The sequence below is a fragment of the Sinohyriopsis cumingii genome, chromosome 11, assembly GCF_028554795.1.
Source record: "Sinohyriopsis cumingii isolate HCF-2022 chromosome 11, ASM2855479v2, whole genome shotgun sequence".
NCBI lineage: Eukaryota > Metazoa > Mollusca > Bivalvia > Unionida > Unionidae > Sinohyriopsis > Sinohyriopsis cumingii.
In genome coordinates, this window is record NC_142971.1 from 4,606,308 (window position 1) to 5,097,349 (window position 491,042).

Consider the following 491,042-nt stretch of genomic DNA (forward strand, 5'->3'; position numbering starts at 1 on the left):
TCACCATGGCCTACTTCCTCAACATTTTAAACAGAAGAGAAAATCTATTTTCTTTTGTCTTAACAAATAGCTTCTTTCACCATGGCCTACTTCCTCAACATTTTAAACAGAAGAGAAAATCTATTTTCTTTTGTCTCAACAAATAGCTTCTTTCACCATGGCCTACTTCCTCAACATTTTAAACAGAAGAGAAAATCTATTTTCTTTTGTCTCAACAAATAGCTTCTTTCACCATGGCCTACTTCCTCAACATTTTAAACAGAAGAGAAAATCTATTTTCTTTTGTCTCAACAAATAGCTTCTTTCACCATGGCCTACTTCCTCAACATTTTAAACAGAAGAGAAAATCTATTTTCTTTTGTCTTAACAAATAGCTTCTTTCACCATGGCCTACTTCCTCAACATTTTAAACAGAAGAGAAAATCTATTTTCTTTTGTCTCAACAAATAGCTTCTTTCACCATGGCCTACTTCCTCAACATTTTAAACAGAAGAGAAAATCTATTTTCTTTTGTCTCAACAAATAGCTTCTTTCACCATGGCCTACTTCCTCAACATTTTAAACAGAAGAGAAAATCTATTTTCTTTTGTCTCAACAAATAGCTTCTTTCACCATGGCCTACTTCCTCAACATTTTAAACAGAAGAGAAAATCTATTTTCTTTTGTTTCAACAAATAGCTTCTTTCACCATGGCCTACTTCCTCAACATTTTAAACAGAAGAGAAAATCTATTTTCTTTTGTCTCAACAAATAGCTTCTTTCACCATGGCCTACTTCCTCAACATTTTAAACAGAAGAGAAAATCTATTTTCTTTGTCTCAACAAATAGCTTCTTTCACCATGGCCTACTTCCTCAACATTTGATTTACATATGCTACATATTATCTAAAAAATTCAAGATAACAACTAGAAATTTAAAGATAACAACTAGAAATTTAAAGATAACAACTAGAAATTTAAAGATAACAACTCAAAATTTGAAGATAAGTCGAAATTTAAAGATATCAAGTCGAAATTTCAAGATAAGAACTCGAAATTTCAAGATAACAACTTGAATTTTGAAGATAACAGCTCGACATTTGAAGATAATAATTCAATATTTTGATATACTAAGTCAAAATATGGATGTACTATGTTGAAATTTCTAGTTACTTTTCACAGGATAAATAAATCCACTTGTCCCTAATGCTCCATTGTACTGAACTGTTTTAAAACTTGATGGCACTTTTCCAGTTTAAAGTACTAATTTTGCAAAACTTTTATTATTATTATTTTTTGCCTATTTGACAAACGTTATACACCATCTGTTATATCTACCTATATCTCAGCTCTTGGTTATGTGCACAAACTAAACAATGTCCTCGACCCAACCAATTTCTTTCTGCAAATGCTTCATAAACATTTTCCGCAAATATATGCCAGTTTACCAAATGAAAATTTATTTTACAATTATAGTCCTGCCTAGTTTCACAATCCCTTAAACACAGCTCTAGATCTGTCTGTCAGATCTGGGTTTTTGGTAGGTGGAAGTCAGATGCCTTCAAGAAATACATCCATATGAGCAAAAGAATTTTCAGTTTGTAGTTCATTACTGACCTTGGTTGTTTTGCACATCAACATAGCAATTCTTACGCCTAGTTCCGAGGTCTTGTGAGTATGCAGACCACTAAACCGTCAAACAGACACTCTACAAACTTACAATACTTCAATCTTCCAGTGGGATCTAGTGACTTTGAATTCTAACAAAAGGATCTGTTCATGTGCAGAGCTCTGCAACATCTGAGAAAAACAGAATCACAGCTTCTTTGTTTTTGCATTGTTCAAAACTAGTTCTTGTGTGTTTTTATTCATTTTATTTTCCCTGCATTCTTTGTTCCATGCTGGTAGTCATTATTTGTGGCTTCACAAAGAGTGCTGGAGGTGTTTGAGCACTTTCTGTATGGTGGTGATTTGAACACTGTCTGGTGGCAGTCTGAGACCTCTCTGTGGTGGTGGTCTGAGCCCTCTCTGTGTGGTGATGGTCTGAGCTCTCTCTGTGTGGTGGTGGTCTGAGCCCTCTCTGTGTGGTGGTGGTCTGAGTCCTATCTTTGTGGTGGTGGTCTGAGCCCTCTCTGTGTGGTACTGTCTGGGCCGTATCTTTGTGGTGGTGGTCTGAGCCCTCTCTGTGTGGTGATGGTCTGAGCCCTCTCTGTGTTGTGGCAGTCTGAGCCCTCTCTGTGAGGTGGCAGTCTGGGCCATGTCTTTGTTGTGGTGATCTGAGCCCAAAATTTCAGGCACTTAGGCTTCATTATGTCTTTAAATCAATGTTGAAGAATGGATGCTGAAGTTTTCATAGAAAAGCAATGCCATTATCTCATTAACTTTACTATGCCTTTTTATAGCTATTTACTTACACTTTATGTCTATATGCAATCTTCACTGAAAGTCACTAAAAGTGGCCAGTGCAGCATAACACTGCACACGCTTTCATAAGTGCATTTATGGGTTTTGTAATGAGCTGTTCTTTTTACATTACTCGGTTAAAATGATGAGCTTTACTGAAATTGCTAAACATAGCCTGCAGCAACAATGATGGAGCATGTTATTTTTGCATACTCTAATTATGAGGTCCATTGATCCTCAATTTGCATTTTCATTGCTGAATTCAGTTATCTGTCTCCTCAGTCTTCCTACTATAAACAAACACCTAACCACAAATTATAGAGATGGTTATTTTGTGTTGTCCCAAATTTTTGTTGTATTCTATTTATAAAATGTCCAACTCCTGTGATTTAAACTTGACTAACACCAGTCTCTCATAGGTGCTTGAGTACAAACTGAAAATATTAAGTGGACGATAAGCCAAGGTTGTCTTATCATAACCTGGAAAAACCCCAAATGCTCTAATTTGTTTGTTTTTGAAAAAAAATTGTTCACTTTTTGTTGTTGTTGTGGTTTATGAGTTTAGCTCACCTCGCCAGTACGCCATGATGACTTATGCATGGCCTGTGCCCTTCGTGTGTTGTCCATCTGTTGCTTCTTACAACCTGGAAACTCATTTTCTGATCTGATTTTAAAATTGGAAACTATTGCTCTATCTCATCAGAATCTCTGACAAGTTTAATAATAAATAAGATTCATGCATATTAATAAAGTGATCTTGCATCTGATTTGCCATTCTTGTTGTATGTTTTATCTGAATTTGGATGAGTTGGAATATATGCTTATGTCCTTAAAATCTCAAACAAGTTAAATAATGAGCAAGACTAGCATATCCCAAAGATGTGGTCTCACATCTGATTGGCTGAGCTTGTTGCCACTCATGAAGCCATATTTTACATCTGGTTTTGATCAGACTTAAAATATGGTCTTGCGTCATCAAGATCTTAAATCATGGATCCTGTAAAGAGCAAGATCAAATTCATGTTATTGAATTTAGCTTGAACCTGGCTGGCTGTGTGTGTGTGTGTGTGTGTGTGTGTGTGTGTGTGTGTGTTATTTGGATTTTTAACATAGCTTTAAACAAAATTCAGTCATATCGTTACAATGTCTGCAGATTGGCAGTTTATAGTGATGTCTAGTACTGTGGCATCATGCAGCAGACATGTATCATGAACGATCCAGTCACATTATCTTGACACCAGGCTGACCAGTCCTGACACTAACCTCTTAATGCTGAGTACCATTTTTATAAGTCTTGCTTGGCTGAGCTTGTAGCCACTCTTACAACTTTTAAATATCCTTAATGTGACAGGACTTGCCTTAAAAATTTAAATGTTGGAAAAAGTTGAATTTGTTAAATTATTTTAATTTGTCAAAAAACTGGAACTTTTCCCAAACTTGAATTTATCTGAGGTCATGCAAAATGTTATAATATTGTTACAAGCCAGGGGTCCTTACTTGACTGACCGGTTGCCAAACCCTGGCATCATTCTTGCTAGAAGTCATAAGTTTACCCCGACTTTCCAAAGACTTCCAGGGCCCCGAGTGGCCGAGTGGTCTAAAGCGCTCACCGTTACGGATCACTGCCATCTCACCTCTGTCTGCGTGGGTTCGAGTCTCGGATTCGGCCAATGTGGATATGTGAGAAAGCTTGCCAGTAGCTTCTCGAGGGTCGGTGGTTCTTTCCGGGGATTTCCCGGTTTCTTCCTCCACCATTAATACTGGCCGCCGTGTATAGCCTATTGTGTGCTGAAAAATGGCGTTAAACCCTACAACAACAACAACAACAACAACAAAGACTTCCATACAACTTCAGTTGTAAATTAGAAAGTCCAATCTATCCCTAAATTTTACTCAAATTAATTCAAGACCACAGATAAAACAACCTGCCAAATATCTATCAACCACACATCTGCGTGGTTTTTCTTCATTAGGTTTCTGTACCGCCAGCCGTTCACAAGTGTCCCTAACACTGAGAACTATTTTAACTCTGCCACCTCAGGCCAGTCAATGTATGCTTTCCAGGCATGTTTTGCCAATGTAGCTGCACCACATTTACCACCATGGTGACATAAACGGTATCTGCCAAGTCCCTTATTATTTCCTTTATGTAATTTACTGCTTTCCTACCATAAATAGTGCCACTGCAGTTACACCAACAATGTACACCACTAGATTTTAATATGGACTATCTTACGACAGGGACATTCATTCAGTTTTGGCCTGAATTCACTACTAGTGAACCATGGTATCATGGAAACCCACTAACACTTCACTCTGTGATGTTTGCTCCTAGTAACTGGCTAATTATTTTGGGCTAAGGATATTTCCATTACACCGAATTACAGTAATCACACAAGTAATCACACAAATCTAAGAATTCCTTAAAACAGGATGCTATAACCAAATGTGCATACTCCAAAAATTATTACAATATATATCACTTTTTTCATTCAGAAATTTCATTATTTTGTCTTTTTTAAAATAAAAAAATAATATAAGAGAAAATTAGAATAAAGCTTGAATCATAACAAATTTCAGATTGTTCTATGACTTGCTTTTATCTACTAGTCTGCCAAACTTCAATGACATTCTAAGGTGAATTATGTTTGATTTTGGAGGCTTTGAGCTTAAGCCCAAGTTTCTTACTAAAAATATTTTGAGAATACAGTGCATGGTTCACATTTGAAAGTACTGTACACATATATGAAAGTAATTATGGTACATAGCTGTATTGGTGTGACTTAATTTTAAAAGTACTATACACATGAGATGACAGCAAATATAGTAAGCTGTCTTATTGGTGTGACTTAATTTTAAAAGTACTGTACACATGAGATGACATCAAATATAGTAAACTGTCTTATTGGTGTGACTTAATATTAGGCTTATATTTTGTACCTAGAGTTTTTAACTGTTATTTGTTTGTTTCATATACTATTACAAATATATGGTCTTAAACTAAGTAACAGATAAGAGCAAAATCCAGCAAAGTTTGTAAAATTCAAGAAATAATTTTTTCCCATGAACACAATGTGAAAATTTTAAAAGAACTTACAATATTGTGAATTAAATCTTAATATAGTCCATATTGTTTATCGTTGGTCCTAATGAATAAAGTTCTAATTAAATTCCAGTGGTGTTTCAAATAAGATCCAACACTGAATATGTTGATATGCTTTAGCAGCCTGTGATGTGTTGATGTGCTTTAGCAGCCTGTGATGTGTTGATGTGCTTTAGCAGCCTGTGATGTGGAGATGTGCCAATAGTCTTTCAATGAATCGCAATAATATAATCCAAGATGTCCTTGTATGAATTCACTACAATTCAAAGTTAATGTTTCTGTCCATGAATATCATAGATAAAAAATATTATAGATGAGCACTTTGTATTCCAATTGAATAATAATTTTAATAAATAATTTCACCCAAATCAATGCATGAACACAGGAATGTAAATGTTTTCTGCATAACGATGTTAAAGCAAGTTAACAAGATTATAAACTCCTTTACCTAGGTCACAATTAATATTTTTTGAAAATACTATTTCTATTGAGTGGAATTTTTATTCTGGAACATTCTTGGTTGTTTACAAGTTTAAATCTGTTGCTAAAATTATAATAAAGAACATGGCAAACATAATGCCCTTGACTCAGACCAAGATAATGTTCCTAATATTTAACCCACACTCTTATAAAAATATTAGCTATGTATTATTTGTTTACCAAAAAGGAAGTTACTGGTCAGGTAGGGAATGAACTTGATTTTGGACAAGGTAAGGTCCAAATACAATTATAAATATGACACATAATAATGGGGGAAAAAACCAACAAAAACAAATTAAATATATAACCTTTTACTGAATTTCAGTACCTTTATTTTTATTTTTTGTTTCATATACCTTACACAGAATGTTAACACCTTTACCATTATCTTTTTTATATATACCTTGTCCAGAATGTTAACACCTTTACCATTATCTTTTTTACATATACCTTATACAGACTGTTAGCACCATTACCATTATCTTTTTTACAAATACCATGTACAGAATTGTGACCATGTGTCTTTTACCTTGTAGTTGATATTTATATTTTAATGGAAGAGCTTACCTTTCTAAATAAACACACTCATTGACTATATTGTCATGAATCAGTTTTGATGGCTTATGTTGGATTTAAGAGACCAGACTGTAAATAAATACAACTTCATACACACTCATGCATGCACACATGGTAGGATCCTCATTCACTCATGCATGCACACATGGTAGGATCCTCATTCACTCATGCATGCACACATGGTAGGATCCTCATTCACTCATGCATGTACACATGGTAGGATCCTCATTCACTCATGCATGCACACATGGTAGGATCCTCATTCACTCATGCATGCACACATGGTAGGATCCTCATTCACTCATGCATGCACACATGGTAGGATCCTCATTCATACATGCAGCACACATGGTAGGATCCTCATTCACTCATGCATGCACACATGGTAGGATCCTCATTCATACATGCAGCACACATGGTAGGATCCTCATTCACTCATGCATGCACACATGGTAGGATCCTCATTCATACATGCATGTACACATGGTAGGATCCTCATTCACTCATGCATGCACACATGGTAGGATCCTCATTCACTCATGCATGCACACATGGTAGGATCCTCATTCATACATGCAGCACACATGGTAGGATCCTCATTCACTCATGCATGCACACATGGTAGGATCCTCATTCATACATGCAGCACACATGGTAGGATCCTCATTCACTCATGCATGCACACATGGTAGGATCCTCATTCATACATGCATGTACACATGGTAGGATCCTCATTCACTCATGCATGCACACATGGTAGGATCCTCATTCACTCATGCATGCACACATGGTAGGATCCTCATTCATACATGCAGCACACATGGTAGGATCCTCATTCACTCATGCATGCACACATGGTAGGATCCTCATTCATACATGCATGTACACATGGTAGGATCCTCATTCACTCATGCATGCACACATGGTAGGATCCTCATTCACTCATGCATGCACACATGGTAGGATCCTCATTCACTCATGCATGTACACATGGTAGGATCCTCATTCATACATGCAGCACATCGCAAAAAAATTAGATTGAATGCTTTCTAACATTAACATTGTGTTGTGTTGATGTGTGCAATGTTGTGTCCTTGTATTTTGGCAGATTAATTATTTTGGATATCTATTACAAAAATTAATAAATTAATTATAAATTAAATAACAGATTTGATGCAGCTGATTATTTTTCTATTATTAGCATATTTTACATATAATCTTATAATCTGAGTAAATTACAAACTATCAAGTATTTAATTTATTGCGTCTGTTAAATTCATCTTCTTGTTTATTACAGTTTTGCAATTTATGATGTGGTGTACACTGTATTGTGTACGTAATTCATTGTAAACAGACAAAATCCAAAATGTCAGAATTTCAAGTGGTTATATTGTCTCTTTAAAAGACTACAGTTATAAGGCATGTATAATAATTTATCTTTCTTTTTGTTGCTTTGCACAGAAGTGATTTTTGACCCAAGAACTTAAGTAAAATTTCTTATTTGGCAAAAAAGATAGACTCTGTATCAACTGCAGTAAGCCTTGCATGCAGAGCAGTCGGATCTTTGCTATGATGTCAGGATTTGTGAGCTTCAGAATTCAATAAAACAATTTATTTGTCCCAATCATCACCTTTTATTAGAATGGACTCTTCCATTTCCAGTGGAGTTCAGTGATTACAATTGATTATTAGAATATTCTATATTCAGACATGGTGTCCAGTGCATATTGATCTTTCTGTGATGCCTACACACTGTGATCAGAGTTAGTCCATGAATTGAGTGTATGACCAAACAAAACCTGTCACAGAAATTGGGAGGATTGTGTGAACACAAAGCTGTTACAAGAGGAATTTTAACAGAATTTAGGTAAGATTTGTGGAATATATTTTTTGCTTATGATGACTCAGCTTGCAAGCATCATAGAGACTTGAATGAATGATGTCCTAGCAACTGATTGATGTTAGGTTATACTCCCTGCTGATGGTTGCTGCTGGTCTCAGACAGTTGTTTATAGTAGTAAAGTTTGGCTGATTTATCGAATAACACCAGAGAGTAATATCAACATAATGAATTCAGTGTCATAAATAAGTGCTACATATGTTTTTAAAAACTGTGTTTATTGAAATGGTCATCAACTCTTAAATCTGGTGCTTATTTTACTTGCAGTCAACAATAGAGAGACACAATTTATTATTTCATTGATTATTAGTAAAAATAAATTTGAACACTAAAATTTTCACAATTTTTTTTATGTCATTGAGGGTGTCATGCTTAAATGCCAATGCAGTGTTCATCAGTTTAGTAGGAGAACAATAATTGGTGTTTTATCAAGAAAACATGACTGTACATATTTGAAATAATGCAGAGATCCTCAGTACATTCAATATTTAATAAATTATCACAATAATTTATAACCATGTTTTTCAGAACATAAGTGCACTCATGACAGTCATAGGGTGATTTGCAGTCTTACCAATGAGTACATCACATGCTTAACACGTAAGCTAGTAAATAGCTACAACATGACGTGCTTTAATTTCAGTCAGAAAGTTGGATTTGACTGGAATATTTTTCACAACATTCCATTGGCCACTGCATTAGCATAAATGTCACATGTCCAATATGTAAGTAAAAGATCCTAAATATAATTATATTTGTAGTATTCATTACTAAGTTGTAAAAATTATAAATGTTTTAACTATTTCGTCAAGAAATAATGAAAAGATGCTGTTAATTTCATTAATGTGTTGTCATAACAATATTGGAAATTTCCATATATTTTCTGACAGAAATGAATGATGTATCAGTACATTGATAAAGTACCATGGTATGTGTGTGCGATTTGGATTTCTTACATTATGTGTTTAGGCTCTAATAGTATTAAAAAAAAAGTGAAAACAACAAGCTTTAAAAAATTTAACAAATAAATTTCCCTGGAAAAACAATGTAAAAATGAGAAAAAAAAGAACTTAGGTTTAAGAATCAAATCTAAAAATAATCCAAGAATAATCCCAGAATTAAAAATTAGAAGTCCTTGTAGTAAAATGTTCTAATGAATTCAAGTTTGAGTCCAGATGAAAATCCAAAATGGAAGGCGATGATGTATGCTATAGCTAGTATAGTGCTGTTGTGTCTACAGTTCTTTGTTGTTCCACAGACATTATATTATAATATTCCGATGTTCAAATTCTGAAGAAAATTTAAAGAAATGTCTTTGTCCAAGAATTCTGTATGAGCACTCAAATATTTCCAGGAAATTAACAATTGCAAAACAAAATTTCAGCTCAGAAATTTCAACTGATCTGGTCACAACAAGATATAAAGCCCAACTCCCTAAATTCTCTATAAACATTGGTATTAAATATGACTACTGTGCAATTCTGGTAAAACCAGAATTTAAAAATAGAAAGTTATTTACTTGACTCACTGGTTTCTGACTCAAGGTCAGGCACTAGGTTACGTATTTAGGACAAAACATTCAGGTCAAACTAATTTCTGGAAAATGTCAAATTCCAGTAAAAAAAATTACATTACTCTTACAAGCAATGAAATTTTTAAAAAATTTAAAATTTACAAAGAGACATAAATTAAATCAAATATATATAACAGATTTTTAACGTAGCTTTAACAATTTTTCAGTCATGTCGCTATGATGTCTGCAGTGTGGTAGTTTATAGTGATGTCTAGCACTGGGGCATCATGCCTCAGGCATGTAGCATGATGTCCCACTCAGTCACGTTATTCTGACACCAGGCTGACCAGTCCTAACACTAAACACTTAATGCTGAGCGCCTAGCGAGGCAGCTGTCAGTACCAATTTTGTAAGTTTTTGGTATGACTCATCCAGGGTTCAAGTCTGCCACCTCCAGCATCCAATGCAGATGTTCTAACCACTATGCTACTGGAGTGGTACCATGGTATGTACCACCTGGAAAAAGTACCAGGTTAACTGGTATACCAATACTAGGCATTCATCTAATGTTTTAAATTGCATTATCCAGAACTGTCATTCAACAAACAAAAACACTTGAAGACACCAGGGCCCATTAGCCTCTTAAAAAGGTCATAAACTCCACATTGAAGTATATAAAATGACTATTCCGGTTCTTGGTTGTATCTGGAAAAAGGAACGGCAACAATTACATTTATAGCAGTTTACATTCATGTTAATCTAAGTATTGTTCACAGCAGGAGAGATGATTGCTGCCATGTGAAAAAACCAAAACCATCAACAACAACAACATAGACTACATCAAGTTGACAAGGAGTTATTGAGTTCCATAGGGTTTGGAATTGCAGTTTATGAAACTGAACTGGAGGTCATTAACGTCTAAGTGTACTTTATGAACTTTTACTTGAACCTGTTGTCGCCTCCGATCACAAGTATTCAAATGCATAATTTCCAAGTCGAAAATTGCAGTACAGTGAAACCTATCTTGAAAAAACACTGCTATGTGAGACCACCTGTCTTGACAAACTATATTCTCAATGCACAAATGTATCGATTATATAGCAATGTGACCTGTTATGAGAGACCACCTGTCTTGAAAGATTATAATTTTTGGCAGAAAAAGTGGTCTTTCAAGACAGGTTCTACTGTGCATATTTCATGACACCCTTATGAAACTTGTCTAACCTATGGAACAATATTAACTTGCTTATTGAGGTCTTGTTATGGTTTTCAGGCCTCTTGTCATGATCGTTTTAAATTGAACTGAAATGCATACTAGTATGCAAACTTCGCTGTGAAATTAGTTTCTGTGATAGATTGTATTCACTGTAAAATAATTAGCTATAGAATTTTTTGAGCTAAACACATCATGTCTATCAATAATGTGTTACATATTGGCTGATTCAGTCACATGCTTGCCAGGGCTAATAAGTCTATCTCTAATTATACTTGATTGTTCTGAATGCAATTTTTAATGGTTATAAATAGGTATCCCTGGTTAATCCTCTCTATCTACTCTAAACTAAACGTATGAGAGGCTTTGGTTTCAGACGTTGTAAAACCAAATTATTTCCTGTTTATTTTGCAATAATTTAGTGTTAATTCTAGGCTTGTTCAAATATTCTCATTGTTTTCTGTGTTCATTCAGATTATTACAGCAATACTGGCTCATTTGACTTTCAACCTTTAATTTCTGAAGCTTTTAGCTCATTTATGTTACTAATGACCAAGTTGGATCATAGATCCAGACTATAAATTAATAGGAAAAAAAAGAACACAATAAAAGCTGGTTAATAACCCAGTAAATTACCTAAGTTCTTTTTTAAATACAAAATAAATTGCTAAAGAAGCAGCAGCATCAACATTTTGTCAGTTGAAGAATTCTGAAATGAAGATAATTACAGAACATTTAAAAAAATGTCATGGCTTGAAACATTAATGTAATTTTAAAAATCTACAGATAAAGATGAGGACTATGTTGATCAACAGGTACAATGCATAAACTTTCTCTCTCTCTCTCTCTCTCTTTCTCTCTCTGTCTCTGTTTCTTTCTCTCTCTGTCTCTTTCTCTCTCTCTTCTCTGTCCCTGTCTCTGTCTCTGTATCTGTCTATGTCCCTTTCTCTCTCTCTCTGTCTCTGTCTCTTTATGCCTGTCTCTGTCTCTTTATGTCTCTCTTTCTCTGTGTCTCTGTCTCTTTCTCTCTCTCTGTCTCTGTCTCTTTCTCTCTCTCTCTCTCTGTCTCTGTATCTGTCTCTGTCCCTTTCTCTCTCCCTGTCTCTGTCTCTGTCTCTTTATGTCTCTCTCTCATTGTTGCATATAATAAACTTGCCATCTTTGTTATGAAGTTGGATGAAAATAAAAGCATATATTAAAATGTGTCCAAGCCATGTCTCAGGCAAGACTTCTCATCTGTGTGCTACATTGAAAGAATATTGGCCGGGTGGGTGGGTGGGTGGGTGTGGATTAATATTTCATGCTTAATTTACTGGTAGAAACCAGTTTTAAGTGAAAATATCAGAACTTGACCTCATTTTTTTCTCAGTATTATTACAAGTACAAAGTAATTTTTCACAAAATTCATTTCATATTGTTTGATTTTGTGTCAGCAGGTAACATTTTCATTAAGTGGTAATGTTCTGCTTTAAATATTGCTGTTAAAAAATAACATCATTGCTTGGTATCAGAAGTGCCGATCAGTGGTTATATGTGAGTACATGTACTTCCTGACTTATCACTGTCGACCAAAATTGCATGAAGCTACATGTAACACAGAGCAGCTAACTTCCAAGTAAGAATGTCAAACCTCAGCAGGTGCTTGATGATAGTTCTACAAAAAAGGTGAGGAATAAAGCAACCTTTTGGTGAAAACCACTTCATTAATAACATGAATGGCCACTGATACAGTATAGCTGATAATATAGTTTAAAGAATTCTGTACTTTTAAAAATTTTCGTACACTCTACACTCTAATTTAAATTATTTGTTCCTATCTCTAGTTACATACATGCGTATCAGGACATCAATTGTTGAAACTTTCATTGAATTAGGCTATACAGTGTGAAAAATCTTTAAATTTTGTATGATTTGCTCACTGAGAGCACTATGAAAGCACTTAGTAATCATGATGAATCAGACGTTTGCTGCATGACCTTAATGACAGAATAAGCCTCATCATGACATGGACCTGGAATTGCTTAATTTTTGTCCTGTGATATGGAGCACAATTTTGTACAATGGTTGCTTTTTGTGTGTATTTTACTGCACTTTGTTACCATTTATTCAATTTTGACTGTGATAACAGACCACAGGCAGTTAATCCTTTTATGAGTTACAGAACCAGCCTATGTGTTGTGACATTTTAAATACCTTATTTAAATGAATGTAGATTGCTGATTGGTAGAAAATAATTACTGGAAATAACTAACATAATACTTCTGGAAGAAGTCTATGTATGGGTCAGTTGTGCACAGTAGTGGGCTTGAAACTTAAAATATTTTCATTTGTTTTCTGCTGAACATTTCCTACTGGATAATACAATGATCTTCTTCTGCCAGGATTGCATGGTGTTCTCAGTTGGAAACTTTTCTCAAAAAAGAAACCTGTACAGCATATTAGTTTTGTCATTGTCTCATGGATAGATCATGAATAGTTCTGAAGGTTTTACCATGAAAGTATACAAATTTGGCCAAACACTAACATTACAGTTTAAGGGAATTGAATTGTCTGTGACCAGAAAGCACAAGGGCATAGCTTAGATGCAATGCAAATCGCTAGTCATAAATTACAGCATCATTGGTGAACTTGATGACAGCTTTTCACACATTAAACTTAATGGAGTTCTCTGTGTGGCTAAAAGTTATTATTGCACAAGTTTGGATCAATAAGATTCATATTGATCCTGATTTTGTTTTGCATAATAATTAATTTATTAAAACTACCATTTTAGTAGCTATTTTTCAGCCTTCTTACAGGTGGGTATTTTAGTGGTTTAGTTTTCTAAAGGGTGGATGTTTTAGTGGCTGTTTTTAAGCCATTTAATAGTTGGTTGGGTGTTAGTAGTTTACTTTCTGCCTTCTAATGAGTGGATGTTTTAGTGCATTACTTTCTGCCTTCTAATGGTTGGATGTTTTAGTGCATTACTTTCTGCCTTCTAATGAGTGGATGTTTTAGTGCATTACTTTCTACCTTCTAATGGTTGGATGTTTTAGTGCATTACTTTCTGCCTTCTAATGGTTGGATGTTTTAGTGCATTACTTTCTGCCTTCTAATGAGTGGATGTATTAGTGGCTATTTTCAGCCTTCTGCTGGGATGATGTTTTAGTGGCTACTTTTCAGCCTTATAATTGAAGTGTGTTTTAGAATACATTTTTCAGCCCTCTAGTGGAATGATGTTTTAGTGGCTTATTTTCAGCTTTTTAACAGAAGTGTGATTTTTTTAGCCCTCTGATGAGAGGATATTTTTAGTGGCATTTTTAGCATTCTGATGAGAGGATGTTTCAGTAGGTATTTTCAGCCTTCTAAGGTCAGTGTTTTAGTGACTGTTTTTCAGTACTATGATGAGGAAGTAACTTAGTACCGGTAGCTTATTTTCTAATGGGTGGATGCTTTATAAGTGGTGGCTATTTCTGTCCTCAAATAGGACGAATACATTTAGTGACTATTTCACCCATCTGATGGAAGCATGTTTTCATGGCTGTTTTCCAGCCCAGTAATGAGAGAGTGTTTTATTGGATATTCAGTTGTTTGTGGGATGGTGTCTGCTTGATCTCAAGCCCATGAGGGCAACTTTGGAGTTTCATCTACCAATCATGTATGTTCTGGATTGCTTAATTTTCCCCTAGACGTACTATTACATATAATCCATCCCTCAGATAAAAAATAAAATTCATCTACTTTCCTCAGTTGTTTCCATATCTGCTTCTCGTGATTTTATATTTGATATATTCCTTGTTTGTGATACTATATTTGAGTGGATTTGATGATCTAGGATATTGATGATCTAGGATAGTGTCTTCCCTCCCTGTTGAGCCCCATGGTATTTGAGCTGTCACTTCCATTAGACCACAGGAATCAATCAATATTATTATATGAGTAAACATTCAGAAGAGTGTGACCAATGGATTGTGCCAGTTAACTTCATGCACAGCAAAAATTCCTGAAGAGACTGTTGGGGGAAAATATTAAAGCACACTAGAAACGTAAGCTTAGGAATTTAATAGAGTATAAATCTAATTTTTATTGTATAACTCCATTTCTGTGTTGACACTAGGCAGTTGACACTAGGCAATTGACACTAGGAACTCTGGTCCCTCAGCTTTTGCAACACCTCCACAATGGCTGGTCATACCTATGTTGGATTTTCCTCTAAAAGACATATTATTTTGTATAGATGGAAATAAATGAAAACGCTGCTGATCGATTTCTAATATGGTCACAACAGTGACCATCTTAAAAATCCTATTGCTAATTGTGATGAAGTATATGGTTGGGATGGGGTGCTGCCAGTATTTTATTTAAACCATTATAGAAGTCCCACTCAGGCTCTATTTTGTTGTAAGTTAAATTTAGTGAAAGATAGAGGTAAAGCTCCAAGCCCCCTGTTGGCAATCCGATGGTTAGATGGTTATATATACAAAAAAAGGATGAAATTCAATGAATAACAATTTAATAACAATTCAGTAATCAAATGACTCCAATTTCCAATTACACTTCTTCTGCTCGACTCTTTAATAAGCCTATTGCATCACTTGATTAGCAGTGTGAGATTGATTTCCACCTGTCATTGCATTTCTACTCATCTGTTGTATAATTTCTGTCTACTGTTTCACCTAATCCCATCTCCTCTTCCTCCCTGACCTTTCTCCAAATTCCTTATCCTCCTCCTCCTTTACTTTATATTCTCCTTCCTCCTCCTCCACTTTCTTCCCCATGACTACACTTCTGTTGACTTCGACTGTCTTGGCTACAGTCTCAGTTTTGTCTCCAACTCTTGAAGACTTAGAACCCAATGGAACCGTAAGTTCTTTGACCCCTAAAAAGCTTCCTGTGAAAACACAAGGATGGTACAATCTTTTTCCTAAGTACTCTCGTCTCACACTACACACAGCCTATCATCAGATAATGGCTATTAAATTTTATCAGTCATGCATTCATGCACATCAAGATACCCATACATTCTTGTATGGTAAAACAAATATCATATCAGTTACTTCTTATACATACATCAATAAATTCTGTCACATCAATACATATTCCTTATCCTGTTTTACTAAACAATGTCACAATAATCACATTTCTTTACCTTACACTCATGCAAAGTACGCAAATATTCAAATATCCATCCTCTGATATATGCATACGTCCATAGTAACTAACCTTACATACTTCAACCATTTTCCAAATTCACAATTCAAGCATGTGTAAATTCTAACAACATATAAATAAATGCACTGGTTTGCTACAAAATAGCCTAATAATGAATTACAAAATTAATTCTGACCACAAGCTAGCAATCTACATAATTCTGCCTCACATCTAATAATTCTCTACATAAGGCTGAAGCCCATTTCTCCAATACACATGTAAATGAAACACTACAAGGTCATTCTGCATACTAAACAATCATAGTAATTAAGTGTACATACTACCAATAATTACAATTATGGAGCTATAAATATTCTGCAAAAATTGAGCAAATAACTTGCTGACCTTTTTGAAGCTTTGTCTTTCCTTTGAATCTACCTCTTCGTTCTGCCGCCAGATTACAAGTGGCTTCTTTCTTGGAGTAAACCCTATTGATCTGCAATCCTTCCAGGTGAATACTAAATTACTCCTAAGATTTTGGAAGGTATCATTCAGGTCTGAATTGTAATCATTCCCTTTATCTAAATTTTTGATTGGATATCACTGTGGACCAATCCAATCAAACTTAACGGACAATTTCCCTCTCACTGTATGTCAACATGGGAATGGATAAGAACATGCCCTGTTTACCCCATGGACTATCCTTTTGATCCTTGAACTAACCTTTAACATATAGGTGTGATCATGGCAAGCCTTTGTTAAGTTATGTGACCAGTCGTCATTGTCGACTCAAGTTTCCGGTCTCTGTCTCATGGTAACCTTATGTAAGAGTTCAACACGAACCCCTCAGCAATGTTTAGAGATCAAGCACAAGGCCAAGGTAATATTCCCAAGACAGGTAGATTATAACTTATACATGACTCTATAGCTGGGGCTTAGCAAATGTGGCACCAGTCCTCCTGAAAAGATGGCCATATCAACATGGTATTTTTACTGAAAGACTTCTTCAGATATCTAGTTGGTCCATGAAGAAATTGGTGCCACTCACACGTTCAGTATGACTGCCACTACAGCCATCTTGATAATCTTGTTATGGCTACTCCTAAATTGATGATCAACATATGGTTTGTACTAAAAGACTTAGTATAATATCTAGAAAGTTGGTCATAATGAAATGATGCCACTTGGTCATTCAGTAGGGCTGCCGCAGTGGCCATCTCCGAAATCTTCTTATCACTACTTCTCCTGGTTGAATGGTCATATCAGCATGGAGTTTTGTTGAAAGACTTCTTGTGATGTTTAGTGATTAATAAATGAAAATGATGCCAATCTGACCTCCAATACGGTCAACACAGTGATCATCTGGAAAATTTATTGCTATTTTTCTAGATTGCTGGTCCAATATGTTCACCATAACAACTAATTTTGAAAATCTTGTTATTGCTGAAGAATGTGAGAAATACCTCCATCACACAGCAGTTAAAAGGAAGAAATGGTCTTATTTGAATTCCTGAAAATTCTTATTGTCCAGTAGAGCGTTAGTACCATCCAGGGACTCTTGTTGATTTTGCTATCACCTGCTGAAGAAGACAGAATTCATAGTTTCAGAAAACTAGTTAGTCTGGAGCTAGTTATTGAAGGTCCACAGGTCTCAGAACATTGAGGATTCAAGGCTAGCATTTGAAAGTCCAGTTTGTGCTGGAAGCACTTACAGAGAATGCTGTAGCTACATCCTTCATTATGTAAACTAATTAAGCTTCAGACATCTATAATGCATGGAAAACATCAAGAAATATAGGTGACCACAGATTTTGGTTTTAAAAGTTTATGGATGAGGGAAGACATTCTGCATCAACAGGAAAGCAACAGAGAAATGCATATATAGGTGGAAGTAGCACAAAGAAATCAGGATGGTCTAAATATCAAAGATGCTAGAAAAAGCACTAAATTTGTTTGCAGAAATAATTCATTGTAAATTGTCTTGCATAAAAAAGGTCATAGTGTGTATGTTGATAGTAACTTGATATGTAAAGAACATGTTAGTCAGGTTATAAAAAAAGGTTTTTGGGTGTTTTATGCAATCTTGCAATTCTTAGGTTAGTTGCAAATTCTATTTAGGTTTTTTGGTTTTTAGCAAAGTCAAATAGTGGAAAAGAACCATCTTAAACACCATCTTAAATACATGAATTTTGTCCTGCATTTTATTCTGAAATGGGTTTGTACATTGAATTGCTCTTTCAAATCCTTGATGATGCAAAAAGCCTAGTGATTTTGGTTTTTAGAGGCAGAGACTTCAAGGTCACTTTTGGTGACAAAAAGACAACGATTTCTGCACAGTACTTTGCATGGTATTAAAGATACCTTCAGTAAACCTTGCCAACACAAAGAAGCCTATTGATTTTGCTGTCCAAAGGTAAAACATACACTGACCCAAGAAGGGAAAATAGTTGGTATGCAGTAACTTGAGTTTTAATGAACATAATATCACCAAACTTTATATGTCAGAGTTAGGTCACTGGATTATTACACATGAAAGTTAATTTTTATCTCTGTTACCAATGGTGTGGGATATAATGATAGCAGTGTTGGTCTGTACATCTGTTCATAGATGAGGTGGTTTCTGCAACATAATTTTGACCTACTGTGATCTTGTTTTCTTGAGCCTTGTATGTGCCTTACCTATGGAAAGAGGAATGCGATGATCTGGGTTGCAGCAAGGTCTAAGGTCAAGGACACTAAGGCTAAAAATAACTTCTCTTTTTTAAATGGTAAGTGAATTTTTCTTGACCTAATATTCACCATATTTCATTGGTGAATAGTCTACACATGGGCAGAGGTATTTCCATTTTGAGTCTTCGGAACAGAGCTAAATTTGCTGTTTTGGATTTCACATGACAAGTTAATTTTCCTTTTCATTAACTTCATAGATGCATTACACTTGATCAGTGGATTTGCCCATTGAGTCTATGATCAGTGGATCTGCCCATTGAGTCTATGATCAGTGGATCTGCCCACTGAGTCTATGATCAGTGATCAAAAGTTAAGTATGCTGAAGTGAAATTAACTTTTTTTAAAATATTACATTTGTCAGTGATATGTTTTGTCAGTGGTAACAACCATTCTTATAAAATAGCTCTTTTGTATCCTAAGTTGAATTATAATTTATACCTATATCAGACTTCACAAATGGGTTGCTTTTGATAATACAAATGAACCTGATGATGTGGGGTTCAAAAGGTCCAGGTCACAGTCACCATGACTTACAGCATAACAGATTGCACTTGTATAATTCACATTTTGCATTACACTTGTTTAAACAACTTCCCTAATGTAATTAACATTAGAAGATGTAAAAAATTGACATGAAGGATTTTAGGCTTTAGACCAAAGCTTGACATGCCATTGGTGATTTAAAATATAAAGATTCTTTAGACGAGATCTGCAGTTGATGGAGCCTAGAATTTTTTTTTTTTTCTGGCACAAGATATTGTTACATTAATCAGATTTTAAAATGTCGGTCATTGAGGCTAGACTGTTACATGATATTATTGTGTGGTGATTGACTGACTTCAAGATTTTGATGCTGGTCAGCTATGAACCAACTCAACATGCAAGAGATGAGCTTTGGATTATTGTACTGAATGGGTTTGTAACTAAAACACTTGCACTAGTGTGCCCTAGGATTGTGTCCTTTTATGATTACAATTTACCAATGTCAGTGTCTGGCTCTCAATTATCTCTGATTTTAATTGAAATAGAATTAGTTTAGCTCTTTGGGGATGGCTCCAAGGATTGAATGCATCTTTTCCTGTTGATAATGTGAGACTGAATTAGGAGAAACAGGTGTTTTTGAAGATGCTTTTAGCAGCATAATGTGCTGTAATGAATCTGGTCCTAATAAGAGGCTTTTAGTATCTCTGTTCTTTTTCATCTTGTAATTTGTAATTTAATCTCATAATTATACTGATATGTTTTAGCCATGTTTAAGGATTATTGGAATTATGGAGTAATTAACTTTAAAAAAATTAGTATATCTACAATCTTGGAAAGTCATATCAATATAGGGGTTTGACCAAAGAGTTATTATGATATCAAGTTGGTCGTAAAAAAAGGTTCTGTTTCTAAAATAATTTTTGAAATTCTGCTTGCCTGGCAGGACAGTTTCATTACACCAGTCTGTCTAAAAAAAATATTTCTGTTTTGTGCATCATAGAATTTGACTTTTGACAGAGGGGCATACAGATATTGCAGAACATCATAATTTTGTGTCTCTTATCTTTGGTGAGCTCACTGAGTTTTCTTCACAGTTTAGGGCATTAACAAATTACCAGTAGATCCATGTTAACCATCTTTCAGGTGATTCCACAGGAATTTCAGTTAAATATAGGTTCAGAAAAGTTGATTTGTATGATTCTATTGACCAATGACATTGGTGCTTATATCAAACTTTTGGAAGTAGTACAAGATTCGCAAATTGTATACACTGGAAATAAAGCACAAGAATAGCAAAGTGTATACACTGAAAATAAAGCACAAGAATAGCAAAGTGTATAGTCTGGAAATAAAGCACAATAATAGCAAAGTGTATACACTGGAAATAAAGCACAAGAATAGCAAAGTGTATACTCTGGAAATAAAGCACAAGAATAGCAAAGTGTATACACTGAAAATAAAGCACAAGAATAGCAAAGTGTATAGTCTGGAAATAAAGCACAATAATAGCAAAGTGTATACACTGGAAATAAAGCACAAGAATAGCAAAGTGTATACTCTGAAAATAAAACCTTTTGAAACAGATATTTAAGTCTAAAATATTAATTAGATTATTAATTATCCTGATGGAATTGTGAACTGGAAAAAGTACCACAGTATCATGCGAGTGGTGACTGTCCAGAGGTTAGACAGCAATTGTTATTTGAAATACTCATGGTTCCAATACTGTCTGGTTTGCCTTGTGTTGGGGACTGATGACTTTGCAAAGTTATGGGATTGCTTGCCTAATTTCAGCAGGATTATAGTGGTAATGCTATTCTTTATTAGTATATGTGTTCTTCTGAAAATATTAGTATTTCTCTTTCTCAGCATGGTTATACCAGTATATTATTAGTAGACGTTTCATTTGTAACCTTTTATTAATTAGTGTTTACTGAATATTCTTTATAAATGATATAAATTTCAAAGTTAACTGTCAAAAAAGTTTTGGAAGTAATAGTTCCAAAGATTGGAATAAGTGACCACTTTGCAATTTTTCTAACATGTAAAGTCAATGGCAAATCAACAAAAAATAATGTTCATAAACCCATTACCTATAGATCTTTTCAAAACTTTGATACTGTTAAATTCCTGGAAAATCTGAAACAGGTTCAATGGAATACAGTCCAAATCTTTGCAGATATTGATGATGTTTTAGAGACTTGGACAGAGCTGTCCAACAGTATAGTGATCAAACATCATCCCAGCATCTTTAAAAACACACAAGATAAAGAAAGACCACCAGCCAGGCTGGATCTCCCCAGAAATTTTAGATGCAATAAAGCAAAGAGACCAACTAAAATCAGTAGGAAATCAAGCTGAATATAGATCTTGGAGGAATAAAGTTAATAAAATGATATGTCAAGCCAAACAAGTGCACTACAAAAAAGTGCTGGATGAAAACCAAAATAACCCGAAAGCCATCTGGCAAGTGTTTACAGAGTTTGGTGAAGGGACATGTAAGAGTAAAACTGAAATTTTATCCCTCAGTCATGAGGTCATTTATACAGATAGTCTGTTCAAATTGCTGAAAAACTTAAAGAACCCAGAACTTCATCTGATCATCTAGAACTCAAACATGTTTGTGCTAAAAAACTACCAAACAATATAAAGTTTGAAATTCCTGAAATGAGTCCAGAATTTGTGTTGAAATATATTAAAAATTGGATGATTGTAAAGCTACAGGACTTGATATGATTGGACCAAGGCTACAAAAGGTAGCTGCACCTGCAATTGTAGAGAGTATAGCTTTCATTTGCAATGAAAGTATTAGGTCTAATAAATTTCCAGAAACATGGAAAACTGCCAAGATTATACCATTGCATAAAGCGGTAACAAAGGATGATATAAATAACTACAGACCCATCTCTATCCTTCCTTGTCTCTCCAAATTACTAGAAAAACATGTACATGATTCTTTTCTCAACTATTTGAACTCTTATGATCTTATTCATGATAATCAGTCTGGCTTTTGACAGAATCACTCCTGTGAAACTGCACTTGTATCTTTGATTGATAAATGGCTGAAAGCATTAGATCAAGGAAAAATGGTTTAGGCACTATTATGGTTGATTTTCTTAAAGCTTTTGATCTTGTAGACCATGAAAGTTTGCTTGAAAAACTAAAAATCTATCAATGAAGTGAAAACTCCTTAAATTGGTTTATTTCTTACTTAACCAATATAGTGCAAAAAGTATCTTTAAATGGTCAACTTTCTCAAAGTAAAAATATTAACTGTGGAGTACCACAGGGCTCTCTTCTTGGACCACTGTTATTCATTCTATTTATCAACAACTTACCTCTTAAGATTGGAACCTCAGTTTCTTCCAATGACCTCTGTGCAGATGATACATGTACTACACTGTCTGAGATGGGTAAAACCAAAATAGTACTTGAAAATAACTTACAAAATGCTCTCAACAGACTTCAAGCATGGTGCAAGGAAAACAGTATGATCATAATACAGAAAAAAATGAAAGCCCTACTAGTTACAATGCAACAAAAATGAGCAAGGCTAGATAGCGACAAACTCCAGGTCCTATTTGACAATGTGAGTCTTAATATGACCTCTCAAGATAAAATTCTTGGTGTATTCATAGATAACAATCTTACTTGGTCTATTCACATTAAACATGTTTCAGAAATTTTAATTCTTATCTTTGGCTACTGAGAAAAATCAAAACATACATTCCTCTCCAGTATAGGGTCATCTTTTATAAAAATTCTATTCAACCATATCTGGACTATTGTAATGTAATTTGGGATAATACCTCTAATTCAAACATAACAACACTTTCAAGATTCCAAAAGAGGGCTTGCCATTTAATTCTAGATCAAGGTATAGACAATTTCCAGGGATGCAGTGAATAATATAAAGATTTTAACAATACATGAAAGAATATTTCTTAGAAAGGCCAAATTGATGTATAAAGTATCCAGAAAAGCCATTCCTGGCTATCTAAGCAATATCTTTCACCAAAGAGATGCTGATGGTCTCCAAATTTAAGGTCACTTAGAAGCAAAAATTACATTATACCAAGGCCAAAGAAGGAATTGTTTAAAAAAAATTTAAATATACTGGTCCACTGGTATGGAACAACAGTCCTAGTGACATAAAGCAGGCCCCTAGCATTTCTTCTTTTCATAATGTCTCAGATGGATCAAATCTTGAGACAAATTGAACAGTTCTAGAACAATAAATACTGCCTGCTTTTCTGTATTTTGCATCATTTTCACAGTTGAATTTTTCAATGTAGGATGATATTTTATATATTTTTGTGTTCACAGATGCCTGTGCATATGTTCCAGGCTTGATATTTTGATTTTAAATATCATTAAATATTTTAGTGTCACGCCAGATTCTTCACATCATGTATATTGTACATAACAGATAGAAGGCCTCAAGGTAGATTAGTTCTGTAACTAACTGAGTTACCTTCTCTAGATAAAGTCTTTATTTTTATTATTATTATGGTAATGAGTAAATTGGAGTTCAGTGGGGTGTGGTAGTTGGTAAAATAAAGAATTTTATAATTCCTGAAGACCTTGAAAAGTAGGAGCACTTTTTTCGTGATTCTTGAAACTTTTGGTTGATTTACATTTCTGAGATATGAGAGAGAGAGAGAGAGAGAGAGAAAGAGAGGGAAAGAGAGAGAGAGAGAAAGAGAGAGAGAGAGAGAGTATCTGATGGCAGCACAGATACTGCTATAACGAAGATGGCTGAAATAAATCAATGAATTACTAGTGCTAGATTCATCTGTACCCATGAAGCAATGTATTACTAATGTTAGATTCATCTGTACCCATGAAGCAATGTATTACTAATGTTAGATTCATCTGTACCCATGAAGCAATGTATTACTAATGTTAGATTCATCTGTACCCATGAAGCAATGTATTACTAATGTTAGATTCATCTGTACCCATGAAGCAATGTATTACTAATGTTAGATTCATCTGTACCCATGAAGCAATGTATTACTAATGTTAGATTCATCTGTACCCATGAAGCAATGTATTACTAATGTTAGATTCATCTGTACCCATGAAGCAATGTATTACTAATGTTAGATTCATCTGTACCCATGAAGCAATGTATTACTAATGTTAGATTCATCTGTACCCATGAAGCAATGTATTACTAATGTTAGATTCATCTGTACCCATGAAGCAATGTATTACTAATGTTAGATTCATCTGTACCCATGAAGCAATGTATTACTAATGTTAGATTCATCTGTACCCATGAAGCAATGTATTACTAATGTTAGATTCATCTGTACCCATGAAGCAATGTATTACTAATGTTAGATTCATCTGTACCCATGAAGCAATGTATTACTAATGTTAGATTCATCTGTACCCATGAAGCAATGTATTACTAATGTTAGATTCATCTGTACCCATGAAGCAATGTATTACTAATGTTAGATTCATCTGTACCCATGAAGCAATTGTATTACTAATGTTAGATTCATCTGTACCCATGAAGCAATGTATTACTAATGTTAGATTCATCTGTACCCATGAAGCAATGTATTACTAATGTTAGATTCATCTGTACCCATGAAGCAATTGTATTACTAATGTTAGATTCATCTGTACCCATGAAGCAATGTATTACTAATGTTAGATTCATCTGTACCCATGAAGCAATGTATTACTAATGTTAGATTCATCTGTAGCCATGAAGCAATGTATTACTAATGTTAGATTCATCTGTACCCATGAAGCATTGTATTACTAATGTTAGATTCATCTGTACCCATGAAGCAATGTATTACTAATGTTAGATTCATCTGTACCCATGAAGCAATGTATTACTAATGTTAGATTCATCTGTACCCATGAAGCAATGTATTACTAATGTTAGATTCATCTGTACCCATGAAGCAATGTATTACTAATGTTAGATTCATCTGTACCCATGAAGCAATGTATTACTAATGTTAGATTCATCTGTACCCATGAAGCAATGTATTACTAATGTTAGATTCATCTGTACCCATGAAGCAATGTATTACTAATGTTAGATTCATCTGTACCCATGAAGCATTGTATTACTAATGTTAGATTCATCTGTACCCATGAAGCAATGTATTACTAATGTTAGATTCATCTGTACCCATGAAGCAATGTATTACTAATGTTAGATTCATCTGTACCCATGAAGCAATGTATTACTAATGTTAGATTCATCTGTACCCATGAAGCAATGTATTACTAATGTTAGATTCATCTGTACCCATGAAGCAATGTATTACTAATGTTAGATTCATCTGTACCCATGAAGCAATGTATTACTAATGTTAGATTCATCTGTACCCATGAAGCATTGTATTACTAATGTTAGATTCATCTGTACCCATGAAGCAATGTATTACTAATGTTAGATTCATCTGTACCCATGAAGCAATTGTATTACTAATGTTAGATTCATCTGTACCCATGAAGCAATGTATTACTAATGTTAGATTCATCTGTACCCATGAAGCAATTGTATTACTAATGTTAGATTCATCTGTACCCATGAAGCAATGTATTACTAATGTTAGATTCATCTGTACCCATGAAGCAATGTATTACTAATGTTAGATTCATCTGTACCCATGAAGCAATTGTATTACTAATGTTAGATTCATCTGTACCCATGAAGCAATGTATTACTAATGTTAGATTCATCTGTACCCATGAAGCAATGTATTACTAATGTTAGATTCATCTGTACCCATGAAGCATTGTATTACTAATGTTAGATTCATCTGTACCCATGAAGCAATTGTATTACTAATGTTAGATTCATCTGTACCCATGAAGCAATGTATTACTAATGTTAGATTCATCTGTACCCATGAAGCAATGTATTACTAATGTTAGATTCATCTGTACCCATGAAGCAATTGTATTACTAATGTTAGATTCATCTGTACCCATGAAGCAATGTATTACTAATGTTAGATTCATCTGTACCCATGAAGCAATTGTATTACTAGTGTTAGATTCATCTGTACCCATGAAGCAATTGTATTACTAATGTTAGATTCATCTGTACCCATGAAGCAATGTATTACTAATGTTAGATTCATCTGTACCCATGAAGCAATGTATTACTAATGTTAGATTCATCTGTACCCATGAAGCAATTGTATTACTAATGTTAGATTCATCTGTACCCATGAAGCAATGTATTACTAATGTTAGATTCATCTGTACCCATGAAGCAATTGTATTACTAATGTTAGATTCATCTGTACCCATGAAGCAATGTATTACTAATGTTAGATTCATCTGTACCCATGAAGCAATTGTATTACTAGTGTTAGATTCATCTGTACCCATGAAGCAATTGTATTACTAATGTTAGATTCATCTGTACCCATGAAGCAATGTATTACTAATGTTAGATTCATCTGTACCCATGAAGCAATGTATTACTAATGTTAGATTCATCTGTACCCATGAAGCAATTGTATTACTAATGTTAGATTCATCTGTACCCATGAAGCAATGTATTACTAATGTTATATTCATCTGTACCCATGAAGCAATTGTATTACTAATGTTAGATTCATCTGTACCCATGAAGCAATGTATTACTAATGTTAGATTCATCTGTACCCATGAAGCAATGTATTACTAATGTTAGATTCATCTGTACCCATGAAGCAATTGTATTACTAATGTTAGATTCATCTGTACCCATGAAGCAATGTATTACTAATGTTAGATTCATCTGTACCCATGAAGCAATGTATTACTAATGTTAGATTCATCTGTACCCATGAAGCAATGTATTACTAATGTTAGATTCATCTGTACCCATGAAGCAATTGTATTACTAATGTTAGATTCATCTGTACCCATGAAGCAATGTATTACTAATGTTAGATTCATCTGTACCCATGAAGCAATGTATTACTAATGTTAGATTCATCTGTACCCATGAAGCAATGTATTACTAATGTTAGATTCATCTGTACCCATGAAGCAATGTATTACTAATGTTAGATTCATCTGTACCCATGAAGCAATGTATTACTAATGTTAGATTCATCTGTACCCATGAAGCAATGTATTACTAATGTTAGATTCATCTGTACCCATGAAGCAATGTATTACTAATGTTAGATTCATCTGTACCCATGAAGCAATTTCATTCTGAAATAGAAGAGAAATCTGCAGCCTTCACCTTATGATGTGGCATCTTTAGTGATATAATGTATATTGATAAACCAATGATGCTGTAAATGAAAGCAATAACTGCACAGCCAATGGGCCAATCAGTATAGCTTATCTTGTATTACGCCTGGAAGAGGGTGATAACTTTGAAATTAACAGTTCACTTGAGGAAACAAGAAATGTTGTAATTTGATTTCAAGCAGTCTTACTGGCAGAAATGAATATGTATTCAATTGTGGAGAATAATGTTGTACTTGTATTGATGTTAATCAAACTGTAAGCTTCTTGTAACAGGAAAACTTAGCTCTAGAAGGAAATCATGATCTTGGCAGGAGTGTTCGAGTCTTATAGCTGAGAGGACCCCTGGGGTGCTGTGATCAGATATTGCAATATACGTAAGCATTCAAAAACAATTATCTCATTCTGCAAAAACAGATTCCAATTCAACATTTGATCACAGTTTTAATGAGAAATGACTATCGATGCACAAACTTGCAAACACTCTTAGACCTTCTCATTCTTAATTTGATTTTAATCATGTTTGGTGTGAATGTTTATCTCTTTAAGACCTTAGATGAGTTATAAATGAAAAGTTGATTGGGCTTGTATTACAAAGAGTTATAGCCCTTGATCAGCCTATTGGACAATGCGACACTGAAATATTCACTCATTTTGCAAAGGTTTATCTTCAAGGCCTGGATGAATTTCATGATTACATAAGGTTTTGATCATATTTTATCCAGTGATAAGGTCAGAAGACAATTTTCAGTAATTGGTGTAATTTATTTGAATTTGAGAACATTTACCTAACAAATGTTCAGTTTATTTTGATCCTGATAAATCATGTTGCCTTGGAAGGTGGATATATTCAAGCCTTGAGAAATACAAATGATGAAATCATTGTTGAAGTAGACATTCTTGGATGAGGTCAGCTGGAAGGTGTTGTCCAGTAAAAACCAGAATGTATATCATCACTGTGATGTCACAATGAAAGCTGTGCAAAGTTGAAAAACTCATACTGCCATTAGTATTATTTGTTATGAGAAGACCCAGTGTCCTCTTTTCTTGACTCAGTTTAATATCTGAACACACAGCAATCAATAAATTTACCAAAGAAATTTTGTTTGGATATTTTTTATGATATTTAAGTGCAGATCATACATCTATCAGGATTGAATAGACTTTGGTTAAACAAAGTATTAGTCTTACATTTTAGAACAACAGTTTGTATATAATTCAAGAGTAGTAACAGTGCCTTCATGACCACATTGATATACACAATAGAATAGATTGTACTGGTTTATGTTAGCGTGACCTTTTGGCTTGATTTAAATTGGATGTGAAGCTTGACCGTAACAAGGTTGAAGATAAGTGGACTTGTTAATAATACTCCTTCTTCTGTAATTCCAGATTAACAGTGATACTATAATTCAATCAGATTAACAGTGATACTATAATTCAATCAGATTAACAGTGATACTATAATTCGATCAGATCTTTTTGGACAAGTTTGAATAATACAGGATCTTGGCCTTACTTTATAGAGTTATAGTTCTTAGAATATGCATTCCACTGGGATTTGAATGCTACAGCATCCTTTATTTCATTTGAACAAATTTGGACATGCAGCTAAGATGTTAGACAAATTTGATGAAGATCAAATTTTTACAGTATTTTACAGGATGACTTAGAATAAACATCCTGAAACATTTAAATAATTGTAGCTGAAATAAACTGGTTGTGTAAATTCATCTTAAGAGGCCCTTTATTGATTACGATGACATTTTATAGGCCTCAAGAGACTTTGAATTAGCATCCCAATAGTTTTGAACACTGTAGTATTCATATCACTTGAGTTCAAAAAGATTTGTGTGTGTGTGTGTGTGTGTGTTTGATTTGAATTATTAATGTAGCTCTAACAAATTTTCAGTCATAATGATATGATGTCTGCAGTGTGGCATTTTGTAGTGATTTCTAGCACTGAGCCATCATGCCACAGACATGTAGCATCATGTCCCACCCAGTCACATTATCCTGACACCAGGCCAACCAGTCCTAACACTAAGCTCTTTATGCTCATTGCCTTCTAGGCAGCTGCTAGTACCATTTTTGTTAAGTCTTTGGTATGACTCAGCCAATGTTCAAACCCGTGACCTCCCACATCTGAGGTGGACACTGTAACCATTTAAGGCACTGAAGCAGTCAAACTATCCCCATTAAAGTATACAATTATTTCAGTAATTACCAAATTTTGATTATTTTAAAAGATATAAGGACTTAGACCAACTTAAAATAGTCATGTCCTTCGAACTTAAGCATCTGCTTCTTTTGCAAGACTTTAAATAAAGTCCCTGAGAAGCTTTATTCCCAAAAAAATTTGAATGAATTTGATGATTAGATTTTGATCCTGTTTTAAGACATTCTGGGCCATGATTGATTTTTGAATATCTTGATGGCTTTTGAAATCCTAGCATTAACATATTAGCAAGATCCTAAAGATATCAGCCCATGATTGACTCTGTCATGTTTGCTCAACCCAGTTCATAAGTTGTGTATAAACTAAGGTATTATTATTACAAGCCATGTTCATGTTTGATGTCCAAACATGCCGCAGGCTAGAGTTAATCTCATATGCAAGGTTACCGTGACCAGAGATGACCCGGCATCTTGAATTGGCATAGGGGTTAGATTGAGCGACTTCCCACCTAGGTGTTACAGCTTTGTCCAAGATCAGAGGAACCGTGAGGAACTGGCGCGTGTTCTAAATCAATCCCCACATGGACAGACAGTGAGAAGGACATTATCCGCTAAGTTGATTGGATCAAATCAAAGAGACATCCAATTGGAAATGAGACAGAGGGTGTGGTAGCAATTTCAATCCGAATTATAACTTCTAACTAGCAAGCAAAAATTTAGTTCTCCTGGGAAGATTGCTGAGCAAATATGATTACTCTGAGAAAGGCACTTTTATTTTGGCAGGAAAACTTAGGAGATTCTAAGTTAAGACAAAGCTTTGTAAAGGTCAGTAAATTATTTGCTCAATTTTTGCAGAATATTACGACATTGTAATTGTAATTATGTGTAGTATGTATACTTAAATACTTGGATTGTTTAGTGTGTAGAATTACCTTTTTCATGTTTAATTTACATGTGTTTTTGAGAAATGTATTTGAGTATTATGTAGACAATTATGTAGATTGTTAGCTTGTGGTCAGAAGTAATTTTGTAAATTGCTATTAGGTTACTTCGTAGTAAACTAGTGGATTTATTCATGTGATATATTAGAATTTACACATGCTTGAATTGTAAATTTGGAAAATGGTTGAAGTATGTAAGATTAGATAATATGGATGAATGGATATTTCAGAGCATGGATATTTGAATATTTGTGTACTTTGTATGAGTTGTAAAGTAAAGAAATGCATCTGATTGTTGTGATATTGTTTAGTATAATGGGATTAGGAATATGTACTGATGTGACACAATTTACTAATGTATATATGAGAAGTACTGGTAATTGATACCGTACTTTTATTATGACATTGTTTTACCATACAAGAATTTATGAGTATTTCATGTGAATGAATGCATGACCAGAGAAATTTAATAGCTGTTATCTGATGATAGGCTGTGTGTAGTGTGAGATGAGAGGGCTTAGGAAAATCTTGTACCATCCATGTGTTTTCACAGGATGTTTTTGGGGGACAGAACTTCTGGTTCAGTGCGTCCCGAGTCTCAAAGAGGGGAGACAGAAGTAAAACTAGCAGAGCAGTCGGAGTCGACAAGTCTAGTTGGTATCGAGTCGAGGAGGAAAAGAAGTCAGGGAGGAGAAAGTGGAAAAGGAGGAGAAGTAAAGAGAAGTCAAGAAGGAGAAGGAATTTGGAGAAAGTCAGGAGGAAAAGAAGGAATTGGAGGAATAGGAGAGAAGAATACACAAATGAGTAGAATACAAGGACAGGTGGAAAGCTATCTTACACTACAAATCAAATGATGCAATAGGTTATCACAGGGTCGAGCGGAAGGAGAGTACTTGGGAAATTTTAATCATTTGATTATTGAATTGTCATTAAATTGTTATTAGTTGAATTTCACTTTTTTGTATATTCAATCATTTAACCATCGGTATTGCCGACTCAGGGCTCAGAGCTTTAGATCTATCTTTCACTAATTTAACTTCCAACCAAATCCAAGCATGGGTGGGACTTCCTTAATAATTTAAATAAATATTGGAAACACCCCACCCCACACCTACCACAGTGTTGGCATAACAAACCCCCAACACACCAGACTCTTTTTTAATACCAGTAATACATAACATGTTTCTTTGCATAGCTTACTTTTTCCAGATGGAAAATACCATCAACAGTTTGATAAAATGTTGATTTTCAAGAAAGTCTAATCCATGACACTGGCCCACACAAGTCATCGTTCTTTTTCAGTTGCACCCATCCTTTCATAGCTTAAAATAATTAGAAGAGAAAATTGCCTTCACTGCAAGTCATACATTGCAAATTGAGCATTTTCAATACATGTATCTTTTACCATGCGAAATTATCCATTGATCATTTTATCCCTATTTGGAACTAGCTCTTTCATGAGTCATTGGCAGTTTGATTAAAAAAACATTTGGCTATGTTTAATAACCTTGCATTTAGATTACTCCTAAGCACACATCAGTATGCAAATTACTGTGTTTAGAATTATTTTAATCCTTTTTTCTAAGTATTTAGTTCTCACTATCCTTGCTGATTTGGTACAAGGACTAATAATGATTCTTTTTCATTGTTTTAATACAATCATAAAAAATTCTTATTTCATTTAATCTGAGTTTTGCTACTTTTTTTACTTGGTATGGTGTCACAAACTAGTGCTTCTTTCTTGTTTAGTGATCAAACACCTTTCATTCTTAGAATCAGCTTATAGTATTCCTTATTATCAAAAAATCATTATTAGCTTTTTACTAAGTGTTTTTTTGTGTGTGCTAATAATTTTTATCTCAAGTACTCACAAGTGTTGCTGATGTCAATGCTAAAAAGATAAACATGGCTGACTTTATTACAATTAAAACATCATTTTGTTTAAATTCATTTAATACAGATGATACCTGAGATCTTCCAGCCTAATTCTTACATTGGAGTTTTTATTGTTCTTTTTTTCAGAATTTTCTCTGGCAGAAATGGCTATGCAGAATGTGGGGTGGGGTGGGTGCAAGAAAGTCCTCTAGGATACTCACCCCATTTGCATTGTTTGTACAAACTGTCAAATGACAAATCACATTGTCCTTTTTGTAGTCAAGAGAGCATATTAGTCCTTTCAGAAGAGGGACCTTTCTTTCATGAAAACTAAAGCCCATGATAATTCAAGTCATTTCAGCCACATGGGCCTGTCTAACTCATTTATATAAACACCAAAAAAATCCAATTCTAGTAAGAATGTGTACCAGGTTATCCATGCTGACTCCCATTTGATTGTCTGTAAATGATTAATAATGTCAGAAACTCCTAGAACTATGCAGTAGCTTTCAAACCAACTAACATGGAATCATCAATTAGATCAAAGTTGGCAGCATTAGGTGGCATGTCAAGATGTTTTGTCTGGCATGCAAAGAACAGACAAAAATCTCAGTTTTAACAATGTCACTCTCTTACTGGTGGCATGCACTCATTAATTTTGTAATTAATCCAGAAAAAGTGGCACACTATGTAAAACAGGGCTGCCAACCCCTAAATTAAATCATGTCTGTTGACTAATTAGCATATTCCATGAGATTTTCCATACGGAGTACATACGGAGTCCATAACATTTCCATATGGATACACTGAAATCCATAAGAGTGCTTCAACTATAGAATAAAAATGTCCATATGGATATTTCTGTAAAAGTACGTATGGATTCCATATCCAGTCCATGTGGAAAATTTCATATGGGTAGCATTGTAGCCTGCAAACTTAACACTATTGCAAAGACGAAGAAATTTTTACCAATGCATGCAAGGAAACTATTGTATTCAACCTACATATAACTTATATGGACTACTCTTCCTAATTATAGGGCTTATGAAGAAAACAAATATTTTTCATATAATGAATGTTGAAAGCATGCAACATTAACTATGGTATACTAGATATCAATCAAATGACACTCAGCAGACATGTTTAAGTTTTAGATATCAATCAAATGACACTCTGCAGACATGTTTAAGTGTTTAAACTGGCTCCCTTTTGACAAAAGAAGTTCATATCATAGATGTATTTTGGTTTGTAAAGCTATTCCTACTTTAACACCTTTGCACCAGAATGATACAAACCAGCAATGAAAGATCAGCATAAAGCCTTTGTTTAAAACTATCCAGACCATGATGCATTGCAAAGGATTTTTACATATACAGGATCTTCTGCAACTTTCAAATCAGGCTTAATTTTTAACTTCCGTAACATTTAATGTCTCTCACCAAATATTCCAACATTTACTCTTTTGTTTTTATGCATATGCATAAATCAGCTACAGGCAGTTTATACTGATGCACATGCATGATCATTAAAAGTTTTAAGTGAACTATTTGTCTAATTAATGCTCATTCTTTCTTTCTTTCATAAATATTGAGAACATGTATAGAATGTTTTATGCCCTTGAGGTCTTCATTTGAGAATCCTAGTAGCTTAACATTTCAATACATGAGTTGTACCCTCTGAAAATAAAGGATTATTATTATTATTATTATTATTATTATTATTATTTTCTTTATGGCCAATAGTAGTAGCACACAGTGTGATCCAATACCATCTGACAGCAATCTACATGATTGTATACAGTAAGGGTGGGTATTCCTTCCTTTTCCCTATACCAGTTTATGGGATCATCAGCCTCCCACCACATTGGCAGCTATGTACTAGTACTAGCTTCTGCATTACTGATATTAAAATTTAGTTTTTTGGGTGTGGGTTGTTAAAACTAATTTTAATGATGTAATAGTTACCTGTTGCTATTGCCAGATTCCCTCCTTCCTCTATCCTAACAAAAAATGAGGACCACCAGTGTGCATGGGCTAGGGTCATGGGTTACATTTGTCACCTGTATGGGGATAAATTCTTATCATGTGGTTGAGGATACTTTATTTCCAGAAAAAGAGTAGCTAGCAACAAGTAAGTATTACATCATTCAAATTAGTTGTACCCCACCATCAAAACCCTCAGAACTACAAGTTTCAACCAGTTCCCTGTGTCATTGTTTTGTAGTAGTGGGCAACAGTGGACAATGGCCATGTTGGTGGCAGATAAAAATGAACTTGTTCAGATTTAAATTTATTCATGTCTGTACAGGTATTGATCTGTATGATAAAAGAGAACCCAAAAGACAATTGGATTCAATTTTGCATTACATCAGTGTACGGTACATTGATGAATTTGGAAAAGAAACACAAGATAACAATAGTAATAATAATAAAGACTTCAAAAAGGTAACTCAATTAGTTACAGAACTAATCTTTCTTGAGGCCTTCTATCTGTTATGTACAATATATACAACACATGTATATACAACATGATGTGAAGAATCTGGCTTGACACTAAATAATTAAGTGATTTTAAAAATAAAAGTATCAAGCCTGGAACATATGCACAGGCATCTGTGAACACATAAACATCCATAAAATATCATCCTGCATTGAAAAATTCAACTGTGAAAATGATGCAAAATTACAGAAAAGCAGGCATTATTTATTGTTCTAGAAATGTTCAACTGTCTCAAGATTTTATCCATTTGAGACATTGATTATGAGAAGAAGAAATGCTAAGAGTCTGCCTTATGTCACTGGGAATGTTGTTCCATACCAGTGGACCAGTATATTGAAAACATTTTTTATACAATTCTTTCTATGGACTTGGTATAATGTAATTTTTACTTCTTAAAGACCTTAAATTTGGAGTACCATCATCATCTCTTTGGTGAAAGATATTGCTTAGATAGACAGGAATGTCTTTTCTGGATACTTTATACATCAATTTGGCCTTTCTAAGAAATATTCTTTCATGTATTGTTAAAATCTTTATATTATTCATTGCATCCTGGAAATTGTATATACATTGATCTAGAATTAAATGGCAAGCCCTCTTTTGGAGTCTCAAAAGTGTTGTTATGTTTGAATTAGAGGTATTACCCCAAATTATGATACAATAGTCCAGATATGGCTGAATATAACTTTATAAAAGATGACACTTTACTGAAGAGGAATGTATATTTTGATTTTCCTCAGTAGCCAAAGATAAGAGTTAACCTTTCTTGAAACATGTTTAATGTGAATAGACCAAGTAATATTGTTATCTACGAATACACCAAGAATTTTATCATGAGAGGTCATATTAATGCTTACATTGTCACTTAGAACCTGGAGTCTGTTGCTATCTAGCCTTGCTCGTTTTTGTTGTGTTGTAATTAGTAGGGTTTTCATTTTTTCTGTATTTATGATCATGCTGTTTTCCTTGCACCATACTTGAAGCCTGTTGAGAGCATCTTATAAGTTGTTTTCAAGTACTGTTCTGGTTTTACCAATCTCAGACAGTGTAGTATCATCTGCATAGAGGTCATTGGAAGAAATTGAAGCTCCAATCTTAAGCGGTAAGTTGCTGATAAATAGAATGAATAACATCTAGAATTTACTTAAATCTCACAGAATACCTTGTCAAATCTGGCACTCAAAACATATATCTTCAAAATATTTGTTATGTGTCAAATTTAATTTCAATGAAACATGGTGATTCTTCAAAAGTTTCAAACAATTAAGAATGAAAATAAATGTGTCATCCATGAGGGAGTCCAAATTCTGCTTGAAGATCCTGCTAAATTCATTGAAATAAGGAAATTACAGAAAAAATTGAATTGATTCAAAATTTTATTAGAAGCCCAGATTGTTCAGTTTGATGTCAGTTGCATCATTTGGAATTACATGCATTTTGCAAACAAAGTTCATTTTGTTGGAAAATGTGTTGTTGTTAAATTGCATCTAAATTGCATCTAAAAGAAGGTTGTTTTGTGCAGAATTTATAGATTCTTGTCAGAAAATATTCAAAATGATATCCATTATTATGACAACTTCAAAATGCTTAGACATTTATCCTTCTGGAATGTAAGGGTGTCTGCTCAGTACTAAATGTACATGAATAAAAAAACCTTGGTAGGTGAGAATTGCAGGGTCTAAACAGAACTAAATATTTAGGTGGCAAATGAAATCCCCCATTCTCACTTAGAAAAAAGTGGATAATTCTTTTGTGTTGTGATGTGATTTGGATTTTTAATGTAGCTTTAACAATTTTTCAGTCATATCGCTATGATGTCTGCAGTGTGGCAGTTTATAGTGATGTCTAGCAATGGGGCATCATACCACAGACATGTAGCATGATGTCCCACCCAGTCACATTATCCTGACACCAGGCTGACCAGTCCTAACACTAACCTCTTAATGCTGAACGCCAAGCGAGGCAGCTGTTAGTACCATTTTTGAAAGTCTTTCGTATGACTTGGCTGGGGATCGAACCCACGACCTCCTGCATTCAAGGCGGATGCTCTAACCACTAGACCACTGGAGTGGTTGATAATTTTTTTAATAATCAGAATAGAAGGATATAATGAAAAATAAAGGTGAAACTTAAAAATATTACATGCACTTGTTTGCATTCAGTTGACTTTTAGCTATTTGTTATAGTCCTGCAATTGCATATCCTATAATAGACCTGGAAATCTGATGTTAGTTGTGATCTGTGTGAATCCTGCAATTGAATATCATGTAATAGACCTGGAAATCTCATGTTAGTTGTGATTTGTGTGAATCCTGCAATTGCATATCCTATAATCGACCCTCAAAGTCAGATATTAGCTGTAATAGCTAAGTTGATAGAGAATTAGACTCAATCCAAGGGTAATGAGTTTGATACCTACCAAGGCATGCCCCAGTTAGCAGCTTTGTGTCCTTGCCAGAAATGTCAGAAGTGTCCTTTAAAAAAACAAAAAAAACAAAGAAAGCCAATGCCAGCAAAATTTATTGATTTAATATGTGGTAGTTCAGCAAATAAATAATGTTAAAAATAATGAAAACTTACTGTCAAAATGATACTGGTTATCTATCAAAAATTCAAACTGTTGGCAGCCAACAAACATTTGGAAGACCTGTTTGGCGATGTAAGTCCATGTTTGGCGATGTAAGTCCAGGTTTTCAGTCAGAAGAAATTTTTACAATAGTCAAAGCTTCATCATTTATTCATCAATGGAAAAAGCCTCTTTAACAGTCTTGTAACAAAGTGTCTTTTAGGATTTTACTTTTATAGTAATGATTTGTGCAGAACCTTTAAGGAATGTTGGTGCTTCAGTTGTGGATACTTCCATGATGCAGGTGATTTGTAAAGTTTATATGCCCATATTAAATTTGAAATATTATTTCATTGTGCTGTCCAAGTTCCATCCATCAGTCCAATTGCTTATAGTGCCTGTAAGTCTTAGCAAAATACTGCTGAAAGTTGACCTTGATACAGTATACATCATAAAATATATGCCACATCATACTTTGTGTGTAGGTTTCCTCGAAAAAATTAATTTGCAGGAAGATTTCAGAATGCCAGTATGAGTAGTCCTGGATCCCTAAGGGCTGGAAGTGAGAGGTCAGCTGGGGCAACCATGTTTTTATAGATGACAAATTGATGGTCTTTGGGAATATTTAGAATATATCGTAATCCTCTAACTAGACCTGGGTATGTCATAAGATAAATTTGGTTTGTTACAGTCTGGTGTACAGCTTTCAGACTTGGAGTCTGATAAATTTGGTTTGTTACAGTCTAGTACACAGCTTTCAGACTTGGGGTCTGACTGATAAATTTGGTTTGTTACAGTCTAGTATACAGCTTTCAGACTTGGAGTCTGACTGATAAATTTGGTTTGTTACAGTCTAGTATACAGCTTTCAAACTTAGAGTCAGACTGATAATTTGGTTTGTTACAGTCTAGTATACAGCTTTCAGACTTGGAGTCTGACTGATAAATTTGGTTTGTTACAGTCTAGCATACAGCTTTCAGACTTGGAGTCCAACTGATAAATTTGGTTTGTTACAATCTAGCATACAGCTTTCAGACTTGGAGTCTGACTGATAAATTTGGTTTGTTACAGTCTAGCATATAGCTTTCAAACTTGGAGTCAGACTGATCATGATGTTTTAGATTTGCAGTAAGTTTTCATACTTCCAGTGTGACTTCTGGGGGTGGGGGTACCAGGATCTCATAAATAAGAACATGCTGAAATTTTTCCCCCACAAAAACATGAAAAATGATTAAAAAATAAAAACTGAATTTGCAGTGTCTTTTTTGTATCTGTTGTTCTTAATGATTGGTAAATTCCACACACCATATCGGTGCTGAAATGAATATCAAATTTTCCTGTTGGATTAACTTTTTGACTGACTGTAACATGCCCAAGTTTGATATCTGGATTTCATGTGAATGGCTTTGTGATCTCTGTAAAAAGAATAATGTAACACATGGCCAGGTACCTGGGAACTAGTTCCTGCTTCAACCAAGTCTGAGAGTAGATTACTTGGTTTCATTATGTATACAGGGATTCCCACCAAGCAGTTAAATAATGTTCAAAAAGGCATAGATAAAAAGGGGGAATGATTCCTGCACAAATATGATTATGTGCTGATAACTATAGCTTTGTACTAATGCACAGCAATAACAGAGAGTAGCAAGCTATATTGTGACACCAAACTCTTGAGGACTGAAGTTTTAAATGATTCGTTTTCAAAGTCATATCAACTGGCCCATGTGCAGCCTCTTGATGTAATGCTGACATTTGCATTACTGGATTTTCGTTTGCACATGCATCATGATATTATATTGGTCTTCTCAAAGTTCTTACTAAACTACAGTAAAGGGCTGCTCCCTCCATTTGAAGCTAAAACCCTGCAGGATAACTACTCATGGTCCATTACAAATGGGGAGGAATAGTGTTAATGTGAATCATCCTCGGGGGCCATCCACCAAGTTTTTAAAACAGTTGCAGCCTCAGTTTAATATGCAACGATAAACTAGACCTCATCTTCATAAGTCAGGTTCATGGTGCACAAGTAAATGCCTCAGAGCTCCAAGGAGGAGGTTCTCTCACCCCCTATTCCTTTCCTGCCTGTGGAAGGGGTGGATAACAGTCCTAGAATGCCAAGCCCTCTCCAGCCATGCAACCCAAATGTCCTCATAGATGCTTGCCTAGACCTTGTTTCAGAGTCTTGGTCAAACATCACGGACAATGGTAGAGTCCTTTACGGTTGCAAACAAGGGTTATCAACTCCAGTTTTGGGAACAACCCACTCTATCAAGGATCAGTCCAACTGAGGGAGGAGGTGCACACCCTTTTGCAGAAAGAATCATGAACAATCAGTCTCCTGCATGCTATTCCTGAACCTTCCTGGTTACCAAGAAAAAGTTTTGCATCAAAATTGATTTCATCTGAAGGAAACTTTTAAGATGTAGTCCACCTCCTCATTCTGGAATAACTTTATTGGACAGTCTCCATTGGCCATCATGATGCCTATTTGCAAATGCTGATATTTCTTCCACTCTTCAAATACCCAAGGTTTAGCTTTGACCAGTTAGTTTTTCAATACTGGATTTTGCTGTGCTTTTATGCCCAGTCTTAATCAGACTTACAAGAGTGGTAGTGGCATACCTCTGATTACAGGGTACATCAATTCTCTAATATTTCAATGGCTGGCTGATCCACATGCATCATATTTACCGATATTTTGATGAAGGGACAAAAGTAAAAACAAAATCCTAATTAACTGGTTTTTAACTCAGCTGGTTATAGACCAGAAGAAGTTATGCTATGGTATGTTTTTTTCTTCTGTCAGTCCAGTTGTTATAATGCTAATTGCCATGAAATTTTACAGAGATGTTCATGCCATGGTCTAGGCATTCATGCCATGGTCTAGACATTCATACCATGGTCGAGTTGGTCTTGAACTTCTCTTGAATGGTGCTTATATTGGCATGAGGTTTTACAGCAATATGTAACTAGTTTTCAAAGAAAATGGTGCTCATCAGATGTCCTACATTGTACCTTTCTGGTTAACCAGAAACTCTTGTCATCATTAGTCTTTGGTGGCTTTGACATAAAGTTTCCACTAAAACACTCTATGAAGTATTTAATTTGGTCATTATTAAACTCATGTGAGCACCAACATATGTACACTTTTGATTGGAAGCTTTGAATATCAGACCTTAGACTGATGTTGGTGAAAACAGAATGGTGATCACCTCACATTTTTTGCTTCATTGAGGATGTAAATAAGTGAATTTTATCCAGTTTTGGTATTTACAGTCAAACTTGTCAATAGGAACCAACCATGGGAAAAGGCCAAACTGACCTTTATACAAAGGTTGCCTCAGTATGTAGGTTCACCTTTCTAACTGGATTTTGAAAAGTTAACATCTTCCATATCAAACACAAATACATGCATCTGAATCATTGTCATAAATCAGCCATTTATCATCAAGAGTTTTAGTCATCTCCACAGGGATGGTTAGATCTGTTAGTGTTGATGGAGTAGCCATCTGTGGTTAGATCTGTTAGTGTTGATGGAGTAGCCATCTGTGGTTAGATCTGTTAGTGTTGATGGAGTAGCCATCTGTGGTTAGATCTGTTAGTGTTGATGGAGTAGCCATCTGTGGTTAGATCTGTTAGTGTTGATGGAGTAGCCATCTGTGGTTAGATCTGTTAGTGTTGATGGAGTAGCCATCTGTGGTTAGATCTGTTAGTGTTGATGGAGTAGCCATCTGTGGTTAGATCTGTTAGTGTTGATGGAGTAGCCATCTGTGGTTAGATCTGTTAGTGTTGATGGAGTAGGTATCTGTGGTTAGATCTGTTAGTGTTGATGGAGTAGGTATCTGTGGTTACATCTGTTAGTGTTGATGGAGTAGGTATCTGTGGTTACATCTGTTAGTGTTGATGGAGTAGGTATCTGTGGTTAGATCTGTTAGTGTTGCTGGCATAGGTATCTGTGGTTAGATATGTTAGTGTTGGAGTAGGTATCTGTGGTTAGGTCTGCTAGTGTTGCTGGAATAGGTATCTGTGGTTAGATCTGTTAGTGTTGCTGGCATAGGTATCTGTGGTTAGATATGTTAGTGTTGTTGGAATAGGTATTGGTGGTTAGATCTGCTAGTGTTGCTGAAGTAGGTATCTGTGGTTAGATATATTAGTGTTGATGGAGTAGGTATCTGTGGTTAGATATGTTAGTGTTGCTGGAGTAGGTATCTGTGGTTAGATATGTTAGTGTTGTTGGAGTAGGTGTCGATGGTTAGATCTGCTAGCGTTGCTGAAGTAGGTATCTGTGGTTAGAAATGTTAGTGTTGATGGAGTAGGTATCTGTGGTTAGATATGTTAGTGTTGATGGAGTAGGTATCTGTGGTTAGATATGTTAGTGTTGTTGGAGTAGGTATCGGTGGTTAGATCTGTTAGTGTTGCTGGCATAGGTATCTGTGGTTAGATATGTTAGTGTTGCTGGAGTAGGCATCTGTAGTTAGATCTGAAAATGTTGCTGGAGTAGGTATCTTTGGTTAGATCTGCTAGTGTTGCTGAAGTAGCCATCTGTGGTTAGATCTGTTAGTGTTGCTGGAGTAGGCATCTGTGGTTAGATCTGTTAGTGTTGTTGAAGTAGACATCTGTGGTTAGATCAGCTAGTGTTGCTGAAGTAGCCATCTGTGGTTAGATCTGTTAGTGTTGATGGAGTAGGCATCTGTGGTTAAATCTGTTAGTGTTGCTGGAGTAGGTATCTGTGGTTATATCTGAAAATGTTGCTGAAGTAGGTATTTGTGGTTAGATCTGTTAGTGTTGCTGGAGTAGGCATCTGTGGTTAGATCTGTTAGTGTTGCTGGAGTATGCATCTGTGGTTAGATCTGTTAGTGTTGCTGGAGTAGGTATCTGTGGTTAGATATGTTAGTGTTGCTAGAGTAGCCATCTGTGGTTAGATCTGCTAGTGTTGCTGGAGTAGGCATCTGTGGTTAGATCTGTTAGTGTTGTTGGAGTAGCCATCTGTGGTTAGATCTGTTAGTGTTGCTGGAGTAGGTATCTGTGGTTAGATCTGTTAGTGTTGTTGAAGTAGGCATCTGTGGTTAGATCAGCTAGTGTTGCTGAAGTAGCCATCTGTGGTTAGATCTGTTAGTGTTGCTGGCATAGGTATCTGTGGTTAGATATGTTAGTGTTGTTGGAGTAGGTGTCGGTGGTTAGATATGTTAGTGTTGTTGGAGTAGATATCTGTGGTGAGATCTGTTAGTGTTGCTGGAGTAGGCATCTGTGGTTAGATATGTTAGTGTTATTGGAGTAGGTATCAGTGGTTATATATGTTAGTGTTATTGGAGTAGGTATCGGTGGTTAGATCTGTTAGTGTTGTTGGAGTAGATATATGTGGTTTGATCTGGAAGTGTTGCTGGAGTTGGTTGTTGGATCTGGAAGTGTTGCTTGAGTAGGTATCTGTGGTCATAGCATTTAATTTGTCTTTTACAAAGTCTGCAAAAATCTGACTTGGTGCACCATGACTTGATAAAGCTTTCACTCTCATATTGTTGAGTGTTTTAATCACAGTTGAGGTTGGCCTCCACACTCAGTGCTGGACCTATGTGCACACTTCTACTATTGCTTGGTCTTGTGTACTGCATGTCTCATAGCATAATACCTTCAAAACAGACTTTAGAACCACCCTTGTTGCTCGTGATGATTTCCATTTTGGAATGATTTCTACGACAAAACAGTTGTCAAGCATGTCATTTCTTGCTCATATTCCCATGCCATATTTTGAAGCCATGGAACTTAAAGCCATGGAACTTAAAGCCATGGAACTTAAAGCCATGGAACTTGAAGCCATGGAACTTAAAGCCATGGAACTTAAAGCCAGGGAACTTGAAGCCATGGAACTTAAAGCCATGGAACTTGAAGCCTTGGAACTTAAAGCCATGGAACTTAAAGCCATGGAACTTGAAGCCATGGAACTTAAAGCCATGGAACTTAAAGCCATGGAACTTAAAGCCATGGAACTTGAAGCCATGGAACTTAAAGCCATGGAACTTAAAGCAGTTTAGAACATATGAGGGTTTTGTTTCATTTACATACTTGTTTATAAAGTTATTAAATATTGAAGCCAAAATATTACTTATATATTTTTATGAAAACTACCTTTTCCTTTCACATAGAAAAGCATTTAAGTAACCTCAGTGATCTCAATGATATATGTTTGTTTTTCAGTTTTCTTAAGACTTCAGTTACTAATCAGTTTCTTCTTTCAATTCATAGTATGACATTTCATCTTGTGACTTTTTGTCATACATGTCCACAGTTACTGTCATAATTCAAATTGTGATTTTTTTTAATCCTGTGCCTTTCTGTCTTATGCATATTTGTGACTTTGTGTCCGTAACTTTTGTCCAGTGACTTTCTGTGTTTACTGAATGGACCATGGGCATCTGTCAGGGTGGAGATCACATTAGTTTTTCACGTATAATTCAAAATAAACAGACTTATTGTTCCTTTTATAATTTTTTAAACTATCTCATCCTGTTGTACAAGAAATGTTCTATAGTGTATAAAGAAGAACAAGAGGCACTTGAAGGGAAAAAAGTTCTACGGGCTGAAATGAATTCACAGGAATCTCAATTAGGACCATTTCTTCTGTCCTTTTTTTTTCTTCAACTGCTGAAGATTTAAACCAGTCCTGATATTCTTGTGAAACTCCAAATTTGCTACCAAAGTATTATTATATATGTCAGATTTAACATTTTGACAAGATGCCTGTAATTGTAATACAAAGTTCTTGGTAATGGCTTTTGACAGGATGAACCTGATATGGATAGAAAATCATTAACTTGTCTCAAGCATTTTCAAGATACACCATATATATTCACTTAAAAGTTGAGTTAAACTGCAAACAACAAAGGTCGTGATCTTCTGAAAACATAACATGCAGATCATGGTCTATGTTGTTTGTTTTTCTGATTAATTTTATGTAACTTCAAAAACTTTGATTGTCAATTAAATTATGCAGTGGCAGATCTGGGTCTGTGCACTTTACAGTTGGACTTGTTTTATAAGTGAGTATGTGATAAGTTTGGTTAAATCTATAATTAAACATTTGTTGGCAAAAAATATCATTGAATTTTGGTTTTCATGTATATTCACTAACTGGGTTTGACAACTATCCAGTCATATCATTTTAATGACAACCATTTGACTGGTGTTCAGATGCAATCTCTCACCTTAACACTGTGCAAACACTCATGGTAAATGAATGACAGGTACCAGCCTCCTCTTCTTCATATTTTGACTGATTGCTTGCATTATTTTGACTTTTACCTTAAGTTTAGAAGAGTTTAGGCCCACATGGGCATGGAATTGCTTATATGTTCCACTAGTCTGTGAGCCAGTATAAGACAAACTGACCATAAAAATCACTTCAAGGGTCCAGTTGGTCTTATTTTGACCCATAGACAAGCATACCAAGCTCATAAAACATTAAAGACATGATTTGAAGGGTTGTAAGATGGAATAAGATAGAATATTGTATTATCCTATGTTATTACAAGATTTTAAATTCTCTTTCTGCAGTAATACTGTACTTTTTAACAGTGTTAACTGTCTTGGCACAGATAAAATGGAAACTATTTATTCAAAGCTACTATTTTCATTATAAAAAGAAAATCTGTAGTTACTTTTTGAATAAGAAAATATTTCAATTTTAAAGTGAAAACATTTTGTACAGTTGTAAGTGGTGAAGTCTTGACAATATAATATTTCCACTTAATGACTATTTCCTTTAAATACTAAAAATTGATGGATATCCTGTATTTATCAGACTAATATAACACATTTTAATGGTGATTTTGTTGCCTTTAGGATAGGCTGAATTATCATTCATACAGCAGACAGCAGGTGGTTATTGATTTATACACAATTGAAATGGTCTAGTTAACATTTTCATGTATTTAGTATGCAATTATGAAGTCTTGCTGTGAACTGTCATCAGTAATTTATTTATTATAGTCTGGGGGTAAGTTGTTGATGTATATGTTACCATATTTATTCTTGTATAATGGATACCTGACAGTAATTCTGTAGAATAATACTATTTCCTTTAATGTACTGGTACATGAGGGTATGCACAGTTCTTTTGAATCAATTAGTAGAATGAAAATAGTAATTAACAGTAAATTTATGCTGATCTGCTGGCACATTATGCAGTATAAATACACAAATGTGGTGATCTGCTGGCACATTATGCAGTACAAATACACAAATGTGGTGATCTGCTGGCACATTATGCAGTATAAATACACAAATGTGGTGATCTGCTGGCACATTATGCAGTATAAATACACAAATGTGGTGATCTGCTGGCACATTATGCAGTATAAATACACAAATGTGGTGATCTGCTGGCACATTATGCAGTATAAATACACAAATGTGGTGATCTGCTGGCACATTATGCAGTACAAATACACAAATGTGGTGATCTGCTGGCACATTATGCAGTACAAATACACAAATGTGGTGATCTGCTGACACATTATGCAGTGTAAATACACAAATGTGGTGATCTGCTGGCACATTATGTGCAATCAAGATAATTTATTTCTTCTTCAATAATTATGTCAGTTTTGATAGATTGGTGTCAATGCTACTAATTTAAAAATGACTTTAAAAAAACTGCTGAATAAAATTGGACCATATTTGACAGAAACTTCTTTGTTTTTTTAATTTTGTACTAAATTAGTGGTTCCCAAACTATTTTGGCCATGACCCTAAAAGAATAGTTTTTCTGAACCTCACGACCCTGTATCCACATTTTGATGAAGTTTATCACCCTCAAAAAATATTCCAGACAACCCTAAATGACCCACCAGAATGTTCTCAAACCCCTGATTTGGATCATTACCTTGGAGTTTGGAACCACTGTACTAAATGATACAGCTACAGATCTGCCATCAAATGTTGCTGATGTTACTAAAAATGGATCAATTTTAAATGATATTTCTTCAGAATGAGATAACTTCTGTTGACAGTATATCACAGGAAGCATCCAGGCATAAAGTCATTTAAATTTTAACTTTGCACAAATGATGCCAATCAGACATCCAGTATGGCTGCCATTACTATAAATATACAAGCTTTTAAATGTCAGAAAACCTTAATACATGTACTTAGCTTTAGGTTGAAGTCAGTCAGATGAGGCATCATAGATCCTCTTTGGCCTCCTGATGTCAGAGATTTTGGGCCTTTTAGACATACAGCAGGTGTAATACATGACACAGTTTGTTACTGGATCTGGTCTCGCATTTTCTAGTCGATTAGTATGAAACATTGGTACATACATAGGTCATCACTTGGAGATTTATTCATTCTTTTCCCTCTGTTTTGGCCATTTGTAAAACATATTGCTATTCCTCCTGAGTGGATGGTTATATCAATATGGGTTTTTTACTAAAATACTTCTTACAATGTCTAGTTAGTCCTAAATGAAAATGATGCTGATATGACATCCACTATGGCCACCACAGCAGGAGTATTGAAAATCTTGTAATTGCTACTCCTTCTGAATGGGAGGTCATATCAACATGGGTGTTTTGTCAGAAGACTTCTTATAATGTTAAGTCATTTCTAACTAAAATTGGTTTTATCTGAACATCCAATATGGCCACCACAGAGGCCATCTTGAATTTCTTGTTATTCTCCTCCTTCTCAATGGAAAGTGGTAATATTTAGTCGGCTTGAAGCTGAAAACAATTGTGTAGATGATAAAAGTTCATGAATAATCTACCTCTTCATTTACATGTGGTATTTGCAACTTGGGCTGCAGTGGGCACAGATTTTAAGACTCAACTTTTGAAAGTGGCAGACTTGACTTGGTCTTGAGTACTGTGACTGTTAACAGCACTGTGTTGAGAATTGGTCTACACTCACCTGAAACTCACCCACTTTGTCATTTTCTTAAAATTTACATACAGAATATTACCACATATACTTGTTCATGAATCCAACCGCAAACTGCACAGAGCCAGATCTGCTGTCAATAATGCACCAGCTGATCTGGTTCTGTGCAGTTTGTTAGGAGTAATCAGTAGAATAAACAAAATAGACCCTAGTCTGTAGGCGCATTATGATATCAGGATCTTTGTTGCTTGTAATATGACTTGATTTATTAGTGAGTATATACAATATTACTGTCAGTAAGAAGCTGATATTTTTTGAATATGCACAATAAAAATGAGATAACAGTAAAAAAAATTGTGATAAGGAGATTAATGATTACAAATGTTGTCAGCTCGCTTCTGTGAAGTACAAGAATGCTGTTGCATCATCACTGGTGATGGAATTGCATGTGTACACATGGATGCATATACATATATATAACTTCACTACAGCTCAACAATTCTTTCTTCTGAGTCTTAGATTATAAGTTGATATGGGTTACATGGGGAGAGGGTCAAGGGATTTGACTGTTTTGTACATTCTTGGTTAAGTTTTTGCGCTTAGCTCATGACCACACAGGGTTGTTGCACGCTGCTTACATACTTATAACCTGAAATTATAATTTTTGTTAAATTTAGTGTTTAATTTTTTGTCTCAAGCTTTGTTCATGCTGAAATCTTAAAATAGATGATTGTAATGCATTTCTATTGATACCACACTATAGGTTTTTGACATGCTGTGTACACATCATATCTAGAAACGTAAAAGTTGATGAGTGAATGCATCGTGAACAGTACTGCCTCCAGGGATAACCCATTCATATAAGTGAACTAGGCAGTTGCCAAAGGCGCCAAGTTAAATGGGGCACCAAATTTGAGGAGAAATTATCAGATGGGGGATCACTGGCAGTTGATGGCAGCTACATCTTTCTTACAAAAGTCACTAAGGATTCATTCTACAATTTGTGTAATTTATCAGCTATCAGCCTTGAATAATGAAACAGGATGATGCATCTCTGTATCATACTCTTACAAGGTAGGAAGGTCACTGTGACCTGTATTTTACCTTTTACTGGCATAGGTGTGAGCTGTGATAGCCAATTTGGTTGAGCACTGGAATCATAATCTGAGGGTCATGGGTTCAATATCTGCCTATGCTTTGTCCTTGGGAATTTGCTCCCATTTCCTTTGCATGATGCAAATGTTCCATTTAAATCAACAATGCACCCCACCCCACAATCAAAATGACTTTTGTACCCAGCTTTTCATAGAAGAATACCAATAAAATATTTTGTCTCCAAGGAGTATGAACATAACTCACATTTAAATTGAATGTGGGGTATTAAATTGGGCCTGTCCATCCTTCAATCTGTTACAGCCAAACCTTGTTTTGTTTCCACTTGATCACTGCCATAATTACTGGAATTAAACTAAAAACTGATGCTTGATATTGATGAGACCTTGGCTTAGTTCATTTGTCAGCTTTCTTTGTCATTATTTAGCAGAGTTGTTGTCCCTAATTGTCAGACATCAACTTTCCCTTCCTCACAATGACTACCTTAACTGGACTCCTGCACACTGAAGTTGGCTAAATTCTAAAGTTATAATCCTGTTTCTGCATTTACCAATCTTTCCATCATCATTTTAATTTCTACAAGATAAATTTAATATGAATTGTTGGATTTTAACTAAATTTGATCTGTGACTTTATATTGATGTGACTTTGAATATTTCTATCATACCACATCATTTACATGAGTTATTCCCCTTGATTGGCAGTGCTCCTGTTTATACAGCATAACTTGACTGGCAATCGTCAGCAGATGGCTTTATTTTGAGTGAGTTCAGTGTACAGCTTTCTAGAACATCTTTTGCAGGATTAATGCCTTTCAGTTTTCTGCCATCCTGACATTCATTGCTACAACATAATTTTATCAAGATTTGTTAAGGATTTCACCCAAATTTGGTACATGGTTTTATATTGATGAGACCATGAACTAATTTGATTTCCAGCTTTCGGTAACATCATTTACAGGACTTGTGCATCATGATTGGCATAGACTTTAGTAACTTTGTGCATAAAAAAAGAGCAGACAACATGAAATTAGGAAAGCAAGTCAGTTCATAAACTATGTTGTATCCTCACATACTCTAAAGTCTGTGCAAGGCATGAATGGGAACAGAATAATATGCTTCTTTAGGTAAATGGAGGCAAACCAGCATATTTTGTTTTTTTCATTAGCTTGATGTTAGAATGTAAAGTTTCCATCTGAAAGTGACATTTGTATTGATTCAAGTGTTTGCAGTTATTGACTAATCTTTGTACAAAATCCTTCTTGGGTCTTAGAAATATGCCGGAGAGAAACTTCTTTTGTCAAGTTGAAGCAGGGCCTGACAACTTAAAAAAAAAATCAACTTCAAGGACTTCCTCAGTCTCACTGAAGTTATTTTGGGGTGAAAATTTTCATTTTAAACTAGTCACATTCAGTTTTATGTACCAGTAAAACCATTAAAATGCAAGTATTAAACATTACTCTTTTCCTTTTCTGAAAAATTAATGTTTCGCCAACAGCAAAATTGGCAAGAGTGTTAATAGCACTGGAAAGAAAATCCCTATTAAGTTGGAAACTAATGACAATGTGACCCATACAAATAACAAGTACTTACAAAAAAGGTTCAGTAAAATTGCCAGTTCTCCAGACTTTGGTTCTTGCAGCATAACTTTATCATGGTTTGTTGGTTTTCAGACAAATTTTGTTATGTGAATTTATGTTGATGACATTTCAGACAAGTTTGATTTCTGGCATTCATTGATATCATTGACCCTTGACTGCCCATCTTCCAGCATTCACTGATATCATAGCCACCTGACTGTCCATCTTCAGCATTCCATCTTCCAGCATTCATTGATATCATAGCCACCTGACTACCCATCTTCCAGCATTCCATCTTCCAGCATTCATTGATATCATAGCCCTTGACTGCCCATCTTCCAGCATTCCATCTTCCAGCATTCAGTGATATCATAGCTCTTGACTGCCCATCTTCCAGCATTCATTGATATCATAGCCCCCTGACTGCCTATTTTCCAGCATTCATTGATATCACAGCTCTTGACTGCCCATCTTCCAGCATTCCACCTTCCAGCTTTCAGTGATATCATAGCCCCCTGACTGCCCATCTTCCAGCATTCCATCTTCCAGCATTCATTGATATCATAGCCCCCTGACTGCCCATCGTCCAGCATTCGTGATATCATAGCCCTTGACTGCCTATCTTCCAGCATTTCATCTTCCAGCATTCAGTGATATCATAGCCCTTGACTGCCCATCTTCCAGCATTCAGTAATATCATAGCCCCCTGACTGTCCATCTTCCAGCATTCCATCTTCCAGCATTCAGTGATATCATAGGCCCCTGACTGCCCATCTTCCAGCACTCCATCTTCCAGCATTCAGTGATATCATAGCCCCCTGACTGCCCATCTTCCAGCATTCAGTGATATCATAGCCCACTGACTGCCCATCTTCCAGCATTCCATCTTCCAGCATTCAGTGATATCATATCCCCCTGACTGCTCATCTTCCAGCATTCATTGATATCGTAGCCTCCTGACTGCTCATCTTCCAGCATTCCATCTTCCAGCATTCAGTAATATCATAGCCCTTGACTGCCCATCTTCCAGCATTCATTCATAATATTGCCCCTTGATTGCTCGTCTTCCAGCATTTAGTGATAGCACTGCCCCTGGGGGCCCATCTTCAAGCATTCTGTAATATCAGTTCCCCAATTGCCCATCTTTCAGCATTCAGTGATATCACTGCTTGCCCATCTTCCTAACTTTGCTTTCTGTAGCATTACACTTGAACCTGCCAAAACCTTCCAGATGGTGATGGTGGTGTTTTGAGACCCAAATTCAGTTTTTATTAAAGAAAATTACTGTTTTCTTGGATGAATTTAATACACTTCTAAACAAAGCACTAGCTGATAAATTTTAAATTTTCATATATCATCACCACTTGTACATAAACACACGCACACAATCACACCCATATAGACATTTTCAAAACTGGGAATGTATTCATGGAATACAGCTGCCCCACAATTGTACCTAAAATTACCTAAATACAAAACTTTGAGGTCTTATTGATTCACAGACTGTCATGGTGGGCATAAAAAATCTTTGTCTTTGAAATCAGTTTTGAAATTCAGAATTTAATTAGCATCCAATTTCTATTGTTTACGATTTAATGAGGAATTGCTCTAAATTTTCACTAATTGTTGGACTGGAGTTAAGTGTTAACTTGCAGATGCAGACTTCCTGTTCTCATTAGTTCATTGTTAGTCTACTACATGTATGACAGCATTGATGTGATGGAGTGACCGTTACATAATGACCTCATTGGTTATCATGCCAGATCTTGGCGTTACTGACAGTTGATGTCAGCAGTGTATAATGTTTCAACATTGTGCCTTCCAATACTGCTTCTAACTTTACCATTCCAAAATAACCATACTCTGCATTTTCAAAAATACATGTGTGGAGTAAAATTTGACTTGAAGAACATTTGCCATTGATAATGTACAAGCCAACACATATCTTTAACAAAGATACAAAGTAACCAAGAGTAATAGCTGTAATATTTCTGCAATACACTTCTCTCATTTATCTAACTTCAATGAATTGGAGTTTTCCACAGTTAGTTCAAGGTATGTATATTAGCTTAATGGGGTTTTCTAAAGCAATTTGCTCAAAGGACTAGCAACACAAATTACCCTGGCTATTGTCACTCAATTAAATAATGTATGGAATGGTGGTTGTTCATTTCATGCCTCTTTTGCATGAGAATTAACTGTATGAACTCTACAGGGGTGCTAGTATTCCATAAACATTAAGTGTAAAGCTATGCAGATCATGAGTGTTTACTGTTTATACAGGTTACAAGATATGAGAATCAATTTTTTCAAAAAGGTTTTTCTGTTTTATTGGAAATCATATGTTAGAAATACTTGTGTGAAATGAATGAGGTATTTTTAGCTACATTTAGCAATACTAAACTAATAATTTACTGTGTTATAGATAGGATAAGATCACAATGCTGTGTGAAATAAACTATATGGTGTTGACCTGTGACACTGTCCATTGCAAATGCAGTTCGTATATTAAGCAGAGAGCTGTTGTGTCAACAGTTCCTTGTTGAATCACAGAAAAAAAATAATCAAGTTTTGAATTCTGAATAAATTTCAATGAATGTCTTTATCCAAGTATTCTGTATATATTTCTAGTTTAAAGGATCACTTGCATTCCATGAACTAAAATTTCAACTCAAACTGGTCACAACAAAACACCTTTAAGTGTTAGTGGTTTAGAGCCTGAATGCCCAAATTCTGATCAGAAAATATTTATACACTAATTGAAGATGCAAAACAGATTCCCATATGAGGGTCACATGGTCACCATTCTAGAACAAAGCAGAAACTTTTTTACATGCCTAACATCACATACTCCCAGCATGGTCTTAACTGAAATCAATGGTTCTTACTCTGGGAAAGAATATTTTAAAAATTATAAACAAAAGTTGTTTACTAGAACTGCCAGTGTTTCTATATCAAGGTCAGGAACTAGGTCAGCATTAGATACAATTATTAGCTGTTTACATCAAAAAAATAAAAAAAATCAGCCTGAACTGAACTCTGTTCTGGACAATATCAAATCCAGTAAACAAAGTTACATTGCAATAGCATGTAATATAAAAATTTTTTTATAGAAACTAACAAACAAAACAATTAAATTAAATCAAATATACATAACAACTCCAAATAGAAAACATTACAATGCATATTGTGAAGATATCAATAAGAGTTTAAGCTTTAACTTTAGCATGGTATCTAATAACTTCTGAATCTATTTTATCATAGCTAGCAATTTTTTCAAGTGTAAATACTATGTTAAAATCATGATAGACCAATCCATTTTTATTTCTGCACAATAACTCCCTTAATTTTCATTTGATATCATCCAAGTCTGGTGCTATGCTTCATTTTGATGAGACCTTGGCTGTGTTTAGTTGTCAGCATTCTGCATCATCATGAAGCAGAGTTATGGCCCTTGATTAATATAATTGCCCACTTTCATTTCTGCAGAATAAAACCTTTAATTAATGTTGCATTTCAAACAAATTTAGCAATCAGACAAATATTATTGATTTGACCTTGGTTGAGTTTAATGGTTGGCAAGTTGCATTATCGTTTATTGTTTGTTGGACCTGTAACCCACTTTTGATTCTGCTATAAAGCTACATTGATTATTTTTGGATTTCAATTAAATTTAATAATAGCAGCAATGTCCTCAGCTGAAGATGATTGGCAGCATTGTGCATAGTTATAGTCCTTGTTTTCTGTGCTAAGTGGAGTTGTAGACTTTAGCTGCTGGACCAGTTCTCTTTCATTTCTTCACTACAACTGTTATTTCTGATTGAATTTAAACTGAATTTGGTATGCAGTGCACATTTATATTCATTAGAACTTTGTTAAATGATCAGCTTTCTGTCATTTAGTGTATTTTATCAGAGTTATAATCAAAGTACTGAATTTTGTTATTTCATGTTGTATTTATCTCTGGCATAGATATGAGTTTCTTGATTATCCTGATGAATTGAATAATTTCTTGTAGAGTAGTTGGCTATGGTAGATGGGTACTTTTGTAGTTACTGTTAATTGTAGTAACTGATTTCTATTAAATATCAGGTCAACCATAGCCCAATGGCACCTAACAATGGGGAATGTGACAATCAGGCTGTCAGCCCATTGAAACAAAGAAGTCATTATTGGTGGAAATGTTGTTGTTGTTGTTGTAGGGTTTAACGCCATTTTTCAGCACACAATAGGCTATACATGGCGGCCAGTATTAATGGTGGAGGAAGAACCCGGGAAAACCCCGGAAAGAACCACCGACCCACGAGAAGCTACTGGCAAGCTTTCTCACATACCCACATTGGCTGAATCCAAGACTCGAACCCACGCAGACAGAGGTGAGATGGCAGTGATCCGTAACGGAGAGCGCTTTAGACCACTCGGCTACTCGGGGCCCCCTTGGTGGAAATGATGTCTTTGCATAATAAATTACTGATAGCAAGTTTCACTGTATAATCAAACATGAAGCTGTTTGACACTTTGTTGTGAAATTTGTAGCTCTTTTAGTAGGTGTAAAGATCTTTATATATTGTTAAGTACATCCAGTGCAATTTGGAATTAAGGAGGTAGTATAGCTCAGCGTTAGGAATGGAATTAAGGAGGTAGTATAGCTCAGCGTTAGGAATGGAATTAAGGAGGTAGTATAGCTCAGCGTTAGGAATGGAATTAAGGAGGTAGTATAGCTCAGCGTTAGGAATGGAATTAAAGAGGTAGTATAGCTTGGCGTTAGGAATGGAATTAAGGCGGTAGTACAGCTCGGCGTTAGGAATGGAATTAAGGAGGTAGTACAGCTCAGCGTTAGGAATGGAATTAAGGAGGTAGTACAGCTCGGCGTTAGGAATGGAATTAAGGAGGTAGTACAGCTTGGCGTTAGGAATGGAATTAAGGAGGTAGTACAGCTTGGCATTAGGAATGGAAATAAAGAGGTAGTATAGCTCGGCATTAGGAATGGAATTAAGGAGGTAGTACAGCTCAGCGTTAGGAATGGAATTAAGGAGGTAGTATAGCTCAGCGTTAGGAATGGAATTAAGGAGGTAGTATAGCTCAGTGTTAGGAATGGAATTAAGGTCAGGTAGTATAGCTCAGCATTAGGAATGGAATTAAGGTCAGGTAGTATAGCTCAGCGTTAGGAATGAAATTAAGGAGGTAGTATAGCTCAGCGTTAGGAATGGAATTAAGGTCAGGTAGTATAGCTCAGCATTAGGAATGGAATTAAGGAGGTAGTATAGCTCAGTGTTAGGAATGGAATTAAGGTCAGGTAGTATAGCTCAGCATTAGGAACGGAATTAAGGTCAGGTAGTATAGCTCAGCATTAGGAATGGAATTAAGGTCAGGTAGTATAGCTCAGCATTAGGAATGGAATTAAGGAGGTAGTATAGCTCAGCGTTAGGAATGGAATTAAGGAGGTAGTACAGCTTGGCGTTAGGAATGGAATTAAGGAGGTAGTACAGCTTGGCGTTAGGAATGGAATTAAAGAGGTAGTATAGCTCGGCATTAGGAATGGAATTAAGGAGGTAGTACAGCTCAGCGTTAGGAATGGAATTAAGGAGGTAGTATAGCTCAGTGTTAGGAATGGAATTAAGGTCAGGTAGTATAGCTCAGCATTAGGAATGGAATTAAGGTCAGGTAGTATAGCTCAGCGTTAGGAATGAAATTAAGGAGGTAGTATAGCTCAGCGTTAGGAATGGAATTAAGGTCAGGTAGTATAGCTCAGCATTAGGAATGGAATTAAGGAGGTAGTATAGCTCAGTGTTAGGAATGGAATTAAGGTCAGGTAGTATAGCTCAGCATTAGGAACGGAATTAAGGTCAGGTAGTATAGCTCAGCATTAGGAATGGAATTAAGGTCAGGTAGTATAGCTCAGCGTTAGGAATGAAATTAAGGAGGTAGTATAGCTCAGCGTTAGGAATGGAATTAAGGTCAGGTAGTATAGCTCAGCATTAGGAATGGAATTAAGGAGGTAGTATAGCTCAGTGTTAGGAATGGAATTAAGGTCAGGTAGTATAGCTCAGCATTAGGAACGGAATTAAGGTCAGGTAGTATAGCTCAGCATTAGGAATGGAATTAAGGAGGTAGTATAGCTCAGCATTAGGAATGGAATTAAGGTCAGGTAGTATAGCTCAGCATTAGGAATGGAATTAAGGAGGTAGTATAGCTCAGCATTAGGAATGGAATTAAGGAGGTAGTATAGCTCAGCATTAGGAATGGAATTAAGGAGGTAGTACAGCTCGGCGTTAGGAATGGAATTAAGGAGGTAGTACAGCTCAGCGTTAGGAATGGAATTAAGGAGGTAGTATAGCTCAGTGTTAGGAATGGAATTAAGGTCAGGTAGTATAGCTCAGCATTAGGAATGGAATTAAGGAGGTAGTATAGCTCAGCGTTAGGAATGGAATTAAGGAGGTAGTATAGCTCAGCGTTAGGAATGGAATTAAGGAGGTAGTATAGCTCAGCATTAGGAATGGAATTAAGGAGGTAGTATAGCTCAGCATTAGGAATGGAATTAAGGAGGTAGTATAGCTCAGCGTTAGGAATGGAATTAAGGTCAGGTAGTATAGCTCAGCATTAGGAATGGAATTAAGGAGGTAGTATAGCTCAGCGTTAGGAATGGAATTAAGGAAGTAGTACAGCTCAGCATTAGGAATGGAATTAAGGAGGTAGTATAGCCCAGCGTTAGGAATGGAATTAAGGTCAGGTAGTATAGCTCAGCATTAGGAATGGAATTAAGGAGGTAGTATAGCTCAGCGTTAGGAATGGAATTAAGGTCAGGTAGTATAGTTCAGCATTAGGAATGGAATTAAGGAGGTAGTATAGCTCAGCATTAGGAATGGAATTAAGGAGGTAGTATAGCTCAGCGTTAGGAATGGAATTAAGGTCAGGTAGTATAGCTCAGCATTAGGAATGGAATTAAGGAGGTAGTATAGCTCAGCATTAGGAATGGAATTAAGGAGGTAGTATAGCTCAGCGTTAGGAATGGAATTAAGGTCAGGTAGTATAGCTCAGCATTAGGAATGGAATTAAGGAGGTAGTATAGCTCAGCGTTAGGAATGGAATTAAGGAAGTAGTACAGCTCAGCATTAGGAATGGAATTAAGGAGGTAGTATAGCCCAGCGTTAGGAATGGAATTAAGGTCAGGTAGTATAGCTCAGCATTAGGAATGGAATTAAGGAGGTAGTATAGCTCAGCGTTAGGAATGGAATTAAGGTCAGGTAGTATAGTTCAGCATTAGGAATGGAATTAAGGAGGTAGTATAGCTCAGCATTAGGAATGGAATTAAGGAGGTAGTATAGCTCAGCGTTAGGAATGGAATTAAGGTCAGGTAGTATAGCTCAGCATTAGGAATGGAATTAAGGAGGTAGTATAGCTCAGCATTAGGAATGGAATTAAGGAGGTAGTATAGCTCAGCGTTAGGAATGGAATTAAGGAGGTAGTATAGCTCAGCATTAGGAATGGAATTAAGGAGGTAGTATAGCTCAGCATTAGGAATGGAATTAAGGAGGTAGTATAGCTCAGCGTTAGGAATGGAATTAAGGTCAGGTAGTATAGCTCAGCATTAGGAATGGAATTAAGGAGGTAGTATAGCTCAGCATTAGGAATGGAATGGTTTCATGGAATGCTTTCTCTTAGGTCAACTAGTTTCATTTATAAGCTAAGGTCAACCATGTTACAGTCTGTCACCTTTAAGTGTTCATATACAATACAGTGTACAGAAGGGAATCATCCTCTTGACTGTTTAATTCCCCAGTTGACGAGTACTATCATCAGATATGTGTTATACCAGTTACAAGTTTAATCAGGCGGTAACATTATCTGATGATTTCCAAGTCAATTATGGAGACAAGCTGTTGTCTCCTTTCCTATAATGGAAAACAGCATCATACATAATAGTGTGTGTAGTCCATACATGGATAAGATGTCAAGTCTCTACCCTCAAATAGTTCATGCAGTGATTATTTTGATGCATGCCAAAGTGTAATTTCAAACAGATGTGATTAAATTTAGGGGCTTTTGAGAAAGTTATATTGATCTATCATTGTTTATTCAGAAGTTAACTTACATGAATAAATTGTAATTACCAATTTTGCCTCTATGTTCTTTTTGCTCAGTGGAATGGGGAATACTGAAAAGTACTTGCTAGAAATAGAATTCAAAATGCAGTGAGAATTTTGTTGTTGTTGATGAAATTAATAACGTTTGAATGATAGTTATTTCTTGCATATTAACATATCTAGTCAGTATATGTAACAGTATCTAAGAGTTGATATAGAGTAGAAGGTGATATATGCATTATTTTCACAGATAACTAGTTACTAACATTATTCAAGTATACCTATTTAATTCTGATGAATTTCCGTGATTCTCAGATTGAACTTTGATGTTGTCAGTTATTGTTTCTCTGCTTAAGTACAGAAGCTAATGACACAATCCAATGAGTTATATTGAATAAATATATTACTTTATCAGATTATGTCTATGCTTTGCAAATACATGGATATTAAAGATTATTGCTTTTTTATGTGCCAATAAAATTATATATTTTTCTCATCTAGTTAGTAGATAATGAGGTCATTAGTGGGAAATCTGCCATTTAATAAAAGTGAGATGATTAGTACAAGTGAAACTTGCCATTTAATAAAAATGAGATGATTAGTACAAGTGAAACTTGCCATTTAATAGAAGTGAGATGATTAGTACAAGTGAAACTTGCCATTTAATAAAAATGAGATGATTAGTACAAGTGAAACTTGCCATTTAATAGAAGTGAGATGATTTGTACAAGTGAAACTTGCATTGACAGCTTTGTTTAGGGAACTGTGTGATTAAAAGTTGTGGAGTTTGTTAACTGTTTGCCCACTGAAAGCAAATTTCAGTCTATTCATTTGCCATTTTTCTTAGGACAACTCAAACATTGCTTAGTTTACAATCCAGTATAATTTTTAGCTTTTGTCAACTAATGAAAAAAACATACTTCATGACCTGACATTTTTTTACTCTTGAAAATTATCATATATTTTAAAAATATGGTGCCCAGAAAATGTAATGGATCAGAATATTTACATTTATGATGGTAAATTTTCACATTGACTCATAAAAACTGTGAATGAAAGCACTAATGTTTCCTTGAAATGCAGGCTAAATGGGTCCAGACTGGTTCTGTTGATATTTACAATCATTGCTTAATCCCATCAGTCACTCTTTTATTCACAATTGATTCTTACCATTGACAAGTTCTCTAGATCTTCCTTTCCTTCATAATCATTGATCACCTTGGTTCAGTGCAGAGTTGTCCTTCAACAAGTTTATTTTTATCTTCCACCATAGACTTGTCATTGCTTTAAATACATCTGTGATTCAGACAAGATGTCTTTTTGCATTTTCACACACTGATAATAAGGTTTTAGAATGCATTTTGCAGACTGGTTCCCAAAAATCAATACCTCCATATCCTGTTAGCTTTATATATTGCAGTGCTTAGAATTAGCCTATGGATCTTCAGTTTTTAAGTTTGTGGGCATTAAAAGTCTTCATAGGAATGAGTGTGGTTACTAACTTTAGACTCTGTGCAGTATACTGGATATTCTGTCACTTTAAGAAGATGGTATGCTGATTTCAATGTGGCAAGACTTCATGGTATTTATTGAGTCAAGTAATAATGACCAGGGGTACCACCATATATATTAGAGACAGCCTTTAGGGACAGTTGGTTGTAAAATGCTGGAGTATCAACATACATGTGCTAAAAATATTTTTGCCAGCATGTGCCTAAAAGTCCAAGCAGTTTGAAAGGAACAATCCTATCAGTTTTGGGCTCAAAAGGTCAATCGACAATGCCATTTCTTATGAAAGAAGAAAATGGTTTCTGCACAATATCTTGAGTTCTCCATCATTTGCATTTACTGAAAGAAGAAAATGGTTTATTCACAATAACTTGAGTTCTTTATCATTTACATTTTCCAAACTTTGTGGAATGCATGCAGTTGGTGTAGAGAAAAACTCTATTGATTTTGGATCTAAATGTCAAAGGTTAAGGTCACTGGGAAAGAATACAATGATTTCTGCTTGATTACAACAATTCTATATCACATACCTGAAACAAATTTTATGGAGGGCTCGTATGTGGGGTAAGGAAGTAGCCTACTGAGTTTTGGGATCAAATGGCCATTGGTCAAGGTCACTGTGACTAGAAGAAGAAAAATGAATTCTGCACAGTAACATTAGTTTTATATAACAAACCTGAACCAAACTTTTGAATGGCTTGCACTCTTGCACTTTTGGTTATTAAAAAGCCTATTGACTTTGGAGTTCAAAGGTCAAAGATCATGGTCAGTGTGAATGAAATAATTAAAATGGATTATTAAATATGGGTTTGGCAAATGATGTGCTCCTTTACAAAATCATTTAATGTTTGAACATAGCATCAAGGATGCATCTTTTTTTCCATTACTGCAAGCCATTCTAGATTCTGACTGCATGGGGGTCATGGGGTCAAGAATTTTGGACTCAATTTGGTTGATGCTTTTAATGATTTTTCCAGCATTTGTATTTCAATAACCTCTTACCCTATTCACTTTATGTTTAGGAATATACTATCATCATATGCGCTTCTCTCATTATCACTCCTGCCCTTGAATTGGGCTTTCGGGTCTCTTTTTTGGGGGGGAATGTAATATCACATATGATTGTTCTCTCAGTACCACTCCTGCCCTTGAATTGGGCTTTCGGGTCTCTTTTTTTGGGGGGAATGTGATATCACATATGATTGTTCTCTCAGTACCACTCCTGCCCTTGAATTGGGCTTTCGGGTCTCTTTTTTTTTTTTTTGAATGTAATATCACATATGATTGTTCTCTCAGTACCACTCCTGCCCTTTAATTGGGTTTTTGGGTCTCACTTTTCTTTTTGGAATGTAATATCATGTATGATTGTTCTCTCAGTACCACTCCTGCCCTTGAATTGGGTTTTTGGGTCTCACTTTTTTTTGTGGAATGTAATATCACATATGATTGTTCTCTCAGTACCACTCCTGCCCTTGAATTGGGTTTTTGGGTCTCACTTTTTTTTTTGGAATGTAATATCACGTATGATTGTTCTCTCAGTACCACTCCTGCCCTTGAATTGGGTTTTTGGGTCTCACTTTTTTTTTTGGAATGTAATATCACGTATGATTGTTCTCTCAGTACCATTCCTGCCCTTGAATTGGGTTTTTAGGTCTCACTTTTTTTTTTGGAATGTAATATCACGTATGACTGTTCTCTCAGTACCACTCCTGCCCTTGAATTGGGTCTCACTTTAACATTGGGAATGTAATATTACGTATGATTGTTCTCTCAGTACCACTCCTGCCCTTGAATTGGGTTTTTGGGTCTCACTTTTTTTTTGGAATGTAATATTACGTATGATTGTTCTCTCAGTACCACTCCTGCCCTTGAAGTGGGTTTTTGGGTCTCACTTTTTTTTTTGGAATGTAATATTACGTATGGTTGTTCTCTCAGTACCACTCCTGCCCTTGAATTGGGTTTTTGGGTCTCACTTTTTTTTTTGGAATGTAATATCGCGTGTGATTGTTCTCTCAGTACCACTCCTGCCCTTGAATTGGGTTTTTGGGTCTCACTTTTTTTTTTGGAATGTAATATCACGTATGACGGTTCTCTCAGTACCACTCCTGCCCTTGAATTGGGTCTCACTTTAACATTGGGAATGTAATATTACGTATGATTGTTCTCTCAGTACCACTCCTGCCCTTGAATTGGGATTTTGGGTCTCACTTTTTTTTGTGGAATGTAATATCACGTATGATTGTTCTCTCAGTACCACTCCTGCCCTTGAATTGGGTTTTTGGGTCTCACTTTTCTTTTTGGAATGTAATATCACGTATGGTTGTTCTCTCAGTACCACTCCTGCCCTTGAATTGGGTTTTTGGGTCTCACTTTTTTTTTGGGAATGTAATATTACGTATGGTTGTTCTCTCAGTACCACTCCTGCCCTTGAAGTGGGTTTTTGGGTCTCACTTTTTTTTTTGGAATGTAATATCGCATATGATTGTTCTCTCAGTACCATTCCTGCCCTTGAATTGGGTTTTTGGGTCTCACTTTTTTTTTTGGAATGTAATATTATGTATGATTGTTCTCTCAGTACCACTCCTGCCCTTGAATTGGGTTTTTGGGTCTCACTTTTTTTTTTGGAATGTAATATCACGTATGACTGTTCTCTCAGTACCACTCCTGCCCTTGAATTGGGTCTCACTTTAACATTGGGAATGTAATATTACGTATGATTGTTCTCTCAGTACCACTCCTGCCCTTGAATTGGGTTTTTGGGTCTCACTTTTTTTTTTGGAATGTAATATCACGTATGATTGTTCTCTCAGTACCACTCCTGCCCTTGAATTCGGGTTTTGGGTCTCACTTTTTTTTTTGGAATGTAATATCACGTATGATTGTTCTCTCAGTACTACTCCTGCCCTTGAATTGGGTTTTTGGGTCTCACTTTTTTTTTGGAATGTAATATTACGTATGATTGTTCTCTCAGTACCACTCCTGCCCTTGAATTGGGTTTTTGGGTCTCACTTTTTTTTTGGAATGTAATATCACGTATGATTGTTCTCTCAGTACTACTCCTGCCCTTGAATTGGGTTTTTGGGTCTCACTTTTTTTTTTGGAATGTAATATTACGTATGATTGTTCTCTCAGTACCACTCCTGCCCTTGAATTGGGTTTTTGGGTCTCACTTTTTATTTTGGAATGTAATATTACGTATGATTGTTCTCTCAGTACCACTCCTGCCCTTGAACTGGGTTTTTGGGTCTCACTTTTTTTTTTGGAATGTAATATTACGTATGATTGTTCTCTCAGTACCACTCCTGCTCTTGAATTGGGTTTTTGGGTCTCACTTTTTTTTTTGGAATGTAATATCACGTATGATTGTTCTCTCAGTACCACTCCTACCCTTGAAGTGGGTTTTTGGGTCTCACTTTTCTTTTTGGAATGTAATATTACGTATGATTGTTCTCTCAGTACCACTCCTGCCCTTGAATTGGGTTTTTGGGTCTCACTTTTTTTTTTGGAATGTAATATCACGTATGACTGTTCTCTCAGTACCACTCCTGCCCTTGAATTGGGTCTCACTTTAACATTGGGAATGTAATATCACATGCACCTCTTCTCTCGGTACCACTCCTGCACTCTAGTAGCGTTTTTGGGGTCAAGAATGATATTGGAGATACATTGTAGTTAACTTTTTTTTCTCGCTTAAATTTCCACAACCCAACCAATTTACTTAATATATAGAAGTTAACATAACTCAATGACCTTAGGATGCTAGTACTCCATTCCCTGGGTCAAGTCTATGGGTGAGTTATTGGGGTAGTACTACAGTGGAACACAGGTTTCAGTCTCATCTCTTATCCATTAATTAACATTTACCCACTACCTCTACATTTGTGCAATATCAGATGATGCCAAGTTTTGCTTCCTCCTGATCATACATGTGATATCTCTTGGAGTCTCATGGAGTCTCCTGATCATACATATGATATCTCTTGGAGTCTCCTGATCATACATATGATATCTCTTGGAGTCTCCTGATCATACATATGATATCTCATTGAGTCTCCTGATCATACATATGATATCTCTTGGAGTCTCCTGATCATACATATGAAATCTCTTGGAGTCTCCTGTCTCCTGATCATACATATGAAATCTCATGGAATCTCCTGTCTCCTGATCATACATATGAAATCTCTTGGAGTCTCCTGTCTCCTGATCATACATATGAAATCTCTTTGAGTCTCCTGTCTCCTGATCATACATATGAAATCTCTTGGAATCTCCTGTCTCCTGATCATACATATGAAATCTCTTGGAATCTCCTGATCATACATATGATATCTCTTGGAGTCTCCTGTCTCCTGATCATACATATGAAATCTCTTGGAATCTCCTGATCATACATATGATATCTCTTGGAGTCTCCTGTCTCCTGATCATACATGTGATATCTCTTGGAATCTCCTGATCATACATATGAAATCTCTTGGAGTCTCCTGTCTCCTGATCATACATATGAAATCTCTTGGAATCTCCTGTCTCCTGATCATACATATGATATCTCATGGAGTCTCCTGATCATACATATGAAATCTCTTGGAGTTTCCTGATCATACATATGAAATCTCTTGGAGTCTCCTGTCTCCTGATCATACATATGAAATCTCTTGGAGTCTCCTGTCTCCTGATCATACATATGAAATCTCTTGGAATCTCCTGATCATACATATGAAATCTCTTGGAGTCTCCTGTCTCCTGATCATACTTGGAGTCTCCTGTCTCCTGATCATACATATGAAATCTCTTGGAGTCTCCTGTCTCCTGATCATACATGTGATATCTCTTGGAATCTCCTGATCATACATATGAAATCTCTTGGAGTCTCCTGTCTCCTGATCATACATATGAAATCTCTTGGAGTCTCCTGTCTCCTGATCATCCATACAAAATCTCTTGGAGTCTCCTGATCATACATGTGTGATTTGTTTGAGTATCCTGGAAAAGTACTAAAATGTCTGGTCTCCCAGCTAATACATTTGATACATTAGATCATTTCCTGTTGCATTTGTTGTATTGCCTTTAAAGAAGAATGGTTAAAATAGCTGGCTATAAGTTTAGTACATGCTACATCATTGACATCATACCCTATTTTTATTCAAAATCAAGAAACAAGCTAACTCCATGATATTATCTACTCATTAATGCTTATTTAGGATATTCACTTAAGCAGAACCATAATGATGAAGTAAAAGTCATTTCAAACTAACATTGGTTATATTAGGTGGTAGAGGATCACAGCTTTGAAACATTTACAAACAGGTTGGGGCAAATACATATGTCATTCTTAGAGTGACTTCTACATTGGATTGTAAATCTGCATTGTTGAGACAAATCTCCTGCATTGTTACTTTGGACTTGTCACTCTATACTTCCATTAGGACAAGTTTTTTATTGCAACTCATAAAATACTGGGATGATTGTCGTAAAACTCTCTGAACACAATTATCCCAAAACCTAATTTACCTAAATGAAAATGGTTTCCCTCAGATATACAGTGTAGTAAACACAGCAGACATTTGGAGAAAAAAAATTATTATCTACTCCTGAATGGATAGTTATATTGTCATGAGGTTTTCACAGACTTCTTATAAAGTCAAATTTGTCCAAATTCAAAATTATTGCAGGTTTTACATGAAATTTTGCTGCCATAGGGCTAAATTGTAAATATTGTTAGTGACATTCAAAATTAGATGGTCACATTGACAGTTAGATGGTTTACTTCATACTTAAGTGAGAGAACACAACATGTTTATATTAATACAGTTCTGTCTGAACCTGGAACAATTAGATATGGAGTACCACAAGGCTTAATTCTATGCCCATTACTATTTATTTTATTTATTAATGACCTACCACTTTTACTAAGAGACTCAATATCATCTTCAGATCTCTATGCAGATGACACAACATTGTCAGACATCCAAAACACAAAGCATGAAGTTGATATTTCTTTACAGGATGCCCGAAAGAAACTGGACAACTGGTGCACATACAATGGCATGGTGGTAAACACTGGTAAAACTAAAATATTACTTATCTCAGCACAGCAAAAAAGGACAAATCTTGACACATGTAGTGATGAACTATGTCTGACATGCAAGGATACAAATTTGCAAATGGTCTGTCATGATAGACTTCTTGGTGTTTCGGTAGATAATAACCTATCATGGACTGAACATATCAAACATATCAGTAAAAAAGTCAATTCAAGTTTATGGCTTCTCAGTAGGATAAGACATTTTATCCCTGAAAGGCACAGAAAACTATTTTATAACAGTTACATACAACCCTAGTTGGACTACTGTAATACAGTATGGGGTAATTCAAATGATGAAAACATAGCAAAGCTGGCACATCTTCAAAAAAGAGCATTTGGGCTAATATCAATCCAGAAAGAAAGCAAGGAAAGTTTAGCTGGTAAGTTAAAAAATATTACCTATTAAAGACTGAATCTGTTTGAGAAAAGCCAAATTAATGTACAGGATATCCAATATTAGTGCTCCTGAATATTTACAATCACTATTCCAGTATAGGCTACCTGGCAATACTCCCCACCTGCGATCCATGTCTACCAAACAGTATGAAATTCCCAAACCAAATAAAGAATTATTTAACAAAAGTTTCCAGTGCTCTGGTATTTTGCTCTGGATTAGTATTCCAGTTGAGATTAGAAATGCCCACTCTATTTCTTTCTTCCAAACCAAATATATCCAGTAGCTTGAGAGATGCAGCTAAAATAAATTCCTTTGTATGATGGCCTCATTTAGGTAGATTAGTTCTTAGCCAATTGTGTTAAAAGTTATTATTATTATTATTATTATTATTATTATTATTATTATTATTATTATTATTACATTGGGTTTTCACTAAAATACTTATTATGATATCTTGTTTGTCGTACATAAATATGGCTGCCATATTCAAAATCTTGTTTTCATTACTTCTCTTGATTGGCGGTGCATATCAACATGGGATTTTCACTGAAAGACTTCTTATAATGTTGTTTGGTCTTGAGCAAAAATGGTTCTGATTTAACTTGATGGCCATTATAAAAATCATGTTTTGCTGTTCATTTTGAATAGATGGTTGTATCAGGAAGAGCTTTTACTAAAATCGTTTTGTGTGTCTAGTTGGTCCTATATAAAATTGGTACTAATCTGACATCCAGTACAACTACCATAACAGCATAATGTAAATCTTCTTATTTCTCCAGACTTTATGGTAATATTGATATGGAGTTTTTACTAAAAGCCTTTTGATGCCTAGTTGATGGTAAATGAAAATGATGCCCATCAGATATACTCTTGAACATCGAATATGGTTGCAACATCTGCCAACTTGGAAAGCTTGTTATTGCAACTTATCCTGAATGGATGGTTGTGTCGATATGAGGTTTTTGTTAAAAGTCAAGACTTCATATAAAGTCTAGGAGGTACTTGAATGAAAATGGAGCCCCTGAGGCATCCAGTATGGCTACTGAGATTGAAATCTTATTCTTGCTTGTTTAGTGTTCCTCCTGCATGGATGGTTGTATTGACATGGGATTGCACACAAAAATTCTTTTGATGTCTGGTTAGTCCTAAATGTAAATTGTGCCCCTTGAACATCCGATATTGCTGTCAGGTTAGTCATCTTGAAAATCATCTTATCTCAGCTTGTCCTGAATGGATGGTCATATCTACATGATATTTTCATTTGACAACTTGTTGTTGGTTTTACCGGTATGTAAAAATTGTGTTGCTGACATCCAATATGACAATCATGTCTGCTGTATTCAGTGTCTTGTTATAGCTACTCCTCCTAAATAGAAGGTCATATTGACATTGGGTTTTCACTAGAAGACATTTTATTATATCTCGCTGTTCCTGAAAAAATAAGACCCATCTGACATCCAATATGGCAACCTTTGCAACCATCTTGAAAATCTTCTTACAGATATTTATCCTAACTGGAAAGCCTTATTGACATGGAGTTTTCAAAAGATGACTTCCTATGGAGTCTGGTAGGGCTTGCTGGAAAGCCTTATTGACATGGAGTTTTCAAAAGAAGACTTCTTATGGGGTCTGGTAGAGCTTACTGGAAAGCCTTATTGACATGGAGTTTTCAAAAGATAAGACTTCTTATGGAGTCTGGTAGGGCTTACTGGAAAGCCTTATTGACATGGAGTTTTCAAAAGATAAGACTTCTTATGGAGTCTGGTAGGGCTTGCTGGAAAGCCTTATTGACATGGAGTTTTCAAAAGAAGACTTCTTATGGAGTCTGGTAGGGCTTACTGGAAAGCCTTATTGACATGGAGTTTTCAAAAGATAAGACTTCTTATGGAGTCTGGTAGGGCTTACCATATATACTAACTTCTAAATCTAGTAAAACTGCAAACAACATGGATCCTGATCTGCCATAGCATAATGTGCCTACCAGTCAGGATCTATCTACCATTTACTCCTAACAAACTGCATTAGGCAAGGCTGATCTGGGTCTGTGCAGTTTCAGGTTGGACTCGATTAGTATCATCAAGTATAGACAGTTCATGAAATTAAAACCAGTCTGACATATGATATGACCATCATGGGGGCTATCTTGAAAGTCTTTTTATTTCTACAATTTCTGAATAGATGGTGATATTCACATGTTGTTTTTTTAAAGTCTAGTCCATTGTAAATGAAAATGGTGCAGACTATACATCCAGTATGACTGCAACAGAAACTGTTTTGAATATCTTGTTGTTCAGAAATATCAGAGATGGCTTCAACACTCAGTAGTTAAAACAAGAAACTGTCTGCAATTCATAGAAAACTTTTTTGATCATTAGAGGATTATTACCTTTGAGGGAGTCTTTTATTTTTCTTTATATGCATATATTAAATATGGGGGTGGGTGGTGGCAGGCTTTCTATATTTATGTATTTACTTCTTACTATACTTTTATATTGCTTTAGCTTGTATGTTTTTAAAAATTGGTTGTTTCATTGTCATTGTAAGTACACAGTGGTGACTAGGTGCATTTAATGTGAGAAGGCAGGTAAAAACATGTAATATTTAAGTTGTCCACACATCCTTCATTCCATACAGTCTGTTCCTTGCATAGTTAGGTATACTTCTTTGACCCTTCCCCATCCCATATGTATCCCATATGTATCCAGAGTTTGCCATCAGCTACGATTTCTTATTAATTGGAAGAAGACTGGATGCAAACTTTTTTTCCACCTTCTCATGTTTTTCATTCATTCATTGGGCTATAATATATATATATCAGTCTGATTTTTTAAAATAATTTCTGAGACTTATTATCTCTGCTTTCAATTTCTACATAGATTCTGTATGTACATGATATGGATCTTTCTAAGTCATCTTGTGCCTGCTGGGTGAAAAACTGATGATTATATGGTAGTTTTTATTGGTCCCCACTTCTATTTATATTTTTTAGACAAAGTGCTGCAAAGCACATGATTCTAATTGTTCAGAACATTTGTGCTTAAGCCAGGAAGTACGTGATTTTATTGTGTACTGGGTCATCTAATGCACATACTAGTTTTATTTTCACAAACATCAGCTTTGATGTCAGGGGAAATGGAATTTGTGGTCTGAATCCATTACAGTAGGTTGTGATGTAGGAAAACATAAGTTCAGTCTTGGTACAGAATTTGAATTGGTTGCATTCTCCTCTCCTGGCTTGGTTCTATTGTGAATAAGGAGAAGTCATAATGCCTATCCCTCCTTTAGTTTTCTGCTTTTATTCCTTAAGGCTAAGTTGATTGAAAAAAATGATGTGTAATTTTACTTAATAAGACAGAATGTATTCTTCTGTTCTTCATTACACAAGCCTTAACTCTCAGTAACCTTGCATTAGTTGCTGTTCCCATTTATCAAAGACTGTATTGAAGATGCTAAGAATCAGGCTTATTCAGCTCATTGTCTTGGTGTCCCTTGATAATACCAAAGTAGGTGCCAATTTCCTTCACTTTTGAAAGGCTTGGATTGATCTGTTTGATTTGATGAATGGATTATCCAAGTATTGCAGATGGATATGATTTGTTTATTGATTCCCCTCCTCTTTTGTCTTCCGTTCCTGTCAGACTTTACCAAAAAGCTGAAACACATTGACACACAAATTCTTGTAAAGCTCACACATGATTTGTTCTTAAAATTTCTATCATGCTAAAACCTGGAAGAAAAGGTACCTCTTGAAGATTACAGTAAAATAAATTCACTCTCAAAGAACTGCAGTACTCTCTTGATCATTCCCAGCAAGTCTAGATGATATCAGATTCTGAAACACTCACCTGATATAGTTTTCAATAAACTACAAAACATTTTCAATAAAATTTGGAAAACTGTTGATTTCCTACAAATTTAGTAAAAGTAACAGTAACATCAGTATGGACCATACCGACCCTTCCAACTGTTGGCCAATATTATTAACAAATGGAAGCACAATAGACCATTTAGTCAGACTTGTGCAGTAATTAGAGAAGCTTTCTAAAAATCGAAGATTGTTTTTAACTTGAGGAAAGCTTATGACACCAAATGGAAGTATAACAATGAATGACCTGTTCATCCAACCTACCTAGCTTTGTATCAATATTTGTAACAAATAGAAATGCGAGTCAAGGTATGTAACTCCTTTTCTCAAAGCTATCATCAAGATATAGGTGTGTCTATGAGCATTATTTTCAGTGACCTTTCCAAAATAGTAAATTAAATGTCTTAAGCCACTGACTGCTCATTACAAATTGTTACAACTCTGTGGTTTGATTATCTAACTAACAATAATGAGCAAAAACCAACAAGTTTTGTAAAATTCAAGAAATTGTTTATTTCCCTTGAATGCAAAGTGAAACTTGGAAAACGAATTAGTGTATTGTGAATTAAATTCCAAATAGTCCTAAACGTTCTATCACAAGTCCAAAAGTGTTCATTATTCAAAATGAATTCCAGTCTTGAAAGTGGTGATGTACCGATATCCTTGAATAGTGTTGATATGCGAACAGTCTTGATATATCACTAAAATAATCCAAAATGTCTCTAAATAAATTCACAATAATCCCAAATCAGTGATTTAGTCCAAAGTATTATTGAGCACATTGTAATTCCAGTAAATAATTTAAATAAATAAATCCTCTCAAATTAAAACTGTTATAACTAATAGACTGATTCCACTTGTCAGATATTAAAGTTGGAATGAGTAATTATCTTGATCACTAACTTTATTTAAAAGCTTAAGACACATTAACAGAACCAGGGTGAGGGTAATTTTTCCATAAAATTCATAAACAAGATCACTTCTAGTAACTTCCAAGGTCAAAAGTCCACATAAACATGTTTCCCTACAAGTGATAATTATCTTAATATATAATTTACAATCACATACAAATATTAGCTATGTAATATGTTGTTTACAAAATAAAAAGGCATCACTCAGGCCCAGACTCCTACCCTTAATTATGTACAAAGGTCAATGACACAAGTTAAATATACATAAAAATGTCAACAACATCTGGATATTCAATAAATCAATGATTATGCATGCTATTTAATACCATCTATAGATAAGCTTGATGGAGTATTAGAAATGGGCAGAAATTAGAAGTTTATATTTTTTAAATCTAAAACTGCATCCAAATACTCCAAGAGAAATGTAAAAGCCATTGATCTAATACAAATCATTGGAAATACAGATTAGGGAGCTGGTCAGAAGTCTTGCTCAGGTCTAAGTGGCCTTTAGTAAGATGTAAGCTTGAGATGGATTCAGGTTTGTACAGATCAGCTGTAAACCTTGCCAGCAAATGCATATCTGATACACAGTCTGGGACTCGGATGTTTGGAGGATTGAGAACTTCATGAAGCTGTTATGTTGAGGCAAAAGTGAACAATCACTTGATTTCAATGAACAAAAATGGACTCTTCCAAACTTATAATCTTCTGCACCATTGAACACTGCATTCCATGAAGGGCCAATATACCAAACCTTGTATGCTCAGAAACTGAATTTCATTCTACTTTTTGGCTAAAAATTTTGTCCTTACCAAGAAACAGAAAATATCAGTGTTGGAAATACTGCAATACTATTATATTCACAAAGTGCTGCCTTGGCTATCAAAAGCCCCCCAATAATATTTGATCTTTGCTACTTCAGAAAGTACTCAATAAATTATCTTGTTTTCAAAGTAAGTTCAATAAAATCAACTTAATTAGTATTTGATATTTAAAAAGCTAAAATTTCCATTTGCAAATATTGCCATCATGGTCATACTGATGTGACTGACATAAACATGTTCATACAAAGGTTGGCCAAAGACTGGGATGTAGATTTGTTTGATGCTTTTCATGTGAAAGGTGGATTGCCAAGTGAGATACAGCTATGCTGCACGAGAGGGATTCCATCCGTATGTCTGTCTGTATCTCCTGGAAACAATTAGCACATACCTAGAAGTAGAAAAGAAGTTTCATGAAGGAATGGCTAACCCTGGAGGACAACATAACTATGTTTTCAAAACTTTCACCATTATAAGTGGACAGCAGAAATGTCATGGCATTGGAGGAAGTTACCAGCCACTTATACACAAGGAATGGCTAACCCTGGGGGACAACATAACTATCTGTCTTCAAAAAAATTTCAAATTGAAATGAACCAAACCACAACACAAATGAATGCAGGCATTATGGCCCTCTGCAATGATCAGCATGCAGACTTTTTAAGTCACAAATCCTGTTGGAATAAATAAAGAGATGGCAATGAGGCAAAATAATCCTCCTAATGTGACCTTAATTGTACCTTAAACATTACTAACAAATATGAAATTTTTGACTCTCTGTGTCAAGAGCATTATCAGCTCAGGTGTATATGTGAAAATAATGAAAATTACAATACAAAAATATTACTAATGAATGTAATGACAATTCACATATCCCACTGTGGCCCCTAAGGTAAAACAGAGCTATTAATAGTACAAGGACATTAAAGTAAGGGTCACAGTGACATACTGAAAATTCTTAAGCCTGGAGATTGAAAAGAAAAGAACTTCATACACACCATACAAATGTTCAAGGACTGATGAAATGAAATACATTAAGATCAAATGATAGTTAGACTGGTATTCTAGGTATTTCAGAATCTCTACTGAAAGTAAAGCACCCTAATTGAATGTTAGAAATTAAAGGATACCAATATATAAAGATAGGATCACAGATGCTAGAGATGGATGTGTGTGTTAGGTACAATATCTTATGTGAAAATAGAGAGGACCTAAAGACCACCAATATACACCATACAGCTAGAAATTTAGCAGAGAAGTACAAGGCCATTCTTTGTTCATTTTGTTTGCCATAAAATCCTTGACCTAAAAGTGAAAGGAAAGATAAGTTTTCTGATAGGAGTTACATATGGTGCTTGTCCAAAGCAATTGATTAGTTTTTGTGGAGTATTTTGGATTATATCAAGTACTATATGTACTTGCTTATTATAGTTAATGGATCCAACTGCAGACAGCACAGATCCAGATCTGCTGTCGCATAAAGCACCGGCAAATCTGGATCTGTGCAGTTTGTTAATGGTAAATAATCAATATAGCAAACAACATTGACCCTGATCTGCAAGCATATTATGTTATGGCAGAGCTTGTTTATAGTTTGATTCAACTTATAATGAGTAAATATGGTAGTTAGTGATCCACAAGAATCTGTTGTGTTCTTGAAAGTGAGCTTTTATTAAAAGAGCAGGGTTAAAAAATATCCCATGGAACACCATGGGACAAAAATATCCCATGGAACACCATGGGAAAAAAATAGAAATGAAAGACTGTACATAAACTAGAAAAATAAAAAGTACATATCAGAGCACATAAACGTTTGGAAAGCCCCCAGAAAATGGGGTGTGCTGCTTTTGCTGGGCTCTACCTCAGCCCTCTCTCAATGACTAGAGATGTAGCCTGATTTAGTCGAAACCTTGGTAGCAGTTCTTGTGAATTTGATGAAATTTTATGAAACACTAATGGTAGAGATTTTCTTTGCCAGCCATATGATCCAAATTACATAGTAGGTTCCACAGTTAGATTCTAGAACTGCTGTCCATGCCACCCACCAATCTCCACTTTTCATACATTAGTCTGACTTTCAACCAAATAACTTGTTAATATTATGGAAGATTATTTGACTTTGATTAGTTGTGCTTATTAATATCACAGTTTAATTTCTTGGTCAGACTTATTCATGTGGGATGTAAAAACAGAATGGGTATACTTTTTTATGTATATATATATAGAATGGATATTGTTTGAGAATGGTACAGTATTCAAATTCTGCTTTTAGTCAGACCAGTCTACTAAATAGCTAACTATTTGGACTGTGCTGTGGCTGAAGTTGAAGGTATTCAGTTTTATATAGCTTTAATCAATACCCCATGTATTGGAAGCTGCCAAAGGAAACAGACCAATTTTCACTATGTGATCCACAGCCCTTTGGATCAATATTCCCACTTTATAAGAAACACCATAGGACATGTGATAATCAAATGTATGCCTCCTAGAGAAACACAGCAGATAATTTTGGATTCTTTCTTGTGTGGGCCAACAATTTGTGTCATTGGTCTTATTCATGCAGAATTGATTTACAGTCAAATGTTTATGATGAAAAGATTTGTTGTATTTTTAGGAAATAGTTTTAGCTGATAATTGTTTTTGTTACGGATCAATAAATTAACTTTGTAATCAGGAAGGATCAGAATTGGGGAGAAATACAGGCAGTGCTGTGTGCGATACATTGAACAACATCAGGACGATTACAGATCAGAAAGACAGGTTATTGTGAACCCAAATTTAGGTAATTTTTTCCAAATTTCATTATTTTTAGGTGTTTTCAGATTAAGGAAATGCTTATTAAAACATGTACTGATGTACATTCAGTTATGAATTTGAAATTCTGATGTAAGATAATGTGTCTAACATTGCCACATCATTTCCTCTAAGTACAGTGTAGCCTTAATTAAGGTTATTTGGACAGGTGGGTAACCAGGAAGTTTATTTCAATTTTATTTTCAGGACTTAAGATTGATTGATGTATTGCTGATGATAGTGGAAGTAAAGACATAAAATGCTGATTTGTTTAAAATATTTCCAAGACTTTATTATCCCTCCATAAGTCTGTATAATGTTTATTTATCATTGTCAAATTTGTGATACTGGTAGCTTATCCTCCCACAATGCTTCGAGAATTTTATTGAAATTTGTACATTTGATGTGTGATTGGTGGATATGCACAGTATGATTTTCTTTTCTTTTGGCTATTTTTGGGGAAATTATTTTATATGTTTACAATTTGTCATTATGGGAATTCAGTTGTCATCACTTCTCATGAACTGCTTTGAGGAATTTTGTCATTGCTTCTCCTTATAAACTGCTTGGAGGAATTTTGTTGCTGCTGGTAAAAAATTGCAAGCAGAAATTTTTTAATTAGTTCTCCCTTAAACCACTTGGAGCATTGAATTGAAATTTGTTGGGTAGCTATGTGGTTGGTTTAATTGTAAAGTTTAATTTTTTCATCAGGCCCATTTTTCAGGTAAATTTAATAAAATTATCAGAAAAGTCTTATATGAATTCATAATCTCTTCTCCTCCCAAATAAATTAGTGGAATTTATTGAAACTATGTGGGCTCAGGATATGCTGTTTGTGTAGACACGCAATGAGGTGTTACTTTTCTCCTCAGTTTTGGAGGAATGTGTTGAAAATGGTCAAAATGGTTGTCATTGTTTCAGTTACACGGCTTAGAAGAATGTTTTGTGGGCTATATATTTGGTTGATGTAAATAATCAATAACATTTTACTTAGAGGCTGAAAAATATAGGAATCCTCATGTATCCCCATACTTCTATCTATCACACAACCTTGTGAATGGAACTTAGTCTTGTAGTTTTTAATGGATTACCATGAACGTTGGTAATTAGGATGGTTATTACTTAAGATGTGTATATTATCAACAAATTACTTTGTTTCTACAATTTCTATAAGGGACCACTCCGGTGGCCTAGTGGTTAGAGCGTCCACCTCAGAAGTGGGAGGTCATGGATTTGAACCCCGGCCGAGTCATACCAAAGACTTACAAAAATGGTACTAGCAGCTGCCTTGCTTGGCACTCAGCATTAAGAAGTTAGAGTTAGGACGGGTCGGCCTGGTGTCAGGATAATGTGACTGGGTGGGACATGATGCTACATGTCTGCAGCATGATGCCCCATTGCTAGACATCACTATAAACTGCCACACTGCAGACATTGTAGCGATATGACTGAAAAATTGTTAAAGCTACATTAAAAATCCTAATCACACACACACACACAATTTCTATAAGAGTTATTGCCCTTTTTGATTTGTAACTGAATGCAGTGTACAATGAAATCTTGAGAATGCAGCTAGTTTCAATGTTTAGCGGATCACTGTTAAACTTTATGGATGTATTTGAAGATTATGCATATCAGTGAAGCACTTTATTCAATTGTGTTTGAGTTGTTGCCATGTTTACCTGCAGCTGAAGGCATTATATGGCATACTCTTGAAAATGCAGATAGTTTCACAATTTTCAAAGGCTCATCATGAAATTTGGTAAATGTTTATGGTCATCATCTAATTGCTGTGCTCTTGAAGAGTTACTGCCATTCTTTTAAATGCAGCTATATGTAGTGTTGGACAGAATCTTGTAGATTTCATTGAATCACCATGAAACCTAGTTGTGTTACAGTCACCATTATTAAGTATGCATATTGATAAACTAGTTTTCCTGTGACTATTTTTTATACTTGTTGCTTTTCTGGACTTGGAGATTGAATCTTGTAAATGCAACTAGTCTCAGTTTTTAGTGGGTTGCCATGAAACTTTGTACATGTTATAGTCATAATTTGAGGATGCATCTGAGTTTCCTTTTCTCCAAAATTTTAGCCACCATCTTGAAAATCTATTGCTACTCTTTCTTAATGAAAAACTATATTGACATGGAGTTTTCACCCAAACACAATTATGATGTCTAGTTGGTCCTAAATGACAATGGTGCTGATTTGATGTCAAATATAGTCACCATGGTGGCCATCATTTAAACCTTTTGACATATTAGGTTTTCATGAGAAGACTTCTTATGAAAATGATACTGATCTGATGACTTCTACAGTGGCAATATTGATAAATTTTTTATCACTAATCATTCTGAGTGGATGGGATGTCATGGAAAGACTTCTTATGATGTCTGATTGGTCTAAAGAAAATGGTGCTGATCTGATGTCCAGTATGTCCACCACAGCAGCCATCTTTAAAAGCTTCTTGTCACTATTCTTCTAAAACCAAAAGTCATATTGATATGGGGTTATGACCAAAATACCTGTTATGATGATTAGTTGATCCTAAATAAAAGTGGTGCTGCTTGCATATCCTGTATTGGTTGCCACTGCTGCCTCTTGGGAATCTTGTTCTGAAAGGTTTTACTAAATGACTTCTTAAGAAAATAAAAATGGTGCCACTCAGGTATTCAATATGGTCACCACGTAGGCCATATTAAAAATCCTGCTTTGACCATTTTTCTTGAATAAATCATTGGGTTTTCATTGAAAGATGTCTTATAATGTTGGGTGGAATCTAAATGAAAATGGTGCCAATCTGATCTTTAGCATGGCCACTACAATGGCTACTGTTATCACTACTTCTCCTAGATGGCTGGTCTTACTAACATTGTGCTTTCACCAGAAGATGTTTAGTTAGTCTTATAGGGCCACCTTTGATATCCAGAATGGTCACCATAGCAGCTATCTTAAAAATATTTGTTAATGTTACTCTTTCAAAACAGAAAGTCAGGTCAAAATGGTGTTTTCACCAGAAGCCTTCTGTTAATATCGTGTTGGTCCTAAATTAAAATGGTGCTGATCTGGCATCCAATATGGACACCTTGGTGCCCACCTTGAAAATCTTATTAATACTACTCCTTTTCATTGGATAAGTCATATTGACATACAGTTTTCATGGGGAGAGTTTTTATGGTGTCCAGTTAGTCATAAGTGAAAATGATACAATTTAACTCTTGATATGGTCATCTTAAAATTATTATTATCTCTACTCCTTTGAAATTCATGGCTATATCAACATGGAGATATCACCATCAGACTTCTTACTGTGCCTGGTTGGTCCTAAAGAAAATGACGGCAATCATTTTATCCATTATGGCTACCACAATGGCTGTCTTTAAATTCTTGTTGTCATTACTTCTAATGATATTTGCTTGGTCTTGAATGAAAATGGTACCAATCCAATGTTTGAAAATCTTATTATTGCTGATGAATATCAGAGATAGTTTCAACACGCAGTTACAGTTAAATGAAGAAAAAATCTTATCTTGAATTCCTGGAAATTCTTTTTGCCCAGTAGAAATTCAGTCCCTACAAAGGATTCATATTGTTAAGTTATTGCCCTTTTGGTTCTGTAACTCATGCAATGTCAGACAGTCATGTGAACACAATTTATCCTGCAATTTTTTTATGGATCACTGAAATTTGGTTCACATCGTAACCATCCTCTCAAGATGTACATACACCCCTCCCTCGATATTGATTGGAGTCCATATACATTGGCCACAGCACTGGTGAGAGTTCCAGTCAGTGAGGTAGATTCAAATATTTGTTAATAGTTGGGGGAAACAGGGCTGGCCACTTTCATTGAATCATGATTATTATAATCTATCTTGTCCTACACAAAGATTCATCTGATGGATTCTTATTATTTATAGATATTATGCCTGAAGAAGCCAGTTAAAATAATATATCATTAAAGTCAAAGTTCAAGGTCAGGTCTGTTAGGTCATAAGCAAACAATAAAAGTTCATTCCTAAACCACTGGAGACAAATCCATAAATTTGTTATTCCCCAAGACAGCAATTGTAAATGTCACTGCAATACCTCTTCAATGTACAAATGTTGAGTACAACACGTACAATGTGCTGTCAGTTGCAATAATAAAAACAGTCATCACTTGGCATTTGCAGTTTTCAAACACTATATATGGAGTGAAAAAAAAATAACAAAAAGAAAGGATAAAAAATTGCATTTTATTGGAATTTACAAGCTAATTTTTTTAAATATCACTGCAAATTTTGAAGAACAATCCATAGATTAGCCAAAAGCAAAAACGTGTCTGCAGTTTGTTATTTTGATGGAAAATTAGGCTGACCCTGTACATCTTTCAAGCACTGTGATTGGCAGAGACATATATTGTGCTTATTAGCTTGTGTCTTCATGTATAGTAATGGACATAGACAATTAACGTGTTAGCTTGCATCTTTGTGTATTGTAATTGGCAGAGACAATTATTGTGTTTATTAGCTTGTGTCTTTGTGTATTGTAATGGACAGAGACAATGTGTTAAAAAACTTGTGCCTTCATTACAAAGGACCTTTAAGTTCTCAACAGCTGTCAAAATAAATCCAGCTTAGGAGCTGAGTAAGCACTTAATTAGGTTTTCATAAAATGCTTGAGGAAGTCACAATGAAAATCAGATCACTTACTCCACATTTGAATAGAAAAGGGCATATAAGATTTATGATGATAAGACTGAAACTGAATTAAAAAATTAAATTAAAATCTGAATTTCATTTGGCAAATCTTGGTTTATTGGTATTTATTTCTTACAATATTTTTTTCAATAGGCATTTCCCAAAATGAGCCCTAAAATAATATCAGATGGGCAAACATTCAAGAGGCATTCACTGGAAATCTTTTGAAAAATTCTACATTTTGCTAGAACAGCTTTATCTTAGAAACAGCAGAATGATGTATGAAGCTTTTGTTAAGTCCACTCCAGTCCACTCCAGTCCACTCCAGTTTACTTTTCACTGCTGAGAATCCAGTTTTAGATCAATGACAGCCCAAAAGGTTTGAATTTCAAAATGAAAGAATGCAATCCCCAGGCAAATGGTCCTTTTCATGTTAAGATCAAAGAGGTTTGTGTTAATAAAATTTTTTTTTGCATCATACATTCAGTTATTAATCGCATATTAGGCACAACAACAGTTAGAATGATGCATTACAAAAGTAAAGTACATAATAAATAAAGAATAAAGCATTGATATGGTTCAAAATGTGAGTCACAGCTGTTAAATGACACTGCACATGCAGTATATTGACTCTGATGGTTTTGGACTTTATGGATTCAAAGCTATTTATGTTGACATACATTGAGTACATATATTTAGGTTTGTTAAAGTACTGGAATTCAACTGTAAGTCTTCATCCATTTTTATTTTTTTGCATGAAAGAATCATGGGAAACTTTACTGGGTGAGAGAGAGAGGTTTTTGCCTCCCCATTGATTATCACAGCAAATTTCATTTTTCATCTGGTGGTATACATCAGCCTCGTCCAAGACTTGCAGGATCTCTTTGGCTGAAATGTGTCCATTTTTTAAGATCCTGTAAGTACACTCTGAGAACCTGTTTAGTCTGTCCTCAGCTACTTTGTGGGTCTTACCATTACCTTTAGACATCTTCTTATAAACTTATATATATACCAAATATACTTGCTTTAGTCCAAACTGCAAACAACATAGACCCTGATCTACTGTCGCATAATGAGCCTGCAGATCATGTCTGTGTTGTTTGCACTATGTTTTCCTTACCAACAGCACAGACCCAGATCTGCCAGCACAATATGCAATGGCAAATCATGGTCTATGCAGTTTGCAGTTGGACTCATCTTATAAGCGAGTATAAATGGTATTTGCAATCCCAGCAATTCCAAAGGCTGTGCTGCCACCCTCAAGCAGCAAGACATGGCAGCAATAATGGTAGTGAACAGGACATACACTACATGCCATACCCATACAAGATATGATAAGGGTGGTGTCAACACCATCAATGGCATTGTCACACCCATGCTAAATTTTCTAAAGAACAGATCTAGCCTTTCAGTCTTGTTCAAACTGGCATTTGATCTCTCAGATTTGCTTTGTCTGAAACTCCCATCTGCCATATTGTACTTGTTGCTACAGTGGGTACCTCTTGGTAAATGCCATGATACTGTACTTGTTGCTACAGTGGGTACCTCTTGGTAAATGCCATGATATTGTACTTGTTGCTACAGTGGGTACCTCTTGGTAAATGCCATGACATTGTACTTGTTGCTACAGTGGGTACCTCTTGGTAAATGCCATGATATTGTACTTGTTGCTACAGTGGGTACCTCTTGGTAAATGCCATGACATTGTACTTGTTGCTACAGTGGGTACCTCTTGGTAAATGCCATGATATTGTACTTGTTGCTACAGTGGGTACCTCTTGGTAAATGCCATGACACTGGAGTTTCACTAGTAGAACATCACCATTTACAAAATCATGTGAATTATCTAAATTGATGTTGACCAGGGTTAGCATGCTAATTAGGGAATTCTGATTTCCTGAATCATCATCTTGGGTAGCTTCATATGAAGGTTATTGTTTCCTTTTATTTGTTTGGCCTTGATGTATAAAGTTGTGGCTGCCTCAGCATTAATAATACTTGTGTTTTAAGAACCCTCTGGATAAACAGACACTCATAATTGGGTTCAAGACTAGATTTAGCATCTCCATTTGTGATGCATCTGTCAGTCAGGAGAATAGTGTCGAGTCCTTCTGGTTACTTGTGATTATATAGTCTGTATCTATTGATGGTTAAATTGCTGTCCCCTTCCATCTCTGTGATAAATATTCCTAACCCTTTAATTGCAACGGCTGCTGTAGTGATCCACTTCTCTGCCTGGATGCCAAGGTCACTGCTACAGTTGTGTTTTAGGCTGACTACCTGATGCTGCTGGAGCCAAATGATAGCTTTTAATGTAGATGACATGGTGATATGGGTTTTTGTTATTTTCCTTATAATGAACTCCTTTAATATATTAAAACTGTAAACATTTAAAGTTATAACTGCTTTCTATTCCTCTAACTTCTACAAGATTGTTGAGAAGATCCATTTCACATAAACTGAACATAAATATGTGATAACAATAAAAAGGTATCTGTTATTGACATTATATTAAGTCAATATGAAAGTGGAAACATGATGGCTTTTCACAATGTAATTCTGTCATAATTTGTGCAATGTTTCGATGACTGTCAGGAGTGGCCATGTTGATCACCAGGCAAATATGCATCTGAAGAGCCTTGAAATTGCGGTGGGGCGCTAGAGAGAGTCAGGCTTCTGTTTCATACAAGTGATGCTTTCTTTTCCTCATTACACTCATCTTCATCATCCCTTTCTGACAGACTGAACGAAAATGATAATTGAGTATCACGATCTGTAATTCAATATTATGACTTCGTCCTCTGAAAACCAGAAACCTCCAATTCTGAATCACTGGTAAAAGCCATCATGTTTCCACTTTCATGCAGTACAAATTCCAGAAAATTCCTTATATTTAGTATACGATGTCTTTCACAGCAAGAACCATCATAATCTTAACTCTGTTTTGATTGGCTAAAAATCCTTCTACAGGCCATAATTGACTGGTGAGATCAGTTCTCAAAATTAACATACAGAACATCACTAAGGTCTAGTGTGCATACCTTCAAGCAAATATATCACTATTGCAGTTAGTAGTCCTTGTTTACAAGTGGATTTTTACTAGTCACTGCAGAGTCAAGTCACATGTATGCAGTAGATTTACATGTCAATTGTGGGGAAAGAGTTAATGAATGTAACAGACTCCCCATATTTATTACACAGGCCACACATGGGGATGTTGTGTGTGCAAAGCTGCTGTCTTTCATCCTGCTGTCACATTTGTCTAGCCTCTTTAAAATACAACTCTTGTTTGGCTGGGGAAACTTATTATCCCAGTGTAGGTATATGCTTGCATGCCGCACAGATCCGTCATATTGAAAACTTTAAACTCTCTCTCCTTATTTTCAAGATATGACAGGACTATGAAGTAGAAGTTTTCATCCAGCTCAAACATACTCTGCAGCTAATAAGTGTCTGGCTTTGAGCATCTCTAAATAGAATGGCTAGTGGTGGCTTGAGCTGCTGAAGGTCATGTACAGTGTCATGTCTTGGGTGGATGTGCAAAACTTACCCCAGTTATTCTGGATGTTCTTGATTTCTGTGAGCAACCATTCACCTGTTTTGACACTAGGTATATTCCTATGATTGATTGATAGTTCATGATGGTTTTGCCAATAGAAAAAAAATGGCACGCATTACATCATTGTAGCCTGTGTTACATAAATGTATGTGATGCCGGCAGAGTGTTGTCTACTCTGTGATATGTGCTAGCCATCATTAGATTTCATTCATGGTGTCACCAGATCTTGGTGGTTCCTAAGTTGTGTGTACATGGCTTTTAGCATAGTCTTTTAGCTCGTTCAAGAATACACCAGTGTTTTTTTTTTGTTTTTTTGCTACTACAGCTTTCCTATAAATAAATGCTTATTGCTCTTTAATCTATATGAATGGTGAGGACTATCTGAACATGGTGTGAGAACAATTTCAAGTAATGTGGATGATTGACAACACTGTTTGTCATGCAAAGCTGGTCCAGGTGATAGAAAGTCTTTTGCTAGTCCTGTCTCCAGTATAATGGTTGGCACTCATGTCTAGTCCCAGGAAGGATTGCAGGCTGTGGGCTAATCTGCAAATCATATTTGACCTGGACCACTTGAAAGGACAGGCTGGCCTTTACTTTGCCAATCAACACAGGTGATAGATATAAGGCAGACCGTGAGACCTCCCTTAGTAGCAGTCAGTGTACTTAGATAGTAGGATTGCTTTGCCACTTTGAACATTTGTGAATGCAATGCACACACTTACACAATGTTTGATAATACATACTATTAGATCAATAGTGCTTATAACTTGAAAACTGGTAAAGCAATAAAAAGGTTACTACCAGCATTGAACATATTAACAACTCAGTTGAAGCATTTGTGTGGAGTATCCTTGTCACATGGTCACATGGTTACATGGTCACAGACTTGGACATCAGTTCTTAAGACTGACACTGCTTTAGATGCACAAGAACAGTTCTTGGTCAATGTTGAATACAGCTTAAACAATATCATCAACCTGCCTAGTGGCATTAGCGGCTCTGAAAATGCTCTTCACTGTGCAAGTTCCAGTGCTGACCTTGTCTTTGGATTGTTATTTTGCATGGCTCCCAGCAACATATAGTTGTGTATTGGCACCATCCAGAACTACAACAATGATGGGCTGATACCATGAAATTAATTGAAAACCCAGTCCATGTTGCTATAAACTCACTTTAAGAAGCAAATACAATGGCAGCAGCAGTTGCATTGATGGTGAATATCATTGCTTTAAACATTTCAATGTTCAGTGGCTTGAGCTATGTTTTTATCTGCTGAAAAAGGCATATATCAGTAGTGTATGTACCACAATTTTGTCAGCAAAACAACATAGTAATTACATTGTTCATCTGTCAGTTTACATTTTGATTTCTGCATGATAATTTTACTATGGATAATTAAATTTCATCCAAACTATTGGTGTCTGATGCTCATCCTTCTTTATGAAGAATCTTTAGATTTAAGCCAAATATGCATTCATCTTTATATTGGGGAAAATCTTGAATGATTTGGATTTCCAGCTTTCCACATCATTATTTTGTGAAGTTATGTAATTTTGGTTGATGGTGTTGTGGGAGGACAGAACATGTTAGATATCTGGAAGGAGTATGCGTAGAATGCAAATTAAAAGGCCACACATAAGACAAGATGGCTTACAAATAAAAGACTGACATGAGATTTCTGTGTTGATCAATCAATATTGTTTTTGATTTGTTACAAATTTATCACTACAGTCTGTCTCTGAGTGAAGATAAATCAGATTTGATGTTGATAAATCAGATTAATGTTGCTTGCCATGTCTTGCTTCTAGACTTCCTTAGTCCTCCGTGACAAGTATTACTACATGCATTTATTGTTGTACTATAAGTACTTGTTGACTTCCTTAGTCCTCTGTGACAAGTATTACTACATGCATTTATTGTTGTGCTATAAGTACTTGTTGACTTCCTTAGTCCTCTGTGACAAGTATTACTACATGCATTTATTGTTGTGCTATAAGTACTTGTTGACTTCCTTAGTCCTCTGTGACAAGTATTATTACATGCATTTATTGTTGTGCTATAAGTACTTGTTGACTTCATTAGTCCTCTGTGACAAGTATTACTACATGCATTTATTGTTGTGCTATAAGTACTTGTTGACTTCATTAGTCCTCTGTGACAAGTATTACTAGATGCATTTATTGTTGTGCTATAAGTACTTCTTGACTTCATTAGTCCTCTGTGACAAGTATTACTACATGCATTTATTGTTGTGCTATAAGTACTTCTTGACTTCCTTAGTCCTCTGTGACAAGTATTACTACATGCATTTATTGTTGTGCTATAAGTACTTGTTGACTTCCTTAGTCCTCTGTGACAAGTATTACTACATGCATTTATTGTTGTGCTATAAGTACTTCTTGACTTCCTTAGTCCTCCGTGACAAGTATTACTACATGCATTTATTGTTGTGCTATAAGTACTTCTTGACTTCCTTAGTCCTCTGTGACAAGTATTACTACATGCATTTATTGTTGTGCTATAAGTACTTCTTGACTTCCTTAGTCCACCGTGACAAGTATTACTACATGCATTTATTGTTGTGCTATAAGTACTTGTTGACTTCCTTAGTCCTCTGTGACAAGTATTACTACATGCATTTATTGTTGTGCTATAAGTACTTCTTGACTTCATTAGTCCTCTGTGACAAGTATTGCTACATCCATTTATTGTTGTGCTATAAGTACTTGTTGACTTCCTTAGTCCTCTGTGACAAGTATTACTACATGCATTTATTGTTGTGCTATAAGTACTTGACTTCTTTAGTCTTCTGTGACAAGTATTACTAGATGCATTTATTGTTGTTTTCTTAGTGCTTATTGACTTCTTTAGTCTTATATGACAAGTATTACTAGATACATTTATTTTTTTCCTTGAGTTACTTCTCAACTTCTTTAGTCCTCTGTGACAAGTATGCATTTATTGTTGTGCTATAAGTACTTGACTTCCTTAGTCCTCTGTGACAAGTATGCATTTATTGTTGTGCTATAAGTACTTGACTTCTTTAGTCCTCTGTGACAAGTATGAATTTATTGTTGTGCTATAAGTACTTGACTTCTTTAGTCCTCTGTGACAAGTATGTATTTATTGTTGTGCTATAAGTACTTGACTTCTTTAGTCCTCTGTGACAAGTATGTATTTATTGTTGTGCTATAAGTACTTGTTGACTTCATTAGTCCTCTGTGACAAGTATGCATTTATTGTTGTGCTATAAGTACTTGACTTCCTTAGTCCTCTGTGACAAGTATTACTACATGCATTTATTGTTGTGCTATAAGTACTTGTTGACTTCCTTAGTCCTCTGTGACAAGTATTGCTACATTCATTTATTGTTGTGCTATAAGTACTTGTTGACTTCATTAGTCCTCTGTGACAAATATTACTACATGCATTTATTGTTGTGCTATAAGTACTTGTTGACTTCCTTAGTACTCTGTGACAAGTATTACTAGATGCATTTATTGTTGTTTTGTTAGTGCTTATTGACTTCTTTAGTCTTATGTGACAAGTATTACTAGATACATTTATTTTTGTCCTTGAGTTACTTCTCAACTTCATTAGTCTTCTGTGACAAGTATGCATTTATTGTTGTGCTATAAGTACTTGACTTCTTTAGTCCTCTGTGACAAGTATGCATTTATTGTTGTGCTATAAGTGCTTGACTTCTTTAGTCCTCTGTGACAAGTATGCATTTATTGTTGTGCTATAAGTGCTTGACTTCTTTAGTCCTCTGTGACAAGTATGCATTTATTGTTGTGCTATAAGTGCTTGACTTCTTTAGTCCTCTGTGACAAGTATGCATTTATTGTTGTGCTATAAGTACTTGACTTCCTTAGTCCTCTGTGACAAGTATTGCTACATTCATTTATTGTTGTGCTATAAGTACTTGTTGACTTCATTAGTCCTCTGTGACAAGTATTACTACATGCATTTATTGTTGTGCTATAAGTACTTGTTGACTTCCTTAGTCCTCTGTGACAAGTATTACTAGATGCATTTATTGTTGTTTTCTTAGTGCTTATTGACTTCTTTAGTCTTATGTGACAAGTATTACTAGATACATTTATTTTTGTCCTTGAGTTACTTCTCAACTTCATTAGTCTTCTGTGACAAGTATGCATTTATTGTTGTGCTATAAGTACTTGACTTCCTTAGTCCTCTGTGACAAGTATGCATTTATTGTTGTGCTATAAGTGCTTGACTTCTTTAGTCCTCTGTGACAAGTATGCATTTATTGTTGTGCTATAAGTGCTTGACTTCTTTAGTCCTCTGTGACAAGTATGCATTTATTGTTGTGCTATAAGTACTTGACTTCCTTAGTCCTCTGTGACAAGTATGCATTTATTGTTGTGCTATAAGTACTTGACTTCCTTAGTCCACTGTGACAAGTATGCATTTATTGTTGTGCTATAAGTGCTTGACTTCTTTAGTCCTCTGTGACAAGTATGCATTTATTGTTGTGCTATAAGTACTTGACTTCTTTAGTCTTCTGTGACAAGTATGCATTTATTGTTGTGCTATAAGTACTTGACTTCTTTAGTCTTCTGTGACAAGTATGCATTTATTGTTGTGCTATAAGTACTTGACTTCCTTAGTCCTCTGTGACAAGCATGCATTTATTGTTGTGCTATAAGTACTTGACTTCCTTAGTCCTCTGTGACAAGCATGCATTTATTGTTGTGCTATAAGTACTTGACTTCCTTAGTCCTCTGTGACAAGCATGCATTTATTGTTGTGCTATAAGTACTTGACTTCTTTAGTCCTCTGTGACAAGTATGCATTTATTGTCGTGCTATAAGTACTTGACTTCTTTAGTCTTCTGTGACAAGTATGCATTTATTGTTGTGCTATAAGTACTTGACTTCTTTAGTCTTCTGTGACAAGTATTACTGGAAGCATTCATTATTGTGCTATATGTACTTCCTCCTGAGGCATCCAGTATAAATGGGGAGGGGGGGCTTTAATTTTCTTTCAAGTCAAAATGTTTTTTTTTTTCCTGATGAAGAAAGAAAACTTTTTATCTTCTTTATAGGACATATGGACAGATTCAAAGCAGGTGGATAAAACTGGTTGGAGCAAAAATATTTCTTTTCATCAAAGAAAAGTTTAGAATTTGAAAAGAAAAACATAAATCTCAGATTGTCCACAGAAGTGTAAATGGTTGGTACATTTGACTGCCAATACTTGAGCTTAAAATGTATCTTTTTTGTGACCCTTTTCTTTTCTCACCTACAAATATTGTGATAAAAAGTGAAAGATGGTGGGCTACATGTTGTGACCATTTGTAATGCTTTAATAATCAGCTGTTGAATTTTTTGTAGGAGTAGCAGATGACAAAAGCCTTAGTATTTGTATATACACTATATACTTATAAGTAAAAGTCAAGCAACAAAGATCCTGATATGTCATTACATAATGCACCTGCAGATCAGGGTCTATGCTGTTTGTTGATCTGATTACTAATAACAAACTGTACACACCCAGATCTGATGTGTATTATGCAATGACAAATCTGGGTCTTTGCAGTTTGCAGTTGGACTTGTCTTATAAGCAATAATACATACAGTATTTTACAGCACTGTAGTTTAATCAATGAAAGTGAATGGGATGTGCTTGATTGTAATACAGTTTTGTGATACGTCGATCTAGCTTGATTTTGCTTTACTAAGTAATGTTATAATTCAAACTCTCTTGCTAATGATGTGCTTCAATATTCTTGAAATGTCCTTGGCAGTTTTACATTCCAAAGCTACTTTTTGTTATAAATATTTAGGAAATATTGATCAAAAGAGATATTCATGGTGAAGAAAAACATTAAAGTTATTTTTACTTTCATAATTGATCAATGGAAGCAATACAAGCATTGCATTTTCAGTAATGGTAGATCTCGATTTGTGCAGTTTTCATTTGGGCTTGACATTGTTAGATACAGATTTCTAATTGAAAATTATTCTTATTTAGGTTGATCTTTTCTTAAGTGATTATTATTCCATACTTCATTGATTTTTTCCCCGCATTGTCCCTTTGCATTTTCAAACCAAATTACACGATTGCACCTCATTTCTTTTATTTAACCTTATCATTTTTTTGAATATGGGAATATTATGAAGAACAAAAGCCAGGTGCCGATACACTTTGTGATCATCATCAATCTTTATTTCCTCGTTTCAGAGATATATAAGCATAATAAAATGGGTAAAAACATGGGAAAAAGTGGGGTGGGGTGGGATTTTTTTAACGCCATTTTTCAGCACGATAGGCTATACATGGCGGCCAGTATTAATGGTGGAGGAAGAACCCGGAAAACCCCGGAAAGAACCACCGACCCACGAGAAGCTACTGGGAAAAAGTAATATAAAAAATGCCTTAGTTATGTATAATTAACATAGATGAACATGAGAGAAGTCTCTTAGAAGCGCAGATTTCCTTTGAGAATTCCCATTCTCATTAATTTATTGTAAAGTAAGGCATACTGATACAAAGCCTAATGTGTAATGAGTGTACATATCATAATTAATTTTTGTACAATAAGTGACATTTAACATGTTCTGTCATAAATAGCATGCAGTGAGATATGACTGTCATGTTTTCTATGATCACATTTCTTCCTAACCTTGTTAATTTGAAAATTGATCCTATTGAAACGAATCCATGTATTACAGATGCTAAGAACAATGAAGCAGACATTATACAATTTCTTAGTATTTCTGACTCTTCTAAGCCTATGGGGAAATTTCCTACCCATGAGATGGTGAATAAATTCCTCATAGTCTTGGAGAATTCTAATGCCAGATACTGAGAATCACCACTATCATGGTGTGCATGGTATAAATGCAACAAGTTTACTGCATTTGTTGGCTTGATACCATTGAAAAGGTCCAAATTAAATAAAAGGCTGGGTCACATGTATGAGTAATGCAAATCAAATATTGACTATATAATTGGATTGGGTCATTGATTGTGAAGTTTTTTCAAGCCACAATATGTGCATAGCCTCAGGTCATCATCTATCGTAGCTGCAAAGTATTGTATTAACTTGTTTTACCACATTTCCATCTTGATCCTGGTCTAAATGTGGGGCTGAGAAATTATTAACCTACCAGCCTGAAGTAGATTAACTATAATAAAAGCAGAATGTGAATTGCTCCCCCAATCTCACAACAATTAGACAATATTCATAGCAAATTAATTTATCTGTCTACCAAATAGTGTAAAATTCCCAAACCAAATAAGGAGTTATTTTAAAAAAGTTTCCACTGCTCTGGAACTCTGCTGTGGAATAGTATATTCCAGTTTAGATTAGAATTAAATACCCAATCTATTTCCTCCTTCCAAACCCAATATATCCAGTGGCTTCAGAGATGCTGCTAAAATAAATAAATTTCTTTGTATGAGGGACTCAAGGTAGGTTAGTTCTTAGCTAATTGTGTTACCCTCTTTAAATAAAGTCATTATTATTATTATTATTATTATTATTATTATTATTATTATTATTATTATCAAAGCTTCACTGAAGGGGACCTGTAGACAAAGTTCACTAGAAATGTCTTCATATTTTATTAATTTACTTGGATCCATATTGCTTCAGTTTCATCTGATTCTAGACCATTTCTTTTTTCAACTGATAAACCATTACTTACATAAACAACAACATCTCCCCCCCCCAACCTTTAACATGTCTGATTGGTGTGCCATAACCATCAATAAAGTCATTTGCTTGATTATGATTATGGACCTAATTGACCTAATTGACCTAATTGACCTTAGATGATAATAATAAATTCAATTTGTCTAAGCTAATGTCAAGGAACAAATCTACACCACTTCCAACTACCTTCTCTCCAGTCAACCTTCCGGACATGTTTGCAAATTTCTTCCATGACAAAGTACAAACCATTAGACATAAGCTTGACACCACAATTTCAATTGACTCATCATCACCATACAGTTGGGATACAGAATTTTAGCAGCAACCATTAGCAGCATTTAAACCTGTCTCTATGGAGTTCGTATGTACAATCCTGATGAAGAGTGCACCAAAGTTATGTGAACTTGATTTAATTCCAACATCACTGCTGCTTGAGTGCTTAGATCCAGTATTGCCGTCACTAACTGATGTTATTAATACCTCTCTCTCCTCCGGGGAATTCCCATCATTTTTCAAAACTGCCATTGTAAAGCCTCTGCTGAAGAAACCAACACTAGATCATAACGATTTAAAGAACTACCACCCAGTTTCTAATCTCCCACTAATATAAAAAATCTTAGAAAAGGTTGTTCTATCCCAGCTTGTATCTCATCTAAATTCAAACAGTCTTTTTAGCAATGTACAATCTGCATATCACCCTTGCCACAGTACTGAAACTACTCTTCTAAAAGTAGTTAATGACATTCTCTCTGCATTGGATAGTGGAAAGGTTGCAGTCTTCACCCTCCTTGATTTGTCTGCAGCATTTGACACAATAGACCATGCTATATTACTTCACCATCTCCAGCATGTATTTGGCATTCACCTTACAGCCTTTCTGTGGTTCAAGTCCTACTTGGTCAACAGGACACAAATTCTATCCGCAAATGGAATACACTCCAGCCCAGGTGATCTATGGTGTGGTGTTCCACAGGGTTCTGTTCTTGGACATGTTCTCCTCATTCTGTACACTCAGTCGCTCTCAAATGTCATAAATCATCATCCAGTGTCTCACCAATTGTACGCCGATGACACCCAAATATACAAATCTAGCCACCCAACTGAAGTTGATGCTACCATCCAAGGTGTAGAGAGGTGCATCTCTGATGTGAAATCGTGGATGACATGTAACAAGCTGCAGATGAATGATGATAAAACTGAGGCCATTCTGATCACAACACAAAGACTTTCTCATTCACATACTTTACCTCAAACAATAAATATCAGCAACACCAGCATTAAATTCACACAATCAGTACGAAACCTAGGTGTTACTCTGGACAGTACTCTCACATTGTATCAACATGACATGAACATATGCAAGGCTGCATATCCTGAGCTGAGACGTATCAGCTCAATTCACAAATATCATTCAGTTGATGCCACTAAAACACTTGTGTGTTCATTAGTACTTTTAAGACTGGACTATTGTAACTGAAAAAAAAAGCTCAGATATATCAAGTTAACCATGAAAGCTTAACCCGGTTTTGATCATATCTTGAAGGCAGACAACAAGTTTCTAGAAATAAACTTTCAGATAAGAAACTGATACAAATATTTAGATAAAAACAAGAACAAGTAAATTTTGTTCATTTTGACAGATGCTGTACCTTTCATTTGTTGTGCGTAAAAAATAGTCCCAAACAAAGTTGAAATAGCAAAAGTATATTATACATTTTTGATAATTATTAATCAAAGAATAACCATCCATCCAAATAAACAGAACATTTTGCAAAATACAAAACATTTGTCAACACAAAATGTCTAATGCATGGGATGTTACATTGTTTGATATGGTGCACAGTACTGGTTTGAGTTGGCCTGCACAATACAGTAACAGTGTTTACTTTGAAATTACATTGTTGCAATATTTCTGTGAAAAGAAGATAACTGGATGGAGAAATGCACATATTTACTGTAATATATTTGTGACCAGATATATAAATATTTGCAGTAACTGATTAGGAATCTTTGGACTGTACAGAAGATGTAAACAAATCTCTTTTTGAGTAGGACTTGCATAACATATTTACTGCATAAATATGCTGTGGTTGGAAAAAGTTCTGTCAGTTATGGAGACTGGTTTATGTCTACATTCTTCTGTGAACAAAGGTGAGTTTATTTACTTCAATAAGTTCACATTTAAACCAAGCTTATATATAGGGTGGATTCCATTGCTGTTATTGTTCTTGTCTTGGGGTTTTGCCATTTTTCATGTTATGTTACTTGTTTAGGCTCGAATAAGCAGTAACACAGAAAGAGTGAAAACAACAAGCTTTTCCAAATTTAACAAATAATTTATTTCCCTGGAAAAATTCTGTAAAATTGAAAAAAGGAGAAGAACTTACGGTTTCAAGAATCAAATCCAAAAATAATCTAAGAATAATCCACGCATTAAATTGCAAAAGTCCTAGTAATAAATTATCAAATATTTTTAAGTTCAAATCCTAATGGAAAATCCAAGATGGATGATGATGATGTATGCTGTAGTCAGTACTGTGCTTATCTACAATTCCTTATAGTAATACAGATAATAGCACTCTGGTGTCGTAAATCCAAGTTAAATTTGTAAGCAATGTTTTTCCAAAATTTCTGTGTGAGCACTCCTCAAAATATTTCCAGAGAAAAAAGAATTAATTCTTTTGAAATCCATCTGATCAAAGAAAATTATAACTCAAAATGTGGCTACAGCAAAATAACTTGACATCAGTATAAAAAGCCCAAAACTGAGAAAACTCTCTCTATGCATCTCTTAATTAAACTAACAAATGCACAGTAATGGAAAAACCAGAATTGCAAAACACAGGGCCACATGACCGTGTTTACCCAGTGTGACCCTGACGAAAGCCAATTTTTACTCTAAGAAATAAAAAATATAAACAATTGTTTATATCTTAAAGACAAGGTCCCATCATGACCTTGGAAACAACCAATCATTTTAAAATAAAATAGAACTTGTTTATGAAGGTTGCTACAAATTCTGAAACAAGGTCAGGAATTAGGTCAACACCTCGTGTTTATGAAAGAATGATTCAGGTCAACTGATTTTCTGGAAAAATATCATCTCCAGTGAATAAATTTACATTATAATAGCATTTAATAGAATAAATATAAACTGTAAAACTGACAAACAATTAAATTAAAATAAATATGAATTAAATCTGATATATGTTCTTGGCATCCATCCGTCTATGGGAGACGATGGTGTAGCTCCAGAGTAAGCTTTTGTTTATCCTTCTTTCTAGCTCTCTTTTCAGCTTGTTTTCTTTTCCTTTCTTCCTCTGCTTTTTGAAATCCCTGCCTGACAGCTAGATGCCAAGTGGAACAGTCATTAGCACAGCTCTCCATGTTGTCGACATTGATGTTTGGCTATTTTCATGTCCTTGTTGCAAACATCTTTGTAGTGCAGACAACTTTCAAGTTGTATCCATTGATGGTGACAGAGGGAGGGGAGTCTGTTTCCTGATTGATGACGTTCGTTTTCTTCGAACTGATGGTCATTCCAAATTCCTTGCAAGTGTGCAAAAGGCAGCATACCAGCTGCTGAAGTCTATCTTCAGTATGTGATGTCAAGGCTGCATCCTTGGTAAAGAGCAATTCATGGATAAGTATCTCTGTGACTTTAGTCTTAGCACAGAGACGGGCGATGTTGAACAGCTTGCCATCAGCCTTGGTATTGATGTACACTCCCTCGCTGCAGAGCGTCGGCACAAGCACACAGCCTTGTTTGATTCTGCTGATGACTGGGAAGGCCTCTGATGTTATGCCATTGAAGCACACTGTGCTGTGCATGTTCTCATAGAAAGAGATGAGGACAGCAAGGAGACGTGGGGGGCAGCCAATTTTCTGCAGGAGTCTGAAGAGTCCACTCCGACTGATCAGGTCAAACACCTTCATCAGGTCTATGAAGGCAATGTAGAGGGGCATCTGCTGCTCGAGACACTTCTCCTGCAGCTGGCGTATAGTGAGAAGATCACGTCTACAGTTGACCTGTTGGCTCGAAATCCACACTGGGACTCTGGGTAGATGCAGGAGGCTAGGATCTGCAAGCGTGCCAAGGCAACATGGGCGAAATCCTTTCCAACGATGCTGAGGAGGGAGATGCCCCGGTAGTTGTTGCAATCGCTACAATCTCCTTTGTTCTTGTACAAAGTGATGATGTTGGCATCACGCATGTCCTGTGGGATGTATCCCTGTTCCCAGCAGAGGCAGAGGAGTATGTGTACGAGCTGGAGCTGTGCTGGTTTCTGCTCTTGAGGACTTCAGGCAGAATGATGTCACTTCCAGGAGCCTTGCCACAACCAATGGCTTTTCTGAGCTCTTCCAGGATGGGCTGTGTCTAGCTCCTCCATGACAGGCAAGTCTGGAATGGCATCCAGGGTCGTGTCAGTGATGTTTGGGTTGCATAGAGCTCAAGATAGTGCTCAACCCATCACTGCAGTTGTTTCCCCTGGTCTGTGATGACTTTACCCATCTTGGACTTGAGGGGGCGGTCTTGGAAATGGGAGGGGCCTGTCACCTTCTTGATACCCTCATACATTCCTCTTGCATCCTAGGTGTCAGCAGCTGTCTGTATACTGTTGCAAAGGTTCAGCCAGCAGGTGTTGGCACAGCGGCGGTTGGTCTTCTGATCGTTGTTCCTTGCAGTCCTGAGGGCTTGTAGTGTTCTGGGCCTATGTGCAGCCTTGTATGCCAGGAGGGCTTTCCTCTTTGCCTCAATCATGGGCTCCATCTCCTCCCAGTTAGCTTCTAACCAGTCAGCATTTTTTTGCTCCTTCTTCCCATAAGACGGCGCTCTACAGTTTCGTATTTTGCATAGGTTAGGATTTTAAAGAAAAAGAATTTCCCTGGCTTTCCTTACTGGTTATACTGGCTATTTAAAAAAGACCTTGTATATCTTAGGTATAATTCAAGGAACCTTTAATTCCCTTTATTTTGATGTATGATTCATGGGTGTACTATGGGTTATAGAGTATATAGCTTGGCCTTACTCCAGATGTGCACCTTTCAAAAAAATGCTAGCTCTACTTGGTCATTTTTACATGCTGAACATCAGAGGTAAATTGTATAAAAAAGAGCTGATAACTTTTATTACATTTTATATATTCGGTAATTCATTCATTGCACTTTCAGAAGCTGGTATTGGCTAGTCTGGCAAAATTCATTTTCCCTATTTTAATAGCTGCTATGTATAGTGTACTTTAGACTAATTCAGGCTGATTTTTTAACACAAGGGAGCAGTCATTTTAGTTAGCAGTGTGCTTAAATCATGTAAAATTTCCAAAAGTACAATGTTCAAAGAAATATCATCCACATTACATTAATGTAGCATAGAGGAATACCAACATTCTCTCCATTGTGCATGTTTAAAATGTGAACTACTTCACCTTACATACGTCACTCTTTCAAAAGTACATATTAACTGGTGAGTGCCCCCTAAGCTGTGATGGCTGAATTGTACACAGAGTCATGGAGATGGGACCACTTGGAGTCAATGGTGTCATCAGGTGTCACTTTCGTGAGGGCTTCCTGCAATTTGCTGTTGAACTGCTGTGTTTTTTTCTGGGTTGCTTGCACAGCAGGTATTGATGTGTGGGTGACCCTTCTTCTTGGTGTGGTGCAGCTTCTTGGGTAATATTCACACCTTGCTGGCCATGAGGGAATGGTCCATGTCACAGTCAGCACTGTGGTAGCTGCAGGTGAGGAGGACACTGGCCAGTTCCGCACACCTGGTGATGACGAGGTCTAGCTGGTGCCAGTGGCATGAACGTGGGTGTCTCCATGACACTTGGTGGATCTCCTTGCATTTGAAGAAAGTGTTTGTCACATATAGGCTGTGGGAGCAGCATATCTCCAGCAGTCTCTGACCATTCTCATTGATCTTTCCCCTTCCATAAAAGCTGAGACAGGTGGACCAGGCCTTATGGTCAGCTCCCATTCTAGCATTGAAGTCTCCTAGTAAGTAAAGGCCTTCATTGTTGGGGATACTGGATATTGCCTGATCCAGAGCCTTGTAAAACATGTCTTTCTCCTTGTGGGTGGAGCAGAGGGTTGGGGTGTACATGTTGAAGATGTTGACCAGGCCTAAGGATGTTGACAGCTGGAGGGCAAGGATTCTCTCAGTACCTGATGAAGGAGGTTCAATAAAGGAGACTAGCGTGTTCTTTACAGCAAAGCCTACACCGTGCCGCCTAGGTTCATCCAAGGGCTTCCCCTGCTAAAAGAATGTGTAATTGGCTTCCCTGATGGTGCCGCTGTCAGCCAGTCTGGTCTCCTGGAGGCAGGCAATGTCGATGTTCAGTTGAGAGAGTTCTATGTCAGTCTTCCGTGCATCGTCGATCTGCTGTAGGTCAGAGGTCAATCCAGGACACATATATGTAACAGTTATGATATGTTATCATGAGATAACAAACCCTTTTGGGGGTAAATTGGCAATATTGAAACAGATGAGACCATTGTTTCCCATTTCCCTTTCATGAGAAAATTTATAAAATGGTGGCCACAAATGTTCAATGAAAACAAAAAATTCCAGAAGGCAGGGATAAAATAAGTTTTCCCATGATCAGAGCCAATCAGTAAAGAGAATACTGCACAATAATTTCATGGGCTTGTTTGGACCGACCAGAATCACATAAAGTGATATGTTCACATGTATAATATAAAACATTTGAAACTGCACACACAGTAGGTAAAGTGTGATAAAACATTATATAACATTGGATAAAGAGGCCTTGAGATTAGCACTAAACTAAATAAAGATGTGGTCAAAATAAATAACTGGTGTGAGCCCATTCTTATGAAGATAAATGCAGCCAAATCAAAAGCCATGAACATAAGTAGTCGAGCAAGAGTTAAAGCTGAGATAGATGGCTTCAAAGTAATGACAAAAGAAATGGAATGAAACAGTCTGAAAATCATAAACTACTTGGTGTCATGTTAGACTGTACTGGAGAATACATTAAAAAAAGTTAATTCACTGCTTTATCTCATGAACAGAATAAAATCTTTATCTCCCTCAAGAACAGAGAAAGATATTCTACAATGTGTATATCATGCCACACCTAGAATATTGTTGTTAGATCTGGGGTAATAGGGGTATAGAAAATCAGGAAAGTGATTAAAATTTCAAAAAAGAGCAGCTAAAGTTATTCTTGATGCTGAGTTAAATACACCATCAATGGATCTTTTTAAAACCCTAAAGTGGTTTCTATTTCAGCAGAGAACTCAATTTCAGAAGTGTTTATTACTCTGTAAATCCTTACATTGATTGGCTCCTGATTATCTTAAATGTAACTTCAAATTTGTTAAAAAATGTACATATGTATGAACTAAGATCCATCTCAAACAACAAGTTATATTTACCTAAACCTAAAATTCAGAATTTTATAAGGAGAGTTTTGCTTTTTTCAGGAGCCATTCTATGGAATTTCATTGCACCTTATATAAAGTCAGCTGACTCATGCCAAGTTTTTAAAAATCTTCTTAGTCAACATCTACAGAAACAATCATTTGTATGATATTGTTTAATTCAGTATTACTACTTTTTACAACATTTTATGTTCTCACCTATAATGTTTTACACATGTTCACTACTCCAATTTGTATGAATCTTGTATGTACTCATCCTCAAGGCCTTGTGCATATTTGATTGTTGCAGTGGATCAGCTGTCAAGTTTTAACAGCATCTGTTGTCCAAAGACACCTCATCTTGTAAAAGTGCATATTATATATATATATATATATATATATATATATATATATATATATATATATATATATATATATATATATATATATATATATATATATATATATATATATATATATATATACAAATGTCACTGCAGAAGGACCCATGGAATATTGATTTGACAAAATGAGCTTTTTCTTTAAATAAAGTCATTAACTTGTTATTAATACTAAATTATACCTTATATATTTCTATGCCCAATGTTTTCCTTTAATTCCTTCTTCTAATACATTCTTAAAGTAAATATTATTGTGAGGTTCAGAGACCGAGTTTAGTTCCACCATGATATTTTTACAATATCTTGATCTTTGTTAGAAAATTTAGAAACACATAATATGTTTCCACTTTCATTTCATCCATCACAGTTGTCAGTTTTGAGAGATAAAATGTTAAACTGAAGGAAACAGTATTGGTCACCATTACTCATTTGAGGTCACCATTACCCATTTGAGGTCGCCATTACTCATTTGAGGTACCATTACCCAGTTGAGTTCCCCAGTGTCTAATGGCATGAAGCATCATATATGTGAAATGTCTCAGGTGCAAAATTCCTAGTCCAGCAACAGATCATCCGTGTAATTTTTGTCTTGGACATTTTCTTTGGACTTCACATTTTGTGGTTTATGGTCCAGAATGTGTGATATATTATCTATGAGATGATTATACTTAATAAATATTGTTTAAATTAGCTCATGGAATATACTGTTTGATTTCAAGAGATGTTGGCCCACTGTCTTCAATATTCCAAGAAATATTGACCAATAATTTCATTCTTAGATGGATTAAGGAAGATAAAATAAGGCTAAAATGTTATTTTATTCATGCCTGCTGATTGGCATGCATGCTGCTAAGTTAATAAATAAATGAAGGCACTATAACCTGAGAAAAGCCATCACTGTTACCAGCGACTCATGGGAGTTAAGAAATATTATTTCCTTGATGAATCGTGAATAAATCTAATAAGTGATCAATAAAGACCTTTCTTGCCTCACACAATGATGGCTTTTCGGTCTCCTCACATTCATGGTGAATGATAGTTATCACTTTCATGATTGTTAAAGTTTTGTGTGAAAGCATCTGCAAGTCAGATATGGGTGATGCGGAGGGAGATACATTGTAACATTGACACAGATGAGATGTGGTGTCTATTGTGAGATATATCATAACATTGACACAGGTGAGATGTGGTGTCTATTGGGAGATATATCATATATCTAACATTGACACAGGTAAGATGTGGTGTCTATTGTGAGATATATCATAACATTGACACAGGTGAGATGTGGTGTCTATTGGGAGATATATCATAACATTGACACAGGTGAGATGTGGTGTCTATTGGGAGATATATCATATATCATAACATTGACACAGGTAAGATGTGGTGTCTATTGTGAGATATATCATAACATTGACACAGGTGAGATGTGGTGTCTATTGGGAGATATATCATATATCTAACATTGATGCAGGTAAGATGTGGTGTCTATTGTGAGATATATCATAACATTGACACAGGTGAGATGTGGAGTGTATTGGAAAATACATTGTAACATTGACACAGGTGAGATGTGGCGTGTATTGGGAAATACATCATAACATTGACAGGTGTAATACAGAGTTCCACAGAACACTTACTACCCTCTTTTAAAAAAATGAACATGATCCAGCTAGGTACATTATGTGTATATAGTACATAGGGAGTAGGACAACGTGGTGATGATGTACCATTTCATATATCCATCTATCTACCTATCTATCTATCTATCTATCTATCTGTCTGTCTGTCTGTCTTTCTATCTATCTGTCTTTCTATCTATCTGTCTGTCTGTATGTCTATCTATCCATCTATCTACCTATCTATCTGTCTGTCTGTCTGTCTATCTATCTGTCTGTCTGCCTGTATATCTATCTATCCATCTATCTACCTATCTATCTGTCTATGTATATATCTGTCTGTCTGTCTGTCTGTATATCTATCTATCTATCTGTCTGTCTATCTGTCTGTCTGTCTATCTATCTCTCTGTATATCTATCTGTCTGTTTGTCTGTATGTATGTATGTATGTATATCTATCTATCTATCTGTCTGTATGTCTGTCTGTCTATATATCCATCTATCTGTCTATACATCCATCTATCTATCTATGATCTATTTATCTATCTATCTATCTATCTATCTATCTGTCTGTCTGTCTGTCTATATATCCATCTATCTATCTGTCCATATATCCATCTATCTATCTGTCTATGATCTATCTATCTATCTATCGATCTGTCTATCTATCTATCTATCTATCGATCTATCAATCAATCTATCTATCTATCTATCGATCTATCTATCTATCTATCTATCTATCTATCTATCGATCGATCTATCTATCTATCTATCTATCTATCTATCTATCTATCTATCTATCTATCTATCTATCTATCTATCATGCACCTTTTATGGCCCCCTTTAAATTTTGGAGGCACTTGTAATATATGCATTTTAAGGATTTTGAAGATGCCAGCTTTAGTGGGTTGACCATTTTTTATGATGAAAATTCTGATATTTGACATGCAGGCAAAGTAATATAATTCTAACCAACTATTGCCTTTTGGGTAAGGACTTCAAAGAATAGAATGATTAATGAAGTTTAACAAATTTAGAGCTGAGCCTAAATTAGAATAATTATGGTATATATCAGTCTCTCAGTCTGCCTTTCAATCTATCTATAAATGTCTATCTTTGTATATTTTTCCTTGTATTGTTTTTAATGCTGTTTAGGCTAATGTTCATGAAGCATGAATGCTTGCCCCATTGACTTTAGGGTGAAGGTTACAGTCATAACAAATTTGCATTAAGGTTTTGGTTAACTTTTTCATTTGTTCTATTTCCTAAACCCTTTACAGGTTTTCTTCATACTTTGAATCAATATGAAGCTCAAACAGTTCTTTCTGAGACATGTTTGATAAACCTTTTGATGTTGGGGTCAAGGTTTCATGCACAGGGTCTGGTCTTCATGCTATTTTGGTGTATGCAAATGTAAATTTAAGGTGATGATAGATTTATTCTTTTTATGTTTTAATGGTGACATTTTGTAGTTATTTTTAGGTCTGTGATTGTTAACTGATAAACAAAACAGGTTTTATCAAAGAAATTCCTTGAAAATTTCAGTGACAAGAACATTGGAAATGTCTGCCTTTGGTTTTTATTTACAGCATAGTGCTGTTGTTTTGAAATTGCAGTAGAGGTAAATGGTTTTCAAGGGATTAGACTTGTTGTGTATGTCTTGGAATCTACAGACTAATTTCCAAACAATCTGATTTACAAGATCATAAGTATATGGTTTCTAGCACAAGGGACTATATGAATATAACTCTTATTGTTCCCTGCTTAGTTGTTGAATCAATAATTTTGCCATTTAGCTTGTTTTCCATCCGGATGAAGAATTCTTATGACCCCAGTTACTTGGGATACTTTATCCTGTGTTCCAGATTGGAAACATTTTTGTACTTCCTTGCAAGATGACCATGTTAGAAAGGGGAAGAGAATGTACAAGTTGAATTGTTTTTTTGGGAGGTAGGGGGAGCTAGTAATTAATGTCTCACTAAGGACATCCATAAAACTTAAGAAAATTTGCAAATTGAATTGTTTTGGAGGGTTAGGGGCTAGTAGTTAATGTCTTAGTAATGAACACCATAAAACTTGTGCAAATTGAATTATTTTGGGGGGTAATTAATGTCTCAGTAAAGACATTCATAAAAATTGATGAAAAATTGTGCAAATTGAATTGTTTTTGGGGGTGGGAGGCTAGTAATTAATGTATTAATAAAGACATCCATAAAACCTGATGAAAAATGTACAAGTTGAATTGTTTGGGTGGGGGGCTAGTAATTAATGGCTCAATCAGGATGTCAGTAGGACTTCAATATGCTTGGCATATTTTCTTTTTGGGTATCATATACATGTATATTGACACAGATTTCATGAGCTAAAGTGGATCTGTTGGTTACCTGGGCTTGAAATTACTGCTAATACACTTATCCGAGCTGACTAAATTTGCCTTAAGACCCAACCGTCACAAATACTTTGGCTCTAAATTTTGGCTGGTCACTCTGTAAGTTAGCGAGTAGTTTTCTGTTGAATGTATTTAATAAACCACAAGAGGGTATTTTCTTTCATGGTTAATTTATATGTTTATTGTTTTAACAGTGTACCTGCCAAAGCTCTACACTTTACAAGATACATTGAAAGAACATGATGGTAGAAATGGCTATTGTTTTTTCATCAAGTAAAGGTTGTCATTGTCAAAATGTTTAGCATGTATTCCAAACAAGTCGGATACCCATAATACTAAATTTTGAATACTGATAATTTAAATTAATTATGTTATCTAGTACCTTCTTCTAGCTTTAACTTAAATGGTACCTTTGTTTTGTACCAAAACTTGACCATATTAAGAGTAAAGATTACACTAATATACTTGGTACATTATACTTCAAGAAATAAGCTTGAAACTCTCTATGTAGAAAACAAAGAAGTCTATTTAGTTGGTGACTTCAATTACAATTTGCTTTATGAAACCAATCAAAGCTGGATTAAAACCATGAATTCCCTGAATTATCAAACAGCTAGTTCATGTATCCACTTGGATAACAGGTATCTGAAACACTAATTGATCACATCTATACTAATAATGCTGACAATATTCCCCAAAATTCCATAAGTGATCATTATCCTAGATGCTATATACGAAAATTAAGCACAGAAAGTAAATCTTATCATCACAAATAATCAAGTATCAAATAATGACAAGATTAAATTCACAAATATTCCTTAGAAAACTGAAAAATACCCCATGGTCAGTATTTGAATCTTTTGATGACCCATCAGATGCTCGTAACAGCTGGAGAAGAACACTCATGCTCATAATAATTTCAAGTGAGTCGGGCAACAAAATCAACCATGTTGGATTACAGGCAGTATACTGAATGATATTAAGGCAAGGGATAGATTTCATAAATTAAAAGATACCAATAATTACAGATTTTGAAGAAAACAAGTCACTGATTCAAAAAGCAAGGAAAACTTACTATTCCACTAAATTATCAGATAGCATTATGAAGAAAAAACCTAGAAAACTAGGGAAAACTTTCAATGACTTGATGGACAAATCTGTCAATAATCTGACACTTAACATGTATTAGTGTTGAAAATGGTGATATTGAGCAAGAACATTTGGAAAATGCAAATGTACTCAATGATTGTTTTGTGCATATCAATGAAAATTTGTGGATCTGACAGGTCATAAAATATTCTCCAGAGATGAATTAAATGAGCATATTTCCTCAAAACTTAGCAAAGAAGAGTGGAATATGTAAGTCATCACTTCATTTTAAATGAATTAGACAAACTTGATTTCGGAACAGCTACAGTATAAGTTCTAAAATCCTAAAACTTTCGTCTCAATTGATTGCATATTAAATAAATCATCTGGGCCTTAAGATTCATGAAAATCTGCAATCAAATTTTAATAGCATTGTATACATGTTGCTATTGCTAATTGATTTTCATGCCCAAAAACTCATGGTCTGTTTGATATGAATGCATCTTCCCACAGAGTTTAAGTCATTATAATCTTTTGCACACCATTCTGAATGTCACGTGGTCATGCGCAAAAGGTAGATTTTACCTGTCAATCTGTTTCATGATTGCAACAGTGTTGATGTTTGCCAAAACTATAATGAGAAACATTATACCTGTAGCAACTTATCACAAATAAAAGCAGTCTTCTTTTGCAGTTTTTAATTAGTCTCAGTATTACATCTGTCTGTTCTATTTTATTAAGAAAAAAAAGTTCACTGGTGAAATATCTTATTTTTCTACAGGAAATACTGCAGGCAACTTCTGTTGTTTACTTCATTTCATGACAGTGTTCTTAGTGCATACACAGGGGTGCACACGGTACAACTCTGCATAGAACCAGATGAGTTTCACTGCAACAACAAGTGATTGAATGTGAAATTCATTAATTCTTTATTACAGGATAATGTCAAGACAGCGTGTGGGTTAGAGTGGCCACAAGAAGGGCCTTTGGGATACTCATGCATGCTATATAAAGTGCTCAAAGTGCACACAGAAAAATCATTGCACTTCATGATTTATGGCCTTCTGGCACCTGGAATCTAGTTGATTCCAAGCATACATATCAAACTGGAGGAGCCTTCTCTCACACTCATCTTCTGATTTTTCCAGAATTTCTTTCAGGTCTCATTTGTGGGGACCAACAACTTTGGTGGCCTGTGAGGCCCCTCCAGAAGGAGGGACTAAATGTGTGAGGAGTCAATTGACTTCCCCCTGGAGGGAGGAGAAGGTGAACACTTCTCATGTTCCAAACAGCATGTATGCTTCAGGTAGCAGATTGCTCCCTCACACTGGAGAGGTAGAGTACTGCAACAGTGGGTTGCACCCTTCCATTAAAGAGGTGGAGTACTGCAATATCAGGAAGCATTTTCCCATTAGAGAGGTTGAGCACTGTGACAGCAAGTAGCTCTCTCCCATTAGAGTGGTATGGCACCAGAACAAATCTCATGCTTCTGGCAGCATGCTGCTCCCTCTGGTTAGGGAGGTGAGGCACCTGACCCATTATGTACAATGTGGTAAGTCAGTTGAAGATGAGGTCTTCTACTATCACTCATTGACCTCATGGTACAGGGACAAGGTACAGATTGAGTTCCCCTCTCCCCTCTCTACCATCTCATCCTGTGCAGGATTTGGAGTCTACCCACAGGACTCTGTGTCCCCCCCCCCCTTTCCTGATTACACAACTGAACTCTTACGGATGTGGGGGCCCTCCACCTCATGGTCTTTGGTCCATTAAGCTCTCATTATGCTCCATTACACACACACACACACACACACACACACACACACACACACACACACACACACACACACACACACACACACACACACACACACACACACACACACACACACACACACACACACACACACACACACACACACACACACACACACACACACACACACACACACACACACACACACACACACACACACACACACACACACAGAAGACCTCATGGAAGATTGGTTAGTTGACCAAATTAGCTTCTTATGAAGTTATTATTATTATTATTAATATTATTATTATTATTATTATTTGATTACTTGCAGAACAATTTATAAAACTTTATACCAAGGTAGAATTCTGAATTTTGCCGGGAAGAAATCTGCAGTCTGAGTCACTGCTTTTAATTTTGATATGGAAAAAGTACAGTGCAAGAAAAATTGTCTTTACTGTCAACTTCCCATGTCTAGCCAAGGACATGTTTCTTCGGTTCATTTATTCTGATGTTGTTAGCCTGAGTACACTTGATGGTTTTATCCAAACATTTTCACCATTGGATATTGTAACCATCCAATGATGCACCACTCCAGTTGTTGATAATTTGTAGTATTCTTATTCATTCAAAGACCATCATCAATCAAAAATTATTTATATTTTTATGTATCAAAGTTGGTGGAGTACCTAATTATAAAAATAATAATTGATTTAACAATGACTCCTAAGCTTTAAGCATGCATGGGACTAAAGGGAGACACTTCAGCTGTTTTTTTGTAAGCATGCATGGGATGCAAGGGAGACAGTTAAACTTTTTATTACATGAATATAGAGCCAGTTTATTCGACTTATTTTCCCAAATTTTGTTTGATGGCCTTTATTATTATTCATTATTTTATAGATCTTCAGACCTTGAAAGAAAATGGAGGGTCTTGCACAAGTGCTCATTTCAAATGAAATTTGTGAAACTGAGGGAATGATTTCCAATTACAGACTTTAGTATATTAAGTATATTTAAACATATGTTTACAAAAATACTACATTTTATATTACAAGTAAAACCAAGTCAGTAATGAAATTCCAAGAAAAGTTGTGTGTATTTGGAAAAAATATTGAATGCATATAATTAATTGTGTCATTCATTGTATTTTATGAGTTGGCACTAATGGCAGTGAGTTCTATATAGCAGCTATGTATAGTCAAAGAACCAAGTATTATAATTTTGCCATTCTTTGTGAATAAATTTATAAATATTATATGGATAAATCATCTGGGTCTTAAGATAAATGGACTGTATTATTAATAATTGTCTTTGTATTACCTAATATGGAATAATGATTGAATATGAATGTCTTGATGGATGTTTCAGTGTCTTACATTGTCCATTTATTTTTGTAGCATGATTCCGAAAACATAATTTACACTGTATTTAAAAAAATAACTTTCTTGTGTACAATTGTACAGACTGGCCCAAAAATATAATATACACTGTATTTAGAAAAATTGCTTTCTTGTGCACAATTTTACAGACTGGCCCAAAAATATAATTTGCTGAATGATTACTTTATAGGCTGCTGCAATAGTGAACTCCATGATGTCTGGCATGTTTATCCCTGTTTATCCCTGGTACCTCAAGATTTCAGAATAATTTAAAATCTGATGTTAAAAGTTTACTCAAATGCTTAAATATTTCAAATCCATTTTTATCAGTGGTTCAAATTATCTGTATTGGAAAATTTAAAAAATATAGTAATAGAGCCATTAACCACCTTGGCCTTGGCTTCTTTATGTAATGTGTGATCTGCCATCTTTAGCTGGTAAAATATTCAAACTAGAACTACTTCCATGCTCGCATTGGCAAATCCCCATGTTTTGAATATTATATATCCTTTCCTCCCCACTAACCCCTCTCCCGTAATCCTTCACCAAACCATTTTTGGATCATGACCTAGTGACCCAGTGATCATTAACCCAAAATTGGTTAAACATATTATGTTTCCACCTGCTGTGACAACATGTATAAAATTTGTCAAAATATATATTTGAAATTGACACTGTAATTGCCCATAATTACCCTATGGGCAATCTAAGTGTCTAGTTTAGTGAATTCCCACCCAGTGATTCAGAAGATAGATTCACAAACAGACTGACAGGCAAACATATGAGAGGAAAGTATGATAGTGACCTACTAGGAATAAAAAGGCCAAAAGCACATTAAAAAAAAGTGTTTTGATGTTGTTCTCTTTCTTTGTATTTTCATTTTTTGTTTGCATTTTCTTTATAGTGTGTGGATAAAGTCAGCAGAGCAACTTAATAATCAGGTTTCCATTGAGAATGTCATCTTTGCATGATAACTTTACTTGGAATGTTTGGATCACATTCCATTAGGAATATACTTTCTCTGCTACCTCTAAATATATAAAAAGGGAAGTAACTCTTACCCATTGCTATTGCATAGATTTACAATTTTTGAGCCGAAAAACCAGTCTGTATGATGTGAATGCATCCTTTCATAGAGTGGAGAATTGTCAGTGTGATGCAATCCACTTATTCATCTCAAATGGTCGATGTACAGAACAGACATCATTTTCATTAGGACACAAGGCTTTATGAACATTATGCCTAGAGTGTCACTTGAGAAAATTTGCTTGTAGCGAAGGTTTGCTGTGTTAACAGTTCGTACTTTTCAATATGCATCTAAGGTACATTGTTAAGTCCTTGTCTTAAAGGAATAACAGCAGAACTTGCCTAGCATACAGGCCATAATATTCCTGTCTAGAAAGTATATTATTAGATTGACATAACCACCAATAAACTTTGTTAATTTTGTTTTGTTTTCTTCAAGACATTGTATATTAATAATTGTTTGCACTTTCACTTCACATTATTATTGCATGTGTGTCTTCATTTTTCCTCAATAAAAGGTGCAATGGGTACATCTTGTGTTACTAAAGGAAAAAGGCTTGTAAATTCTAAATTGTCAATCAGTTGTTTTCCTCATGGATGCACTTAGGATGTACTTAGCATGCACTGCATACAACTAGATGAGTTTACGCATGACATTAAAACATATTGTCATTATTTAATTTTAGAATAATGTCAGGACAGTCTGTGGGGCCACAAGAACAGCCCTTGGGACATTCGCTCAGACTGGATCAATTGTTTCAAGAGTAAATGAAAAGTGGATTTGCTCTGGTCATTGACATGTGGATGATTCAAGAGTAAATGAAAAGTGGATTTGCTCTGGACATTGACATATGGATGATTCAAGAGTAAATGAAAAGTGGATTTGCTCTGGTCATTGACATGTAGATGATTCAAGAGTAAATGAAAAGTGGATTTGCTCTGGTCATTGACATGTGGATGATTCAAGAGTAAATGAAAAGTGGATTTGCTCTGGTCATTGACATGTGGATGATTCAAGAGTAAATGAAAAGTGGATTTGCTCTGGTCATTGACATGTGGATGATTCAAGAGTAAATGAAAAGTGGATTTGCTCTGGTCATTGACATGTGGATGATTCAAGAGTAAATGAAAAGTGGATTTGCTCTGGTCATTGACATGTAGATGATTCAAGAGTAAATGAAAAGTGGATTTGCTCTGGTCATTGACATGTGGATGATTCAAGAGTAAATGAAAAGTGGATTTGCTCTGGTCATTTTCATGTGGATGATTCAAGAGTAAATGAAAAGTGGATTTGCTCTGGTCATTGACATGTGGATGATTCAAGAGTAAATGAAAAGTGGATTTGCTCTGGTCATTGACATGTGGATGATTCAAGAGTACATGAAAACTGGATTTGTTCCGGTCATTGACATGTGGGTGATTCAAGAGTAAATGAAAAGTGGATTTGTTCTGGTCATTGACATGTGGATGATTCAAGAGTAAATGAAAAGTGGATTTGCTCTGGTCATTTTCATGTGGATGATTCAAGAGTAAATGAAAAGTGGATTTGCTCTGGTCATTGACATATGGATGATTCAAGAGTAAATGAAAAGTGGATTTGCTCTGGTCATTTTCATGTGGTTGATTCAAGAGTACATGAAAAGTGGATTTGCTCTGGTCATTGACATGTGGATGATTCAAGAGTAAATGAAAAGTGGATTTGCTCTGGTCATTTTCATGTCGATGATTCAAGAGTAAATGAAAAGTGGATTTGCTCTGGTCATTTTCATGTGGATGATTCAAGAGTACATGAAAAGTGGATTTGCTCTGGTCATTGACATGTGGATGATTCAAGAGTAAATGAAAAGTGGATTTGCTCTGGTCATTTTCATGTCGATGATTCAAGAGTAAATGAAAAGTGGATTTGCTCTGGTCATTGACATGTGGATGATTCAAGAGTAAATGAAAAGTGGATTTGCTCTGGTCATTGACATGTGGATGATTCAAGAGTAAATGAAAAGTGGATTTGCTCTGGTCAAGAGTAAATGAAAAGTGGATTTGCTCTGGTCATTGACATGTGGATGATTCAAGAGTAAACGAAAAGTGGATTTGCTCTGGTCATTGACATGTGGATGATTCAAGAGTAAATGAAAAGTGGATTTGCTCTGGTCATTGACATGTGGATGATTCAAGAGTAAATGAAAAGTGGATTTGCTCTGGTCATTGACATGTGGATGATTCAAGAGTACATGAAAAGTGGATTTGCTCTGGTCATTGACATGTGGATGATTCAAGAGTAAATGAAAAGTGGATTTGTTCTGGTCATTGACATGTGGATGATTCAAGTGAAGGCTCTTCATGTTAACCTCTTGAAAATGAAAGCTTTCCACACTTGGGTATCCATGGAAACACAGTCCTGGTTATGTCATACAGTTTAGTTGTGGTGATTTACCTCTGCAGAATGGGAGAACAATCACCAGACCTTTGTCTTATGATATGAAAATACCTTCATGGGTACTAACAATATCAGTCTTATGATATGAAAATACCTTATGGGTACTAACAATATCAGTCTTATGATATGGAAATACCTTCATGGGTACTAACAATATCAGTCTTATGATATTAAAATACCTTCTAGGGTACTAACAATATCAGTCTTATGATATGAAAATACCTTATGGGTAGTAACAATATCAGTCTTATGATATTAAAATACCTTCATGGGTACTAACAATATCAGTCTTATGATATGAAAATACCTTATGGGTACTAACAATATCAGATGATATCCAAGTCCAACACATTCCTGGCCACCTCAATATCCTTGCCAACTTGTTATCAAGGAATGGACAACTGCTTCATATAGAGTCATTCCTCCAGGAGCCTTCCATTGGGTTTGTGCCTTTTGGTGACCATCCAGTGCATGACCTTTGTGTCTTTTGGGGACCATCCAGTGCATGACCTTTCCCTTTTTTATCCCTCACCAGAGAAGCCATTAGTTCTTTTTCAGTTACCTGGGAGTTAATTTGAGCATACACCTTTCCTCCCTCAGTTTTGATTATGAAGATAATTAGGAAATGAGGGACACAGACTGCAAATAGATCTGATTGCCCCACTAAGATGAAACATCCTCGATTAATGATCTGCTTGATTTATTGACAGATGTACTGAGAAAAATCATAGTGACACCCACTCTGCTCAAGCAGTCAAGATTGCCATGTCCAGAGACGCCTGGCTCCAGACAGAAAGGAGTTAATTGTAGAAGGGATCCCAACACCTGAAGATCTCACACTTTGAGGACATATGAGGGGAAATGGTGTGTTGTCAATGACTGATGTCACACCACTCTTAGCACTCCCATTCCCCATTGGCAGATTTGTTTCTCTTTCTCTTTGAATTCAAGAAGTTAGCCCCTATCACAACCAAGATAACTGTTCCATGATCTCAAAAACGTTCAGACTTCATGGAAGAGACACTGTTAGCCACAACAAGGGTGTCTACGAGTTGTGGTACAATTTAGCATATCCAGACCAGGCTCACTCACATTATTCCCAAATTGAATATCTCTTTGGTTTTCACATGGTCAGACTCATCCAAGTTTGAACCACTGTCTTCCCACTTCATTGAAGTGGCTATCATAACAGTACCTGCAATTTATCATGATGCAAACTTAAGCATGCAGAGTGAGTGTGCTACATATGATATCTGTAGATTTGAACCATATGCAGTTCAATTCTGACATTTCAGTGGTTCTAATGACACAACCTGGTTTCCTTTCAAAGAATAAGTTGCCATCACTAGTCAACCAACAAATAACAAGTTGATCCATCTCCTTCATTGATTGCCATCACTAGTCAACCAACAAATAACGAGTTGATTCATCTCCTTCATTGATCCATCAAGAGAATCAATGCTACAGAACACCATATATTGCCCTGAGATGCTACCTGAGATGCAAGGATAATATCTACATTAACTGATAAAAGATTATTCAATTACTGAAGGCAGGAATGTAAGACATAACCCTACATATGCTGGCCACTTGCTTAAAGTGAGTTATTAAATCAGCATACTCGAAATCTCACAGGATCAGGTATACCAATGATCAGAATACTCTGAAATCTCAGGATCAGGTACACCAATGATCAGCATACTCTGAAATCTCACAGGATCAGGTACACCAATGATCAGCATACTCTGAAATCTCACAGGATCAGGTACACCAATGATCAGCATCCTCTAAATCTCACATGATCAGTACACCAATGATCAGCATACTCTGAAATCTCACAGGATCAGGTACACCAATGATCAGCATACTCTGAAATCTCACAGGATCAGGTACACCAATGATCAGCATACTCTGAAATCTCACAGGATCAGGTACACCAATGATCAGCATACTCTGAAATCTCACAGGATCAGGTACACCAATGATCAGCATACTCTGAAATCTCACAGGATCAGGTACACCAATGATCAGCATCCTCTAAATCTCACATGATCAGTACACCAGTGATCAGCATACTCTGAAATCTCACAGGATCAGGTACACCAATGATCAGCATACTCTGAAATCTCACAGGATCAGGTACACCAATGATCAGCATACTCTGAAATCTCACAGGATCAGGTACACCAATGATCAGCATACTCTGAAATCTCACAGGATCAGGTACACCAATGATCAGCATACTCTGAAATCTCACAGGATCAGGTACACCAATAATCAGCATACTCGAAATCTCACAGGATCAGGAACACCAATGATCAGCATACTCTGAAATCTCACAGGATCAGGTACACCAATGATCAGCATCCTCTAAATCTCACATGATCAGTACACCAATGATCAGCATACTCTGAAATCTCACAGGATCAGGTACACCAATGATCAGCATACTCTGAAATCTCACAGGATCAGGTACACCAATGATCAGCATACTCTGAAATCTCACAGGATCAGGTACACCAATGATCAGCATACTCTGAAATCTCACAGGATCAGGTACACCAATGATCAGCATACTCTGAAATCTCACAGGATCAGGTACACCAATAATCAGCATACTCAAAATCTCACAGGATCAGGAACACCAATGATCAGCATACTCTGAAATCTCACAGGATCAGGTACACCAATGATCAGCATACTCGAAATCTCACAGGATCAGGAACACCAATGACAGTTTCAGCTCATGATATATGAGCCACTACATGGCCATGAACATAATGTCTCAGTCTGGGATATAGTTGATTCAGATGACTGGCACATATAGTCTACTTTCTCTTTCTTTAATTTGCATGACATGGCCTCACTAAGGAGGTTAGCTCAGTACAGACAGTAACAACGTCATGAAAGCATAACCTTAGACCAAGGCATCACCAGGCAAACTTTTGGTGGTGAGACAATAATCAAGTGTTGAATCCCACTGGGATCTCCCATGTACGTGTATAAACTAATTGTTTCTTGTTGTACTGACTAACATTAATTCATCCTTTTAGTAGAGCAGTCATGCTCCTACTGGGTGACACAGGTAGCATGTATGCACAGGTAAACGTAGAATGCTCAGCAATTCCTCCTCCTCTTACCTATTCTTCTGATGCAATATGATCAGGTAATGTAAGCAAACTTTTTAGTAAACTGTGTTTTCTGATAATAGTGGCCCCAGGTGGCCAAGTGATCTCAAGTGCTTGCCTTTACTGAGCACTGCCATCTCACCTCTATTTAGGTGGGTACATTGTCTCAGGCTCAGCCAATGTAGGTATATTGGAGAGCTTGCCATTTGCTTAACGTGGGTCACTTGTTCTTACTAGGATTTTCCCAAGTTCTTCCTCCGCCATTTATACTGACCATCATGTAGCTGATCCTGTGATGAAAATCTGGCATTAACTCATTAACCCCTGGCACCTTGTTTATGCGTTAGGAGGTAGTAGCCTACTTCTGAGCTCTATAGCATCAAGGTTATTTAAGATACACTAAAGTGAGTGGTTATATAGAAAGGTAGACAGATGTAGCCCTACAATGATACCAAATAATCTGGACTTTATAGTTTGTAGAAAGGGGAGTTAACATGTAAGAGTTGCTTACCTTCATCTATTTGAAATAGGAGGATGTTTGTCATCTTTCCATGAGAGCTAGATTAGGAGGTAGCAAAGAAAGTTATCTCTAACGTAATGTGATCAGGTAAGTATTATCAGAAAGACATAATTTACTTTAAAAATTTGCTTTCCAAATTTGGTTGGTTTATATATATATATATATAAAACCATGAATAAATTTGATTTCCAGCAGTCCATGACATCATTCATAAGATTTATGTCCCTTTATTACCCATCCTTCTGACATCCATTTCTGCCATATAACTTTACCAAGGATTGTTTAATTTTGATTAAATATGTCTTGGAGTTTTATATATTGTTCTAAATTCTATAGATAAGCAATTCTTTCTATGAATAATCATGGCAGTTTGTATAATTGCTTTGTTTTATTGATTTAGATGTACTGAATCATACCAGTATAGGCTTTAGTGTAGAAGAAAAACAGTCCTTTAAAGATATTGATCACAGATTTATACTACTGATTTCAGACTGTATATAACTTGCATGTAATCCTGTCTGATTAAAATCGAAATCTTCCAGTGTGTTATATGTTAGAAATGTTTTCATAGCAAGTTGCAGCTGATATATAATGATTAAGTAACGTGTAGATAAAAAAAATATGAATCCATTTCAGTCATTAGTACATGCATGAGACTTTTGATCAATCTTCACGTATGGTTAAAAAAAAACAAAGGTATCAAATAAAAGCATCTCAGATTAGAGCACAAGAAAGAACTCTGAAAATATCTCACAATAATTTGTTACCAAACCTGACAGATCAGTGCTTGGAAATTGTCGTGCCTTTCACTTGTTTGTATATATTTAATGCAGTTGTGATATACCTTCAAGATATTTTCATTTTCTTTGAAGAGGTGGTGCATGTTCAGTTTTGATAGATGCTCAAAAGTCAGACACAGATAGAAAGTAGTTCAGAGTTCAAAGCATTCTTTTCCTCCTAACATCAACACAAAATGCTACATACAGTTTGATTTTGCATCCAAATTGGTACAGTACAGATTAGATACATACGGTTTGATTTTGCATCCAAACTGGTACAGTACAGATTAGATACATATTAATATAGATGTACCAGGACTTCATTTTCTAAAAGTATCTACTTAAGTAGTAATGGTAAATTTGACAATTCACAAACTATGGACATAATTAGATTTCTACATTTCATTGCACTGCTACACTATTGAAATAAAAAATGTATCACTTTTACTATCCTGGAAATGTATATTTCATATATGTCATAAAGCTTGGTTGTCAAGGAAACACTCTTGTACAGACTGTAAAACTTGACGCAAATGTGGGAAAACTAGAAATTAATATCCCTGAAGCTGTTGGGGATTTTCTTTTTTATATATGTTTTGTAAAATCAGGAAATAGAGGAAGCAAAACTCATTACAATGCTGTTTCAAATATGTATGATATTTGGAAAATTCCCTGAAAAACCCTGGATAAGCAAGATGGTTACATGGCATTGGAAGCCCTAGGGTAAACAAATAGTTCATTTGTCATAGCCTTTTTTGGTATAAGTGACAAAAAGTACACAGAGGAAGATTTCTGAGACAATATGTTGAATTCACAAAAGAGCATCTAAAACAGTCACAATATCAGATTTTCTGCATCCACCTTCAGCCTTAGATTTGACTAAGGCCTTGTCTTCAGGTTCTCCTGGTGAAATGACTTTACACACTGCTTCACCAAAGTACATGGAAAGTTAAGAAAGAGATTGAAAGGACATGGTCAAAGCAGAGAAAGTCAAATGAAAAGGGTAAATCTGTATTCTATAACCAAAAGAAATAATATTTCATAATTTACTTATTTTTTACTTTTAATTCCATTGCAGATGTTTCTGATGCCTTGTTTGTGATGGTGGAAATGGACTGGTGTACATTATCTCAGAGTGGGCAGTTAATGGGTTGATACTGGTGCTTGCTTGTTGCCTTTGTGTGCTACTTTGTCCAGATACATATTTATCATCATCTTCTCCTCGAGTGTGACACATAATCTGCCAAAATTACGTCCTTTTCAAGCTTTCGGGAGAGTTTTGGGAGTGGGATGAATTATTTACGACGAAGGTTCAGCTCAGGGGACCTTCAAGGGGAGCTGAAGGAAGAGAATGCACTTCCTTCGACAAAAGTTCTCAACTTTAAGAAAGGCCCATCACCTAGTGCCCCAAGCTCTCCTTCCAAGATTCCTAATGCTGCTTCTGGACTTGCCAAGGGTTTGTTCACCCAGAAGCCAGCCTACAATAAGGATCGGTGCAAAATCCTACTGGTTATTGATGATCAGCACACAGACTGGTAAGTTTGAACCACTGAGTGTCGTTTGATAATTTTTTGTTAGTCCTACTTGAATTAAAAGGAAATGATAATGCGACAGTTTTTACCCATCATCCATCGTTGTTGTCTGTCCATGAGTACAAGCTTATCACTACTCCTTAAGAACTGGGATGATTCTCTACTCTCACATTCATCCTAGTTAATTCTAAATGAAAATGGGGTCTACAGACATCCAGTATGACCACCACAGTGGCCATCTTGAAGATCATGTTGATGCTACTGCTTTTGAATGAATGGTCATATCAATATGAGGTTTTCACTGAAAAACTTTCTTATGTTGTCTGGTTAGTCCAGAGTAAAAATATGCCATAATGACATCCAATATAGATGCCCCATTAGCCTTCTTGACAGTCCTATTGCTACTTCTGCTGAACAGATGGTTGTATTGACATGGTATTTTCACTAAAAACTTCTTAAATAATGTCTGGGTGGTACTATATACAAATGGTGATGATATGACCACTAACATGATTGATGTGACTATCATTAAAACCTTGTTTTTGTTTCTTTTAAGCAATTTATTGGTTGAAGTGAAATGGGCTTGTTGCTTTAAGACTTTGAATGATGTCTAGTCAGTCCTAAATGAAAATGTTGCCAGTCTAACATACAAATATGGCCACTATGGTGGCTGTCTTGAACATCTTGTTCTTTCCCCAGAAATTTAACTCCATGGTGTTGTTCTTCTGACTTAAGTTGTCAGAACAGAGAGGTCAGCTTAGGCCAGATCAGGAGATTTGCAAAATGTAGTCAGGAGTTTTGACTTAAACTCAGAAGGGTTTTCGTTGACGTGATTTTTAATATGCAAATGGACAAATATGACAAATTTCCTTTTTTATATTAAAAGAATCACATTATTGCATCACATCAAAAGTTTCACAGTAACTTGTCACAGTTCATGCTGTCCCTATAGATAGCACAAGCATTGATAGCCATTCTGAGTAGATCATTGCCTGGATTTTATTTGTGGCAGTTCACATCATTCTAAGCCACAGGCAATGATTTGTTACACTGTGTTAAAGGAACATAACTGATTATCATCTATGGCAGGGTCTCAAACTCAAATTCAGTATACAATTTTAGTGAATGAATGTAACAACAAACATAGTACAGTGAATAGTGGAAAAATTAATTCACTCAATTTTGTGTCAGTTTATTTCATTTACCAATATCCTGTGCTAGTACAATGCTAATTAGCATGATTAGAGTTCATTTTTAATTATGAAATCTACACAAGGTAGAAAAGTACTATCTGCAGGTGTCTTAATTGTCTTCCTTAATTATTTTTTTTTTAAGGACCACTCCAGTGGTCTAGTGGTTAGAGCATCCGCCTCAGATGCAAGAGGTCATGGATTCAAACCACAGCCAAGTCACCAAAGACTTTTAAAAATGGTACTGACAGCTGCCTTGCTAGGTGCTCAGCATTCTTCATGTCTGTGGCATGATGCCCCAGTGCTAGACATCACTATAAACTTGCCACACTGCACACATTGTAGCTATATGACTGAAAAATTGTTAAAACAACATTATTTTTTTATTTAAAAACACAAGCACTTTAATGAAAATGCATTTTCAGTACTTACATATTGTTGTTTGTAACCACTCATAGGCATTTTTACTGGATGTATATAGCTGCTTAAGTAGCTCTTAGGTATTACCTATACATGTATTAAGTAGGTCTTAGATATTAACTATACATGTATTAAGTATGTCTTAGATATTAACTATACATGTATTAAGTAGGTCTTGGGTATTACCTATACATGTATTAAGTAGGTCTTGGGTATTACCTATACATGTATTAAGTAGGTCTTAGATATTACATATACATGTATTAAGTAGGTCTTAGATATTAACTATACATGTATTAAGTACGTCTTGGGTATTACCTATACATGTATTAAGTAGGTCTTAGATATTACATATACATGTATTAAGTAGGTCTTAGATATTACCTATACATGTATTAAGTAGGTCTTAGGTATTACCTATATATGTATAACGTTGGTCTTGGGTATTAACTATACATGTATTAAGTAGGTCTTGGGTATTACCTATACATGTATTAAGTAGGTCTTGGGTATTACCTATACATGTATTAAGTAGGTCTTAGGTATTACCTATATATGTATAAAGTTGGTCTTGGGTATTAACTATACATGTCTTAAGTAGGTCTTAGGTATTACCTATATATGTATAAAGTTGGTCTTGGGTATTACCTATACATGTATTAAGTAGGTCTTGGGTATTACCTATACATGTATTAAGTAGGTCTTAGGTATTACCTATATATGTATAAAGTTGATCTTGGGTATTAACTATACATGTATTAAGTAGGTCTTGGGTATTAATAATACATGTATTAAGTAGGTCTTGGGTATTAATAATACATGTATTAAGTAGGTCTTGGGTATTAATAATACATGTATTAAGTAGGTCTTAGGTATTACCTATATATGTATAAAGTTGGTCTTGGGTATTAACTATACATGTATTAAGTAGGTCTTGGGTATTAATAATACATGTATTAAGTAGATCTTGGGTATTAATAATACATGTATTAAGTAGGTCTTAGGTATTACCTATATATGTATAAAGTTGGTCTTGGGTATTAATAATACATGTATTAAGTAGATCTTGGGTATTACCTATACATGTATTAAGTAGGTATTGGGTATTAATAATACATGTATTAAGTAGGTCTTGGGTATTAATAATACATCTATTAAGTAGGTCTTGGGTATTACCTATACATGTATTAAGTAGGTCTTGGGTATTAACTATACAAGTATTAAGTTGGTCTTGGGTATTACCTATACATGTATTAAGTAGGTCTTGGGTATTACCTATACATGTATTAAGTAGGTCTTGGGTATTAACTATACAAGTATTAAGTTGGTCTTGGGTATTACCTATACATGTATTAAGTAGGTCTTGGGTATTACCTATACATGTATTAAGTAGGTCTTGGGTATTAATAATACATGTATTAAGTAGGTCTTAGGTATTACCTATACATGTATTAAGTAGGTCTTAGGTATTACCTATACATGTATTAAGTAGGTCTTGGGTATTACCTATACATGTATTAAGTAGGTCTTGGGTATTAACTATACATGTATTAAGTAGGTCTTGGGTATTACCTATACATGTATTAAGTAAGTCTTGGGTATTAACTATACATGTATTAAGTAGGTCTTAGGTATTACATATACATGTATTAAGTAGGTCTTAGATATTAACTATACATGTATTAAGTAGGTCTTGGGTATTACCTATACATGTATTAAATAGGTCTTAGGTATTACCTACACATGTATTAAGTAGGTCTTAGGTATTACATATACATGTATTAAGTAGGTCTTGGGTATTAACTATACATGTATTAAGTTCATGAATATATAAATAAACTGACCCACATATGGAGGAATAAGTAATAAATAAATATTGTTATATTAATCAGTCTCCTCTATAACAGTAAACTTTACATACAAGTTTTACAAAGTGGCATGAGGAAAAAAAATTCAGATGTTTACATAGTTTGGTATATACACAAAATAATATATAAAGACAATGTTAGGACACAGAATCGCTATTAGTAGTTCTCAGAGATACTTATATGATGGTGTAGATGCTTGAGTGAATTAATAAATAGGAACATCAAACTGTATTTGCATTTAGACTTGTAAAATTTAATATAAACATGGTGTTGGAAAATTACAGAAGAGAGAAGTAAATTAAATGAATTTTGTATTTTAATATTAACATGGTGTGGGAAAGTGATACAAGAAGGGAGAAGTAAATTAAATGAATCTTGTATTTTAATATTAACATGGTGTGGGAAAGTGATACAAGAAGGGAGAAGTAAATTAAATTAATATTACCAATTTTTGGATTGCATCAAAAATATCTAAAAGATAGCTAGTGATTTCCACATTTCATTTGCCTCAAATATAGTCAAGATAAGTTCCAAGTATATAGCATATATTTCCAAATGTTATACATGCTGTTCATCCCAGTATTCAACAGTACATGTGTGAAAACAAAGCTTGTACATTGAATACCAATTCAACAGTACATGTGTGAAAACAAAGCTTGTACATTGAATACCAATTCAACAGTACATGTGTGAAAACAAAGCTTGTACATGCAATACCAATTCAACAGTACATGTGTGAAAACAAAGCTTGTACATTGAATACCAATTCAACAGTACATGTGTGAAAACAAAGCTTGTACATGCAATACCAATTCAACAGTACATGTGTGAAAACAAAGCTTGTACATGCAATACCAATTCAACAGTACATGTGTGAAAACAAAGCTTGTACATTGAATACCAATTCAACAGTACATGTGTGAAAACAAAGCTTGTACATGCAATACCAATTCAACAGTACATGTGTGAAAACAAAGCTTGTACATTGAATACCAATTCAACAGTACATGTGTAAAAACAAAGCTTGTACATTGAATACCATTTCAACAGTACATGTGTAAAAACAAAGCTTGTACATTAAATACCAATTCAACAGTACATGTGTGAAAACAAAGCTTGTACATGCAATACCAATTCAATACATCAGGTCTTTTTCATAAGATCACTATAAACTTCAATACATGTACACACAAAAACAGTACTCAAAACATTGTGTCAGACAGATTTAAAAATTAATGGTCTTGCATTAAAATGTGAATGCCAATTAGCAAAGCTTTATAATTGATCTTAATAGTGCATAATTTGAGCAAAATCTATTAGTGTATTTCAGGGACCACTTAGATTTACTTGCATTGTTGGTTATATGTTACTCTTATTTAGAAATGTACATTGTAAAATACCATTTGACAGCTTTGATGGATCCATAGATCTTTAGTGACAGCAGATCAAACGTGATATGCTAAAGATGAAAAGTGTGCAAAGTTAAATAGAGATACAAAGCAAACCTGATGTTCACAAAAGTTTATTACTTATTGTTGCGGGTGGAATTATAGCCAGATTATTCCACATTTCTTCCTTTTTGAATGTAATAATATGTAATAAATCTCAGCTCTAGAATTACTGTTATAACCAGACTATTCCCAGTCTCTTCCAGTTTTAATGTAATGTCTAATAGGATCTCACCTCTAGAATTACAATTATAACTAGATTATATCCAATAATTTCTCCCTATTCTAATGTAATAATATGTAATAGGATCTCACCTCTAGAATTACAATTATAACTAGATTATATTCAATAATTTCTCCCTGTTCTAATGTAATAATATGTAATAAGATCTCACCTCTAGAATTTACAATATTATGACTAGATTATATCCAATAATTATGACAAGAGAACTGAAGACTTTAACTCCTGCAGATTGCAACACAACACAAGCAACACACATCAAAATACTATGGTATCAGGACATTTTTTGTTTTCAAAGAGTTTACAAGGACAAGAAATTCACTGGCAGGACTTATTTATATAAAAGTTGATTGTAGCAGTAATGAAATCATGGTAGTCTAGTCTGGGAGGCAATTGCCAATGTAGAATACCAGTTTGTTGATATATAAGAGAGACAATTATCAGAGCAGTTTACTGTGGTGTTGATTGGTATACTGGTCTTGGTATTTATTCCCACTTGGTCACATTCATGCCATAATGCCAGGAAAATCACATTTGTGTATGAGATTACTGCTTTACTTATTTATGTAAGAGCTGATTGTAGCAGTAATGAAATCATGGTAGCCTAGTCTGGGAGGCAATTCCCAATGTGGTATACCGGTTTGTTGATATATAAAGGAGACAGTTAAAGTGTGTGTGTGTGTGTGTGTGTATGTGTGTGTGTGTGTGTGTGTGTGTGTGTCTGTGTGTATGTGTGTGTGTGTGTGTGTGTGTGTGTGTCTGTGTGTGAGTGTGTGTGTGACGGAGAGAGAGAGAAAGATCGTCATCAATATTTATGCCATTACTAAAAATGTTAAGATGCCTTTGAATGATGCCATCTCGAAACATGTTGAACAGAATTTAATAAAGCTTTGTACAAATTAATCTGACTTGCTTCCAAATATGAGTCATATTAAAATGGAATAGAATTAGATCATGTAACCATCTTTCACATTCAGCAAATTTATAAATTAATAAAATATAAATTTTGTTCAATAACTAACCAACCCAAGTTTTTAGCATCAGACTGGAAACATGGCCATATTATCCTTTTTTAGATTAAAATACAGTGTAACAGCTAAGTGCTCCAAATATTTTTTTCCAGTTTTATTGTATGAATTTGCTTTTACAAGCAATTACTCATGTGAAACAAATAAGGCCCCACTTTGGCCTCACTTTTGTATCTTTTATGCCTTTTGCATGGGACAAAATTTCATAGATCAAGATCATTTTAGGCAAAATGTATTTTCTGCATGATAATTAATGTTTACAATGGCAGCTGGAGAATTCTAAAAGCTTCATAGAGGTGAGACATATGCTTGGTGATTACATATTCTTTTTTTTTTAAATTTAAGTTGATTTTGCATTCTGTTTTTATATTCAAGTTAAATCAGTTGCCTCAGGCAGATTTAATCATTGAATTCCATTTTATTTCAATCAGTGTTTTAAATTAAGGCTTCTGGGCTTTACAAAGTATTAAGTATTTGTTTAATTTAAATTGAACTTTCAGTTAATCTACTCTCAATCAAGAAAGGGTAAATAAAACCACCATCCATTACATTAGTCTATCATACCTAAATAAAACCACCATCCCCATTACATTAGTCTATCATACCTAAATAAAACCACCATCCCCATTACATTAGTCTATCATACCTAAATAAAACCACCATCCATTACATTAGTGTATCATACCTAAATAAAACCACCATCCATTACATTAGTCTATCATACCTAAGTAAAACCACCATCCCCATTACATTAGTCTATCATACCTAAATAAAACCATCATCCCCATTACATTAGTCTATCATACCTAAATAAAACCACCATCTATTACATTAGTCTATCATACTCTTGCCAAATAACCTCTGCTTGACAGAAAATAATAATAATAATAATAATAATAATAATAATAATAATAAAGACTTTATTTAGAGAAGGTAACTCAATTAGTTATGGCACTAATCTACCTTGAGGCCTTCTATCTGTTATGTACAATATATACAGTATATACAACATGATGTGAAGAGATCTGCTTACACTTATTTTGGAGTCAATTATTTTATTGCAAATTACTAATTTCTTGCAAGTTAATGTTTTTGAAAATTATCAATGCTCTGTATTATGCATAATTTATGGAGTGTTCAAGTTTGTCAGTATGTCTAACGTGTTCACAGGAAAATCAATACTGTCATAGTTGAGTTTGCCATGGAGCTGGTGGTACTTGCATGGCCAGTCAACATTATGAGTGTCTGCCTTTATTGGTGTGGTCCCTCTCAGATTTACGTCATAGAGGAGACCCCCTTGTTCCGAAAGTTAAAAGGTTTTTATGTATTTTTTTTCTCCACCAACATATATTTTATTTGTATCAAGTTTAATAAATTTAGATTTTATTAAATTTCATTCTAGGGTTTGTGCACCTTCCTACTTAGTGTTTTAAATATGCTATAACCTTGGCTGGTCTTAGAGTTTAATTTACAAAGTGATCCGTGCCAGGGATCATTGTCATCCTGTGTTTGCTATATGTTTGTGCTATTTGTTTTGTAATGTTAACCTTGAATTTTTTGTATGGACTGGCTGATAAGAGTAAATTCTTCAAGTTATTATTCAATTATGAATAAAGTTTCAATTATTATTTAATTTTGTAAAAGAACTTTAAACATAGGAAGAGAGGGAAAGAAGTAAATGTTCCATTACTCAATGCATGAAATCCACTTTAGGTCACTTACACATGAGCAGCTTCCTGACCCATCATGCATAGATTCTTCAATGTGCTTGGGTGACCAGCTGTTTGATCTCATCAACATGCAGTGGGATAGTGGCAACATTCTAGAAATAACCTATCCCTTTAATGGTGTCGGCTTGCTGAGGTTTTTGATCATAGATGTTTTGAAGGCCTGGAGTAGCTTTTTCAAGCTGTGCCATCAACACAGGGCTAAACTTCATACCATCAAATTCCCCAAGTTTGTTTTCAATGAAAGTTTTTAGTTTAGGTGTCATAGCATTAAGAAACACAGAGGCACTGGATTAAAACTTGTGCTTTTCTGGCATGGTGGCATAATAATCTTTCACAATAGCTGTACTAGTACTTAGCTTTATGAAGGCTGGTAATTCCCTTCAGTTTTTGGCCTCATAGTTTTGCTGGCTGAGTCATCAATAAATTGATAAGCAAATCATTTATCAGATCATCAAATTTTTCTTGTGGAACAGGCTGTTCAGACTTGAATCCCACATTCCACAGAACAGGTTGCTTGGTCTGAACAGGATGCTCAACCTTGCATCCTGCATTCCACAGTATTGGAATGGGCAGATCAACCATGCACCTGATGACAGAAAAGGCCACTCATCTTTGTGCTATGGAGCCAAAACAGCTGGCTATTGGGCTGGAACTGGTCATGGGGCTGACAAAGACGAGAAAGCCCATTTGCACAGGTCTTGGTTTTAATCACCCCACATTGTAGTAAACTCTTATACTGTCTTATCCATAACTGGTATTATTATAAATTCTATAGTCATGCATAAATCTCTAAATATAAACTTTTGTGTTGTCTATAGGGCACTGTCACAGGAGTTTGGATTCAATATATTGTGTCGTGTAATTACCTCCAAAACTCAGGCATATTAATGGATAAGAAGTAACTCCCACACTTCCAGCATGACCATATTTGACATCCATTTCTAGTCTTTGCTGCATGACCATATTTGACATCCATTTCTAGTCTTTGCTGCATGACTATATTTGACATCCATTTCTAGTCTTTGCTGCATGACCATATTTGACATCCATTTCTAGTCTTTGCTGCATGACCATATTTGACATCCATTTCTAGTCTTTGCAGCATGACCATATTTGACATCCATTTCTAGTCTTTGCTGCATGACCATATTTGACATCTATTTCTAGTCTTTGCAGCATGACCATATTTGACATCCATTTCTAGTCTTTGCTGCATGAGCTCAGCACTACAAATCTATGCAGCTTTTCCCCCGACATTTCTTTTTTCCCTTTTTGGCCATGTGCACTTGTTTTTTCTATAATGCACCATGGTGAAGGTATAGATCGACCCACAATTCACTATATCTTATTCCTATTTCTCTTAAAACATTTTTATTCTTGCCCTTTCTATGACAGATAATAACTTATTTTGCTGTGTAAAACGCTCATGTTTGGTTGCCATAACAACCTGTTTTTCCTACAAAAGATGGTGGCTTAGATGAGTAGGTGGTGTTTCAGTGGGCCAGTTTTGTTCCCTGGGTGGTACTTGTGGCCAGGCAAGTGAAGGCTGAGTGGTGATTTTGCTCTATTATCTTTTTGTTCCCTGCATGGTTATGGAACCAGGCTAACCAAAGGTAGTCAGGTAGCAAAAGTGCTGTGACAATGTCTCCCTTTTATATCTACTACATTTGCATTGCCATGAACAATACAATTGGTACTAATTATTCAACAGGTTGTATCTCTGGAATGCATGCTAAATGTATATTGCTATGTTGTTTATAAGAAAAATGTTATATTTGTCATATTTCTGTAAAATAAACCTAATATTTCATTGCTACAGCATACAGATACTTTTTAAAATTTGCAAATAGAAGACTTTACAGAAACTAGTCAAGAATAAGATTTCAGCTTTTTACCATAATGAATAAAACACTAGGAATATCATACAAAATTTAATTTCATCCTCATAGACATTTGGTTGTATTTGCAGAAATCCAAGTTTATCAGTTAACCCAATGATCAGTAGTCTAATAATAATAATTTGAAAAAAGACAAAAAAAGTATGTATGTGATTATTAATAATAATTTCCCAAATTATTTGCCACCTTTTTTTATTAAAGTCAATATGGAAACATTCCAAATCTAAGATCTGTCTCAGCAAATTAATATCATATCGCTAAACCACAAGGAACTCTTAATACTCATAAAATATAAGGAACTCTTGATACTCCTAAACAATAAGGAACTCTTGATACTCCTAAAACATAAGGAACTCTTGATACTCCTAAACCATAAGGAACTCTGATACTACTAAGCCATACGGAACTCTGATACTACTAAAACATAAGGAACTCTTGATACTCCTAAAACATAAGGAACTCTGATACTCCTAAACCATAAGGAACTCTGATACTACTAAGCCATAAGGAACTCTGATACTACTAAACCATAATGAACTCTTGATACTACTAAACCATAAGGAACTCTGATACTCCTAAACCATAAGGAACTCTGATACTACTAAACCATAAGGAACTCTGATACTCCTAAACCATAAGGAACTCTGATACTACTAAACCATAAGGAACTCTGATGCTCCTAAACCATAAGGAACTCTGATACTCCTAAACCATAAGGATCTCTGATACTACTAAACCATAAGGAACTCTGATACTCCTAAACCATAAGGAACTCTGATACTACTAAACCATAAGGAACTCTGATACTACTAAACAATAAGGAACTCTGATACTACTAAACCATAAGGAACTCTGATACTACTAAACCGTAAGGAACTCTGATACTCCTAAACAATAAGGAACTCTGATACTCCTAAACCATAAGGAACTATGATACTCCTAAATCATAAGGAACTCTGATACTACTAAACCATAAGGAACTCTGATACTCTTAAACCATAAGGACTCTGATACTACTAAACCATTAGGAACTCTGATACTACTAAACCATAAGGAACTCTGATACTCCTAAACCATAAGGAACTATGATACTCCTAAACCATAAGGAACTCTGATACTACTAAACCATAAGGAACTCTGATACTCCTAAACCATAAGGAACTCTGATACTCCTAAACAATAAGGAACTCTGATACTACTAAACCATAAGGAACTCTGATACTCCTAAACAATAAGGAACTCTGATACTCCTAAACCATAAGGAACTCTGATACTACTAAACCATAAGGAACTCTGATACTACTAAACAATAAAGAACTCTGATACTACTAAACCATTAGGAACTCTGATACTACTAAACCATAAGGAACTCTTATACTCCTAAACAATAAGGAACTCTGATACTCCTAAACCATAAGGAACTATGATACTCCTAAACCATAAGGAACTCTGATACTCCTAAACAATAAGGAACTCTGATACTACTAAACCATTAGGAACTCTGATACTACTAAACCATAAGGATCTCTGATACTACTAAACCATAAGGAACTCTGATACTCCTAAACCATAAGGAACTCTGATACTCCTAAACTATAAGGAACTCTGATACTACTAAACCATAAGGAACTATGATACTCCTAAACAATAAGGAACTCTGATACTCCTAAACCATAAGGAACTATGATACTCCTAAACCATAAGGAACTCTGATACTACTAAACCATAAGGAACTCTGATAGTACTAAACCATAAGGAAGTCTTGATATTCCAAAGCCATAAGGAACTCTGATACTACTAAACCATAAGGAACTCTGATATTCCAAAGCCATTAGGAACTCTTGATATTCCTAAACCATTAGGAACTCTTGATATTTCTAAAACATAAGAAACTCTTGATATTCCAAAGCCATTAGGAACTCTTGATATTCCTAAACCATAAGGAACTCTTGATATTTCTAAAACATAAGGAACTCTGATACTCCTAAACCATAAGGAACTCTTGATACATTAAAGCCATAAGGAACTCTGATACTACTAAACCATAAGGAACTCTGATACTCCTAAACCATAAGGAATTCTGATACTCCTAAACCATAAGGAACTCTTGATATTCCAATGCCATTAGGAACTCTTGATATTCCTAAACAATAAGGAACTCTTGATATTTCTAAAACATAAGGAACTCTGATACTCCTAAACTATAAGGAACTCTGATACTACTAAACCATAAGGAACTCTGATACTCCTAAACCATAAGGAACTTGGATATTACTAAACCATAAGGAACTCTGATACTCCTAAACCATAAAGAACTTTAATACTACTAAACCATAAGTAACTCTTGATATACCAAAGCCATAAGGGACTCTTGGTACGTCAAAGTCATAAGGAACTCTTGATACGTCAAAGCCATAAGGATCTCTTGATACTACTAAACTATAAGGAACTCTTGATACTCCTAAAACATAAGGAACTCTTGATATTCCAAAGCCATAAGGAACTCTTGATATTCCTAAACCATAAGGAACTCTTGATAATCCTAAACCATAAGGAACTCTTGATAATCCTAAACCATAAGGAACTCTTGATACATCAAAGCCATAAGGAACTCTTGATATTCCTAAATCATAATGAACTCTTGATACTCCTAAAACATAAGGAACTCTGATACTCCTAAACCATAATGAACTCTTGATACTCCTAAAACATAAGGAACTCTGATACTCCTAAACCATAATGAACTCTGATACTCCTAAACCATAAGGAACTCTGATACTACTAAACCATAAGGAACTCTTGATATTCCTAAACTATAAGGAACTCTTGATATTCCTAAACCATAAGGAACTCTGATACTCCTAAACCATATGAAAATCTGATGCTCCTAATCCATAAGGAACTCTGATACTAGTAAACCATAAGGAACTCTGATACTACTAAGCCACTATTAAGCCATAAGGAACTCTGATACTCCTAAGCCATAAAGAACTCGGATACTCCGAAACCATAAGGAACTCTGATACTACTAAGTCATAAGGAACTCTGATACTACTAAACCATAAGGAACTCTGATACTCCTAAACCATAAGGATCTCTTTGTATATTGTTTGGGGGATGTGTAATAATACTAATAATAACAATAGTAATAATAAACAGTTTGTTCTTGTTGTTGTAGGGTTTAACAACATTTGTTCAGCATAAGATAAGCTATACATGGCAGCCAGTATGACTAGTGGAGAAAGAACCCTGAAAAACCACGGGAAGAATCACCGACCTATGAGAAGCTACTGGCAAGCTTTCTCACATAACCATGTTAGCTGAGCCTGAGACTCAAACCCGCAGAGACATAGGTGAGATGGCAGTGATCTGGAATGGTTAGTGCTTTAGACCACTCAGCCACTCGGGGCTCCATAAACAGCTTATTTGATGAGGGTAACTCAGTTAGTATAATATACTAGTCTCCCCTGAGGCCCTCAGATGCACAAGTATAAAAGCAAACAGTGTTATATGATATGCATTTACAGACAAATTGGAGAGCAAGTAATTCAGTAATTTAAAATGGCAATTGGCATTCAAAACAATGTCTATACAAATTTGGTTTGAAAGCATGTAGATTCTTTTCTGATCTGATGGCTATGGGGAGTTCATTCCAGAAAATAGCACTGAAGAAAGCAAAAATGATTTTGGTATTCTGCATTGATAGTTTATAGCTGATCTCAATTTAGCTCCATGTTGTTGTTCTTCTGACTTAAAACGAAAATTGCGTTTCATGTTGCAATATCATTAAGTACTTAGAATTCTCAATAACTCTTTTTTTCAGGTCAAAATATTTCAGAGGTCAGAAGTTATTTGGTGATTGGGATATAAGAGTAGAACAGGTAGGTGTCAGTATCATTATGCAGTGATTTTATAATGCATTTCCCAAGAAGATTTTTCTATTTGCAAATGAGGAATGATCTTATAAGTGCCTAATGTTTATACAATGTGCAATAGGTTTAAAGTTGGGTTAGGTCAGCATTTAAGAGGGGCATATCATTAGGACATTCATTGTGCAATATCATATTTGCCCTGTCAGCTTCTAGATTATCAACAAGATTTTTAAAATGATCAACAATTTTTGATCTGCAAAGTAACTTACTGCATTATTTGTAATTTGTACTGACTTTTTAGGAATTATTTCTTTTAGGTGTACAAATAATTGTGGGTAAAAATATAATGTTCATTACCTTAGGTACTGAAAATGTGCAAAATTTTATATGAAAAAATTTCAGTTCTAAAAACTATGCAAGAAAAAATGTTCACTATTTTTATGAATTGATGACTTGTAAAAAAGAAATATAGGGTTGAAGAAAGAAAAAGAGAAAATATTGTATTTGAAAATCATTTCTTACTTGCTGTTCCTCCTTGAATCATTTATTAGTAGTATTCTATTCAGCATGGTTTATAAAGTGCTTAATGCACTGCAATATAGTTAGTTATAGTTTTACTGATAGATGCATTGCAATGCAGTTTACTATAGATTTACTGATAGATACATTGCAATGCAAGTTGCTATAGATTTAATGATAGATGCATTGCAATGCAGTTTACTATAGATTTAATGATAGATGCATTGCAATGCAGGTTGCTATAGATTTACTGATAGATGCATTGCAATGCAGGTTGCTATAGATTTACTGATAGATGCATTGCAATGCAAGTTGCTATAGATTTAATGATAGATGCATTGCAATGCAGTTTACTATAGATTTAATGATAGATGCATTGCAATGCAGGTTGCTATAGATTTACTGATAGATGCATTGCAATGCAGTGTGCTATAGTTTTACTGATAGATGCATTGCAATGTAGTTTACTATAGATTTACTGATAGATGCATTGCAATGCAGGTTGTTATAGATTTACTGATAGATGCATTGCAATGCAGTGTGCTATAGTTTTACTGATAGATGCATTGCAATGCAGGTTGCTATAGATTTACTGATAGATGCATTGCAATGCAGTTTGCTATAGATTTAATGATAGATGCATTGCAATGCAGGTTGCTGTAGATTTACTGATAGATGCATTGCAATGCAGGTTGGTATAGATTTACTGATAGATGCATTGCAATGCAATTTGCTATAGATTTACTGATAGATGCATTGCAATGCAATTTGCTATAGATTTACTGATAGATGCATTGCAATGCAGGTTGCTATAGATTTAATGATAGATGCATTGCAATGCAGTTTGCTATATATTGACTGATAGATGCATTGCAATGCAGGTTGCTATAGATTTAATGATAGATGCATTGCAATGCAGTTTGCTATATATTGACTGATAGATGCATTGCAATGCAGTCTGCTATAGATTTACTGATAGATGCATTACAATGCAGTTTGCTACAGATTTACTGATAGATGCTTTGCAATGCAGTTTGCTATAGATTTACTGATAGATGCATTGCAATGCAGGTTGCTATAGATTTACTGATAGATGCTTTGCAATGCAGTTTGCTATAGATTTACTGATATATGCATTGCAATGCAGTTTGCTATAGATTTAATGATAGATGCATTGCAATGCAGTTTGCTATAGATTTACTGATAGATGCATTGCAATGCAGTGTGCTATAGATTTAATGATAGATGCATTGCAATGCAGGTTGCTATAGATTTAATGATAGATGCATTGCAATGCAGTTTGCTATATATTGACTGATAGATGCATTGCAATGCAGGTTGCTATAGATTTAATGATAGATGCATTGCAATGCAGTTTGCTATATATTGACTGATAGATGCATTGCAATGTAGTTTGCTATAGATTTACTGATAGATGCATTGCAATGCAGTTTGCTATAGATTTACTGATAGATGCTTTGCAATGCAGTTTGCTATAGATTTACTGATAGATGCATTGCAATGCAGGTTGCTATAGATTTACTGATAGATGCATTGCAATGTAGGTTGATATAGATTTAATGATAGATGCATTGCAATGCAGGTTGCTATAGATTTAATGATAGATGCATTGCAATGCATGTTGCTATAGATTTATTGATAGATGCAATGCAATGCAATTTGCTATAGATTTACTGATAGATGCATTGCAATGCAGGTTGATATAGATTTACTGATAGATGCATTGCAATGCAGTTTGCTATAGATTTACTGATAGATGTATTGCAATGCAGTTTGCTATAGATTTACTGATAGATGCATTGCAATGCAATTTGCTATAGATTTACTGATAGATGCATTGCAATGTAGTTTGCTATAGATTTACTGATAGATGTATTGCAATGCAGTTTGCTATAGATTTACTGATAGATGCATTGCACTGCAATTTGCTATAGATTTACTGATAGATGCATTGCAATGCAGGTTGATATAGATTTACTGATAGATGCATTGCAATGCAGGTTGCTATAGATTTAATGATAGATGCATTGCAATGCATGTTGCTATAGATTTATTGATAGATGCAATGCAATGCAATTTGCTATAGATTTACTGATAGATGCATTGCAATGCAGGTTGATATAGATTTACTGATAGATGCATTGCAATGCAGTTTGCTATAGATTTATTGATAGATGCATTGCAATGCAGTTTGCTATATATTGACTGATAGATGCATTGCAATGTAGTTTGCTATAGATTTACTGATAGATGCATTGCAATGCAGTTTGCTATAGATTTACTGATAGATGCTTTGCAATGCAGTTTGCTATAGATTTACTGATAGATGCATTGCAATGCAGGTTGCTATAGATTTACTGATAGATGCATTGCAATGTAGGTTGATATAGATTTAATGATAGATGCATTGCAATGCAGGTTGCTATAGATTTAATGATAGATGCATTGCAATGCATGTTGCTATAGATTTATTGATAGATGCAATGCAATGCAATTTGCTATAGATTTACTGATAGATGCATTGCAATGCAGGTTGATATAGATTTACTGATAGATGCATTGCAATGCAGTTTGCTATAGATTTACTGATAGATGTATTGCAATGCAGTTTGCTATAGATTTACTGATAGATGCATTGCAATGCAATTTGCTATAGATTTACTGATAGATGCATTGCAATGTAGTTTGCTATAGATTTACTGATAGATGTATTGCAATGCAGTTTGCTATAGATTTATTGACAGATGCAATGCAATGCAATTTGCTATAGATTTACTGATAGATGCATTGCAATGCAGTTTGCTATAGATTTACTGATAGATGCATTGCAATGCAGTTTGCTATAGATTTACTGATAGATGTATTGCAATGCAATTTGCTATAGATTTACTGATAGATGCATTGCAATGCAGTTTGCTATAGATTTACTGATAGATGCATTGCAATGCAGTTTGCTATAGATTTACTGATAGATGTATTGCAATGCAATTTGCTATAGATTTACTGATAGATGCATTGCAATGCAGTTTGCTATAGATTTACTGATAGACATATTGCAATGCATGTTGCTATAGATTTATTGATAGATGCAATGCAATGCAATTTGCTATAGATTTACTGATAGATGCATTGCAATGCAGTTTGCTATAGATTTACTGATAGATGCATTGCAATGCAGTGTGCTATAGTTTTACTGATAGATGCATTGCAATGTAGTTTACTATAGATTTACTGATAGATGCATTGCAATGCAGGTTGTTATAGATTTACTGATAGATGCATTGCAATGCAGTGTGCTATAGTTTTACTGATAGATGCATTGCAATGCAGTTTGCTATAGATTTACTGATAGATGCATTGCAATGCAGTTTGCTATAGATTTAATGATAGATGCATTGCAATGCAGGTTGGTATAGATTTACTGATAGATGCATTGCAATGCAATTTGCTATAGATTTACTGATAGATGCATTGCAATGCAATTTGCTATAGATTTACTGATAGATGCATTGCAATGCAGGTTGCTATAGATTTAATGATAGATGCATTGCAATGCAGTTTGCTATATATTGACTGATAGATGCATTGCAATGCAGGTTGCTATAGATTTAATGATAGATGCATTGCAATGCAGTTTGCTATATATTGACTGATAGATGCATTGCAATGCAGTCTGCTATAGATTTACTGATAGATGCATTACAATGCAGTTTGCTACAGATTTACTGATAGATGCTTTGCAATGCAGTTTGCTATAGATTTACTGATAGATGCATTGCAATGCAGGTTGCTATAGATTTACTGATAGATGCTTTGCAATGCAGTTTGCTATAGATTTACTGATATATGCATTGCAATGCAGTTTGCTATAGATTTAATGATAGATGCATTGCAATGCAGTTTGCTATAGATTTACTGATAGATGCATTGCAATGCAGTGTGCTATAGATTTAATGATAGATGCATTGCAATGCAGGTTGCTATAGATTTAACGATAGATGCATTGCAATGCAGTTTGCTATATATTGACTGATAGATGCATTGCAATGCAGGTTGCTATAGATTTAATGATAGATGCATTGCAATGCAGTTTGCTATATATTGACTGATAGATGCATTGCAATGTAGTTTGCTATAGATTTACTGATAGATGCATTGCAATGCAGTTTGCTATAGATTTACTGATAGATGCTTTGCAATGCAGTTTGCTATAGATTTACTGATAGATGCATTGCAATGCAGGTTGCTATAGATTTACTGATAGATGCATTGCAATGTAGGTTGATATAGATTTAATGATAGATGCATTGCAATGCAGGTTGCTATAGATTTAATGATAGATGCATTGCAATGCATGTTGCTATAGATTTATTGATAGATGCAATGCAATGCAATTTGCTATAGATTTACTGATAGATGCATTGCAATGCAGGTTGATATAGATTTACTGATAGATGCATTGCAATGCAGTTTGCTATAGATTTACTGATAGATGTATTGCAATGCAGTTTGCTATAGATTTACTGATAGATGCAATGCAATGCAATTTGCTATAGATTTACTGATAGATGCATTGCAATGCAGGTTGATATAGATTTACTGATAGACATATTGCAATGCAATTTGCTATAGATTTACTGATAGATGCATTCCAATGCAATTTGCTATAGATTTACTGATAGATGCATTGCAATGCAGGTTGCTATAGATTTACTGATAAATGTATTGTAATGCAATTTGCTATAGATTTACTGATAGATGCATTGCAATGCAATTTGCTATAGATTTATTGATAGATGCATTGCAATGCAGTTGGCTATAGATTTACTGATAGATGGATTGCAATGCAATTTGCTATAGTTTTACTGATAGATGCATTGCAATGCAGTTTGCTATAGTTTTACTGATAGATGCATTGCAATGCAGTTTGCTATAGATTTAATGATAGATGCATTGCAATGCAGGTTGCTATAGATTTACTGATAGATCGATTGCAATGCAGTTCACTATAGATTTACTGATAGATGCATTGCAATGCAGGTTGCTATAGATTCAATGATAGATGCATTGTAATGCAGTTTGCTATATATTGACTGATAGATGCATTGCAATGCAGTTTGCCATAGATTTACTGATAGATGCATTGCAATGCAGTTTACTATAGATTTACTGATAGATACATCGCAATGGAGGTTGCTATAGATTTAATGATAGATGCATTGCAATGCAGTTTGCTATAGATTTACTAATAGATACATTGCAATGCAGTTTGCTATAGATTTAATGATAGATGCATTGCAATGCAGTTTACTATAGATTTACTGATAGACATATTGCAATGCAATTTGCTATAGATTTACTGATAGATGCATTGCAATGCAATTTGCTATAGATTTACTGATAGATGCATTGCAATGCAGGTTGCTATAGATTTACTGATAAATGTATTGTAATGCAATTTGGTATAGATTTACTGATAGATGCATTGCAATGCAATTTGCTATAGATTTACTGATAGATGCATTGCAATGCAAGTTGCTATAGATTTACTGATAGATGCATTGCAATGCAGTTTACTATAGATTTAATGATAGATGCATTGCAATGCAATTTGCTATAGATTTACTGATAGATGCATTGCAATGCAGGTTGCTATAGATTTACTGATAGATGCATTGCAATGCAGTGTGCTATAGTTTTACTGATAGATGCATTGCAATGCAGTTTACTATAGATTTACTGATAGATGCATTGCAATGCAGGTTGTTATAGATTTACTGATAGATGCATTGCAATGCAGTGTGCTATAGTTTTACTGATAGATGCATTGCAATGCAGTTTGCTATAGATTTACTGATAGATGCATTGCAATGCAGTTTGCTATAGATTTAATGATAGATGCATTGCAATGCAGGTTGCTGTAGATTTACTGATAGATGCATTGCAATGCAGGTTGGTATAGATTTACTGATAGATGCATTGCAATGCAATTTGCTATAGATTTACTGATAGATGCATTGCAATGCAATTTGCTATAGATTTACTGATAGATGCATTGCAATGCAGGTTGCTATAGATTTAATGATAGATGCATTGCAATGCAGTTTGCTATATATTGACTGATAGATGCATTGCAATGCAGTCTGCTATAGATTTAATGATAGATGCATTACAATGCAGTTTGCTATAGATTTACTGATAGATGCTTTGCAATGCAGTTTGCTATAGACTTACTGATAGATGCATTGCAATGCAGGTTGCTATAGATTTACTGATAGATGCTTTGCAATGCAGTTTGCTATAGATTTACTGATATATGCATTGCAATGCAGTTTGCTATAGATTTAATGATAGATGCATTGCAATGCAGTTTGCTATAGATTTACTGATAGATGCATTGCAATGCAGTGTGCTATAGATTTAATGATAGATGCATTGCAATGCAGGTTGCTATAGATTTAATGATAGATGCATTGCAATGCAGTTTGCTATATATTGACTGATAGATGCATTGCAATGCAGGTTGCTATAGATTTAATGATAGATGCATTGCAATGCAGTTTGCTATATATTGACGGATAGATGCATTGCAATGTAGTTTGCTATAGATTTACTGATAGATGCATTGCAATGCAGTTTGCTATAGATTTACTGATAGATGCTTTGCAATGCAGTTTGCTATAGATTTACTGATAGATGCATTGCAATGCAGGTTGCTATAGATTTAATGATAGATGCATTGCAATGTAGTTTGCTATAGATTTACTGATAGATGCATTGCAATGTAGGTTGATATAGATTTAATGATAGATGCATTGCAATGCATGTTGCTATAGATTTATTGATAGATGCAATGCAATGCAATTTGCTATAGATTTACTGATAGATGCATTGCAATGCAGGTTGATATAGATTTACTGATAGATGCATTGCAATGCAGTTTGCTATAGATTTACTGATAGATGTATTGCAATGCAATTTGCTATAGATTTACTGATAGATGTATTGCAATGCAATTTGCTATAGATTTACTGATAGATGCATTGCAATGCAGTTTGCTATAGATTTAATGATAGATGCATTGCAATGCATGTTGCTATAGATTTATTGATAGATGCAATGCAATGCAATTTGCTATAGATTTACTGATAGATGTATTGCAATGCAGGTTGATATAGATTTACTGATAGACATATTGCAATGCAATTTGCTATAGATTTACTGATAGATGCATTGCAATGCAATTTGCTATAGATTTACTGATAGATGCATTGCAATGCAGGTTGCTATAGATTTACTGATAAATGTATTGTAGTGCAATTTGCTATAGATTTACTGATAGATGCATTGCAATGCAATTTGCTATAGATTTACTGATAGATGCATTGCAATGCAGTTGGCTATAGATTTACTGATAGATGGATTGCAATGCAATTTGCTATAGTTTTACTGATAGATGCATTGCAATGCAGTTTGCTATAGTTTTACTGATAGATGCATTGCAATGCAGTTTGCTATAGATTTACTGTTAGATACATTGCAATGCAGGTTGCTATAGATTTAATGATAGATGCATTGCAATGCAGGTTGCTATAGATTTACTGATAGATCGATTGCAATGCAGTTCACTATAGATTTACTGATAGATGCATTGCAATGCAGTTTACTATAGATTTACTGATAGATGCATCGCAATGGAGGTTGCTATAGATTTAATGATAGATGCATTGCAATGCAGTTTGCTATAGATTTACTAATAGATACATTGCAATGCAGTTTGCTATAGATTTAATGATAGATGCATTGCAATGCAGTTTACTATAGATTTACTGATAGATGCATTGCAATGCAGTTTGCTACAGATTTACTGATAGATGCATTGCAATGCAGTTTGCTATAGATTTACTGATAGATGCATTGCAATGCAGTTTGCTATAGTTTTACTGATAGATGCATTGCAATGCAGTTTGCTATAGATTTACTGATAGATGCATTGCAATGCAGTTTGCTATAGTTTTACTGATAAATGCATTGCAATGCAGTTTGCTATAGATTTACTGATAGATGCATTGCAATGCAGTTTGCTATAGATTTAATGATAGATGCATTGCAATGCAGTTTGCTACAGATTTACTGATAGATGCATTGCAATGCAGTTTACTATAGATTTACTGATAGATGCATCGCAATGGAGGTTGCTATAGATTTACTGATAGATGCATTGCAATGCAATTTGCTATAGATTTACTGATAGATGCATTGCAATGCAGTTGGCTATAGATTTACTGATAGATGCATTGCAATGCAGTTTGCTATAGTTTTACTGATAAATGCATTGCAATGCAGTTTACTATAGACTTAATGATAGATGCATTGCAATGCAGTTTGCTATAGATTTAATGATAGATGCATTGCAATGCAGTTTGCTATAGATTTACTGATAGATGCATTGCAATGCAGTTTGCTATAGTTTTACTGATAAATGCATTGCAATGCAGTTTGCTATAGATTTACTGATAGATGCATTGCAATGCAGTTTACTATAGATTCAATGCAGTTTGCTATAGATTTGCTGATAGATGCATTGCAGTGCAGTTTACTATAGATTTAATAAAAGATGCATTGCAATGCAGTTTACTATAGACTTAATGATAGATGCATTGCAATGCAGTTTGCTATAGATTTAATGATAGATGCATTGCAATGCAGTTTGCTATAGTTTTACTGATAAATGCAGCAATGCAGTTTGCTATAGATTTACTGATAGATGCATTGCAATGCAGGTTGCTATAGATTTAATGATAGATGCATTGCAATGCAGTTTGCTATAGATTTACTGATAGATGCATTGCAATGCAGGTTGATATGGATTTACTGATAGATGCATTGCAATGCAGTTTGCTATAGATTTACTGATAGATGCATTGCAATGCAGGTTGCTATAGATTTAATGATAGATGCATTGCAATGCAGTTTGCTATAGATTTATTGATAGATCGATTGCAATGCAGTTCACTATAGATTTACTGATAGATGCATTGCAATGCAGTTTACTATAGATTTACTGATAGATGCATCGCAATGGAGGTTGCTATAGATTTAATGATAGATGCATTGCAATGCAGTTTGCTATAGATTTACTAATAGATACATTGCAATGCAGTTTGCTATAGATTTAATGATAGATGCATTGCAATGCAGTTTGCTATAGATTTACTGATAGATGCATTGCAATGCAGGTTGATATGGATTTACTGATAGATGCATTGCAATGCAGTTTGCTATAGATTTACTGATAGATGCATTGCAATGCAGGTTGCTATAGATTTAATGATAGATGCATTGCAATGCAGTTTGCTATAGATTTACTGATAGATCGATTGCAATGCAGTTCACTATAGATTTACTGATAGATGCATTGCAATGCAGTTTACTATAGATTTACTGATAGATGCATCGCAATGGAGGTTGCTATAGATTTAATGATAGATGCATTGCAATGCAGTTTGCTATAGATTTACTAATAGATACATTGCAATGCAGTTTGCTATAGATTTAATGATAGATGCATTGCAATGCAGTTTACTATAGATTTACTGATAGATGCATTGCAATGCAGTTTGCTACAGATTTACTGATAGATGCATTGCAATGCAGTTTGCTATAGATTTACTGATAGATGCATTGCAATGCAGTTTGCTATAGATTTACTGATAGATGCATTGCAATGCAGTTTGCTATAGATTTACTGATAGATGCATTGCAATGCAGTTTGCTATAGTTTTACTGATAAATGCATTGCAATGCAGTTTGCTATAGATTTACTGATAGATGCATTGCAATGCAGTTTACTATAGATTCAGTGCAGTTTGCTATGGATTTGCTGATAGATGCATTGCAGTGCAGTTTACTATAGATTTAATAAAAGATGCATTGCAATGCAGTTTACTATAGACTTAATGATAGATGCATTGCAATGCAGTTTGCTATAGATTTAATGATAGATGCATTGCAATGCAGTTTGCTATAGATTTACTGATAGGTGCATTGCAATGCAGTTTGCTATAGTTTTACTGATAAATGCATTGCAATGCAGTTTGCTATAGATTTACTGATAGATGCATTGCAATGCAGTTTACTATAGATTCAATGCAGTTTGCTATAGATTTGCTGATAGATGCATTGCAGTGCAGTTTACTATAGATTTAATAAAAGATGCATTGCAATGCAGTTTACTATAGATTTAATGATAGATGCATTGCAATGCAGTTTGCTATAGTTTTACTGATAAATGCAGCAATGCAGTTTGCTATAGATTTACTGATAGATGCATTGCAATGCAGGTTGCTATAGATTTAATGATAGATGCATTGCAATGCAGTTTGCTATAGATTTACTGATAGATGCATTGCAATGCAGGTTGATATGGATTTACTGATAGATGCATTGCAATGCAGTTTGCTATAGATTTACTGATAGATGCATTGCAATGCAGGTTGCTATAGATTTAATGATAGATGCATTGCAATGCAGTTTGCTATAGATTTATTGATAGATGCATTGCAATGCAGGTTGCTATAGATTTAATGATAGATGCATTGCAATGCAGGTTGCTATAGATTTACTGATAGATGTGTTGCAGTGCAGGTTGATATAGATTTACTGATAGATGCATTGCAATGCAGGTTGCTGTAGATTTACTGATAGATGCATTGCAATGCAGGTTGCTATAGATTTACTGATAGATGCATTTTTTTAATCTTCCAAAGACTGACATTGTGGAAGAACAATATAAATGCAGTACTGGTCAATTTTATCTGAGGTGCAATCATTATGTATGAAAGAAAAAACATTCCTACCAGACCAGCTGTAATTTTTGATGCATACTTTTTCAGGCTGAGTTCTCTGAGATCAATTTGGCAGCCTACTCAGAAACGGGTTGTATGGTAGACATACAGGTGAACAGACAAGGAACTAAAGTTGTAAGGTATGATCAGGATATTGTATAAAGACATATGCTGTTTATTATCTCTTATAAGCTGAGTGCAACTGCAAACTACACAGATCCAGATCTGCCATTGCATCACGTGCTGTCAGATCTGGGTCACAAAAACAAACAATACAGACCCTTATCTGTTTGTGCATCATGTGCTGTCAGATCAGGGTCTGTTGTTTGTAGTCGGTCTTGACTTATAAGTAAGTTAATGATTTTATAGTCAGAAACTAAGTAACAGAAAGAAGCAAAGCCAACACATTTTGTGACGCTTAACAAACAATTTAATTATCAATATTGTAAAAAGAAAATTTAAGGCAAACTTGTATTATTATGAATTGAAACCAAAATACTCATGAAAAAGTTCTATCAAAGTCCAAAAGAATGAAAGGTTTTGTATAAATTTCATATTATAGGATATAATGGTTCACCAACATTCCTGATGTGTCAAAATGGTGGGTTTTATTTGTCCAGAACTCCTTTGAAAAATTCACAGTTGTCTCAGAATAGTTATTATAATCCAGTGAGCACTTTCACTGAATAATCCAAACAAATATTTCCTCTTAAATAATATCTAAGTTATATAAAATACATCTGCAGACTTGATTTTACAACAAGAACATAAGAATGAGAAAATTGTCCAGTCCTAGCTATTTATGTACATGCATATAATTACTAATCCTACATAATAAATTGCAAATCTCCAACATTGCAAAACATTTCACATGATCTAAAACAACTAAAGGGAATTAACTTGATTCTTCTAAGATACCACCTGACCAACATGTCAAATGGGAAAAAGTGTGAAACTTGTCAAATATTTGCCAATAATTTTATTATTCGCAACTGTCAACACATATTTAAGCATCTATTTATAGATCCTATGCAATTTATGTTCTAAATATTGTAATATAGAACCTATGCATGTACAAAATTTCTATATCAGATAATCACTGTAATTTACAGTTATGAATAAAATTTACAGAAATTACAGATATACATAACAAACACAGTATGCAGTATAAATTTCCTTAACAGGACAGTCAAGAACAAGAGTGTAAAGAGATTTGATTACACTTGACCTATTAATTTACCCTTTCAATTTACCAATTTTTTTCATTTAAAACACAAAATTTTATAAAGTTTCCTCTCAGGTATCTTATTATCAAAGCAGCAAATCCAGTAAACATTTTTTTAAACAAAAATAGTTAAAGTCCATAATTATTCTGCAAATTGGTTTATGCCTCCATGAAATATTATATCCCGAATGTTTAAAAACATGATTTGCTTATAAAAATCTGGAAAATTATTCTGTACTATTTACTGCCTAGTGACATTGGTATGAAGAGTAATGAAATGGCATATGATAAAGCAGCCAAAGCTACTCAGCATTGAAGTGTTCCCAAACTGATGAGTTGTTGCAGTGAATGACATGTTATACATGCTTGGCAATGAAATATGTGTAATGAAAATTCCACAAATAAAATTCATAACATCAAGCCCACCAATGGAAGTGGCAGCCCTCACAAAGAACAAATCCCTTAGTAAGATGGTATTGTGTCACATGCATATATACCTGACCCATGTATACCTAAGGTAAACTTTGACCAGAATGCATACTTTGCCAGTGTCTAGTGAAAGTGGAAAATGTTTTTGCTTGATGTACTGACTTCCATCCTCTGAGACAGAAATTATTATGTAAACTGTTTAATGAAGTACCACTGGAGAATGACTGGTAATTGGTTTAAAACAAGAATCCCATTTATATAATAAATTTGGATCCCATATTTTTTAACAATGTTTTTATTATTTTTCCCTTTGTATTTTATTTTGTATATTTTTTGAAGAATTTTAACATAACCTTTTATTTTCTTGGACTTCATTGTTATTGAGATATGGTGGTTTGGTTTTGGTTTGGTATTAGCAACATATTTATGTTATTTAGCACTGAGGCATTTGGAGTATAGTGCCTTGTCAAAGGACACACTGTGTTAGGTATCCTGGGTTGATATGATGGTTGGATTTGAACCTACTCTCTTTTGTTAGCAAGTCCAGCATGATGAGCTGCCATCTGCCTCCATCACAACATGCAGGAGGGTGCATCTGGAGTTTTCTCCATCCTGTAACCCACAAGAATATTTTAGGGCCTATTTTCCTAACATTTTTTTAGAACTTCACCATAAATCAGCACTATGTAGCCACGATTGTGCTGCCATGCTGTAACCCCTGTACACATATACATACTTTCTGTCTTTTCTATTTTTTGGTCTCATACATTTCTGCTAACATCTTCACTGACGATCCTTCATGTCCTTTTCTACTACTGTCTCATCTGCATTGAGTCTCCATTTTCCTATTCAGGTTGCAGGTTTTCTTTCCTCGATAATCTAAAGAATTAAACAAGTATGTATTTACTTTTACTGGAAGGGTTTTGCCATTGTAAGATTTAAGCAATTTTTTATCTTTGCCTTTCACTGAGTAACTTTTACCCAGCAGAATATAGCTATGATAGTGCTAATGTAGCCTTGATAGTGCTCATGTAGCCTAATGGTCAAGAATTTCTTAGCACTTGCAAATATGTATTTTTTAATTATTTATTAATTTTCACTTTATCTTATTTTCTTTTTTTTAGTTCACTCAGAACAAACTTTCTCAAATTTGTAATAGATGTTATACTTATCATGGTGATGATTGTGTAACTGCTTTGTGTCTTGAACCTCACAAAGTTTTAAAACCTTTGAAAAAACCTAAAAGCCCCACAAATTTAAAAATTTAATTTAACTTCTAACCCTATAATATATACATACTTACATATGTACATACATACAATGAGCATATAGAGGCACCCTTGTTCATCCATCTGTCACACCTTAATTAAATACTAAGTCTGTTGTTGGGGGCCCTGAGTGGCCAAGTGGTCTAAAGTACTCACAGTTACAGATCACTGCCATCTCACCTCTGTCTTTGTGGGTTTGAGTCTCAGGCTCAGCCAGTGTGGGCATGTGAGAAAGCTTGCCAGTAGCTTCTCATGGGTCAGTGGTTAAGTCCGGGGTTTTACTGGGTTCTTCCTCCACCATTTATACTGGCCACCATGTATAGCCTGTCTTGTGCTGAAAAATGGCGTTAAACCTTTACAAGTTTGTTGTTGATGCATTTTGTCTATATCAGCATTCCTGTCCACTTTTTAAGTTGAGGTTACAATGATGGTCAAGGGTAGAAAATCATATAAGTTGTATTCAATAATGAAATAGCTTTCATACAGCAATGCAATATATACAGTTCATGACACTGAATCTGTTCATTAACAGCAACTTAAGGCTGGATAATTCTCCCTTTGTGGCTGGGACTACAGAGATATGTCATCTCTAGATGACTCTCATTCATTTTTTTTTGTTGAAGGCCATTTATTATCATGTAACTTTGTAGTGCATCTTGGATAAAACAGCACTCAGCATAAGTAGTTTCTGTACCAAAGATCTTATAGCTGTTTGATTTTAAGTTTTGATGTTCGGTCAGTTTCTGGGGCATTTCTGCCAATAGAGATATGCATCTTTGTATATCTTTGTGTTGGTGAGAAGAAAGCTGTACCACCGAAATTGGGTCATTATGACTTGTATTGCACAGATCTGTGGCTTCATTCAAGTTTTCTTTTGGTAAATTTCCTGGGTATTGTTGACTGCAGTCAGGTAACTTTTTGTGCATATACAAAAAAGACTATCTTACCAAGAAGTAGGTCACAGTGTGACAAGTCTCCTGAATTGTCCAGTAGTCTTTAGAGTTTAATCCCTGTATGGTGATGCACTGATTTGCCAACAAAAACTACCAAAAAGAAAAAATCTGCCAAGCATAGGTATTTCAAGCCAAAACCACATCTCTATGTATTTCCAGCTAAAACAATATCCACTTAGCATAAATAATTCCAGCCAAAACAGTATTCAGTGCACTGTTTATGACTTTCATAATCTGTCAATCAAATTGTTATCAACCTAACAGCCAATCAAATTATTGCTCACAACATGTGCTTGATGCATTTATTGTATGCACATAAGTTGTTTTACTCATCAATATTTCAGTATTGAGTAATGTGTCGTGTAACAGACTGCAGGCAACCTGACAAGTATAAAGCAGTTCTTGAACCATTTGGAAATATACTAATTAACAGATTAAAAAGAAAATTTGCCACTGAAAACAAAGAAGTATGTCTACAAGATCAACTGTACTTAACTAGATGAATTTAAATGTGAAGCATAGTGAAAACCAAGAAAGCTTCAAGAACTGCACCAGTTGCAACATACATTTGACCATTTCTAGTGGGGGGGGGGGAGCTAAAAAGCATTTAAAAGTATGCAGTGCATTGCAAATGAGAAAGCATCAGATAATGTGCCTAAAGTGGTACAAATGTCTACATCAGTAAACAGTGTCACTATATAACATTAAGAAAATTAATAAACTTGAGAAACTATTATTCATGGTAGTTAATTTCCTTTGGTTTGGTATGATGTGCACTTTCACTCTTAAATTTATGACAAAAATGGGCATTTGCTAATCTCTGTTTTGGACCCAGTCTACCTTACTGTGAATACTGAACTCACAGATTTGGTCCCAGAAAACTTGGCTGGTATGGACAAGTATCCATGTTCCTTGAAAATATTTCCTTTGAAGCACCTTTAGTAAGAATCATTTACAGCACTGGACCATTCAAGATGTTTAAAATCTTCCCTGTGGTCAGAGCAGTGAGTGAATTTGAATTGTCTTTGCTTCAAATCAAAGAAATTTAAGCTAATGAAGAAACTTGAACTGAAACCTTAATGCAAATTTTCTGTGACTGATCTGGACCACAAAGTTAGAAGGGTAAGAAAGCATGTCACATTTTGAATTGTCTTAGCTTCACAATCAAGAATTCCATTAGAGGGTTTTTGGAAATACAAGCAAATAAAATGCTTGAACAAAAAGCTTAACTTTGTGATTGTGACCTTGACTCTAAGGTAAAAGGTCAAGCAAGCATGATGTGGAATAAAATGTTTTAACTTAACAATATGTCATGCCTAGCCTGGTTAGAATCTATCAAGGGAGTTAAGAAATATATGCAAATATATTTATGGAAAGCTTCAGCCAAAATTAGAACAAATTGTTGACAGTGATGCCACTTGCATAAAAAGTGTCTCATATGTCTTTATTATAACCAATCTGGGCTGAACAAAAAATGTATCAAAAGTAAAAGTTATCAAATTCAATGTTTATTATCATATTTTATGTTTATTATCATATTTTATGTTAAAATAATAACTTCAAGTGTTAGCAAAAGTTCTCCTGTACCCAAACAAGTTACTTAGTGTATGTAAATTTCACTTTTTCAGGTCTTTTAAACCAGACTTTCTGCTTATTCGGCAGCATGTGAGAGATGCCTGTGAGGACTGGAGAAATCTTTTATTGGGCTTCCAGTATGGTGGTATACCTAGCATTAACTCTCTTCCAAGTCTCTACAACTTCCTTGACAAACCATGGGTTGTAAGTAATATCTATACCTAGATTGCCACAAAAAAATTGTAATTGGAATACATCTTTCTTACTAAGATATGTTACCCAATCATAAGAAGATAGGAGTATGACCACTGTCTTGCAAATCAAGCCTTCCCAAACAAGTTATTAGCAATAAAAAATTTAAATGTCATCTGTCGTATGCAGGTGTCAGACAAGAGTGATCTCCCCTTGGATAGAAAAATTGGTGCAGAATCCTATCCTTACTTCAGTTACTATTCATGCAAGGAAGTATGCTGTTTTAGTGATGTCACAAACCTGTATTCAGTTGGTGCCTTTTTCTCATATAGGGAATAAGTCTGGGTAGTTTTCTCCTACAAGGAAGTTTACTTCACATATAGTTATATCTATTTCTCCAGCTTTTCTGTCTGGCACAAAGTTTGTTGCTCTAATTTTTCATGCTATTTAAATGTCACCTGCCTCAGTTGTACATTCATTCAAATAATACACAAAGTTGATGCAAATCTTGTATACATTTGGGACATGGTCATCTTGTCACAGTACTTTGATACATTGCATGACTGGTTTCATCTGTATAGGATATTGTTTTGCTGTATGAATGTACAGGTTTTAACACAGTGGGCAGGACTAAGTGCTAACAGAGCAGCAAATTTAAACTGGACATGCCTGATATATATATATATATATATATATATATATATATATATATATATATATATATATATATATATGTATTAAAGTCATACTTGTGATTTTTTAATGTGATGGATGGAGGATTGTTGGATTTCTGACTTTGTACTAATTAGAAGGCAAAGAAGCAAACCAGATGAGGACATAATTAGCAATGCTGCTGTGGTTGCCTCAGTGAACAATTTAATACTCGATGAAACATTGAAAGCAGGAGTTTGACAAAGCAGAAGAAAATCAAACTATAATCAACATGCACCAGCTTTAGCTCTGCCTTCACCTCCTTGATTGGAACAGATCTTTTTGGTGATACCTTGAGGACCAATTCCAAATGGGTACAGTAGCCCATCTGGATTAGATCTTACCTTGAGGACCAATTCCAAATGGGTACAGTAGCCCATCTGGATTAGGAATGGCCTTAGTGGTTGATCAGCAGTGGTCAATACCAGCGCTTACATGGCTTTAACTGATGCAAAAAGGGAGTGCTTATGGTGAGCTAATAACAACTAACCCGTCCGAGCATCATGAACCCAGTACCACAATGAAGGACATGATGTTCTATCTCCATCATAACTGGACTCTGCCATTTAATGTGGATTTATTACAGTCAACACTGAATCAGATATAGCCTTTACTTATGCTTGGTTACATTGATTCAATATGACATATTCCAGCCCAGCATCACAACACTGGCATTGTCATTGATTATCACCAGGCTTCTGTCCAGTATAATGCCATGATGGACCCATGTCATTTCTCTGACTCATGGTGGTCCATGGCTAGTAGTGTCCATTATGGAGCTACTGTGGTCCATAACCATTAGTCAGTCAGGGCCAATATAATTACAGATCTGTTTTGGCCTGGTACCTGCATGAATCCACATTGATCTAAAGTCATCATGAACCAATGTCGAATGGCTCCTGCATGGCCTGTTATGGCCTACCAACCTGGCTATTGCAGTGGTCCAGTTCTAGATGTCTCACACCATTCTTGGACCACCGATGGCTTGCTCAATGTACAGCTGATAACTTTGCCTCCGTCATGAGTTACCTGTATTGTACTGGCTATGGTGATATTAGTCCTGGATATCCGATATTCATGCCCATCATGACTTACCTGTATGGTACTGGCTATGGTGATTTTAGTCCTGGATATCCGATATTCATGCCTGGACTATTCAGTGACCATCTTGAAATTGCTGTATCTCAGTATTTAATGCCAGCCTCATCACATGCACTGCTTCTTCCCATTCTTCAGCATACGATATTAATCCTGGATATCCGATATTCATATGATATTAGTCCTGGATATCCGATATTCATATGATAACTCCTGCTTACAAGCTTCATTGTCATTACTCAGTCCAACTATATCTAGAAAAGAATAAGTCTTCTGTGGATTGATTTTGTCTGTTGACACCAGAATTTTGCTAGCCCCTTCCTGACCCATATATGGCAATGTACAAAGTTCTGGCATCAGTTAATCTACTGACAAAGAAAGATCAGCTGACTTTCAAATAGTTACCACACTAACTGGTCATCAGTTTGCTGGCTTATAACATTGTTTAGAGAGGGCAGTCCCAGTTTCTGTATATCCCAGTGTCTGTATATCCCAGTTTCTGTATAAATGAGGTTATAAATATAAATGCATTTATTTCATAAGTAGTTCATTGGATGAAAAATGGAATCTGTTTGATTTGACAAATACATTACATCTTAATGTATAAATTCATTAACCTTTCACTTGTCTCACAATTTTGTACTGTATCTACACAATGTATCTATTGGGGCATTTTCTTTCAAATTTTTCTGTTTATTATGTCTTTATATAAATGTAGCTTGTTATCACTGCACTCTCTGTGTGTGTGTGTGTGTGTGTGTGTGTGTGTGTGTGTGTGTGTGTGTGTGTGTGTGTGTGTGTGTGTGTGTGTGTGTGTGTGTGTGTGTGTGTGTGTGTGTGTGTGTGTGTGTGTGTGTGTGTGTGTGTGTGTGTGTGTGTGTGTGTGTGTGTGTGTGTGTGTGTGTGCGTGTGTGTAGCTATATACATGTACTCTGAATGTAAATTTGCATATAATAGGGGGTCATAAGGGGATTAGTTCCATGCAACTCACTCTCTTTAAATAAAGTCATTGTTATTATTATTATTATTATTATTATTATTATTATTATTATTATTATTATTAATATTTGGCAAATGGGAGAATGTCACATGACTTATGGCAGGTGTTTTGGAAATTCAGCCTCTGGGCATTATAGTTTACACAGAGGTCAGCAAAGGAGTGCTCTGGTGCTCACATACTGCTCTTGTTTCTGGAACTTGTGGCCCCCTCAGGACTGACTTGCATGTCAATGTCTTGGAGATGCAGGCATTCAAGGATGCATTTCAGTTGTAGCTGGAGATGCTGTCTGGAAGTTGTGTCCTCGTTGTATCTGACAACTCCACTGTAGTAAATTATATCAGAAAGCATGAGGGACAAAAATCCCTAGACCTCTGCCTTATGTTTTGGGATTTTCTTAGGTGATATCATCAGTGAAAAAGTCAGATTCAGGTCCATCATACATGACCAGACTCAATGTATTTTTGGACTCATTGTCCAGATGGAATCAGCTAATAATCCCTTGGTGTTCAGTTTAATCTGTGTCTGCAGAGGTCTCTTCATTTACAGATTCAACAACCTGGACTGTTGATACTGTTTTTTTGGACTGGAATGGTCTGGATACACACACCCACCCTCCAGCGATGGAATCATAGTCTGCCTTGTCTTGATTTCTACCCTCAAGTGGGAAGAATCATGGATGAATGACCTATTAAATTTGGCCATAAAAAATTTCTAAGGATGGTCATGGTCTTTCCTCAACATGTCTGAATCGTATCAAATAAGTCCTCAGAGCAAAAATTTCTAAGAACAAATGGTGGATCAATTCACTCATGCAAGAAGGCATTCATCTGTGAAATTTTGAGGGGAGGCAGAGAGTTTTCCCACATTGGTTCAAGGAGGAACTCATCAGTGAAATTGTGAGGGGAGGCAGAGAGTTTTCCCACATTGGTTCAAGCATGAACTTATCACTGAAATTGTGAGGGGAAGCAGAGAGTTTTCCCACATTGGTTCAAGGAGGAACTCATCAGTCTGCTTAGAGCATTAATATCCAAAATAATAGCTAACTTTCTCCTGTATCTTTTATTATAAGAATTTAGCAGCTATGATTATAACAGGTTACCATTCCATATTCATCATCCATATGCAACTGTTGATTTTAGGGCTAATAGGTTAAAGGTCAAGGCCACAAATTCTGAAAGGACAAAAATGGCTTCTGCATAATAACTAAAGTTCTGTGTCTTGTACCATGACCACACTTTGTGAATGGCTTGCATTTAGGACAAAGAGGACATGTGATTTAGTACTGAAAAGGTCAAGGACAAGGAGGACAGATATTGATTTAGGACTGAAAAGGTCAAGGACATGTATTAATTTAGGATTGAAAAGGTCGAGTATCCAACTAATAAAGAATGGGTTATGTTGACCTGCAAATCCTTTTGATTTTATTGTTAGGCTTACTTACTTTTAGAACAGTAGCTACAGAAATGTAAATACAATCAATGCAGTCAAGTCTAGATATTGGTTTGTCCAGATTTGGTCTGGTTATATGTTTTAAACTTGATGGATATAATCAGTGAACAGATGAACTTTACATGGGTACCTCATACACTTTTTAATCTATCTTTGTTAATGTATGATTAAGCTTTTGCATAGTCTGGAAATGTTATTCTGCAAATAATTGATTGCTAAGTGGATAATTAAAATGTCAAAATATTTTGTTTGGAAGCCTGAAAAACCATATTCAAATAATTGGCTATGCTTGGGGAAAGAGCAAGAAAGATGACAGTTGTTTTTATTGGATATAATTTTATGGTGATCTGAGTATTGCTTACTGCTACACACAATAAATTTAAGAAGAAACAAATCATGAAAATCAAGTCAAATTGAGAGATTGAGCAGTAAGTCATTTACCTCCATGGGGTTTTGAACTGAAACTAAACTGACTTGAGATCATTAAGATCAGAATGTATGACATGATGTTTTAGCCAAACATATAGTTACCTTCAGTGCATCAGATCACACCTATAAACCTTTCAAATAAATGTTTTTCCAAATGGCAAAAATAGTGGAACTTAATGTCTCGTTACACCTTATGGAAAATGTCAACAACCTTACCGAGGTCATTTTAGAGTTGGCAGGTCAGGGTTTTACATAAAAGAAGTATGCTGTTTATCATATGATATGTGTAGAATGTACAATCGATGTTACTTTTGTCTTGTAATAGTGGCAGCTAAGTTCATACAAAATTAAATGGCCTTATGAATACAACTATTGAGGACAAAGCTGTCTGCTTCTTCTTTGTTGAGACCATTTATGGCAATATTATCAATTCAAGCTATATGACCATTTATGGCAACATTTCCAGTTCAGGTTGTATGGCCATTTATGGCAATTATATGTGTTGCCAATTTAAATTATATGACAATTTATGGCAATGTTGCCAGTACAAGTTAGATGGTCAATTATGGCAACATTCTCAGTTTAAAAGTTATATGGCCAATTATGTCAATATTGCCAGTTCGAGTTATATGGCCAGTTATGGCAATATTGCCAGTTCAAGTTATATGGCAATGGTTGTGGCATATTTTGAGCAAATATGGTGATATAATAAGATGACAAAATATTCATTTCAGAATGTGTAGAAGTTTCTGTGTTTAGGAAAATAGGGTATATGTAAACTGTACTATTTATGTAAACTATGTAAACTGTACTATTTATAATGTTAGGTGAATGTAAACATAGAGTATTTATCTCTCAACCACCTGTTTGGTATGTTTGGTATGTGACTGTGTCTTGGGAAATATAGTTGCAAATGCCTTGTTAGATTGATCATTTTAGTGGTGATGAATTGTGACAAACGAGTTGTACATTATGCCATTTGAGTAAGCCATTTGTTAAGTATGGCATAGACATTATGCCATTTGTTAAGTAATGTCATTATGCCATTTGTTAAGTATGTCATAGACATTATGCCATTTGTTAAGTATGGCACATACTGACTTTTTTTGCTCTCTAAAGCAGGATAACACTTAACCCACCACATATGTAAAAGAGGACTCTTCTGCATGTGACATCTTAAAAACTCAGTCCTTTGAAATTCTGACATAATTTTTTTAAAACTTCAACATTTAAATCTATTTTCAATTTTACTCATGCTTATTTGATGAAATAACTTATGTAATGATTGGTCAAACATGTCTATAAAATAACCTGTATATTTTCACATCAGTTTAAAACTGATTTAATTGATAACTTTGGTGATGTGGATAGTTTACTGTATATGCTTGCTTTTAAATCAAGTAACACTACAAACAATATAGACCGGATCTGCTGTCGCATAATGTGCCAATAGGTTAGAGTGTATGTTGTAAGTTCTACTGATTATTCCTAAAAAATTGTGTAGACCCAGATCTGCCAGTCCAATATGCAACTATAGATCAAGGTGTGTGCATTTGCAGATGGATTTAACTTGTATGCAAGTTTATCCAGGATTTGGATTTTAAGCATTAATCTCTTTTCTATACTTAGATGTTGATTTTGGTGTTCAGTACTTATAGATATTGATTTTGGGGTTCAGTACTTATAGATATTGATTTTGGTGTTCAATACTTATAGATATTGATTTTGGTGTTCAATACTTATAGATATTGATTTTTGTGTTCAATACTTATAGATATTGATTTTCGGGTTCAAAAGAAACCATGCATACCGTATCATGAAATTAAAGTTTCACTGTGTTGCAGAAACAGCAGTTTACCAGATGATTCTCACAAATCGCAGCAGTAGCAGTGTATAATTTGATCAGATTTTGGATCGCTGTTGATGATTATTTTAGTCTTTTATAGTCAATCAATATTCAGTGCAGCTATTCATTCATTTAGCTGGCAACCCTTTCATGAGACCAAACAATTTAGATTTTTATGTTTCCCATGGATGTCGTTTTTGTCTTTTTTCATGTCAGTGTTTATGTGTCATGTGATCAGTTTTATGGTAATTGATTGATTATAAATGATTGGACAGTTTTTATCTTTATAATCAAAGTCATTTGATAGTTTTCAGTAACACTTGCAATGGCACCAAGGTTTAATTACTTAAAGGGTCATGCATTTATGGCGGTGGCTGCTGTTTATTTTCCTGTTTAATTATCACCTTTTACATTCTAAGTGCATCATAGAACATTGGAAAATCCATATTTTCATTCATAACAGAATACATAAGCATTGTGGAAAATTATTGTTTTGAAAAATTAAATTTGTAAACCTTATGATTGTAATATCTACTCTTTGGCAAATGAAGTGATAGTGCATGTCTATCTATTCATTCATGCTTTTATTTTTCAATCTCAGGTTGTTCTTGCAGCCTGACCATCTGCATCCATTGACAGTTTATGATCAGATATGGTTTTCAGTTTACCTTAGTGCATGTAGCTGCATCAATTTGATGCTTTCTTGCAATAATACTATAACTGCTGAACATTACTTTTTGACAGCTTTATGTATGTTTGGGGGTGTAAATATAAATTTTTCTAGTGCAGGTGAAACTTAAAATGATTAGCTAGGCAATTATGGTATAGATCAGCATTATCAAATATGGCCACCATTGCTTTAAATGGAAAAACCTCTAAGTAACTTCTTGACTTGTACAGTAAGCTAATCCATATGTGTGACTCATCAGCCTGGCTTGTACAGTAAGCTAATCCATATGTGTGACTTGTCAGCCTGGCTTGTACAGTAAGCTAATCCATATGTGTGACTTGTCAGCCTGACTTGTATGGAAGGCTAATCCATATGTGTGACTTGTCAGCCTGGCTTGTACAGTAACACTAATCCATATGTGTGACTTGTCAGCCTGGCTTGTATGGTAAGCTAATCCATATGTGTGACTTGTCAGCCTGACTTGTATGGAAGGTTAATCCATATATGTGACTTGTCAGCCTGACTTGTATGGAAGGCTAATCCATATGTGTGACTTGTCAGCCTGACTTGTATGGTAATCTAATCCATATGTGTGACTCATCAGCCTGACTTGTATGGAAGGCTAATCCATGTGTGACTTGTCAGCCTGGCTTGTATGGAAGGCTAATCCATATGTGTGACTTGTCAGCCTGACTTGTATGGAAGGCTAATCCATATGTGTGACTCATAAGCCTATGTTTTAGTTAAGTTCTTTATGGCATAATCAGTGTATATCCCAGGTTAGAATCAATTGGCAGTTTTGTATTCTTCTTCTTCTTCTTCTTATTATTATTATTATTATTATTGAAAGTATCATGTTTGGAATACTTTTGCTTTAAGTATTGAGTGATTGAATGTGGCCTTTTAATAGGGAGGTTACATAGGAAAAATAGAAATTTGCTGGGAAGTATTGATCTTTGGTTCTGGAGCTGCATCAAGTTTCTTAGACTATCAAAACCATCAAAGATGAGATTCCAGTGCTGATACTTTTTTATTGAACTGGATATCGATTTAAGATATCCAAGCTATACAAAATCTTTCATAGCTTGAAGAACAGAAAAAGACAGACTATTGTATCACCATATATACTTGCTTATAAGACGAGTCCAACTACAAACTAGACAGACCCGGATCTGCAGTCACATAATGTGCTGGCATGTCTGGGCCAATGCAGTTTGCTAGGAGTAATCAGTGGAACCAGCAACATAGACCCTGGTCAGCAGGTGACATTATACTATGGCAGATCTGGATTTGTTATATTTGTGGTCTGACTCAACTTATAATTGAGTACAAGCTGTATGTTTTGCAGAGCTGTGTAAGATCCTCACTTTATCGGATCAATGTTCTTGCAGTGTAATAATCCATTTATTTACTCAAGCCAATCAAGCTAGGTCTGCAAGCAGATTAGATTTGCAGCCTGTCTGCTAGGCATGTAGGTCAGTGCCTGACCAACTGGGTGATACTGTATTTCAGTCATATTTTACAGAGACTGTGAATTCTTAATGATGCTTGAATAAAATTTGGTACAAGAGTTTTGGGACTGCTGCCTATTTAGGGACCCATAGGAACCATGAAAAAGTCCATGTTAAAGAACCTGGTCTTGGTCAGAAAAGTCCTTATTTACATGAATGTTCAAGTTAGGTTATATTGCATTCCCTGCTGAGGGAAATTACAGGACTTCACACTGTGCCACCATTCTAGGATTGTGAAACAGGTTTTGTTCCTTGAACAAATCTCTATTTTGCATAAATTCTTTCCTTGCTAATATTATAAATCTAATATACTTATTTTAATATTTTCTGGACTTGGGAAATACCCACTGACAGCATATTAATTTGTGTCAAGATGCAGCTCAAGGGAAATGTATCCTTTTACTTCCTTATAAGTCAAGTCCAGCTACAAGCAACATTGACTCTGATCTGCCTTCGAATAATACACCAGCAGATTGGTTTGCATTTTGTTTGTTCTACTTATTACTCTTAAAAAAATGACTGCACAAACCCAGATTTGGCAATACACTATGTGCCAGCAGTTCTGGATCTGTGAAGTTGCAGTTATATCTGACTTATAAGCAAGTACATATGGTAGTTACTTTGGATGGGGTCCTAATTAAAATTGGACAAGATAAAATTACTGGTATTGTAATGGAGTCACTCATTCCTCTTATATCTACTGTATACACATAGATGCTGGTTACTTTATATGCTGATAATAAAACTTAATGAAACCAGTGAGATTCTTTATCAGTTCTAAATTGGAGAGTTGGGTCAAGTACCTGCTTGCAAGCATTCATTTAGTGAGGATTAGTATACCATATATGGATTAGATTGTATGTATTAAAGGACCACTGTTCTGTATCAAAATGTATTTACCAATCTGAAAATAATTCTAATGCCAAATTTACCATTAAGCATAGATGTACTAAAATTTTCAACCCCAATCAATTCTGCAAGAATCTTGATGAGGTTCATTGGTATGTGATAAATGGGTTTGATATTGTTTATTATATGGTTGACACTTGGAACAAATTATTTCTTCAAGTCTTTGATCAGCGGTTGACACTTGGAACAAATTATTTCTTCAAGTCTTTGATCAGCATGCACTGCTCAGAGTATCCAAAGATACCAAGGTGGTATATTGCAGGCAAACTCGGAGACAAAGGTAACTATAAAATCTCAGCTTTTTACAATAGGAGAGGAATATTGTAATTTATTTTATACTAGGCAGCAAATTACTTTCAAACAATGCACTGTTATACTCTCCTTACAAGGTCCTCCAGGGTGAATAGTCCTTGAATGAGTCACCCTCTATAAATAAAGTATTATTATTATTATTGCTATTATTGCTGGATTTTCTGAGAGAAATAATCTTGATAATAAACTGGAATAAAATACAGCAAAATAATTTTTTCTCTGCCTGTCAGTTGATAAGAAATGTTATCCTATTCTTAGATGCTTGCAGTAAGTATGTCTGCATCCTTTGTATATGAACATATATAAAATCTGGTAAGTATGAATGCCTCCCCTTGTAGATGATCCGAGTTCAAACCCAACAAGGTGCTTTTTTCTTCAATTGTTTCTCTTTTCTTAATGTGCCATTTTGCCTTGAATTGTGAAGTAGAATTAGGTTTTCTGTGCAAATATGTACGAAACACAGCAGAACATAAATGGTAAACCAATATCATTGTGCCAGTTCCAGTAAGGAATCTGCTACCTCAATATGTTATATACATTGCTTGCCACTATATCTGAGTGTAAAATACAAAATATTTGCTTGCTCCAAGTAAATAAAATATATTTAATAAGGTGGGTGACAAACATTTTCATCCACTTGATAAAATATATTTGCTATTCACTCATTTTAATCAAATATCCTCTCTTTATTATGAGTTTCATAAGGGATATTGAAATGTATCAGTGGGAGAAAAATGATATTGTAGGGTTTTCCTACACTGGTGGTGTGTATTATGAGGTTATTGTTATCTAGGAGATATATAGAACAGAATGACTTGAGCCCCCGTACATGAAAACAAACATTTAATCAATTACATAAACAACTGTGATAACACATTACATTAGGAAGATACACTTCTTTTTGGAATAAATCTTTCACTGAATTTCAAACACAGATATATTTATATAAATAGCCAATCTATTTTAAATGATAGAATTTGTTCATCATATATTTGAGTGAACGATCGAAGTCATTGCCTTGTACAACTTCATAACCTGTACATTCCAGTTCACTCCAACATCACAGTAGTTGTTCCTCTTGGTCCTTCCACTCTTTGGTGTTTCTCCTCCATCCTCCCTACTGTCTCGCCTCTTTCCAGCCCTCAAACTTTGTGTGGGTAGGTGGATACATAAGCATGTAGATATGTAGATACTTGTATCAGTAGGTACCTGGATACGTCACTGTATACATCAGTTGATATGTCACTGTATATGTCAGTGGAGTTATTTCCCCTTTTAAAATAAACAGAGAAGCAAACTAAATTTTCTGTCGGTTATTCTACTGGGAATGGGTCATTACTCCCCTCTTGTTATGGTCAGATATCATTCTATCAGAATTCAGGTTGATACCAAGGCTATCTGATCAGCTAAACATGGCAGACCATAAACAAACCTAGTTTCGTAAGATTAATATACTTCCTAATGGCTAATCGATTACTGATTCCCATTAACATTACACAAGGCATAACAGTTCCTTTCTCATCTCAGTTACACAAATGAATGAATGAAATTCATTAAATGACTTATCTACATTATTTTCAGCGAAAACACATTCAAGTCTTTAGCATATATGAAATCATCTAAGATCAGTGAATTCAATGGATTCTCGTAACTCATATCAACTAAAGTAATGCATGAAATCTTAGTATACCCAATTCCTATACAAACAAGGCGACAAATTCAAACATTTCATCAAACTTATATAAAGCAGATCATTGTACAAATTCAGATAGATTAACTAAAACACAGTTATACTCATTTCAAGAGAATTGATCTATGGATTTAAACAAACAAATTCATGCAAATATAAACAATTAAATTCAAGCAAATCATTATATTGGTATCAATGAATTACACAAAATTGATGCAAATACCTTGGGCTTCAAGCTTTGTTAACTTATACTGCCAGAATTGTGTCCATTGAATTTCCAGACATCCGGCCCCTTTGATAAATGTTTTACGAGAGAATTTCTTCCAAATTTACTTCTTGAGTCCCTTTTAGTTTCACTCTTGCAGGAAAAATGCAAACTATTTAGATTTTTTGAGGGGGAACTACTTACAGCTAGGAGATTTAGTTTTGGAAACATGCCCCTTACTTAGCATAACCAATCAGGATGAAATATATTTACCACCTTTTATAGAAGGTGCCAAAATTGGGGACAACTTGACTTTTACTTTTCCGAATAGCTGTTCTGCAGAATTTCAATTTCTGACAGTTTCGATATAAGATCGAAGTTACCTGCCATCCTCTAGTCTGTCTCTTGGTTAAATAAACAAAGGCTTAATTAAGAATCACTTCCTGTCCCAACACAGACATTAGAAATCATTGCAGTATAGCGATTTAACAGCACCGGTCCCCATAAATTTAATTAAATGTTCTCTGGCCCAAATTAATGTGTTCTTCATAGATCAACAGAAATTTGCACCCTCACAGATATTGCCATAGTGGTGACACCACTTTTATTGCCAGTGTGGTGATATCATTTCTGGAACTAATTTCTTGTTTCATTTAGGAAGCATATCTGCCCATATATGTATGATTTAGACCTGTATTTACATCATCAATTTTTCTTCTTTTTTCTTCTCTCTACCTCTTGTTCTTTCTGATCATTGCAAATCTTAAAACATCAAGACAGTTGAACCTCATGTATATATTCATGTTCAATGAAAATGTTCCTAAAAGCAAACCAAAATGAACAAAATGTAGGCTTGAAGCATTATCTTTTTGGGAATAAGATTTCCACATGAAATGTTAAATTTTTCAGTGGCTAAATTGATGACCTGTTGCTATGCAATGTTCTTTATCACCATACAGTGCATATACTTGTACTGCTCAACAACAAATGATATACATTTTTAAGAAAACCTCTTCATTACTTATCATAATCAAATTGTTTAAGTAATGATTTTAACTGTCATTACAATCATAATCATGTCTGAAAACAATGAAGAAATTGGGTACTGATTAGATTTGACTGCAAGCCAAAATTAGGTCACAATCAAAACCTTGGTACAGTGTCTGTTACCAAAATAAACCACAAGCTTACTAATACACACACAAATTCATTACTGAATGCAGAAATAAATAAAAATTGAAACCAGAATTCTTAAAAGTAAACACAGAGTCATTAAAATCTGTTTAGTGATGTTATGCTCTGAACTGTTCTGTCATGTTTCCATAGCAATGACATGTCTACATAACCTGGCCTGGCTGCTGGCCCTTTTCCAGACTCAATGTAGCTTGTTGGTTGGAGTTGATTTGTACATCAACACTCTGACCTTTGATTTTATTCTAGGCCTCTGGATTCTTGGAATCTTTACTATCCCTGATCTGGAATCTTTAATAATCAATATGGAGTCTTTAATATTGAACATAGAATCTGTAGTATCCAACATCGAATCTTTAATATACAACATGGAAGCTATTTTCTTGATAAATAAAATATAAGCTGACTAAATTTCTGTTCAGTCCTTACTTCCTGAAAAAATATACACCCCTTTCATTAAGTATCTGAACCCATGTCAAATTTCACAACAGACATTGTACTGCTAATTGGCCTTGCATTGAGTGTCATTAATCTGAGCTTATCTCTTTCCATTGACAGTTAACTTAGTACAGAAAATAATTTATTTTCCCAACATAACTATATACTATCACTAATTGATTGATAGTATAGACTGCTTTCCCTTAATGAAAAATTAAGCCCCCTGCAGTGTAACTATTAATTACTATCATGACTAATGTTGAACACAGACACATATGGCCAACAATAAATAGCTGTATAACCCACATTGCTGCTCCAATGTTAACACAGCCAATTCATTGGTTAATCCACTGTTAACACAGCCAATTCATAGGTTAATCCACTGTTAACACAGCCAATTCATAGGTTAATCCACTGTTAACACAGCCGATTCATAGGTTAATCCAGTGTTAACACAGCCGATTCATAGGTTAATCCACTGTTAACACAGCCGATTCATAGGTTAATCCACTGTTAACACAGCCAATTCATAGGTTAATCCACTGTTAACACAGCCAATTCATAGGTTAATCCACTGTTAACACAGCCAATTCATAGGTTAATCCAGTGTTAACACAGCTGATTCATAGGTTAATCCACTGTTAACACAGCCAATTCATAGGTTAATCCAGTGTTAACACAGCCGATTCATAGGTTAATCCACTGTTAACACAGCCGATTCATAGGTTAATCCAGTGTTAACACAGCCGATTCATAGGTTAATCCACTGTTAACACAGCCGATTCATAGGTTAATCCACTGTTAACACAGCCAATTCATAGGTTAATCCACTGTTAACACAGCCAATTCATAGGTTAATCCACTGTTAACACAGCCAATTCATAGGTTAATCCAGTGTTAACACAGCTGATTCATAGGTTAATCCACTGTTAACACAGCCAATTCATAGGTTAATCCAGTGTTAACACAGCCGATTCATAGGTTAATCCACTGTTAACACAGCCGATTCATAGGTTAATCCACTGTTAACACAGCCAATTCATAGGTTAATCCACTGTTAACACAGCCAATTCATAGGTTAATCCACTGTTAACACAGCCAATTCATAGGTTAATCCACTGTTAACACAGCCAATTCATAGGTTAAGCCACTGTTAACACAGCCAATTCATAGGTTAATCCAGTGTTAACACAGCTGATTCATAGGTTAATCCACTGTTAACACAGCCGATTCATAGGTTAATCCACTGTTAACACAGCCGATTCATAGGTTAATCCAGTGTTAACACAGCTGATTCATAGGTTAATCCAGTGTTAACACAGCCGATTCATAGGTTAATCCACTGTTAACACAGCCGATTCATAGGTTAATCCACTGTTAACACAGCTGATTCATAGGTTAATCCACTGTTAACACAGCCAATTCATAGGTTAATCCAGTGTTAACACAGCTGATTCATAGGTTAATCCACTGTTAACACAGCCAATTCATAGGTTAATCCACTATTAACACAGCCGATTCATAGGTTAATCCAGTGTTAACACAGCTGATTCATAGGTTAATCCAGTGTTAACACAGCCAATTCATAGGTTAATCCACTGTTAACACAGCCAATTCATAGGTTAATCCAGTGTTAACACAGCCGATTCATAGGTTAATCCAGTGTTAACACAGCCAATTCATAGGTTAATCCACTGTTAACGCAGCCAATTCATAGGTTAATCCACTGTTAACACAGCCGATTCATAGGTTAATCCACTGTTAACACAGCCAATTCATAGGTTAATCCACTGTTAACACAGCCGATTCATAGGTTAATCCACTGTTAACACAGCCGATTCATAGGTTCATCCAATGTTAACACAGCCAATTCATAGGTTAATCCAGTGTTAACACAGCTGATTCATAGGTTAATCCAGTGTTAACACAGCTGATTCATAGGTTAATCCAGTGTTAACACAGCCGATTCATAGGTTAAAAGAATAATATCTTAGCTAGCAAACAGATCAAACAAAATTCATTTCTTAGTTTAACTACACTATTGCTAACAAATAAGTCATTGGCATAAACCATTACACAAACCTAATATTGATCAATTCTTAGCATACATGGTTCATATTTCATTTAAGACTAATAAATTCAGACAGTTATCTTAAAACTTGTATCAAAGAAAAATGATGTATGAATTAAGACACAGTACCTTGATTTGAGATTATCTCTCTTTCCACTTTAACATAGGCATCTTTACACCATGGCTACATGTGTCTCATAAGACTCCCACTACATGTCCCATGGACAACTTTTGCAAGGGCTACTTTCTACCCCTGGAGCCATGAACTTCACCTCACATAAAACTTTGACTAGTCTTGCAGTGTAAGACATTTATAAAAAAAACAAGACTTTACCTGCAAAACTCAGCAAAGATCATTAACTTGTCCAATTGTAATTCCGATTTTATCTAACTGCTGTTATTAACACACATGTCTCCAAGTTTTGGGAAATTTACATTTTCTTTCACTCCATTAATATATCCATCTCTGTAAAGTTTCAACTTATGACAAATATTTCAAGGAGTACAAATGTTGTTTCTGCTATGGTTCAACTGTAGGCATTTTTGATAAACAAAACCCGTTCTTAAACCTGGTCCAGTTTTCCTCTCCTACAGAACCTCATTAAGAATCAACCATATCCTAACCAGACAGACTGAATCAAAAACACCCCAAGGATTCAGTTCTGTATAAAATTGTATCAGTTTAAAATTGCTATGTGTTACACAGACATTTGCAAAATCACTCTGTTATATGTTGTATACAATAACATCTGTGTAATTAATACTGTTACAGTCACTGTGCTAAATCATTTGTAAAATTTCAGAACTTCTTTTTATTGATGAGTTATACAGCTGTTGATGGCATTGAAACAGATTGAAGAAATAAATACATGCAAGTCAAAAGATTTCACCTTAAAAATATTTAATTAAAGAAAATGTTTTTTTTAGTACATGTAGGGAAATATTTCAGTCTTGTATTTGTCACTCGTGGCTTTGTCACCCATGACAATACAATGTTTTCACTTCACTTGTGAAATATTTCCTTATATCTAGGTCTACTCAGAGAAGATTGATATCCTCTATTATATTATCTAAATTTGAAATCAAAGGAAGAGTTCTACTGCAATATCTTAGACCAATAATAATAATAATAATAATAATAATAATAATAATAATAATAATAATAGTAATAATAATAATCCCAGCTAATGTTGCTATAATGATATTTCATACCTATGGCATTGTTGTTTTATTATGTTGTGACAACATGATTTAATCAATTTATTTAAATGTTGTTACAGCATTGTATAAAACCATGATATAACATTCTTACAACCTCCTTAAAATATTCAAAAACTATTGAAAACAGAGAAGAATGAGAGCCATACTACTGGCAGAATTTCCCAATCTACAATTAAACACTGCAAAAATAACTGAGCAAACTATTTATACCTTCATCCCACACAAATCTTTGTCCCAAAAATTTAAAAAGAAATAAAATTTTAAAATGTGTTATTATATCCTTTAAAATCATATTATTTTACAAAAGCATAAAAACATGTCTACATTGTTTGTCTGCTGCAAGTGGTTGTACTGACAATTTTTCCTCAGAAATGTTCAAACTTTAAAAAGTATGAAGAAAGTAATAAAATAATTATAAATTAAGAAAAGATTTTGATATTTGGATGAAAATATTTATACTAAATTAAATTTGACAACTTTAGTTGTTTTGTTCAAAATCTCTTACTCACCTCCAGCAGATCCACTGAATGAAGTTTAGATTTTCTAGTATGGGTATACAAATAAAATTCACTAAATTGAATGCAATGTTCAGATCACCTAATTATGAAGGGGAACATGCCTTGAGAATGTTTTTGCGAGGATCAAGCTATTAATGTGTAGTTGTTTTAACATGGTTTGCATGTAAGCATTGTTTACTCTTGATGCACTGGAAATTGGATTATGTACCCTACAAGGAAATTTCTTGTACAATATCATATTGTCAATGCAATTTTTTTCCATGCAGTTTTGCTTAGAAGCTTTAACTGCTTTGTAGGCATTTATATCTAAGATGAGATAAGGGGGTATGGAAAAAAAGGATAAAGGAAATATGTTTGTGTGTGCTTCGGATTTTTATTGTAGCTTAAACAATTTTTCCTTCATATTGCTAAAATGTCTGTAGTGTGGCAGTTTATAGTGATGTCTAGCACTGGGGCATTATACCACAGAAATCTAGCATGATGTCCCACCATGTCACATTATCCTGACACCAGGCCAACCAGTCCTAATACTAACCTCTTAATGCTGAGCATCTAGTGAGGCAACTGTTAGTACAAAAAAGGAAAGATAAAACAGCATATATTCTATTTATTGCTTTATTTTTGTTTATTAATTTTCTGGAATTAAATAAAATTTTGTATCTAATTCTGGACAGCAAGATAAGTTGAAACATCCTTTTCTACGAAGGCTCCTACAAACTGAAATGTTATTTGAATGCTTAAACAAAGTCATCAAAGCCATATATCCTAGCACTAATCACCGTATATACTCACTTAGAAGTCAAGTCAAACTGCAAACAACAAAGATCCTGATTTGCCATAGCATAATGCGTTTGCAGATCAGGGTCTATGTTGTTTGTTCTACTTGTTACTCCTGACAAACTACATAGACCCAGATCTGTTGGTACATTATACGATGTCAGATCTGGGTCTGTGCAGTTTGCAGTTCTAGTCTTAAATGTGGTACATATCTAACAATGTAGTTAACAAGTTTGATGAAACATACTTATGTGCACTTGTATCTTATAGCAGGAATGAATGTTAAATTTAAGACTAACTTTTCTATTTGGGCAAGTGGATGATAAATGCCATTTGTCCAAAAGTGGATTTTACTTGTCCAAATAAATTACTTTTGGTAAAACAAATGTATGTGGAAACACTTGACTGGACAAGCTGAATGTAAATTTTATTTGTCCCAACTTAAAATCTTTTTGGTCTGGGCAACCTTCAGTATTATCTTTAATTTTGATGAAAGAAGAACTCAGATGGCTGACCTTTTGACCATCTTGTCAGATTGGGACACTCAGTCTCAGATATTGTCCTTTTGGTTTTGTTGGCCTTGACCTCACCATTGCTCCTCAGGTAGACTCCTCAGAAGTTAAAAATGCATTTAAACTAATTTTCGCTACATTGTCGAAATTGAATTTTTCTAAGTTTCATCAATGATTAATGGAGTATTTGACAAAATTTGAAATTTGTTCTGATATTATTTGACGTGAATGTATTTGAACTACTTATGTGAACTGCATTGTTCTAGTAATTTAAATATCTGTGGCTAGTAATATAAAAATAGAAACTGTAGTTACTTATTAAAACACTGCAGATCATGAGCTTTTGTAAAGAACACTACCATTAAATCAATCAAGATGATATTCAGAGTGTTTTCTTCGTTCATCAGATACCATCCTGATACTGTAATTACCAAGCGGTCTCAACTAATAGATGTAATAATAATAATAATAGAAATAATAATAATAATGATCATAATAATAATAATAATAATAATAATAATAATAATAATAATAATAATAATAATAATAATAATAATAATAATATAGTGATGATAATAATAATAATAATAACAATAATAATAATGATAATAATAATAAGTGATGATAATAATAATAATAATGACAATAATAATAATAATAAGTGATATAATAATAATAATAATAATAATAATAATAATAATAGTGATGATAATAATAATAATAATAATAATAATAATAATAATAATAATAATAATAATAATAATAATAATAATAATAATATCAATACACTAGGAAGACCTTTTTCAAGTTTAATTCCACTGTTTTTTTGGCAAAAGTTTATGGAGTTATATCCCTTGTTTTTTTACATGGCACTTTGTCTTTCAGTTTCCACTCATTAACATTTGAAGGAATTCATGGATTGAAACCAGATTTGATGTGATGCTTTATATTAAGAGAATCAAGGTCACATTTGCCTGTTACTATTTTTTCAGCAAATTTTACTGAGGTATGGCCTATTTTTGTCCTGTATCTTTGCTCTTTAATTGCATCATGTCATTGGGGACCTCCATGTCATGTGGACATATTTTTTGTTTTCTTTAGTTTTAATTAGTTCATTAGTTTTAATTGGTCCTAGGATAGATAAATGTTGTTGTTATTAAACTCTAGTTGCTGAAGATGACATGCAAATCAATATTTACAGGGTTTTTTCTTTTCAAAAGCTGTCAGATGTAACTGGTTATTGAATTACAAATTCCCAGATATTAGACAAGAATGATTTTGCAGAGTTGAAAAATAATAAACATTTTATGATGAAATCATGTTTAAAGATGCATTGTGGGTTGCGTTATGAGTGAAACTAAGAGTCAATCACATTGATGCATTGTGGGTTGCGTTATGAGTGAAACTAAGTGTCAGTCACATTGATGCATTGTGGGTTGCGTTATGAGTGAAACTAAGTGTCAGTCACATTGATGCATTGTGGGTTGCGTTATGAGTGAATCTAAGCATCAGTCACATTGATGCATTGTGGGTTGCGTTATGAGTGAAACTAAGTGTCAGTCACATTGATGCATTGTGGGTTGCGTTATGAGTGAAACTGTCAGTCACATTGATGCATTGTGGGTTGCGTTATGAGTGAAACTAAGTGTCAGTCACATTGATGCATGACAGATCCTTATTGAAATTCAGTTTGTTTGATTTTACGCAGTTGGACACATTTTAAATTCTTAAGCTTGATTTTACACAGTTGGACACATTTTAAATTCTTAAGCTTGATTTTACACAGTTGGACACATTTTAAAATCTTAAGCTTTATTTTACACAGTTGGACACATTTTAAAATCTTAAGCTTGATTTTACACAGTTGGACACATTTTAAAATCTTAAGCTTGATTTTACGCAGTTGGACACATTTTAAAATCTTAAGCTTGATTTTACGCAGTTGGACACATTTTAAAATCTTAAGCTTGATTTTACGCAGTTGGACACATTTTAAAATATTAAGCTTGATTTTACACAGTTGGACACATTTTAAAATCTTAAGCTTGATTTTACACAGTTGGACACATTTTAAAATCTTAAGCTTGATTTTACGCAGTTGGACACATTTTAAAATCTTAAGCTTGATTTTACGCAGTTGGACACATTTTAAAATATTAAGCTTGATTTTACACAGTTAGACACATTTTAAAATCTTAAGCTTGATTTTATGCAGTTGGACACATTTTAAAATCTTAAGCTTGATTTTACGCAGTTGGACACATTTTAAAATCTTAAGCTTGATTTTACGCAGTTGGACACATTTTAAAATCTTAAGCTTGATTTTATGCAGTTGGACACATTTTAAGATCTTAAGCTTGATTTTATGCAGTTGGACACATTTTAAAATCTTAAGCTTGATTTTACACAGTTGGACACATTTTAAAATCTTAAGCTTGATTTTACACAGTTGGACACATTTTAAAATCTTAAACTATTTTTTTACTCAGTTGGACACATTTTAAATTCTTAAGCTTGATTTTACGCAGTTGGACACATTTTAAAATCTTAAGCTTGATTTTACACAGTTGGACACATTTTAAATTCTTAAGCTTGATTTTACACAGTTGGACACATTTTAAATTCTTAAGCTTGATTTTACGCAGTTGGACACATTTTAAATTCTTAAGCTTGATTTTACACGGTTGGACACATTTTAAAATCTTAAGCTTGATTTTACGCAGTTGGACACATTTTAAAATCTTAAGCTTGATTTTACGCAGTTGGACACATTTTAAATTCTTAAGCTTGATTTTACACAGTTGGACACATTGTAAATTCTTAAGCTTGATGTTTGAACCCAAGAAAACATAATGAACCAGGGAAAGAGTATTTCATTTAATATATTTTTAGGCTCAGTAGTTTTAAGTAATGCTATACCAAAATTTGGTAGAAGAAAAGACAAGAACAAAGGACTTGTGCACATAAACTGATAGCAAGTGGGAGTAATATTTATATCAAACTCAGATTAAGGCATCACAAATCTTTGAACAAGGAAAAGATGATCTGTCAACTGTTGGGATGACACTTGTTTTTATTTAACCTATGACTGTTACATCAGAGATAGACGCTCTAACTGCAGTACATATGCAAGAGCTGCATTCTTACTGTCTCTTCAATAAAAGATGTACTATATTGCAAAATTAGCAGAGGGAAACCTTAATCTATGAATAAACTTTGCATCCATATCCTGCAAATAAAGCTAGGATAATATGTTGCTTGGATTATCATTCAAATAAAGCATGGGTAATTTGCTGCCATGTCATGCCAATGTTGTTGAAATAAGGTATGCTTAAGCACATTGAATTGAGGAGTAGGTCAATGGTCACAAGAAAAAGTATTTTTTACTGCAATGGGAGGAAACTAAACCCTTGACCAGAAACACCCATGATGCAATGGGAGTAAACTAAACCCTTGACCAGAAACACTCTTGATGCAATGGGAGAAAACTAAACCCTTGACCAGAAACACTCTTGATGCAATGGGAGTAAACTAAACCCTTGACCAGAAACACTCTTGATGCAATGGGAGTAAACTAAACCCTTGACCAGAAACACTCTTGATGCAATGGGAGGAAACTAAACCCTTGACCAGAAACACTCTTGATGCAATGGGAGGAAACTAAACCCTTGACCAGAAACACTCTTGATGCAATGGGAGGAAACTAAACCCTTGACCAGAAACACTCTTGATGCAATGGGAGGAAACTAAACCCTTGACCAGAAACACTCTTGATGCAATGGGAGTAAACTAAACCCTTGACCAGAAACACTCTTGATGCAATGGGAGTAAACTAAACCCTTGACCAGAAACACTCTTGATGCAATGGGAGTAAACTAAACCCTTGACCAGAAACACTCTTGATGCAATGGGAGTAAACTAAACCCTTGACCAGAAACACTCTTGATGCAATGGGAGTAAACTAAACCCTTGACCAGAAACACTCTTGATGCAATGGGAGGAAACTAAACCCTTGACCAGAAACACCCATGATGCAATGGGAGAAAACTAAACCCTTGACCAGAAACGCTCTTGATGCAATGGGAGGAAACTAAACCCTTGACCAGGAACGCTCTTGATGCAATGGGAGGAAACTAAACCCTTGACCAGGAACGCTCTTGATGCAATGGGAGGAAACTAAACCCTTGACCAGAAACACTCTTGATGCAATGGGAGTAAACTAAACCCTTGACCAGAAACACTCTTGATGCAATGGGAGTAAACTAAACCCTTGACCAGAAACACTCTTGATGCAATGGGAGGAAACTAAACCCTTGACCAGAAACACTCTTGATGCAATGGGAGGAAACTAAACCCTTGACCAGAAACACTCTTGATGCAATGGGAGGAAACTAAACCCTTGACCAGAAACACTCTTGATGCAATGGGAGGAAACTAAACCCTTGACCAGAAACACTCTTGATGCAATGGGAGGAAACTAAACCCTTGACCAGAAACACTCTTGATGCAATGGGAGGAAACTAAACCCTTGACCAGAAACACTCTTGATGCAATGGGAGTAAACTAAACCCTTGACCAGAAACACTCTTGATGCAATGGGAGGAAACTAAACCCTTGACCAGAAACACTCTTGATGCAATGGGAGGAAACTAAACCCTTGACCAGAAACACTCTTGATGCAATGGGAGGAAACTAAACCCTTGACCAGAAACACTCTTGATGCAATGGGAGGAAACTAAACCCTTGACCAGAAACACTCTTGATGCAATGGGAGGAAACTAAACCCTTGACCAGAAACACTCTTGATGCAATGGGAGGAAACTAAACCCTTGACCAGAAACACTCTTGATGCAATGGGAGGAAACTAAACCCTTGACCAGAAACACTCTTGATGCAATGGGAGGAAACTAAACCCTTGACCAGAAACACTCTTGATGCAATGGGAGGAAACTAAACCCTTGACCAGAAACACTCTTGATGCAATGGGAGTAAACTAAACCCTTGACCAGAAACACTCTTGATGCAATGGGAGGAAACTAAACCCTTGACCAGAAACACTCTTGATGCAATGGGAGGAAACTAAACCCTTGACCAGAAACACTCTTGATGCAATGGGAGGAAACTAAACCCTTGACCAGAAATACCCATGATGCAATGGGAGGAAACTAAACCATTGACCAGAAACACTCTTGATGCAATGGGAGGAAACTAAACCCTTGACCAGAAACACCCATGATGCAATGGGAGGAAACTAAACCCTTGACCAGAAACACTCTTGATGCAATGGGAGGAAACTAAACCCTTGACCAGAAACACCCATGATGCAATGGGAGGAAACTAAACCCTTGACCAGAAACACCCATGATGCAATGGGAGGAAACTAAACCCTTGACCAGAAACACTCTTGATGCAATGGGAGTAAACTAAACCCTTGACCAGAAACACTCTTGATGCAATGGGAGGAAACTAAACCCTTGACCAGAAACACTCTTGATGCAATGGGAGTAAACTAAACCCTTGACCAGAAACACTCTTGATGCAATGGGAGGAAACTAAACCCTTGACCAGAAACACTCTTGATGCAATGGGAGGATACTAAACCCTTGACCAGAAACACTCTTGATGCAATGGGAGGAAACTAAACCCTTGACCAGAAACACTCTTGATGCAATGGGAGGAAACTAAACCCTTGACCAGAAACACCCCGATGCAATGGGAGGAAATTAAAGCCTTGACCAGAAACACCCATGATGCAATGGGAGGAAATTAAAGCCTTGACCAAAAACACTCTTGATGCAATAGAAGTAAACTAAAGCCTAGACCAGAAACTCCCATAATGTAATGTGAATAAATTCAAGCCCTGATCAGGAACACACTTCAACAGCTTACCTGAGAAGGTCTGGGTAGATTTTGAACCAGAAACCCACTGTTAGTGAGTGGCACATTAAGCCCTTGTAAAATACTTGGTATTTATGCCTTGGAAAACACTTAGTATTTATGTCTTGAGAATACTTGGTATTTATGTGTCTTGAGAATACTTGGTATTTTTATCATCTTGTAAAATATTTGGCATTTTTGTCTTGAGAATGCTTGGTATTGATGTCTTGAGAATACTTGGTATTTATGTCTTGAGAATACTTGGTATTTATGTCTTGTAAAATACTTGGTATTTATGTGTCTTGAGAATACTTGGTATTTATGTCTTGAGAATACTTGGTATTTATGTCTTGTAAACTACATGGTATTTATGTGTCTTGAGAATACTTGGTATTTATGTGTCTTGAGAATACTTCGTATTTATGTGTCTTGAGAATACTTGGTATTTATGTCTTGAGAATACTTGGTATTTATGTGTCTTGAGAATACTTGGTATTTATGTCTTGTAAAATGCTTGGTATTTATGTCTTGAGAATACTTGGTATTTTTATCATCTTGTAAAATATTTGGCATTTTTGTCTTGAGAATACTTGGTATTTATGTCTTGTAAAATACTTGTTATTTCTGTCTTGTAAAATACTTCTCCAGAATTCAATATTAGAATGCATGTTGCATTTCTATGATAATACATTACATTAAGAAGATACACTTTTCTTTTGAAATAAATCATTCACCAAATTTAAAACACAAATATACTTATATAAATAGCCGATCTGTTTTAAATGATAGAGTTGGTTCATCATAGAATCGAGTGAACAATCAAAGTCATTGCCTTGTACAACTTCATAACCTGCATTATTTCAGGTTCACTCCAACTTCACTGTGGCTGTTCTTCTTGGCCCATTCGCTTTTTTCTTCTCCAAATTCTCTATTCTCTTGCCTCTTGCGGCCCTCAAACTTTAGGTAGATGGATAGGCGGGTAGGTGGATACATAAGTATGTAGATACATGGATAAGTAGGTATGTAGATATGTCAGTGGAGCTATTTCCCCTTTCAAAATAAACAGAGAAGCAATCTAAATATTGTGTCAGATATCCTACTGGGAATAGCGCATTACTCCCCTCTCTTTATGTCAGATATGGTCCTATCGGAATTCAAACAGATACTAAAGGCTATCTGGTCAAGCCAAACATGGCAGACCATTAACAAACCTAGATTCATAAGATTAATATACTTCCTAATGGCTATTTTATCACTGACTTACATTAACATCACACGAGACATAACAGTTCCCATCTCATCTGAATTACACAAATGAATGAATGAAATTCATTATATGACTTAACTACATTGTTTTCAGCAAATACACACATTCAAGTCTTTAGCATATATGAAATCTCACTTCATGGCTTGACAATGTTAATTTCAGTCAATATGCACTCAAATCTTTATCATACGTGAAACCATCTAAGATTTGAGAATTCACACAGATTCTCGTAACTCATATCAACTAAAGTAATGCATGAAATTCTTAGAATACCCTGATTCCTATAACAATCAAGATGACAGATTCAAACAATTCATCAAACTTATATAAAGGAGATCATTGTACAAATTCAGACAGATGAACTCAAATACAGTTATACTCTTATCAAGAAAATTGATCTACGGATTTAAAGAAATAACTTCATGCAAATATAAACAAATAAATTCAAGCAAATCATTATATTGGTATCAATGAATTACATGAGATTGAGGCAAATACCTCATAATTTCAAGCTTTGCTCGATTCTGCCACCAGAATTGTGTCCATCTACTTTCCAGACATCTGGTCCCTTAGATAAATGTTTTACGAGATAATTTCTTCTAAATTCAATCTTGGAGTCACCTATAATTTTTCCTCTTGCAGGAAGACATAGACTGACTAAATTTTGCAATGGGGCATATTAAAACCAAGAAATTTCTTGAGGGAAACACCCCCCTTTTTTAGCATAACCAATCAGGATTAATATATCTACCGCCTTTTTTAACTAGCTGCCAAAATTGCAGTTAGCCTGACTTCTAGAGTTCCAGATAACTGATTCTGGACAATTTCAACTCTGACATTTTCGATACAAAGATCGAAGTTAACCTTTTCTTTCCAGTCTGTCTGACAGTTAAATAAACAAAGGCTTAATTAAGAATCACTTCCTCTCATAACACAGACATTAAAAATCTTTGCAGTATAGTGATTTAACATGCACCTGTCCCCATAAATCTAATTAATTGTTCTCTTGCCCAAATTAATGTGCTCTTTATAGACCGACAGAAATTTGCACCCTTACACCTAATATCAGTTATAATAATGTCATCTTACAGATGGTTACATATGATAAAATACTTATTTTTGTTGAATGGTCTTGGCACATTCTTTTCATGCCAAAGAAAATAAAGTCATAAATCCAATTGCATTTTGAGTTTTACAATATTCAGCATGATTTGGGGAACTTGTGACAAGTCAGGCTGAACAAAGATTTTCAGGCTTCAAAAATGGGCCTGTAGAAGAATTTAGGATGAACCAGTAATAAATAATACAAAGATGAACTCTTTGTAATTAGTCACTGTTAAAGAAAGAATATTTATAAAAAATGCAATGACATTGTTTAAAGTTTAAAATAAAATTATCAAAAAGTGTGTTAATTATATAGTTTATTAATATGCTAACTCTATGTTCAATTGCTGCCAGAAACTTCCAAACACAGAACTATTCAAGAACAGTTTTCAGTACTCTAGCCCACTACTTTTTCTCTTTTCTCTCTTTGGAATTCATAGTTGATTTTTTTCTGTGGCATGATGCTTTTTAATTCATATAACATTTGAAAGAAATTTGTGACAAAAGTCAAATATTTACAAGTCCAATGAAAATAGTTCAATGTTTGATGTTGTTGCTATATGCCAACAAGTTTCCTATTTATTTACTAACTTTTTCTATATTTTAAGTTATTGTTTATTAACGTTTACAGTTTGCACGGCTGATACAGATCCAGCGTAAGCTTGGGAAGGAAAACTTTCCACTGATTGAACAGGCATACTACCCAAATCACAGGGAAATGGTGAGTAATTTGTGGGTGAGTTTCGAACTATTTCTTCTTTTTTTTGGGTGTATAAAATTTATTGCCTCACAGGTATTCATTTAGCATCCTGTCAAGTCACTCCTCCAAGGTATACTTGTAAATATTGTGTCTATAAAAAAAAAAAAAAAGAGGGACCATCTTGTACAGCTTATTTTTCCAGTGTGGGAAAACTCTGCTCTCATTTTTCCAGTGTGGGAAAACTCTGCTCTCATTTTTCCAGTGTGGGAAAACTCTGCTCTCATTTTTCCAGTGTGGGAAAACTCTGCTCTCATTGTCTTGTTTGTCTCACAAAGTCTGTGCTATAGTATCACACACTGCCAATCCTTGGGAATTGACTGTAAGTTTTACTGAAATGGCTCTTAAATTACAGACTTATGGAAAAGTAGAAAAAAATATGAAAATACAATCACTGTACTGGTAGACAAATCCAGATCATGACTTATCTAGATTTGGTCTGGATCAGGATTAACATCAGGTCTGGATAAGATTTAATATATTATTAGTTAGATTCTGTTGAGATGATCAGGAAATCAGCTAGCTTTAAAGGAGTACCTCAGAACTTTCATCTACTCATTTTTGTATGCAAAAGGCCTTTATGATCCAACTGTTATAACAATTTGTATGCAAAAGGCCCTTATGATCCAACTGTTATAACAATTTGTATGCAAAAGGCCCTTATGATCCAACTGTTATAACAATTTGTATGCAAAAGGCCTTTATGATCCAACTGTTATAACAATTTGTATGCAAAAGGCCCTTATGATCCAACTGTTATAACAATTTGTATGCAAAAGGCCCTTATGATCCAACTGTTATACCAATTTGTATGCAAAAGGCCCTTATGATCCAACTGTTATAACAATTTGTATGCAAAAGGCCCTTATGATCCAACTGTTATAACAATTTGTATGCAAAAGGCCCTTATGATCCAACTGTTATGACAGTTTGTATGCAAAAGGCCTTTATGATCCAACTGTTATAACAATTTGTATGCAAAAGGCCCTTATGATCCAACTGTTATACCAATTTGTATGTAAAAGGCCCTTTTGATCCAACTGTTATAACAATTTGTGTGCAAAAGGCCCTTATGATCCAACTGTTATAACAATTTGTATGCAAAAGGCCCTTATGATCCAACTGTTATGACAGTTTGTATGCAAAAGGCCTTTATGATCCAACTGTTATAACAATTTGTATGCAAAAGGCCCTTATGATCCAACTGTTATACCAATATGTATGTAAAAGGCCTTTATGATCCAACTGTTATAACAATTTGTATGTAAAAGGCCCTTATGATCCAACTGTTATGACAGTTTGTATGCAAAAGGCCTTTATGATCCAACTGTTATAACAATTTGTATGCAAAAGGCCCTTATGATCCAACTGTTATAACAATTTGTATGCAAAAGGCCCTTATGATCCAACTGTTATAACAATTTGTATGTAAAAGGCCCTTATGATCCAACTGTTATGACAGTTTGTATGCAAAAGGCCTTTATGATCCAACTGTTATTACAATTTGTATGCAAAAGGCCCTTATGATCCAACTGTTATAACAATTTGTATGCAAAAGGCCCTTATGATCAAACTGTTGTAACAATTTGTATGCAAAAGACCCTTATGATCCAACTGTTATAACAATTTGTATGCAAAAGACCCTTATGATCCAACTGTTATTACAATTTGTATGCAAAAGACCCTTATGATCCAACTGTTATTACAATTTGTATGCAAAAGGCCCTTATGATCAAACTGTTATAACAATTTGTATGCAAAAGGCCCTTATGATCCAACTGTTATAACAATTTGTATGCAAAAGGCCCTTATGATCCAACTGTTATAACAATTTGTATGCAAAAGGCCCTTATGATCAAACTGTTATGACAGTTTGTATGCAAAAGGCCCTTATGATCAAACTGTTATACCAATTTGTATGCAAAAGGCCCTTATGATCCAACTGTTATAACAATTTGTATGCAAAAGGCCCTTATGATCCAACTGTTATGACAGTTTGTATGCAAAAGGCCTTTATGATCCAACTGTTATAACAATTTGTATGCAAAAGGCCCTTATGATCCAACTGTTATGACAGTTTGTATGCAAAAGGCCTTTATGATCCAACTGTTATAACAATTTGTATGCAAAAGGCCCTTATGATCCAACTGTTATAACAATTTGTATGCAAAAGGCCCTTATGATCCAACTGTTATGACAGTTTGTATGCAAAAGGCCTTTATGATCCAACTGTTATAACAATTTGTATGCAAAAGGCCCTTATGATCCAACTGTTATACCAATTTGTATGTAAAAGGCCCTTTTGATCCAACTGTTATAACAATTTGTATGCAAAAGGCCCTTATGATCCAACTGTTATAACAATTTGTATGCAAAAGGCCCTTATGATCCAACTGTTATGACAGTTTGTATGCAAAAGGCCTTTATGATCCAACTGTTATAACAATTTGTATGCAAAAGGCCCTTATGATCCAACTGTTATACCAATATGTATGTAAAAGGCCTTTATGATCCAACTGTTATAACAATTTGTATGTAAAAGGCCCTTATGATCCAACTGTTATGACAGTTTGTATGCAAAAGGCCTTTATGATCCAACTGTTATAACAATTTGTATGCAAAAGGCCCTTATGATCCAACTGTTATAACAATTTGTATGCAAAAGGCCCTTATGATCCAACTGTTATAACAATTTGTATGCAAAAGGCCTTTATGATCCAACTGTTATTACAATTTGTATGCAAAAGGCCCTTATGATCCAACTGTTATAACAATTTGTATGCAAAAGGCCCTTATGATCAAACTGTTGTAACAATTTGCATGCAAAAGACCCTTATGATCCAACTGTTATAACAATTTGCATGCAAAAGACCCTTATGATCCAACTGTTATAACAATTTGTATGCAAAAGACCCTTATGATCCAACTGTTATTACAATTTGTATGCAAAAGGCCCTTATGATCAAACTGTTATAACAATTTGTATGCAAAAGGCCCTTATGATCCAACTGTTATAACAATTTGTATGCAAAAGGCCCTTATGATCCAACTGTTATAACAATTTGTATGCAAAAGGCCCTTATGATCAAACTGTTATGACAGTTTGTATGCAAAAGGCCCTTATGATCAAACTGTTATACCAATTTGTATGCAAAAGGCCCTTATGATCCAACTGTTATAACAATTTGTATGCAAAAGGCCCTTATGATCCAACTGTTATGACAGTTTGTATGCAAAAGGCCTTTATGATCCAACTGTTATAACAATTTGTATGCAAAAGGCCCTTATGATCCAACTGTTATGACAGTTTGTATGCAAAAGGCCTTTATGATCCAACTGTTATAACAATTTGTATGCAAAAGGCCCTTATGATCCAACTGTTATACCAATATGTATGTAAAAGGCCTTTATGATCCAACTGTTATAACAATTTGTATGCAAAAGGCCCTTATGATCCAACTGTTATGACAATTTGTATGCAAAAGGCCTTTATGATCCAACTGTTATAACAATTTGTATGCAAAAGACCCTTATGATCCAACTGTTATTACAATTTGTATGCAAAAGACCCTTATGATCCAACTGTTATTACAATTTGTATGCAAAAGGCCCTTATGATCAAACTGTTGTAACAATTTTCAAGTAATTTTGTCCCATAAATGAAAACACATTGAAAGCTTAGGAACAATCATCATCTAATAATTTCACACAATAAGCACAGGAGCATTTAAAGGAGTGTCTTTACGTTTGATTTAGAAAGGAAGAAATGGCAACAATTATGTTTATTGGACATTATGTGTAAATTTGAATAGGTCTCACAGCAGGAGAGTTGTTTACTGTTGTTATGAGAAATTAAAAAACCCAAAGATTATGTCAGGATGAGAAGTCTTGCAAGAAGCCATTCTGCTCCATAGGGTTTAAAATGGCAGTTTTTGAAACACTGGTCTATGTTTAATTTCCATTTTTTTTGGTCATCACTGAAAGGGATGACACTTACGAGCTTTTAAAATGCATGATATTCATTACACCTTACTGAAAATTGGTGTGACTTACATAAAAATATCAACTGCCTTGCTGAGATGGTCTCATTAGAGTTAGCAGGTTTATTATGACTTTTTGAGGGGCAGAAGTAGCAACAATTAGATCTTCTGCTTTTGGAAATCATATTACGTACATCGTAGTACAGATGGCGTACAGTGCTGTATTCTGCAGGCCATGATTTTGTGTGACATGAATTGCAGTCATTAGCAACAAGCACTTGACCACCACAATGTACATAGTGTTATAAAATACAACAAACATCCACATCCTAGCCATTTATAATCAATAAGCTTCACAATCTTTGTCATCTACATTCATCATATTTGTGGAAAAAATGTTTTGATATTTGTTCCTTTACTTATTGCTTCACCACTACCATAACAACTTCCATCACCAGCAGTGTTAGAAATTAGCTCCTGCCTCCTGGCACATCACCATTAGTATTTTTCTCTACAGGTTGACAACAAATTGTAATTGGTCCATGTGGGCAGATCAGATTGTTGCCAGATTATTAAAATAAAATTTAGAGGAGTGGTATATGTTTTGGAGGACAAGGAACTTTTTTACATTTGTTGTTTATTAAGGCCAGAGAGAAAAGTATCATAGGAAGTGAGGAACACTGACAATTAGAAATAACATGATCACATAATTACCTTATGGGGATTTTGCTACTGCTACCTCTGGGTAAAGATTCTTGGAGGGATCATGGGTCATTATGCAGGACAGCTTTTGCTTAGTTTAGAATCCATCTATTGTGTTTTAAGAACTTGATTCATCCAAATGATTATCTAGTGTATCAAGTATAAATGTTGAATATTTTGTGGCCCCAAACTACTTTTATTTCTATACTGCTTTTGTCATGGTGTCAAGGAGTAGGGGGATTTTGTTTTCATGTTTTGTTTATAATATCCAAACAGCCTTTCACTCAATTCACTTAATGCTGATAGCTGGAATAATACATGATCCCATACATTCATTTCTCTTAATACCTGTGTTGCCTCATAGCTTTGTTCTAATATGGGGCAATTGGGTCAAGAAGTAGGTAATTTTATTATTATTATTATAATTATTATTATTATTATTATTATTATTGTTATTATTATTATTATTATTATTATTATTATTATTATTATTATTTCAGCAGTCTCTGTGTCAGTTGGATTATATAAACAAAAACTGTTATTATTTGTTTGAATCAAAAGACGGAAGGTTCTAATGGCCATTGTGATGTCAATCAATACATTTTTATTGTGCCCAGTATATTTTTATATCGGTGTTTCTCTGTCAGCTTCACCTCTTTAATACATAGCATAGGTATACTCATTACCTGATGTACTTATGCACTGTTGAAAAAATAAACAGTGCATCCTTCAGACGTTATCTCATCACTGATCATAATTATAGAGGAACTTGTGTGTAAACATTATTCACTCTTTGTATTAAATGTAGAAAAAATTTGATAATTAGTTGCAAATATAAAATAAACTAATTAGTTGCAAATATGAAATAATTTATTTTTCTCAAAGTTCTATCCTGAAGACTGTTTCTTTATTGCGTATCATATGTGGTTTTATTTGACCTGTAGTTAGACCTTCATTAGCAGGTACTATGTTGGATCTCCATAAATTGGCCACTAACAAAATACCAGAGATTAGAATCACAAAAATGTTTTCTCCATGATACTATCACATTGTTTGATAAGTTGTACAGTACTGGTTTGTGTTGGCCTACACAACACAGTAAGAGTGCTTATGTTGAAATTCACAACTAAACATTACATTGTTGTGATATTTTTGTGAAAAGAAAAGTACTGGATGCAGAAATACACATATTTACTGTAATGTATTTGTGGCTGGATATATGCAGTATTTGATTTGGAACATTAGATTGTACAGAAGACATAAACAAATCTCTTTTTGAGTCAGACTTGCATCACATATTTACTGCATAAATATGCTGTGGTTGGATAAAGCTCTGTCAGTTGGGGAGATCAGTTTATATCTACTTTCTTCTGTGAACAAAAGTGAATTCATTTACTTCAGTAAGTTCACATTTAAACCAAGCTTGTATATAGGGTGGATTCCATGACACAGATATACTGCCCATCCATCCCCACCCCACCCTCATTATCATCTAAGCAATACAATTAGTTTTACTTGTTGTTATTGTTCTTGTCTTGGAGGTTCAGCCATTTTTCATGTTATGACATGTTATACATGACACAATAAACCCCCATGGGGGAAAATCAGCAATACAGAAACCATTTTTTCCCTAATTCTCTTTTGCGAGTTGATATCAAAAATGGTGGCCAAAAATGTTCAATGAAAACAAAATATTCCAGAAGGCAGGGATAAAATAAGTTTTCCCCCAATCGCAGCCAATCAATACAGAGAATAATGCACAATAATTTCATAGGCTTATTGGACTGACTAGAATCACATAAAGTGATATGTTCACATGTATAATATAAAAAATATGAAACTGCACACACTGTAGGCAAAGTGTACCAACTATGTGATAAAAGATAATACTGGTTGATCTTAGAAATATATTACCATAGCATTGATAATGATGGAAAATGATGTCACACCATTTGTTGAATTAATAGAAATATATAGAATTATTAAGAGATAGGACTTTCACATGCAACACAGTATCTGTAGTGACCCACTGATTAGATATAGGACTCTCTCATGCAACACAGTATCTGTAGTGACCCATTGATTAGATATAGGACTCTCTCATGCAACACAGCATCTGTAGTGTCCCATTGATTAGATATAGGACTCTCTCATGCAACACATTATCTGTAGTGTCCCATTGATTATATATAGGACTCTCTCATGCAACACAGTATCTGTAGTGTCCCGTTGATTAGAGATAGGACTCTCTCATGCAACACAGTATATGTAGTGTCCCATAGATTAGATATAGGACTCTCTCTTGCAACACAGTATCTGTAGTGTCCCATTGATTAGATATAGGACTCTTTCATGCAACACAGTATCTGTAGTGTCCCATTGATTAGATATAGGAATCTCTCACGCAACACAGTATCTGTAGTGTCCCATTGATTAGATATAGGACTTTCATGTAACAAATGGAACGAATGATCAATTCTCAGCTTGCATGTTACTTGGAAACTAACAATTTAATATCTCCTTTTCAAAGTACCTTTCAATATGGCCATAGAACCAATGATCATCTGGTTAGATTGCAAACATTTATTCACGATGCATCTATAAAGAAGGAATAGTAGTGGTTTTCTTTGATGTAGAAAAGGCCTATGACACAACACAGAATTATGGGATATTGAATGAACTACATGATCTGGGTCTAAAAGGCCGTCTGCCCTTTTTCATATTGAACTTTCAGACAGACAATTCAAAGCACAAGTGGGCTCCACCCTTTCTGATATGTAAGAGTAAGAGATGGGTGTTCCCCAGCCAGCATTCTATCTGTAATGCTTTTCAACATCAAAATGAAAAACATTACCATGTATTTGGGTTCTGGTGTGGATTTCTCCCCATTACGTTGTTGATTTTCTAATATGTTATTGATCAAAGCACATGCATACAAATGAAAGACAACTAGATCAAAATATAAACAAGATTCAAAATTGGGCCAATGCTAATGGTTTCAAATTATCAAAATAAAAAATGATATATATGCATTTCTGTCAGTTATGAATACATCATGATGAACATAAACTCACGCTGGAAAGAACACCTATTCTAGTTGTTGAGGAAACAAATATTTTAGGTATTATCTTTGACAGAAAACTGACTTTTATTCCACACATAAAGAACTTGAAAGCTAAATGTTTGAAATCTCTGGATCTACTTAAAGTAGTACTGCACACTGACTGGTGTGCTGATAGAAAAGACATCCTCAATTTATATAGAACGTTTATTCACTCGAAACAAGACAATGGCTGCTTTATTTATGGTTCAGCTAGAAAGTCCTACTTGAAGATGCTTGATCCAATTCATCATCAAGGAATAAGACTCACTCTAGGAGCATTTAAACCATCCTGACGTGAAATTCTTCTTGCTGAAGCGAATGAACCACCTTTATCACATCGTAGAGAAATGCTTTCCATACAGATTAAAAGGACATAAAATGATTAGTCAAGATGGATGTTCTCAGTACAATAGCAAAAAACATTAACAGCATTTATGTTTATTACTATTTCATTTCATCATGCTATAATCATTGTTTAATATGACACAGTGATTTCCAGTGGTCAGGTACCAGATTAGAAATGTTCCAATGTATACAGTTTTGCTGATGAAGCAGATTTGAAAGGTATACTCACATATTTTTATAATGAACAAAGTTTTAAGATTACGTTATCTGCTTGAAAATCATTATATTGATGTAACGATATTCATCTTTTGATTAGCTAAAGTGATGAATAAATTAATAATCAAGAATAAGAGTTCACTGACCATGTTACTTAGCATGCTTTTCGATCAACATCCCCCCCTTCAATATATGTATTGAGGTCAATTTAAAATGAATATGTCTGCTGTCAATGAGAAAATGGTGACTTTTACTAAGGCTGCCCACGTGTATGAATTTTACTGTACATAGTTGATGATAGATGGATGAACAATTCAAGAGTGCACATTTTTCCATGATTGAAATTACATTGATAGACTTGTTTTTTCTTTCAAAATCCTGCATTTAAAGTTTAATTATTTTATGTTAAACTATTTCTAGTAATTGACATTATTGCAAGTTTAGTGCTACTAAAATAGTGTTTGATAATCTCAAGAAGGTTTCACAATAGCCATCACTTGCCATTTTTGTAGTGTTATTCTTCTTAGACTGGTTCTCTGTATCCTCAAGGACTGGAACCAAGTTTGAAATTGTGTTTTTAAGTGAATAAGTATTAAAGAACCAGTCAGTGATGTAGCAAAAATGTCAGCTGATTATCAATGTAAACTTCATACAAACTGACAAATGCTTTCATTTCACGAATAGAAAATTGTAACCTATTTGATTGATGCATGTCTTGTTTATTACTCATAAATTACCATATGAATGAAACTGTCTCAGAATATGCCAGTATTAACTAATTTAGAGTGTACAATAGCCACATTTCTTATGAAAGTTTAAAGTTGGTGTTTGTCATTGGGACTTTAAACAGAACTGTGATATGAGCTATCATAACTAAAAATCTTGCTGAGCAATTTAATGATGCTTTCCAGTATTATGAATTCAAAAAGGTTACAGAGAACAAAAGCATTCTGTCATTTGGGTTTCACTGGAAAGTCATATATGATAATTTTGTCTTTATATATACATATAAATATAAGCAGATCAACTAGTTGACAATAATAGCAGCTTTGGACATGTATAGAGGGAGAGAGCTGTAAATGGCATTAGATGTATTACACAAAGTTAAAAACTGCAATTTTGTATATGTCCATTTCCCAGAATGCTAGTAACAGTTCCATATGTACTTGATTATAAGACATTTCCAGCTGTAAACTACACAGACCCAGATCTCCCATCACATAATGTGCCAGCAGATCTAGGTCTGTGTAGTTTGTTATAAGTAATCAGTAGAATAAACAACATTGACCCTGATCAAAAGAAGCATGCTGCATCAGCAGATCAGATTCTTTGTTGTTTGCAGTTTTACTTGACTTTTAGGTGGGTAAATATGGTACATCTGTTTGTTTTTTTCACTTCTGTTATTCACATGGATCAGTTAAGAACAGCCTAGAAGATGATGACACACTTTATTGTTGTTTTCCTTCAAAAGAATATATGCAGTACATACTTTATTACCTCAACAGAAGATAATCTCACTGTTTCTGTTAATAGATTGACACAACATAGATTTGATCAAGGTATTTTATTGAAAATTATGGATTCAGAAGCAGGAAGAACATTGGATGTAGAAATGAATGATCTGTTTTCTTTCAACAAATTTATTTGGAATAGTTTGTTTTGTTTGCCCTACATTTGTCACCAATACTTGTAACATACATATTTCAAAATAGAAAGATTTGTCCATTAGAAAAATGATGAGATGTAAATATTTATTTTATACATAGTAACAATGTACATGAATGATAAAAACCACAATTTTGGACTTGTTCATAAAAACATACCTGTAATATTAAAAGTGGCGGTATCACAAAAGTATATTTTTTTCACAACATGGATATGTACAAAGAATAAATAAATGTTCTTGTATCAGGGGAAGAAAATCAGGGTTCCATTCCCCAGCGATTCTGTTGAGCTTTGATGCAGCGTTTGAAATATTTATCTTTGCTCCACCTGCACTCGCCAGCATTAATGTCTCGCACACACAGGCTGTGATGATCGTAACATTGGTCTTTGTCTGTCCAAACATTCCATGAACATGTTTTTTCCACATCGCTGGCGCTTTCAATAAGCATTGGACCATGTGATATCACCACCTGTTAAAATTCAATATTATTGATAACAATAATAATAATAATAATAATAATAATAATAAATAATAATAAATAATATAGTCTTTATTGGATGAGTATAACTCGGTTAGCTGTGTGTATTTGAACTCTCTTGAAGAGAGCTACTTCAGTGTATACCAAATTTACATGGTAGTGTTAGAAAGATACAATGTGCATAGTTCCCTAGGAATGACTCAGACAAGATACATGTGCTTATTGCCCTGGAAATGGCTCAGACAAGAAACATGTGCTTATTGCCCTGGAAATGACTCAGACAAGATACATGTGCTTATTGCCCTGGAAATGGCTCAGACAAGAAACATGTGCTTATTGCCTTGGAAATGGCTCAGACAAGAAACATGTGCTTATTGCCCAGGAAATGGCTCAGACAAGAAACATGTGCTTATTGCCCTGGAAATGGCTCAGACAAGAAACATGTTCTTATTGCCCTGGAAATGGCTCAGACAAGAAACATGTGCTTATTGCCCTGGAAATGATTCAGACAAGATACATGTGCTTATTGCCCTGGAAATGGCTCAGACAAGATACATGTGCTTATTGCCCTGGAAATGGCTCAGACAAGATACATGTGCTTATTGCCCTGGAAATGACTCAGACAAGATACATATGCTTATTGCCCTGGAAATGACTCAGACAAGATACATGTGCTTATTGCCCTGGAAATGGCTCAGACAAGAAACATGTGCTTATTGCCCTGGAAATGACTCAGACAAGAAACATGTGCTTATTGCCCTGGAAATGGCTCAGACAAGATACATGTGCTTATTGCCCAGGAAATGGCTCAGACAAGAAACATGTGCTTATTGCCCTGGAAATGGCTCAGACAAGAAACATGTTCTTATTGCCCTGGAAATGGCTCAGACAAGAAACATGTGCTTATTGCCCTGGAAATGATTCAGACAAGATACATGTGCTTATTGCCCTGGAAATGGCTCAGACAAGATACATGTGCTTATTGCCCTGGAAATGGCTCAGACAAGATACATGTGCTTATTGCCCTGGAAATGACTCAGACAAGATACATATGCTTATTGCCCTGGAAATGACTCAGACAAGATACATGTGCTTATTGCCCTGGAAATGGCTCAGACAAGAAACATGTGCTTATTGCCCTGGAAATGACTCAGACAAGAAACATGTGCTTATTGCCCTGGAAATGGCTCAGACAAGATACATGTGCTTATTGCCCTGGAAATGGCTCAGACAAGAAACATGTGCTTATTGCCCCGGAAATGGCTCAGACAAAATACATAGTGCATAGCGTCCAGGTAATGGCTAAGATAGGATACATTTGCATAGTGCCCTGGGAATGGCCCAGATAAGATACAATGTGCATAATGCTCAAGGAATGACCCAGTTACATTTACTTTGCAAATATTGGAATATCTTGAAATAAATGTACTTTGAATTACTTAAATATTACACCTTACTGATTCATACAGAAAAATGTATCCAGTGTTAATGAGATCTCCTATATCTGCATCTCTTTTTCATTTGCAGTGATGTTTCTGAATAAATATACATACATAAATATTGTACTTGGGAATAATTCTTTTTTTGTTATATTGCATTCTTTCATGTATTTAATTTTTCTTCTTTGAAATGTAGTTGTGATAATAAAAGATAACAAAATGTAGAATCTTTTTGAGTAATAACCCTCTAACACAATGATCATCCACTGGGTGGGGGTAGGGACAATAAGATTTTTAAAATAGGTGTGGCAGCCATATTGGATGTATGACTGGCACAGTTTTTATTTAGGACCAACTAGGTGTCACAAGTCTACTGGTGATATTCCATGTTGATATAATCATCCATTAGGGAGAAATAAAGATAAAAAATTTCAAAAAAAGACTTTCCATTTAGGAATAATAATAAATAGATTTTCAAGATGGCTGCTGTGGTGGCCATATTGGACATCTGGTCAGCATCATCTTCATTTAATACCAACTGAACATCATAAGAAGTCTTTTGGTTAAAACCCCATATCAATATGACTTTCTGTTCAGACTGAGTTGTGAGAGCAAGATTTTCAATATTGCTGCCATAGTGGCCATATTGGACAACAGATTGGAACCATTTTGATTTAGGACCAACTAGAGATCTTAAGAGGTTTTGTGTTGAAAACCCCATGATCAGTTGATATGACCATACATGTAGAAGGATCAGCAATAACAAATTTTAAAATGTCTGCCATGGTGACCATATTGGATGTCAGATTGGCACCATTTTAATTTATGACCACCTAGATATCATAAGAAGTCTTTTAGTGAAAACCTCATGTTGATATGACCATCCATTCAGATGAGTTAGTGATTACAGGATTTTCAAGCTGGCTCCAGTAATATCCATATTGGATGTCTAAGCAGCACCATTTTTATTAAGGACCAGCAATATGTTGTCTATTTATCAATTACCCAAGATGAAAACTTTCCATGCCATGTATGATGACTATTGATAAATTATCCAGGATGAAAACTTTCCATGCTATGTATGATGTCTATTTATAAACTACCCAAGATGAAAACTTTCCATGCCATGTATGATGACTATTGATAAATTATCCAGGATGAAAACTTTCCATGCCATGTATGATATCTGTTTATAAATTACCCAAGATGAAAACTTTCTACACTATGTATGATGACTGTTGATAAATTACCCAATATGAAAACTTTCCATGCCATGTACAATGACTGTGTTGATAAATTATTGAAGATGAAAACTTTCTATGCCATGTATGATGACTGTTCATAAACTACCCAAGATGAAAACTTTCCATGCCATGTATGATGACTGTTGATAAATTACCCTGTAAGAGAAGTTACTTTACTAAGTTTGATGTCTGTTTTTAAATTTCCCAGTTCAAGAACTTTCTTTGCAATGAATGATATCAGTTTAGAAATTACCCAGTATGATTAGTTTCCTTGTCATGACTGTTTATAACTTACCTTGCAGTCACAGTTCTTTTTGTACAGATACTGAACTCCGTTCTTCTCCATTACTGTCAGGCTGTTCCATGGCTGAACCCAGGAACACGTGTTGATTTGTAGGACCCCATCTTGAGAGAAACCTGAGAATAAAATGTGACAATTTCATAACCTTACCTTAGCATAACCACTTGGCCAACAAATCTGTTTACAGTCTGCTATATGAGTTTGTGATGATGAACATAATATCAGAGGTCTTGGGCAGTGGGGGATCAGGGTGTTGGTGTGGGTGACCACTAGAAGTTCAGAACGTGGTATTTTGGTATTTAGGCACAACAGCAGCACTTTGGAGCATATGACCATTGTCCATCCTTCCATCCCTTAGTCATCACACCATGGTCAGGGTTTGCATTCAGTTCATTTCAGGCATTCTGGTAGGTGCATTCTGGTAGGGTTCATAAATGTATTTCTTTTCATAGGTTAAAGCTTTTGTATCTGTGCATATACTTAGCTATGCTGTTGGCAGTGTAGTTTGTGTATACCTAGCTATGCTGTTGGCAGTGTAGTTTGTGCATACTTAGCTATGCTGTTAGCAGTGTAGTTTGTGCATACCTAGCTATGCTGTTGGCAGTGTAGTTTGTGCATACCTAGCTATGCTGTTATCAGTGTAGTTTGTGCATACCTAGCTATGCTGTTATCAGTGTAGTTTGTGCATACCTAGCTATGTTGTTGGCAGTGTAGTTTGTGCATACCTAGCTATGTTGTTGGCAGTGTAGTTTGTGCATACTTAGCTATGCTGTTGGCAGTGTAGTTTGTGCATACTTAGCTATGTTGTTGGTAGTGTAGTTTGTGCATACCTAGCTATGTTGTTGGCAGTGTAGTTTGTGTATACCTAGCTATGTTGTTGGCAGTGTAGTTTGTGCATACGTAGCTATGCTGTTATCAGTGTAATTTGTGCTAAAAATGACAAACAGTGGCAAGTTCATCATAGTATAAATGGGAGAAAATGAGTTTATGGAAATAAGCACACTTAAGGTGTATTATTTCCAAAATTGTATTTGACTGTGTGGTAGTTTACTAAAATTGCATTTGACTGTGTGGTAGTTTACTAAAATTGTATTTGACTGTGGTAGTTTACTAAAATTGTATTTGACTGTGGTAGTTTACTAAAATTGTATTTGACTGTGGTAGTTTACTAAAATTGTATTTGACTGTGTGGTAGTTTACTAAAATTGTATTTGACTGTGGTAGTTTACTAAAATTATATTTGACTGTGTGGTTGTTTACTAAAATTGTATTTGACTGTGTGGTAGTTTACTAAAATTGTATTTGACTGTGTGGTAGTTTACTAAAATTGTATTTGACTGTGGTAGTTTACTAAAATTGTATTTGACTGTGTGGTAGTTTACTAAAATTGTATTTGACTGTGGTAGTTTACTAAAATTATATTTGACTGTGTGGTGGTTTACTAAAATTATATTTGACTGTGTGGTGGTTTACTAAAATTATATTTGACTGTGTGGTTGTTTACTAAAATTGTATTTGACTGTGTGGTAGTTTACTAAAATTGTATTTGACTGTGGTAGTTTACTAAAATTGTATTTGACTGTGTGGTAGTTTACTAAAATTATATTTGACTGTGTGGTAGTTTACTAAAATTGTATTTGACTGTGGTAGTTTACTAAAATTATATTTGACTGTGTGGTAGTTTACTAAAATTGTATTTGACTGTGGTAGTTTACTAAAATTGTATTTGACTGTGGTAGTTTACTAAAATTGTATTTGACTGTGTGGTAGTTTACTAAAATTGTATTTGACTGTGGTAGTTTACTAAAATTATATTTGACTGTGTGGTAGTTTACTAAAATTGTATTTGACTGTGGTAGTTTACTAAAATTATATTTGACTGTGTGGTGGTTTACTAAAATTATATTTGACTGTGTGGTTGTTTACTAAAATTGTATTTGACTGTGTGGTAGTTTACTAAAATTGTATTTGACTGTGGTAGTTTACTAAAATTGTATTTGACTGTGTGGTAGTTTACTAAAATTGTATTTGACTGTGGTACTTTACTAAAATTATATTTGACTGTGTGGTAGTTTACTAAAATTGTATTTGACTGTGTGGTAGTTTACTAAAATTGTATTTGACTGTGGTAGTTTACTAAAATTATATTTGACTGTGTGGTAGTTTACTAAAATTATATTGGACTGTGTGGTAGTTTACTAAAATTGTATTTGACTGTGTGGTAGTTTACTAAAATTGTATTTGACTGTGGTAGTTTACTAAAATTGTATTTGACTGTGTGGTAGTTTACTAAAATTGTATTTGACTGTGTGGTAGTTTACTAAAATTGTATTTGACTGTGGTAGTTGACATAAATGTTATAAGACAACAATCATAAAATGAGGTTCATAAGCATTCCTGACAATGCCACAAAGAAAGGGACCACAAGCATTCCTGACAATGTCACAAAGAAAGGGACCACAAACATTCCTGACAATGCCACAAAGAAAGGAACCACAAGCATTCCTGACAATGTCGCAAAGAAAGGGACCACAAGCATTCCTGACAATGTCACAAAGAAAGGGATCACAAGTTGCTGATGATTACTACACACCTGAAGTTACACTGTATAGTTGACTGGATCTGCTTGTTAAATTACATTATGTGCATTATACCCAGTGTGCTGACTTAGAGGGCACAAGGTGGATCTTGTATGAAAGCTATGTTTTCTTCAGTCACATTGTGTCAGCTTTAGCGGTTACATCATCAACAGTTTAAGGTTTTTATTAAAGTTTTTTCTTCAGTTGTATTTGCTGAACCCTATCATTAATTTATTTGAAATGGATCATTATGAAGCTAAGACAATATTGATTCTATGAAACATAATTGCCCCTTTGACCTTGGGTTGAAGGTTACAGTAATTGAAAATTTGCATTATACTTGATAGTTAAAGTTCTTTCATATTAGTTGTATTTAACATACCTTGGTTTTATCTACATTCTGATATATCATTGTGGGCACAATATCATGGCAGTTGTTGACAGTCAATTGGACCATTCCAGTGGCCTAAGTGGTTAGAGTCTTGGATGTGGGAGTTTGCGGATTTGAATCCTGGCCGAGTCAAACCAAAGACTTCAGCATTAAGAGGTTAGTGTTAGGACTGGTTGGCCTAGTGTCAGGATAATGTGACTGGGTGGGACATAATGCTGTATGTCTGCAGCATGATAACCAGTGCTAGACATCACTATAAAGTGCCACACTGCAGACATCATAGCAATATAGTTGAAAATTATCGTAGCAATATACTGTAGTTGGAAATTTGTAAAATTGCGATGTTAAAGCAATCCAAATCACACATAAGTCAAATGTCAATTATCCAGAATTCCTGAAACAGCCAAGCAAAGGTTTTGTACTGACAAATGATTTTCCTTTATATATATATATATATATATATATATATATATATATATATATATATATATATATATATATATATATATATATATATATATATATATAACTGTAGGTCCTGAGGTCATTCACTTTGCCCTAATGAGTGAAAAATCAAGATAATTTGTACATACGTAGGTGGTGTTTTACCATACATGATATTGTTTTACCTGAAATAAGGTACTTTGTACTTGGTTTAAGTTGGACCCCACAGGTTGAATCATAATAACTTGTTTTTACATAGATTAGTGAGTTGTTAGGCAGCTGTTCCACCTCCTGTAAAACATAGACATAATACTTATATAGTTACCAAAATCTTCCATAACCTTGGCATATTTTAGTGTAGGTTTCTTTGAAAAACATTGTAACAAACTGATGAGAGAGAACAATATTTTTTTGTAAAAATATGTTGATCTTAACCAACTTTTGCCCCTCTTGCTAGTTATCTTTTTCTTTTTCATTACTTCTGTGACCATGGTCTCAATAAATAAATTGTATAATAATAAAATTGATCAAGGTATTTTTTGCTTTGAATTTTATTATATTTATTTTTATATCATATATATCAATCTACCTGGATATTATTTGACATTTTAGCCTCAGAGTTTTCTCTACATTCAACCAGTCATTTTTTCACATAATTTCATAATGTTTCACTGATAATGATTTTAAAGTTTTTCAAGATCATATCTCTACCCTGCAATAGATTTTGAAAACAAAAATGACAGATTATATAAACTTGCACAAAATATAATTAAATAAAATACATATACATTAGATATAAGTATTTACCTTTCCCTTGAAGAATTTGGTTATTTTGAGGTGATATTTGCGTAATATTGGGTAGCGAACCACTTTGGTTGTGTTCTTTTCTGTCTTCTCATCTTTCACAACCTGTTCCTGCTTGTTGTACACAATTTCCTCCTTCTTTACATGCACCTTGGCCACTGAAATGCCAGAACTGGAGTTATTTAAGAACTGAACTTCATATTTCACAGAATTTCATGAAGTCATCAAGCTCGAAAACTGATTATACACTGACTTCATGAAACAGTTCAATTCTTAAAGCCACAGATGTTTATAGATAGATCCTGAATAATGTCATAAGCAGCCATATTTGTGTCATGCTTACCATTTTACAATTGATTTTTTATTTGGTGTTTGGAAGTTGAAATAAATTCATATTCTCAAGAAACTGTTACAAAACACATAAACAAAATGCAAATCAGGCTTTTTGTTAGTATCTGTATTGGTAATTTTATAAGCTGATTTTGCATCAGTGTGCCTTGTTCAAAATGAGCAATTTTTTGTGGTTGCATACAGGAGAAATGCCTGGTTGCCCATCGTCCAGGTAAAATGGACAGAAGATTGTCTGCTAGTAACCTTATTGGGAAGCTTCTGTAGAAATAATAATGCATTTAAAAGAAATAAATAATAGTACTGTATTTTAGTCATTGTTTGCAAATATTGTCAAAGTATAAACTTTATTTTCTTTTTTATGCCAATTGTGTAACAGATTTTAACAATTCACATATGATATACCAAAAGATTTAGATTTTGGCACCAGGTTTTTTCCCAGCAGCAATCACTCTTCTACATGTTGTCATTGTGAAGTGAATAAAAGCCACAAAGTTGCAAAGTGTGTGTGTGTGTTACATCTGTAATATCCAGATCTCACCTAAAGTTGTCATCATTTTTAACCCCATCTGGTGTCACACTTTTGTCCAATATATCCATCATTGCTGGGCTTATCAGCCATTACATGTGGCTGGCCTCCATATGGACTCGGACTCAGGGGTTGGGTGGTGTGTTCAAGCTCAAGCTTTTTAATTGGGTTAATTATTTAACTTCAGAGATTATTTCTTTATCATTTAAATGGAGAAAATATAATTTTTAAAATCCCTCTACATACAAAGAAGTATTTAGTTTTAAAAAAGTATGTTGCCTTTGTTGCCTGCATTTCAACTTGTTTCCTTGTTGCTACTTTTCTAATCTATTATTGGTAGGCAGAGTATTTTGTTCATTAGTTCACCCAGTTGTTAGTCAAAGTGGTCTTATGGTCTATTTGTGTCCTCCAACAGCTGTTGACATTTGCTATGATATATACTTGTTTATAAGACAAGTCTAACTGCATAGACCCAGATCTGCCATTGCATAATGCACTGACAGATCTAGGTCTGTGCAGTTTGTTAGGGTAATCAGTAGAGCAAACAACAAAGACCCTGATCTGCAGAATATACAGTATTTTAAACTTGTCCCCCAAAAAAACGCTAAACCAATTTCACCCAAATTTGACAGACAACATCCTGGCATAAAAAAAAGCTTGCAGTTTTTAAAAGAAATTGGCTGATCTGCCATAAAATTAGCTGCTGTTGTTAAAAAAACAACCTTTGAACAACTTTGTCTAAAAAATTGTGTGATAGAATTTGACTAAATTTTATGAAAAGCACTCTCACATGAAGGGGGACCCCAAGTGGCCAAGTGGTCTAAATCACTCTCCGTTATGGATCACTGCCATCTCACCTCTGTCTGCGTGGGTTTGAGTCTTGGATTCAACCAATGTGGGTATGTGAGAAAGCTTGCTAGTAGCTTCTCATGGGTCAGTGGTTCTTTCTGGGGTTTTCCCCGGTTCTTCATCCACCATTAATTCTGGCTGCCATGTATAGCCTATCGTGTGCTGAAAAATGGCGTTAAACCCTACAACAACAACAACAACAACTCGCATGAAGGCCTTTCACAATTGTACAGTGATGAAGACTGTCTTAACCTCTTTAAACCACATCTAGGGAAATTTCTAAATATATAAATCTGTCGTTAGTTTAGAAATGACTTACATTGTCACAATTAGCAGTCTAGTATTGGATTTTGAAGACTTCAGTGAGGTTAATGTTGTAATTTTGGAACAGTTTAAAAATGTCAGCAAAATAAAACAGTAAGGAGTATATAATGACTCAGTTTTACTCACCAAACTCAGCACTGCAGAAATGGTCTTGTTTATGTCTCTGAAGACATGAGCAAGCAGAACTGTAGTCAACAGCAACAATCAAAAGAATTACCAGAATCCCCATTATACTCATTCTGAAGGTTTCTGAAGCTTTTGGATTGGAAAATTTGAATGTTGCTGAGGTCCTTACTTGTCTATCTGCTCTGTAAAAGAAAAAGAAAGTTCATTCACATCATTAGAGCAGAGGTTTATATATCTGTCTTGAGAGTTTTACAACTTGAGAACAGGAAGATAGTATTTGTTATTGAAGTGTCTTCTACGTCACATAACTTATATTAGAATACATCATTAGTGTAATACCATCCTATTCCAGCTATCATCACCTTGTGATTTAACATGCTTCTTCATGTAATTCCAAACATTTTATGCAGTTCTAGAATTGTGTGATATTAATAAATATATGTATATGTCTCTTATTTACTCAATAACTTTTGTCCCTGCATGGTTTTTGGATTGTTTTGCATAGTGAAAGTAATATGGCATGTGCAATTCCTCAGAATTTACAAGGGTCCCATTGAGTGGCATTCTTTCAGTTTTCTTAGTGAATAAGGTATGAATGACGTACATCATTTATGAACTAGAACAAATAAATTTTAAGTGTCAAAGTATTGTGTTGGCGTGGGAATAAAAGGCTATTTCTTCATCACGTGTGAGTTAATATTTTATTTTTAATACTACAAGATTTTCAAGATTGGTGCCATGGTGGCAACGCTGGACATCAGGTGAACACCATTTTTATTTAGGTTCAAACAGACATTGTACAAAGCTTTCAGTGAAAATCCCATGTTGATGTATCCATCCTATCCAGAAGAGTAGTAATAACAAAATTTTCAAGACAGATGTAGTGGCAGTCATACTGGATGTCAATCGCCACAATTTTGTTTAGAACCATCTAGACATAACAAGAAGTCTTTTTAGTGAAATGACCATTGGTGTAGGAGAAGTTGCAATAACCAGATTGTCAGGATGACCACTATGGTGGCCATATTGGGTGTTAGATTGGCACAGTTTTTATTTAGGATTAACTAGACATTGTTTGTGTCTGTGTGTGTGTGTGTGTTCATGTATGTATGTGTGTACATGCATATGGTTATATGTATATACATATATAATGTGTGTTGATATGAGCATTCATTTAGGATGGCTAATGATAACACTATTTTGTGGTATCCATATTAAATGTCAGACAATCACCATTTTCATCTAGAACTAACTAGACATCAGAAGAAGTCTTTCGGGGAAAAACCCCTTGTTGATGTGGCCATGCAAGTAAGAGGGGTAGCCCTAACAATATGTTCAAAATGGCCCCTTTGGCAGCAATATTGAACATCAGATCTGAACCATTTTTGTCTTGGAACAACTAGACATCATAAGAAGTCATGTATAAAAAACAATATGTTGATATGGCCATCCTTTCAGGAGCAGTGGCCATAACAAGATTTTCAAGATGGTTGCCATGGCTGCGATATTAGACATAAGATCTGCATCATTTTCATCTTGGATGAACTAGACAATGTAAGAAGTCATGTAGTGAAAACAATACATTGATATGACCATCCGATCAAGAGGGGTAGCAATAACAAGATTTTCAAGATTAGATGGCCATTGTGGTGGCTATATTGGATGTCCAAGCAGCACCATTTTCAATTAGAACCAACTTAACCATGGGATGAATGTCTGTAAAGTTTCAAGGCAATCCTCGAAGTAGTTTAGGAGGAGTAACAATAAGAAATGTGTGCTAATTGATGGATGGTCAACAGACGATGGATGGACAATGGACAACAGACCATCCCATAAGCAGCTCTTCTTGTCTATGACCAGTAGAACTAAAAACCACCTGACAGAATTTGATAAATTTTGACAGAAAGTTAAAGAGTCCTTTCTATATTAAACAAATGATTTTGATGTACCATCAGATATTGATGAAGATATTAAAACTAAAGAAAACTTGAAATAGTTATTCAACAGTGTTGGAGGGAATTTCAACAAAAGTGTACTATTAAATCTTATTCCTTAGCTAACTGCTCTTGTGTATGGCTGAGTTGTGCACTTAGACCTCTTGTTTTAAAATGTTTATAATATTTTATTAGAAGAGAGATCAGACTTTTAAGTTCTGCTGGTCATAGACCAAAAAGTTAATGGGTTGGTTTCTCATCTGTTGTCTCAGTCCATTTACACAACTTTGTTATCATTACCCCTCCTGAACTGCCTAGAATATTACCTGGAAATTTTGCACACACATTCATCCCAAGGTCTAGCTGGTCTTGATTGAAAATGCTGTTGCTAAGATATCCCAGTGTTTCTGCAATGGCAGCAGCCATCTTGAAAATCTTATTGACACTCCTCCTGAATGGAGTCTTATTGGTATGGGGTTTTGTCCAGAAGATTTCTTATATGTCTTATTGGTATGGGGTTTTGTCCAGAAGATTTCTTATATGTCTTATTGGTATGGGGTTTTGACCAGAAGATTTCTTATATGTCTATTTGGTATGGGGTTTTGACCAGAAGATTTCTTATATGTCTTATTGGTATAGGGTTTTGACCAGAAGATTTCTTATATGTCTATTTGGTATGGGGTTTTGTCCAGAAGATTTCTTATATGTCTTATTGGTATGGGGTTTTGACCAGAAGATTTCTTATATGTCTATTTGGTATGGGGTTTTGACCAGAAGATTTCTTATATGTCTTATTGGTATGGGGTTTTGACCAGAAGATTTCTTATATGTCTATTTGGTATGGGGTTTTGACCAGAAGATTTCTTATATGTCTATTTGGTATGGGGTTTTGACCAGAAGATTTCTTATATGTCTATTTGGTATTGGGTTTTGACCAGAAGATTTCTTATATGTCTTATTGGTATGGGGTTTTGACCAGAAGATTTCTTGTATGTCTGTTTGGTATGGGGTTTTGACCAGAAGATTTCTTATATGTCTATTTGGTATTGGGTTTAGACCAGAAGATTTCTTATATGTCTTATTGGTATGGGGTTTTGACCAGAAGATTTCTTATATGTCTATTTGGTATGGAGTTTTGACCAGAAGATTTCTTATATGTCTATTTGGTATGGTGTTTTGACCAGAAGATTTCTTATATGTCTTATTGGTATGGGGTTTTGACCAGAAGATTTCTTACAATGTCTATTTGGTCCTAAATGAAAATGCTGCTTTTCTGAAACCTAATATGGCCATCGCAGTGGCATCTTTAAAATCTTGTTATTGCAACTCCTCCTGAATGGATGATCATATCAGTATAGTGTTTTCAGTTAAAAACTTCTTATAATGTCTAGATGTTGAAACGGTTCTGATTATTTTGACATCAAATATGGTCATTATGAGATCCATCTTGAAAATCTTGTTGCTGCTACTCCTTCTGAATGGAAAGTCAAATTGGTGTGGGGTTTTCACCAGAAAATCACCCTCAATGTGGTAACCAGGCCAGATATGGTATACTTTATCTGAGCATTTCCCTGTTCTAATAGTCCTAAAATCCTAGCTTTTACTTGCAATCCCAATTTTCTATTTCAAATAATAAAGAAATAGCAGTACAATTTATTTATCACTCTTCTCATTTCAGTTTCTATTGCATTACATAATGCTTTATAATAATGTAATAAAATGGGTATTACTCCCTGCTTTGGAATGAATTGAATTATTTTCATTTATTTTGTGAACAACACAAAACTTAATTAGGAGACCAAGTCTTAACGGACATTTTGTTAATCAAGCCTTTCTGAATGCATCAAATGGCTCAGTGACCAAGGCTAGTTGACAGTGCATTGGATTATAGGACTATCTGAGTGATTGTTGTCACATTGTTCAAGTACTGTCATTTTAAATGTACATAAAATGTCTGAACAGTAAGTTAATTTATATTGATCAAATTATCTTCAGCATGACTTTGCTTGGGTGACTGATCAGACTGATGGTTCTGTAGTTTTGGCATAGCTGTAGGTTTCCTTTCTTGGGGAGCATGATGACCAAGGATTGAGTCCACGTGGTGGGCCATTCTCCTGTCTGCCATATTTTGTTGCAGATCGTTGTTAGGACTGTGATTCTCTCATTTCCACCTGCTTGAATTTGCTGTGCTGGTATGTTGTCAATGCTGGCTGACTTTCCTTTCTATAGTGACCTAACTGCACTTTCTATTTCTTCACGAAGAATGGGGTTGTCATCAATTTCATCTGCCTGAGGGCAATTTAGTAATGCTAGATCTCCTTGGGTCTTATGAATGTGTAATCACTCAAGTAAAAATTTGGTATCAAAATTGTTTTATAAATTTTGAAAAATTGTGTATAAAAGTTATTGAAAATATATTCTATTGGCACAGTGTCAGAATGAGTGGTGTGAATATAAATACCAGAATATAAATACCACAGCAGAATATAAATGCCACATTGGGCATCATAGGTTTTATTGCAGCAAATTTCAGTGTTCAACTATTCCAATTACACTTGTAGGTTATGTCCCACAAATTCGATGAAGTACCCACTCTATGTACTTACATAATTGAGGGGGGCCCGAGTGGCTGAGTCATCTAAAGTGCTCTCCATTATGGATCACTGATATCTCACCTTTGTCTGCTTGGATTCAGCTAATGTGTGTATGTGAGAAAGCTTGCCAATAGCTTCTCGTGGATCAGTGGTTCTTTCCAGGGTTTTCCTGGGTTCTTCCTCTACCATTAATACTGGCCACAATGTATAGCCTATCATGTGCTGAAAAATGGTGTTAATATCACACATCAATGATATTATTCTCACACTCAAATGATGTCATAATTATTGCACTGATGATATCATAATTACTGCACACTAATGATGACAATGATGTCCTAACAGCTTTTCCATCACATTTATGTTCATTCAAGAAGAGTTGGATCGCACTGTCAGACACTCCCTACTCTTGAAGTTCAGTCTATCTCCATATATGTTCACACCAAATAAGAAAAATGAAATGTAAGCTCATGTTTGGAATCAGATTTAAGCCAGACAATTAAGTGGCATGCATGGTGGTAGGTTCTGAGGAAATCTTGAAATTTTAGGCAATTTAGCAGCTGATTCCATCCAGGGAGGGGGGCTAGGATCAAGATATGTGCTTAGAAGTGGCTGTTTTTATTCAAGTTTTGACCAAAAAGAGGGATGTGCAATTGTCAAGGCATGTGTTAATATTATATTGACTATGGTAACAAAGACTGATCTGGCAGTCAGCAAGATTGAGTAGAATTGATTGTTTCTAATGGCTTTTAATGGAAATTTGGCATGACTGAAAATAACCATAGAAACAATCAATTCATTGTAGTTAGAAATCTGTGCTATTAACTTAATGCCTTTTGATGTTAGAATTTCAAGTAGCATTTTTGTACTTAACACCAGAAAGAATTTACTTTTTATCTTTATTTATATTGAAATATGTATTTAACTCTGCTGGTCAGCTTATGGAATGACCTTTATTGTCATCCATCCATCAACACTAGTTATTTATTGCTACTCCTCCTAAACTACTTGGATGATTGCCATGAAACTTAACCATAATGTTTATTGGAAGGTCTAACTGGTCCTAAATGCAAATGGTACTGCTTGAACACACAGTATGGCCTCTGCTGTGGCCATTTGTACATTCACTGTTGCTACCACTGTGGCCATCTTGAAAACCTTATTATTGCTACTTCTTCTGAATAGATGGTCATATCAGCATAGGGTGTTCACAGAAAGATTTCTAGCTTGATCTAATTGCACATGGTGTGTTTCTGTCATCCAATATGGCTTTCATGGCAGTCATATTGAAAAGATATGTATTGATACTCCTTCAGAACAAAATGTCATACCAACATGGGCTGTTTACCAGAAGACCTTGTATGATGTCTTGTTGGTCCTAAATGACATCTCAGACATCCAATATTCCAATATAGCCACCACAGTCTCCAGTCATTTTGTATGACCTTGTTTGATGTCTGGTTGGTCCTAAATGACATCTCAGATGTTCACTATAGCCACCACAGTCTCCAGTCATCTTGAAAATCTTACCACTACTCCTCTTGTCAGCAAGGGGTTTTACTAACAGATTTGTTATATCTGGTTGGTTGTAAATGAAGACTATGCCAGTTTGACATCCAATAACATTACCATGGCAGCCATCTTGAATTTTTTATATCACTACTTATCTGAATGGAATGTCATCAACATGGGCATTTCAGTAGAAGACATTGTATGGTGTTAAATTGGTCCTAAATGAAAACTGTATGGCTTTGACATACTGTATGAAATAAAAATGGTACTGATCTGAACAGTAGCCATCTTTAAAATGTTATAATTACTCCTCTGGCATGTAGAATCATAGCAACACAGGGTTTTTACCAGAAGATTTGTTATGGTGTCCGGTTGATGTTACATGATAATAGTGCTGATCTGACATGTGATTGCCATCTTGAAAAGATTGTTATCACTACTCCTGTATAGAAAGTCATATCAACACTGCAAGACTTATTCTGGTGTCTGGTTGATGTTGCATGAAAGTAGTGCTGATCTGATTTCCATTATGAAGGTAGCCATCTTGTTATCACTACTCCTAAACAGAAAGGTTTATCAAGATTCTGTTTTCATCAGAAGATTAATTATGACATCCAGTTGCTTCTAAATAAAAAATGGTGCAGATCTTTCCTCAGATACGGGTGCCTTAGCAGATGACTTTAAAATCTTGTCACCCAGAAATATCATTGGTGGTTTCTACACTCAGTAGCTACAGATGAAACAAATCTTTTGTGAATTCATGGAAAATCTTTTCAGAGTAGGTGTCAGTTCCTTAAAGACTCTTATTTTTATTAGTCATTTCAAGTTTTCAAAATGATTACAGCACATCGCTAAGTGGATTTCCTCATTAATTTCATGCAGAAAAAAGCTCTGCAAATACAGTGGATGTGTAGAGAATCTATGAAGAAAGCTAACATTAAGGACTTACAGAGAAGGTGGTTTAATTGCTAGACAGACACATGGAGGATTCTCTGTGTATCAGATAATGCTATCCTAAAATTCACAAATAAATGTATAATATCGCCATATCAGTGAAGAATTTCATATAAATTCAGTTGTTTTGAAAATGTTCCATACTGGACTTTCCAAGGCCATGATATGTGCACACACACATTTCTGGTCAAAACTCATATTGAAACATTCCTTACTAAATGCACGTCTCAAAATCATTGTTTGGAAAAGGGGAGTGGCTTTTAAAACCCTTGTTGAACATAATGATATTCTCTGAATTTGCCCATATGCATACTTGGTATACGGTTATTACTTCACTGTCTGTGATATATCAATTTCAGGTATGCAACATACACTTTTATTCAGTTTGACTACTGAGGAGAAGAAAATAAACACCTGAAATGGAGAACTTCCAATATGTGCTAAGGGAGCTAACTTTTCTGGTAATGATTGAATGTACATTATTGTGGTGGTGACCTTGAATGTGACATTGTTGGTGTGCATTTATTAGTCATGCTAACCTTTACAGATTTTGTGGAATTATTACACATTTTTAATGACAATTACGTATTAAAAATTACATTGAAATATTTTCCAGAAAAACAAAAATCTCTAGGTATGGCTAAATGTAGGAAGGCAAATATCATACTTCTTATGGTGGTTATCTCCCCTTACATCTTGGATAATGCCAGTGCCACTGTAAGTTGATATTGAGACTTATAGTAAAATGTTTTCCTGAAGTTGTGGAAAGAACTTGCCAAATGCACTGTATATACTTGCTTATAAGACACGTTCAACTGCAAACTGAACAGATCTAGATCTGCCATTGCACAATGCGCTGGCAGATGTGGGTCAGTGCAGTTTGCTAGGAGCAATCATTAGAACAATAACATAGACCCTGAGCTGCAGGCACGGTATACTAGATCAGATCAGGATCATTCTTTGAAGTTTGACTTGACTTATAAGCGAGTACATATAGAAACAAATTATATAAAAATGAAAAACCTTTGACACACAAAAATCTATCGATTTTCACAGATAAAAATTAAGTTTAAAACAACAGAATGAATATGTCTCAAAATGAGGCCGACTCCAGGGATTAGATGGTTTGTGCAGACATTGCCACTGTTTATGTTCTGCAGTCATAACATCACTTTCACTATATCCCACTGGCATGATGTATTACTCTCACTATATCAAGCTGTCATCATATCATCTGTCACTATGTCCTGTTATCACTATATCAAGCTGTCATCATATCATCTGTCACTATGTCCTGTTATCACTATATCAAGCTGTTATCATATCATCTGTCACTATGTCCTGTTATCACTATATCAAGCTGTCATCATATCATCTGTCACTATGTCCTGTTATCACTATATCAAGATGTTATCATATCATCTGTCACTATGTCCTGTTATCACTATATCAAACTGTTATCATATCATCTGTCACTATGTCCTGTTATGACTCTGTGCCCCATGTCAATATTTTTGAAAAGTTTCTTCTATAAATTCACTTAAAGTTGCAAAATATTATTAAGCATACAAGTTTCCAACAAGGAATGGATTCCATGAAAATTTTGTTCTTTTTGTGTTAAAGACTGTTTCCAGATAGTATATATTTAGCCCCTGGGAACCAGTTACCAAATGTTTTGCATAAAACCATTGATAAAGACTATAATAGATATAGTCAGACAAAAACATGGGTCCCTCAAAGAGACAGACACACTACTGGGCGAAAAGATTTTCCAAGAATTCAAGATAAGACCATTTCTTTTTTTAACTTTAGGTGTTGATACCATTTCTGATATTCTTCAGTGATAAAAAAAATTTCAAATTAGTTCCTATGGTAAACATATTGGATGTCAGTTTGGCCCTATTTTTTTTGGGGGGGGACCAAGTAGATGTCATTAGTTGTTTTATGGCAGAACACCATGTCATAATGATCATCCATACAAGGGGAGTAGTGACAACTAGATTTTTAAGACAGGTGTCATAGCAACCATATTGAATATATAACTAGCACCATTTTCATTTAGGACCAACTAAGCATAATAACAATTCTACTGGTGAAACCTCGATGTTCATACAGCCATCAGTTTGGAGAGGAGTAGAGATAACAACATTTTCAAGATATGATTTTCCATTCAAGAGGAGTAGCAGTAACAAGATTTTCAAGATAGCTGGCCATATTGTATGTCAGATTGGTACCATTTTCATTTAAGACAAATTTGACATCATATAAAATTTCTGGTACCCCACACACACACACACACATCAATATAACTTTTTAAGATGTCTGCCATGGTGGCCATACTGGATGTCAGATTATCACTGTTTATGAGAAAGTATTTAGTGAAAACCACATGGTAGGACAATCCATTCTGGAGGAACAGCAATAACAAGATTTTCAACATTGTTGCCATGTGGCTATATTAGACAACAGATTGGCACCTTTTTTATTTGGTACCAACTAGACATCAGAAAAAAGTCTTGCCGTGAAAACCCCATGTTTATATTAGCATCCATTCAGGTCTAATAGTGATGACAAGATTGTCATGATTGCTCCTGTGACAATCATATTTAAATCAGCCATTTTTTTTTTAGTACCAACTAGTCATTGTAAGAAGTCTTTTCATGAAAACCCAATGTTGATATGACCATCCATTCAGGAGGATAACAATATTTTTAAGATGGCCGTTGTGATGTTCATACTGGTTGTAGTACCATTTTCATTTACAACCATCAATAACCATGAAATGTTTATAAAGTTTCAGGTCAGTCTTACAGGTAGTTTAGGACAAGTAGCAATGACAAACTTGTGCTAATGGCTGGCCTATCATACCATAAGTTCTTCTGATTTATGACCAGTACACTGGATATGGATTCTTTTTGGAGTCATCCAGAGTGAATGCTCATTTTTTAGAGCACAAGAATCTGTAGGATAACCTATTGAGCTGACATTTAATTTGCCAAATAATATTGCACTAGTTTATCACTGTGGACTATTTATAGAAAATATTTAGCCATTGATCCAAAGAAAGCTGATTTGCAGCAGCATGCTTTTGAGAATTGAAGTGTAAAACAATTCCATTGACATTAAATTTTGCTTCATCCATAAATTAATTTAAAATTAGTGTTTTTCTTTGTAGTTCACCCAGCAGTAAAGCATATTCTGTAAATGCAAATTTTGCCTAATGTGGTACAGTTATTGTTAATATTTGGTGGTTGTACAGTTATTGTTAATATTTGGTGGATGTACAGTTATTGTTAATATTTGGTGGTTGTACAGTTATTGTTAATATTGGATGGTTGTACAGTTATTGTTAATATTGGATGGTTGTACAGTTATTGTTAATATTCGGTGGTTGTACAGTTATTGTTAATATTGGGTGGTTGTACAGTTATTGTTAATATTCGGTGGTTGTACAGTTATTGTTAATATTGGGTGGTTGTACAGTTATTGTTAATATTTGGTGGTTGTACAGTTATTGTTAATATTGGATGGTTGTACAGTTATTGTTAATATTCGGTGGTTGTACAGTTATTGTTAATATTGGGTGGTTGTACAGTTATTGTTAATATTGGGTGGTTGTACAGTTATTGTTAATATTGGGTGGTTGTACAGTTATTGTTAATATTCGGTGGTTTCTGGATAAAAAATACTTTTCCATAAACATTAAAAATGTGTGAGTGATATTTTTATTAATTGGGCATCTTGATGACTGTTATTGGTAATTATGCCAGTAATTATAAAACAGCTAAACCAAACATCTAAAGAAGCAAAAAAAGATAATTGCATTACTTATCTCTTTCTTGTGATTGAAGTTGTATATATGTTGGCATGTTAAAATAGATGTCAGTATGTTGAATTTAGAAACTGACAAATATGATGTAGTGAGATTTCCACCTATAAACCCCATTATGTGCTAGTTCATGAGGGATGTTTGACATTTGTTGCACTAATATGCTGGCCACTGGCTATGTTAGAGAGGTGGACATCTTAGAGGGTACTTTTAAACATTTATTCATCTGTGTCAGAGGTTTCTGTCCATAAAAGACTGGATGTCATTGGTCAGGTGTGCTGTTCAAGAGTGGTACTAATGTAACATCAGAATATTACAAGCTACTGTCAATTTGGCAGCAATTTGTATTAAGCCCATTTTTTACACCATACTTATTATTTTATGGTTGTCCATCCATCTGTCTGTCTGTTTTGCCAATTTATTTCTCACAATATTATATAAATAAAAGAAGGAAAACAAAATGTTTTCCACAGAAAAATGTAAGTTCAACACAGCAAACATAGATCAAAACTTTGTGGATGGCTTGTAATTGGGATAAAGAAGAAACCTATTGATCTTAAGAAAAATGATTTCTTCCAAATATCTAAGTTATTGAACATGCACTTTCCCAAATGGTTTTTAATGTCTTATACATTGGGCAAAAAGAAGCCTTATTTTAAGTTTAGCACAAGACTATGATGCCTTATTTTAAGTTTAGTATGATACTATGATGCCTTATTTTAAGTTTAGTACAAGACTATGATGCCTTATTTTAAGTTTAGTACAAGACTATGATGCCTTATTTTAAGTTTAGTACAATACTATGATGCCTTATTTTAAGTTTAGTACAAGACTATGATGCCTTATTTTAAGTTTAGTACAATACTATGATGCCTTATTTTAAGTTTAGTACAAGACTATGATGCCTTATTTTAAGTTTAATAGTATACTATGATGCCTTATTTTAAGTTTAGTACAATACTATGATGCCTTATTTTAAGTTTAGTACAAGACTATGATGCCTTATTTTAAGTTTAGTACAAGACTATGATGCCTTATTTTAAGTTTAGTACAAGACTATGATGCATTATTTTAAGTTTAGTACAAGACTATGATGCCTTATTTTAAGTTTAGTACAAGACTATGATGCCTTATTTTAAGTTTAGTACAAGGCTATGATGCCTTATTTTAAGTTTAGTACAAGACTATGATGCCTTATTTTAAGTTTAGTACAAGACTATGATGCCTTATTTTAAGTTTAGTACAAGACTATGATGCCTTATTTTAAGTTTAGTACAATACTATGATGCCTTATTTTAAGTTTAATATAATACTATGATGCCTTATTTTAAGTTTAGTACAATACTATGATGCCTTATTTTAAGTTTAGTACAATACTATGATGCCTTATTTTAAGTTTAGTACAAGACTATGATGCCTTATTTTAAGTTTAATATAATACTATGATGCCTTATTTTAAGTTTAGTACAAGACTATGATGCCTTATTTTAAGTTTAGTACAAGACTATGATGCCTTATTTTAAGTTTAGTACAATACTATGATGCCTTATTTTAAGTTTAGTATAATACTATGATGCCTTATTTTAAGTTTAGTACAAGACTATGATGCCTTATTTTAAGTTTAGTACAATACTATGATGCCTTATTTTAAGTTTAGTACAAGACTATGATGCCTTATTTTAAGTTTAGTACAATACTATGATGCCTTATTTTAAGTTTAGTACAAGACTATGATGCCTTATTTTAAGTTTAGTACAAGACTATGATGCCTTATTTTAAGTTTAGTACAATACTATGATGCCTTATTTTAAGTTTAGTATAATACTATGATGCTTTATTTTAAGTTTAGTATAATACTATGATGCCTTATTTTAAGTTTAGTACAAGACTATGATGCCTTATTTTAAGTTTAGTACAATACTATGATGCCTTATTTTAAGTTTAGTACAAGACTATGATGCCTTATTTTAAGTTTAGTACAAGACTATGATGCCTTATTTTAAGTTTAGTATAATACTATGATGCCTTATTTTAAGTTTAGTACAAGACTATGATGCCTTATTTTAAGTTTAGTACAATACTATGATGCCTTATTTTAAGTTTAGTACAAGACTATGATGCCTTATTTTAAGTTTAGTACAAGACTATGATGCCTTATTTTAAATTTAGTACAAGACTATCATGCCTTTGCCAAATGTGTAGGTCACTGAGATACATTTGATCAAGTATTTCCTTTAATGAAAGTATCCACAGTAATTAAGATGAGGAAGAAAATGATTTTGTCCATAGGTCATTTTGTTTTGTATCTCTTTCTTTCTTTCTCTAAGTTCAGTTTTCTTTCCCTTTGCCAAGAAATGATATTTCAGATGCAGGTTACATTTACTCCAAAGGTTCCATTCAAAGGATTTATGGACTAATCTTTGACCTAAAGACTGATGCAATAAAAATGAAAATAAAAGCTTTTAATATTGAAATTAAATGTTTTCAAATACTGTTGATTTAAATACTTTCTTGTCTTTTAAATTTGTTCTTTGCATAGAACAAATTACATTTTTGGGGTGACTGTGTGGATACATTTCTGAAAGAGTCCTGAAGGATCCTTATTTTCTATGTATGTAGGTATGATAATTCATTGGGACTTCAAATTATGCTTTGAAGCAATTACAGAATCAAATGAAAATTAGTGGTTAGGGAAAAAGTCATTTACAATTTAGTTGACTGTTGAAGCAGGTTTTCTTAATATATTTTTAAAGTGTGAAATAACTGGCTCCATTGTTAAGATATTAAGTTTCACCTTGGCTCCATTGTTAAGACATTAAGTGTCTTCCTGGTTCCATTGTTAAGATATTAAGTTTCACCTTGGCTCCATTGTTAAGATATTAAGTTTCACCTTGGCTCCATTGTTAAGATATTAAGTTTCACATTGGCTCCATTGTTAAGATATTAAGTTTCACCTTGGCTCCATTGTTAAGATATTTAGTTTCTTTCACCTTGGCTCCATTGTTAAGATATTAAGTTTCACCTTGGCTACATTGTTAATATATTAGGTTCCTTCCTGGTTCCATTGTTAAGATATTAAGTTTCATCCTGGCTCCATTGTTAAGATATCAAGTTTCACCTTGGCTCCATTGTTAAGATATTAAGTTTCTTTCACCTTGGCTCCATTGTTAAGATATTAAGTTTCACCTTGGCTCCATTGTTAAGATATTAAGTTTCAACTTGGCCCCATTGTTAAGATATTAAGTTTCATCCTGGTTCCATTGTTAAGATATTAAGTTTCACCTTGGCTCCATTGTTAAGATATTGTTTCACTTTGGCTCCATTGTTAATACATTACGTTTCATCCTGGTTCCATTGTTAATATATTAAGTTTCACCTTGGCTCCATTGTTAAGATATTAATTTTCACCTTGGCTCCATTGTTAAGATATTAATTTTCTTTCACCTTGGCTCCATTGTTAAGATATTAAGTTTCTTTCACCTTGGCTCCAATGTTAAGATATTAAGTTTTACCTTGGCTCCATTGTTAAGATATTAAGTTTCATCCAGGCTCCATTGTTAAGATATTAAGTTTCACCTTGGCTCCATTGTTAAGATATTTAGTTTCTTTCACCTTGGCTCCATTGTTAAGATATTAAGTTTCACCTTGGCTCCATTGTTAAGATATTAAGTTTCACCTTGGCTCTATTGTTAAGATATTAAGTTTCGCCTTGGCTCCATTGTTAAGATATTGTTTTACCTTGGCTCCATTGTTAAGATAATAAGTTTCTTTCACCTTGACTGCATTGTTAAGACATTAAGTTTCACCTTGGCTCCATTGTTAATATATTAAGTTTCATCCTGGTTCCATTGTTAAGATATTTAGTTTCTTTCACCTTGGCTCCATTGTTAAAATATTAAGTTTCACCTTGGCTCCATAGTTACGATATTTAGTTTCTTTCACCTTGGCTCCATTGTTAAGATATTAAGTTTCACCTTGGCTCCATTGTTAAAATATTAAGTTTCACCTTGGCTCCATAGTTAAGATATTTAGTTTCTTTCACCTTGGCTCCATTGTTAAGATATTAAGTTTCACCTTGGCTCCATAGTTAAGATATTTAGTTTCTTTCACCTTGGCTCCATTGTTAAGATATTAAGTTTCACCTTGGCTCCATAGTTAAGATATTTAGTTTCTTTCACCTTGGCTCCATTGTTATTATATTAAGTTTCATCCTAGTTCAATAGTTAAGATATTAAGTTTCTTTCACCTTGGTTCCATTGTTAAGATATTAAATTTCATCTTGGCTCCATTGTTAAGATATTAAATTTCATCTTGGCTCCACCCAGTTGCTACAGATGACAATTATTTTGTTGTTGTCCTGCTTAATTTAAATGCATGCATTTTGGACATATTCTCCATATGCATATATTTTGGACACATCTTTGAATACACATTTTCAGACACATCCTCAAAATGCACATCTTTTAGACACATCCTCCAAATGCACATATTTTGGACACATCGTTGAATATACATTTTTGGACACATCTTCCAAAAGCACATATTTTGGATATGTCATCCAAATGCACATATTTTAGACACATCTTCCAAATGCACATATTTTGGACACATCCTCCAAATGTACATATTTTTGACATGTCCTCCAAATGCACATATCTTGGAACATCCTTCAAATGCACATATTTTAGACACATCTTCCAAATTTCTGACACATACTCCATATGAACATATTTTGGACATGTCCTTCAAATGCATTTGTTCTGGACACATCCTGTAAATGTATATATTTTGGACACACCCTTCAAATGCACATATTTTAGACACATCTTTCAAATTTTGGACACATCCTCAAATGTACATATTTTGGACGTGTCCTCCAAATGCACATATTTTAGATACATCTTCCAAATTTTGGACACATCCTCCAAGTGCACATATTTTGGACACATTCTTCTAATGCACATATTTTGGATATATCCTCCAAATGCACATATTTTGGACACATCCTACAAATGCACATATTTTGGACATGCCCTCCAAATGCACATATTTTGGACACATCCTCCAAATGCACATATTTTGGACATGTCCTCCAAATGCACAAATTTTAGACACATCCTCCAAGTGCACATATTTTAGACACATCCTCCAAATGCACATATTTTGGACATGCCCTCCAAATGCACATATTTTGGATATGTCTTTCAAATGCACATATTTTGGACATGCCCTCCATATGCACATAATTTGGACACAACCTCTAAATGCACATATTTTGGATACATCCTCCAAATGCACATATTTTGGACATGCCCTCCAATTGCACATATTTTGGATATGTCTTTCAAATGCACATATTTTGGACATGGCAACCAAATGCACATATTTTGGACACATCCTCCAAATGTACATATTTTGGACACATCCTCCAAATGCACATATTTTGGACACATCCTCCAAATGCAAATATTTTGGACACATCCTCCAAATGTACACATTTTGGACACATCCTCCAAATGCTAATATTTTGGACATGCCCTCCAAATGCACATATTTTGGACACATCCTCCAAATGCACATATTTTGGATATGTCTTTCGAATGCACATATTTTGGTCACATCCTCCAAATGCACATATTTTAGACACATCTTCCAAATGCACATATTTTGGACACAACCTCCAAATGCACATATTTTGGATATGTCCTCAAAAATGCACATATCTTGGACACATCTTCCAAATGCATGTTTTGTTCACATTTATCAAAGCATTCAGTTTGCTTTCTAAAATAAAAGAATGTTTTATTTGTTCCTAACACTGTTTAGAAAAAGAGGACTTAAAGTTGTTTAGTGTTATAGATCCTAATCAATATTAATGCATTATAATTATTAATTTTAGGATCTCTGTAACAGTGTTATGAGCAAAGCAGAGTTAAACACAAGACTTTCCTTGTCAACTTTGGCCAGAATTAACACAGCTGAAATATGGCATTCTCGTCATATTGACCATAATAATAGTGATGGTACAATTAAGTGTAAGTCAACAAGTAATTATGTAATATTATTGAATACCCCAATGTCAATATATGTATTGAGGTCAATTTAAAATGAATATGTCTGCTGTGAATGAGAAAATGGTGACTTTTACTAGGGCTGCCCACGTCTGTGAATTTTACTGTACATAGTTGATGATAGATGGATGAACAATTCAAGAGTGCACATTTTTCCATGATTGAAATTACATTGATAAGCTTGTTTTTTCTTTCAAAATCCTGCATTTAAAGTTGAATTATTTTATGTTAAACTATTTCTAGTAATTGACATTATTGCAAGTTTAGTGCTACTAAAATAGTGTTTGATAATCTCAAGAAGGTTTCACAATAGCCATCACTTGCCATTTTTGTAGTGTTATTCTTCTTAGACTGGTTCTCTGTATCCTCAAGGACTGGAACCAAGTTTGAAATTGTGTTTTTAAGTGAATAAGTATTAAAGAACCAGTCAGTGATGTAGCAAAAATGTCAGCTGATTATCAATGTAAACTTCATACAAACTGACAAATGCTTTCATTTCACGAATAGAAAATTTTAACCTATTTGATTGACACATGTCTTGTTTATTACTCATAAATTACCATATGAATGAAATTGTCTCAGAATATGCCAGTATTAACTAATTTAGAGTGTACAATAGCCACATTTCTTATGAAAGTTTAAAGTTGGTGTTTGTCATTGGGACTTTAAACAGAACTGTGATATGAGCTATCATAACTAAAAATCTTGTTGAGCAATTTAATGATGCTTTCCAGTATTATGAATTCAAAAAGGTTACAGAGAACAAAAGCATACTGTCATTTGGGTTTCACTGGAAAGTCATATATGATAATTTTGTCTTTATATATATATATATATATATATATATATATATATATATATATATATATATATATATATATATATATATATATATATATATACATATAAATATAAGCAGATCAACAAGTTGACAATAATAGCAGCTTTGGACATGTATAGAGGGAGAGAGCTGTAAATGGCATTAGATGTATTACACAAAGTAAAAAACTGCAATTTTGTGTATGTCCATTTCCCAGAATGCTAGTAACAGTACCATATGTACTTGATTATAAGACATTTGCAGCTGCAAACTACACAGACCCAGATCTCCCATCACATAATGTACAGGCAGATCTAGGTCTGTGTAGTATGTTATCAGTAATCAGTAGAATAAACAACATTGACCCTGATTAAAAGATGCATGCTGTATCAGCAGATCAGGATCTTTGTTGTTTGCAGTTTGACTTGACTTTTAGGTGGGTAAATATGATACATCTTTTGTGTTTTTTTAACTCATCCTCTTCACATGGATCAGTTAAGAACAACCTAAAAGATGATGAGACACTTTAATATTGTTTTCCTTCAAAAGTCTACCGTATATACTCGCGTATAAGCCAGTTAGCGTATAAGCCGACCCCCCCAAACTGAATTGGTAAAACTGTTATAAAGTGCATGACCCGCATATAAGCCGACCCATAATTTCTAGACTACCTTTACATCACAAGATGCACAAAGTGAGTTCTGAATACGTTTATTTAGGCAAATCACATTGTTAAATAAAATGAAAGTAAGAAAGCTAATTTATATGTTGAAATAAAAACAATTCTAAAGTGTTAAGTCTTAATGGAAATTTAATTAATCTTCATTCTAAAATCATGAATTATAAAAGTTCTATCACTTTTAGAATCCTTCAAAATCTGGCTCTGTATCAGACTTGCCAAACAGTTCACGAAACCCGGCTTCTGTTACGGGTGTGCTTTCATCATATACGTTGTCATTGTCATCATGGTCATCCGATAGTGTGTCGTTCTCCTTCTCGCTCTCCTCGTCATTGTCAGATTGAAATATAGCATCATCCTCTGTTCCATCCATGGCATTGCTGATACAGCACTTCCTGAATGATTTTGAAATCATTTCTGATGGAATTGAGTCCCACGCTTCTTTTACCCACTTGGAGACCAAATCGATGTCCAGCCTCATTAAATTCCCGCCTTTTGTCATTTTCACAGCCCCTGAACTAACTCATTCTGCCCACATCTTTCGTAACTTGTCCTTAAAAGGTTTGTTAAAGCAGACATCAAGAGGTTGTAACACTGACGTTAAACCTCCTGGTATCACAGCCAGTGTTGTTTTCATTTTCTTTGCAGCTTTTTTCACTTCATCGGTTTTGTGTGCACGAAACATATCCCATATAAGCATTGAAGATTTCTGAAGAATTGCACCTGGTCTCTTGTTCCATACTTTCTCCAACCATTCAATTGTTCCATTTGCGTCCATCCATCCCTTTCACTGTGCACGAACAATGACACATTCAGGAAATTTCATGCTTTTTAGCAGCATCTTCCTTTTAAAAATGATGACAGGAGGCAGCTTTGATCCATCAGCCAAACAGGCCAATACAACTGTGAAATTTATTTTTTCATGGCCGGTCATTTTTATCAGAATAGTTTTCTCACCAACAGCATTGACTGTTTTATTGCTTGGTAAGTCAAAGGTCATAGACGTCTCATCCATATTTCCAATTTGTGATAGTTCAAATGAGCACTCCTTTCTGCATTTAATGATGAACTGCTGAAATGATTCAATTTTTTCTTCCAAGTCTTTTGGTAGCTTTTGTGCTATCTTCATTCACTGCCTGAGGCAGAAACCATTCCGGTTCATAAAACGAGAACACCAGCTGGCTGATGCAACAAATTTTGAATCTGCCAACTTACATTTATCATTTTTCACCATCTGCATAGCACATAGATGAATTGCAGTTCGTGTGACAATGTATCCATTTTGTCGATGTTCACTTACAAAATCACCGAGTTCTTTCTCCAATTCAGGGAAAGAGGCAATCCCAGTCCGACGAGCCTTCTTGGATTTTGGCATTTCTTCTAATGCTGCTTTGCTTTTCCGCCATTCCCGTACTTGCTTCTCGTTCACAAAAAATTCACGTGCTGCAGCATAGTTATTTGCTTCTGCATATTCAATAACTTTAAGTTTGAATGCTGCATCATAAGCAGAACGCTTTCTTTTACTTCCAACACTATTCATTTTATCAAATTGAATTGAATATAAACTTCTAGAGAGATTAAGCCGAAATAATTTCTTATAGTGGTAGTATACTATTTATATACCTTATCCTGTAATTATTGCCATGTGTGGTTGGTTATCAATTTGTATTTGATAATTATTTATCATTGTTGTTTATTTGTGGGTTTTTTAAACTACCGGTAGTGTGATTCAATTGATCAAAATATGATTGGTTTCAGCGTGGACATTATTCAAGTATTGTGACAGTTTATAACTTTGAGCAGAAACCATGTCCACTACCATATCTCATTAAACAATACATCTGAGAGTCGGCATGTATTAGTTAAGTCGTTGGCATTGTGCAACAAAACAAACATATTATCCCTGAGGCATTTACCACAAATTAAGCACATGGTAGCTATTGTACAACACTCTACCGCTAACAAACCACTTCGCTTTACAAACAACTAAACAACAGTAGTATATAAACTGTGGCTGCCTATTACTTCTAAAACACCTGTCAAAGAAATCCCACAAATTATATTGTTTTACAATTATTCACGCTGACTCGTATATTGCCCTGTTATTTATCCTTCCCAAGCATGCGTGCAACAAACCCCTATGGAGCCTCTCACTATTGTTCTATATATATATACATACATATATATATATATATATATATATATATATATATATATATATATATATATATATATATATATATATATATATATATTCTTTTCACATTTACACTGAAATAAGCTAGTGTGCATTTGTACGATACCGTAGAGTTTAATGATTACTGATTAGCTGACGGTTAAATGCTTGACTGGAGATTACTAATATGGCGGTTCTTTTGGAAAATACACGTACCACCATGGTTCAAATAACACATATGGCTGCATTTTCTGGTGGATGGACATCTGTCAAATAGACGTCAAGTATGTTAAAACATGTTTTTCATTCATTATCCTACCACTTAAATTAGAAAAAAAATATTTGTTTCACTTCACGACAGCACAAATCTTATGAGCCATGTGGCATCATTAGGCATGTGATCTCATCTTCGGCGATCGACAGAAACAATAAATACTGGAAATCAAGGGAAAAAAACGTTAAAAATTTCAGACTTGGACCTTGGCCTGCAGATAAGCTGACCCCCCTTCTTCCAGGCCTTATTTTTTTCCTAAACTTTTTGGCTTATATGCGATTATATATGGTATATACAATACATACTTTATTACCTCAACAGAAGATAATCTCACTGTTTCTGTTAATAGATTGACACAACATAGATTTGATCATGGTATTTTATTGAAAATTATGGATTCAGAAGCAGAAAGAACATTGGATGTAGATATGAATGATCTGTTTTCTTTCAACAAATTTATTTGGAGTTTGTTTTGTTTGCCCTACATTTGTCACACATACTTGTAACATACATATTTCAAAATAGAATGTTTTTTCCATTAGAAAAATTATAAGATGTAAATATTTATTTTATACATAGTAACAATGTACATGAATGATAAAAACCACAACTTTGGACTTGTTCATAAAAACATACCAGTAATATTAAAAGTGGCAGTATCACAAAAGTATATTTTTTTGACAACATGGATATGTACATATAATAAATAAATGTTCTTGTATCAGGGGAAGAAAATCAGGGTTCCATTCCCCAACGTCTCTGTTGAACTTTGATGCAGTTTCTGAAATGTTTATTTTTGCTCCACCTGCACTCGCCAGCATTAATGTCTCGCACACACAGGCTGTGATGATCATAACATTGGTCTGTGTCTGTCCAAACATTCCATGAACATGTTTTTCCCACATCGCTGGCGCTTTCAATAAACATTGGACCATGTGATATCACCACCTATCAAAATTAAATATTATTGATAACAATAATAATAATAATAATAATAATAATAAATGATATAGTCTTTATTGGATGAGTATAACTCGGTTAGCTATGTGTATTTGAACTCTCTTGAGGAGAGCTACTTCAGTGTATACCAAATTTACATGGTAGTGTTAGAAAGATACAATGTGCATAGTGCCCTAGGAATGACTCAGACAAGATACATGTGCTTATTGCCCTGGAAATGGCTCAGACAAGAAACATGTGCTTATTGCCCTGGGAATGGCCCAGATAAGATACAATGTGCATAGTGCCCTGGGAATGGCCCAGATAAGATACAATGTACATAGTGCCCTGGGAATGACCCAGTTAAATTTACTTTGCAAATATTGGAATATCTTGAAATAAATGTACTTTGAATTACTTAAATATTACACCTTACTGATTCATACAGAAAAATGTATCCAGACTTAATGAGATCTTCTATATCTGTATAACTTTTTCATTTGCAGTGATGTTTCTGAATAAATATACATACATAAATCTTGCACTTGGGAATAATTCTATTTTTTGTTATATTCCATTCTTTCATGCATTTAATTTTTCTTCTTTGAAATGTAGTTGTGATAATAAAAGATAACAAAATGTAGAATCTTTTTGAGTAATAACCCCATAACACAATGATCATCCACTGGGTGGGGGTAGGGAAAATACAATTTTTAAAATAGTTGTGGCAGCCATATTTTTATTTAGGACCAACTAGGTGTCACCAGTCTACTGGTGATAATCCCATGTTGTTATAGTCATCCATTAGGGAGGAATAAAGATAACAATTTTCAAAAAAAGACTTTCCATTTAGGAATAACAATAAATAGATTTTCAAGATGGCTGCTGTGGTAGCCATATTGGACATCTGGTCAGCATCATCTTCATTTAATACCAACTGAACATCGTAAGAAGTCTTTTGGTTAAAACCCCATATCAATATGACTTTCTGTTCAGATAAAGTTGTGAGAGCAAGATTTTCAATATTGCTGCCATAGTGGCCATATTGGACAACAGATTGGAACCATTTTGATTTAGGACCAACTAGAGATCATAAGACCATACATGTAGAAGTATCAGCAATAACAAATTTTCCATGCCATGTATGATGTCTATTTATAAATTACCCAAGATGAAACATTTCCTTGCCGTGTATGATGACTGTTGATAAATTATCCAGGATGAAAACTTTCCATGCTATGTATGATGACTATTGATAAATTATCCAGGATGAAAACTTTCCATGCCATGTACGATGTCTATTCATAAATTACCCAAGATGAAACATTTCCTTGCCGTGTATGATGACTGTTGATAAATTAACCAGGATGAAAACTTTCCATGCCATGTATGATGACTGTTGATAAATTATCCAGGATGAAAACTTTCCATGCCATGTACGATGTCTATTCATAAATTACCCAAGATGAAAAGTTTCCTTGCCGTGTATGATGACTGTTGATAAATTACCCAAGATGAAACATTTCCTTGCCATGTATGATGACTGTTGATAAATTACCCAGGATGAAAACTTTCTATGTCATGTATGATGACTGTTGATAAATTACCCAAGATGAAAACTTTCCATGCCATGTATGATGACTGTTGATAAATTACCCAAGATGAAAACTTTCCATGCCATGTATGATGTCTGTTTATAAATTACCCAAGATGAAAACGTTCCATGCCATGTATGATGAGTGTATATAATTTATCCAGTAAGAGAAGTTACTTTACTAAGTTTGATGTCTGTTTAGAAATTACCCAGTTCGAGAACTTTCTTTGCAATGAATGATATCAGTTTAGAAATTACCCAGTATGATTAGTTTCCTTGTCATGACTGTTTATAACTTACCTTGCAGTCACAGTTCTTTTTGTACAGATACTGAACTCCCTGCTTCTCACTTACTGTCAGGCTGTTCCATGGCTGAACCCAGGAACACGTGTTGATTTGTAGGACCCCATCTTGAGAGAAACCTGAGAATAAAATGTGACAATTTCATAACCTTACCTTAGCATAACCGCTTGGCCAACAAATCTGTTTACAGTCTGCTATATGAGTTTGTGATGATGAACATAATATCAGAGGCCTTGGGCAGTGGGGGAAGTGGGTGTGGGTGACCCCTAGAAGTTCAGAACATGGTATTTTGGTATTTAGGCACCACAGCAACAATTTGGAGCATATGACCATTGTCCTTCCATCCCTTAGTCATCACACCATGGTCAGGGTTTGCATTCAGTTCATTTCAGGCATTCTGGTAGGTGCATTCTGGTAGGGCTCATAAATGTATTTCTTTTCATAGGTTAAAGCTTTTGTATCTGTGCATATACCTAGCTATGCTGTTGGCAGTGTAGTTTGTGCATACCTAGCTATGTTGTTGGCAGTGTTGTTTGTGCATACCTAGCTATGTTGTTGCCAGTGTTGTTTGTGCATACCTAGCTATGTTGTTGGCAGTGTAGTTTGTGCATACCTAGCTATGCTGTTGGTAGTGTAGTCTGTGCATACCTAGCTATGTTGTTGCCAGTGTTGTTTGTGCATACCTAGCTATGCTGTTGGCAGTGTTGTTTGTGCATACCTAGCTATGTTGTTGGTAGTGTAGTTTGTGCATACCTAGCTATGTTGTTGGTAGTGTAGTTTGTGCATACCTAGCTATGTTGTTGGTAGTGTAGTCTGTGCATACCTAGCTATGTTGTTGGCAGTGTAGTTTGTGCATACCTAGCTATGCTGTTGGCAGTGTAGTCTGTGCATACCTAGCTATGCTGTTGGCAGTGTAGTTTGTGCATACCTAGCTATGCTGTTGGTAGTGTAGTCTGTGCATACCTAGCTATGCTGTTGGCAGTGTTGTTGGTGCTAAAACAGTGGCAAGTTCATCTAAGTATAAATGGGAGAAAATGAGTTTATTGAAATAAGCACATTTAAGGTGTCTAATTTCCAAAATTGTATTTGTGTGGTAGTTTACTTAAATGTTATAAGACAACAATCATAAAATGTGGTTTATAAGTATTCCTGACAATATTACAAAGAAAGGGACCACATGTATTCCTGACAATATCACAAAGAAAGGGACCACAATTATTCCTGACAATATTGCAAAGAAAGGGACCACAAGCATTCGTGACAATATCGCAAAGAAAGGGACCACAAGTATTCCTGACAATATCACAAAGAAAGGGTCCACAAGTATTCACGACAATATTGCAAAGAAAGGGACCACAAGTATTCCTGACAATATCGCAAAGAAAGGGACGACCACAAGTTGCTGATGATTAGTACCAGTTATTACATACCTGAAGTTACACTGTACCTATTTACAGTTGATTGGATCTCCTTGTTAAATTACATTATGCATATTATACCCATTGTGCTGACACTGTACCTATTTACAGTTGATTGGATCTGCTTGTTAAATTACATTATGTGTATTATACCCAGTGTGCTGACTTATAAGGCACAAGGTGGATCTTGTATGAAAGCTATATTTTCTTCAGTCACATTGTGTCAGCTTTAGTGGTGGCATCATCAACAGTTTAAGGTCTTTGTTCAAGATTTTTCTTCATTTGTATTTGCTGAACCCTATCATTAATTTATTTGAAATGGATCATTATGAAGCTAAGACAATTGATTCTATGAAACATGATCTCCCCTTTGACCTTGGGATGAAGGTTACAGTAATTGAAAATTTGCATTATACTTGATAGTTACAGTTTTTTGTATTAGTTGTATTTAACATACCTTGGTTTTATCTACATTCTGATATATCATTGTGGGCACAATATCATGGCAGTTGTTGACAGTCAATTGGACCATTCCAGTGGCCTAAGTGGTTAGAGTCTTGGATGTGGCAGTTTGCGGATTTGAATCCTGTCCGAGTCAAACCAAAGACTTATAAAAATGGTATTATCAGCTATCTCGCTTGGTGCTCAGCATTAAGAGGTTAGTGTTAGGACTGGTTGGCCTAGTGTCAGGATAATGTGACTGGGTGGGACATGATGCTGCATGTCTGCAGCATGATAACCAGTGCTAGACATCACTCTAAAGTGCCACACTGCAGACATCATAGCAATATAGTTAGAAATCATAGTAGCAATATAGTTGGAATTTTTTTTACATTGCGATGTTAAAGCAATCCAAATCACACATAAGTCAAATGTCACTTATCCAGATTTCCTGAAAGAGCAAAGCAAAGGTTTTGTACTGACAAATGATCTTCCTTTATATATATATATATATATATATATATATATATATATATATATATATATATATATATATAACTGTAGGTCCTGAGGTCATTCACATTGCCCTAATGAGTGAAAAATCAAGATAATTTGTACATACATAGGTGGTGTTTTACCATACATGACATTGTTTTACCTGAAATAAGGTACTTTGTCCTTGGTTTAAGTTGGACCCCACAGGTTGAATCATAATAACTTGTTTGTACATAGGTTAGTGAGTTGTTAGGCAGCTGTTCCACCTCCTGTAAAACATAGGCATAATACTTACATAGTTACCAAAATCTAGCAACAGTACTGTTCAATATATGAAAATTTCCATAACCTTGGCATATTTTAGTGTAGGTTTCTTTGAAAAACATTTGAGAACAAAACTTTTTAAAACATTTTTAAAAAAATATGTTGATCTTAACAAACTTTTGCCTTGCTAGTTTCCTTTTTCATTATTTCTGTGACCATGGTCTCAATGACATAAATAAATTTTATAATGATAAAATTGATCAAGATATTTTTTGCTTTGAAATTTATAATATTTATTTTTATATCATATATATCAATTTACCTGGATATTATTTGACATTTTAGCCTCAGAGTTTTGTCTACATTCAACCAGTCATCTTTTTCACATAATTTCATAATGTTTCACTGATAATGATTTTAAAGTTTTTCAAAATCATATCTCTACCCTGCAATAGATTTTGAAAACAAAAATGACTGATTATATAAATTTGCACAAAATATAATTAAATAAAATTCATATACATTAGATATAAGTATTTACCTTTCCCTTGAAGAATTTGGTTATTTTTAGGTGATATTTGCGTAATATTGGGTAGCGGTCCACTTTGGTTGTGTTCTTTTCTGTCTTCTCATCTTTCACAACCTGTTCCTGCTTCTTGTATACAATTTCCTCCTTCTTTACATGCACCTTGGCCACTGAAATGCCAGAATGGAGTTATTTAAGAGCTGAACTTTACATTTCACAGGATTTCTTGAAGTCATCAAGCTCGAAAACTGATTATACACTGACTTCGTGAAACATGAAGTTCAGTTCTTATAGCCACAGATGTTTATAAATAGATCCCAAATAATGTCATAAGCAGCCATATTTGTGTTATGTTTGCCATTTTACTGTTGGTTTTTTATTTGGTGTTTGGAAGTTGAAATAAATTAATATTCTCAAGAAACTGTTACAAAACACATAAACAAAATGCAAATCAGGCTTTTTGTTAGTATCTATATTTGTAATATTATAAGTTGATTTTGCATCAGTTTGCCTTGTTCAAAATGGGCAATATTTTGTGGTCACATATAGGAGAAATGCCTGGTTGCCCATCATCCAGGTAACATGGACAGAAGATTGTCTGCTAGTAACCTTATCAGAAGGCTTCTGTAGAACTAATAATGAATTTTAAAAAAATAAATAATAGTACTGTAATTTAGTCATTGTTTGCAAATATTGTCAAAGTATTAACTTTATTTTCTTTTTTATGCCAATTGTGCAACAGATTTTAACAATTCACATATGATATACCAAAAGATTTAGATTTTGGCACCAGGTTTTTTCCCAGCAGCAATCACTCTTCCACATGTTGTCATTGTGAAGTGAATAAAAGCCACAGAGTTGCAAACTGTGTGTGTTATATCTGTAATATCCAGATCTCACCTAAAGTTGTCATCATTTTTAACTCCATCTGGTGTCACACTTTTGTCCAATATATCCATCATTGCTGGGCTTATCAGCCATTACCTGTGGCTGGCCCCCATATGGACTTGTGGACTAAGGGGTGAGGTGGGGTGGGGTGTTCAAGCTCAAGCTTTTTAATTGGGTTAATTATTTAACTTCAGAGATTATTTCTTTATCATTTAAATGGAGAAAATAAAATTTTTAAAATCCCTCTACATACAAAGAAGTATTTAGTTTTATAAAAGTATGTTGCCTTTGTTGCCTGCATTTCCACTTGTTTCCTTGTTACTACTTTTCTGATGTATTACTGGTAGGTGGAGTATTTTGTTCATTAGTTCACCCAGTTGTTAGTCAAAGTGGTCTTATGGTCTGTTTGTGTCATCCAACAGCTGTTGACATTTGCTATGATATATACTTGTTTATAAAACAAGTCAAACTGCATAGAGCCAGATCTGCCATTGCATAATGCACTGACAGATTTAGGTCTGTGCAGTTTGTTAGGGGTGACAGACAACATCCTGGTATTTAAAAAAGAGTTTGCAGTTTTATAAATAATTTGGCTGATGTGCCATAAAATTAGCTGCTGTTATTTAAAAAAAAAACTTTGAACAACTTTGTCTAAAATATTGAGTGATAGAATTTGACCAAATTTTACGGAAAGCAATCTTGCTTGAAGGGCGGCCCCAAGTGGCCAAGTGGTCTAAAGTGCTCTCCATTATAGATCACTGCCATTTCACCTTTGTCTGTGTGGGTTCGAGTCTCGAATCCAGCCAATGTGGGTATGTGAGAAAGCTTGCCAGTAGCTTCTCATGCGTCAGTGGTTCTTTCCGAGGTTTTCCGGGTTCTTCCTCCACCATTAATACTGGTTGCCATGTATAGCCTATCATGTGCTGAAAAATGGCGTTAAACCCTACAACAACAACAACAACAACTCGCATGAAGGCCTTTCACAATTGTACAATGATGAAGACTGTTGCATGAAGGCCTTTCACAATTGTACAATGATGAAGACTGTCGCATGAAGGCCTTTCACAATTGTACAATGATGAAGACTGTCGCATGAAGGCCTTTCACAATTGTACAATGATGAAGACTGTCGCATGAAGGCCTTTCACAATTGTACAATGATGAAGACTGTCTTAACCTCTTTAAACCACATCCAGGGAAATTTCTAAATATATAAATCTGTCGTTAGTTTAGAAATGACTTACATTGTCACAATTAGCAGTCTAGTAACTTATTTGATTTTGAAGACTTCAGTTAGGTTAATTTTGTAATTTTGGAACAGTTTAAAAATGTCAGCAAAATAAAACAGTAAGGAGTATATAATGACTCAATTTTACTCACCAAACTCAGCACTGCAGAAATGTTCTTGTTTATGACTCTGAAGGCATGAGCAAGCAGAACTGTAGTCAACAGCAACAACCAAAAGAATTACCAGAATCCCCATTATACTCATTCTGATGGTTTCTGAAGCTTTTGGATTGGAAAATTTGAATGTTGCTGAGGTCCTTACTTGTCTATCTGCTCTGTAAAAGAAAAAGAAAGTTCATTCACATCATTAGAGCAGAGGTTTATATATCTGTCTTGAGAGTTTTACAACTTGAGAACAGGAAGATAGTATTTGTTATTGAAGTGTCTTCTACGTCACATAACTTATATTAGAATACATCATCAGTGTAATACCATCCTATTCCAGCTATCATCACCTTGTGATTTAACATGCTTCTTCATGTAATTCCAAACATTTTATGCAGTTCTAGAATTGTGTGATATTAATAAATATATGTATATGTCTCTTATTTACTCAATAACTTTTGTCCCTGCATGGTTTTTGGATTGTTTTGCATAGTGAAAGTAATATGGCATGTGCAATTCATCAGAATTTACAAGGGTCCCATTGAGTGGCATTCTTTCAGTTTTCTTAGTGAATAAGGTATGAATGACGTACATCATTTATGAACTAGAACAAATAAATTTTAAGTGTCAAAGTATTGTGTTGGCGTGGGAATAAAAAGCTATTTCTTCATCACGTGTGAGTTAATATTTTATTTTTAATACTACAAGATTTTCAAGACTGGTGCCATGGTGGCAACGCTGGACATCAGGTGAACACCATTTTTATTTAGGTTCAAACAGACATTGTACAAAGCTTTCAGTGAAAATCCCATGTTGATGTATCCATCCTATCCAGAAGAGTAGTAATAACAAAATTTTCAAGACAGATGTAGTGGCAGTCACACTGGATGTCAATCGCCACAATTTTGTTTAGAACCATCTAGACATAACAAGAAGTCTTTTTAGTGAAATGACCATTGGTGTAGGAGAAGTTGCAATAACCAGATTGTCAGGATGACCACTATGGTGGCCATATTGGGTGTTAGATTGGCACAGTTTTTATTTAGGATTAACTAGACATTGTTTGTGTCTGTGTGTGTGTGTGTTCATGTATGTATGTGTGTACATGCATATGGTTATATGTATATACATATATAATGTGTGTTGATATGAGCATTCATTTAGGATGGCTAATGATAACACTATTTTGTGGTATCCATATTAGATGTCAGACAATCACCATTTTCATCTAGAACTAACTAGACATCAGAAGATGTCTTTCGGGGAAAAACCCTTGTTGATGTGGCCATGCAAGTAAGAGGGGTAGCCCTAACAATATGTTCAAAATGGCCCCTTTGGCAGCAATACTGAACATCAGATCTGAACCATTTTTGTCTTGGAACAACTAGACATCATAAGAAGTCGTGTATAAAAAACAATATGTTGATATGGCCATCCTTTCAGGAGCAGTGGCCATAACAAGATTTTCAAGATGGTTGCCATGGCTGCGATATTAGACATAAGATCTGCATCATTTTCATCTTGGATGAACTAGACAATGTAAGAAGTCATGTAGTGAAAACAATACATTGATATGACCATCCGGTCAAGAGGGGTAGCAATAACAAGATTTTCAAGATTAGATGGCCATTGGATGTCCAAGCAGCACCATTTTCAATTAGAACCAACTTAACCATGGGATGAATGTCTGTAAAGTTTCAAGGCAATCCTCCAAGCAGTTTACGAGGAGTAGCAATAAGAAATGTGTGCTAATTGATGGATGGTCAACAGACGATGGATGGACAATGGACAACAGACCATCCCATAAGCAGCTCTTCTTGTCTATGACCAGTAGAACTAAAAACCACCTGACAGAATTTGATAAATTTTGACAGAAAGTTAAAGAGTCCTTTCTGTATTAAACAAACAATTTTGATGTACCATCAGATATTGATGAAGATATTAAAACTAAAGAAAACTTGAAATAGTTATTTTAATATATGCAATCAACAGCATTGGAGGGAATTTCAACAAAAGTGTACTATTAAACCTTATTCCTTAGCTAACTGCTCTTGTGTATGGCTATTACACAAACTGAGTTGTGCACTTAGACCTCTTGTTTTAAAATGTTTATAATATTTTATTAGAAGAGAGATCAGACTTTTAAGTTCTGCTGGTCATAGACCAAAAAGTTAATGGGTTGGTTTCTCATCTGTTGTCTCAATCCATTTACACAACTTTGTTATCATTACCCCTCCTGAACTGCCTAGAATATTACCTGGACATTTTGCACACACATTCATCCCAAGGTCTAGCTGGTCTTGATTGAAAATGCTGCCGCTAAGATATCCCAGTGTTTCTGCAATGGCAGCAGCCATCTTGAAAATCTTATTGACACTCCTCCTGAATGGAGTCTTATTGGTATGGGGTTTTCACCAGAAGATTTCTTATATGTCTTATTGGTATGGGGTTTTGTCCAGAAGATTTCTTATATGTCTATTTGGTATGGGGTTTTGTCCAGAAGATTTCTTATATGTCTATTTGGTATGGGGTTTTGACCAGAAGATTTCTTATATGTCTTATTGGTATGGGGTTTTGACCAGAAGATTTCTTATATGTCTATTTGGTATGGGGTTTTGACCAGAAGATTTCTTATATGTCTATTTGGTATTGGGTTTTGACCAGAAGATTTCTTATATATCTTATTGGTATGGGGTTTTGACCAGAAGATTTCTTGTATGTCTGTTTGGTATGGGGTTTTGACCAGAAGATTTCTTATATGTCTATTTGGTATTGGGTTTAGACCAGAAGATTTCTTATATGTCTTATTGGTATGGGATTTTGACCAGAAGATTTCTTACAATGTCTATTTGGTCCTAAATGAAAATGCTGCTTTTCTGAAACCTAATATGGCCATCGCAGTGGCCATCTTTAAAATCTTGTTATTGCAACTCCTCCTGAATGGATGATCATATCAGTATAGTGTTTTCAGTTAAAAACTTCTTATAATGTCTAGATGTTGAAACGGTTCTGATTATTTTGACATCAAATATGGTCATTATGAGATCCATCTTGAAAATCTTGTTGCTGCTACTCCTTCTGAATGGAAAGTCACACTGGTGTGGGGTTTTCACCAGAAAATCACCCTCAATGTGGTTACCAGCCCAGATATGGTATACTTTATCTGAGCATTTCCCTGTTCTAATAGTCCTAAAATCCTAGCTTTTACTTGCAATCCCAATTTTCTATTTCAAATAATAAAGAAATAGCAGTACAATTTATTTATCACTCTTCTCATTTCAGTTTCTATTGCATTACATAATGCTTTATAATAATGTAATAAAATGGGTATTACTCCCTGCTTTGGAATGAATTGAATTATTTTCATTTCATTTTGATATTTTGTGAACAGCACAAAACTTAATTAGGAGACCAAGTCTTAACGGACATTTTGGTAATCAAGCCTTTCTGAATGCATCAAATGGCTCAGTGACCAAGGCTAGTTGACAGTGCATTGGATTATAGGACTATCTGAGTGATTGTTGTCACATTGTTCAAGTACTGTCATTTTAAATGTACATAAAATGTCTGAACAGTAAGTTAATTTATATTGATCAAATTATCTTCAGCATGACTTTGCTTGGGTGACTGATCAGACTGATGGTTCTGTAGTTTTGGCATAGCTGTAGGTTTCCTTTCTTGGGGAGCATGATGACCAAGGACTGAGTCCATGTGGTGGACCATTCTCCTGTCTGCCATATCTTGTTGCAGTTTGTTGTCAGGACTGTGATTCTCTCATCTCCACCTGCTTGAATGTGCTGTGCTGGTATGTTGTCAACACTGGCTGACTTTCCTTTCTATAGTGACCTAACTGCACTTTCTATTTCTTCATGAAGAATGGGGTTGTCATCAATTTCATCTGCCTGAGGGCAATTTAGTAATGCTAGATCTCCTTGGGTCTTATGAATGTGTAATCACTCAAGTAAAAATTTGGTATCAAAATTGTTTTATAAATTTTGAAAAATTGTTTATAAAAGTTATTGAAAATATATTCTATTGGAGCAGCAGAGGGGGCGAATCGGACATTTTGTCCAATCGTTATTTTGCTTAATTATTACTTTCTGCAACTCAACGATCTAGTGTCGTCAGCGCCTGGTAAAAAAAAAACGACGTCGTCGTTGGGGGATCGTCCAAACGTCATTTGGTTTAATTAACACCTTCTGCGCGTCGATCCCCAGCGTCGTCAGCGTCCGGTAAGCACATCGACGACCGCGTCGATGTCATCGCCCCCTCTGCTGCTAAGTGGTTATTTACAATGAAAATCTTTATGATCTTACAAACAGAGTGATCACTAACTCCTCCTCTTGCAGATCAATTAGGTTATTTGACTGATCGGTAATTCTAAAATTAATTCTCGTTAAAAACCGATCATGGCATCGCATATAGACCGGATTAATCGGACTCTCAACGATTAAAAATCCCGGAGGGGCTGTTGGTGAAAATGAATAAAGGATATACCCCTGTTGAGCTTGATTTGATTGCTTGGTATCCACCTGATAACTCCCTTCGATAACATCACACACTAGATTGATCGCTATCACTGATGCGATATTTACGTTGTATGGAGCAATATGCCTACCACCATCTCCGTTATCGTGTCTGAGGATAGTTGATGGGGGGGTGTCCGCGGGTGGATTCTCAGGCCATCCTAGTATGGTTCTTATTGAACTGTTATAAATATCAACCATATACCCCGGTGTGCTTATTTCAATCGTCGACGATAACGTCGGTTCATGAACCGTAATAGCGATTTTTGATTCCTTTTCTGTGATCGATTTTATCCTGCGTTGAAATTCTTTATTGATTTGCTCTATTTGGTATGACCCAGTTGGTATTGTAACCTCCTCCCAGTTTGGGGTCCCATCGGGTTTATTTGTCCGTGCAAAAACCAGCGAGTTATTAGGTTGTTGTCCGTTAAATGCGTCCGCTCGGATATTAGGCCAACTGTGATATACTCGCAATTTTGCCAGCGCTATTTCCTTTACTGGAACCGGTGATGGGAAGTTCACACTGAATTCGGGTTTCGTTGATGTTATCGATATCATACTTGTTTGTACCGGAGTGGTGTTCTCCGCGATCCGCTGAAGTAATTGAGACCCTTCGGGGTTCAGCGACATTATTATTATTCGTTGTTTTTAGTGTCTAATTTTAACAACCAGGTGGTTTCGGCTTCCAGTTGAAAATCCTCGATTTTTGACATCGCGGAGCTATATAACTGGACCATCGTGGAGAATTCAACATCGGATACGAACAAATTATCAATCGATAACGAGATCAACCCGGATAATTTCGAGTATGCGTCGGATACTATTTGATGTTTTACTGTATACTCGTTGAGTTTTTTCTGAAAACACGATGATATCTTCCTAGTGATTGCGTTGGCAACTCCAGCAACTGTTGTCATTGCGGAGACAGCGATTGGAACAGCGATCGGGGTTATCGTGGTCACCGTGGATAAAATAACACCGGCGCCAGCTACTATACCCGACACCGAGTACACGACCGCGTCGATGGCGGTTATTTTACGACGGTATTTTTTTATTTTTACACGGTATTGTTCGGAAAGCGTTTTCAAGTTCGCGGAAAATTCTTTTGCGGTATCGAATCGATATTGATGTGACGTCGGTGATACCTCTGATTCAACTTCCTTGGTGGTCATTTTTATTTTAAAAGAGCTAGTGTTTTTAATTACTTAGATTCGCTACAAATTCCACATACCATGTAATGTTTGCCCGGGCTAGATTTCTATCAACGGCATAAATTGTAAACTGTTCAGTTGCGTTCCTGTCTATAATTGTTGATATTGTATTGTTAAACCCGGATGAACTCGACGATAATATATTAAACTGCATCATTGAAACCAGTGTCAATCGATAAATGCCCTTAACAGTTGCGGTGATATTTACTGTATTCTGTGTAGGAGTCCAATCGAATGATCCATGCCGAATTGTGTATACTGTGTTGATGATGTTCTCATGAGGGATTTTTATTTTTTCGAATTGCTCTGCTACTCTCGGTAGTCCGTCTTTAATCGCTTCAACATCAGTTTTAATCGTTCCTATTTCCTGTATATGCGTGTCCACATCTTTTTTGTTCGCTGCAACCCTAGTAATGAGTGTATTTATTTCCTGTATATGCGTGTCTATACTTTTTTTGTTCGCTATAACATTAATTTTGAGTACTTCTATTTCCCCTTCATGCACGTCTATACTTTTTTTGCTCGCTATAGCATTAGTGTTAATTGTTTCTATTCTCTGTCTATGCGCGTCTACATTATTTATGATCGTTACAACATTAGTTTTGATTGTTTCTATTTCCCGTGTATTCTCGGTCATACTTTTTTTGTTCGCCGCAACATCAAGTTTGATTGTTTCTATTTCATATGTATGCACGTCTATACCTTTTTTGTTCGCTGCAACATCAGTTTTGATTAATCCTATTCCCCGCCAATACGCGTCTACATTTTTTTTGTTCGCTTCGACATCAGTTTTGATTGTTCCTATTTCCTGTGTATGCGCGTCCACACCCTTTTTGTTCGCTTCAATATCAGTTTTGATTGTTCCTATTTCCTGTGTATGCGTGTCCATATTATTTATGATCGTTGTAACATCAGTTTTGATTGTTTCTATTTTCCGTCCATGCGAGTCTACATTATTTATGATCGTTGCAACATTAGCGCCGATTATTTCTATTTCCCGTTCATGCGCGTCTACACTCCTTTTGTTTGTTGCAACATCAGTTTTGATTGTTTTTATTTCCTGTCCATACGCAGTGATATCATTTATAGTTATTGTAATCTCATCCGGCTTGGTATTTTTTTTACCAAAGAATTTATCAAAGTTGTCATCGATCCTGTTAACATTTTTTCGCAACGGGGGTAAATTGGCCGACATCTCCATAAGATCCGAAATAGCATTTTTTATTTTTACAAGATTTGGTTCGTCTGCCGTCGGGGGTCCCCGAAAAAATCTTTCGACAATGTCTCGCATTTCGCCGATGTGCGTTATTATCGACCTGAACTGTTCTCCCTGCAAGTTAAATTCACCACGTAAACCCTTTAACGAATCCGACATGGTTACATAATTGTTGCCAAGTGTACTTATTTTTCCATTTATCGTCAAGATGGATTCACCCGGTTTGAGTCGTCCGTCGCTGGTATACAGCGCGATAGTGTCCTCGGCGGCATCACGCTGTCGTATTAAAACGTCATTCAGCGACACATTACTGGATTTCAATTTACCCTGGCGGTCTTGAAATACAACTATTTCACCTGGGTCAACACTTGTTAAATTCAACGTATCAGCGATTTCATCCTCGATTAGTTTTTTTATGTCATCGGTGGCGGGCGTTTCCGTGGATCCTTTCAGCGCCGAAACCGGTCGCCCCCAGATATCAATCATCGTTATTGTAAATGTTATTCTCTAAAATCCGTTGAGCTTCTACAACCCCACTAGTGTATTCGTTTACAACCATATGAGGTGGTTTCCGCGATGATGAAATCGCCGCGAGTACGTTCAATACCTCACGGCCACATATCGGTGGGTCACTTAATCGCTGTGTTGGCAGCGTGGAATAAAAAACCCGGGCTGAACACGCCCGGGCTGAACACGCCCGGATATACCGCAGGAACTCTTTCGGCGGAGCTAACCCGTATGAATCAAAATAGACGATCGCACGCGGATCAATCGCGTACGCAACCCAATGAGTTCCCGCTCCGGAGGACCCATCGAGGTTAATTATACCGGTTTCAATATTCCTTGGTACCGCCGGTAATTGATCCCTCATAAAAACACCTCTGAAGTTTTTTATCGCTAGCGCGTTTGCGGCGCCTATTAAATCAAAATTAGACATGGGAGTCATTGACTCCCGAGTCAATAAACGGTTCCCGGTAGTCTTAGACCCTTTCCCGAGTACCATGAATACGGGGTTCCCGGTAGTCTTAGACCCTTTCCGGCCACGGGTCGTTTTTTTTTGTAGCCTTTCCCGGTTGCCTTCTTCAATGCCATCCCCGCCGCGGTACCAACGGCTCCTAACGCCGCCGCCTTAGCCACTGCTGGTGCGGCCGCGGCAATCAACGCTGGAATCGCGGCTAACAGCGGAAATATCCCACCGGTCTTTTCCATGTTTTTAATTGCTGCGGCTGAAAAATCTATTTGAACACCCTTTTTATTCTTCATCGCATCATTGAAATGTTTTATTTGACGCGCCGTCAACGATATCTTATGATTACCACCTGCCATCTGTGACGGCTTTAGCGTTATTGTGGTCCCACATTGTTTAGCGGACTTTGATCGTAATTTCTTGACTTGACCATCAGTCAACTCTACACTGACGACACTATACGACATTTATTGTAAACGCGTTTTGTGCTTTCAATTACATGTTTTCCACTGGCGCATCAACGATTCTCATTCGTCCACCAACGCCTTCTAGCAGCATTGATTTATCGCTGAGAATGACAGCAACCGCTCTATAATTAACACCACCCGGGGCTATACGAGCTCGGAAGTGTATATCAACGACGGATTGTCTCGTTAAATCAAGATGTTCCAGCGAAAAATAATAAATCGGATACAGGTTTTTAAAATCAAGTTGTGATATTTGCAAACCAGTGTCGACGTTTTGATCACGACCCATATACGACAGCAATCGATGATACACACGTGCGATATGGTTGTCGCCGTAATTAAGCTGTATATCCTCGGATGGTTCCTGTTGTCCGTTTATTCTCAGCGAAACATCCCTGACTCCTAATTGATCAAATATCATATGGCTGCGTTCTTGACTACCCAATCGTTCCCTATTCTGCAGCGCTATGAATATATGACGCGGGGCTGAAACACCCTGTTTTGACGCCAGGTGCCATGTAAACGTATCGGCGACGTTATCCTCTTTAGCATCAGTTGTTACCGCTAGCCAACTCAACAACGATTTCCCTCCCTGTTCCATAAATGCTAACAATCGTGCTTCCGTGGTAACTGATGGAGTCAACACCGGCATCCACAATGCCATTTTAGTTAAAACGACTTTACCGGCAGCGACGCCAGCAGCACGCCATATTGCATTGTTATCATCGCCCCTTCGCGTCAGCGCGATTGTATGCTTAGCCCCATAGATAACTTTTCTAACATTTCTGCAGAATCCAAATATGTGATGGAGTGGAATCGCGCATGAAAACTGTCGGCGTGGTCCTTGTAATGTTGCTACTCGTGTTGCGAATCCTAGATTGTAATCATTGTTGGTGCTTTTTATAATATTGAAATTAGCGCCTGGTTTTGCTCTGCGATCTGGATTGGTTGCTTCAACCTGGTCAACTGCGGTATCTCTTTCCACCAGCACGTTGATGTACTGAATATGGTCAGCGTTATTGGTGGTGTCCTTCGCAAACATCATAGATGGGCCCGCCGATCTTGTATAATCATCCGAGTATCTCGCCAACCCAATTATCGTCGTTGCAACATCAACCTCGCGTTCTATTGATTCAATTTCTCGCCCGTCAATAAGATATCTGGCGCTCTCAAATAACGCCATGATACCGTTGTTGACGAAACCAACTCGAACACGATGGTCATCTGCGTACGGTGCATTATCGGCAGCATTTGTCACGAGTTCTCCCTCGATTTCGATAAACGCTTCACACGGCAGAAAGTATTTACTGGTATCTTGGACCTGAAGTTCAATTCGCGATCGTAGGTCGGGTTGCGCTGCATAATAAGAATAAAATTGATAATCACGGACAGAATCATCCCTGCGCACTGGGGCGTCCATATCAAACGCGGGATCAGCGGTACGCGCAAACATTCTATTATTTATCATGTTGATGTTTTCAATTGAAATCCATCAACGTCGTTTTCGTCGTAAATTCTTTGAATTTAAACCACTCCCCGCTATCGCGTTCATGAGCGCGTTGGTTGCCGCATCGGCGGATGGCGAAGTCGCCAACGACTCTAGTTTTTCTTCCACGGCGTTATTTATTACTTTACTGACATTTGCAGGCATCACTGTCGTTGATGGCATTACCGGTGGTTTCTGTTTTCTTTTTGAAAATCTCTTGGATTTCACCAACGACATTAGTTTGTCCCGCGCGGCTGAAAGCGCCTTTCCGGCAACATCTCCAATAGCACTAATACCCTTATCACGAATAACATCAATAGCCTTCATTCCTAATTGTTTGGCTAACGGCGCTACTTTTGGAGCCATTCTTGTAAATAACCCCGCAATGGTGCTACCGAGACCATCTCCATAGTACACGCGGTAAACAGGCAATCGCGAGTTTACCACGTAGACGAGTACTGGTTTATCATGGTTGTAGTGTATGATCATCCTTATTAAAAACACCAGTTTTCCAATTAATCATCCACGAGCTCGTCTATGAGCGTTCGATATGCATTAATGTCCATAATACCGCCTGCAAATAACCGCTTGCAAATATCAGCGGCCTCATTGATTATTTCCGGAGAGTTATTTCCGGCTCGTTTTCCTCCGATTAGTACCTCTAGCCGTGATATATCACTGAGAACACTACCAGGACAGGTAACGCCGTAGGATTCTTTACCAACAGAGTATCCTTTTCCTTTTTTTGGTGTTATACTCTTAACTTCCTTGTGGAATGCGTCGTAATCGGATTTACTACGATGTGGTAATGCATCTTTATGTTTACTCGCTAAATACACTATTCTTGCCCAGTCCTTTAACGACTTTATATTTTTCTCGTAACCGCTATTGATATGCTTCTTATCTCGTATGCTCTTAGCAAAATTGTTGGCAGCAAAATTAATTAATTCTTCCCTGTTGCTGAAGCCTCTAATTTCATCTATTGTGCTCTTCTTGAGTACAATACGGGGTATATTCCCCTCTTTTTCTTCCGGTATTTCTTCTTCTGGTGTTTCTTCGGGTATTTCTTCTTCTGGTTCTTTCGCAGTAGCGCCTAGTTCTTCCTCGTCGGCCATTGTAACATAAGGTTCTTGTGGTTCGGTTATAGCGAGTGGTGGTGGCCTCCGTGTTGTAGCAGCCGCTATTTTCGCAGGGAGTGTTTCTAAAGACCTTTTTGTTTGTTCGGTCTCTGCCGCTATCTTTTCAAGCGCACCAAGAACGGGTACAGTTGCCGCCGTAACATCTTTGGTCGCTTTAGTTACCGGGGCAAACAGTTGTTCGCTTCCAACAGTAAAATCAGTTTGCATTTGTTGCCGCGTTTGAAGTTGTTCTCGGACCCTGTCTCGTAACGGTATGAACTTTTTAAGCGCTGCTAGTCGCTCTCTGGCTAGCCGAGTAGTAAGTGATTCGACTACCATTATTGCAATTGCGAAGCAATTTCTAATTTCTCGCCGGAGTTTTCGTCTATAATCCTTCTAATGTTTTTGATCTTACTAGAAATCTCCCGGCGTCGTTCATAAACACGTCCGAGTTTTTTTCGTATTATTTCAACGGCAGTGAATAGTCCAATGAATGCATTTGCGTCATTGTGGTACAAGTTTTCATTAATCGTATGTTGCAATCGTTTTATAAAAAAGTACTCGCGGGCCAGGGTAAAACGCCCCCGTTTCGACTGTTCGTTAATAATCTCATAATCGGATAATATTTTTTCACTGTCGAGACCATCAGATAATTCAATTCCTTGATTTTTTAATTTTGAAATCTCAGTTAATATATTATTGATGTCTTCGATATTCATTATTCTTATAAAACATCTTGTTTTTAAATAAAAAAAATGAAACCCCGTGTATCAATTCCGAAGGTGTTCATACTTTGTTTTCTTCCGGAATGGACAATTTATTGTCAGCGCCGGTGGCCTTGTCAGCGCCTATGGCGCTGGTGACTTCGTGTCTACATATGAAAATCGAATTCTATACCCGGTCTTTTTTGAGATTGCTGTTTGATATACTCGTTCTGCAACAAATCGTATTGAGGTGATACAAATGTCAAAATATTTTCCTGCTTCATTCATCGACTGAAATATTTTTTCCTCGTGAGTTGTTGTATCAAATGACCTTACGGGTTTTGCTTTCTTTGGGTATTTACCGGTTTGGCCTTTTTTACTATTTTCACTCTGAGAGACAGTTTGCAGGTTTGTAAGAGAATTATCAGTCTTATTACTATTAATATGATCAATCACAAGTCCATTCTCGATTAATCCGTGGAAACATTCATAGATGATTCTGTGACAGAGATATTTTTTCCCTCCAGCAGTAAACATCAAATACCCGTGATTATTTACGGTGCCAACTGGTTTCTTCAGTCTACGATTTCTAACAATGCCGTCGCGAGACGCCTCGTAATTGACGAGCACAGGATGCGGCTGAAATTCTTGGTCCATTTGTATAATAATACTACTTGTCTAATTTATTATTTGGTTTAATTATAAATCTTTCAACGTAGTCTTGAGGGGTTTTGATGACGAAGTCTGCGGTGGGGTCAATGACGGCGTTTTTAATTCGCTTGTCATAATAGCGTTTTAGTTCCCTGTATCGCTTTCCGCCACAATTAATACACAACTGCGATTTTCCTCTTACACCAACGTGGCAAACCAAGCACGGGAGGGGGCCAAGAGAACCATTACGAACGCTTTGTAAATGATACCCGCAGAATTCACCTCTACATGATTTATTGCACGGGGTTGTCGACCCAATCATCAACCATTTGCAGTGATTCATTATACTATATTCTTTCATTTAAATACTTGTTTTAATTATATGGATGAGTTTGAGAGATTAGCAGTAATTAAGCCCCGGAAAAATATTAAGTTCAATCTCGATAGAGTCCTCAAGGACACACCAAAAGCGTTAATAAACGATAGAACCCTGTTGAATAAAATACGCGATTGTATCGATGAATTCAAGCGTGATGGTGCATCTCATAGTTGGTCAACATTTCGAATTGATGGTGTTGTTGATGCTACCATGAACGACAACCGCGCAGCAATGATAATATCACAACTTGACGGTAAAAAGTATTTCTTCAGAGTAAAATTCATTGTCCGGGTGAAATCAGGCGATTGGATCATACGTGATAAATTTGAACCGGTTCTCAGCGACAAGAAAACAGTCATTGTCAGCCGCGACTCCAAGCCGGGGTTGTTAACCGGAATTGACAGACCATACTATGAACGAGCGTATCCTGAAACAGCAGTTGTTTATGGAATATACCCGTTAAATAAGAAACCTGATATCGGAAAACTGAAACCGATGAAACAGTCAACGGGGATAAATTGTGTAGCAGAACGAATAATAGAGCATTTTACAAATGCATGTCGAGGAAACAAATTGACTGATTTACGACGTAGCAAAATCAACCAGTGGGAACTAACCGTAAAAGAGCGTGGAGCGACCATCAGCGACATAGCGAGATTAGAAACATCGCTGAGATTTCCAATAACCGTTACAACGATAACCGGTGAAGTATTACACGAATCAAAGTACAAATCAAAGGGAGCCCCAATCAAAATTATTGATCATAACGAACACGCATGGACGCCCGCGATCACAATATTTCCACGGGATAGAACAGTAAAGTATATACCCGAAGAATTTTTAGGAGAAGAATTCTCCCGGGATGGTTTTCTCGCGGAGAGGAAACTATTTGATGCTATTGCCTACTTGTGTAAAAACGACCCTGTATCAGTGTGGTTACTTCGCAGCGCTGAAAACGATGTGGATACCTTTGATCAGTTTGTAAGACCAAACGGCGAATTATATCGCACTGAAGCATTTCACAACAGGATGAAAAAAACCGCCATGGAATTTGAAGAGCATGATGAACAACTGCTAACAAATTGTTTTACGATTCCATCGGTTGTAGCTCATGTTGCAGCAAGGAAAAATGCGTGGAGACCAACGCGCAAGGAATTTCTACCGGATGTACAATCCAGTTGTTTGGAATACTATCACGGTGGATTATGGAACACTGAATACAACCGCGACGCTATGATTTCCGTTGATATGGTTGCCTGCTATCCAGCGAGTTTTCTCGGGTATGGATCCGCCGCTGAGTACTTTAGACGATTTGGACACCCCAGTCATGAAATGACTCGTGTTGCTATTAATGGACCACTGCCTGATTTTGATTTAACCGGATTCGCTCGCATAGTATCATTTGAATTCGCGGCAGGACTCCATCGCTGTTGCTATATTTGGATCGGTAGACACATGGCTGAAAAGAAGTGGTTGCCAATAGCGCTGCTACGGTATATGATTGATTGTAGCATGCTAGTTTCGTTGATTGTCAGTGACGCAATTATATCATACCGGGCGCAGACTGAAGTCTGGTTACCAGAACCGGAGCGTCTAGATAGCATAATTGATGAATCCAGAAAACACATTGATGCCGACGAGGAATATATCATCGAATGGTCCAGGAGGATATTCAACCAACGAAACCACGAGGCAAAAGATCTCGGTAGAAGAATAATTGGTAAGTTTACACAAGGTGGAAAAAACTGCGATTACAAACGATATTGCTCACGGCTGATTATAGATGACGCAGAATATGATTTCGTAATCAAGGACGCAGTGGCGAAAAATAGATACGTGAACTGCAAAACAGCTTTCTTGTCCAATGGAACAAAGTTGGGTACAGTTGTTTCCTACAGCGATGGAGACAGCCCGGCATATCCACATTTGAGGGCGTCTATGCTGGGTTACGCCGCTATCAATTTATTCTCGATGATAAATAGATTCCCCGATACCGCGGTTAGAGTAGCCGTTGATTCGTTTTATATAGACGTAGCGTATAAGGGAAACTTAGCCGAGTTTACTAGTCCGGACGAGAGTTGGGGTACATGGAGAATTAAAAATGAAATACGACGCGATTATTCCCCGTCAGCAGATGTCACCGTTGAGAACAATTACCTACGCGGTAATAATTTATCAGAATGGTCTAATGCACCATCGTGTTCTGATCCAATTTGTAGACACAAAACAGTTTATTTAAGCGGCTGTGGCGGGTCAGGAAAGACGACTCGGGCAATTGAATTATTTCGAACGCGGGCAAGTATAATCGTGCTTACACCGACCCATAGACTAGCGCGAGAAATAAAACAACGAAATGTTGACGCCGTTACTTATCACAGCTTTTTTCGATACAGCGGCGGCGAGTGGACTCCTGATCGAATGGGTGAAAAATTTATTCCTGAAGTTATCATCTGGGATGAGATATGTACTGTTTCGTTAGATACTTTACAAATGTTTCTTGAGTGGTTGCTGCGCGCGAATACAGCGGTAATCATGTGTGGCGACCATGGCCAACCACCACCATTTGTCGGCGAGGGTCCACATGATTGGTTAAGGGGTTTTGTGGACTATTATGAAGAAACCGATACTGATTACCGAGCACTTGATGAACAACTGCGCGGGGTTAAAAAACTAATCAGATTACAGCCGGATAGAGTTCAGTGTGAAATAATCCGCGAGGTAATTCCGGAAACGCCGTTGAATGAATTCTGGGAAACATGGAGACCAAACGATTTAATTGTAGCGAGTAGAAAGATAGTCAGAGACACACTTCAGCGGAAGTTGTTTACGTTGCATAAGGAAAAGTTTCCAACGCGTCCAGTGCCGTTATGTTATAGACCCGCGGACACACGGCGGCAGAACATTGAAGTTGAAATTCCAGCCCCGACAGCGTCGGGGACAAAAAAACAAATTCTCGTGCTGAATGATATCGTGCTCGTTGATATCAGCGTCGTCGAGGACGCGCTACGTGCTAATAAATCCCCGTGGACGCTAGGATACGCAACAACAATACATTCCTCGCAGGGACTAACCATCACGGACACAATTGTTTGGATAGTTGATAATCGCATCGAATGGTCGAATCTAGTCTATCTTGCAGTGTCCAGAGTACGAAGGATAAATCAGCTTCGAAGAATTGTTATTGACGGAGTCAGTGACGAAGCCGGCGACAAAGTCACCATCGATGCAAGCGTCATTGATAGAAAACTCTCGGGTTACCGCCAACAGGATAAAAAAAAACAGCGGCGTTTTGATATTGATGCCGAATTAATAATCTCGCTACGACAACAACAGAATAATCACTGCGCGAGTTGCAATTGTATAATGAGTTGGCGTTATTCGGATAAAGACACTCGCCAATTTACCGTGGATAGGATCGATAACAGTCTCGGTCATGTCAAAAACAATGTGAGGTTGACCTGTCTTGAGTGCAATAGACGCAACGGCGCTAGTTAAGACCACGTGGGGGCAATTGAGTATCGTTAGGTATCACTTGTAGTTGCTCGCGTGTAAATCCGCGCTGAGGAGCAGTCGAATCCAGTCTGTAGATCGGTGGTCTACCAGTTGATCGTGTTATCGTTGATATGTTATGTGTGGTAACACTCCAAATAGGATCGGTAGCCCTTTTTTTACCGCCTTCAAGCTCTCCTGGTTCATATAGATATCTAACAGTGACATCGAGAAGAATCGGCTTGGAAACGCTATTTATTTTTGATTTTCCGGGTATATACTCGTATTTAATCGCGTCGCTGGGCTTCATGTTGATTGCTCGGGTAATCTCGTTATTTAACGCTGCAATTACACCTGGCAACCTTTTAACCCATTCACGAGATCGTTTTTCTTGGATGAATTCCTTCGCGTATTGATATCCAAATAACCGTTCAGCAAGAGTCCGATTGAATCGTTCAACAATTGCCTGATCACGATGTAGCGCAGTATGACCTCGTCGTATCGCGACGCTATGATGTTTCAGCGTTGATAAAACAGCGCCGCGAAATTCACTACCGGGATCAACTTGTAATAGATTTGGCCAGCGCAGAGGGCCTCTTCGATAAATTCTTTCAAACGCAGCGGCTACTTCAGTTGCCGACTTTGTTTTTAACGGCTCCGCTTGTTTGTATCGACTCGCAACATCAACTACGGTTAGCGCGTATTTGTAACCGTTGTCATGCGGCAGAAATAGTATATCAGCCTGATGAACTTCATTAGGTACGCTGACATCAAAGCGCGAAAAGTTGATTTGTTTAGGCGGTGGTAGATAAATTTGCCATATAGCCTGTTTGGATAACCAATTAGCCGCAGTGGCCTTTGTTACCTTTGCAGCGCTTGCAAGCTTACCAATTGCGGCCTTCCCCTTCCAGTATCCTCTCGGAGAATAATAGATGGAATCCATGTTGTTATTATAAACGCTATCGTTTTCAATTACCAGCGCGAGAAGCTCCGCTTCCAATCATTAATTTACCTTTCATAGCCGATTTTACCAACCATGAGGCCAATTTTTCCTTGAAGGATTTATCAGGAATAGCATTTAACGCGTGAATTAATTTTACATCCGCGATATGACGCTGTTGCAGATCGCTACTTTTGTAAGCAACATCATGAGCATGACACGCCTTATCGATAGCGTTTATTGGATACTCACCGGGTTTGGGCTGATTTTGATCATCGAGTCTGATATCTAATCGTGTTCCGGGGCCACAGTAGCTATATCCTGGGAGGTGTTTTTCTCCTGGATACTTCGCCCACGGGGTTCCGGGGAGTTTTGATAACTTGGCTGCGATGTCACCTCCTCGCTTTTTTTTAAAACATCTCCGGGTCTAGCAGAAATAAATCTAAATTTCTTTGTACCGCATTGTACACACTTACCAGTAAGCGCCGATCTATTATTTCTTGTTGTAACGGTTGTCATATCATTTGTGCCAGTACGCACTCTACACTTCACACAATATAGATCCATAATTTATGTATAGAGATATGAATATAATCGATTTTTCGGCGACTAAAACAAGAGAACCAGTTAAGCATGTTGCAGCGTTACCAAACTCGATCCGGATGATTATCATCGGACCATCTGGATCCGGCAAGACGCAATTGTTACTCAATTTAATAATGAGATGGATGAAGTGGGATAAGTTGTATTTGGTTGCTCCTAGCGTAGATGATCAACGATGCTACGAGGTGTTGAAAGATTTCAACGAGAATGCATCAGCGATCGCTAAAAAAAATGTCATCGAGTTTATTACAGATATCAATGATGCACCGGGTATCGATGATATTGATGGCGACGTTAACAATCTAGTCGTGTACGATGATGTTATGTTAGACAATCAAAAAAACCCAGCTAGGATATTTTCCAGAGGCAGGCATAAAAACACTGACGTGATATATGTCACTCAACGATACACTCAGATTCCAAAAGTAATCAGAGACAACTGTAATATTCTTGCTGTATTCAACGGAGTTGATACACACACGCTACGAAATATTTGGCAGACATGGTGCGGCGGTGACATGGACTTTAATGGTTTTCGAAACTATTTCAGTCATGCTCAGTCGACCCCACATGGATTCGTAACGATAAATTTACATGATCCTCGGACACGATATCGTATCGGACTTGACCAAATATTCGGTTAGTTGTAAATAATTTTCATTGTAAATAACTACTTAGCAGCAGAGGGGGCAATGACATCGACGCGGTCGTCGATGTGCTTACCGGACGCTGACGACGCTGGGGATCGGCGCGCAGAAGGTGTTAATTAAACCAAATGACGTTTGGACGATCCCCCAACGACGTCGTCGTTTTTTTTTTTACCAGGCGCTGACGACACTAGATCGTTGAGTTGCAGAAAGTAATAATTAAGCAAAATAACGATTGGACAAAATGTCCGATTCGCCCCCTCTGCTGCTATTGGCACAGTGTCAGAATGAGTGGTGTGAATATAAATACCAGAATATAAATACCACAGCAGAATATAAATACCACATTGGGCATCATAGGTTTTATTGCAGCAAATTTCAGTGTTCAACTATTCCAATTACACTTGTAGGTTATGTCCCACAAATTCGATGAAGTACCCACTCTATGTACTTACATAATTGAGGGGGCCCCGAGTGGCTGAGTCATCTAAAGTGCTGTCCATTATGGATCACTGATATCTCACCTTTGTCTGCTTGGATTCAGCTAATGTGTGTATGTGAGAAAGCTTGCCAATAGCTTCTCGTGGATCAGTGGTTCTTTCCAGGGTTTTCCTGAGTTCTTCCTCCACCATTAATACTGGCCACAATGTATAGCCTATCATGTGCTGAAAAATGGTGTTAAACCCTACAACAACAACAACATAATTGAGATTTGTGTAAATTTCATTTGGTTAAGGCTGGTCATAATTATCACACATCAATGATATTATTCTCACACTCAAATGATGTCATAATTATTGCACTGATGATGTCATAATTACTGCACACTAATGATGACAATGATGTCCTAACAGCTTTTCCATCACATTTATGTTCATTCAAGAAGAGTTGGATCGCACTGTCAGACACTCCCTACTCTTGAAGTTCAGTCTATCTCCAAATATGTTCACACCAAATAAGAAAAATGAAATGTAAGCTCATGTTTGGAATCAGATTTAAGCCAGACAGTTAAGTGGCATGCATGGTGGTAGGTTCTGAGGAAATCTTGAAATTTTAGGCAATTTAGCAGCTGATTCCATCCAGGGAGGGGTGCTGGGATGAAGATATGTGCTTAGAAGTGGCTGTTTTTATTCAAGTTTTGACCAAAAAGAGGGATGTGCAATTGTCAAGGCATGTGTTAATATTATATTGACTATGGTAACAAAGACTGATCTGGCAGTCAGCAAGACTGAGTAGAATTGATTGTTTCTAATGGATTTTAATGGAAATTTGGCATGACTGAAAATAACCATAGAAACAATCAATTCATTGTAGTTAGAAATCTGTGCTATTAACTTAATGCCTTTTGATGTTAGAATTTCAAGTAGCATTTTTGTACTTAACACCAGAAAGAATTTACTTTTTATCTTTATTTATATTGAAATATGTATTTAACTCTGCTGGTCAGCTTATGGAATGACCTTTATCGTCATCCATCCATTAACACTAGTTATTTATTGCTACTCCTCCTAAACTACTTGGATGATTGCCATGAAACTTAACCATAATGTTTATTGGAAGGTCTAGCTGGTCCTAAATGCAAATGGTACTGCTTGAACACACAGTATGGCCTCTGCTGTGGCCATTTGTACATTCACTGTTGCTACCACTGTGGCCATCTTGAAAACCTTATTATTGCTACTTCTTCTGAATAGATGGTCATATCAGCATAGGGTGTTCACAGAAAGATTTCTAGCTTGATCTAATTGCACATGGTGTGTTTCTGTCATCCAATATGGCTTTCATGGCAGTCATATTGAAAAGATATGTATTGATACTCCTTCAGAACAAAATGTCATACCAACATGGGCTGTTTACCAGAAGACCTTGTATGATGTCTTGTTGGTCCTAAATGACATCTCAGACATCCAATATAGCCACCACAGTCTCCAGTCATTTTGTATGACCTTGTTTGATGTCTGGTTGGTCCTAAATGACATCTCAGACGTTCAATATAGCCACCACAGTCTCCAGTCATCTTGAAAATCTTACCACTACTCCTCTTGTCAGCAAGGGGTTTTACTAACAGATTTGTTATATCTGGTTGGTTGTAAATGAACACTATGCCAGTTTGACATCCAATAACGTTACCATGGCAGCCATCTTGAATTTTTTATATCACTACTTCTCTGAATGGAATGTCATCAACATGGGCATTTCAGTAGAAGACATTTTATGGTGTTAAATTGGTCCTAAATGAAAACTGTATGGCTTTGACATACTGTATGAAATAAAAATGGTACTGATCTGAACAGTAGCCATCTTTAAAATGTTATAATTACTCCTCTGGCATGTAGAATCATAGCAACACAGGGTTTTTACCAGAAGATTTGTTATGGTGTCCGGTTGATGTTACATGATAATAGTGCTGATCTGACATGTGATTGCCATCTTGAAAAGATTGTTATCACTACTCCTGTATAGAAAGTCATATCAACACTGCAAGACTTATTCTGGTGTCTGGTTGATGTTACATGAAAGTAGTGCTGATCTGATTTCCATTATGAAGGTAGCCATCTTGTTATCACTACTCCTAAACAGAAAGGTTTATCAAGATTCTGTTTTCATCAGAAGATTAATTATGACATCCAGTTGCTTCTAAATAAAAAATGGTGCAGATCTTTCCTCAGATACGGGTGCCTTAGCAGATGACTTTAAAATCTTGTCACCCAGAAATATCATTGATGGTTTCTACACTCAGTAGCTACAGATGAAACAAATCTTTTGTGAATTCATGTAAAATCTTTTCAGAGTAGGTGTCAGTTCCTTAAAGACTCTTATTTTTATTAGTCATTTCAAGTTTTCAAAATGATTACAGCACATCGCTAAGTGGATTTCCTCATTAATTTCATGCAGAAAAAAGCTCTGCAAATACAGTGGATGTGAAGAGAATCTATGAAGAAAGCTAACATTAAGGACTTACAGAGAAGGTGGTTTAATTGCTAGACAGACACATGGAGGATTCTCTGTGTATCAGATAATGCTATCCTAAAATTCACAAATAAATGTATAATATCGCCATATCAGTGAAGAATTTCATATAAATTCAGTTGTTTTGAAAATGTTCCATACTGGACTTTCCAAGGCCATGATATGTGCACACACACATTTCTGGTCAAAACTCATATTGAAACATTCCTTACTAAATGCACGTCTCAAAATCATTGTTTGGAAAAGGGGAGTGGCTTTTAAAACCCTTGTTGAACATAATGATATTCTCTGAATTTGCCCATATGCATACTTGGTATACAGTTATTACTTCACTGTCTGTGATATATCAATTTCAGGTATGCAACATACACTTTTATTCAGTTTGACTACTGAGGAGAAGAAAATAAACACCTGAAATGGAGAACTTCCAATATGTGCTAAGGGAGCTAACTTTTCTGGTAATGATTGAATGTACATTATTGTGGTGGTGACCTTGAATGTGACATTGTTGGTGTGCATTTATTAGTCATGCTAACCTTTACAGATTTTGTGGAATTATTACACATTTTTAATGACAATTACGTATTAAAAATTACATTGAAATATTTTCCAGAAAAACAAAAATCTCTAGGTATGGCTAAATGTAGGAAGGCAAATATCATACTTCTTATGGTGGTTATCTCCCCTTACATCTTGGATAATGCCAGTGCCACTGTAAGTTGATATTGAGACTTATAGTAAAATGTTTTCCTGAAGTTGTGGAAAGAACTTGCCAAATGCACTGTATATACTTGCTTATAAGACACGTTCAACTGCAAACTGAACAGATCTAGATCTGCCATTGCACAATGCGCTGGCAGATGTGGGTCAGTGCAGTTTGCTAGGAGCAATCATTAGAACAATAACATAGACCCTGAGCTGCAGGCACGGTATACTAGATCAGATCAGGATCATTCTTTGAAGTTTGACTTGACTTATAAGCGAGTACATATAGCAACAAATTATATACAAATGAAAAACCTTTGACACACAAAAATCTATCGATTTTCACAGATAAAAATTAAGTTTAAAACAACAGAATGAATATGTCTCAAAATGAGGCCGACTCCAGGGATTAGATGGTTTGTGCAGACATTGCCACTGTTTATGTTCTGCAGTCATAACATCACTTTCACTATATCCCACTGGCATGATGTATTACTCTCACTATATCAAGCTGTCATCATATCATCTGTCACTATGTCCTGTTATCACTATATCAAGCTGTTATCATATCATCTGTCACTATGTCCTGTTATCACTATATCAAGCTGTTATCATATCATCTGTCACTATGTCCTGTTATCACTATATCAAGCTGTTATCATATCATCTGTCACTATGTCCTGTTATCACTATATCAAGCTGTTATCATATCATCTGTCACTATGTCCTGTTATGACTCTGTGCCCCATGTCAATATTTTTGATTAGTTTCTTCTATAAATTCACTTAAAGTTGCAAAATATTATTAAGCATACAAGTTTCCAACAAGGAATGGATTCCATGAAAATTTTGTTCTTTTTGTGTTAAAGACTGTTTCCAGATAGTATATATTTAGCCCCTGGGAACCAGTTACCAAATGTTTTGCATAAAACCAATGATAAAGACTATAATAGATATAGTCAGACAAAAACATGGGTCTGTCAAAGAGACAGACACACTACTGGGCGAAAAGATTTTCCAAGAATTCAAGATAAGACCATTTCTTTTTTTAACTTTAGGTGTTGATACCATTTCTGATATTCTTCAGTGATAAAAAAAATTTAAAATTAGTTCCTATGGTAAACATATTGGATGTCAGTTTGGCCCTATTTTTTGGGGGGGGACCAAGTAGATGTCATTAGTTGTTTTATGGCAGAACACCATGTCATAATGATCATCCATACAAAGGGAGTAGTGACAACTAGATTTTTAAGACAGGTGTCATAGCAACCATATTGAATATATAACTAGCACCATTTTCATTTAGGACCAACTAAGCATAATAACAATTCCACTGGTCAAACCTTGATGTTCATACAGCCATCAGTTTGGAGAGGAGTAGAGATAACAACATTTTCAAGATATGATTTTCCATTCAAGAGGAGTAGCAGTAACAAGATTTTCAAGATAGCTGGCCATATTGTATGTCAGATTGGTACCATTTTCATTTAAGACAAATTTGACATCATATAAAATTTCTGGTACCCCCCCCCCAAACACACACATACACATCAATATAACTTTTTAAGATGTCTGCCTTGGTGGCCATACTGGATGTCAGATTATCACTGTTTATGAGAAAGTATTTAGTGAAAACCACATGGTAGGACAATCCATTCTGGAGGAACAGCAATAACAAGATTTTCAACATTGTTGCCATGTGGCTATATTAGACAACAGATTGGCACCTTTTTTATTTGGCACCAACTAGACATCAGAAAAAAGTCTTGCCGTGAAAACCCCATGTTTATATTAGCATCCATTCAGGTGTAATAGTGATGACAAGATTGTTATGATTACTCCTGTGACAATCATATTTAAATCAGCCATTTTTTATTTAGTACGAACTAGTCATTGTAAGAAGTCTTTTAATGAAAACCCAATGTTGATATGACCATCCATTCAGGAGGATAACAATATTTTTAAGATGGCCATTGTGATGTTCATACTGGTTGTAGTACCATTTTCATTTACAACCATCAATAACCATGGAATGTTTATAAAGTTTCAGGTCAGTCTTACAAGTAGTCTAGGACAAGTAGCAATGACTAACTTGTGCTAATGGCTGGCCTATCATACCATAAGTTCTTCTGATTTATGACCAGTACACTGGATATGGATTCTTTTTGGAGTCATCCAGAGTGAATGCTCATTTTTTTTAGCACAAGAATCTGTAGGATAACCTATTGAGCTGACATTTAATTTGCCAAATAATATTGCACTAGTTTATCACTGTGGACTATTTATAGAAAATATTTAGCCATTGATCCAAAGAAAGCTGATTTGCAGCAGCATGCTTTTTGAGAATTGAAGTGTAAAACAATTCCATTGACATTAAATTTTGCTTCATCCATAAATTAATTTAAAATTAGTGTTTTTCTTTGTAGTTCACCCAGCAGTAAAGCATATTCTGTAAATGCAAATTTTGCCTAATGTGGTACAGTTATTGTTAATATTTGATGGTTGTACAGTTATTGTTAATATTTGGTGGTTGTACAGTTATTGTTAATATTTGGTGGTTGTACATTTATTGTTAATATTGGGTGGTTGTACAGTTATTGTTAATATTTGGTGGTTGTACAGTTATTGTTAATATTCGGTGGTTGTACAGTTATTGTTAATATTGGGTGATTGTACAGTTATTGTTAATATTGGGTGGTTGTACAGTTATTGTTAATATTCGGTGGTTTCTGGATAAAAAATACTTTTCCATAAACATTAAAAATGTGTGAGTGATATTTTTATTAATTGGGCATCTTGATGACTGTTATTGGTAATTATACCAGTAATTATAAAACAGCTAAACCAAACATCTAAAGAAGCAAAAAAAGATAATTGCATTACTTATCTCTTTCTTGTGATTGAAGTTGTATATATGTTGGCATGTTAAAATAAATGTCAGTATGTTGAATTTAGAAACTGACAAATATGATGTAGTGAGATTTCCACCTATAAACCCAATTATGTGCTAGCTCATGAGGGATGTTTGACATTTGTTGCACTAATATGCTGGCCACTGGCTATGTTAGAGAGGTGGACATCCTAGAGGGTACTTTTAAACATTTATTCATCTGTGTCAGAGGTTTCTGTCCATAAAAGGCTGGATGTCATTGGTCAGGTGTGCTGTTCAAGAGTGGTACTAATGTAACATCAGAATATTACAAGCTACTGTCAATTTGGCAGCAATTTGTATTAAGCCCATTTTTTACACCATACTTATTATTTTATGGTTGTCCATCCATCTGTCTGTCTGTTTTGCCAATTTATTTCTCACAATATTATATAAATAAAAGAAGGAAAACAAAATGTTTTCCACAGAAAAATGTAAGTTCAACACAGCAAACATAGATCAAAACTTTGTGGATGGTTTGTAATTGGGATAAAGAAGAAACCTATTGATCTTAAGAAAAATGATTTCTTCCAAATATCTAAGTTATTGAACATGCACTTTCCCAAATGTTTTTTAATGTCTTATACATTGGGTAAAAAGAAGCCTTATTTTAAGTTTAGTACAAGACTATGATGCCTTATTTTAAGTTTAGTATGATACTATGATGCCTTATTTTAAGTTTAGTACAAGACTATGATGCCTTATTTTAAGTTTAGTACAATAATATGATGCCTTATTTTAAGTTTAGTACAATACTATGATGCCTTATTTTAAGTTTAGTACAAGACTATGATGCCTTATTTTAAGTTTAGTATAATACTATGATGCCTTATTTTAAGTTTAGTACAATACTATGATGCCTTATTTTAAGTTTAGTACAATACTATGATGCCTTATTTTAAGTTTAGTACAAGACTATGATGCCTTATTTTAAGTTTAGTACAATACTATGATGCCTTATTTTAAGTTTAGTACAACACTATGATGCCTTATTTTAAGTTTAGTACAAGACTATGATGCCTTATTTTAAGTTTAATATAATACTATGATGCCTTATTTTAAGTTTAGTACAAGACTATGATGCCTTATTTTAAGTTTAGTACAAGACTATGATGCCTTATTTTAAGTTTAGTACAAGACTATGATGCCTTATTTTAAGTTTAATATAATACTATGATGCCTTATTTTAAGTTTAGTACAAGACTATGATGCCTTATTTTAAGTTTAGTACAAGACTATGATGCCTTATTTTAAGTTTAGTACAAGACTATGATGCCTTATTTTAAGTTTAGTACAAGACTATGATGCCTTATTTTAAGTTTAGTACAATACTATGATGCCTTATTTTAAGTTTAGTACAAGACTATGATGCCTTATTTTAAGTTTAGTACAAGACTATGATGCCTTATTTTAAGTTTAGTACAATACTATGATGCCTTATTTTAAGTTTAGTACAAGACTATGATGCCTTATTTTAAGTTTAGTACAATACTATGATGCCTTATTTTAAGTTTAGTACAAGACTATGATGCCTTATTTTAAGTTTAGTACAAGACTATGATGCCTTATTTTAAGTTTAGTACAAGACTATGATGCCTTATTTTAAGTTTAGTATGATACTATGATGCCTTATTTTAAGTTTAGTACAAGACTATCATGCCTTTGCCAAATGTATAGGTCACTGAGATACATTTGATCAAGTATTTCTTTTAATGAAAGTATCCACAGTAATTAAGATGAGGAAGAAAATGATTTTGTCCATAGGTCATTTTGTTTTGTATCTCTTTCTTTCTCTCTCTAAGTTCAGTTTTCTTTCCCTTTGCCAAGAAATGATATTACATGCCTTGAGCATATTTCAGATGCAGGTTACATTTACTCCAAAGGTTCCATTCAAAGGATTTACAGACTAATCTTTGACCTAAAGACTGATGCAATAAAAATGAAAATAAAAGCTTTTAATATTGAAATTAAATGTTTTCAAATACTGTTGATTTAAATACTTTCTTGTCTTTTAAATTTGTTCCTTGCATAGAACAAATTACATTTTTTGGGTGACTGTGTGGATACATTTCTGAAAGAGTCCTGAAGGATCCTTATTTTCTATGTATGTAGGTATGATAATTCATTGGGACTTCAAATTATGCTTTGAAGCAATTACAGAATCAAATGAAAATTAGTGGTCAGGGAAAAAGTCATTTACAATTTAGTCGACTGTTGAAGCAGGTTTTCTTAATATATTTTTAAAGTGTGAAATAACTGGCTCCATTGTTAAGATATTAAGTTTCACCTTGGCTCCATCGTTAAGACATTAAGTTTCTTCCTGGTTCCATTGTTAAGATATTAAGTTTCATCCTGGCTCCATTGTTAAGATATTAAGTTTCACCTTGGCTCTATTGTTAAGATATTAAGTTTCAACTTGGCTCCATTGTTAAGATATTAAGTTTCTTCCTGGTTCCATTGTTAAGATATTAAGTTTCACCTTAAGCTCCATTGTTAAGACATTAAGTTTCTGCCTGGTTCCATTGTTAAAATATTAAGTTTCTTTCACCTTGGTTCTATTGTTAAGATATTAAGTTTCACCTTGGCTCCATTGTTAAGATGTTAAGTATCAACTTGGCTCCATTGTTAAGATATTAAGTTTCATCCCGACTCCTTTGTTAAGATATCAAGTTTCACCTTGGCTCCATTGTTAAGATATTAAGTTTCTTTCACCTTGGCTCCATTGTTAAGATATTAAGTTTCACCTTGGCTCCATTGTTAAGATATTAAGTATCAACTTGGCTCCATTGTTAAGATATTAAGTTTCATCCTGGCTCCATTGTTAAGATATTAAGTTTCACCTTGGCTCCATTGTTAAGATATTGTTTCACTTTGGCTCCATTGTTAATACATTACGTTTCATCCTGGTTCCATTGTTAATATATTAAGTTTCACCTTGGCTCCATTGTTAAGATATTAATTTTCTTTCACCTTGGCTCCATTGTTAAGATATTAAGTTTCTTTCACCTTGGCTCCAATGTTAAGATATTAAGTTTCACCTTGGCTCCATTGTTAAGATATTTAGTTTCTTTCACCTTGACTCCATTGTTAAGATATTAAGTTTCACCTTGGCTCCATTGTTAAGATATTGTTTCACCTTGGCTCCATTGTTAAGATAATAAGTTTCTTTCACCTTGGCTCCATTGTTAAGATATTAATTTTCTTTCACCTTGGCTCCATTGTTAAGATATTAAGTTTCTTTCACCTTGGCTCCAATGTTAAGATATTAAGTTTCACCTTGGCTCCATTGTTAAGATATTTAGTTTCTTTCACCTTGACTCCATTGTTAAGATATTAAGTTTCACCTTGGCTCCATTGTTAAGATATTGTTTCACCTTGGCTCCATTGTTAAGATAATAAGTTTCTTTCACCTTGACTGCATTGTTAAGATATTAAGTTTCACCTTGGCTCCATTGTTAAGACATTAAGTTTCACCTTGGCTCCATTGTTAATATATTAAGTTTCATCCTGGTTCCATTGTTAAGATATTTAGTTTCTTTCACCTTGGCTCCATTGTTAAGATATTAAGTTTCACCTTGGCTCCATAGTTAAAATATTAAGTTTCTCCTTGGCTCCATAGTTAAGATATTTAGTTTCTTTCACCTTGGCTCCATTGTTAAGATAATAAGTTTCACCTTGGCTCCATAGTTAAGATATTTAGTTTCTTTCACCTTGGCTCCATAGTTAAGATATTTAGTTTCTTTCACCTTGGCTCCATTGTTAAGATATTAAGTTTCACCTTGGCTCCATAGTTAAGATATTTAGTTTCTTTCACCTTGGCTCCATTGTTATTATGTTAAGTTTCATCCTGGTTCAATAGTTAAGATATTAAGTTTCTTTCACCTTGGTTCCATTGTTAAGATATTAAATTTCATCTTGGCTCCATTGTTAAGATATTAAGTTTCATCTTTGCTCCACCCAGTTGCTACAGATGACAATTATTTTGTTGTTGTCCTGTTTAATTTAAATGTATGCATTTTGGACACATTCTCCATATGCATATATTTTGGACACATCTTTGAATACACATTTTCAGACACATCCTCAAAATGCACATCTTTTAGACACATCCTCCAAATGCACATATTTTGGACACATCGTTGAATATACATTTTTGGATACATCTTCCAAAAGCACATATTTTGGATATGTCATCCAAATACACATATTTTAGACACATCTTCCAAATGCACATATTTTGGACACATCCTCCAAATGTACATATTTTTGACATGTCCTCCAAATGCACATATCTTGGAACATCCTTCAAATGCACATATTTTAGACACATCTTCCAAATTTCTGACACATACTCCATATGAACATATTTTGGACATGTCCTTCAAATGCATTTGTTCTGGACACATACTGTAAATGTATATATTTTGGACACACCCTTCAAATGCACATATTTTAGACACATCTTTCAAATTTTGGACACATCCTCAAATGTACATATTTTGGACATGTCCTCCAAATGCACATATTTTAGACACATCTTCCAAATTTTGGACACATCCTCCAAGTGCACATATTTTGGAAACATTCTTCTAATGCACATATTTTGGATATATCCTCCAAATGCACCTATTTTGGACACATCCTACAAATGCACATATTTTGGATATGTCTTTCGAATGCACATATTTTGGTCACATCCTCCAAATGCACATATTTTAGACACATCTAACAAATGCACATATTTTGGACACAACCTCCAAACATATTTTGGATGTGTCCTCAAAAATGCACATATCTTGGACACATCTTCCAAATGCATGTTTTTGACACATCTTCCAAATGCATGTTTTGTTCACATTTATCAAAGCATTCAGTTTGCTTTCTAAAATGAAAGAATGTTTTATTTGTTCCTAACACTGTTTAAAAAAAGAGGACTTAAAGTTGTTTAGTGTTATAGATCCTAATCAATATTAATGCATTATAATTATTAATTTTAGGATCTCTGTAACAGTGTTATGAGCAAAGCAGAGTTAAACACAAGACTTTCCTTGTCAACTTTGGCCAGAATTAACACAGAGCTGAAATATGGCATTCTTGTCATATTGACCATAATAATAGTGATGGTACAATTAAGTGTAAGTCAACAAGTAATTATGTAATATTATTGAATACCCCAATGTCAATATATGTATTGAGGTCAATTTAAAATGAATATGTCTGCTGTCAATGAGAAAATGGTGACTTTTACTAGGGCTGCCCACGTCTGTGAATTTTACTGTACATAGTTGATGATAGATGGATGAACAATTCAAGAGTGCACATTTTTTCATGATTGAAATTACATTGATAAGCTTGTTTTTTCTTTCAAAATCCTGCATTTAAAGTTGAATTATTTTATGTTAAACTATTTCTAGTAATTGACATTATTGCAAGTTTAGTGCTACTAAAATAGTGTTTGATAATCTCAAGAAGGTTTCACAATAGCCATCACTTGCCATTTTTGTAGTGTTATTCTTCTTAGACTGGTTCTCTGTATCCTCAAGGACTGGAACCAAGTTTGAAATTGTGTTTTTAAGTGAATAAGTATTAAAGAACCAGTCAGTGATGTAGCAAAAATGTCAGCTGATTATCAATGTAAACTTCATACAAACTGACAAATGCTTTCATTTCACGAATAGAAAATTTTAACCTATTTGATTGACACATGTCTTGTTTATTACTCATAAATTACCATATGAATGAAATTGTCTCAGAATATGCCAGTATTAACTAATTTAGAGTGTACAATAGCCACATTTCTTATGAAAGTTTAAAGTTGGTGTTTGTCATTGGGACTTTAAACAGAACTGTGATATGAGCTATCATAACTAAAAATCTTGTTGAGCAATTTAATGATGCTTTCCAGTATTATGAATTCAAAAAGGTTACAGAAAACAAAAGCATACTGTCATTTGGGTTTCACTGGAAAGTCATATATGATAATTTTGTCTTTATATATATATATATATATATATATATATATATATATATATATATATATATATATATATATATATATATATATATATATATATATATAAATATAAGCAGATCAACAAGTTGACAATAATAGCAGCTTTGGACATGTATAGAGGGAGAGAGCTTTAAATGGCATTAGATGTATTACACAAAGTAAAAAACTGCAATTTTGTATATGTCCATTTCCCAGAATGCTAGTAACAGTACCATATGTACTTGATTATAAGACATTTGCAGCTGCAAACTACACAGACCCAGATCTCCCATCACATAATGTACAGGCAGATCTAGGTCTGTGTAGTATGTTATCAGTAATCAGTAGAATAAACAACATTGACCCTGATTAAAAGATGCATGCTGTATCAGCAGATCAGGATCTTTGTTGTTTGCAGTTTGACTTGACTTTTAGGTGGGTAAATATGATACATCTTTTGTGTTTTTTTAACTTATCCTCTTCACATGGATCAGTTAAGAACAACCTAAAAGATGATGAGACACTTTAATATTGTTTTCCTTTAAAAGTCTACCGTATATACTCGCGTATAAGCCAGTTGGCGTATAAGCCGACCCCCCCAAACTGAATTGGTAAAACTGTTATAAAGTGCATGACCCGCATATAAGCCGACCCATAATTTCTAGACTACCTTTACATCACAAGATGCACAAAGTGAGTTCTGAATACGTTTATTTAGGCAAATCACATTGTTAAATAAAATGAAAGTAAGAAAGCTAATTTATATGTTGAAACAAAAACAATTCTAAAGTGTTAAGTCTTAATGGAAATTTAATTAATCTTCATTCTAAAATCATGAATTATAAAAGTTCTATCACTTTTAGAATCCATCAAAATCTGGCTCTGTATCAGACTTGCCAAACAGTTCACGAAACTCGGCTTCTGTTACGGGTGTGCTTTCATCATATACGTTGTCATTGTCATCATGGTCATCCGATAGTGTGTCGTTCTCCTTCTCGCTCTCCTCGTCATTGTCAGATTGAAATATAGCATCATCCTCTGTTCCATCCATGGCATTGCTGATACAGCACTTCCTGAATGATTTTGCAATCATTTCCGATGGAATTGAGTCCCACGCTTCTTTTACCCACTTGGAGACCAAATCGATGTCCAGCCTCATTAAATTCCCACCTTTTGTCATTTTCACAGCCCCTGAACTAACTCATTCTGCCCACATCTTTCGTAACTTGTCCTTAAAAGGTTTGTTAAGGCAGACATCAAGAGGTTGTAACACTGACGTTAAACCTCCTGGTATCACAGCCAGTGTTGTTTTCATTTTCTTTGCAGCTTTTTTCACTTCATCGGTTTTGTGTGCACGAAACATATCCCATATAAGCATTGAAGATTTCTGAAGAATTGCACCTGGTCTCTTGTTCCGTACTTTCTCCAACCATTCAATTGTTCCATTTGCGTCCATCCATCCCTTTCACTGTGCACGAACAATGACACATTCAGGAAATTTCATGCTTTTTAGCAGCATCTTCCTTTTAAAAATGATGACAGGAGGCAGCTTTGATCCATCAGCCAAACAGGCCAATACAACTGTGAAATTTATTTTTTCATGGCCGGTCATTTTTATCAGAATAGTTTTCTCACCAACAGCATTGACTGTTTTATTGCTTGGTAAGTCAAAGGTCATAGACGTCTCATCCATATTTCCAATTTGTGATAGTTCAAATGAGCACTCCTTTCTGCATTTAATGATGAACTGCTAAAATGATTCAATTTTTTCTTCCAAGTCTTTTGGTAGCTTTTGTGCTATCTTCATTCACTGCCTGAGGCAGAAACCATTCCGGTTCATAAAACGAGAACACCAGCTGGCTGATGCAACAAATTTTGAATCTGCCAACTTACATTTATCATTTTTCACCATCTGCATAGCACATAGATGAATTGCAGTTCGTGTGACAATGTATCCATTTTGTCGATGTTCACTTACAAAATCACCGAGTTCTTTCTCCAATTCAGGGAAAGAGGCAATCCCAGTCCGACGAGCCTTCTTGGATTTTGGCATTTCTTCTAATGCTGCTTTGCTTTTCTGCCATTCCAGTACTTGCTTCTCGTTCACAAAAAATTCACGTGCTACAGCATAGTTATTTGCTTCTGCATATTCAATATCTTTAAGTTTGAATGCTGCATCATAAGCAGAACGCTTTCTTTTACTTCCAACACTATTCATTTTATCTGATTGAATTGAATATAAACTTCTAGAGAGATTAAACTGAAATAATTTCTTATGGTGGTAGTATACTATTTATATACCTTATCCTGTAATTATTTCCATGTGTGGTTGGTTATCAATTTGTATTTGATAATTATTTATCATTGCTGTTTATTTGTGTGTTTTTTTAAAACTACTGGTAGTGTGATTCAATTGATCAAAATATGATTGGTTTCAGCGTGGACATTATTCAAGTATTGTGACAGTTTTTAACTTTGAGCAGAAACCATGTCCATTACCATATCTCATTAAACAATACATCTGAGAGTCGGCATGTATTAGTAAAGTCATTGGCATTGTGCAACAAAACAAACATATTATCCCTGAGGCATTTACCACAACTTAAGCACATGGTAGCTATTGTACAACACTCTACCGCTAACAAACCACTAAGCTTTACAAACAACTAAACAACAGTAGTATATAAACTGTGGCTGCCTATTACTTCTAAAACACCTGTCAAAGAAATCCCACAAATTATATTGTTTTACAATTATTCACGCTGACTCGTATATTGCCCTGTTATTTATCCTTCCTAAGCATGCGTGCAACAAACCCCTATGGAGCCTCTCACTATTGTTCTATATATATATACATACATACATATATATATATATATATATATATATATATATATATATATATATATATATATATATATATATATATATATAGATTCTTTTCACATTTACACTGAAATAAGCTAGTGTGCATTTGTACGATACCGTAGAGTTTAATGATTACTGATTAGCTGACGGTTAAATGCTTGACTGGAGATTACTAATATGGCGGTTCTTTTGGAAAATACACGTACCACCATGGTTCAAATAACACATATGGCTGCATTTTCTGGTGGATGGACATCTGTCAAATAGACGTCAAGTATGTTAAAACATGTTTTTCATTCATTATCCTACCACTTAAATTAGAAAAAAAATATTTGTTTCACTTCACGACAGCACAAATCTTATGAGCCATGTGGCATCATTAGGCATGTGATCTCATCTTCGGCGATCGACAGAAACAATAAATACTGGAAATCAAGGGAAAAAAACGTTAAAAATTTCAGACTTGGACCTTGGCCTGCAGATAAGCTGACCCCCCTTCTTCCAGGCCTTATTTTTTTCCTAAACTTTTTGGCTTATATGCGAGTATATATGGTATATACAATACATACTTTATTACCTCAACAGAAGATAATCTCACTGTTTCTGTTAATAGATTGACACAACATAGATTTGATCACGGTATTTTATTGAAAATTATGGATTCAGAAGCAGAAAGAACATTGGATGTAGATATGAATGATCTGTTTTCTTTCAACAAATTTATTTGGAGTTTGTTTTGTTTGCCCTACATTTGTCACACATACTTGTAACATACATATTTCAAAATAGAATGTTTTTTCCATTAGAAAAATTATAAGATGTAAATATTTATTTTATACATAGTAACAATGTACATGAATGATAAAAACCACAAATTTGGACTTGTTCATAAAAACATACCAGTAATATTAAAAGTGGCAGTATCACAAAAGTATATTTTTTTGACAACATGGATATGTACATATAATAAATAAATGTTCTTGTATCAGGGGAAGAAAATCAGGGTTCCATTCCCCAGCGTCTCTGTTGAACTTTGATGCAGTTTCTGAAATGTTTATTTTTGCTCCACCTGCACTCGCCAGCATTAATGTCTCGCACACACAGGCTGTGATGATCATAACATTGGTCTGTGTCTGTCCAAACATTCCATGAACATGTTTTTCCCACATCGCTGGCGCTTTCAATAAACATTGGACCATGTGATATCACCACCTATCAAAATTAAATATTATTGATAACAATAATAATAATAATAATAATAATAATAATAATAATAATAATAATAAATAATATAGTCTTTATTGGATGAGTATAACTCGGTTAGCTATGTGTATTTGAACTCTCTTGAGGAGAGCTACTTCAGTGTATACCAAATTTACATGGTAGTGTTAGAAAGATACAATGTGCATAGTGCCCTAGGAATGACTCAGACAAGATACATGTGCTTATTGCCCTGGAAATGGCTCAGACAAGAAACATGTGCTTATTGCCCTGGGAATGGCCCAGATAAGATACAATGTGCATAGTGCCCTGGGAATGGCCCAGATAAGATACAATGTACATAGTGCCCTGGGAATGACCCAGTTAAATTTACTTTGCAAATATTGGAATATCTTGAAATAAATGTACTTTGAATTACTTAAATATTACACCTTACTGATTCATACAGAAAAATGTATCCAGACTTAATGAGATCTTCTATATCTGTATAACTTTTTCATTTGCAGTGATGTTTCTGAATAAATATACATACATAAATATTGCACTTGGGAATAATTCTATTTTTTGTTATATTCCATTCTTTCATGCATTTAATTTTTCTTCTTTGAAATGTAGTTGTGATAATAAAAGATAACAAAATGTAGAATCTTTTTGAGTAATAACCCACTAACACAATGATCATCCACTGGGTGGGGGTAGGGAAAATACAATTTTTAAAATAGTTGTGGCAGCCATATTTTTATTTAGGACCAACTAGGTGTCACCAGTCTACTGGTGATAATCCCATGTTGTTATAGTCATCCATTAGGGAGGAATAAAGATAACAATTTTCAAAAAAAGACTTTCCATTTAGGAATAACAATAAATAGATTTTCAAGATGGCTGCTGTGGTAGCCATATTGGACATCTGGTCAGCATCATCTTCATTTAATACCAACTGAACATCATAAGAAGTCTTTTGATTAAAACCCCATATCAATATGACTTTCTGTTCAGATAAAGTTGTGAGAGCAAGATTTTCAATATTGCTGCCATAGTGGCCATATTGGACAACAGATTGGAACCATTTTGATTTAGGACCAACTAGAGATCATAAGACCATACATGTAGAAGTATCAGCAATAACAAATTTTCCATGCCATGTATGATGTCTATTTATAAATTACCCAAGATGAAACATTTCCTTGCCATGTATGATGACTGTTGATAAATTAACCAGGATGAAAACTTTCCATGCCATGTATGATGACTGTTGATAAATTATCCAGGATGAAAACTTTCCATGCCATGTACGATGTCTATTCATAAATTACCCAAGATGAAAAGTTTCCTTGCCGTGTATGATGACTGTTGATAAATTACCCAAGATGAAACATTTCCTTGCCATGTATGATGACTGTTGATAAATTACCCAGGATGAAAACTTTCTATGTCATGTATGATGACTGTTGATAAATTACCCAAGATGAAAACTTTCCATGCCATGTATGATGACTGTTGATAAATTGCCCAAGATGAAAACTTTCCATGCCATGTATGATGTCTGTTTATAAATTACCCAAGATGAAAACGTTCCATGCCATGTATGATGAGTGTATATAATTTATCCAGTAAGAGAAGTTACTTTACTAAGTTTGATGTCTGTTTAGAAATTACCCAGTTCGAGAACTTTCTTTGCAATGAATGATATCAGTTTAGAAATTACCCAGTATGATTAGTTTCCTTGTCATGACTGTTTATAACTTACCTTGCAGTCACAGTTCTTTTTGTACAGATACTGAACTCCCTGCTTCTCACTTACTGTCAGGCTGTTCCATGGCTCCACCCAGGAACACGTGTTGATTTGTAGGACCCCATCTTGAGAGAAACCTGAGAATAAAATGTGACAATTTCATAACCTTACCTTAGCATAACCGCTTGGCCAACAAATCTGTTTACAGTCTGCTATATGAGTTTGTGATGATGAACATAATATCAGAGGCCTTGGGCAGTGGGGGATGTGGGTGTGGGTGACCCCTAGAAGTTCAGAACATGGTATTTTGGTATTTAGGCACCACAGCAACAATTTGGAGCATATGACCATTGTCCTTCCATCCCTTAGTCATCACACCATGGTCAGGGTTTGCATTCAGTTCATTTCAGGCATTCTGGTAGGTGCATTCTGGTAGGGCTCATAAATGTATTTCTTTTCATAGGTTAAAGCTTTTGTATCTGTGCATATACCTAGCTATGCTGTTGGCAGTGTAGTTTGTGCATACCTAGCTATGTTGTTGGCAGTGTTGTTTGTGCATACCTAGCTATGTTGTTGCCAGTGTTGTTTGTGCATACCTAGCTATGTTGTTGGCAGTGTAGTTTGTGCATACCTAGCTATGCTGTTGGTAGTGTAGTCTGTGCATACCTAGCTATGTTGTTGCCAGTGTTGTTTGTGCATACCTAGCTATGCTGTTGGCAGTGTTGTTTGTGCATACCTAGCTATGCTGTTGGCAGTGTTGTTGGTGCTAAAACAGTGGCAAGTTCATTTAAGTATAAATGGGAGAAAATGAGTTTATTGAAATAAGCACACTTAAGGTGTATAATTTCCAAAATTGTATTTGTGTGGTAGTTTACTTAAATGTTATAAGACAACAATCATAAAATGTGGTTTATAAGTATTCCTGACAATATTACAAAGAAAGGGACCACATGTATTTTTGACAATATCACAAAGAAAGGGACCACAATTATTCCTGACAATATTGCAAAGAAAGGGACCACAAGCATTCGTGACAATATCGCAAAGAAAGGGACCACAAGTATTCCTGACAATATCGCAAAGAAAGGGTCGACAAGTATTCCCGACAATATTGCAAAGAAAGGGACCACAAGTATTCCTGACAATATCGCAAAGAAAGGGACCACAAGTTGCTGATGATTAGTACCAGTTATTACATACCTGAAGTTACACTGTACCTATTTACAGTTGATTGGATCTCCTTGTTAAATTACATTATGCATATTATACCCATTGTGCTGACACTGTACCTATTTACAGTTGATTGGATCTGCTTGTTAAATTACATTACGTGTATTATACCCAGTGTGCTGACTTATAAGGCACAAGGTGGATCTTGTATGAAAGCTATATTTTCTTCAGTCACATTGTGTCAGCTTTAGTGGTGGCATCATCAACAGTTTAAGGTCTTTGTTCAAGATTTTTCTTCATTTGTATTTGCTGAACCCTATCATTAATTTATTTGAAATGGATCATTATGAAGCTAAGACAATTGATTCTATGAAACATGATCTCCCCTTTGACCTTGGGATGAAGGTTACAGTAATTGAAAATTTGCATTATACTTGATAGTTACAGTTTTTTGTATTAGTTGTATTTAACATACCTTGGTTTTATCTACATTCTGATATATCATTGTGGGCACAATATCATGGCAGTTGTTGACAGTCAATTGGACCATTCCAGTGGCCTAAGTGGTTAGAGTCTTGGATGTGGCAGTTTGCGGATTTGAATCCTGTCCGAGTCAAACCAAAGACTTATAAAAATGGTATTATCAGCTATCTCACTTGGTGCTCAGCATTAAGAGGTTAGTGTTAGGACTGGTTGGCCTAGTGTCAGGATAATGTGACTGGGTGGGACATGATGCTGCATGTTTGCAGCATGATAACCAGTGCTAGACATCACTATAAAGTGCCACACTGCAGACATCATAGCAATATAGTTGGAAATCATAGTAGCAATATAGTTGGAATTTTTTTTACATTGCGATGTTAAAGCAATCCAAATCACACATAAGTCAAATGTCACTTATCCAGATTTCCTGAAAGAGCAAAGCAAAGGTTTTGTACTGACAAATGATCTTCCTTTATATATATATATATATATATATATATATATATATATATATATATATATATATATATATATATATATATATAACTGTAGGTCCTGAGGTCATTCACATTGCCCTAATGAGTGAAAAATCAAGATAATTTGTACATACATAGGTGGTGTTTTACCATACATGACATTGTTTTACCTGAAATAAGGTACTTTGTCCTTGGTTTAAGTTGGACCCCACAGGTTGAATCATAATAACTTGTTTGTACATAGGTTAGTGAGTTGTTAGGCAGCTGTTCCACCTCCTGTAAAACATAGGCATAATACTTACATAGTTACCAAAATCTAGCAACAGTACTGTTCAATATATGAAAATTTCCATAACCTTGGCATATTTTAGTGTAGGTTTCTTTGAAAAACATTTGAGAACAAAACTTTTTAAAACATTTTTAAAAAAATATGTTGATCTTAACAAACTTTTGCCTTGCTAGTTTCCTTTTTCATTATTTCTGTGACCATGGTCTCAATGACATAAATAAATTTTATAATGATAAAATTGATCAAGATATTTTTTGCTTTGAAATTTATAATATTTATTTTTATATCATATATATCAATTTACCTGGATATTATTTGACATTTTAGCCTCAGAGTTTTGTCTACATTCAACCAGTCATCTTTTTCACATAATTTCATAATGTTTCACTGATAATGATTTTAAAGTTTTTCAAAATCATATCTCTACCCTGCAATAGATTTTGAAAACAAAAATGACTGATTATATAAATTTGCACAAAATATAATTAAATAAAATTCATATACATTAGATATAAGTATTTACCTTTCCCTTGAAGAATTTGGTTATTTTTAGGTGATATTTGCGTAATATTGGGTAGCGGTCCACTTTGGTTGTGTTCTTTTCTGTCTTCTCATCTTTCACAACCTGTTCCTGCTTCTTGTATACAATTTCCTCCTTCTTTACATGCACCTTGGCCACTGAAATGCCAGAACTGGAGTTATTTAAGAACTGAACTTCATATTTCACAGGATTTCTTGAAGTCATCAAGCTCGAAAACTGATTATACACTGACTTCGTGAAACATGAAGTTCAGTTCTTATAGCCACAGATGTTTATAAATAGATCCCAAATAATGTCATAAGCAGCCATATTTGTGTTATGTTTGCCATTTTACTGTTGGTTTTTTATTTGGTGTTTGGAAGTTGAAATAAATTAATATTCTCAAGAAACTGTTACAAAACACATAAACAAAATGCAAATCAGGCTTTTTGTTAGTATCTATATTTGTAATAGTATAAGTTGATTTTGCATCAGTTTGCCTTGTTCAAAATGGGCAATATTTTGTGGTCACATATAGGAGAAATGCCTGGTTGCCCATCATCCAGGTAACATGGACAGAAGATTGTCTGCTAGTAACCTTATCAGAAGGCTTCTGTAGAACTAATAATGAATTTTAAAAAAATAAATAATAGTACTGTAATTTAGTCATTGTTTGCAAATATTGTCAAAGTATTAACTTTATTTTCTTTTTTATGCCAATTGTGCAACAGATTTTAACAATTCACATATGATATACCAAAAGATTTAGATTTTGGCACCAGGTTTTTTCCCAGCAGCAATCACTCTTCTACATGTTGTCATTGTGAAGTGAATAAAAGCCACAGAGTTGCAAAGTGTGTGTGTTACATCTGTAATATCCAGATCTCACCTAAAGTTGTCATCATTTTTAACTCCATCTGGTGTCACACTTTTGTCCAATATATCCATCATTGCTGGGCTTATCAGCCATTACCTGTGGCTGGCCCCCATATGGACTTGTGGACTAAGGGGTGAGGTGGGGTGGGGTGTTCAAGCTCAAGCTTTTTAATTGGGTTAATTATTTAACTTCAGAGATTATTTCTTTATCATTTAAATGGAGAAAATAAAATTTTTAAAATCCCTCTACATACAAAGAAGTATTTAGTTTTTATAAAAGTATGTTGCCTTTGTTGCCTGCATTTCAACTTGTTTCCTTGTTACTACTTTTCTGATGTATTACTGGTAGGTGGAGTATTTTGTTCATTAGTTCACCCAGTTGTTAGTCAAAGTGGTCTTATGGTCTGTTTGTGTCATCCAACAGCTGTTGACATTTGCTATGATATATACTTGTTTATAAAACAAGTCAAACTGCATAGAGCCAGATCTGCCATTGCATAATGCACTGACAGATTTAGGTCTGTGCAGTTTGTTAGGGGTGACAGACAACATCCTGGCATTTAAAAAAAAGTTTGCAGTTTTATAAAAAATTTGGCTGATGTGCCATAAAATTAGCTGCTGTTATTTAAAAAAAAAACTTTGAACAACTTTGTCTAAAATATTGAGTGATAGAATTTGACCAAATTTTACGGAAAGCAATCTTGCTTGAAGGGCGGCCCCAAGTGGCCAAGTGGTCTAAAGTGCTCTCCATTATAGATCACTGCCATTTCACCTTTGTCTGTGTGGGTTCGAGTCTCGAATCCAGCCAATGTGGGTATGTGAGAAAGCTTGCCAGTAGCTTCTCATGCGTCAGTGGTTCTTTCCGAGGTTTTCCGGGTTCTTCCTCCACCATTAATACTGGTTGCCATGTATAGCCTATCATGTGCTGAAAAATGGCGTTAAACCCTACAACAACAACAACAACAACAACTCGCATGAAGGCCTTTCACAATTGTACAATGATGAAGACTGTCGCATGAAGGCCTTTCACAATTGTACAATGATGAAGACTGTTGCATGAAGGCCTTTCACAATTGTACAATGATGAAGACTGTCGCATGAAGGCCTTTCACAATTGTACAATGATGACGACTGTCGCATGAAGGCCTTTCACAATTGTACAATGATGAAGACTGTCGCATGAAGGCCTTTCACAATTGTACAATGATGAAGACTGTCGCATGAAGGCCTTTCACAATTGTACAATGATGAAGACTGTCTTAACCTCTTTAAACCACATCCAGGGAAATTTCTAAATATATAAATCTGTCGTTAGTTTAGAAATGACTTACATTGTCACAATTAGCAGTCTAGTAACTTATTTGATTTTGAAGACTTCAGTTAGGTTAATTTTGTAATTTTGGAACAGTTTAAAAATGTCAGCAAAATAAAACAGTAAGGAGTATATAATGACTCAATTTTAGGAATACTCACCAAACTCAGCACTGCAGAAATGTTCTTGTTTATGACTCTGAAGGCATGAGCAAGCAGAACTGTAGTCAACAGCAGCAATCAAAAGAATTACCAGAATCCCCATTATACTCATTCTGATGGTTTCTGAAGCTTTTGGATTGGAAAATTTGAATGTTGCTGAGGTCCTTACTTGTCTATCTGCTCTGTAAAAGAAAAAGAAAGTTCATTCACATCATTAGAGCAGAGGTTTATATATCTGTCTTGAGAGTTTTACAACTTGAGAACAGGAAGATAGTATTTGTTATTGAAGTGTCTTCTACGTCACATAACTTATATTAGAATACATCATCAGTGTAATACCATCCTATTCCAGCTATCATCACCTTGTGATTTAACATGCTTCTTCATGTAATTCCAAACATTTTATGCAGTTCTAGAATTGTGATATTAATAAATATACATATATGTCTCTTATTTACTCAATAACTTTTGTCCCTGCATGGTTTTTGGATTGTTTTGCATAGTGAAAGTAATATGGCATGTGCAATTCCTCAGAATTTACAAGGGTCCCATTGAGTGGCATTCTTTCAGTTTTCTTAGTGAATAAGGTATGAATGACGTACATCATTTATGAACTAGAACAAATAAATTTTAAGTGTCAAAGTATTGTGTTGGCGTGGGAATAAAAGGCTATTTCTTCATCACGTGTGAGTTAATATTTTATTTTTAATACTACAAGATTTTCAAGACTGGTACCATGGTGGCAACGCTGGACATCAGGTGAACACCATTTTTATTTAGGTTCAAACAGACATTGTACAAAGCTTTCAGTGAAAATCCCATGTTGATGTATCCATCCTATCCAGAAGAGTAGTAATAACAAAATTTTCAAGACAGATGTAGTGGCAGTCATACTGGATGTCTTTCGCCACAATTTTGTTTAGAACCATCTAGACATAAAAAGAAGTCTTTTTAGTGAAATGACCATTGGTGTAGGAGAAGTTGCAATAACCAGATTGTCAGGATGACCACTATGGTGGCCATATTGGGTGTTAGATTGGCACAGTTTTTATTTAGGATTAACTAGACATTGTTTGTGTCTGTGTGTGTGTGTGTTCATGTATGTATGTGTGTACATGCATATGGTTATATGTACATACATATATAATGTGTGTTGATATGAGCATTCATTTAGGATGGCTAATGATAACACTATTTTGTGGTATCCATATTAGATGTCAGACAATCACCATTTTCATCTAGAACTAACTAGACATCAGAAGATGTCTTTCGGGGAAAAACCCCTTGTTGATGTGGCCATGCAAGTAAGAGGGGTAGCCCTAACAATATGTTCAAAATGGCCCCTTTGGCAGCAATACTGAACATCAGATCTGAACCATTTTTGTCTTGGAACAACTAGACATCATAAGAAGTCGTGTATAAAAAACAATATGTTGATATGGCCATCCTTTCAGGAGCAGTGGCCATAACAAGATTTTCAAGATGGTTGCCATGGCTGCGATATTAGACATAAGATCTGCATCATTTTCATCTTGGATGAACTAGACAATGTAAGAAGTCATGTAGTGAAAACAATACATTGATATGACCATCCGATCAAGAGGGGTAGCAATAACAAGATTTTCAAGATTAGATGGCCATTGTGGTGGCTATATTGGATGTCCAAGCAGCACCATTTTCAATTAGAACCAACTTAACCATGGGATGAATGTCTGTAAAGTTTCAAGGCAATCCTCCAAGCAGTTTACGAGGAGTAGCAATAAGAAATGTGTGCTAATTGATGGATGGTCAACAGACGATGGATGGACAATGGACAACAGACCATCCCATAAGCAGCTCTTCTTGTCTATGACCAGTAGAACTAAAAACCACCTGACAGAATTTGATAAATTTTGACAGAAAGTTAAAGAGTCCTTTCTGTATTAAACAAACGATTTTGATGTACCATCAGATATTGATGAAGATATTAAAACTAAAGAAAACTTGAAATAGTTATTTTAATATATGCAATCAACAGCATTGGAGGGAATTTCAACAAAAGTGTACTATTAAACCTTATTCCTTAGCTAACTGCTCTTGTGTATGGCTATTACACAAACTGAGTTGTGCACTTAGACCTCTTGTTTTAAAATGTTTATAATATTTTATTAGAAGAGAGATCAGACTTTTAAGTTCTGCTGGTCATAGACCAAAAAGTTAATGGGTTGGTTTCTCATCTGTTGTCTCAGTCCATTAACACAACTTTGTTATCATTACCCCTCCTGAACTGCCTAGAATATTACCTGGACATTTTGCACACACATTCATCCCAAGGTCTAGCTGGTCTTGATTGAAAATGCTGCCGCTAAGATATCCCAGTGTTTCTGCAATGGCAGCAGCCATCTTGAAAATCTTATTGACACTCCTCCTGAATGGAGTCTTATTGGTATGGGGTTTTGACCAGAAGATTTCTTATATGTCTATTTGGTATGGGGTTTTGTCCAGAAGATTTCTTATATGTCTATTTGGTATGGGGTTTTGTCCAGAAGATTTCTTATATGTCTATTTGGTATGGGGTTTTGACCAGAAGATTTCTTATATGTCTATTTGGTATTGGGTTTTGACCAGAAGATTTCTTATATGTCTTATTGGTATGGGGTTTTGACCAGAAGATTTCTTGTATGTCTATTTGGTATGGGGTTTTGACCAGAAGATTTCTTATATGTCTATTTGGTATTGGGTTTAGACCAGAAGATTTCTTATATGTCTTATTGGTATGGGATTTTGACCAGAAGATTTCTTACAATGTCTATTTGGTCCTAAATGAAAATGCTGCTTTTCTGAAACCTAATATGGCCATTGCAGCGGCCATCTTTAAAATCTTGTTATTGCAACTCCTCCTGAATGGATGATCATATCAGTATAGTGTTTTCAGTTAAAAACTTCTTATAATGTCTAGATGTTGAAACGGTTCTGATTATTTTGACATCAAATATGGTCATTATGAGATCCATCTTGAAAATCTTGTTGCTGCTACTCCTTCTGAATGGAAAGTCACATTGGTGTGGGGTTTTCACCAGAAAATCACCCTCAATGTGGTTACCAGGCCAGATATGGTATACTTTATCTGAGCATTTCCCTGTTCTAATAGTCCTAAAATCCTAGCTTTTACTTGCAATCCCAATTTTCTATTTCAAATAATAAAGAAATAGCAGTACAATTTATTTATCACTCTTCTCATTTCAGTTTCTATTGCATTACATTATGCTTTATAATAATGTAATAAAATGGGTATTACTCCCTGCTTTGGAATGAATTGAATTATTTTCATTTCATTTTGATATTTTGTGAACAGCACAAAACTTAATTAGGAGACCAAGTCTTAACGGACATTTTGGTAATCAAGCCTTTCTGAATGCATCAAATGGCTCAGTGACCAAGGCTAGTTGACAGTGCATTGGATTATAGGACTATCTGAGTGATTGTTGTCACATTGTTCAAGTACTGTCATTTTAAATGTACATAAAATGTCTGAACAGTAAGTTAATTTATATTGATCAAATTATCTTCAGCATGACTTTGCTTGGGTGACTGATCAGACTGATGGTTCTGTAGTTTTGGCATAGCTGTAGGTTTCCTTTCTTGGGGAGCATGATGACCAAGGACTGAGTCCATGTGGTGGACCATTCTCCTGTCTGCCATATCTTGTTGCAGTTTGTTGTCAGGACTGTGATTCTCTCATCTCCACCTGCTTGAATGTGCTGTGCTGGTATGTTGTCAACACTGGCTGACTTTCCTTTCTATAGTGACCTAACTGCACTTTCTATTTCTTCATGAAGAATGGGGTTGTCATCAATTTCATCTGCCTGAGGGCAATTTAGTAATGCTAGATCTCCTTGGGTCTTATGAATGTGTAATCACTCAAGTAAAAATTTGGTATCAAAATTGTTTTATAAATTTTGAAAAATTGTGTATAAAAGTTATTGAAAATATATTCTATTGGCACAGTGTCAGAATGAGTGGTGTGAATATAAATACCAGAATATAAATACCACAGCAGAATATAAATACCACATTGGGCATCATAGGTTTTATTGCAGCAAATTTCAGTGTTCAACTATTCCAATTACACTTGTAGGTTATGTCCCACAAATTCGATGAAGTACCCACTCTATGTACTTACATAATTGAGGGGGCCCCGAGTGGCTGAGTCATCTAAAGTGCTGTCCATTATGGATCACTGATATCTCACCTTTGTCTGCTTGGATTCAGCTAATGTGTGTATGTGAGAAAGCTTGCCAATAGCTTCTCGTGGATCAGTGGTTCTTTCCAGGGTTTTCCTGGGTTCTTCCTCCACCATTAATACTGGCCACAATGTATAGCCTATCATGTGCTGAAAAATGGTGTTAAACCCTACAACAACAACAACATATTGAGATTTGTGTAAATTTCATTTGGATAAGGCTGGTCATAATTATCACACATCAATGATATTATTCTCACACTCAAATGATGTCATAATTATTGCACTGATGATGTCATAATTACTGCACACTGATGATGACAATTACGTCCTAACAGCTTTTCCATCACATTTATGTTCATTCAAGAAGAGTTGGATCGCACTGTCAGACACTCCCTACTCTTGAAGTTCAGTCTATCTCCAAATATGTTCACACCAAATAAGAAAAATGAAATGTAAGCTCATGTTTGGAATCAGATTTAAGCCAGACAGTTAAGTGGCATGCATGGTGGTAGGTTCTGAGGAAATCTTGAAATTTTAGGCAATTTAGCAGCTGATTCCATCCAGGGAGGGGTGCTGGGATGAAGTTATGTGCTTAGAAGTGGCTGTTTTTATTCAAGTTTTGACCAAAAAGAGGGATGTGCAATTGTCAAGGCATGTGTTAATATTATATTGACTATGGTAACAAAGACTGATCTGGCAGTCAGCAAGACTGAGTAGAATTGATTGTTTCTAATGGATTTTAATGGAAATTTGGCATGACTGAAAATAACCATAGAAACAATCAATTCATTGTAGTTAGAAATCTGTGCTATTAACTTAATGCCTTTTGATGTTAGAATTTCAAGTAGCATTTTTGTACTTAACACCAGAAAGAATTTACTTTTTATCTTTATTTATATTGAAATATGTATTTAACTCTGCTGGTCAGCTTATGGAATGACCTTTATCGTCATCCATCCATCAACACTAGTTATTTATTGCTACTCCTCCTAAACTACTTGGATGATTGCCATGAAACTTAACCATAATGTTTATTGGAAGGTCTAGCTGGTCCTAAATGCAAATGGTACTGCTTGAACACACAGTATGGCCTCTGCTGTGGCCATTTGTACATTCACTGTTGCTACCACTGTGGCCATCTTGAAAACCTTATTATTGCTACTTCTCCTGAATAGATGGTCATATCAGCATAGGGTGTTCACAGAAAGATTTCTAGCTTGATCTAATTGCACATGGTGTGTTTCTGTCATCCAATATGGCTTTCATGGCAGTCATATTGAAAAGATATGTATTGATACTCCTTCAGAACAAAATGTCATACCAACATGGGCTGTTTACCAGAAGACCTTGTATGATGTCTTGTTGGTCCTAAATGACATCTCAGACATCCAATATAGCCACCACAGTCTCCAGTCATTTTGTATGACCTTGTTTGATGTCTGGTTGGTCCTAAATGACATCTCAGATGTTCACTATAGCCACCACAGTCTCCAGTCATCTTGAAAATCTTACCACTACTCCTCTTGTCAGCAAGGGGTTTTACTAACAGATTTGTTATATCTGGTTGGTTGTAAATGAACACTATGCCAGTTTGACATCCAATAACGTTACCATGACAGCCATCTTGAATTTTTTATATCACTGCTTCTCTGAATGGAATGTCATCAACATGGGCATTTAAGCAGAGGACATTTTATGGTGTTAAATTGGTCCTAAATGAAAACTGTATGGCTTTGACATACTGTATGAAATAAAAATGGTACTGATCTGAACAGTAGCCATCTTTAAAATGTTATAATTACTCCTCTGGCATGTAGAATCATAGCAACACAGGGTTTTTACCAGAAGATTTGTTATGGTGTCCGGTTGATGTTACATGATAATAGTGCTGATCTGACATGTGATTGCCATCTTGAAAAGATTGTTATCACTACTCCTGTATAGAAAGTCATATCAACACTGCAAGACTTATTCTGGTGTCTGGTTGATGTTACATGAAAGTAGTGCTGATCTGATTTCCATTATGAAGGTAGCCATCTTGTTATCACTACTCCTAAACAGAAAGGTTTATCAAGATTCTGTTTTCATCAGAAGATTAATTATGACATCCAGTTGCTTCTAAATAAAAAATGGTGCAGATCTTTCCTCAGATACGGGTGCCTTAGCAGATGACTTTAAAATCTTGTCACCCAGAAATATCATTGGTGGTTTCTACACTCAGTAGCTACAGATGAAACAAATCTTTTGTGAATTCATGGAAAATCTTTTCAGAGTAGGTGTCAGTTCCTTAAAGACTCTTATTTTTATTAGTCATTTCAAGTTTTCAAAATGATTCCAGCACATCGCTAAGTGGATTTCCTCATTAATTTCATGCAGAAAAAAGCTCTGCAAATACAGTGGATGTGAAGAGAATCTATGAAGAAAGCTAACATTAAGGACTTACAGAGAAGGTGGTTTAATTGCTAGACAGACACATGGAGGATTCTCTGTGTATCAGATAATGCTATCCTAAAATTCACAAATAAATGTATAATATCGCCATATCAGTGAAGAATTTCATATAAATTCAGTTGTTTTGAAAATGTTCCATACTGGACTTTCCAAGGCCATGATATGTGCACACACACATTTCTGGTCAAAACTCATATTGAAACATTCCTTACTAAATGCACGTCTCAAAATCATTGTTTGGAAAAGGGGAGTGGCTTTTAAAACCCTTGTTGAACATAATGATATTCTCTGAATTTGCCCATATGCATACTTGGTATACGGTTATTACTTCACTGTCTGTGATATATCAATTTCAGGTATGCAACATACACTTTTATTCAGTTTGACTACTGAGGAGAAGAAAATAAACACCTGAAATGGAGAACTTCCAATATGTGCTAAGGGAGCTAACTTTTCTGGTAATGATTGAATGTACATTATTGTGGTGGTGACCTTGAATGTGACATTGTTGGTGTGCATTTATTAGTCATGCTAACCTTTACAGATTTTGTGGAATTATTACACATTTTTAATGACAATTACGTATTAAAAATTACATTGAAATATTTTCCAGAAAAACAAAAATCTCTAGGTATGGCTAAATGTAGGAAGGCAAATATCATACTTCTTATGGTGGTTATCTCCCCTTACATCTTGGATAATGCCAGTGCCACTGTAAGTTGATATTGAGACTTATAGTAAAATGTTTTCCTGAAGTTGTGGAAAGAACTTGCCAAATGCACTGTATATACTTGCTTATAAGACACGTTCAACTGCAAACTGAACAGATCTAGATCTGCCATTGCACAATGCGCTGGCAGATGTGGGTCAGTGCAGTTTGCTAGGAGCAATCATTAGAACAATAACATAGACCCTGAGCTGCAGGCACGGTATACTAGATCAGATCAGGATCATTCTTTGAAGTTTGACTTGACTTATAAGCGAGTACATATAGCAACAAATTATATAAAAATGAAAAACCTTTGACACACAAAAATCTATCGATTTTCACAGATAAAAATTAAGTTTAAAACAACAGAATGAATATGTCTCAAAATGAGGCTGACTCCAGGGATTAGATGGTTTGTGCAGACATTGCCACTGTTTATGTTCTGCAGTCATAACATCACTTTCACTATATCCCACTGGCATGATGTATTACTCTCACTATATCAAGCTGTCATCATATCATCTGTCACTATGTCCTGTTATCACTATATCAAGCTGTCATCATATCATCTGTCACTATGTCCTGTTATCACTATATCAAGCTGTTATCATATCATCTGTCACTATGTCCTGTTATCACTATATCAAGCTGTCATCATATCATCTGTCACTATGTCCTGTTATCACTATATCAAGATGTTATCATATCATCTGTCACTATGTCCTGTTATCACTATATCAAACTGTTATCATATCATCTGTCACTATGTCCTGTTATGACTCTGTGCCCCATGTCAATATTTTTGATTAGTTTCTTCTATAAATTCACTTAAAGTTGCAAAATATTATTAAGCATACAAGTTTCCAACAAGGAATGGATTCCATGAAAATTTTGTTCTTTTTGTGTTAAAGACTGTTTCCAGATAGTATATATTTAGCCCCTGGGAACCAGTTACCAAATGTTTTGCATAAAACCATTGATAAAGACTATAATAGATATAGTCAGACAAAAACATGGGTCCCTCAAAGAGACAGACACACTACTGGGCGAAAAGATTTTCCAAGAATTCAAGATAAGACCATTTCTTTTTTTAACTTTAGGTGTTGATACCATTTCTGATATTCTTCAGTGATAAAAAAAATTTCAAATTAGTTCCTATGGTAAACATATTGGATGTCAGTTTGGCCCTATTTTTTTGGGGGGGGGACCAAGTAGATGTCATTAGTTGTTTTATGGCAGAACACCATGTCATAATGATCATCCATACAAGGGGAGTAGTGACAACTAGATTTTTAAGACAGGTGTCATAGCAACCATATTGAATATATAACTAGCACCATTTTCATTTAGGACCAACTAAGCATAATAACAATTCTACTGGTCAAACCTCGATGTTCATACAGCCATCAGTTTGGAGAGGAGTAGAGATAACAACATTTTCAAGATATGATTTTCCATTCAAGAGGAGTAGCAGTAACAAGATTTTCAAGATAGCTGGCCATATTGTATGTCAGATTGGTACCATTTTCATTTAAGACAAATTTGACATCATATAAAATTTCTGGTACCCCCCCCCACACACACACACATCAATATAACTTTTTAAGATGTCTGCCTTGGTGGCCATACTGGATGTCAGATTATCACTGTTTATGAGAAAGTATTTAGTGAAAACCACATGGTAGGACAATCCATTCTGGAGGAACAGCAATAACAAGATTTTCAACATTGTTGCCATGTGGCTATATTAGACAACAGATTGGCACCTTTTTTATTTGGTACCAACTAGACATCAGAAAAAAGTCTTGCCGTGAAAACCCCATGTTTATATTAGCATCCATTCAGGTGTAATAGTGATGACAAGATTGTCATGATTACTCCTGTGCCAATCATATTTAAATCAGCCATTTTTTATTTAGTACCAACTAGTCATTGTAAGAAGTCTTTTCATGAAAACCCAATGTTGATATGACCATCCATTCAGGAGGATAACAATATTTTTAAGATGGCCGTTGTGATGTTCATACTGGTTGTAGTACCATTTTCATTTACAACCATCAATAACCATGGAATGTTTATAAAGTTTCAGGTCAGTCTTACAAGTAGTTTAGGACAAGTAACAATGACTAACTTGTGCTAATGGCTGGCCTATCATACCATAAGTTCTTCTGATTTATGACCAGTACACTGGATATGGATTCTTTTTGGAGTCATCCAGAGTGAATGCTCATTTTTTTGAGCACAAGAATCTGTAGGATAACCTATTGAGCTGACATTTAATTTGCCAAATAATATTGCACTAGTTTATCACTGTGGACTATTTATAGAAAATATTTAGCCATTGATCCAAAGAAAGCTGATTTGCAGCAGCATGCTTTTGAGAATTGAAGTGTAAAACAATTCCATTGACATTAAATTTTGCTTCATCCATAAATTAATTTAAAATTAGTGTTTTTCTTTGTAGTTCACCCAGCAGTAAAGCATATTCTGTAAATGCAAATTTTGCCTAATGTGGTACAGTTATTGTTAATATTTGGTGGTTGTACAGTTATTGTTAATATTTGGTGGTTGTACAGTTATTGTTAATATTTGGTGGTTGTACATTTATTGTTAATATTGGGTGGTTGTACAGTTATTGTTAATATTTGGTGGTTGTACAGTTAATGTTAATATTCGGTGGTTGTACAGTTATTGTTAATATTGGGTGATTGTACAGTTATTGTTAATATTGGGTGGTTGTACAGTTATTGTTAATATTGGGTGGTTGTACAGTTATTGTTAATATTCGGTGGTTTCTGGATAAAAAATACTTTTCCATAAACATTAAAAATGTGTGAGTGATATTTTTATTAATTGGGCATCTTGATGACTGTTATTGGTAATTATACCAGTAATTATAAAACAGCTAAACCAAACATCTAAAGAAGCAAAAAAAGATAATTGCATTACTTATCTCTTTCTTGTGATTGAAGTTGTATATATGTTGGCATGTTAAAATAAATGTCAGTATGTTGAATTTAGAAACTGACAAATATGATGTAGTGAGATTTCCACCTATAAACCCCATTATGTGCTAGCTCATGAGGGATGTTTGACATTTGTTGCACTAATATGCTGGCCACTGGCTATGTTAGAGAGGTGGACATCCTAGAGGGTACTTTTAAACATTTATTCATCTGTGTCAGAGGTTTCTGTCCATAAAAGGCTGGATGTCATTGGTCAGGTGTGCTGTTCAAGAGTGGTACTAATGTAACATCAGAATATTACAAGCTACTGTCAATTTGGCAGCAATTTGTATTAAGCCCATTTTTTACACCATACTTATTATTTTATGGTTGTCCATCCATCAGTCTGTCTGTTTTGCCAATTTATTTCTCACAACATTATATAAATAAAAGAAGGAAAACAAAATGTTTTCCACAGAAAAATGTAAGTTCAACACAGCAAACATAGATCAAAACTTTGTGGATGGTTTGTAATTGGGATAAAGAAGAAACCTATTGATCTTAAGAAAAATTATTTCTTCCAAATATCTAAGTTATTGAACATGCACTTTCCCAAATGGTTTTTAATGTCTTATACATTGGGTAAAAAGAAGCCTTATTTTAAGTTTAGCACAAGACTATGATGCCTTATTTTAAGTTTAGTACAAGACTATGATGCCTTATTTTAAGTTTAGTACAAGACTATGATGCCTTATTTTAAGTTTAGTACAAGACTATCATGCCTTTGCCAAATGTGTAGGTCACTGAGATACATTTGATCAAGTATTTCTTTTAATGAAAGTATCCACAGTAATTAAGATGAGGAAGAAAATGATTTTGTCCATAGGTCATTTTGTTTTGTATCTCTTTCTTTCTCTCTCTAAGTTCAGTTTTCTTTCCCTTTGCCAAGAAATGATATTACATGCCTTGAGCATTTTTCAGATGCAGGTTACATTTACTCCAAAGGTTCCATTCAAAGGATTTATAGAATAATCTTTGACCTAAAGACTGATGCAATAAAAATGAAAATAAAAGCTTTTAATATTGAAATTAAATGTTTTCAAATACTGTTGATTTAAATACTTTCTTGTCTTTTAAATTTGTTCCTTGCATAGAACAAATTACATTTTTGGGGTGACTGTGTGGATACATTTCTGAAAGAGTCCTGAAGGATCCTTATTTTCTATGTATGTAGGTATGATAATTCACTGGGACTTCAAATTATGCTTTGAAGCAATTACAGAATCAAATGAAAATTAGTGGTCAGGGAAAAAGTCATTTACAGTTTAGTCGACTGTTGAAGCAGGTTTTCTTAATATATTTTTAAAGTGTGAAATAACTGGCTCCATTGTTAAGATATTAAGTTTCACCTTGGCTCCATTGTTAAGACATTAAGTTTCTTCCTGGTTCCATTGTTAAGATATTAAGTTTCATCCTGGCTCCATTGTTAAGATATTAAGTTTCACCTTGGCTCTATTGTTAAGATATTAAGTTTCACCTTGGCTCCATTGTTAAGATATTAAGTTTCTTCCTGGTTCCATTGTTAACATATTAAGTTTCACCTTAAGCTCCATTGTTAAGACATTAAGTTTCTTCCTGGTTCCATTGTTAAAATATTAAGTTTCTTTCACCTTGGTTCTATTGTTAAGATATTAAGTTTCACCTTGCCTCCATTGTTAAGATATCAAGTTTCACCTTGGCTCCATTGTTAAGATATTAAGTTTCACCTTGGCTCTATTGTTAAGATATTTAGTTTCTTTCACCTTGGCTCCATTGTTAAGATATTAAGTTTCACCTTGGCTCCATTGTTAATATATTAGGTTTCTTCCTGGTTCCATTGTTAAGATATTAAGTTTCATCCTGGCTCCATTGTTAAGATATCAAGTTTCACCTTGGCTCCATTGTTAAGATATTAAGTTTCTTTCACCTTGGCTCCATTGTTAAGATATTAAGTTTCACCTTGGCTCCATTGTTAAGATATTGTTTCACTTTGGCTCCATTATTAATACATTACGTTTCATCCTGGTTCCATTGTTAATATATTAAGTTTCACCTTGGCTCCATTGTTAAGATATTAATTTTCACCTTGGCTCCATTGTTAAGATATTAATTTTCTTTCACCTTGGATCCATTGTTAAGATATTAAGTTTCTTTCACCTTGGCTCCAATGTTAAGATATTAAGTTTCACCTTGGCTCCATTGTTAAGATATTAAGTTTCATCCAGGCTCCATTGTTAAGATATTAAGTTTCACCTTGGCTCCATTGTTAAGATATTAAGTTTCACCTTGGCTCCATTGTTAAGATATTAAGTTTCACCTTGGCTCCATTGTTAAGATATTGAGTTTCACCTTGGCTCCATTGTTAAGATATTAAGTTTCACCTTGGATCTATTGTTAAGATATTAAGTTTCACCTTGGCTCCATTGTTAAGATATTGTTTCACCTTGGCTCCATTGTTAAGATAATAAGTTTCTTTCACCTTGACTGCATTGTTAAGATGTTAAGTTTCACTTTGGCTCCATTGTTAATATATTAAGTTTCATCCTGGTTCCATTGTTAAGATATTTAGTTTCTTTCACCTTGGCTCCATTGTTAAGATATTAAGTTTCACCTTGGCTCCATTGTTAAGATATTAAGTTTCACCTTGCTCCATAGTTAAGATATTTAGTTTCTTTCACCTTGGCTCCATTGTTAAGATATTAAGTTTCACCTTGGCTCCATAGTTAAGATATTTAGTTTCTTTCACCTTGGCTCCATTGTTAATATATTAAGTTTCATCCTGGCTCCATAGTTAAGATATTAAGTTTCTTTCACCTTGGTTCCATTGTTAAGATATTAAATTTTATCTTGGCTCCATTGTTAAGATATTAAGTTTCATCTTGGCTCCACCCAGTTGCTACAGATGACAATTATTTTGTTGTTGTCCTGTTTAATTTAAATGCATGCATTTTGGACACATTCTCCATATGCATATATTTTGGACACATCTTTGAATACACATTTTTGGACACATCCTTAAAATGCACATCTTTTAGACACATTCTCCAAATGCACATATTTTGCACACATCGTTGAATATACATTTTTGGACACATCCTCAAAATGCACATATTTTAGACACATCTTCCAAAAGCACATATTTTCGATATGTCTTCCAAATGCACATATTTTAGACACATCTTCCAAATGCACGTATTTTGGACACATCCTCCAAATGTACATATTTTTGACATGTTCTCCAAATGCACATATCTTGGAACATCCTTCAAATGCACATATTTTAGACACATCTTCCAAATTTCTGACACATACTCCATATGAATATATTTTGGACATGTCCTTCAAATGCATTTGTTCTGGACACATCCTGTAAATGTATATATTTTGGACACACCCTTCAAATGCACATATTTTAGACACATCTTTCAAATTTTGGACACATCCTCAAATGTACATATTTTGGACATGTCCTCCAAATGCACATGTTTTGGACACATCTTCCAAATTTTGGACACATCCTCCAAGTGCACATATTTTGGACATGCTCTCCAAATGCACATATTTTGGACACATCCTCCAAATGCACATATTTTGGATATGTCTTTCAAATGCACATATTTTGGACATGCCCTCCATATGCACATATTTTGGACACAACCTCTAAATGCACATATTTTGGATACATCCTCCAAATGCACATGTTTTGGACATGCCCTCCAATTGCACATATTTTGGATGTCTTTCAAATGCACATATTTTGGACATGCCAACCAAATGCACATATTTGGACACATCCTCCAAAAGCAAATATTTTGGACACATCCTCCAAATGTACACATTTTGGACACATCCTCCAAATGCTAATATTTTGGACATGCCCTCCAAATGCACATATTTTGGACACATCCTCCAAATGTACATATTTTGGATCTGTCTTTTGAATGCACATATTTTGGTCACATCCTCCAAATGCACATATTTTAGACACATCTTCCAAATGCACATATTTTGGACTCAACCTCCAAATGCACATATTTTGGATATGTCCTCAAAAATGCACATATCTTGGACACATCTTTCAAATGCATGTTTTTGACACATCTTCCAAATGCATGTTTTGTTCACATTTATCAAAGCATTCAGTTTGCTTTCTAAAATAAAAGAATGTTTTATTTGTTCCTAACACTGTTTAAAAAAAGAGGACTTAAAGATGTTTAGTGTTATAAATCCAAATCAATATTAACGCATTATAATTATTAATTTTAGGATCTCTGTAACAGTGTTATGAGCAAAGCAGAGTTAAACACAAGACTTTCTTTGTCAACTTTGGCCAGAATTAACACAGAGCTGAAATATGGCATTCTAGTCATATTGACCATAATAATAGTGATAAAAAGTGTAAGTCAACAAGTAATTATGTAATATTATTGAATACCCCAATGTCAATATATGTATTGAGGTCAATTTAAAATGAATATGTCTGCTGTCAATGAGAAAATGGTGACTTTTACTAAGGCTGCCCACGTGTATGAATTTTACTGTACATAGTTGATGATAGATGGATGAACAATTCAAGAGTGCACATTTTTTCATGATTGAAATTACATTGATAAACTTGTTTTTCTTTCAAAATCCTGCATTTAAAGTTGAATTATTTTATGTTAAACTATTTCTAGTAATTGACATTATTGCAAGTTTAGTGCTACTAAAATAGTGTTTGATAATCTCAAGAAGGTTTCACAATAGCCATCACTTGCCATTTTTGTAGTGTTATTCTTCTTAGACTGGTTCTCTGTATCCTCAAGGACTGGAACCAAGTTTGAAATTGTGTTTTTAAGTGAATAAGTATTAAAGAACCAGTCAGTGATGTAGCAAAAATGTCAGCTGATTATCAATGTAAACTTCATACAAACTGACAAATGCTTTCATTTCACGAATAGAAAATTTTAACCTATTTGATTGACACATGTCTTGTTTATTACTCATAAATCACCATATGAATGAAATTGTCTCAGAATATGCCAGTATTAACTAATTTAGAGTGTACAATAACCACATTTCTTATGAAAGTTTAAAGTTGGTGTTTGTCATTGGGACTTTAAACAGAACTGTGATATGAGCTATCATAACTAAAAATCTTGTTGAGCAATTTAATGATGCTTTCCAGTATTATGAATTCAAAAAGGTTACAGAGAACAAAAGCATACTGTCATTTGGGTTTCACTGGAAAGTCATATATGATAATTTTGTCTTTATATATATATATATATATATATATATATATATATATATATATATATATATATATATATATATATATATATATAAGCAGATCAACAAGTTGACAATAAAAGCAGCTTTGGACATGTATACAGGGAGAGAGCTTTAAATGGCATTAGATGTATTACACAAAGTAAAAAACTGCAATTTTGTGTATGTCCATTTCCCAGAATGCTAGTAACAGTACCATATGTACTTGATTATAAGACATTTGCAGCTGCAAACTATACAGACCCAGATCTCCCATCACATAATGTACAGGCAGATCTAGGTCTATGTAGTATGTTATCAGTAATCAGTAGAATAAACAACATTGACCCTGATTAAAAGATGCATGCTGTATCAGCAGATCAGGATCTTTGCTGTTTGCAGTTTGACTTGACTTTTAGGTGGGTAAATATGGTACATCTTTTGTGTTTTTTTAACTTATCCTCTTCACATGGATCAGTTAAGAACAACCTAAAAGATGATGAGACACTTTAATATTGTTTTCCTTCAAAAGACTACCGTATATACTCGCGTATAAGCAAGTTGGCGTATAAGCCGACCCCCCAAACTGAATTGGTAAAACTGTTATAAAGTGCATGACCCGCATATAAGCCGACCCATAATTTCTAGACTACCGGTACATCACAAGATGCACAAAGTGAGTTCTGAATATGTTTATTTAGGCAAATCACATTATTAAATAAAATGAAAGTAAGAAAGCTAATTTATATGTTGAAATAAAAACAATTCTAAAGTGTTAAGTCTTAATGGAAATTTAATTAATCTTCATTCTAAAATCATGAATTATAAAAGTTCTATCACTTTTAGAATCCATCAAAATCTGGCTCTGTATCAGACTTGCCAAACAGTTCACGAAACTCGGCTTCTGTTACGGGTGTGCTTTCATCATATATGTTGTCATTGTCATCATGGTCATCCGATAGTGTGTCGTTCTCCTTCTCGCTCTCCTCGTCAATGTCAGATTGAAATATAGCATCATCCTCTGTTCCATCCATGGCATTGCTGATACAGCACTTCCTGAATGATTTTGCAATCATTTCCAATGGAATTGAGTCCCACGCTTCTTTTACCCACTTGGAGACCAAATCGATGTCCAGCCTCATTAAATTCCCGCCTTTTGTCATTTTCACAGCCCCTGAACAAACTCATTCTGCCCACATCTTTCATAACTTGTCCTTAAAAGGTTTGTTAAGGCAGACATCAAGAGGTTGTAACACTGACGTTAAACCTCCTGGTATCACAGCCAGTGTTGTTTTCATTTTCTTTGCAGCTTTTTTCACTTCATCGGTTTTGTGTGCACGAAACATATCCCATATGAGCATTGAAGATTTCTGAAGAATTGCACCTGGTCTCTTGTTCCATACTTTCTCCAACCATTCAATTGTTCCATTTGCGTCCATCCATCCCTTTCACTGTGCACAAACAATGACACATTCAGGAAATTTCATGCTTTTTAGCAGCATCTTCCTTTTAAAAATGATGACAGGAGGCAGCTTTGATCCATCAGCCAAACAGGCCAATACAACCGTGAAATGCGTTTTTTCATGGCCATTCGTTTTTATCAGAATAGTTTTCTCACCAACAGCATTGACTGTTTTATTGCTTGGTAAGTCAAAGGTCATAGGCATCTCATCCATATTTCCAATTTGTGATAGTTCAAATGAGCACTCCTTTCTGCATTTAATGATGAACTGCTAAAATGATTCAATTTTTTCTTCCAAGTCTTTTGGTAGCTTTTGTGCTATCTTCATTCACTGCCTGAGGCAGAAACCATTCCGGTTCATAAAACGAGAACACCAGCCGGCTGATGCAACAAATTTTGAATCTGCCAACTTACATTTATCATTTTTCGCCATCTGCAAAGCACATAGATGAATTGCAGTTCATGTGACAATGTATCCATTTTGTCGATGTTCACTTACAAAATCACCAAGTTCTTTCTCCAATTCAGAGAAAGAGGCAATCCCAGTCCGACGAGCCTTCTTGGATTTTGGCATTTCTTCTAATGCTGCTTTGCTTTTCCGACATTCCCGTACTTGCTTCTCATTCACAAAAAATTCACGTGCTGCAGCATAGTTTTTTGCTTCTGTATATTCAATATCTTTAAGTTTGAATGCTGCATCATAAGCATAATGCTTTCTTTTACTTCCAACACTATTCATTTTATCTGATTGAATTGAATATAAACTTCTAGAGAGATTAAACTGAAATAATTTCTTATGGTGGTAGTATACTATTTATATACCTTATCCTGTAATTATTTCCATGTGTGGTTGGTTATCAATTTGTATTTGATAATTATTTATCATTGCTGTTTATTTGTGTGTTTTTTTAAAACTACTGGTAGTGTGATTCAATTGATCAAAATATGATTGGTTTCAGCGTGGACATTATTCAAGTATTGTGACAGTTTATAACTTTGAGCAGAAACCATGTCCACTACCATATCTCATTAAACAATACATCTGAGAGTTGGCATGTATTAGTAAAGTCATTGGCATTGTGCAACAAAACAAACATATTATCCCCGAGGCATTTACCACAGATGAAGCATATGGTAGCTATTGTACAACACTCTACCGCTAACAAACCACTAAGCTTTACAAACAACTAAACAACAGTAGTATATAAACTGTGGCTGCCGATTACTTCTAAAACACCTGTCAAAGAAATCCCACAAATTATATTGTTTTACAATTATTCACGCTGACTCGTATATTGTCTTGTTATTTATCCTTCCTAAGCATGCGTGCAACAAACCCCTATGGAGCCTCTCACTATTGTTCTATATATATACATACATACATATATATATATATATATATATATATATATATATATATATATATATATATATATATATATATATATATATATATATATAGATTCTTTTCACATTTACACTGAAATAAGCTAGTGTGCATTTGTACGATACCGTAGAGTTTAATGATTACTGATTAGCTGACAGTTAAATGCTTGACTGGAGATTACTAATATGGTGGTTCTTTTGGAAAATACACGTACCACCATGGTTCAAATAACACATATGGCTGCATTTTCTGATGGATGGACATCTGTCAAATAGACGTCAAGTATGTTAAAACATGTTTTTCATTCATTATCCTACCAATTAAATTAGAAAAAAAATATTTGTTTCACTTCATGACAGCACAAATCTTATGAGCCATGTGGCATCATTAGGCATGTGATCTCATCTTCGGCGATCGACAGAAACAATAAATACTGGAAATCGAGGGAAAAAAACGTTAAAAATTTCAGACTTGGACCTTGGCCTGCAGATAAGCTGACCCCCCTTATTCCAGGCATTATTTTTTTCCTAAAATTTTTGGCTTATACACGATTATATACGGTATATACAATACATTCTTTATTACCTCAACAGAAGATAATCTCACTGTTTCTGTTAATAGATTGACACAACATAGATTTGATCATGGTATTTTATTGAAAATTATGGATTCAGAAGCAGAAAGAACATTGGATGTAGATATGAATGATCTGTTTTCTTTCAACAAATTTATTTGGAATAGTTTGTTTTGTTTGCCCTACATTTGTCACACATACTTGTAACATACATATTTCAAAATAGAATGTTTTTTCCATTAGAAAAATTATAAGATGTAAATATTTATTTTATACATAGTAACAATGTACATGAATGATAAAAACCACAATTTTGGACTTGTTCATAAAAACATACCAGTAATATTAAAAGTGGCAGTATCACAAAAGTATATTTTTTTGACAACATGGATATGTACATATAATAAATAAATGTTCTTGTATCAGGGGAAGAAAATCAGGGTTCCATTCCCCAGCGTCTCTGTTGAACTTTGATGCAGTTTCTGAAATGTTTATTTTTGCTCCACCTGCACTCGCCAGCATTAATGTCTCGCACACACAGGCTGTGATGATCATAACATTGGTCTGTGTCTGTCCAAACATTCCATGAACATGTTTTTCCCACATCGCTGGCGCTTTCAATAAACATTGGACCATGTGATATCACCACCTGTCAAAATTAAATATTATTGATAACAATAATAATAATAATAATAATAATAATAATAATAAATAATATAGTCTTTATTGGATGAGTATAACTCGGTTAGCTATGTGTATTTGAACTCTCTTGAGGAGAGCTACTTCAGTGTATACCAAATTTACATGGTAGTGTTAGAAAGATACAATGTGCATAGTGCCCTAGGAATGACTCAGACAAGATACATGTGCTTATTGCCCTGGAAATGGCTCAGACAAGAAACATGTGCTTATTGCCCTGGGAATGGCCCAGATAAGATACAATGTGCATAGTGCCCTGGGAATGACCCAGATAAGATACAATGTACATAGTGCCCTGGGAATGACCCAGTTAAATTTACTTTGCAAATATTGGAATATCTTGAAATAAATGTACTTTGAATTACTTAAATATTACACCTTACTGATTCATACAGAAAAATGTATCCAGACTTAATGAGATCTTCTATATCTGTATAACTTTTTCATTTGCAGTGATGTTTCTGAATAAATATACATACATAAATATTGCACTTGGGAATAATTCTATTTTTTGTTATATTCCATTCTTTCATGCATTTTATTTTTCTTCTTTGAAATGTAGTTGTGATAATAAAAGATAACAAAATGTAGAATCTTTTTGAGTAATAACCCCATAACACAATGATCATCCACTGGCTGGGGGTAGGGAAAATACAATTTTTAAAATAGTTGTGGCAGCCATATTGGATGTATGACTGGCACAATTTTTATTTAGGACCAACTAGGTGTCACCAGTCTACTGGTGATAATCCCATGTTGTTATAGTCATCCATTAGGGAGGAATAAAGATAACAATTTTCAAAAAAAGACTTTCCATTTAGGAATAACAATAAATAGATTTTCAAGATGGCTGCTGTGGTAGCCATATTGGACATCTGGTCAGCATCATCTTCATTTAATACCAACTGAACATCATAAGAAGTCTTTTGGTTAAAACCCCATATCAATATGACTTTCTGTTCAGATAAAGTTGTGAGAGCAAGATTTTCAATATTGCTGCCATAGTGGCCATATTGGGCAACAGATTGGAACCATTTTGATTTAGGACCAACTAGAGATCATAAGACCATACATGTAGAAGTATCAGCAATAACAAATTTTCCATGCCATGTATGATGTCTATTTATAAATTACCCAAGATGAAACATTTCCTTGCCGTGTATGATGACTGTTGATAAATTATCCAGGATGAAAACTTTCCATGCCATGTACGATGTCTATTCATAAATTACCCAAGATGAAAAGTTTCCTTGCCGTGTATGATGACTGTTGATAAATTACCCAAGATGAAACATTTCCTTGCCATGTATGATGACTGTTGATAAATTATCCAGGATGAAAACTTTCCATGTCATGTATGATGACTGTTGATAAATTACCCAAGATGAAAACTTTCCATGCCATGTATGATGATAAATTATCCAGGATGAAAACTTTCCATGCCATGTATGATGTCTATTCATAAATTACCCAAGATGAAAAGTTTCCTTGCCGTGTATGATGACTGTTGATAAAATACCCAAGATGAAACATTTCCTTGCCATGTATGATGACTGTTGATAAATTACCCAGGATGAAAACTTTCTATGTCATGTATGATGACTGTTGATAAATTACCCAAGATGAAAACTTTCCATGCCATGTATGATGACTGTTGATAAATTACCCAAGATGAAAACTTTCCATGCCATGTATGATGTCGGTTTATAAATTACCCAAGATGAAAATGTTCCATGACATGTATGATGATTGTATATAATTTATCCAGTAAGAGAAGTTACTTTACTAAGTTTGATGTCTGTTTAGAAATTACCCAGTTTGAGAACTTTCTTTGCAATGAATGATATCAGTTTAGAAATTACCCAGTATGATTAGTTTCCTTGTCATGACTGTTTATAACTTACCTTGCAGTCACAGTTCTTTTTGTACAGATACTGAACTCCCTTCTTCTCCCTTACTGTCAGGCTGTTCCATGGCTCCACCCAGGAACACGTGTTGATTTGTAGGACCCCATCTTGAGAGAAACCTGAGAATAAAATGTGACAATTTCATAACCTTACCTTAGCATAACCGCTTGGCCAACAAATCTGTTTACAGTCTGCTATATGAGTTTGTGATGATGAACATAATATCAGAGGCCTTGGGCAGTGGGGGATGTGGGTGTGGATGACCCCTAGAAGTTCGGAACATGGTATTTTGGTATTTAGGCACCACAGCAACAATTTGGAGCATATGACCATTGTCCTTCCATCCATTAGTCATCACACCATGGTCAGGGTTTGCATTCAGTTCATTTCAGGCATTCTGGTAGGTGCATTCTGGTAGGGCTCATAAATGTATTTCTTTTCATAGGTTAAAGCTTTTGTATCTGTGCATATACCTAGCTATGCTGTTGGCAGTGTTGTTTGTGCATACCTAGCTATGTTGTTGGCAGTGTAGTTTGTGCATACCTAGCTATGCTGTTGGTAGTGTAGTCTGTGCATACCTAGCTATGCTGTTGGCAGTGTTGTTGGTGCTAAAACAGTGGCAAGTTCATCTAAGTATAAATGGGAGAAAATGAGTTTATTGAAATAAGCACACTTAAGGTGTATAATTTCCAAAATTGTATTTGTGTGGTAGTTTACTTAAATGTTATAAGACAACAATCATAAAATGTGGTTTATAAGTATTCCTGACAATATTGCAAAGAAAGGGACCACATGTATTCCTGACAATATCACAAAGAAAGGGACCACAATTATTCCTGACAATATTGCAAAGAAAGGGACCACAAGCATTCGTGACAATATCGCAAAGAAAGGGACCACAAGTATTCCTGACAATATTGCAAAGAAAGGGACCACAAGTATTCCATACAATATTGCAAAGAAAGGGACCACAAGTATTCCTGACAATATCGCAAAGAAAGGGACCACAAGTTGCTGATGATTAGTACCAGTTATTACATACGTGAAGTTACACTGTACCTATTTACAGTTGATTGGATCTCCTTGTTAAATTACATTATGCATATTATACCCATTGTGCTGACACTGTACCTATTTACAGTTGATTGGATCTGCTTGTTAAATTACATTATGTGTATTATACCCAGTGTGCTGACTTATAATGCACAAGGTGGATCTTGTATGAAAGCTATATTTTCTTCAGTCACATTGTGTCAGCTTTAGTGGTGGCATCATCAACAGTTTAAGGTTTTTGTTCAAGATTTTTCTTCATTTGTATTTGCTGAACCCTATCATTAATTTATTTGAAATGGATCATTATGAAGCTAAGACAATTGATTCTATGAAACATGATCTCCCCTTTGACCTTGGGATGAAGGTTACAGTAATTGAAAATTTGCATTATACTTGATAGTTACAGTTTTTTATATTAGTTGTATTTAACATACCTTGGTTTTATTTACATTCTGATATATCTTTGTGGGCACAATATCATGGCAGTTGTTGACAGTCAATTGGACCATTCCAGTGGCCTAAGTGGTTAGAGTCTTGGATGTGGCAGTTTGCAGATTTGAATCCTGGCCGAGTCAAACCAAAGACTTATAAAAATGGTATTATCAGCTATATCACTTGGTGCTCAGCATTAAGAGGTTAGTGTTAGGACCTGTTGGCCTAGTGTCAGGATAATGTGACTGGGTGGGACATGATGCTGCATGTCTGCAGCATGATAACCAGTGCTAGACATCACTATAAAGTGCCACACTGCAGACATCATAGCAATATAGTTGGAAATCATAGTAGCAATATAGTTGGAATTTTTTTTACATTGCGATGTTAAAGCAATCCAAATCACACATAAGTCAAATGTCACTTATCCAGATTTCCTGAAGGAGCAAAGCAAAGGTTTTGTACTGACAAATGATCTTCCTTTATATATTCACATTGCCCTAATGAGTGAAAAATCAAGATAATTTGTACATACATAGGTGGTGTTTTACTATACATGACATTGTTTTACCTGAAATAAGGTACTTTGTCCTTGGTTTAAGTTGGACCCCACAGGTTGAATCATAATAACTTGTTTGTACATAGGTTAGTGAGTTGTTAGGCAGCTGTTCCACCTCCTGTAAAACATAGGCATAATACTTACATAGTTACCAAAATCTAGCAACAGTACTGTTCAATATATGAAAATTTCCATAACCTTGGCATATTTTAGTGTAGGTTTCTTTGAAAAACATTTGAGAACAAAACTTTTTAAAACATTTTTAAAAAAATATGTTGATCTTAGCAAACTTTTGCCTTGCTAGTTTTCTTTTTCATTATTTCTGTGACCATGGTCTCAATAACATAAATAAATTTTATAATAATAAAATTGATCAAGATATTTTTTGCTTTGAAATTTATAATATTTATTTTTATATCATATATATCAAGTTAACTGGATATTATTTGACATTTTAGCCTCAGAGTTTTCTCTACATTCAACCAGTCATCTTTTTCACATGATTTCATAATGTTTCGCTGATAATGATTTTAAAGTTTTTCAAAATCATATCTCTACCCTGCAATAGATTTTGAAAACAAAAATGACTGATTATATAAATTTGCACAAAATATAATTAAATAAAATTCATATACATTAGATATAAGTATTTACCTTTCCCTTGAAGAATTTGGTTATTTTTAGGTGATATTTGCGTAATATTGGGTAGCGGTCCACTTTGGTTGTGTTCTTTTCTGTCTTCTCATCTTTCACAACCTGTTCCTGCTTCTTGTACACAATTTCCTCCTTCTTTACGTGCACCTTGGCCACTGAAATGCCAGAATGGAGTTGTTTAAGAGCTGAACTTTACATTTCACAGGATTTCATGAAGTCATCAAGCTTGAAAACTGATTATACACTGACTTCATGAAACATGAAGTTCAATTCTTATAGCCACAGATGTTTATAAATAGATCCCAGATAATGTCATAAGCAGCCATATTTGTGTTATGTTTGCCATTTTACTGTTGGTTTTTTATTTGGTGTTTGGAAGTTGAAATAAATTAATATTCTCAAGAAACTGTTACAAAACACATAAACAAAATGCAAATCAGGCTTTTTGTTAGTATCTATATTTGTAATATTATAAGTTGATTTTGCATCAGTTTGCCTTGTTCAAAATGGGCAATATTTTGTGGTCACATACAGGAGAAATGCCTGGTTGCCCATCATCCAGGTAACATGGACAGAAGATTGTCTGCTAGTAACCTTATCAGAAGGCTTCTGTAGAACTAATAATGAATTTTAAAAAAATAAATAATAGTACTGTAATTTAGTCATTGTTTGCAAATATTGTCAAAGTATTAACTTTATTTTCTTTTTTATGCCAATTGTGCAACAGATTTTAACAATTCACATATGATATACCAAAAGATTTAGATTTTGGCACCAGGTTTTTTCCCAGCAGCAATCACTCTTCTACATGTTGTCATTGTGAAGTGAATAAAAGCCACAAAGTTGCAAAGTGTGTGTGTTACATCTGTAATATCCAGATCTCACCTAAAGTTGTCATCATTTTTAACTCCATCTGGTGTCACACTTTTGTCCAATATATCCATCATTGCTGGGCTTATCAGCCATTACCTGTGGCTGGCCCCCATATGGACTTGTGGACTAAGGGGTGGGGTGGGGTGGGGTGTTCAAGCTCAAGCTTTTTAATTGGGTTAATTATTTAACTTCAGAGATTATTTCTTTATCATTTAAATGGAGAAAATAAAAATGTTAAAATCCCTCTACATACAAAGAAGTATTTAGTTTTTATAAAAGTATGTTGCCTTTGTTGCCTGCATTTCAACTTGTTTCCTTGTTACTACTTTTCTGATGTATTACTGGTAGGTGGAGTATTTTGTTCATTAGTTCACCCAGTTGTTAGTCAAAGTGGTCTTATGGTCTGTTTGTGTCATCCAACAGCTGTTGACATTTGCTATGATATATACTTGTTTATAAAACAAGTCAAACTGCATAGACCCAGATCTGCCATTGCATAATGCACTGACAGATTTAGGTCTGTGCAGTTTGTTAGGGGTGACAGACAACATCCTGGCATTTAAAAAAAAGTTTGCAGTTTTATAAAAAATTTGGCTGATGTGCCATACAATTAGCTGCTGTTATTTAAAAAAAAAAACTTTGAACAACTTCATCTAAAATATTGAGTGATAGAATTTGACCAAATTTTACGGAAAGCAATCTTGCTTGAAGGGCGGCCCCAAGTAGCCAAGTGGTCTAAAGTGCTCTCCATTATGGATCACTGCCATTTCACCTCTGTCTGTGTGGGTTCGAGTCTCGAATCCAGCCAATGTGGGTATGTGAGATAGCTTGCCAGTAGCTTCTCGTGGGTCAGTGGTTCTTTCCGGGGTTTTCCGGGTTCTTCCTCCACCATTAATACTGGCTGCCATGTATAGCCTATCATGTGCTGAAAAATGGCATTAAACCCTACAACAACAACAACAACAACAACTTGCATGAAGGCCTTTCACAACTGTACAGTGATGAAGACTGTCGCATGAAGGCCTTTCACAATTGTACAATGATGAAGACTGTCGCATGAAGGCCTTTCACAATTGTACAATGATGAAGACTGTCGCATGAAGGCCTTTCACAATTGTACAATGATGAAGACTGTCGCATGAAGGCCTTTCACAATTGTACAATGATGAAGACTGTCTTAACCTCTTTAAACCACATCCAGGGAAATTTCTAATATACAAATCTTTGATACTGTCGTTAGTTTAGAAATGACTTACATTGTCACAATTAGCAGTCTAGTAACTTATTTGATTTTGAAGACTTCAGTTAGGTTAATTTTGTAATTTTGGAACAGTTTAAAAATGTCAGCAAAATAAAACAGTAAGGAGTATATAATGACTCAATTTTAGGAATACTCACCAAACTCAGCACCACAGAAATGTTCTTGTTTATGACTCTGAAGGCATGAGCAAGCAGAACTGTAGTCAACAGCAACAATCAAAAGAATTACCAGAATCCCCATTATACTCATTCTGATGGTTTCTGAAGCTTTTGGATTGGAAAATTTGAATGTTGCTGAGGTCCTTACTTGTCTATCTGCTCTGTAAAAGAAAAAGAAAGTTCATTCACATCATTAGAGCAGAGGTTTATATATCTGTCTTGAGAGTTTTACAACTTGAGAACAGGATGATAGTATTTGTTATTGAAGTGTCTTCTACGTCACATGACTTTTATTAGAATACATCATCAGTGAAATACCATCCTATTCCAGCTATCATCACCTTGTGATTTAACATGCTTCTTCATGTAATTCCAAACATTTTATGAAGTTCTAGAATTGTGTGATATTAATAAATATATGTACATGTCTCATTTACTTAATAACTTTTGTCCGTGCTTTTGGGTTGTTTTGCATAGTGAAAGAAATATAGCACATGCAATTCCTCAGAATTTACAAGGGTCCTATTAAATGGCATTCTTTAAATTTTCTCAGTGAATTAGGTATGAATGACGTACATCATTTATGAACTAGAACAAGTGAACTTTAAGTGTCAAAGTATTGTGTTGGCGTGGGAATAAAAGGCTATTTCTACATCAGTGTGTGAGTTAATATTTTGTTCTTAATACTACGAGATTTTCAAGACTGGTGCCATGGTGGCAACGCTGGACATCAGGCGAACACCATTTTTATTTAGGTTCAAATAGACATTGTACAAAGCTTTCAGTGAAAATCCCAGGTTGATATATCCATCCTATCTGGAAGAGTAACAACAACAAAATTTCAAGACAGATGCAGTGGCACTCGTACTGGATGTCAATCGCCACCATTTTATTTAGGACCATCTAGACATAACAAGAAGTCTTTTTAGTGAAATGACCATTGGTGTGGGACAAGTAGCAATAACCAGGTTGTCAGGATGACCACTATGGTGGCCATATTGGGTGTTAAATTGGCACAATTTTTGTTTAGGATTAACTAGACATAGTTTGTGTCAGACATCAGAAGAAGCCTTTTGGGGAAAAACCCCTTATTGATGTGACCATGCAAGTAAGAGGGGCAGCCCTAACAATACGTTCAAGATGGCCACTTTGGCAGCCATATTGAACATCAGATCTGAACCATTTTTATCTTGGAACAACAAGATGTCTTGTATCAAAAACAATATGTTGATATGGCCATCCTTTCAGCAGGAGTGTCCATAACAAGATTTTCAAGATGGTTGCCATGGCTGTGATATTAGACATAAGATCTGCATCATTTTCATCTTGGATGAACTAGACTATGTAAGAAGTGAAAACAATACATTGATATGACCATCCGGTCAAGAGGTGTAGCAATAACAAGATTTTCAAGATTAGATTTCTTATATGTCTTATTGGTATGGGGTTTTGTCCAGAAGATTTCTTACGATGTCTTATTGGTGCTAAATGAAAACTCTGCTTATCTTAGACCTAATATGGCCACCACAGTGGCCATCTTTAAAATCTTGTTATTGCAACTCCTCCTGAATGGATGATCATATCAATATGGGCTTTTCAGTTAAACATTTCTTATAATGTCTAGATGTTGAAACTGTTCTGATTATTTTGACGTCATTATGAGAGCCATCTTGAAAATCTTGTTACTGCTACTCCTTCTGAATGGAAAGTCAAATTGATGTGGGGTTTTCACCAGAAAATCACCCTCAATGTGGTTACCAAGCCAGATATGGTATACTTTATCTGAGCATTTCCCTGTTCTAATAGTCCTAAAATCCTAGCTTTTTCTTGCAATCCCAATTTTCTATTTCAAATAATAAAGAAATAGCAGTACAATTTATTTATCACTGTCACTCTTCTCATTTCAGTTTCTGTTGCATTACATAATGTTTTATACCAATTTAATAAACTGGGTAGTACTCCCTGGTTTGGAACTAACTGGATTATTTTCATTTCAATTTGTTGTTTTGTGAACAGCACAAAACTTAATTAGGAGACCAAGTCTTAACAGACATTTTGTTAATCAAGCCTTTTTGACTGCATCAAATGGCTCAGTGATCAAGGCTAGTTGACAGTGCATAATGGATTATGGGACTATCTGAGTGATTGTTGTCACATTGTTTAAGTATTGTCATTTTAAATGTACATGAAATGTCTGAACAGTAAGTAAATTTATATTTATCAAACTGACCATCATATGACATGGACTGTCATTATGGTCAGAGCAATTATAGTGGCAACAAAAATTATACTGACAAATTTGGATTAAATAAATCAGTTTGCTTAATCAGTACAACTTTTAAAAAAATAATTATATTTCAATTTAATTGTCCACTTAAAATGGACATCTCTCCTAGATATCTTGTATTCAGTTTTTGCTAAGAATATTGATTGTTCTATGTTGCTGGAAATCTTTTTTTCTGTTTTCTGACCTTACCTCTTGAAATGTTATCTTGTATATTAGTGGGAAATTGTTTACATGGTGTCTGTTATGTTAAGAAGGATATCTCTGCATACTTGTGTGTGCTTTATCTATGTTTACTCCAGTTGAATGAAGATTGATAAAGTCAATTACTTTAAAAAAGACCTGGACTTGTTAATGGAAATTCTTGCAGTATATTTGAAGATCTAGGCTGTTTTTATACATTACACTGCATAGACCCAGTGCATACAGTTATGTAGAACCAGAACCTATAGTTACATGGACCCAGAACCTACAGTCACATGGACCCAGAACCTACAGTTACAATGACCTAGCACCTACAGTCACATGGGCCCAGACCATACAGTCACATGGACCCAGACCCTACAGTCACATGGACCCAGAACTTACAGTTACAATGACCTAGCACCTACAGTCACATGGGCCAAGACCATAAAGTCACATGGACCCAGAACCTATAGTCACATGAACCCAGAACCTACATTCACATGGACCCAGACCCTACAATCACATGGACCCAGACCCTACAGTCACATGGACCCAGAACCTACAGTTACAATGACCTAGCACCTACAGTCACATGGGCCCAGACCATATAGTCACATGGACCCAGACCCTACAGTTACACTGACCCAGAATCTGCAGTCACATGGAGCCAGGACCTACATGTACCAGAACCTAAAGTTACACTGACCCAGAATCTACAGTCACATGTACTCAGAACCTAAAGACACATAAAGACCCAGAACCTTCAGTTACATAGACCCAGAACCAATATTTACATAGACCCAAAACTTATAGTTATTTAGACTTTGAACCTGCAGTCACACTGACCCAGAACTGATGGTCACATAGAATCGTAACCTACTGTTACAGAGACCAGGATCTGATATAACTAAACACAGTGATACAAGAAACACCTCTTTATAAAGGAAAACATTTTTAAAAAACTTAATTTTTGTTTAAATTCTTAATTTCAGTAATATATGTGTTTAGATTCAGCATATATTGAGATCCACACTGGGGAGAAAGATTGTGTTCCCTTGAATATGTAGCATTTATCATATACCCAGTGCCTAATGGCAAAGCATCAACGATCCAGATCTGCCATCATATCATACATTAGCAGATCAAGGTCTATGCTGGTTGTATAAAACCATAAATGAAAGGGAACAGTGTTGTGCATACATTATCATCCTTTTTTATATATAAAAAAATGCACTTTTATTTAAAACATAATGGGGAATAATAGAGTTTTATTAAAATGTGATTTTGATTTTTAACGTAGCTTTAACAATTTTTCAGTCATATTGCTATGATGTCTGCAGTGTGGCAGTTTATAGTGATGTCTAGCACTGGGACATCATGCCGCAGACATGTAGCATGATGTCCCACCCAGTCACATTATCCTGACACCAGGCCGACCAGTCCTAACACAAACCTCTTAATGCTGAGCACCAAGCGAGGCAGCTGTTGGTGCCATTTTTTAAGTCTCTGGTATGACTCGGCTGGGTATTGAACCCATGACCTCCCACATCCGAGGTGGACGCTCTAACCACTAGGCCACTGGAGCGGTGTTTTATTAAAAGCTACATAGGATTGCAGTAAACAAGTAAGGATGTGTTTCCTCACAAGATGAGGACCAGTTTTGACACCAAACATCACAAAGAAAGCTTTAATTACAGACGCTGGTACTCAGCAAAGTCATGCATGAATACACTACATAGTATACATGCATATATTACACAAGGATGTGTGTGTGTGTGTGTGTGTGTGTGTGTGTGTGTGTGTGTGTGTGTGTGTGTGTGTGTGTGTGTGTGTGTGCGTGCGTGCGTGCGTGCGTGCGTGCGTGCGTGCGTGCGTGCGTGTGTGTGCACGTGCGTGCGTGTGTGCATGTGCATGCATGTGTGTTTTAAGGGTTTATGGCAACTTGCATTATCCTGGCTTTGAAGTTCTGATTAAAATGGAAATTTAAAAATTACAGAAAATTCAGGAAGATAAGCGCTCTGAACACATGTAAGTATGTATTCCTACAAGGTAAAATAAAATGGTAAAGGTGTTAAAATGAAGTTAAAGGTACATAAAAATATAAGATACAGAAAAGAAAAAAGAATATAATCCTAAAATATAAAGTCAGATTTGTTATATATACACGCATTCTTTGAAAAACTATTTTATCAAATGGCTATTTGAGTTCAGTAGGAAAACATCTTTCGTCAAACTGCATGGAAGTTGATTTACTCAGCACATAAAGAGAATTTTAAAAATATTGTATATTGTTTAAAACTCAATAAATGAATACAATAATTTAAGTGGAGAAAAGGTTTGTGACAGATGGTATGTGAGTCTCTCAAAGTGCAGTAAGAATTATTGTTTACTGATTGTACACTGCCTTCTCAGGTTCATGAAATATTAAGTGTGACTGCAAACAGGTCAGTGTTGTGTATCGTAGGGTCACTTCATTTTTTTGAATGACTGAAACAAACAGATATGTAATTGTCACTTTGTAATTGATTTTTTTTGTTGTTGTTGTTGTTGTGGGGTTTAACACCATTTTTCAGCACACGATAGGCTATACATGGCGGCCAGTATTAATGGTGGAGGAAGAACCCGGGAAAACCCCGGAAAGAACCACCGACCCTCGAGAAGCTACTGGCAAGCTTTCTCACATACCCACATTGGCTGAATCTTAGACTCGAACCGCCGCAGACAGAGGTGAGATGGCAGTGATCCGTAACGAAGAGTGCTTTAGACCACTCGGCCACCCGGGGCCCCCTTTGTAATTGAAGCTGTATAATTGTCACTTTGTAATTGAAGCTATGTAATTGCCACTTTGCTGCGATCGATTAAAAAATTCTGACTTGAAATGTAAATATAAAAATATTTTTTTTATTGACTTTAGATGCATATATAATTTCAATGTCATGCTAAAAGAAAACAATTTCACTAGAGATGGAAACCATCATAAATAGTTACACCTATTTGCCTCATCCCTACTTCCATCTGCTCTCCAGGGCTCCATTTAGAATATGAAACCTTTGTTTTCAACAATTCATTCTTCTGAACTATCGTGTCAAATATCCCAATCATTCATTCAGGTGGATGGAGTTATGTTACAGAGGATGGGACTATATTACCTATTAAAATGTGACCCATCCCATCCCCCTTTGGTCGGGTGAGGGTGTGTGTATGTATGCATCCAGGATCTGAAACCTGCATAGCCATCTACACATCCTCCTAAAGTCCTACAAAATACCATTCCACTTCAAATATAATGTTGATGGACAAATCTATCACAATACATCCCCAGAAGAAGAAAATGCAAAATGCAAAGATGCTGTAGCATACAGTAGAAATGAACAAATGGATCCTTTCTGAAAAATCAATATGTATCATAAAGTAGAATTTTCTAGACAAGGTTGTATGAATTAAATACAAGCAGCAGTTTATGACAAAGAAAGAAGATAATATTGGTATCATATCTGCATGCAATGAAACAATTAAGATAACCTACCCTGTGGAGATTCCTTTGTATAACATTGAAGTTTCAGTAAATCACAGGATATTTTACAGTTTCCAGACTCAAGTGGAATCTGCTTCTAGTACAGGCTGAACTGAGAATCAATATTGGGCTGTTTATATACTCCCTATCTCCCCCCCCCCTCCATAATGTCTGATTTTCTAGCTGCATTTGATAGTATGTGGGTGTCCCTCACTGTTACCATATACATCCACTTAGTTGATCACCTTTTTATATATCAAAGACCAGCTGAGTTTAGTCAGAATGGCTGTGTAAGATTTACACTTAGCTGATATACAATTAATTGGAACAATTTGGAATTAGACTACACACTTATAGGTTACCTGTATGGAAAAAGGGCTTGTGTGTGTGCAATGCTATTTAGAAATAGTGAGGCCCTAAGCTATGAAGGGGCCATATTTGGTATAAAATAAATTTGAGAGGCACCTTCAGACTGTGAGTTTAGACTGTGAGGCCCTAAGCTATAGCTTGTTTAGTTTATACCTAAATCAGTCACTGTGTGTGTGTGTGTGTGTGTGTGTGTGTGTGTGTCAGTGATATAATGCATTGTTATATATGTCTCAGTGCTCATTGTATTGAAAGGTTAGAAATCCTATTGATTATGCCAGCAACATAAATTTCACAAGAAATTTGTAATCATATTTAATTTTTGCCACAAATGAGACAGAATTTCCAAGTGAAACTTTACCAGAAGTTAAGCCAATAACTGACAATTACTATGGCAAAAGAATCCACATTTTCAAGATCAGATTCAGAGGAAAAGAAATAAAAACCTACCTTGAAAGTCCATATGGGAATTTTTGTAAACTGTCATTGTACTGTACATAGGACATGATTTTATCAGTGTATTCAGAGAAAAATAGAGATAGTATTATCATAGAAAGAATTCCACCACTTTGACTAGGTTTAATGAATTGACCCAGTGTAGATTTTGTTTGTTCCATTAAAGTTGTGCAGTTTCTGGGTACAAAATATTACATATTTTACTCTGTAATTTTTTTACCTTCAAATTTGTGTGTGCATATTGTCACTCAGTACAAATTGTCATTACTTTTTATACTTTAATTTTTTTTGCAATTAACTTGTTTCCTTTATTAATTTTCTTTACAATTAACTTGTTTCCTTTATTAATTTTCTTTACAATTAACTTGTTTCCTTTATTAATTTTCTTTACAATTAACTTGTTTCCTTTATTAATTTTCTTTACAGTTAACTTGTTTCCTTTATTAATTTTCTTTACAATTAACTTGTTTCCTTATTTAATTTTATTTACAATTAACTTGTTTCCTTTATTAATTTTATTTACAGAATATACTTATGAGCTGAAGTTCTGATTAAAATTCTTTTTGTAATTTTTTCTATGTCTTAAAAACTAATTTGTAAAAATGTACAGAAAATCACTGACAATCTATTTGATGGTCTGCATCAGTCGCAGCATTATTGTTAATAATTCTTGATGCAATGCAGTATTTATTCTAACAAGTACAGAACACAGTTATTACTAATGATGAGGGACATTTTTACATCTATAGTGTATAAAAATATCGGCACAAAACAGAAGCTGTTCACCACAACAGATGAATGAGAATTAATTAAGTAGGTGTACATCACATGGAAACAGAAGTCAATTAGACTCTCCTGGTAACAGAAAAGTGCAAGGGATTTTGACTATGACTTCTCGCGAAGGTATTTTTATGTGCATTTTTTTTAGATTATTTGCTTTACATTTTTTTCTCACACATGCTTCTACCAGAGTAGGGAAATTGCCTGTTAAAAGATTTGTGATAATTTGGAATGGATTGGGCTAGAGACTGGACTGTATACACTCAGTTATAAGTTAGATCTGACTGCAGATTTCATAGACCTAAATCTGCCATTGCATAATACATCGGCAGATTTGGATCAATGTACACTGTAGTTTGTTAGGTCTATGCAGTTAGGAGTAATCAATAGAACAAACAAAACAGACACTGATTTGCTGGCACATTATAATGGCAGATCAGTGTCTATGCTGTTTGCAGTTGAACCCTAAAGGTGAGCATAAACAGCATCCAAACTGTTTAAAGCATGCAGTATCATCTTCCATAAGCAGTGCCCTGGCAGACCATGTGCTAGGCAGTTGTTTAAAATCTTCTGTTGAATGAATACTGCATTTATCAAAATATGTCTGTTGTGCATTTGACAAAATTTGTGATTGAAATATAGGTCAGTTCCAAAAAACAACTGTAAAAGTATTTGAAAATGCTTGGTAGTCTTCGAAAAATACTTAAATTTACAAAACAAATGCATTTAATTTTAAAAACATGAATTCAATTACATAAATATCATGAAAGAAAATAAAAGATCCATTAAGGAAACTTGTCTTACTGGAATTTGAATTTCATATTAGGCTGTGTACACATTGAGTAAGGCTACCAGCTGGGTCCCTTACATGCTCATTGGTCCTTATTTGGGACTGTAAGCACTTCATGATGAAAATCAATGGGTGCTGTGTTGACTGGGCTGATAAATAAAAGTTGGTGATGTTCTCTGCAACACTTGCAAACAAGACATTACCATAAACACCATACATCCCACATAAATGTGTAATAATCAAAGAACTCTGTATTGTGTTTGTTGAAAGATAGTATCTGAGTTTACTAATGGTAAGGAACATTATCATCAATTTGCATTACAATCATGGTTATCAACAATACAATTCATAAAATGGTATGTTTCTAGTCTTAAAACAAATAAAAATTGCTTATTGAATGTATATTATTTTCCATTTAGTAACAAAAAAAGAACTAGTGCCAAATGCAAAATGCCCAGGATCTGGCAACTGATAAAAATGCCTATGCTTTTAATCTCTGAGCTCTATAGTCACCGCCACCAATATTGTTACAGACTTGTAGAGCTTAAAACCAACCTCAGCTTGATCAATGAGTAAAATTTCTTAAGAATAAAAACCTTAAAAAGATATAATATTGATTTATGAATGTATTTAGAATAAGTGTTTACTCAAACATGAATACTGGAGGTGTTAGATTCTTTGAAAATATGAGACAGCTATCTCCTTAATAAACTGATGTTGCTATTACTATTGCACCTCTACCCTAATGCCTCAAACTGATGTTGATATTACTATTGCACCTCTACCCTAATGCCTCAAACTGATGTTGATATTACTATTGCACCTCTACCCTAATGCCTCAAACTGATGTTGATATTACTATTGCACCTCTACCCTAATGCCTCAAACTGATGTTGATATTACTATTGCACCTCTACCCTAATGCCTCAAACTGATGTTGCTATTACTATTGCACCTCTACCCTAATGCCTCAAACTGATGTTGATATTACTATTGCACCTCTACCCTAATGCCTCAAACTGATGTTGATATTACTATTGCACCTCTACCCTAATGCCTCAAACTGATGTTGATATTACTATTGCACCTCTACCCTAATGCCTCAAACTGATGTTGCTATTACTATTGCACCTCTACCCTAATGCCTCAAACTGATGTTGATATTACTATTGCACCTCTACCCTAATGCCTCAAACTGATGTTGATATTACTATTGCACCTCTACCCTAATGCCTCAAACTGATGTTGATATTACTATTGCACCTCTACCCTAATGCCTCAAACTGATGTTGATATTACTATTGCACCTCTACCCTAATGCCTCAGGCTGGTGTAGATGTGATGTCTGCACCTCTACCCTAATGCCTCAAACTGATGTTGATATTACTATTGCACCTCTACCCTAATGCCTCAGTATCAGGAAAGTTGCAAGTAACATTGTAAGGCATGTATTACAATGTACTAATAAGAAACATAGACATTGCTCACTTTGGGATCATGGAATAGAAAGGAGTAGGCCAGATGCACTCTCCTACAAGTCACAGGAGGTGACTAATGGAGGCAGGAGCCAAAGTGGCTCACTGGTTGACATGCCAGACTTGGGACCACAAGGGTGTGAGTTTAAATTCTACCATTGGATCATTCTGGTTCAGCTACTTGTTGCATGTCTTGGGCAAGGCATTTTACTGGATTTCTTTAGCACCAAATAATCTTGTGTTTCTGTGGTGTAAAACACCAAACCAATAAAAAATAAATGCATTGGTTTCATTTGATGTGGTTTTATTTATTTCCTTGGATTCTTTAACTGATCAGCAGAATGCCAGAAGCAGGTAGACTAATTATCTTTCTTTTACTGCCTCCAGAGGGCATGGGGATGTAGAATGGGGTTTTATAATGCACCCTCCTGCATGTCATAAAAGACAGCTAATGGAGTTAACTTATAATACATGCCTTGACACAGTTCCAACAGATATGGTCTTAAAAACTTTTGTAGAAAATATAAATAATAAAAAAAAATGTGACTTGGTATTATTGGAATGAATTGACTCCTTTTGGCTTTTATCTTTTGTACTTCTTTTGGATGCCTGCTGTTACATGGCACAACATGGATACAGGTTTTATCCAAATGAGGCACACAATCTGCAGTCCCCATCTCAGCATGTTTTTGTCATGTTGTTGAAAGGTGGGGCCAAAGCAGTGGAGGAAGGTTGAATTTTATTCAGGTTATATATCCTTGATTCCTTTATTATTATTTATTGTCACTCCTGGGAAACATGAACTATGCAAATCAACAATCTGCTATTCAAAGAAAATTCAAACTGCATACCTATTACAAAGAAGCCCTACAGCTAATGTGTTAATGTTTAATCAACATGAAAGAGAGCTCGTTTTAATTATCTGCATGCAAACACTTAAGTATCTGACAGTTTTGTACCTATATAGCTCCTTAAATCAATTTAAATAAGCTTCACTGTTAATTATCTGGAACAAATTTAGTACAATAATTGTTCTTGTTTCTCCATAAAGTACTTTGCAAATTCATTGTTTTATGGTTAGTTCAATTTTGTTGTTGTTGTCTTCTTGGTTTGTTTATTACACCATCTTATTATAAACATAATCATAGACATCATAAACCTTATTTTACCTGTACTTATCAAAATTACCAATTTTACCTGTACTTATCAAAATTACCAATTTTACCTGTACTTATCAAAATTACCAATTCGATGAAGCTCAGAAAGAGTAATTCAACACGCCAAAAATAAAAAGTCACTGTGACCTTTTATATGTTTATTATTCATTCTTTATCATCCTATTACATTAAAACACATCAAACTTTGAATGTGAGTGTATAATAATGGTAAAGGTCAACAATATCCAATGTAGGTCAAGGTGACCTTTTTACACTTAAATAATTTTTTTATTTTCACATATTCATTTATTATACCATTCATGTCTTAGACTTAATCACATCCATCAGACTTTGTGGATGCGTCTTCAAGAATGTAACTTTATGATACACAAAGTAAATCACTGTGATCTAGTTTTCATTCTTTATAAACCGTGTCACAAAAAAATATATTACCTCATATCTCGGACATACATTAAATTTAACAAGAAGTTCACACCCTTGGAAAAAGTAGACTCTACATTCTATACTTTATGTGAAAAAAATGAATATTTGACCTGGGTCTTCCAACATTTTTTTTTAAATCTCAAAAAGCTCTGTATGTTGACCCAACTTAAGTGATAAAATACTATGGCTCATACAAAATAAAACAAATATTTGAATTTTATGGGTTGCCTTGAAAGGTCCTTGAGTTCATTGACAAATTACCTGTGTATTTCCCAAAACTCATTGATTTTATCTTAATGAATACAAAAACATTCAAAATCCAATAAATTACACCACTTTTGAAATCAGATTTATTTTGTAATTGAAATGTTTCCTCAAAAAATGAATAGGTAAATACATAAAATGGGATAAAACTGGGTCGATATCAAATGACAACTTACATGGTCATGTATCATTTGGAGCATGTACCATTTACTTTAGTAGAGCACTTTGTGTATGTGTTTTGGATTTGTAACAGCTTTTAAAAATTTTCAGCCATATCACTATGATGTCTGCAGTGTGAGTTTATAGTGATGTCTAGCACTGGGGCATCATGTGGCAAACATGGAACATCATGTCCCACCCAGTCACATTATCCTGACACCAGTCTGACCAGTTCTAACACTAACCACTTAATGTTGATCACCAAGCAAGGCAACTGCTAGTACCATTGTATAAGTATGACTCATCCGGGGTTTGAACCCATGACCACCCACATCTGAGGTGGATGCTCTAACCACTTAGGCCACTGTAGTGATCCAGTATATATATATAACACACTCCTTGAACCACTTGCCATATATAATCATGTATAAGATGAATCCAATTACTAACTGCACAGATCCAGATCAGCCATTACATAGAGCACCAGCAGATCTGGGTCTGTCTGCAGTTTGTTAGGAGTAATCAGCAGAACTAACAAAATATACCCTGATTTGCAGGTGCATTATGCAATGGTGGATCAGGATCTTTGTTGCTTGTAGTTTGACTTGACTTATAAGTGAGTATATATGGTAGTGAAGTCCTTGAAAACTCCTTGAGAAGCAACTCTTTTGGGAGTTACAACAATATAAATATAATTTCACTGTGTTATATTTTGGGATTTGAATGACTACATCACCAAAATGCATTTAAACTGATATCCTCAATATCTTCAGCTCGTCAATCTTGCTAGATTAATACGTTGTAATATCACAGTACCAAATGTAAGTCAATGTGACCTGTTTTGGATGATGAAAAACTATTAAACATATTTAACCTATATATTTGACATTACATGCCCAATACTCATAACTCTGAGTAAATCAATACCCAACTAGCCAAAATAACTAATTACATGGTGTAACTACAGTTACCAAGTCTAACTATATTTGCAAAGTGTAACTATATTTGCCTCTGATAATGATATAAATACTAGTCCCACGTGAAGTTTAGAAAGAATGTGAAGTGGGTGAGTTAATTTGTGTGGGGTTATTTTTGTTTGCTTATGATATGTTTGACATATCAAACACTTTTGTATTGATGACAACATCAGCATTGACTTTCTGATGATCAACCCTGGGATTTATGTCAAAGTCCTGTGTCTCACATATCTTCTACATCGTTTGCTATATTTAGCTGAAACTTTTGGATTATGATGTCTTTAAGTTTTTACCCAGGTTTGCTTGAATCTTCATGCCTTACCTCAGAAAATCAAGTTGTGATATCACCATTACCAGGCCAGACATATCACTCTTCGGAACCTTGTGAGAAACACCTTGATAGTTTTTTTTTGAAATTTTATTTTAGTCTCTGCCGTAGTTATTTAAGGTTGTGGTGGTTTTTATCTGACACAACATTTCATGGTTGATTGCTTTGCTAATTTAGTCTGTTTTTCAAGTTATTATTGTAGTTGTCAAAACTGGATTGCTAGTGAAAAGGTTATTTCATAATTTATAGTGCCAAGTTGTTGTTTTAGGGTTTAATGCCATTTTTCAGCACACGACAGGCTATATATGGCAGCCAGTATTTATGGTGGAGGACGAACCCTTGAAAATAATGGAAAGAACCACCAACTCACGAGAAGCTACTGGCAAGCTTTCTCACATACCCACATTGGCCGAATCTGAGACTCGAACCCACGCAGACAGAGGTGAGATGGCAGTGATCTGTAATGGAGAGCACTTTAGACCACTCCGCCACTCAGGGCCCCTTATAGTGCCAAGATGCATTTGTGTAGTTTTTGTGTGCATGCAATTCAGAACAAAAAAAGGTTTTATTGGTTTGGTCCAGAATTTTTGTTTGCCCGTTTTAAGTTGGGTGCATTATGTCACGGCGTTGATTGTTAAGAATTGCTTGTTTGGTCCATAACTTTGTAATCATTGGAGAGATTTTCATGAAACAACATGACTAGCTGATGTTTTTTATATCCCATGAATACCAGCTGGCTTAAGGTCAATGTCATAGGAGGGAGAAATGTAATTCTGTGAATTGTACCCATGTTTGAAGCATAATCTTGGAGCCATTGAAGAACAAAGTTTTAGCCAGTTATATGTATATAGTCCAAAACAGTGTTGGGGGTTTATGAGACTCCAAAAGTGTGTTTTGAGGTCGGGGGGGGGGCAGTGTGCATTACCAAAAAAAGAGGTGTCATCCAGTTGAGAATAAGTTATCTTTTCATATAAACCTAGACAAAATTATTATAAATTCTAATCTGAAGAAAAAAACAATTAACCTTTTTTCTCCAAAACATCTAATACAATTTTTAAAAAAAATAGTTGTAGAATTAGCGTTCTCAAATATGAATGCCATATACTTACACATTAAACACTCACATGATCACAACCACACTTATATTAAATAAATACATACATCAAATTTCTGTCTTTAAAATCCATTGGCTATCCAAAGATATGCAGTCTTGGCTGCTCACAGTAGTTAAATTGGGGGTTTGAAGGCAATGAAAGTGTCATTAGTGTTAATCTTTGCACTCACTAGATACTGGATAGTGATGTTACCAAAAATTCCCAGCTAGATTCTCTGAGCAAATTCTGGTCAGAACAGAATTGCTCATAACAACCATAATGCTAGAACTGTATCTGATGCCGTCTGACTATGAGATATACTTGTCTGTATAAATCCTTACAGGTAATACAGTAGTAATAAATGCCTCTGTTCTGTAAAGGTGTTAACACTTTATCAACACAAATCAAACTGCAAACACAAACGTGCATGTAGCGTATTCAAATTGGGTTGTTCTACTTTGTGTACTTTACCTATGCAAATTAGCTAAATGGATTCACCCACAGTAGAATTTGACATGGCACATCACCTAGCTTTGTCAAATTAAATAATCTCTAACCACCTTAACTTTTAATTGCCTTATATTAGCTACATGCCCTGAGGAAAGGTGAGATTTAAGCAGGGTGGTTTGCTGAGCATCAGACTCATAGGGTTATAAGCTTGATCCCCACTCATTGGGGTCTGCTGCCTCAGTGTGTCCTTAAGAAAGGCACTTGGCTTCCATTTCCTTGGAATGATGTAGCCAGGAATTTGTTGAAAGTGCCTTAAAATCAACGATAACAAACCTTTTTCCATGTTTAGAACAAAACTAATAAAAATGAAAGAACTTCATTGATATATAGTATTCTGTAATGCAGCCCCCTCCCCCCATTATAATTCCCAGTATAGTGCAGTACCACTATGGATTCTATGACCAATTATGACCAATATTAATGTATGTATCCATTTATTAGGGCAGATTTAAAATGGTGGAGTGTGTTGCCAAAATTAATGTATGTATCCATTTATTAGGGTTTAATAGCATGCATCACAATGCTGGCTAAAAGATTAGCTGATTCAGGGTTAAATTCTAAAAATGTAAATATAATGAATTGTACAACAAAAAAAAATTAAGATTTGACCAACATTAAATCATTGTACCATTGTGCTTTAATTGGTATGTCAAATAAATGTCAACGAGTTTAAAGAAAACACATAAAGTATTAAAAGTATTATATTTTTTTTCTTCTATTAAAAGAATATTATTTGACAATTTGACAAACTTAAAAGCAAAAATACCATGCCAGGAACAAATATATTTAATTTCCATGAGCTAATATTGTTATCATGCATTTGACTACTGTTTTACTTAATTGTCCCGTTTGCCTCCCTCCCCCACCCCCCAAAAAAAAGAACACTAAATTTTCATCATTTTCAGTGTACTGTGCATGTGTTGGGGCTTGGATGGTTGGTAATTGCTTGTTGTAAAGAGCAAAAAATGTGTGTGTATGTATTTTGGGGGATGAATGTTTGTTACATAGCCTATGATACAGAGCAATAACATTTCATCTTGTCTGACTTTGTGTATGTGTGGTGGGGATTGGCTGGTTGCTGCATAGCTTGTTGTACAGGGCTGTAAGACTGTAAACATAGTTTATCTTGTCTGGCCTAGCCTGTAATAAAGGAGGAGTTATGCTCAATTTCCCATAATGACATGGCCTTGGATGCAACACATTTGGTACCACCTTCTCAGGCTTGTAAATATATGTACTGGGGCTTCTAGTAGGTGGGTATGTCATTAATTAATTAGTTAGCAATAGGAATGGTATTTGAAAAATCCTCATATAACCCACAATACACCATCAGCAATATGTATGTAATCAACAAAGCAGTAAATACACATATTCTTGGATGTGTGTTTGAACACACACACACACACACACATATATATATATATATACATACACACATGCACAGACATACACACATATATACACAGATATATATATATATATATATATATATATATATATATATATATATATATATATATATATATATATATATATATATATATATATATATATATATATATATATATATATATATATATATATATAAGATGACAGAGTATAACATTGGCATTACTAGGAAAAAGAAAATTAAAATATGTACATTAATGACTGCCTACATATTGTTTCATTGTGAAAAAGTTCATGCATACACTTTTCCATTTCATTTGCTTCAGTTTCAGTTTGCAGCATGACTCATTTTTCATGAATGTATTAATAATATTTTGACCTTTGATTTGATTTAGTTCATTAGACTTTTAAGAATGCCTTAAGAAACCAAATATTTTCAATTTATTTTTTAACATGTAAGTAATTCATGACTTTAAAGCATCTTTGAAATAAAAAGAAACTGTTTTACTTCTCATATAAATGCAAATCAATGACTAATATACCAGGTAGATATGATGAATCAAAAACACCAGCCTAGACGACGATGAATCAAAAACACCAGCCTAGACGACGATGAATCAAAAACATCAGCCTAGACGACGATGAATCAAAAACACCAGCCTAGACGACGATGAATCAAAAACATCAGCCTATAAGAGGGCATTAGAAAGGGTGGTAGGCCTTAATTCAGTGACTACTTACAAAGATGTACAAATAATATGGTACACAAACCAATGGTGGTAGAGGTGTTAGAAGGCTGGTTAGGGCAATGCCGGATGAGATTTTGAAATAAAATGTGCACTTCTGTCTGAAGAATTTTAATGAATATATATGTTGTTGTCATGTATGCATAACTGGGAGAGAGACGGACAGACAGAGACAGAGAGACAGACAGAGACACAGTGAGAACACTTTTTGGATGAAAAATGCATTATTAGATAGCATTTTGATTACTGGTACATACAAATTCATGGATGTTCATAGTATTTCATCAAATTTAAATCAAGACACTGGCATTCAGCACAGACATAGTTCATTCTATACTTGATATCATGAGATGATAAAAAATTTATCATGTATAATACTTATGCTGAAATTTGTAAATATAAAAATGTACAAATGAATATTGCAATGTAAGAATAATGTACTTACTTGTTTATAACCAATACAAATGGATCATACAATATAAGAATTACTTATCTATAACTAATATTTGATTGTGATCAGTCAATGTTGGCTGAGATCTGGCACCCCACAAAACATTGTCAGATCAAGTGTCCAATTTCACCAAACATCACAGAATTTATTTCTCAAATTGGTTGTAACAATTTTTATTCTTCATGTAACATTCTAACAGGCATAAGGAATTAATATACAGTGATAAACAAAATCCTGAATTAACTTCAGAAGAGTTCTGCCTTGTCCCTGAGGAAATTATGAGGACTTCATCAAATTTGAAGAATTCAGTGACAATGTTTTCAAAAAGGAGGAGGTTTCCACATGTAATATTTTAAACTAAAATGTGATTTTGCATCCTTGCTTCTGTGTGTGTGTGTGTGTGTGTTTGTTTGTATGTGTGTGTGTGTGTGTGTTTGTATGTGTCTGTATGTGTGTGTGTGTGTGTGTGTGTGTGTGTGTGTGTGTGTGTGTGTATGTGTGCATGTGTGTCTGTGTGTGTGTCTGTGTGTCTGTGTGTGTGTGTGTGTGTACATCATCTCCTCATTATAACACTGTCCATGGGAGTCAGAATATACTGCATTATAGTGAGACGACCATATTATGATGTACATTCAGTTTTACTACCACTTAAATGCAATGAGATCGATGACTATAACAGGAACTGTGTTATAACGTTGGGCCTTGTAGTAAGGAAGCATTGTCTGGTACTACCAGGTGTGTTTAGATAATACAATACAGGCATAAGAAATAAAAATAAAGGCAAAAAAGTGAAATCCTAGATGTACAAGGTCAGATTTTTCATATAACCTACACTCCTGCATCCTGATTATCACAGAACATGCCTCTTGGTAAAAATGTTGTCTTCATTAATCAGCGCTGTATGGTGCATATGTTTAAACCAGGTCTATTCTACATGATGAAAGTATCGATTATTTTATTTCTTTATAAAATGATACATGCCACTAAGTAGATTTGTAACTGATTGGAAATTGGCAGTTGGTGATAAGAAGACCAGACATAATCAATCCTGTTGAAGAAAACTTGAATTATTAATCATTTTTTAATTTCTCTTCTTGTGTTGAACTTAGATTTTCACTTAAATTGCAATGATTCATCCATAAATGCAGATAACAGTTGTCCATATTCAAATATCTCCAACTTAAAAGTCATACCTTAAAAATCAATTTAAAATTTGTATTAAAGCAGCATGCTACCTTGATTTTCTGAGTCATTCATCATTCATATGAAAGGCCCATTTCCAGGTGTTTGGAAAATATTTCAAAATAATTTACCGTGAAAGATCAAATAACAACAATTAATCATGATATTAGGATCTGATACAGTGTGGAAGAAATTGCTTAGGATTTTGTCCACAGACACACAGATAGACTAATACAACAATTCTTTGATGATGAATGTATGGCCTTGATTATAAGTTCATCCCCACCCCATTTTTAACAGGCTTTTTGCACATTTTTATTGAAAAGCCTTTTTTATTATAAGCCAACACACCTCTACTTCACAAATTTTTTTACAAGGGAGGCACCCAGAATCTGTTGGAGAAATCCTGTACATATATTCAGACTGGATCACAATGTCTCCTTAGAAAATATGGATATATTACTATCAACATATGACTGATTATTGTTTTAAAATATTTATTTCTTTGAACAAGTCTGGATAATTTATATTACACTGTTTTGGATAATTTATGTTACATTATTTTGAATTATTTATGTAACAAATTTTTTAATTTAACATTGCTACATACAGTGCTTAATCATTATAACACTGTTCATTAAAAAACATCCATTATAGTGTATCTCATTATAAAGGTGTGCTTATTCTGAGTTATTACAGTAACATAATCCATGTTACATTGATGTCTCCATCTTTTTTTTTAAAGAAGGAGATGAACATGCGTAGTAGAACTTAATGATCAACTATCAACTTTTAATTAGATTATCTATTTAGTTTATGGTTTTGTTAGAAGAACTCTTGAAAAACCATGTTACTAGTCTGTCTATAAATTTGCTGGATTCATTCAGTATACACTATTTACTGATATTCTGTATACACTGTTTACTGATTCTGTATACACTGTTTACTGATATTCTGTATACACTGTTTACTGATATTCTGTATACACTGTTTACTGATATTCTGTATACACTGTTTACTGATATTCTGTATACACTATTTACTGATATTCTCTATACACTATTTACTGATTTTCTGTCAAAATATGTAAAGTAGGAGGCAATTTCATGTTACACATATTTGCTGTTTGTAAGGAACAAATGACTGCTTTATTTATAAGGCTGTTAATGGGATCCAGATAAATGACCTATATTAGATGTGGGGATGCCTTAGTTATACAGGCAATACTCAATTTATGCCAATTCAATCTATGCCAATTCAGTTTATGCCAATTCAATCTGTGCCAATTCAGTTTATGCCAATTCAATCTGTGCCATTTCAGTTTATGCCAATTCAATCTATGCCAATTCAGTTTATGCCAATTCAATCTATGCCATTTCAGTTTATGCCAATTCAGTTTATGCCAATTCAATCTGTGCCAATTCAGTTTATGCCAATTCAGTTTATGCCAATTCAATCTGTGCCAATTCAGTTTATGCCAATTCAATCTATGCCATTTCAGTTTATGCCAATTCAATCTATGCCAATTCAGTTTATGCCAATTCAATCTGTGCCAATTCAGTTTATGCCAATTCAATCTATGCCATTTCAGTTTATGTGCTTTCATTTGAATGCCATTTATAATGAAGAAATAACATTCAATTTTTCATCACTCTGCTCATTTTATGTCAGGGATGACTCCATGTGCTGTCACTTGCATGCACCTTATACACATGCATCTACAATACATGCACCTTATACACATGCATCTACAATACATGTACCTTACACACATGCATCTACAATACATGCACCTTATACACATGCATCTACAATACATGCAGCTTACACACATGCATCTACAATACATGCACCTTATACACATGCATCTACAATACATGCACCTTATACACATGCATCTACAATACATGCACCTTATACACATGCATCTACAATACATGCACCTTATACACATGCATCTACAATACATGCACCTTACACACATGCATCTGCAATACATGCACCTTACACACATGCATCTACAATACATGCACCTTATACACATGCATCTACAATACATGCACCTTACACACATGCATCTGCAATACATGCACCTTATACACATGCATCTACAATACATGCACCTTATACACATGCATCTACAATACTTTCTAGTTTACACCATTACCTCAGGGATGCATCTATGACATAAATCAAGCATCACCTGTAGTGACTGATGAACCTTTTAAGGTTGTATGATAATAAGGAACAAAAACAGAAATATAGGATATTAAATGATGTAAAATCACACTATAAAAATATAGGATATTAAATGATGCAAAATCACACTATAAAAATATAGGATATTAAATGATGTAAAATCACACAATAATTACATTTTAATTGGTCTAGAAGTAATTGATTCATTGAGCAAAGATAAAATTCACATGATTTCAAGGACCATGAGGAGGCTGTAGTGTGCTGACATGCTTGACTAAGCAAGTAATCACTTTATGAAGACATGTGTCTGAAAGATGTGGAAGAGACTGGTGCCTTGCTGTATGTAAAAGATGTAATTGCCAAAATGTAGATAAGAATGGTTAGACTGCAACTTGAAAAAAACATACTAATTCTTCTTCTCTCAAAACCTTTAAAACACAATATACAGGAGAGAAATGCAGCATTTCACAGTTTTAATAGAATTCGCTTACCTTTGTAATGCTGTATAAACTCTTGTGAATGAAAGAGCTCACCTTAAGAAATATCTCAAGTTTGATTATGCTCAATAGGAAACAACATGAGAACTCTCTTCACTACAACAAATACTACTACTACAGGTAAGAGCAATCAAGAAGGAAATTTATTTCCTCTTATCTCTGTACACAGTTTACTTTCTGTTAGATGTCTACCTTGGTTAGTAGTACCTGTTGTAAATTTCTCTTGACTTTCTATATGTAACATCCAGTGGGGCTCAGAGGGAAGGTGGCTTTATATAATTAACATCCAGTGGGGCTCAAAAGGAAGTTGGTTTTCTATAATTAACATCCAGTGGGGCTCAAAAGGAAGTTGGTTTTTTATAATTAACATCCAGTGGGGTTCAGAGGGAAGGTGGCTTTCTATAATTAACATCTAGTGGGGCTCAAAAGGAAGTTGGCTTTCTATAATTAACATCCAGCGGAGCTCAGGGGATGTTTGCTTTCTATAATTAACATCCAGTGGGGCTCAGTGGGAAGTTGGCTTTCTATAATTAACATCCAGCGGGGCTCAAAAGAAGTTGGCTTTCTATAATTAACATCCAGTGGGGCTCAAAAGGAAGTTGGCTTTCTATAATTAACATCCAGTGGGGCTCAGGGGGAAGTTGGCTTTCTGCAATTAACATCCAGTGGGGCTCAAAAGGAAGTTGGCTTTCTACAATTAACATCCAGTGAGGCTCAAAGGAAGTTGGCTTTCTATAATTAACATCCAGTGGGACTCAAAAGGAAGTTGGCTTTCTACAATTAACATCCAGTGGGGCTCAAAAGGAAGTTGGCTTTCTATAATTAATATCCAGTGGGGCTCAAAAGGAAGTTGGCTTTCTATAATTAACATCCAGTGGAGCTCAAAAGGAAGTTGGCTTTCTATAATTAATATCCAGCAGGGCTCAAAAGGAAGTTGGCTTTCTACAATTAACATCCAGTGGAGCTCAAAAGGAAGTTGGCTTTCTATAATTAATATCCAGCAGGGCTCAAAAGGAAGTTGGTTTTTTATAATTAACATCCAGTGGGGTTCAGAGGGAAGGTGGCTTTCTATATTTAACATCCAGTGGGGTTCAGAGGGAAGGTGGCTTTCTATAATTAACATCCAGTGGGGCTCAAAAGGAAGTTGGCTTTCAACAATTAACATCCAGCGGGGCTCAGGGGAAGTTGGCTTTCTATAATTAACATCCAGCGGGGCTCAAAAGAAGTTGGCTTTCTATAATTAACATCCAGTGGGACTCAAAAGGAAGTTGGCTTTCTACAATTAACATCCAGTGAGGCTCAAAGGAAGTTGGCTTTCTATAATTAACATCCAGTGGGACTCAAAAGGAAGTTGGCTTTCTACAATTAACATCCAGTGGGGCTCAAAAGGAAGTTGGCTTTCTACAATTAACATCCAGTGGGGCTCAAAAGGAAGTTGGCTTTCTATAATTAACGTCCAGTGGGGCTCAAAAGGAAGTTGGCTTTCTACAATTAACATCCACCAGGGCTCAAAAGGAAGTTGGCTTTCTATAATTAATATCCAGTGGGGCTGGAAACGAAGGTGGCACAAATATAATCAAGATAATGTATCCTGGTACTTCATCAGCAAGACTTTTATTCCAGTTAAAACAAACTTAATCTTTTATATTCGACTGAGTGAATATTGATATGTTGAGTTTCAACAGCTTTGTTATTCCAGTCAGTAATTGCAGAATCAAATCACCACTAATAACTGTTATGGTCATGTAATAATGTTAGATGTTTTTATATTTTAGTCTTTAAGTTTTCACTCAGGATTGTTTAAATGTGAATGTGAAGAGTCCCTTTGTTATGGTGGCTGGAGAGTGCCACAAATATTTTTTCATATCCTCTTTAAACAAGATAATATTGTGTTAAATGAAAATATGATGAGTCCCATTGTGGTTCTGCTTGAATGTAAATGTAAAGTGTCCCATTGTGGTTCTGCTTGAAATTAAATTTAAAGAGTCCCATTGTGGTTCAACTTGAATGTAAATGTAAAGAGTCTCATTGTGGTTCTACTTGAATGTAAATGTAAAGTGTCCCATTGTGGTTCTACTTGAATGTAAATGTAAAGAGTCCCATTGTGGGTCTGCTAGAATGTAAATGTAAAGAGTCCCATTGTGGTTCTACTTGAATGTAAATGTAAAGAGTCCCATTGTGGTTCTACTTGAATGTAAATGTAAAGTGTCCCATTGTGGTTCTACTTGAATGTAAATGTAAAGAGTCCCATTGTGGGTCTACTTAAATGTAAATGTAAAGAGTCCCATTGTGGGTCTGCTAGAATGTAAATGTAAAGAGTCCAATTTTGGTTTTGCTTGAATATGAATGTGAAACATCCCATTGTGTGTCTGCTTGAATATAGATATCGAGTCCCATATTTGTTTTGCTGGAATGTAAAAATGAATAGTCCCAATGTGTTTCCTATCACATGAGGTTGTTTAGTCCTTAATCTTCTGTCTGTGCTTATCCTTAATGAGAAAGAAATAAAAAGGACATAGTAGAAATTACAGGGAAAAACCAAGTTAAATGATAAATGTGTAATTACAGAATTTTATTTATTTATTTAAAAAAATAATACAAGAAATGTGCACATCACATATTCCAGCACAAGTTCTTAATTAAATATCCCCCATACTCAGAAAATCTTTCCTTTTCTTTAACAATCTGCAATTGTACTCACAGAATATACCTGTATACCTGGTACATGGCTTTAGTGTTTAAATTGTGCAGATAACAGTGTTTGAACAAAGTTTCTTGATTAAAAAATGCTACAGAAGTATCATTTGATAATATAAATTAGTATGGGCACATGAACAAGTGCCCCTGATTTAAGCACTAAAGGTGTTCAGGGTTCTTTCTTTTCAGGATATACAGTATAGTGTACTATAAACCTTGGAATGTGTAAAGCTTACTACAAGTCAAGAATTTCATTCATTAATTTAGGAACAATTTAACCCTACCTTAGGGTTATTCACCATCCCTACCCATGTAACTCCAGTCAATGAGATTATCTATTGCTCTCTTTACCTTTTCACATGTGTTTAATTTTTTAACAGGAATCGGGGAAAATTTGGTAGACTGGTTTGCTGTGATTCAGCATATAATAAAGTCTGCAGCCCAATTTTTACTTCCTTTTTCAAGCATCAAACGTAATTTAATTATTTACAACATCAATTGAGCTTTATATCTTTATTTATAAGTTTTGACTTCAAAGAGGCAATTTTGGGAGTAACTATTTAACTAATTTATAAGTTAATTTATTTATTTCAATTTTAGTTGTATAGATATCAAATTGGATACTTCTGCACTTTCATAATACTGTGTTTTTTATATGGTGGAATGAATCTTGTTATGATGATGTCTATGGCAACCATCTTCTCCCTATTTCTTTCAAGTTCGCCACTGTTTGCTGTTATCGTACTTTGTAGATAACTTGCAAAGGCCATTTTAGGGTTCAAAGGTGTGGGTCACAGGGACTGGAAGAAGGTATGTGTGTGTGTATGTGCGTGTGTGTGTGCGTGTGGGTGTGGGTGTGGGGGATGTGGGTGTGTGACTTGGATTTTTAATGTAGCTTTAAAAAAAATTAGTCATATCACTATGATATCTGCAGTGCGGCAGTTTATAGTGATGTAGCACTAGGGCATCATGGATATGACAATAGAAAGTGTACATGTGCAACTAAAAGCATAGATACAACATTGAAAAAAGACACTGCCATCCACAGAATACTTGAATTTTTGTTAATATTTTTTGTTATTACTTGATCATGTAAGCAACATATTGTACATCACTTAGAATAAGATTATGAGATTTATGTACTGTAGGTTAAAGATGTTCATACAGATAGTTATTTATAGCAGTGGTTATTTCTCTGAAATTATTTGTCACTTTACAATAATTACGTGTGAAGAGTGGTACTATAAGTACTTATATTACCATATATATTTGCTTATAAGTCAAATCAAATTGCAAACAACAAAGATCCTGATTGCCATAGCATAATGCTCCAGCAAACCAGGGTATATTTTGTTTGTTCTACTAATTACTCCAACTAAATAACACAGACCAGATCTGCCAGTGTATTATGCAATAAAAGATCTGGGTCTGTGCTGTCTGCAGTTGAACTCGACATATAAGTGAGCACATACAGTACTATAACTTCCTGGCTCTTTCCTTCACAGAGAAACTGATTAAGCATTCAATTTATGAAGATGAAAAATTGACCCTTTTAAGAGATGAGGTTTTCTTCTTCTCTGAGTTATTTAATTTCAAAAAGGCCATTTCAAGGAAATTAGGAATCGCTGCTGTTTGCCACCATTATATACTTGTCTGCATTGCAAAAAGGAAATTGCTACATTTCTGTTGAAAGTATTTATACCCACTTTCAGAGATATGAATGGAAACTGATTGGATTTAGCTAGGTATTCTTACACTATTCCTCTTTAGAAAAAAGTGTCCTATGTTTAATTTCATGGTGGTTGTAATCTTTGCTAGCCAAAGTCATTGATATACTTCACAGTGGACTTATAATTGACATACATACATAGCTAGCTAGCTTTGCTGAAAGATTGTTTCGAACAAGTGCCTTCATGTAGTCCTAAAAGCGTTACCATGGTATCGAGTGCATTCAAGTGACCAATGAAATAGTGTGATACATGTTAGGTATTCAAGGCAGTGACTTCCAAGATGTCTATGCACATGAATGGACTTGAAGGAAAGTTTTTGGTGTGCATGCATTTATACTTAGTAGTGGGTAAACAAAACACAGTCAAATGTATAGTAATAATTTCAGTTTATGAGAATTTAATATACTTTTCATTTCATGGTCTTTGTGCATTTAATTTCGTTAAATAATGTTTTCAAAGGAAACAAAGATTTAAAAAAAGCTAATATTTTGTTTTCTTTCAACCCATATATAGTCATACATTTAATGGACCATTTTAAGTACAGTGGTTGATTTTTGGTAATAAGGTTAATAGTGATATTATATCTGGAATTCCCTACAGTGTTATTACCAAGGGGAGCTGTATCATTCCACCAACTGGACTATTGAAACAATTTAACATGGATTATTAGAGTTTATTGCCCAATCCAAAATAACTGAATAAAGTAAAAACAAGGTCTTATAGAAATTCATTGTAATTCAATTAATAATAATATCAGTTTTGACTATAATAGTTCTCATCACTATGGTTAAATTTTGAGTGTATGAACAGGTAATGGAGTTTTCTTTACTTAATTCTCATGACAGAACTGACAGTATCATACATACATGTACAAAGAAATGGGATTAGTCTAAACATTCCAGTACACATTAATAGAAAGACTAGATTCCTCCCAAGCAAGAGATTAGACTTAATTTTCGACCTTCTCTAAGTGGATGTGTGATGTTGATAGAGTACAGTACAAGATTTGTTCTGTGTAAGCAGGAAATCCAAAGGGTATAAACTAATTAAACAGCAGAAACTGTTTATCTCTATTTTCTTTGATATCAGATAATGCACGCATTTGAATTGGTTTAGGTTGTCATAGTACAGATATCTCAACCACTAGTTAAATTAACAATTACACTTATGTATTGGCTATTGTTCAGGACCTTTTTTCATTCAAGAGTTTTGTTCTTTTATTTGTTTTGCCTGCCTTTGGGGGGAAAAAAGGAATCAAAATTACAATCTTCCAGTTTAGATTGGTGTGTGGGTTCTAGCCAAGGACAGGTTAATTGTGAATTTTTTTATTTTATTTTATTTTTTTTATTTTTATTTTTTTATTTTGGTAAAACCTTCTTTTAGAACATGGAATATACAGTGCACACCTTGTTCACCAGTCAACATTCATGCATGCAACACTAACTGTCAAATGCCATTTCAGATGTTCCTCACATGACTATAGACCTGCATGGTTTGTACTTATCTTATTTTTGTGTCCTTTCTTGAAATGCAGTGGACATAGTATTCACATTTCTATCCATGAAGTTGAACTCTCATTTCCTCTTTTTAATTTTAAAGCCATTTGAGATTAACTCTGTATGTCTGTATAGGGGTTAACAGCATAACTGTGTATGTCTGTATGGGGTTTAACAGCATAACTGTGTATGTCTGTATGGGGTTTAACAGCATAACTATGTATGTCTGTATAGGGGTTTAACAGCATAACTATGTGTGCCTGTATGGGGTTTAACAGCATAACTATGTATGTCTGTATGGGGTTTAACAGCATAACTGTGTATGTCTGTATGGGGTTTAACAGCATAACTGTGTATGTCTGTATGGGGTTTAACAGTATAAAAATGTGTGTCTGTATGGGGTTTAACAGCATAAAAATGTGTGTCTGTATGGGGTTTTAAAACATAACTATGTATGCCTGTATGGGGTTTAACAGCATAACAATGTGTGCCTGTATGGGGGTTAACAGCATAACCATTTATGTCTGTATGGGGTATAACAGCATAACCATGTATGTCTGTATGGGGTAAAACAGCATAACTATGTCTGTATAGGGGTTAACAGCATAACTATGTATGTCTGTATGGGGTATAACATAATTATGTATGTCTGTTTGGCATTTAATAACATAACTATGTATGTGTATATGGGGTTTAACAGCATAACCATGCATATCTGTATGAGGTTTTACAGCATAAATATGTGTCTGTGTGGGGTTTAACAGCATATCAGCACAATACAGACTGTATGATGCAGATTAAAATATTCTAAAAGAATAAAGAAGAAAATAGGACATATATAGCCTTCCAAATAAGCATACAGTAATGCAAAATGAAGATAGAGGTAAAAATGTTAAAAAATTGCTGTAAAAGGTATATACAAAAAGGTAAAGATGTTTAAAACTTTCAGTAAAAAGGTATAAAGAGTAAAAGATATTTTACTGTTATGCATGGTCAGTGGGGTACATAAAAGAAGTTTCACTATGTTCACCTATGAAACAAAAGTGGCACATTGAATGAAAAGACTGAGTTTTATATTTCATCTTATAATCATACACTCTTGTAGTGTTTATTTCTTTATCCTCTTGTTTATTCAGATTTTTTTCTGCATTCATATCTTAGTAATTGTGCTTTTAGTGTCTTTTGTTAACAATCATTTATTCAATTGTTCATTCATTAGTTCACTGTTCTACTTGTAAGTTATTCTTTTAATCTCTTTGTTTGTTAATTGGTTTGTACATTCCTTCATTCAATTTAAGGAAAGATTTGTGAAATTGCAAATCAAACTAATAAAATCATTAATGGAATCTAATTTGAAATAATTCAGAAAAAATAATCAGTAAAACCTCAACACATAATTTGTGAGAAAATGATTGCCTAATAATTTTTCATGAAAAAATATGCTCAGAAAGATAGAAAATCTCAGACTGTCTTTTTTGAAAGTAATTTTGGATAAATGTCCAAGATTTATTATGACCAACCAGGTCTTATTTCATCCTTGACATAACAGTGTAGAAATTTGTTGCAAATTTAAAAAAATATAAAACAAGAATTCTTTTTTACAACTAAAGATGATTTCTCATGAAGAATGATATATTTTGAAGGATTAAGTCAAGGACGTCTAGAAGGCCACAAAGTGGCTTGACAAATTTATTCACCATTTTTTCAATAAGAAATAAGAAAGCATAAAAGTCATTTTTTACAAGTGATAATAAAGCATATAAAGGTAATTTTACAGGTGTAAGAAAGAACAAAGGTCATATTTTGCAGGTGATATCATTTTGATCACAAAGTTGCAGGTTAAAGAGTTATTTGTCACCATGCTGACCTCTGTTATAACAATTCAGTGGTACACACTGGCCATGCTTACCTCTCTTACAACAGTTGAGTGCAGTAATACATCATGCTGACCCCTGCCATGCAAATAACACTACAATGATGTCACAAAGGCTCAGAGCACCAGAATTAAATGAAAATTCACAATTCAGCTTTGGGGAACAGTACTGTGTTAAAAAACATGATCTGTTAGCTTGGATGAATCACACCTTATCATGAAAAATAAAATATTTACAGTCCATGGAGCTCATATAAGATGGGTTGTATGAACACTTCACTTAACTTTTAACTATTGTATACTCACAAGTCCAGCAGCAAGCAACATAAACCCTGATCTGCCAGCATGTTATGCAATGGTACATCTGGATCTGTGCAGTTTGCAATTGGACTCAACTTTTAAGTGAGTATATAATTTAAAATTAATGATAAATACAAGTCTGAAAAAGAAATACTACTTGGCATCATGATTGACAATATCTTGTGGTGGAAAATGCAAGTTGGTAAGGTCATTAAAAAAGTAAACTCACTGCTTTATCTCTTGAACAGAATAAAATCTTTTCTGCCTCAAGAACAGATGAAAATATTCTACAATGAATATATTATTATTATTATTATTATTATTATTATTATTATTATTATTATTATTATTATATGGTATGTTTGTTACATGCGATGGCAACCAACTTTGTTAAATGAGGCATTGTAAAAAGTTGTTTTGAAGTATATAGTAGTGTCAAAGGAAACATTTTTTGTACTTTTTGATATGCATATTCTTAACTTTTTTCTTTTCTCCCTCACAGTATTTTTTAAATAAGATCCAAAGGAGTACATTTGTAATACAAAGTATGTTTCATACAGGTAGATATGCCTACATGTAGCACAGCAGTCTGGTAGAATGAAGTATGTTGCCCACACAGTTTTACTTTCCAGCCTTGCTATAAACACTTCATCATCAGGAAATGCATCATTTCCTGGTAGAAATTTTATTTTGGCCTTTAATAGAAAACACAAGGGGTTTTAATATTACAAAATAGTATATTGGACATAACTGACTAAGTCATCTGTACTGTTTGTCCCTACACTAATCTTGAACAGTGGTCATGCATATGCTGATGTGTTTGTGCACACTTGCACTTTTACATTATATAATTTAGATTTTCACTGCAGACATAGAGATGACATTGACATATGCAAATCTATTTATGAATTTGTTTTGATAGGTCACTGAAGATATTATTATTAAAAAACTGTTAGTAAAAAATATCTATTTCTGCTTGGTGATTAACATTTCACAGTAAATCCTGTCTTGAAAGACCACTGCTGTGAGTGGCCAACTGTCTTGAGAGACCAGATTAATTCTCATAGTTATGACATGTCATGAGAGACCACTTATATAGAGATGTCATGATTTTTTGGGCAGATGGTGTGGTATTTCGTGATAGGTTCAACTATACTTTGACAACTGATGATTAGAATATTATCTCTTGTAAGAATATCAATTTCATGCCAAGTCCTATCACCACCCACCCACCCTCAACTTCTATCTCTCATTATTTGTGCATGTAACTGCAATGTATAATTCTATTCCTTGTCCATGCTCATCATTATATATTTAAAATTATTGTATTGCTCATTTTCAAATCAAAAGCAGTGTGTATCAACCTGGAACAAGATCATGTCAATAGTTGGGGAGGTTATCTAACTGGCTTTTATGTTGTTGTTGTTGTTGTATGGTTTAACGCCATTTTTCAGCACATGATAGGCTATACATGGCGGCCAGTATTAATGGTGGAGGAAGAACCCGGGAAAACCCTGGAAAGAACCACCGACCCACGAGGAGCTACTGGCAAGCTTTCTCACATACCCACACTGGCTGAATGCGAGACTTGAACCGGTGCAGACAGAGGTGAGGTGGCAGTGATCTGTAACGAAGAGCGCTTTAGACCACTCGGCCACTCAGGGCCCCAACTGGCTTTTAAACTTCTGTCCTATTCTTTGGTTCAAATATGGAAATCCATATGTATTGATATGTTGAAATTTGTGTGATGTAATTAATTTTCTTGCCAATAACTATTATTATTATTATAATTTTTATTATTATTATTATTATTTTTATTATAATTTTTATTATTATTATTATTATTATTATTATAATTTTTATTATTATTATTATTATTATTATTATTATTATTATTATTATAATTTTTATTATTATTATTATTATTATTATTATTATTATTATTATAATTTTTATTATTATTATTATTATTTTATCTTTGATACTGTGATCAGGAATGAGTTAACCAGATGTTCCAGTGGGAACAATTCCAGTGAGGAATTTTTGGGTGTTGGTCTCAACTTATAGGGAATTGTATTAATTGCATACATGTCTTTTTTTTATACCATATACATACTCCATGGCCAGTAGAGATTAACTTCTCTGTTGAAATGGGAGTCCAGGCATTTCTAACCTAACATGACACAATAAGCTATCCAGCTGTTGGTAACTGACCCCATTTCCACTCCACCCACCAGTCTGCCAAAATTAAGAGACTGACTAATCACATGTCAGCAGTGATTGCTGCTAAGGCCTACAGTATATATATATATATATATATATATATATATATATATATATATATATATATATATATATATATATATATATATATATATATATATATATATATATATATATATATATATATATATATATATATATATATATATATATATATATATATATATATATATATATATATATATACTCACCTTTAAGTTGAGTCCTGATCTTCCACAGCATAATGCACCTGCAGAGCAGGGTGTATGCTGTTTGTTTTACTGATTACTCCTAATAAACTTCACATACCCAGATTGACAGTACTTTATGCGAAGGCAGATCTGGGTCTGTGCAATTTGCAGTTGGACTCCTCTTATAAGCAAGTGAAGATGGAATATTGGCTGTACACATCATAGACAGACAGTTGAATGTAATTTAGTTGAAATGTATATTAACTTTGAAGGTCAGTAAAGTACTCCCTCATTATAACACTGTACATAAAGATAGTATCCAATAGTGAGAATGCCTTATAATGAGGTAAGTTATACACATAGTTTCACCATGACAAAATGAAATGGTATCCATGACTGTCTTATAACATGAAAATTGTTAAATGAGCCAATAGAGTTGGAGCACTGTATCTCAACAAATTCAATGTCCTCCACAGCACTATGCACTGTACCTTAACAAATTAAGGGCTAAAGTTCAATTTACAAGTTGAATTCAATGTCCTCCACAGCACTATGCACTGTACCTCAACAAATTAAGGGCTTAAGTTCAATTTACAAGTTGAATTCAATGTCCTCCACAGCACTATGCACTGTACCTCAACAAATTAAGGGCTTAAGTTCAATTTACAAGTTGAATTCAATGTCCTCCACAGCACTATACAATGTAGCTCAACAAATTAAGGGCTTAAGTTCAATTTACAAGTTGAATTCAATGTCCTCCACAGCACTATGCACTGTACCTCAACAAATTAAGGGCTTAAGTTCAATTTACAAGTTGAATTCAATGTCCTCCACAGCACTATGCACTGTACCTCAACAAATTAAGGGCTTAAGTTCAATTTACAAGTTGAATTCAATGTCCTCCACAGCACTATACAATGTATCTCAACAAATTAAGGGCTTAAGTTCAATTTACAAGTTGAATTCAATGTCCTCCACAGCACTATGCACTGTACCTCAACAAATTAAGGGCTTAAGTTCAATTTACAAGTTGAATTCAATGTCCTCCACAGCACTATGCACTGTACCTCAACAAATTAAGGGCTTAAGTTCAATTTACAAGTTGAATTCAATGTCCTCCACAGCACTATACAATGTATCTCAACAAATTAAGGGCTTAAGTTCAATTTACAAGTTGAATTCAATGTCCTCCACAGCACTATACAATGTATCTCAACAAATTAAGGGCTTAAGTTCAATTTACAAGTTGAATTCAATGTCCTCCACAGCACTATGCACTGTACCTCAACAAATTAAGGGCTAAAGTTCAATTTACAAGTTGAATTCAATGTCCTCCACAGCACTATGCACTGTACCTCAACAAATTAAGGGCTTAAGTTCAATTTACAAGTTGAATTCAGTGTCCTCCACAGCACTATACAATGTATCTCAACAAATTAAGGGCTTAAGTTCAATTTACAAGTTGAATTCAATGTCCTCCACAGCACTATTTATGCATGAAAATGTCAACACCAAATTTTAACATATAAAAATATATATGCTAATGAAGTAGGAGATAGAGGTACCATATTTAGTCATATATAAGTTGAGTCAAACAGCAAACAACAAAGATCTTGATCTGCCATAGCATAATGCATCTTCTGTTTAGGTTGTATGCTGTTTGTTCTACTGACTACTCTTAACAAACTTGACAGACAGACCCAGATCTGCTGGCACATTATGCTGCAGCAGATCTTGGTCTGTACAGATTGCATTTGGGCTTGTCTTATAAGTGAGTACATACGGTATTCTGTGGAAGGTCAATGCATTGTTAGCAGATACGCTTAGTATTGCTACCAGGTAAAGTCATGGTCAGTCAGAAATACAGATTGTACTCTTCAAAATGAAAACTTAAAAAATCTTTGTCATTTGCCTTTTATGTCTTGGCTTTTATAAGATGGATCATTATTTTATATGAATTTTATGAACAAGATTTAAAAGCTTCTTGGCATGGAAAATATCAAAATTGCTCAACAAAATTGTACATTTGTTTTAAAAAAATGTGCAAAATGTGAGATTTTGTATATTATTTTAAAAAATTACACTGATTTTCTGTTCTAAAGCTTTCAGGGGTCTTAAGTATTATTTATGATGAGGTTACATTTTCATGTACTCATTGTAGAATGGGACACATTCTAGTCAAGTGTGTTGATTTCCATCCAGTAAGACAGTAGAATTCTGACATTAACTGCATGGATAAAAAAACTGATGACGTACAAACAGAAAAAAAAATCTTAGAGATTTTGAGGGATTGCAGTTTATATAAAAATGATTGGCCATGTTTTAAAGGATTTTACAGGTGTCACCTTTATCTTGTACTTCCTGGTCACATTCAGTTGAAGGGTTTATCCTCCAAAATTTGTGTGCAATTCATTTTACTTTTTTTTAAATTTACCTTTGGTGGGCACCATACAGACTGTATTGTGTTGAGGTACCATATGTTTTTATGTTTATATGTCTGCTATTATGTCCCCGAATAATCATCAGTTATTACATTGATAAACTTGTCTTTTTTGCTAATAACCATGCAAGGTATGGGGCATAGAGAAATTTCTCCCGTAAAAGCTAATTTTTATAAGATTACACAAATATGTGGAATGTTTAACCATCGGATAGAAAGGTCAGTCTGTATTGGAGAGAGTGACTTTTTACCTCTACTGGTCATATACCAGTTACCGCTCTGGTGGCCTAGTGGTTAGAGCATCCGCCTCGGATGTGGGAGGTCATGGGTTCAATCCCCAGTCGAGTCATACGAAAGACATACAAAAATGGTACTAACAGCTGTCTCGCTTGGCGCTCAGAATCAAGAGGTTAGTGTTAGGACTGGTTGGCCTGGTGTCAGGATAATGTGACTGGGTGGGACATCATGCTACATGTCTGTAGCATGATGCTCCAGTGCTAGACATCACTATAAACTGCCACATTGTAGACATCATAGTGACATGATTGAAATATTGTTAAAGCTACGTTAAAAATCCAAATCACATCACATCACAACACATATACCAGTTATTATTGTGATGACCAGAAGAGCTAATTGGATGTTCCATCGTCCATCATCAATTGTTTATCTGTCTGTTAACACAATTTTTTTACAAATTTTTTTTTACAGCTACCCCTTCTAACTTTGCACCCACATTCATCCCAAGGACACTGTGGGTATGTGAGTAAGTTGCCAGTAGCTTCTCATGGGTCAGTGGTTCTTTCTGGGGTTTTCTCAGGTTCTTGTTCCGCCTTTTATACTGGCTGCCATGTATAGCCTATCTTCTGCTGAAAAATGGTGTTAGCCCTGCAAACAACAAAAAAATCATCCCAAGATCTCGTCTGTACTTAAAATGAAAAAATGGCTGCATGAATGACCATCTTTTTTAGCTACTCATCGTGAATGGATAGACATATCAGTGTGTGGTTTCATTGATTTTCTACTAAAACACTTCCCATTGTTAAATTTCTGAAATTATGCTTCTTGGACATCCAATATGGCCACTACTTCAGCCATCTTGAAAATCTTACTGTTACTCCTAATAGATGGAAATTCATATCAACATTGAGTTTTGACCAGAAGATTTATTAGGATGTCTAGTTAGACCTAAATGAAAGGTGTGCCAGTCTGACCTCAAATTTGGCTGACATGGCAACCAACTCAAAATGCTTCTGGTTGCTACTCCAGGAAAGGTCTTATTGTGTATAGATGGCCCTGAATAAAAATGATGCCATATGGTGTCCAGATTAAAAATCTTGTTTTCGCCAAATTGCCAGAATTGATGGTCATATCAACATTGTGTTTTCACCAGCAGACTTCTGATGAAATCTAGCTGGTCCAAATGAAAATGATGCCCTACGGTCTGGGCATCAGATATGGATTTTACAATGAATATATTGAAATTGTTGTCACTAATACTTGAGCAGATGGTTATGTTGGCATTGTGCTTTCACCAGATGACTTTAAATGGTGGCTAGTTTGTTCAAAATGAAAATGGTGCTGATCTTATATCAATTTGGCTGCCTCATTGGCTAATTTGAAAATATTATCACTCAAGAGTGTTCGAAATGGTTTCACTTTTCAAAACTGTTATACTATTAAATTCCTGGCAGATTTGAAACAGATTGCATGTAGTACAGTCCAAATCTTTGAAGATATTGATGATGTGTTAGGTAAACAGTAAACAATCATGCCCCTTTAAAATGCACATGATAAAGAAAGACCATGTGACCAGCCAGGTTGTATCTCCCCAGAAATTTTAGATGCAGTAAAGTAGGGACAATCTAAAATCTGTAGAAAATTAAGCTAAATATAAATTTGGATGGAATAAAGTTAATAAGATGATAAGACTAAGCCAAAAGAGAAAAATGCACTGGGTGAAATTAGAAATAACCCAAAAGGCCAAATTGGAGAGGCATTACCAATTTTGGTGCAGGGAAATGTAAGAGTAAAATGGAAATCTATCCCTTAGTCATGAGGGCATTTACACTCATAATAGAAAATGATATAGCAAATATTTTTAATGATTTTTTGTTTGGATTGCTGGAAAAAAACCCTAAAGGAACCTAAAATTTCATAAGATCATCTGGACCTAAAAAAGTTTTTTGCTAAAATACTCAGAACATAAAGTTTATATTCCTGAAAAGAGTCCTGAATTTATCTTGAAATATATTCTGATAATTGTTAAAACACAGGCTATGAAAGGCATCTGTACCTGCCATACTAGAGTGTAACTTCAATGGGCAATCAGAGTATCAGTGTAATTAACTTCCCCAGTGACTTGGAAATCTGCCAAGGTAAACATTGCATAAATCTGGAACAAAAGATGATGGAAATAGCTATAGACTCATCTCTGTCTTTCTTTGTCTTTCCAGATTAGTAGAAAAATGTACATGTAGATTCCTAGAAAAATGTACATGAGTCAGAATCTATCAGCTATTTGAACACATCTTATTTATGACAATCATGCTGGCTCTTCATAGAATCACTCATGTGAAACTACATTTATATATATGATTGATAAGCATTAGATAAAGGAGAACTGTTTGTCACTGTTATGGTCGATTTTTTGTACAGCTTTTGACCATGACACTTTACATGACAAGTTGAAAATGTATCAATGTAGTGAAAACACTGTAAACTGGATTACTTCTTTTATATTTAATAGAGTGTAAAAGTATCTTTGAATGGTCAATTTTCTGAAAGAATAAATTTTAATTGTCAAGTACTCTATCCTTGGACCTCTTTTATTCAATCTTATTTATTAGCAACTTACCTTTAGTTTCATCCACTGACCATTATGTAGATGACACTTATGTGAATCAGGTAATTGTTTTTTTTGTTGTTGTTATGTGGTTTAATGCCATTTTTTAGCACAGGATAGGTTATACATGGAGGCAAGTATAATTGGTGGAGGAAGAACCTGGGAAAACCCCCAGGAAGAATGATAGACCCACAGGAAGCTACTGGCAAGCTTTCTCATGCGAGTCAGGTAGAATGAAAACTGTGCTTGAAAATATGTTACAAGTTCTTCTTAACAGATTTGAATTATGTTACAATAAAAACATTATGGTTATAAATAAAGAGAAAGATAAAGTCTAGTTGCAACAAAACAGAATGAGCAGTTAGGGACAAACTCCAAGTTCAAAGTGACAGTGTGAACCTTAATATAACCTCTCATGATAAAATTCTTGGTGCATTCATAGATAACAATCTTACTTGGTCTATTCATATTGGACATGTTTCAAAAAAGGTTAATATTTATCAGTGGCTACTAAGGAAAATCAGAACGTTCATTCCTTTTTCGTATAGGGTTATCTTTTATAAAAGTTACATTCAGCCATATCTAGGCTATTTTAATGGAATTGGGGGTAACATACCTATAATTCAAAAATAGCAAAACTTTGAAGACTCCAAATAAGGGCATTCCAGTTAATTATGGACCATTGTATGGACAATTTACAGGACACAATGAAAAGCATACAGGTTTTGCTAATAAATAAAATAATATTTCTTAGCAAGGTCAAATTTATGCATTAAGTGTCAAGAAAAGATATTCCTGTCTACCTAAGCAATATCTTTCACCAACGAGATGCTGATGGTACCAAACTGAAGGTCTGTGTCACAGAGGTAGGATGATGTGAGATCCCCCATTCCTTATAGCATTTTGGATATCCGTATCTATGAGATGATCAACCATGGTGTTAAACAGATAGAGTAAACAATAAAATAAAACATGAAGTTAATAGATGGAATAACAGAGGTCTTAGCAGAGATATAGAATAGAACAGCATGAGCCCCATATGTAAAATATAACAATTTAATATTTACATAAACAAAATGAAATTGAACATGACATTTGAATGATTCACTTTCTTATAGAAATAGAGTTAAAAAATTTATGCGAAATTCAGTTAGCCATTCTATTAAACCGATAAATCTAATTTTATCATATAATCAGGTGAGTGATCGAATTCAAATTGCTGGCATTTCAGCATGACCTGGTTGCTTCCGGTCTCTTTCAAATCACTGTTGGTGATCAGTGGGCATTGCCATATTTCTTTTCCTTCTCTCTCACTATAGGACACACGGTACTAATTATACGGAAGAACTGTGAACCAGTCTCGAAATGGGTGAAGAAATAATAGAGTATTTACAGGTTTGGTGGTCCATAATTGGTTAATAATGAAAATTAAAATTTTAGGAAAAATATCTTTTGAGAGCTTATCCTATATGTAATGTAAAAAAAATATTGACAAATTTCTACTGATGCAATTTTAGCATTTTTGCAGGCTTGACTCAGGAGTACTCAATACTGAAAGCAGCACCTGATTCATTTGGTGCAGAATCAATAAGACGTGTTTCATGCACATGTATGTAAACAAATTGCCGCGGGTCATATGGTGTTCTCCACACATAAGCTTGCACCAAGGTTAGATGTGCACGAAAAATTATAGGTGTCATCAGCACCCATAAATTTTAAGTTATTGAATTTTGAATATGATAGTGTTTCCATATGTTTACCATTCGAGTGGAATTAGTACCGTGAGTCCTATATGCGACCTATACCATAATAGGAGTTTGTTGTTTCCATGGTTACCACGTGCATACAGGGTATCAATTTGGTGGTTTTTACATATGACAATCATAATAGAGTCTTTTTATCATGGTTTGAATGTGGTTTTGGAGAAAAATTCTATACAAATGACAGATGGGGATGGTTTTATACACTGGAGAGTGGAAGTAGATAGCTCAGGCCATAGGGAAAAGAGCATAGTATGGCCTGATGGCAGAATTTCATATGATGGTACCCATAGATTGGCCTATATGGTTAAATACCATTTAACACATGCAACAATTCCCCAAAAGGGGGTGGGGGTGGGGGAGATTTTATATGTAAGCCACTTATGTCACAATCACTTATGTATCAGTACTGATCATTTAACTTTAGAGACACACTCAGCAGATCAAAGCAGAGAACACTGTAAAAATAAGGACTGTGCACAAAACTGCACATGCTGCATTGCCTCAACCTGTAAATTGAATTATTATATGTCGAGTCACATTGAATATCAATTATACCGGTCTTATTTCTTATCCTAGAATTAAACTCCTTGACACCTATTCTATGTTCAGCATGTTTCTCATATTGGTACATTACATTTTTGGGTAAACAGTATTGGAACTTTTCTGCATTCCTTTTGTTGAGGGAGCAGGGAGGGATATTTTCACTTAAAATAATAGTTTTCAACCCTCATTCCAAATATAACTCTGCAAAAGTCCTATCTGTATTGCATTCTTTACACAGGCAGTTTTTCTTCCCCAACCTCTCTTCATACAGTTGAAACATTCTTGATGTATAACTGCATGGTGAACATACTGCTCTCTCCCACCAAACCAGATCTCTTTTTTCTTCATGTACCAAGTCCCATGACAGAAAACCTTCATACTCAGGGTGTTGCAACTTGTGGTCTCAGAACACATTATTCCAAATCTCAGCATTTGATTACTGCGTGCACTAAGCGATATGTGTTTTGTTCACCATATATGTTGTTGTGAATAAATGAAAACAAGCTTCATGTCAGAAATATGGTTTCATATTTGAAACAAAAGCTATTTATAAAACCTACATTGCTCTGTTCTTACCATCAAGTAATAGTAAGGAATCATTTAGCTGTAAATTAAAGCTTGCTATTTGGTTTGCCAAATCAAGGTGTATTACCTCCCCTTTGACTGTAATTGAGTGATTGCAATGTTTGCTTTGTTTCTCTTTTGTTCAATAATGTATGCATTTTTTCAGTTTTATATTAAAAAGTAAGTAATTTAACACTGCTTATAGTGGAAAGCAGCCACAGTAATGATTTTTAGACTTTTTCTTAACTTTTTATGAGCTTTGGGTAAATGTAGGTATATGTTTATGTATTAGACAACTTCAATATGCAATTCAATTCTATTACTTAACTTTAACAAGTAGTGTATTCAGTGACAATTGTTATCTGTGTCTGCATATTGCATAGAGACATGAACTTGTCTTGGCATAGCAAAGTTTTTCACACATTTCTCCACCTCCAGCATACTTAACAGCTTGAGTCATAACAGTTTGTGCATACACTTTCTGTCTCCAACATCAATTTCAGCATTACAGGAACTTTGGATAGCTTTTTCAAATTTGTCTCTTGATGTCCTTATGTAACATACCTCGTGTTGATGTGTTATTTGGGTTGATACACATTCCCCCCCACCCCCTTTGTTGTGGGGAACATTACCAGGCTTGAAGAAATTACTCTGTCTATTCTTTGCTTATTCACCCTTCCCCATAGTTTTATACTAAAAAGTAGCACTATGTTATTTAATTATTCAGTATAATACAGCTTATGGAACTCTTCCTTGGCTTTTATACCTTTTTATTAACATTTGGGGGTCATGAATCACATGTGATGATAGTTTAAATAAGTTTGGAATATCAGCATCTCTTGATGCTTCATGGGTGTGTGTATTTGTTTTAGTCACAAAAGGGCAATGGCCTCGTATCATTTTGACCTGTCATGTGGCACACTTATTTGTTTTGTTTGATTGATGTGAATAGGGATGCACTGTATGTTATTTCTGTGAGAGTCAGCAAGAAAAGAAATGCAATTTTGAAATTTAAAATATTTAAAACTTGTCTTATAGCCAGTGAGAGATGAAAATACAATGCGTCATGTAATTTGATACCCTGTGATGTCATACTTGCTGATGTCAGCATGCTTGTGTTTCTTTTGTGTAGCATGCATTCCATAGAAAGATAACATGAAGATACAAAGGCAGAAAACAATTATTTTAATAACAAGAATAAGCCATTAATAAGTACAATACAACACAGCAACATGTAATGCGGATGCAATTTAACTACAGATATTGGTATCACATAAAATGCTATTGCACTATTATCCATGCACAAGCATGGCCAATTCTTTCTTACAATTATGCTCTAATATCAAGGAGTAAAATACAACTTTTTCAAAAAAAATTAAATCTGGTTATAGGACACACGGTACTAATTATACGGAAGAACTGTGAACCAGTCTCGAAATGGGTGAAGAAATAATAGAGTATTTACAGGTTTGGTGGTCCATAATTGTTAATAATGAAAATTAAAATTTTAGGAAAAATATATTTTGAGAGCTTATCCTATATGTAATGTAAAAAAATATTGACAAATTTCTACTGATGCAATTTTAGCATTTTTGCAGGCTTGACTCAGGAGTACTCAATACTGAAAGTAGCACCTGATTCATTTGGTGCAGAATCAATAAGACGTGTTTCATGCACATGTATGTAAACAAATTGCCGCGGGTCATATGGTGTTCTCCACACATAAGCTTGCACCAAGGTTAGATGTGCACGAAAAATTATAGGTGTCATTATCAGCACCCATAAATTTTAAGTTATTGAATTTTGAATATGATAGTGTTTCCATATGTTTACCATTCGAGTGGAATTAGTACCGTGAGTCCTCTAGCTTCTTTGGGTCATCAACCATCTTGGTTGTAGACTGTGCTCTTTTTCACTGTGCAGTACATTTATGGAGCTATTTTTCCCTTCCAATAAATATAATACCCAGCCTAAATAGATGTCAGGTTTTTCCTTCTCCTGGTATCAAGCAATATTCAAACAAAGTACTGCAAAATTGTCTCTACAAAATTTTGTACCATTACAACTGGTTAGAAGTAAAAATTACATTATACCAAGGCCAAAGAAGGAATTATTAAAAAAGAATGTTAAATATTCTGGTCTGCTAGTATGGAACAACATTCTGAATGACATAAAGCAGGCTTCATGCATTTCTTCTTTTCATAATCAGTGTCTAAAAATGGATGAAATCTTAAGACAATCAAACAGTTCTAGTAATATAAATACCTCCTGCATTTACACATCTTTTTCACAGCTGACTTGTTTAATACAGTATTATAGTTTATATATGTTTATGCATATGTTTGGGGCTTGAAACTTTAAGTTTCAGAATAACTCAGTTCTTAGTATCAAGCCAAATTTTTATTTTATTTATAAAAGAATTTATTTGTGTGTTGTGCATGTGTGGAAAAAGTGCAGGATATTTGATCCCATAATCTTACCAGTTAACAAATGAGGCACAACCATCCATTGCATTCCGATATTTATTTAACAACCATTACTTTTTCTTGCCACAAAATTAAATTCCCCCCTCCAATAAAATGGTTACATGGTTAGTGACTAAATTTGACAACATTGTCACCTTCTACTACAAATTTAAATGTTTCATGATTGTGTCTGTTACAGATTTGGGCAAAACCTTACAGTTGTTGTCAGATTTTTGTCATGACTTGCCTGTTCAATAGGCTGCTGAGGATAAAAGTAGACTTCAAAATACATTTCAAAACATGCCCACTTACCTTTTGTGACATCTAGAAGTAGAATTTGTGCTGAGTTAATCAGGTGGGATATTTATGATATCAAGTAATAAAATGTAATGGCATGGAAAAGGTGTTTATGTGGCAGTGAGGAGGTTGAAGTGTAATGGCAATAGAAAGGTGTTTATGTGGCAGTGAGGAGGTTGAAGTGTAATGGCAATGGAAAGGTGTTTATGTGGCAGTGAGGAGGTTGAAGTGTAATGGCAATAGAAAGGTGTTTATGTGGCAGTGAGGAGGTTGAAGTGTAATGGCAATGGAAAGGTGTTTATGTGGCAGTGAGGAGGCTAAGCATTCAGAAGTTGTATGCTCTCTACAAATAGAATCACTGCTTGGTCCAGGTTTTTCAAATCTCATCCATTCAGTGTCCAGAAGATTGTAGAAACCATATTAACCACATGTGTGGAATTTTGTTTATGTCTGGGGTTGTCTACAGACTAATTGTATTCTGGCCAGACAGAATCAAATTACACATAGATATGGTGCAATTTGTAGGACTCACTTGGGTACTAATTCAGTTCCCATAGTAAACCTCTTACAAATACCATGGTATTAAAAATTCAATAACTTAAAATTTCTGAGTGCTCATGATCAAACCTATATTTATCAGTATAGATGAAACCTGGATGTCAGCTTTTGTGTAGAGAAAAGGATATGAGCCATGGCATTTTCTGGACCTGCATGTGTTTGAAACATGTACTTTCAATTCCGCACCAAATAGTCAGGTGCTTTTTTTAGTAATGAGTGTTCCAAACTCAAGACTGTTAAAGGACTGAAATTCCATCAATAAAACAATGTCTCTACTTTTTATCAATTACAACAAGGCTGAAGCTCTCAAAAGATTCTTTTTTCTAAAATATAACTTATACTATTTACCAATCCTGGCCAAACAAACCCATATATACTCTATTTCCATAAAATTAGTACCTGTGTACTCTAAGGTCATGTTCTGTACATACCTAACCCATCTGCTCAATTATGCTTGTTTAGAATTTACAATCTTATTATAAATTAAAATGAAGAGGAGGGGGAGACTGGTAATAATAATAATAATAATAATAATAACAACAGTAGATTCATAAATAGCTCAGCATTTGTACACATCATTTTTCATATACCTCTAATCCAGGTGATTAATTTAAAAAAAACATTTTTTTAGTAAACTGAATGTGCTAATACTGTAACAAGGCAGAGTCTATTATGATTAAACTTTAGTAGGTTCTTAATCCAAATATTGCAGGTTTTCCAGCCTGGGTCAGCTTAATCTCTTTATTATTGGTTGTTGTTTTTGTTGTTGTTATTGTTGTTGTTGTTGTGGGGTTTAACGCTATTTTTCAGCACAAGATAGGCTATACATGGCAGCCAGTATAAATGGTAGAGGAAGAACCCAGGAAACCCCGGAAAGAACCACTGACCCATGAGAAGCTACTGGCAAACTTTCTCACCTACCCATGTTGGTCAAATCTGAGATTTGAACCCATGCAGACAGAGGTGAGATGACAATGATTCATAATGGTGAGCACTTTGGACCACTTGGCCACTTGGGGCCCCCATTTATTATTGGGAAAAGGCACTTAGCTTACACTTTCTCTGCATGATATAGTGACAGTGACATTTAAAGCTAACCACCCAACTCACCACCCAACTGATGTCTTTTCATTAACTCACCACCCAACTGATCAACCAATTGATGTCTTTCAATCAGCTAACCACCCAACTGACCGACCAACCAATGTCTTTCCAATAACTAACCACCCAACCAACCAATATTTTTCCATTAGCTAACAACCTAATTGACCAACCAACCAACCAACCAACCAATATCTTTTCATCAGCTAATCACCCCACCCAACTAACCAATGTTTTTCTGTTAGCTAACCACCCAACTGACAAACCAACCATTGTCTTTCCATTAGCTAACCACCCAACTGACCAACCAACCAATATCTTTCCATCATCTCATCACCCCACCCAACTGACCAACAAACAAATGTCTTTCCATCAGCTAACCACTCAGCTTACCAACCAGCCAATGTCTTTCCATCAGCTAACCACCCAACTGACCAATCAACCAATGTCTTTCCATCAGCTAAGGGGCCGTCCATTTAGTATGTACGCATGGAGGGGGAGGGGGTTACCCAAATGCATATGCTTGCATATGATGGGGTGTACTGATAATGTATGTATGCATAGGAAAGAAAGGGGTGTGAAACCTCGATAATAATTTGTCTAATACGTAACCTGTTTGACGGTTCAGTTGGCATTTGAATTTTAGCAGACACTAGACAAACTGTTTAAAGTTATGCAGCTTATTTCCTTGATGCAGCCAGACATTCAATATCGGTGGACTATCTGTTTTATTAAACATGTTAATATTATTAATCCTTTATGGTTTCTGCATGGACTAAATATAGGCCATTCTATAGAATTGGGTGTGTGCATCAAGCATATGTACACAGGTGGGGGGGTAAAAAATTATGCGTGTGTACAGGGAGGGGTGGTGGGGTCAAGCTTTGCCAGATTTTTGCGTGCATACTATAAGGATGGTCCCTAACCACCCAAATAACCAACCAACAAATGTCTTTCTATTAACTAATCACCCAACTGACCAACAAACCAATGTCTTTCCATCAGCTAACCATTCAGCTTACCAACCAACCAATGTCTTTCCATCAGCTAACCACTCAGCTTACCAATCAACCAATGTCTTTCCATCAGTTAACCACTCAACTGACCAACCAACCAATGTCTTTCCATCAGCTAACCACCCAACTGACCAACCAACCAATGTCTTTCCATCAGCTAACCACCCAACTGATGAACCAACCAATGTCTTTCCATCAGCTAACCACCCAGCTGACCAACCAACCAATGTCTTTCCATCAGCTAACCACCCAACTGACCAACCAACCAACCAATGTCTTTCCATCAGCTAACCACCCAACTGACCAACCAACCAATGTCTTTCCATCAGCTAACCACCCAACTGACCAACCAACCAATGTCTTTCCATCAGCTAACCAGCCAACTGACCAACCAACCAATGTCTTTCCATCAGATAACCACCCAACTGACCAACCAACCAATGTCTTTCCATCAGCTAACCAGCCAATTGACCAACCAACCAATGTCTTTCCATCAGCTAACCAGCCAACTGACCAACCAACCAATGTCTTTCCTTTAACATGTGCATTTGTTCATGAACAGTTTTGTTTCTCTGCAATAACTTGGTTCTTGCACACTTTCACCAAAATTGGCAGGTGGATTTCTTTATTGGGGGGGCCGTCAATTATTAGGGTCACTGACTGATGAAAACACTGTTTTATTTATTGATTTCTCAGGCTAACTCTTAACAGATCATCATTTTTATTATGCAGCTGAAATAAATCTGAACAACTGGATCCTTTATATAAAAAAAATTTATTATAAAAATTAGGCTTAAAATAGTTGTCTTGAGTGTATGTCAGTAAAAGTCCTCTGCACTTGACTGAAAATCTCCAGTGTCTTGCATATATACTTTGGACCTATCACATGAACAATAAAAATATACACAAATAACTTTTCACTTCATTTGGATCCATAATCATCTCATGTGAAACAAAACTGATAATATTGCTTTGGTCCATTTCTTTGACCTGGTCACAGAAGTCAGTAAATTATAGCAACCATTAGAAAAATGTAATTGCATACTGTCTGAACTACACATGCCCATTAAAGAGTGATATTTACCCAAGTTAGCAACATAAATGTACATCTTTGAGGAAGTAAGGAAAGAAAAGTCTTCTGACTTCTAACATGTATAATTATTTTGTAAGAATTTTGATTAGCTCTACATTACAGTATTTACTAAAACACCTTTTACAATCTTTTGTATAGTATATTCAGTTAGAAAATGTCCATTGTTGATGTACATGACAATCTACCTATTTATCAATAGCTGAGATAATTAGGGCAGTTAAAAGATAGTATACTTCTTAATTTCTTAGCTCAGGTTCTCTGGCAGTTTTGAGTGTCACTGACTATCCCTTTTAATTGCTCCAAGTTGCTTGGAGAAAAGTTCAAAAGTGAGATCTATTTTACCAGTAATCTCTTCCCTGACACGAATAATAATTTGTTTCAATGGATGTTTTGAAATGGCCTTTATCTTGTCACTGAGCTCTGCATTCCAGTATATTATTTACAGTACAGACAATGGTAGACCATATGGTTCATTTCTTATCTTTGACTTTCAAAGATTAATCACTGGTATAACACATATTTCTACAATTCAACTTCTTACTGAAAAAAAATAATTATAACCTGATCTTTGAGTCTTTTTATGGAAATAAATATGATATAAAATTTTACAAAGTAACTAAAAGTATGTTTCAAAAATAGCAGATTTGGTCCCTTGGGCCAGGAAACTGAAAGTTAAAATGGCAGATTTGGTCCCATGGGCCTGGAGACATAAAGATAAAATGTTAGATTTGGTCCCCCATGTTGGAGACCGAAAGTTGAAATGGCTGATTCGGTACCCCCATGCCAGGAGTCTGAAAGTTACATTGGCAGATTTGGTCCCTGAGGATGCTAAGAGACTGTTGGTCCTGAATAAAAATAGTGCTGATCTGATGTCCAAAATGGCCATCACAGCAGCCATCTTGAAACTTGTTATTGCCTGTTCACTTTAAACATAAAGTCATATTGACATAGGGTTTTCTATATAAGACTTCTTAGCTGGTCTAAAATTAAAAATATGCATATCTCATGTCTAATATAGTCATTACAGCATCCATATTGAAAATCCTATCACTACTCCTTTTGAATGGACTTCTTTCTATGTCTAGTTGGTCCTAAACAAAAATGTTGCTGCTCAGAAATCCACAGTGACCATCTGGGAAATATTGTTATTGCAACTTCTCATAGATGACTGGTTATAAAAACATTTATGATATAAGTTCGTCCAAATTGGAAATGATGCACATCTGATATTTAATATGTCCACTATGTCAGCCATGATGAAAATCATGTTATAATTACTTCTCCAAACCAGAAAGTCATATCAGCATGTGGTTTTCACTAGAAGTCTTCTTATAATGCTTTGTTGGTCCTTTATTAAAATGGTGTTGATCTGGTAAAATATGGCCACCATGGTAGCCATCTTGAAAATCTTGCTACTGTTGCTAATAGAAAGTCATCTTAGGGTTTTATTGGTAGAGTTCTTTTGGTGTCTAGCTGGTCTTTAATGAAAATGATATAAACTAGCCTTAATCATGAAAAATAGTTATTTCTACACTACTAAATGGATGGCTATATCAACATGTGATTTTAACTGGTAGACATGTCAGTAGCTTCTCGTGGGTCGGTAGTTCTTTCTGGAGTTTTCCCGGGTTCTTCCTCCACCATTAATACTGGTCACCATGTATAGCCTATCATGTGCTGAAAAATGGCATTATAACCTACAACAACAACAACAACAAGATTCCTTGTTGGTCCTTAATGAAATGGCTGCCACAAGGGCCATCTTGAAAATCTTGCTTTCACTACTCTTCTTGCATGGAAGGTTATATTGACATAGGGTAAATTACACCGAAAGACTTCTAATGATATCTGTTTGGTCCTACAGGGTGCTAATTTGACATCCAATGTGTCCAATGCAGCAGGTAATTTGACATGCTTGTTATTGCTACAGAATATCACAGATGGTTTTGATACTCAGCAGTTATTGGAAGAAATGGCCTGATCTTGAATTCTTGGGAATTGTTATTGCCAAACTTGAAAACAGTTTATATATCTTGACTCAACAACCTACTGACATCTGCATTCATGATCCCTCATATACATAGCCTCAAAGGTATCTCTCAGGTTTGACTGACACAACATCATACAATGAATGAGAGACTACATGCTTATTAATATGAAATTTTGCATTTAACTAATGCATTTATTCATTCACTTGATACTTTTTATGAATAGGTCCCATTGTACAGTGGCATCAATAGGGTTGGTGTCACCCAGTGCGGTAACTCATGGTGTCACCCCCATGGACTCCTTCTGTAACAGACCATACAGAATCATTAGTAATGTCATTTTGGTGTCACCCCCTCTGATGGTGTCACCAGGTGTGATCCGCACCCCCCTATTGATGCCACTGCCATTGTATTGTCAAACCCAGAAATAAGTCTGTTGGAAGTTATTAAACTGGTTGTATAAATAAGTCTATTAGAAGCTATAGATAGTTCCCAAATGATGCCATCAACCGCCATATTTGTGGTCATTTGGCAGATTGACCATTGACTTTATATTGTGTTTGGAAGTTGAAATAAATTCATAAAATCTCTAGATACTTTTACGACATTTACATGCATAAACAGAATGCAAATCAAGCTTTCTGTTAGTGTCTATATTTGTGATTTATAAGTTGACCTTGCTTCAGTGTGCCTTGTTAAAAATGGTAAATTTTGGTAATCGCATATAGGAGAAACTGCCGGGTTGCCTGTCGTCCAGGTAAAATGGGCAGAATATCATCTGCTAGTGACCTCATCGGGAAGCATCTATTAAACTGATTGTTACTAAAATGCATCTATTAGAAGTTATTAAACTGGTTGTATAAATGCATCTGTTAGAAGTTCTTAAACTGGTTGTATAAATGCTTCTATTAGAAGTTATTAAACTGGTTGCATACATGCATCTATTAGAAGTTATTGAACTGGTTGCATGAATGCATCTATTAGAAGTTATTAAACTGGTTGTATAAATGCATCTATTAGAAGTTATTAAACTGGTTGTATAAAATGCATCTATTAGAAGTTATTAAACTGGTTGCATAAATGCTTCTATTAGAAGTTATTAAACTGGTTGTATAAATGCATCTATTAGAAGTTATTAAACTGGTTGTATAAATCAAGGTTCTATATCTATTGTCAGTTGCATATTATTCTCTTTTTCAGCTTATCACTCCAACATTCCCATGTGTAGTTAAAATTGGACATGCTCATTCAGGAATGGGGAAGGTAAGATGGCAACATTTGTTTGTGTCTCTCATGTTTTTTGGAATATTGTATTTTCTGATAATGCTAATCATAAAGCTAACAATTTACAACACCTTATTATAATAAACACCTTGTTATAATAAACCTTCTCACAATAAATGCATTGCAGGCTACAAATGTCCATGCAAAAAACTTTTACACATTGCTTGATATATCTTTCCCCATAATGCACTCCCAGTCAATCAGTCTTATTGAACAGTTCCCAGTATCTTCTGTTTTCCTTAGAGACTTTAAGGGCCACTATACACTCTAGTTCTGCAAAGATATGAATGAGAGAGGAAAGGATATAGAAGGTTTCGTTTCAGTCTTTGCCTTTTTACTTGTCCTTAGATCTGTCCATCTGCAGCCCATCACTGTTACTTGACTATTTTTGGGAAGTTTGTGAAATTTAAGACTACTGGTGACCATTTTCCGAAATATTTAAGAAGTAATATTCCCAAGGCTCAAGGACAAAGCCAAGATTGAAACTGAAAAAGGCTGGTTTGTATGTAGGTTGGTAGGTAGGTAAGTATGATGCATGTTTAAAGATTCCTCAGCACAACAGTGCTTTATGGAGCCATTTACAAGTAAAGTTCTAAAAAGTAAAATTAAAGAATGTCACAAGCCTTTATGAAGACAAACTCTATCAAATAAATGGAGTGCAGGATAAAATATAAATGCCAAAGATGTGGAAATGCTATACATGAAGGAAGATAAAGTAACACATATGAAATCCTTCAAATGACAGATTTGGAAATAATCCCTCTAAGAATTAAAATTGGACAGCTGATCATCATGAAAATGAAGGGGATCCAATACTCATACTACTAAAATACTATCCAATACTCATACTACTAAAATACTCCAGGATGTTGCTGATAATGCAATGCCAAAACCTTGGATAATTCCTAAATGTTTCATCAAGCCTTGGTTTGATAATGCTTGCAAAGATGCCATCATGTTCACTGTACTGTTATATAGAATAAGCAAAAACACTGTAGATCCTACATCTCTAAGTTGAACTCTCACTGATCTATAAAATCAGTATTGAAAATGGTATTGAAAATCATTGGCAAAAATAAAAACAGCTGTTTCAAATACCTAACAAATCAGATATATTGGTCACTACACTTAGGTAATTTTAGATACATTATGGCCAAAGTCTGTCCATAAAGACATTAAAAAGGGAAATAGTATGAAAACTGTTGCCATGTTAAAATCCAAGATAAGTGGTTTCTTTAAATTTAAAGCTGTTATTGGTGAAGATTAGAATAAACCTATCATGCTCAAAGAAGTAAAGAATTCTTTTGATCGAGACCATGACACTTCATCCCATTCCAACATCAACTTTTGAAAGACTTGCATGACACAGCTATCAGTACATCATTAAACATTTTCAATAAAATTTGAAAAACCATGGTAATTAGCAACTTATACCAATACATAAACCAGGATGGACCACACTGATCGTTCCTGCTATTGTCCTTTAGTACTTACAAGCTGCATTTGCAAAACCATGGAAGGAATGATGTATGTCATTCTTTTTGTATCTTGAAGCACACAAACTACTACTACATATCTGTGATGATATACCCATTACACTAGAAGAAAGAATCCCCCCGACCACATCCATCCCCCCAACCACATCCATCCCTCCGACCACATTAAAGCTTTGAGAAGCTTGCATCAGAAGAGTGTTGTCTTCCAAAAGAACAAATAGCCCACTCCCACTTCTGATCCAGCAATGTACCAAAATGTTTGCAAACATTCATAATAGTTCTTAAAAGATCCAACAGTTTTTTTTAATACATACTAATAAGCAGTGTACTGTGTAATGACTGATTTATGGACAAAAACCATGTACATGTATATATAAAAACTGTAACTACCCTTGATTCTTTTATCGTTCTGACATCCACAAGATTGGTATTAAAATCCAAAAATAGAACAGAAAAAAACTATTTTTAAACAATGAAATGAACCAGACTTTCATACAAATTTATTGGTCAAATGTATACATGTCATTATTTTAAAATGTTGAACTAGTTCTGTGTAATGTCACCCTCTTCATACGAGGGGTGGTTAATTGGGTTTGGTTGGCGTTATCTAGAGGATGACCTCCCTCAATATTATAGCCTGGCGGGAGTGAAAGAAGAATGGAATTTCATCAGAGAACTGAGCGAGAATACTGGGAAGAAATAAAACAATATGTGCCCCTTTGACACGAAAATAACAAATTTAATCAGAACAAATTAGTAATGGCAATTCCAATTCAAGTTAGATTATATCAATAGAATTTAACAGATGTGTCTAATTTGTATTTATTTCATCATCATAATGAGAGGTGAAAAGAGCGCAATGTCCATGACCGATTTGCATCACTTTCCTGCCTGGACCATATCCCAATGTCCCCTAGTTCATCCTTCATAAGCCCTTCATGGACTTCCTGGTCCTTTTATTCTGACCTCATCCTTCTTTTTCTTGTCCTGTACTTCTGTCTCCAGACTGTCTCATCTCTCTCTCAGAACGCTGTTCCTTAAAGGACAAAATTACCCCATCATTCTGTATACCCACTATTTAGAGGTACATACAATTCACTTATGTTATTCAGAGCATGTTGCTATCCACACACTGCGTAAATTCTGACTTAGTATGGTAGAATATTGACCTTGCTTTCCAGCGGCAAGTCTTAAATTACGATATTATTTACATATATTACTACATGATATCTGTATCGTCCTAACAAACAAAGGAGGTTATTTCATATAACCCTATGAAATCCTACACATATGAACATTTGGATCACATGCAATCAATTCTACCAATGAACTAATAACTGTATAATTAAAAGGTAAATTGCATAACAATTTTAGCATCAACATATTTCCATGAATTGAATAAATGATACATAATATGGAAACCTAGTCATAGCAAACACATTTCCATAAAATAAACAATCAAATAATAGAATAATACGTGAAACAAAAATTGTGTACCTTATTGCTGTTCTCGTTCAGAACTTGTGTATCCTAGCACTAAACTCTACTTTTTAAAAGATGGCCACCCGGTCCCTTTCTTGTTTAACGAGGAAAGTACTATTCTCTTTAGGCTTTCCATGGAGTTGAGACTGTTTCCTCTTTCAAGAGATTTTTAGACTAAAGAATTTTGACTAGGGTCGTCACTTTAAAGTCTGATTGCTCTAAAGTGTACGCCCTAATTTATTCTGCCTATTCATAGGCAGCGGTCCCTAATTTTGCCCAAAGAAATAATTCCTTTCATCAGGTGTAGACAGCTCAGAATCTGTGAATGACATTGCATGACAATTTCCCTTTGAAAAAATGATACTTGGACATAGGGTCCTACCAAGCAGTTAGGGTTGGTAGCTCAAATGTTTACTTTCTAAGGATCATGTCAGTTTCACTGGGTCTGATTGCTGTCCCTTTGAAGTTTACACTGACATGGGGGGAGATAAATGAAGAACGGTCAAAGTGACCCTTCACAAAAGTCTTTTCTGGCTTAAATGCGATACAATTTTAATGCTCAATGCATTGAACCTTAAAATTTCTGTAATTCAAAATTTGACACTTCACATTCTGCTGCTTAAGTTGCTGCTCATAGTATTTATAGGAGCAGTTGACACACAGACAGACATTGCATTGTTTGCACGTGATAGACACTGCATACTGACATTTCCTTTGGGACACTGTTTGCATCACCCTGGTTTTTTTTTAGCATATGTGGGCCAATGTGCATCTCCAGTTTTCAGTTACAGATAATGACCTTCTCTTTCTTTATCATTGAACTGTCCCTATCATCTTCTGTGGAGAGTGGAATTCATAAATCCAGGAGTCTCCATGTGATCTGATTTCTTTCTTCTTTTTGATGTTGTTGTTGTTGTAGGGTTTAATGCCATTTTGCAGCACACGATAGGCTATACATGGTGGCCAGTATTAATGGTGGAGGAAGAACCTGGGAAAACCCCAGAAAGAACCACCAACCCACGAGAAGCTACTGGCAAGCTTTCTCACATACCCGCATTGGCTGAATCCAAGGCTCAAACCCATGCAGACAGAGGTGAGATGGCAGTGATCCATAACGGAGAGTGCTTTAGACCACTTGGCCACTTACGGCCCCCTTTCTTCTTTTTGATAGCAGGTTTGTGGTTGGGTGATTCCTGCATAGTTATAAAAGAATTGAGCAAAGCTAAATCAAAGCAGAACCAAAAGAGATATGTCCACCATTTGGTAGCTTTGTGGTAGGTGGAGTACTGCACCTTTTTTGGTCTGCCAGGTATAACTGTATTTATTATACAGTTCTGAAACAGGTGGAGCTAGTACTTCATGGTAGGTTCCATTTTTTGCCTCCTATTCACCATTCTGCTCTCACTTTGATTACAACTTCTCAATAGATGATGGACAGTTTTTTTGTTTCGCTACAGCACATAGATTATTTTTTTGTCATCTGTACACTGTCACCACTATTCTTTAATTTGGCAGATTACGTTGCCTCTGACATTCCCTTTCTATTTGCAGGCACTGTACAGAGGCGATACATTTGTTCTTTTCTTAGTGATTCCAACAGTGCCAGATTTTTGGAAAAATTGTCCATGTAAACTACATGCAATTTCCCACATATTTTCTTGGTAAGATCTGTCACAAGACAGGCACCAAGCATCCAGCCTGGCCTTCTTCTCTTCCTTTATACACCTGGAACCCAGCACATAACCATTGTGTGGGTATGCCTGTTCTGAAACATTTATTCAAAGTCTGCTTTCCTGGAAAATATTGCTTGAAGGATAATCTACTTTGATATGCAATCATCCTTCATCCACACTCTTTATGACCATTTTAATTTACAAGAAAAGGTTTTGAACACTTCATCAATAACAGGTCTTATATAACACAACTTGTCATGTTCAGGAGGGGATTGTGCCTGTTGTCATTTATGTAAAAATACTCAAATACTCAGACAACTTTTTAAAACATGCTCTGGTCATAATTTTGAGAATACTTTTTATCTGCAAGGGCCATGTAGATCGCCAAGCTTGGGTTTATCTCAGACGTGCCAGGATGGACATAATCAAGTGTATACCATTTGTATTTATACCAAGACACTTAAAGGTTATTAGAGCTTAGTAATTGGTTTTGATTTGCACCCTGCTGATCTCATTAGGTATTTAGAGCTGGCAAGCCCTATCGATCTTGTGTTTTAAGGTCTTTAACTGAAACCCCATATGAACCATTGTGTGAGGCTTCCTTTCATGACTTCACATACAAGAAAGTTTTTTCTCCCTTTGGTGTCATTGAAAAGATACAGAAAGATTTGTGCAATTGGTTTATTGGCATTGTGAATCTATTTCTCTACTTTGTCAACCAGCAACTTTAGCCAAAACTCTTTGGTTGCTCCATAACCTAATATAGATTTCCAGTCTAAGTCCAATCTGTGTTGGAGAAGATCAAGACAGGGCACTGTGTTTCTGTCTAAATGTCTTGGAAGGGAAAGGAAGGATAGGAAACATCTCTTACATCCTCTTAAGAACCCTGTTGATGTTTTGGCTTCCGCTATCTCACAGTAGATTGTCACCACAAATACTGATACAGACCTTTCTTTTATCTAGCTGTGTAAATAATTTTTCCTCCAATGATGTCGTGCATGCAGTATTTTTGGCAATCCTATGCTTCTTTTCACTCTAACTCTGCTCATTAGCACAACAAAAGACTGACATTTTTTGCTGGGATCATGAGAAGCTTTCATACAGCTGCAATCAGCCTTCCATATATACTCACTTATAAGTTGAGTCAGATTGCAAACAACAAAGATCCTGATCTGCTATATCATGATTTGCCTGCAGATTAGGGTCTGTGTTCTTTGTTCTGATGATTACTCCTAATAAACTACACAGAACCAGAATTGCCAGTACATTATGCAATTGCAGATCTGAGTCTGTGCAGTTTGCAGTTGGACTCATCCTATAAGCAAGTACATACAGCACCTATCATTTTACTAAACATTTTTGAAAGACTTCTCCTAGTTAAGGTAGGGTACCAGTCTTACGGAATGCTATCCACAGCATATGTCAATCACCAATTTTAAAATTAATAATAAAATTTGATGCCCTAATCCAGGAACTAACTGTTGTAACATCCTTGTGATTTCCACTTATAAAGTATATATACTATTGAATGTCAACTACACACACTGTATTTAACAGAAATGGTAGACTAAACTGTGCTCAGTTTAAGAACTCTAGAGCTTTTGATGCATTCTCCTGCTAATTATAGAAAATTCTTGATGGCTGTGCTGTCCTTTCTGTGGATAATTTTTATGACTTTAAGTCACTTATTCTTGATTGCAATTAACTCTTTCCACAGATTAGATACCTCAGTGACAAATTAAATAAATCCAGAATTTAAAATCAATTGTGGCAAACATACATTTGGGAGCAGACTGGAAAATTAAACAGGACTTTAGTGAGATATAATATTGATTGCTGGGTCCCCCAAAGACATGGTTAATATTGATATAGATTCAGGAACTGAGACTTTGTCTGGCTACAGTTAGCCTTCAGAAAGCCTCTTTTATGAAGCCAGTCAACCTTCATTTTATCTTAGACAAATGAAATTGACTCTTTAGTATATTTCCATCTGTTCTTCCATCCATCAGATTCCACATGTGATTGGCCAAAATTCCATACCTTTTAGATTGGAATTCCAAATTTCATTCCAAGTCAAGTATGTTAGAATAAGTTGTTTTAGGTGTTGTCCAGAATGTTTACAATACAGTGGAACACAGTTGTCAAGTGTCTGCCCAGTGAAACAATTTTTTTTTTATTGAGCTCAATTAAGAGGCTTTTTTTTTAAATGACAGTAGTGTTTGTTATACAGTAAATCAATTTTTATATAATTTTATTAATTATGACACCTAATTTAAATGGCCCAAGATTTCCTAAACTTTGGGATATGATTTGTCTTCATCTTTGCTAGCCAAGGTTCCAAAACCCCTATCTACACATGGCATGTGGAGCAGATATTTATGTGCTTCGGGTCTGTGAATTTTATTGGATGAGGTAGCAAGTGTCAGTCCATGTTTGCACAAATACCCTTCACTCAAATATACCTGTAATGGCTTCTCTCTCTTACATAGTCATACGTTCAATGTTAAACTTACAAAGTATCCTTTTTAGGTCAATTGCAACCACCATTTTCGGCAGATATACAATGCACCACACTATTGATTAGTTGGCATTATATACTAAGGGAGGCAACACATGAAATCCAATAGATGTTGCTAGGACAAAGCACCAATATTGCTGTTCGAGCCACCAAGGTGTAGATAGGGTTATCAGAACCTTGGCTAGTGAAGATGGCTTGTCTTAATGTTGTCATTTTCTGCTATATGACTTACATTAACATATCTTTCTCACCATTATCACATGGACTCTAAATAAAATTCATATATGTCCTCCAAATAATAGAGGTTAACCATCATGAGCTACCATGCTATTGCAAGCCTAGCCCATATGTCAATCTTAATGGTTACTTGTCATACCGACCATGCCAAAATGTACTGCAAAATTGTCTAATGAATTTTCAGGGTATCATCAAGTTCAAGTTAATCATTGCTGACAAATCTCAAGATTGATTTCTGATTAATCTTTGATATCTAAAGCCTGTTTTATAACATTGATACCAATTGGCTCTTCATTAATGCAGTTTTTTTATATAACAAGACAAAAATGCAGACAAATGTTGACTTGAATCTGGTTTAAAATTGAATGCTAGTAGATTCGGCTGCATATTTTTCTCTCATCCAGAAACAGAGTTAGATCTTTCAGATGCATGTTAGCTATCCATCTTTTGTCCCACACCTGTCAGCCATTCAGAAGCAAAACCACTGAACAGAACTTGACCAAATTTGACAGAAAGCATACTGGCATTAAGTCTGTTCAAGAATGTACAAATGATGCCAACATGTGAAAAACAGAAAAATCTTCCAATGACTTTCAAAACAATGAAAATCAAATGGAGTTCAATCACATTTAAGGAAAAGTGTCCTGTTATGCCTTTCAAGCTTTTTCAAAGAATACGATTAAATATGGACACCAAGACTAAAATAGAAAACCTTCAAACAGACTTCATCTCAAAAACCAATGATATAATTGGACCAGATCTGGCAAAGTGTCCTGGCCAGTTACTGTAAAGGCCTTTAGAATTTGTTTAAATGATGCTGATTCACTATTATGGTCACTGTTACTAAAATAGAAAATCATCAAATAAGTTCCTAAAATCTGCTGAACAGAATGTGAATCAAGTTGACATCATTCAGAAATGAAAGGCATTTTCATTTTATACCAATATTGCTGATCCATTCCAAAAATGGCTGCAGTTACTAAAAATTGCATGAGTCTATGATCTTAAAAAAAGTAACAGAAAAGAGTGAAGACAAAAGGCTTTGTAAAATTTAACAAGTAATTTATTTCCCTTGAAAACAAAGTGAAATATGAAAAAAATGATCTTATGGTATTGCAAATTAAATCCAAATTGTAATCCAAGAATTAAAAAACACAAGTCCTATCAATGAAAAGTTCTAAGTGAATCTCATTTAAAATCCTGATGAAAATCCAAGATGGAATAGCCAGCATTGTACTGATGTGTCAACAGTCTCTTGTTTAATCACAGAAAATATTATTCCAGTTTGAATTCCGTATAAATTCCAGTAAATGTCTTTGTCCAAGAATTATCAGAGCGCTTTTGTATTTCCAGAGAAAATAATCACTTGAATTCAATAATTTGAAAAAAATAAAATTCAGCCCAAACTGGTCACAACATAATACAACTTAATGTGTCAAAGGTATTAAGCCCAACTAGCAATCCTTTATCATAACATCAGTTCTAAGACTAACTAAATGTCAGAACAGATTCCTGGATGGGGGTCAAGAGTATATCAGTTATAAGACTTACTAAAATGCAGAACAGATTGCCTGATGGGGGTCAAGAGTTAATTAGTCTGGAAAAAAACAGAAGCTTGTTACAAGAAAAATATCATGTAGTCCAAGTATGACCTTAACACAACTTACTAATTCTTATTCTGAGAAAAATAATATATACTTTTTTTTAAAAAATTGCTTACCAAAACTGTCACTGATTTTGAAGGTCAGCAACTAGTTACAGTGTTTCAGCTCTGGACAATGTCAAATCCAGTAAACAATGTTACATTACAATAGCATGTAATGGAATAAAAAAATTAAATCTAACAAACAAACAATTAAAATTAATATACATAACAATAGAAAAAACTTCAAATGACTTTTCTCATGAACAACTTAACAGAATTTCACCAAGATTGACAGAAAACATCATGGCATGAAGGTCTTCAAATTGTATGCAAATATTGCCAGACTGCTGTCACATATGGATGCTATTATTAAAATGATAGAAACCTTTAAATGATTTTGTCAAAAATGACAGAGCAGAATTTGATCAAATTTTATGGAAAGTTTCCTTGCATCGTGTGTTTAAAGTTTGCATCAATGATATTCTGTGATTCAATATGGTTGCCATTACTAACAATTAAAACAACATCTTGGAATGCATCATACTAACCCAGATTTCTTGGATAACTGCTGTGACATATAAAAGTTAGGTAGATCTCAGCCATATGAGCAATCTCAGGTCCATTTGGGTCTCTTATCTATTATTTTTTTTGGTTGGCGTGGTTCAAGGGTTTCACCTCAATCATTAAGGTTGGAGCCATATGGAAGTCACTTCTGTTTTTCTGACTTTTAGTAACATAACTTTACAGGGGATGATTGGATTTCAATTAAGGCATATCTGCAGCTTTATAATGATGGAATTCCAGACAAGTTTTCTTTTATGTCATCATTTAGAAAAGTGATAGCTTCCTACATTGTCATTAATTCTAACTTTGGTTTCAACGAGGTAATTTTACCAAGAATTTTAGTATCTTAATGAAATTTGGTATGGAGCTTTTACTGGGAAAGATCTCAGAAGAGTTTGATTTCAAGCATTCAATCAATATTAAAGGACTTTTGGCCTCTGATTGCCCATTCTTTCCTCTGCATAACAATTACCAAGGGTTATTGGATTTCAAGCAAATTGGCTTTTGAGCTACTGATAAGGCCTCAGGTGAGTTTGATGTACAGCATTCAACATCATTAGTTTAGAGGAATTATTGTCCCTGATTTTCTGACTGCTACTTATTTATTATTTTAAGTGTATAACTCAGATCATGGGACTTTAACCAAATTTGATGCCAGTCTACTATTATATATGGCTACATTAGATACAGTTGACAGAACCAGGAACTCAAACCAGTAGATATTTAAAAATTTGGATCAGTAGATTTTATGATTGGAATAGATTTTATGTTCTTCAAGGGAATTGAGAACAAAATAAGGCTTTTAAACCAGTAGATTTATTATTGGAATACATTTTATTTTCTTCAAGGGAATTGAAAGCAAAGTAAGTTAATTTTTTGCCATAATATTAATTATTTTCATAGTATAATTTAAAAAAAAGCAAATCTTGAACATAAATCAGATTTAGAGTCTGATGGAAACTATTACAATAATAATTAATTAATATGAGTCAGTGTAATGTCATTTAATGAAAAAGGAAGAGTTATTTATTGCATAGTTCACTGCAAAATTTCATTTAATTGCATAGTTCACTTCAAAAATTCTTTTAATTGCATAGTTCACTCCAAAGATTCTTTTAATTGCATAGTTCACAGCACAGATTCTTTTAATTGCATAGTTCACTTAGAAGATTCTTTTAATAACACCCAATATAATTTTTATCTTCTGGCGACCACTGACGACATTCATTGTGAATATCAAGCATCACACTTAGAAGACTCTCAGTATTTATCTGGTCCATATTTTCCCCTAAATCACTTTGCATTTTGCAAAGAATGGGTAATGTCTTCTCTGTACCAGCATTAGAATAGTGCATTGACAGCATAGCTATGTTCAGCTTGCAAATAACTTCTAGCTTCACTTTCCTGTTGCTGGGTTTGTCAGGTTGCTGACTGCTCTCCAATAGTTCTCCAAGTTATGTTCACTCTTTGGAGAAAGTTCCAAATTTGACTTAAGATGCATTCCTGTGTCTCATGCTGAAGGGTTTCTTTCTCTTCATGGCTTGGATCTGAAAATCAGTTGGAAGGTATCACCACTGTAAATAAAGCAAAGTAAAGATTGTTTTAGACTTTAAATAAATGATGAAAAAATATGTGACATATTTGTTCTTTTATGAATAATTTATCCCAACTTTAAAATTAATTATCATCTAATATACTGTTAACTGATATATTTATCTAGGGATTGAACTGAATTTATATGGATGTGTGTGTGTGTGTGATTTGGATTTTTAATGTAGCTTTAACAATTTTTCAGTCATATCTCTATGATGTCTACAGTGTGACAGTTTATAGTGATGTCTAGCACTGAGGCATCATGCTGCAGACATGTAGCATGATGTCCAAACCAGTCACATATCCATACATTTATATGGATGAAAACTTAAAACAGTGTATGAAACACACAAGCATACCTTTGAAACACACAAGCATACCTTTGAAACACAAGCATACCTTTGAAATGCACAAGCATACCTTTGAAACACAAGCATACCTTTGAAACGCACAAGCATACCTTTGAAACATAAGCATACCTTTGAAACACACAAGCATACCTTTGAAACACAAGCATACCTTTGAAACACACAAGCATACCTTTGAAACACACAATGCAATCTCCTTTGTTACACACCTGCACATAGTTAAATTCTGTTATCCAAGCATTGTCTAACTTGTAATATTACTTTGCTTTTTTGAGCATTGGGAGAAAACACATCTTGGCATTTTTAAATGAATTGAACAAAAAAAGGACAAGAGCTGACCTTAAATATTTTTCTTAAAACATCTTGAACCTTACAATAACAGTTAAACATGACAACAACAAAAAATACTCACATTAGTGTGTCTGCTGAAATTATTTATTATTGTGGGTCTCTTCTTTGTATTTCCCTTCTGCCAATGGTTAGCCAATTTTATGAAAGGTTCAAAAGACACAATGACCACCTTTTATGCCTATATTGCTTATAACACCTAAAAAGATATCATACATTTGGTCTTAAACTCCCCATATTCCAAATATAAATAAAATCGGTTACCAGCTGGATGTGTACAGACATCAGCTGTTCATAAACAGTTCTACTCCTTTTATTCTGCCATGCATCATTGCACCACTTGTTGCACTGGTGGAACATTTCTGGTCCCCAGTTGACTGGTTCTGGCTGGTTTCTCTAATGCATTGATGGAACATTTAAAAATAACATGTTTGTTTGTTTGTTTTATATCAATTTTTAAAAAATTCTTTAATTTTCAAAAGTGTTAGATTTCAATTATAAAATAGTATGTGCAGTAGACAGCCTTTACAATGGTATTTTTGGCCAACCACCTGCAGAATGACATGTATGCTATTACTAAAGACAGGAAAACCAATAGATGCACTTCTCTCATAAATTGCTGAATAGAAATTGACCAAATTTGAATAAATAAATTCAGGTTTTAAGATTCTAAAAAGGTTGTTTGAAATATATTTTTCATATTTTATCGTATGTTGGCACCATATACCATATTGCCACTGCTGTGCAGAAGTGCAATTAGATGCTACCACACACACACATGTATGCATGTATGCATGCATGCACATTAACACACACACACACACAAACATGCATACATGCACACTAACACACACACACAAACATGCATGCATGCACACTAACACACACACAAACATGCATGCATGCACACTAACACACACACAAACATGCATGCTTGCACACTAACACACACAAACATGCATGCATGCACAGACACACACACAAACATGCATGCATGCACACTAACACACACACACATACACACAAACATGCATGCATGCACACTAACACACAGACACACAGTATTTACATCTGCTATGGAATAAGGCTACTGTATCTAAAAATACAAATGCTTTTTCTAAAAAATGTCTGAACAGAATTTGGCCAAATCTGACACTTAGCATTCTGACACAAAGTTTTTTCAAACTGTAGCAATCTACCATTATATATAAATGCCATTTCCATTGCTATACCTGTAAATGACTTTTTCTCAGACCCACTAAACAGAATTTGACCAGATTTGACAGTCAAATGTGGCCTTTGTTACTAAAAACATAAAAAAATAAACATTTACATGACTACTCAAAATTCTTGTCATAAACCAGTCAAAATATATATTTGATATAAATTGTCATGGCACAAGGTTTTTCAAATTCAGGTCAGTATCATACCTAGGCATTCATAACATTGGCAGAATAAAATGCCTTAATTTTCAGTTATAACCACTACCTCACTCCCCACTCCCTTTAGCCCATGGCCCATACATCAGATGCCTACTTAGCTATACCACTAAGAATCCTGGCATAAAGCCTCAGTTATAACCACTACCTCACTCCCCACTGCCTTTAGCCCATGGCCCATACATCAGATGCCTACTTAGCTATACCACTAAGAATCCTGGCATAAAGCCTCAGTTATAACCACTACCTCACTCCCCACTGCCTTTAGCCCATGGCCCATACATCAGATGCCTACTTAGCTATACCACTAAGAATCCTGGCATAAAGCCTCAGTTATAACCACTACCTCACTCCCCACTCCCTTTAGCCCAATGCCCATACATAAGATCCCTGCTGAGCTATACCACTAAGAATCCTGGCATAAAGCCAGTCAGGTTTGCTGCTGAGTCACTATTCAAAAATGTCATTGTTACTTACGATAAAGTTGTCCAGATCTTACAAAAACCATCCTGGCAGGAGCCTTTTAAGTTTTGTACAAATGATGCCAATCTGCCATCAAATATTGCTCCCAACACTAAATTTAAGAAAACTTTCAAATGTTAGAAATCATCCTGTTAACCCAGATTTCTTGGCCAATTTCTGACATTTTGTTTTTAAGCTCTACTGGTCATAGACAAGAGAAGCTTATGGGGTGGTCTGTTAATTGGTGGTCCATTATCCTTCCATTGTGTATCTGACCGTTACCAGAAGTTTTTTATTGCTACTGCTTCTAAACTACTTGTAAGATTGCCATAAAACTTTACACACACATTAATCCTATAATCTTGTTGGTCCTAAATTAAAATGTTGCCACTCAGACATCCAATATGGCTGCCACAATTGCCATCTTGAAAATCTTGTTATCTTCCTGAATGGAAAGTCATGAGCTTTCACCAGAAAACTTCTTACAATGTCTGGTTGGTCCTAAATGAAAATGGTGCCAATCTGATTTTCATTCTGGCCACCACAGTGACCATCTTGAAAATATTGTTATCACTACTGTTTCTAAATAGAAGGTTATATTATCATGGGGTTTTCACCAGAAGACTTATTACAATGTCTAGTTACTTCTAAATGAACATGGTGCTGATCCTAAATAAAAATGGTGTTGATCCCAAATGACTCTGGTGCTGCTTGGATATCATATATGGACACCACAGTGCCATCTTGAAAACTGTGTTATTGCTACTTCCCCTAAATGGAAGATTGCATCAACATTGGGTTTCACTAAAAAACTTCTTATGATGCCTAGTTGGTCTGAAATGTAAAAGGGCCAGTTTACTGTTGAATATGGTTGCCACAGTGGCAATTACTTATTATTGCTTCTTCTCCTGAATGGAAATATTTGGGTTCTTCACCAGAAGACTTCTTATAATGTATAGTTGGTCTTTCAATGGACATCTTGAAAATATTGTTATCACTATTTCTCCTGAATGGGATGGTCATATCAACATGGGATTTATACTAAGCAACTTTCTATGATATTTAGTTGATGCTAATGGTGCCATTTAGACATTCAAGAAGCCTGCCATGGTGACCATCTTGAAAATATGGATATCACTGTTTCTGCTGAATGAATGGTCATATCAGCATGGGTTTTCTCTGAAAGACTTTTTATGATTTCTTGTTGCTCATAAAAGGAAATTATGCTAATCTGATATCACTGACGCAGTGGTCATCCTGAAAATCTTCTAGATGGTGTATCATGTTTACATTTTACTTTTGTCAAAAACTTATGATGTCCAGTAAGTACTTAATAAATATAGTACCAGTTTGACATCAAACATGGACATCATGAAATCCTTCCTGAAAATCTTGTTACTGTTGTTTTTCTAAAATGGGAAGTCATATTAAAGTGTAGTTTCACCAGAGGATTTCTTATGTTGCAAAGATGGTTTCAACATTCCACAGTTAAAAAGAAGAAATGGTCTTATTTTGAATTCCTGGAAATTTATTTCAGCCAGTAAAGCATCAGTCCCTTTGAGGGACTCTTGTTTTGATAGATGTCAGCCAGGCAGATGAATGATTTCAGGCCCTCTTGGGCCTCATGTTCATTGTTAGATTTTTGTATAGCCTAACCTATCTAATATCTACTATTCTTTCTCTTTGCTGCTTGCTTGGATATGGGAATCAGGTGAAGGTGGAACATCATCATGCATTTCAGGACATAGCAAGTGTGGTGGCTGTATCTAAAACTTATGCAAGCACTGAACCGTTCATAGATAGCAAATATGATATGCACATTCAAAAAATAGGAAATAACTACAAAGCATACTTGTAAGTTTCTAATGTTGTAACTCTGTTATTGATATTGTTGTGTTTTTCATTTCACCTGTATCCTTTGTACATGTGCATATGACTGTTTTATATTCCTTATTTTTCAGTGTATTTTTCAAAATGTCTAATTTTTTAAAACATAACCCTTGTGTTTCAGTATTTTCAACATTTTTAAATTAAAACTTCATTTTTTAAAAGTCTCGTCTTTACTGAACATGTGACATCAAGAAATAACTGAGTATAGGCATCTAATAAGAGTCATGAAAAAAGACCAGTTGTTTAGCAGAGGTTGAAAATTAATTTGCAAAATGGTGATTGAAAATTTCCATTGATTGGGTGATTTATCCAGTTGCTCACCCAGTCAGGCAGATGTTAATTCATGGTTGAGCAGTGTTTCTATTTAATGAAAATGAAGTCAAGACTATTGCCATCTTTGTTCAATGAAAATCCATACTTTCTAATGGAAGTTTGTTTTTCTTTGGCTTTGATCAAGCTCATACACGGCACATGGAAAAAAATCAAAGTTTGATATTATACTTTTTAAATGACATCATTTGCTGTTATAAGCCAAAAATTACTGGGTTACCATTTCAGTCATTCTTACATTTAAAATGATTACGCACTTCAACAAGGCTATCAGCCAAAATGGCAGATATTAATTTTTTAATCTTTGTTCTTTCAGTTTGATCTTTACTACCATAACACTTTTTTTCATACATTATTGCAACTTTTAACCCACTAACACTAATAATAATAATAATAATATTAAAAATAATGATAATAATAATAATAACTCATTTAATAATCTACCTTTAGGCCTTCTAATTGTTATGTACAGTTTATTCAGCATGCAACATAATGTGATAAATTTGGCTTGACATTAAAGACTTAAGTGATTAAAAAATTGAAAGTATCATTCCTGAAACATATGCACATGCATCTGTGAACACATAAACATATATAAAATATAAAAATATCATCCTGTATTGAAAAAAGTCTAATTTATTTCAGCTGAAAAGAAAATGCAAGCATATCAGAAAACACCTCACATATGCTGTAAAATGTAAGAAATGTTGAAGAACAGTGATTATTTTAAGTTATAATTTAGTTTGTTATTTAAAAAGTTTAATGCTTGTTATGTCTTTGACAGCACATATCTGGCAACAATGCAGTGATATTTTTTCTTATCTAATTTCACACATTATTGATGTCATTTGGTAGATGACTGGTAGATGTCCTTTTAAATTTTTCATCTGTTCATGTCCAATTTTTTAGTTATTTCTCTTTTGTTCTCTCAGATCATACTAACTAGCATCAGATTTACATCTTGTAAATGGCAGGTCCTTCTAACCAATGCATAATGAATTATTAAATTTGGTGTGTGCAGTGTCTCATATACATAGATATCCCTTTAATGTGTTTGTCTTAGTTACTCCAGGTTTGGATAGAGTTACAGCCCTTGATAATTAGCCCTTATTTTCACATAGGATGTTGAGTCTAACAAGCACAGCTCAAGAACCAATCAACATATTCAAATACAATTTGGTTTTTGCATTTACCTCATAGACCTTGACATGTCTTTATGGGTTTTTTTCTTGTTGACTCCATTTTATATTTTTCAACCTTTGACAAATTAACATCACATCTTGACACACTGGATACTGCTTGTAACTGGCACAGTTGAAGAACAGTCTGATGCAGTTTGGTATGAATGTCAATTTATAGATCTAGATTTGTCTTGTCAACTATTTGGGATAGATTTGATCTCTTCACAAACCATTCATCTTGTTCTGATTAAATTTGGTATTAACATTGTTAGAATGACATTGACCAAGGTGTATCATTTTTGAGTTTTGTCATGTCAACTCCATGTTGAATAGTTATGACCATTGACAATTACCTTTATATTATAAATGGGATATTGCTTGTAAATGGCATAGCTCAAGAACTGTTCAACATATTAGATGAAAATTGTTTCATATACTTACATTGATGTGTTTGGTCTCATCTACTCTACTTTGTAATATTTACTGTACTTGATGAGCACATTTTTTACATGATATGGTAACTAGGAATGTTACTTGCAACCAGCATAGCTCAAAAAAACATTCAACATATTCTGGTGGAATTTGGTAAGAAGACTTATATGTGCATTGTGTGGGTTTTGTTCAATGCACATTATTGTAGATGTAATTAACTGCATGTCAATCAGCTGCATATCTTTACATGGGATACTGGCTATAATCAGCTCAAGAACTATGCAACATTCTAACTGGGATACTGGTTATAATCAGCTCAAGAACCATGCAACATACTAACTGGGATACTGGTTATAATCAGCTCAAGAACCATGCAACATACTAACTGGGATACTGGTTATAATCAGCTCAAGAACAGTGCATTATACTAACATACTTTGATGCTGTTTTATGGGAATGTTGTTTTATAGACCAATCTGTCTCATCAGCTCCATTTTGGACAGAGTTATGGACCTTGTTGATCAGACTTAAAGATGATATTTTGCACATACATTTTAATATTGTTCAACTGAAAAGAAAGCTGACAATAACATCATATGGCTTGAACTCATCAGTTATATTACCCAAAAGATGTTTAAGAATATGTGGTTACCATAAAAAAACCTAAAGGATACCTAACTGTTGAGCACAGAATTCAATGTCACTTTAATAAAAGTTATATTCAACCTCACCTTGACAGTTCTACAACATCATATGGGGTAATGCTTCCAGAAACAAAGATTTAAAAGTGGAAAGACTTAAAAGATGAGCTGGTTGAATTATTTTTGACAATGATGTTATTAATGTCTACCAATATTATTAATGTATACTAATATTATTAATGTCTACCAATATTATTAATGATTTGAAGATCATGCCCATCTGTACATGAACATGTTTAAGAAATGTTAAATTTATGCTTTAAGTTTATAAGGGATCTATACCCAACTATATAAATTATATGTTTAGCAAAAAGGCAAATAATACTAATACAGATACAGCGCTAGTTTACCTGTACTATGCTTTTTGTCATCAAATGAATTTTTTTCGCCAAGCCCCCAAAAAAGTAAATTACATAAAATTAGTTTGGCTGTTTCTGAACCAATCACATGGAACTGTCTATCTAAGAATGTCAATTAGCATCATAAGTGCCTTGCTATAGATATATGAAATGGATGTATCCAGATGATATCTAAATTTGGTCATGGCAAACTATACACACACACATACATATACTAAAAATGTGATGTTTACCTACATGTGTGTATGAGAGAGAGAGAGAGAGAGAGAGAGAGAGAGAGAGAGAGAGAGAGAGAGGGAGCATTATGCAAGTTTGTGTACACAATGCTTTGTGTGCTGAATTCATATTCTGCTGCTCTTGTGTTGTTATGTACATTTAATATGTATTATTTGTTAGCTTTTCTAAATGATTATATGTTATGTATATTAGTAATTTGTAATTGACCTTAGTCAAGAATCAAGTTCACTATGTACCTAACTAGTGGCACTGATTTTGCAAACAATGTAATACATAGCTAATATTTCTTTATGAGTATAGATTAAATATTAGAATCACTATCAGTGTGGTTATACCTGATGTTCTTTATTATAAATTTAGTAATAGACCTTATCTTGTTGACAATTTAGAATGTTCTAAAAATGATCTTTTGACCCTCATCTTGGTTCTATGTATGTGTCTTAGCTTTTTATATAATGTTGTTTACTTGAAACATTACTCATTCTTGCCATAACATCTTGAAGTAGAATCATTTTTTTGTTGTGTTCAGTTTTTTCTTAGGTTGGAATAAATTTATTCAAATTATTATTCACTGGAAATACAAAGTGCTCATCAATAATATTCTTTGACAGAAACATTAATTTGGAATTATAGTAAATTCAGACAAGAACATATTTGGGCTACATTATTTTGATACATTAGAAGACTGTTAGTACATCATCACAATTGAAGACATTGGCACATTATCATGTTCGATACTACAGGCACATCAACACATTCAGTATTGGAACTTGTTTGGAATACCACTGAAATTCAATTGGAACTTACACATTTGGACTTGTGATAAAACTTTTAGGACTGTTTTGGGATTTAATTAAATTTCTGTAAATTCATTTTAAATTTTCACTTTGTATTCTAGAGAAATAAATTATTTGTTGAATTGTACAAACTTGATGTTTTTCACTATTTTCTGTTACCTATAGTCATAACAGTGTACATTATTAATCTGATCTACTTTTTTATGATACTTGTTCCCCAACTTCATTTGATATATTGGACTATAATTTAAGTCCACAATGGAGATGATTGTATGTTCTGTGTCACCTGTATGGTTTTAGTAATAGTAGTAGTAGTAATAGTGTTAGTAGTAGCAGTAGTAGTAGTAATAGTAGTAGTAGTAGCAGTAGTAGTAGTAATAGTAGTAGTAGTAGCAGTAGTATGTTCCTTATACAATTATCTGGTTATGAACATAGATTCATCAAGGAAGGAACACTGGAACAAACTGTTATTATTTTATTGGTATTGGGCTGATACTAAATTATTGCCAGGAACCTTACAAACCTGTCTAGCTATCTAAAGATTTGAGAGATCCCGGTTATTGTTATATGACATATCTCTGTACATTTTCTATATTAGCTGCCATACAGTCTTCTACTTTTATTTAAAGCTATGAAGCAAAACAGTTATAAAGTTGATGGAACAATAAATAATATAATGATTATTAAAAAAAGGATATATGCCGACCTTTTCATAACAATTTAGTGTATCATTCATACTTATTAAATCAATCAATTTTTGTTGTAGTTGATAGTACATCTGATGCAGTTTTAGCTGAACATGTTTGCTAACTTAAATTTGTCAACACAATAATTTGTTCATCAAGAAGATTAGCAGCCAGTTGAGTTAATTAACTAATTGAACAGATAAAACTAATTAAGCCCATGGAGGATGCTCTCTTGATATTATTCAGTCCTTAGAGAAAACTACACTTACTTAACTGACATATTTAAAATTTTACATTGCATTAAAAAAAAAAATAATCTAAGCTTTTCCAGCTTTAACAGTGTTGCAGCTTATATGATAAATAGAGTGATAATGCCTATAATGATTTTCATATCCAGTCAGTGTGTCTTTCAAAGATACAATGATCATTAAAGTGCTTAACTTAACACATTATACATTTATATTAAAGCTCTTGCAAGACATATTTTTCCAAACATTAGTATGGCAGATATCATTGTAAAATTTAACCTAAAACATTCAATGGAGGTACATGCGTAACAAGTTCTGACCCACAAAAAAAACCCATTGATATTATTAAATACACCAAAAATGTCTAATTTTTGGTTCTGGATTTGCTGCCATTCTAGTATTATTATTAATCTTCCATGATTAATAGATTTGTCTTCAAAGTAATTATTTTCAAAAATCAGTTTTTCTGTTAAAAAACACTATACAATAGATTTTCACCCAACAATAGTAATGCATTCCACTTTACTGTTTTTAAAAAGGCATTTAGTAACTGTCAACAAGCAAACTTTCTACCGCTGATAGGCATGGCTAGTAAAGTTAATGAGTTAAGTTTGATTTGATCTGGTCCCAAAGAAGTCTTGGAGGAGGATAACAAATCTTAGTTTTCACTGCTACTATATTTTTTTTGAATTTCACTGTCTAGGCTACATATTTTATTTTAAAGGCCTAATTTGCTAACATACCACAATATTATAAAGTTAAAAAACACATGCTGTTAGGGACTAATATATGTCTGTATGTGTGTTGTCTGTAATGTAAACCCTGGGGCATTTCTTAAATTATTTGGTTTTTGTCATGTTCAGGAGATATGCTGTCACACCTCTTTTGTCTTGTGTTTTGTGGCTATAGAGTGTTTAAACAATTGTAAAAACAAAATGACCAAACATGTGCTTGGGATAAGTATCAACACCTTCTGTCCAGTGTCAGACGTATCAAGTTAGCCTATAGTTGTTCGACAGTTCTGAGCTCATTTGTAAGAAATGTTAAACAAATGCAACAATTTTAGGATCTTATGTATAGATGGCAACAGAAGATTTTGTATTCTCTACAATTTTGTATGAATTCCAGATTTTAGTATCATGAGGTAAAGAAATGTTTTAGAAATACAATGTTTTTCTCCCATTAAAACATGGCAAATTTTTACATTGCAAAGCCATTTTGAAGCGACCTTCTCATAAAAACTTACCAACACAATCAAACATCATGCAGCATAATAGTTGTATCATGTTGGTTGGTAACAATGTTTGGGGTTTAACAGCACATGATAGGCTTTTGACTGTGGCCAGTATATTTGGTGGAAAACAACAGGGTAAGACCCTGGAAGAACCACTGACCCATGGGAATCTACTCGCAAGCTTTCTCACTTGTCCACATAAGTTGAGTCAAGACTCAAACTCATGCGGGCAGAGGTGAGGTTACGAGTGATCTGTAAATGCGAGCACCTTGGACTACTTGGCTACACTGGGCTCCATTGTATTACCTAACATTATGGATGCAAATAAAATCTTTGCAGAACACAATTTTTAGTCAACTTACATTGTATTTCATTATCAGACTAATTTAGATCAGAATAACTTACAATGTGGAACTTAAAAACAGTATTACAACTTTCAGCTTTTGGAAGTTTGAGTACAGCTAATCTCCACCCCTTCTCCAGTTGCATCTTTTAGCATTATATAGGTTGTTTCATTTCTATCAATGATTTACCTTCCAACATTAGGTATTTTGATGACAATGCATCATAAAAAGTTGATTTTAAAAATCTATTTTAGTTTTGGCTGATAATAAGTATAATAAAAACACTTCCATGCTCATAGGTAGTCAAGTCAAAGCCATGCTTATAGGTAGTCAAGTCAAAGCCATGCTTATAGGTAATCAAGTCAAAGCCATGCTTATAGGCAGTCAACTCCATGGCCATGCTTACTGATAGTCAAGTCCAAAGATATGCTTATTGATAGTCAAGTCAATATCATGCTTATAGGTAGTTAACTCCAAGGCCATGCTTACAGGTAAGCAGATAAATGCCATGCTTATAGGTAGTAAAGTCAAAGCCATGCATATGGGTAGTAAAGTCAAAGCCATGCTTATAGGTACTCAACTCCAAGGCCATGCTTATTGATAGTCAAGTCCAAAGATATGCTTATTGATAGTCAAGTCAAAGCCATGCTTATAGGTAGTTGACTCCAAGGCCATGCTTATGGGTAGTCAAGTCCAAAGATATGCTTATTGATAGTCAAGTCCAAAGTCATACTTACTGATAGTCAAGTCAAAGCCATGCTTATAGGTAGTCAAGTCAAAGCCATGCTTTTAGGTAGTCAACTCCATGGCCATGCTTATTGATAGTCAAGTCCAAAGATATGCTTATTGATAGTCAAGTCAATGTCATGCTTATAGGTAGTTAACTCCAAGGCCATGCTTACAGGTAGTCAGGTAAATGCCATGCTTATAGGTAGTAAAGTCAAAGCCATGCATATAGGTAGTAAAGTCAAAGCCATGCTTATAGGTACTCAACTCCAAGGCCATGCTTATAGGTAGTCAAGTCCAAAGATATGCTTATTGATAGTCAAGTCCAAAGTCATGCTTATTGATAGTCAAGTCCAAAGTCTTGCTTATAGGTAGTCAACTCCAAGGCCATGCTTATATGAAATCAAGCCCAAAGTCATGCTTATTGATAGTCAAGTCCAAAGTCATGCTTATTGATAGTCAAGTCAAAGCCATGCTTATAAGTAGTCGACTCCAAGGCCATGCTTATATGTAGTCAAGCCCAAAGTCATGCTTATTGATAGTCAAGTCCAAAGTCATGCTTATTGATAGTCAAGTCAATGTCAAGCTTATTGGTAGTCAATTCAAAGCCATGCTTATAGGTAGTCAACTCCAAGGACAGATAATCAGGTAAATGCCATGCTTATAGGTAGTCAAGTCAGATCCATGCTTATTGATAGTCAAGTCCAAAGTCATGCTTATTGATAGTCAAGTCAATGTCATGCTTATAGTAGTCAAGTCAAAACCATGGTTATTGATAGTCAAGTCCAAAGTCATGCTTGTTGATAGTCAAGTCAATGGCATGCTTATTGGCAGTCAAGTCAAAGCCATGCTTATAGGTAGTCAACTCCAAGAGCATGCTTATAGGTAGTCAAGTCCAAAGATATGCTTATTGATAGTTAAGTCAATGTCATGCTTATAGGTAGTCAAGTCAAAGCCATGCTTATAGGTAGTCAAGTCAAAGCCATGCTTATAGGTAGTCAACTCCAAAACCATGCTTACAGGTATTCAAGTCAAAGCCATGCCTATTGATAGTCAAGTCCAAAGTCATGCTCATTGCTAGTCAAGTCAATGTCATGCTTATAGGTAGTCAAGTCAAAGCCATGTTTATTGATAGTCAAGTCAAAACAATGTTTATAGGTAGTCAAGTCCAAAGCAATGCATATAGGCAGTTAAGTCAAAGAAATGCATATCGGTTGTCAAGTCAAAGCCATTCTTCCAGTCAAAACAATGTTTACAGGTAGTCAAGTCTAAAGTCATGCATATAGGTAGTCGACTCCAAGGCCATGCTTATATGTAGTCAAGCCCAAAGTCTTGCTTATTGATAGTCAAGTCCAAAGTCATGCTTATTAATGGTCAAGTCCAAAGTCATGCTTATTGATAGTCAAGTCAATGTCATGCTTATTGGTAGTCAATTCAAAGCCATGCTTATAGGTAGTCAAGTCCAAGGACAGATAGTCAGGTAAATGGCATGCTTATAGGTAGTCAGGTCAAAGCTATGCTTATTGATAGTCAAGACTAAAGTCATGCTTATTAATGGTCAAGTCCAAAGTCATGCTTATTGATAGTCAAGTCAATGTCATGCTTATTGGTAGTCAAGTCAAAGTCATGCTTATAGGTAGTCAACTCCAAAGATATGCTTATTAATAGTCAAGTCAATGTCATGCTTATAGGTAGTCAAGTCAAAGCCATGCTTATAGGTAGTCAACTCCAAAACCATGCTTACAGGTAGTCAAGTCAAAGCCATGCCTATTGATAGTCATGTCCAAAGTCATGCTTATTGATAGTCAAGTCCAAAGTCATGCTCATTGCTAGTTAAATCACTATCATGCTTATAGGTATTCAAGTCAAAGCCATGTTTATTGATGGTCAAGTCAAAACAATGTTTATAGGTAGTCAAGTCCAAAGCAATGCATATAGGCAGTTAAGTCAAAGAAATGCATATAGGTTGTCAAGTCAAAGCCATTCTTCAAGTCAAAACAATGTTTACAGGTAGTCAAATCTAAAGTCATGCATATAGACAATTAAGTAAAAAGTAATGCATATAGGTAGTCATGTCAAAGCCATTCTTATAGGTAGTCAAGTCAAAGCCATGTTTGTAGGTAGTCAAGTTAAAGCCATGCATATAGGTAGTCGAGTCCAAGCCATGCATATAATTAGTCAAGTCCAAGCCATGCATATAGGTAGTCAAGTCCAAGCCATGCATATAGGTAGTCAGGTCATAAGCCATGTATATAGGTAGTCAAGGCCAAGCCATGCATAGCATATAGGTAGTCAAGTCCAAAGCCATGCATATAAGTAGTCAAGACAAAGCCTTGCTTGTAGGTAGTCAAGTCCAGCTCATGCTTATAAGTAGACAAGTCAAAGCCATGCTTATAGTTAAAGCTGTACTGATTAATCAGCCATACTCATAATGGGGCCAATTATTAGAACAATTGTTATAATCAGTATCATCAGAAATAATCAGTGTCAATGTAAACAAATGTCTAAAATATAAATTCAGTCATAACATTCATCTTGACATGACTTGAATTTTAAATCAGAATTAAATAGTGGAAATTAAGGAATAAACATTTGATTCGGGGGTTAATTGAAAGACAGTATATTCTTAAAAGTAAATACTTTTTAACACACTTGCTGTAAACTACCGCTGATTGTCTGCACACAACAAATTATCAATACCATTCATGCACTCATCTGACCCACAGCAGCCAACCAGCCAATGAGGTCTCATGTGGCCGTTGAACTTCCAGCATACTGATTAGCAGATAGCTAGGCAGATTAGATGGCTAGCAAAATTTCCAACTGCTACAAAACTATGACTCACTATAGTTAGTCTGTACTTTAGCCAGTCCTGCAATGCTGCTAATCAATGAATATCGGTTGCACGCCGAAGCAGCTGAACGCTGACAAATATTATGCAGCATTGAAATTGGCATACTAGTGCCAGCAACGTTACCCCTGGATACCTCAGCTGCTGAGCTGCTTCAGTGTGTGACTCACAGTTTAGTCTGGAATTACTTCAAAGCAAATGCAGTCAATGAGTCCAAAAGCAAATTGTACACTTTGCAAAGCATGCATTTCAAGAGGTGGAAGGGATTCCAAAAACTATACATCAAATCTTGTCCAGCACTTGTGCTGCAAACACATCATCGAACATGGCCTGTTTCTGGCAGATGGAGAGGAAAATAATGCTGCGCAATTAACCTCAGCAGCTGCAGCATTTCCTCATTCTTTGACTATTGATGCCATGCTATTAGTTGGCACAAAGCTATTGCAGAGTTCATAGCAGTACATGTGCAACCATTTTCCATTGTTGAAGACATTGGATTTCAACGTATAATGGCCAAGGCAGAACTGTGCTATAAAATTCCAAGTCAGAATTACTTTTCCACATGCTTGATACCTGACATGCATAAGGTGATACAAAGCAAGGTGCGTGATTTAGTTTCTGGCCAATCTGAACTTAGTTTGACCTGTGATGAGTGGTCAGACCCGTCCATCGGCATAGCCGTGTTGAGTCTTACGGCACATTGACTTATTGAAGACTTAATGGGGAAACAGCTGATTTTAGCAGCAATGCCTCTCAATGAATCACACACAGGAGAATATTTGGCAAGCAAACTGGACAAATTATGCGAGGAATACAACATTCCCAAAACTCATCCATGTTCTGCATGACGGAGGTGCAAACATGGTTAAAGCAATGCATCTGGCTGAAATCAACAGCATCAACTGTTTTGCACACATGCTGCAGCTCGTTCTTAGTGATGGCATTCTGTCGCAACAAGCTCATAAAGCCTAACAGCCCAACAGTCGGTCTTGATTATTGTGGACATGTCAGGCCTATTTGCGGACATTGCCAAGGAAGTTAGTGATAGCCAAACATCAGTATCCGTCATTCTTCCTATGCTGAAAATGCTCTGAATGTTATTGGCTTGAGAGCATGAAGCGAGTCAAGGTATTCAGACAATGTGCCATGATATGTTGATGTCACTGAACACACGCTTTGCTGATGTGGCCATCATCTTGGATCCATGATTCAAACAATGCCTATTAGTGAAGAATTACTTGTGACCAGATCAAAAGAATGGCTTAGAGCAGAATGCATCATAGTTGCATCAGCTGACAAGCAGGAGAAAACCCCAACCAAAAAAAGAAAAACTGAAACTGAAACAAATGTCACTGGACCATCAACATCGCATCTCTGGGATTTATTTTCTTTGGCCTGTGACAAACCTGTCTGTACCATCAACAAAACAACCCACATGAATGATGCCGTTGACGCAATACTTGAATTTTATCTGGCCAGCCCTCTGTTGCCACGAGAAGAAGACATATACAGCTGTTGGAACGCTCACAGGTTTCAGTTTCCCTACTTGGCCAAATTAACTAGATGCTATTTGTCTGCACCAGCTTCAAGCATTCCAAGTGAGCAGCCGTTTAGTGGCACAGGCCAGATTTTTTCAGATCGTTGTGGATCGTTACTTGGCGAGAAGGGAGAAATGTTACTGTTGCTTAAATACAATCCACCTCAACTAGGCTTTCAGTATTAGTTGCAGCCAGCATACAGTGATGTCTAACTTTAGTCTTAAAGCATGTGTATTATTGATTTTAATTATTATTGGACTATCATTATTAATATTTTTTAGTCATTTATTGAAATCTAGTAATGGTGACCTGCATCATTGAACATAAGTTAAAAATACTAGCTTAATACATTTTCATTCATTTATATCTTGAATTGGCAAACCATAAGTTTTATCAGTATTAGTTTTAAAGTTTTAAAATTTTTTGTTTTTGTTTTTGTTTGTGTGATCATTGCTTTCTATAAATAGCAATGTACTTCTTATTCGGTTTCTGTCTGTTGTTGTACAGAAGTTCAAATTCACTGGCTGCCTAAACAACCTTGTTATAACTGACATGGCAAAATACCTGCTTGCATTACACTAATAGGTTTATGCTTCTTAACCAGTCATTGTTATAAAACAAATAAATAATCGTTCTCATAATTGGCATCGGCAATTTTAACAATCGGTTATACACGGTATCAGCATAATCGGCAAAAAGTGACATCAGTACAGCTTTACTTATAGGTAGTCAAGTCAAAGCCATGTTTATAGTTAGCCAAACTATAGTGAAAGCTAAGAAAAAATCTTCAAAATAATGCTAAAGGAATTGATAGAAAACAGTCTCAAAATAAAAACTACTTGGCATCATGATTGACAGTATCTTGAAATGGAAAATTCAGGTTGCATTAAAAAAAGGGAACTCGCTGTTTTATATTCATGAACAGAAACAAATCGTATCTCAGGAGCAGAGAAGGTTATCTTGCAATCCTTTTACCGTACCACATCCTGAATATTGCCATTCTATCAGGGGTTATAGGGATACAGAAAATCAAAGTTACTGAAAATTCAAAAAAAGAGCAACTAGTCTTATACTTGATGTTGATATGGATACACCAAGAACAAATCTTATTAAACATTTGAGTGGCTGCCATTTCAGCAATTCAACTTCAAAAGAGTTTACTTGGCTGCTGATTATTGTGAAATTTTAAATTTGTGGAAAATGTAAATATGTATGAACAAAGATCCATCTCAAACAATTATATTTAGTGAAACCAAATTCAGTTTTATAATAAGAATGTTGCTTTTTTATGGAGCCAAACTATAGAATTCCATGTTAGGGTTTCAGGATGCTTCTTTGCCTACATCTACAGATACAATTATTTGTATCATTTTGTGTAAGTTCATTATTATTACTCTTTAAACAATGTTCTTTCTGTACTCGCTTGTAATGTCTTACACAGGTCCACTTCTAAGTGTTGTATGAACCATATATCATGTTCGTATACGTATTTTACGGCAGTAGTAGATCAGTTATTTAGCTTTTAATAGCACTGTGTAAAAGACATCACAACTTGTATGAATCGTAAACATTTCATTGTACAAGGCCTGGTGGAAGATTTCTTTTCCCCATGGTGGAAGGTTGGCTAACTTACCAAATGAGTTTCACCTTTAGATAAAGTTATTATTATTATTATTATTATTATTATTATTATTATTAATATGTTGTTGTTGTTGTTTTTATAACACCTCTCCCTCAATAATGCGTGCACATTGGGGTCCAAAAACATAGACCGCACTATAAGTGAGGGTGTGAGTTACCGAGGGACCTCCCAAAAATCTGCTAGACATCCAGAGAACTGCAGGGTTTGGGGGGGATTGGGAGGGGGAACTGGGCTGCTTAATGACTGAATCCTCATTTTACAATCATGTCGAAAATGATTGTGAATAAAGTGCTGTTTCCAATGAAAGATTGATATCATGATTCCAGCTGGTTTCAATAACCAACATGGTGAGCAAAAACATTAATGTATTATGTCACAGGATTTTTCTTTTGTTGATTAGTCTGGTTCCAGGAGTGGTATGTTTTCTGAACAAGGATCTTTAAAGCAGGAAACCAGACTAACTGTTGATACACTTCCAAACAAGATTCCTTTTTATATAAAAAAAATCCCGCAACATTTTGTGAGACCATCATCTACGTCGAAACTCAATTTTTTTATTGTTTAATTAGTAAGATATTGATGCCGTGATTTCATTGCAAGTAACAGTAAAACTTCTTATCATCCTTGAGAATATCTCTACATGCAAATTCAGGGATTCTCTGAAACTCATTTTCTCCAAAATTGCCCGTATCTGTGAAACAAAGCTCTTTATTTTATGAAGTACTCATTTCGCTTGGTCGCCTTGCTATCTTTAATCAATTATGATTGAGTAGGTTAATTTAAGGTAGTTTAATTAGATTACGTACACAATAACATTTATAATAGTGTTTGATTGATCGACTGAAATGAGTTCACGACATAATGACTGGGGCCGCTAGTTCTTTAAGTATGTAGGATTTGTATGCCTTTTAACTTTTTTGTTAATTCCATCTCCTTTGATTCAAAAGATGTAATTAACGTGATAATAGAAAAGGAGGCTTGCTTTAAATGCTTCCGCTAGTCGGATATCAAAACACAATTGGCACTTAATTAGGTTCTCAGAAAAGTGCTCACAGACAGAGCTGTTATGGTAAATTGGCACATTTTATGTTTAATTAAAAGAAAACACATTGCACTTATGATGACTACACTTAAAAGGAACTAAAAGATAGAACTAGTACACAAATTTCAATTAATAAAAAAAAATATTTAATTGGTATTTATTGATTAAAGTACTCACTCCACTAGGTGTAAGTGACATTTTCATTAATTGAAATTTCCTTGAATATCATTAATTACAATGTACTAAGAATGTCGTTTGTAAAGAAAATGTAACAAATTTTATTATTTCTTTTAAAGTTGATATTTCATAATGTTGATTACAATTTCACAATCCTATCTACCGTTTTTGATGATAAAATGAGCGATATATCAAAGTTTCAAAGTTTCTATTACCAATTTTGATTGCAATTTTCTTCAAGTTCAACAAATATTGATTGGTTTTGGGGTAATTTTGATTTTCTGGTGTATTATTATTATTATTATTATCACTACTTGAGAATATTAGAGATGGTTTCAACACTCAGCAGTTAAAAAGAAATGGTCTTGAATTCCTTGAACTTGTTGTAGGGCAGTAGAACATTAGTCCCTTCAAGACACTCCCATAATTGTTATCTTCACATTTTTGACAACAATATCTCAAAAACTACCAAACCTCTCGAAACAATCCTTACCAGTTCAGATTGGGTGAGTGTGGGGGCACTGGCCTCCCCTTTCCCAATCCTCTTGCCCACCTTTTGCTGTGATCCACTTCTTTTTGTTGTTATGGTTGTTGTTATGGTTGTTGTTGTTTCTCATAGTAACATCCTCACCATCCTCACCATCCTCTGTTATGAGTATGCAGAATATTACGTCTTTTTCCCAGTGGCTGTATTGTCAGTCTGTCACAATAAATGTTCAAAGTGTTTGAAGAAACCAAAGCTGCTCAGACAAGCAAAGTTATATACCTGCTATATGAGTGACAATATTGCTTGTATTAAACTTAAATCTTGCTTAGAGTTGGGTGCCACCATCAAAAGGAACATACTAGAATCAAGGTAAATCAAACTTTTGGACTTAAATATTGCAATAAACACTGCTCATGGAAATTACTTAACATTTCAGACACTCAAATAGCAGCAATTTATCAACACTTGTTTTCTTCCCTAAGTAGTTCTGATTATTTCAAACACTTTGCCCAGTTGTTTCATTTGTCTGAGATTAAGTTCTAATACAGAAAAGTCCAAAGTGATGCAGATTTCATAATTGCTCTTTTAGCTCACAAGGCCAGGTGATCTTATGATATAACCAAGCATCCACTGTGTATCCCTGCAATATGAAACCATCAACAATTGCTATTTTAAACTTCACAGTAACCACTAGCTAGTTTGACCCAGTTTGGCACAGAGCATCCTGTCATGAAAGGCTTTTTAAAAAATGTATCCAGAAAGACCCCTGTGGTGGCCTAGTGGTTAGATCATTCGCCTTGGATGTGGGAGCTCATGGGTTTGATCCACAGCTGAGTCATACCAAAAACTTATTAAAAATGGTACTAACAGCTGCCTAGCTTGGTGCTCAGCATTAAGAGGTTAGTGTTAGGACTGGTCGGCCTGGTTTCAGGATAATGTGGCTGGGTGGAACATCATGCTACATGTCTGCGGCATGGTGCCCAAGTGGTAGATATCACGTCAAACTGCCACACTGCAGACATTGTAGCGATATGACTGAGAAATTGTTAAAGCTACATTAAAAATCAAAATCACACACACTAAAACTGGATAACCTTATTAGTGATCTCTTAAGAACCATCCAAGAGAATTTTGTCAATTTGGCAGAAAGCATGGTGTATGCCAATTTGTATTTGTATGCCAAACTGCCTCCAGATTTATTCACTATTATTAAAAATGCAGAGTCATTAAAAGAAAAACCATTGTTTCTAAAGATATCAAAGCCATTAAACAACATAATCTCCAAAGCACTTAAAATGAGAATTTGACCAAGTCTGAGAGAAAGCATTCTGGCATGAAGACTTTTCAAGTCTGTACAACAATTATGCAGACCTACCAGTAAATATGGCCATCATTACTAAAAACAGAAAATCTTTTTTAACAGTTTCTTCTAAAACCCACTGGTCAGAATTTGATAAAATCTGACAAAAAGCTTCCTGCCATAGAGTTCTTTAAGTTTTGTACAAAAGGATTTTGATCCACCATCCTACTTTGCCACCATTACTACATATACAAAAATGTTAAAAGAATTATTCTCCAGAACTGCTGAAAAAACATTGATCATATTTTAAAAAAAGCATCCTGACATCAAGACCTTTACAGTTTCTATAAATAATGCTGATCCACCATCAGAAATGTCTAATGTTGCTGAAAATAGAAAAACTTTTCAATGGCTTCTAAAAAAAATGGACAGAAATTTATAGAAAGTAATCAAACATGGAGGGTTTTCAGGTTTTTGCATCTGCTGCTTAACTGTTGTCAAATATAGCCACCATTAGTAGAAAAAACAACAACTTTAAACAAATTCTTCTCCAAAACCATTGTGTAGAATTGATCATATACGACAAAAAGCATCCTGGCATTAAAGTTTTTAAAACTTGTACAAATTATGCCAGTCTGTGATCAATAATATGCCAATCAGTACAAAAAAATATTCTTGAAATAATGCTGTCTCCAAAATGATTGAATAGACTTTGACCAAACTTGACCAAAAGCTTCCTGGCATAAAGATCTTTAAAGTCTGTACAAATGATGCTTTATCCACCACTGAGTATGGCTGCTATTACTAAAAACAGACAAAATTTAAACAACTTTCTTTTCCAAAAATGCTGACTAATACTAGTTTTAAAAAAACATCATGGCATGAATATGTTTTAAAATTCATGCAAATGACACCAATTCTTCATCAAATATGGCCACCATTGAATTTGGCCAAATTTGAGAGAAAGCATCCTAGCATAAAGGACTTACTTTATCCTTTAGTTTTGATTCTGACATTGATTTAAATCTATAAAATGGTTTGTGAGCATGATGACATGGGTATCAATGGAAGTTTTTTTAATGTTTATGGATATTATTGGAAAAATACCTTGAATGATGCCATTTCAATAACTTTTGCATTTTTCAAGAAAAAGAATATCAATTATGGACCTAGCCATTCTTAGCATGTTGTTATATCTTCATCATATGTTATATCAGTTTTGTTTAGTATTTCTGACACAAAATCAGGTATGTTGGTGTTCTCCAAAAAATATTTGAGAGGGTTTAAATGCTTGGCAGTTAAAAAGAATAAAAGCAGGGAAGCAATGGAATGTTTTTGAATTATTGCAATTTTTTTCATCCAGTAGAGCATCAGTCTCATCAAGGGACTCTTGTTTGTACTTATTGACTAACATCCAAATAAAAAAGTCTTGCATTGATAACCAAACTCCTGCTTTTGTCTCATAAAAATTGCATCATTTTCATTGATGCTTATTTAAAGAAAGTGATATTGACAACACTCTTTTGTTAATGTGAGTGGAGGAACCATACCAAAAAGGTTCTGTTATATTGATATTTTACTTTTTTGCAGACGAAAATCCATATCAGGAAACTGGAAAGCCAACACTGGATCAGCCATGTTAGAACAGATTGCTATGAATGAAAGGTAAGGCTGAGCTTGAGAGAGGTTTAAAAATTCAACTGTTTTGCCTAATGATCATATAACAAGGTGTGACAGCTTATAGGCAGCCATGGTAACTCATAATCCAAGGGACAGTAGCTGGCTAGGTCATTCTGGGTCAGCTGCTTCAGGAATGGCACTTACAGGTCTGCAGGATATTGGTAATTATGTATTAAAAAACCCATTAAAAACAAAAACAAAACCACAAACCAACATCTTAGAGTAATTACTTCTGACAAGTGAACTAATGGCATGAAGACAGAGGTGACTGTTGAATTTGAAGATATAGGAGCCATTTGCCCCAACAGATGCTGACACAAGGATCAAATTCAGAACTGCATACTTACATTGTGAGGGTGTTACCATTTGCCATTCCAGCTCTATACAGTGTGACCCTGCCATAACGCTTCCCACAATAACGTGAATTCGGATTAAACACAGTCATGATGTGGCTTCCGAAATTTCCTATATTCATTAACTACATTTGTTAAAAGTGAGAAATTTCAAAAAGCATTACAAGTATGTTATTATATATTAATATTATATTCAGATGCGTTGGAGGCCTGTTCAAGGTGTTGGCTGCAAAACCAAATTCATTAATTTCTGACACATTACTTTCGACATATTTTTGACACAAATGTTTTTAAACACTCATCATCTTGAATTCAGGGGAGATAATTCTTCCCATTCACAAATTTCAGCTACTATATTGTATTGCAAAATATTCATTATGGGTCATTCCCTTGCAGAAAGGGAAGTAACTTTAAACACACAAATAGGAAAGTCTTAAAACAAATGACATCAAACACTGGTCAGATACATATGGTATTGTTCATTGTACTTTATGATATCATTATGGGGTTTTATTGCAGGTACAAGCTGTGGGTGGATGAGTGTTGTCAGATGTTTGGTGGATTGGACATTTTGGCTGTGGAAGCAATACAAGGCAAGGATGGAAAGGAATACATTATTGAGGTAACAGGTTGCTAATTAGATGTTAGTAGCCTAATTCAGAGCAGTTTTAGTGGTTGAATGCATGCTGGTAATCATAATTGTCAATAAATAGCTTCACTTTCCTGTGTAAATTACCTTGATTTTCAATACATCCAATCTCTAAAGGATCATTTAAAACATTAATCCAAACGGTTTCATCATGTGTACCAGTGAAAACATTATGCATTACATTGCTGCATTTTGTCTGTGACTGTCAAAACATTCTAGTTACAGTAGAGTCAGAATAGAACATGTTTATTATTTCAAAATGAGTTATTTAGAGAAACAACAACGTTGAAACTCAATTAATGTTAGATACAGTCAAACATGGTTATCTTGATTATGTCGGGGGTGTAAAAAAATCATCGACATAACAAGGTCCTGAAAAATCAGGATTTAGTTGATAAATCTACTGAAGAACAATGATTATGCAGTACCCCAAAAATGAGGAGGTTTTAAAGGCAAATGGCATTTGTAATGTACAATAAAAATAATTATTCAGGCATGCCAGTTTTAAAGACAAATGGCATTTCTAATGTACAATAAAAATAATTATTCAGGCATGCCAGTTTGCAGGAAAAGGAGGATTGGGATTAAGCAACAAGTCACAAATGTTTACAACACTTAAGTTACTTGAACAATGTCACTGGTTTAAATTTGTTTCTATTTCCCTTTGGTAGCCTCAGCAAGACAATAGATATCTCATGCTGACCAAAATCTAAGCCAATTCAAGTACGTGTACATGTAGGACTTTACTTTTTTTTTTTAAGTGTTTTCTTTTGTTAGTGTTGACTTGTGACTAGTAGCCAAAAGTAACTGACCAATTTTTTCATGAAAATTGATCATTTTTGCTGATCATCAGAAGTTCTGTTACACTGACATATGCCAGATTTTACTGATAACATTTGCCTCTGTACCCGAAAAAGATGAGGCTGTTGGTATTCATGTACCAATAAACTATAAAAATGTGTTTTAATGTCAAGCTAACTGTCTCAACATAAACTTCTGTAAGAAGCCAACTTACTCTTTTCATACAGTTGTATAATGACATCTATCTTCACTCAGTAGTTTATGTCAATGTGTGTTTGGATCCTTTACATTACTAATTATAATGTCATTCATTTAACATTTTCAGATGCATTTTCATCTCACATCCATTAGTTTAGTATAAATTATCAGCAGTTTCAGAAATGACAGGATTCTTAAGTCATTTGATGTACCATTGCCATATAGGTCACTTAGGTGTATGGAAGTTTCCATTGGCATCTCAACAATCTTCTAAAATCACAGATATTTTGAAAACTGCATGTCCTCAAGAAACATGTCCAAACAACAATGTCTTAGCATTGAACAATCAGTAACAGCATAAAATATATAATGTTAGTAATGTCAAAATAAAATGGGGACAGTGTAAAGTCAGAACAAAAGGGAGAAAATGTTATGTCAAAATAAAACGGAGAAAGTGTAAAGTCAGAATAAAAGGGAGAAAATGTTATGTCAAAATAAAATGGGGAAAATGTAAAGTCAAAATAAAATGGAAAAAGTGTAAAGTCAAAATAAAATGGGAAAAGTGTAAAGTCTAAATAAAATGGGGAAAGTGTAAAGTCAAAATAAAATGGAAGAAGTGTAAAGTCAAAATAAAATGGAGAAAGTGTAAAGTCAATATAAAATGGAAAAAGTGTAAAGTCAAAATAAAATGGGGGAAAATGTAAAGTCAAAATAAAATGGAGAAAGTGTATAGTCAAAATAAAATGGGGAAAGTGTCAAGTATCAACTAGTGTCATGGAATATTCTGGCATGCAGTCACTTTTTTGCAAGCATTGTTTTTCATACTAAAGTCAAGTGAAAATGAAACTTAATTTGAGAGTTAACTAGCATTGCCTTTCTTGTTCAATATTTATATGTGGAACATTTGCTGTTACAATAGAGGAACTGTGTTGTGCCAAGGCAGTGATGTTACTTTTTTGCAGTAGGCTGTCTACATGTTTTCCAAACTAAGAACTGAGTTTTAGAGTTGGAGTTTTCAGTTGTGAAAGCATCAAGATGAGTTTTGAAAGTCAAGTTTTATGGTGTCACTAATGTTACTTCAAATTATTGCTAACAAACATGAAATCAAGAACAATTATTGCATTCTTTTATCCAAACTCAACTAGTCTGTCAACCAATTAATGTGGTTATCAACTAATCTATCTGTCAACCAATTGCTGTTGTTGTCAACTAGTCTGTCAACCAATTACTGTAGTTGTCAACTAGTCTGTCAACCAATTACTGTAGTTGTCAACTAGTCTATCTGTCAATTAATTACTGCTGCGCCCATGTATATCAGTATTACAGGCAGGTGGGCTACAGAGAGAATTATTGTGGTGGTGATAGACACCTACTCTTTTTGGAATACCACAGAAGGGATATTTTACCTGTACTGGCAGACAATGAACTGCTGAGCGTCATTTCTGTCATTGTGTTCAGAAACATGACTGGAATTTGAATTAGTGCTAACCACCCAACCACTACATTGACTAATTTCCTGTTCCCTTCAAAATGACTTGACAACTTGGACTAAAATGTATATAGTCTTCTATCTCAGTATATGCATATTCTTCATTAAATAAGGCAGGAAGTGCATTATCACTTAGATTCTGATGACAAAATTGTGTGCTATATCAATCATTCAAACACTTACCATTGTTTAAAAGTGTTACAGCCCTATTAGCTCATATTGCTATCTTGATTTTGGATGGATCATTGTAATTTCTTTGAAATGAAAAAAGTTGAGAAGAAAACAAGATCTCTTTAATTTCTTTATTATTTGTAAAAACTAGACTGGATATAATTAAGCAAAATAACAAAAGATAGATGTATGTAACATGTTTATCATGTGCAATTTAAATTATTTTTATATGTCATAAGAAACCACACCAGGAAAGTAGGAAAAGTGGTTGCAAAAGACAGGTGTCTTTGTAATATTTATTTCTTTTTTTTCAATATCTTAGTCTGTGGGACTTCACAAAACCTGTCTGTTTATAACAGGTGATTGTTTAATACAGGCTATCTTTGATACAGGTTCATCTGCATATGCACAGTTTTTGGAAGTTCAGTACAGCTATGCTTGTTTCTAGCAAACAGCTTGTGTTTTAGTGAACAATAGATGTCTATGTTAGAACTTGGGTGTTATAGGAAAGTCTTACAATAGAAGCATATTTGATTTTTAAACAATGTGCATACCTTATTAATACATTACAATGTGCATACCTTATTAATACATTACAATGTGCATACCTTATTAATACATTACACTATGCATACCTTATTAATACATTACAATGTGCATACCTTATTAATACATGTGCATACCTTATTAATACATGTGCATACCTTATTAATACATTACAATGTGCATACCTTATTAATACATTACAATGTGCATACCTTATTAATACATGTGCATACCTTATTAATACATGTGCATACCTTATTAATACATTACAATGTGCATACCTTATTAATACATTACAATGTGCATACCTTATTAATACATTACACTGTGCATACCTTATTATTAAATTACAATGTGCATACCTTATTAATACATTACAATGTGCATACCTTATTAATACATGTGCATACCTTATTAATACATGTGCATACCTTATTAATACATTACAATGTGCATACCTTATTAATACATTACAATGTGCATACCTTATTAATACATTACACTGTGCATACCTTATTAATAAATTACAATGTGCATACCTTATTAATACATTACAATGTGCATACCTTATTAATATATTACCTGCTTTGAAAAGTATCTTAGTCGCCTATATTATGCACATGCTTCATTTGAAGTGTTACTATGATTGATCCTAGTTGACACAGATGTTAGTTTTATCCTTGTCAATTTTGTGCTTTTTTGTGTATTTTCATTCAACCATGTCAGTCATGCAGCAATGCCACAGCATGTTGGCAAGTTTGGTCATAAGAAAGCATTGTTCAGCACCTATTTTGCTTATCATGTACCAAGTTTGAGTACTAGGACCAAGCCTTTATGTGTTTTGTGGGCGGACAAAAATACGGGATCTTGCGGAGAACCGTCACTCTTACAAAAGTTGAGATCCTTTTTATGGATGCAAACATGCACATTCCAGGGATAGGTCATTGTCACTCATTGTTGTAAGGAAATTGACACCATCCTGATCCCAATAAGGATCACAACCCTTTGAGGAATCAGTGGGATCTTCTAAGAAGTCAGCAACACCCAAGAGCAAGTCCCACTCTTGGTGTAAGGAAAGATTGGTCTATGTCTTTGCCAGCTCATCCAAGAGGTACAAATCATATCATGTTCCTTGCTACCATGTACAGGTACAAGGGGTACAAATCATACCATGTTCCTTGATACCATGTACAGGTACAAGGGGTACAAATCATATCATGTTCTTGCTACCATGTACAGGTACAAGGGGTACAAATCATATCATGTTCCTTGATACCATGTACAGGTACAAAGGGTACAAATCATATCATGTTCCTTGATACCATGTACAGGTACAAAGGGGTACAAATCATATCATGTTCCTTGCTACCATGTACAGGTACAAAGGGTACAAATCATATCATGTTCCTTGCTACCATGTACAGTTACAAGGGGTACAAATCATATCATGTTCCTTGATACCATGTACAGTTACAAGGGGTACAAATCATATCATGTTCCTTGCTACCATGTACAGGTACAAAGGGTACAAATCATATCATGTTCCTTGCTACCATGTACAGGTACAAGGGGTACAAATCATAAAATGTTCCTTGATACCATGTACAGGTACAAAGGGTACAAATCATATCATGTTCTTTGATACCATGTACAGGTACAAAGGGTACAAATCATATCATGTTCCTTGCTACCATGTACAGGTACAAGGGGTACAAATCATATCATGTTTTTTGATATCATGTACAGGTACAAGGGGTACAAATCATATCATGTTCCTTGATACCATGTACAGTTACAAGGGGTACAAATCATATCATGTTCCTTGATACCATGTACAGGTACAAGGGGTACAAATCATATCATGTTCCTTGATAACATGTACAGGTACAAGGGGTACAAATCATATCATGTTCCTTGATACCATGTACAGGTACAAAGGGTACAAATCATATCATGTTCCTTGATACCATGTACAGGTACAAGGGGTACAAATCATATCATGTTCTTGCTACCATATGCAGGTACAAGGGGTACAAATCATATCATGTTCCTTGCTACCATGTACAGGTACAAAGGGTACAAATCATATCATGTTCCTTGCTACCATGTACAGGTACAAAGGGTACAAATCATACCATGTTCCTTGATACCATGTACAGGTACAAGGGTACAAATCATATCATGTTCCTTGATACCATGTACAGGTACAAGGGGTACAAATCATATCATGTTCCTTGCTACCATGTACAGGTACAAGGGGTACAAATCATACCATGTACAGGTACAAGGGGTACAAATCATATCATGTTCCTTGATACCATGTACAGGTACAAGGGGTACAAATCATACCATGTTCCTTGCTACCATGTACAGGTACAAGGGGTACAAATCATATCATGTTCCTTGATACCATGTACAGGTACAAGGGGTACAAATCATATCATGTTCCTTGCTACCATGTACAGGTACAAAGGGTACAAATCATATCATGTTCCTTGATACCATGTACAGGTACAAGGGGTACAAGTCATACCATGTTCCTTGCTACCATGTACAGGTACAAGGGGTACAAATCATACCATGTTCCTTGATGCCATGTACAGGTACAAGGGGTACAAATCATATCATGTTCCTTGCTACCATGTACAGGTACAAGGGGTACAAATCATACCATGTTCCTTGCTACCATGTACAGGTACAAAGGGTACAAATCATATCATGTTCCTTGATACCATGTACAGGTACAAGGGGTACAAATCATATCATGTTCCTTGATACCATGTACAAGTACAAGGGGTACAAATCATATCATGTTCCTTGATACCATGTACAGGTACAAGGGGTACAAATCATACCATGTTCCTTGCTACCATGTACAGGTACAAGGGGTACAAATCATATCATGTTCCTTGCTACCATGTACAGGTACAAGGGGTACAAATCATATCATGTTCCTTGCTACCATGTACAGGTACAAGGGGTACAAATCATACCATGTTCCTTGCTACCATGTACAGGTACAAAGGGTACAAATCATACCATGTTCCTTGCTACCATGTACAGGTACAAAGGGTACAAATCATATCATGTTCCTTGATGCCATGTACAGGTACAAGGGGTACAAATCATACCATGTTCCTTGCTACCATGTACAGGTACAAGGGGTACAAATCATACCATGTTCCTTGCTACCATGTACAGTTACAAGGGGTACAAATCATACCATGTTCCTTGATACCATGTACAGTTACAAGGGGTACAAATCATATCATGTTCCTTGATACCATGTACAGTTACAAGGGGTACAAATCATACCATGTTCCTTGATACCATGTACAGTTACAAGGGGTACAAATCATACCATGTTCCTTGCTACCATGTACAGGTACAAAGGGTACAAATCATACCATGTTCCTTGCTACCATGTACAGGTACAAGGGGTACAAATCATACCATGTTCCTTGCTACCATGTACAGGTACAAGGGGTACAAATCATATCATGTTCCTTGATACCATGTACAGGTACAAGGGATACAAATCATATCATGTTCCTTGCTACCATGTACAGTTACAAGGGGTACAAATCATATCATGTTCCTTGATACCATGTACAGGTACAAGAGGTACAAATCATATCATGTTCCTTGCTACCATGTACAGTTACAAAGGGTACAAATCATATCATGTTCCTTGCTACCATGTACAGTTACAAAGGGTACAAATCATATCATGTTCCTTGCTACCTTTGTTTAATGGCACATTAGGGTGATGGCTTGTATACATTAGGCCCAACTGTGTCAGCTCATCAAGTTATCAACAAATCTTTGAGTTTACAGTAGCATCCTGAAGAGAAGAAATGGTAAATTTGCATGACAGCTATTTTGTTATGGCATCAGGTTCCATCCTACCTGGCAAATTTTAGTTCTGGGGACTAAAGACAAGTTTAATTAGATAATACTTACCTGATATTATTTTCAGATTCCTTCCTCTCTCCATTATCTAATGTCCTTGAGTCATTATCATTGAAAAAAAGGAGGATATTCTTAATAATTTGAAGTGACAAAAGTATCATACAGGGATAATGTTTTTGCTCTAGATTTCTAATTACTATTGGAGTAAGAAAAGTTTTAACTTTAAAATTAGTTTTATCTCCAAAAACTACTTTTCTATGCCACAGTATTATAGATACTGTTCTGTTAACACCAGAAAACTATTTTATCCAGGATAAAATCTCATTTGCTTTTGAAGAACTCCTTGGATTGGGATGAAACTCTGTATAAAGAAACCTAGGCCAAGTTTGATTTTTGCCATTTGCTGGCAAGATTTTATGGAGTTATGGTCCCTGTTAATAGCATCCATGGCATATTGAAACATTTCTGTTTTGAAGTCATTTGACATACTTAATGGTCAGACATATTGTTCTGAAGGACCCTCGTTATTTTATGATTAATCAGCGTTAATTCTCCATTATGGACTAGTGAGAGGATTTTTTAATTAAAACAAATTTTGTTGGAAAAAATGAATACATTGCAGTTTCATTATTCTAAGAGTTATAATAAATGAGTTCCACCTCTACTTCAGACACAGTGATATAAGAAGTCCACACGTTTGTTGATTCAATCTTTAAATACTTCTTTTGTTTCCTAGGTGAATGACTCATCAATGTCACTTTTGGGAGAGACCCAGGAAGAAGATCGCAAGCAGATAGCTGAACTTGTCATGGCTAAAATGCAGACCTGTCTTAAACCAACACCATCAATCAGGTAAAAGAAGGAGTTTATATAGGTAATACATTTTATGAGGGTTATTAAATTGTAACACATTCTGACAAAGCTGCACAGCCAAACAGCTACCTTCAAATCTTGAAATGCCTAATCCACCACTGTTATTTACATACATGGCATCCTTGGTTGCATCCTTGGTTACCTTTCTTTGCTTGCTGGCTGCATAAAAGTTATGCTATATGATGTCTCTCAATATTTGTAAGGAACTCTAATGAAGCCAGTGACACCAGCATCAAGTGATCAAGCCCAGCAGATGTGGCCGAAGCAATATAGTAAAGGAGTTTTGACTTAAATACAGTGCCGCAGTAAATGACATCTCCCTTGATTGCCATATTGACGTAGGGTCTGACTTGTGTAACAATGTCAAAGTAAATGAAAAATCCCTTGATTGCATAGTTAGAATTGGAATATTTTGTTTCCTCTACATTTTATGTATATTTTACAAGTATTTATAGAAATGCAGAATGAGAGGTTGTGCCATTTTAAGAGCTACATGTTTCTCTTGTTTTATATAAAATTTTAGCTTAGTTTTAATTGGAAAATAAAGAAGTACTATACATACTTGCTTATATGTCTGCAAACAATATAGACCCTGATCTGCCATTACATAATGTGCAAGCATATCAGGGTTTATGTTGTTTGTTTCACCCATTACTCTAAACCACAAAGACACAAATTTGCCAGTGCATTATGTAATGGCAGGTCTGTGTCTGTACAGTTTGCAATTGGACCAACTATGAGCAAGTATAAATGGTAACTTCCTTTGATATCATGGCTCTATGGTATTCTAAGTTTTCTGTATTTTTTTGGGCATAGTACCACTTATCTTATAGACACTACATGATCATAAGTTACTATTTCTGCATAGTACCACTTATCTTATAGACACTACATGATCATAAGTTACTATTTCTGCATAGTACCACTTATCTTATAGACACTACATGATCATAAGTTACTATTTCTGCATAATACCACTTATCTTATAGACACTACATGATCATAAGTTACTATTTCTGCATTGCAAGTTGATTTCTTATTGATTTTGGGATTACTGATGAGTAGACTATTTGAAACATATACCCATGAATATCACCATTCCCAAGTAATGGCAGTATCTCGTGTTCTCATTGTTGCTATTGATGTGAGTAAAATTTGTGAGGACTTGGTGAAAAATAGTTTTATCTAAAGAAATCTATCTTGAAAGCTTATAATAAATTGTGAAAATTTTCAGCTATATCTTTTTTCTTTTGTAGCAAAACAACCAGCAATAATGCCCTTATGCAGTTTGCTATGAATGGCAACAGGAGCACAGAGCCAAGCCATGCACCCCCACCTCCACCTAGACCTGCCCTACCCCAACAGCAACAGCAGCCACCACCACCACCACCCAGGCCACAGTTGGAAGGGTATACAGTAACATATATTACTGACTTAAACCCTAATTAGCTCACTTGATGATTGCCAAGTATTCTTATAATATGACCTGTGTGTGTGTGTGTTGTATATTTTCCAACAGTTGCATTATCACCAATTGATCATTGCCAAGTAATGCCACTGGGCATATAGGGACAGACAAATGGGTCCTGCCACTTTTTTTTTTCTGTAGAGGACCACTTCTGTTCTTAAGAGGGGGTTACAGCATTTTCTGGTATATGGAGGCTATCGATGAGAGAGAGGTGTCTAAGTTAGGAAGCTGCTTCTTCTACTAGATGAAGATCTCTTAGGGAGGGAAGTACCCCACCTTCCCAACACAAGGGCAGCACCGTTGTCATCTGGTTGTAGTCAAATTATCTGAGCAGAGACTCTAAATCTGACCAGTCATCAGTGCCAGATTAAGGCCCTTAAGGGTCCTAAGCAATGAAAATATTATGGCCCCCCTACAAAAATGTGAAACTCCAAAAACAATTTTAAAGCCTATAAAGGTGAGGAAATAACAGTGTTGCCATGATTCCAAAATCAAAATACTTGTACATGTAGATCAAAAATGTCATATATATAATTTATTCAGTTTTATCAACAACAATTTATTTGAATTTTTTCTGGTGTCACTTTTGAGCTGATGCCGTAATCACGTGCCAAGAGTGCTTCATGGGTAATCTGGACATGACAGATGATGGTCAGCAAAGTTCAGTCTCCAGGCACTGGGCAATGACTGATCAGATGATCCGAACCTTATTGGAATCTCTTTTCAGGGAAGGTTTCATTTAAATAACCCCCGTCCATTCAGTCCTTTTGGGATCAGACTTTGAGTTCTGAGAATTGGTCATGGGGATGTACCATTCAATCCCTAGAGAGTTTAAGAACTCACTTCACCCAGTGGTGAGTTGGCCACATCCAGAGGTGAGTTGGCCATGTCTCCTTTTGCAATCATACAACAATAACCTTTTAATGCTGAGCACCAAGCAAGACAACTACCAGTACCATTTTCTAAGTTTTTGTTATAACCCATGACCTCCCACTTCAGAGGCATATGCTCTTAGGCCACTGGAGCAGTCACTGAAGGAAAGGTAGGGGGACTGATGCTAAGTGGGAATCACCAATCCCTTTCTCCAAGGAGAAAGGATACTAGTTAGTCCCATCTCCTCCTGTGAGCAAAGATGGAATGACAAGACAAACCCATGGTCAGGAAGTCTCCTTAGTCCTGCCTCATTCCAAGAGTGAAGACAGGATGACACATTCTTATGGTACTGTGGCTAGCTAAACCAGTGATGAAATACTCCCATTCTGGACGGTCCATGGCTCCCCCTCTTAAGTGTTTTAAACAGGGTCACAATCAGAAGTTAAAGAAGTCCCAGCTTGAAACCCTTTTCCTTGCATCATTTCCATTATGAGGCGGCTGGAGGGGCCAGGGAGGAAGTTCCCTATCCCTTCTTCAGACCTCTCCCCTTTCCCTTAGGAGGGAAACTGTTGCCCCTAGGGAGTCACACCCTCTCCTGCCAAATTCCCTTTCCTCAGTGTCCCAGTAGGTGTGAGATAAAGCCATTTTGCACAGGCTTAGTTTGATCTCAGACAATATGTGGTTCCTTTGAACAACAAGGGAGGGTTACATGTATAAGGTGATTATCCATCTTCAAAGACCATGATTAAATAAATTTGCAAAATCCCTTCCAGAGGCTCAGGGAGTCAAAAAGTTGTGTCCTTCTCTACAAATCTAGCAGAGGGATAGGGTCATGCTTACACTATTTGTGAATATTTATAGTACAGATAATGTCATTTTGTGTTTACAGAGTTTGTCATAATTCACTGATAATTCACTCCTGTGATATAACCCTCTGAGTTGGTGAAGATTTTATTCCAAGTCTTTCATCTGTATACAAAAAAATTTTTGCTTGAATATATTAAACTTTTTCTCTGTGGCACAAAGAAAATCTCAAGTGATGATGACTATCATCACGACTTAACTTACATTAGAGCTGAAAGAACTTATCTGTTATGTTTGCTGATTCAAAAGCTGAATTATCAATATATTTGTTTATTCTGAAATAAGAAAATTAATTTGTTTTTAATTCTTTTTGCCTCATTCTACTTTGTATACCTGAAAATCATCATCAAGTGTAGACTTTATATCCTCATGAGTGGAGGAATCTGGTTACAATACTAAGGAAGTAAAGTCATTATATTTGATGAACCATTTAACCTATTTGACAAGGTGATGACAGTTAATCATCACTTGAGACTTTTTTGTGCCACAGAGAAAAGGTCAGACATATTCAAGCCAAAAAGAATTATATAGATGGAAGACTTTGTATAAAATCTTAATCAACTCAAAGGGTTATTTATCACTAAAATAAGATTTTAATTTGTTGTAAAAAAAAATCATCCTTATGGCTAGTATGTACAGCAAAACCAGAATCCAGGGATGGTCCATATAGTACTCTCTGTCTCTGTCTCTCTCTGTCTCTGTCTATCTGTCTCTGTCTCTCTCTCTGTTGAGGATTTAACACAACTACATCTAAAATACTTTCATGTCACTTTACACACTTCGCTGTTGGTTTCTAAGGTCTTAATGAATGAAGCTGAATTGATTAGAAATGGAAAATGAACATTTCACAGCCAATAAAACCTATTTACACTAGAAACTCATTGAAAAATAAACTTTGTTTGATGATATTAGGGATGATGCTATAAATTGCACTGGCATCTTCAGACTGGGTTGCAATTGCCTCGATTCCCTTGTATTGCTTTATATGGCACATGACAACAAATTGGTTGCTTCATTTAATATCCTTACAGCATTAGTTATCTCATTTAATATCCTTACAGCATTAGTTATCTCATTTAATATCCTTACAGCATTAGTTATCTCATTTGTTTCACCTGATGTGCCAAGTTCAAATGTTTTGCACTGTTGACCCAATAAGTGTAATCTCCCCTTACCATGCAGGAGCACCCTCTGTTCCTTTCACAAAGTTGATCATTTGACTATCATGTTTTGTTATTTTGACAGTAGTGTTTGCGCATGGTTGTTGTATATATATGTGCTTTTCACATTTTCTGTTGTTTCTTTGTTTCATTTTACATTAGCTTACCTTACTTGATTTTTGTTTGTTTAATTTAAAATCAGTTTATTTCTTCTGGCATTTGTTTGTATCATTTGAATTTTGTTTGTGTCTTATGATAGTTGTCTATTTTGATTGTACCTCATCTGTTTTATTTGAGTATTTATCTCATGGGTTTAAATACTGTTATTTCATTTGGATTTATTTCTTTTGACATTTATCAATTTTGTTCATACCTCATTTGTTTTATTGGAGAATTGATTTTATTGTCTGAGCTTTCATATTTTTATATAACAATTATATTTGTTTAATTTCAGTTATTTTTCTTGATTCATTTTAAAGTTACTTATTTTATTTTAATTTCATATGTTTGGCAGTGAGGGCTTTCCATAGTTTAGCATATAGATAAGTAAATGATTATTATTTTAGGGGATGTAGATTTACACAGATTAGGTATTATGATATTCCAGGTCAAAAAGTGTGATGATAAAAAGTTTTGTTCCAATCACCACCTATTTACCATATCATCCTTGTATCATGGCAAACATTAATAGAATTAGATTTGCCTTACACTCTGGAGAATCATGTATGCCTTACACTCTGGAGCTTGTATCATAACTCCTGCAGATATTTGGGATGTATCCATAATTTGTACTTTTATTCAGAATTGCCAAAATTCATGTACACATAATCACTAGTGGAGACCCGCAGGGTAGAGTCCCCAGAAACTCCTGCATTTTAAAACTTACTTTAGGGATTGTTCCAATTGTTTCACACTAAATCACCCATGACCCTTGATCCATTTCTGCTTTTTAGAGAAAACATTTATATTAATTAATCCTGCATTGGCATGCATATATGTATTTGCAATGTTATCAGCTCCCCCTATACTGTTTAAGAAAATAAAGACCTCAAACCTAGGAATATTTATTGGCATGTTAATGTACAAGATGGTACTCCCATTGGGCTTGGCATGTTCATAAAATAACTCCCATTGTTTTTGGCATGTACATAAAATAACTCCCATTGGGTTTGGCATGTACAGAAAATAACTCCCACTGGGTTTGGCATGTACAGAAAATAACTCCCAAATAATGAGATTTAACATATCAGTGTATTAGTATGTGAGTTTGCTGACCCAAGTGTCAATACAAGCCTGATGAGAGTTAGAACAAGGCCCCAGGCTAATGCCCTAGGGTATCAAGTTGTGGTCAGGGTGTCTCAATTTAGAAACCATTGGGAGCCACACTCTATAACCAGACATACACTAGAGGAGTATTTAACGAGAATTTTATGAATGCAACTGAACTTAGACACCACACCCAATAACCATATAGTTATGCACTCATTCAAGCAACTGAACTTGGACACCACACCCAATAACTATATATACACACTCATTCATGCAACTGAACTTGGACACCACACCCAATAACTATATATACACACTCATTCATGCAACTGAACTTAGATATCCCATTCAAAAAACATATATACACACTCATTCATGCAACTGAACTTGGACATCCCACCCAATAACCATATATACACACTCATTCATGCAACTGAACTTGGACATCCCACCCAATAACCATATATACACACTCATTCATGCAACTGAACTTGGACACCCCACCCAATAACCATATATACACACTCATTCATGCAACTGAACTTGGACATCCCACTCAATAACCATATATACACACTCATTCATGCAACTGAACTTGGACATCCCACCCAATAACCATATATACACACTCATTCATGCAACTGAACTTGGACATCCCACCCAATAACCATATATACACACTCATTCATGCAACTGAACTTGGACATCCCACTCAAAAACCATATATACACACTCATTCATGCAACTGAACTTAGACATCCCACTCAAAAACCATATATACACACTCATTCATGCAACTGAACTTGGACATCCCACTCAAAAACCATATACAGTATACACATTTTGAACATGAAAAGAAAAATTGTGATATGTAACTAAAATTGGCACCTTCATTTATTCCTACCTTCTGGGACTATTTTGCCATAATGGCACACATTGTTGATATCTTAGGGACAAAACAGGAGAGTTGTGTGGAGTGGGGGTGGTGAACAGAGATATATGCGTTTTATTGTCATTTATCAGTTAAATCATTATTTGCACATCAGCTTTTCAGTGGTCTTTAAGAGTTTTGCGAGGAAAGGACCTAGTGTCATTCAGTTTCACAGTGTGTAACTCTAACAAGAATTATCACAGAAATAATATTTTGTACTTTCAGCATTCCTCCTGGTACCCGTCCACCAGTACCAGGAGGAACAAACCCTGGCATACGAAGTCAGTCATCAAAAGATGAAGAAGACACCATGAAGAACCTTAGAAAAACATTTGCTGGGATATTTGGTGATATGTAGTAATATATTAAAATAGAAGTATCTAGTTATCAACTTTATCTTGTAAGTAATGTTGCAAGAAAGGTGGCAAGATTGTAGACTGTGTCATACAAATATAATAGAAGTAGAGCTTTCGTGTAAGTGTACATGTACTTGTACAGAAAACTGTACCACTATTACTAACAAATGGTATGATATTGAAGTGCTACAAGGGTTGCAAGTCATTAGGGATACAATAGTATCCATTTAGAAGAAAGATGGAATTGTTTGCTGAGAAAGAAAAATAAACCTGCATTTTTAAAATTTTACACAACTCACCTGTAATGTTTTCTGTCAAGAGAGGTTCCATTTCATGTTTATTTGGAACATTTGTAATTTTATAATGGATAGTGTTGGAAACAAACTTGGGGAATATATTATATTGTTATCGTCCTAAATGATCATTGACATAGTTTAAAGGGACCCAAGCTATATCTCTTCTCAGAGAATATGTACATAACTTTATTGGGCTTTATGGAAGATAAATAGTAATAAGTAGATAGGTACATAATAATCCTGTAGATTTTATGTATGTAATCATGTATGTAATTTGAGCAATTACTGTATTGCAGTAGAATGTGCTATCTCTGTAAGTATTATAATCTTACATGTATTGGAGAGATTGAGTTTATATTTTGAAAATACACATTTTCAAAACATTCACTGAAAATAAAGAAAAAATTCAGTAAATTCTTTTTTTTAATACATGGCATGATGAATGAGCTGAGAATTGCAACCTCTAACCTGGAGGTAATAGATTCATAATTGAACAAGTATAAAATATAGTATACATCATTTCTTTTGCAATAAATTGCAACCTCTAACCTGGAGGTAATAGATTCACAATTGAACAAGTATAAAATATAGTACACATAATTTCTTTTGCAATAAACATTGTTTTTGTCAGGCTTTATTAGCTCTTTTAATTGTTTATTTAACAAAAACTAAAGTCTCATGGTTCCATGGAATAGGTATGAAATGGTTGATAGTGCAAAAGTACTAGTTTATTATATGACTGCATTGAATTAACAATGCACAGTCTGATTAATATAATAATGAAATAAGGCTAAAGAAACAATGTTAGGTTCTCCAGTCACTTTGTCTGAATGCAGGTGAGGCAGACAATTGAGATTTTGTATAGCCTTATATACACACACTCATACTTGTCATTATTTGGTCTTCTCATTTTGACTGTTAAGTCAAAACACATGCAGTAGTCTTGATAGTTAACTAGGAACTTCCATATATCAGGTGTCCGTGTACCATCTTTTATCACCTTCTCCAGTTAGAAAGAGTGCCTACATTGCTGTTTCCTTTGATTGTGTCCCATGCTAGGAGTACCATTGATTGTATCATTTGGCATGAAGCTAGTGCAATGTTTTATTGACCATGTGTTAATGCACTTAAATACCCATCCATAAACATAACAACATCCATAAACATAACACCATCCATAAGCATCTACCAGAATAAGATTAGCTGAACAAGAATAAAACTTGAAAATGGTACAATGTTATGTAAACAGCATGGCTTAAACTGAGACGCTGAACATGGAGATAGCACAGCTAAAACTGCGATACCCAACATGTAGAAAGAAAGATTGAAACAGATGCTGAACATGGAGACAGCACAGCTAAAACCAAGATACCCAACATGTAGAAAGAAAGGCTAAAACTGAGATGCTGAACATGGAGACAGCACAGCTAAAACTGACATACCCAACATGTAGGGAGAAAGATTAAAACTGAGATGCTGAACACGAAGAAAGCACAGCTAAAACTGAGATACCCAACATGTAGGAAGAAAGATTAAAACTGAGATGCTGAACATGGAGACAGCACAGCTAAAACTGAGATACCCAACATGTAGGAAGAAAGATTAAAACTGAGATGCTGAACATGGAGACAGCACAGCTAAAACTGAGATACCCAACATGTAGGAAGAAAGATTAAAACTGAGATGCTGAACATGGAGACAGCACAGCTAAAACTGAGATACCCAACATGTAGGAAGAAAGATTAAAACTGAGATGCTGAACATGGAGACAGCACAGCTAAAACTGAGATACCCAACATGTAGGAAGAAAGATTAAAACTGAGATGCTGAACATGGAGACAGCACAGCTAAAACTGAGATACCCAACATGTAGGAAGAAAGATTAAAACTGAGATGCTGAACATGGAGACAGCACAGCTAAAACTGAGATACCCAACATGTAGGAAGAAAGATTAAAACTGAGATGCTGAACACGGAGAAAGCACAGCTAAGACTGGAGGCAGCATGGCCAAAACCTGGATGCAGAACATGAGATGGAATGTAGTTGCAGCATGGTTTACTAATTATTGGGGTGTCTTGAGATGATGTGGGAAAATGTGGCATTGAGAACAAGAAAGGGATAGAAGACAGGGGCTATTAAACTAACTTCATTACAATTTTTAAACATGGTGTTACTTACCTGATAATAACACTAGTATGTAGTATGACTACAGGTTGTAAAGCACGTTCTTATGTCTGCATGGTTGTTGGATGAACTGTTTTGATGAGGCCCTAATCATGTAAGAAATTCAAGTTCTTTTGGTGTGCTGATGATTTCTGGTCCAGTATGTCACAAAAGAAAATACTATTATATGTCAAAGGGGAAGGTAGAAACCAAGCGAAAAGGTAGAAACCATGATATGAAGAAAATTTTCTTAGAACACCACATACAGTTCCAAAGTATCTCAACACAAATTCTGTAGATGTACACTTAGAGCTAATTGGAAAGAAGTGTTAATGTCAGAAAGTCCCCAAAATCTGATATGTATTGTAGAAACCATTAAATGGTACAAAAATATAATTAGGTTATTTATCTCTGTGCACTTAAAAAGCCTTCAAAACCTCATTGGCCATGGCTGCATGCTAACAAATCTTCAAAACCTCAGTGGCCATGGCTGCATGCTAACAAATCTTCAAAACCTCACTGGCCATGGCTGCATGCTAACAAATCTTCAAAACCTCAATGGCCATGGCTGCATGCTAACAAATCTTCAAAACCTCATTGGCCATGGCTGCATGCTAACAAATCTTCAAAACCTCATTGGCCATGGCTGCATGCTAACAAATCTTCAAAACCTCAATGGCCATGGCTGCATGCTAACAAATCTTCAAAACCTCATTGGCCATGGCTGCATGCTAACAAATCTTAAAAACCTCATTGGCCATGGCTGCATGCTAACAAATCTTCAAAACCTCATTGGCCATGGCTGCATGCTAACAAATCTTCAAAACCTCATTGGCCATGGCTGCATGCTAACAAATCTTCAAAACCTCATTGGCCATGGCTGCATGCTAACAAATCTTCAAAACCTCATTGGCCATGGCTGCATGCTAACAAATCTTCAAAACCTCATTGGCCATGGCTCCATGCTAACAAATCTTCAAAACCTCATTGGCCATGGCTGCATGCTAACAAATCTTCAAAACCTCATTTGCAATCATTTCATGCTTTTTGCAGTAAATTCACTGATAAGGTTTCAGGAAACAGATTTAGGCCTAAAATCTAGAAAACTAATAAAAAGTCTACAAGTTATTCAGATAGAACAAACATCTAATCAATTCATCTACATTTGCATATGGATGCATCTGCATTTGGATATAAATTTATTCATGTTTGTCATATGATACAATGCTAATTATCACTCCAACATTTTTTGGGGTACTTATTATTTTACTAGAAAATGAGTTGAGGACTATGTTCAGGGTTAAAAGTTTATGGTAAAGGTCAAAGGGCTTCGGTATGTGATATGGGAGATATAAATTCAATGAATTCACTCATAACAGTTATTAGTACTTTGATTTTGCTGTATATATGCGAAATTTTATTTATGGGTATGTTTTTTTTTTTTTTAGTTTTACAGAATTTTTTCTTCTTCTATGTACATATTTAATTTGCAAGTAGTAAATCTAGAGCTTTACATTCTATTCCACAGATTGTTTCATGTATCTACTAGAATATGACTTTATACCTTAGATGATGTTGGAATTTACTGATATATGTTTGGATTATTGATCATGTGTGCTCTTATTTTTTTGCAAATTGTTACATGTTAAATCATATTGCACTTCAGAAGTCTTTGTGTGATCTATTATGTCTGTTATACTGTTTCCTTCTAAGCCTTTGTTATGTATCTAAATATTGCTACCCTGTAGAAATATAAAATGTTATGTATCTAAATATTACCATCTTGTAGAAGATATATAATAAGTTATGTATCTAAATATTGCTACTCTGTAGAAATATAAAATGTTATGTATCTAAATATTGCTACCCTGTAGAAATATAAAATGTTATGTATCTAAATATTACCACCTTGTAGAAGATATATCAAATGTTATGTATCTAAACATTGCTACCCTGTAGAAATATAAAATGTTATGTATCTAAATATTACCACCTTGTAGAAAATAAGTAAAATGTTATGTATCTAAATATTGCTACCCTGTAGAAATATCAAATGTTATGTATCTAAATATTACCACCTTGTAGAAGATATATCAAATGTTATGTATCTAAACATTGCTACCCTGTAGAAATATAAAATGTTATGTATCTAAATATTACCACCTTGTAGAAAATAAGTAAAATGTTATGTATCTAAATATTGCTACCCTGTAGAAATATCAAATGTTATGTATCTAAATATTGCTACCATGTAGAAATATAAAATGTTATGTATCTAAATATTGCTTCCCTATAGAAGATGTGCAATTTGTGCTATCTTTAAAATGCACAGTATATTAAATTTCATGAAACTTTTAATGAAATCTTTTTTTTGCATGACAGTACTACTTAGATGACTTTGTTTGGCATATAACAACTGATACAGCAACATTACAACAAAAGTATGTTAACAGAAATAAAAACCCAAGAAAATCCTGAATTGTTTGCATTTTGTGATTGTATAACTTTATTACAATTTCTGTCAAAGATATATTCTTTCTTATAAATTTGATTCCATTTTTCTTTTGAAATATATTTTAAAACTGTACCAGTAGAAGCTGTAATATTTTTTTATAAATTTTGTTAACAAATCTGTTCATCACAAAGATGAACTGGTCATTTTCAAAATTTTTGGAAATTTCAATGCAAGGACTACCAAACCTCTGGTGAATTTTGAAATGACCCGTCATGCCAAGGTCATCATGCTATTTGTCTGAAAATGAAATACTTTGTAGGTTCAACCTATTGGCTGGTTCCATTTGCCATCTTCTGCATTAAGAGAAATGATCTAGAAGAAGGGAATATGGTGTCCCAGTCAAACACCCAACCAATCTGGATGCAGTAATACAAGATGACAGTCTTCACTGCCACAGCTCTTTTAAACGGTTGTGATAGCGAAGAAAGATGAATTTACAATCAGATCTGAATTTTGCCATTTTGTTTTCAGCTAGTTTTGCTGAGTAAAGTCATGTTATGTGCCCCGGATTTCTATCACCCTTTGGCTTTATGCATGATAAATTCTTTGAACTGTACCAGTCTGTTTGTAGACACCATATGCCTTCTGTCTTCTGCACTTCCTCTTATGCTGGATATGTGAAAGAGGCTTTGAGAAGAGATGTCAAATAAAAAAGGAGGAATCTTCTTCCATGAGAACTGCAAAATGAACTGTCCATATGACACTAGGAAATCACAATATTGTGCTTTTTAAAAACAAAGCAAGGGCATGCACTCTAGGCTTGAACATCACCCAACAGAAACCTATTTTTGTCTAACCTGCCATGTTAGAAGCTTGACAAGGTGATCATGTTGTTGCCCTTGTGGGTGTCTGTCCATTTGTTGTCATCTAGATTAACCGCAATTTTAAAAAAAAACACTTTAATTTCAATACAATTTTATTGCACCTTCTTTGGATTTGGAATATAGCTCATGGGTGGGTTTAATATATAGGCCATGGCCACCTCTTGTTTTTTTATAAGACCACATCTGATACTCTTTAAAATTATCTTTCCAGTGCATGCACACGTTGTCTCACAACTAAATTTAAATTAAATAAAGTCAAACCTCTCCTAATGGTCACTCGAGTTCAGTGTCACCTGGTCACAGTGTCCATTCTGATTTTCCCCTGGCAAACTTCCTACATAAATGTCATGTAATTAGTGATCACCTGTCTTCTGTGGTCACTTGCCATGTGTTTCTTAACCAAGCAGTGTAGTTTTTCACTCTGCCTTTTGAGGTTGGTAGACATGTGTTTCTTAACCACACAATGTTTTCATCTTGCCTTCGACTGTCACTGCAGCATATCAGCAGTGACTGCTCCAAGTATGCATATTACAACTGTTTTTGTTTCATGAGGAAGGCATGGTATATATAATGATATATTAGGTGAATCAGTAGCCACAGGAAGTTTCATTTCATTCCCAATCATCAAAGGTCTCGCATAAAGTCGACTGTCTTCTGATCTCCGTGAGTTTGAGTAACTACTTAATCCATCAATTGTTTTAAGTGTGAACACCTCTTGTCATGCCTAGTTACACCAGTTGGTGCTAATCCTGTGTTCATAATCATAGTTAGTGTTTGAATGTGAATTAAAGGGGGAAATAAAGAAAATTATGAAAACTTTGACACATGTGACAATGATAGGAGAATCAGAATTAAAGGGGGAAATAAAGAAAATTATGAAAACTTTGACACATGTGACAATGATAGGAGAATCAGAATTAAAGGGGGAAATAAAGAAAATTATGAAAACTTTGACACATGTGACAATGATAGGAAAATCAGTAATGATATAATGTACGTGAGGGAGTAGAGTGTGGATACAGTAATTTTGTGTGGAATTTTTTATTTTATTATTTTTGTTTTTGCTAATTAGCCACTCCAAATACACGTATCTGATTGCATTCTACTACTTCTTATACAGGCAAAATAATAATAATGATACTATTATTAAAAATAATGTTAATGATGTTTGTTGCATGCATTTGTCTGGAACCAAGTTTGAAAGCTTAACCTGCCTTCAGAGATCACCTGTCTACAAAGGCCCACGAGTATCCACTGTGTAAAGGTTTTACTGTATATTGAAGGAATCTCTGAGTTTTACATGCACAAAAAGTATTTAAAAAATTAGGGTCTGAAAAACAGTTCATGGATTAATCCTGTATTTCAACTTTGCTTTATGGTGACATTCCTGGATTTAAATTCAAATTTCTAATATCGAAGAAATATTGTCGGGGATTCACACAAACGTATTGGTGGTTACCCAAGGGTGGAAGTGGTTCCAGAGCATCAACATGGGTCACTGCATTCTGCTATCTGTGACTAAAAGGACATACTCTACTATCTGTAACTCAATGTCTCATATTGTGACCTACTTTTTAGAAAGGCAGGGGTGAATACAAATCCATGCATCCATCTCTCCATCCATCACACAGTCTTATGGCATAAAGACCTTCTTTTGTGTACAAATAATGCTGATCAAATACAAATGTCAGGACTAAACTGGAAGATAAAAAAAGAACTTTTCTCCAAAACCTCTGAATGGGAATTTGACCAAACTTTGTAAAAAAACATCCTGGCTTGAGGACCTTTTTTTCCAAACCATTCACAAATAATAGCAATCTGCTTCAAATATGGCTACCATTACTATAATACAAAAACAAACTTTAAATGACTGATAACAAACTGCTCAAATTTGACTGGATGTGACAGAAAGCATCCAGGCATTGACGGCTTTCAAAAAGACCAGATGTGACATAAAACATCTAGGCATTGAGGGCTTTCAGAAAGACCAGATGTGACAGAAAGCATTCAGGCATTGATGACTTTCAAAAAGACCAGATGTGACAGAAAACATCCAGGCATTGACGGCTTTCAAAAAGACCAGATGTGACAGAAAACATCCAGGCATTGAGGGCTTTCAGAAAGACCAGATGTGACAGAAAACATCCAGGTACTGAGGGCTCTAAAAAAGACTGGATGTGACAGAAAGCATCCAGGCATTGAGGGCTTTCAAATGTCATTTTGACCAGATGTGACAGAAAGCATCCAGGCATTGAGAGTTTTCATATGTCATTTTGAAAGGGCAATATACACATTATTTCAATTTCAGATCCAGACATTAATGTTCTTTTGTATAACAAGTTTTTAAAGGGTTGCATAAAAATTAACAAGATTGCTGCACAATCCAGAATACCTCAAGTATTAATGCATGCAGAAGAAAAGCATAGCTATGAGAGTGATTATGAATTAAGTTTTATGGAAATGAAGCTAGCTTTCAGCACTTGTTTTATTTAAAGGGTATTGTGCTATTATCCAGTTGTGGTGATTAATGCATTATTACAGATTAACGAAGCAATGCAGTTGTGGTAATTAATACATTATTACAGATTAACGAAGCAATGCAGTTGTGGTGATTGATACATTATTACAGTATGATGAAGCTAGACAACTATACCGTTACACACTATAACATTTTATGTTATGATAGTGGAAAGTTAAAGTCCAAACAGGGTGTGACATTTAGTAAAAATCTAAGTACAACAGTGGTTCCCAACCGCAACCCTAAAAAAATAGCTTGTCTGAGCTTCATGACTTGCATTTTGATAAGTTTTGTCTCCCTAAAAAAATTCATGGAGACCCTCTGTGACATTCCAGAACATCTTCATGACCTGGATATGGGTCACGACCATGGGTTGGGAACCATTGCTTTAAGATAATGATATTGTAAGTGACAATGGACCTCAAAAATGGGTATTTGACAGACATGTTCAACAAATAAACTCAGATGACCAACTTGATAAGCTGGACAATGAAGAGAAGGTGTTCAAATTTATTCCATGTATATCTTTGGTCATTATGTTTTCCCAGTCATTTAAGCACAACAAGCACAAGATAACAGAGGTATGAAAGCTATTTCCTGGACTTATCAAAACTCCATAACTGAAAAACTGTGGAAGGGTCTGTACTGTAAGATATTACCTCAGTTCTTCACATCTGGTGCTGTTTAATTATATGGTGTGGGAGTGTGTCGGCATATATAAGACCTTTGCAACTAAATGTATGTAGCCTAGACTCACTTAAGATGAACAAAGATGTTAACAAAAACAACTAAGTTTCATTTTCCAACACTTATTTAGAGATCCAAGAAAAGCTTTACCATTTTTTAAATATCTTTTTAAAACCCAAAATGGCTGTAAATTGTTGTTTATTTTCATGGTAGCAAGTCAGCAGTCACTTTGTAATGGAGTAATGCTGTTTGTTGAAATTCAGTATCGGTAAGAATTTTGTTTATTATAAATAGTTTAAGAGAAAACCAGTCAAACATGAATGGATAATACTAAAACGAATGTAACAGCAGATCCAAATATGAAAATACACATCTTCCAGTACTTTTAAAAATTATAAGGCATCTCAATAGTATTTCAACATTTCTGACTTCTTTCAATGTTTTTATATTAAATTTCACAAATATCTGCCCATAACATTTCAGAGTAAAATGTCCAACAAGAGCCATTAGTATTTTGGGATCAACTTTGTGTTTGTGTGTCTGTGTCACTATGCAGCATTTTCATTGTAGTAAGAAGTATTTGGATTAATCTTCCTTGTGTTAAACATTATGTATTGCTGTGACACTATGACTAGTTATGAACTCCAGTACATTATTATTTTTACTCAGAGTTGCCAATTGGCAACAATAAACTGATCTCATGTGGAATATCATATAATAAATCTGTCACATAGTGAAAGGTTGGTATTTCATTGTACATCTGTCACGCCAAGCATACCATCACAATGTGAAAAATTGTAATTTACAAATATATTTTGTGATGAATTACTGTCCCAGTCTCCATCTTGCAGTGATATCATTGATATATTCATCTCAATATCTTAAAAAAATATCATGATGTTCTAATAGTGAATTATTTGTCAAATAATATCAGTACTATATTCCTGTCATTTCATCCATAAGAACACATATTTTGATTTGTAAGAACACATATTTTGTGCAATACTTGTATCTATAGAATATGTGGTGGTACTGTGCTTGTATAAGTAGTTGAAAATTTCTAATGCTAGGTAAGGTAAGAGTATATTTAAAATTCAATTGGATAGTTTGATTTGTAGTTGGAAGAAGAAATTAATTTTTTTAACATTTGCAAACCAGGCCTGTTTTATGGTATTGAATTCGAAGTAGTTAATCGAGGAAAAATGGAAAAGAAGCATGGTTGTCTAAAGAAAAGGCAGATATATGAGAATACATTGTATTAATGCTAAATAGTACTGTATTATCAACAATCTGAGATCTTTTATTCTTGATGTGAATGAAAGTAATCACTTTATTCAGAAATGCCTGCTATGCATTTTTAAACCTTTAAACTGGTCAACACTCTGATGAGGTTCATTCTGTTCTTATTTGATTCAACAAGAATGAACTTTTGATCCTTCCCACTGACTTCCCCAGAAAGTGACAAATCAAACTATCCAAGTGTTTTAATGATAGAAACAAATTCTGACAATGCAAAATAAAAATTAAAACCAAGTTTGGGAAGTTACCTTGTCTTTATTTATAAATTAGATAACAACTGTAATCTTCAAAATATTTAACATACCACACTAATAATGTCAACAGTATTTATACATCATCTATAAAATCCCAATTTATTTACAATGTAGTATGCATAAAAAATGTCCTTTGCTTTAGTCACAAAATCTTCCCATACTATTCCCTGCTTTCTTCCTCTTTACTCACCCCATGACATGAAAAATATTAATGACCGAGCAATTGACTTGCACAAATGTATCTGTTAAAACACTGCAAAAATAGTTCTGTTTTATAAGCAGCCTGCTGACTAACAAGGTGAAATGAAAGCAAAATATTCTTGATCCAGTTTATCTTTTCAACAGATTAAAAGTGAAGAAATCAAAATATACAAATTAAGTATCCAAAACAAGTATCACACTTGATATGTAGCTTAGTCCTGAGACAAATATTATTTTTCCTGAAATCTAATGCCGGTAATAAAACAGATATTTTACTTTTTTCTGCTGCGTAATGTTTCATAATATATACAACACAAAGACCTACCATATGCATTGTATCTTTATTTAACTGAAACTGTGAACAAAAATACAATTTAGACCACAAAAGATCAATGTATTGCACAAATCCAGCAAGTATGCAAAGAACAATGCTAATGACAAAGTTGAAAACATTTAAATCCATGGTGTCAAAATCAGCTTGGTTTAAATAAATTTCTGATTCATAAATCTGTTATCTCCTATATCTTCATATAAAGATATATTCATGTACAAGTTTACAAGGATAATGATGAGACAAAGTAGATACAGACATGCCAGCCCCTACGATTTGGCTGTAATTCCTAATGAAATGGTCTTTAAATTATGGACTAGTGGAACAACAATAGCAAACGCAAGTAAACTCCAGGTATTGTCTTGTCCTGGTTTGATCAAGATCCAGGTTTTCATATTAGATTTGAGTGGAGTTCATCAGAAAACCAGACTACCTTTACAGGTCTACCTTAGCTGTTCTAATCTGCAATGTTTATGATGTAAACTGCCAGCATAATCAAGCTTTTGCTTCCATGTTACATCATTATCGAGAAATGTATTCCAGGAAGTGAAAATAGGTTGAAGATAAAAGGGAAATTCTGCCTTTTAAAATGTCTATCAGTTGGCATGGAAGTTTAAATTGGAATAAGCAATTACATCTTTACTGGACAGCATGTCATGACAATCTGGGCACTGCTCACAGTGGAAGAGGTGACTGCCATTGCCATGTGAAATTAAAGCTAAAATTACACCAAAAGTGAGAGATAAAACACGAAGGCACTGACTTCCATGGGGTTTGTAACTGCAGTTTCTGATAATGAACTGGAGGAAGTACCAAGCAATATTACACATCTCCCCTGAGAAACGTGTAAAACTTATAAAATACCTAAATACTAATGGAACTTAGGACTATTTATATTTAATATACTTTCTAGGGGTGGAGTGACATTATTGATACTAATCCCAAATGAGATATAAATGCAAAGAGTCTACTTCTTGCTGTTTCCTTTTAAAATTTCCTGACTACTAAAACAAAACAATAATTAAATGATATCCAATCCCTTTAAAAGTAAATATAGCTAGAAAAAAGACAACATTTAAAAACATGTTTACAAATCTATAGTTTTTAATATAAATTTTGGACTTTTTGTACTATCAAAAAAAAGAGGCATATTTTAAGCATTAGTATTGCAAATGGATCAATGGAATCTTTTGGTACATGAAATACAGTGTAATTCAGTAAAAGATACCTTAGACACCAAATCAACACAATGTAATTGCTTTTATTTGCCTTACAGAAGAGTTTAGTACAATGCATCTTGAATGTTATTTGTTTGCAATCCTTGATACGCTCCAATTAACATACAATTAAACATGGTTTAACATGTTTACTTTTTAGAAACTGGAAATTATTACAATTACAATGCATTCTCTCACTCTGAAGTTTGTTTATTTCCTTAATACGAAAAAATCTTAACCAAGCAACAAATAAGGATATACATAAGATTTTGTAATTAGGTCTACAATTTGATCAAAAAATAAGATATCAAGATTTTATTTTAAAAGAACTCAAAGTATCAGAAAATATTAACATCATTTGGTCATACGGATATAAAAATATCAGTTCTGATTTGACAAGATCTGCAATGATTCCAGGTGATGGTTTATGGCAAACTGTTAGGAGACCTTTACAAAACTAAACTTTCCTGAATAAAAATTTAAAGAAAACAACATACCCATAAATAGCACTGTACACATCAACATTCAACAGCCCTCCAAAAGTGGTTGAATTTTTCATTTGGCTTGGGCAAAGATGCATATCATTTTTAAAAACTTTGTCAAGGTAGTTTGAATCTCTATCAGAGTATGATTCTATCCATTTATAATAACATTTATTAGCTATGGTCATTTAACCAGTTGTTCAGCTATAACCAGATCGTCATTGCTCCGATTTTACATATTGTAGACCCAAACCTTTCAGCCAATGATATACTGATGCTTGCTAAATATTAAACTCTTGGAGAGAAATACCTATTTTTAGTTTATATTCAGTATATTTTCAGCATATATTACCTTAAGAAATTTGGGTTGGAGAGCAATATCAAAAGATCTGTGATTATTTATTTATTCATCTCAAACTGTGATATCACAAAGTCAATGTAGTATTGCAAAAACTTGTGCTGTAAGGTTAAATGAATTTTGTCCATATAATTGACAAGCATTTAATTAGATAACTTTTCATTTATATTTACCATTTTCTTCCTAAAAATGATACAATGTATCATAACAAATGGAATGCATTACTACTTACCCATAAAATATTCATGAGGTTAAAGGTTATACTGAAAAGCATGTTGCTGATTTTTGTTATTTTGCAAACTCATGTGCTGCTATCACAATAAAATGAGCCGAGCCATTAAGTATTTTTTTCTATCAGTTTTGCATTTTGTGTTCACTTCAAAAATATTTTTTATATACATGATTCATTTAACCCTTTACCTCACCATTTTATGGTGGGACAGTGTTATTTCAAATATTTCCTAATGAATGAATATAAGGCAACAGTCCGTAGAAAACCAAAACCAACTGAGGTGCTCTCTGCTTGAAAAATATTTAGTGGCTGCAGTTTAAACTTTTCTTTCTATTCCTCTTGAAAGAAGTCACTCATTTGAGTTATCATCCTCTTCCCCTGGGGCTTTTGTCATTCTCTTAGGTCCCCGTTTAGCAGGACCTTTTGGTTTCGCAAATGCCTGGCGAGCAACATTCTTTTTTGGGTGAATTTCTTCATGAATATTTGCCTCTGTTAATTCTCTAGGATTATCAATCTCCATCTGCAAGGAGCATAAAGGCAAGCTGGATTAAAACAGTGTTAAGCTCTGCAGATGTGGAAAGTGAGGTACACATGGTTTTATATGAACTGATTATTTTGTTCAACATCATACAAAAAATACAAAAAAACATTTAGAACTTATTATTGCCCAAAAGGTTAGTCAAAGTTCACTTTAGACACTGTGCAAATTAATTTTTTTTGTCATAAACACAATATTTTCACATCATTGTCAGGGATCGTCCTGGGCTTCGCCAATGTCGCAAATTGCGATTTTTTTTCCTTATTGGCGACAAAAATATCCCATCTGGCGATTTTTTTGGCGACATACTTTTTGGTTATTTAATTTGTACATACAATCATGGATTTGGACTGAATAAATTTAAAGCCAGAACGAAAGGAAGCCATAAACTTGACTAAGCAATGCATTGGAATCAATCTGTTACACAAACGATCCTTTGTTCTTATTGACAACCCTATTTTTACAGTGCATTGTTACATCATAATCTGCTTATGCTGACATCTGGGCTGAGTACTGTATGCTGCGATACAGTCAATCATGCTACCGCACTATACCTACAACTGACCGACTTCTGAAGACGCGAATAGAACAGATACAATTAATTGTATGGCTAATCCTTCTGTTTTTTTTTTTATACATATACCAATACAATAGTTTTGCTGAACCTTCATAGAAAACTGATAACCTTTGAAGTACCGACTACTGTGTATAAATACAAAGCAAATGGAAAAAATCTCAATCACATTTACATCTCTCGCCAGTGCAGCATTTTACTCATTGATCTTTTTCTTTTGTCATCAGTCCCGTGTTACGGCTGCAGAGACTTAAACTCCGCAACAAGAAATAGCAAAAAAAAAAAAAAAACCAGTTTTGCATAATTAATAATAATTATTTATTTCTCAAAATACAGGAGTGAAAGAATCCCTAAATTGGGTGTGAATTTACGCTTATATATACGGTCCAATATTGCCAGGTGTTGACTCGTGTAAGTTTCATTCGTGGGAATGGAGATCCTATTTTTCTTGTTGAGAAAATTTATACAGCATTCAGTGATCATTCTTGGGATTTAGGAAGCAATTCGCTACAAGCTTTGTGAAGCTAGCCATGGGTGGGGGGGGGCTGCTGAGAGACTACTGGTGTCACCTGTCAGCACTGAGGACTGTGAACGTGGATTCAGTAAGATGAACCTCATAAAAACTGACATCAGAAATAAGCTCTGCATCTCATCTCTCGAGAATTTAATGAGAATCAGCATGTACAGATGTGAAAAATTAGACTTTGAAACTGCATTCAACAAGTGGGCAGCCCTAAAATCGCGACGGATCTTCATGTAACACTTTGTAACATTTTGTTAATGCTTCTTGTAATTAAAGTATTAACTAATCCATCTTTTGTAATTTTCATTGCCTGTTACATTAATAGACTAAATGAACACTTGGAAAAATGTACACTACTTTTTTTGGCGACACTTTTTGAAAATTGGCGACAAAATATTGAGGTTGGCGATTATTTTGGCGACAGCTTTTTAAAAGCCAGGACCATCCCTGATTGTGAAATTTGGTGTTAGAATTTATACACCAACTATATCCAAGATTTAATTTACATTTAATAATAAAATTCAATACAATATCTTAAATTTATCTCTACTGGTCTGGTGAGTCACATTCAAAATTTTAAGGAAATAAAAACCTGTTGAAAATTTATTTAAAAAAATGATTGGTAAATTCAACACAGGACATCACGTAGACCTGAAGAGCACAACCATGATGCTCAAGCAACTGAAATAATAAAGGATGAATACAACTGATGTCCTGTTGAATTACAAATTTATTTCTACAGATGAATTGGCATATGGACCTATTCATTTTTTAACATAAACACACACACTACACCTCTCCCACGATAACTCGCGCACAATGGGGTCCACAAACATAGACTGCACTATAACCAAGGCAGGAGTTACCGAGGGACCTCCAAAAATTATTTAAAAAATCGCTTTGACATCGAGAAATCTGTGTGTGTGTGTGTGGGGGGGGTAAGCGGCATTAGGGCACTGGGCTGTTTAATGACTGAATCCTCATTTTACAATCACGCTGATAATAACTTTTAATAATGCGATTTTTCTAATGAAGTTGTTCGTTATTCTGTTTAAATAACATTTTTTTTCAAAATATCCAACACCTGAAAGATTGTTCCAACTGGTTTGAACATACATCACGTGTATGCAAAAAATATGTGTATTATGTCACTGCTATTTGTTTTCTTGACGAGTCGGGTTCCTGTAGTGGTGTTTAATAGTATCTTGCCAAGTCAGTAGTCCATAATTTGGGAACTAGACTAACTGTTGATACACCACCAAACAAGATTCCTTTTTTTTTTAAAACACGCGACATTTATTTTGTGACATGTCTACATTGAAACTACAATGTTAATGTGATTTCACTGGAAGTAATAATAAAATTTCTTATCATCCCTGAAGATATCTCTAATTGCCAGTTCAAGAATTCTCTGAAACTCGCTTGTCCACAATGGTCTGTATCTGTGAAATCAAGCTCTATATTTTACGAAGTATTCATTTCGCTTGGCTGCCTTGTTATCTTTGATTACAGTTATGAAAGAGTCGGTTAATTTAAGGTAGTTTCTGTTACATACACAATAACGTTTATTACAGTGTTTGACTGATCAAATGAAGTGAGTTTACCCGAATTACGTCAGAGGCCACTAGATTTTAAGTTAGTCTGATTTTTGTGCCTTTTAACTTTTCTTTTATTCCACGTCATTTTTTAAATTCAAAAGACATAATTAATGTGATAATACAAAGGAGGCCAGCTTTTAATTCAGTGCAACAATACAACAAATACTTCCGCAAGTCAGTTATCAAAACACGGTCGGAACTTAATTAGGTTCTCAGAGAAACGCTCGCAGACATAGCTGTTACGGTAGATTGATGCATTTTACGTTTAATTACAAGAGGACACATTGCATTTATGACGCTTAAAAGGAACTAAAAGATGGAACTAGAACACAAATTTCAACTGATAAAAAAATTGATTTAATTTGTATTTATTTATTTAAATACTGCCTCCACTCAGCGTAAGTGATATTTTCATTGATCGAAATTTCCTTACGTATCGTTAATTGCGGTGTACTAGGAATGTCATTTGGAAAGAAAATGTAAAAAACTGTATGAGCTATTTTTAAATTTGATATTTCATAGTGTTGATGAAAATTTCCAGGTCCTATGTACCATTTTCAAAGATAAAACAAGCGATACCTCAAATTTTAGGTTTCTCATTTTGATCGTGAATTTCTACAAGTTCAACAAATAGTGATAATTTTTGGCGGGAATTTTCGGGTTTAAAAAATTAGATCCATGCCTGACACCGCATTATAAGCGGATTTGTGAGTAATCAGGGCATGAGTTATTGAGGGAGCGGTGTATTAGCTCAATAAATGGTGACAAAATCAAACACACTATAGTTTGATAAACTGAACAAGAACCCCAACTAGGCCTGAGATTTCTCACCTGGCTGATACTACCTAACAAATTAAAATATAAGAGCAATGGTTAGGAAATTTAGCATAATAAAAAATTTCCTACCCAAAATTTCTTCTAATTTTATTTGAAGGTCTCTGACAGCTTCCATTTCTTTTGCATCTTCATTCATATTTAACAACAGATCAGCATCAATTGTACGAAACTGAAAGACCTTTATAACAGGATGCTGTCAAATTTGGTTAAACATTTTTGAAAATGTAGTTTTTGGGGGAGGGTAAAACTAATTTTTAATGAAGTTAATACTTACCTGTTGCTACTGCATAACTTGTAATTTATAGGGAAAAAAATGGAATGATTAAAAAGTTGTCCTCAATGTTTGGTGAACCAGAAGATTCCAGAATACTGGAATGTTCATGCAGGATATGCATATACACTGATCACGAGTACTGCTGACTTCATTCTTTTTGAGGAAGAAAGCCTAACTAGTGGGCCATCAGTGTGGTAAAGGAGGCAGGAATCTGGTAACAGGTAAGTATTACATCATTAAAATGTGTTTTATGCCCTCACCCCCCGGCTAAATTTTAATATCAGTAATGCCATACCTGTTGCTAATGCATAGCTGAAATAGTATGAAATAGTATGGTGCAAGGCTCATTGAAGAGCGTGAGTCTACTGAGGGATGGAATCCGCATGGGTCACTTTGTAAGTGAGCACAATTGGGCCCAGAAAGAAAATGCCTTGTTTTGGTGGTCTAACAATTGCTGGTGAAAGGAAATGGTAATGTAAGAGTGCAAAAATATGGCTTTCATTACATCCTCCAAAGATAAACAAGTTTGATAGGCCCATAAGGTAGCATTGATTCAGACCGAATGGGCTTCAATTTCATGAAGGACAGGTCCCTAGCCATAAGCCCTCTTGATTTTGTGTGTGATTTGGATTTTTTTAACGTAGCCTTATCAATTTTTCAGTCATATCACTAAGATATCTACAGTGTGACAGTTTATAGTGATGTCTAGCACTGGGGCATCATGCCTCAGACATGTAGCATGATGTCCCACCCAGTCACATTATCCTGACACCAGGCCTCTTAATGCTGAGTGCCAAGCAAGGCAGCTGTTAGTACCATTTTTGTAAGTCTTTGGTATGACTCAATTGAGGATCAAACCCACAACCTCCCGCATCTGAGGCAGATACTCTAACTACTAGGCCACCGGAGCGGTCAGCTCCCTTGAGAGTTAATGCAATCTGCCTAGAAATTGTGAAGGCTGAAATATCAACTGAACCTTTAATATGGAGGAAAAGATGCTTCCTGCTCTTCCTTGAGCACTAACAGGGCATAAAAGTGTATCTTAATCATCTCCAGCATAAATATGGGTGAGACTGGGGACTTCAATCAGGATTAGAGCAACCAATGGAGCAAAAAAAGAACTTGCTGGCAAAGGAGAGAAATTGATACAGATACAGTCCAGCTCAATGGACAGGACATGAAGTTTTCTCCTTCATCTTGCAGATAATAAGGTGAGCAAGAAAACCATCTTTAGGGTAAGATTCTCATAGGGATGTTTATTAAGGGACAACAAGACACAAGAAAGGTTCCATTTAGGCACCAAAGAATGAAAAACTGGTCTTTGCAGTTCAAAATACCTGATTAGGTCTGCAGAGTAAGAATTTGTCCTGATGGTCGGACCTAAAGAAAATTTTAGAGTTGGAAGGGCCTGCTCAATAGCCATTAATAGTAAAAACTGAGTGTAGTTTTTCTTTGAAATGGAAAAGAAGAAAATCAGTCTCTGCACTCACAAAGGTTCAAATAGGTTTTACTTGCTTTCTACTACACCAATCACCAAAGAATTTTCCACGTTACATCACATGTCAATTTTCTCCTGGACTGAATGACACATTGAGCAACTTTGCTTCAAAACATTTCTTTATTGAGAGATCATCCACCAAGATGAGGCACACTTGAATGTATAGAATCTGTTGTTTGGGTGTGGGTGTGGGTGTGTGTGTGTGTGTGATTTTGGATGCTTAACATAGCTTTAACAATTTTTCAGTCATATCGCTATGATGTCTGCAGTGTGGCAGTTTTTAGTGATGTCTACCACTGGGGCATCATGCCGCAGATATGTAGCATGATGTCCCACCCAGTCACATTATCCTGACACCAGGCCGACCAGTCCTAACACTAACCTATTAATGTTGAGCGCCAAGCAAGGCAGCTGTTAGTACCATTTTTATAAGTCTTTGGTATGACTTGGCCAGGGATCAAACACACGACCTCCCACATCTGAGGCAGAGGTTCTAACCACTAGGCCACTGAAACGGTCTGTTTAGGAAAGAGACCCTGTGCTGTGACAGAAGGTCCCTCCTCTGAGGTAATGTCCTGTGATGGACCAACAGCAGATTGAGAAGATCGTTGAACCATGATCTCTGGGGCAAGAGAGGCAATCAAAATAAACTAAGGTAGAGTACATGACTTTGTGGGATCATCCTGAAAGGTGAACCGACAATCCACACTTTAGGCTGAAAGTATCCACTACCCAGACCCTTTGGTTGGGCAATGGGGATTGTAAAACTGGAGCATGTTGTTTTGCTCTGTGGCAAACAAGACCACTAAAGGAGTTTCCCAAAGGTGGAACAGGGTGTTTGCTAAAGATTGTTGGGGCAACCATTCCATGAAGTCTGTCTTCCATTTCCTTAACAGACTGTCTTCCAAAATATTCTTCATACTGGGAACTCTGAGGGTAATACCCTCTTAAGTAGCCCAGCATCAATCAAATGGAGCAGCCTGAATAGTTTGATGACCAGCAAGTAGTCTGTTCCGAGGTGTTTTGTTTTTTTGTGTATCAAGGATGAGAATGGCATGATAAGACTAGATTAGCCTGCATCCAGCCAACAATATCAATACATCTGAAATGGCACCACTCCACCACTGATAATCCTTTTAAAGATGACAAGACCTTTAAGTTCATATGTATATTGATAATAAATTTAATTATCTTGAAACTCAAATAGTCTGGATTCCATACTGTTTCTACCTGATAAGACAGCAGTAGCCATTTTCATTTTGCCAGAATTCCTGATGTATTTTGATTTCATCTCATATGCAAGTATGTACAATCACAGATACGTCCAGAAAGCCTCCTTTACTTAAGGTGATATACCCATCAGGTAGCACTTTGAAATGAGTATGCAGATAGTAATTGTTTAAATCAGAATAATAAAGATGTTATCAAGACTTGTGACATTAATACAGGTACTTCAATTTCATAGATAAAGGTGCTTTAAATGTATAGCTGAACTTTCTTACCTTCCTGGCAAATTCTATTCCTATTTCTTTTATCGAATCTACTAATGGTCCACTACAACTTGAATATAACATTCTCTCTTTTATAGGACACTTGTATCCAGGCATAGAGTAGATAAAAACTGAAAGAAAAACCAATACAGCTTGAATATAACATTCTCTCTTTTATAGGACACTTGTATCCAGGCAGAGAGTAGATAAAAACTAAAAGAAAAACCAATACAGCTTCAACATAACATTCTCTCTTTTATAGGACACTTGTATCCAGGCATAGAGTAGACAAAAACTGAAAGAAAAACATTATTACTTGGTCAGTTATCATAATGATGAATCAACACACGACTAGAACAGACACTTCATTATTATCATACGGCTGACAATAGACAGCAAGCAAGTTATCCTTCTGTAGGTTCTAGAATGGTTACATCAATCCAACACATATACAGTGAAAGAAATGAATCTAAACACTGTGCATGTGTATCTGGATTTTTAACGTAGCTTTAACATTTTTCAGTCATACTGCTATGTCTGCAGTGTGGCAGTTTATAGTGATGTCTTGCACTAGGGCATCATGCTGCAGACATGTAGCATCATGTCCACACCTAGTCACATTATCCTGGCACCAGATGACCAGTCCTAATACTAACTTCTTAACGCTTAGTGCCTAGAGAGGCAGTTGTTAGTACCATTTTCATAATTCTTTGGTATGACTTGTCAATATCAATAACTGCTATTGTAAAGCTTGAAAATGTAATTAAAAGTTTGATGCTGCGAAGATAAACATTATGTTCAACTGAAAAGTTTGTAAAGTACCAAAAGACTTTATTTACCACTAGTACAGTTGCACAAACTTTAGTTCCAAACCCTATGCAACTCAATGGCTTGTTGTTATCTCTCAACTTGACATAATTCTTGGAAATTCTTTTTTCATTTCACATGATGACAGTAATCATGTCTCCTGCCACGAGTCACACTCACATTGGCATGTGATGTCCAATAAACGTAATTGTGTCCTTTCCAGCTTTTATTCACAAGAATCTGAATACTCCTTTACAAAATTCTATAATCAACAGTTTGATCATGCAGATGCTTTGCATGAACAAACAGGTGTAGTTTAAAGCATCTGGTGGGCTGCTGTAAAGTTAGTCTGGTTCCCTGTCTAGTTTCACTAATTCTAATATGAAACCCAGATCAAAATCAAACACGGATGAACCAATTATCCGGATTTTCGGGCAATGATCATATTCTGTAATTTTTGTTTGTATGCCATAAGTTAGTATTTTACGGGTAATTTTTGTAAAACTTACAGCAAAATCATAAGGGTTGGCAGGTCTGATGACCCTCACATGTAGATGAAGACTGTATTTGGCAAGACTACCTACCAGACCGGTGCTTTCTGAGTATTAATGTCATGTGTGTGTCATGTGTGTGGATATACGACATAGTATCTAGCAAGACTACATACCTGTGGTTTCTCTGTATTCTCTTGTGTGGAAATTGCAGACAATATTTATGAACGCTACATAACTGTTTATTCTGTGTAATCTTCACTCATATATGTATTGTAAAAGGTATTATCTGGCCATGTTTTTATTTTAGTACTTTCAAAATAATCCCATCTGTATCTGAAAACAAGCAGCATCTTAATGATTTACATACTAGTACTTTCTGTGTAGTCTCCCTCATGCGTATGTTTGTATGTGAAGATGTGGTATCTAGCATGGTCAGTAGGAACCCTGGATGCCAACACATTCACCCCAATGTCTGATGCTTCCTCCAGTTCAACTGTTTCCCCTGATAAGTCTATACTCTGTACAAAAATAAAGGAGAAATAGATTAGCAGGGACTTAACCACACTCTTTGAAATAATAGAGAGAATTTGTGAATATAGGAAGGATTTAATGTATAAATCAAGGTAGAGCTGAAAAATATAATGCACTATTTTCAATCATTCTTTGATATATATATATATATATATATATATATATATATATATATATATATATATATATATATATATATATATATATACACACACAAACCTTTGTTGAATTTAGTAACTGAGGAAAAGCAAATTTTATAATAAATTATGTTTCTCTGAGAATACTTACCTAATTAAATTACCATTAGGATATAAGCCTGCTACCTCCTAAATTCAACCCTACTAACAGAGGATAATATTTTTTTTCTGCCTACAGAGATAAACAGGGCAATAACTCATGCCATTACCTCCCCTTGCCACCACCAGGTGTTGCCAAGTTCTAAGCTGAGCACATTAATTATGGATGTTTGCATAGTGGGATGGATGGAAGGGCCATTAAGTAATGTGAGTGGGTAAGTATTCTCAATGAAACATAACCAGAAATATTTGCTTACACCTTGGAATACATTCTTCTATCACATTAACATTATGAGAATATACAATAGGAGGGGGGGAATGCTGAGTGTCATACCTACACCTTGGGTATCCTTATAGGAAAGAAAGAATGGATTCCCTATGTGAAAGATAACCCATTCTCCAATTTAAAGCAACACAGGTTATGGTCACTTGAATTATGACTGCTCTATCAGGTTGAGATGATTACTGAAATCTCTTACTGCCAAAACTCAAAGGCAAATTCAGTGAAGCTAAGAGGCTGCGTTGGATTAATTGGGTCTAGTGAACATATGGGTCACAGACACAGGACCCAGATTTAGGTTTTGTCTCTGTGAAGAAATCCTGTGATAAAAACTTGAGAAGGTTGATTCTTCATTCAACCGAAATATTGCACTTGAATGTGAGGCTCAGAGAGATCGCTTTAATTGCACAAGCTGAAATCCTCTGATCCTTTGATGTGTACACCAAGTGTATATCCTCTGATCCTTTGATGTGTACACCAAGTGTATAACTTACTAAAGCAACAAAGATCAAGCTTGGGAGGTCATATCCTATTTTTCCACTTTCACTGGGAGAAAGAGTCGTTTGGGGTTGCCATGACCTGTCTCTGTATGCTTCAAGCAGTGCTTTGAGGGCATGAGCAAAATCTTAATTGGCCACTGCCCTTTACTTCTCTATAGATGACAGGGATCATGTGATGACTGATTGCCCACTGATGTTAACTGGTTCTTGGCTACAAAGCCTTGTTGTGTCATGAGTATCACTTCACCATCAAATTCTGATCCAGATGGCTGAAAGGGCATGTAACTCGCTCACCTTGCATGCCGGTCCTAAATCTATCAGGAGACAGGTTTTGTATGATAACAACTTCAGCAAGGTCAAGTCAGATGGCTTGAATTTATCTGAATTGAGCCATGTAAAGACCCAGGACAGATTCCATTGTAAAAACAAGGTGAGAGATGTTGGTCTATTTAAATCAAAATTGACCGATTTATCTTCAGCCCAAATGTGTCAGATATCAAAGAATGGTCAATGGCACCAATTTTTTCTGCTCATGAAGCCAGAGAAAAAAGTCAACAAGCTGAGGGCCTGAGGTACTGAAAGGGACAATGGTACTGACTCTAAAGTCCTTGAAAACTTCGTCACTTTCCCGAGAAACTATTTACACAAATGTCAACCAAAGTATTAAGGCATGTACACCAAGTAGGTGAATAAACAGATTTTCCTATTCAAATGACTGCTGACAATTATCTAAACACTAATCAATGTTTGTTGAAAAATATATGGCATATAGAGGATGGATGGATGCTGGTAGGTAGGTACATACGTATCTTTGAATGTATATCATTTAATGGTATGTCAGTACAATCCTGGCTAAACCAAACCAATAAACTGAGGTTCCCCAGTAAACTATACAACACCAATAAATTGAGGTTCCCCAGTAAATTATACAAAACCAATAAATTGAGGTTCCCCAGTAAAGTATACAAAACAAAGACAAAAGTGGTAAAATACTTAAAATACAAAGTCATATATTTTAATACATAAACTGCACTCTGTCAAAACTCCAAGATTTCAGTTGGAATGTAACTATGGTGACACAGGAGTGGTAATTAAGCTTGAATTTTTTTATCATATCATATTCATAGAAAAAAATAACTTCCATTTCATTTTTTTCTTTCAAAGTTTGCAAAATTAACATTGATCTTAGAACCAAATCTTTCTTTATTTCTAGCTTTACAAAAATAACTAGATTTTAGAACCAAATCTGTTGGAATGTGAACGCTTACAAAATATCATCATCACTAAAAGAACTAATCTGACAAAGTCCATTCTTATAAGTGATATAAACTTTTGCCATGATACAAATGCTTTCATGTTTCATGAAGATATACCAAACATTTTAGAATATATTTAACTGTCAATAGTATAATCAGATACAGATGGAGCATAATGGAATCACAGATGGAGCATAATGGATTCACAGAAAGAGTATAATGGAGTCACAGATGGAGTATAATGGAGTCACAGATGGAGTATAATGAGATACAGATGGAGTATAATGGAGACAGAGATGGAGTATAATGGAGTCACAGATGGAGTATAATGGAGTCACAGATGGAGTATAATGGAGTCACAGATTGAGTATAATGGAGTCACAGCTGGAGTATAATGGAGTCACAGATGGAGCATAATGGAGTCTCAGATGGAGTATAATGGAGTCACAGATGGAGTATAATGGAGTCACAGATTGAGAGTGTTTATGAAAACTCTTAAAGTACTGATCAGACAGAACCCGTTCTTTTACAAAACACATTCTAGCAATGATACAAGAGCATGCCAGGTTTTATAAAGATACATCACATTACATAAGCAAAATCTTGTATGGGACACAAACTACTGTCATGATACAATTACATACCAAGTTTCAAGAATATATCTCAGTCATTTCTGGAAATATTAGGAAGGGAGATTGAAAACCATAATTTGTAAAAAAAATAAAATGGGGACAGCTCTAAAATTGTTGATCAGACAAACTACGTTTTCACTAATACACATTGTCTAGTTACGATAAGAAAAGCACACCATATTGCATGATGATAACTCAAAGGGTTCATGAGATATTGAGCAAAGTAAAGTGTGGTGGACAGACAGATAAGCTGACTCCAGTATACCCTAAAATAGCTTTCATTTGAGGAAGTAAACTTAAAGCTTGCTAAGTCAGTGATGAATTTAAACACAAAAATCCCTGCCATAACAGTGTTTATCCAAAATTGTAAGCAACAGGAGTTTTTAATTTTGTCATGATACTACTCTTTCTTTAATCAATGCCTATTTACTACCGCTGGCTCAGTGTCTTCAAGTGATTAAATATCAAAGAAAAAAATCAATTTCTGCTAGTCACTTGTGTTGTGATTCCTGATGACTGTACTCAAACATGTACAGACATTTTTTATTGAGTCCAACCCCATTAAAAAGAGCCATCTTCTTCTCAAATTATATTTCCACCAACAAAACTATTTTCCAAACGATCTATCAACATTCAGATTTTCTAACAAAGGCAGTTCAACTGCTACCAGTGCTTTGGAAGAAAGTACCTACCAGTTGTACATAGGTGATATGACCTTCTCTGAGATCTTGTAACTTCTGAAGGGCCTCATCTGAGACAGGAAATTGTAAACCTTTCATTGTCTGGTGCTTTGAATCAACATGAACGCTTGTATTCACCTGATCAAATATAAAATGTAACCAATATATAAATCAGAAAAGATGTTTAGAACCACTACAAAATGCAGGGCTGAAACAATAAATCTCTATTAGTCCAAAGATATTTATGAAAATGATGATAAATGTCAATTTTCATAAATATCTTTGGACTAATAGAGATGTATACCTTATATTACAAAACAAATCGAAATAAGTGATACTGTAATTTACTTTTTCCTACCCATTTAAATTTTCCTAATTTTTATATGGCTGCAGGGTGAGGAAGTTTTCCTAGACTTGCACACACATAAACTTTCTTTTCATTCTGAATGATTCACTATCACCATGCAAATGATACAATATTAATAAATCAATATTAATATTAATAATTCATTAATGACATTAATAAATCAATGCTAATATTAATAAATCAATGCTAATATTAATAAATCAATATTAATATTAACAGATAAATACTAATATTGATAAATCAATATTAATATTAATAGATCAATACTAATTTCAATCAATCAATACTAATATTAATAAATATATTAATAAATAAAAACTAATTTCAATAAAACAACCATCACAATAAAATCAAAGTATGCATCACACTGACAAACCTCCTAAACTTGAGTGCAAGCTAAATTAATACATATAAATTATAAGCAGAATGATAATAATGACCACACACATTTTAGTTGTAATTCATTTAGATGAAAGTTGCTTTTGTACATACTGAATAAATCTAATCGTGATTATAGACACTATAAATTTGAGCATACTAAATGATGAGGTAGTTTGTGAATACTGTGTAGTAATTAGGGATGGTTTAGTTTCTTGGTAGAACAAGACTTCATTGAATTAACTAATGCTCTACTGGCCAAAATCAATTTCCAGGAATCCATTGTTTCATTTTTTTAAAACTACTGTGTGTTGAAATTTATGCTTATATTCTTGAGTTTTAGCAAGATTTTCAAGACAGACACAAAAGATCAGCACCATTTCAGGACGACATAGACATTATAAGAAGTCATTTGGTGACACTCAATGTTCACATAATGACCACCCATTCAGGACGACACAGACATTATAAGAAGTCATTTGGTGAAACTCAATGACCACATAATGACCACCCATTCAGGACGACATAGACATTATAAGAAGTCATTTGGTGAAACTCAATGTTCACATAATGACCACCCATTCAGGACGACACAGACATTATAAGAAGTCATTTGGTGAAACTCAATGACCACATAATGACCACCCATTCAGGACGACACAGACATTATAAGAAGTCATTTGGTGAAACTCAATGTTCACATAATGACCACCCATTCAGGACGACACAGACATTATAAGAAGTCATTTGGTGAAACTCAATGTTCACATAATGACCACCCATTCAGGACGACACAGACATTATAAGAAGTCATTTGGTGAAACTCAATGTTCACATAATGACCACCCATTCAGGACGACACAGACATTATAAGAAGTCATTTGGTGAAACTCAATGTTCACATAATGACCACCCATTCAGGACGACATAGACATTATAAGAAGTCATTTGGTGAAACTCAATGACCACATAATGACCACCCATTCAGGACGACATAGACATTATAAGAAGTCATTTGGTGAAACTCAATGTTCACATAATGACCACCCATTCAGGACGACATAGACATTATAAGAAGTCATTTGGTGAAACTCAATGACCACATAATGACCACCCATTCAGGACGACATAGACATTATAAGAAGTCATTTGGTGAAACTCAATGTTCACATAATGACCACCCATTCAGGACGACATAGACATTATAAGAAGTCATTTGGTGAAACTCAATGACCACATAATGACCACCCATTCAGGACGACATAGACATTATAAGAAGTCATTTGGTGAAACTCAATGTTCACATAATGACCACCCATTCAGGACGACATAGACATTATAAGAAGTCATTTGGTGAAACTCAATGACCACATAATGACCACCCATTCAGGACGACATAGACATTATAAGAAGTCATTTGGTGAAACTCAATGACCACATAATGACCACCCATTCAGGACGACATAGACATTATAAGAAGTCATTTGGTGAAACTCAATGACCACATAATGACCACCCATTCAGGACGACATAGACATTATAAGAAGTCATTTGGTGAAACTCAATGACCACATAATGACCACCCATTCAGGACGACATAGACATTATAAGAAGTCATTTGGTGAAACTCAATGACCACATAATGACCACCCATTCAGGAAGAGTAATGATAAACTATTTTTCAATAGCTGTAATGGCAGCCATGTTGGATGCCAGAGCAGAAAACAATTTCCATTTAGTGCCAACTAACTAGATGTTCAAGGTGGCTGCTGTGAATAATGTATGTCAGACCAATTTCATTTAGGAACGACCAGACCATGGGATGAATGTATGTGTGTAAAGTTTCACTGCAGTCTTTCAAGAAGTGTAGGCAGAGTAATGATATCAAATGTTACGGATGGTCATAATGAACTCTATGGACAGCCGGCCATTTCATAGGCTCTTCAAGTATATGACATGGAAAAAAATCAGTCAACACCATTAGTAATAATTGCCAAGAACAGTAAATAAATGGACCCAAAATTATAATCAGAAGATGTCTCAATTAAATAAAATATATGGACAATATATCCATTTTAGACCCCCTCCCATATTTTAGTAATGAACAATATTATGTGATGAGACTCTGACACTTCGGTGGTTTAACAACTTTTAACCTCTATGGTTACAAGTTCAATTATCAAGGCTATCATATGCAATGGCTGTAAATCGACTGTAAACAGTTAACCTTGATATGCAATGGCTGTAAATCGACTGTAAATAGTTAACCTTGATATGCAATGGCTGTAAATTGACTATAAATAGTTAACCTTGATATGCAATGGCTGTAAATCAACTGTAAGTAGTTAAACTTGATATGCAATGGCTGTAAATCGACTGTAAATAGTTAACCTTGATATGCAATGGCTGTAAATCGACTATAAATAGTTAACCTTGATATGCAATGGCTGTAAATCAACTGTAAGTAGTTAAACTTGATATGCAATGGCTGTAAATCGACTGTAAATAGTTAACCTTGATATGCAATGGCTGTAAATCGACTATAAATAGTTAACCTTGATATGCAATGGCTGTAAATCGACTGTAAATAGTTAACCTTGATATGCAATGGCTGTAAATCGACTGCAAATAGTTAACCTTGATATGCAATGGCTGTAAATCAACTGTAAATAGTTAACCTTGATATGCAATGGCTGTAAATCGACTGTAAATAGTTAACCTTGATACTCTGGTATTCCTTCTTAGCAACCTACAATCACAATGCATGTCATTGAAGAGAATTGAAGCAGGACATGACAGTTTAACTATTCACCTGAACAACTTTCATAGATAAAGTGGTGTACATGCAATTAGTATGGTAAAAGTTAATAGGTTACTTTGTCAGTAACAAGCATACTTAATGCATTAACATCTCTACCTATTTATCAAATGGAATTGGTCTTGATACATATGAAAAAGAAAGGTCACTTTCATCATAGTAATTAGACAAATCATTTATATTTATACAGTAGGCAAACAGTAGAAGATATGAAGAAAAGTGTCACATATAGTATAAGTCCGGAACATGAAAAGGCCTCTTCCATTTGTTTGATTTAATATCTTCTTTTCTCAAGAGCTGTTCTGGCATTTGAAAGTTTCCAGTGAAAGAAGAATGCAAAAGACAGAAGAAATATACCATATATATTTGCTTATGAGTCCAACTGCAAGCTGCACTAACCCAGATCTGCCGTCGCATAGTAATGTGCCAGGAGATCTGGGTTTGTGCAGTTTGTTAGGAGTAATCAGTAGAACAACCAAATGAGACACTGATCAGCAGGCATATTATGCTATGGAAGATCAGGATTTTTGTTGATTGCAGTTTGACTTGACTTATAAGTAAGTATATATGGTACCAGTATGATCTGCAAACTTGCAATGTCAATGTGCATCTTGTATTAATGTTTGCAGACATGGAAGACACTATACGTTATCATAGTAAAAAGTGTGGTTTTAATCATCTAATATGATATCAGACAAAAGAACATGTTTTGCACTTGACTGCTGTAAGCAGTTCTGTGGCTTGCCATCTTATAAAACTGCTTTGAAGTTAGTCAAGTTATTGATTTAGTAGTTGGATTTCACTTATTCTGCTTTTCTATTCAGCAGAGACCAAATCAAACCAGCCAATGGAGAATGAGTAGGAAGGGAAAAAGAAGAAAAAAACAGGAAGTTGAGATGCAACAGAGGCTGAATAGGTGGAGAAACAGCTGAAAAGAGAAAATACCAAATAAACTGAAATAATTATTAAATGTCTACATTCATTTGCAAGCAAAATATGTCTGTCCCATCTGGCTATAAAATATGTCTGTCCCATCTGGCTATAAAACATGTCTGTCCCATCTGACTAAAAATAATGGCATAATGAAAGATCACACAGAGGATTCTGTTTTAGCCATACACTGTAACTGCTCCTGTATTGATGCATGAAATACATAATCATATGTGTACTTTTGGCACATTAGCCCCAGTTCAGCAAACTGTAGAAAAATATATTTGAATAATATACTTTTTCATGCAAGGGACCTGTAGTAGCCCAGTTGGAAGAGTGTCAGATTTGCAGTTCAATGTCGTGGTTCAATACCTGCCCAGTCCATCCCAGGTCTGCTGAATTAGTATACAGTTCATAGTGTTGGACTTGTATTGCAGCTGTAGCAGATTCAGTGCCTGTCCAAGTCGGCTATCTTGGTATGTACTTGGGGAAGGCAATTAGCTCCCATTTCCTGGGCACAATATAGCCAATACTACTTTGGAATTGACAACCAAGATTCCAACAATATCTTTTCAGGTGACCTCTATAACTGCCATCATTTTGTGGTCAGTATTCTATATTGGTAAGTCAGCAGTACAATAACTGATAATTATAAGATCAGACAAATTAAAAGAAATGTCCACAACTGCCTGAAGCTTAAACAGAAATTTCTGACACAAATGCTTACAATACACACAAAATTTAATTTGCACATGCTCTAAACAAAACATTTTACAAGTACTTCTCCTAGGATAAGCCTAGAGGCCCTGCCGTGATGTGAATATTGTTTTAGGAATCTGGGGATGGTTCATTGTCTTTGAAAGTAGGGGATCAGTTTATCATAAAACATCAGGCTAAACATGGGAGAAGTAAGGTAATATCATTTAAGCATGAGAATGAAATTATATTTAGATGCTCATGCAATATGCATATTATAACTCTGGGTAAAATACTGAAAGATACATATAATGTAAGCCTTTTGCTGAAAGATACATATAATGTAAGCCTTTTATTATCAAATTACTAAAACTTGCCCTGGTAATTCATGATAATTTCAAAGAGTGCATACAATCTGAATATTAAAAGTGGATGCAAATTAATTGCTCTACATGCACTTTATAATACTGAAAAATCAAGATCCCAAACCAGCTTTTCCTTACCAATGAATAATGTTATTTAATAGGTTATGTTACTGTACTGCAAATAGAAGAGTCAAATGGCAAAATGAAAGGTATACTGCTATGCCAATTAAAAATGTACATGAACGTACTTTGGATAATCATACTTTTCAGGCCAAATGCAAGAAGACTGTATTGTTGATGACATACATGTACAGAATATACAAATAGCTTTACCACAACCATACTTACACCTGTCTGAAAAGAAACACATAAGATTTACTGAATAAACGTAACAAATAAGGATTTACATGATACTATTTCAACTGAATTTTCTAACCAATCAATGTCAGAAAGCTAAGAGTTCTTATTCTTTGTCTGTTGTGTTTACTAAATAGAAAACCAATCTTATTCTAAATATGGTGGACCAATAGTGTTGTTGTCACCTGTATAGTGTTGTACCCATAGTAATAAGCACACATAACACTTCATTGGTGTTTCTTGCATGCCAAAGAATCTGCTATTACATCCATGGACCTGTACACAAATTCATGAGGCATACTGAGTTATATAGACCTGCATGCAAATTCATGAGGCATACTGAATTATATGGAGAAAAAGAAGGGCAAGTCTTTTTTTTGTACAATTCTGCCATGATGATGAAAGGTCAGTGATTGTGGAGCAGAAACCTTTGATTGTGTCTGATGCTAGCTTTTTCTTGTCAATGAGCAAGTGGAAGTTTGCTTGTAGTGTCAGAATGTGTTCTTTTGTACACCACTATGTAAAAATTTCCATTTGCCTTTGTATGCTTACAGAGTAGAGGGCTTCTTGCTTGAGCAGTTCTCTCCAAGACTAGTTGAGAGAACTGTTACTTCTAAGGGCCTGTTTAATATGATAAAGACATGTCAGATCAGTAGGTCTGGGTTTGGTGTGAAACAACTGCCAACATGCTTGTTTGAGTTGATAAAGGAAATTCTCTATTTTCCATCAAATTTCTGCAATGAATTGAAGAATTTGTTTATTCCAACTTCTCCCATTTAAATAGTGCCATGAAGATAAGGTAACACTCCTGCTTCTGTATCACCTTTGGAATCAAAGGTGGTGGAGGATAGGTGTATGCATCCAATCTAAGGATAGTTTATCGACTACCTAGGCTTTGGGATCGGAGACTGGTGAGACAAAGGTTGGGAGCTTGGTATTCCACCATGTTGTAAACGGGTCCATCATTGGTCGATCTCATAGGTGTATATCTGAATGAAACCGATGGATGGAACCATTCCATCTGTATTAACTAATTGTTCTGGGACAAAGAATCTTCTATTGCATCCAGATGTCCACGAATATGATGGACTTGGACATGGATTTGTTGCTGACAATACCAATTTAGAAAGTCCCACACCAGTATGCAAATAACTGGGGACTTGGTTCCTCTTTGCCATTTGAGGTAAGTGATCACTGTAGAATTGTCAGATAGAAGAAGGACTCCCTTTCCAGTTAAAAATTCCTGCCACCAGTGAAAGACTTTCAAAATGGCCTTCATCTTGCAGATATTGATATGTAGATGCTGGTCCTGGGGAGACCACACTCCATTGGCTTCCCAAAAAGGCAGCAGTAGGTGTGTCCCCCCAGCTTTCTGTACTTGTATCCATATAGACTGTAATCTCTGGCAGTTGTACTTGCAGAGGTTTACCCACTGTGAGTCAAGTTAGGTCATTACAAGTCTGTAGCTGGTAGCTCACATTTATACAAATGGGGAGAGTTTGGTTCAGTGGGCTAACTTTTGACCTCCACTGGGATAAAAGAATCATTTGTAACAAGCACATAAAAAGGCTACCTAGGATGATGAGGTCCACCACTGCAGTGAGCAAGCCTAGAAGGCAAAGGAATTCCCATGTGGAGAAGATTCCCTGGAGAGTGACGAAGCCACCATGGTCCTGATTTTCAATGCCCATTCCTGAGGGAGATGTCCTCTGTTTGCCTGTGTGTTGAATTCCATATCTAGATGAATAGATTGTTGAGATAGAACTACCTAGACTCAGATTGTTAGCAGTGTGACAAAGGTTATCATACTGCATTCTAATATATATATAACTCACCAGATGTTTTTTCATATGTCATCCACATAACTTGTTGCCACCACCTTGGAGATGGTCCAGACATAAGCCATAACATGGTTCATAAAATGAGAGAAGCCCCAGGGACTGATGTCAAGTCCAAATGGGAGCACTCAGAATTGATAAATAATGTCACTGAGGACAAAAAGCAGAAATTTTCTGGAAGCCTTGTGAACAGGAATGTGCATCTTTTAAGACAAAGTCTCCCTCTTCAACAGCATTCAAAATGCACTGGTGTTTCCACTGAGAACCAAGGACTGTGAATGAACTGACTGAGTGTGCTTAGGTTGATGACAGGGTACAGATTTCTGTTTGCTTTTGGGAACAAGAAAAGCCTGGAATAAAATTCTGGGAATTTAAATTTGAAACAATACTGCCCTTTTCTGCAGAAGGTCGTTTATTTCCTGCTGCAAGGTGGTGGCTTTGAATGTGTCTGTTGGAATGTTTGTAGCTGATGGGATTCTGGATAAAGGAGATGTTTTGAAAGTGATGCAGAGTCCCTCAGAAACCACTTGTTGGGTCCAATGATCATCATAGCAAAGAACCGAAGCCTTCCTTCTACCTCGATTCATTGGAAGGGGTTATGGAGTTGATTTCATTTTTTGAAAGATGGAGGCAGTCATGAAAAGAATCTTCAGCGTAAATGATTGCTACTTGTCCAATTTGGTTCATAAGAACCATGATTAGCGACATGAGGAATATGATAGGACAACTTCAAGTCATGTCCCTGGGTTCCTTTTCTTGGTTTCCCAAAATATCCATGTCTCAGTGTTATGGTTGAGGTGCATGATAATTCATCTCCTTTGTGGCTTATCTGTGTATTCCATCGAACTGGCCGTTTAAAAGAAAATTAGAGGGTAACAGTTGTGATCATAGCTTGGCCGTAAGATGATCCTTTAGGGAAGCGGAGGTGGAGAGCAAAGCATCTCGTTTTGCCAATTATAAATTTGCAGCTGCTGTGATGACATTGGCTAAGTAGGTTCAGCAGCTCTGTTCTGCCATTTTAGAAACAGACTCCCATGTACCGTGGAATCAAAAGATGAGTTGTGTTCCACCTGTTGGAAGATAGCCATCCAGACCAAGTCCAACACAGAGTCTGTGGCTACCACACTGCAGAATGATTGTTGAGTTCACTGAAAGATATTCAATCCATATGAACAGAGTATGGTTTAGTCAATTTTTGGGATTTCCCAATGAAAGCTTGTGTATGGCAAGAACTGCTGAAAAAAATTGATAGAAAACAATGCTGATGTAAACCATTCAAAATGTCTGTGATTCCGCCATATTGTGGAAGTAATTTGAAGTTGGATTCTTCCCTTCTCATAATAAGATCAACAGAAGCTGGAGCTCTGGTCCAGGTGGTTGATAAAGGTAGGAGGAGGAGGGAAGAACTCTGAAGATAAAAGGCGGAAAACTTCTTCAACGGAAGCTCTGAAGGCTGAGTCATCCTGCAACATAGTGAGATCAGGAAGTTAAGAAGGTGCCTGAGAGCAAGCATCAGGTGAGGCTGACACTTCTTGAGCCGCCTGAGATGAAGCTGGAGAAGAGTGTTGAGGTCTGCCACTCACAAAAGTCATGAAGAAGAAATGGTGAATTCCAATGGTCACTGACTGACCAAGGGTTGAAAGAACTGAGAGAGGCATCTGTTGAAAGATGAGATACTAAGCTCGGCATCATAAATGGAGTGCTGTGAGGCCATATTTAGGTTAGAATGGTCTCCATAAATGTCCATCTACTCTGGGTTCGACAGACTGGACAATAAATTGATTTCTGAGAAATTACTGTGTAGAGGTCTTTGTACCTGAAGATCCATTGTAGTAGGCATGTGCCAGTTGAAAAGGAAATATACCACGTTTGTAGGGAGGATGTTGTCCAAATCATAATGTTGGGATAGGTTACAGGATGTTTGATCCATGTGACCAGACTGTATTTGTGGAGCAAAAGGATGCTTTGTTTTGTTCGTTTGCTTGGTGTTTATCCTCAACATTTCTTGAGTGAACTCTCTTATAAGGCAAGTCCTAAAGGTACAGCCAGCAACAAGGAGTCCTGTGGTGGCGACATAGGTGCCGGAGCTGTCTCTGTGTAGATTTCTGGCATTTTGTGGCTGAAGAGCCCTTGTTGATTTATCTCTCACAAAAATTCCTGAACTGAGGTCATATCAGTAAGTAGGCTCATAGTGTCTCAGTCCTTAGTTGTGAGTTTTTGTGCTTTGCCCATGGTTTTATCTGTGAAACAAATAGATCAGAATTTATAAAACTGTTGTAGCTCTGCATCTGTGTCTTATTATTGAAAACAAAGATGGAGCAGAGCTATGCCTTATAGCATTACTGGTAAATAGCAGCCAAATTTAACAAAGCTATCAAGCATTTAGGTAAAAACCAAAATAACTCACCATATTACCTGTGATTGGTTCAAGGACGACCCATACAGATAAATGCAGTGAAGTAATAAAGAGTTTTCTATAGGTCTCAGGGTCTTGCATGTTTACATAATTAAAAGCTCAAACTTATTGTGAAGCTGCATAGGCTACCCATGCAAGTACCTAAGTCCAATTAATGTGCAAAGGTGATAAAAGGTTGCTAAAATTGTAAAGGCAGAATTCTGTTGATACAGAAAGAAAGACAAGTTGGAAATTTAGATGGAGTAGGCTTTCTCTGTGAAGTGTGAGGTCTCCTTTAACTTGTATCAATGTTGATTCTGGCTTGATTGCGAGGTCTCTCACTGTGAGACAGTTATTCTTGGCATGAGGTTAAGTAGTAACTGGGATATTCAGGGTTTTGCCACCAACCCCTATATCAAGGGAGATCACTCTGCCCAACCAGCACATAGGTGGCCAGATAATTTCAGCTCTTTTTAGCTAAAACGTTTATCTGGAAGGGTTGGATTTGCGAGGTAGTAGTTCTCCTAAGATATTATGATGGAGTAACCTATTTAAATAAGAAATCACTTGTCTTAGCCACTGGTATGTCAAGGTTCTTTAGAAATAAACCTCTATTAATCATCTGTCTTCAAAAGCCACTTCCCTTGTGTGGCTGCTTGTGACAGGTTTGAGTATATATTCAAATACATTGTAAAGGCAAAAGTGATTCTTAGCTTGTTTCCGATACAAAGAGCTATTCAAAACAAGTTTTCATTACTTGGGTTGATTCATTTGGAAAAGCATTCCAAATGAACTAAGAGAAAGTTCAACAATAAATTCATGGTAATATTATTGGAAAAACGGGATGAAAAATTAAACTTTGTTTAATAGTACATGACTAGAACCTCAATTATACATAAAAACCTCCACCTTCATTGTTGGTGCCTACCTATATTATATAAATAATTTTGTAAATAAATCAGTTTTAGCATGGTCTTGTATAGTCTTCTTATTGTGGTCGCATACAAATGTAATGAAAATTATATTTTTTGCTTAAAACCATGTGAAAAATAAAAACTTAATGCATTTTTATTTTATTAGGAAATAGACTTTCACTTTAGGCATGAGAAAATGCACGAGAGAGAAGTTTAATCAAAGTCTATAATAATTCATGCAGATGTGTAAATAATAGGGGCTGCAAGACAGATTAGTTTCACAAAACTAAACTAATTGTGTCACCCTCTAAAAACAAAGCCCTATTTTTATTTTTTATTATTATCCTCACTGTTTCTAGCTCAATGATTAGTAAAAATGAGCTAATGTTGCTGTTGCAGAGTTAATGCCATTTTTCAGAGACTTAAACCCACATGGATAGAGGTGAGATGTCTGTGATCTGTAAATGCAAGTGCCTTTGACCACTTGGCCACCCTGGGCTCCGAAAATAAACTGTGTTGATATAATTATAGATGTGATGATGGATTTATCAAATTAAACATGGAAAATTCAGATACTGGACACTTGTCTTTTTATATAATCTGAATTGAACACTCTGTACTGAGAAGGAAATGTTATTGAAAATTAGGTTTCTCTGAAAATACACGCCCCATTACATAAACATTAGGAATCAAACTCTGCTACCTCCAGAATCTACTCCCACCTAAAAGACTTTTATATTATTATAAAAGACAAAGGAAAGTAATTCTTACAATTAATCTTCCCTTACCCCCTCCCACCCAACATGCTATGTGTTCACCCATATACCTGATGTGTATCAGTTTAAGCTTAATCATAACCACTCAAGATGCTCACATTTGCTGGGATGGGTGGGAGGGATTGAGAGTAATGTGAGCAAGTATTCTAGGAGAAACATACTTTACTATAAAGTTTCTGTTCGCCATCAAATACATTACCTGATCACCTTATCATTAGGAAGAATTGGTAAGAGAAAGGAATGCAAGAAAATCTAGATAAGGCAATATGACAAGGATGAATTTACTCCTCATGTACAGAAGCACAACCAGATGATCTCAATTATCCCTTGGGTTTTGTACATGGGTGCTGCCTTACCAGCAAATATTTTCTGAGCAAATCCAGCAAAGATTATAAACCCCATGCCCCAAATGATGGTTGTGCTATCAGGATCTGAGCCTGGTGATTATCTGGGCAGGTAGCAATGGCCCAACAAGGTTTCATCCTTGTCTTTGCAATAACATCACATGGATAGAAGCTATCTGGAGAAAGTAAACTGTGCATGCCAGCCGACTGACCACACAATATTTCAAATGGAAACATTACATCTGATTACGAGAGTCATTAAAACGGCTCCAATTAAATAACCTAATATTTTCATGAAGCATTCCTGATGCTGAGACAGCTCAGAATATGGTGGTCACATAGCCAGTGCCTAATGTCAAGTCTTGCTTTCCCAATCGTTGATATAGGAAGAGCAGCTGTGAGGTGCTATGATGCTTTCTGTGTGCCTCAGATAGCACCCAAGTAAATGAACAACATGATCCAGCATCTTTGCTTCTCTCAATGGATTAATTGAAGAAAAAGGGTGAATGATTATTTCTTATTTCCTGGTAATAACAGGATGAAAGACAGACAGAGAGTCCCATTCTAGATGAAGTAGCTAGCCTCTAATTGATAATGAATTAGCTAGAAACAAATTCTGATAATTTTGGCCCTCCGTGCTTGAGGAAGTAATTTACCATCAAAGAGCTGTTAGAAATTATTACTGTCTTCCCATGGATCTGATTAGAAAGTGAAGAGTATAGCCCTCATTTCCAGTATTAACTATCTTCTCCTGTACTATATGTTCATGAAGCTGGGCAGTATGTGGGCCCTATAACACAACACTCTAGCATCATTTTCAAACCACAACTTTAGCTGGGAGCTTCCTAAAATATTTCTACTGTCAAGTCCTTCCTGTTTACAACTGGCACTGTGAATTTAAATTGAAATCATGCCCTGTTGATCTAATTCATCAGAGACAGGGCTCCACTGCCTTTAGGGGCAGCAGAGGCAGAACATGTCCTCAGTTGCAGTGAAAAGTTGAAGATGTGACAGAAATCGATGCATTGCTGACCCAGTCAATGCATTTGGATCTAAACAGAACAAGGTTGATACTAGTTAGGACTACATACTACAGACAAATTGCTGAGAGGTGATTAAGATCAAACTGTCCCTGTTCACCACCCAACTTAAAATGCAATGAAGGGAAATTTACCCAGTGATTCAGCAGAATTTGGTCCAAGTATGCTGCCATTGATGTGAAGGATGAACTGGAAACTCATGTAGTCCTGATGAAGATCCAATGTCTAAGGGTCAAACTGAATGGAAGAACACAGAATTGACTTAATTAGCTGAAGCAAACCAGGTGTATAGGAACATGACAACATGCCAGATCAGAGCTGATGCATCATATATTTGATGCAACTTAACAGCTGTATCAATGCTGCAATCTTCATAAAGAACTTGGAACAGCAATAAACTGATTGAGCTGTCTCAGGTCTACAGCCAGTCTCAATTTCCTGTTGACTTTTGGGACAAGCAAGAGTCAGAGTGAAAGTGCAAGAGTCTGGAGGCTTTAAACTCCACAACCCATCTTCAAACATTCCCCATTACGGAACTATCTGGAATAGGGTTGACATATGAGAACCACAGCCTTTCCAAGAGTCCTGAATTAGTCAATCATTGTTTGAAAAGAGACTGATCCAAGCCTGTTGAAAAAGGAGTCTGGTTACACTGAATACTGACTCCAGTGCATGACAACTACCTGCTTTTACAATCAGATGCAAAATAGCTAAGGAGGCCAAGTCTAAAAGTGAGGAAACTGCAACAGTTTTCCTCCTCTGCTTAGAAGCAGATTTAATACTTGTCTGTGAATAAAACAGAGGATGGACTTATTTAAGGCATGGATATCCATACCCAGACCTAGAATATCCTTTAGGATTGGTAGTTATGTCTATTTAATTTGTATACTGTAATTGGCATTTGTCCATAATTGATGGTAGGGGTTTGGGCTTATAGACTGGTTGGCACCAGTACAGCTAGTATGGGTTTTGTAAACTGTCATGGATGGTGAAGCCAGATTGTTGTCCCACGCATCCAGTCATACAGGAACTAAGGCTATATGTGGTCATATGGATAGCCTTATGTCCTGTAGAGAGTCTTCTCCACTTGTACTCCAACTTGCTGGTAGACAGTTACCATGAGAGCTTGCAGTAGAATCCCCAGAGCCTGCATTTCCGATGTAGCTTGCTAGATAAAGTGATGCATACAAGATTCTAATAATATGTGGATGTGGCCCTTTGAACTATAGCTGTGATATCTAATGAAACATTAGCCATCAGAACTGTATGGGGAATCTTAATCAGGGGTAGGCTTGAGGTGTGTGTGTGTGTGTCTGTGTGTGTGTGATATGAGGGCTCATATATCTGCATCTCAAGACTTGAACCAGAATCTCTTCTTCATGCTCCTTAGTTGCTCACAAGTTGTTGGAACACATTTTTTTAAACCATGAACTGCAGACACAGCATGGATTAAAAGAGGAGTGAGTGATTGAGTGATCTGGATTTTTAATGTAGCTTTAACAATTTTCCAGTCATATTGCTATGATATATGCAGTCTGGCAGTTAATAATGATGTCAGGCACTGGGGCATCATGTAGCATCATGTCCCAAACAGTCACATCATCCTGACACCAGGCCAACTAGTCTTCATACTAACCTCTTAATGCTGATCACCAAGTGAGGCAGCTCCTAGTACCATTTTTATAAGTTTTTGGTATGACTTGGTTGGGGTTCAAACCCACAACCTCCTGCATCTGAGGCAAATGCTCTAACTACTTAGGCCACCAAAGCAGTGATTAGAAGAGGAGCAATGGTGTGTAAGTGTCTTTAGTGACAATGAAATGCTTACACTTTCTGCAGTTTAATTTTCCTCTGAAATTATGGAAAGAAAGAATGGGCATAATGCAAACATGAGATAAAATACAACCAGAAAAGCCAATAAATACAAATGAACAAGTCTGCTAAGCATTCAATAAAGACATTAAATCATAAAAATTCATGAATGACTCAACAACAAAAAATGCAATGGATTGAAGAGGCAGAGTAAATGTGGTTGCTAGTCTTGAGCTAAAGCTTAAATTGGTCAACATACTGTGACCAAGCAGCAAGGGGAAGTAATTTGGAAGAGTAACTTCCCATGATCTTTGTAACAGAGAGGGCTGGATTCATGGAGGTAGAATAACTTGTTCACCAATGTTAAACTGATTGCTCAATGTATTTGATGAAGACATAAAAATGCATGAAAAGCCATATTCTGTCACATTCTTATATATCAGTGCTTTCAAATAAATGATTGCTAATTTGATCAACTTACACGTAAACAAGGTTCAGAGCAAGTGAAAAAGACCCATTAGAAACTAATTACAAATAAAACAAAAGAAACAAGCTCTTACAATATATAAAAGTTAAAAACTTTTTATCAGTACCTTCATCCTAAATGTAAAATATCATTTTCAAGATTAATTTTGCTTTACCAATGAGAACTGCTTGCCTAAAGAGCACCGATAAAACCAATGTTTATTTTGCTCAGTTAGAATTATTATAAATATTTTGTTTGGTCCCAGGAGGACTTGTACTACACTGTTCCATCTGCCACATTCGTTGAACCCTATTAATCCAGATAGTTTGATCTCATAAATTACCTCTGTTTTCTTGATTAGATCAAGCTCTTCTTCTGCAAATGTCAGTGGTGCTGGTGCATTCCTTGAAATTAGATGCTTCTTGTACCCTGAGAGTGACACATCTCCCTAATGAATGAAAAAACTTTTCTATTACCATGCACGATGAGGCATGGAATAATGGAATGTAATATTGGCAGGCTAGTCAAAAAGGATGACAACAGACTGACTCCATACGTGTTTACTTTAACTCACTTTAATCTGGAAGTGTTTAAGTCAAACATCCTCATTTCTTTATGTCTGTAAATACAGATTTGTCAAATGTACTAATTACTTTTGTTTCAAGGGTATATATACTGAAGCACATTATATGAGAACTGCAATATACAGAAAAATATGATACACTGAGAACAGCATAATATACAGCATTATGGTATAGCAGTCACAATCACATTTTTTTAAATAATGGTGCTTTGAAAAAGGAAATGATGAAATAAGACTGTTTCACCTTGTTTTCTTTCAACCCTATTGGCATGTATTGGCATGATGATTTTGGTTACTTGGTCAATATTAGTACTGTGGTATATCTGGAATTGTGTCATAACGAGGTGCATTTTAATGGGAAAGAGCTGCAATTACAAATTAAAGACATCTGTCTGACAATCTGGTTTACAGCATGAAGTCTTGTTCAACCAGACTCTTTGACAGCTCCAAAAATTCTCAGCCATGGGTAAAATGTCTCACTGACACCAGTTACTGATAAAAGGCAATTTGGTAAAACTTTGTCAAAGTGAAATTTCACATACATCTCAAACTCAGAATTTGTCAATTGTTCTGCAATCATCCAAGCTTAGATGATAGCTAATATGAATTTATAAGTACACCTCTCCCTCGATAACTCGTGCACAATGGGGTCCACAAACACAGACTGCACTATAAAAGAGGTGTGAGTTACCAAAGGACCTCCAAAAAGTGAAAAAAATCACTTTGATATTGAGAAAACCATGGGGGTGAAGGGCGTTAGGGAACTGGGCTGTTTATTGACTGAAACCTCATTTTACAATCACGTCGATAATTTTTAATAAAGCGCTTTTTCTAATGAAATTGTTCGGTATTCTGTTTAAATAACATTTATTTTCAAAATGTCCAACATATGAAAGTTGTTCCAATTGGTTTCAATATCTATCACATGTATGTGAAAAAATCTGTATATTACGTGACTGCTTCTTGTTTTCTTGATGAGTCTGGTTCCCATAGTGGCATTTAATATTATCTTGCCAAATCGGGAGTCCTCAGAGCAGGGAACTAGACTAACCATTGATACACAACCAAACAAGATTCCATTTTTATAGAAACATGCGACATTTATTTCGTGAGACAATCATCTATGTTAAAACTCAATTTCTGTGTTGCTCAATTAGTACAATATTGATGTCATGTTTTCACTGGAATCAATAATGAAACTTCTTATCATCCTTGAGGATATCTCTAAGTGCCAGTTCAAGAATTCTCTGAAACTCTCTTGCCCACAATTGTCCGTATCTGTGAAATCAAGCTCTTTATTTTATGAAGTATTCATTTCGCTTCGCTACCTTGTTATCTTTGATCACAGTTATGAAAGAGTCTGTTAATTTTAGGTAGTTTACGTTACATACACAATAACATTTATAAGTGTTCAATTGATCAAATGAAGTGAGAACACATGACAAAAGATGAGGGATGCTAGATTTTTAACTTTGTAGGATTTTCGTACCTATTAAAGTTTCTTTTATTCCACCTCCTTTATTTGATTCAAAAGACATAATTAACGTGATAATACAAAGGAGGCCAGCTTTTAATTCAGTACAACAATAAAACACATACTTTTGGAAGTCAGTTATGAAAACATGGTCAGCAATTAATTAGGTTATCAGAGAAATGCTCATGGACATAGCTGTTACGGTAGATTGATACATTTTACGTTTATATATTGATATAAAAAAATTAATTTGTATTTATTTATTTAGAAATTTCATTACATATTGCTAATTGCAGTGTACCAGGAATGTCGTTTGGAAGGAAAATGTTAAAAATTGAATGACCTATTTTTAAATGTGATATTTCATAGTATTGATTATAATGCACAGGTTCTATCTACCATTTTCGATGATAAAACGAGAGATACATCAAAGTTTCAGTTATCAATATTGATCGCGATTTTCTTCAAGTTCAACAAATAGGGATGACTTTTGGGGGGTATTTTCTGGTTTAAAAAATGGGATCCATGCATGACCCCATGAATAAGTGGTTCATGAGTTACCAGGGTGCGAGTTATCGAGGAAGTGGTGTAGATTGGACAAAACTACATTTTAAGTGAATGGATGGCAGATCCAAGTCTAAGGTGCCTGTAGTTGGCTATATATAATGTAAATATTGTTTCTAATATTTTTTTGTATGGCAACAGTTCAGAGGAACAGTACTGGACTCTACAGTACCTTGTTAACACTAAAGAAATCAGTGTATTGTTATCAATATGATTCACAAGAAGCATACTCCTTGTATTCCTCTTTCTCTTAAATAATATCTAAAGGCAACTGCCATAGATTTTGTTGTGTGCAACACATCTTTTTTTTTGGCCAAGATTTCATTTAATTTCATCTTCATTTAGAATACAAAAGAATTTACATGAAAGACACACAATGTGTTGTTCCCTGACATGTGGCATTCTGTGTGCCAATCACTGACACTTGATTTTATGAGGTATAATAATATCATATAGTTTTACACACTGTTGCAAAACTTCTAATAATGTCACTTAGCCATACCACTGAGTAAGTTATTAATGTTATGTGATAAACAGAATCACAAACTTGCATTCATTTGATACTAAACATATTAAACGTAGTGAATAACACAATCATAATATTATTCAACATGTTTTAAAATTTCATATAAAAAAGTGTAAGGACCGCTTTTTATTTTTATCAAGGATATTCAATCATGTTTACTGCAACTTAATTATTAAGGTAGATACAAACGTTTAAACCAACAATCAATACTTGCTTAGAAGTCTAGTCAAAGTGCAAACAACATAATATAATTATAATAATTATAATTCTATAAACAGGTTTCAGGTACTATCTGATTTGTGTATAACATGTAAACAACTATGGGGGGGTGGTATTCTTCTCTATGTAGACAGTTCCATTAGTTATAACAGACGTGTTGATCTAGAGACTATTGGGGTAGAGAGTATCTGGATCAAAGTAACCCTTGCCCAATCAAAGCCAATACACCTATGTTAAGTTTACATGTCACCTAGTTCCACAGCTGATTGAATTGATAGATTTGAGGTACAAATTCGAAAAGCATTATTAAAGGAAGATTTAGAAACTATCATATTAGGTGATTTTAACATTGACTATATGAAAACTGTACCATTAACATGGATAAGTAACTTTGAAACTTACAACTTTACTCAATTAATTAATACCCCAACTAGAGTAACATATAAAAGTGCTACTATCATTGATCATGTCTATACTAATAAACCTGAAAACATAAGTGACATTAATGTGCCAGTGTATGCACTGAGTGACCACTACCCAGTCTATATAACTAGACACATAGCTGCCAACCATCCAGGCTCACAATTAGTGAAAACAGGGATAAAAAGTCGTGAATTTGGACATGAATTAGTGAAAAATTCCATGACAATAACTCCATTCACTCTGACCGTCAATGCTATACTATATCAAATTCGCAATATAAAACTAAAACACTACATATATGCAGAAATATTTATTTATCAAGACATGATACTGCAGCAGACCTGAACTTCCTCAACTGCTTGATCGTAAATGGTGACTTAAATTGCTGACCAATTTTCTGCAGCTAAGGAGGCCCTAAAGTCTGTCTTATTTTTCCTCACTAGAGAAAATACTCTTTCGCTGTCACTGTTGCTGTGAGGAATGCACAGGATCTGCAGCACTTTTGGTTCTTCCACAGGAAAATTTGGAAGCGATTTTTGAGTCTGGGAACATTTGTCAGAACAAATGTTTAGCATGGTCTCCAGCTGATAAAGGTAGATTGTGTTCGACAAGAAAACTCACAAAATAAAGCTACAGCGTTGGTAGCCTGCAGGTCTTCCGCCGATGGCTTAAAATATTCCAGAGCTGAAATCTGTGAATTCTTAATTTTTCCAACTTCTAAATGTTTTTTGCAACCGACGTGCTTCCTCACATAGTCTCTGCGATGGCACACTGAGTGCAAAAGCATGATGAATATCAATGTTTAATGACAGAATGCACAGCCAATTTTTGATATATTCCAAATTAAACTTCACGTTTCGAGTAATACATTTCTTTTTCCTTGGTGGTGAAGACATTTTCAAGATCTTACATGCGATGCTGAACGACAACTCAAAATCATTGTTGGTGACGCATGGGAGGAGCAAAATTCCGGTTAGGCCTCAGTTTCTCTCAAAAGCATTTGTAAAACTACTCTTATACATATAGATTAAAATAGGCTAAAATGGGCCAACTGTACTAATCGGCTGTAGATCTACTAATATCGCGACCAGCAGTACCGGACTGTTTTGGCAACTGCGAATATTACAACTAGCGCTTAACAGGAAATCAGTTATTTTTATTAAAATTTAAAATAATTGATGATTGGAGAATTCGTGAATTTTTGGTTTGCGGCGTGAGTCCATGAATCGCTGAAAAAGTCGTGAAATTCACACCAAATTCATGAGGGTTAGCAGCTATGTAGACATGTTCCTAAATCATCTAAAAATGGTCAACACATTGAAATACAATACAGGGACTTTAAAAAGTTTGATGAGGAAATGTTCTTAAATGATTTAGTTTGCAAACCCTTCCGATCAGTCTGCAATATAGCTGATGTCAATACTGCCTTAGACAAATGGTATCGGATGTTCAAGGCAGCCTTAGACAAGAATGCCCCAATTAAAACAAAAAGGGTTAAACATCAAATTACACCCACGTGGATTACCCCTGAGATCAATGAGGATAGGCATCTAAGTGATAATTTCCACAAGAAAAAAGACATGAAAAGCTATAGAAAGTGGAGGAATAAAACTAAGCACCTGATAGATAAGGCAAAAGAGAACTACTATAAACAGGCTATTCATGAAAGTAAGAGTACCAAGACATTGTGGAAGCATCTAAAAAAGCTGAACCCACCCAAGAACAGTTGTCTTCCCCCTAGACTTAAGCAAAATGATGATATAGCAACATCTGTAGAAGACACTGGAAATGTTCAACAATTTCTTCATAAGCATTTCCAGTAACAGTATTCAGAACTAGACTAACATCCCAATTGAACTTAATGCTCTTCTTTTATTTATAAGAGCTAATATTCCTAATGATAATTATTTTTCAATAGCTACTGTTGATGAAGCTGATGTTTTTGATATGCTAATTAAGGTGAATATTAATACAGCCTCTGGACTGGATGGCATTGGTCCACAAAGTCTTAAAATTGCTGTACCAGTAATAACAAAGTCACTAACACATAACATAAACTTAAGTATAATAAGTGGTAATTTTCCAGAAACACTGAAATGTGCAATGGTTATACCTATCTTTAAGAAAAGTGAAAAGGAGAAGCCAGGGAATTACAGACCAATAACAATTCTACCTATATTGTCAAAATTATTTGAAAACCATGTAGCCGTTAAGGTCTATAATCTTTTTGAAACATACTCTCTATTTCATAAAGTGCAATCTGGATTTAGAAAGTACCACTCGTGCCAAACAGAACATACCAAATTAATTGATCTCTGGATGAAGGAAATGGATAATGGACACATGACTGGGATTGTTTTCCTTGACTTCAAGAAAGCCTTCAATCTTGTTGATTATGAAATTCTGCTGCAAAAGTTGAACTGTTACAGGTTTGACAATCCTTCTTTAAACTGGTTTAGATCATACCTAAACCAAATGGCTCAACACGTAAGCATTGGCAATATTAGCTCTCAAATGTGCACTATTCATTCAGGGGTCCCTCAAGGGTCAGTTCTAGGCCCCCTCCTCTTCCTTATCTATATCAATGATCTACCACTAAATAATTAATCCACAAATACAGATACATTTGCAGGCGATGCAACTTTGTATACATCTGGGTACAACAAAACAGGATGGTAAAAATGAAGGTAGAACAAAATGTATGATTTGGGAACATCACAAAAGCTACACAAGTCAGGGAACCCAGAACTATCTCTTGCAATAAATAATCATACGTTAGAAAATGTCAAACATGAAAAGCTTGTATGTGTGTCTGTAGATAATAATTTATTATGGAATGACCATATTGATAAGATTTGTAAAACACTGTCATCCAAAACTGCCCTTCTCAGCAGAATCAAGAAATATTTACCTATGAAACTCGCAATCTATACTACAAGTCATATATTCTTCCAACAATGGATTATTGTTCAAATGTATGGAGAAACTGTGCTAAATCTGAGCTTTGACAGGATTTATAAACTTCAGAAACAAGCATCACGCATAATTTTAGATGCATCTATTGATCATCCCTCAAAAGCATTATTTACAGAACTCAAATGGTTCACAATATATGACAGGATAGATTTTCACAAGGCAGTACTTTTATATAAATGTCTACATGTAACTTCACCAGAGTATCTTCAGGACTTATTCATGCCTTTTTTAACACAAGTTGAGATCAATATCACATGGAAACCTTCTAGCACCAAAACCAAGAACAGAGCAATTTAAAAAAAGTTTCCAATACTCTGGTACAGTTCTGTGGAACAAGCTTCCACTACATGTAAAATCTGCTGAAAATATTACAGTATTTAAGAAAGATATCATGAGCATGTGTGTGTTTTGTATAGATAATGGAATTTAATATTTTAATACTAAACATGTTAAAATAAACAGTAATTATTGCTATCTTAATACAGTGTGCACTGTTATACTCTCGTTAAGAGGGCCTCAAGGGAGAATAGTCCTTGACCAATGAGTCACCCTCTATAAATAAAGCATTATTATTATTATTATTATTATAATAAAATTCCTGAACTGTCACTGTATGATGTGCTGACAGACCAGACACTATGTTGTTTGTTTTACTAATCAGCCCAAACAACCTGCATAGACCCAGATCTGCTGGCACATTATGTGATGGTAGATCTGGGTCTATGCAGTCTGCAGTTGTACTTGACTTACAAGCAAGTATATATGCTAATGATTTCTTCATTTTCAAGGGTATAAATCCTCTTGGTTTTAACTAAAATGACAATTCATGTAGGTACAATAATCAACAGATATGATCGATGGGTCTTTTTCAGTGAACAATATCATGCTGTATCTATAAAAAGAAAGCATGAGACAAACCTGTACTGTTCCAGAGATTTCTTCTTTAATTTGTCCGCCTCCAAAATCCTTTTTCAATGTGGCTCTTGTGGCTGCATACAACATTTTCTGTCGAACCTGACATGAAGCAAGTTGGAAAAGAATTCATTTGTAGGAGAATCTACAGAATCTTACTGAAAAAGTATATACCCAGTGCATGGGAATGATGACTGTCCCAACACTGTTATTAACTTTTTAATCAATAAATTTGACAACTTTTTTAAGCTCTACTTTACGTCTTTTCAAAAGTCATGATTATGGGGAAATAACTCCGCTTTTAAAAAAGAGGGGCCCTAGTGATGTGTACTGATGTAATTAAAAGTCAACCATAAATTTATCTGGCAATTTAGTAAAGATTATTAAGTAAGATATCTCATTTAGTATTACAATTCAGTCTTGAATGTTTACCCAGAGTAACAGCAAAAATGTTAATAAAGTGGAAAATAAGAACACAGAAATAATATTTAATAATAAACACATGTAGGACAGTTTTACTATAAACAAAATGTGTTTGGAATGAGAAAGCAACTTTCAAAATTGAACAGAGAACAAAATTCTTAGGGAAAATAACTCAAAACATTCAAGACCATGAACCATTACTTACTGGTGAAAAGTCAGGACACCAATAGATGAAGATCCACTCATATCCCATATTGTTCTGACTGTCTAAGCGATACAAAATGTAACATGGCTGTTTCTCTTCTAGCAAAGGTAGCACCAGCTTGTCATAATGTTACACAAGTTAAGATCAATTATTGCAATTGGAGACACAAACATTTACAATAATTTAGAGACCATATAAATAGTTCACTTTAGTAAAGTGTTTGCAAAATTGAAATGTATCATTCTGCACTTGTTTTTAAGTGTTAAATCTAGTTACCTCTGCAAATGTGTGAAATAGGTTTTACAGCCATATCAATTTCTACCATTTTTTTGATCACATAATATCTGGAATCATGTGAATTATGTAAATTTAATTCCCTCTATATAATAGATAATATGAATCCTTAATGTCTGCATATTTTAAGACACAATGGAATGAAAACAATACACCATCATAAAAGAACTTGATTCTTGCATAATTAAAAATTACGACTAATGAAAGAGAAATTATCAACCTTAACCATATTTCATGATCTCCTGTTTAATCTATTTGCATTTTGAAAGTATGTAATTTTTCTCATGAAACCTCAGGCAAGGAAAAGTTCCAAGAACAAATTTTTTGCTGATGCTTTGAAAACATAAACTTGAATGTGATATACAAAATGCTTATAAGGTATAAGACATAAACAAAAGTTAAATTTCTGACATATAAAGATAGGTCCATAAATGCTGCATCCAATATGCCAAGTTTCATCCTTTCATCTAGCAAATCTTAAGCTACAAAGCAGTTGGAACATGTGACTGAAACCTTTAGTATTGACTGCTGTTACTTTCCATGCTCAGGTTAGAACTTCCCAATGTAGTATGCAACACTGACCTCCTGTTACTTTCCATGCTCAAGTTAGAACTTCCCAATGTAGTATGCAACACTGACCTCCTGTTACTTTCCATGCTCAAATTAGAACTTCCCAATGTAGTATGCAACACTGACCTCCTGTTACTTTCCATGCTCAAGTTAGAACTTCCCAATGTAGTATGCAACACTGACCTCCTGTTACTTTCCATGCTCAAATTAGAACTTCCCAATGTAGTATGCAACATATCTTCTATAAAAAAAAAACATCTTAAGTTAGTGAACAAAAATGAAAGACTTTAAATGATGCATGAGACACCTTTGTAATAGGACTCCATGTATGGTATGCAATACACACTCTAGTAAATTAATGATGTATAAGTCAAAGTCTATAAACTTCATTCACACAGCTTAAAAATTATCCAGCAGAAAGGAAAGTAGGGCCCATTACTCTGACCTTGAAAATTATACACACAATCAAGTAAGGGACACAACTTCTACTAATGATGTGAAAGTAACCATGCTTCAAGCTTAAACCATAAACACACACACACACACACACAGAGTACAAATGCCATGTTAGCTATTGTGGTTGATCTCTCTAGATTACCAAATGTACTCAAATGGATACCAGACTAACATCAGCTGACTACATGACAAGCTTTGTACGTAAAGAGTATACTTCTTGTGTAATAACTACCAATTGCTAATAAAGGAATAAATTTTTGCAAAAAGTGCCAGACATTCTCAGATCAGAACTGAAATTGAAAACAATTCAACTAAACAAAAGGAGGCAGAGTCCTTTGATCACTATTGAAAAATTTGCTGTTAGAAAGATTCAAACAAACACCATCAATATATATTGGACTGCAGTGGGAAAATGGAATCAATGGACAGGGATAGCTACAGCCAGATGTTTGTGTCCTGATTTTATTGACAAAATGGTTTTGCAATATACTGACATGGGGTTTTCACCTCCACTGACTATTCAAAATTATTTTAAATAACATTGACATAAGTTTTATCACATCTTATAAACACATATATCTGTCCTTCTTTCTTGTCTCAACTGCCAAACAAGAGGTCAAGATATTGAAATTCACACAGCATCCCAATTTTTTCAACTTTTTAAAAAATACATTTTTTGTATTTTTATGTTCAACTTTCTTTAAAACTTGCTCAACCCATTTTTTAATTACTTTTTTCTTATTTCCATCCTAGCACAGGCATGAAAGCTAGTCTCTAAAGATTTCTCCAATGCCTCTTATACATTTGTTGATTTCATCATTTTCTCTCACAAGACTGTTCCTGCAAATATTAAAATTATATACACATTTTTCTTTATCATTAATTAATAGCGGTAAAATACAAAACTACATTAAGTTTATGTCCAATCTCTCCCAGAGTTATTATCACTACCATAAACTTAGGTAACAACATATTAAAATCAGAAGAAAATGTAAAGGTTGAATAAGTTCAACCTGCACAGTAAGAATTCATTCAACATCCTTAAAAATGTCACTTCACCCACATTCATATAAAGGATATCTTTATCCCAAGTCCCAATTGGACCCTTTTTTGTGTCCAGTTCTAGATTTTCTGAAAAGAAAAGAAAAGGAACAATTATAATGAAGCATGAATACCACACCATTGTGACTGAAATGATCTAACTGCAGAACTTAACCAAAGTGCAATGGACAGATGGAAGTATAGACAAAGGTAACACTTTATATGAAGTATCACTTGTGGTGAGGCATTTTAAAAAATATAACAAAAATTGATTTTATGCACAAGCTTCTGCCATTCTCATGGCAAATATAAGAAACACCAACAAAGTAATGTACATGAATACACTACTGTATTACACATTTTCCAATGCTACAAAGTTTAGATTTTAGAGCTAAAAATTAGGTTTTTATGCTCAAAATCTTCGAGAATACAGCTCCACACACCATATACTCAGAGGAGAATACAGGGCCTTGTCCCATATACTCAAATGGTATAGATAATACGTGGTCATTCCCCATATACTCAAAAGGTATGGAGAATAAAGGCCACACCCCATATACTCACAATGTCTGGAGAAAACAGGGTAATTTTATATGCACTCCAAAGGCATGGATAATAAGGGCCACACTCCACATCGGCAAGTACATTAGAAACTTGAGATTGCCCAAGGAGAATTTCAGTTTGTCCATGGAGTTGGGCAAGTGGGTTTGTAAATCTTTGCATTAGTTGTAGAACCCCTCTAGGACACATTTCTGTTAAAAATAATTAGAAGGGATTTCCCATTATCCTTTTGAATTTACATTTGCATACTTTGGAATGGATGGAGGTATTCAGATCAAATAAGTATCTTAACCTTTTACAATTTTCAGATTCTTATTTATTCTATTTATCTTAACAGTAAAATAAAAAGTGTATACTGTACTGAATACTTTTTGTATGCAAGATTTTAAAATCTTTTGTGACAGTTCTTAGAGATTACTGTTTTCCAATGAAGAAAATTCATAATGTTTTTGCATTATTTGCATACTCACATGCCTGGGCAGCATCTCACTTAAAGAGTTACACCTGAAACTTTTGCAATCATGGCTGTGTCTGTGACATTACAAATTTGGCATTTGTCACATGTACAGGAAAGTGTTCAATTCTTTTTCTAGACAATTTCATGTTTAACAAACAAAAACATTTTGTTCTGACAATCTTTGCAGACCTATAAAATCCCTGTTCCTATCTATCTGTCTGAAGCACAGGTTCAGTGCTGTAAAAAACCAAAACTTTTTTTACTTACCCCCCCCCAGTATCAACTGACAAGTTCTGGACTTGATTAACCTTTACTTTTTTCAGCAAAATATGGACCATGTCCCAAGCTGTCAGACGTGGATTTTTCAGCTGTTTTCTCTACCAAAAATCATGACCTATATTACTGAATCTGTTCTTGATTAACAGTGGTGTTTTTCACAGCACTGTCATTTTGCAGTTGATTATCATACATCATAAAATTGTCTCTTTATCAACAGCATTTCCCAAGTACTATGCCAGTGTTAAATGCATGCAATTTTCCCAAGTACTATGCCAGTGTTAAATTCATGCATCATCATTTCCCAAGTACTATGCCAGTGTTAAATTCATGCAACATCATTTCCCAAGTACTATGCCAGTGTTAAATTCATGCAATTCATGCAACATCATTTAAAAGGAAAGTACTATGCCAGTGTTAAATTCATGCAACATCATTTCCCAAGTACTATGCCAGTGTTAAATTCATGCAACATCATTTCCCAAGTACTATGCCAGTGTTAAATTCATGCAATTTTCATGGGTCACACAAAGAAACATGCAATCAATTATATATACATGGCACATCTATGAAATACATGCAGTCAATCCAAATTTTTGTGGTAGAAAGACATGCAGTCAATCCAAATTTTCATGGTAGAAAGACATGCAGTCAATCCAAATTTTCATGGTAGAAAGACATGCAGCCAATCCAAATTTTCATGGTAGAAAGACATGCAGTCTATCCAAATTTTCATGGTAGAAAGACATGCAGGCAATCCAAATTTTCATGGTAGAAAGACATGCAGTTAACGCAATTTTCAACTTTACAGTCGTATGATGCATCAAATATTTTTCATTATATAATAACAGGCTCAAATGATGATTTTAGTGCCAAACTATTAAAACAGGATAATGTATCCAATTAATTTGAATTCATTTTCATCTCAACCAAAGTTGTAGTTTTGGTCTACATTTTTATTATTGAAATATCTGAATCAATCTAAAGCTAAAAAGGAGATAATTTTATTCGCCTTTCCTTATTTCTGCACAAAATACACCCAACCCTTTAAACACATATAGGTAAACATGACAAGATGACATACATATAGGTAAACATGACAAGATGACATACATATAGGTAAACATGACAAGATGACATACATATAGGTAAACATGACAAGATGACATACATATAGGTAAACATGACAAGATGACATACATATAGGTAAACATGACAAGATGACATACATATAGGTAAACATGACAAGATGACATACATATAGGTAAACATGACAAGATGACATCTATGTTGTTGTGAATGACGTATGGACATATCTGAAGAAGTATTACAACCTGTATAACAAGTATGTTAATATGGTTTAAAGGGGAGAAATCAGCTTAAGGAAAGCAAAGAACATAAACATTCTGTGTCAAGTTTTAAGTGTAAAAACCTACCATCTCTGATTGCTATTTTTATTAATCGCACACTGCCATCTTTGGATTCTGCAAAAAACCTCAGCAAATCTTCTGAGGCTGAAAATGGATTGAAAAATCAGTTTGCATAAAAGAATATTTACAAAAACAATAAAAGATTATTTGAGTTTTCTATACAATGAGCTCTTAGCTGAAATTGCTGGTTGTCAAGAAGAGAAAATCAGAATCTAATTCTAAACCAGAACTCAAATTAATCCTTTTAATTATTTGCCAAATAGTAGATATCATTTTTTTCAGAACATCTATTTAGCTTTTCAGGAAGTCCACATAACTAGTCATTAGAGACAAGTATTATCATTTCCAAAAATAATGGTAACATAAATCTCAGTGTCATTAACAATTACCTAGTCACCCTGAAATTGCCAACACGTACCAAAATAATCTTTCACAAGCCAACATCTGAGAGTCTGCATGCTCTGTACATTTCATTGGTTTTTCCCTGGTCAGTTTAATGATTAAGGAGGAACCTATTCTGGCTAAGTCAGTTCTAGCTAATCCTGTTTAAATATTAAGTTAAAATATAAATATTTATTCTGTCTCTTAAAACATGATTCATATAGTGAGCATTCATATTGTCACGCCTTGCTACTGACCATAAGATGGAAGTGACAGACCCTGAAAATAAAGGATCAATAAATGAATGAAATTGTCAACAATACATAACTTGCAGAATATAAAGCATTATGAAATGATCATGACCACTCTCACAATGTTTTGGACTAGCACGCAGTCAAACACATTGCAATCCTGAGCTTGCCTGAGCCAAATATGAGCTTGTCCCTGGCCAAGTGGATTTCTCCAGTTATGTGACATGATTTCCTGCTCAGAGCATATATCCCAATTTTCAACCATGGAAGTCGAGGACTTTGTAAAATGAAAAATATATGGAACTCTTGTAAACTGTACTCTCATTCCTGTAAAATTCTTCTTTCTTTTCTTTTAGTTTTCTTTTGGATCATCTGTAGCTTGAACCTCTACATCTGACTAAATACAAGTACAATATTACTCAGAATCTCACATTTCTTTAAAAGATTTCAAATTTTTTAACCATCCTTCAACATCCTGATACAACCCTATCATTTCCACTTCAAGCGAACAGCTTGGCTAATGTTAATCCCATGCCATGTTAATACCTCATGATAATGCTGACAAGCTTCATATGTGCTGTGATGCTAGATGAGTCTGCTAAGCTAATTAGGGCTGCCTTACAGCCCCAATTCCTGTTGGCAGCCCCAGAATTTTTACGCTGCAATATTCCAATCAAAAGTTAATAAATTCTGCTTGCCAGAACTTTCTCTCATTCCATTCATATTTGTTATATGTGTTACTTCAAATGGTCATTTTATCTTTTTCCTTAAAGGGAGTTGTCTGAAACATATTAAACCTGTTGAAGTGATTTGATCATAATATACCTGCCATAATACGATGTGTCATGCCCAAAACACAATTTTAATTCATCTTAAAAAAATATAAAAAAAACTTCAGTATGTGTATGTAACATGTAGCATGTTTAAACAGTAAACAGTCCTGCTTGGGGCAGCTGATACAGGAAACTCTTATAAAGACAATTAAAAGTAGTGAAAGTAAAGTGTAAACAACAACCATTTCATGTATTTATTTTCTGACAAAAGCTGTTAAGTCAATGGTGGACTGATGTCTGTGAGCCCACTGTGTTAATTTGCATAGGTAAAGCTCATTAAGTGGAACAACACAATTCATTTAAGTTGTAAGTAAATCAAAGAGATGTTATATGCATGTTGAACAAAAGTTAATACACATCACTGCTTTGAATAAGAAACTTTATTATGTATTAAAGATTATTGGCAAGTTTGGGGACAGTGACAATATTTCTTTGAAGTCAGATTTTACTCCATATATAATACACAAAGCAAGATTACTTCATTTGTTGCAATAGTGTTCAAACATGATTAATTTTAAAAGAGTAATTCAGAAGAATAAGCTATCAGCAAAGCCCAGCAATAATAAATCTCAGAACTCCAGGTTGACAAGTTTTACTTTGTGAAGCACAACAGCAATGGGCAGCATTTAATTCTTTGCACATACCATAAACAATAAATCAACACAAGTCCTTCTGGAGTGTACAATGTTGGTCAGTATAGAAGCAACATCTGTATCTACCATACTGAATTGAATATTATCATATTTATCTTTATTATTATTCCTTATGTTAATCTTTTTATAATATTATTTGACCCATGCTGTCCAAGATAATTTTAGAAATGAAATAAAATGATTGAAAGACAATAATAAGCACATGCTCTTGTTTGCTCAGTTGATTTGTGCTGTCAGACCATTAATACCTCAAGCATTTATTACTGCTGTTTTACCTGTAAAACCCCCATTAAACATGAAAGTACTACATCCCCCCTCCAACAATGAAATGGTGAGTCCCACTTGTGATGATATGTATTCATATTTCTAAAGATACAATCATATCTCATGGTCATTCATGAAGAACAACTCAGTTCTGACCATTACAGTACCATCAAGTCTCTAGTGAGTGCAAAGATAAACACTAATAATATTTGTATTACCTTCAAACCCCTATTTAACTACTGCAGCTAATTAAGCCTATATTTTGCCATCTAATGGATTTTAAAGAATAAAACTTGTCTGTTGATATTTAATGTCAGTGTGGTTGTGATAATATGAAGTCTTTTCACATGTGTATGGTAATGATATCTCACAACTAACTATTTGTCTTTCAAAGTATATTAAGTGCTTGAAGAAATCAGGCAAGTTATTTTCTTTAATTCAGATTTGAATTTTCCGATCTTTTTCTATAGGCTTACTAGTAATAATATTAGTACCCTTACTCATACCTCGTGGACAGGGTACTAACATGAGCATATACATGTCAATGGAGCAAGCCGGGTGTGAATCATACCCAATCATACCCGGCGCTCTGTTAGCCTAATATCAACAATTTGAACATATTCCTTGCATATAATCCAAAAAATTGAGGAGTCCTCTCATTTAATTGCGGAAATATCGAAAATCATTGTAGAAATAGTTGTAAAATCTTGTTTACCTTTTTATCCGATATTTTCAATTATATTGTCTGCCATATTAGTTCAAATAATGATTGTTTCCGTTCTCGGCCTCGTTTGTTTGTGTGTGTGCCATATAAGGACATTGAGGCCTTATTTGGAAACGTAAACAAATCGTAGTAAATATTTTGGCACGGTTTGAGTCAGAAATTCTGCGCATTAAAAGTAAATACAGTTTGTCGGCAACTTGGAATTGCACAAAGAAGCCATTATTTGCCACTTGAATGATAATAACATAGCGTAGAATAGCGAAAAATGGTCTGGCAAGCCTTACGTAGAAAAGGGGTCACGGCGAGAGTCTCGCATTATCTGTCATGGCAGACACGATGAGGTTAGTGTAACCAAGCCAATTTATTTTATCGTGTAAGGGCTTAATAAATTCAAAATAAGCCAAACTTCTTTCACAACATGATTATACTTATGTAGTAGATTTCTACACTGTTTGTTTATCTGACTTTAGTGATGATTTGTTTTGCTCCATTACATGATATGGGCTCAGTTCGTAGCTTCAACCACAAAAAATAAAGTTGAGGCTACGACATCATAGCCATAGGCTTACATGAAAAGATAGTTTATTCTCAATTGAATGACAATGCTTTTTGGGGGGTCACGTACATTGCCCCCCTGCCACTGGGACTTTAATACACTTTTGAGTTTCAACCTCCCCCACTATCTCAGAATATGGCAGGTATGTCATAATAAGTCAGAGTACAAGCTGATAACATCTGGATGAAATTATCTCACCAGCCAGAAGAGGCAAAGTTGGCTGCCTAGATTCCTATCCTTTACAACTCATTCAGTATAAATCTAACTAATGATGCATATGATCATAGGGCATTTTATTAACACCTGTAAGTAACAAACTGGATTATTAAAATACTGTCTTGGTATGTTAGATGAATAAACATGTAAATTTGTTTCATACTGAGGACTTGTTATAAAAAATCTATTTTTTATATTAATAACACAACAAAAGCAACTTCTATTACTGCTACTATTTAAAAAGCAATTTCTCAACAAAACATGAACAAAATTATGTAATTACTGGTAATTATGGTTTATAATATTTTGTTATCTGCTCTAAAGGGACGTCTGAAAAAAGAATGTACAAAAATTATGAGTGACATGGTTTATGAGGTTGCAAATAAGTCTACATAAAAAAGTACCAAAACCCCACATTTTGCAATGAAAAATTCCCAATTCTGAAATCATCCTTGGGTCACTCAATAAAGTATCCAAAAACCAAATTTAAAAAAATTAAACAACCATACATACAGGCATCAACAGTCAGGACTCCAAAATTAAAATGATTTGAGAGTACAATTTAAGGAACAAATGGAAAGGTAACCATGACTTAACTGTATTGGGGTTAACATTAGCCAGGCTATCCAGATGGAATGGAAATGGATACAAGCTTTTGCTTGAAGTTGCAGGAATATGATTTAAAAACTCAAAATATTTTAAATAAATGAATCACTTTTATTCAAATGTTAGCAATCTTGTGCTTTTATGTAGTGGAAGTAAAAGCTGCTGCGATTCCCAAAGAAAACTACTGACTGGCCTCTGCAGAAAGAGTAGAGAACCAACTGAGTAATACTACAGTACCTTATAACATTAGTTCAGAGACTACGTTCAATGTATTACTTTTAACATAAATTGTGCACTAATTAGAATCGATTGTTTGAATGTGTTCTAATTTTATGCGAAGCACAATTAGGATCCATAATCTTTCAGACTTTAGACCCATTACAATCATAAATATTTCTGAAAATTGATCTTAAATCTCGGCAATGTATCGAGGACATGTCCACCCCCTTTGGCACAGCGCTCGGGTATGCAATAGACTTTAGTATGCTTAGATTACTGAATCGCTCGTGTATGGCATCTCTTATTATAAATTACATTATTTCTGTTCAAAAGCCATCGGTAAAACATTAGTCTTTACCAGTGATGCCTGTCTGATGTGACATTTCAGCTTGTAACTCGAGGCGGAAGTGTTTTCTGCTGTTGACTTACTTCTTAACGGAAGGTGCTCCGAATGAATCGTCCTTTAACAAAGTTATTTTGATTGGCCTATTTCTGAATATTGACTAATTAAAATGCTTGTCTTACGGAAAGGTTAGGTTGTATCGCAATCATGGCTAATGTTTTAATTTTTTAGCACGAGATCGAAAAATTGCGTGCTTATGTAAAGTTTTGACACAGTATATTCTAGTATGACATTTTCATTATTTGTCCGTCGTTTTCGAGATTTGCGAGAACGAAAAGCTCGATATGTCACAAGTTGCACACTTATTCAAAGATAAACAGCGTACAGTCGATGTTACAATTTCTGAAGATGTTGATTTCAGTGGACTTTTGTTATCGGATCCTGTGACAAAAGGGTTGAAAAACTCGGGTTTTGAAAGACCATCACCGATCCAGCTGAAAGCAATTCCACTAGGAAGATGTGGTCTTGGTATGGACACAAGTCCTTTTCATTCCAGTTCACTTTTTTGAACGCGGTGGGGTGGGTGGGACGTAGTTGTGTGGTAAGATAAAAGACGGGTTTATTTAACGTCGGCATTTTTTAAATCAACAATTCAATGTTAAAATCTAATGAGCTTTTTACCACAGCCAATTTTTAAAAAGACAACTAATAATAACCCTTCCATACTCTCACAGAGGTCTCAATAGGATTTTAAAACTCTTGAGTCCAGGACTCCTATTTTGGTAAAAATAGGAGTCACAGCATCAAAAGTTGCAGCCTCTTCTTTTCTACAGAATCAACACAGATGTGAGTAAATCTATTTTTAGATGGAGAGGTTGTCTTAATATAATCACTCACTATAATATAGCTTCATTATAACAGTCCATTGACAGGATCACATATTTATAGTTTATTTATTTGTATACATACTTGGAATAAAGCTCTTGTATTATTTTATTTTCATTTCATTAATGGTTAATTTTCAAATTGCCTTTCCTAGCAGAGTGTTAGTAACTCAAACTCGAGTGATTTTCTCGGAAATAGGGTACAACCTCATCACGCCTACAGGCAGGATCGGGGCCAAATGAATTGAAGCTGTGAGTTTATGGTATTGCCTTTTGTCCAGTATATGTCAGTCATGTGACTTGTATCATCCATCTATCAACGTTTGCTTTATTTCAACCTTTTATTCAAAATAAGTAGTGAACCAGTTTCATCTAAACAAAGCATAAAGGATCCTGTCATGGAGCCTTTTTAAATTTTTCTTCAGATAATGTGGCCATCATTACTAAAAAAAATTAGAAAAAAATGATGCTGATCGATTTGTCGGTAGCTGTTACAAAAACTTCTCACCTAAATTTGACACATTTAAATAAAATTATCTTGGCAAGGAAACTTCTTTATGTTTGTGCAAATGCAAATGAAACCATTTTGTCATCAAATATGGCTACCACTGCCAAGAAAAGAAAAATCTTCAAACTTCTTGAAAGCCACTGAGCAGAAATTTTTACAAATTTGACAGAAGGCATCACAACGGGAAGGCATTTCAGTTTTTTACAAATGATGCCAGTTGTCTATCAAATATGGTCACTACTTATACATGTATTACTAAAAACAAAAACAAAAAAAATTCAACCACTTATTTTCAAAAGTGATTAACATAATTTGACCATATTTGATAGTGTGAACCTTTCATTGATAATACTATATCATTCAGCATGACCACTGTTATGGAGAAGAAAAAAGTTCAAAGTCACTGAACCAAATTTTACAGCATCTGGCATAAAGACATTTTAAGTTTGTACAAGCAGTGCTGGTGTATCAATAAAAATAGTTGCTGTTGAAAGCATTTGTAAAAATAACCCCACTAGACATAATTTGACAGAAAGCATCCAGGCATAAAGCCCCGTCAAGTTTGTACAAGTAAGTAAGACAGACCCACCATCAAATATGGCTACCATTTTGACAAATATTGTACCATTAAATCACCAATATTTTCAAAAATTACTGAAGAGAATTTGACAGCATCCCGGCTTGTATGACTTTCATTTTCCATACATAGTTTGTACTCCACTGTTAAATATGGCTGCCTTTACTAAAACTTGAAAAGTAATTAAATGGCTGCTGCTCAAAAGCTGTTTAACAGAAACTAACCAAATTTGTTTTTATATTCTGAATGTATAGAAATGGTGTCTGTTTGCCATAAAATATGGATGGCATTGCTAACAAAAGAAAATTGTCATTTTTAAAAATTGATTTTAGATAACAAAGTTTCCTGGCATAAGGTCTTTCAAATGATCCTGATCCTCTATCCAAATGGCTGCCATTATTGAAAACTCCTTTGAACGTCAGAATGAATTATTCTAACCCAGATTTTGGGGTAGCATCTCAGGCCCATTTGGGCCTCTTTTGTTAGATGTCATGATTTTCTATTGAATACAAATACGTATTTGCAGATTTAATAGTTCAGGCCAAGTCTGGTACAGGGAAGACATGTGTTTTTACAGTAATAGCGTTGGAAAGCTTGCAATTGGACAGTTACACAATACAGGTATGTATATCAGAAGATAAATTACAAAATTAAATGTGAAATTCTTTTTGTTGATAATGTAACAGTTTTGAAATTAAATTTGGAATATTTTTTCTATGGTTCTATACTTATAAACTTTCGTACAAGCTTAAAACTAAATATAAGACAAATAATGAAAGCTTGGGATAAACTTCAAAAGTATGAGTATCAAAACAATCCAGTGAGTTTTCATCTTTCTCATAACCTTGTATTGTGAGCTGAAAGGGTCCCTATGTAATCTTTAACTATATTCATAGCTTTTCCAGAGGCTTGATGATTAAAAGTTACTCCTGTATCACAGAAGAATCAACCTCTCATTCAGAGTTCATTATTGTATCTCCTCTTGATTGTGTTTAGGGTTGGATTGGCATACCGATAAAAGAAAATGTAGATTATTATTACAAAATATCTAGTTCTTTTTTAAATTTTGTCCACTGCAGGTGCTTGTTCTGGCTCCAACAAGAGAGATAGCTATTCAAATATGGGATGTCATCAGAAGCATTGGCAGTGTTTTGCCTGCCTTACAGTGCCATACCTTCATAGGTGGTCTGCCTGTACAGGAGGACAAGGCAAAATTGAAAAAGTGTCACATTGCTGTTGGCACTCCAGGTAAGTCAAAATTAAGATGTGTTCTTCTGAAGAGCGCCTATGAATGAAAAATGCAGATTAAAATTAAATGTACCATAGAACTTGACTAACCATGCAGAAATAATATTGAAATCCTATTGAAAACACCTGGCACTTTTGCACCTGTTATTCATTTCTCTTGTACTGAAAGTACAGTGTAATTTCATGAGGAACTGCTAGAATATAAGCAGCAAAATTTTGTTTCAATGTTTAAGTTAAAGTTTGTGACTTGTTTATGTTATTTATGTAGGGGATAACATTAACAGTGGAATATTAGAAAACTCCCATCACAAAATTGGTCTGCCAGCACATTTTGTTGTTTTCAAATTATCAGTTATTGCTTCTTTGGAGTATTTGGCTAATTGTGAATATCATCTGACAGCTACAGTCTTGCTCATGACAAGAACTTTGTTAAAGTTTCACTGTATTGTGTATTGACTCATTTCAGGCCGAATCAAGCAGCTTATTGAGTTTGGTGTCCTCTCTACGGCCAGTATTCGCCTCTTTGTCTTAGATGAGGCAGATAAACTGCTGGCTGAAAACTTTCAGCAACAGATCAAGTAGGTAGAATGTATATCTTCAGATTATAGCAGGGTCAGTTATTTAGGAATTCTTTGTCAGAGCATGTTGTTTGAAAGCATATGCTTCTAAGGCCGCTGCTTAGTCCTTTTAAAAGCAAAAGTATTAAACTAGATAGGAGTGTTTGGTTCAGATACATAAGATGGTAGAGCACCCAGCTAATGTTAGGAAGGTCTAAGGTTCTGGCAGAAGCCTTTTTCTTACAGGTTCTTTGCTATAATTGAGACTTAAATAAGTTCTCTGAAAGTAGAGAGGGTTGTTTGCATGAACTAGTAAGAAAAGTTAGCTTTGATAGATTAGATAATAAAGTACCTGTATTGTGTAAAGAAGGTCTGTTTTAGCCACATATAGTTATCTCTTGTTGAATCTCTGTTCATGTATGGAATCATTTATCAGCCAGTCATCATGTTCATGTATGGAATCATTTATCAGCCAGTCATCATGTTCATGTATGGAATCATTTATCAGCCAGTCATCATGTTCATGTATGGAATCAGTTATCAGCCAGTCATCATATTCTGTTGATGAGTAACAATGTCATTTACAGCACATGTTATTAGTGACATGCACAACAGTGAGCTCAGAACATTCAGGTTATACTTAATATTCTGAACCATAAAAAAACATCTTAAAGAATATCACAAAAACACACTTATAAGTTTGAATTCATGGCCTGTGAATCATTTGTAAAATGCATAGGTTATGGTAATAGCTGTTCATACTATTTCTGTTGTTGTTCTTCATTATGCATTACTGTCAAATTCCCCCAAATTTTAAGTTCAGTAATCTGATTGTAAGATATAAGACTCGTTTTATTTCTTTTTATGTTGCCCAGAAGGCAATTTTTATTTATGACTGATGTCATCACTTGAACAAATTTATAAATGCTTATTTTTGTGTTCATATGTCTCCCTTGTAAATTAAATTTTAAATGTTTCAGAATATTTTCCCCGGCTTCTATGATCCACATTAGACAGGACCAGACTGTTAAAGACAACTGCATTATACGGGACTACTTTTTTAACATGACTATTACACAAAACCACTCTTTTAAAAATGACTGCATTGTACACAACCACTCTTTCAAAAGATGACGGCATTTTGTACAGGACCACTTATTATAAAATGATTGTTTTGTAGCTGGATCTACTCCATGCTGCCTGAGAACAAGCAGATGTTGGCCCTGTCAGCTACGTATCCAGAGTACCTGGCACAGCACCTGACAGCATACATGCGGAACCCCACCTTCATCAGGCTTAATGTCACTGATCCTGCTCTATTAGGCAAGCAGTTTGATAATTATTAAATGAACTGCAAGTTCCCTTAATCTGTATTACTTACCATAGATAGTACAAGTGATAACTCGGTAAGGAAAACACTTGATGGTAATGGGATGACTTCTGTGCTTTGGATATAATGGCTGTGGAGATGAAAAATGGGATTGTGGGATTGCTGAGGTGCAAATATAAGTACTTGAACCAATTCACATCAAAATACTATATCAGTTTCTCTTATATTTCTGTCCAAGATTAAACTCAGTTCTATGTTAGCCTTTCACTTGTCACTTTTTGTATGAAACATGACCAAAAAATTCTTTACAAAGTTTGTTTTGGATGACTGTCATCAGCATTTTAAAAAGGTCACAGAAATATACAATAACTTTGCTTGAGAAAATGAAAAATGTGATAATTTTGGCCACATTGAAGAAAACCTAAGTTGCATTAATTAATAAATATTTTTTTATCCATATTTCACATTGTATAGTGCATATCCACATTATCGGACTTTGGGTTTTTGTTGGGGGATGAGGGTTATTGAAGGTTCTTATTAGTTTGTGCTATGTATTTTAGTTGATAAACTTGTTAAAATCTTTAGCATACAAGTGTTTTTTTCTTTCTTAATAGTGGTTCAGTAAATGTTTCATAGTTTATATTCATTACATTTAAAACAAATGCTATTTGTACTGTTTTTAATAACTTTCATTACATAAACAAAACTATGCTGACCAGTGTTTCTTAATCAGTACTGGTATAGAGTTGATGAGTTTTATTGACAAGTTTGACATGTTTAATCCACAAATGCACAAAATTTTTGAGTCAGCTCAACTGTCATTTCTAATGATACAACTGTTGCCAAAGATTCTTCTTTTTTGATGGAGATTATATATTGTCTCAGTTTTTTTTAAAAAGGCCTGTGATATCATAGTTCTCGATAGATATTAAAACTGAAAAGCCTTTTGACCCTTGACCCCATAATCTCAAGAATCAGAATGAAAATCACAAGAGTCAAAACTGAAATCTCAGTGTTCATTAATTTTTACAGTCATTAGTTCATAGCTGCTTTTTCATTATTTGTGGAGCAAACAGTAATTGGTTTAGTAAATTTAAGGCTTGGCATTATGCAGAGAAATAGTTTAGAGAACTCCAAATTATGATTCTTACTGGCTGGCCTGAGGTCAAAGCAGGTGATATTTATTGACAGGTCCAGGTACACTGTTAAAATTGATATTGTCAGTGAATTGTTAAGGCTTGGCAACCAAAATATTTAAGTGACCAATGAAATACACAGTTTAGTTACCCAATGATAAATACTTGGATTGCTGCTGTGTTAATTTTTCATGTGAAAGTTTTATGAAAATCGTATATATGGGTTATACTGACATGCATATCAATGCAAGTATGATAATGGACTGTGTAACACTTGTTAATAAATTTGTATTAATAGTCCATGGATAAATTACCCACATGATATTTCCAAGAGGAAGAGTTTTCACTATTCTTAAATGCTATTGTATTTATCTGAAACTCCTTTTTTTCATTAATTTTTATTCATGTTTCATATACAAGTATTGAACAATACAGTGTTTTTTTCTTATTTAAAAGGAAGGTTTTTTTCTTGTTTTAAAATTCAGAATTTCATTTTTTCTGAGGGGCATCACGCTTCTGGATTCCCCATGAGTGTTGCTCAAAACTCCAGCATGCCTGTTATGGGGACTGTTTTCAAAATTCTTACTGGCCACCAATGTCACTTTGAAATTGCAATTACTAAATGTCTTAATATTTTTGCTCGCAGGTATCAGACAGTTCTACACCAGTGTTCCTTACCACCCAATGCAACAGGTTGTGTTTGAATCCAAAACAAAGGTTCTTTTAAACATCTTTTCCAGTATCAGTTTCCAGCAGTGCTTGGTCTTCTCCAACCTTCAGACAAGGTCAGACTGTTGAGAAATATTTCTTGCTGTTTGATATATTGTTTTATTACAAGCCCATTTAATTGTACGTGTTTAATCTGGTGTTTGATACAGCTGTTCAATATGTATTGCTATATCACATATCCAGATTCAAAATACTTAGGTGCCTGCTTTGACATCTGCATGTAGATATCCCAGTTCATTTTCAATTTCATTCATATAGTAATAATAATAATAATGAGGACTTTGTATAGCACCCAGTCTTTAGAAGCTCTAAGCACTTTACAACATTAGACAACACCTATAAGATTAAAAAAAAAAAACCATATAATGATTTGATTACAAAAACAAACCCCATGAGGGGCCCCGAGTGGCCGAGTGGTCTAAAGCGCTCTCCGTTACGGATCACTGCCATCTCACCTCTGTCTGCGTGGGTTCGAATCTCGGATTCGGCCAATGTGGGTATGTGAGAAAGCTTGCCAGTAGCTTCTCGTGGGTCGGTGGTTCTTTCCGGGGTTTTCCCCTGGTTCTTCCTCCACCATTAATACTGGCAGCCATGTATGGCCTATCGTGTGCTGAGAAGTGGCGTTAAACCCCAAAACAACAACAACAACAAACATCATGAAATTAGAAAACATAATTTAAAAAAACATGCTGAGAATATTTAACATATGAAACATTATTAGGTCTTTAAGTTTGTTCTTGCAGTCGAAATAAGTGAGTTTTGAGAGCACTCTTGAATGGGATCACTGTGTCTTTGTGTCTACGTTCAGTGGGCAATTCATTCCATGTTTTTAAAAAGTGTTTAAAAGAGCGTATGTAATACTATAAAACCACGTTCATGTTTTGTACTTAGTTGGGGAAAGGATATTTGATATGGCTTATGAATACCTTTCAGCCTGACAGCTGCAATATATCCCAATGCCATATCATACTCATTTTTATCTGCCAACTCAGGGGAAAAAACGTTTGCAGTTTTGTGCATTTATTGCTTTAAGCACATATAAATAAAGCTAGGGTAATACCTGTGTTAGAAGAATCAGTTTAAGCTGTGTTTCAGTTAATATTTATTAGGATGAATTTAAATTCACTGGGATTACAATGTGCTTGTTAATACTTCTGAGACAAAGTCATTGTTTTGGAATTATTGTAAACTCATTTAAGGACATTTTGGATTATATCAGTGATACATCAAGGCTGCTGACACATTAGCACATTCCAGGCTATTGGCACACCATCATGTTAAATATTGAAGTTTATTCAGAACACCACTGGAATTCATTTGGAACTTTATACATTTTGGACATGTGATTGAACTTTTAGGGCTGTTTGGGATTTAATTCACAATACTTAAGTCCTTGTTTTTTTTATTATAGATTTTCACTTTTGCTTTTGCTTTGCTCTTTTCTATTATTTAAAGACCATTAAATTGTAAAACAGTGACTTAATTTAATGCATTATTTGTGATTAGATGTAATAGAATAAGATTTTTGATTTGTGGAAATTCTGATACTTTTGCTTAACCCTTTACCTCATAGAGCATAGTTACAAAGTGCAGCTTGCTATAAATAGAACACCTTTTACCTATTCAACTCCATACGCATAATAGGCCTGCCTGTCAACTGTTAAGTAATGTAGTGTATGTTACGTTTAGCAGCGATTTTTACCATTTTACATTTTTGGTACACATCTATTATGTGTGTAAAAATTTACGAGTAAAGTCCGATTGCTATAGTTGTGTAATTATTTTTCATGGAAGGATTTTTTTTATGTGCTTTAAAATCTTGAGAGAACTCGTTCACCGTCAAGTCAGTAAGACCGCGTGACTAAATGTAGCTGCCATTTCTCATACTCGAAATTTACAAGTTTTTTGTCCGCATCTACATCACTAAGTCATCTAAATTTGATAATTTATAAAAACTAATTGCTGCCTACATCAATATCAGAGCCTTTACCTAAGTTATTGAAGGTTTCATAGTTGTGGTTCTAATCTTGAAAACTTTGTAATTACTGACTGAAATCCGTGACCTCCATTTTGAAGAGTGTAGATTACGAACCAATTACTTTAAAAAGCAGATATCGACCAGAGCATAAACAGTGACCACGTGATCTGACGTAATTGTCATTCGCAGAAATTAATGTAGTATTTAATAGGGGGTTTTCCCCTGAAGATGGCACTACGAAAACCAGCTTAAAATGGCTAATGTTTACAGCAGATGTCAAAAGGTGCTTCCATGTGAATGGAGTAGAGATGTCAAAAGGCGCTTCCATGCGAATGGAGTAGAGGTGTCCAAAGATGCTTGCGTGTGGTAAAGGGTTAAATACAGAAAATGAAATTGGATGGAAATAAAATGCGGCAAGTCTGTATACAGTATTTATACCATGATAAGACCAGCACAAAACATTTATCATAAGTATGGGTTGGGCTTTGATCAGTGACAGATTTCACTGCAAATAAATACAAAAACTGAAATGTTTTTAGGGAATTTGTCATTAATAATTACATGCACAGACTTGAAAATAAGCATCTTTTTGAAAATAAGCCTACAGAGGCCATTCTGTACTTTTGTATAAATGAGTGTGAGAAGACAAAGCCTAAGATGCAGAATTGGCTTTTTTGGTAATTGATCTATTTGACTACTGCATGATTTTATCTACATATTCAGATTCCCACCTTTTCCTTCTTGCTATCTTCCTTTCTCACACAAGATTTATTTTTTCTCTCACCTTTTTTTTCACCAGATGGATTTGTCATGGTAGATTTCACATATATGCTCGTTGAAGGCCAGATCCCTTTTATTTACTGCGCTTTTCATTGACATCTTTCAGGGCTCAAAGTCTTGCTGATTCCCTGAATGCAAAGGGCTGGCCCACTGCCTGTATAGCTGGCAGTTTGGAGCAGAAGGAGAGAAATGAAGCCATGGCCAGGTTAAAGACATACAAGTGCAGGATTCTCATCTCTACTGACCTAGTAAGTTACTCTTGGAAGCATCAGATGTTAATTAACTAGACATGCATTTCACCAACAGTTTACAGTCCTGCAGTTTGATTGGATTAAATTTAAATCTTAAGAAAATTGACCAGTAAGATGCCTTAAATCTAGATTTAAGATTTGTGTTGGTGAAATTGGGTCCAAGTGTCCAATGAGAAAAGACATTTTTGCAGAAGTATAAATTATGATATTGTGTACTGGACTTCTGTTTTTCTAACCCCTGCTTTTAATTTTAAAAATTTAAAGTATGTCATAAATGATCTCTTGTAGTATCTTTTAATTTTGTCGGTTTTGGTTTTCGTGTTTTTTATAATTTTAATGGGTTGTTAAATTCAAGGTTTAGCTCTTCAAAGTTTGCATATTTGTAGGTATTTCATTTCATGGATAAACCTCTACAAATACTCTCAATGAAGAATACAAAAGAATAACACTATGCTGACAACAAATGGTGTTTACTTCAGTGGTTATAACAGTACTACCAACTGTCCAAATTTAAATAAAGCACCTTTCAAGATCAGTTACACACCATCAAATTGACCCAAAACAGGCAACAAGACAAAGCTAATCAATGCATGATCTCTTCCTTCCAACAATATCCATAACACAGTGGCTTAAGTGTGGTAAAGTTCAGCTTGGGTCCCTGTCAGTTCAGGTTAATGTCATCAAACCAGGGTTATCTCAGTGGTTATTTCAAATGCTACACCTGTATAAACACAATACTACCACCTGTCAAGATCAACCATTACACTCTACATCAAATAAGCTCATGCACCCAACAACAATAAGCTAAATGGCTATTATAAGATATCAGACAATGCAAGGGAATCAGAGTGTTACCTAATGGCTTCCACTTGTTAAACTTGGTGGCGGATATTCCAAGGAAACTGATCTTTCCTCACTTGCTGAAACAAACTTGACTCATCTGAGACCAGATCTATTGATCCTGCATGTCTGGATCATATCAAACAATCTCGCAGGGGTAAACAATTCTCAAGGCTAGTAGTGGACAGAACCCTCCAGGTGAGAAGGCTCACTCTGAAGGCAATTGAGGGGAAATTGAGTTTTCTCTCTGCATTGAGAGTGAGAACACATCTTTAATGAAAGCATCATTATCCCAGTATCTAGCTTACTCTGTGGTTTTGCAAGGTGAGAAAACTAGCATCTGTCACTCTATGACTTACCATTTCATAATCTCATATGTTTTGTCTTGGTTGGCTGATATAGGACAAAACTGACCTCTTGCCGATCTTGGATCTTTATTACACCATTGATACCACTATCAAGAGCATTGTTGGTTCACCTCTTCTATAAGAATTACTTCCAAGTCAATTTTTGACTGGATTTGCTTGGGGGAGGTGGTCTGATCAGCCACATCTAGGCTTACAGAGTCACTGTGTTAGCCTATTTATATCTCAGGAGTTGAAGCTGCCTCACATACTTTAGGAGATGAGCCTTCTCTATGATGAGAGGATATTGCTTCTTCACCTCTTATCTATTCTCCTAAGGTATTATGATCAGGTAACATATTTGAAGAAGAAGTCAATTTTGGAGTAAATGTTTCTTTGATAACACTTACCAGATCATAATACATAATACAGATACATCCTCACCCCTCACAACCTCCCCACAGTCAAATCTATTGACAAAGCGTGAATTCCGCTTGTAACAGAAGTATACATGGGATTTTGGCACATGTCTGTATATTGTTATGAGTCTATGCTCTTAAAATAAGTAACAAAAAAGATCGAAGACAACAAGCTTTGTAAATTTTAACAAATGAAGTATTTCCCATGACTACAAAGTAAAACAAAAAAAAAGAAAAAAAACTACAGTATTGCGAATTAAATCCAAATTGTTATCGAAGAATTAAAAAATACAAGTCCTATCAGTGAAAAGTTATAAGTGAATCACAATTCAAATCCTGATGAAAATCCAAGATGGAAGGCAATAACGTATGCAGTGGTCAGTGTAGTACTGATGTGTCAACAGTCTCTTGTTGAATCACAGAAAATATTCCAGTTTTTGAATTCCTTATTAATTCAGGTAAATGTTTTTGTCCAAGAATTAATTTAGAGCACTTTTGTATTTCTGTGGAAAACAATCACTTGGATTCACTAATTTGAAGAAAATAAAATTTCAGCTCCAAACTGGACACATTATAAAACAACTTGATTTCTCGATTGATAGGGCATGACTGATAGAATTCTTATCATAACATCAGTTATAAGACTAACAAAAATGCAAAATAGATTCCCAGATGGGGGTCAAGAGTTCATCCTTCTGAAAAAATATAAGTTTGTTTATGAATTAACATGTGCCTCTTGTCACATAGTCCAGGTATGACCTTGACTCAGCTAAATGATTCTTACTCTGAGAAAGATTTTTTTTTAATAAAAAAATTGTTTACCAAATCTGTGACTGATTTTAAGGTCAGCAACTAGATACAACGTTTCTGTTATTAAGTATTTATATCAGTGAAATCAATTAAAAAAGTCAGTCAAGTCAAACAGAACTGAACTTAATTCTATATATAAAAAAAATCAAGTCTGGTAAACAATATTACATTACAAAAACATGTAATGGAAAATAATATAAAACAAACAATTAAATTAAATATGCATAACAATATCCAAGGTAAGATCACATTTGTCTGATTCCAACCAATAAAGGCTGACAACTTTTAGCTTTTTGATAGCTAAATTTTAACAATGTAGGGTTGCATTTGCAAGATAGTGGTCATACTTCTAAGGTATTATGATCAGGTGAGTATATTTTACTCCAGAATTTGTTCTTATAAAATATTGATAATAGTTATGCCAGTAGAAACAAAAATTTAATAGATGATCAAATTCACTGAAACCTTAGTACACGAGTAACTTCTTATCTGTTTGTTATTTTCATTCCAGTTCGATTATTATATTTATAATTAGACTTTTGAATACCAGTATTTTAAATCACTGCTATAAAACCATTCATTTTCCCAGATTTATAATTTTTTTATGTAAAAAAAATAGGTGTTTTAACACTTTCATGCAAGTTTTGGATTGCAACAGAGGACAATCTGTAATGCTCTTATCTTCAGATTTCCCTGATTTGTATTTAACTTTTATTATTTAGACTTCCCGTGGAATTGATGCTGACAAAGTTGACCTAGTCGTCAACATGGATGTTCCCAAGGATCATGAGACCTACCTACATAGGATTGGCAGAGCTGGCAGATTTGGTTGGTTGAATGTGCAGGGCTGAGAAAAGTCTCACCTCAAGCAAATCCATGAAAAGCATTTGTACAAATGTTTCTCTTAAATGATTTGTGTGTTGTTTTAAGAAAGAGATTATTTTCTTTTAATTAATTTTATTACAACCATTGGGTTTTGTTTTTTGAAAAAATTTGGCTTGATGCTGAATACCCCATCGATTTCATTTTCATAAGGAAAAAATGGTTTTAAGAACAAAAATAATTTTTGGAAAACGGTTATTGTGTTTCTTGGGCATTCTGCATGTCCATGTGAGAAGTATTTTTGTAGTTATAAAAATTGTGAACAATTATATACAGTTCTAAAAGTTGCAACAGAATATAAATTTCAGTTGCAAATGAATTTTATGTTTCACATGAATTTGATCCATTATTTAAAAAATCTAACCCCAAAAAGTAAGATTTAAATATTGTGCAGAATCATTCAAGTAAATAAGGTTGTAAAAGTTTATAGTGATTTCCTGTAACAAGGATATCAAGTTTTACTATTTTTTTCATTAAGAAAGTAAAATATTTCCTTTTTACTTGTTACTTTTTTTTGTCACTGAGACATTTAATGAGATATAATTAAAATGGGTATTTTTTATTTGAGCACCTGTGGCATTGTACATGGTGAGCTTTAAATTTTTTAACTGAAATTTATTGAATATTTCAGCTATATAAGATTTTTTATTTCATAATAAAGTTTAAATGCTGTAGAGTTGGCAGGTTGTTTAAGCTGGAAATATGCAATTAAGAATTTGTATAATGCATGCAATTTGACACTTAGATTATCACCTGGTGATCTGTACCAAATAGAGACAGATTTGATACCTTTGTGGATAGTGCAAATTATTCACTAAAGAGGATTCAGTTTTTTTATTCCCCAGAAATAATTGACAAAGCTTTATTTGTTTGGTCAGAATAATATTTGTTGGCAAATTGCAGAATTTGCAATAGACTAAGCTCAACATATATATCCTATAACACCAAACCAACTCAGGTTTGGAAATATATATGTTACAGGATTGTGATCATTTAGGATGTCTGTGGTAATTTTATTATTTCAAATTAAGTTTATCTGTGACATGTCCTTGGAACTGGTGGGGTCCTGGGTAGCCACGTGGTTTAAGGCACTCTCCTTTACAGATTACTGACATCTCACCGAAAAGGACCATTTCCAAGTTAGTTATAAATAAAGGGACAATGTACTTATGCTATGACATGATTTGGCTCAAACTATGTCGACAGTGTCAGGTGGCACAGAGTAATACTTTGAGATAGACTCCAATGATGCATTTCCATATTGGTAAGGAACCATGGTGGCTCCATGATTACAATGCCAGACTTGTGACTGCATGTCTATAGGTTCAAATCCTGTTATTAGTTCCACCTGGAATAACCATTCATGAGGCACTTTACTCCATTTGACTGACACTGAATAACTTAAACTGCTGTGTTATATAACACCAAACCAACTCAAGTTTATGTTATAGGATTGTGATCATTTAGGACGTCTGTGGTAATTTTATTATTGCAAATTAAGTTTATCTGTGACATGGCCTTGGAGCTGGTGAGGTCCAGGGTAGTCAAGAGGTTTAAGTTGCTCTCCTTCACAGATTACTGATGTCTCTCCTCTGTTCATGTGAATTTGATTCTCAGCTTGGCCACTCTAGGTATGTGGAAAGCTTGCCATTAGTTTCCCATGGGTGGGAGGTTTTTACCAAGGTATTCCTGGGTACTTCTTCCACCAAATATACTGGCCACCATGTATAGCCTATCATGAATTGAAAATTGGCATTAGACACACAAGAACCCAATTTTTAGAGCTGGTAAAATGAATCTTTGCAACAAAATAACTCTCACCATTAATGTTCCAAAATATGTTTTTACCATTGTGACACATTTTAACAATTTTAAAGTAGATGGAGTTTAAACTTTCCTTTGTTATTCTGTATCACAAAAATTAAGATTTCAGTGTATTTCACTTTCAGACAGTTTACTGTGGGTTTTTCTACCAAAAATATGGATGCTTAATCAGTCGTAAATATGTTTTAATACAGCAGGATTCTGAGCTTTGTCCCTGTGTCTAAATGGTATAGACATTCTTTAATTAATGTGTCAGACATGTGACTCTAGCATCAAACTATTGTAGAACATGAAAGAGATTTTAAATATTATTTTTTTAATAATTGGTGACCTTAGAAAGGAGAAGCATTAAATAATGCTATGAAATCTTCATGCTGGCCAATTTTTTTGATCATATAAAAAAAATCCTTTTTAGTGAAAACTTAACTTAAAATTTCAGCATTTATGAAATGAATATAAAACTGATGATTTATGTAGAATCTAAATTAAATCTTTCAAACACAAACCAGCTGTGTTGATGTCAGTAATTTGAATTCTGAGATTAATTATATCAGTGAGAAAATCTTTGGAACAGGCCTTTTTTATTATTCAATCATGCAACTTGTGCCTTTCTGCAACATTCAGACTACCCAATTACTCCTGACCCCTTTGTTTTCCATTTACTGAAATTTCAATGGGTCGGTGGTTCTTCCCTGGGTTTTCCAGGGTTCTTCCTCCACCAGTTATACTGGCCGCCATGTATAGCCTATCTTGTGCTGAAAAGTGGCGTTATTGATTACAGGTTTGTTTTGTTTTTTATTGAATGATATATTGTTTTTTTGTATAAACTTTATTAATTTTAAAAATGCACAACATTATAGAGACACTCTAGTCAGAGTAATTTCTCAGAAATGTACAATATTTTCTTTTATTTTGTACAGGTTCATATGGTGCTGGTATAACCATTGCAAGTGAAGGGCAAGAGATGCTTGATTTACAGTCTGTGGAGAAGAAATGCAACACTCACATAAATGAACTTCCAGGTATTTCCTGATGATCAGATTCCAGGCCTCAGACAAAATACACATGTACTATAGTCATGAAACTTTCCCACATGTAATTGTTTTTCAAATTTGATGAAGAAACTGAATTCACAATCTAGTTTTCATTGTATATATTTGTTGACTAGTTAATCGTAAATAACTTTCACTAAATACTAAATGATTCAATGCTGCATAATGTGATTTCAGGTAATATGCATCCCTTTGTGTGCGCCAGATTTATGGTGGGTTCTCTCCCCTGTATCACAATATAGCCTTCCAAAATTTGAACATGTAACTTTTAACAATTTTGCTGCTTTCAGTCAGAAATTTTTATCTAAAAATTGTTTTGCTTATAGAACCCTAGAATACCATACCTGTCAGAAAATGTTTTAATTCTAGTATACAGTGAGACATAGATATTATCTAACAACAAAACCATTAACATTAAAATTCTCTGTTAAATGTTTTGTTTGGAACTTTTTGTCAGTTGGATGCAACCGGAGTACATCATAGCATGTTTTTTTTTATTGTTGTAAGATACTGCTTTGCATGCAACCATTGATCTGAAGTCTAAAAACAGAATGAGATTATTATATTTTTATCTGTCCAGTATGTTATGGAGGAGAGGCACATCTACATCACTAGACTGATATGTGTACCAATATCACAAGGCACATCTACATCACTAGACTGATATGTGTACCAATAGCACAAGGCACATCTACATCACTAGACTGATATGTGTACCAATAGCACAAGGCACATCTACATCACTAGACTGATATGTGTACCAATAGCACAAGGCACATCTACATCACTAGACTGATATGTGTACCAATATCACAAGGCACATCTACATCACTAGACTGATATGTGTACCAATAGCACAAGGCACATCTACATCACTAGACTGATATGTGTACCAATAGCACAAGGCACATCTACATCACTAGACTGATATGTGTACCAATAGCACAAGGCACATCTACATCACTAGACTGATATGTGTACCAATATCACAAGGCACATCTACATCACTAGACTGATATGTGTACCAATAGCACAAGGGACATCTACATCACTAGACTGATATGTGTACCAATAGTACAAGGCACATCTACATCACTAGACTGATATGTGTACCAATATCACAAGGCACATCTACATCACTAGACTGATATGTGTACCAATATCACAAGGCACATCTACATCACTAGACTGATATGTGTACCAATAGTACAAGGCACATCTACATCACTAGACTGATATGTCAAATTTCATAGAGATGTGAACAGAAAAAGGCAGATCTGGACATACTTTTCAAAGATATGTACCAAATTTTATATAGATATACTGAACAGTTTTGGAGTTTGGCTTTGGAAATGACTGAATGTTGGGTGATTTAATAGACATATGGATGAAAATATTATATCTGAAGAATTGTGAGTTACAAAAGATGAATTTACATACTGGTGGAATAAATTTGCCAAGTTTCATTGAAATATCTTAAATGATTATGGAGTTTTCATGTAGAAATTACTGATTTGTTGATGATTTCATATACAGATATTTCACATGTATAAAGTAAAAGGAAAGTGACAGGCATCACAAGTTTAACTCAACAAATGAAAGTGTGAGTGGTAGATGGATGATGAACCGACAAATGGTTACAAATATTAAAAATAATGAAAGTGAAAAACAATAGTAAAAGGTACATCTAAATCACTAGTCGGATATGTATACCAATAGTAAAAAGCACATCTACATCACTAGTCTTGTTGTTGTTGTTCTAGGGTATAACGCCATTTTTCAGCACAAGATAGGCTATACATAGCGGCCAGTATAACTGGTGCAGGAAGAACCCTGGAATACCCAGGAAAGAACCACCGACCCACGAGAAGCTACTGGCAGGCTTTCCCACGTACCCACGCTAGCCGAGCCTTGGACTCGAACCCACGCAGACAGAGGTGAGATGGCAGTGATCCGTAACAGAGAGCCATCACTAGTCTAATATGTGTATGAATAGTAAATGGCACATATATAATATGCATAGCAGAAGTACAATACATGTCTACATCACCATTCTAATATGCATACTGATCACTCTGGTGGCCAAAGTGGTTAGACCATCCACCTAGGATGCATGAGGTCGTGGGTTTGAACCCCCAGCCAAGTTATTTATAACAATGGTATTAGCAGCCGCCTTGATTGGCACTCAGCATTAAGAGATTAGTGTAAGGATTGGTTGACCTGGTGTTAGCATAATGTGACTGGGTGGGACATGATATTACATTTCTGCTGCATGATGCCCCAGTTCTAGACATCGCTATATATTGCCACACTGCAGACATCATAATGATATGACTGAAAAAATTGTTAAAGCTATGTTAAAAGTCAAAATCACATACACTAATATGTGTACCAGTAGTATAGTAAAAGGCATATCTACATCATCAGTCAAACAAGTTTACCAAATTTCATAAATGGTTTTGGAATGACTTGAGAGTTATGCTTCAAAAACAAAAGTGTGGATAACTAATGGATGGATGGACAGAACAATGGAGAGTAACATAAGCAGTACAAAAGTTCTATTTCAAGTCCAAGTGTATGAAGTTCCAGTTAAATTCCACTTATCCCCACACTTACTGTGGGGTTCTCATTCTGTCAGGATCAAAGTAAAACTTCATGAGGGGTATAGATGAAGCCATGCCTTCATCCCTTAGCACAGTTTGGTGTCTTCCCAAAGGATAAGCTTAATGATCTGAACTGACAGTTGCATTAGTGGCCAGGAAAGTGCCAGTGTTTGTGTTGCTGGCATGAAATTCTGTAAAGTGTATTGCTTTGTCGGCTTGGCAGTCACCAGGATGGACAGCCTGGCTTTCAACTGGCAGGTCAGCTCAGATGGATGGATAGAAGTCTGGTTAGCTAACTGCCTCATTGGTCCATGCAGTGAAATGGATGGATCAGCTAATTTGACTACCACTTAGCTCCACATAGGTGGAGCCAGCCTGTATATGGCATGGCTTGCTGAAGTGGTTTCTGAGTCACTGATTGTGGAGTATTGCTGGCAGCTGGACTGGCTGGTTGGCAGTTGTTGTTGTTGTTCTAGGGTTTAACGCCATTTTTCAGCACAAGATAGGCTATACATGGCGGCCAGTATAACTGGTGGAGGAAGAACCTTGGTAAACCCAAGGAAGAACCACCGACCCACGAGAAGCTACTAGCAGGCTTTCCCATGCTAGCTGAGCCTTGGACTCGAACCCATGCAGACAGAGGTGAGATGGCAGTGATCCGGAACGGTGAGCGCTTTAGACCACTCGGCCACTCGGGGCCCCTGGCTGGTTGGCAGCGTAAAAAGTATTTATACAGTTGGTACACATGTTAGGCTAGTTATATAGATGTCTTTTACTATTGGTACACTTATTAGATGTGAGATGTAGATATGACTTTTACTGTTGGTACACATATTTAGACTAGTGATGTAGATATGCTGTTTTCTGTTGGTACACATATTAGACTAGTGATGTAGACATGCTGTTTACTGATGGTACACATATTAGACTAGTGATGTAGATATGCTGTTTACTGTTGGTACACATATTAGACTAGTGATATAGATGTGACTTTTACTGTTGGTACACATTAGACTAGTGATGTGGATATGCTGTTTACTGTTGGTACACATATTAGGCTAGTGATGTAGATATGCTGTTTACTGTTGGTACACATATTAGACTAGTGATGTGGATATGTTGTTTACTGTTGGTACACATTAGACTAGTGATGTGGATATGCTGTTTACTGTTGGTACACATATTAGGCTAGTGATGTAGATATGCTGTTTACTGTTGGTACATATATTAGACTAGTGATGTAGATGTGCTGTTTACTGTTGGTACACATATTAGACTAGTGATGTAGATGTGACTTTTACTGTTGGTACACATATTAGACTAGTGATGTGGATATGCTGTTTACTGTTGGTACACATATTAGACTAGTGATGTGCCTTTTACTGTTGGTACACATATTAGACTAGTGATGTGGATATGCTGTTTACTATTGGTACACATATTAGACTAGTGATGTAGATGTGACTTTTACTGTTGGTACACATAGTAGACTAGTGATGTGCCTTTTACTTTTGGTACACATATTAGACTAGTGATGTAGATATGACTTTTACTGTTGTTACACATATTAGACTAGTGATGTGCTGTTTACTGTTGGTACACATATTAGACTAGTGATGTGGATATGCTGTTTACTGTTGGTACACATATTAGACTAGTGATGTAGATATGCTGTTTACTGTTAGTACACATATTAGACTAGTGATGTGCCTTTTACTTTTGGTACACATATTAGACTAGTGATGTAGATGTGACTTTTACTGTTGGTACACATATTAGACTAGTGATGTAGATATGCTGTTTACTGTTGGTACACATATTAGACTAGTGATGTAGATATGCTGTTTACTGTTGGTACACATATTAGACTAGTGATGTAGATGTGCTGTTTACTGTTGGTACACATATTAGACTAGTGATGTAGATGTGACTTTTACTGTTGGTACACATATTAGACTAGTGATGTGCTGTTTACTGTTGGTACACATATTAGACTAGTGATGTAGATGTGACTTTTACTGTTGGTACACATATTAGACTAGTGATGTAGATGTGACTTTTACTGTTGGTACACATATTAGACTAGTGATGTGCCTTTTACTTTTGGTACACATATTAGACTAGTTATGTGGATGTGCTGTTTACTGTTGGTACACATATTAGACTAGCGATGTAGATGTGACTTTTACTGTTGGTACACATATTAGACTAGTGATGTGCCTTTTACTTTTGGTACACATATTAGACTAGTTATGTGGATGTGCTGTTTACTGTTGGTACACATATTAGACTAGTGATGTAGATGTGACTTTTACTGTTGGTACACATATTAGACTAGTGATGTGCCTTTTACTTTTGGTACACATATTAGACTAGTGATGTGAATATGCTGTTTACTGTTGGTACACATATTAGACTAGTGATGTAGATGTGACTTTTACTGTTGGTACACATATTAAACTAGTGGTGTGCCTTTTACTTTTGGTGCACATATTAGACTAGTTATTTAGATGTGCCTTTTTCTATTGGTACACATATTTGACTAGTGATGTATATATACCAAATGCTATTCACAATTCTTAAGTTTAAATATTTTGAAAATTTTTGTTCATATTTTCAACATCAACATTCAAACTTACATTTTTGGAGTAAAACTCATGATGCCTTTCGCTTTTCTCTGTACTTTGTACATGTGAACTTCCTAGATATGAAATTTTCAACAAATCATGCAATCTGCTAGTGAGGTGATATTGATAATTACATCTTCTTGGTTGTTTTTTTTTTTATATCTGTCTGGTATGTATTATGTCTTTATGACCATAATCATTTTGTTTCTGGGGAATGACTCAATATCTTTCAATCAAGCATAGTATATTTGTTAAGCAAGTTGCTTCAAGATATTTTTGGATGTTGCCATGGAAGAAAATTTTAACAAGGCAGTATGTAGATTGAGAGTGCTGGATCATTAAATTCCTTCATTAGGAGTCTTTACATAAGCTGGGGACTGGGGAGGGGGATATGCCATCTCTAGATGACTTCTGTATTACATTGGATTGCACAAATGGTTGTGACTAGAACATTAACTATGAGACTAGTACAGATGAGAATAATTAGATATTGTAAATTTATTACTTTTCGTGGAATAAATAATCTGGAGGATTTTGTGGTTGCTAAGGAAAAACCTCTTCATTTTAAACATCCAGTGAATAATCAGAACCTTTCCCAAATCCATGGATTTTGGTACAGCAGAAATGTAATTACTTGCAACAACTATTAAAATCTGATTTCTACAAAAGTGAATGACTTTACAGTCATTACATTAAAAATTTGATGAATAAATGTTTTCTATTTGATTGAATTGGCTTTTTTGATGGAATCAATTATGATATCGAAAATATGTTTGATGTCAACAGGAAGATGTTAATTTTTGAAATAGCATGACCAAATTATTGGAATTTATAATCAGTTCCTTTGGGTTTATTGCAGATGTTAACTTTTGAAATAGCATGACCAGATTATTGGAATTTACAATCACTTCCATTGGGTTTATTGAAGATGTTAACAACTGAAATAGTATGACCAGTTCATTGGAATTTGCTCAGAGTCCATTGGGGTTATGGATAAAAAGAAGTGAGGCATCTTTGGAACTAGATTATTTTCAGCACATGATTCTGCAATTTTAATTCTTAAAATCAACCTCGTTTCCTATGTTTGGAAAATAAATCATTCATCTTGAAGCAAAGTATGTTTAGATATGGCTATCAGTATATAAGTAAGCAAACCATTCTTCTTTTGCAGATCCCCTGCCAACTGATTTGTTGAAAACAGAAGTGAAAGTTTGTTTAGATGATGTTGTGTCAGCGGAGGTTATTCATACAGTTGGAAACAAAGATGATCATGCTGAACCTATAACTTCAGATGAATTTACAGCTCAGTATAGTGGCACTTTTGCGATGAACAAACTAAATAGCAAGTTTGAAAGTGATGTAAAAGAGAGTTTGAAAAATCGATCCAGTACTTGTCTTGAGGAAAAAGAAATTGGACCAGATCAAACCAAACAATCAGGAGAGTATCATCTGCAAGGTGCTATGAATGGTAATGTAGACAATCTGGAGAAGGAAATATATAATGAAGAATGTATGGAGAGGAGTATTCAAGTTTGTAGTGAATTTGGGGGTTTGGTAGATCAAGCAATAACAGTGCAAAAAGAGTTTACACAGCGGTTGAATATGGTAAATGATAGTGATTCATTTCACAAAACCATTTCCTCAGCAGTTAATTTAGCAGAAGTGTCAGTTCAGTCCGATCCAGCAAAGCTCATCAAACATACTACCCATGAACAGTTTGATTCTTTTGATTCTGGTCTGGTAAAATCTGATCATGATAAAGACGTCACATCTTGTAGTGAGGCAGTAATAACAGGGATAAATCTGGATGACATGGGGAAAAGCTCATCAGTCAAAGCAGCCGAATCAGTTCCATTTAAAAATAATGAAATGATATTTGAGTCCTCAACACTTCAAGATAATTTGAATTCTCATGCTTTGAATAAAAGCAATGCTTTAACGGCTAGAGACGAATCGGATGCAACAGAATCTGCAATAATCAACAATAGAAACGGAGGAACAAAGGATATTCAGGATTCTCTTTTGCTGTCCAACAGTCCTGAAACTCCTGTAAAGAAAACAAAACTTTTGAAAAATAAATCTCATTTGGCTCTCAGAAAAAAGAATGAGTCACCTGCTGAAATTAAGATTTCATCTGCATTCAAAAATCAGGACACAGAAAAGGCTAGAAAGAATATAAGAAAGCATGGTGAACAGGCAAGTAAAACTAGTTTTATACCAAATGAAAAATTCTCTGGTGAAAATACTTGTCTGCCATTGCCTAATATTCCAAACGGTTGGTCCATGCCAGAGTTCTCGACAAGTATTGGATATGAAAGGCTTACCAAAATCTCAACTTATGCTTCAGCTAAGAAGGATCTTGAGAAATTTCTACAAGAGCAAAATGGCAAGAATGCTGATAATAAGGAGTTTATGATAAACAAGAAGTTGAGAATTCCAAGGGAAGTTCCAGTTAAAGAGGAGGATAGACAAGTTATTAGGACAATAATTGCCTCTTTTAATAATCTAAAATTTGATCAAGATAGACAAGACTTGGTGCCTTCCAATTTGGACACAAGGGGGAGTGTCACTAGTCAGCTTTCTGAGAATTTAGCATCAAAAGCAGAGTCAACAGAACGTGGCTTGAGTGAAAAGGATTCAGAAAGCATACATGTCCCTAGTGTGACTAATACTGATAGGAATTGTGTTTTGCATTCAGCATCAGGTGTCTCTCAGATTTTAGAGATAGTATCTGTAGGTATGAAAGAGGAGATGCCTACTGCTGTAGCTCATATTGATGGAGGCAACAAGACTAACTGCATTTCTAGAAACTTGGCCAATGAATCAAATCCTGATGACACTGTAGTAGGTGTGCAAACTTCAGATTGGAAGTATCCTTTTCTCAAAACTGGTGCCATACCAAAAAGGCATCTGCAGAAACTGGCAGTGGGAAATTTAGCTATTTGGGGAATGGAAGAGGACAATGGAGGAGACACTGCAGTGAATGATGACAGTCTCATGAGGAAAAATGATACCAGTAAAATTATTGATGTGAATGGAGCTGACCAATACACTGAAGACTCAGATAGTGACTCCTTGTCAGATTCTGAGACAAACTCCAGGGAGTCAACTGAGACTAGCACGAAAGAGTCAGAGACTAGTTCTGATGAAGAAACTAATTCCAGCAAGAAAAAGCAAAGTTTAAAAAGTAACGATGTTGGAAAGGTTGTGAACCAAAATTCTACTAAATTAAACTTACATGCAAATGAATTGTTTGATCAGGTTAGAAGCGAGAGATACATACAAAATAGAAGAGGTAAATTAAATAGGTTAGACTATGAGGAGGAGGTGGTGGAGCAGGAGAGGGAGAATTTCAATGGGGAAACACATCGCAGACAAACAGAGGAAATGTTCAGGAATGAATATTTGTCACATTCAAATGACAGTAAGTCTACCGTTAGGAACCAGAGGAACCACTTACCATGGAATAACTGCATTCCATCCAGCATGCCAGTTGATGAAGATACTCTGAAAATGCATAACCAACCATATTATTGGTACCAACACCCATACTATCAATATTGGTACAAATATGGTTATCCCATGTGGCAGAATCAAGTACCTTTCCACCACAATCCTTGGCATTCTTCCAATTATACGTATCAACCATATTCACAAACTTGGTATCACCATGGCAACTTCAACCAAGGGCAAAGAAGCCAGCCCTGCATGCAAGATGGTTATAAGAGAATGGAAGAAATCTACAAGGCACAGTGGAATTACATTAAAATGATGAGTAAGAGATGATGGAATCAGCGAAGGACCATGAATGCAGAAAAATCTAAATTTTCCAAAACATCCCAGAATTTCTTCATGTGAGAGTTAAATTTAGACTTTGCAGAATTTCTTCTTCTGAGAGATAAATGTATAAATTCTGATTAATGGATGGTTTAAAAATGTGCTAACCAAGAATTATCAGGAGGTCCAAGGCCTATGCAATACACCTGTTGTATTTAAGAACTTTGCTACTTAACCAAGGGTGAAATAAATTCTGATGAAAGCTAGGCAAAAATGTCCTCATCTGTTAACATACTTAAATATCATGTGAGCTGTTTCTTCCAGAAAAACATCATGCAGTTAATAAAGTTTCATTAGTAGCAAGTTATAAGCCATTCTGTTATTTGACCATAATTTCCACTTCATAATTTTATTTCTTTCATATCACTCCCCCAACACAACACACACGCACACATACACACCACAAAAGGTCATATTACCCTTGGGTCAAGAGCTGAGGAGGAACTCTGTTGATTTGATAGTTGAAAGATGGTGGTTCAAGGTCAGTGAGGCCAAATTTGTGATTTTGGATTATACATAATAACTCCAAGTTTCCTACATCCAATTCCATACGATTTCATGGGTTGACAAAACTTCAGCAGATTTAGTTTCCTACATGTTCAAAGTGACTGAAGCAGAACATGTGACTTTGGCATCCAAAACACAAAAATTAATGTTCCTGCAACCATGATTCATCAAACTGATAAGCAAAATACACATATAAGTGCTTAAAAGAAGAAAGGTTATAATTATAGCTCAAATTATGATCAGGCATGTTGCCCTTGGGGGTAACATGATTTTACTTTATCCTGCATTGGGATGTTTTTTCTCCTCTGACATTTTCAATGATGAAGAATGCTTTGGTGTCCTATTGGTTTGAGCATTTGCCTCAGATGCAGGAGGTTGCGGGTTTGGCCCACTGCCAAGTCATACCAAAGACTGATAAAAATGGTACTAGCAGCTGCCTCACTTGGCACTCAACATTAAGAAGTTAATGCTAGGACTGGTCAGCCTGGTGTCAGGATAATGACTGGGTGGGACTTGATGCTATATGTCTATGGTATAATGCCCTAGTTCTAGACATCACTGAGCTGTACTCCACTTAAGTAGGAGTAAGCTCCATGCACATTTGGTGTCTTTGAAAAAGGCATGAGTGAAATTGTAATTTTGGTTTGTGCTCAATCTATTGTTCTTACTGATATGGGAGGCAGAAGGTCAAAGGTCTGAGTAACTAGAACTTTAATTATGATTTGGGTTTTTGCACAATTAGTCAAGATTCTTAGTTGTTTTTTATTATTTCTGTCTGCCCCATTACATCATGTCATGTCTGTTCGCAAATTTGTTTTCAGCTTAGTAGCTTTTTGAAAAACTTCACGGATCGAAACCAAAGATGGTGTGACGTTTACATTAAGATCTAGGCGACATTCAGTTTCCACCATTTTCAAATTTAATATGTGTTATTGCCCATTGGACCTGGAATTTTGCCCTTTGTTTCATTTTCATTTCCTCTCAGTAACTTTTGAATAACTACATGGGATCAAACCAAATATGTAATGAGGTTTGCATTAAAAAAACATGGCAAGGTTGATTTCCATTGCCTTCCCAGAAAAAAACTGAATGGAGTTATTGCCTTGTCGGATATAAAGTTGCCTTTCAGTTGCATCAGAATTATGTTTTTGCTCAATTCAAGGACTTTTTGCACTGAAACCAAATTTGGTATAAGGCTTTACTTTAAGAAGACAAGAGTTAAGTTCAGTTTTCAATCTTTTTTGAGGACCGCTCTGGTGGTCTAGTGGCTATAGCATCTGCCTCAGATGCGGGAGGTTGCTGGTTTGAACCCCAGCTGAGTCATACCATAGACTTACAAAAATGGTACTAACAGCTGCCTCGGTAGGGGCTTAGCATTAAGAGGTTAGTGTTAGGACTGGTTGGCCTGGTGTCAGGATAATGTGATTGGGTGGCACATCATGTGACATGATGCCCCAGTGCTAGACATCACTATAAAGTGCCACATTGCAAACATCGTAGCGATATGACTGAAAAATTGTTAAAGCTAAGTTAAAAATCCAAATCACATCACGTGATTCTATGTTGTGTTTTGGGATCATGCATTATCCCTAATTTGATAAACCTGATGCAATTTATGTTTTAAGTGATAGAAAGTCATAAATGCATGCATGCATATGTACGTGCATGCATACATACATACATACATACATACATACAACAGACAGACATACATGATGGCCTAGTGTTTAAAGCGTCTGCCTCGGAAGCGAGAGGTCGTGGGTTCAAACCCCGGCTGAGTCATACCAAAGACTTACAGAAAAGGAAATAGCAGCTGCCTCGCTTGGGTGTTCAGCATTAAGATGTTAGTGTTAGGACTGGTTGGCCTGGTGTCAGGATAATGTTAATGTGACTGGTGGGACATCATGCTATATGCCTGTGGCATGATGCCCCAGTGTTAGGCATCACTACACACACACACACACACTCTTTTCTGAGAAAGTTTTGACCCATCTTTTTACTTAAAATAGTGTCATTCATTGGAAAGGGTGCAGCAGGAGGCAGATTTATTTTATTGACACATTTCACATTGAATACAATTTTACGATGAATATCCCATCGAACAGAGATTAAAAAGAGGATATTATGAAACACATGACATTGTATAAAACTACTTTAAGTATATTTGGCATATGCTCTCATCTGTTTCTATGATTCTGTCTCTGATGTATTTCTTTGTTATTAGCAATAGGCCTCTAGCTGAATAAAACATAATTCAGAATCGTGGAGAATTTTAAACAACACCAGTTCTGTCATAAGCTGAGTATGGACAGGGATTTTATTTCATTAAATGGTAGTAAGACTTAATGTTTCATGGTTCATTATGATCAAATTCTGTCACCCATGGATAGTGTTATAATAAAACAGGTGTACTGTACTTCATTAGATTGTATAGTCCATTTGTTTCAGCAAAGCTTTAAAAAAATTCTTATAATTTTTTGTTTGCGTGCATAACTGACCCTTTATTATGTTTCAAGTTTTCATCGTATATAGTTATCTTCATTTTTGGTATATGTTAAACAAAGCAGTTTATACTCTCTGACATTATAATTGTAAAATTCTCTAAAGAGCCAATTCTGACCTCACATCAACAGCCACATGACCTTAGGGTAGATTAGTACAGGCTGCATGGACATTGCAGAATTTACAGAAGTAACTGTATCAAAGAAATTGATGAACTAAATAATAAGAGATTTTCATTATATCATGCAGTGAAATACATTCTGTTTAAAATGACTTGTACATTATTAAAAGTATGTGAATATTAGAATGGATGGATGATAAAAGAAAAAGAAATCATATATGGTAAATTAAATTGTCTGCCTAGACTGTTTGCCTCTGACAAAGCATCTGTTCTCTCTGTCCTGTTCGACTTGGGCTGAGTTCAGTAAAGAGGGTATTAGACACTGTTAGCTCAAATGGCTAACTATCACTACTGAACAACTTTCTGATGAATTTTGAACATTGTTGACAAGTTGGCAGAGCATTTCATTTTCATGATTTATAAACTGTGCTGATCAAAGAGTGACAGTTTACTTGCCCATAGAAATTGTATATTTAATCCATAGTTTATCAGTAATTTTAACATGTATGTAGTTTGATGAGCAGTGTATATGACTCGATTGGCAAGCTCTTCTCTGCTTGTAACAAAATTTGCATACACTACTACTAGCAAGTTACCTGTTTCAACTGTTGGCTTGTGCCTCCTTTTGCCAGCAGCTTGTACAGTAGGATTATTACCCTTGGTCTAGCTTAACACTGCGTAGCCTTAATGAATGCAGCCCAGTTCTTCAGGGGGTGGCTTGTCCTAAATACAGGTCAGTTACAGACAGTAAATAATATCATGTGAATGCACCTGTGTATTTCAAACTATTTGGAAGTATTCTGACCCGATATGTTCACAGCAATTAAAATGCAATATTTCTCCAATGATAAGACCAGGGGTTGGCAACCTATTTTACATAGTATGCCCATTTTTCCAGATTAATTACAAAATGAACGAGCATGTTACATCGGTAAGAAAGTAACACTTAAAATCAAGATTTGAGGTGCCCTTCACATGCCACACTAAACCCTTCACATGCCACACTAAACCTCTTGATATGCCACCTTGTGGCATGCATGCTGTAGGTTGCATACCCCTGGTCTAGCCTAATAAACGTGTCAAAAAGTAAGTGTGTGCTAATTGTCAGAGAAACATATCTTTATTAAAGAGTTATTCACCATCTGGTTTCCAAATTTTGTGGATAGCTTGCATCTGAGGTTAGGACAAATCCTCTTGGGGGCATCAAAAAGTCGGAGATCAAGGTCACTTACTAAAATAAGAAATGATTTCAGCACAATAATTTAAATTCACCATCATCTATGATTACTAAACTGAAATAATAAACTACACAGTAACATGACTTTTGCATCCGATACATGGTCAATAACTTTGCAGATGCCTTGCACTTTGTGGAAAAAAGAGACCTAATGATGTTTGGTCATATGACCAAAAGGCACAATCAATGTTACTGAAAACAAAATTATTTCTGTCAAAAATGTCAGTTATCTACATGGTGGGCTATTAAACATCGGGCAGACACAAGGTATGCCGTTCATAGTACTCTTAAACATGGGCAGGCACAAGGTATGCCATTCATAGTACTCTTAAACATAGGGCAGGCACAAGGTATGCCATTCATAGTACTCTTAAACATAGGGCAGGCACAAGGTATGCCATTCATAGTACTCTTAAACATGGGGCAGGCACAAGGTATGCCATTCATAGTACATTTACTCTTAAACATAGGGCAGGCACAAGGTATGTCATTCATAGTACATGTACTTTTAAACAGAGCAGGCACAATGTATGCCATTCATAGTACTCTTAAACATGTGGCAGCACAAGGTTTGCCATTCATAGTACTCTTAAACTTGTGGCAGGTACAAGGTATGCCATTCATAGTACTCTTAAACATAGGACAGACACAAGGTATGCCATTCGCCATTCACAGTACTCTTAAACATAGGACAGGCACAAGGTATGCCATTCATAGTACTCTTAAACATAGGGCAGGCACAAGGTATGCCATTCATAGTACTCTTAAACATAGGACAGGCACAAGGTATGCCATTCATAGTACTCTTAAACGTAAGGCAGGTACAAGGTATGCCATTCATAGTACTCTTAAACATAGGGCAGGTACAAAAGGTATGGCATTCATAGTACTCTTCATTTGCTTAATGGTACATTTAATAAACCCTTCAACAGATTTTCTTCATAATTTGAACAAATCATTATAAATCTAAGAATTCATTCTGCATTTTTGGAAAAAATACTAAAGTACCTTAAATTTGGTCAGCTGTTTAAGATCTAGAAATGTGTCCATCCACCATGGATGCCTCCACCACCATAAGGCATTTAAAGGATGAAGGCTTCAGAAAAATGAGTGATAACTCCATAAATTTTAAGAAAGCAGTTAAGTCATATTTGAATTAGGTCTTCTTAATCCATAGCCTCGTACCAAATTTAATTTCAATTCATGAAGTACTTCAAATGTCGTTATGCACAGTAGACTAAGTCAATCAGAGACCATAACTATTACCAGATTTTGCCAGACATCAGTGAAAATCAAACTCACTTGATAGAGATCTTTTTAATGTAATGCCTTCTACCAAATTTTTCATGCATGAAAATCTTCAAAAGTTAGTGAGCAGAAAAAACATTGAAGGGCAAAGTTTTAAGCTGGTGGAGGGAGGGCCTAGCTGCATGCAATTTTGCCAGGAAAGTTGAACAGGAACTAGATCTTCATAATGTCAAACCTTGTACTGAATTTGCTTTGAATGCATGAAATCCTTCAAAAGTTACTGAGTGGAAACAAACTTGAGGGATCAAGTTCTAAGTCAAACAGCATTCATAACTAAAATTATGCCAGAAAACTGAAAATTGAACTTTGCATCTGTCTTTCTAATGTAAAACCTCACACCAGATATATTAATTCATGAAGCCCATCAAAGTTATTGAGTGGAAATTGTAATGTTACATTAGGGGACATGATGGAAGAGACAGACATAGTTAACACTTCATGTACCCCTCTCTAGATATGGGCAGAGGGTACAATACACAAGGTGTTGAATTGTCAACATGAGCACTTGTGGAGTAGCCTTCATTATTCAGACTGATTTGTAGGAGTGATGCCAAGGCAAAGGAGTTATTAGTCATGCAAAGAGATAGGCCACGACAGCTAATTCAGCTGGACTAGACAGTATTAAGACTGGTGCGAGGGACTGATGCCAAGGCAGAGGGAGTTAGAAGTTGTGCAGAGATAGGCCATGACAGCAGATTCAGGCTTGACTGGACAAGAACATTTTACTCTATAGTTTTATCACTACAGGATAAAAACATGTTTTAGTCTAGATATAATGCTAAAGACAGTGAAGATGTAACAAACAAATGGCTGACAATGCAAAACTTCAATGTGCGAAAAATGGATCATGGTGTGAATGACCTTATATATTTTTGGATATAATTTAGTCACCCTTTTATAGTGTTTCCAAACTTCAATTTTTATGATTACATAAAATAGGGTTAAAGATATTGAGAATGTAACAATGGAATAGTGAAAATTCAAAAGTCACTCAAGCATGAAAGATGGGTCCCAGGAATCTGCTTTTGGTTGAACTCCTCATGCCAATTTTAATACTGAATGTTGGTTCAATATTTTGAGGCTGAAACAAATTGCTGAAAAACTAAAGTCACTCAAGTATGAAAATTAGGTTACAGCAACATATTTTTTATGGTTGAATTACTTTTGATGACAGCATCCACATACCAATTTTTAGTTTGCATGGCTTGACTGCCTAGTGTACTTCAGCTCTGGCTCTAAGTAATCATCCATTGTGTCTTTGTTAGCATTGCAGTTTTCAACTTTTTGACAGAACATTCTTACCATCCATGCCTTTTAAGTTTGTACACATGATGCTAATCATGTTGCTTTCCAATTTAGCTGCATGCACTTTTAACAGAAAACAATGTAAACAAGTTCTTTTAAAAAATCCGTTATAGGAATTCAACCATTTGACAGAAAGCATTCTGGCATGATGCATTGAGTGTGATTGTGCACATGTGATTTAGATTTTTAATGTAGCTCAAACAACTTCTAAGTCATGTTGTTATGATGTCTTCAGTATGACAGTTTATAGTGATTTTAAGCACTGGGGCATCATGCCACAGACATGTAGCCCACCCAGTCACATTATTCTGACATCAGGCTGACCAGTCCTAACACCAGCCTCTTAATGCTGAGCGCCAAGTGGGGCAGCTGCTAGTACCATTTTTATAAGTCTTGCAGGGTATGACTCAGCCAGGGTTCCAACTTGCAATCTCCTGCATCTGAGATTCGTGCTCTAATCACTTAGGCCACCGGAGCAGTCTTGCATGATGCATTGAAACTTTGTGCATATATTGCCAATTTGCCATTATATATGGTCCACTGTTTCTAAAAACCAAAATCTTTTAAATAGCTTCTCAGTTAGTATTGTAGTTGTACCAGTTTTGCAAGAGCAAGAAAAGTTCATTTTAACCTACATTTTGCCTATGGTGAAAAGTACCTTAAAAGATGAACATATCCATTAGGTTTCATGAATGTAACATAAACAAAAGCATCAGAGAAACTAAGATTTAATGCAATTTTACGAAGATCTAATATTTGCTTGGATATTATGGGGGTGTTTGTACCTTAATGTAAACCCTGAAAGTTAAATTTATCTTGACTGTTCAAGCAAACTATTGATCATGGCATATCATTCATACATTATGAATTACCAAATAAATAAATTTTTATGAGATTGCCAAAAAAAAAGCGGTTTTATAAGACATAATAATGTATACTCTATCAGCATGTGTGTGTGTGTGTGTGTGTGTGTGTGTGTATGCAAAGTATATGATTTAACGGTACATCAGTACAACCCTGGCTATATAGTGCCAATTAATATTTCTAAACATATAAAGGGGAAAAATTGACAAAAACTCTTGGAAAATCCGGACAAATCCTTTATGTCCTATCTTTCAGCCTCGTACTGTAGCTCCTGTCTGTACCAATCTCCCCTAACAACTTCAACACAATCAAAGTGTATTACATTTAAATTTACTCATGGTTTTTATTGATGTCTCATGCAAATCATGCTTTCTTCATGATATATTTACCCCCCCCAACAGATTTATAAAGAGTTTCTATTGATGGGTAACACAATAGTGCAACATTTTTTGCTTTTATCTAGAATTTGTGACTTTGAATAAAATCTTGTCATTATATCTTTTAAATCATATGTCAAAAATACACTATAAATATGACATTTTTTATACATGTACATGTGTATACGACACAGAAAATTTACAATTTGAAAATAAGATATTGCTTAAAATCGATGTTAAATGCAGATATGCACAGTGAGCAAAAACAGAGGACATAATTTAAATAAGAGAATGAAAGCACTGATATATACATATTTAATCCAGAAAGTTCCTTTTGCTCATTCATACAAATTATTCTCCATCAATGGAAACTTTAAGAGGCCTGTACAATTGTATCTTGGTGCTGACTGTGTTGACCATTTCATGAACAGTCTGCTTGCTGAAGTAAGATAAGTTAACACCATTCTAGTGGCAAGAATTACATATATAAACAGCTGACAGACAACTTTATGAAGTCTAAGCTTTAAATGCTGGATATGTGAAGAGCCACTTGGTTACAATCAAAAGTCGGAGATCACTGATATTGTACAGGAAAATATATACATGTTGCTCATGACAAATGCTATTGTCATATGATGCAACCTGAATTCATTCCACTTGTGCTGCATAATTTATGTAACCATGTCTCACAATTTTTCATTATAAAACACTTTAGAAATACAACCAAGATATCAGATGCATTCCAAACAACATCTCTTTTGGTTATCTGCGCTTTACAGACAGTTTTCAGTTTATGTCATATTCATTAGATAATCTGGTCAAGTGTTTAGACATATTGCAAGCATCAAGGAATCAACCCCTATAACTTTATGCATGTTGTTGAGGACAAATCAGATGAAACCAGTCTGTTGCAAAAAAATAAAAAAGATTTCTATAGCCAGCTTAATGCAGATATTTCTGATATGCATTATGCACAATACTTCCAATGACTGCAATCAAATTTAACATACAAAAATCTTGGCGCTTATCACGTGTATCTGGAAACAGATGTTCTATTGCATGTCCCTGATGTTTTTGGAAACTTTTGTGATATGTGCTGGTCTTATTATGGGCTAGATCCTGCTTGGTATTATTAATTATGGGCTAGATCCTGTTTGGTATTATTTATTATGGGCTAGATCCTGCTAACAGTATTATTTATTATGGGCTAGATCCTGCTTGGTATTATTTATTATGGGCTAGATCCTGCTTGGTATTATTTATCATGGGCTAGATCCTGCTTGGTATTATTTATTATGGGCCAGATCCTGCTTGGTATTGTTTATTATGAGCTAGAACGTGCATGATATTATTTATTATGGGCTAGATCCTGCTAGGTATTATTTAGCACCTGGTTTAGGGATGTATAAAATGCCTGAAGTGCAACTGGAATTTATCAACATATACCATTTGATCAAAAAAGGACTCCACTGTGGAAATTCAGTGATCTCTATCATGGTTTTGTATCAAACAACAAATACCTGCCAGAGTATGATGCATTGCTGCCATCCAAATACTTTGTCTTTTTGACAATAATCTCCATGACTGAGCTATGTGATTAAAAATTGACAACTGGTAGCTTTCCTTGGTTATCACCAGAAAAATTACCCAAAAAATGTTATGAAACAATGATCACACTGTCTGCATTTTAGAAGTTGATCTTGAGTATCCTGATTGCATTCATGACCTACACAATGATTATCTACTAGGTCCAGAAAATGTCACTGTGGACAACACTATAAAGTCTGCATATGTGACGCACAAAGATAAACTCAGCATTGGAAATTTTAACGTTCCAAAGCAAATTTCAAGTCTGATGAACAAGATCCAATTTCTCATCCACAACAGAAACCTAAAACAGTATCTTGACCTGAGTATCAACCTGATCAGAATTCATCATGTGATCAAATTTAAACAAGATGCCTGGATGAAAACTTGCATGGACTTTGATACAAACAAGAGAAAAGATGTCACAAGTGACATTGACAGAAATTTCTTCAAGCTCATTAAACTATTCTATACTTAAGAAGTTAACAAAAATATAAGAAACTCAGTCTGTGTAGAATTGGTCAACAAATAAGAGCATCAAGATGAACTGGTTGCCGATCCCGGTTTTGTATGTGTGTGTTTTGAGGATATTTAATATAGCTTTAACAATTTTGTCATATCAGTTTATAGTGATATCGAAGCTTTGGGGCATCATGGCGCAGACATGTAGCATTATGTCCCACCCAGTCACATTATCTTGACACCAGGCTGACCAGTCCTAATACTAACCTCTTAATGCTGAGCGACAAGCGAGGCAGCTGCTAGTACTTGTACCATTTTTATAAATCACTGGTACGACCTGGCTGGGGTTAGAACCTGCGATCTTCTGCATCTGAGGCAGACTAACCTCTTAATGCTGAGCGCAAAGCAAGGTAGCTGATAGTGCCATTTTTATAAGTCATTGGTATGAGATGCTGAGGGTATGAACCTGTGACTTACATCCGAGTTGGATGCTCTGACCCAGTTTTGTCACCATGAAGATATTTAATGAAAACTCAATGGCAATCCACAGAAAGAAAATAAATATTGTCCTCAGAAACCCATTTACTGCAAATTTTCAGAAATGGAATTGTCAAAGTTGCTATTGTACAACTTTCACTATGGCTACATCAAACCAAAACGTGACAACAAAGCCAAGTTGGTTTTTACTCATACAGATTCTGTGTTATAAAATTGACACAGATGATATCTACATGTACATGTTTACCTTGAAGAACCTATTTGAATTTTCAGAATATCCAGGTAGCAAGCCAGAATGGAATCAAGCCCAAAGAGGAATCTAAGTCAATTCCAGTAGGAGCACTCATTGGTTTCAGAGCAAAAATGTACAGTATTAAACTTTCTTTAAAAAGCCATGCAAAGGGTACCAAAAAAAGATGTCGTCAAAAATGCCATCATGCATGAGGATTATTTAAAAGCATTTGCTGGTGAAAAACATTATGCCAAAATGAACACGATCGGATTACTGGTAGATTGTTATGTTCTGCACATGGTAACACTTAACAAGATAGGGCTGTCTGTGTATAACAACAAGGGATACGTACTGGATGACAGTGCCAACACATTGGCCCATGGTTATTTCAGGAACTAACAAAATCACATGGATGTTTTTACAGAATTAAACCTAGTATAAACAAAACAAAAAAAAATATCTAACATTGTGGACTAAAATTCTCTGCATTGCCAACACTACTTTTGCTATTTTCCTTTGGGGTGACCACCTCTAGGTTTGTTTTGTGTTATCAGTTCTATCACCACTAAGATAATCAATGACTAGCCCATCTAGAATAATTTTGCATTTCCATCGCAAGAACATGCAGCTTTTAATTTATGCCTCATGTTCCATTCTCCTTTGCCAGTTACAATTTACAGGATGATTTTTCCACTCCATTATATAACCTATCTTGTCTGCAATTGGTTGATGTCGTTTAATACCATTCCTCCAACTTTGAGACCACATTCATTGAGAAAAAGCTGCAGTCTCCCCTGGGGTCAACAGATTACTGCTGTCATTTTGTTCAAATATATGTGGAGACTCTAGCACCTTTATAAGACCTCTTGAATAAAGGGTCAGTTTTCAGGTGGGCAGGATTGGAATCAGCAATGATCATTAGTAATTTCCCTTGCTCAGCACATAAATATCTTAAGAGTTTGAAATTTTTGGCAATATCACACTGCCTTCGTCAGTGACTAATGTTGATCATGTGACTTATAATGGTCACATGATAGGAGACTGGTGTGAATGGGTGGTAATTCAAGCACCTCGTCCCTGTTTAGTGTTGGCCTCCACTGTTGGAATCAGCAAGTTCTGAAGATTTAAAGAATGGATTCACAAGTGCTCTGGTGTTGACATTTCCTACACAGGAAGACAGACTGGTGCTGAAAACTGAGACACTACCAACTACAGCACTGGAGCCGTGCTCTCACAAGAGAAGGAAAGAGAGAAGAAGGTTATTGCCTTTGCCAGTAAGTGAAGGGGCCAACACAAGAGCTGATGATAGTGGCAATGTTCACATTCGATTTAGACATTATTTACTGGGTCGTCCTTTTATCTTACACACTGACCATGGAAGCCATTCTTGGTTATTTAGATTCAAATTACCCAGCTAGCAAGATGACTGGAGGAACAGAGTCAGTATTCATTAATGGTACAGTGCCATTTAAGTAACAACAATGGTAATGCACCATCACATACATTAATTGTGATTGCTGTCAAGTTGGGGTTGATAACAAATCAATGCATTGTTTGTACTGCAAGTCATGTATCCACCTGCATGTTTGGAAGAAGATGGTGGCTATGTTCTGTCATTACCATTAATAGAACTAGTGAACAGAAAGATCTGCATAATGTACAGATGGGATTAGAAAATACTGTTAAACTGTAGCAGGACCAGGAAACAATGAGCTAATATTGTTCAATGTAATAATTATAATTCTATAAACAGATTTCAGGCACTATCTGATTTGTTTACAAAATGCAACTTGTTAACTTGTAAACAACTATGTGATACTGTTCAAGTTAAGTCTCCCTCTGAGGCCCCCCAAGTGTCTAATATGTCAATGTCTTCTTGTATGTATGTAAATCAGTCTCATATTGAACATTCTCATATATCCACTACATGTGGTCATGGTACAACAGATGGATCTTGTATGTTATCTTCTTCATGTGTTTATGTAAATAATCAAGGTGATGAAAAGAAATCTGTCAAGTCTAAAAACAATACATTGCATAGTACCTTGTCTGAAAGTCAATCTTCTGATCAAAATTGTCATGTCTTTGGGCATCTCAAAAGAGGTCTGCAAGTAATCAACCTAAATATTCAACACATCCTCCCTAAACTGAATGAGATAAAGTAATATTACAGCAAACTAGATCAGTCAATATTTTAGGTCTATGTGAAACCTTTCTTTCCGATGATACTGATGATTTGGCTCTCCAAATACAGGGCTTCGGGCTTCAACTTTGAAAGAAAAAACAAAGAATCCATGGGGGGTGATATTCTTCTCTATGTAGACAGTTCCATTAGTTATAACAGATGTATTAATCTAGAGACTATTGGGGTAGAGGGTTTCTAGATCAAAGTAACCCTTGCCCAATCAAAGCCAATACTCTTATGTTCGGTTTACAGACCACCTAGTTCCACAGCTGATTGGATTGATAGATTTGAGGTGCAAATTCAAAAAGCATTACTAAAGGAAGATTTAGAAATTATCATATTAGGTGATTTTAACATTGACTACATGAAAACTCCACCATTAACATGGATAAGTAGCTTTGAAACTTACAACTTTACTCAATTAATTAACACCCCAACTAGAGTAACAAATAAAAGTGCTACTCTCATTGATCATGTCTATACTAATAAACCTGAAAACATAAGTAAAATTAAGGTGCCAGTTTATGCACTGAGTGACCACTAACCAGTCTGTATAACTAGACATGTTCCAAAATTATCTAAAAATGGACAACACATTGAAATACAGTACAATGTGTAATTTACATTTGTTTGAAAATATGACATATCTAATAATTTCCCAGTTATCATATTTGCATTTAAGGAAACAAAACCCAGATTTTATGTGAGAAAATGGTGCTGTTATAAACAATCAAACAAAAATATTTATATAAGACTATTACTCCTGTATTGGCAATTTGTTAACGAAATTTATTCAAAGCAGCCTAGTCATCTTTGTGCAAAATTTAAATAGTTGATTGATTGAGAAATAATAAAATTACTAGCAATGAAACAAATTTGGAAAACATGACTCTTGCAGTAATATATATTGGTCTGGGTATGTTGATGCTTC

General features: G+C 35.0%; 7 protein-coding genes and 1 long non-coding RNA gene across 10 annotated transcripts; 2 read left to right on the plus strand and 6 right to left on the minus strand.

Moving 5' to 3' along the window:
• Window positions 1–8,294: 8,294 nt before the first annotated feature.
• On the plus strand, window positions 8,295–414,680 carry LOC149787544 (synapsin-like). 2 transcript variants are annotated; one of them, XM_089973694.1, is made up of 14 exons: window positions 8,295–8,408; window positions 115,762–116,218; window positions 129,862–129,919; window positions 141,346–141,437; window positions 146,801–146,951; window positions 174,377–174,466; window positions 341,889–341,951; window positions 357,509–357,651; window positions 375,590–375,664; window positions 376,552–376,654; window positions 384,535–384,650; window positions 385,928–386,080; window positions 391,462–391,583; window positions 414,510–414,680. In XM_089973694.1, exons 2-14 carry the CDS (start codon window positions 115,974–115,976, stop codon window positions 414,647–414,649), a joined length of 1,551 nt encoding a protein of 516 aa, XP_089829820.1. In that variant the 5' UTR covers window positions 8,295–8,408; window positions 115,762–115,973; the 3' UTR covers window positions 414,650–414,680. The 2 variants fall into 2 exon arrangements, with proteins under 2 accessions (XP_089829820.1, XP_089829821.1); XM_089973695.1 differs by lacking the exon at window positions 414,510–414,680 and having other exon boundaries at window positions 391,462–395,097.
• On the minus strand, window positions 184,398–194,590 carry LOC149787545 (metalloproteinase inhibitor 4-like). The gene is made up of 5 exons (XM_089973687.1): window positions 194,371–194,590; window positions 192,198–192,352; window positions 191,576–191,681; window positions 187,971–188,092; window positions 184,398–184,983 (listed from the first exon to the last, which is right to left on the minus strand). The coding sequence occupies exons 1-5, from the start codon at window positions 194,480–194,482 to the stop codon at window positions 184,771–184,773; spliced, it is 708 nt and encodes a 235-aa protein (XP_089829813.1). The 5' UTR covers window positions 194,483–194,590; the 3' UTR covers window positions 184,398–184,770.
• LOC149787546 (metalloproteinase inhibitor 4-like) lies at window positions 215,579–223,682 on the minus strand. Its single transcript, XM_089973688.1, has 5 exons — window positions 223,462–223,682; window positions 221,209–221,363; window positions 220,567–220,672; window positions 218,047–218,168; window positions 215,579–216,161 (listed from the first exon to the last, which is right to left on the minus strand). Exons 1-5 carry the CDS (start codon window positions 223,571–223,573, stop codon window positions 215,949–215,951), a joined length of 708 nt encoding a protein of 235 aa, XP_089829814.1. The 5' UTR covers window positions 223,574–223,682; the 3' UTR covers window positions 215,579–215,948.
• Window positions 258,256–265,797, minus strand: LOC149787547 (metalloproteinase inhibitor 4-like). The gene is made up of 5 exons (XM_089973691.1): window positions 265,581–265,797; window positions 263,235–263,389; window positions 262,593–262,698; window positions 260,309–260,430; window positions 258,256–258,552 (listed from the first exon to the last, which is right to left on the minus strand). Exons 1-5 carry the CDS (start codon window positions 265,690–265,692, stop codon window positions 258,340–258,342), a joined length of 708 nt encoding a protein of 235 aa, XP_089829817.1. The 5' UTR covers window positions 265,693–265,797; the 3' UTR covers window positions 258,256–258,339.
• On the minus strand, window positions 284,682–313,596 carry LOC149787548 (metalloproteinase inhibitor 4-like). 2 transcript variants are annotated; one of them, XM_089973690.1, is made up of 6 exons: window positions 313,461–313,596; window positions 292,198–292,379; window positions 289,927–290,081; window positions 289,285–289,390; window positions 287,226–287,347; window positions 284,682–285,271 (listed from the first exon to the last, which is right to left on the minus strand). In XM_089973690.1, exons 2-6 carry the CDS (start codon window positions 292,307–292,309, stop codon window positions 285,059–285,061), a joined length of 708 nt encoding a protein of 235 aa, XP_089829816.1. In that variant the 5' UTR covers window positions 292,310–292,379; window positions 313,461–313,596; the 3' UTR covers window positions 284,682–285,058. The 2 variants fall into 2 exon arrangements, with proteins under 2 accessions (XP_089829816.1, XP_089829815.1); XM_089973689.1 differs by lacking the exon at window positions 313,461–313,596 and adding an exon at window positions 298,215–298,356.
• Window positions 352,403–374,301, minus strand: LOC149787549 (uncharacterized). Its single transcript, XR_016424071.1, has 2 exons — window positions 372,706–374,301; window positions 352,403–353,161 (listed from the first exon to the last, which is right to left on the minus strand). It is a non-coding gene; the product is annotated as an uncharacterized LOC149787549 (long non-coding RNA).
• Window positions 402,131–451,836, minus strand: LOC149787550 (twinfilin-2-like). Its single transcript, XM_089973696.1, has 10 exons — window positions 451,726–451,836; window positions 446,671–446,748; window positions 443,978–444,030; window positions 441,580–441,705; window positions 440,958–441,053; window positions 433,618–433,722; window positions 417,791–417,916; window positions 413,971–414,121; window positions 412,315–412,433; window positions 402,131–405,490 (listed from the first exon to the last, which is right to left on the minus strand). The coding sequence occupies exons 1-10, from the start codon at window positions 451,748–451,750 to the stop codon at window positions 405,320–405,322; spliced, it is 1,050 nt and encodes a 349-aa protein (XP_089829822.1). The 5' UTR covers window positions 451,751–451,836; the 3' UTR covers window positions 402,131–405,319.
• A 55-nt stretch (window positions 451,837–451,891) lies between these two features.
• On the plus strand, window positions 451,892–477,236 carry LOC149787551 (uncharacterized). Its single transcript, XM_089973692.1, has 10 exons — window positions 451,892–452,238; window positions 454,206–454,300; window positions 454,759–454,927; window positions 455,394–455,505; window positions 456,665–456,807; window positions 458,597–458,735; window positions 461,544–461,685; window positions 464,824–464,929; window positions 467,728–467,829; window positions 474,261–477,236. Exons 1-10 carry the CDS (start codon window positions 452,055–452,057, stop codon window positions 476,873–476,875), a joined length of 3,807 nt encoding a protein of 1,268 aa, XP_089829818.1. The 5' UTR covers window positions 451,892–452,054; the 3' UTR covers window positions 476,876–477,236.
• Window positions 477,237–491,042: the final 13,806 nt, after the last annotated feature.

Excerpts from the sequence above, each read along its gene's own strand:
- LOC149787545 (XM_089973687.1), bottom strand. The coding sequence starts at position 194,482 with ATGAGTATAATGGGGATTCTGGTAATTCTTTTGATTGTTGCTGTTGAC. Across the intron at positions 191,682-192,197 it reads CCAAATTCTTCAAGGGAAAG|GAGGTGGAACAGCTGCCTAA; the intron begins GTAAATACTTAT and ends TATGTTTTACAG. Across the intron at positions 184,984-187,970 it reads AAAAGAACTGTGACTGCAAG|GTGGTGATATCACATGGTCC; the intron begins GTAAGTTATAAA and ends GAATTTTAACAG.
- LOC149787548 (XM_089973689.1), bottom strand. The coding sequence starts at position 298,240 with ATGTTATACAAAGGAATCTCCACAGG. Across the intron at positions 290,082-292,197 it reads TTTCTGTGGTGCTGAGTTTG|TGGCCAAGGTGCACGTAAAG; the intron begins GTGAGTATTCCT and ends CTGGCATTTCAG. Across the intron at positions 287,348-289,284 it reads GACAAAGTACCTTATTTCAG|GTTTCTCTCAAGATGGGGTC; the intron begins GTAAAACAATGT and ends TTTTATTCTCAG.
- LOC149787544 (XM_089973694.1), top strand. The coding sequence starts at position 115,974 with ATGAATTATTTACGACGAAGGTTCAGCTCAGGGGACCTTCAAGGGGAG. Across the intron at positions 357,652-375,589 it reads AATAACTACAAAGCATACTT|ACGAAAATCCATATCAGGAA; the intron begins GTAAGTTTCTAA and ends ACTTTTTTGCAG. Across the intron at positions 376,655-384,534 it reads GAAAGGAATACATTATTGAG|GTGAATGACTCATCAATGTC; the intron begins GTAACAGGTTGC and ends TTTGTTTCCTAG.
- LOC149787547 (XM_089973691.1), bottom strand. The coding sequence starts at position 265,692 with ATGAGTATAATGGGGATTCTGGTAATTCTTTTGATTGCTGCTGTTGAC. Across the intron at positions 263,390-265,580 it reads TTTCTGCAGTGCTGAGTTTG|TGGCCAAGGTGCATGTAAAG; the intron begins GTGAGTATTCCT and ends CTGGCATTTCAG. Across the intron at positions 258,553-260,308 it reads AAAAGAACTGTGACTGCAAG|GTGGTGATATCACATGGTCC; the intron begins GTAAGTTATAAA and ends TAATTTTGATAG.
- LOC149787546 (XM_089973688.1), bottom strand. The coding sequence starts at position 223,573 with ATGAGTATAATGGGGATTCTGGTAATTCTTTTGGTTGTTGCTGTTGAC. Across the intron at positions 220,673-221,208 it reads CCAAATTCTTCAAGGGAAAG|GAGGTGGAACAGCTGCCTAA; the intron begins GTAAATACTTAT and ends TATGTTTTACAG. Across the intron at positions 218,169-220,566 it reads GACAAAGTACCTTATTTCAG|GTTTCTCTCAAGATGGGGTC; the intron begins GTAAAACAATGT and ends TTTTATTCTCAG.
- LOC149787551 (XM_089973692.1), top strand. The coding sequence starts at position 452,055 with ATGTCACAAGTTGCACACTTATTCAAAGATAAACAGCGTACAGTCGAT. Across the intron at positions 452,239-454,205 it reads ACTAGGAAGATGTGGTCTTG|ATTTAATAGTTCAGGCCAAG; the intron begins GTATGGACACAA and ends ACGTATTTGCAG. Across the intron at positions 454,301-454,758 it reads TGGACAGTTACACAATACAG|GTGCTTGTTCTGGCTCCAAC; the intron begins GTATGTATATCA and ends TGTCCACTGCAG.
- LOC149787550 (XM_089973696.1), bottom strand. The coding sequence starts at position 451,750 with ATGTCACATCAGACAGGCATCACTG. Across the intron at positions 441,706-443,977 it reads TTGGGACTTGGGATAAAGAT|TATGACAAGCTGGTGCTACC; the intron begins ATCCTTTATATG and ends CTTGTGTAACAT. Across the intron at positions 441,054-441,579 it reads GGTGTCCTGACTTTTCACCA|GTTCGACAGAAAATGTTGTA; the intron begins GTAAGTAATGGT and ends GCTTCATGTCAG.